At 44.4% G+C, this 522731-nt stretch overlaps 2 protein-coding genes across 9 annotated transcripts; both read right to left on the reverse strand.

Annotated features, from left to right (window-relative positions):
* Window positions 1-95016: 95016 nt before the first annotated feature.
* Window positions 95017-99682, reverse strand: RASSF10 (Ras association domain family member 10). Its single transcript, XM_041730746.1, has one exon. It carries the CDS (start codon window positions 99225-99227, stop codon window positions 97731-97733), a length of 1497 nt encoding a protein of 498 aa, XP_041586680.1. The 5' UTR covers window positions 99228-99682; the 3' UTR covers window positions 95017-97730.
* A 48053-nt stretch (window positions 99683-147735) lies between these two features.
* Window positions 147736-416341, reverse strand: TEAD1 (TEA domain transcription factor 1). Of its 8 annotated transcripts, XM_041730079.1 has the most exons (15): window positions 415929-416341; window positions 415113-415253; window positions 328910-329165; window positions 223332-223396; window positions 220888-220950; window positions 220734-220796; window positions 207184-207195; window positions 206237-206371; window positions 204934-204980; window positions 204152-204213; window positions 202934-203058; window positions 187053-187226; window positions 165653-165793; window positions 161377-161529; window positions 147736-155393 (listed from the first exon to the last, which is right to left on the reverse strand). In XM_041730079.1, exons 3-15 carry the CDS (start codon window positions 329064-329066, stop codon window positions 155280-155282), a joined length of 1311 nt encoding a protein of 436 aa, XP_041586013.1. In that variant the 5' UTR covers window positions 329067-329165; window positions 415113-415253; window positions 415929-416341; the 3' UTR covers window positions 147736-155279. The 8 variants fall into 8 exon arrangements, with proteins under 8 accessions (XP_041586013.1, XP_041586018.1, XP_041586019.1 ...); XM_041730084.1 differs by lacking the exon at window positions 415113-415253 and having other exon boundaries at window positions 415929-416037; XM_041730085.1 differs by lacking the exons at window positions 415113-415253; window positions 415929-416341 and adding an exon at window positions 347550-347641.
* Between the last annotated feature and the right edge of the window lie 106390 nt (window positions 416342-522731).

Here is a 522731-nt window from a genome sequence, read left to right on the forward strand (position 1 = left end):
AGTGTTGGGATAATAACTACGGTAAGATCCGACTCCAGTAATGAAAGTGGAAAGAAGGTAGACTTCATACAACATGAATCAGTGACCTTGAAATCAATTCTGAGAAATATTTTTGAAACAAAATTTTAAGAGCTTGTATTGGTTGGCTAGGGCCATTTTAACAAAGTATTAGCAACTGGATGGCTTTCAAGGACTGAAATTTATTGTCTCCTAGTTCTGGGGGCTAGAAGTCTGAGATCGGGGGGTTGACAGAGTGGATTCCTTCTGGGGGTTCTGAGGGAAAATCTGCTCTATTCCTTTCTCCCAGCTTCTGGTGATTGTTGCCATTTTCAACTTTCCTTGAGAAGCACCACCCCATCTCTGCCTTCACCTTCACATGAGGGTCTCCCTGTGTGTGTGCTTGTGTCTAAATTTCCCTTCTTGGGGTTCATCTCCTCCACTCTACTCATCTTTAATTATATCCACGATGATTTCCAGGCAAGGTCATATTCTAAGGTGCTGGAAGTTAAGACTGCACCATACGAATTTGGGGGGAATGCAAGCATAACAGAGGGCTTTGGAGCATTTGGTAGAAAATCAGTCATCTCTAGGAACATTGGTGCATGTCAGTCTACCTGGATTTCCTCTTTCACAGAGTTGAAGAGGAGTAACTAGATTTATCTGGAGATGTGGGCAGGGGCCAGAACCCCATTGCCCTTATGGCCACACCAACAGTGGATGACTTTCTCCTTTATCATGTAAGGCCTGACTTCTCATTTGTTCCAGGGTCTCTCAAATTCATAAGTGAAACCATTTGGAAAAGAAATTAGCCCCTCATGGCTTCGACCTCTGGCCTGGTGAGCAAGGAGCAACCGTAGTTACTTGCATGGCTGTCATTACAAGCTCCGGGAGGCAGTTCTCAGAATCATTTCTAGCAAAATCTCTAAAGCTTGGAAAACAATCTCCTATCACTTCCCTTGTCATCATACTACTTCCTTTTAATTTCCAAACCTCATTTGCACCTCTTCCCACAGAGTCTGCCTGAATGAAAGCAAATCTCCGTTTTCGCCAGGAATAACAGTGCAAGAGGAGTGTGGGCGTCAGGGCCCTAATGCCCAAGCTTGAGCCTCCACTTCCCGCCATTGTTCCCTGAGTCAGGGTCCCAAACACTCATTTGGGCTGTCCTGGGGGGAGTTTTTCCAGATAAAAATGGCCTGGTTGGCTGCCAGTGATTCAGGCAGGTTCACAGCCCTAAACCTGTTTTATCTCCCATGCTTATCACTTATCATCAGCTGCCAGGAGACAGACAATAGGAGCAAAGAGGCATTTTGGCTGAGCTAGATCTTAGGCAGCCCCAAGGGTTTTAGAGGCCTCCAGACAACCAGACTCAGGCAGTCTGACCAAGTCCCTTTGGGGTCTCCTGCTAGGAGTCCCCTCATGTTAAAGCAGCATGGATGCAGTGAGGTCCCATAGCCATAGAGCATTTCCTTGGGGCCATAATGGCAGAAATGGATCTCTTTGTATTGATTTGTCCTCTCCCCATACCTGTTTCAGGAAGCATAGGACCTTCCCAAAGGTCTTGGGAAGAGGGAGTTTCAAAGGATCTTTCAGAAAGTTGTTTTGTTTCTTTATGGTTGGGGTTGGGGTTGTTTTGGTTTTTTCTTTTTGTTTTTGTTTTTTTTTTTTTTGGTTTTGTTTGGTTTTTCCCCTGAAAACTTCACTAACTTAAAAAAAAAAAAAAAGAAAAAAAAAACCCACCCTGATGGTAAAATTAGTGAAATCTGAATTTCAAACTCAAAACTCTGGATTTTACTGTCAATTCCCTGTTTTTGATATTGTATTACAGTTATGCAAGTGCACATTTTGTGCAACTTCCTGTGAATCTGTAATTATTTTAAAGTTAAAAAAAGTTCCTTAAAAAGTAATCCTTATGGTTCTCCAAAACCCAGTCAATATGCCCTGTCTTTGAAAAGCCCCAGAGCTTGCTTACTTACTAGCTGAGAACACAGGATTTAGTCTAGACAGACTTCAATTCAAATGTAGCTTTCACGCCTACAAGCTGTGTGATTTTGGGCAAGTTACTTAATCCTTCTGAGCTTGGTCTCCTTATCTAGAAGATAAATCTGAGCGCTTCCCTAATGGGGTGAGGGTGGGGATTGAATGAGGTAACTCATGGAAAGCACCTAATGGGGTGAATGGTAGTGTTTTAAAAGGTAAATATTCCTTTTAAAACAGTAATCTATTGAATAGAGGAGCCATGGATGTGCTTTTACCAAGATCGAAAGTCATGTGTCTGGCTGAAAGAATTATTCTAGAGGCCTCAATGGTGAGTCAAGAGGGTCCACACCTGGACATGATTCAAACACGAGTCAAATGCCTGTGGAAGAAGTGTTTGAATTCTGTCCTAATTTTTTTCCCTATAAACTGTCCAGAGTCCCAAATTTCCTAATGTGGAACTAGAGGAAACAATTAACATCAGAGAATAAGCAACATTCCATTTCCACTGTGAATAGGGATTGGCAACAACCTTCCAGCCAGGTGCCTGGGGCTGGGGTGGGGCAGGGAGCAGCCAGGGTTGAAAGGTGGTAGGCCCTATTGGTGCCTAACTTCTGTGCGAGAGCTAATGAAGGGGCACACATGTCTGTGAAATACCCCAGGTAGCAGCCCTCCAGGAGGAGAAGGGCTGTCTGGTCCAGGAAAGCCTCTTTGCCACCTATTAGCACCTCTTGGAAATTTAAGAGAAGGTCCTAAAATCAGCTCATGGCACACCCTTTCAAGTCTACCTCCCTGTCTCAAGCTCTGTGTTTCAGACATCCTGGTTGCCCATCATTTCTCAGACCCAACTGGGGTTTCTCCAACCAGGTTGTCTACCTACTTGGAAAGTCCTTCCCTCCACCTGCTCCTTTATTCTCATTCACCTTCAGTGGTTCCACCCACTCATTTTTCAAAGCTTCCATCCATCAAATGCTTTATCTTCCTAGAAGCTTTCTCTACACCACCATTCAGCAGTCCTCCTCCTCCACTGAACAATCTCAGCCCCTGGTTTGTCTGCTTCTCACAGCCTTTACCACATTCAGCCAACAAAAATATACTGTGTCTACACACCATTGCCCTGCGCTGGGCTCCAGAGACATGGCGGTGGGTAACAGAGTGCGCATGTGCATGTGCTAGGGGTGGGGATGGGGGAATAGGATGGGTGTTGAACACACAGTCACACAAATAAGTATATTTGCAAATTGTATTCGGTGCTCTACAGGAATAAGGGGATTATGAAAGAACTGTGATGTGTGCTTGAAAGGCAAAGGCCCTCAACTGAGGCAGGATGGATTAGTTGGAGTTGTTAGTGACCTAAGTGAAGATGGCAGGTAGGAGCCTTTCATGAAAGACAGTAGATATGAAGCCCCCAGGGCTGGAGAAGGATGGGGTGTTTGAAGAACTGAAAGGAGGCCAGTGAGGAAGCAGAGGGAGTGAGGGGTATAGCAGGACATCTAATCGTGGAGGACTACAAGGTCATGCATGGTAAGCATTTTGAAAAACTTCCCAAGTATAATAGGAGCCATTGAAGGCTTTTACACAAACAAGTAATGTGGTCTGATATGTAATTTTTAAATACTCCTCTGGCTGCTACTTAAAAACAGAAGCAAGTGGGCAGCCCTGGTGGCTCAGCGGTTTAGCGCTGCCTTCAGCCCAGGGTGTGATCCTGGGGTCCTGGGATCGAGTCCCACGTTGGGCTCCCAGCATGAAGCCTGCTTCTCCCTCTGCCTCTCTCTCTCTCTCATTCTCTCTCTTTCTGTCTCTGTCTCTAATAAATAAATAAAATCTTTAAAAAAAAATAAAAACAAAAGCAAGAATACAAGAGTGGCTAACAAGAAGAGCTTGTACCCTGTCCATAAGAGCGATGGTGTTGAATGTAGGGATATTGTGACCAAGGAGAGATCCCAGATCTATTTGGAGGTCTGGTATTTTTTTGGACGTGGAGATTGAGGGAGAGGGAAGTATTACAGGTTACTCCCTGATTAATGGTTTGAACATCTGAGTGGATAGTGGTGCCACCCAATGAGAAGAGCCATGCTGGAAGAAGAGCAGGTTTAGGTGGAAATGTCTGAGGTTCAATTTTAGACATAAAATTGCCAGTAGAGATGCTAAGTAGGCAGTTGGATATATTGATCTTGACTTCAGAAGAGAGATCAGAGCTGGAGACATACATCTGGAAAGCCATCAATGCCTAGATTTAAGTCACATGAGTGAATGAGATGCAACTGACCCAGTGAGGTGGGTAACAATATTCTCATTTAATAGGTAAAGGAGATGAGGTTAAGAGAATTTCACCTGCCCAGGATCACACAACCAGCTGGTGGCAAAGCAAAGATGTGACCTTGGCCTCGCCTGGCTCCAACTGTTGTTCTGGGTATCACCCTCACAGTCTGTTAGAAGCATGTCTTGGTTCTTCTTCCCTGCCTTGCCCCTGCTGCAGAAACTCTTGGCCTGCCTACTGTACACCATGGTTCCCTGGGATACAATCTACCTCCTTCTAACAGGGAGAGCAGAGGCGTTGGCTTCTGGCAAGAGTTGATGTACTTTAGACTAGTTTCAAGGAGCCAACAGTCTAGAAGAAGAGATAGGACACATGCACATATCTGGATCATAAGAATGATGAATCTATGGCCCATTTTATATTTTTAAGACAGTGTCAGCCTGGCAGCAGACAGTTGTCTCCCCACAACATTTTTTCAATCTCCCTAATGGAGTCCCTACGTTGCCTTGTGTCTATAGTCTACACTTGACTCCTGAAGCCCTGCAGAACATGGACTTTGATATGATTTCACATCCTGTATATTTCTCAAATCTAGTGTCCTCACTCTTGGGGCAGATTCACTGCCCTGTTATTTCATGCCTGGAGCTCCTGCCATAGCCTCCTTCCAGCTAGCTCCCTGCCTCCAGTCTCTCCCCACGTGGATCCATTCTTCCCATTGTAGCCAGAGTGCTCTTGAAGGGCAAATCTCGGGTTGATTCCTTGCTTAAAACCCTCAAGGGCACACCACAACCCCCAGGATGAATCCAACGTCTAAACCTAGTATTCCAGACTCTCCCTTTATATCTTGCACATTCCATGCTTTTGCAACATTCTCTGTCCCGGCAAGAGGGGGCTGCTTAGGATTCGTTCCACACACTCAGCTGTTCCCCGGCTCTGGGCCCCTGTTGTGCCCTCGAAAACATGCTTTCTCCCCACCTTCACCCAATCAACTTCTGCTCATTCATCAAGACTGAACCAAGACATAGGAAGCCTCTTGGCTCTGTACTCACCCTACTGTATGACCACCATCTCCTCATGTGCCGGCTTCCACCAGTCGGACTGGATCTCCTGAAGGCCATCAACGTGTCTTCTTTGCCCTGATACCTCCAGCACCTACCATGTTTTCAGAAAAATAATAGTCGCTCAGTGAATACTTGTTGAAATAAAATAAATGAGTGAACGGTTAATTATAAAGTGCTAGAATGTATTAGGTGCCAAATGAGTAGTACAGAAAATAAGCATAAGAGAAAGGAGGAAGTGGTCACTTCCAGTGGAGACAGTCCCAGAAAGCTTCACAGATAAGAAGCATTTCTGTTGCACCTTGCAGGATGAGATAACACACACGTTGAAGAATGGTGAAATCAGTCATTTGGCGAGGTGGAAAGAAATGGGGAGGACATTCCATGGGGGCAGGTGGTGGGGGCAAAGGTTACCAGGTGGCAAAACACCAGGCAAGTTTAGGGAACAATTGCGAGACTGGTTTGACTGGAGCAGAAGATTTGCAGGTGGGAAGACAAGTAGGTTTGAAACACAGGTGGGGGGACAGTACAAAGAGGCCTCATACTTTTGTCCAGAGTGGTCCACATAAAAGAGCCACAACAAGAAGTCCCTCCCATCAAGAAGGCAGAAATTTGAACTTGATTAAGGGGGTCTTCGGACAATGCAAGCAAAACAAACATTTGGAGCTGTGAGATAGGGCCAGGGTGGGTGAGGCGCAGGATTAGGTAATTATTTGGTGTCTCTGTAGTGTGAACAATAGGCCAAAATAACTGACCAGTTTTTATTTTTCTTTGTCTCTTTGGTTTTGCCTGAATCAGAGAGCAGCTGAACTGACCTAGGAAAAAAGTTATTTTAAGCAGGAAATGCAGTAGGGAGGAGAATGGGAAATCCTAAAATCATGCCAGGAGAGGAAGCAGTCAGTGCTGATCAGGCTGAGAAGAAGGGGCCTGCTTGCCCCACTGGGCTCATGGCCTGCTCTTGGGAGCAGCCTACTTGTGAGGTGCTCGACAGCATAGGATAGTGACAGATGGGCAGGTGCCCTGGTGGCCACCACAGGCTGTTTGGAGCCAACACCAGTAGTATGCTGTGTTTGGAGAAGGAAAGCAGAGAATCTATTTGGGCAGCACACAGGAGAGCTCTCTGTCCCCTCAGCAACTCCAGCTGCATCCTGTGTGTGAGTCAAAGGGGATAGCAAAAAAGAGATTAGAAAGGGAGTTTCAAGCCAGCAGCCAGTCTACCTCCCCATTGTTGACTGGCTATCTGGTCTTCACAAGCCACTGCAAGTCTCTAAAACATGGTCTTCTTTTCTTTCTATCGTTCTAATGAGGGCAGTGGGTTAAGGGTTTTCTCCAGATCTCAAGTTCTAGGACTTTCTCATGATTTAGTTCTAAAAAACAAAATCAATAGGATGCGTATAGAAATAGATCTAGGGCGGCCCCGGTGGCTCAGCGGTTTAGCGCCACCTTCAGCCCGGGGTGTGATCCTGGGGACCCGGGGTCGAGTCCTACGTCGGGCTCCCTGCATGGAGCCTGCTTCTCCCTCTGCCTGTGTCTCTGCCTCTCTCTCTCTCTCTCTGATGAATAAATAAAATCTTAAAAAAAAAAAAAGAAACAGATCTACTATAAAATATTGGCAATTATGGAAGCCGCCAAGTCCAATAACCGCAGGGTGGGTGGACAGGCTGGAGATCCAGGGAAGATGAGTCTGAAGGCCTGAAGGCTGTCCCCTGTGGAACCAGGAAGAGATGGTGTTGCAGACGAAGTCTGAAGCAGGCTGCTGGAGCCTTCTCTCTTGCTTGGGGGAGGCCGATCTTTTTGTTCTATTCAGGCCTTCAACTGGTTAAATAAGATTCAACTCCAAAAGGGAGAGCAATTTGTTTTACTCAAGGTCCACTGATTTCAATATTAATCTCCTCTAAAAACACTCTCATAGAAACACCCAGAATAGAATTTGACCAAATATCTGGGCATCCGTGACCCAGCCAAGTTGACACATAAAATGAAACCATTATATCAAGTTATCCAGCCTTAGATTCCTATGCCAGATCTCACTCATTCTTTTGATGAGAACAAAGGCGAAAAAAAAAAAGGTAGATAAAATTAAATTCCCTTACAATGTACAGCCATTTGACAAATACTTGAGACAGCCAGAGTATGACATTCCTCAAGGAACTCACAACTGTCCTAACGTTAGTGCTTTTCTAGAGGCAAAAAGCAACCTTGACAATAGCCAGACCTCTGGGATCCTGTAAGTCTTCTTTAACATAGGAACATCCTTTTGGAAACTTCCTTTATCTCTACCCAGCCTCCTCCTCAACTTAAAAGTACATCATCAAATGCTCCTCACAATCCCAGTGCAACTCTTTCTGCCCATGGATCCTGGCCCTGAGCATCAACAAAAAAAACACCTTTCTGCACCGAAAATGTCTCAAGAACTCTTTCTTGACTGTTTGCTTGGGCCCAGCTGTAAAAGCACATCCCCCATACCCTCCCTGTATTTTTCATCTCTATTCCTTTGCTCATAAGCTGCCTTTCACCCCAAATAGCCTCCTTCTTCTATCTCTTAGTTCCAGTTAAGAAAGGATTCAAGAAAGGATTCAAATCCTGCATTTGAAATCCTGCGTTTCCTTCACATATAACTCATTGACCACGTCCTCTTGGGAGCGCTGTCACACTCTATTAAGAAACCTCAGATAATTCCACAACCTCTGTATATACCTCAGTTTCCCCTTCTGTAAAATAGGGACAATTCCCGATGTAGTGAGCATTGCGTGAGCTAATACACATAAATGGTATCTCGCTGTCACGAGTGTTGACCCGATATTATTATTCTCCCGCCTGTCCCTCATTTCCTACTAGAGATGGGCAAACAATAGTAATGTGGCTGGGAATTTAGCAGTTATCTTAAAGGTAAAATGCTTTGAAAATGGACATCTCTGCGTAGATGTTACTTTTGCTCCTCCCTTGTGTTTGTAACCCAGAGGTCTTGAACTCCCCATGGTTATAAGAATTACTGCCCAGCGTTGTAAACACATAACAACGTCTGCTCTCGTCACAGGCTTTAAAGGATAATCGTGACCATATGTGATTTTTGTTGTCTGCACGGACTCTATGTGGAATTTAAGCAGGGACACTGCTTTTGTGGGTTTGGTCCTAACTAGGACGAAATCCTTTCTCCCTGGGTTACTGAGGAAGCCCTGGGGTGGTGGTGGTGGTGGTGGTGGGGGAACATGGCCAGCAAAATGCCAGCCCTAGGCAAGCTTGAGTTACTTTAAGTTTTCCCACACTCCCTTCACTTTCAAAGGTGGTCCACAGCTCTGAAACGCTCCAAGTCTTAACCTTAAAGGGTGGCTTTCTGGCACAATTACTAGCTCTTTAGCAACTGTATTTCAACAGCGTGTAAGCCATTCACTATTGTGGGGAAATGTAAATGAGGGTCTTTGAGCCCAGAAGAGGCAAATGCCTAATTAAGTGGGTGTCACCCAGACACGAAAGCCAGAGATGCAAATGGCCAACATGAGACAAAGGGGCACCTATTGTTGTGCCTCGATGTCCCCTCTGGACAACGATGGAGAAAAAATGGCCTGGAAGGGCCTTTGATATCCATAGAGTCAGAAGCAGGGGAGGGGAGGGCAGCCTCATCCTTAGAGGTTAAAATTCCCACAGGCTTTTATTTACTGCATTTTGGGAAGTACCAGCAAGTCTGGCCCAGAGGAGAATAAAAACTTGTAAAAGTCCAGAATCTGTGTTATTTCCCTATGTTTGCAACTTATTTTCCCTCTGGCTGTGCTCCTGCTGGGAACAGCAGGGAGCTCCCCCCCCCCACACACACACACACATCTGACCTGTCTTTAAGGGGCTCCAGGAGAGAGAACTGGGGTGTCTGCCTCTCTCCTCATCAGGCTCAGGTGGGGAAGAAAAGGGCCTTCTGGAAGCCAGGAGGTCCAGGCAGCCACTCAACGTCCTCGTCCGCAGTCCTGGGAGCTGCTGTAAACCCGCAGGGATTGCTTAACTAGCAGGCCCAGGGCTGAAAAGGTCCCAGTTCCAAGCTGTATGACGTCCCCTGTGAGTGGCTCCTCAAAGCCATTGCAAGTTTAACATTAAACTTTAAAATACCTGTCCCCTGAGCACCAAAGTCCCCTACCAAACTTACTTCTGCACACACGTGTGTGATGTCCCGCTTTCTCTAAGCTCATGGAGGGCAGGAAACCTCCTTGGTTACCCTGTCACTCCCAGGGTCTATCATAGGGTGTCGCCTGCAGGAGGCACACATCTATTGCTGTGTAACAAACGACCCCCAAACTTAGCAGCCTGAAACAACAGTCCTTTAGTGGTTCTCTTGGTTCTGCCATTTGGGCTGTGTTTGGCTGGGTAATTTGCTCCACAAAAGCATAGTGTTTGCTCCACAGACACTAGTTAGGCTGTGTTCAGCTGGCCACTTTGGCTGCATTGGAAGGCCCTGGAAGGCTTTGTTCAAATGTCTGGCACTTAGGGGCTCCTCCACAGGACCACATTCTCTCTCTCTGTCCATTTGGGAGTCACGCTGTAGCTCCTTTACAATATAGTGGTGGCTTCCAAGAGCAAAGGTAAAAACGGATATATTATATACATACGTTTAGATACATCACCTATGTCATTTCACAGGTTATCAGCCAAAAATGATTGAGGAGATATCTTACATTCTCTTTTAAATTTTTGTGCCAGGAGCACCTGGGTGGCTCAGGGGTTGAGTATCTGCCTTTGGTTTAGGTCATGATCCTGGGCTCCTGGGATTGAGTCTCGCATCGAGTTCTTTGCAGGGAGCCTGCTTCTCCTTCTCTCTATGTCTCTGCCTCTCTCTGTGTCTCTCATGAATAAATAAATAAAATCTTTAAAAAAATAAATTTTTGTGCTAAATTTCAAAACTTGTGTGTGGCTTTTATACCTACGGCACTTCTCAGTTTGGACTAGCCACTTTTTTTTTTTTTTTTTAAGATTTTATTTATTTATTTGACAGAGAGAGCAAGCAAGAGAGCACAAGCAGGGGGAACAGCAGAGGGAGAGGCACAAACCGGCTCCCTGATTTGGGGCTCGGTCCCAGAACTCCAGGATCATGCCCTGAGCCGAAGGCAGACACCTAAGGAACTGAGCTACCCAGGTGCCCCTGGACAAGCCACATTTTAAATGCTTACTAGCAACACGTGACTAGTGGCAATCATACTGGACAGTAAAGAGCTAGACAATCCCTTAATTTTCCTTATTTCTAAAGGAAAGTAGAACAGGTGAGCATTATAGTGTGTATATATTTTAGTGCTATTGTGAGCATAAATGAGACAATACACAATGCACTGAGCAAGTACCTTGCATGCAGTGAGAGCTTATTAAATGTTTGTCTTAGTACCTTTGGGCTGCTTATTTTTTTAAGATTTTATTTATTCATGAGAGACACACACAGAGGGAGGGGGGACAGAGGCATAGGCAGAGGGAGAAGCAGGCTCCCTGCAGGGAGCCCGGCATGGGACTCCATCCTGGGACTCTAGGATCACGCCCTGGGCAGAAGGCAGGCGCTAAACCACTGAACCACCCAGGGATCCCCCTACCTTTGGGCTGTTATTACAAAGTACCATAGATTGGGTGGCTTATAAACAACAGAAATTTATTTTGCAGAGTCTGGAGGCAGAAGGTCCAAGATCAAGGTGATGGCAGATTCGGTGTCTGGGAAGAGCTTGCTTTCTGGTTCCTTGACAGCAGTCTTTTTGCTGCGTCCTCACCTGGTGGAAGGGGATGAGGCTGCTCCCTGCGGCCTCTTTCACGTGGTCACTAGTCTCATTCACGAGTTCCTGCCCCCACGACCTAGTCCCCTCCAAGAGGCCCCACCTCCTAATACTTTGGAGATTAGGTCAACATGCTAACCGAACCGGGGGACATGAATATTCAATCTAATGTTAGTCTCATTTCATTGTGTGTATTTTGTTGCCAGCCCTGGAGATGCTTTCAGGCTTGGTCAAGTAAGGTTACCCGTTCCTTGAGTTGGAGAGTTGGGGAGCATTTATAATTTGCTTTTCCCTGGTGCTCTTAACCAGGTTTCTCCTTCTTCTCATTTCTCACAGTTTTGCTGAATTTCTGTTTCTCTCTCCACTTATCTGCTCTGCTTTTTTCTCCCCACCCCCCAGCATCTTTTGCCTACTTGTGGTTCATCATACCTGGCCTCGCCTTTCTTGCCAGGACATGACCTTTTGATCAACTGTGACTGATTGATAACTGGTTTGGGTTCTCCATATTTCCCAATTTAAATTCCCAGGAGAGGTAATCTGATTGGCCTGCTTCATCTTTTCATGCCCTGTCTCGTCCCCTACCACCTGAAAATTGGCTGCCTGGGGTTCAGGTGCCCATCCTTAGTCAAATCAGCGGTGGCCAGGGATGTGCCTTCTTATGGCACATCATATGGTCACGTGGAAATCCGGGGCTGTGGGTGGGGTCGTTTTCTTAGTGGGGGTGTGGGCAGACAGGCGCTGATTGCTATCACAACGCGCTGTTTCTCTCTGTCACTGCTGTTTCCCAGTTGAGCTCATCAGTCTGATGTCACCTGCCAGAAGGAAGGTTTCTTCTCTTGCTACTGTCCTTGACCTTTGGGAGAACTTCACCTGAAAGCAATGTGTATTATTGGAGTCTGCAGGATCCCTGCGTGCTGAGGCGGTCCAGTTAGGTGCAAAGCAGTTCTCAGCCTTCCAGTGGGAGGGTGATGCACATAACCTTCCTTTTGTTGTTCCTGAGGAACCCATTCTTGGTCCACACACTTAACATAACAGATTTTTCCAAGTATTTACTTTGCTGACATCCCCCTAAATCAATGTTTGATTTCTAAGTGGAATTTGTCCTGTGACCCTCTTGCATTAGGATCAGTTGGGAATGCTCATCTCAACCCCAGACCTATGGGTAAGGAGCCCAGGGAATGTGGCTTAGGAACATGCATGTTTGTTAGCTCCACAGATAAGTCTAATGCACAGTGAGTTTGAGAAGCATTGTGTCAAACTGCCCTGTGAACTTCATTTATTTCGGATGGCACTTCCATTCCCTAGATTTCAAGAAAACCTCTGAGGACGCTTGGTTCATGGAACCTAGAATTTTTCTAGAACTTTCCAGTTAGTCTAAGGTCCATCCAGTATCCTCAGAAGCAGATATAAACAAACACGAAGGTCCTGGCCACTATCCATTCTGACCCAAACCCCCAGATTCAATCAGACAGGACCTAAACTTTGCCCCTGACGTGACATTTCCCATGGGACAGCAAAGGGATTTACCTGGCAGCTCTTGTGTAATAAATCAGCAGAAATCTTGAGGCACCACCCTGGATAGAGGCCCTCCTGGCTGGCTGCCGGAGTCATAGCTCAATGGGATAAGCCCAAAGAAGCCCCAGGCGGGTAGAAAGCAGTGTGTGGGGCTGCCTCTCTGCAGAATCACAATGAAGCCAGTGTTTGCATTAGAGCCAGACAATGACTCTGATTCAAAGGACAGGATGCCAAGGCTGAAGGGTGCTCTGGGTAAAGGGGAGGACATGGGCCCCTTTCTTGGCTCTGTCTCTGCCTGGAAATGATTCCACTTTTGTTTTTAATCCTATGTCTTTTTTTCATATCTTTAGGAGTTCGAATAAATAGCCGTCCATTTCTTCCAGGGCAATCGCATATTTTTCATATTTAACCCAAGAATTTAGACGCTGTACCCCAGCCAGGCCTTAATGTATATGAGCAAGAGATATGCATTCTCCAGATTCTGGAGAAAGTGAAGTAATCTCCTTAACAATGGCTCGGAACTGACTTTCAGCCTCTCTCTGCAGCCAACACTGAGCTCTTTTGCAATCAGTGCACCACTGCAGGCAGGTATCACAAAGTTCCAGCTCTGGTCACTCCAGATAGTTCAATATCTACTCTAGGACAGAAACCACCATTTGATTGGTGGACACTTAATGGATTATGTGCTTCAGACAGAGGCTTTCCCCTAAGCATCCATCTTTAATGGTGTCCAGAAAGTCTTCAGAGCAGGTCAAATGTACAAATAGGGTTTCCTGCAGGGTGCCTAGCTTATTCATTGAACAGAAAACCTAATATCCTCTCTTTTTCCAGCGTGGAGTTGGGTGAATTATATTTAAGACTCCAGCCTCGTTCTGAATATATCTCACTCTAAAAGGATAACCAAAGAGGGAAAAATTAACACAGACCGATGAAAATCAATGTAACATAAGAGAAAAATGGCCCAATATTCTGGAGTAGAATATAGCATTTTCTCCTTCTGATGTAGATTTTTTTGGTATGGAATAAACATATTTTTAGAAACTACTTGCCTTGTGTTTTCAGTAACTGTTACTGAAATTCTCCTACTAAATAGGAACAAGACTTATTGAGAATACAATCGGCCAAATTAGAAATGACTCCATGGAATTGAAAATGCAGTACAGATCGGCATCCATTCTGAGTGCAGAAAAGTAATAAATACAGCGCTGCCAAAAAAGCGTATTAATGAGAGGATAAACTGAAGAAATCATACTGGAGAACAGGAGAAACGTAAATATAAAAAACTGAAGTGGATAATTATATTTTAAACAGTTTGGTTAAAATTACTGGAAATGGGGAAACATCGACTGAGGAAGAACACTTGAGTCCTCACTCCATATAAAGAGGAGTGAAACATTAATAGTCACTTTTGAATGAAACAATAAAGATCCTCTTCTGGCATCTGTTATCAACTTGCTATCATTCTGCGTGGCCGCAAAGAAGAATCGCCTCCTCCCGATGGTTCTAGGCTAGATTTTGCCCAGGAGAGTCACACTCCAGAAGACAGGTTCATTGTTCTCCTGAGACGGTTGCCACCACAAAATTGGGCAGTCCTGTGACTTCACAGTGGCTTTGGACCTCCTGGCTCAGATCAGGTTGGGGGATTCACTGCACTGTTCTTCCAAAGTTGTGCAGGCCCCTGGAGTACACTTCCATTTCTAGAACACCTAGACATTAGTTTTCCTGCCTGAGGCATTTGAATTTCAGAATTATTTCCTAATTTAGTCACCACTTGTAGATTTTTAAATTTTTTTTTTCACTTGCTGAATTTAAAGCAGGAAGTCTAGCTTCCCAGTTATTGCCGAAGACAAAAGCAAACAAAATACCACCTAGTTAACAAAGAACAAAATAGAGAGGAAACATGGTGGAAAGCATGAAGCAAGATGACAGGAGTTAACACCCCACATAACGGTTATGTCAACAAACATCAATGCTTTTAAACCCCTTTCAAAACAGGCAGAGGCTCAGGTTAGAGTAAAAACAACAAAGCAATCCAGTGACTGCTCACCAGCGAGGTCTTCTAATGATATGGAAAAGCTGAAAAGGATGGGGGCGGTGGGGGGAATCTGCAGGCAAAGGCACACAGAAAGAAAACCAGAGAGGATTTAAGGGTGTCAAGATGAAACCGAGTAATTCGAATTTTAAAAATGTTTACACAACCACTTCACAGATACATTCTCATAAAAACTTCAAACAATACAGAGGTCAACAGAGGTAAAGGGAAGTATTGTGAACGTTTGATGCTTATCCTTTTAGTCTTTCATCATATACTATTGATCATCTATTTACCCATCTGTCTGTGCTGTACTGGGTCTAAGGTGCATCTATTTTTATTTTATTATTTTTTAAAGATCTTATTTTGGGGTACCTGGGTGGCTCAGTCGGTTAAACATCTGCATTTGGCTCAGGTCATGATCTCAGGGTCTGGAGATCAAGTCTCATGCTTAGACTCCCTGCTCAGCAGGGAGTCTGCTTCTCCCTCTGCCTCTCCTCCTTGCTCGTGTGCTCTCTCTCTCTCAAATAAATAAAATTAATAAAAAGGATCTTATGTTTAAGTAATCTCTCCACCCAACATGGGGCTCGAACTCACAACCCTGATATCAAGGGTCGCATGCTGCAGGAGCCCCAGATGCATCTGTTTTTGAAAGTACCATTATTGGGGTGCCTGGGTGGCTCAGTTGGTTAAGCATCTGACTCTTGATTTTGGCTCAGGTCCCGATCTCAGGGTGGTGAGATGGAACCCTGCATCAGGTTCTGTGCTGGGCACGGAGCCTGCTTAAAGTTCTCTCTCTCCCTCTGCCCCTTCCCCTCCCTCTCTAAAATAAATAAATAATAAAAGTACCATTATTTCCTGTATATCTAAGGGAAAAAAAATGGTACCAAATTATGACATGCCAGAAATTGAGATGTATTCTAATTTCACACAGTAAAAAATATCTAATTCTTTCAATAGATTTATTCTGTTTATTTTTGTATAAGAATTGACATATCATTTCTCTTTCTCTCTGCATAGATAGGTTTCCTGTGATTTTCTTTCTTTTCCTAATGATATAACTAGGGAGACTTTTCTACTTTGGGTCACAATTACCTAGTTAAAAATGCCACAGAGTATTTCATAACTGCAATCTACCATCACTTATTAATATTTCCTATAAATGTTAAAATTAACATTTAGGTTATTTCCTTTTTTTCCCCCAAAGACAATGCTACAATGACCACCTTCATACAGTCCTATGGAGCCTTTGTGTGCACATTTTTCTAGAATAAATAAGTTGTATTGAGGATAAGCACCTTTAAAACTTTGGTAGATGCTAACAGATTGTCCTTTGACAAGATCATACCAATTCACATTCCCATCAATACTTGCTTCCTCATCAAAATGAGCATTATTATAATTTATTTTTAAAAAGATTTTATTTATTCATGAGAGACACAGAGAGAGGCAGAGACACTGGCAGAAGGAGAAGCAGGCTCCATGCAGGGAGCCCAACGTGGGACTTGGTCCCTGGACCTGGGATCACGCCCTGGGCTGAGCCACTCAGGTGCCCCTATTATTATAGTTTAATTTTTGTCAGCTCGATAACCTATTTTCCTCTTGACTTTCTTGATTACCAGAGAGGTCTACCACCTTATCATATTTATTACCTATCACATTTCTTCTTCTGTGAAGTGACATTTATATCCTTTGCTCATTTTTCTACTGGAGTATTTTCTTTTACTTTTCCTATGATTTGTGGATCTCCTTAGGGATAATAGTTCACTGATCTGTTATGTACCTTGCAAATATTTTCTCCTCTTCTGCTGCTTCTATGTCCATTTTGTTATGACGAAGTTGGCCACCTGATTTTTAAATATAATCAATGATATTGATCTTTCACAGATTTTAGGGTTTGTGTTCTGATGAAAAATTACTTAATTCCAAATTATTTAAAGTATCCTCCAATGAGTTCTCACAATAAGGAAATGTATTATTTACCTTAAGATGTCTAGGATTAGGTGGATTTTGGCACACTATAAACAGTAATCCATGATGTTTTCCTGAACTTGACTTCTTTGCATCCCATCTTTGGTTCTGTCTTTATTTTAGGCTGCTAGCAAGACTGCGAGAGCAGGCACAGATTTCATATGCAGAGTTCATAGAAAATCCAGAGGAACAAAAGAGACTGTATTTTCCTGTTTCTCTTCCTTAGAAACATGAAAAAATTTTCCCAAAACTCCAACACACTTCCCCTCATGTCTTGGCCCAATTACTGCCCAAGGAAATGTGATTATCATAATTACATTAAACTAACCTTTGGGTAAATAGATTGGGGGTCGGGTAATCAAATATGATCATCACCACAAATACTTCGTTAAAATTTTAATGCCAAACTCTTTACCTGAAATTAATTTGTGTAAGGATCTAACTGAATCTTATTTGCTTATTCATTATCTAATTATTTTAATATCTTTTATTGATTGTGCCATTGTTTTGTTATTGATTTGAAACGCCACTTATAATATGCACATGCAGGCACATATACACATAGATACAGATGTATGGGGATTTTGGGACTCTCTTCTCTTCTAGGTCACTACTTGTCTATTTCTACACCGAAGTCACCAAATCCATTGTGTTTTGCTATGTGGGAAAACAACCCCACTCACATTATTTTGTTTTTCAAAAAAAAAATTGTTATTTTCACATAATTTCTTGAGGCATTATTGAATAAACTTGTCAGGGTTAAAAAAATAATCTTCTGTAATTTTAAATGGGATTGCATTAAATATCTATTACTTTGGGAGAAGATCACTATTTTTATAGCATTGAACTTCCCAATCCAGGGATATTTGGTTCATTTTTTTTTTTTTTAATCTCAGAAAGATTCTTTCTTCATATTAGGTTATACATATTTGTTATTAGATGCATTAGTCTGTTGGGGCTACCATTACAAAATACTATAGACTAAGTGGCTTAAACAAAAGAAATTTATTTCTCATAGTTCTGGAGGCTGCTAAATCTGTAATCAAAGTGCTGGCCCATTCAGTTCCTGATAAGGACTGTGTTCTTGGTTTGCAGATGGCTGCCTTTTTGCTGTGTCCTTATTTGGCAGAGACAGAGAGAAAGATTTCTCTTTTTATAAGGCCACAGTCCTACTGGATTAGGGCCCCACCCTAATGACTCATTTAACCTTAATTACCTCCCAAAGAACCTATGTCAGATACAGTCACAGTGTGAGTTAGGGCTTCCATATATGAATTTGGGAAGGGGTGGGGGGAAACATAATTTAGATCATAGTATGTGAAGCTATTGTGAAGAGAAAAAAACTGACAGAGCAGATTCAAGAGGAGCATGGGGAAGAATAGAGTTGATCTCTGCCTTTGCCCTATTCCCCAATAAAGATCTCAAAGTTTTGCATTTTAATGCAGCCATATTTGTAATTCTTTTCTTCATGGTGAGTCTTGTCAAGAAATTCTTCCCCACCCCAAGGACATGAAGAGAGTCTCACATGTTTTAATAGGTTGAAAGTCTTACATTGGGTCTTTTTTTTTTTTTTTTTAAGATTTTATTTATTATTCATGAGAGACACAGAGAGAGAGAGGGGGGAAGAGACATAGGCAGAGGGAGAAGCAGGCTCCATGCAGGGACACCCTGGGCTGAAGGCAACGCTAAACCACTGAGCCATCCGGGCTGCCCTTACACTGGGTCTTTAATCCTTCTAGAAATTACTTTGGATAGAGAGTAAAGTAGAAATCTAATTTTTCTTACATTTAGAAATGCAATTGCCCCAATACCATTGACTCCTTTGTCCTTTCTGCACCGCTATACCCCCTCTGTTGTATTACACTAGACTCCTTCCACTTGTGCTTTATTGTCCAGGCTCTATACTCTCTTCTTCCAATCTGCTGGTCTCTTCTTGCATCTATAGGCAACTTGCCCCATACCAGAGAGGGTTGCGCATGCACACACGTGTGTGTTTGTGTGTGTGCATGCATGTGTATGTTTGACAGAGAAGGGTGGGGTTCAATCCTGAGGTAGAGTTTCATGTCCAAAAGGTTTACTTGGCTATCAAAAGGCTATCCCTTTTAAAGATTTATGATAAGGGCCACATGTGCCAAGAACTGTCATTCTAATGCTATAAAAACCTTGACTTACAACATCCAGATTTCTTACAAGGAAATGATGTGAGCAAATAAATCAAACTCATTCTTTTGGGGCTTTATACTCAGAAATATAATCACAGTTACCTTGTAATGGTCCAACCAGGATAAGTGTGAGGGCAACTGAGAGTATCTTCTTCATTCTGTGACACATGTTTACAGGTGGTTAGACTGTGTATGATTTCCCCTCACCTTTCAGCTTTTCTGTATTTTCTAAATCTTCTATTGTGTGCATGTGTTGTTTTTATGTACCTATTAGAAGTGTGTTTAGCTACAAGAATGGAAAACCTAACTAATAGTGGCTTATGCAAGTTAAGGAAGCCATTGGGTAGAGAGCCCAAGGCTGAGCCAGTGCCACACTGCGGCCAGAGACTCACACTTTGTCTTAGATGTACATCTGCATCTTCATGATTGTATCCTCACCATCACTGGACAGCGGCTGCTCCTCCAGGCTTTGTGTTCCTGTTGAAAGGAAGGAAGAAAAAAGAAAAGAGAAAGTAAGATCACCTTCATTAGGAAAACAGAAGCTTTTCCCGAAATTCACTGTGGTAGTCTGCTAGTGTCTCATGTGCCACAAATATCCCTAAGTGCAAAGGAGTCTGGGAAGGTGAGAATTTTTGTAAGGTTATGTTGTTGTATGGAACATTCTAAAGCAGAGGTTGGCAACGGATGGCCCCCGGGGCCAAATCTGGCCTAGCGTGTTGTTTTTTTGTTTTGTTTTGTAAATAAAACCTTCTTTTAAAAAATTGTTTTGGTGAATAAAATGTTATTAGAACACAGCCACATCCATTTGTTCATATAATGTCTGTAGCTGCTTTTGCTACAACAGCAGAATCGAGCAGGGGTGACAGATCGTATGGCCACAAAGCTGGAAGTATTCGGCAACTGGCTCTCTCCTCAGGAAGTTGGTGGACCTCCAATCTCAGAAGAGAAAGAGGGCAGATGTTGGGAGGTGGCTGGTAAGTAAGAAGCAAAATCCAACATGATGTCAGCAGCCAGTAACCTTTGAAGAGTGACTCATGCCCTGAGGCGGGCAAGTTGTTTTAACGAATACATCTCACCAAGGAAAGGACAGATGTTTTGGTTTTTGAACCAAAAACCGAAGTTAGAAAAGAATTTACTGGAACAGATACATTTCTGTAGAGTGTCCAGGTCCTGCAGGGCACCAGCCCTGATGTCTGAAGGGCAATGGTTTAGTCTCCACCCCTGGCATTTTTTTCATAGTTTTCTCCTCATTAAGACAGAAGAAAAATCTCCTCAGGTTTCGGAAGTCCCTCCCTGGGTCCGGGTGGAGGAAGGCAGTAAGGCCAGAAGGCTGTGTGAAGCCATCTCCATCCCCTATCCTCACCCTGCAGTGGAAGGAAGCAGTGACTCTGCCCTGGGAGTCCCTCTGGGAGGAAATAGTCCTCATCATGTCTGAAGAGTGGTGGTGGCTAAAGAGGAGACCACAGGATCCTGAAGAGTGTGTGCCCCGGGCTAAGGTCCCCTTATAACTGTTTCACATACAGACCGTGGGACACTCTTGATTCGTTTCCGAAGGATCAGCCCAAGTCACCTGGCAAATGAATGGTGCTGGTCTTCCTTGATCCCAAATGAGAAAAGTAAGTCCATCTTGACATAAAGATGACACAAAATTCTCATGACAGTCCCGGATCCTCTTGACTCAGTAATGAGGATAGAGTAGCCCACTTCCAGGCCACCGAGGCTCAGGTTCTTTCTGCAGTGACCATGCATCTACAGTGACTATCAGGGCAGCTCTTCACAGTTTACATTCCAGATGTCTGATGTAGTGTTTTAAGACGGCAGCCAACCATAAGCCCATAGCTTATAAGGAATCCACCTTCCTCGGGGCTGCCAGAGGGATCTGTTCCCAAATGCATATCTGATGAGGCCTCACAGAAAAGATGCTGCTCCACCTGAGTTGTATGCTTGTTTGTTTTAAGGTTTTATTTATTTATCTGAGAGAGAGAGAGAGATAGATTGCAGAGGGAGAGGGAGAAGCAGACTCCTCGATGAGCAGGGAGCTTGATGCTGGGCCCTATATGGAGCTCAATCCCAGGACCCCAAGGTCATGACCTGAACCCAAGGCAGATGCTTAACTGACTGAGCCGTCCAGGCACCCCTCCAGCTGAGTTTTGAAGGGCCAGGACTGCATAGGTAGAGGAAATTGGGGAATAAGTTTACTGCAGAGAGAAAGTGATGTTGCAAATGTGGAGGCCTGAAACAACATATGGGACCAGGAAACTGCAAGGAGCTCCATCAAGGAACCCCACAGGGTGGAGGAGCAGAAAGAGGCTGGAGAGGCTGGTCTGGGCCAGATCAAGAAGAGTCCTGTGAGCTTCCAAACCTTGTTTTAAAGCTGTAGGGAGGGACGCCTGGGTGGCTCAGCAGTTGAGCATCTACCTTGGGCTCAGAGCGTGACCCCGGGGTCCTGGGATCGAGCCCTGCATTGGGCTCCCTGTGAGGAGCCTGCTTCTCCCTCTGCCTGTGTCTCTGCTTCGCTCTCTAGGTCTCTCATGAATAAATAAATAAAATCTTTAAAGCTGAAGGGAGCCATTGAAAGTTTGTGAGCAGGTGGCAACATGGTGATATTGGAATGTAAGAAAGGTCACTCTGGGGAATCCCTGGGTGGCTCAGCGGTTTAGCACCCGCCTTTGGCCTGGGGTGTGATCCTGGAGTCCCGGGATTGAGTCCCCTATCAGGCTCCCTGCATGGAGCCTGCTTCTCCCTCTGCCTCTGTCTCTGCTTCTCTCTCTGTCTTCTCATGAACAAATAAACAAAATCTTTAAAAAAATTAAAAAAGAAAGGTCACTGTGGTTGCAGAGTAGACAATGGCATCCTGAAGGGGATGCTGGAGGCAAGAATCTTTTATGACAATAATCCAGAGGAGAAATCTGAGTGGAGGATGTTGAGGAGCATCCGATAGGAGAGATTTTGAGTGGTAGAAACTGTAGGAATTAGTGTCTCTTTGGATAGGAGAGTTGAGGAAGGTGCCCTGAAGGAGTTGGGCTTGGGTCACTAGGTAGACAGTGGGGAGCTGATTTTTGTGGTATGATCTTGCCATCAATTTTCTCAAGCTGTTGGAATGAGTGGGACTTGTATCATCCCCTGCAAAATAATGAGCAGCTTTTGACCGAAAGCTAAATTCATTATCTTCTAGTATCTATCATTGCTGTTGAGAAGTTTTACACTCATCCAATTTTTGTTCCTTTGTTTAGGACTGTTTTATTTCTTCAGAAGCTTTTACAATGTGTTAGGTGTGGAGTTTGGGTTTCATCTTGTTCAGAGTTCAGTTCTAAGTCTCAGGACTGCCTTTTACTGTAGAAGATAGTCTTGTACTGTCTCTATGAATTCATATTAATTCTCTGGAGTTTTGAAGACAGAATAAAAATAAAAGGACTTGAAATGTCCCCTTGGCAGTTTTTTATATTGATTACATGTTGGAGGTGGTAATATTTTAGATATGTCAGATGAAATAAAATATATTTTTAAAATTAATTTGACCTGATTTCTCTTGTTTTTGATGTAGCTATTAGAAAATGTAAAATTAATATGTGACTTACAGTATATATCTATTGCACAACATTCTTCTTGATTAAAATTACAAGCTAGGCAAAGTATGTTTTCCAATGGTATGACAAGACGGATATTTTTACGGCTTACCTGCAGGTCAGCATGCAAACTTTTTTTTTTTTTTAAGTGTTTTTTTTTAAATTTTATTTATTTATGATAGTCACAGAGAGAGAGAGAGAGAGGCAGAGACACAGGCAGAGGGAGAAGCAGGCTCCATGCACCGGGAGCCCGATGTGGGATTCGATCCCGGGTCTCCAGGATCGCGCCCTGGGCCAAAGGCAGGCGCCAAACCGCTGCGCCACCCAGGGATCCCAGCATGCAAACTTTTAAGGGACAAACCGACATCATGAACCTCTGATGAGATACATAACATCATTCATCAAGTATTCCTGCCCAACATATATGGCCAGAATCTAATCAGGAAAAAATCAGACAACGCCAAACCAAGGGACAGTCTAGCCTGTACTCTCCAAATATATCAACACCATAAAAGATGAAGAAAGGCTGAGAAACTAGAAAATATACACACATTGAAGTATTTAGAGATTAAGAATTACAGTGTCTGTAACTTATTCTCAAATAGTTGAGCACAAGTTTTTGTAGCTACATAGAGAGAAAGCACGGGGGAACTCATTGAACTCTTTGGCATCTTTTCCATAAATCTGAGATATTTTGAGAGTAGAATATTCAATGATTTTATTTTATTTATCTATTTGAGAGAGTAAGAGAGAACATGAGTGGGGATGGGGGAAAAGAGGGCAGAGGGAGAGAGAGAGAAGCAGACTGCCCACTGAGCAGGGAGCCCAATGTGGAGCTCAGTCCCAGGATCCTGAGATCACAACCTGAACCCAAGGCAGATGCTTAACTGACTGAGCCACCCAGGCACCCCATATTAAATGATTTTTAAAGATAAGTTTTTTTAAAAGCTTATGAGAGGCAGCACTGTGGAAAGTGCCAGGAAGTTCTCATTCTTAGATCCAGTCAAGAATCTTACATTGGGCCTGGCACTTCAGAGGGCTCCATCCTACCCTTCTCTGGCTATGCCTCCCTCAACAAGGCAGGGAGACTGTAGAGCCACAGGGATGCATCTAACTAGAGCCCATTGACCCCATTTTAGAGCCTCCAAGTACCCAGAACCTTGCAATTCCCTGCCATGTGAACCTGAACCCACTTCTGGATTGTGTGTGCCTATTGCCTGGATCCATCTTCCTGAGAGTGGACCACACCAAAGGGATACACATTCTAAGGCTTGAGGGACAGATATTTGCAGGGAGCATTGCATGAAGCTTAGACATGTAGGCCAGAGTGTCTACATGCATTCAAGGGACACCCCTTGCAATTCAGGGTAGATGGGAGGAGGAGTAGGGGAACAGGGCTGGAGTTGGGGAGACAAAGCAGCTGTTTGCACCAGCTATTCAGGTGTAGAACTCCAAGGAGTCTGAAAAGTCTGAATTCAGGCCTGGCCTTGTAAGTCACTGTGATGGTCTGTTTGTCTAAGTCAGATAATAAAGCCCATTTTTCATATAGTTGGCTGGCTCGATGTGATGTATCACTTTCAAGTGTTTAGCCGTATGGTATGTGTGCTTGCATTCGTGCTCATTCTCCAGGCCCTGCCATGCTAGGCACGTGACTAGGGCTGGGAAGCCTAGAGAAGCCTGCCTGCACAGGCTCAGCACTGCCACCACCTCTTGGCTCTCAGGAAAGGTGGCAGAGGTGGGCACGGGGGGGGGGGGGGGCGCACCTCCCTGAACTGTGGAAAGAGCAGACCCTACAGCAATATGGGAAGATTGGCAGGAACCTGGACTGAACACATGGGGAGACAGAGAACTCAGAAGACCTTGAGCAGTGGCCCCTAAGGGAAAGCACACACTTTGTAGGAAAATCTCTCACAGGTAAGGACAGGTCACAGTGAGAACAAAGCACTTTTACTGTGGTGAGGATCTGATGACCAGGCCCCAAATGGTGCAGACTACGTGGAAAATTCTTGAGGGGGATTTCCAGTCCTTTAAGCCTCATATCCCAAAAGGGGTTGGAGGTGGGACTAGTAGTGGGACCAAGAACCCAGCCTGGCCTATACCAAGCAGGCTCCTTAGAGAGTTAGCAGTACTGGTCCCCAGGAAAGCCTCAAGGGGTAGCCCTGGAGCTTGGGAGTTCTGACTGGCTCCTTTCAGGTACTGATCCCCATAGGAAGGCCCACATGTCCTACAGCTGACATTTCTCACTTTTCACTTGGCTGGCTGCTTCTCATTACCCACGTCTGAGCTTCAATGCCATCCCTCTCAGAGGCCGCCCTAACCACCCAGCTAAGGCCATAGCCTGTAGCCTCAGCCCTACCCAGACATGCGTTCATTCACCCTCTTCCATGGTTTTCACAGCACTTTAGACTCCTGAGAGTGTCTTGTGTATTTATTTGTTCTCTTGCTTCTTCTCAGTCTTCCTCCTAGACTAGAGCTTTTTGGGAGCAGAGAATTTTACCTGTCTCACTTATCACTATAAGCTTAGTCCAATACCTGACAAAGAGCAGACATTCACAATAAACATTTGTTACAAAATGCAAAAAAAAGAAAAGAAAAATTTTGTCAAGTTTCTTTCTGTGGGAAACATAAACAGCAAACCTCTCAGGGTCATGGAACATAGCTCAAATAGCTGACAGCAAGCCAAAAATTAATATATTTTTAAGCTCAAAAGTCAATGTATTCATTTTTTATTGCTGTATAACAAATTACCAGAAACTTAGTGGTTTAAAGTAACACAAATTTATTACCTCAGCTTCCATGGAGTCTGGCATGTTTCGGCTGAGTTCCCTGCCCAGAGACTCATAATGTAATGAAGATGCCAGTGGGCTGTGTCCTCATCTGGAGGTTTGACTGGGGAAAGGTATGTTTTCACACTCTCCCTGGTTGTTGACAGAGTTAAGTTCCTTGTGCATATAGGATTGAGGTCCCTGCTGTCTTGCTAGCTGTAAAGTAGCAATGCTTTTGGCTGCTAGAGGCTTCTCTCAGCTTCTTGTTATGTGGCCCCCTCCACCTCAGCTATGGAGGACACTTCACACAGGCCAGTCCTTTTCATGCTTTGAATCTCTCACATTTCCTTCTGCTACCACCCAGAGAAAATGCTTTGCATTTAGGAGACTCAGGTGGTGACATCAGACTCATCTAGATAATCTCTTTATCTTAAGGTCAACTGGCCATGTAATATAATCTAAACCCAGGAGTAAAATCTGTCCTATTCACGTTCCTGGGGACTTTTCAGAACATATACACTAGGGCCAGGAAGTTTTTGGGGGGCATCCTAGAATTCTATCATGGTCAAGTTCACTTTCCTGTCTACTTTATTACATATTAATTTGTTTTGGTAAGTGTTTATGGATATTTGTATATAAGTACAAATATATGTTTTATATGTTCACATATTTATATATTATATATAATTATGTCAAATTATATCATAGTTAATATATTACATACATCAAAATTATATATTATGATGTATTATAAATATAGATTTACATATACAAATATATAAATATGTATATATCAGAAAATATGTATCAAAATATGTATTTGCACATAATTTGTATTAAGCAATATTTAAATAAAATTGACTGGCTAGGAAAATGTAGGATAGCTTCCTGTGGTGTGGCCTGTCTTTTCACCATGGCATACCCACTTTGAAAAGCCTAGACAGAATGGGTGCATCACATCATGTGATGCTGTGAGTATCACATGAGGCAAAGCATGAGAGAGAAAGGAGAGCAGGCTGTGGTGGGTGCTACATCCACTTTTGCTGAAGTTGAATCAATAGCCTTAGCCTCCATCGCTGGAGAGAGCCCTAGACTGAGACAGGTGGCAGGATGCTGGGGCATGGCACAGGCTGGGGGAGGGTCTTCGACCCTATATAGGGTAGGGAAAGCCAGCTGAACTTCTGACTTGGAGTCAGATAGACGTGAACTTTAATCCCATGTCTTTCATTTGCCAGCTTTGCAACCTTAGGTAACTCATTTGTTTTGAGTTTTGGCATCCCCAGCTTAAAATGGGAACAATTAGACTTACCTGAGAAGTTTGCTGTATCAAATGAAACAATGGTTAAGGAAGTTTTCGGGGTTCAGATTAAAGTAGATATTCTATAAATGCTTGTGGATTCCAAATCTGGCATTTTCCCCACCAAGCTTAGCCTTTGGGTTAGGACATTATGTCTCCATGGTGCTTCTATTGCAAGGCTAATATGTTTCCAGAAGGTAAGACCTTAACTTGGCTCTGTGTTTGGCACCTGCTGGACAAAGAAAAACTCTTTTGTCTTGAGAAGTCAGCCTGGTGAAAGGAAGGACATCCTGGCAGAGAACTGGTAGCAGAGGAGATGGCCCCCAGGGTAGAGAAGCCTGGGGGTGGCAAGGGCATGCAAGAAAATCTAGATCAAGGGTGGCTGTTCCTGGGGCTTAGGTCTTAGGCAAATTCAACAGTCCGCAGGAATCATGGAGGCAGATGGGAATCTCTATACACACCCTTCCTAAGGAGTGGTGTTGATGCCCTGCAGGCCAGAAGCACATTCTGGCATCCCAAATGTCCAGTCATTCCACTCAACAGTCCTCCCTCCCTTGCCCTAATTCCCTCCACATCCACTCACTCTCTATCTGCCATCCTAGCACATTTGCTCTGACCTACAAATCCAGCTGCCCTCCTTTGGGGAGCTCTCACAACACTTATAAATAATTGTAACCTAAAGTGATCCATTTTTCCAGAGGTACCTGTGCAAAGTGCTCTTATAGCAAGCAGCCTGGGGTGGGAGTGAATTAGGGAGGGGAATGTCACCTGGAAAAGACTTCCAGGGGCTCTTGAAGGCTGAGGAGCTTGGATAGCTGTGGAGTTGGGGTAAGACTTCTAGAGGGAGTATGGGCTGTCCGCAAACATCCTGGCTCTCCTTCTGGGCACATGGTCCAATTGGATCTCTTGTTATAGAACCAAGGAGGGAGAGAAAGAGGGGACATCCTGGCTCTCCTTCTGGGCACATGGTCCAATTGAATCTCTTGTTATAGAACCAAGGAGGGAGAGAAAGAGGGGACAAAGGGATGGAAGGGAAGAGGACATGAACAAGAGGACAAGAAGGAAGAAATATTTAGCAGTGTCTTCTCAATCTTCTTATATAGATTGTGCTGTGAAGGAAGAAAAGTTTTGTGAGGAGTGTGGTGCTGGTGATGTATGGAGGTAGCCTGGTGTGTGTGTGTAAGAGAGGGTACAGGGGAGAGAAACTAGGTAGCCAGAGAGTTGTCAAAAGTGAGTCAAGCAAGAACCAGGCTGATTAGCAGGCAGGCAGCCAGGAGTTTCCTCCTGTGGAAATAAGTCAAGACATCTGTCTTATGTAGGCCATTACAGATGCTAATACTAGCTCTGGGTCCAGGTGCTGTTGCTCAAGCTTATATATATATATATATATATATATATATATATATATATATATATATATATATATATATATTTTTTTTAAGCTTTTATGTTTTTTAACCACATCCTGCCTGCTGAAAGTCTAAACCCCAACGAGGAAGTATTTACAAGGTCCCTACTTTCTCACTACAGAGGCATTTTTTTCTAGGATCAGGGCTTGTTGAAGTTTGGAGCCAAAGGGAGTTAAGACTCCCCAGAGTGGTAGGATGGTCTAGGCCTTCTTCTCATCAATGCCACCAAACACTGCTCTCATTGGTAAAAGACTTTCAGAGAGAGGAAAGAACAACCCCTCCTCCCACCCCACCCCCAAGACTATACCAAGAGTTAGTAGCCCAATAGGAATACTAAGGAACCAACCCTAAGATTGTTTGGAATCAGAAACAGGTCCCAGGTAGAGCAATTGTCCCAACACTTCGCTTACTTGCATGTGTTCTGACCTGAATAGCACAGTCTATAATTAACCATGCTGAATGTATTGGCATTAGCAAATTAGCTAATCAAGTCATAGGGTGATTAGTTGTAAAACAAAACAAAATCCCAGGATTGCAAAGTCTTTAGCTCCTTAGTGTAGCTTTAACTGCTCCAGGTGCCTGGCTTGGTGTTTTGACTTGCCCTCCATCCAACCTAGAGAGGTTTGTGTGCATGATCCAACAAGGAGGAGAAAAGGGAAAAGGGAGGTGGGAGAGAGCATGGGAGAAAAAAAGTGTGACCAGATGTTAGCTGTGTTTCTGAACAACCAGGATGTTGCATAAGTTGTGAGGAATTGTGGGATGGGAAACCTGGAGTCTCCAATCAGCATAAAAGTGTGAAGGAAGGGAAGGAAAGAGGATCCCAAAGGATCTGGCACTGGGACACTTGGAGGCTCTTGTGATTTCTTTGAATTCTTACCATCCTGCTCTGAACTTGAAGCTTTCTGGGGACCTTGACAACTGGGAGAGGAGGGAAGGGAGAGAGATCAGACTGGACAAAGAATGTAAAATAGAGAGGACAACCAAGAAAATGACCTGCCCTCTGAAGCAGCCCAGAGGAAAGCACCCGAGCAACCAAGTGTGCCCCACCACCCAGTCCTGGATAGAAGCTTGTTAAAGAGGGAGGAGCTGGGCTGCCAGCCCTGGGCATGGAGGAGCTATCTGCAGCCTGCCAAGGAAGTGTTAGGGCCCATGTTTTGTATGATGAAGGAAGCTATCTTCAGCTCCAGCTCCAAGAAGGAAGTGGCCCTTCACAATTAAAGAGGGGTAAACTGGCACACCTGGGTGGCTCAGTTGGTTAAGCATCCAGTTCTTGGTTTCAGCTCAGGTCATAATCTCAAAGTCATGAGATTGAGCCCTGTGTCAGGCTCCATGCTCATCATGGAGTCTACTTGAGTTTCTTTCCCATCCCCCCTTCCCTCTCTGCTTCCACTGCCACATGCTCTCTCTTATAAAAATAGATAAATTGAATTAAATTTAATTTTTTAAAAAAGAGAAGTAAATCCCCTACTCATTTCCATTATCTCACAACACAGTCCACGGAGAAAATGGAGACCTAAAGCCAGCCCAGAGCTAGCAAGAGGCAGTATCACACAGCAGTCTTGAGCATAACAAGCAATAAAATCAAGAGTATTCTTTCAATTGGACTAAGTTTCTGAAGCATAAAATGGCTGTGCACCTGCTTTAAACTAAGTGGGTCAAGAGCAGTGAGAGGCATAGAGGAGAAGTTGAGCCCCTCCTTCTCCTATGTAGCCTCAGGATACCCCAGCAACGGGCAGCTGGGCTCCCTCATCTCCCTCTTGCAGATCCAGACCGTGTAGTGATCCTAAGCCAGACAAGACATGGGTCATCATCCTTGGCCCTCTTATCCATGATCTTGTGATTGGTGACAATTGGACCCCATCTTGGGTTCCACTCTTCTCTTCCTGACGTCATACGTGCCTGCCTCCAAGCACTTCTGTCCCCATTGGGCTGCCATGTTGAAACAGTTCACAAGACTGAGCTTCATCTTCTTCCCTCCCAAAGTCCTGGATCAATTACACTATCTGCTACTCCATTCCTTACCCCCGAACACCAGACTCTGCATATGCTCACCCATCTCCTTCTCAGGGCTGGGTTCTGGTTTTCTGCCTCCCTTGGGTTCAGCCACTACTTGGGTTCTCACTGCTCTTTATCTCCCCTGTCCTGGGTGCTATTTCTTGATGCTACGTCTGTGAAAGAGAAAAGCTCCCTCAGGCCCAAGTTTATTGAGGGGAATTTCCCCCCTCATTTGCCCATTCTAGAACCAAAAACTTGCTTCTTAAACTCAGGTAAGGCATAATTTCAGCACTCATATTTAACAATACAGAATGTTGAAAATGAGACTTGAAATGTCAGGAAGAGAACACTGACATTTCTGAGAACAACTGCATCCATGCTAAGGAGAATCATGCCTATGAACAAAAAGGGCATAGAGTAGCCCAGGTTCCTCATTTCATTGGCAGTTGATAGACTTTTGGCCTTTGGCCTTATCTTGGGACATCCTCCCAGTGAATTCTGATGTGATGAGGGGGCCCTACACCCAGTTCTCATCTTAACTCCATCTCTTTCTGGATCTGAGTCTCAGGTTTGGATAATATATTTTGAGGGTACATTCATCCATCTATTCATTGATTCATTCATTCAATATATAATTCCAATGATCTGTTGTGTATGAAACCCCAGCCTGGGGCTTGCACCTTCTACAGAATGGCAGCATTACACGGTGGCTACAGTGCAGGCTTATGCTTGGGTTTAAATCCTGAAATTTGTACTCATGAGTTGTATGATTTTGAACTATTAACTTTCTGAACCTCAGTTTCCTCGTGCGTAAAAAGAACACATGATAATAGTAGCTAATTTGGGAGTTTTGTTAGGCTTGGCATATAGTGACTGCTCAATATCTGTTGGTTATGATTTTGTTTTATGCTAATTCCACTTGGGTTACCAGTCACTCCCCACCACAAAACAATCCTGTAATTCTCAGGCAATAAAGCAATAAGAATAAAAAGTCTTTGACTTCTCTGTGACAACTGAGACAGCCTGGGCTATGTTCTACCAGTAACAAAGGGGCTTCATCATTTAGGTAGGAATGAGTAGGATTCCAGAGGAACTTTCTTTGGGAATCTTAGCAAACAAGAGCCTACTCATTACCTAATACCCTTCTCCACCCCACCTCCGCCCCACCCAGCTTCTCAATTTGGGGATCCCCATGCTTGCCTAGTTCAGGAGCTCATCCAAAATGAATCAGGATATCTACCAGTGGTATCTGGCTCCATAACTGGAAGGGCTTATGATGGTAGTATTTTGTTTTTGTTTCTTTGAAAGTAGGCTCCATGCCCAGTGTGGAGCCCAACATGGGGCCTGAACTCACAACCTTGAGCTCAAGACCTGAGTTAAGATCAAGAGTTGGACACTTAACCAACTGAGCCACACAGGTGCCCTAGGATGTAGTTCTTAATTCATTTTGAATCTAGGGCCTAGCCCCATGTAGTGGCACCTCTTATGCCTCCTCTTCTAGGTCTTCTTTTGTACCAATACGCTCAACAACTACTGGATTGGAGATTGTACTGGGCATCTGTATCCTTCCTACTCTATCACATCACAGCCACCCACTCCTCTTCCTGTGTTGGCCCACTCCAAAGACTGGGCCTCTGCCTGTTTCTTTTCTTTAATTCCCATGCGGGGCCATACCTCCTCCCTGGAACAGGGGCCCTGCTCTGCATTTCAGCCAGTGGCCAAGGCCCGAGTTCCTGACCTAAATTTTGAATGCTCCTCCTCAAGTTGAAGTCTCTTTCCCGTTCTTCCCACTGCTCCACTTGCATATCCTTGGCTCATTTGTTTAGATCTACCGCTGCTCACCTCCCGGGCTGAATTTGGAAATTGTCTATTTGCCATCATCTTCCTTTTATTACCAATGGGGCTAATTAAACCACTTGGGGTTGGATTCCTGAGTCTCTGTATCAGGCCAGTTCTTCCAACCCTGAGGCCACTCAGTCCAGACACACGGGCTTTCGAGAATCCAGAACCTACTAGTGGTATGACCTTGGGAAAGTTAAAATTTCTATGCCCTGGTTTTCTCAAGTGTAAAATGGAAAAATAAGAGGTATCTCATGGGCCTATTGTGAGGTAATATATGTGGAACTCAGTACAATGCCTACAACAGTCTAAGCCATCATCAAAAGACACCATGAAAGTGTTCGAAGCAATGGGATGAAAAGGTATCTGTTCACTTCAGGGTACGTGGTTTTGCGCTCACATATTCCTCATTGCTCCCTTCTCTGTGCAGTTCACACGGTCTGTGACTAGTATCCAGGACCCACGAGGGAGTCTGAAAGGCTCCACGGTGAGCAGGACAGAGTCTGTGCTCCCAGGTACTGGGCAGAGTGGTCTGGTGGTCTAGCCCCCTTTTGGTCACCAACGATGCAGATGCTGCTCAGGACTCCAGCCCCAGCCTTTGTGTGCGGATGAGCATAAATCAGGGAAGAAAGGACAAGGGAGGGACAGAGGATGGAGGGGAAAGAGGACCCAAGAAATGAGAATGTGGGGGCACCTGGGTGGCTCAGTGGTTGAGCGTCTACCTTCCACTCAGGGTGTGATCCCAGGGTCCTGGGATTGAGTCCCACATGGGGCTCTCTGCAGAGAGCCACCTTCTCCCTCTGCCGGTGTCTCTGCCTCTCTCTCTGTGTCTCTCATGGATAAATAAAATCTTAAAAAAAGAAAAGAAATGAGAATGGGGACACCCAGCAATGGGCCTCCTTGCAAATAGGGCAGAGACAAACCTAAAGGCTCTTCTGTGTGAGGATAAGGCGACCTGACCACACACTAAAGCCAAGCTGCTTCTCCATCCCTTCTGTTCCACATGTTCAAGCCCCGGCGGGACAGGCCGGGCAGATGGTGATATTGATGCTACCTGCCCCGCACTTGGCCAAGCTCTCATCAGCCCCCCAAGGCTTCACCAGGCTCTAATTACACCTCCCACCAGAAACACATTTCACAGATGGGAGCAGTGATAAGAGCAATTAGCTTTGGCCTGTGTCAAAGTTGCCTCTGATCCCAGCCTCTCAAATCACAACACTCCTCCTCATACCCGAGGAAGACAAGCAGAAGGGATTTGTCAGGTCATGAAGCCTGGAGCAAAAAAGGGCACAGAGCAGGTGCCTAATATGTCCTTCCTCTTGTCTCAAGGTAGCTTAAGTGTATGGCCATAAAGAGAGGCAGGAGAGGGCCCTGTCTAGACTAGAAATTGGGAGATTGCGGTTCAAGGGCTGGCTCTGCCTCAGGTTCCTCATGGGAGACGCTAAACTAAACTAAAAATGCACACACTCGTCATCACCATGAGCAATGTCAACCCACAGCTTTGGGATCGTCCCCGTGGGCAGGGTTGTTAGCACCTGCTCCATACACATCTCTCCTGCCACTTGGAACTCCTGCCTCTGGGACTCAGACACGAGATGACCAGCAGCCTGATGTGGATCAGTTGTGTGAGGACAGTCAGCTGTGCACGTGTCATATAAAACCAGGCAACCTTCCAGGACTCTTGACCCATGCTCGCCAGCCTTACTCACCTGGAGCACCAGACGGGCTTCTGTGGGGCTCACCTGTGTTTCCCCAGGAAAACCCCCTCTACTAGAATGGAAGCTCCACCAGGACACACAATTTTGTTTTGCTCACTTTGGTATCCACAGGACAGGGCACATAGGAGACAATCAATGAATATCTGATGAATGAATGAATTTCTCTGCATCACATGGCCAGGCCCATAAGTGTAGGCCCCGGGCCAGGCACTCCCTGGCTTTGCCGACAGAACTTTGCCTCCCTGTCTTCTCCAACTGGACACACTGGGCCTCTGCTTAATATCCTCCTCAATCTTCCAGACCTTAATTAAACATAAGAGTCATCATGAGAGTTTCTTTAAAAAAAAAAAATAATAATACTTGTGCCCAGACACCACTTCCAGAAATTTGGTTGAGGGTAGGTAAGACCTGGGCATGGATATATTTTTGAAATACCAATGAAAAAATCAATGATTCTAATATGCAGCTGAGGCTGACAACCTCTGCTCTAGACAGAGGGGAAGGATTATTTCCCAAGGACAGGATGAGCATGGGGTAGGGAGATAAGGCTGGGGAGGGGGGTGTCAGTAGGTGGGAGGAGGGCAGGCTTACCTGGATTCATGCCAAGTCGAAGTTCTTTAAGAACCTGTTAATTAAAAGTCAGGGTAAAAATTGGGGCTTTTTTTCCCCCAGCAGGAACCCAAGCCACCTGAAGCTGCTCCGGGAGGGCCCATTGCCTTTCTTCCCACAGATACCCAAAAGACATGAACTTCCTCAAAACCCTACTTAACGCTTCACTCAGGATTGCTCATAATCTACCCTGCCCACCTGTGGCCCCCAAACAGGGACTATAATCTTGACGGGGTCCATCTGGCTGAGGTCCTCCTCTTTACCGATACCTGGGGATTCTTCACTGAGGACCAGAAGTTAGAGACAACAGAACTACTTGTTGGCTAAGAAATAAACTCACACCGTGGGATGAGCTATGAATGGTGTTTATCAATATTGCACACCCCTGGACACACACACACACCAATGATAAGGGTAAGTATGGTGTAAATCTGGTGTTAACACCTATAAACCTGTTTATTGAATGGGCTGAACTCCTTGGTTGTATAAACAGGAAGGAGTATGGTTTTCTCCTCTTAGCACTGCCTTCAGCCGCCCGGCCTTCCCTTTATGGCTTTCTGGTCACTTTCGAGAATGTAAAGGATCTACCCTGATTTAAAACACAAAATAGGGGATCCCTGGGTGGCGCAGCGGTTTGGCACCTGCCTTTGGCCCAGGGCGCGATCCTGGAGACCCGGGATCGAGTCCCACGTCGGGCTCCCGGTGCATGGAGCCTGCTTCTCCCTCTGCCTGTGTCTCTGCCTCTCTGTATGTGTGTGTGACTATCATAAATAAATAAAAATTAAAAAATAAATAAAAAAATAAAACACAAAACAATCATACACCCGCTTCAAGGCAACTCCCTCCTACTTCTCTTTCTCTAAAATGTAGGCTTGGAGGAGCCTGCATGGCTCAGTCAATGAAGCTTCCAACTCTTGGTTTTGGCTTAGGTCATGATCCCAGGGCCCTGAGATGGAGCCCCATATGGAGCTCCGGGCTCAGTGGGGGGTCTGCTGGAGCTTCTTTCCCCTTCCCTCTCTACCTGGTCCTCCCTCTGTTTGACCATACAAGTGTGCATGCACACGTGTGCTCTCAAACAAATCTTTAAAAAACAAAATAAAATGCAGGCTTGACCTGTGCCCAAGGATGAGCAGTGGGGAGGAGAGAGGCTGTGTTTTGTGGCCGGGGGTGGTGGTGAGGTTTACCCTTTCTCCACTCCCTTCCACTTCCTGCTGCATATTCCTCCGGGGGTTGGGCCGGGGAAGAGAATATCTTTATCCTTACCTGTCCTCAGGTGCTTCTTCTCTCTGGAGTGTCCACGCCCTCTGGGAGCCATAGGTGTTGACTGGCGAGCCCCACTGCAGGTTCTCCCATCGCGGATGCAGGCTCTGGCCAGCTTCTTGCAACCCCCTTAGCAACCCTCTGCGACACTCTGCTCTGCAGCCTTTTCCTGTCACCTCTATGCTGGCAGGTGACCCTCTCTGGCAGGGTCCCAACTCCGTGTTTTCCAGCCTCATCTTCCCAAGGTGTATGTTTATCCCAAAGGAAAATCACATTTCCTTTCCATACCCTCAGCTGGTGTTTTTCTGCTCCCTCTCCCCTGCCTTAGCGGGTGACTTTGGCTACCCTCGTACCTTCCAAATTTAGCAGGGGGCAAGGCTGGGAGGAGGCACCAGTCCCTATGTTCAAATATACCTCCAAACACATCGCTTTCAGTGTCTCTCTCACGATAGACCCACATTTTCTGTGGCGCATCAGGACTGTGAGTTATCAGCTTTCTTTCTTTCTTTCTTTCTTTTTTTTTTCAATCTATTTCCTTAGTGCCCCTTCACCTGTTTGGGGGTTATGGGAACAAGAAGAGAAACAGCATAGCTCTCCCAGCTCAGCTGGCAACTCTCACCTTGATGACTCTCCTAAAGAGCCCCCTTTGAATTTCTTGTTTTCTCCATAAACCTGGATAGGTTAATGGCTGCTAGAGCTATTTTTGTTAGCCCTTGAGAAGTCCTGGATGGATCTGTTTAGCACTTCTTTCCAGAGAACACGGTACTTCTCACCTCCGTTTTCACATTAGGGCTTCCTCACCAACATTTTGGATCAATAAGAAGAATTCCATTAATACCATTTTATGGTACCAAATCCAACTCCCTGGGGCCCTCAAACAGGGGAAAGCTGGCAGTTGTAACAGTGCTGACCCACCCAGACCTTCCTCTGTAATTATACGCTGCTTGTGCCGTGTGTGTGTGTGTGTGTGTGTGTGTGTGTGTGTGTGTGGACACACACCAGAGACCCACAATGATCTGTGTCCCTGGAAGCCACTGCTGGTCCGCATTACACTGGACACCATCCTGACCTGAGATCTGCTGCCCGGACTTCTCAACCACCTAGATGACTGTGGTTCTATTGCTTTTGCCCTAACATTTCTATTCTTAATTGCTAATTGTCCCATCATGGATTGTTCGAGTTGTAGCTCTTTGTTTATAACAGACCTTGATCTTCTTGGATTCACCATCACTCCCCCCCCCCCCCAAAAAAAGAGAGAGGTGTTCTAGATTAAATGCTACCTAGAATCCTTTGGCCAACTATTCAGAAACCTGTCCCTCCATGGCTGTTTCCTGTGTCACCTTCCCAAATGTCGACCAGCCACGGCTCCTGTGTGGCCCACCTCATGTCTCATTGGAGTTTTGCTGATTGTGTATTTCATGCTTCCTTCTTGGCGGGTAACGTGTTGCTTTTCTGTCTCTTTTTGCCCTCTGCATTCTCTTTGAGGTTGACTCCCTCTGTCCTTCCTCCCCTTTTCCCATCTGTGCTGGCATCCTTTTCAACCAAAGATGTTCCTGAGCCCCGGCTATAAGCTCAAAGTGGTTACACCAGCACGTCCCAGATCCTCTGTGGTTTTGCTCCTTCTGGCTGGATCAGGTGCCCCATGCCCAGCTTTGGGCCGCTATCTGCCCTAGTCACTTTGGCAAAGGCTCTCAATGTCCCACCCACGGCTCCTCTACTCTCCATCCCCATGCGTGCCAACCTATTTCCAGCTCCAGCACCTGGCCTCTGCACCTGGAGGCTAGCACCAGCTGCTGAGCACACCTGGAGCAGGTCAGGTGCTGGGGATGCACACCCTCCCTCTCCCCCACAAGCAGCTCTCACCCCCTCACGGATGGGAAGCCATTGCCCTTGATCCTTCTGTAGTTACCTCCCAAAAGCATATTCTAGACTGGCTCCCAGAGTTGCTCAGCGGGATCAGGCTTCAGTTGCCACACCTTTATTGGCTGCCTTCCCTTCCCTGCTCAGCTTTTCTTACCACATCCCCTTCCCCCTGGGCAACCCCCCCCCCCCCCCCGCCCGCCCCCCACACAACCTCACCAGCACTCAAGGTAGCGTCTCAGGATGTGCTTCCAGGGCAATCCAGACTAAGAAAGTGTCCGAGCCAGAAGTGAAGATAAGGTGAGCAGATCGAAAGCTCAACCAATTCTGACAAGACGGAGAAGGCCTGAGGTGTAGGCCGAGTCTGTGCCGCTTCTCTCAATCTAAGGCTGTGTGTCAACAGGACATCTTGAACAGGGCAAGCCTGGGAGCAGGCACCCAGGAAAGGGTGCTCTTCCTCCTTTGTTCACTCTTTCACCTCCTACCCCTCTTTGTCCACTGACCCGTCACCTTCAGAGTGCGACCCCAGGCTGCAGAACTCAGCCCGTCCTTCCTCCCTTCCCAGCTCCCATCGAGCTGACCTGGATGCAGGTGTCTGCCCTGCAAACCACCCTCAGGAGCAGCCAGCCGGCATGCATGCCATCATCTGTGAGCATGGCCCTAAGTGCCAACCATTGTCTCGGGTCTTTTGGAAGGAAGTCAGGTGAATGATTCACCGATGAAAGAATCTGGTCTTAGGAAATAAATCCAAAGTCAAACCCAGGCTTTTTTTTTTTTTAATTTTAGTTGATGGGAAATCTCTTATCTCTCTGTCAGCTGTGTAAAGAAAGCAGCTACCTCATTATTTAATATTGGCAAAAGTGATTTAAGGGCTTTAGCTGGAAGCCAGTAAAAGTGCATATACTACAGCAGTGATGGGGGAGGGAGAGGGGACCTGCTCTTCCCGACAAGCACACGCGTATCAGAATCACACAGGCTGCTCTTTCACTCTGTGCGTGAGTTCGTGCAGAACCTTAAGCATTTTAAGATGCACTGTGACTGGGGTAGCAGTGGCCTAAGGCTGGTTCCTGCAGCCAAAGCACAGCCATTGAGAGCCACTTCCACTTCTGCTCCCAGAAGGAGCTTGGGGCCCAGGGACTGCCACGAGGGGAGGCCCTGCAGTAGTATGCCTCCTGGCACCCTCTGCATGGGGTGTGGGTCTGGCCTCAGAGCCCAGGAGCCGGAGGGATGCATCGCCTGCATGTTTTGTTGACACACACAAATTTTCTCTGCCGGGTAGGATGATTTATCTGTATGTCTTCATTGAGGGCAATTATTTTTTAGCATCTTGCTGGGCATGCTGGGTGATCTCATCATGGGGAAGAGCCCATGAGTGCCTGTCTCACTTGGAGCAAAAAGTGTGAAAAAGAGCCTCCCTTCTCTTGGCTCATAGAGAAATTGTCCTTCTCTGGCACCTTCACACAGAGATGAGGAGTCTGTCTTCTTCTCTACTGAGAGACACTGGTTTGCCCACAAAACTCATCAAGGGTGACTTTTAAAAAGCACCTCCCCGGGGTGCCTGGGTGGCTCAGTCAGTTGAGCATTCAACTCTTGGTTTAGGCTCAGGTCAGGGTCTCAGGGTCGTGGGATTGAGCCCCGAGTAGGGGCTCTGTGCTCAGCGTGGAACTGGCTTCCCTCCTTCTCTAAATAAATAAATAAATAAATCTTAAAAAAAAAAACCCACACCTCTCTTTTGGAGACAGTTTTTCTTTTTTAAAGAGAAAGGGGGAAAAAGAAAAGTATTTCATCTCTCCCGCTTTTAAAATAAAAGCAAGTCGCATAAATGTTGTTCAGTAAGTTAACCTAATGCTAGAGATGTCTTAGATTTCCAGACATAGATAGTTGAGTCGGGGAAGAGGAAAAAGGGGAGAAATGGGGACATAAAGACACAGAACGGGCCCCGGCAGCAGAGAAGAATCCACGAGCAAGGGGAGAGACAGACAGAAGGGAAAGACAGGGAGAGGCAGCAGGCCGGGAAACGGTGATGGGCGGGCAAACAGTAGGTGCTGGGGGGGTGGGGGACACCAGAGGGAGAGGGCACAGCCCCCCACCCACAAGGCTCCCTGGTTCTCCTCCCCCTTGGGTCTCTTCTGGCTTCTTCCACCTTCTCAATACCCCCTCCGTTCCTCACCAAACGACCCCTCAGTTTGGATCCCCCCACCCACTGCTCCTTCTGTGGGCCAGAGGTGCTTCCTCCGTGAATCAGGCCAGATCCGACAGGGTGGCCCCCACCCATGTCTTCTCCCTCTTCGACTTCAATGCTGTGCACCATGTGGGCTGGATGGTGCTGGGTGCGCTGGCTGCCGCATGGGGGTGCGGGGTGCACGCCTGTCCCTCTTGCAGTCTTCGCCTCCGGAAACTGGCGGGAATGATCACACCTGGCCTGCTCCCAACACCGGGTTTGGAGGCCTAGGGGTGTGTGCGTGCCCGGGCCTCTACGTGATCGCCGAGAAACAAGGCACACGGTGAACTAGGAAAGGATGCACAAGGTGGAGTTGTGGTGCTCCTCCTGCCACCTGTCTCTGTCCCCGCTGCCCGTCTTGTCCCATCCTCTACAAACAGACTTTTCCCAAGGCTTGGCTTGGCTCTTTTGAATTCCTAACATTTCCTCACTTCCCCTTCTTTCGTGGCCTCGACCCCTGGCCACAGCTGCTGGCTGCTGGGATGACATCTGTCTGGAACTGTGGCCCCAGTGCGGCCCTGGAGGCCCGGGGGTCCGTCCCCCTAGAGGAGCGGTAGAGGCAATGCTGTGCCTTACAGGAAACTTCCTTCAGTTTGCTCCCTTACAGGAATGAGAAAACCCAGCTAAGAAAGCGTGACTTTACTGCTTACTAGCTGTGTTGCTTTGGGGAAACCACTTAATTCCTCTGTGCTTCAGTTGTCTGTTTTTTTGTCTGTAGAATGAGTTTTCATGAGGATAAATCATCAGATACATCGGATAAATTCATGCAGGCTGCTTACAACGGTGTCCGGCGCGAAGCAAGTTCCATGTAGGTATTTTATCTAATTAAGTGCTACGTTAGCGAAGAGTGACATGATTTGTCCACATTTGCATGTTCATTTCTTGCTCAGGAGGCCTTGGGGACTCTGTGGCGGCTCACAACCAAGGGGCCTGAGGACAATTCCCCACTGCGCCTTGTGCCAAGTCTTGTTTCACCTTCCTCCACGCTGGAATCATCTCTCTGAAGTGAAACCAGGTATTTATTGCTTGCCACCCCGTCCCCTCCTCCCCCTTGGAGCCCTGGTGCGCGCTACCCAGGCCAGTGACATCACCAGGAGAGGCAGATGTGCTTGTTCGGGCAAGGGGATGACGCCAAGGGAGGGGTGAAAGGTGCCTCCAGGTCCCTGTTTCCCCTGCCAGGTCATTCTGGCACATGGCATCACGGGGGACGGCGGAGGGGGGAGGAGAAGTAGGTCTGAGTAGATAAGGATGGAGCTGTGTGGGGGGACTCAGACCCAGTGCAGGGGCAGGCATGGATCTCAGGAAAGCAAGGAGAGAAACGAGCAGTTTTATTTAAGAGAGATCTCTCTCTGGGATCTCTGGGTGGCTCAGCGGTTGAGTATCTGCCTTTGGCCCAGGGCCTAATCCTGGAGACCTGGGATCGAATCCCATATCGGGCTCCCTGCATGGAGCCTGCTTCTCCCTCTGCCTGTGTCTCTGTCTCCCTCTCTCTCTCTCTGTGTCTCTCTCTCATGAATAAATAAATAAAATCTTTAAAAAAAAAAGAGGTCTCTCTGACTCTTGGATGGAAACAGGGCTCAGTGCAGGGCACGACAGGAAATAAGGAGAGCAAGTACATGGCTGTCACAGACAGGAGGGACAGAGCGCTGAGTCTAGGTGGTGACAGTGGGGAAGGAGCAGAAGGACCGGTGAGCCCAACTGTAAAGGAAGAATTGGCCAGACTTGGTGACCACTTAGGTGCCAGCGGCAGGGAGGGGTAGAGAATCCTGGGTGGCCTGTGGTCTCCAGAATAACGGATGGGAAAGTGCTTGACTGACTGTGACAAGCTCTATGCTGCCAAAGGGGTCATTTTGCACAGGAAGACCTCACAAAGAAAAGGGGAAAATTGTAGTGTTGGTTGCTTCCTTAGAACATAGATTGCACCCCATAGCAGGAGCTGGCAGGTCCAGACCGCAGGCAGATAGGGGTCTGGTTTTGAGGTACTCCCATTCAAGCTGGGGAGGTAGGCCCTTTGGCTGAGGGGGCCCCGTACTTCCTGCCTTGACCAGGCTTGGTTGCAAACCAGGGAAGACCTGAGCTTTCCCAAGGGAAGAGACCTCCAGGCCAGCCTGAGTTGCCACCTCCTCTCAGTCTTCGACCCTTCCCCAGAGGCACTGGGGTGACCTGTAGCTTCAGATTACAGTTACTGGCTTATCAAGGCATTTGTCAGCTGGTTGCTTCATCTGTAAAATGGGGATGATGAAAAAAAAAATTGGGATGATGATAAGAGGAGGAATAAGCTAAGAAATACATGTAAATTTCCAAGTACAACGTTGGCACATAGGAAGTGTTCAGTTAAATGAGCCACTCTATCACTGTTACTGCTTATTAGTATACTTATCGCATCCCTGTCTGGTTTTTTTCTCCCCTTTCCTCAATACCTCCAACACTTCCTGGTCGCTCACCTCCCTGGAAGATTCCCACACGCACACCTGAGGACGCAGTGGGGATCTGAACACACCGCCACAGGTTCAGGGCAGATCTGCTTCCTTCTTTGAGTGGATCTACTCTACTGTCAAGAGAGGAGACAGAACCAGGAAGGACAGAGAAGCCCCCGGGGCGCTGAGGCCTCTGCTCAACACCAAGTGCATCACTACCCCACCTGGTGGAGTCCTCACAGCCCTAGGAGAGGCATCATTGCTATACTTTATAGAAAATGTAAAATGATAAGAGAGGTCAAGTGGCATGATTAAAGGTCACACTGAAATAGCCATGGGGATCAGGACCAATTAGGGGGCTGTCTGACTCAAAAATCTGGGCCCTTACTTCTAAGGCCCCCACGATCTCATAAAACCTCCCATCTCTGGATGGCCCCCTCCTACCCAGGAGCAGCCATCCCCTTGATTATTTAGCTCAAAGGAGGAAAGTAAGTCATTCAGTTCCATGCGGCCTTCCAGATGGAGTCACCAAAGGAACAAAGTGTGCCTTAGACCTAGAGAACCCGGACTGGCTGGGTGTGTATCCCATTCCTTCTGGGTGTGGCCGGGACACAGCGATGCTTGTGAAATGCAAGGGCTGTGAAAGGAGTCAGGTTGAGGACGTGGCTGAGCAGACACTGACCTGCGCAGCATCTCCAGTACACCTCGGGCTCCAGCCCAGGCCGTGCCATAAGCAGGCTGTGAAGCAGCAACAATTGCACGTCATAAACCCCCGTAAGGGCACAGAGCACCTACTCTGCCCTGACTGATGGGAGACACAACCTCAACTGCTCCCTCAAGCTTCCCTAGTTTCCAGCACTGGGAGGAGGCACCCACAGTTCCCATAGCCTGCACTCCCACGTGCAGCTTAGATACCTCTTTTCCATCTATGATCTCATTCGACCACAAGTGGAGGTAGAGTCAAGAGTCCTGGGTTCAAATCCAAGGTCTTCCATTTACCAGCTGTGGGCTGTGAGTCATTTACCACTCTCACTACAGCTCCGTGAGATTTTCACTGGGTAGGTGAGGAGATTTGGCTCATAGAGGGCATGAGCATAAATGACAGAAAAGGGTTTTAAATCCAGGTTTGTGTGATTCCAAACCCAAGGCTCTTTCCAAAAGAACCTCTGGGCCATGGAGAAAGGGAAACCTCAGCAAGCAGAGCTTCTCTACTTCTTCTCCTACTACCATCTGGAACATAACCAAACAACCAAACTCAATCACTGGCCAACTCAACACGTTGGGCAGAAGGACAAAGCTCTCTGTCCCATTCAAGTTTTATCAGTAAAGACTCCGCTGCCTGTATGAGATTGTAGCTCCTGTGGGGGACTCCGTGCCGTCTTCTGGACAGCACAGACTAGCTATGTGAAGGCCTCAAACCTTGGGAGGTACAGCCTCTCTGTGGGGTGCCAATGCTGACCAGGAATTCAAGTGGCAGGATGTGAAGAGTGGGGCTGAGGCAATCCACGTGCCCCTGAGGATGATCCCAGTAAGGCACTGGGTGGCTGAAGACCAGGCACAAGGCTTGTAGAAATGGGAAGCCTTCAGCTCTGAGAAATTCCTGCCCTGTTTTCTGTATCCATAAAAGGATCAAGTCAGTGTGACTTCTGGAGACCAGGCTGCTGGATGAGTCCGAGGATGGACCCTCTGGGTTATTTATCTTGGTGTCCTTTTTCTAGGAGGGGATGGAGCCACACTTTGCATTACCTGGTTGCAGAGTCCAAAGAGAAGTAGCTTATTACTCATTCATTCATTCACATATTCATTCATTCTCCCTGCCAGGCACTGGGGATACTGTGTAGCAAGACAGAGCATGGCCTCTGCCCTTCCACGCTCAGTGAAATGACATGAGATTTGGGGCAGGTGGACCAGGGCTCTGCTCCTAGCCCTAGCATTTACTACCCGGATGATCAGATGGTCTTACCTGTTCCTAGACCCTCTGAACTGCAGTTCTCTTGGGTGTCAGATCTGTGTAATGATGCCTTCCTTCTGTCATTTAAAAGAGTGAAATGGTTTAATTGAGCTAATGCAAAAGCCATCGAGATCATGTCAATTTTGGTTATGACTGTGAATAATGTCACTATGACACTTTTCCACTCAGGGTTTTTTCTCTGCCTAACCTGTGTTTATTGTACCAGAATCTGGGTGAAATTTACTGAGACAGCAGGCTCTGACAATATTGATTGATCTACTCCGGATCATTAGCCTGCTTCTTTTTAAGTATTAAAATTCATGTACTATAAAACTTGCCAATTCAAAGTACACGGTTCAATGTTTTTTAGTATATTCACAGGGTTGTATAACATCACCAAATATAATTGTAGAACATTTCCATTCCCCCTAAGAGAAACCCCACAGCCATTAGCAGTCCTTCCCATTCCCTCCCATCAACCCACCACAAGCAATCAGGAATCTTTCTGTCTCCATAGATTTGTCTATTCTGGACCTTTCACATAAATGGAATCATCTTTTGTGACTGGCTTCTTTATTACTTAGCATAATGCTTTCAGGGTTTCTGTTGTAGCATGTATCAATAGCTCCTTTCTTTTTATTGCTAAAGTAATACTCCATTTCATAGATGAAGCGAATTTTATTCATGTAATCATCAGTTAGGAGACATTGGGTTATTCCTACCTTTTGGCTGTTAGGAACAATGCTGCTATGAACATTAGAGTATAAGCTTCTGTGTACACCCATGTTTTCCTTTCTCCTGGGTATATTCCTGGGCAGGGGGCTGCTGGCTCTGTGTGTAACATTTGGAGGAACCGCTGGAGTGTTTTTCAAAGCAGCTGTACCATTTTACATTCCCACCAGCAGCGTTCAGGGGATCCAACTGGTCCACGCTCTCACCAACACTTACTACGGTCTTTTTGCTTAAAGTTATCTGGTAGGTATGAAGTGATATTTTCTTAGAGCTGGGATTCACATTTCCCTAATGACTAATGATGTTGCACATCTTTTCATGGGCTTATTGTCCATCTGTATATCTTTGAGAAAAGTCTATGCAAATCATTCGCCCAATTTTAGATTGAGTCCTTTGTCTTTTTATTGAGGCAGGAATTCTTTGTTTATTTTAGATATGAGCCCCTTAGCAAATATATGATTTGAAAATTTTTTCTCCCATTCTGTGACTTGTCCTTTTACTTTCTTGATGATATTGTTTGTAGCATAAAAGTTGTAAATTTTGATGAAGTCGGGCATCTGGTGCCTCAGTGGTTGAGCATCTGCCTTTGGCTCAGGTCGTGATCCCAGGGTCCTGGGGTTGAGTCCCAAATTGGGCTCCCCAGGGACTTCTCTCTCTGCCTATGTCTCTGCCTCTCACTCTGTCTCTCATGAATAAATAAATAAAATCTTTAAGAATAAATAAATAAGTTTTGATGAAGTCAATTTAACTGTTTTTTTTTCTTTTGTTGCTTATGCTTTCTGTATCATGTAAGGTCTACCTAAATGGGCTCTGCCTTTTAAAATCTTGCGTGCCTATTTTTTAAACAAGACTTTGATACTACCCAGCATTATTTCCAAATCAGGGAAAAAATATCAGTGAATCATCACTGTAATCTTAGACAAGTTACAATAATTCAATAAACCCAATTAAAACCTTATTGTGGAAGAAATCGGGGAAGGATGATGTTGTGTGTGTGTGTTTGTGTGTGTGTTTCGGATGGTGTTTTCAAGGTAGTAGGATGGCAGTTGAGGTGAGCTAGTAATGCCCCGGCTCCCCTCACTGTCACCAATGCAAGATTTTGCAGGAGGGGCTTTCTTTAAGGGAGGAAAGAGTGAAAATGTCCTGGGACTGAGATACGAAGGAGTGAAGCAAGACTCTTAAGTGTGCTGCATTTGGATCCAAGGGCCAAGCAAAGCCAAGTCTGAATTCCTAGCCCCCCAGGAGGACCTATGGGGATAAGTAAGCTCTTCATGATGGCTGAGAGGACACCAGGCCCTTTGAACATGCTCTTCCCTCTTCCATTCCTTATCCTCAGTCCTTCACCCAGCCAACTTCTACACCTCTTTTCATTCCTATTTCATTGTTGACTTCTAAGGAAAATCTTCCTTCACCCCTACCCACTCTGCCCCCTATAAGATCGGGTACCCCTGAATACATATGATAGCTACCTACACTTCTCTGTGATACTTTTCACAATTTTTAATTGTATATTCTTTCCAATTACATATTTCAGCATGTATCTTTTTAATAGGCTGCTAACTCCATTAGCATAGGGCTTGTGTTTCTTTTGCTCTCAATTATAGGCTTATTGCAAAGTGTGACATCAAGTCGATTCTCAAGAAATATTTGTAGAATGAATGAATGATGACAGGAATGAAAACCCCCCCCCCCAATGTTTGTTTTCAGAGGGGTTTGTTTTCAGGGTCCTTACGGAATGAGAGTAATATAAGAAGGTCAGTCCCCTGTAGAAAGAGCAGGAAAAGAGCCTCCTGTCTGTCAGGTGATTTCAGGAGTACAGGACCTGCTCTGCTGTGGGGACTGATGGGTCCTCGGGATGGGCCAGGAGAATGTGGAAGCATCGTCTTTCTTCACTCTTCTTCCCCTCATGCTGGTCCCCCTCTCCAGCTGGTCATCTCCCTTTGGTGGCCACACAGCCACAAGGTAGCAGGCTTCCTGCTTCAAGAGGAGCAGAAAGAGGACTTCTTCCCAACAGAGCCAATTACAGTCCAAGAACTGGGTCTCACCAGACCGCCAGGGGCATATGCCCATCTCTAAATCAACCCCTTGGGATAAAATAATGGAATACACTGGCCCGGGCTGAATCAGAGGCCCACTCAGGAACCAGAAGGAACCAGGTGCAGTGAGAATAGGGATGAGGCGCTGCCCCAAAGGAAAACAGAGATGTTATGATCAGCTGAAGGGTGGATGAAGGTGGGAGACGCAGAGGGATAGTTGTGCCCTGCGTCACTGTGCCCAGTGATTGTCTGAAGCACAAACCTGATCATGTTGCTCCACTGCCTTCAAGACACAGTGAGCAAGGCCTTCAAGAGGCAGCTGTGGCCCACATCCCTAAAATGAGTCCTTGCTGCCCACACGTTTCCTGCTTCCCACCGTCCATGGGTGGGCCTGTCCCTCCATCGCCCTTCAGGTGCAATGCAAAAGCTCCCTCCTGCGTGGAGTGGCATGCTGCGGCTCCTCCTGGTTGGTCCTCACTGAGCCAGTTGCTGCTTCCTCCACACCCTACCTTCCCCTGCTAGAACACAGAGGGCATTATTCTGCCCCTGAGCACTTACCCCCTCCTCGACCTGGCCCTGCAAAGGGCCTCTTGACACATACTAGCTGCTTGGTGAATGCTGGTTGAATTAATTAATCAGCCATCTAAAGGCATTGAAGAATGTCCTGAGGGTCCTGGCTCCTCTGGATATGATTTTAGTACAGACTGGCCTCATCAGGGCACTTGTATTGGGAAAAATGCAAACCAATCAACCCCAGGCTCTACTTCAGTTTTCCTTAGGTTCACTGAAGAGAAAAGCGATTTCATTTTTCTTTTCACGTATTGTGCATCCTCCACTTATGCACCAAGACCCTGTATGTTCCCTGAGAGACTCCCACCTCTGCTAGCAGGCAGTTCCCAGGCCCAGCCACCCCATCACTCTAGGGGCCTGCTCCAGGCCTTGGGCATCAGTGCAGGCCTTAAAGCACATGTATCAGGGCCTCTGGGGGCCAGAGATGCTCTCCACCGCTGCCAGGGTAGCCTGGATGTCTGTCTGCCACATTTTTGCCTCCCCCTGCCCACCCAGAGTCTGTCAATCAGTCTGTTTGTCTGTCTCCAGGTCTGAAGCTGCCTGCTGCCAGCAGCAGCCCCAACACCCATGGCCCTTCCCTCCCAGGTATTATAGAGGGAGGTGAGAACGCTTGTATCTCTAACCCAGGTGTTGTGCAAGTAGCTATTACTGTCTATTTTCCCAGAGATGGAAAGGGAGTCTCAAAATGGCAAAATAACTTGCCTGGTGTGCTTTTGTCTACATAGCTAGACATTACACTTCACATTACATAACTACACATTAACTAGGCTTTGGAGAAAGGAGGCAGGGAGGCCAACCATGTCTGGTGGGCTCGTGGATCTCTCCTCAAGACAGCACAGGCCACCCACCACCACTAGCAGTAACACTCCACTCCCCTGACCTCCCTGCCTTATCCTCCACATTGTTCATACATTCTCGAATATTTATTTCCTAGGCACTGTTCTAAGCTCTGGGATACAGCAGTCAACAAGACAGGCATCAGACCTTATCATCCAGTAGGCATGACAGACAATAAATACGGGAATAAGTACATTATAGTTTTAGATAGTTGATAAGTGCTAGGCAAAAAAAAAAAAAAAAAAAAAAAATCAGGTAATTAAATTAAATTGGTTGGTGGGTTCATAAGTATTTATTATGTTATGCTTCATAACTTACCTATTCTTTCCATGTATTCTCTGCATAGTCTTTGTATTTGAAATTACATCATTTAAAAGTTCTGCTTATAAAAAGATTGGAGTAAGGGCACAGAGAGTGATTATGATGGGGAGTGAGAGTGTCTCAGAGGAAGTCACCAGGAAAGGTCTCTCCTCAGACGTTTATTTCAGGTGAAATCAGAAGGAGAGGCAGCCTGCAGAGCACAGGTCCCAAGGAGGAGTTATGGGGCATCAGGAAGGGAGGATGAAGACCCTGCCAGAATGACTTGGGAGTTCTAGAAACACAGAGGCTGGCGAGCCTGGAGCCCAGGGACTGAGAGCTCTGGACAAAGGGAAGAAAGGGACAAAGGTCACATAGGAAGCATGGACCTTGGGTGTAGGGCATATGGATGTTCTGAGTGTAATGGGAAGCGGGTTTTGTTTTTAAAAGATTCATCTCTCAGGAGCACTGAGGGAAACCACAGCTGCTCCCTTTGTCCCCTGAATCCTCCCCTCTCTCGTCAAGAGGTCAGGACTTAAGTGGAGATGTCAGAGACTAGCCTGCCCCTCTTCCCAGACTCATCAACCCCCAGAGCTTGTGATCTGTTTTTATAGCGCAAGGAAGCAGAACAAGTAAAGGTTTAACTTTCTGCTGCATTTACAGGTGACAATTAAATCTGTGTTGCTAGTAAGTTCCAAGTTCAAGTATGTCTGTAAAATGATGCTCTAGTCACTTGGTTTATTTACACTGACTGTCAGTGTCTTCACCAGACCATTCTGCTCCCTTAATTAGGCTAATTGCCTCACTCTTGCCATCTTGACCCAACCATTCTCTAGCCACGTATGCCTGGACCCCAGCCACGTATGCCTGGACCCCAGCCTTTGGGTAAGAGAAGAGAATAGAGTCTGGGTGTCTGACCTGAAGACCTGGCTTTAGCATCTGCCACATGTCTTATCAGCCGAGTGACTTTAGACAAACCACTTAGCCTACTCTGAACTCATATTCTCATCTATCAAACGAGAATAAACCTTTTCTCGCAGAAATAAAGTAGGGGAAAAATGCCTAGCACAGTGACTGGGATGAAAGAGGAGATCTGTAAAACTGAGTTCAATTCCCATTACATTCACATATTAAAATTTCTAAATCTATTTTTTTTCTTCTCTTTTTTTTTCTCTAAATCTGTTAAATCAATTTCACCCACATTAGTGTAGGCTCATTGATCACTCAATATTTTTCCTAGTTTTTTCAATAATTGTGCATACTCAATGTAGAATATTTGTAAAATCCTACATAGCATAAAGAAGGAAATTCTTTTTTTTTAAAAAAGATTCTAGTTATTTATTCATGAGAGACACACAGAGAGAGAGAGAGAGAGAAAGAGAGGTAGAGACACAGGCAGAGGGAGAAGCAGGCTCCATGCAGGGAGCCCGACGTGGGACTTGATCCCGGGTCTCCAGGATCAGGCCCTGGGCCGAAGGCAGGCACTAAACCGCTGAGCCACCCAGGGATCCCCAAAGAAGGAAATTCAAACCATAATTCCACTACTCAAGAGTTAATTACACTTAAAATACCCATGTGTTTTCTTCTAGGCTTTTTTCTCTGTATATATTTTCCTATTTGGAAAGTACTGTTTATTCTATTTTATTTCTGGCTCTTTTCATCAAGTACTTCATTTGATCAATTTCCTAAGCCACTAAAACACTCTTTGAAAACATGAGAAGTAAAACAGATCTCTTTTCTGTGGGTATGAACAGTAAGGGGTCAAGAGCAGACATAGCAGCCGCAGATCTCAGGCCACTTCAGGGCGACAATGGTGACTGGGACTAGGGTGGAGATGGTGGGAAATATTCAGATTCAGAGTGGTTTTGGAGATGGATCTCAGGTGAGCCATCAGAGAGAGATTATAGGCTAATTGTTAGTGTTTAGACTAAGCACTTGGGTGAAGAGTGGTGCCATCTACTGAGATGGGGGAATGGCAGGAGCTACAGGTCTGAGAGAATGTCCTTGACTGTGGGACAGCCCAGCCTTTTGGGTCTTTCAGGAGACTTCGATGGTGAGAGTGGGTGGTGCAGGCAGATCTGGCCAAGTGTTCAGAAGCAGCTGACACATGATCCTTGAGATGGTATAAAATGCTTGACCAGAAAGCACCCCGTGAGCAATTCAGAGGCAGCTCCACTGACTGAGTGCCAGGTGACTTTTGGAAACCAGGGTCCACCTGTTCTGTAGAAGAAACTCACAGACACATCTCTCAGCAGGTAAATGCTGACACAGCATGTGTTTCTTATTCCTCAAATAATTACTGACCTCTCACCAAGTGCCGATGCTGTTCTAAACACTTAGTATTCAGCACTCATCAGACACCATGCCCTGCCCTTATGGAGCTTATATTCTAAGGCCAAAGTCAATAAGTCGTACGTACATAGTATGTTCAATTGTGGTAAGTGCCATGGGGAAAAATAAAATAGAGAAAGTGGCTCAGGGTGTAGAGGGGGTGGGGCTGCAATTTTAATTAGCATGGTTAGGAAGGTCTCACCAATAAAGTGATGTCTGAGCCACATGGGGATGAGAGTCTAAGGATGATGAATAACCAGGCTCCTTGGGCCTCTTGTAGTTACTGGAATAAAAATGACTAATGACATAAGTTCTGATAGTTTCAAGGCAGACAATGGTGGTAAGGCTGCAATGGTAGAGCCAGACAGGATGTATTAACCTAGGCTTTTTCAAGAGAAACAGAACCAATGGGATATATCCTTTTATTTTTATCTATCTCTAGATACATGCATGCACGCACACACAGAGATTTATTATAAGGTATTGACTCGTTCGATCATGGATGCTGAGAGGTCCCACAATCTGCTGTCTGCAGACTGGAGACCCAGAAAGCCAGTGGTGTAGCTGGAAGGCTAGAGAGCCAGAGAGCCAATGGTACAGATTCCAGTCTAAGTCTGCAGGCCTGAACACCAGGAGCGCTGAGGATAGATCTCTGGTGTAGCCCAAGCAATCGGACCGGGAGCAAAGTCGACTTTCCTCTGCCTTTTTGTTCTATTCAGATTCTCAAAGTATTGGATGAAGCCAAGGCACATCAGGGAGGGCTATCTGCTCTACTTAGTCTACAGATTGAAATGCTAATCTCTTCCAAAAATACCCTCACAGACACACCCAGAAGTAATGTTTGACCAGCTATCTGGGCATCTCATGATCCAGCCAAGTTGACATATAAAATTAACTATCTCACAGGAGTAGGGAGGAGGGGATGTTGGGAGAACAGAGATCTCTTGACTGCTCTCTGGACTCTTGACGATGGTGGTACAGAGGGCAGGAGAAGAGCCTCTCACAGAGAACAAGGATCCTGTAGGGTGCTCTTTGGCAGCCTGAGAGGCTAGGGGAGGGCATCTTTCATGTGCAGATGATGTCTGCAGAGAGAACTCAGGATGGGAATCCAAGTGAGAACGCAATTATATTGGATGTTATGAATTTTATTGTGTTGGGTGCAGGATATTTTTATATTCCTGTGAGTATTTTTGAGCTTTGCTTTAGGATACAGTTACTTGGAAATAGTTTGATCCTTTCAGGTCTTGCTTTTATGTTTTGTTAGAGGGGTTCAGAGCAATAACCAGTCTAGCGATAATCTCCACTACTGAGGCAAAACCTTCTGGGATAGTCTACTTAATGCCTCATGAATTACGAGTTTTCCCTGTGTGGCTTATGGAAGCAGGACTAGTTCTGTCCCTAGATGTGTACCAAGAACTATTCTTTTAATCTTTTTGAATGCTTCCTTCTCCGACCATTGGTGGTTCTCTCATACACATATGCTGATCATACCCTGCTAAAAACTCAAGAGGGCCTCTATGTGGATCTCACGGTCTTTCTCTCCATGCAGCTTTCTCCTCTTTAGTACTTTCCCAATGCATATTCTTGCTGTCTTCATCTCCCAACTCAGGGCATCTGCTGGGCTTTGCTTGGGAGCCCCCTCCCTGAGCTATGGCCTAAAAACCTTCAGTCAGTAAGCTTGGGCAACTGTAGGGCTCAGCGTTTCTTCCTTGTATCTCTGGGACCACCATCTTTCTTTGTCTGCTATCCATATCTTGAAAATTTTTGTTTTCTATATCTTGTCTTAGTTATTTCAGGCTGGAGGGTATATCCAATCATTATTATGCCATTTGGGTCAAAACTGGGGTCTCTCTCCATTTTATTTCCCTTTCTCTACAATGAGATTTGTGTTGGAAGATTCCTTAGAAATTATGCATAAGGCTCATATCACTCTCCATTGACCCAGATCACTTTAATATTATGACAGCATTTGATTTAAGAAACAAACAAATGAAAAAATGCTCTTGACTCTTCTGGGAGCCTGAGGAATTTTTAAAAGGCACAGCACTTGGTTACTGACCTCTAGAAACTCCCACTCTCATGGAGCCATAGTTACACTAATAAATGGCTCTGACAGGACTAATTTACTCAGTTATCCAAACTGTTTGGAAGTTGATGTAGCACCTCTCCCTGCAACCTATAGGCTGAGAGAAAGTAGGGTGAGGCCTGAAAGGGGCACACAACCCAGCATATTCATCCCTAAATTGGATTTCAAAAGACTGATAAATGTAGAGGCATAAATATATCTGTAATGCTTATCTTCAGAGATTCAGAGCAGTGGCTTGAAAGACACTAATACAGATGTAATCTTAGTTTCAAATAGTCCAAGGTGGCAGCTGGGTTTGTAGAATGTGAGATTAAAGTCTTCCTGGGGCCCCTAACAGTGCCATCAACATTCTTGCCTGCAGGCAGCTGTAGAGCTAGTGGTTAGGGTGGTTCACTGAGTGGCAGGTGGCAACAGGGAACATGTGTGGGCGTTAGGCTTTTAGGGAAGACAGCCTTGGGGTGAAATCCCAACATCGCCATTTACTTTTTCTATGAGCTGGGGCCCATCAGTAGTTCTCTCTAAACCTCAGTTCCTTCAGGGTATATTTTTTCTATGACTGTTGAAATCATTACATCTCAAGTTATACAATTACATCAGTAATATCTCCCTTTTAGAAGTCCCAATCAAACCATCTACCTTCTGTTAGCAGTCCTATCCCACATTGTAGTACAGCATGGTTTAGCCTTCAGCATTCTTATTTGCAATAAAAATATATATATATGGGCTTAGCAGACTTGGGCATCTTAGCTGAATTTGTGTGTTCCTCAATCTCAGCAAACTTTTCTCAGCAGATTTGCTTTGGGTTACTTCTAGTGATGGTGACTCTCATGTGTGCCATCTCTGACTTTCTAGTTCCACTTTGGGAGACTCCTGTTTCCAAAGACTGGGCAGATCTTCATTATAGTGCTTGTCACATTGCTTTGGGAATTATTTGCTCTTTTTAGTGACTGCTCCAGTAAAAGACGAAACCCTTAAAACTAGGACTAAATATTATTTATGTCGATATTACTAATACCTGCTATCTAGAAGGAAAGGACTAATGGAAGAGCAAATTCTTATCTGGTAAGAATAGACCTGAAGTGGATCAGAGGTTGAAGACTAGCTAACTAAAAGCCCTACTGAGAAGAATAATTTAAGTGAGGCTAGTTGGAACCCAAAGAACACATAAAGCATCCTTTCTGCAAAGCAGTTCTGAAAAAAACAGTAGGACCATAGACTTCACTCTCAGATTGGCTTCAGTTCAAATCCTAGCTCATCTGTGGTTAAATGTGTGACCCTGGACATGTTGTTAAGCCCATCTGAGCTTTCCTTGTATTTAAGAAGTAAAAAGGGAGAAATAGTAAAAACAACATGATAATTATTAATGCTCTTCACTAAATATTTTTTGTTCTTCAGGTACTTGGTGAGACTACATTTCCCTTCTCTCTTGATTTCAGGCATGACCAAATAATTCACTTTGGCCAATGAAATATGGAAGCTTTTAGGCTAGTATAAGATTTGCCACTGTTTCTTTCTCTTACCCTAAAGACTGAGAACGTTTCAGGGGTGACATCTTCATCACCTAGGTCTCTAAATGGGTACAAAGTGTAACAGATCTCCCACTGACCTGAAAAAAAAATAACCTTTTGTTGTTTTGAGCCACGAAGATTGGGGGTTGTTTGCTACTACAGTTTAACCAAACTCAGTCTTACTGATAGAAATATTCATAGGTTGTTGAGATAAGTAAGCGAGTTGTTTTCAAAATGTGTCAATCTTTAAGTCTTTGTGGGCTTGACGTGGCTGAGTTGAAAAATGCAAAAAAAAGTCACACATTATTTAGTTTGGATATGGAAATCTCTCTTTTAGTGAGGCAATAGCACTGTGAAGCCTATCAATAAGAGAAACCCCGGCCTCAACAATTCGCAATTAAGTGAGCTACTTACAGTCTAACTGCAAAGGACACACACACACACACACACACACACACACACACACATGCATATTTTAAATAAAGAGCAATCCAGTGTATACCAAAGAGTAGCTACCTAGAGCTGGCAATCAGCTTCCAGCAAGATCTAATTAGGTGTGAACCCTGTGGAAAGGGATCTAGTAAAGGGAGAGGCCAGTTATAGCTGGAGGAAATGAGAAGGGAGTTGGAGCGAAGTCTTAAAGGTGGGTAGGCTATGAACAGATGGAGGATAAAGAAGACTGTGAGTTTCTAAAAACTGTAAGACACGAGGTCTTACTCTTCTCATTGAAACCTTCTGATTAGAAGTTGTATTTGCATATGAAAAGCTGCATTTTTACCTTTCTTTCCAGGGAATATGATATCATCAAAACAGTGCTTGGCACGTATTAGAGATTCAATAAATATTTGTTGGTTAAATGTATGAATGGATGGATCACCGGGCTTTATAGAAAGACCAGACCTGGGTTCAAATCTCAGCAATCTTTCTTACTGTGTGACCTTGTAAAAGCTACTTAGCGTCTCTGTGGATTACTTTCCATACCAGAGCATACTTTTAAGTTCAGATGTATCACTGCTTCTCATGGTGGCTGCTCGTCTTCTGTTGCAACACAGCTCTCCTGACGATCACAGTTGACACCTTTCACAAAGTGGATGTACGTTCTTGGCTCAAAGGGAGTTTTCTGATGTATCACTATCATAAAATACGTTGATAACATCATCATGCCTACAGCATCTTCCTTTTATTGGATATTTTCTTTGGGTTAAGCTTTAAAATTCAGATTCACTGAGTCAAAGGCAATGAACATACCGGTGGAAAACTCGGCACCGTCTCAGCCAGTGGCAGGATGAAGCATAATAAGAAGAGCCCAAATCAACTGAAGAACTTCGATTGGACAAAAAGGTCTGCTTGGGCTTGTCAGCAGATTCCGCTTTGCAAAGTGGTTTTCTGGTAAAAACTCTTTGGCCGTTCTAAATTAATCTTCAGTCTTTCATCCCGCCGCTCTCTCTCGCCTCCCAAACCTACCCCCATCACCTCTGGAGTTACTTCAGTCCCGGATTAGTGAGCGATACCATCTGAGGGTGGTACAGCTGGCTGGGGTGTTGACTAATTATTTCCTGGGCGGTGTGTGGGCCCATCCTCACTGCTTAGATGCCTGAGTTCCTTTTGATATCTTTCTGCACTAAAGCTTTCCAGTTTGCTTATTGGGTAAATTATGGATACTGATTCAAGTTCCAGCAAAAAAGGTAAAGTCCACAGTGCTTCAACAAGGGATGGCATTTCCAAGAGTGAAATGTAAGCATACAGGATTCTTCTTGAAACCAAATCGTGTGTGTGTGTGTGTACATGTGTGGTTTCTTTTTTTTAGGGTTTTTACTTCCCAGAGTATCTAGGTCATTCACTAATATTTCAGCCTTGCAATATGGGTCAGCTGAGGCTCTATCATGGTGTCTCCTCCTGGAGGACTCAGCCCGAAACAGCCCCCATCCTGTCTCTACCCCTGTACAACGTAGCCACAGGACAGGGATCTGAGTGCAGTGTGAGTTGAATGATAGCAGGTAAACTCCTTAGTATTGCCCCATTGCTTTAAGGTTAAAACCCCAAATCCTGAACACGGGTATGTGGCCCTTCCTACACTTGCTCTCTCATCTCACACTCCTGCCTTGTTCTCCACTGTGTAAGTCGGCCACACTAGGCTCTGAAAGTTCCCTGCGGCTGCTGGAAGCAAGTACCACAGAGCTGGTGCCTTACACAACAGAACCTCATCGTCACACAGCCCTAGAGGCTAGAAGTCCCCAAACACAGTGCTGGCGGGCCAAGCTTCTCCCCCAAACTGTGAGGGAATTCTTTCTTGCCTCTGCCTAACTTTTGGTGGTTTGCTGGCATCTTGGCTTCCTCAGCTTGCAGATGCATCGCTCCAAGCTGACATCAGCACATGGCATTCTTGCTGGGTCTCTGTCTTCACAAGGCCACCTTCTTATAAGGACAGCAATCACATTACATTAGGCACCTATAAATCCAGGATGTCCTCATCTTAACAATCCTATTTGTTGGTCATATTCGGAGGTACCCAGGGGTAGGACTTCAACATATCTTTTTTTTTTTTCAATATATCTTCTTTGAGGGGACACAGTTTAATCCTTAACAGTGGCATTCATTCAGTTTCTGAAAGAAGCCACACTCATCCTGCTTCAGGATGAGTCTGCTTCATGTTTGAGTCTCCTACCCAAACCTGTCATCCTCTTGATCCCAGGTGAAGATTCATTCTCCTTAGGCAGACTTTTCTATTTCACGTCCTCCTGCAAGCCTGGTCAACTCTGTACTCACATAACTTGGAATTTTTTCCGCAGCATTTATGACTACTTGTAATTATATATTTATTTGAGTAAATATCTTGACAATGGCTGTCTGCTCCATTAGCCCATAAACCCCAAGAGAGGAGGGATTGTGTCTGTCTTGCACACTATGTACCTCCAATGCTGAGCCTGGTGGCTACACATGGGAGGCACACAATATACATGTATTAAATCAGTGATTAGGTTTTCTCTCTCCTTACAGTTTTAAGTATCAGGCGTCCTTGTTTCCAGGAGATATGGTGCTGCACCCAGGCAGTGAAGACAACACCTTGTGAGGAAGTGGGGGAGATGAAGAGAGTAAGTCGCAGCTAACGGTACTTGAAGTTGACTCCTAAGATACTCCCATGAAAGAGAGCACAACCCTAGCAAACAAAGCCTTCTTCCAGGGGCCATTTGCAAATCTGCTACCCAACATGGAAAATGGGCAAGAACTATATGACTCTGCTGAGTTGTGAACTTTCCTGCAACCAGAACCCTGCAGAAACCCAGGCTCCTGCCAAAAAGCTTAATGAATAACGAGAGCAATATGCTATTCCTTAAATTTTCCACCTAGAGGGGAGAGGGTGCCTCATTCATGCAGGTGACATTTGGGAAGGTAGAGCAGTGGAAACAGTCCAAATACATGAAAATGACTATTTAAAGAAGGTTGAGGTTGGGGGAGGTGGAGAAGAAAGTTCTAATTAAGATGTTATTAAAAAATATCTACTAAATGAAGGGTGACTACTGATGAGCTGTTATTTATTGAGTAGAGGAGTGAGTAGTTCTTATTTGATGAAACCCACTTTAGCTCTTTATGTGCTATGCTTTCTACAGGTTTTTTTTTCCCCTTGAAGATGCCCTTTGGGTAAGGTACTGTTCCCTCTTTTTGCACTCAGTGGTTCTTATCTCCCTTTGTCATTGACTATAGCTGCTGTCATCCCATCCTTGCTGGGTACCAAGATTTATCAGGCTAACTGGGACAAAGACGTTTTCTAGTTGGAGGTATTCTCATCACACAATGCTGCAGTGTGCTCAAGTGGAAGGACCTTTCCAGAGAAGCAAGTCTAAAAAGAGTAATTCATATTATGAATTCTTTAAAATTGTTCTTCTTTCTTACCTTCCTAAGTACATGACCTTTATCATAAGATGCCCCCAGAAGATTAGATATTGTGACAGAGAGAATGTAAAAAGAATTACCAAGGTAGTAATCAGCCTAGCAATCACAATTTAGGTAGCAGGATAATAGCTTTGCACCCAAGGCTACTGTCTTGAGAGATGGTTTTCCAAATTCTTTTGTCTCTCTCCCTAGGTATCAGCATTTAAGCCTGAAGGACCTGGCTCGGAGAGTGCTTCCATGGGATGGAGAAGAGACTCTTGTCATTATGGGAGCCAACTGCACTCTGTGCAAGAAGAAGTGGAGCAGAAGCAAAAGACAAGCCCTCCACTTTCTAATCCAGGGAATAGCAGGAGGCAGAAAGAGCATATGGAGGTGGCACAAAGCTGTTGGTCTAGCTGGTTACCTCCCGGGGGACTTAGGAGGGCCATGTATTAGGTAAGTCTAAGAGAGCCAAGAAGACTAGAGGCTTGTTCTGCAACTTATTGAAGAGTAGGAGGAGGAGGCTAATTCCCAGGCTGTCCACACTAAGCTGGGAGGCTGACTGCCTTCTCACCCCAATGGCCTGGCACGGTCAGGCAGAGGCAGGCCCAATGGCTCAACTTTCCAGAGTCATCCTCGTCCCCAGTGTGGTAGAGACAGGTTTCGGAAATACCTGAGAGTCCATTGGAGGAATTTTCCAGAAAGATCACCATGGAAAGGATGAGGGATCTCAGTACCCAGTCTACTGAAGGAAACAGTCAAGCCAAAGCTAAATGGCACTCTCATCAGAGGAGTTTCTGATGCCTGAGAGAGCCAAAGTAAGGCCAGAGGGTGCTTGAAGGCCCTGACTGGGCTGTCTGAGGGGGCTGAGGGATATGCGACAAGGAACAAAGACCCTAAATCTTCCCTATGGCCATAGATTGCATAAACCACCACCACCTCTCATATACACGTCTGGATACATCTTTGGGAACAAAAGACCGGAAGAATTTTATCTGAGGGACCACGCAATTTTATTCCAAAGAGGTTAATCTAAATAAACCTGGGTTTAATATCGAGTTATATTTAAATTTGAACACTTACATTTCCTCTTCGCTAGCCAATTGGCTGTGGGCTTGAAGCAGGAAAGGCTATTTTAGATATAAGAAAAATAATGTAGGGGCAGCCCGGGTGGCTCAAGCAGTTTAGTGCCGCCTTCAGCCCAGGGCCTGATCCTGGAGACCCGGGATCGAGTCCTACGTCGGGCTCCTTGCATGGCGCCTGCTTCTCCCTCTGCCTGTGTCTCTGCTTCTCTCTCTCCTCTCTGTGTATTCTCAGAAATAAATAAATAAAATCTTTTTAAAAAAATTTAAAAAAAAGAAGAAAAATAAAGTATATTTTCTCTCTGCGTCCAAGTTAGAGTGTAGAGTTAATACAGGAATAAAGGAACCATGAAATCCCATGTCAAAAATCTCAGCAGTGTCTAAAAAACCAAGCAACCAGTTGCTCCAGGGTCAGATGGTCACATTGCAAAAGCCCCCACCAATGGGCGTGACTGCAGTTTTCACAACTGCAGAAAATATAGGAGGAAATTCAAGGAGTGACCGGGATGGTGGATTCCTTCAGGAATTGTTCTGTTCTCCACTTCAGAGAGAGGTGCCCATACTCAACCCTCAGTCAGAACCACCTTCTAAGGAGTAGCTCAACCAGTCTACACAAGGTGGACATCGGGTAACTTCCACAGACATGGGACCTGCCCATTCACTTCCCTTCCCTGGCAATATCTATAGCAGTTATATCAGCAAAACGGTTCGTTTAAAATGACCGAGCCCATTATAGGTGACAAACTATACACACGTTACATTACAAAACTGTTAACGTAAGCATATATTTATAGTAGGAAAACATAGTATACAGCTAAAACAACCACATGGTCTGGTGTTAACTCCCTGTCCCTCCCCACTAGGACAAGCCACCGTGACTTTGGCAGGCTCTTCCCTATTCCTTTCTTTAGTTATCCTTGTGATTCTTCTATGGATCTCTTGCATGTCCTGCTGGGCCATGTTCCACCATGGTCCTGTCTGGTTCCCGGGGGCCTGTCCTGTCCTTGGAGGAGGACTTTGTTTCTAGTTGTACAACTACCTTATGTGTTAGCTGTAGTTCTTCTCCAGTGAAAACCCACTTGGTCAGGTGACTATTGCCAAAGGTCAGGGAATGTCCACTTGTCATCAGTGCTAAATATAGTCCTCTTTTAAACTCTTGGCAGGAAGAGGACAACTCCCAGGGAAGGTGCCTTCACTCCTACATCCCATTATTCAGAAGTTTTTACTCTGAATAGTGCCTATGTCTCACCAGTAAGTGTCCTGCCAGATACAGCATGGGTCTTAAAATTGCCCACTTGTTCTCTCAGTGTTTTTTCCTGCTTAGTCTATAATTGTCTCTGCATATGTAGATGAAACCCATTCTTGCACTTGCACACTTACCTGCATGCTTATTGTTAGTGATTTTGAGCACTCGATATTGTCATTAGAAAACTCTACAGAAAAAAAAAAAAAAGAAAAAGAAAACTCTACAAAAGGGGGACCTAGGTGGCTCAGTCGGTTAAATATCTGCCTTTGGCTCAGGTCCTGATCTCTGGGTCCTGGGATCAAGCCCCATATGGAGCCTCACATGGAGCCCCATGTTGAGCCCCCTACTCAGTGGGGAGCTTCCTTCTCCCTCCATCCCCTCTCTTAATAAATAAATAAAATCTAAAAAAAAAAAAAAGAAGAAGAAAGAAAGAAAACTCTACAAGAGTACAACCCAACTCTAGAGAAAATTCTTTAGGGACAGGGATGATGTTCTATACTTCCTTCAGTTCCCTCAGTGCCAAGCAAAAAAGTTACTATTTTGACTTGAGATCACTTCATATTCAATTAATATTTGATATCTAACCAGTGTTTAGTAAGTGTTCCAATAGGCCTGAGCCTTTCTTATGCATTATATTATTTAGTCTTCACAACAACCTTGTGAATTATGGACTATAACATATTCCAAAACACTGGTTGAGAGAAGTCAAGCAATTTGCCCAACGACTCAGCTAACAGGCGGCAATCTTGGAATAGGAACACCCTCTCCTCCTGCTTCAGACTACAGTGTTGTTTCCTACACTACACCTGTTCCTGCCTGAAATAAGGGGGGCCCCAAACTCAGCAGACTTGCCCATTCAAGAGGAAGTCCTTGATGAGGAGAAGTAAGAACTTGGTTTCATGGAGAAGGGCCTGGAGGTCCTGGCTTATGATAGACACCATCCCAGCAGGTTCCCAGGTGTTAGAGAACTGGCCACAGAGTAGGGTCTGATGCATGTGTAAGGGCCGTCTGGGCTCATCCCACCGCTCCTGCCAGGGGTGGCAGAGAGAGGGATGAGGGTTGGTCTGGTGGGGTCCTCTCACCCACACGCCTAGGTTAAGGCTTTGGCATTAGCCCTCTCCTTTAAGAGAATAATATGGAATTCAGTCTCCTACCATAAGGAAGTTGTAGTGGGGGTGACAAGCAACACTTCCACACCCTGCCTGTCCTTGACCGTGATGATGCAGAACCCCAGGTACCATTCCTTGAGCAAGCAATGGGGCCAACCAGGTCTAGCAGGAGTTAACAGGGCCAGAGATAGCTAGGACACAAGTAGGTCTGTCCTCTCCCCCCAGCACCCAGCATATGAGCTCCATGAGAGTGAGGGTCTTGAATGTCTTGTTCACTGCTGTGCCTGAGTGCCTTGAATTGTGCCTGGCTTACAGTAGGCACCCAATAGATATTGGTTAACTGCATGATTGGATGGTTGAGCAAAAGAACCAAGAGGCATGGTGTGTCTTGTGTTTATAAAATCCCATCTGCAAGGGAAACCTACACACAAGCCTTTATTAAAAGGCCTCTCCTTATGCCTTGCCAGTCCCAGTCCTTCTCCAACACATACTATTTCCTGAAAAAACATCTCTGAATGATCTCTAAGCATTGGCCTTATGCTGGCACCTTCTTTTCCAAAGGCAAGAAAAACTGGTCTATCAGGTTTCCTAGTTTGAGCAGAAGCAAATGTCTACAGCCTCAGAACCGTGGCCCTCTCCCCAGCTCTGAGGCCTCTCTGCTTAACACCCACCCCCACCCGAGCTGGAGGGGCTGACACTAAGGTCAGGTTTCCCAGCCTCAAGCTGCCTGAGGCAGGTGTGACCGTCAGGCCAGGCTCCCGTATACAGCTAAGAGAGGTCACAACTGGATTCTGGATTCTTCCATTTTCATATATACTGCCTCATGGTTCTTTGTCTGAGGGAGTCTAGAGTAAGTGGCCAAGAGTCTCCCTGGATAATTGAGCACAGGAAAGTCTCTTTACTTAGCTAAGCCTCAGTTTTCTTAATTATAAAATTAGAATAACAGTAGTATTTGCCTTCCAGGATCTTAGGAGAACTAAATAACAGAATATATATAAAGTGTTTAGGGGGTGCCTGGGTGGCTCCGTCAGTTAAGCATCTGCCTTTAGCTCAGGCCCTGATCCCAGGGTCCTGGAGTCGAGTCCTATATCAGGCTCCCTGCTCATGGGGAGCCTGCTTCTCCCTCTCTTCCCCACTCATTCTCTCTCTCACTATCTCTCTCTCTCTCAAATAAATAAATAAAATCTTAAAAAATGAAAAAATAGAATCCATTAAAAAATAAAGTGTTTAGTACAGCACTTGGCACATAGTAAGAGCTCAATAAATGAAAGCCATCATTAATCCTATTTGGCATGGTTTGTTTCTGTGCTTTTGTTGTAACAAGCAAACAAGCACAATCCACAATCTGAAATAAATGGAAACAGTTCACTCATCCTTAGTAAAGCACACAACACTGTGTCAAGCCCTAGATGAATCTAGATGGGACAGGGAAGGAAGGTGGGACCCAGAACACCTGAGCTAAGTCTTCAACTTCTCTGGTCTTCACTTATGTTGATTACTGGAATGAATCACACATACTCTTGGTTTGCCTGTCTCACTGTTAGTCTCTAAAACTTAGCCAAATGTAACCTCTAGGACGCTTTCCCTGAATGCTTGCATCCCAGGCTGGATTCTTTCGGAGACAAATATTGAGATTAGCCTACAGAAAGTTTATAAAGCATTACTTTTGGGATTGATACCTGTGGAAGAGAGGAGGAAGCAAATTAGGTAGAGGGAGAGGTTGAGCAGCAATGCAGTCCTAACAGAAGTCTCAGCAACCCCACAGACCTGTCCCAAGTTGCGGTGATGGGGGCCAAGCTTTTGTATTCCCAACTTGGATCAATCATTGAGTGCAGGCTGCCTCTGGAAGGTGAAACCTCGAGCAAGATAGTTTCCTTCAGCCAAGACAATTCCCAAAGAGGGCTGTCAGCTGATGGTGATCTTCTGGAAGATGCACAGCTGGGAGGATGAGTCCTTCCTTCCTGAAAGGGGTCTTTGATTGTGCAACATAGCATCTACCAACATTCTCCAACTTAGATGTATCGGTGATGAAGAGATGTCAATTTTCATCTGCTTGACTACTGTCTCTCAGCTGGTATATTACATGGTAAGAAAAGAGGAAAGGAATTTATTAGGCTCCTAACAACCCCATTACAATCTGTATTATTCCCATTGGGAGGGTCGCCTCTTCTAGTCCTTTCTTAAATACTAAGTATTCCTGCCATCAAGGCTAGAAGTCAACAAATATAGAGGGATTTATGATAAATGAAGTGAGTCAAAAAATGCAAACTAGTAATTATGGAACAATGGTTGGGGGGAGGCGGACAGGGAGGGGGTAAGTAGGCAGGGATTAAGTTTATCTCCAGATTGGCCTGGGTCTAGTTTAAGACAATTTTTAATGTTTCTGTGGCTTTTTTGAAGAGCAAAAGGTGTAAGTAGATTTCAGTCTCACCTGAAAGAGCAGGGAGTTGTTTCTCCGGGCAGTCAAGTGGATACTGCCGTGATCAGCTTGGCACCATCTCTCTTAACAAAATGTAGCTGGTGGTTCTGCTGTCTGTTGGCGTGCTCCAACAAGGCCAAACCTGAGACATATCGAGCATAAACGCCTATTTGAATGAGTTCTGGGATCACACAGTGGATTTGCAAACATGTCTTCAATTAAAGGCTACTCTCAGGAAATTACAGTTGCCTTTCCACCCTAGAAAGAAAATATCTCCAAATCTAACTCCAAACCAAGAACTGAACTTGTATTTCAGGCTTATAAAAGATTTTTATCAAAGGTTTCTGAGCCCCCAAGGTATTTTTCAGATTTCTCATTGTACCCATTAAAAAACTTCTATGAATTTTAAGAGTTATAAATAAATCCTAAACTCATTTTCATAGGTTTGTTTTCTGTAATGGTACAGATGAAGCAATTCTGAAACTATTGGATATGTATTATAAGATTGAGAAGTGAGGGAACAGATTGATGTGGAGATCCAGAGTTTCTACTACAGAAGAAAGAGTATACGAATGTGGATAGATACCTATGTGAAGTGATGGATGTATTATTTAACTAGATCCTATATACACACATATATATCAAATCACCATGTTGTACACTTTAAATATCTTACAATTTAGTCAATTTTGCCTTGATAAAGCTACGAAAGAGAGAAGGATTGGGGTGTGTCACAAGGACATAGGAGCCAGAGTAGAGGAACTCCCACTGGCTAAATCAGTTAAGTACAGTAATGAATAATAGAACATTGGAAAAAACAGGAATTCATATGTTCTTATATTTAAGGAACAGATACATAAATAAATGAGGAAGGCAGGGCTCTTGCTTACAACAAAATGCCAAGAACGAGCTGATAAACATGGAGGGAGGGCTGTAGCTGGAAAATGCTCACTTTGCAACCATTGTGATTGATAGGATTAGGCAAGAGCCATCAGTGGAAGCAAAATCTAGGAGAAATTTTGACTAAGAGTGGAATATTTGAGCTATCCTAAAGCGTTTCCCCACAGGTGTTCATTAGCAGCAAGGAAGAAAAAATAGTAATTACAGGGTGGAGAATTGAACGACACCTCAATTGGATGATCAAAATTAACATCACCAAGAGGGACAGATGGACAGCATGAGCCTCCGGATGTGACACCCTGAGAAGGACACAGTACACCTATGCAGCGTTCTGGCCAATCGTGTGCAACCTGAATCTCATCATGAGGAAACATCAGATGAACCTAAAATGAAGGCTGTCCTGTTAACACTTCAAAATTGCCAGTATCATAAAAGACCAAGAAAATCTGTGGATAAAGACCAAAGACCAGAGACAGACAATAACAAGTGTGAGGGAAGATGTGCAGACCCTGGAACTCCCATTCAGGGTTGATGAAATGTAAAATGGAGCTGCTGCTTTGGAAAATAGCCTGCTGGTTCCTCAGATTTTAAATGTTGAGTTCCCATGTCACCAGGTTCCCCTTTCTACATGAATAACCGAAAGAAATGAAGACATACGTCCCTATGAAAACTTATGCATGAATGCCAACAGCAGTATTATTCATACTAGCCAAAAAGTGAATAATAGGCAAATATCCATGAATAAATAGATACACAAAAAGGGGTATATCCGAACAATGAGGAAGAACAAAGTGCTGACACATGCTGTAGCATGGATGACCCGTGCAAACATTATGCCAAAGGAAAGACATGTGTCATAAGAGATCACATTCTGTAGGATTCCATTTACGGGATATGTCCAGAACAGGCAAAGCCCTAGGGACAGAAGATGGATTGATGGTTGCCTAGCGGTAGGGGAGAAGGCTAATAGGGAAGGGTTTATCTGGGGGCAATAAAAATGTCTTAACTGGGGCACCTGGGTGGCTCAGTTGGTTAAGTGTCTACCTTCGGCTCAGGTCATGGACCCAGGGCCTTGGGATCAAGCCTCACATAGAGCCCTCTGGTCAATGAGGAGTCTGCTTCTCCCTCTCCCTCTGCCTGCCACTCTGCCTGCTTGTGCTCTCTCTCTCTCTCTCTCATTCTCTGTCAAATAAATTAATAAATAAATAAAATCTTTTAAAAAAATGTCTTAACTCAGGTTGGGGTGACGGTTGCACGATTCTGTGAATACACTAAAAACAATGGAAGTGCATGCTTTATATGGATGAATTTTATAGTCTGAATTATATCTCAATAAAAATGCTTTTAAAAGTTAGGTGTGTGGTTTGTTCTATTTACATTTAAGACAAGATGATCTGGGTAGCAACAACATCTAGCAGTCTGATTTATCTCTATAAAGAGCAATTTTTTAAAATTCAAGGACTAAAACACATACATGCAAGAATGGATTGCAAGCATGAAGGCCATTCGTGAACTTGGCAGGAGCAGCTCTGGTGGAGAAATACAGGCAAGAAAGCAGAGTGGACTGGGTCCGAGGAACGGGACGTGAGGAAGCAGAGTACACTGGGGTGTAGACAATTCCTTCAAGGAGCTTCCACATGGAGGGAAGAAGAGGGATGGCATGGGAGTTACCAAGGCCTGTGGGGCTGGAGGGTTGAGTGCTGCTGGGAAGGATGTGGCGGGAAAGCCCCCATTGGAGTAGCAGGACCTGAAGGAAGATAATCCATACAGCATACACCCAGATCCAAGAGACATTATGGGACTCCATGTGGTACCGAGAAGCACACTTTGTCCAATTGAGCAAGAGGAAAAAGAACAGGCTAGAGGCTGGTATAGACACGTCTGTGGTTGGCTGTGGTAAGGTGAGGAAGCTCCTAACGGCTGGCTTCTAACTGTGGAGACGGAGAGAGGATTGGAGGTTTGAGATTTCAAATCCTAAATCAGCTCCATAGGAGCTGTGTGGCCTTGGCAAATGCAGTGAGCGTCTCGGAGCCGGTTTCCTCCTCTGTGAAGTGAGTAGCACCTTGGAGTGTCCTTGTGAGGATAAAATGAGATAACCGATCAAACACAGAACAAAGTGACTTTCACCCAGCAGCCTTTCAACGAACATTATTTTTTAGTTCATTTCTATATCCTCACTCACTTTGCTACCATGGCCAAGCGCGTGCAGAAATGAGTTTCTTCAAGGCAATAACCTTATTTTATTAATCCCCATGTTGCCACCACTTCTAACGTCACCTGGCACATTGAGTAGATGCTCAATAAATATTTGCTTTCCACAGTCAGATCGAACTTCTCTCCATGGAGTAGCTGTCAGGCTAGGATTTTCACCAGTGTCACTTCCCCTAACTCCGTGGAGGCCACATGGAAGGGGCTGGTGGAGCTTCTGAAATGGACAGGTGTCAATCATCCAGCTGTTCAGGATAAAGGTGAACCTCCAAGCAGACCCTTCACTCTAACATCGGTATCTTTTCACTGTCTTCCAGCTCCTTCATTTTGATTTTGCCTTTTTTTAAAACAAAGATTTTATTTATTCATGAGAGACACAGAGAGAGAGAGGCGCAGAGGGAGAAGTGGGCTCCATGTAGGGAGCCCAATGTGGGACTGGATCCCAGATCCTGGGATCATGCCTTGAGCCAAAGGCAGATGCTCAACCACTGAGCCACCCAGGCTCCCCAATTTTGTCTTTTGTTTTGTGCTCCCCTCCCCTCAGGCTGGTTTCTAAGCCAGATACTGCCTAGAGGACAGTGTGGGAGCCTCACAAGGGCGTGGAGCCTGGTGGTACCCTCACCCCTCCTCACTGCTCCCCCAACCAGCATCACCCTCCTTCTTTCTCCTGCTCACCTCCCCCGCTCCCACCCGATCAGAGTGTCTAGCACCATGATTAGAAGGTTTCAAGGCTTCAATCTATTTTCAGACCCGATATATAAAGAGAATAAGCAATCGTCCTAAAGACTAGTAAATTATCACTGAGCAAGCGAAGTTCACCGTCTAGTCCTGGTGTGATTGAAAAGTCCCTGGAGAGCTGAGCTGCCCCAATTGACTGCAGCTAGAAAAAGACGAGTAGCAAGATCAAGGGAAAAACTGAATCTTGTGCTTTTTAAGTTCTGCCTTTTTTTTTTTTAATTTCTTAGCATTTTAATGAAAAATTTTGAACATACAATTATGTATAATGTATAATTGCATAATGGTCTAGTAGAAAAACCAGTATAATAAACCCATGTACCCAGCAATTAGCAAGATTCTGCTGCATTGGCTGCATCTGTCTTTTTTTAATGCAATTCCTGACTTCCTGTTATTTCAGTCTCCACTCCAGTATGCATTTTTTTTAAATGAGCCTTTTTTTTTTTTTAACCTAGACACAGGACCATTTTTACACCAGCAAGCTTGACAACAATCTCCTGATATCACCCAACACCAAATTTATATTCAAATTTCTGTCTTGCTTTTTCTCTTTCTTAGTTTTTGTTTTGTTTTGTTTTTTTTTGTTTTTTTTTTTACAAATGGTATGTTTGAATCACAGTTCCAAACCCATACTTTCCATTTGGTTGTTATGTCTCTTTTTTTAAGATTTTATTTATTTATTCATGAGAGATGCAGAGAGAGAAGCAGAGACATAGGCAGAGGGAGAAGCAGGCTCCGTGCTGGGAGCCTGATGTGGGACTTGATCCCGGGTCCAGGACCACACCCTGGGCAGGCACTAAACTACTGAGCCATCCTGGGACCCCCTGTTGTTATGTCTCTTAAAGCTTTTTAAGCTTGGGAGTTTCTCTTTCCCAAGTGTCTCCTTGATTTTTGATGCCAACACTTTGAGAGAACTAGATCCATTGTCCTGAGACTGTCCCCCCATCCTTAATTAGTCTATTTGTTTCCTTGCAGTGAAAATTTAACTTCCTCACTCCCTGTGCCCACCTGCCCGCCTTCCCCTGCCCAAACTAGAAGTTGGCATTTAACATTTGACTCCTTTGGGGTTTTGGTGATGATTCTTTGAGGTGGTGCTGTGTGCTTCGCATTGGAGGCAACCATGCTGACTGTCCCACTCTTGGCCATGCTGAGGTTGATCAGTGGGTTCAGGTGGTTGGCCTGTCCTTTTCTGGGCAATAGCAACCATTAAATGCATTACCAAAAGTCTAATCAAGAGTATTCTTTGGGAGCACCTGAGTGGCACAGTTGGTTGGGAATTCGACTTGGTTTCAGCTCAGGTATTGACCTCAGGATCCTGGGATCGAGCCCCGCCTCGGGTTCCATGCTCAGCATGGAGTCTGCTTGAGATTCTCTCTCTCTCCCTCTAGATCTGCCCCTCCTGCTGGTTCTCTCTCTTTCTCTCTCAAAATAAATAAGTAAATCTTTAAAAAATAAGAGTATTCTTTAATGTATTTAGGAACCATCACCTGAGTCCCAACCATGTACCAAGCCACTCCATTGAGGAGATACGGAAATAAATTAAAAGATACCCTTCTTCCCCCACTGAGAAAACTCACTGGGATGAGGGCAACAAAGTGTGAACTGCCCTGGCCTCACCGCATGAATGGCTTCCTCCTCTGTAAGCCTATAAACACTTACAAAACACAGCCTGGAGGCCAGCAAGCACTAACATTGTCCTCTAAGACATCATCTTGCTTGGAGCCTGCACACTTCCCGGACTCCCAGTCACGATGAGCTTCCTTGTCCTCCCTACAGGAGCTGGGAGTTTTCTCTAAGAGCCACAAGGCCACCCTAGTTGAATCCTGAAAAGTTTGACTTCCTAACTCAATAAGCAACTGGGTTTTTTGCTTTGTGTGTCAGATTTTTAAAAGTAAAAATCTCACCTCCTATGGAGTGAAAAGGTCTTGAATGCAGTTACTTTAAAACGTCTTTGTCTTAAGTGCCATGCAGCTGCTTGGGAAGAGGGAGACTTAAGTCTGTACTTGGCAAAATGAGAATTTTAGAATTGGGTCAACTCAGCTTTTATGTGCTGTCCAAATGCCTCGCCCTTCCATGGCTCTCACTCTGCTCAAAGCCCCAACAAGACTTCTCTGCTGGAATTCAAGAGTACTTTGTATTCCGCTCTTGTGTTGGGAAAAATGAAAATGGAATCTAAGTTGCTGCTAGTGCCCACAGCTGAGAGAAAGTATGTCAAGTGTACTCCGGAGCTCTGCATCCGTTAAAAGAGGCTCTCCTGAGTCACCTGGTGCCAGGTCCACTTCCTGGGTGAAGGGAGTGGGAGCAGCTGAAAGCTTCTTTGTTTCCACAGCAGTGTGAACACTCTACTTGGGGCCACTTTTTTCTCTGAGTATTTTTATTATGGACACATACATCTTTAAAACATGATGAGAACACTCTTTATTGCAAGAACTCCCTTTGTTTGCATTTCTAGCAACGTTTCCTAGCCAGCTCTGGAACTGGAACAAATTCTTTCCTTCACCTGCCCCTCCTTCTCCATTTCTCCTCCTGAATGCCCTGCCAGCCCTGGAGACTGAAACAACACATGACACATCCTCCTGGGTGTTGACAGAGGAGGCTGCAGCCTCCCTTTGATGGCCCAACCCACCGCCTCAGGACCTCCTTCAAGGAGAGTTCACTAGGACCTTGACAGGGGTCAGGGCCTCCTCCACAGGTGGCTTGATCAGAGTTCCCTTGACCAAGTTCCCTTGACAACTGCCCTGGAGCCTGAAGAAAACAAAGGTGGGGATTTGCCTTCCTCACCTGCGAGGGAGCCCAACCAGCCACCAAAGGCCAGCGGCTCCCATACTGGTTGCATCATCCTGTCACCTAGTTTCACACAGTCTCTTTCTTCTGTTTTGTTAACTTACATAACATTGGCTCATGTCATGAGCTCATGGCTCATGAACCAAATAACTCACCGGGAGGACTCTGAACTTGTGTTTGGGGATTTATGAGAAGATTCTGATGAACATCCAAAATAAGGGAAATGAAATTCCCAATTGTTGGAGTTGTAGAGTTAAGGTGAGAGCCGGCTAGTTTTGCATGTGTGTGGATATCTGACTTACATTATAGATGCATATGCCATGTATCCCTCCAATGGCACTGAAGGGACAGACAGCTGGAGGGGGAAATCATCAGTCACACAGAAGGACTTTTCCACCAGCTGGTCTCTTTTTTTAATTATCTTTTATAATAAGATATTTTGACTTACTTGCAGGTTCTTACATCTGGGCCATAAATTAATACCTTATTTAAACAAATTTTTAAACTCTTATGAGTCAACCATTCTCCTACTGGATCATATGTGTATCCTTTGCATTAGAAAGAGGAAGCAAAAGAGGGGAAAGACCTATAAATCTAAGGCATTAATGAGGACCTTCCACATGTTCAATCCTTTTCTAAAGAGGCAAGATGGTCCCGCTCCTTCTACTGAACCTGGGTTTGGATACTAACCCAGACACTTGTCTGTCTTCTGCAGGTGAGCCTTTGAGACTTCATTTTCTCATGCATAAATTAAGGAAGATGACAGAACTCATATAAATGTGAAGAGACTTATGAAAGAGATCATGGGGGCACCTGGGTGGCTCAGTCAGTTAAGTGTCAACTCTTAATTTTGGCTCGGGTCATGATCTTGGAGTCATAGGATGGAGCCCCACTTCAGGCTCCACACGGGGCATGGAGCCTGCTTGAGATTCTCTTCTACTCCCTATGCTGCCCCCCCCATCACTCATATGCTGTCTCTCTCTCTCTCTCTCTCTCTAAAGAAAAAAAGAGAGAACGTGGCTTTAATGTTAGCCCATAGTGGGTGTTGATCACAGGTTAGTCCTCTTTTTTATCTCATTGAAAATTTGGAAGATTTTTCAGAACTCATTAAAGCAGTACAACAACTTGGGAACATGAGCTTTGAAGTCCACCTCCCTGAGCTTTAAATGTTGCCTCCCTCTCTTCTAAGCCCTATGACCTTGAACATGTTCATTAACGTTCCTAGGCCCCAGTTCCCCTATCTGGGAAAGTGAATATTGGCAATACCTATCTCATAGGGTTGTTGTAAAGCTTGAGACAGCAGTCCATGGCACATAAAGAGTGCTCCATAAATATTAGCTTAGGCTTTCCAGAAGCAGAGAAGTATGAGAGTTGGAGCAAAATCACACTTTCTATTTGAGTTGGTCATTATGCAAAAACTTTCTCAACTGGAAAAACAAAAGTGGTGTCGCTTTGCCCTAAGAGGAGCAAAAGTCACCCATTAAGGAGCTACTTGAGTTAAAATGTGCTATCAGGAAGCCTTACTTTTGATGGAGTGTGGAAAGTTCTGTACAGCAGGCAACCTGTGAAATGAAATAGGTTACGTTTCTGTGAACTCTTCCTACTCCAAACAGGGTAGTGCCACTTGGGGCTCTCCAGGGACAATGCATGCTTTTGTTGGGGATTGACATTTAAAAGTGTTTGATTGTTCAGTACATGTTGTTTGAAGAGTTGCTTTACTAAAATTTAATGGCAAATTCCACTCTGGATTTCCTGCCAAGAAATCTATAAAGCTTTGTTTGAGACTGAAAGCATTCAGACATTTAAAAAAAAAAAAAAAAGCTGGGAGGTGCTGGGTGTACATTAAAAAGGAAAAGGAAAAAAGGAGGAGGAGAGAAGTCCTGTGGATGCAGGATGAGTGTTTGATGTAGGAACTGGCTGGTCGGCTCCAGAGTCAAGCAATTAAGAAAGGTTTAAAAGGGCCAAGATGAAGAGGGGCCAAGGCCAGCAAACAGCTCCATCAACGCCCAACCCAGAACACAGCCCGGGCTGTGCTCTGAGCTTCTCATTCAACAGCTTTGTTCCTGCTCTGAGCCGACGTGATGAGAGAGCAGCTTCGCGTGCGTTCTTACCAGAATGCAACATTACATAACACCTGCTCCGCGTGGCCCACTGCGGGCATCTCGGGATAATATCCAAGACTGGCATTCCAGTGTTAGGCTCGGGAAGTTAATTTGTAGTAGTTTTCATGCCAGTGTTCATAGATGGCACCTGGCTGAAGAGCTTTTGGGCTTACATCCCCGAGGTTGTGTCAATCACCCTATATTCTATGTTGGAAATAAAGTGTCTGCTAATAGAGGACTTTTAAAAGATGGATCAGTGTCATACATATAATGTGAAGTGACATGTACAGTTGCAAAAGGGCATACATACCTCTGTGAAGCAATTTATGTGAATTTAAAAATAAGACTGTATTACATATTATTTACAGAAGCAAACACATGTCAGCAAGTACAAAAACATGCCCAGAAATCCCGCATACCAACCTCAGGATAGTTAATTAGTTCTGGAGAAGGATGATGGGGGTGAAGGAAGGGAGGCAGAGGGATGAGAGTAGGGCCTTGGTTGTCTCTAAACATTTTTTTTTCTTGAAGTCCAAAATGAAGGGATCTGAGTCTAATATGTCAAAACGTTACCATCTATTAAACCTAGGTGATGGGTGTATGGATAGCTGTTATATATTTTGCACTTTAAATTTGAAATTAGGAAACAGTGGTGTATTCCTAGTTGGACTATCATGCAGCCATTAAAAAGAATTTAAAAAATTGTGTAGGTTGTCAGAGAAATATGTGCAAGCGGTATTTTAGATCAAAATAATGGGTTGCTGTGCCGTATGACAGCATGATGTATTTTTGTTTAATATAACACACACACACTCTCTCTCTCTATTTTAAACCTTTCCCGTGGGCTGTACCCTCATATTCAGTGCCTGCAGTCTCTATTTGGATGTCACTCAAGCCATCAAAAAAATCCTATAACCAACCTCTTGATCCTTCCCTCCAGACACTGTCATCTCCTTCTCTTCCCCATCTCAGTACATGACACCATCAGCCATCAGTTGCTCAGCTGAAAATCCCAGGAGTCAATGATAAGTTCTCCCTGGCCCTCAAGTCCTGTGAGTCCCAACTGCTCACCTTCTAATCCTTGACTCCTCTGCACCCCTCTAGCCTGTCCCTAGTCCTTCGGTAGAGTCCTGCAGGGGTCTCCCAACCAGCTTTCCAGGTATCAACTGCTGCTCCCTACAACCCATTCTCCACGTAGCCGCCAGTGGTCCCATAAATCATCCCCTACCTAAAACCCAGGAATGTTCCCATTGCTCTCAATTCCTTAATTATGAGTGGGGATCTCCCATCCTCCCCTGCCTCATCAGATGCCACCTACCCACCCCCCCACCCCTGCACTCCAGCCACTCAGGAGTAGTTCCATGCTCCCACCATGGCCACTGTTCCTCTTGCTCCAAATGCTTGTTTCCTTCTCCTTTTGTAATAAAAAATAACCATTAATTTAATTAAAATGTCCACATTGAGAGATCAGATCAATTTAGTTAACTTATTTATTTGTTTAATACGTTATTTATTTACTTAATTCAGCAAACACTTATTGAATACCACCTGTGTTCCCAGACCTGCAGGAGATGTAATGTTGTCCTCGTTTGACTTTCACATCTCGAGCTCAATTGCTTCAAGGTTTACATAAGCGCTTTCATGTTGATTATGATGTTCCTTAGTACAGGAACATCTGTACTGAGCCTAGCTCTGCTCTGTGACGGGTGAGATTCAGTGGAAATGCAAACACACAACAGAGAAACTAGATTATAATAAACCACCTTCTTGGGAGGAACAAGGCCTAAGTGGTTCCCGTTGCCATCATTTTCCTCTCACTAGAGACAAGTGCAAGTCCAGAACACAAAGGATTTTCACTATGTTCCCACTGGCCTCTTGTTCAGAGATTTCTACATCAGCCCTATTGACACAGAACTTTTTTTTGTGTCTGGAGGGTTTGCTGGGTGCCTCACTGAGGAGCTTTGTGGTTGGAGCCTAGTGTGAGCAGCTTCTGGGATACACGGACAAGTGCCCAGCGCACTGTGCACCTTTCCTGTCTCCTTGCACACAGTTCAGTTAAATGACTCATTTCAAAATCCACAGAGCAGAACCTGCAAGGAAAACATGCATGTGTAAGACCTGAATTCTCTAGGTTGGATACTGCTATTAACTCGCGCCAGTTTCCCTTCTGTCACCCCAAAAGACCTGGGTGTACAAGAAAAATACTCAGCAAACATCTGACTAATTATGACACGAGTGTAGGTAGTCAGTTTAACATAGTGTTTAAAGCATGGGCTGGAGAGTCAGAGAAAGCTTGCTCAACATGCTCTTTCCTTCATGCCCTGCCCTTTGCTTCCAGACAAACTCCTACTCATCCATCAACCCCCACCTTAAATATCGCTTCTGGAAAATTTCCCCAGTGCAATCTTTCTGAGTAGGCAGTTCTTTCTCTTCCAGGTTCCCAGAGCATGTCTATCATGTATAGGTTACATACGTCTGACAATTATTTGTTTGCTTTTTATGTGTCTTGCATTGAATAGCAAGGTCCTCCAAGGGCCGAGCCATACCTTACTTGGTTTATCATGAGCTCTGTCATCATAATCGTAGTCAAATATGAGCACTCCGTAGTCAGTCAGACCCAGGTTCAGATCCTGCTCCACTTCTGACTAGCTATTTGTGTGAAGTTACATAATCACACACCTCAATTTCCTCACTGAAAAGACATTTACTTGTACGTTGTTGAGAAAATTATATTGGGCATTGCACATAAATGTTCGACAAGGTAAGTGAGCCTGCAGAGGCCTTTTTAACTCTCGTTTTTATGATTAACTGCATCGATGTTTGCTAGCCAAGCTAATAAACGAATGACCCAAACTTCTGATCACAGCCCCTGATGCCAGCCAAAGAAGGCATCATGGATAAAGTGTGGGAGGAGAGATCCTTGATAGGATGTTCACTTTTCCATAAAAATACAGCTAAAAACACACTGGTATTTTACATGACCACTTGTGAAGGCTGCCTGTTGGGAGAAAATGGCCTAACCTTTCCAAACGGCTCCCTGAGTTATGGTAAAAATGAAACTCAATTTAAATGCTGAAGGTCTTATAATGTGCACTTCATAGTCTACCTGTTTGGGCAAGCGATTTTCTCTGGGTGCCTGCAAGAGACAGCTTAATTAGCGGTCATTAGAATAGATGCAGCTGATTACACATCACTTGAAAGCATTTCAGGCCTTTTTTTTTTTTTTTTTCCACTTTGTAATCTACTCTTATCCTTCCCTGGCAACTTTTCTGCTTACTTCTGATTGAAGTTTAAGAGATAGACACATTTTCATAAAAATTTACAGCCTGTTACTCTACCTCAAGCCCTTCATCGCTTCCTTAATTATGATAATAATAGCACCGATTCCTGGAGTACCTACTGTGTGCTGGCCAGACAGTGTGCTGAGTGCCAGATATAACCTTATCTCTCCTTTTCCTGGAGCTTATCACCATCTAACATACCAGATAACTTGTTCCTTCATTATGTCACTATTGATCATCTGTCTCTCCTCCCTTCCCGCCCCTTGCCCCCTAAGAAGGTAAGAGCCCAAGGTCAGGGACCTTTGTTTCCTGATACAGCGTAAGAAATGAGAACAATGCCTGGCACATAGCAGATGCTCAGTAAACATTTGTTGAATGAACACATCTTCACACAACCCTGAGATACTTAGTATTGCCTTCGAGTTCCAAAATAGACCATAAAGAGCCCAGCATCACACAGATAAAATAAGTAGCAGCCGTGACTTTGGGACTCAGGCATGTCTGACTCTAACTTCTATACTTTCCCCACTAGGGAATGCTTTGTTAGAACTGGCTATCTGGTGGGCTGGGATTTAGGACCAGGAGGGCAAGTGATTGTGTTGTCAGGTCTAGACAAGGAGACAGGGTCAGAGTGCTGGCCACGAGGAGGGGGCTTGGAGCCAGGTTGGTAGACCATAACACTCTCTGGCTCTGACCCTATCAGAACTTCTGGTCTTCTCAGAACCCCACTGTTACTGTGTGTCAAAAGTTAATATAATCTCTCCTGCCCCTTACAGAACTCCTAAACTTTCTATGAAGGTTCATGATTTAAGAGCAGAGGGATCCCTGGGTGGCTCAGAGGTTTAGCACCTGCCTTCAGCTCAGGGCATGATCCTGGAGTCCCGGGATCGAGTCCCACATCGGGCTCCCTGTGAGGAGCCTGCTTCTCCCTCTGCCTGTGTTTCTGCCTCTCTCTGTGTTTCTCTCATGAATGGATAAATAAAACCTTAAAAAAAAAAAAAAAAAGAGCAGAGATTCCAGTTCTTTGGAGAAAGGTACTCTTTAAATGCCAGGTATTATTAAGTATTATTATAATGATCATTTACTGCTTCCATTTCCTTTGATATTCTATACAAGGCCCCTTGGTTCCTGGACCCCTCTAGTCAAAAAACGAAACCTATTTTATTGCCAGTTCCTTTCCTTTTGTATACTGAAAGTTAAGAAAATATTGGGCGAGTTCCATATTTCCATCCGGGATGTGGATTTTGATGAATGAGCCAAAATAAGAGACCATGACCTACTGTGGGAGGTGTGACACCCTCTCCTCTTCACGTTGTGCATACTTGTTGGGCAAGACCTTCCAAATCCACAGCTTCAGCTGCTGGTCACAGGTGGATGGCTGCCCAATCAGTATCACCCTCCCCCACCTTGCTTTCCAAACTCCGAACCTGTTTTTGCAACTGCCTTCCACACACCTCCACCTGGATGTCTGAAAAACATCTCATACCCAGCATGTCTGAAGAGCAACTTATCATCTTATCCCCAGTCTAAATACACCTCTCAACTCTTTGTCCAAATGAATGGTATCTGTCATCTTTTACTCCTGTTCAATCCGCTTATCCTCACCGCCCACCTCCAGGCATCAAGTTCTGTCTGTTTCAGATCAGAAATGCCTCACATCTGTTTCCTCCTCTTCGTGTCTACACATACTGCGCTAGTTCTGGCCCCAAGCCATTGCTTACCTCTTCCCTGGTCTTTCTGCACACAGTTTCTCCCTTCACACAGGGCCACCACAGCTGTCTTTTAACATGACTAATCTGCTGATGGTACACACTCCAACAATGGGATCTTCGGAGGTGGCCTCAGTTTCATGCTAACACCATGTACCCCATCGTGTGCTATCATGTCCTCCCCACCGACTTCATGAATATCCTACACTTCATATCGCGGTGGTTTTATTTCTCCACGGCTTCGTACTCTCTGTGCCCCTCGTCTAGAATGCCTTTCCCCCTCTTTGACATCCACCACATTCACATACATCTTTTAGGTCCCTTCTCCTCTGCTTTGCCAAATCCCTCCAGGTGGAGTAACTCCCCTGCAGTTCTGTAGCACTCCGGGGTATCCAGAAAAATAGCACCAATAGGAGATATATATGGGAAGAGATTTATCCTAAGGAATTAGCTCACATTATATGGAGGCTGAGAGGTCCCACAGTCTGCTGTCTGCATGCTGGGGACTTAAGGAAGCCAGTAGTGTGACTCATTCGGAGTCTGAAAGCTTGAGAACCAGGAACAGCAAGGACAGAATAAGATAGATGTCCCAGGTGAAGCAATCATACAGGAAGGGGTGAATTCTTTCTTCCTCCGACTTGTTGTTTTATTTAGGCCCTCAACAGACTGGATGATGCCCACCCACGTTGGGAAGGGCAGTCTGCTTTACTGAGTGCACCAATTGAATGCTAATTTCACCGGGAAATGTCCTCACAGACACACCCAAAAATAACATTTAGCCAAATACCTGGGCAGCTTGCATTCCAGTCAAGTTGACACGTAAAATTAACCATCACACCTCTCAAAACAATTCTAGTAATAGCCGTCCTATAGCACAGGTTTTACGACAGGCGCTTCTCTGACCTCTTTATATACTCATCTTATCTTTGCAACGAACAGAGGGTAATCATTATCTTAATCCTCATTTAATGGATCAAGAGCCTGAGACCAGAGTCAAGTCACTTGTCCAGGGTCACCCAGTAAGGAAACAGAGTTGCCACTCTGATAGAGATAGTCTGTGCCAGAGTACGTACTTGACCACTCCCCTTTCTGTGCCCCACTGAGAGATTTATGCACCTGTCTAGACTGTAAGCTTCTTGGTCTCCCCAGCTCAAAACCTGGACAATTGTGGGATTTCTGGGTGGCTCAGCGGTTTAGCGCCTGCGTTTGGCCCGGGGCGTGGTCCTGGAGACCTGGGATCGAGTCCCACATAGGGCTCCCTGCATGGGGCTGCTTCTTCCTCTGCCTGTGTCTCTGCCTCTCTCTCTATCTCTCTCTCTTGTCTCTCATGAATAAATAAATAAAATCTTTGTTTAAAAAATCCTGGACAATAATTATTAACACCTATTCCTCAGGCTTTGGGGAACCAGTAGCAAAACTTAAAAAGTAGGTATAGATATAGGTGACAAAATGCTAATTGAATAGTAAGCTATTATGATTACTGCCCTCAACCACTGCAGCAAGTCTCCTGACCATCATTTATCCTTCCAACCCATCCTTCTCTTTGCTACGAGGTTAGTCTTCTAGAACAGAGATAAAACGCTGTCATTCTGCTGCCTAAAGTCCTTCAGTGACTCTGTATTGTCGAAAAGGTGCTATCCAAGCTCTTTTTGTCTAAAAGATTTTATTTATTTATTTGAGAGAGGAGAGAGAGAGAGAGAGCAAATGGGAGGAAGGGCAGGGGGGAGGGAGTGGGAAGGGGAAAGAATCTATAGTAGACTCCCTGCTGAAAAAGGAGCAGGACACAGGCCTTGAGCTCATGACCCTAAGATCATGACCTGAGCGGAAATCAAGAGTCAGGCGCTTAACCAAATGAGCCACCCAGACGTCACTATCCAAGCTCTTTAGCTAGAAAAATGGGCTCTTCCTAAGCTGGCCCTGCCATGCCCTGCAGTATTTTCTCCACTGTTCCTTGCAGGCAACTTACTTACACTCTGCATATGAAATCAGCAGTCATTTTCTGAACACACCCATGACGCAGTTCCTCCTATGTTTTTGCCCACTCTGTTCCCGTAACCCGAAATTCCCTCTCTCTTTACCTGTTCAATGAACAGCTACTCTGTTAGTAAGACTCTATGATACCTCTTTGTGAAGCTCACCCTGACATCCTCGGACAGGATTAGGTCAATTTCCTTTCTGCTACCACAGCCCCTGGGATGCAGTGTTTCATGAACACCCCACCAAAAAGGAAGTTTCACGAATACAATGCAATTCAATTAATTTTTGTAGCCAGGTGTCAGCTGAGTCTCCCTCTCTCATGGATCCACGGGTCTCTGAGGGCTGCCCTAACAAAGCTGTACCAACTGGATGGCTTAAAACAACAAAACACAGTTGTCTCAAAGTTCCAGAGGCCAGATGTCTGAAATCAAAGTGTCAGCAGAGCCATACTCCCTCTGACAGCTCTAGGAGAGTGTCCTTCCTTCCTCTTCCAGTTTCTGGTGTCTGCCAGCCTTCCCTGATGTTCTATGGCTTTTAGATGCATCACTCCAATCACATGACCATCCTCCATGGTTATCACATCATCTCCCTTCTTTTTTTTTTTTTTAATTTTTATTTATTTATGACAGTCACACAGAGAGAGAGAGAGAGGCAGAGACACAGACAGAGGGAGAAGCAGGCTCCATGCACCGGGAGCCCGACGTGGGATTCGATCCCGGGTCTCCAGGATCGCGCCCTGGGCCAAAGGCAGGCGCCAAACCGCTGCGCCACCCAGGGATCCCACATCATCTCCCTTCTGTGCCTGCCTGTCTCTGTCCAAATTTCCCCTTTTTATAGGATCATCTTTTCATAAGGTAGGTTGGGGCCCACCCTAATGATCTCATTTTAATGTCATTACTTCTGTGAAGACTGTATTTTTCAAATAAGTAAGGTTGCATTCTGAGGTACTAGGGGTTAGGACTTTAACCTATATTTTTTGAGGGGACATAATTCATCCCATAACAACGGGAAGTTGTGCTCATCTAGAAACTTGAATTTTTTACCCTCAGTCTGAAATCTTCCACCAAAGTTCTGTGATTCTCATGACTTACTTTCTCCCTATCCCACGTTCAGACTATTTCTGAACACGCGGCCCCCATAACTGCATGCCTTCAATATTTTCAACAACTAATCCAACAAGATCAGGAATTCTAAGCATTTAGCAGCTTCCCTTCAGATGAGGAGCTGGGTACGAGGAAAGATCTCATCAAGCACCTGCCATGTTTCTCATTCCGTCTCTTTCCAGAACCTTGGCCAACTGCCAACCCAGGATCCTCCCAAGAGACCTTCTTCATTGCCTCTAGCTCGCTGGGAGACACAGGCCAGTTCTCGCTCCCATTTCTACTCAGACTGCTTCCCTCACTGGGACTACCCCTGGCAAACCAGCCTGGTTTCCCCAGTCACCCCATCCCAGTATTTTACAAAAGAAAAATTGTCTCCACTTGTTGCATTTTTCATTGATCACTCATAAGCTGGCATTAAGTTGAATGCTGGTCATACAACAGAAAGCCAACAGATATATCCCCAGTCTAAATGGGTGTAGAGTCTGGTGGGGAAGAGATATGCGAGTATGGCTGCAAGTGCAATGAGTATGATGACAGAGGGCACGTGTAAAAAACAATAACAGTGCTGCAGCTTCTCAGTGAGGATATACCGCGGGCCAGGCACTGCTCAAGTCTCATGGAGCTTACATTCTAATAGGAGACAGAGACGAATAAAACTGTCAGGTAGTGGTAAATGCTATAAAGGAAAAATCAATCAGGATAAGGGGATAAAGCAGTCTGGGGGTTGTATTGGTCAGGATTAGGTTCAATTGCAAAGAACAGGAAAAATAAATAAGGATGGCTTACTACGAGGTATGTTTTCTTTTCTCTGAAATGAAGAAATAGAGGTAGGCCGTCCAGCACTTTTAGAATAGTTTCCAAGCTCCCTCTTTCTTCTCTGTCACTTAATGTGTCTCATATCTTCAAGATTCCCTCATTATTCAAAAATGGCGGTGAGAGCTCCATCCATCACAGTTGAAGCCCGGAAATGGGGCTGGAGAACAGAAGTGAGGGCAAATAGAAGGTGCCTCTCAGCTAAGTCCCCTCTTTTAAAGCCATGTGCCAGAAACCTCACCCAACCTGTTCCTCTTACATTGTAGTAGCCACCCCTAAATGTAAGGGAGACTGGCAAGTGCAATCCATCAGCTGTGTACAATGCTATCCAGAATATGGATAACCATACACCAGAGTTGATTCATAAGGAAGAAAGTTAAATGGCTTTGGATAGACAAATCACCCTACCTCCTGGGGCCTATCAGAGACTTTCCAGAGAAAAGAGGCCTACGTTGGCAGCCAAAAAACAAGTAAGAGTGCCCAGGCCAGGAGGAGATCCCGGGGAAGAACACTGCTGCAGGTAGAAGAACCACAGCTCTGATGCTCGGGTTGGGTCAAGTTTATCTTTGTTCTGCAGTGTCTAGCTCAGAACCGGGCACAGGGCTCATCTCAAGAAATATTTGTTGACTAAATATTGGCCTCTGATTGAGCGCTTATATCCCCCAACATATAATCTCTGCCACAAGAAGAATGCCCCCAAACAGAGTCTCTCGGTTATTCCCATTCCGCTTACAGCAAAGCAGATGACTGTTGATGGAAAACCATCTGGCATCTAGCTACAGACAGGGCTGTGCACACAGGTACCCAGAAATCAAAATAGGAAGCATGTACTGCAATAAAACCTGACCATAACTTCCTAATGAATCAGGAACCGTGCTTCACAGACTAATGCATCTCACATATTAAGTACCCTTTGTTGTTTATAGCTGTAGAAGGTGCTGAGGTTGGGTTTAAGGGAAGGGAATAAGAAGAAACTTGTCCAGCCCTTCCTGTTGATGAAATTCCAATGGAGCCTGGTTCTCAGGTTCAGTGATTATTGAGCCAAATCTGGAAGCTCTAACCCTGGGCCTATCTCTACTCTGCTGGCAGACCTGGACAGCTTGGATGGAGCAGCACAGAGGGCGGGCCAAATGACTAGGCCTTGCTCAGAGCCTGGCACGTGGTAGATCTTCAATAAATATCAGCTCCCTGAATGGCTGGGGCATTTGAGCAAAGGTGTGTGGAAATATGACATTTGATTAAGTCATAAAGGGCAAATAGAGGTTCTTGCAAGGGTGGGAAGAAGGGACAGACATGAAAGGAACAGTGTATGCAAAGGGAGTGAGGTGCGAACAGCAAAACTCAAGCAGTTCAATGACTCTTGGGGGACGGTGGAAGTAGGAGATGAGGCTGTTAGGATGCCTTGAGGAGGGAAGTGCTACGATGTTTGCACTTTCTCCGGTGGGTAACAAGGAATTTTTTTTCTTTTTTCTTTTTTTTTTGTAACAGGGAACTTTTGAAGAATTCTGAGCAGGGGAGGGACACAATCAGAGTCACAGCATCACTGTCCTCCCCAATCACTGCTCTGCCACAGCCTTCCCTATATTCACAGTATCGCTTCCATCGATTTACCTTTCCCTGTTCCTTCACCCCAAAACCTTTCCTTTCACTATCCCAACTTCTGACACTGTTACAGATGTATCAACAGTCATGTAGACATATTTCCCAAAACCTTGGGTCTCCCAGCTTTGATGACCTTGGCCTTAGGCCATTCTCTTTAGCCATCAACTGCCAGAGCCACATCATGGGCCTTCTCCACCTCAAGAAACTCAAAGCCCAGTTTTTCCCTTCCTTTGTCCTCCTCTGAGCAGCTTGAGGAATCTAATAACATCATTCTCCTGCTTCAGGGATTCCCAAGGCATTGCAAATAAAAATCCAAGCTCCTTCTGGCGGCTTTCTGAACTCCACGTGTTCCAGCCCCTGCCTACTTCTCCAATCATATCTTGGGCCACTCTCTCCCTCACCTTCCATTCTTCCTTCCTTAGACTACAGTTACACCTCTATAGTTACCCTCATCATACCAGACTTCTCAAATGAATTGTCATCCCGTGCTGTCCCCACTTTCCACTTCCCACTCAGTCGTCAAGCCACGAAATGTGGCTTCATCTCCCATCAATCCACTGTTACTCCTCTCTCTCTCCAAGGTTATCCTTATAAATGGCCAATTCACATGGGTCCAGGTGGCCACCCTTGTCTTGAAACTCACTCCTCCCAAACGTGGTCTCTACGATGTTACTTTCTCTTTCTTTACTCCCTTCTATGTTATTTCTTAGTCTTTGCAAATTTTTCTGTCTACTATTCCAGGATTAGTCTTGTCCAGAGCTCTGTCTTCAGACCTCTTATATTCCTACTCTGCACCCTTCCTTAAGCATCTGATCCCCATCTATGGCTTCCCCTGCCCCCCATCAGATGACACTCATAGGTACCTCAGCTCAAGTGAGTACAAACTGAGTTCACCACTTCCCTCTCCCGCCCCTTGTCAAGACCCATTTCACACCATCCAAGGAAATCACCCACCCTTATCCTTCCATTTGCCCAAGCTGGAAACCTGGGAGTCATTTTAGGTTACTCTTACTCCTTCATCCTCTACCAATGATAAGTCACCACACGTGAGTGAGTCTAGCTTTTTTTTTCCCTTTTTCAAAAATGTTATTTTGTTTAAATCCATTAATTAACATATAGTGTGTCATTAGTTTCAGAGGTAGAGTTCAGTGATGCCTCAGTTGCTTATAACACCCAGTGCTCTCTCTCTGTGCCTCTCATGAATAAATAAATAAAATCTTAAAAAACAAAACAAAACAAAGAACACCCAGTGCTCATTACAGCACGTGCCCTCCTTAATGCCCATCGCCCAGCTATCCCATCCCCCCACCTACCTCCCCTCTAGCAACCCTCAGTTTGTTTCCAATCGTTAAGAGTCTCTTATGGTTTGTCTCCCTCTCTCATTGGGTCTTATTTTATTTTTCCCTCCCTTCCCTTAGTGAGTCTAGCTTCTAAAGATGTCAGATCTCTGCTCTTCCTCTTTTCCTAGTTCAATCTCTCATTTCTCTTCCAACTGTTGACCTGCCTGATTGCTGTGTTCCCTGCTTTTGTTTTTATTTTTTTTCCTGCTTTTCTTTTTAATTTCTCATCTTTACTGGACTATAAGGGACCACATCTTAAATTTCTTATCCTCTGGGCCTGTCCTTGCAGTGGCACATAGTATGTACTTAAAGTGGGTGTTTTTGACTGTGTGAGTGAAATGAGCACATGAACGTGTGAATAAAAAAGAAACAAATGCGATAAGGCACTTGACGTTGTTGTCCAGCTCAAAATAATATTTTACAATATTAAAATTCACAGATCACTAGGGTGTCTGGGAGGCTCAGTGGGTTGAGAGATCGACCCTTGATTTTGGCTCGGGTCCTGATCTCAGGATTATGAGACCAAGCCCCACATTGGGCTCCATGCTCAGAATCTGCTTGAGACTCTCTCCTTCTGCCCTTCCCTCCCTTCTAAAGTAAGTAAATAAATCTTCAAAATTCACAGATCACTTGAACAACAACCCTGTGAAGTGATTTTTATTATTCTTAACCTCTCTGGTTAAATGATTTGACCAAAACCATAGAATTAGTGAGTCACAGTTAGCCAGTGGAAATGCCTTGATTTAAACCTGCAGGTCCAATTCTTAGACTTTCCACCAAATTATAGAGCTTTGCTCAGTGACTGCATTCTTTTTAGATCCTTCCATAAAGCTGGTATTAGCAAAACTGATTATCTACTTAGCAGCACTGTTTCTAAATGACACATTTTGCCCTTGGAAAATGAAATGTATTCATTTTTTTCAAAGCACAGACGTTTGTCTTCATTCTTGTTGATCTAAAGAATGTGTGATCATGTATAACTTCAGGCAGAGATTTCAGTCCTGGTGAGTATATTCAAAATTTAGCCCCACTTACCAAAGGCAGGAAGATTTATATGCTTTTCTTTCTCTCTCTCTCTCTCTCTTTTTTTATATGCTTTTCTTGAGATATTCACTTCCTTGGTGATTCCAGCATCTCTTAGGCTGAAATAGATAAAACATCAGCAAAATAGAGTTAACATCCCGCACCATGTTTTCCCAAGCCTCCCTGTCCTCCCATATTTCCTATCTCAGTGAATAGCCACCCTTTTCCCAGGTCAGAAACCTGGTCATCATCTGAGTCTTCCTGAGCCCTCCCTTTGTGGATCTAACTCAGCACCAAGCCAGTCCATTCCACCTCTTCATGTACACTGGGTCTATTACCTCTTCATCCCTATAACTACAACCTTTACTCGGGTGTCCACCTGGATCTTACCTGCATGAGGAATTAGCCCCCTGACACTTCTGCTCACTTCCAGTTTTGCACACATCAAGCCATCATCCACACTGTAGCCCAACTCCTGATTCAGGTGGGCAAATCTGCTTGGTCAGGCTTCTGCCTTCAAACTTCCAAAGTCTTCTAATTTTTCCTCAAGATTAAGTCTAAAGTCTTCATCACAGCACACAAGGCCCACATGGCCCAGCCACCACCAATCTCCCCACTTTTTACTTCTTAATTCTGAGGTGGTCTTTCTTCCTCTGCACTTTGCACTTACCGGTCCTTCTTCCCTCCCCAACTTCAACCTGGCCACCTCCAACCAGCCTTTCAAATCACACCTTCTGCTTCATCTACTCCTACTATCTGTGGCTCCCACAATCTGAGTTAGATGCCTTCCTCTCCCATGGAAGCCATAGTGCCTTTCCATACTGTATTGTGATGTATTTTTCCTCGTCTAACCGTCACCACCACACTCCTTACTCAGAGAGCTCTGCGACAGCCTGGGATGTATCTTGTTCATCTCTCTGCCTCTAGCTCCTGCTCCCATTTGCCCCCTGGATTTGGACCCCCTCAGGACACTCACTGACAAAGAAGTCATGGTTGGAAAATAAATAACTGACAACACCCTTATAACTAAATATTTCCATTCAGGCATTAAAAGATTAATTCAAACTATACGAATTTGTATTTTAACCCAGAATGAGCAGGTTAAATATGTTTCTTTAGGTAATCATGGGGTCACTCTGCTGGAAAGCCTGCTTTGCTGCCACACGATGAGATGAGAAGACCGTCTTTTCTAGAGAGTGTAGATCACTTTGTTAATCCCTTAAGGCATAGCACGTTGGTTGGCTGGGGGGTCACACCAGGTAGCCATACCCTACTCCAGTTATTCAAGTGCACCTTTTGTTTTTATACTTTTCAGTCCTATTTTCAGCAGCCATGTTCAACCAGGACACAGTAAACAATCTACAGTACGTGGCTCATACCTTAATTATGACATCTTATTCATTCTTTTTTTAAAAGGATTTATTTATTCATTTATTTTTAGAGAGAGAGTGTGTGAGCAGTGGAAGAGGCAGAGGGAGAGAAGTGACTCCCCACTGAGTGCAGAGCCTGCCATGGGGCTCAGTCTCATGACCCTGAGATCATGGCCTGAGCTGAAATCAAGAATGTGACTTTTTTCTTTTTTTAAGATTGATTTATTTATTTATGATAGATACAGAGAGAAGGAGAAAGAGAGAGACAGAGACACAGGAGGAGGGAGAAGCAGGCTCCATGCCGGGACCCGACGTGGGACTCCAGGAGCACGCCCTGGGCCAAAGGCAGGTGCCAAACCACTGAACCACCCAGGGATCCCCCAAGAATGTGACTCTTAATTGACAAAGCCACCCAGTGCCTCTCATTCTTTTTTTAGAGTAAGTCAAGTTATATGTACCTATTTCAAATTCAAATGATCCACAAGTTTATATTTTTGGAAAAATAGTTTCCCACATCACTCCTTGATCCCATTTCCCAAATATAACCACAGATAATAGTATAATATAGTATTTTGTTCTGTTTGGTTTATTAAAAAGAAAAGTACATAAACCATTCCATACATATTGTTCTACAACTTGATTTTTCTTTTTTGCTTTCTCTTTTACAATTTTTTTAACCTTTTTTTTTTAAACGATTTTATTTACTTATTTTGAGAGGGAGTGAGAGCATGAGCAGGGAGAGGAGAAGATGGAGAGGGAGGGAGAGAATCTCAACCAGGCTCCCTGCTCCCCAGTGAGTGTGCACCCCGAGTCAGGGCTCCGTCTCATGACTATGAGATCATGGCCAGATGATCAAGAGTTGGATGCCCAACTGACTGAGCCAACCAGGTGCTCCTTTTTACTTTTTATTATGGAAATCGTCAAACCAATACATAAATACAGAGAGCAGCATAATGGATTCCACATACCCATTACCAAGCTTCAACAAATATCCACAATTGGTCAATTTTGTTTTATTTATCTCTCCTCCACATCAAAAACTTTTTTGTGTGTGTGTGGTTTTTTTTCTGGAATATCCTAGCAATTCCCAGACATTTTAGTATTTCACTATAGTACTTTGTTTTATATTTCTAACAGGTAAAGTCTTTTAAAAACATGGCCATTTTGCTATTATCATATCTCAAAACAATAGTCTCTTATTTGTCTATTCTCTATTTTCCTTGATTGTCATTGATTTTTTTTAACCTTTGGTTTATTTGAATTAACATCTAAATAGTCTATTTTTTTTTTATATTTAATTTTTTAAATTTTTATTTTTTTTTATATTTTTATTTTATTTTTTTATTTTAATTTTTTTTTTTAAAAATTTTTTAAAATTTTTTTTTTATTTATTATTTTTTTATTTATTATTTTTTATTTTTTATATTTATTATTTTTTTTTTATTTATTTTTTTAAATTTTATTTATTTTTTTTTATTTTTTTTATAATTTTTTTTTTTTTTTTTTTTTTATTTTTTTTTATTTTTTTTTTTTTAAAATTTTTTATTTTTTTTATTTTTTTTTTTTAAATTTTTTTTTATTTATTTATTTTTTTTTTTTTTATATTTATTTTTTATTTTTTTTTATTTTTTAAATTTTTTTAATTTTTATTTTATTTTTTTTTATTTTTATTTTTTTTTTTTATTTATTTTTATTTTTTTATTTATTTTTATATTATTTTATTTTTTTTATTTTTATTTATTTTATTTTTATTTTTTTTTTAAAATATTTTTTTTATTTTTATTTTTTTAATTTTTTTATTTTTTAAATTATAAATTATTATTTTTTATTTTTTTTAATTTTTTTTATTATTTTTTTTATTTATTTATTTATATTTTATTTTTTTTTATTTTTTTTTATTTTATTTTTATATTTTTTATTTTTTTATTTTTTTTTTATTTTTTTTAAAATTTTTTTTTATTTATTTAATTTTTTTTTTTTATATAAATTTTTTTTATAATTTATTTTTTAATAATTTTTAAAATATTTTTTAAAAATTTTTTTTAAATACTAATTTTTTATTTTTTAAATTTTTTTTTAAAATTATTAAATGTTAACTTTAATTTTAAAATTTAAATTTATTTTTTAATTTATTTTTTAAATTTTTTTTTTTAATTTAAATTTTTATTATTTTTTTAAATTAAATTTATTTATTATTTTAATTTTTTCCTTCCCTTTTTAAAAAAAAAATTATTTTTTTTTAAATTTATTTATTTTCAAAAAATTTTAAAAATTTTTTTTGGATCAACTAACCCCCATCTGACTCAGATGCATGAGAAAGAATAAATTATTATTTCAAGCCACATGAACTTGGGGGTGATTTGCTGTACTTTATTATTACCTTATTCTTGGATATAATGACTCTACATCATAAAGATGTCAATTCTACTCAAGAAAATGTATATATTTATTACTATCCCAACAAAATATACTGAGAAGGATTAGTATTAGCTAAATGAGATTTTCTATAACTGAAATTGTAGACGATACCAAAATGAAAAGGGAGAGAGACCAGAGAAGTGAAAGTAGTACATTAAGGTTCTTGTCTTGCTCAGGAAAAATAAGTTTAAGTATGGCTCCTAGTAAGTTTGGAGAAACAGAAGAGCAAAATTAAATGCACAAGTCTCAAACCAGCCAAAGAAAATTCTATTCATCTAATGAAAGAAGGAAAAGGCAATGGGGGGGGGGGGGGGGGTTAGGGGCATCAGAATCCTGATTAGTGACATAGTGGGAATTGCAGGGTAAGGACCAACAGCCTCCAAAAAAATGACTCATAAAATAAAAACAACAAGAATAGTGGCAAAAAAAATGTCAAGAATTAAATATAAGAACTCAAAACCATAAAACTCTTAGAAGAAAACACAGAAGAAAATCTTCATGACCTTGGATTTGTAAGGATTTCTCAGATACGACACCTAAAGCACAGGCCACAAAAGAAAAAATAGGCTGGACTTCAGGAAAATTTTAAAAACTTTTGTGCATCATAGACACTGTGAACAAAGGCAACCAATGGAATGGGAGAAAATATTTTCAAATCATATATCTGATAAAAGCTTAATATTCAGAATACATTAAGAACTCTTACAACTCAGGCAGCCCAGGTGGCTCAGCAGTTTAGTGCCGCCTTCCACCCAACGTGTGGTCCTGGAGACCCTGGATCGAGTCCCACATCGGGCTCCCTGCGTGGAGCCTGCTTCTCCCTCTGCCTGTGTCTCTGCCTCTTTCTCTCCTCTCTCTCTCTCTGTCTCTCATGAATAAATAAATAAAATCTTTTTTAAAAAAAGAACTCTTACAACTCAACAACAAGAACAACAACAATAAAATTCAATCAAAGTGGGCAAAAGACTTGAAAAGATATTTCTCTAAAGAAGATAACAGAGTTTGCCAGGATCGGGGGCGGAGGGGTGAGAGAGAATAGGCAGTTATTCTTTAAAGGATACAGAGTTTTTATTTGGGATGATAAAAAAAGGTTCTGAAAATAGATAGCAGTGATGACTGTACAAGGTTGTAAATGTACTTTATGCGGATGAATTATAAACTTAACAAGTATTAAATGGTAAATTTTATGTTATCTATATTTTACCATAATAAAAACATTAAAAGGAAACAAAAACCATTGTATTAACTCCTTTACTTCTACTAGAAAGTGCTAAAAGCAATCGCCAGCCGAGTGGCAATGAGCATCTCTGGTACCCAGGCTGTGGTTTCTAAATATCACTTGCCATTGAAAAAAAAAATCAAGGCTCTGTGTAGTGATGGCTGATTTCCAGTCTGGCACAGTAAAGGTACAGGATGAGCCTGGAACATCTTGACACACTGGAGAAAAAAGGAAGCTCTCAAAGACTATGAAAAATATCTAGGAAAAGGATCCAGGAGCCAACTTGAAGAAGCTCCCACTAGCCAAAGATGGAACAATAACTACAACGGTTGGAAACACATTCAATATTTTAAATTTGAAATTTCACAATGATCCTCTAAAAGATGAATAAAGAAGAAAAAACTCACTAGTCACCCTGGAGAATGCTAGGGAATCAATCACACTAGTAAATAAAAATAAAAGGTAGGAACCTTGCTTTTAGCCTATTTTTCAGGATTATCAGGATTTAAACTTTCCTTCAGAGTGACACTTGATAAGGGGAAGGATCTTTCTATAGAAGGACTCCAGTTCATCGATGATGAAGAAATGGAAGGGGGAGGAAGAAGTAGGGAGGGAAGGAAAAAGAGAAAGAATGGAAGAAAAAGTATGAGGCTAATAGAAGAAAATATAGAAGTCTATCTTTGTGACTTTATTTCTTAAAGGAGAACCTTTAAGTGCTACAGTTAACTGTATTATAATTAGACATTTTTCAACAATAGCCACCATAGACACAGTTAAGATGGAGTCAAAGTAGAATAAAATATTTATACTTGCTCTAAGTTAACAAGATACGAATGTTCAGAACATGTAAGAATTCCTGCAAATCTGCCAGAGAAGGGACACCCTAAGGAAAAATGGTTGATAACAACAGGCAATAAACAGAAGGGGGACCCAAAGAATAAGCATATGAAGGTCAATTTCACCAGAATTCAAAGAAATGAAAATTAATTTTTTAAAAGATTTTATTTATTTATTTATGAGAGACAGACAGAGAGAGAGAGAGAGAGAAGCAGAGACACAGGCAGAGGGAGAAGCAGGCTCCATGCAGGGACCCCGACGTGGGACTTGATTCCAGGTCTCCAGGATCAGGCCCTGGGCTGAAGGCAGGCGCTAAAGTACTGAGCCACCCAGGGATCCCCAGATATGCAAATTAAAGCAAATTTGTAAACAGAAAGCTGGATAATATCAAGTGCTGGAGACCTATGGGGAAAATGGGGAGTCTTCACAGCCAGTGAGAGCCTAACCCAGTGCAGTCATTTTAGAGAGCGATCAGCCATTCAGCGCTCAAAATTCTGGGTTTTAAACCTCAACGTTTCATATAGCAGCACTGATGTCTGCCTGTGTTCATTGTAACACTGCTTGAGAAAGCAAGGGATTGGTAAGAAAAGTAGACAGTGATGGAATATCATACAGGTCAGAAAATAATGAACCAGGTTTACATATTACAATGTGGTGTGCTCCCACAAACATCATGTCATGAAAAAAATAAATATAGTAAGCTTTATAGTTCAATAAAGGTCCTGTATATTAAATATAAATACACAATCATTTCATTCTTTTTTCTTAAAAGATTTCATTTATTTATTTATTTGAGAGAGAGCAAGCATGTGCATCGTGCGGAGGGGCAGAAAGAGAAGCAGACTCCCCACTGAGCAGGGAGCCCGAAGCAGGGCTCGATCCCAGGACCCTGAGATCATGACCTGAGCTGAAGGCAGAAGCTTAACCAACTGAGCCACCCAAGGGCCCCTCATTCCACTTTTCAAAGATACGTATAAGCACCTGAACAAGTGTGTTGTGCTGACACATTGCTCAGCTTCAGGGTTACCATTCACAGTTTCCCACGTGAATGGTGCCCTCTGGAGCATGACTGCAGACCACAACGTGAATGGTGCCCCCTGGAGGTGTGCAACATGACAGCCCTGAATATGTAAGATGGCTTGGAAGGTCACAGATTGAATACACTAGTATAATAGCTTATGGTGGGAGGAAGAAGAGAAATGGGGGTGGGATTGGGGGAGGATGGGAAACATGAAGTAAAATCAGAACAAAAGGGCCCTTGCACAAACAGGGTGGTGATGCGACCTGAATGAAGAAACAGGATCCATTTGCTTCTGTAGTTTGAAGGCAGCAGAGAGATCTTGAGCTGGATAACCAACAACCTTGTAAATTCTGCTAAGAAATACAGATTTTATCCTGAAAGCTATGGGGAACCCTGGAGGTGACTGAAACAGAAAAAAATTTAAGGGAAAGAAGAAGAGTGGCAGAGGCTGGGTCACCAGTCCTTCAAAGCACTCCACGCTTGGGCTACACGTGTTCAATGGAGCGAGTGTGGCCACAGATGCCCTTACTCAAGGAGGCAAGCCTAACTCCATGGACCCCCCCGCCCCTGCTAATTCTTGCCCAGAGGCCCAATCAGAAACAAATCTTGGTTAAAAATGCTGGGGCAGGGATCCCTGGGTGGCTCAGCAGTTTAGGGCTTGCCTTCCGCCCAGGGCATGATCCTAGAGTCCCGGGATCGAGTCCCACATGGGGCTCCCTGCATGGAGCCTGCTTCTCCCTCTGTCTGTGTCTCTGCCTCTCTCTGTGTGTCTCTCATGAATAAATAAAAATTTTTTTTAAAAATTGGGGGGGGGGGATTTTTTTTTCCCCATGGCCAAGGGCTTCACCTCTGACAGACAGACGCCCAGATATTTACACAGGAATTTCTCCTCCTTTGTCTTTTCCTAAATCTTTTAGGGTGTCTTTTCCACCCACCTAGTGGATGTTCACTGGCTCCATGATTTTGAGAAAGTCACCCACCTTCTTGGTGGAAACACCTGGACAAGACTTGATCATCTCTGAGGCCCTTCCAGCACCAACAATCTAGGACTTGTGAGAAATCTCTTCTCCCAACAGGCTGAACCCTTCATGGGTATAATGTGCCTGACATAGGTGCCAAAATGGGCACAGCTTTTGGATTCAAGCCGGGGTTAAAGTTCTGCTTCTGCTACTTATCAGCTAGATGGCCCCCATGTCTTTATCTGTAAAAGTTGGAGGTTTCAAAGTTCTGTCTCACAAGAAGAAGAGAAAATTGCATGGGATGATACTCAGCACAAGCATCTGGGCTCGGAAAGCACTCAGCCAGAAGTACTTTCTCCTCGTCCTCCTTTCTTCCTGCTCAGGACAACACAGTTCCCAACCATTCCCACACTGGAAATTGTACAACTTTTCATGGCCAAATGTTCCCTTTCTGAGGGAACTGTGAAATAACCCCTGAGCTCATCTTAAATTTAAGAATTTAAAGAATTTAAAGATGAGCTCAGGGGTTATTTCACAGGCAGCAAAGAAATTCCCGGAAAAATCAAAACTGTTAATGAGAGGCTGTTAGGAGGCAAGTGGGCTTACATATTTATTTTATTTTGATTTAATGTTGAATAGGAGTGGGCAGGGAGAAGTACAAAATCAAATATATTTTATAACATCACCTTCTAAGAATAACCTTTTCTCGTGGACTCCAGAGGAAAAAAGATAATGAATATTTGCTCTTTATAAATCTGTTTCTCTTACTTGCTGATTCTCCTAATCTGGCTCGTGTGGCGTTTTTGCCTCTCCGGCTCAGACGGATTGTTGGCCAGCTCTGATAGGAGGTGGGATCGCTAGTGCGAAGCAGGTGGTCCAGGAGGACAAGGAAAACAGGAAGGAGAGAAAGCCCCACATCCTCTTAACACTTCTGGTCGGACAACCCACATTCCGTCGTAAGGGTATCTGAAGCCAGTGGTTGCCAGCCCCACATTCCTGGAGCCACAAAGTACTAATTAATTAAGTTTGGTTAACATGTTTTCTTAACAAAATGTACTGTCGAATGAAAGCCAGGGCGTGGGGAAATAGGCCCCATCACCCACGGCAGATTGTTACTGGAACAAATCCTCTGGAAAGCGATTTGGTGATTAAGTATCAAGTCCTTAGATGGTGGTCCTCCTTGACTTGGGGAGCCTCTTTCCATCTTACGGGGGGAAATGGACACGTGCACATAGGAGCCTGTCACAATGCTGGGTTATAACAGTTAAAAAAATACTGAGAACAACCTACTCGTATGAGAACAGTTATATGCACGATGGTGCATGCACCTGACACATGGAGGGAGCCTTTACAAGGTCAAAACCTGAGCATAAAAGCATCCATACAATCTCATTTAAATTCTTTTTTTAAAGAAGCAAAATATGAAATCTCCATGATTCAAAAGGTCAGGAGGGAAAATATGCCCAATTTTGGTAGCGATAAGCTTCTGGTGATGGGATTTTGAGGGACTTGTCTTTCTTTTTACTTAATGCTGTTTTCAGTTTCCTCCTGAGGACCCTACTATGTAACCTGTCATTAGCAGATTGTCACCATCATGTTTTATAAGCAAACAGAGATAGCAGATGAAATCCTTCCAGTTTGGGAGATGGTTGAGAACGGGATACTTAAGATCAAAGCCACGATACACTCTACTGACTCCCAACAAGGATGGGGCCTCGTCTTGTCCTCTGCCAGCTTGCTGGTTTCTCCCCAGGATTTCCCTCCTGCTTGGACACCAGGAGAGGGGTCACTGCTCCCAGGGGCTCTGACATCCTCAGTGCTGAGGCTTTCACCTCGATATAGTCATTCTCACTCTTAGTGCCATGATGATTATTTTTTAAGTGAAATGACAATTTTCTTCAACATCTAGCATCTATTAGGCACTTTCTAGGCACAGGTGCTGTGTTGGTCCCTTTACACCCATATTCCACCTTTCTCAGGCTTGCGAAAGCTCTTAGTAAAAGGAGCTATTGTCTTCTTTCCACTTTGGCGCCCCCCCCCCTTTCTCCCCCTCCTCCTTTCTCCTACCCACACAGAGAGTGCCCTTTGGGGACATAATTGATTTGGATGAAAGGAGAAATGGGCAGACTGGGCCGCCCTTTGTTATAAACAGAGCCTCCTGGCAGCCTGAAGAGTTGACTGGAGAAGCATCTTCAGGTGGACAGCACAGGAAGGTTCTGGTAAGAGGGCGCCAGAAAATTCCACAGGCCTTCTCCCTGTGATGTGGCTTAATTTGCTTTACAGGCTCCAGGCATATTTGCTGATGTCAGCAGCCCGTCAAAGTTTAAAATAATAATAGTGAAAAGGAAAACAGCTCCTTTCTGCCAGGCAGTCCTGTTCTGCCAACTTCTGTGTTCTCTTTTGAGTTAATAAATGTCTAAAGAACTACCTCTCCTACCATTCTAGGGGACCCCCCCCCAAAAAAAAGCACAATAATTTAAAACCACCCGATTGCCAGCATCAACCATTCAGACAAGTAGCATTTGTCACACTCTAATGAGGATTTTACCTCTGCCTCCAAAGGGAAGCTATCATTAGGCTTTGTGTTTACAGATCAAATGATCGTCTAGGGACAGTGGCTTTCTTTCGGTCCTCTCCTCATTTTAATCATGCTCAAGACCAAACGCATAGATGTTTTCTGCATCAGGCGAAACTAAAAAAACCGTAATTATGCCAGCTAATGCCTTTTGAAAACACCAATTAAGAAAAGGGTCTTTTCAATCGCATTTTACTTGAAAATCTCAAATATCCCCATGTGATGTAATAGCATGGGGGTGGGGGGAGGGCTGTCTCCAAAAAGGAGACAGTTCAAATGGTTCCAGGAGGTCAGGTGGGCTAGTCCCCGCTGGCAATAAGCAGACAGAGAATCTCTCCAAGGGAAGCACCTTCTCGATAAAGTAAGACCTTTCAAGCGATCTTCACATGCGGTGTTGAAACTGGAGCCAGCCCCTCCATGGTGAGGCTGATACCAGGCTTCTGCAGCAGGCTGGCACCACACACACACCCCATTGTTAATAACCTCCTCAGGACAGATTAGATCCCACATTCCTCAGAAGTACTGAGCTCCAGAGGGAACACCGCCAACAGGTTCCTTCCACGGGGCAACAGCCAGCTACAACTGATAACTTTTCATTGAAATAACTGGAACAATTACACTGGGTCCCCACCAGGGCTCCGCCACCAGCTATTAAGAGAGAGGTGCTGCACTTCTATCTCCTGGCGTGTGCAAAGGCAGGAGCCAGACAAGAGGAATTCAAGTCGTCTTTAGGCTCACTGTTTTATGCTTTTATCTATGGTTGCGTGCCACAGTTAATCAAATTGCTCACCCAAGGTGTACTGTTAGATTGTTGTGTTCTATGTTTTCTTTGGGGGGCCTTATCTAGTAAACCTTGACATTGGCGCTTTCCATTTAGGCTTGGACAAGTAACTAATTAATCTCTGAGCACAGCTACTGCAGTCAGGTTTGGGTTGGGGTAAAATACCTTGAGGTCATGGTTGGTTTTAATCATATAACTCAGTTCAAACGCTGAACACTAACAAAGATCTTTGCTTTCAAGTCTCAGTTCCAACCAGAGGGCTCATTAAATAGCAACTTTAGTTGCACTTCGCTTGAATTCTGCAACTTCCCTTTTCCTTTTCTTGGAGTAACAGTGATTCAGTGGATGAAGTGACAGCATGAGTGGAAAGAAAGGACAGCACAGGTCCCTTTGCAGGAGCAAGTCCCAAATGGTCCAGATTAAACTGTAACCAGGAATTATGTCCACCAGGTTTCCCTATCTCAAATGGGTTATGTTCGGCTTTTGTAATAATAAAAGGTTATTTTAGGGAAAGGATTCTATTTGAACACATACTGTATTTGCTAGGAGGAAATGCAGGCTTAGAGACTTTCATACAGTTCGGCCTTTGAAAGAAAATAAAGGATGAACAGTGCGGCAGATAGGTAATTCCCCAACCTGCAGAAATGTAAAGAGCCAGGATTTGGGTGCCTGTGGGTTTTATCAGAGATGTAAGTAAGGCTGAGACCAACACCAGTGTTCCTCTTTGGCTAGTTTTAACACGTTCACAGTCACAATTAACATTCAAGGAATTTCCTTTTCATCCAGGAGTTTCTTTTAAAAGCACTTTATGCCACAAACTAAAGTTCTAGCTGCCATCAGCCCTTCCCATACAGAAGACTGCTGAAATCTTCCTAACACTTTTTCTCTTTTTTTTTCCTTTTTTTTCTCGAAAATGGGTTCGGACCACGTCAGTTTCCCTGGGGCGTTTGTTTTCCAATACAGGAGGTTCTCACCACCTCCCTCCTTCCTTCCCCTAAGAAAGCTTGGAAGGGAGACCCCGGAGGCTCCCCCTCCTGCACCCCTCCGCACTCACTGGGGAGCCAGGGCAGGTGTCCCCAGCCCTCCCCCCGCCCGGTGGAAGCGATGCTACCTGGCAGGGCTCCCCGGCCCCAACCCCCCCTCCCCCCGCAGCCTGGCTGCAAGTCCCTGAGCCGGCCAGGCCAGGGGATTTCCGCGGGGAAGGGAGAAGGGCCGTCCCCGTCTCGCACCCCGCTCCCCTTACACTAGAGATTCGCACACGGGCACCGAGTCCGAGTCCTGGCTGTGCATGGAGCTCAGCCCGGTGTCCGAGTCCTCGTCGTTGCCGGGACAGCTCTTGGCCAGTCCGCGGGCCTGGTCCACCCACCCCTCGGCGCAGCCCGGAGGCCGGGCGTCCCGGGAGGGCCCGCCAGCGCCCAGAGCGCCGTCGGGCGCCCCCGTCAGCTCCAGCGTGTGCAAAGTCTGGAGGAGGCCCTGCAGCTCGCGCTCCTTGCTGTCCCACTGCTGCTGGCTGTAATCCAAGTCCGACTTGACGGCCTCCAGGTCCGTGTTGAGCCGGAGCCCGATGTAGAGGCTGGTGCTGAGCTGCGTCCTGACCCGCTCCTGCTCCAGCAGCAGCTCGCCGTCGAGGCCGCCGCCGGGCTCCAGGGGCTCCTCCCGCGCGGCGAGCTCCTCCTGGCGCCTCCGCATCCACCTCTGGTTCAGCTCCTCCTGGATCTCGGCCGAGAGGCGCTCGAGCAACTCCTCCTGCTGGGCCCGCTGCTCCTGCAGCCGCAGCAGGTCGTCGCACCGCCGGGCCAGCTCCTCCAGCGCGGCCGCCTGCGCCTCGCCGTCCGCGGGGGCCGCCGCCGCCGCCTCCTCGCCCCCGGGGCCGGGCCCGTCGACCTCGCCGCCGGCGCCCACCAAGTAAGTGTCCTGCACGTAGTTGACTCCGTGCCGCCGCACGCGGTCCAGGTGCACCTTGGCCTCGTAGCGGTCGATCTCGCGATCCAGCTCGCGGAGCCGCTGCACCTGCTGGCGGATGGTGTGGTCCTGGGAGAGCACCAGATGCACCAGCGTCTCCATGCGCTCCACCGACGCGCTCTCGGCGGCCCGCGGCGGCGACGAGCAGGACGACGCGGTGGACGACGAGGTGGACGAGCGCGGCGACGACGGCTGCTGCTGGCGCCGCCGGTTGAGCTTGGCCAGCTTGCGGAAGGCCTTGCGCACCACCCGCCGCTGCTTCTCCTGCGTCAGGGCCGGGCTGGGCCGCGCCGGGGCCCCCCGGGCCGAGCAGGGGCGCTCCCGACTGAGCACGACGCGCGCCTCGGCGCTGCGGGGGCCCGCGTTGGGGAGGGACGCCTCGCTGCGCACCAGCACGAAGCGCACGTTCTCCTGCTCGTCGCCCCAGGCGGCCCAGAGGCGCAAGATGCGCGTCTTGTTGGGCAGGATGCGCTCAAAGCCCCGCCACTTCTCCACGATGCAGTAGCACTGCGGGGGCCCGCACAGCAGGCCCTGCGGCGGCGCCTCCTCGTCGTCCTCGTCGTCCTCGTCCAGGAGCTCCCGCAGCTCGTCCCGGCCCGGGGAGTCGCCGGCCGCCCCCCGCCGCCGGCCCCGCCGCTGCCTCCGCCGCCGCCGGCAGCCGTCCTCCAGCAGCACCCGCACCACGTCCGAGCAGGTGGTGCGGCGGGAGAGGCCGGACACCAGCTTCTCCTCCTGGCAGATCCACACCGATATCTTCCTCTCCGAAGGATCCATGGCGCCGCCGGGCGCAGGTGGGGCGGCGGGGGCGGCGGGGGCGGCGGGGGCGGCGGCTCCGGAGCCCGGGAGCCTCAGCCCGTCGCGCCGGCCGCTCCCGCCCGGTGCGCACGGGAGGCGGGCGCCGCCGCGGGCTGCAGCGCTGGGGCTCGGCCCGGCCCGGACGGCGCGCTCCCCCGGGCCCCGCGCCCGGGATGGGGCTCCGGCCGCTCTGGCTGTGCCCGGGGATCCCGGGGCCTCCAGGTTTTGCTCCTCCCCGCGTGGCTCCTCCCCCGCCCGCCCCCAGCGCCCAGAACTGGCGGCCGGAGCGCGGGAGGCGCGGCGCCCAGACCCGCCCCTCGCAGCCTCGCCGCGCCCCGAGCGCCCGGGCCGCCCCGTCGGTCGCACCGCCCGCCGCGGGCAGCTCGGCCCCTTCCCCCGGCGCGCCGCTGCCTGGCGTGGGCCCCACGGAGACCCCGAGCCCCCGGGGCTGCCCTCCTTGCGCGGAGAGCTGTGCGCTCCCGGCGCCCCGGGGCCCTCGAAGGCCGCGCAGCCTGGGGACTGCCCCTGGCGCAGAAGACGAGGCCGAGACGTGCGGGGTCTCCCGCAGAGACACCCCCGCCCCCCGCCCCGAGCGCGCGCATCGGGTGACCTCCGGCTGGGGGCTGGGAGCCCTAAGCGCCGCCCTCCGCAGCAGGAAGCAATACTTGGTATTTACGGACCAGTGGGCCGACTACCAGGTGTCCAGATGGAGAGGTCTCCGGGGGCCCCCAGGTTCCCCCCGTGGTCTGTGTGTGGCTCCGGGTATGGCCTTGCTTCGCACAGCCCTCGTGGCCCGAGGCGCCTAATGCTGGTGGGATTTCGGGGCCTAAACCCCAGTCACAAGCTCTCTTCCACCTTCCACCTCCCTAGGAGAGAAAACTAGTCAGGACCGTGACCATTTCTGGCATATCCACGATCCAGAAGTGGTCAAGGAAAGAGCCAAGTTTCGTAGCTCCAGAGATCCAAGACCACGGTGCAAACGAACTTTTTTCATCCTCACATGATGGTGAGGATTGCCTTTTGTGTGCAGGACTTGCCCTCAGCCTGTCCTCGTAAGCACAGGTCTGAGAAGGTCACTCCCACCCTTCAAGACCTTGGATGGCTGCCATTGCCTCCCAAATAAAGTGCTTTTATCCATTCACTCATTCACTCAGTGAATACTTACTGAGTACCCACTGGCTCCAGATACAGTGCTAGGGATTTGGTGATGAACGTATCACAGTCTTGGCCAGCAAAGAGCTCACACTCCAGTGAAGAGCCCCTGAGTACACGTGTCCAACACAGGGTCTCCTGTGCTCTGAGAGGGGAGGTATGAGGTGCTAGGGGAAGGTGGGTGTAGTATCTACCCAGCTTGGGAAAGCCAAGGAAGACTTCCTGGGGGAGGTGGCATCTTAGGCAAGGCCAAAAGCATCATTTGGGTCAGCCCCAGGAACAACAGGGGGAAGAGGCGGCAGCATCTCAAGCAGAAGGAGTCATAAGTGGAAAGTCAGGAAACTGAGAGCGTGGCAGTTACTGGAGCCCCAAGGAGCTGAAGTGAGAGGAATGTGGAAGAGTGAGGTTGGACGAGTGAGCAGGAGCCGGATCAGGAAGGGTCTCTAATTCCTCGCATAGATACTTCAACTTCCTCTAAGGGCAATGAGAAGCCATAGAGTGTGGATTCTGAGTTCAGACTGAGTGAAAATCTCAGCCCCGTCACTTACTAGCTTGGGTAACCTTAGGAAAAGTATCGCATCTCTCTGAGCCTCAGTTTCTTCACCTGTGAAATGGTGATGATAAAATACCCACCTAAGAGGACTCTTATAAGGATTTAAATGCTGAGACCCTGGTGGCAAGTCCACGAGGGAAGTTTCTTTGGAGGGTTAGAAGCCAGGGGGTGTCTTCGTTTTCTGGTGCGTGGAACACATCACCATAAATAGAGTGGCTTGAAATAACACACACGATGAGAGTTCATAGCCCTGGAAGTCAAAAGTCCAGTATGACACAGCTGGCTTCTCTGCTCAGGGTCTCCTAAGGCTACAGGCAAGGTGTTGGTTGGGTTGCGCTCTCATGTGGAGGCTCTGGGAAGGAATCCATTTGCAAGCCCACTCGGGTTGTTGGTAGAATCCAGTTCCTCGCAGTTGGCGGAGGGAGGTCCCTGTTTCCTTGCTGCCTGTTGGCTGGAGCTCACTCTCCACTCCTGAAAGACTTTCTTAGGTCCTTTCCACATGACCCTCCTTCGTCTTCAAGCCAGCAACAGCATGTCGAAGCCTTCAAAACCTTGACTTTGGATATCTGTGACTTGCCCTTGACTCACTGGAGAAACTTCCTGTTTTCAAAGGGCTCACTTCATTAGGTGGATTCACCTGGATAATTTCCCTGCTTTAAGGTGGGCTGATCAGTAGCCGTAACTATATCTGCAGAATTCCTTATGCCGTGTCACATAACGTAATCACCAGAGTAACACCAGAGTGATGGAGGTTATGGGGCCCTCTTAGACATCTGCCTACCACCGAACCATAGCGTCATCTTCTCATTTTGAAAATTCACCTCTTTGCATTGGAGGTGATGGTGGGAGATGAGAGGCAAGGAAGGCCTTTGGAGAACCTGTCACATGCCTTCAAGGAGGAGGCGGTGGCCTGCACCGAGCATAGGGACAGTGAGAGGACTGGACAAAATTGAGTGCTGTCGGGGAGGCAGGGCTTGGTCAGATTGAGGTGGATTTCCATCTCCCTGGCACGGTACCAGAGGTCTCTGATAGTCTGGCTCAGCCCACTCTCCCAATTCCTCCCTCACATGTCTGGCCACCTTCCTTTTTCCTCCAACACACATGCTTGTTAGAGCTTTGTTATCAGCCACAGACCCTACTGGATTCAAAGCTCTACGAAGGTAGGAATATACCTGCCCTGCTCACCTATGAATCCTCCTCATTTACAATCCTCCTCATGGTACATTCTAGGTTTACTCAGTATCTGTCAAATAAATAAATGGTCGAACCAATGAATGAATGAATCCTACAGTCTAGCAAGTCAATGCCTTCCAGATCTCCAAATATGGCCATGCAGCTGCTTGCCACACAGCTCCACTCAGGTGGCTCCCAGACACCCCGAACACTCGTGGAAAAAGATCAGCTGAACCCAAACCTTCCTTCCCAAACCTGCTCTGCCTCCTGAGCCTCTGTCTCAGACAATGAATGGTCTACCACTCTCCAAGGGAGATCTGAAACCTGAGGAACACCTTCTATTGCTCACCATTGACCTCCTTTCCTACCGTATATTGAAGTTCTGTGAAGGCACGGATTCTGTTTGCTTTGTTTTCCGCACACAGTAGGCACTTGGCAAATGTTTGTGTAATAGGTGGATGAATGAATGAATGAATGAATGAATGAATGAATGAATGAATGAATGAATGAATAATTGTCTTAGATCAGACCCTCCATAATTCTTATCTGGAGCCTGCACTTTCTTCATTGGTTTCTTTGTCTCTGGCCTGTGTTTCTCCCATATCCCCTACTGACAAACATCTGATGACCACCATAAACCTCTGCAGAACCTCTACACCCCTTGGGACCTGATGTCTGCTTTACCCCCAGTCTGTCCATTCCAGTGCCCCCCCCTTCAAACCATCCTCTGTGACCCCCTAGCTAATTCCTATCCACTCTCAAAGTTTCAGCTGAATGATCGCCTCCTCCTAAAAGTCAACAACATCCTCTCTAGGAAATAATCCAAGCAAAACTGTCTTTTAGGATGATTAATCCACATCAGTAGGTGGGAACCATTGAAATTATGATACACTTTTGGTAGGAAGAAGACTGGGCTGCAGGGGAGGGTGAAGAGTGGACTTAACATTCAGACTGTGGTCACCTAAACGTCTTCATACACACAGAGAACATACCTCCCAGCACATTATGGACATTCTGCTCTTAATCGTCAGGGTTGTACTTTTCACTCCAGTAGCCACAGGACATACGTGGCTACCGAGCACTTGAAATGTGGTTATCTGAATTGAGATGTGTATATCTGTCTTGGGTTATGGCCATCTCCAGAGGAAGCCGTTGCATACCTTTTCTGGATTGGGAGTTCGACTGTTTCTTTTTGTTTTAGGATGTCCCTCAGAAAAGCTTCTTGCTGCCACACAAGCCAGTTCCAGTTCCCTTAGGCAGCCTAAGAAGCTCATTCTTAAGTCATGCCCTGCAGCTGGATCCCATTGAAAGCACACACTGTTGCTTCCTGGACAGCAGTTCAGCATCCTTGCTCATCTACCAGCCCTAGTGGAAGATGCGTACATACAGGCAATGGTCTGAGCCAGAAGAATACACAAGCTTCATAATAGAAGAAAATATACAAAAATATATTTATAATCTAGGGGAGGCATTCATAAGAAAGGATGTTTAAAAAAAAGCAAAATTTATAAAAGAAGGGATCGCTAAATATGACCACAACAAAATCAAACTTCTGACTCAAAAAATACACAAGGATATCATAAATAATATTGAAAAGTTAAATACTAACTCAGGAGAAAACACAGTATAGATTAGGTAGGGTTTAGGATATATAAAGAGCTCCCAAAATTTAGTTTAAAAAAAATCGTGCAAAATCATTATACACTATGTAAATGGGTAAAGGATACATTACAGGTAGACCCCAAGAGAGGAAGAATAAGTGGCCAACAAACATGAAATAATGCCCAACCAGACCAGAAATCAGGAACATGTAAATTTAAATAAAACAAGATGCTCTTTCTCTGCTGGCAGATCAGCAAAATTTGTTCAAATCAATAATGACACTGTTGGCAAACACGAGGAGATACATCCTCTCATACACGACTGGTGTAAATCCATACGTCGACTTTGAGACAATTTGGTAATATCTTATTAAAAATAAAAATATGCAAAAAAAATACACGTACCCATCTCCCATCAGTTCCACTTTATAGCATCTACCTTAGAGAAACACACATATGCTCAGGAGGCCCAGGGCTGTGTATACCATTTTTGTTTTAGCAAAACCATGTATACAATTCACGTGTCCACTAATAAGGGATGGGCTGAATGGACTGGGGGACACCCATCATTTGGAAGGCTTGGCAACAGAGCCAGTAAAGTAGATTTATACGCACAGGCAAGGGCAGATCTCTAGGATGCGTTGCTCTGAGCAAAAGGAAAGATTCGGAGTGATGTATATCCTGGGATCCCATTTATGTTTAAAGACCATATGCACAAAACATCAAAACACACACATGCATAAAACCACATCGTATGTTTTCCAGGGGTACCGATAATCTGCATGTGTGTACGTAGGGCCAGGTATCAAAGGGTATTCATTCACCAAACTGAAAGCTGTGGATCTGTCCTGGGAAAATCAGGCATTTGCAGAGGAAGAGGATGAAAGAGGAATTTAGCTTCATCGGTCATGATTTTACAAGAATAATTCAGTCACGTATTGCCTAATTATGCGATTATGGTGTGTGATTTTTAAAAACTGGAAGGGCTCAGGTTGGATCAGCGAGTTCTGGGTCTCTTTTAGACCTTGTCTCCACCTGCCAGTGTCTCCTTGCTGTGGACACAGCCCCGGAAAAGGTGGCTTCGCTGTTCCCTGTAATCTGAAGGAAGTTATATAGCCCACTCCTTTATCTTAAAGGGTTGTGAAGATTAAGGGTATTTCTGGGGAGCACTTGAGGGGGTTCAGTGGGTTAAGCATCTGCCTTCAGCTCAGGTCATGTTCCCGGGGTCCTGGCATCGAGCCCTGCGTTGGGCTCCGCTCAGCTGTCAGTCTGCTTGAGATTCTCTCTCCCTCAGCCCCTCTCCCTGCTCATGCTCGTTCTCTCTCTTTCAAATAAATAAATCAAATCTTAAAAAAAAATATCAAGTGTACTGCTGGCTGAGGAGGAGTCCAGTCAAGTGCCTGGTTTAGTATATGTGCTGCCGAAACGAGCCCCCAAGTTCTTGGTTTAAAGAATGCGCTTCGGGACGCCTGGGTGGCTCAGCGGTTGAGCATCTGCCTTCCGCCCAGGGTGTGATCCTGGAGGCCTGGGATCGAGTCCATGTCGGGCTCCCTGCATGGAGCCTGCTTCTCCCTCTGCCTGTGTCTCTGCCTCTCTCTGTGTGTGTCTCTCATGAATAAATAAATAAAATCTTTAAAAAAAAAAAAATAAAGAAAGCACTTCATGCTCATCTTTTTTTTCTTTTCTAGATGAGTTTCTAAGAAGTTCTCCCAGTGGTGGCAGAGCCTTTGCTAAGTGTCCTCAGGTTGGATCTCAGGGGTGGCGTGTCATTTGACTGTGGGTTTTTTTTTTTTTTAATCATTTGTCTTCCTTACACCTATGAGAGGCGAGACAAAGCTCCCTCGGCCATGAGAAACTAAGGCCAGGGGGCAGGCATTGGCCCGTTTCCCAGCTCACAGAGCTCTGTAGGAGCTAGTATTTTGTCTAGAATTTCTACCTGTCCAATCTGTCAGTCACGGTTCATGGCAGCCGTGGAACACCCCAAACAGGAACTTCCGCCCTTAATTACACTGAGCCGTGCAGAAGTGTGACTGGACCTTACTGCCTGAATCAGTTCCTCTTAATGATTAGCCCTAGAAAATAACCTGGCAAATTGTGTTTACGGAAATGTGTGGTTGCTCTCAAAGGCATTGGAGGGAATCTGGGAACTGCCACATTCCACCCAAGGGACTCATGCCTCACCAGACTGAGCTGGGGCAGAGACGCTGGGTGTCATCCTCAGGGACATGGCTTCTTAACGTGAGGTCAGCCAGCCACCTGCTCAGATCTGGTGTTTATTAAAATGCAGATTCCTAAAAAAAAAAAAAAAATGCAGATTCCTGGGCCTCTCTCAACACCTATTGAACTGACCTCTCCCCAAGTTCTGCCCAGGAATTTGCATTTAAAGCTATGCCCCCTGGGGATTCTTTTATTTTTTTTTTTTAAGATTTTATTTATTTAGTCATGAGAGACACAGAGAGAGAGGCAGAGACACAGGCAGAGGGAGAAGCAGGCTCCATGCAGGGAGCCCGACGTGGGACTCGATCCTGGGTCTCCAGGATCACACCCTGAGCTGAAGGCAGCGCTAAACCAATGAGCCACCCGGGCTGCCCCCTCTGGGGATTCTTGTGCACACCAGAAGTTGCACTAGGAGAACAACCACAGAGACGGGAATGCGCTTAGCAAGAATGCTCTTGAGCCATCTCGGCTCCACGGATAGTAATGATGTGTAAAGGACGTACATCCACAATAAGATGTTGGCAACATATGACAGGTGAGAAAGAGATGCCCCTGGGAAGAGGGAGAAAGGAAGAAACAGGACTAAGCAGGGGAGGAGCGGCTCATCCATTGTACTCTGCGATCTTGTATCTCTGGTGGAAGCCTGTATCTTGGGTTGGAGCCTAGGTTACAAGGTGATAACATTGAAACCTTTAGGTAGGAGAGTCTACAGTAGCAGTGACTTCAGTCCTTTGAAAGACATGCTGGAAGATATTTAGCATTCCTAGTTTTTGTTCCAACAAAACCAGCCTAGTTCCCAATTCACAAATCATCCTGGGAATGTCTCTCGAGCAAAAAAAAAAAAGACAAGAAAAGAAAAACATGGTTCATTCAATGGTCTATGACATCACCTTTGGAGACTCTGTCAAAAGGGGTTTTGTTTGATTAATTTTCATTATCTGTTGTTACCCAATTAATGAAAGGTGATACTATTAATGAGTGTGTGAACGAGACAGTGTCTTCATTGCCACATCTGAAACATTCCCCAGCCTTTTCAGGGTAGAAGCGCCCTGACCCAAAGTGTGGCCTTTCTTCATTGTAGAGAGATACAAACTCTTTCTCTCCAACCGACCCAATACCCAAATTATTATGTGTCAGCTGCTCACCACCCAGGACACAATATGAGGCCTGTGCTTGAGTTACTGCCATTTTATGAGAGCAAAATGCTAGCTTTCTTTTTTCAGTGAAGTCGATTGAGTTGGGAGAAGTTTCAATACCACAGTTCTTGGTTTGAAAGCACGATTGTTTTAGTTGCTGGCATAAACTGCAGAGAACTCGCCAACTCCCTTTAAGAAATAATGTGTAGAAGAAGTTAAAATTTGATTAAGTGGACCTTTTGATACAAATAACTTTCAGACAACGAAACTGTCTTCACAAGGAGATGTTCTTTTCCCCCACCGAGGAAGAAATAGAGACATGTTTCCATTGTCACTGTGTCCTGTCCGGATTGAAAAGGAAGGCAGTGGGGATAGATAAGCAAAACTAGGTTACATCTGAGAAACCCGGCGGTCTCTCCCCTCTGGCTGAAGAAGCTCCTCTTTGTCTCACTCCTGAAGCACAGCGTTGTTTTCTTGGATCTATGCTCTGAGTTAAACCTGGATTAAACTATGGATCCCTTACACGTGATTTTGTGATTGTGAGACCTACACAGATGCAAACCTAGAACACAATCGAACCCTTAATAGCTTAAGTCTCTGTGAATAGGAAAGAAGCCACTTGATCTTCTGAAAGATCATCTGGTGGCTTTCTCTTTTATATCTATTGTTAAACTATAAAATGAAATCACTGAATTCTCAGTATCTGCGACCTTAGAGTATACATTAAAGAATTTCACAAAGCTGTGCCATTAAAAGTCTTTTTTATCCATCTGATTCAGAAATGTCATCTCTCACTATGTGTATGTCCAAAAGAACTGCAGACAGGTCTTGAAAAGATACGTGTATGCCCAGGTTCATAGCAGCATTATCTGCAATAACCAGAACATGGAAGCAAACCAAATGTCCATCGACAGATAAAGGACTAACAAAATGTAGTATATACATACAGGTCAACCTTTAAAAAGAAGGAAATGCTGACATACTACAACATGGATGAATTTTGAGGTCATTATACGAAGTGAAATAAGCCGGTCACGAAAAATAAGTCCTATAATTCCACTTACATGAGGCACCTAGAGTAGTCAGATTCATAGAGAGAAAGTAGAGAGGTGCTTCCCAAGGGGCTGCCGGGGACAGTTATTGCTTTATGGGTATGAAGTTGCATTTTGCAAGGTGAAAAGAGTTCTGGAGATGAACAGTGGTGAGGATCGCACCACAGTGTGAATGCATTTAATGCCACTGGGCTGTACACTTAAAAATAGTTTGGATAGGGCAGCCTGGGTGGCTCAGCGGTTTAGCGCTGCCCTGGGTCCAGGACGTGGTCCTGGAGACCCGGGATCGAGTCCCATGTCAGGCTCCCTGCGTGGAGCCTGCTTCTCCCTCTGCCTGTGTCTCTTGTCTCTGTCTCTGTCTCTGTCTCTGCCTCTCATGAATAAATAAATAAAATCTAAAAAAAAAAAAAATTCAGATAGGAGAGGTGCCTGGGTGGCTCACTCTGTTGAATGTCAAACTATTGATTTTGGCAGGTCATGATCTCAGTGTGGTGAGGTTGAGCCCCTGGATGGGCTCCAGGCTCAACAGGAAGTCGGCTTCAGATTCTCTCTCTTGCCCTCTGCCTCTACCTCTCCCCTGTTCTCAATCTAAATAAATAAATAAATAAATAAAATCTTTAAAAAAATAGTTAAGGAAGTAAATTTTATGTTATGTACATATTACCAGAACTTAAAATAATAATTTTCCTGAGTATTTTAGATTTTTATGTCAAAGCTCTTATTAAAAGAAACTTCAACTTTTTCAAAATGTAAGATGCTTTTCACATGACTTTCAAAGTAAATACCATGTTTTGTTAATTCCCTGGGTCTTTCAGGAAACTAAATTTCTTTTTTCTTTTTCATTTTTTAAAAGACTGTATTTATTTATTTGACAGAGAGAGAGCACAAGTAGGCAGAGCAGTAGGCAGAGGGAGAGGGAGAAGCCAGCCCTCCGCTGAGCAGAGAGTCCCAAGTAGGGCTGGATCCCAGGATGCTGGGGTCATGACCTGAACCGAAGGTGCATGCTTAACCGACCGAGCCACCCAGGCACCCCCAGGAAACCAAATTTCTCATCACTGTTCATTTGAAGAAAGCCTTTGTCTTCCTATTGCTTTCATATCCTTTCCCTCTGGCTCCACGTATAGTCAGATTTCATAGCTATTTGTGGTGATCTGTGGCTTCAGTGGTCTGGTCTTTATCGGAAAATGAAGTGGATGGTTGCAAGCTTTGGTAAACTTGAGAAATGATAGCTGGGTGCCGATCAATCTTTACCTTGAGAAGCCTGTAACTATAAAGCATGTTCTTAATAAAAATTAATGGTCTACCCAGTTCACAGAGCTGTGCACAGAATAAATTGCACAAGGCCAGCAGAAGGGCCTAGAGACAATTGACATGCTATCCTAGTAGATATTTGCTTATTAAGCAGTAGCAAGGAACCAGAGCTTGATGGCCCCAAAGACATGATTTTTATCCCTGTTTCCTGGAGCACTAGGTTTCTGAGCAGATCTTTTAGGAGGCACAGAAGACAGAGCTCTAAATCCCCACTTCTGTGTCATGGAGTGAAGCTCCATTTGTGTATATGTTAGATATTGGGGTTCTGTTCACCCCCCAAAATGTTTGAAACTCACATGACAGTGTGTTGCTTGACTGTGCACCTTTCTCTCCTTCCTGCTTCCCCACTGTTCCAACTCCACGTGGGTATCCACTCTCAGCAATGGGAACGCACCAAGGGCCACATGGAGGCCTGGAGGATCAGCGCTCTCCATCCCCTGTAGCAGTGATTGGTTCAGGGAGAGGCATGTGAGCTCAGGAGGTGTGGCTAGAGGAAATCCCAGGTCTTCTGCTGATAACCCTCATTGGCACTAAGACCCTCTCTTTGTGCTGTCCAGGACTGAGGGCTTGTATGCAGCCCCAGGAAACAGCTGGAAGCCTTTTTACAACCAAAGTGTTGGCAGAAGTCAGCCTGAGATGAAGTAACACCAAGGAAGCAGAGCCAAGAAATGGTGAGGGGAAAATTGGTTCCCCGTTAAGGCGTTCAAGCTATCCCCGAAGCTCTTCAGATCTTTTTGGGCTTTTCAGTGACATGAACCAGTGAGTTCCTTTTATAATTTAAGCCAATATGAGCCAGCTTTCCTGTTACTTAGAACCAAAAACATCCCCATACATCATCCATCCATGTGAGGTGGCCCCTTCATTTTGCAGAGGGGGAAACGAAGTCCCACGGATGCTGCATGGTTATTTAAGAGGCATGGCAGTCCCAGTAGGAGGCTTTTCCCTTTCTGCTCTTCTAGTCATTTAGAGCACGCTGGTGATGAATTTGGCAGCAGTGAATGAATACAAGGTTAATTCTCCTTATTACTAAGCACTAATTGGATGGGCTTCAAAGTGCTGACACTGGTTTTCTTCACCTTGGACTTCTGGCAATCAGTCTCATTGCTTTATGGCCACCCTGTGTCTTATGGGTCCTGATGACTCATTAGAAAGAAGAAAGGATCAAATAGTTGCAGCAAGGTGTGGGAACCGAGCTGAAGAATTTTATTCAATTTATAGCTAGTTTACCAGCAACTCAGGCTCACCTATACATGCTACCTTGCCATTTGCTTCTAAACTTGTCATATATTTTCACTTCTTGCTCATCATTCCTATTTTTTTTAATATTTTATTTTTTTATTCATGAGAGACACAGGCAGAGGGAGAAGCAGGCTCCATTCAGGAAGCCCGATGCAGGACTCGATCCTGGGTCTCCAGGATCACACCCTGGGCCGAAGGCAGGCGCTAAACCGCTGAGCCACCCAGGCGTCCCCCTATTATAATTTCTTAGCTTTCAAAAGCACAACCTCACTGCCCTGGCTTCCTATCTTGTGGGTCTCTCCTCTAGAGCTAGAGTTTCCAGAATTTCCAGGCTCTTCCTCTATAAACTCTGAAAATTATATCATGTTTATCTATATATATCCACCCCTCTCACCCAAACGTTGATCTTATTTTTCCTTGGGACTGTGTTATCTATCTCTAACCCTAACATTCCTTAAGAAAATACTCATTAACTCTTCAAAGAAATAACTTGCAATGGGGAGAAAAGAGAGAGGAACCCACGTTTATTGTGCTAGGGGAGCTCCTTGATGCCTTATAGATTATTCTTACAACCACTCAATGAGAAACAGGTATTAGTGTCACATTTTAAAATGAAGAAACTGGGAATCCCTGGGTAGCTCAGCAGTTTAGCACCTGCCTTTAGCCTAGGGCATGATCCTGGAGTCCTGGAATCGAGTCCCGCGTCGGGCTCCCTACATGGAACCTGCTTCTCTCTCTCTCTCTCTCTGTCTTTCATGAATAAATAAAATAAAATAAAATAAAATAAATAAAATGAAGAAACTAAGGGGTGAGTTAAAGGGCTCAAATTCAAACCCACGTGTATGCAGTTCCAAAGATAGTTCCTTCTACTGCTGTATTGGTCTGTAGGCTTTGCCCCCCCACTTTTTTTTTTTTTTTGCCAGATTCAAATAATAACAACCATCTGAATCTAGTGTTGAGAAGACCAAGGCCTTATCCAGGTCTAGAGGGAAAGAAAATAGAGATGTTTGTCAAGCTTGTTGAAGGTGAGAGTGACAGCCCACACACCATGTATTTTACATCTCTGTATAACCATGTCACAGCCAGTCCTAGAAGTTTCCCCAGAAGGACATGTGCACCAGGGAGTCAAGCTATAAAGTTTGTAAACTAATGTATTATGGGGAAATTAATTAGGAAAAATTATAGGGAAAATGATTTTGCATAAAGATAAGTTTGCATTTGAAGTCTGTATCTGAGAAAACTAGAAGTCAGAGAGCTAATCATTGTTGGCTGGAGGTGAATCTTGAACCCGAGCAGATGAGAAGTTCAGGCCTGGAATGACCAGTGCACTTTTGTACGGGATGCACTGGGGCAGCACACCAGCATCCTCTCACAGAGGATGAGAAGATTTCATTCATACCGAAATATGTGAATGTCACCCTCTGGAGTGACTCATTTAGAAGGAACCAGTTCACATACCACTGTGCAGGCTGATTCACAGGGTCTTTCTGTCAGAGCATATGGTGTGGCACCTAAACAGTAGTGACAAACGGTCAACTTCTTTTTCTGAGGGGATAGAGCCACCAGGAAAGGAGAGAGGTATTAAACTAGCAGAAGGGGAAGCCACATTCTAGCTGCTGCTTTGAAGACATGTTCATTGTGCATAGACCTTAGCTGTGTGGTAGGCAACACCACCAGAAGTGATATGCCAGGTGGATGCAAAGACGGTGGGCCTCACATGGGGTTATTTAAGATATTCAAAAGGAAAGAAGCTAAATCTGGTGACAGTCATTCCATAGGAAAATGGAGGAATGAGGAAGTGATGTAGTGGAAATTAGTACAAATTATGGATTTAGAAGAGCTGAGCCATATTTGTCTCCTTTCCTTATCTGATGGATATCTATGATTTTCAGTTGTCTAGAGAGGAATCTTTGTTCATAAAAGGTCAAGAGGCAGATTTGGGGTTCAGCAAGAGGTGGGGGTATCTGGGGTAGAAGAAAGCCAGTGTAGGAATGATGGGCTTCACCAGAAGGCAAGGGGGCATTGTCCAAAGGATAGCACTGAGGGTGACCTGGGAGTCTGAGCCATTAGAACTTTTCTATTGGAGCATATTGTGGGTTTATCTGAACACAAGGGAAGGAGGCCATCCCCAAGAATGCATACCAGTGGATTTGAAGACAATCTTTCAATTTAGACAAACTAAAGACCAGATATTCACAGAGAGTTTTGTATGATCTCTAGATCCCAGAGCTCTGATTCCCAGCCCTGGCTATACCCAGAGTCACCTGGGAGCTTTTCAGACCTACCAATTCACGGACCCCTCTCCCAGAGAGCTGATTCAATTGTCTGAAGTGGGGCCTAGGTATCAATATTTTCAAAAAGATCTCCAGTGGCTCTAAGGTGCCACCAACATTAAAAATCTGACTCTAGGGATCCCTGGGTGGCTCAGCGGTTGAGCGTCTGCCTTCAGCCCAGGGCCTGATCCCGGAGTCCTGGGATCGAGTCCCACATCGGACTCCCTGCATGGAGCCTGCTTCTCCCTCTGTCTCTCTCTCTGTGTCTCTCATGAATAAATAACTAAAATCTTAAAAAAAAAAAAAAAATCTGACTCTAAAAATAAATAAATAAATAAATAAATAAATAAATAAATAAATAAATAAATAAATCTGACTCTATGTATAAGTCAACATAGGTAAATTTTCAAGATTCCATGGCTGAATTATGAAATTTTGAAGCAACTCAAGAGAGACATTTGGGGATTATTGATCCACACCACATGCATCCCTGATTTCTCACCAGCCCCTAGTCTCACAGCCTGGCAGATTGCCAGGGTGACTTCCATCCAGGGGAGCATGCCTAGAGGGTCTGGGAAGTGTACCCTTGGAACTGTACTGGGCCAGCTCTGACTAAGGATGAAATCTCCATGGCTGAGTGGCCTGACAGCATGGGGCAGGAGAAACCACAGTGGGGGGCCTGGAGCAATGGGAAAAGCAAAGGTTAGGAGTCCTGCCTTTCACACTGGACTCTGCAACTCCCCTACACTGTAGTCCTGGGCAAGTGACTCCACCTCTCTGGGTCGGAGCTCTGTCACCTGTCCACTTCAGTCATAAGTTGCATTGCAGTCATGACTCTGATTCTAACTCCATTTCTGAGGCCCTGCCAGTTTGAGGTCTCAAGGTCACATGAGTTTCTGGCATTGGGGGCAAAAAGGAAGAGGAAAGTGTAATAACAGAAGAAAGCAGAAAAGGTGAGCAGAGGTTATTTGAGCTTTTAAGAGACATCAACAAGGTTCTATAGCAAGGGTATTAAAAACATTCTAAAATGTATTTGGTTTTCGATAGAGAACTTAATTAAATTGAGGGAGAAAAAGCAGGACTGAATGAGCACTTCTCTGGTGAAAGGAAAACCCAATATAATAATGATAACAGTAATAATGGATACTAATATAGCACGTGGCAGTTTACAAAATACTTTCACATATTAATAACTACTACTATATAGTACTTTATGATGAAAAATACTTTTCAGGGCTTTTCTACCCATCGCTGTAGGAGATGGTATCGGCCTAAAATGGAAACAATACAGTTTTATGCAACTGCCTAACAAAATGCAACTCTCCTTTGTACATATGAAGACACACTTACCCCTCCCAGAGAGGAGGGACACAAAAATCCCAAAAATAGAAATGCCCATTTCTGGATGGCAGCCACAGCATCTATCTGTCTCTGGGAGATGTGAATATCAGTGCCATCCCAGGGTTCTGCAGCCAGAGACTAAATTTTGAAGTTCGCGACTGCCACCGATACTTATATACATTCTAAGGATTTTACTTATTTATTTTATTTTAGAGAGAGAGTGAGAGAGAAAGAGAGTGCACAAGTGGAAGGAGGGGCAGAGGGAGAGGGAGAGAATCCCAAGCAGATTCCATGTCCAGCTCAGAGCCTGATGCGGAGCTCGATTTCATAACCCCAAGACCATGACCCAAGCCAAAACCAAGAGTTGGGCACTCAACGAACTCAGCTACCCAGGTGCCCCCTTTTATACATTATAAGGGAAAGGAGAGAGAAGAAGTAAAGGTGTGTATATAGAGATGTGTACATAGATTGTAGGAAAGAAATCATGCATAGTTGTGATAGTCTTTGTTTCTGTAGCTGATAACTAGTCAGAATTGATATTTATAACTTCCTTCCTCTGTTACTCATTCCATGTTTCCTTCCTTTGCCCTAAGGCGGGATATCAGCTGGTGTGGGTTCTTTACATGGTAGACCGACCTCAACTTTCATTTCTAAAGGGTCTGAATCTTCAGTGGTTCTGCCGGTTTTTCCATTACATAATACTTTTGGACATGGAAGTACAAAGAGGTGCCTCCCCCCCCAATCCTTTGGTTTCCAGACATGGTCCTCCCTACCCTCACTGTGTGGCAGTCATTCAAGTACTCCTTGGTTACTAGAACCTACCACCCCCGCAGGGAGAGTAACTCTCTTCTTTGCCTTCAGTTTAGTGACCCAATGAGCCCATGATGGTTGACTTCAGTGGAACCTGTTGTATCTCTTGGTGGAAGCATTCTTCTTTTGGGTACTCAGGCCTCCAAAAGAGCAGAGCAAAGTTCTGTAAGTGCTTCCACCCCTTGGTACTTGGACCTGTGTATTTTATCTGTGGGGAAAACAGAAGATATATTGGTTGCTGATTCAGTATATACCACTCGCTGTAAAATAGAAGCCTAAACTTTCACGGTGTGGTCTCCCATTTGTTGCCAGAGATAGGTTTTCTGTAGGCTGTTCTCCCATCTATCTGGCTTGCTGTTCCTTATGGGGTAAGAACTGTAGATCCCATGGGCACAGGCCTGTTGCCTCATGTCTTTTGCCGTGAAATGGGTTCCTTGAGTAGAAGTAATGCTGTGAGGAAAACCATGATGTTGAATAACGTATTTTGCAAGTTCATGGAGTTGAGACTTATAGCTTAGTATTGGCTGTAATTTGCAACAGCTGGAAGGCATCACCACTGCTGGGCCTGAAAGGGCAGGGGGAAGAAATAGTGTTTCTGGCCCAGGTGAGAGCTAGAGACAGGGAGGAGGCAAGTCCCACTCACCCCAGCAGGAGCTGTGGTCAAGGGAGGACGCAGCTATTGCCAGGGGCACAGCACCCAAGCAGAAAGGATTTAAAAAAAAAGACTCCAACCTAATCCTCTATTGCCCCTCTATAGCCAGTGCCTCCCTTTGTCTAAACCCAAAGGAAACCATAAAGCAAAAGGCTGCAGCAGTGCTTTCCAGAGGGTTAGCCATCTGGGGCCCAGAACAGGGCAAACAAAGGCAGATACTGGTCTTTGAGTGATGGGAGTGGGTGTGTGTGTAACCAACACATAGAAAGAATAATTAAGGCAAAATAAATCTGGAAGAAATCTCTTGCAGCCTCGAAGTCCTAGATAGGAAATGGGTCCCAATTAGGGTGCGCATTTCTTCTTCCAGTGGTAATAGATTGCCACAGATATGGCATAAATATAGAGTCCAGCATGAAGATAGGACTCAATTGTTGGCTGTTAATAATAAAACTTCAATTTAAGTAAGGAAGAGGAAACATACATGTCCAAAAAAATAGGATAACAATCATATGAAATGACACTGAGGTTCTAAAGGGCAGGTTCTCCCTATCTTCTCCATCCTGGCATCCCGGGCCCCCAGCCTGGGTGTGGCAGTGAGCAATCACCCAAGGCTGATACGTGAATGGAAGTGGCATGCCAACAGTTCTAAAGGGAGAGAGAAGAGGTCTGGGGCAGCTGGCCACAGGCGGGAGGAGTTAACAAACAATCCAAAATTGGAGTTTCCATCTAAGGATGTACACATTATCTCACATCCTTGGGATGTGGGGGAAGGGAACTACAGCTTAATATTGTTAGAGAAGCCTGAGCCTGTTCAAAGGGAAACAGTGAAAGAAGAGAGTGGACAGAGAGTCCCTGCAAGGGAAGGTCTGAACACACCTGTTTCTGAGAATGAGAACCCAGTGGAGTAGCCAGGCAGAAGCATGGGAGGACTATGTGGGAGCACCTTGGGGCCATTGGCTTAAGGGGGCTGTGAACTGAGATTACCTTAATAATAGCTAATATTTATTAAATCTTTCTGTAAACCATCTTCTTTAGGTCCAACCTCAACCCCATTAGGTTAATACTGTCATGCATATTTTATAGATGTGGAAATCAGAGCTCAGAGAGGCTAAGTACCTTAATTATGACACCATAGCTAATTCATGGCAGAGGCAGAATTTGAACCTGGGTCTTTCTGAGTCTAAATGACTTCTTGTGGCCAGCATGCGAGATTTCCCCCCAGTGATCCTGGCCTCCTGGTACTCATACTCTGTGTGTTCCCCTTCCCCACTGTTTGTGTGGCCAATAGGATATAAAAGTGGAGGCATCTGGCTGGCTTGATCAGTGGAGCATGTGACTCTTGATCTTGAGGTTGTGAGTTCAAGCCCTATGTTGGGCAGAGAGGTTACATAAAAAATTTTAAAACTTTAAAAATAATGTGATAGAAATAATGGTATGGCACCTCCAAATCTAGGTCATAAAACACATCACAATTTCTACCTCTTTCTCTTGAACCGCTTGCTCTGGGGAAGGTAGCCACCATGTTGTGAGAAAAGGCCCAGTTGATGAGGAACTGATACTTCCGTCCACCGTCTAGCCAGGAAGTAAGGCCTTGTGCTAAGCCACATGGGAGGCTTGGAAGTCAATCTTCCTGCCCCAGCCAAGCCTTCAAGTGACTGTTTCTGTGTAGTCATGCAACCTTATGAGATACTATAAGCCAGAATCATGCAGCCAAACCACTCCCAAATTTCTGCCCCACAGAAACTGTGAGCTAAGAAATGTTATTGTTTTAAGCCACCAGGTTTTTAGGCAATTTGTTACACAGAACTGGATGAGTAATATAATGTTATAGTAGCAACACAAGCTCAGAAGCCTCCTGTCTTTCTCAAAAGTCCAAAGATTCTAATCTGGACCTTGAGAGGTGAGTAAGAGTTTATCTGGAAAGAAGGGGATCCAACACAACATGTGCAAAAATGAGAGAATACAGTGCAGCCCTTGAGAACTTGTGAATAGCATGGTTCCACCACAAAAAGAGTATGTTTAGGAACAGAAAGAAATGGGTGAGCAGGTTGTCAGGGGCTAGAGTATAAGGGTGCTATTCACGTCATCATAAGATATTTGGACTCTATCCTATAGATAATAAGGAGCTGCTGATCAATAATGACAATGGACCAAGGCAGTGAGGACAGTTTCTTTTTTTAATGATATAAGGAAAGGAAATGACCCAATTTTTAAAAGATCAAAAGATTTGAAAGTACTTCACTAAAGAAAATATGGGGATGGCAAGCAAATAAACATGAAAAACCAAGCAGCGTTAGCTTTTAGGGAAATGCAAATTAAAATCACAATTAAAACAAATAAAATCACAATTAGATACCCATACACACCTATTTGATGGCCAAAGTTTTAAAGAATGTTTTAAAATCTGAAAATGCAAGTGCTGGCAAGGATGTGGAGAAACTGGAAGTCTCCTATAGCAACTGCACACATATGCAAGGTAAACGAAAAGTTACGCTCACGCAAAAACCTGCACATAAAGGTATATAATGGCTTTATTCATAGTCACCAAAAACTGGAAACAGCCCCAATGCCCTTCAACTGATGTATGGCTAGAGTGCCAGTGGCACTTTCATGCACACAGCAACAAACCAGAAGAATCTACTGATTCCTGCAACAATGACGGAGAATCAAATGAGGTCAAAGTAATATTGTTAGAGATCTAAAGTTGCAAATGATCCCGTCATTTGAAAATCCGTGTTTAACTCCTTAAGAGACATGATAACTATGTATTTATTCTTGCACAGTTGCCCTACATCTGGCAAACACAATAAAGGTTTGATGAATGTGCTCAAGAGCCGCTCTTCTCCATTTATAAAATGCAGTATAAAATGCAATACAAATGATTTATATTTTCTATCATTCCAGTAAGTATCTATATCATCAGTATGTGGTTTTCTGTATATGCCCATGTAAGTTTGAATTGGAATGATTTCTGACAGCATCCATTTATCATTGTAGGTGAATAATCATAAATGCAAAGGATTTTTATCAAATCAGACCTAATGTTTTATGCATTTTTTTCTTTTGTTTTAGTTCTTGCCTACTCTCAATTGTTAAAATTTCTTTATTGCATACCCCAAGTTCTTTTCCTATTGCTATATATAAGAAAAACCAGAAGTCGTTTGAAATCTGATATTCAGACCATGTTTCCCTCTCCCTTACCCCAAAATGATAGGAGACCAGAGAGATGGATACTTATTAGGAGGCTTGTTGCACAAGTCCTGGTGGGAGACCGGGGGAGTCTGGAGCTGGACAGGGATGTGGGAGTGGAGAGGAGCTAACAATATGGAATAGAATTGGTAGGAAAACTAGGAGCTCTAGAGGAGGTTTGGTTGTGTGTGAGAGACACAGAGACAGACAGTAGTCCTGGCACAACAGACACTGATTTGTTGGTCTTTTTATTCTCAAGATAGATGGAAAGACGAGGAATTAACACATCAAAAAATCGATTAAAAAAAAAATCTTAAAAAAGTAGAATCTTTTTTTTTTTTCTTTTCTGCACAGGGGGCATGTTTAAGCTCTCCTCAATATGGCTTTTCAAGTATGAAAGACTTCTTGCGTGCTGTTGAGATGAGTGGACTGGAGAGACCAGGATAAGAGGGAAGGGGAGAGCTGAGGGCTCTAGGCACCTGGAGAGGATAAGGAGCTTCTGGAAAGCTACAGGAACCCAAATGTGGTGGCTTCTCTGGGAGAACCAACCCCTCTGAAGGAGGGGGTGGGCAAGAGGCTCCTCTTGGGGGGGGTGCTCTCTGCAGCTCTGCTGTCTGAGATCTGGGGGCAGAGGGAGCTCTCTCTAATCTTGGACTCTCAGTGCTGTTCCTGCAATTCAGAGTGTCCTCTTGTCATTCCAAGAGCTTTTTTTTTTTTTTTTTTTTTGCCTTCTCAAGTTCCTTTGTCAACAGTCTCCAGGAAGGAGCTGAGGCTGCTGCCTGCAGAAATGAATGCAAGCTCACTCTTCATTTGTGCCTGTTTACCCATGGCCTTGATCACCACTCCGGCCCTGCCTTTGTTTCCAAAGGTTCCCTGTGGGAGAACTGCCCTTGCTATGTTGAAACGAAGAGTGGGGCAGAGAGAGTCCATTGAATAAGTAGAACCTTAAAACTCACATTGAGCAAGAACTTTGCTCCAGCATGTGCGAGTGAGCCATGAAGCAGTCAGATGGAGCGATAGCAGCTATCATTGCAGGGTAAGACATTTCTAAAAACATTCTGACACCTCCGTACACTCACGCCCCTCCTCCTGGGCCTGTAAGACAGACTCAGCTGCCAAAACAGGCAGCTCAAAAGAAACTGAAGCTTAAAACAAAACAAAAAAAACATTCTGGGTTCAGCAGAGGTGATAGGGTAGGTGTAAAACATGGGAGGGAGGCAGGGCTGGCCCCCTCTCCCTCTTGGGTTTTTTCCATAGCATTTATAACTTGGCATTTATTTGGTCCATACATTTGCTTCTATTACTGTCTGTCTCCTCTCCTAAGATGAAAACTCCTTGGGAGCCAGCCCATATTCAGTCTTGTTCATCACCGTGTCTCTAGAGCCTTGACTGGAAGTAGGCATTCAATAAATATCTGTTGACTCCAAGAGTGAATGAATGAAGGTGACCTCAAATATAGACTTGGGAAGGTGGGCCTGGGCAGAGGTTTTCTGCCTCTGTTCCATCCGGCTGGGATGCATTCACTTCACTTTGTCATAGCAAGTAGAGAGGCTCATCTGGGGAAACCAGCATCCCTGTGAGCTGCTCCCTGTGAGCCGCAGCTGCCTGGAGCGACCGGGTGAGGGTGAATGGCCATTCCTACCTAAGCCGGATCTCAGCCTGAGTGCTTCCCAGGGACAGTGCACTACGCTCCCCAGCACCGACGACGTGGGCATTAACAGCAGGTAGACACTGGAGAGTAGGAGAGCCTTGATGTGTCCACACTGGCCTGGGCTTAGGACCAGAGGGGAAAGCCCTAGCGGTCAGAGCAGGCTGGAGGAAGAGCATCCGATGTAAACTGTACCTACTTATTCACAAGTGCTTCAGACAGCTGGGCTCATGCCTTGGAAAGAAAATACAATTTGTTTCTCATCTCCTTCTTCTACATCCCTTGGCCACAGGCCCTGCAGTACTGGCACTTGGGTCAGATCTAGTTTCTTCATTTCCTTTATGAATTCATTTAGTCAATGGTTACTGGGCACAAATTACTGCCAGAAATTGGGCCTATGTGTCCTCAAGGGGTTTAACTTCTGAATTCCAAAAACTTTTGTGATCTACTGGGTAAAACATTGCTTTCTAAGAAAATGACATTCTGACAGCTGAATAACATATTTAAATTACCTTGTGGAACACTAGCCATTATTAAATTGGGATCAATCTGCATTGCCTTACGCTGTTAATGAATTCTTTCCCGGGCTGATTGGCTGCTCCTTGAAGATAGGCTCCAGTCTAACCACGCAGTACATGTTGCCCATGTTGTCTAATTTTGCTGATTTTGTGGTTGCTGTGTGGTTTGTTTATCTCTGCTGTTTCCTGTGATTATTTCCTTGTGTGTTTCGTGAGTTTGACTGTGGGCTGACATTCAAGAGTGTTTGTGGGATTTCTGTGTAGCCTGGGTTGTAAGTGTGTCTTCCAAGTGATTTTTGCATTTGCTTCTGGCAGCCCTTGTTACCAGGTGCTCAGGATGTTTCTCATGTTGAATTACTGGGGACTCTCTGTCACCCAGGTAGTATACACTTGAACTTCAGACCCCAGTGAGTATAACCTTTGAGTTAGAATTAGCTTCTGGTTACAGTTTCTCAGAAGACATTTATTTTTAATTACCCAGAGCCCATTACAGGTGGGCTGAATTTCCCCAGAATGTGCTCTTAAAGGTATTGGCTCCCTGCAAGGTCCTCATTGAGGGCCTTTTCTCTGTCCCTGAATGGGTAGTAGAACCCAAACTTGACAACTCTACCTCCACGGATTACCAAAGTATCAGATACCACTTGAAACTCCTTTTTTTTTTTTTTTGGCTTTCACTCCACTTCTGGAACCTGAGCATTTCCTTCTTTTTTCCTTTTGCAAAAGTGTATTGCAGTGGGTGTCTATATCTACCCTATGACAGTGCTCTAATCATTCATAATTCACAATAGACACTGAAACAGACTAAATCAATAGATTTTTCAAAATGTGCTACACAAGACTCCCTATGGGACATGAAGAGGGAGAAAATACTGAGCCACGCACTCTTAGTATGCTCATATATGAGCATACTCATATATGCTGTCTTATTTGATTCTCATGACAATCTTATTAGATAGTTATTATCCCCATTTTACAGATTAGGAAACTGAGGCAGATCCAGTGCCTTACTCAGCATCACACACTAGTCAATAAGAGAACCAGCATTAAACTCATATCTGTCTGACTGCAATGTCTATGTCCTCCCACTATGTCAGGTTGAGGGTTCATGAGAGAGAAAACATGCCCAGAAAAAGGCTAAACACAATATGAAACTATAAAAATAAGACATTAAACACCATATTGCAAGAGATGTTCCAAGGTAGTAAGGACTTGAGTAATTGCTAGTAGAATGGGCCAGAGGCTATGCCTTCAGAGGGGCCCTGGCAGGGATAGAGACTTAGTGGAGGCCTTAAATGTACTGTCTCAGGGGAGAAATGGAGAATCACATTCCTGACAAAGGGGAGAGCAAAAAACACATGCACGTTATGGTCTCCATGAGTAGAAAGGGCATGGTGGTGCAGAAGGATGGCAGGGACATAAGACAGCAGAAGTTTGAGGCCAAGTATAGGAGGTCTTGATTGCTAACAGATTTGGACCATATTGGGTAGGTAATAAAGAGCCTTTGAAGGCTTTTAGCTTGAGCAGATGTAGCCAAGGCAGTTGGTCTAGGAGTATATAAATGGTAGTCATGTACAAGATTGGCTGGGAAGGAATGGAGAAAGGAGAGAAACTAGTGGGTCTGGATTAAGGGGAACCAGTGAAAAGCAAATGGAAAGGATGGATAAATAGGCATTTCTCCTATTAAGGGTGCCAAGGCCAGTTGTTCTCAATTAAGCACAAATTCAATAGAATTTGTGCTATTATCAGGGTATATAGCATTGCCACACTCTGTGGATTCAGCCCCAGCCGGATCACTGGGGCTAAGTACCTGGGGCCAGAGCTGGTCCAGTGACCAATTAACCAAAGTTACTAAGGAGGTCAGTGCAGGCCACACCCTGGGAAACATACACTGAATGTCAATGCTGGGGAGCTTCTGAGGTTCTATTTGTAAGCTCATGGGTGGGTATGACCCAGGGAATGGAAGGCAAAGATAAAAGGTAGAAAAGTAGATGTTGACATATTATAAGCAAATGGGTCTAGAAGCTATGAATGGAAACAGGCTTGTTTTAGTTGGTCTTAGGTTGCCTAGAATACTGTGGGTCAGTTTTGTTTAAAGATATAAGACTGGGGATCCCTGGGTGGCGCAGCGGTTTGGCGCCTGCCTTTGGCCCAGGGCACGATCCTGAAGACCCAGGATCGAATCCCACATCGGGCTCCCGGTGCATGGAGCCTGCTTCTCCCTCTGCCTGTGTCTCTGCCTCTCTCTCTCTCTCTCTCTCTCTCTCTGTGGCTATCATAAATAAAAAAATAAATAAATAAATAAATAAATAAATAAATAAAATTTAAAGATATAAGACTGGAGTGAGCAGCTTTAACATGTGAGCTAGAAGGGGATATAGAGAATGCATCCCCTTCTCTAAACTTCCATGCCTCTGCCAGAATGCTTACTGCAATGCACTGAGGCCACCTGTTCCATATCTGCCTTCCCCGCTAGACTATGTGCTCTCTGCTGCAGGGACCAGGTCCTATTTATCTATATTCCAGGCAACTGGCACAAAGGCCAGCACACAGTAGATGCCCACGTAAGAGTTAATGATGATTTGGACCAAGGTAGGAGCCATGGGGGCGGTGAGCACTGGTCAGTTTCTAAATACATTTTGAAGGCGAAAGCCAAATGCTCTCCTGAATCATTAAGATGTAGAGTATGCAAGCAAGAGTGGGGCGAAGAAGGAGTCAAGGTTTTTGGCTTAGGAAACAGGAAGGATAAAGTTAGAATCATCTAACATGGAGAAAGCTGCAGGAAGAACAGGTTTCAGTGAAAAAATCAGGTGGTGAGTTTGTGCGTGCTGATTTTGGGTGTCCATTGGATATCCAGGTAGGGGTATCAGTGGCAGTTGGCTTCTCAAGTTTGAAATCTGATAGAGGTTTGGACCAAAAATATAAATTTGGGAGTCATCTGCATCAAGTGGTATGAAAAACCTTGAAAGTGGGTGTTATCACCAGGGGAGTATGGGCAGAAAAGAGGCCCAAGGTCTGAGCTCTGGAGTATGGCCATGCTGAAAATCTGGGGACAAGAGAATACACTAGCAAGTAAGACTGATAAAGAGCAACCAAGGAGATTGAGGAACAAAAGACGTTCCATCAAACAAACAAACAACAACAACAAAAACAAAGGAGAGGAAAGGGAGTCCCCAGAAGTCAAATTGAGAAAGCATGTCAAGGAGGACGGAGGCACCAAGTGTGTCACACGTTGCTGCTGAGTCATTAAGATGAGGAGTGAGAACCGTCCCTTGGATTTAACATGGAGGAACGCGTGAACTCGTGGGAAAAAGAAATAGGGAACTAAGTCATTGTAACCATTGTAATGTGGAGATGCTTGTCACCATGAGGAGACTCTGGTAGCTTGGTGGGGCCCAGCACCTGGATGGGGTGAGTGTGAGAGAGAATAGGAAGAGTGACATTAGAGATGACAAGTAGACATCTCCTTACAGAAGTGCTGGAAGGAGAGGCAAAAAGATGGGGCAGTAGCTAGTGGGGGTCAAAAGGAACCATTTGTCTTTTGTTCATTTGTTCATTTGTTAAGACGGAAGAAATGCCAGCCTGTTTGCACGCCGATCCAGCACTTTGAAAAGGCTGAGATCTGAGACCTAGGGTCGAATCTGCAGTCTTCCATCTTCTAGTAACGACTCTGTTATGAACCGAATGTTTGTGTCCCTACCAGATTCACGTGTAGAACCCCTGCCCCCCTCCCACCCTGTGATGGGCCTAGGAGGTGGTGGTGCCTTTGGGAAGTGATTGGCATTAGATGAGGTCATGAGGGTAGAACTGTCCCCTCCACGAATGGGATTCATGTCACTGGAGAGCTTGCTTCCTCTCTCTGCTCTCTGGGTGGAAAGACCTGGTGAGAAGTCAGAAGTCTGCAACCCAGGAGAGGGCTGTCACCAGAACCAGTTCATGGAGACTCCCAGCCTCCAGGACTGGGAGGAAGCAGTTTCTGTTGCTTAAGCCCCCCAGTCTGTGGCACTTTGTTATAGCAGCATGAATAGACTAAGACGGACTCTCATCAGGACACTCTTCCACATTCTGAGCTCATCAAAGGTGAGGACTAAATGTCTTCCCTTGATTTTTGACAACTGATATATAGTAGCCACTCTGTCACTGTTTATCATATAAATGTGCGTAAAATATTGTGTAATTTCTTTGAGTCACAGTTCTATCTGTTAAATAAAGGTAATAGCACCCAGGCCAGAGTGTTGAATAAGAGAAGGCATAAGCCGTGCACAGAAGGGGGCCTGGTTCTGAGTAGATGCTTAGTGAATGTGACTTTTATTATTAGTTCAGTGCCTTCATTTTACAGATTAGGCATCTGAAGCCCAAGAAATCGTTGGCTCGAGATTGCACAGCTAGTGGCAGATCTAATCGTCTTAGGACTCACATTCCTTAGTTCTCCCCACATAATGAGGGGAGTCACCCACAATGCCAGAGGAAATGGATGTGACAGTGTCGGGGGTGGACTGGTGAGAAGCCTGGATATTAGGAATTACTAGCAGCTCTACAGTCTCCCTATGCGTAGGTGAACCAACATGTGCCTCCCCGCTTAATTTTTGTGCGAGGTGATCCTCACACAGTGTTCTCTATTTTTTTCACGGCTTTTTTTCTTGTTTTACCAGAATTCTGGTTTTAGCGTGTTGGGTGGCAATTCTTGTTACTCTCTTTGTACCCAAGTCAAGGGACAAAGCTATGCTATCTACCTGTTTTGTTCATTATTAGTCATCATGTAATTATAAATCTTGATGGCTGATAATATTAGTTGTGATAATATGCATGCAGATCCAAAATATGTTTCTAGGCAATATCAGTATAAAATTTAATAACCTTGGAAACACCCTCTCTCACCATACTTTCAATAGATGAATAGCCTGTCCCTGGCAGGATGAATGGCAAATGTTTACTTTTGTCAACCTTTATTAGTGGAGTACTATAGGCTGCTATTCCTTTCATAAGACAGTAAATCTCCAGCCCAGTTTATAGTTTGTCTTTCATCCAAAGACCTCAAAGTAACTTTGCTAACACTGTGTCATTATTAATCATCCAACTTGCCCAGAGAGGCAAGCCGTGGTTGTTTCAGAGGGAGAAACTGAGGATCTGTGAAGGTTATGTGACTTGACTTCTTAGGGTCATGAACAGGGTCAGAAAAAAGAGCTGGGCACAGAGCCCAGATTCCTGTCTCTCAGACCGAGGACCCAGCCTTCCCCCAAAGCTCTCTAAACATTTTTTTTAATAGAAAGTGCAATTTTCTACCTTGATCTATTAAGCAGAAATGAACTCTAAACTCTTCTTCAATCATTTGGTGGTGGGGGGGGGGGAGTGGGAAAACAAAGTTTATTTTTGAAGTTACTTCAAGTCATAAAATGCTTGGTTCATTATTCTCAATAATCACATTGAAATAAGTAAATAGCTTTGTAGTCATAATGATACCTTGGTTTTAAACGGCACCTGCGCTCCAGTTCACAGGCTACTTAAACCCTTCAGTCATTGGGGCTGCCCCTTGTTGGGACTTCCTCCCCTTCCCGCTTCCTTCACTCACATTCCCTCTCCTATAACTATTTCTTCCGGTGTACCCAGAGCTTTCAAGATAAAAGGAACTCCTTGCTTTTGCTGGATGCAAAGAAAGACTTCTGGGCCCCCTGGAACAGGCGGTGCAATCCCACAGAATGGGATTCTCCAAGAGTTTCTTAGTGGGGGTGAGTCTAGATCCTGTTCTGCTTGGAGGTAAAGGATCAAAGTTACAAAGACTGACTGGAATTCATCAAACATTCATACAGTCCTCTAAATGTCACCCAACCGTCCCCCTCCCACCCTACCTTATATTTACACTGGGGCTTTATAACTAGTCTGGCCAAGGGAAGGAAAAGCAGCTGAGGACAGCATTCTTCCTCTCCCTCTCCCTCAGTGTGCTGAGAAACTGGAGGTCACACCTTCCAGGCTGCCATAACAGAAATCTAAGTGGTGCAGCACTGGCTTAGTGGCCAGTCTGGACAGATGGCAGTCCATGATATGCGACGGCAGAAACTGAGGGAAGTGGGGCCTGCAGACTTGAAGAGCAGACCACGGGCCAACTGCATTTAGAAGCATGAGGCAGAGGTCAGCAAACTTTTGGTAAAGACCCAGGTGATGAATATGTTCAGCTTTATGGGCCTTATATGGTTTCTTTTGTGACTACTCAGCTCTACCCACTGCCTCAGGAAACCAGCCATAGAGAACATGTTAATGAACGAGCACGGCTATGTTCCAATAAAACTTTATTTACAAAGAAAGGAAGTGTGCTGGATTTGGCCTTCTTGCCAACTCCTGGTCTAAGGAAAAAGTCTGTATAACAGAATGCTAAGTTTGTGCTGTCCTTGCCTGCATTTGGCAAATTTCAGGTAAGAGATGGGTCTCGAAAGCACTGGCTGGTTTGCGAACAGAAGTTAAAGAAAGAGGTCAAAATGTGAGACCTCCAATTTTCCATAAGATTTAAGTAGGCTAAGGATGCTGTGTGGCCCCCGCCAAGCCCATCAGAAATGGAGAAGGAAAATAAATGAACAAGAAGGAACCTCCTGGAGAGCAGAGCAGGGGCAGAGGCAAGGATGAGAGGATTCACAGTTGAATAAAGACCTAAAAAGAGTGAAGGACAAGTTAGGTGGGTAGTTGGGGAAAATAGAATGATAAGCAAGTACAAAGGCCCAGAGGTGTGAGTGTGCTTCATGCCTTCGAGAAACCACATGGGTGCCTGTGTGGCAGCAGAGAAAACAAGGGGTGGAGGGGTAGTAAGAGATGACATCAGAGGGGGAGAGCAGATCGGCACAGGGGGGCCGGGGGATGGTTCCTAGACAATAAATCACACAAGGCCTTGTAGGTAACTTTGAAGATGGTGACTCTTCTCAATGAGTTGGGAAGCCATAGAGAGTACTGGATCATGGGAACAGAAACACTCTGACTTCTGTTTTCAAATGGATCCTTCGAGTTGCTGGGTTATGCAAAAAAAAGTGGGAGGGGCAGGAGTGGGGAGGATGTAAACAAGAAAACAGCCAGGAGTCTAGTGCAGTAATCCAAACAAGAGATCATTCACTCATTCATTCATTCACAGAACAAGCTTTTCTTGGCCACCTCTTGAGAAGACGTCACCACAGATAATATTATACTGATACGATGGGAGACTTCCCTTAAACAACAATGTTGTATTCATGCCATTAGAGAAAAAAGGTTAAATGTGGTAATAGGTTGTGAGTTCTTTGAGATTTTAAAGGTTTGAAAGAGCATGAGAAAGCTTTTCGTTCGTAAGTTTTGAGGAAAGTTTTTAAAAAGATTAATTTATTTCTTTTACGGGGGGGGGGGGGAGGGCAAGGGAAGTGCAGAGGGGGAGGGAGAAAGAGAATCCCAAGCAGACACCACACTGAGATGGAGTCCACCGTGGGACTCAGATCCCACCACCTGAGATCATGACTTGAGCCTAAATCAGGAGTCAGACGCTTAACTGACCGAGCCATACAGGCGCCCCACTTTTGAGGGAATTTCTTGTAAAACTTTTGGCTTATGAATTTGAGGAATGAAAGATAATTTAAGATCAGATGACATCTCCCCTATGTTATTTGTTATATTATACAGTAAGACACTTTTTTTAAAAGATTTTATTTATTTATTCATGAGACACAGAGAGAGAGACAGAGACAGAGAAAGAGAGACAGAGAGAGGCAGAGACACAGACAGAGGGAGAAGCAGGCTCCATGCAGGGAGCCCGACGTGGGACTCGATCCCGGGTCCCCAGGATCACGCCCTGGGCTGAAGGCGGTGCTAAACTGCGGAGCCGCCTGGGCTGCCCCAGTAAGACACTTTTAATGTAAATCTCTCTCTCCCCTACCAGGAAGCCAAAGCTGTAAACAAATGCAATGTGTGATTTTAGATTGGACCCTGAATTGGGAAAAAAAAAAAAATTTATAAAAGCATTATTAAAACAATTGGCAGGATGCCTGGGTGGCTCAGTGGCTGAGCATCTGCCATCAGCCCAGGGCGTGATCCTGGGGTCCTGGGATTGAGTCCCACATTGGGCTTCCTGCACGGAGCCTGCCTCCCCCCCTGCCTGTGTCTCTGCCTCTCTCTCTGTGTCTCTCATGAATAAATAAAATCTTAAAAAAAAAATCAATCAATAAATAAAACAATTGGCAATATTGGAATATGGACTATAGATTAGATAATAGTACTATAGTGATGTCCCATTTTCTGAATTTTATCATTTATGAATTTATTATTATACAGCGTTTATATAAGATAAATATCCAGGGGAAAGGAGAGAAAATGAGTGGGAAATATCAGAGAGGGTGACAAACCATGAGAGACTCCTAACTCTGGGAAATGAACAAGTGGTAGTGGAAGGGGAGGTGGGCGGGGGGATGGGATGACTGGGTGACCGGCACTGAGGGGGCACTTGACGGGATGAGCAGTGGGTGTTATACAATATGTTGGCAAATGAAACTCCAATAAAAAATTTACAAAAAATAAAATAAAATAAAATAAAATAAAATAAAATAAAATAAAATAAATCACAGGAATTTAAAAAGTACAGCCTAGGGAATAGAGTCAGTACTATTGTAACAACGTTGTACAGGGACAGGTGGCGATTACACTTCTCATGGGGAGAGCTGAGTAATGTACCAAATTGTTGAATCACTAAGTTGTAGGCCTGAAACTAATGTAACATTGTGTGTTGACTATACTTGAATAAATAATTTAAAAATTCAAAAAAAAAGATAAATATCCATGTTCTTGGAAAATATACACTGTGTATAAAATCTAAAGGGGCACAATGCATAAGGAAGGGGCATAATGTATTTAACTGATCCTCAAATGACTCAGAAAGAAATATGTACAATTCATGTGTGTGTGTATGTGTGTGTGCACAGATGGATCGTATGTGTGCATGTGTATATGTAGGGGTGTGTATTATGTATATATGTATGTGTGTGTGTATATATATATATGAACAAATATGACAAAATATTAACAATCAGTGCTTCTAGATAAAAGTGTTCAAGGGCTGGGGCGCCTGGGTGGAGCAGTCGGTTAAACACCCTACTCTTGGTTTTGGTTCGGGTCGTGCTCTCAGGGTCATGAGATCAAGCCCTGCGTCGGGCTCTGCTCCCAGCATGGAGTCTGCCTGAGACTCTCTCCTTCTCCCTCTGCCCGCCCCACTCCCTGCCTCTCTCTTTCTCTCTCTCAAATAAATAAATCTTTTTAAAAAGCACACAAGGGCTTTATATATTATTCTTGAAATTGCTGTGCTAAGTGTGAAATTATCCCCCCCCCTCAAAATTTTTAAAAACATTTTATAAACACTACTAAATCAAGTTCACTCCCCAAAAAGTTACGGTAGTTAAGCTATAGAGGCCCCTTTCCAAAGGAAGAAGTAGAAATATTTCCAGCCCCAGAGGACATTACAGCATCATCTGAAAGGAAGGATTCTGAGTCTTCTCTGCTTGAACACTTCCTTTTCCAACCAGAAGCTGATAAACCTTCTCTCCCTGCTGGGTCCCAGGGTCTCATTGTCATCTCAACCACTTGACATGGCTGGTTCTCAAATTTGGTCATAACTTAGCATCACTGAAGAGTTTGAAATATGACTGATGCTTGGGGTCCTCCTACCTCCAGAGGGTCTGAATCATTGAGCGTTGGCTGTGGGTGGCCTGGGCATCCGGATTTTTTAAAACTCCTTCATGTGATTCTTTCATGCAGCCAACTTGGAGAACCCACTAAGTAAGCTACACCATGTTGCCTCCTGTTCTCAGCTGGGCTCGGAGCCTGGTAGCACCTGCGTATGCTAGAATCACCCCATCTCTGGCTCTGTCCTTTGCCAGTGAGTACCCTTCTTTGACTGATGGCTTTGGGGTCCCATCTGGGACACAGGACTGCTGGGGCTTGGAAGGTCCATCCTGGAGGGCCTCCTGCATCACCAAGACCCTCATCTGCTCTAGGGTTTCAACTACAGTCAAGCTCAGCACTAGAGGAGTGGGTGGGGGTTGTTGGACATTATGTGGGAAGGGGACCCTTTGCAAGAGCGACCAGTGAAGGCAGAGTCCCGAGGGTGCCTTCGGGAACTTTCCTTTCAGTTCACATCTCTGTTCTTTCCTGAAAGCCTAGGACCATTTCTCTAAAGGCCACTCGTCAACAACTGATGATCATGGGACGGGTCCCTGACTGACACACAAAGTGGTCAAGAGGGTGACACCCAAATCTTTCTTCCCACATGGGTAGTAGCTCTCTGTTCTCTCTCCCCGTTCGGCCACTCTCCTACATCCTTCGAAAAAAAGTTCTTTCCAGCAGCCTCAGCAGGCCAGTTCAGAGCAGCCTCTGGCATCACTCTGCACACGCACTTTCCATCTCTAATCGCCCCTGCTCCCCTATTAAAAGATACATTTTCAAAGCAATGGGAGCAAGTTACTCATTCAAATGCTGTTAACAAATAACAGGATTAAAGTGTGTAATAGGTAGGTACTCAGCTTTGAAAATTTGCCCCGAAGAGTTAAAATTTCTGCTTCATTGGAAAAGGGGGTGTGTGTGGGGGGGGGAGGGCGGGAAAGTCCTGGTGGGAGGAATTTTCAGCCCCGGAATTTTATGTCTGATCTCCCTCCCCTGCATCTGAGCTGGAAGGCGAGATGCAGGTTGCGATTGCAGGAGAGGGGGCCTGGGGACAGTTCTGGGGCCTGCAGGTGCGCGGGGCTGCACGGCGGCGAGGGCTGGTCCCCCACCCAAGCGGGCGCACACCCGCCAGGACTTGCCGGAGCCCATGGCAGGGGAGTGGCCTTGTAAATACTCTCGGGAGGATCACTCCTTGTTGGATGGGATGACGGAGGGCAGAGTGTGGAGGTGCTGCAGCCCAGGCTTCAGGTGGAAGGCTTCTCGGAGAAAGTCCACCAAGGAAGGGCTGAGCCGGTGATGGGGAGGCAGGCTGGTGCACATGACAGCGGCGCCCTGCCACGACCTCCCCGCAAACTCAGGAAGGCCCTACACCCTACACCTTCCCACTGTTCCTGCCGCCTCCCCAGCAGCCCGGAGCCCGGAGCCTGCACCCTCTCCCACCTCTATTTTAATTATTGATTTTATTTTATTTTTTTAATATTTTATTTATTTACTCATGAGACACACACAGAGAGAGAGAGAGAGAGAGAGAGAGAGAGAGAGAGAGAGGCAGAGACACAGGCAGAGGAAGAAGCAGGCTCCATGCAGGGAGCCCGATGTGGGACTTGATCCCGGGACTCCAGGATCAGGCCCTGGACTGAAGGCGGTGCTAAACAGCTGAGCCACCAGGGCTGCCCTGATTTTCTTTTAATACACATTTCCTGAAGTTCTCTAGTCTGAGGGCATGACACTGAAGTCCTGTGCTAGGAGACGTCCTCCACCAAGGGGACAGCCACACCCTCCAGGGAGGCTGAGGAGTCTGGGCCACATAGTACGAGCTCAATCAAAGGCTGTGCTTTCAAAAACCATGCAGGCCCCCAGAGTGGTATTAAGAGGTAACCTGTGAGCCCCCAAATGGGGTCAGTAGTAAGGCCACAAGCATGGTAAGGATAAGACTCCACCCTAGGGCAAGAAAGGGACCTCACCTGTGTTGGTCAATCACCAAGGAGTCTCAGGTTTGGCTCTTCTGTGGCCAGGTGTGAGTTGAAAAGAGTTCTCATGGCGTAGGAATTCAGAAAATATCGATGAAAGGAAGAAACAATGACTGGATTAGAGGTGAGAGAGGGGGTGTGATGACCAAGGCCAGTGTCTCCAGAGCTGGTAGGCAGAGAGCTGAGGAGGCAGGCCAGGCCGGTGCACACAGGAGGGCCACTCAGACCCCTCCGGTGCCTCAAAGAGGGTTGCAGGGGAGGGATGGGGGGGGTGCAAAGAAGCCTAATGTGAAGGGCAGGAAGAGAGGAGTCAGGGGTCAAGTTCTCAAATTCTCCTTTACTAGTGGTGAGAACAGCAGGCTCTCCTCCGGGGGAAATACAGTCCCCCTAATGTCCCATCACGGATTTGACCTCCTCAGCCCCCCCAAGCCTGCCCAGGCCACCCACCGACAGAGACTCACAGATTACAGCCTGAGAGAAGCATTCAGGCCCCAGCCCAGCGCTTTACATATCTCCCCTCCCAATCTAGACAGCTCTGCCCTGGTTCCCTGTGATCCCACACCCCGGCTCTCTCTGCATAAATCACCGTCAGTGTCTTTGTCATAGATCCAGTTGACACCGATCTACATTTTTGTGATAATATTTTAATGACATTTGTATTTACCCGTGGATTTTCATATCTCGAGTGTCATCCTGAGAAGGACCGGAGGCAGCCTCTAAAGTTGCGGCGCGGGAACCAAGGAATCTGGCTTCCCCCCTGTTTTGAAATAGCTATGCCAGGATCCACAAAACGTAGATGATTTTTTTTTTTAAGTTTCATTGTACAAACACATACAGAGCACCTTTGAAATCTGGCTCCACGTTTTATTTTTTTTTTAATTATTTATTTTATTTGAGACACGCAGAGACAGAGGCAGACAGAGAAGCAGGCTCCACGCAGGGAGCCTAAGGCAGGACTCCATACCCAGACCCCGGGATCACACTCTGTGGCTCCAAGTTTTAAAATAGATGCATTTTACTTACCATCCCCAGAAGCCTCAGGCAGCTTCGGGCACCGGGGCAGCCACCTGTCAGCAGCCTGAGACACGCTGGGCCCTCCCGCAAGGCGCTGCCCATCCTCCACCTGGAGTTTGGACCTGGAGCTTAGGATGTCAGGAAGCGAAGCCTTCTTGATTTTTGTTCCTTTCATTAAATAACCAGGAAAAATGAGATACAAAGGTTGATTTGGAGAGAGGGGCGTGGTGCAGCCCGGAGGGGCAGCAGAGCAGGAGGGGTCTCCCTCAGAACCTTCCCCAGCCCCAGGGGACCCCCATCCCATCCTAACCGCTCAGCCCCTGTGGGACCTGCAGTCTTTTGCTTCAAGGCCTCTTGGCCCCAGCCCCCACCCCGGGCAAGGTCCAGCCTTGTCCTTGGAGGGTTTGATGTGTGGGGTCCCGCCCTTGGGATCACTCAGGCCGTGGGAACCCGGCAGGCTCCCTTTCCCACTTTCCCACAGGTGGCTTCTGGGCTTGCGACAGGTCGGGCTTCTCTGGGTTGCCTCTGTGAAACTCAGGAATGTCCCTGTGCCCTTGCCTGACCCTGAGGCAAGGAGTGGGCCTCCTCTTTCTGCGGGGGACTCAGGGCCAGATCCGTTCTTTCCCTCCTCACTCAAAGGGCCACCGAGAGGGCTATGGGCACAAAAAGAGGCGTTTTTCTTTGTGTCTAGTTTTCTGTATTGTTTTCTGGTTGGCTGTTCATACATTTAAAACGTATACCTTTCCTCTGGAAACATCCGAGGGGCCTCACAGAAAGCATGACACGGGAGAGAGTTTGCAAACATCGTCGGAAGCCGAATATTTGCTTGCAAGTGCCAGAATGGGCTTGGAGGCCGGGAATGACAGATGAGCTTCCGTGTGTGGGAACGCTGGGCCTCGGTGGCCCCCGTTGCATTTTATGGCACCGTCAGGGTCAATGTGGTCACCACATCTCCTAAAGGCAGCAAGGCTCAGAGAAATGCAAGAAACTGCCCCAAGCCCCACAGCTATGCAGTGGTAAAAGCAGGGTCAGAATCCAGATGGGGCAGGTCTAGATCCCTGCGCCCCGACACCGCAGAGAGTGCGTCCCCTGTGCTGTCACTGCCTTGGCCGCTGGGCCTTGCACTCCCAAGCCACGGAGGTAAGGCTAAGTTATGCACAGGCTCAATGAATCTTGGCCCTCAGGGGGGCTGAGGAGCCTGGTGTGGGTTTTCTGGTTTGGCTTTAACGGTGAACCCTCCCACCCCCCTGTCAATGCTTCACATGGGGCATCGCTGCCTGCTCCAGGGGTGCATCCGTGGTTACTGCCTCCCAATTCCGTGGACTATGAGAAATTGCAGCCTTCTCTCTTATTTCGACACCTGTGCACTTTAGGGCCGGCCTCGGGCCGCTCCTCAATGCAATCCAATGCTATAGGGCTGCGAGAAGCTGATGGGAGCGTGGAAGAGTGCTCGTGCTCACTGAAGGCGGTCCCCCCTAGGCCTGAATCCCTGCGGCGATGTTTGCAAAAAAAAAAAAAAAAAGAAGAAGAAGAAGGGGTGGGGGGAAAGAGGTTTGCAAAGTCCTTTCTTTGCTTGGGGGTGGGGTGGGGAGATGCAGGCGAGGTCGCAGCCCTTGGGCGGATGCGGGTTTTCCTGTTTGCTGGCCTCCCGGAGAGCAGCGCTGGGCCAAGGCCCTAGGGAAACTTCTTTCCACCTGACAAAGCAAAGGCCAATAGAAAGGTATTTTCTTTTTTTCTTTCTTTCCTTTTGTAGGGGCAGAAAGAACTTGTGAAAAGAGCGTGTCTTTTTGGAAACTGGGTAGATCAGGGTTCCAATCCACATTTTCCCACCCAGAATTACACCAAGTTAACATTTTGGAATCCAGGTTCCCATGGGTGCCACGCAGAGGAAAATAGAGCCCTGGCTGGCGCGCTGCGAGGATCCCAGGTCACGCTGAGCCCATGGAGGTCGGGGTGAGGGTGGGGCTGCACCTGGCCCGGGCGCAGGCTCCATCCGCAGAGAAAGGACCAGCTCAGATTCACTGGGGGGGGGGGGGGGGGGGGGAACAGCACCTGCCGCAGCAGGCGCCGGGGCTCAGGAGTGTGGAATTTCTGGTTTGCAGTGAAAAGAAGCCAAACAGATAACCAGCCAGCAGCACCCGCACCCCTGTCGCCTGCCCACCCGCCCCATGACCCCAGAAACCTTCGGAAAAGTCGGCTTCCAACCTAGTCCTCGGGGCAAGGAGGCCTGACAATGGCACTTTACTGCCCTCTGCTGCCCACCTGGAAAACTCGCTGCGAGCCTTCCCCAGCTTGGCCCCCCTAAAATCCCAAGGAGTTTGGCCCCATAAAATCCCAAGGAGTTTGGCCCCATAAAATCCCAAGAGGTTTGTCCCCCTGAAATCCCAAGGAGTTTGGACCCCTAAAATCCCAAGGAGTTTGGTTCCCTAAAATCCCAAGAAGTCTGGCCCCCTAAAATCCCAAGGAGCTTGGCCCCCTAAAATCCCAAGAAGTTTGGCCCCCAGCACTTGCCCAACCCTGCTCAACAGTGTACCCCAAAGATGAGGGTAGTACCTGGACCAGCCACAAAATCTGGGGGGTCCAGTGAAAAACACAGGGCGCCTTGTTAGGATGTGTATTAAGAATTTCAGGACAGCGACAACAGAGCATTAAACCAAACCATGGACACTTCTGAGGGTGGCGCCCTGTACAACTGCAGGTGTCTGTCCCCTGCCCACGAGGCTGGCTTTGCTTCATTATTACCTGCTCCTGACATTGAACTTCTGGGTGTGTGGCATAGTCCCAACAGTGCCCCGAGGACCAGAAATCTAGTAGAACAGGTCCGGGGGACAAGAGGTGGGGAGAGGGCCTCCCCTCACAAGCCAGACTGGAGGTGCGGAGTGTCTACTCTGTCCATCCACTCTGTCCCTGTGCGCTGCGGGGTGTGAGGAGGCCACGAAATAGCAGGCCTTGTCCTGGCTTGGGAACCAAACGACACTCAGGAATTGGACAGATGGAGTTTCAAATGTCAACATTAGTGCAGAACAGCCCCCCCGCCCCCCGACAGTGCTCACCTGTAACTAAGGTGTGTGCCAAACTCCACCCTCAAATTCCACCAGCCGGGAGCCACCCGAGGGGCAATGCAGTGCAGTCGCTGTCGCCCACTCTCCAGGGAAGTCACTGTGCCTCCCGGGGCACCAGAGCGGTGGGGAGAGTGTCAGAGCGCCTGGGAAGAAAGGAAGCACTTCAGGTATTTACAGCAAAGGGAATTTGATGCAGGGCATGGGGCCCCGGTGGTGGAGGTGCTGCGAGGTCAAGCACAAGAGTAACAGGAAGAAGTCACCCCCATTTTTAGGATGGAGGGGTGAAGGGCTAAGCTGGCCTTGGCGCGAGGGTGGGGGTGGTAGGTGGCAGGTGGCAGGCCGCTGGCATCAGCTGGAACCTTGTGGGTCCCTCAGACAGGAGCTGGGGTCACGGAGGAAATATGGGGGCTGCCCTTCCAGGAAGAAGGGGTGGGGGGCGGACAATGGCCTGGCTTCTCCCCCCTTCCCCTCCTTCTAGGACCTTCCACGGCCATGCTCACGCGGCTGAGCGGCTGAGCGGCAGCTGAAGCAGGGGCCTGGGCCAGGTACCCGCCAGGGAGCTGTTGCCCTGCCTTTCCCCACCGTTCCTGAGCCCTGGACGCAGCGCTCCCTGGACGGTTCTAAACTCAAATGGTTGCCCTGTGGGAGACTGTCGGACAAGAGGTAAATTCTGTCCCATGACGCAAGACGTCCCTCCCAGGCCAGACCACTCCTAAGCCACATGCCCTCCTACCGCCCTTTGTCTTGCCTGCCAGCTTATGTCATTATTCTAGGCTCCTGGTCTCGCTTCCTCCCCAAGTGTCCTTCGCCCACACCATCCCCCCACCGACACCCTGCATTCTCCTCACCAGAGTCGTGCTTCTACTTTTTCTTCTTGTCTACCCTGTTTCCTTCTATTCTTCTTCTTCTTCTTCTTTTTTTTTTTAAGATTTTATTTATTCATGAGACACACACACACACACACACACACACACACACACACACACAGAGGCAGAGACACAGGCAAAGGGAGAAGCAGGCCCTGTGCAGGGAGCCTGACGCGGGACTCGATCCCGGGTCTCCAGGATCACACCCTGGGCCAAAGGCAGGCACCAAACCGCTGAGCCCCCCGGGCTGCCCACCCTCCTCTCTTTTTGCATACTTTGCCCCTCCTTCTGTCTTACTTTCCTGCCTATTAATGAGCAGATTGAAGTCAAGTTCTTTGTGTTTTTTAGCTGCTACTGTTTTCCAATAATTTTTTTAAAAAGATTTTATTTATTTGAGAAAGAGAGAGCACAAGCAAGGGGGAGGTGTAGATGGAGAGGGAGAAGCAGACGTCCTGCTGAGCAGGGAGCCCTATGCTGGGCTCAATCCCAGGACCCTGCGATCATGGCCTGAGCCACTCCGACACCCTCCAATACATATTTCTTAAATATCAATCATACTGTAACCATTAACCCCAACTGCCACCTAGAGGACCCCAAATCCAGGTGTAACCAATGGAAACCAGGCCACACTTTCTTTACCAAGCCATGAGGTGGCATCTCGATTCCTCAGCAGGATTGGGAGAGCCGTGCAAAAGCTCGAAACCTGTACACAAAAATTAAGCCTCTTAATATTCGCCCCTAGAACATCAGTCAGCCTTCTGTTTGCAGTAACGATTGTACCAGATTTTACCGGACAGGCATCACATAAAGTGGAAGCCCTGAAAGTGCTGGAGAGTGAAGGGCAGCAGGTAGATTTTGGTGGGAGGTCCGTGTAGAGAGAGAGAAGGTGGAGAAAGTGAGCTCCCCGTTTCTCTTGGTTCCAGCCAGGGCCAGGCGCAGGCCACGTCCTGCAGCCCAGTGGTGGTGCTGCTGGAAAAGCAGGCATCCTTTTAGCCAATGAAAATAGAAGCCTGAGTCCAGGGCAGCTACCACTGCTAAAGGGAGGAGAGGGAGTCCTGAAAGGGGAAAAGCCAGAGAGGGGATCCCTAATTCTACTGGTTTTATCTCTGGGCCCCCCCTCTCCGGGGCTGTGCTTACAGAGAACAGATGCAAAGCATCTCAGCTAAAGACGAAAGAGTGACTGGGGTTGCTGTCCAAGAAATAGCTTTTCGTTAAGAGTCCAATCAAGGGAAGCACCTGTTAAAACAAAGTGAAATAACACCCATTAGGGGAAAAAAAAAATCAGAATTTAGAGCCTCCACAATTAACATTAATTATATATACAAATCCAAATTAACCAACATAGGAAGAGCCAGAAAAATGGGATATACTCTGGAGTGAAAAGACATTATGTGAATGGAATCAAACACAAAGAACTATATTCTTGCTGTATGATTCTGTGAAATTCTAGAAAAGGCAGTATTACAGGGAGAGAAAGCAGATCTGTGTTGGCTCGAGGCTGTCAGGGGAGAGTATGGATTACAGAGGGGTCGGGGAACCTTTTTGGAAGTAAGAGATATGTTCTATATCTTGATTGTGGTGATGCTTAAACTACTACATCTAGTTGTCCTAATTCACCAAATTTCACTCTTAAAATGTATTGGAAACTGTACCTCAATAAAATTGGAGAAAAAGTAAATGAAAAAAAGAATCACAGCCAGCGGGCTCTTTCTCAGGACTGCAAGATATTGGTCCATATTTTCAAGTTCCTTTGTATTCATTTCATGGTCCATTATACAAATGAATCAGAATTCATTTTTACTTCTACTGTTGCTAGGTATTCGTAGTATTTCCTCCTCTTCCTCCCCCTCCCCCTTCTCCTCTCCTAACTCCTCCTCCTCCTTGTTCTTTTTTTCTGATTGGACTGTCCCTGCAACACTTTTGAAAGTATTTGTTACAAACTGAGGTATCATTGTAGATGATACATGCCGACCTTTCTTCAGTAATGCTGGATTGTTTTCTAAGGTGGTTGTACCAACTGAGACGTCTACTAGCATGTATGAAAGTTCCACTGGTCCATATTTTTGCCCGTATTTGATATTTATCAGATTTGAAAAGTTTAAATCTGCTGGGCAAATCTTATTTTAACTTGCATTTCTCTTCTTACGAAAGGAGTTGAGTATCTTTCCATATGTTTATTGGCTATGCAGATCTCTTTTCAGGGCAAGGGACTATTAAGTCTTTCTCCATTTCTGACTGGGTTATTTTACACATTAATTCATGAGGCCCTTTGTATATTATTTATATGTTATTATCCCTTGTCATAAATATTACAAACATCTTTTACTGTATGGCAGTTATTTTCACTACCTTTGTAATCAACAGAATTTATGAGTTATAATTAGTCTGCCATTTTCCCCTTTGGGTCTTTTTTTTTTTTTTTTAATTTAAGAACTTTTTGCCTAACCAAAACTTTTGAAAATGTTGTTTACTTCTAGAAACTTTATAGTTTTGCCTTTCTTATGTACATCTTTAACTTACCTTGAACTGATTTCAGGGCATGCCGTGAAGTCAAGATACATTTTCCCTTTTCCCTATGGTTAAGCAATTTTTCCACCGACAGTTATTGATCTGTCTCTTTGTACCCCCACCAATCTACAGCGCCATTTCTGTCATGTAGCAAGGCTTTATATATGTTTGGGTCTTTTTCTGATCTCTTTAGTCTATTCCATTAGCGAATTTGTCTAACTCTGCATTATCAGCACAGTTTTATCTACTAGGGCTTTATAATAAATGCCAATGTTGTGATAGTCTCCTATAACAGTCACAGAATCAGGACACAGAAATCACAGTAGGTATTGTGAAAATGGAAAATGGAATATAAAGAATTGTTAACTAGTGACTAAAAGTGCTTAACTATTAAAAGGGGTAAAGGAAGACTTGAAGAGTCCAGATGTAGCAGGCAGTTACTACATCCACGATGAAGAAGGGACAAAGAAGGAACTAGACCTTTGGAGAATCACACACCCTCCCAATCAAAGGCTGAGGTCTACGCAACCTGCTTGTTGCAAAGAAACTTGACAGGGGGTATGGGCCAGAGCTGATGTGTAGAGATGGTCTACCACTGCCATGGGATGTGGAGCGGGTCTGTTGAAGCTGCCTACTTAGCCCCTGAGGGCACAGTCAGAGCCACTGTGGAAGTGGTCCCTTGGAGGCCCACAGAAGTGCCCACAGTGAGGGAAAGGGTGGCCTGAGGGCACAGCTGGAGCTGCTTCACCAGGGCTGCTGGGCTGCTGCTATAATAATAATGGGGGACTGAGCCCAGAAAGGAAAGGCCTTCTTGCCACTGTCGCCTTGCAGTATAATTCCAGTGCCCTCTATTGGCAAAGCAAAACACAGTGCCAGCTGGTAGGGAAGAGGTGTTGGCGTCCAGCTCCACTCTCACAGAGGGCCATAAAGGTGGATTTGGAGATAAGACAAAATTAGCTGATAACTGGCACAGTCTTCTCATTTGTTCTTACATTCAAAAGTTTCCTAACGATTTTTGGTCCCTTGCATGGCCGTGCGCCTAAGTTAGGGAGTGAGAGAACTGAATTTTTACTTGGATTTTGTTTAATCTATAGATTTACTTGGTGGAACCGACAGCTTTACACAATTCATTCTTCCATTTCATGAATATTTGGATCTTCATGTATTTAGGTCTTCCTTAAAGCTTTCCAATAGCATTTTTATCATTTTCTCTATAAAGAGCTCTTACGGCTTCTGCTAGGTTTATACTTCAGTACTTCATATTTTTAAAGCAAATGGTATATTTAAAATGTTCTATTTCTTGCTATTATACAAAAATGCAATTCATTTTTGGTATGTTGTTTTGTACCCAGCAACATGTTAAACTTACTTCCGTATTCTAGTAATATATCTATATATTCTTTTGGATTTTCTGCATGTATAAGTTTATCTTCCAAGAATAATGACAGATGAGATTCCCGTTCTTAAGTACTTCTTATTCTTGCCTTACTCTACTGTCTAGAACCTCAGTATGTTGAGTAAAAGTGGTAGTTACAAGCATCTTTGCCTCATTCTCAACATCGAAGGAAATGCCACTGCCATTAGCATAAAATAAGTTGGGGAGTAGATGTAGAACCAAGCTTTATACACCTTCTTAGATACCCTTGACTGCCTCCTTTCCCTGCCTTGACTGGCATCCCGAACATGCCAGGTTTTCCCTCCACTTTTAGACTTTAATGAAATACCACCAAGTTACAAAATATGGGATCTGAATTCCTGAACGGCTCCTAAGAGGTGGATGATGCCACCCAGAGGGACAGGCAATTGTATCCCTATGGGCTGATGACCAGTGAGAACTGGGAGATGGAAGTTACCTGATAGCCAAATTACTCCCTTTCTCCACTCCCATGGACTACTTCATGATACTGTTCTTCCTGGAAACCCTGCAAGTAAAGTCCACACAACAATGGTCTCATATGCTGAACCACCTAATATGTCTATTCAACTCATTGTAACGTGATTAAGGCATCACATTGCACTTCATAAGATTTCCCTTTACTTCCATTTCCCTCTCATCTACTCTGCCAATTTTGCATTTCCCAAATAGTTTTAGAATCTTAATCCTTGCCTCAGGCTCTGCTCTCTAGAAGCCCTAAGCTAAGACCAAATAGTACTCTTTATTCTTTGCATTTAAGTATTGTAGGATTTTGTTTCTTGGAAGTTTGATAATGCTCCCTAGTGAACTATTTAAGTCTGAGTCTGTTAGGAACTAGTGTTTCACTTTCTCTAAGGGTTGTAAGACTACTGTCTTCAGAATTTCTAGTTCTAGTTTTCTAAGAACTCATTACTTTTATCTATTGTTACACATTTATTGGCATAAAATTTATATTTTTATCTCTTTCATTGCACTTTTATTAATATCTATAAGATCCGTAGTGATGTTCCTATTTTCATTGCTGTTACTGATTTTGTCTAGTTGGTTCTCTCTCTTCCTCTCCTTTCCTTACTGATCATGCTAAGGGTTTGTATATTTTGTTAGTATTTTTGAAGAACCAACTTTAGACTCTGTTGATCTCTACCATGTTTGTTTTCTATTTCATGAGTTTGCTCTTATATTAGTTCCTTCCTTTTTTTGTTTATTTTGTGCTTTTTAACTTCATGAATTGAATGCCTTGCTCATAAGTTTATAGTCTTTCTTCTTTTCTAATATGCATGCTTCTAAGCAGTGGGTCTAGCACTCTCTAAATACTGCTTTAACTGCATTCTACATATTTTAGTAGGTGGTATTTCTTTAACATATAGTTTCAAGTATTTCTTAATTTCCATCACTTGTTTTTCTCATGTGTTAGAAATGTTTCAGAATTCCCAAATATATGGGGCTTTTCTAAAGATCCTTTTTAGATTGATTTCTAACTTAATTGCGTGTGGTCAGATAACATTTATATTACAGCAATCCTTTGAAATATATTGACACTTGCTTAATTTGCCAAGAACTTTGTTTTTGTTTTGTTTTTTAAAGATTTTATTTACTTATTCGAGAGAGAGAGAGAAAGAGAGAGAGAGAAAGAGAGAGAGAGAGGCAGAGACACAGGCAGAGGGAGAAGCAGGCTCCATGCAGGGAGATGTGGGACTCCAGGATCACACCCTGGGCCGAAGGCAGGCGTTAAACCGCTGAGCCACCCAGGGATCCCAAGAACATGGTTTTCATATATTCTATATAGTTGATAAATTATGAATGACAGTGTTGTGAGATAGATTGCATGTACACACACACATGTAATCAAGACTTCAATTTTCCTACATATTTCCTGACATTTGTCTGCTTATTCCATCAATTACTGAAAGATGACTCTGGATCTTTGTGGTTCTCTCATTTTTATGTTAAGATAGTTTCATTAAGCGCATACCAATGTACAATATTTCATCTTTATAGGGAATTTAACATCTTATGTATCTTATATGAAGTGAAATATTTAAGACTTAATCTTAATGTCTATTAAGGCATCCAAACAAACTGCACTCAAGTCCTTTTTTCAAGATCTACTTCTGGGACCACCTAAATGAAGACAGTCATTCCCCTGGAATGTTGTAGCACCACAATCACTAAGACTGCCACCTTTGATAAACTGGCAGTGGATCTACAAGGAAAGGGACACACTAATCTATGCAAGCTCTAGCATGTGAGGGTGGTATTAATTTATAATTGTGGGATAGGCTAATTATTGCTAAGTGCAATTAGTGCACAGAAAGAAGAAAATGCCATGCTCAACTCAGGGCATGATGTAAAAGATCTTCCTGGCAGCATTTGAAAAACTCCTTAGCTCATGCAGCTGGACGACAGACTGACGAAAACCAAGCCAGAAATTACAAATAAAGCTGAACTCACAGCCTTCACAAGTCTATGTTACAGTCAGGCCCTAAAAGTAAGTGGTGGCACCCTGAAATGTGGAGTGGGGACATTAGGGTGGAAACACTGAGAGCTTTGAACCCAATTCCTCTGAACCCTCTGGGCTACTAGGTCTACTTGCTCTTGCTGGGATAGCAGCCTATCCGGTATGGAGACCATGTTAAGGCCTCAACTGAAATCGATGCCTCAAAAGAGGAAGTACTAGCCTCCCCAAGATCTGCCCCACCTCGCCAATTACTCGTGTAAAACCTCAGCATGCCCAGTGCGGAAATTTTGTCTTTAATTCAGGAGGAAATGGCTCATCACCAGGAGTGCAGGATTTGGCCAGTCTATACTCTTCTTCCCTGCAGGAACTGGCAAAACATGTCTGGAAATGAATTTTGAGGACATGAGACTGGATCAAGGCATTTATTGGTATAGGTCACAGTCTTCTACAACTCAGAATATCCTGACAAGAACATGTAGAGATGATCCTGTGTTAGCTGGATGATGTGCTGCTGGGTGGCGCCTTGAAGGTTGGGGGAAATAATGGTGTAGAAGAAATGTAGAGGTGCTGGAACTGCCTTGGTACTTGATGCTGGGGCAGAGCTCAGAAAGTTCAGAGAGGCAACACTTGGGGGTGAGGGCAGGGTGGTGGTTATAATTTAAGAGAACACCTACCACCTGTCTATGTGCCCCAGAAGGCCAAGAAAATAGTCCCGCCGCTAAAATAGCAAATGCACTAGAGAAGAGGGCATAAGCATTGCTAAGAAACTCCGTGGAAGCCTGCAGGCCAAGGTTGATGGCAAGAGACACTGATATGGAACGGATTTTCCTTGTGTGTGAGAGAAGATTCTGGAACAGCAGAGATCAAGTGGCAGCAATTAGCAGATACAAAGCAGTATCTTACCATAACTTAGCAAGGTATGGAAACCAAGAACCTGGCTCCATTTTACATTCTGTAAAAATGACTAGTGGACCATGGCGAGATAGGGACAAGACAGATAGGTGGCCATCAGAGGTGTTGCTTGACTGTTATTAGTCATAAAATAGCAAGATTAGGTGACCAGATGGCAGCTGCTACAATGAAAAATCACTGTCTGTCTATCATGCCTCCTTTTCAGATCTAAGCCTGTTTTTAGACCCATAACTAACTGATCAAGGCTGGGATACTTGAGGCAGAATGCTATGATTCCACATCAAGGGCATCAAAGGAATCGATAGCCAATTGTTAGAATACCTACACACTGGGGAACGGCATACACAGACATCTTTTTAGGACCTTGCTTTTTTGGCTTAGAATGGGACGTAGAAAACAGTTTTAAGGTAAAGAGCCAGGTAGCAATTATTTTAGGCTTTATGAGCTATAGGGCCTGTTGCAACTTATCAACTATGCCATTGTAGCATGAAAGCAGCCATAACAGCAAGTAAATAGTAGGGGTTGGTAGCGTGTTTTAATAAAACTTTACTTGCACAAATAGCAGGCCACATTTGGCCCACAGACTGTCAAAATCCCTGGCCTTGAATGCAATGCTTTTATTAAAATTCAGTGTGTGCTTAGAAATAATGTATAGTCTCCCAATTGTTGTGCTCATTACTTATTTTGGAAACTAGAACAGCACATTAAATTATGCTGTTTAAATCCCCTGACTTATGTGTGCCTATGTGTGTTTTGAGTCCGCTTTATCTATAAAAAAACCCAATGAGTTTAGTTCCTCAAAAACTTCTGCCTATAGACTTCAATTTCACTTTATAAATTTGAACCTATGTTATTAGGTGCATACAAATTTAGTCTTTATTTTTCCTGGGCAATTAAAACTTGTATCATCTTGAAATAATCCCCATGAGCTCCAGTAATAGTTTTTTTCCTCTAGCTATGCTACTGTGAAAATAGTAAAGCTATATCAGCTTTCTTTTGTTTTATGGTATATTTTTCATCCTTCATTTTCAACCTTTCTATGCCTTTATACTCTAGTTGGTTCCTTATCAACACAGAACACAATTTAAAAGCCTGAGCTTCTTGGGAGCCAAAGCAAATAGGAGATTGTTTACTGAAAAGAAAAAAAAAATGCAGTCAGGTTGCTGGCAGGCTATTTGCTAGTTAAAACAACCTAGATATATCTGACATATAAGATATTAAACAGAACAAAGGTGTCTTTAAAGGCAGTTTAAAAAAACTCTAAGGCTTCACAGGCTTACACAATATTGTTTTTTTAATTGGAATTTTATCAGTGGCTCACTGATGACTTAACGACAGCAGCTAATTTGGCTTTCCATCAGTAATAGCTATGTTTATTAGTCTACTGCAACAGGAAGGCAGAAAGAAATGATCAGGGGTTCACAGCAAAGTTGCTCCCTCAACTTACTAGAAGCCCTTGTTTATCCTCCCCTTTGCTCTTTAAATCCCTCTAGTCGGGCAGCCTGGGTGGCTCAGCGGTTTGGTGCCTGCCTTGGGCTCAAGGCCTGATCCTGGATCCTGGGTCCCAGGATCGAGTTCCATATGGGGCTCCCTGCATGGAGCCTGCTTCTCCCTCTGCCTGTGTCTCTGCCTCTCTCTGTGTCTCTCATGAATAAATGGAGTCATAAATAAATAAATAAATAAATAAATAAATAAATAAATAAATAAATAAATCCCTTTAGTCAGTGATGTTTACTTAGTGTGTCTCCATCTTTCTGAACCTAGTTGACTGGAACCACAGGGATGAACAAAAGAAGTTTTCAGTGTATTAAAGCACTTGTTTTAAGGAGGGGGAGGTGTAGGGCCAAAGGTGCCATACAGCCAGTGGTAGAGCTAGAACTGCAAGGCAGGAGGCCTTTCCACCCTTCAATTCTTGTCCTTAGCTTTCATGACTTTAAGGAGGACTGAACTTCTCTGGGCCTCAATTTCTTTATTGGAACATAGGAAAGGACTCCTTTGTTCGAGAGAATGTGGTTTAGAGAGAATAGATTTCTAACAGTGCCTGGCATATACTAGGGCCTCAACGAGGTGTCCCATAGTTCCCTTCCCTCTGCCCTGAGCAGCTCAGTGGACAAGAGCATTCCTCTTAAATTGAGGCTTGCGGAAAATGGCTCTTTTCAAAGGAGATGTTCTGTTATTTCTTCTTTGTTCCCACTCCCACCACTGACTCTTGGGATTTGAGGCATGCTTTACCTCAGATTTCAAAGAAATGGGAGAAGCAAGACCCTCTTGAGGTCTAGTTCACAGACTGAAGAATCCCAGGGTGCACTTGGTCTTGTCGGAAGGCCAAGGTCATCATTGTTTAAAAATTTCTCCCCTGGCCTTAAGCTACTCACATCCTTGGATTCCCAGTAAGCCACAATGTGGGGTGGGTGGCGGGGCAGGGGGAGGGGGCAAGAGTCCAGGCCTGAGCATCAGGGTGACCTGTTTACGGCTCCACCACTCACCAGTCATGATTTCAGAGGATGGGTCTCTTCTGAGCCTCAGTTGGGACTAATGTCACCGTCTGGGAACTCTTGTAGGAACTAAAGGAAACAATGTATCCACATTGTATCGACACGCTTGGCCAGTGCCCAGCACACAGCGAACACTCAGTGGATGGGAGGCTTTTTAATGCAGGGCTGTGCTGCACCCACACCGGAATCACAAACCCCCAGGTTCACCCACAGCACATAATCACATGCCATTTTCAACAACATACACTTTTGCAGATAAAAAAGGTAACCCACACTTTCATTTTCTTTATTTTTCATTGATACCGTATGAATACAAAGTTTCTAGAAAGCTACAAAATGTCTACCACTTTATCAAGAAGGCATCAAAATGTGTCACTTTGCAAAGACATGAAAACACCTGCAGGAACTGACACAAAAATAGCATTTTTAGAGTGATGAAATAATTGCACTTAACTGTCATGGATATTAAAGTTATCACACATATGTACCGCGAAAGCTAGAATACATTTTTTTTTTTTTACAAAGCACTTTATAAAAAAATTCTCTGCACACAAACCCTATAATTTTCATATAACTATCATACTAAAGATAAATTCACTTTAAAGCCAACACTTAGAACATTTTTTTAAACAAAAAGGTACCAGTACCTAAACACAGACATTAACAAATACAAGAATACTGTACTGCCAAGAGGTTTAACCAAATGCCTTTTTGAAAGTTTCTGCAAATAGTTTAAGAAAACGTGTGTGAGAATTGGCCCCCCCACCCCCATCTCTCCAATCGACCGAGGGGAACCTTATCACCCAGGGCCAGGTTCCCGAGCCCCCTCCCAGCTGCAGTACAATATCAAAGCGACCACTGACCAGATGAAGCGCTTACGTCACAAGCCCATCGTATACACGGGACACAAAGACACCGACTGTGAGAATCCCATTAAGTCATTTAGAACGTGAACGAACACACGTGGCAAAACCAATTTACATAAAATTTAAGCATATTCAAGAATTAAAGGCTATTCGGGTTTCTTTTTTAAACGTCACAAAATTTTTTGTTGTTGTTGTTTTTCAGGCACGTACTGTTTTTGTTTTTTGTTTTTTTTTTTTCCCTTCTCTGCAGGCAAGAGCCTATGGACAAAGGCCTACAAAAGTGAATCTTTCAAGGAGGTAACAGGGAGATGTATTTTTTTTTTTTTTGTTAAGAAGTGCAGTTAATATCTAATTTACACAGTCAAACTAATCACAGAAAATGACTGATCCAATAATAATGATAATAATAATAACAATAAAATAAGAGACCGGTTCCCAATTGATTTATGCCTAGGTTCTGTTAACCTCTCAGAGACAGGGGAAGGGAAAACCATCTCGTAATGGAAGGCAGACGAAGGAGTCTACCTGAGCGAGGTGGAATCTCCTGGAATCTGACCCCATTTAATGAGGAAAGAGGGAACATAAATGCCATTGCAAATAAACTAAGAAGATGTAGTGTGGCGTGGGACTGACCCCATGCGAATTCACAAAGAATAAAACAAGCTACAGCCCCAGGAAGTAGGACAATAAATACCAATATTTCATCTCAGTTAATGGTGCAGGACTTCAGCGAAACTACCCTCGCAATGCAGTAAATTTTAAACACAAAAACCTTCATTCTGAACAATATAAGCAACGAGCTTATGAGAGAAAACTATTGCCAAACAAAGCACAGTAACAGCTGAAAAGAGAAGCGGATGAACAAGTATTTGATTCATTTCTGTCCGGGTGCGGTACAGTACTGACAGGGGGCCTCAACTCAAGCGGCTAACTACCGCTCGTTTAGCTCATTTTCGTTCTCACCATTTGATTTTTTTTTTTTTTTCCTTGTAGAATTTTCTCTAAATACTCACAACTTGGTGTGGATAGAAATCACTCCTGAAATTTCAGAGCCCAGACAGGGTAATCTTAAAGACACCAGGGACAGACGAAAGAACGTAACGCATTAAGAGTTCAGAGGCTAACTTTCAAAGATGTCTCATGTCATTCTGGAGTCTATATTGGTAAAGGACAATTTTTTTTTTTTTTTCTCCTGGCTTTTGTTTGGCTGGTGTTTTCGCCTTCTGGTCCTTTCCACTCCTCTTCCTTACCTCTATCAGTTTTCCCAATCTACACAAGGTTTGGATAAAAGCCAACAGCGGACTCTTAAAGGGCTGCCCTTTGGAGGGCTGGACCATTCTTTGAAAATGCCGAATTGTGAATGGTGAATGGTGCTCTTTGGAAGTTTCTCATAGCACATTCGTACACAACACTCAGAGTCAACGTTTTCGCCGTTGAGAAGAACACTTCGATTGTAATGACCCTAACTCATTTTTTGTTTTGTTTTGTTTTGTTGTTCTGCGCTGGCATCTCAGTTTGAGGCTTCCAACTTCCAGAAGTGGTGTCACTGCGCAAACCGGAGAAGCGCGCGCCGTCGTCTGCATGGACAGGAGAGCCTCCACGGAGACTGCACACGAACACGAGGGGAAGGACAGTGCTGTCCACCGGCCGGAGAGTCTGTCGTCCGCGTGGCAGTCCCCTGGCGTGGACGCAGGGCTGGGGGATGGGCGGGGGCCCCCGGGGGCGCGGACACGGGACGCAACAGTTCCCGGGGGCCGTCCTGCCGCGTCCTGGCGGACAGAGGCCTGTGGTTGGTTACTCATCCTGGTAAACCAAAGGCATTACGGTGATCTCAGAATATTTTTGGTCTCTCTACACAAATTATCGTTATATGGCAGCACTTTTCTAAGCTGGAATCTCAAACCAAAGGCACTTCCATGCTAGAGCGCAGAAGATTCATAAATAGCTAAGTATTTGGTCGTGAATTTCGAAGGCAACTTTAAAAGTACAATTTGCTTTTCATAGTAAACCACGAAGTTGGAAAACCTTCCGTTTTGGTATATACGTTTGAGAGTGCGGTCAAGAACCGACTGCCGTTCAGTTTCCGATTTTCGACCAGGTGGGTCGGTTCCCTAGAGGGCTGGAGAAAATTGGGCTTACAAAAGAGAAATGAGAACCGTTTTTTGTTTTTTTTTGTTTTTGTTTTTGTCTTTTTTTTGCCTGTGCGGTTTCCAATACGGGGCCAATCAGTAAATGGACGCGGAGGGCTGGGTAGGACTAGGAAATCACTAAGGCACTGCTTACTGGAACGCTTTGGCAGCTCTGAATTTAAAACTCCCTAAAAAAAGTAACAGTAGTAAGAGAAACGCTTCCAGCTTACAAAAGGGCTCACAGTTCCGAGGCAGCCTTTTGCACTGCACACCCTACACGCAACGTCTCAAAAGATTTAAGGCTTTTCAGAAATGACATGTGCAGGGCTTTGCCACAGAAATATCAACATAAAGAAAGAAGCAATGCAGACATATGCTCTCAATGTCACAGGTGTGAACACCAACACACAGAATTGGTTCTACCCTTCGTCAGGACAGGTGTAGTGTACCAGACAGAGCATATACAAACTTAGACAAATTATATGTACCTGGTTTGTAAAATTGACTGTCATCTCAAGACGATTTAAATAATTTATGGTTGTACAAAAACAGACCGCTAAAGCCACTACAGTATCGAGACCTAAAGAAGACTTGGGTTTAAGCCATCTGGGGGCTTGTAACACCAAGTGCTGGGAACAGGGGCTGCTTTTTGGCTGGTCTGAGTGTGGGACTTTGCTGCTGGGATGCTTAGCAGATAAAAATTGGACTCAGAGTCTGTGGCGGGTGAATTGTCTTCAGGGTAAGCGAAAAGGCTCATCAGCTTTCGTATCTGCTTTGTGGGTGCCTCATGTAGCTCCCGTCAGACCCGAGGCTCCGTGGGAGAGGCGGCGTTGGCATCGGGGTGATGCCGTGCTCTGGCCGAGGTGGGGGGTTCTTAGGTCTCCCTCTGTCCTCTGCTCTGAGCCGTGCACACCTTTGTAGGCATCATTTAGGCATGAGCACCGAAGTGGACCAACCTCCACTGGGAGAGGCCGAGGGTTAAGTGGCGAGGTCCCAGAGCCTCACCCTTACTTACTCTGTCACTAACCAGCTGGGTGACTTTGGGCAAGTCACCTCCCTGCTGGGCCCCAACTTTCTCATCCACTAAATGAAGGAGAATAGATTGTGCTCTCTTTTAGCTCAATAAAGGAAAATCTATCAGCCCTCTTCCAGAACTGGTCCCTCTCTCCTCCATCCTTAAAGGTGCAGCGTTCCAAAGGCTTTCATAAATTCTAAGAACAGCACTGAGTGTAGGGCAGAGGGCAGAGGAAGACCAGAGGAAGTTTACCGAAATGATGAAAGCTTTGACAATGAGTCCCATAAGCTCATGAGAATAATGAACACAGCTGGAACTTCTTTTAAAGCTGGTAAACTTAAGGAATGAAGAGCAAATCACAGAGGCACCTTACAGGGGTGAGCTGATTGTGGGGGATGATGGTGACCAGCTGTTCCCAAGATCCTCAAGGGATGAAGGAATACTCTGTAGCAGGACAGACTCTGCTGTGAAAGAGGCTCTGAGCTGGAAGAGACCTGGACGTAATGTCATTCGAGTAACATTCCTACCTGCCTCTTAACGACCTGAAACAAAGCTCCTAGGATAGCAAAGGGAAAAAGAAAATCTCAAATATGGTTGTGACCTGTGAGGTCTAAGGCAGTGGTTCTCAACTGGGGCAATATTGTGTTCCGTGGAACATTTGGCAACATCTGGAGATATTCTGGGTTGTGGCAACAGCAGGAAGGGTGTGAGAGAGGCCAAGGGTGTTGCTATACCTCCTACAATGCACAGGATCGTCTCAGCAGAACAAAAGACTGTTCCCAACCGTCAACAGTGTAGACGCTGAGAACACCTGGCCCAGAGAAGTTTAGACCTTCTGGGATTCCAGAATCTGTCCTGAAGAAGTCCTGATAGTAATTTTAGGTCTTTTGCTAAGATGGAAACAAATGCCAACAGACCGGAGTCCAGTTCTTCCGCTCCTCCCTGTGTGGGCTGGGGAAGATGGGCCTCCAGACTCTAGTAAAAGTATGAGATGTCCCTGACTCAATGCTGGTAGTGCAGGGTCACCAAGATATCTGGTATCTGAAAGAAAGCAATAAAGACAGAGGCCTGGAAAGGCTTTTTTATGGTTTGGGAAGCTTTATAGATGAAGGGAAAAGACTGCTACCAAGGATGAAAGACCCAAGACAGATTTGGATTAGGTGCTACAACACAAACCCCACACCAGCACCTAATTTGGCAGAGACATAGAGAGCTAAGCGTTTGGGTAACTGGGATCAGAGGTTAAGAGAGGGAAACAGTCTGCCCTGGAGAAAATTGTAGAGGAACAAGACAAGAAGTAAATTTTTTAAGGCTCTTAGAAATGTTTTGAGAGCAAAAAGCAAACCTCCAGGTTGTTCTTGTAAATACCCCAAACTCAGCTAGGAAGGCATCTGGGGGATGGGGGCATAGCCTGCCTGGGGTATGCCCGTCTCTGGAGCCAACAGAACCGCCCTGTAGGGGCTCTTCTTGGGTTTGTGCTTTGAAAAGTAAATCCCGAGAGCCCTCCCAGCAGCACAGAAGAGCTCCATCCCTGCGTGGGAATGTGAATCAGACCAACTTCTCTCCCGGAAGTTCTGGGATGGCTCTGGCCATAGAAGATCCTTTACACCCCTTTACTGGGTCCTGGCCCTGGGAGGGAGGGGTTTCCCTTGAGGAAAGATGCAGTACAGGAGCAAAAGAAACATCCATAGGAGGGGTGACCAAGAGACGTCATTAAGTATGATGACCATGGAAGAAGCTTCAGTGCCTGGGCGGAAGGCCAGATGGAAGGGCAGATGACTAGGGCAATCCTTCAAAGGCCCACTTAGAGAATAAACGTTAGTTTCTTTGCAGAGGGAAGACAGACAGCATCCTACCGGCCTATCTGAGGGATGTGTGTTCCAAATGGGAGTTTTGCACTTTTCTTCTCTGGTCTTCCCAGGAACCAGTGGCACGAGTTTGGGAGAGGTCAGGCTTGGTCTGGTGTCCTCCTATTTGCCACAAGCCAGCCACACCCTCGTGCTCATGACCACCAAACACTCTAATCAATGTGCCTGCAGGGTCAGAGCAGGTAACGGGACAGGGAAAGGGGTAAGTTCCTTGGACGTGAAAGAACAAGATAATCACGTTCCAGCTTGATGAGAAAGCCTTGGTAGGTTTCACGACTTTACAAAACTTATTCCACGTTCTATCGTGTTAACCCACTCCTGGCAATTATAAAAAATGTCACTTTCCTCTGGGAAGTTGGGGCGTATACACTGTCTCCTTCCCAATGAAGCACTTATGGAAAGAACCCAAGACATGTGGCCATTTCAAACCGACTCTGCCTGGGTGATGCTTTGGAATATTTTGGGTTGGAAAGTTGAATTTCTCCTGGGAAGAGAACCTCCCCAAACAAGTCTGTTTGGAAGAGTCCGAGAGAGCACTGGGCCTCTCAAACCTCAAACAAGAACTGTGACTTATTGAGAGACGTTGAAGAAACAGATGTCCTTAAAGAATATATCTAGATCTATGGACGCAGACTGCGATATACATACATATCAGCACCGAGCAAACTGAGTGACACTGAATAGATGTTCAATAAATAGGTGTTTAATAACTATATATGTATATGTGTGTGGATGTACACACAAACACATAAGTACACATACAGTTATAGCAGGTTAATATGCGTGCTGGTTCACCAGAAATAATTTATCCACAGGCTGGTGAGGATGCTTGCAAGTTTCTGGGGAGCAGAGACGCTAAAACTGATGAGCCTTTTACTTGTTTGGTTGATGAAATTTCTCCCAGCCACAGGATTTTTCTATACTTTGCAGCTCACAGTGCAGTATTCAATGCCAATTTTAAATTTTTGTTATTAAATTTCAGTGGTTCAAACATTTACTCATCTTAGTAAAAAATTTGGTTGTCCATATAAAATATAACTGCACACACAAGACTATAAACATTGTACGTTTAGATTTTCAGTATTTATCTACTTATTGCAAAAAGAGCCATCTTCTTTTTTCATTAAATAATCATCACATTAGTACAATACAATTTTATATTTTTTAAATATACTATATATGTTAAGGATAAGGGGTGAAGTTTTCTTCCTTTGTAATACCTGTTCAAGAGTTTAATGGATTAAGAGATTAGTTTTAACCTTGAGAGAGAGAGAAAAAAAAGTACAAATTTGTCTCATTAGAATATTTCTACCAAGCATTTAAGGCTATATTTTAACATTTGGTTTCAAAAAGAAAGAAAAGTTTCATTTAAAAAATAATTTAGTGAATTACATTCTTTCATAACTTCCACCCTAATTAGTTACAAAGATAAGTCTAAAGATTCTTAGTTTTGTGTACTAATTTACATTTATATTTAAAGATTAATTTTACTTGTATCTTAAAACAAGAATTTTATGTTGGAAAAAAAAAAAAAAGAACTAAATACATTTGTATAAAGGCTGTAAATGTCCCATGGCAAATGCTCTGTCTCAAATTTTTTTCTACCACAATTAGAAATAGGTCTCTGCAGACAGAGACCCGGGTTCTTAAGGATCACCTTTCCCGAGGAATTGTGGGCCGTGGATCTAAAGAACATGTAGAAACAACTCGATTTCTCTTTTTACAACTGTACCAGAACTTCACAGCTACAATGATAGTAGGAACACATGAAAAAATGACTTCACTCAAACAGGATTTAGAAAAAGTCAGGGTGACCTCAGGGCCAGGGCACCCCCCTGCGTGGTGAGGTTTACAGTCATTCAATAATGGAGAGAGTGTGTGTGTGCGCACATACGTGTGTGTGTATATACAGATATCTATATATATAAATAACCATGTTCAGTCCTTTACAAGCCTGTAAATATGATGCTGTGCTCCATGTTCACTATTTGAAACTTCAAATACACAGGCCATGCAGAGGAGAGTTTCTTGTGTATCCCTGTTTGTTACCACCTGTTTAAAAAAAAAAAAGTATATATATGTACATATACACAGAGAGAGAGAGAGAGAGCGAGAGAGAAACCCACACGGATGAACACACCGCCCACCTGTACCACTAGGACTTGCCTGGAGAGGAACCGTCTGAAGCCCAGCAGGTAGACTGCTGGCGATACCCCAGCCTCCCTCTGCTCCCTCCAGCACAAACTTAAGGTACTTATGGGTCCGACTTGAACCCTATCTGGACTTAGTTACCACGTGTAAGAAATTCCTTAAGGACAGGGTCTCACCCATAATCGGAGCCCACAAGAATTCATGTTTTTTGGGAGGGTCGATTTCGAGAATTCTGTCCCACGCGACAGTCATCTATCCCAGGAATTGCCTCCTAGCCTACTCCAAAGCTCCTACTAGATTTGTTTCACAGCAGCCCAGGACAGACGTGAGCCCCACGAACACCTGGCTCAGCGCTGTTAGCCAGCAGTGCTGGGACTCCATGAAATACACGCCGCACAAGGCACTGTGGCAGGGTCACGTCAAGTGACCACTCTTTCAACTTACACAAGGCTTTTACCTTTTGAAATGAGCTCTGAAATATTCACGTGCTTCCCTCTTGGCTCAAGACTCTGGACTCCAGCTCTCTCCTCCTCGTGCCCATGGGCCTAGCCTGTGTTATCTTCGGAGATGGGATCTGACCCAGGGCGCCGTGGCCCCTGCCCATCTCCCAGGGCCATTCTCAGAAGGAACTTTCTAAAAGCAGATCTAGCCCAACTGCCCAACAGCTTCAGTGATACTATTATATGTGGTTTCTAGACAACTCAGTCTCTTCAAACCCTGGGAATCTGAGGGCCTAGCCCAGTGCGTTGTCGTGGGGTGGGGGGGCGTGTTCCCTGCCCTGTCAGGCTGCTTCACTCATTCCGTGTCCCCTACCCTCAAGGCATCCAAGGGTAGGGTCTCTGCCTGAAGAATAAAGATGCACACACTTATCCTTTTCCCATCAGAGCATACAGTTCAGTCTGTAAGTACACCTAGATTTGTGTGATTAAAAAAAAAAAAATGCCCACGTGGGCTGTCAGTTCCTGAAGAACAGGGACCGTGCTTCCTAGTGACACGCTTGGCGCTCCACGGTTTGTTTTTTTCCCCCCACAGTTGTTTATACATTTGCTGAATGGATGGCAATCGACAGAACAGCCAACGTATAGTGACTGCTTAGCACGTATCTACTCGGTCTTAAATGCTTCACGCACATCATCTCATACGTGTTACATGTCTGTGAGCAGGTGCCATTATCAGCTCCTCTTTGGCAGAGAGGGAGGCCGTGTGTGTGTGTGTGTGTGTGTGTGTGTGTGAGAGAGATTAAAGGTTATAGAACTGTCAACTAGGGGATCCCTGGGTAGCTCAGAGGTTTAGCGCTGCCTTCAGCCCAAGGGGTGATCCTGGAGTCCCGGGATCGAGTCCCACATTGGGCTCCCTGCGGGGAGCCTGCTTCTCTCTCTGCCTGTGTCTCTGCCTCTCTCTGTGTGTCTCTCATGAATAAATAAATAAAAATCTTAAAAAAAAAAAAAAACCTGTCAACTAAGAATCCCAGATCTGATTTCGAAGACCTGTTTCCTAACCATTAAGCCATGTTGCTCTAGACAAATGAATTGGTACAGTAATCAGTTCTCTCCCTCCCCCTCCACCCCTGGGTAATAAAGATTTTATTCAATACCTATCTGCTTTCCTGGTCTTACTTCCTGCCCCTTCCCTCACAAATCAGAGACTCCAAGCATGCAGGCCTTTTGTCCTGGACATCTCCCTCCCTCTCTTTCCATGGGCAGGAAATGCCATGTCCTGCTGCTTTTACCTCCCCAATGGTTCTTGAATCCATCCCCTTCTGCACTGCCAGGGCCCAGAGCAGCAGCCAAGCGCCCAGACCCCAGACCCCCCTGCACCAGGGCCCTCCACCCCCCCCCCCCCCGCCCCCAGGAGCCACGCTGGCTCATACTACTCCCAGGGGTACACAAGCAGCCACAAAAAACCTGTGAGGAGAACTCTGATAACATCACTCTCTGGCTTAAAAACCCTGGTGGCCTGTATTCAACTTCCAAACTGTAGGGTAAAGAGAAAACCTGACCTCAAGCCTACAAGGCCCAGGAGACCCTGCCCCACCTGGCTGTTCCTAGCCGGCCAGCTCGCTGCTCCTTGCTCTCTCCACGCCAGCCACCCTACCCTATTTCCAGTCCTCCTGCTTGTCTGCCCACCTGCAGTGCTTTTCTCTACCCTCTCTTCCTAGTCATCTGGCAGGGATGCCTCAACCGTTTCTTCCTGAGGGAAGCCGCCTCTGACCTCCCTCACCAGGTCAAACGCTCTTGTCACGGTCTCTCGGCACCATGTACCTTCCCCTGCCAGCCGCCTGCCACTGGTTTGTCTCCTTTTTGTGATGGCTTGACAAATACCTGCCTGCCTCCGACGCCTCCACGACGGCTGCCCCGCCTCCAGCTAGTTCACACCCCAACACCTGACACTTAAGAACACACTCATGGAATGGCCCTTTTCTTGCTAAATTTGAAAAATACCTGTTTATCCATCAACGCCAAGTAAATACCATCTTTTAACATCCCTGGGAATCCCCCCACTTCAATCCAGCCACAGGTACGTAAACTATCCTGTACGTCCAGGTGTCTGTTTCTCAAGAGGACCACAGCCATGTATTGTACAAATGTATTGTAACCATTTATTTACAGGCCTCTTTCCTCCTAGCAGGCCAACGTTTACGATGGGATAGGCATTGTGTTTTATCTGTAGTGTTTTCTGGCAGCTAGTCCCATAGTTTAGCTGAATGAATGAAAATATTCTCAACAACCTTCGAGGTGGCGTGCACAGACCCGGGCATTCTGTTTGTAAATGGAGGAAGAAACAGAGTTTACAGACTTTAAATGACTTACCCAAGCCCAGGTCATAAAAATAGAATTGGGTCTTAAACCCCAGTCTTCTGGTTCCATGATCAAGAAATATCCTGCCAAGTGTCTTTCCTATTTTTAAGTCTTAATTTATGTCTGTCACTAGCTCTGTGACCTCAGGTAAGCCTACCATCCCTCATCCATAAAATGGGAATAAAGCTCAGAGTTTTGCAGTGAAAATTTCATAACATTTACAGAAGATTTAGCACTGTGTGCCTGGAACCTCTCTGATCGACCTGACCTTGCAAACTCTCTAGGAGACACTATGTCCTATTTATCTTTTTCCTTTTCCTTTTTTAAAGTAGGCTCCAGGCCCAACGCAGAGCTTGAACTCACGACCCTGAGATCATACGCCACATGGTCTACCAACTGGGCCAGCCAGGTGTCCTGAATATGTCCTAGACTTCCAGATTAAGAGTCAAAAGGAAAAAAAAAAATGTTTCTAGAGAGCTGTATGTATGTCTGAATATAACTTCCAAAGGCGACAGGAATACCTGATCTATAATTTAGTTACTGTGGTCCTCAGTCTGTTTGCATATGGTCACTAAGGCCCCACATTTACAGGTTCACTTCAATCTCTGTATCATCCCGATGAAATCAGAGTCTAGCTCACCAGCCAGTAAGGTCTGGACTTGATCTTTCTGACACAGGCTTTGTAACCCAATACCGGGTAAAATATCTACAACTGTATCCAGCAGCTGCCTACTTCTGAGGAAGAGCTGGAAAGTACTATTTCTCCTTTCATGATCAGTGAGACGACTTGACCCTCATAATCCAGGAGTGCTGGTTTAATTTCAGTTCCTCTAAAAGCCAAAATATTATTTCTAGCAGATATTTATTGAGAGCTACTGATTCTTCATAGCAAAGGAATTTCTCTAGTTGCTTACTGATACGTTTTGGAATTAATTTAATGTTCTCTGGACATTTGGCTGCTTGAAGTCACATGTTCTGAAGGAGCACTACTGATTTGGTTTCATGGATTTTGTGGCTAACAGATGCCTTAAATTTCTTCCAGGCCTTGTTTTCCTCAGCTATGCTCTGCGAGGTAGGGTTAGGGAATGAGGCATATTCCTTAAAATGCTCAAGCAGACTCAGAACTGGTTTGTAAGAACAGCTAAGACTGCTTGAGGGTGGGCTGGTTAATTCCTAAGACTATGAACTGTCCCTCCCAAAGGATGAGACACTCGTTTTCTGCCCATCTGAGCACAAGAGTCACCTTTGGAACTAGCAAGAAACAGCTGTGTGACAGGTACCTGCCCGCACCCCAAACCGTGAACTGCTCAATTTTCACTAACGACCATTAAAGAACAAGACACTAATACATTTAATACTTATTAAAGAACAGGTTTTCCAAAGTTTCCCCCAGATTGCTAGTTTCTCATGGACACGGCTGAGAATCTGCTGAGAGTCTCTCTCGGGAATAAATGAAAAGCACATGCAAAACTCTCTGCCAAGTTTTTGCCCGTTACGTGTCTGGGAACTCTTGGGACTCCCTGCAGCTCATTCAGCTATCCCCTATAGCAGTGGGACTCCATCTCAATGACCCGGGGACCTATAAAAATGAGACAAAAACCGTGATGCTGGGTGGGCCCCACTTTCAGGTATTCTGGTTTTATTTATCTCAGCTGGGGCCCAGGCCCCAGAAATTTCAAAAGCTTCCTGGGTGAATCTGATATGTAGAAGGATTTTAATGTTTAAAGTTTTACTTATTCAGGTTTTTCTACTGGTGTGAGGAAACTGGCTCCCACTGGCTCTTGAGAGTTAAATATGAAGAAATTTCGTAAGCTGGACAACAACTGGTGCCTTGAAGTTGACCTTGGAAGTGTATGTATACCATGGAAATGAGCAAATGCTAATATATCAGGATGTTGAGGGGAGGTTGAGGGACAGGTTTCTTCTTTTTTTTTTTTTTAAAGTAGCATACCACTGATTGAGAACCCTGATCTCAATGGATCCAAAGATCTTCTAAGTACTCTAGTTCTGAATCCTAATAACAGATGAACAAAGCAGGGCTTCAGAAGGCTGAATACTTGACCATGATACTGGATATCATCGTTACCCCCTTTTAGCAAAACTTTCCAAGTTTTGTTTTGGCATTTTTCCTTCGGTTAAATCAAAGAATGTTAATTTTTTCAAAAATGAGCCTTATGAAACCCATTACTACGTATTTTATAGGCAGATTTTTGAGGACAACCCTGTTTATATTCATAAACATTTAGATTTTTGAGGACAACCCTGTTATATTCATAAACATTTATATTCATAAACATTCACCTTACCAGGTCTCCAAATGAAGCCCCTAAGAGAAATCTGTTTTAAAGTTAAATATTAGGGGTCCCTCCCCTACTCCCTGGCATTGCCCTGGGGGTAACTGGAAACTTCTCCCACTGGGACCCTGGCCACCATTGCTTTCACTTTCCCTAGAACTGTCCAAGTTTGGACCATACTTTTCAGCCTATTGAGAGTATTTCCTGGGCATGACATTCTCTTTTAATTTGTGTTTCTCGTGGTGCTGAGGGTTTGCCTTTTGCTATTTTAATGTCCGTTATTTCCTAGAAGGCCTTGCAATCCATCGTGAAATGAGTCAAAGATGAACCCACGGACTGTTTTGATCCCAACTCGCGATCTGCATACTATGCTGCTGCGACTTCCATGTGGCCAACACAGGAAAGACCTCGGCGACTATAAAAAATATAAATACCTGGCTTCTATCCTCAGACATCCTGATTTCATTGATCTAGGATGCAGCCTCGGTGCTGAGCTTTTAGAAATTCCTAAGTTTTTTAAAAGTTCTCTGTGCCTTTCTAACATGCAGCTGAATTTTACCCACTTGAATTCCAGTTTTCCCAGCTTAGAAAAGCTTATTAGCCCCGCCACATGAGACCCTGTCTTGTCTACAGACTCAAGCGCAAACAGAGCCCAAGCTTGCCCTGGCCACTGCGGATTCAGATGGTGACCGACCACCAGCTCACGTAGCATCCCTACCTGGCCACCTGTCTGTCCCTCCCCACCAGCCCCAGGGTGTGTCTGCCACAAGAGGAAAGAGGCAAAACAGTTACCAATAAAATTGTGAAGTTTTCCAAAACACTGTTCATCATATATTTCTCTGGTAAGTGTTTGAGCTTGTGGATGAAGTTTATCATATATTCACACATCGGGGAGCGGTTTATTCGGTACACAAACCGGCCGTTCTCAAACCTTGCATACTCCGTCTGTGGGGGGAAAAAGGAGTTGAGCACATTTACACTTCTGACTTCAAAATACATGAAAAAGCTATTGCTGCCTGCAAAAGCATTTTTCCTTTTTCAACACGAATCATCTGTTAAGTGCTGTCCTATTTACATAATTAAAAAAAGAATCCCAATGCCAAACTTAATGCCGTGCTCAGCAATCCATTATTTTTCTGCAAACGAAAAAAGTGGAAACAGGATAGCTATAAAGAAGGGTTGTCTAGGTCAGAAAGAAATATAATCACCTACTTAGTGATTTTCTGCCTGGAAATCTGGGAGAGCGGGCCCAGTCAACTACAATTCTTCAAGGAGCCCAGAGAAAATCCTCCTCTGCTGTTAATACAGGCTTCACAGGCCAATGACCAAGGCAGCTAATTTCTCTATCTCAGGAAAAACAACTTCACAATGATCATGAGCTCCTGACTGGGAGTTATTTATGTTTTTAATAAACACGGAAAAGAAAGAAAATACTGGTATTGAAGATTCCCCAGAAGCACTCAGAAATAACACCCCCCCTAGGTAGCCTTGGATCAAAGAGTATGAATTAAAAAGGAAATTACAAACTATCTCAAGAGTAATGAAAAGGAAAATACTTGACATGAAAATTAGGGGACCCAACCAAGCTATACTTGGAGGAAACTTAACAAAGCAGCTTCATTTAGTTCGTCATGAAAGATGAACAATTACAGAACCAACCACGTCTTAATTTTTTTTTAAACCCACAAAATAAACTCAAGCTACAAAGAAACCAAAAGATACCAGGAATAGGAAATTAATAAAGATAAAAGCTCAAATCGATGTTAACAGAAATAAAAAATGTGGACTAAATAAATTTAAAAACTGGTTTTTTAAAAAGTCAAAACACAATCAAGCCTTCACAAGCTTAAGAGAGAAAAAAGACAAAACCACAATTACAGTAGAAACTGGGAGATTTGTAAAAGGTTACTTCATATAACCCCAAGGCAAAAAAAGACAAGAAAAAGTCTGATTTCCCAGCAAAATATGAATTACTAATACTGAACCATGAAGGAGAAAACTTGACAAGGTCCAGTACTGTGGAAATGGCCAAAAAATTGTTCAGACTCATCACTGAGAAAGGTACAAAGACCAGTTTCATCGCCGAGTTTTATCTGACTCTTAAAGAACAATTATTCTCTCTGTGTTACACAAACTAGGCCAGATCGCAGGAAAAGGCAGGTGTCCCAATTCCTTTTATGAAATTGATGGATATAAAGAAATTTAAAAAGGGACAGACTAGTCACTTAAGAGATGCAAAGATCTCATGTCGACTAGTAAAGAGAATACATCAGTGTGTTCAAAGTAGGACTTTCCTCAGGAATGCTGTGGTGGCTCCTGTATAGGACACCTATGAACTCATGTCCATAAATTGGAGGAAAATCATACTAAAAGATGCTGAAAAGGCATTTGATAAAATATTGCGGGGTTGCTAATAAAAATCCTAAGGATAAGAGGAATAGAAAGAAAGCAGTTAAATATAAAATAAAGATTATTTATAAAATCCAACAGTAAGTAAACCCCAGAATGGCAAAACACCAAAACCATCTCTATGGACAGTGGTAACTATACAGGGATACTCACCATCCTACTTCTTTATATGACAGTGACGGAGGTTTTAACAAACGGAAAGAAGGAGAAAATAATCATAATAGGAAAAGTGGCATAAACATTGGAAAAGAAGAGATAAAATAAAGTCTTCTCTTTTTGCTGCTACGACTATATATATATAGAAAAATCCAAGAATCTAGGGGAAAAAACTAGAGATAAATAAGAGAATGTAATTAAGAAGGCCAGATAAAACATATATAAGCAAAAACCAAGAGTGGTTCTAGTAATTAAGATCTAGTCTAGTAATTAAGATCTAGAAATTGGAACTGCATTAATAAATTACATAATATTTAGAAATATATTTAACAAAAAGGGCATAACCCTGTATGTGAAAACTATAAAATCTTATTAAGATAAATGAGATGGAAATGCAAATAGGTTCTCGATTGGAAAGATTTAGTGTCGGTAAGGTATCAATTTATCCCAGAATAAAATCTAAAGTTAGTAGAATTACGATTAGATTGATCAAGCAAGGTTTTTGGTTTTCTTTACTTTTTTTTTTTTTTTATAGTGATTTCATTTTTTTGGGAGAATAAATGCTGGTCACCAGCCTAGAAAATATATAGAAAAGAAGAATGGCCAGATTGACTTGCATCAGGAGACCTAAGAATTTACCATAAAGCCACTGTAATCAAATCAACGTGGTCCTGGGACATGCACAGATAAAGCAGAGGGTGGAATCAGAGAGACTCCAGGAACAGCTCCCAGGACAGGTGGTAACTTAAAGGGGACAGATCTCAGATCTACTCAGTGGGAAAAGGATGAATCATTTAATAAATGGTTCTGACACCAACGCCTGTGTATTTGGAAGATGACAGAAGCAGACTCCCATTTCACACCAAATGCAGAAATACACTCTAAGTGAATTAAAAGCTTAATTATAAAACGCCACCTGCCACACTCACACTACCTTCTCCATGAAAATTCCTGGGGCTTTATCAATCATAGACAATCTTTTCCTGCTTCCTGAACTGACAGAAAACTTGGGCTGTGTTGTTGGAGGACCCAATGAAAAAAAGAGTTTTTGGAATCTGGGAAACTAAGTAACTCGTCTGGTTCATTTTGTCCAGGCAGGACACGCATTGAGCTGGCTCCCTTCCTCCCTCATCCTTTGATGTCCTCTGCTGGTGTCACCATTCCACTCGCCCCAGGGCTGGCTCCTGCTCCCCAAATTTAACCCCTTGCTCCTGTGCTATTCCCTCTCCACATCTAGTTTTCCAAACCCGTAGCTTTCATGATCTATAATGCTTAGAGTTCCTGGTAAGTATTCTCAGTCTTTATCTGTCTTCCAAATTCTTATCTTGCATCCGACTGTGGGCTCTTCAAGACTTTACTTTCTTGTCTCCGCCGGTGGCAGCACTGTCCTCACAAACACACAACATGGGACCTCTGACTCTTCGTCCTCATGAACTTTTTAAAAATATCCAGGGAGTTCCTAAGTTCTGCTCAAATGTCTTACCTCGATTCCCACCGCTACAGTTTACTGAAGCTCAGGAGACCTAGGATCCCCTCAATCCTCTAGCCAATTCGCTTCCATCCTCTCTGGCTAGTGTAACCTCCTCCACAGTGTCCTCAGGATGCCTGTCCTGTGCTTGGGAGGCTACCAGGGGCTGCAGCATCCAGGATCCTTACTATTCAGCTCGAAGTCTTAACAAACCCACACGCTGGCCCCTGCCCTCCTTCCCAGCACATGCTTCCTCTCCTGTCTCCTGTCTCAGCACAAAGTCTGCCACAGTCAAACTGGGCTCTGGGACCTGTGACTCCAGGACCACCGTGAACAAAAGCTACTCACTGAACATGGATTGGCTGGCTAATGGGAGAAAACACTGGAAAATCCGACTTTACGTGGAATGTCAACTGCAAACAGTATTTATTTATACAAAGCAACCCACCTGTTTTTCTTTCAGGGGGTTAAAAAAAAAAAAGAACATATATTTTTGAAAGGGAGGGAGGGAGGAAATATAAAAACTACAAATAGGTATTTGATCCCAGTATGTGCTGTGCTATAATCTGTCTCAAAGAATTAAAGGAATGGAAATGCAAAAGTGCCACCACTCGGGGTGTCAGGGTTTTAGAAGGCAGGTGCTAACCAGCTGAATTCCATCTTGGCTGTTATCTACAATGCCTGCAAGTGCTCTTGGACTTGGGGGTAGGAAGGGCCCCATCTGCTGGGTGGCAGGGCCTGTATGGACTGACTTCCACACCAGGGCACCCCCACGAGACCCCGGGTTGGATGGGGCAGGCCGCACAAGGCAGGGGGCCACAGTCAGGGAGGGTTGGCCTGGGGCTTCCTCTCTGCCTTCCTCCACTTGCTTTCAAATCATTTGGTCTTGTTAAGAAGTAATACGAGAAAGAGCTGGGAGAGAGGGGGAGGGGGAGGAGATGCCAAGAAAGTAAAACTCTCTGCTCCAGTGAAAGTTGAAAGGAAGGCGACAGTCTGCCCTCAGGTGAAGATTCCGGCGCACAGACGCCTACTTACCTCTACTTTTTCTACTACTTGCTTCCCAAAGGAGCACACTTTGGTGGAACAGGTGACGGTCATGTTTTCAGAGCTCTCGTACTGACTCGTTACACCATAAAAAGCCCCGGCATCATCCTGAATACTGCAGTTCAGGTCAGCCTGTTGGAAAAGAAACGGAGGTGGGGGTTATCATCTCATGGCCGGAGTCATGGCAGGTGTGGCCCGGGGAGGCGGTGAGGTGATGCTCATCTCAAAGCAAGTTCCATGGCCTACTGGTTGTTGCTTGAAGAGTGCGCTAACTCCAGCTGTCTTCCCTTGAAATGACAACCCTACACACATCTACTTCAATTTGCTTTCTGTGTTCAGTACACAAGAATACCGTACCCTTGTTATAAAAGATCCACGAGGTCTCTGAAATGTGTGCAGAAAGCAGTGTGTGAGCAGGGTTCACAGTCACTAATCTGTAGATATATTTAAAGATTTGTTTATTTGAGAGAGACTGAGAGTGTGGAGGGAGGGGCAGAGGGAGAGGGAGAGAATCCTTAAGCAGGCGCCCCACTGAGCACAGAGCCAGATGCGGGGCTCGATCCCAGAACCCTGAGATCACGACCTGAGCGGACATCGAGAGTCCGTCGCTTAAAGGACCGAGCCACCCAGGCACCCTAATACATAGATAAATTTAAAAGAACAGGAGATCTATAGCTGACCGGCCATTTGTTATATATATGCAAAAACAGAAACTTCATTACAAATTACAGCATCCAAAGGCAAATGGTTCCTAGTAAAGACTGGCTTAGAAACCTGCTAAATAAAGAATAGTTCCCACTCATTTAAGTTATTTCATGATTACCTACTATGTGAGGTTCATGCTAGACACTATTTAGGACTATAAACAGGAGTTATATACATAAAATAGCTATTGTAGAGATAGAATTAGTACCACCAAAGGTGTTCAGAGTCCACACAATGGAAGGCATGACTTTCAGTCAAGGGTATTACTTACGGGATGGTTACAATGAGCAGAGATGGGCCGAGGGGACACTGGGGGCAGAAGGGATCTAAAAAAAGGGTGTGGCGTGCAGGCTACAGGAAACAGGGACCCTCTGAAAGTTCTGGCACATAGTGGTTTTGTGATCAGAACTATTTCTGGGATAGATGTCTCAGTGTGGGAGTGTCCACTGCAGAGGGAGGCTGGGAGGCCACGGCAATGGCTGGGCCACTGATGGAGGGCTCCCTCCCGTCCTACAAACCAGCTATGGCACACACCAGACACTGGGCATGGAGCTGGGGGTCAGAGTGAGGCAGACCTGGGCCAGTCCCTGCTGCCACGGGCTCTCAATTTAGTAGGAAGGACACCACCATGCAGGTGAGTGCTCCTGAAAGAGGCACAGAGGGCCACAAGAACCAACGCCAGGGTCAGGGAAACTTCCAAGAACGATGCAGCTCAGATCCAACAGAAGGAGAGCCAGCAGGCAGGTGAACACGCCCTGAGAGAGTGGGTAAAATGTGCACAGAGCCAGAAACAAGGCTAAGGAACGGCTGGGCTAAAGGGAGCAAGGACAAGAGGGTGGCAGGAGAAGTGGGCAGGTTTGGGTCTTAAATTCTCAAACCAAGGGACACGGGAGATGTACGTGCACAGGCGGGCCCTGGTGACAGGTTACAGCTGCACCTGCGCTCCTACAGGGCCCCCTGAGCACAGCATGGAGACGACTCTGGCCGAGTGGGAGCACAGACACGGACAGGGCTGGGGGAGGTCGAAGCGGTCCACTCAAGGGATGGATGGTGGATCCGCACCACTGTGGGGTCTGGGGACACACAGGTGGACCTGGCACCCAGTCGAGACCCAGTCTGTGAGGCTGGCACATTGCGGCTAGCTAACTGTAACACCCTGACCGCACTAACCATTAAGAAGACCTGAGTCATCCCCCATAGATTTTTAATAAGGATCTGCACTTGAATTTCCTTCTTGAACTGAGGACCAAGAAAATGTCCCTTTCCTTAGGCAAAACTTATTTTCTGACTTCAAATAAAAAGAACCAGATGCTTTACATCCCCCCTCCTCCTTTTTTGTTACGTGCCAAGAAATTCAAAGCTAAATTCGGAGCTCAACTTGAGTAATTACCTATCCCAGGTAGTTCTCATAGCTACTAACCACCAGCGTATGGCTCCTTTTACGGGATTACAATCTGCTTTTACTTGTACTTGTCCAGTTTTATATTACTCATAAATTTAGTAACACTCTTTCACATTTTGCTTTTGGGAATTATATAGGGTGCAAACTGTAAATAAATAAAAATACCCAGGTGTACATTTTTCTCACGTTCAAAGGTTTGATGTTGGCTCCATGAAAGGATAGCGAGAAAGGATGATGTCTGAACCTGCAATCTGCCCTGGAGCTCCTGGGGGCTGCTGAGCTCCAGCCGCCAGGACAACGTTACCAACGTGTCCAAGGCACACACGGGAGCTCCGAGCTGGGATTCCATCTAGCTTTCCAGGGCAGCTGCCACTTGACCCGCACTAAAAGTGGGCCTTCAAGGGGCACCTGTGTGGAACAGTCGGTTAAGCACCCGACTCTTGGTTTTGGCTCAGGTGGTGATCTCAGGGTCGTAGGATTGAACCCTGTGTCCAGCTCCACGCTCAGTGTGGAGTCTGCTTAAGATTCTCTCTCCCTCTACTTTTGCACCTCCCCTCCCCATTTCTCTCTCAAATAAATAAACCTTAGGGAGGGAAAAAAAAAGCAGGGACAGCTGAGTGGCTCAGTGGTTGGGCACCTGTCTTCAGCACTTCAGGTCAGGTCATGATTCCCAGGGTCCTGGGAATCAGCTCAGGTACTTTTCAGTGGTGACATTTATGCTTTCACAATTATGGTACAGTTTGTGCCAAAAAGTTTTAGTATTTTTTCTATAAAAAAAAACTTTAAAAACACATGTGGTAAGTAAAAAAAAAAAAAAAAAAAGGTCAAACTGGAATGTACATTTTATTTCTATCCCTAATCTTGCCAACCTCCCTACTGGTGTCCCGTGTTACTTCTCAAGTGTCCTTTTGGAGATAGCTAGCACTCAGATACACAAGCATACACATCTGCTTTTGTGTGTGTGTGTGCACAAAAAATGGTGCTCTTTGAAACTTCGTTGAAAAAAAAAATAGAGAGCTACATCCTAGGACTCATACATTACTGATATGAAATATCATTTTAGGAATAACAGTCGTTTTAAAACCTGAGCAGCCCCACATTTCAGTGGCTGCATACTATTCCATTCCACAGACGCACCCTAATAATTACTAACTGCTCTACTGATGGACACTTCGGTGCCCCCCAACATGGATGCAATCATGAGTGCAGGTACAGCAGGTGCCAACAGAAATTACTTTTACTTTCCTTTCTTTCAACTCAAAAAAGTTTCCAACATTGAAAGGGGTTTGATGAACTATAAACACACGGATAGTGAATAGATTCATTTAAACAAATACTCATTATTTTTGATACAATCAAGTTGTTTTGTAAGACTGGTGAACAGTCAGAAGCAGTCTGGTGTTTTTGGTGTGAGTGGAGCGGGAAGGAGCACAGGGTTGGAGACGTGGGTCAACGGCAGAGGCAACCAAACAGCTTATTTCTTTTAGATTACCAACCTCCACCCACGTCACAGATACCACAAGGCGGAAGGCTGCTTTAGAACGGCAGGCACCTCAGCTTCGCAGGCACAATGCTCTTTCTGCCCTTTTTTCAAATGCTCCACATTTTACTTTACGCACTTCAGTGGCATTAACAATGTAAGCTAATTTGGACACTTAATAGCTGAAGCAAGCACAGAAGTAAACACACTACATAATCAGTCCCTATACACAATTTAAAAATGTTAACAAAGTTCAGAATGGCATTTGCCCCAATGTGATGTGAGCAAAATTGCTGGAAATGCCCACAGCCTCCACGTGCGCACCTCTGAGTTTCCACGCCTAAGCAGCGCCAGTCAAAGCCGCTGTCCCACTGCAGCGGCACGCTGTGTAGACATGACTACACTGGATTCGTTTTTAAGACCCTCTTTTGTCTATTTGACAAAATTATTTGCAGTAATAATCAGTACCCTGTTCCACTGTTTTAGACTTTAAACACACACACACACACACACACACACACACACACACACACACACTCCTCAAGCAGTAACAGAATGACAATTGAAGTAACTCAAGTTCTGTTTTCCTGTCTTCGTAAGGACTTTGCTCTCATGGCTCATTTCTCAACCTTCGGTTTAACCGCGGGAAGCAGCAGGACGGCGGGGCTGCAGCTCACATGGCTCTAGGAACAGACACAAGGCTGAGTCCACATGTATTATTAGAGTAACACAACAGCTACTAGAAGTGTGCTAAATTGAAGCACATATACATATATATACACACACACACACAAATAAAGTATGTGCATGTATGAATAAAAAACACTAACTTCAATCATTTAGGACTTAGGTTACAAAAGAAAAAATCTTTTTAGGAGTGTTTTATCAATGGCATTGTTTAGGCCCATGCGCACATGGTGAGAATAAAGGCGAGAATGATTTTCAGATGGGTTTTGCCACTAACCTTCTCTAAGACCATGGACGTCCTTACTGCCGGCACCTGGGCACACCATCCCCACCCTCTGACGTTTGGCTCACCACTGTCCCTTAGAATTCCCCAAATAATTTTAATTAGTTTTAATTGGGAATGGACGACCTGTAGTTTTAACAACAGGAAGTATCAAAAATGAAGCTATTAAAATATACACGTTATGAAAACCTGCTCAGAAATTAGGCCACCAAATTATGAGTTCTAAAGTTACGGAAGTTAACTGTTTTTTTTTTTTTTTTTTTTTTTACATAAAATCAAAGCCCGACATACGTTCAGAGAAATGCCCAGATCACAGGTTTACAACTCAACTAGTTTTCATAAAGCGAACACACCATGTAACCAGGACCCAGGTGAAGAAACAGAACAGAAGCCCTCTCACCCATGCTCTCTTCCAGTAATCAACCCCATAACTCCCAGGGGTGATCTAGAGGCTAAAACACTGTATTTTAGTTCTGTCTGGTGGTTTGAACTTCAAATGGAATCACAGAGTGTGGACTCTGTGTTTAGTTCCATATGCTCAGCACTATAGTGTGTAAGATGCATCCAGGGCTGTATGTAAGCTCATTCACCCTTGTCCGTACAGAGTATTCCACTGAATGAAAAAAATACCACGATCTACGCAGTCTACTACTGATGGGCACTGGCGATGTTTCCAAATGGGACTGATCATGAAGAGTGCTACTCAGTAGGGGTGCCTGGGTGGCTCAGTCAGTCGGGCTTCTGACTTTTGGTTTTGGCTCAGGTCATGATCTCAAGGTTGTGAGATCGAGCCCCGTATCAGGCTCCATGCTGAGCACAGAGGCTACTTGAGATTCTCTCTCCCTCCCCACCAGCCCCTCTCCCACTCCCCCAAAAAGTGCTACTCTGTACATCCTTGCATATATTTTTGATGAACATGTGTATGCATTTCTGTTGGGTGGAAGTTCCCCAGGAGTGGAACGCTGGGTCACGAGGACTATGCAAATTTTAGCTTCCATTTAGAAAGAGGGATAGATGGTTTCATTATTATCTTCCTTTTTTTTTTAACATTTGAGAAAACTTTAATTATTAGTATAAATTTAACAGGTTGGTTTTTAAAAGGCTTCTCAACTAACAGTAAACAACCCATTTGCTATTACAACTGCTCTGCAATTACTCTTGAACATGGAAAATAATCATGTAGCCATCCAACCATATCACAGCTGTTCTTCAGGAATTTTCTAGGAGGAGGTATTGATGTGAAAGATAATCATCTGTCAGCTGAGGATGTTACGATTACCTCCAGAAGGAAATGCATTCTCTGAGCTCCTATGGAGCAAAGGTAATATCAAAGACAGAATTTCTAGCATCGAATCAACAACAAAGGAGGCAAACTCTGTGATGAGCCTGAGATTTGCACTGAGTTCATTACCCACCCTCTTGACTCCTTTTTCCCAACTGAAAACTCAGGGCAAACCTATTTCATACAGTTCTGAAGACAAGCAAATAAAGAATGTGCTGGTATCAGAGATACGATTTCTGCCCACATCAGCTTTTCTCTGACCACAGGATAGTTTCTAAAAGCAAATTAACATTAAAAAATCCGAGAAACGGTGAAAACCCAGCAAACTTATCTTCCCAACAAATCCTAAATTCAAACCATGTCCTATCCTTTCCTTTGAGGTCAAGTCAGCTTAAAATGGTTATGGGCCTGGCTCTGGAGTTAAACACGCACACGTGTGCGCACACAACAAGTGTGGCTGGGGAGGGGAATTCTAAACAGGCCCTTCTAAGGAGTCTTTTGCCCATTTTGCTTTAGAACCTAGAGATCCTATATACGATCTGGGTTTAGAGACCAATTCTTTCTCCTACTACCAAATGCAGGAATCCCTTCTATAGTATGCTGACCTGTGCTGCCTTCGGGCTAAATATCTTTAGGTACAGGAAAATCACTGCTTTAAGAAAATACCATGTGCTAGGTAGACTTGTTAGCTCTTTTTCCTGACATATTAGTTTTCTACTGCTGCTTTAACGAATGACCACAAACTAAGTGGCTTAAACCAACACATTTGGGGCACCTGGGTGACTCAGAGGTTAAGCATCTGCCATTGCCTAGGTTGTGATCCTGGGGTCCTGGGATCGACTCCCACATTGGGCTCCCCACAGGGAGCCTGCTTCTCTCTCTGCCTGCGTCTCTGCCTCTCACTGTGTGTCTCTCATGAATAAATAAAAACAAAATCTTAAAATAACCCCAAAACCACAATTTATGATCTTATACTTCTGCAGGACATACTTTGACACTGGTCTCCCCAGGGTAAGCTCAGGGTGTCGGCAGCGCTGTGAGCCTCTCCAGAGCTTCTGGGGTGAGGGTGGGTCTGCTTTCCTTGCTTTTTCCAGCAGTGGTCTGGAGGCCACCCACGTTCCTTGTCTCTGGGCCCGGCCCCCCATTTTCAGAGCCTGTAAAAGCAGGCAGTGTCCTTCTCTGGCCGCTGCCATCTTTCCCTGGCCCTCCTCTTCTACTTCTAAGGAACCTGGTGATTACCCTGGGTCCACTCAGATAATCCAAGATACTCTCCCTAGCTGCTGATAAGCAACCCAATGCCCCTTTGAGTGCAATGCAATATATTCACAGATCCCATGGCTAAGGTCTTGGACGTGACTCTGCTACCACACACCTCAAGTTGCAACTGGCTCCCCTGTGACTTGCCCTGAGAGCTCTGCTCCTGGAATCACGCAGGCCCGAGAACACCTCTGTTGGACAGTTATGCAGTTTTCATGTTTCCTCCTTCCTCTTACCTCTCCTTTCCCCTTCTCACCGACAAGGTTCTTCAGGCCTTATCTGCTTCCCCTGTAGGGGATCCTTCCCCCTGTAGGATTCAAGTTCTACATTTATCTTTTAAAACCCCATCCTGGGATGCCTGGGTGGCTCAGTGGTTGAGCATCTGCCTTTGACTCAGGGCATGATCCTGGAGTCCCGGGATCGAGTCCCACATCGGGCTCCTTGAATGGAGCCTGCTTCTCCCTCTGTTTCTCATGAATGAATAAATAAAATAAATAAATAAACCCCATCTTGATTTCAAATCTCCCTTCCAGCTAATCCAGATATTTGAGAAATCTGACTTTTCTTCTGTACTTACTGTATCCCAGCCATCTGACCGACAGCATGGAGAGCGGTGACTTCTTGGGGTCTCTATCACCTACAGAGAAGACTTGCTTCAAGAAGCCACCAGGGTGATGGGAAGAAATAATGCAGAGGAGACCTAACTGGCAGCCTTTAACAACAGAACCACTGCTCCTACTAACTCGGGGAATCTTCGCACCCCAGGACAGATATGGACAGAGACTCAAGTTACATGAACATAGATGTGACCCCATATAAATGGGGTTCATAATTAATTATCAAAACCAGTCTCCAGAGAGCCAGTCTGGGCTGAGCCTCAGTGCACAAGGATCCAGCATGCAGGACAGCTACAACGATGGCTTTTCCCAAAGAGCAAAATCAGCCCTTCTTCTAATCTGTGAGCTTACGATCTGTCTTAAGCTTTGAGTCTAACAGCTCAACAAGCACCAAATTGCCATCTTTCCCACAAAGAGATGATTAGAGAGGTTACAGAATTCTGGAAATAATAATTATAAAAAAAGGCAATTGTTAATAAATGTGTATTGAATCAGTTAAGAACTTCAGGGTCTGCTAGTGGGCAAGTCCTGCAAAGCGATAAGAGGTCAAAGTAGAAGCAGGTCACAGTGCCGGGCAGACAAAGCTGACTGCATCAGACAGCAAAGAAACAAGAACAACAAAAAAAGGAAGCCTCACACTTTCCCGAAACTTTCTCTTAAATAAACATCCTCGTCTCATACTCCTCAAATGCAGCCGAAACACTTAAGTCACCAGACAGTTCTCTGGATTTGTGTCTCATTACCTCTCATTCCGCTAGCCCGTTTATTCACGTGTCTGTTCCACTGTTTATGTTTCTGAAATTTGAAATAAAAAAGCAAGATACTTCAAAGATATGATCCTTCCTATTTTATGAGTGAGGGAAAATGAGGCTGAGCCCTGTTAAGTAGGATGCAGAGTCCTCGAAGGGGAGGGCTGGGCCAGGGGGCCACGGGTGCAGAGCCCAGGGCTCTGGAAACCTGGCTCCAGGTGGCTGAAGGACCAGGAGATGAACACTAGAGCTGCCAAGCAGAGACCCAAGGGCACAGCTCACCCAGGAGTGGTGCTGGGCTGCTTCGGAGGGAAGAATCCTGCTGGGGGGACAGGGAGGAAGCAGGGGAGGGGGCAGGAGCACCAGGTTAAGGAAAGAGGCGGCAGCTGGACACTCCCTTCCCACCCAGGCCCCCCCTTCCATTCCCCAAGGCTTGGAAGAGCTGGGTGGGAATGGCTCCATTGCAAAAATGAAAACATCAAGAGGACTGTCCCTCACAAGAGACAGTCCTAATAGGCACTGATGGATGCAAGGAGACGCTGGCATTTTCAAACCGCCACTTTGAACCTCTCCTCTTCATCCTCTCTGAGCCATGATCAAAGGCCCAAGATTTCAAATTGTGAAGCAATTTTTTCCAATGGCAGCATCTGGCTCCTTGGCAGGCGGCACTGGGAGCCGGGCCCTGCAGTGGGCGGCCGGCCAGGCCTGCCACATGGCCAGGCTCGGCCAGGCAGGGCACCACGTGGGCCTGCAGCTGCTCCTGCAGGCGCCAAAGGACAATCGCTCTGCACTGGGCAATAAGCCGGCGGGCAGAAGTAGCCCAGGAGGCAGTGCTGGGGGGGGCGCCCCCTGGTTGGGGGTAGGGGGGGAGACAGGCGTGAGGATGCAGGCTGCTCTCAAACCCTCCAGCCTGACTCATTTGCATGCATCTGCCCCCTGGCCCATCCCCTTGGCATCAGTGGATTGAGTTGGGGGATCGTTGGAATGACCCTGGGACACCTCCCCAACAAGGCAACCTGCACTGGGGGAGAGTGATGAAGCTGACCTCGGGGAAGCAAGTCTTTAATACGTTTCCCTCAGACCATTACACCCTTGCCCAACACAACGGGACAGCAGCTGTAGGGCTCCTGCCACAGCTGTTTTAAATAAGAATAATAGGAATAAACTCAGCCTCGCTCTTCAAGTTACTTTCCACTAATTATGGCATATATTTACATCTACAAAATAGAAGATTTAAAAAAACACCACCAAGAGCCCCTTTATTGTGCAGATTGGCACCCCTATTTGAATTTCATAAACATTTAGTACTTCAAAGAATCTTAAAAGCTTGCTTTAATTACAATATGCACTGCTTGAAAGGCTGGCTGTTTGCATTGCAAATTCCTACAAATACCAGCATTCATTTTTTAAAAAATTCAATTAATATCACCCACACAACTTCAGGTAACTGCCACTGGTGACTTCACACAGTAGCTGGGATGAAAGAGCCAAGGTCTCAGCTCCAAGTACAAAGCAGCTGCACAGGGCAGTTCTTGCCAATGGAGGCGGTTAATGAGTCCTGGGCTCCCAGCTGAGCTAGCCCTACACACATCACATTCTTCAGGTGTGTGAACACTGGCCAGAGACCACCCTTTCCAAGATGGAAAAAGGACCTTTTTCTGGTCTGGAGTTTTTGTGCAAAAAAGAGTCCTTTATGGAATGACAACAAATCAATTAACAAGCGTAGAGTTGCCAAATAAAATACAAGACACCCAGTTACATTTGATTTTTAGGTAAGAAACTTTTTTATTATCTATGTTTGAAAGATTGCACGGGACACATGTGCACTTAAGTGTATGTTGTTTACCTGAAATTAAAATGTGACTGGGTGACTGTATTTTTATTTGCTAAATCTGGCACCTCTACTGGCAAGTCATGTTTACCAAAAAGAATAATAAAAATTGGGACTTACTCTTAAATCTCATTGCTGTAAAAAGACATTTTCTGCTCACGATATTTTAAGTAAGAAAAAAATTAAATCTCACAACTGACAGCCCACTGACAAGTCCTTGAGACAGGCAGAGTGATCTTCCTCTAGAAATTTAACTGCCTTGAGGATAATAGTTTGCTAAGGGCAAAGCAATATTGGCTTAATGTTATCCTGACCTCCAGGATCCTATAAACCTACTTTAACACGTAAAAATTCCTTTGGGAAGTTCCATCTCTACCCCACCCCCACCCCCCAAGCTATATGTTAGCAATCATCCTCAAGCATATGGCCCACTGATACACATTTGAAGGGCCTCATGGCTAAGGCCCAACAGCTAGCCCTCAAGGTCCTGCAAACCTTGCTTCCAAATTTCCTTAGAGATTTTGACGATCCCTAACCCCTTTGCAACTTGGAAGGTTCTAATTGGCCACCCCCTCATAACCTCAATGCGATTCTTTCTGCCCACAGGTACTACTCCCGTGATTTAAGAGAGCCACCCTACTTGGGGTGCCTGGGTGGCTGTGTCAGTTTGGTGTCTGACTCTTGGTTTCAGCTCAGGTCATGATCTCAGGGTCATGGGATCGAGCCTCACATCAGGCTTCATGCTCAGCAAGGAGTCTGCTTGAGATTCTCTTCCTCTTCCCCTCCTCCTGCTCATGCTGTCTCTCTCTCTCAAATAAATGAAATCTTAAACAAAAACAAAACTGAGTATGTCTCAAGGATTCTTTCTTGACTGTTCACTCTGAACCCCAACATTTCACATCAGAATATAATTCTTTTTAGTAAAATCAAATAATGTACAATGTTTGTAGATGCATGTAAAAAGTCCAGAAGGATACATGGCTGTGGGGAAACTTCACTTTTTCTTTTATGGTCTTTTGATCTCCTTGGACTAGTTATAATAAGCTTATATTGCTTTTATAATGTAAAAAGTAAATTAAAATAGGGTGGGAGGTTGGATGTACTCTGGATCTCCACTTGCACAGTGGGGAGGGATTTCATATATCACCAAGGGCCTGGGTCTCATTTTAGACAATTGACCAAGACCTCTGAGGGGTTTATGACTATGTCCAAATAAGTCACTTATTTCTTACAAAACCAGGTCTGGAGATGAGAACACTGTGACACTGCCACCTTAGTTCTTTCCTTCTCGGGCTTTTCTTGAGGTACAGAGAAGCTAATTGTGCCACCATCAACAGGGCAAATACTGGGGTGTGCAAATGCATCGTGTGTTTGCCTGCCCCTGGACCCTCTGGTTAGCAGTAGCTCTTGGGAGGACAGGGGCTTAGCATCTCAGCCTGTAACCTTGGGGTGTGGAGTTCAACATCCTCGTGCAGGAAAGGATGGACTCCTGAGCTGGGCTGTGTGAGCAACCACTTGAGCCAGATGACCCAGGCCAGAAAGCATTAGAGGAACAGCTCTCAGACAGGATCTCACAAGAGGTTAAGGAACTTCTAATTTACTTTCTGCCTAGACGTCCCTAAGTGTTCAAGTTAAAAAAAAAAAAAAAAAAGTATCCATAGTGACTGAGGTTAAGGGATTGGGGGAAAAGCAGAGCGAGCTTCTGCTACTTTCTAGGCTGTTCTATTCTGCCTTATATTTTCAGGTGGATTCAGGAAATCTTTTAAGTAAAGGAATAACCACAGAGATCAAGGTTTCCACCTCAACTCTCGTTGTTCTCCAAGTTCTAGAAGACCCAGAGGCCATGAAGACCTTCAATGCCTCCCAGTAGGATTCCTTGTCTCTGAACAAAAGTCTACGTCCCCTGAACTCCTTTCCCCTCCCCTTCCACTGACCAAATTCTTTCAAGATTCTGCTCAAATGCTATGTCTTCATAAGGCCTCTGGAATGTTCTCGGGCAAAAAGGGTTCCTTCTACCTCTGTGCTTCCACCTTTCCGACACAACTCCTATCCCATGGTGCTGTCACTCACCTGCCATCCCATACCAGACCCTAAGGTGTGCCTCTTATTCAGGTCTGTTTTCCCAGGTCTCTAGGATCAGTGTAGAGTTCACTGAATGTTGACTAAATGACTCACCAGTGTGTATATGTTTATTACTTAATGCAAATGATAAAATGATTTCTAAGAGAACATAACAAACTCCAGAGATGGCCTGGAAAAGCTCTGGTGTGCATCTCTCAAGGTGTCCTCCCCAGCTTCAGTACATTCCTTAGAAGCATCCCTCAATAAACTATCCGATGCTTCCTCTACCAGCATGTGATGTCTGTGCTGGCTACCTGGCAGGTGTATCATAGCCCCTGATGCATAGCACTTTCTCTAGGTGTACGGAAGGAAATAAAATTACCTTTCAGCCAACAGATTTTTTTTTTTTTTAACTGTTAAAAATCTGCTATATGCACTGCACTGCTGGAGATGCAAAAGCTACAGATGGGATCCCTGCTTCCTGGGAGTGTGGGGGTGGGGGGCCTACAAAATCCTATCCCTGTGCAATAGGGGAAAGGAAAACAGGAAGGAAGCAACAATAGACAGCGGTCAAAGCAGAAAATGCTGACAAGCTTCAGGTAGTTTTCTTAGGAAATCAAACCAAAATGGAAGCATGTGCAGGTTCATGGACTCCCCTTATCCACATGCCCCTCCCCCAATGAAGTATCAGAACCTACCTTTAAGAGATAGTTTTTTTTTTTTAAAAAAAAAGACCACTGGTAAAAATGATCACAGAACCACAGAATACCCACGATATATTATTATGTATTAGCCTCATAAATACCTCTGAACATAGTGGTTTTACTTGCTAATCTTCCTTCCATCTACATCATGCCACCACTCGATACTGCTCTTGTAATTTCAGGACTTAACACTATTTTGAGATGAGACGGAAGTACAGAGACATGAAAGGCTTGTTGAACTGAGAGGCCCTTCCCTTGCTGATAGCAGCTTAGGACATGTGGGGAGCAAATCACTCCATTTTGCTAACTTCCTTTTCCACGAATAGCAACGGGCGGGTTTGGTTCCAAATGATAGACTCAAGTCTACAACTCCAATCAAAATCACGCTGAATCCAATTAGACACAGGCTGCCACTCTGGAGGGGGCCATTTGGGCAGCTTCCATGTGCATCCGGTGTCTCTTCTTACATAAAGCCCAGTTGTTTTATTTATAGCGCCTGTCATTTTGTCCAACAAATGTGATTTAATTCCTACCAAGATAAAAGCATCTTCTAAAGGCTGCTGTCCTCTTTCCAGATAACTAGCCTTCCCTCTCTCTGTTTTATACAATCTCCTCACAGCTGCCCTAGTTAGTAAAACTGGCCTTTTTCTTCCCCTAGAAAAATAAGGTAAAGAAAGTTGAACTATACATGTATTTATTGTTGGGTGCCTGGGTGGTTCAGTTGGTTAAGCATCTGCCTTTAGCTCTGATGATGATCTCAGGGTCCTGGGATCGAGTCCCATATCGGGCTCCCTGCTCAGCGGGGAGCCTGCCTCTCCCTCTGTTTCGTCTTCTCCCTCCTGCTCCGCTTGTGCTCTCTCACTTTTGCTCTCAAATAAATACAATCTTTAAAAACAAATATAAACATATTTATTGTTAATTGCTTAGACAAATGATCATCATCTCAAGAATTTTAAAAAGCAAAACATGATTAACCACAGGGCAATATCATATATGCTGGTTTCTAAAATACCATTAATTCAATAATAATTTGAAAAGAAAAAAGAAACATTATATAAGTGCATATAAAATCATCTTTAACAATAGAATCCATAACCAATTTCATTTCCACATTACTTATTCTTCCAATCAAAGTTTTAAGACTAAGTCTTCATCATGCTATTCTTCTAAATCGTTTTTATCTGTAAGGTTTTAAGTAACATGCTAGTAACATGTCTTTCTTTGAGCCAAACTTGACAGTTTTCAACACCCCGGTAGGACAGAGAAGAATTTTTTGAGGCTCCTTCAAAAATATTAGTTTCACTGTGTTTCTTATTTGGTTAAACCCATTAATTCTGTTTATTTCCTTCAGTAAACCACATGTGGCTGGAAAGGAACTTCTCTTGAAAGTCAGCTGCAAGTGGGGACTTGGGTTTCTGTCTTTTAGGATTCATGATGGAATCACACCTGCACCTTGTCTAGCTTTGGGAATCCTGTGATCAATACCAAGACAGTTGGCATTTTACCTTAAATTAGCTGCTTCATGTGCCACATCGCTGGCAACCCATGTGCGTGAATCTCAGGGCTGAAATGGAGCAGGACTCTGCTTGCAGGTGGACCTCTTCTATCCTTAGGGCCTACACAGCACCTGATGGATCACTATCTTAGAAGAAAAAAAGTCTGGTTCTCTGCTAATTCAAGTCTGCCTCATTTATCACAAATCTGGTTCCACACATGCCTCCTCGATCATTAACTTTAATGCTAGCTTTTCTGAGATGTTTTAAGTAGGAATTCAAACTTAAGCTAAAATGTGCACTAGTCGTCTATAGTACTACTAGTGCAAATCACTAAGGTGACAGGAGGTTGGGGTGGTGGTGGTGAGATGCCTTCAATGTTGGCTCAGGTCCCAAAGAGCAGGTGATGAAAACCTCATCTCTGGAGGGGCCGGCATAGTGCTTATGGCGTCCGCTCTAGGCAGCATCCTATTTCTAGGACTGTTGAGATGGGAACGTGTGTATGTCTTAGAATTGAGGGAAAACCAGGGCACCTGGGTGGCTCAGCCAGTTAAGTGTCTGCCTTCTGCTCAGGTCATGACCCTGGGGTCCTGGGGTAGAACCCAGCATCGGGCTCCCTGCTCAGTGGGGAGCCTGCTTCGCCCTCTCCCTCTGCCTGCTGTCTGCCTACTTGTGTGTTCTCTCTCTCTCTCTCTCTCCCTATCAAATAATTAAGTTTTCTTCTTTTAAAAAAAAAGATTGAGGGAAAATAGTACATTCAACCTTATTAATAGTTTCTATAGAGAATGAGAAAAAATTAAAATCTTTGAGTAGAAAGAGAGATGAAGAGGGATTCAAAAAGCAAAGTGACAAGAGAAAATTGTTTTGTTTTATATCATGGCACGCCAGGCTCTGAGGATGCTCGCTCTACTTACTCAGTGCTTGACGACCTTAGAAAAATCAGTGTGGTTATTTACACATGCACACACATGTCAAGTATTATGATCAATACTTAATAAAATAAGAATGGCTAAATTAGGATATACCCAGTAAATAGGACATCACATGGTCATTAAAAATGGTGATTGGCGATACAGTGGCATATGGCCATACGGAAGGGCGTCTGATAGGGAAGAAAAGCAGGATACCAGGTTTAACGCATTCTTCATTCAAGCTACATAAACATGGATTATATTTGTGGTGCATTTAGGAATGAATTAAAAATTATACATTTCCAAGACTGTCTAGAATATTATGATGTTGCTTTTGTAATCATAATGTAAAGATGATGCCACGCCCATAGTCCCCCCTGCAAAGGCAGCGAATAGTGCTGTATGGATCTTTCTAGTAAGTCTCAGGATCTGACATGCACTTGCTGGTAGCCACAGTGTGTTCCCTGTAAGCCCCCACGTAAATGGACGCCAGGGCACCCCATGATGGCAGGACTTCAGGAAGAAACTGGTCTGCTTCCCTTTGGTTATCATCACTGGCTTCCAGGGAGGAGGACAGGTCAGGGGATGGGCTAGGGAGCTGTGCATGCTCCCTGCAGAGGCCATACACAGATTTCACGGAAAGGGCACAGATTCCAGAGTCCAGCTGACCCGGCACTGATTAGCTGTGTGACTTTGCAGAAGTCACTCTGCCTCTCCGTGACTCGATTTCTTCACGTGTAAAGTGGGAATAACCACATGTGCCTCACAAAGATTAAATAATAATCAAGCATGTGTTTATGCCTGGTGGAGTGCCTGGCTCAAAAAAGACTCATTAAGTCATGTTCAACTATTGAAAAAGAGAGAAGCCCCTTCCTCCCATTTCCACAAAACCCTTTTTCTTCTCTTTGTAATTAAATATTTAAAAAAAATTTTAGGTGTAGGATTAAGATGCACAAGAGTGAATGACAAGTAGGCAGGAAGGAAGAGAAAGGAAATAATCAGGAGATGGTCATGAAAAGAAAAACAGAGAAGGCAAAAGGCAAATAAAGCCACCGTAACACTTAGTAAGGAGAATCCAAATATTCTCTTGGCTCAAAAATTGTTAAAACCACTGACTGCTGACATCAAATGCTGATTCTTTGTCTTCCTAATTTTTCCACCTACCTGTGCTGTCCATACAAGTGAAGACCTAGGTGCAAAGCACCTCAAGATACTTGAAGGCACCTGAGCTCACCTAATGCACCCCACCTGTACCTTGCATCTTGGCGCTTTCGCTAGCCAGCCCCTTGTCTACAACGCTGTCATCTCTCCCTACCCTCATACTGGCAGCCCTAGTAGTGGTTGAAGGAGCTGTTGACTGACCCTTAATATCTCACTGATGGGAAGGTAAAATGGTAGAAACTGCTTAAGAAAGCAGCATGGCAGGCAGCCCGGGTGGCTCAGCGGTTTAGCGCCACCTTCAGCCGAGGGCCTGATCCTGGAGACCCAGGATCGAGTCCCACGTCAGGCTCCCTGCATGGAGCCTGCTTCTCCCTCTGCCTGTGTCTCTGCTTCTTTCTCTCTCTTTCTGTCTCTCATGAATAAATAATATCTTTTTAAAAAAAGAAAAGAAAACAGCATAGCAGTTTCTTAAATCAAACATGGAGCCACTGTGGGACCCAGCCATTCCACACCTAAGGAAAAATGCCAAGAAAAGATGCTGCAAAATGAAACCGTATGTCCACACAAAGACTTGTACACAAAGACTTGATAGGAGAATTAATTGATCAAAGCCTCAAGTGGAAACAATCCCCCACTCGATCAACTAGTGAATGGATAAGCAAAACGTGGTATGTCCATAGGACAGGCTCGTCCTAGGCAATAGAAAGGAGCTAAGTAGTGGTATGTTGGAACATGGATGGGGCACCCACACTGGCATCCTCGCCTCTGCCAGTCATTTATGTGTCAGGGCCCGAGGCCCCGGGGGCCAGTCTTCCACCCTGAGAACAGTGCACTGACCACTACTTGGTGCACCACCGTGCCACTGACCTCGAAGTGCAGGCACTGGGGGGTAGCACTCAGTACTTCCTCCACGGCAACCGCCTGATGTTCTGAAAACAGTTTCAGGAACAATCATGTGAGCAAAGGAAGACAACCCAGAGACTTCAAGGCACTTTGAGACCGAGGAAAACGAGGGAAGAATAAAGAATGGGTGTAGAATCTCTGTTGAAATTTATGGAATTCACACAGAAACAAGAATTCTGATTTTGTTATCTGCTGATAACAAAAATATTCCAAAGGGAGTTTTAAACCTACTTAAGAAACACCTGCTGGAAACACCTGATACCAAAGATAGATGTTTTAAGTATAATTTATTCTCACTGAGGCAGTAGAGGAAGCCAATGAGATTTTAAGTTGCAGCAAATTGTAAATGTAATACGAATGGCCTTTCTTCATTTAACATTGTTGCAACTGAATGTCTTTAGAAAGGTTAAGTACTGCTCACAATTATACTGAGGGAGGGAAGTTGTCTACCACATTCATAGAAGTGCTCTATTTTAATCTTGCAAATGTTAATAAGTTTATATGTAATCTCAGGGCGGTTATTTCTAGATTTGGATTCACACTAGTGACCACACTCTAGACCACACACCTAGACCTCACTACTTGGGGATCTATGACCAAAAGGCCCCATCACTGAAAGTGTTGATTAAAATTATCCCAAACGAAATGGAAAATTTGGGAAGCCAAAACAAGAACAGCTTTCTAAGGACTTTCTCTTCTGCTTTATATCTGAATAATATGCTAATTATAAGAAATCTTATTATCATTAAAAACCAATACTGTTTCATTTGAAAGTGCTGAAAATGGCTTCCTTTCATCATATCCTACAATTACTGATTAATTATAATTAACCTGAGTAGAACGGCCTCTTTTTATATCCTTCACAATAGTGGCTCTCAAACTTTTTGATCTCAGGACCCCTTTCTGCTCTTTAAATTGACTGAGGACCTCAAAGAGCTTTTGTTTCTATAAGTTACATCTATCTACACTTTCTGTAGTGGAAATTTAAAGTGAGAACATTTAAAACATATTTATTATCTGCTTAAAAAATAAACTCATTATATCTTTTTCTTTTTTAATTAGACATACCTATATTTTCAAAAACGAAAGAAAAATTGAAAGGGTAGTACTGTTTTACACTTTGGAAATACATTTAATGTGTGCCTTCATGGAAAATACTAGATTCTCAAGCATGCTTCTACATTGTTTGCCATAATGTGCTGTTTTGGTTCAAGGAAAGAAAGAAAAAGAAAGAAAAGAAAGAAAAGAAAGAAGAAAGAAAGAAAAGAAAGAAAAGAAAAAAGAAAAGAAAGAAAAGAAAAGAAAAGAAAAGAAAAGAAAAGAAAAGAAAAGAAAGAAAGAATAAAGAAAAAAAGAAATCCAGCATAACACAAATCTGGAACTAGAAAAGGGAAGAGTATTTTAACAGGCTTTTCAGATAATTGTGGTCATTTTTCTGTAATACTATACCAAAATTTAACAAGTGACAGTTTCTTAAAAATTAGCTGTAGTGTGGAATCTGAAACTGTTATCAATGAACTTTTCATACTCTATTCCATGAAAATCCACTGGTTTATCTCATACAATATCAAAAAAATATATCACTTTTGTTAATATGGTTGTGGGTCTCACCAGAAAAGTCTGTTAAGTACTGGGAAGCTGTTGGGGCACGTGGGTGGCTCAGGGGTTGAGGGTCTGCCTTTGTCTCAGGTTGTGATCCCAGGGTCCCAGGATCGAGTCCTGCATCAAGTTCCCTGTGTCTCTGCCTCTCTCTGTTTCTCTCATGAATAAATACATAAAATCTTTAGGAAAAAAAAAAAAAAAGTACTGGGAAGCTATCAAGTTCATGGAGGTGGATACAAGTTTTCCAAAGCTCTTATTTTTACTAGAAAGCTGGAATTTTTCCTTTGGTAATAAATACTATCAGTTGTTTTCCTTGAAGTGGCAGGCAGGCAGGCTCAGTGTATTCATTTGCAATGTGTATTCTAGGTTCAAGATGTAATAAAATTTATAGAAGACCTTCTTGGTGTAACCAGTTCTCTTTTTAAAAACTGTGTGTGCAGACCAGCTGGATGAAGCCAAAGCTTCAGCGTTTTACCCTACTGCTTCTGAACTATCAGTGTGCCTATCAGCAGTATTCACACTGCTCAGTGTCACAGTGCAAATAGCTCTGGCCTTCTCAGCCCATTGAAAGGATATCGATGAACTCCCTGGGAGTCCGCGGGCCATACTTTGAAACCTGCTGTGTTACCACATAATAACTGACCTCCAACCACCATTCTAATCACTAGTGGCAGCCCCCAATTTAGAAAGGTCTTCTTGCTTGTTCAGGTTATCCATGTATATTACCCGTCCCAAGAACATTAATATAAGTAGAAGGCTATTTCCACAATCCTAATTCAATACAGAATCATGAAAAATGAAATCTAGTTACCATGTAAGGACACAAGAAACTAAACAAACTAAATATACTATGTAAATTCTCCAAGAAATTTAAAACATTTTCCTTAATTTATCCACTTATGTCCCCATTTGTTGGGCTTTTTTGTGAAGGTGTTTGCTCAGTATTGGAGAATCCTCAGTGGACAGATGGACGGACGGACACCCCCTCTCCCCTCCATGGGCTAGGGTTCACAGGGTGTGAAGCAGTCAGGAAAAAAGAGCAGAGGCGCTACAGCCAAACTCATCTAATAAGAGGCCCCGGGTCCCCACCCTACAAGTAGCCTGTCCTTTGTCATCTCGGAGTCTGTTTTCTTAGCTGGACAGGAGGCAAATTCCACTTCACACTGTGAGGACTGGAGGAAGTGCCAGAAAGCATTATTAGCACAGCCCCCAGCAGGTATTCAGTAAATGGGAGCCAGTATTAGGAGTAAGGTGCCCCGGGGCCAGTGCGGGTCTAGAGGGGGCGTGGGACACACACACCCAAGTAATTATGACTCAGCATGGGATCTGATTAACAAAATGTGCTGGGAGTAAGAGGAAAATCAATGATCTGCCCTAAGAGAGGAAGGTGCTATCATAAAGGAGCCACCATCTCAAGGAAGTGGCCCTGCAGGAGGGCAGAGAAGGCACAGAGTCCATCAGACACAGAGCAGCCAGGCACAGGGCAGACGGAAGGAAAGCACCCTGGAACCAGCTCACTTTGGGCCTCCAGTGCCACACGAAGGAGTGCAAATATTGGAGGAGATTTTCTAGAGACTGAAGAGGACGTATAAACACTCATTGCTAACGGGTCATGTGGTGTCCTGCTGCCTTGGTGTCCTCACTCCCACTAGGCACATGTCCTACGCATGCCTGAGAACTGTTAGCAGTCCCCAGGCCTGGGCCTGACTAGTGTAGAAAGAACAGAAGCCAAGCTCCCCTCCGAGGCCGTGGGACAGCAGCAAGCCCCAGCACCAGGGGGAACCGGGCCTTGCGGTTTTAAAGCACAAAGGAGGCAGCACCTTGGGCAAAGCCGTTTTGCATTCTCTCTGCTACTTTTAAAATCCTGAAGCAGGAAATTTGATCTTCATTCATCCCAGCCCCGTTCTGTCTCAGGTCCCGTGCTCCAGTGGAATTTCATAGATCGCCTCGCTTAATGGAGCAAGAACAGAAAGAAGGTCCAGGGCCCCCGTGTTTTCCAGCACAACTCCAGTCACCTGTGAGGTCTCTGGCCTGGCATGCATGGGCCCCGAAGCCCACAGTGGCCTCCCGTCTCTCTTGTTCTTTGGCAGGGACACCAAACGCTGCTTGGTGGCACCTGTGCCCAGGGACGACTCAAGGCCAGGGCGAGCACAGCCCCCCAGGGGCAGGCTGGTGTGACGCCCAGCTGCGCTGCTCCGCACCCACCAACAGGATGCAACCGTGCAGAAGAAACCCACCGCCACCACAGCCATGTCTTACTCACCCAGAATTTTACGAGGAAGAAGGCATTTTGAGGGCCTTTTCCAAACAGTTCCTTTAAGCCACCTTTCTTTTCAGGAAATTTGTCATAAATCTGACGAATGTCCACTGATTCGAGCAATGGGTCACTGTAAGAATGGTTGGCATGCCCAATGTGCACGAAGAGGTGTTTGTTGTACTGTAAGAAACCAACAGAAACATTCCCATTACAAACCCTTTGGTCAACCTGGGGCACATTTATCTTGAACTGGAAGAGTAGTCGTCTCAAAATCCCGGAATCATGCCTTGAATGGCCTAGGGTCTGTGCCTTTGAAAAGACGAAGACTGTAAGGAAAGCCATTATAGCTCAGGGTTAAAACAATCAGTTTAAGGGCATCTCTCTTCCCTAAAAAAGCGTTTTTGTAGACAGTAGTAAAAGCTGAAGTTACCCGACTACCAAACCAAGAAACTGTTCTATCACCCAGTGTCACCTGACTCAACTGAAAATGACAGCAATACCCTTTGGAGCCCAAGAGTTACAGTTAAGCCCAATGAGGAGTAGGTGTGTGGTCAACTAACACCGTCACTCAGAACGTACTTCTTGCTCCAGCTCCTCTAGCAACAGCACAGATGTAGTGCTCTGGGGAATGGTACGCACCAACTTCCTCCAATACGAGTCAGAGTGCTGAGCCTCTTTCTCACCAGTTCCCTCGGTAACCAGTCCAAAGCTTCTGCATAGGGGCTGGTCAGTACATGGTTGTCACTGCAAAGTTAGGGTTGGGAGTACAGCTCATAGAGAGGATTTGTGGTACGAGGTTATATGGGGCCAGTCATCAGAGAATACAGGTCACTCATTCACAAACCAACCAGTCAACCAATCAAAATCCTGTTAAGTCATTTAAACTTATGAAAGAAACCCTTTTTTCTCTTGCTTTGGTATAAAACATGGTAACTGGACCACAAAGGAGTTATCCAAACCAATGGTTCTCAAGGAACATTTAAAAATCACCAATGCCTGGGGCCATCTAGACTAATGTGGAATCCCAGAAAATGAGGTCAGGCATCAGTAATTTTTAATGGACATTAAATGAATTCCAGTATGCAGCCAGGTTTGAGAAATGGCCTACACTTTCTACCCCAGACCCTCCATGCCTGCCTCCTGGGCTGAGAAGACTGTAAGATCAGCCTAATGGGACACAGAGACATCTGGGGGTGCTGGTGTTGCAGGGAGATTAGAACCCATCAAGGCTCATACGAGAAATTCCATGTCCCTACTCCCCTGGCAGTCCCTATTTACTTTTCAATTTTAAATGGATATTTTTCTCCAGCTACAGTCCTTCAGAGTACTGACTCCATTAAAATGAGAAATCCTCCCCCAAAAGAAGGCTTGGTAGAAGTGCTTACTAGAAGAGTACTGTATCCAGGGTAAGAGTACAGGGTCTGGACTCTGCCTGCTCGAGCACAAAATACTGTGCCCACTGAAAACAAACTAAGACATTGGGTGAGTTCCTCCCCAGTCTGTAAAATGGGGAAAGTGCTAACCTCTGCTTCCTACGGGTGCTATGAGGTTTAAATGAGAAATTGCATATAAGGAAGTTACTAGAGTTCACAGATTCAATGAATAGTAAATGATAAATGCCAGCTATTATTGTTTTATAAAACCCCCTCCTTTGAGATTCACAATGGATATTAGCATAATTAAAAAACACTTTTTAACATGGTATAACCTGAAGTTTCCTAAACTCACATGGTCATGAAACCCCATAAATGTTTCCTGAAGAAATGCTGGTTTAAATCCATGACTTGCTACGCAGGCATTGGCTCTCTGGCTACAGAACCAAAGGGCAGGAGGCTCGACACCCCTTCTGATATCAGTCCTGCACGATGATGGACCCCTGGGGGCTGTGGCCAGGGCCTAGCATCTTCTGGGAGAGGGCTAAGCCCCTCTTCTTGTTCAACATCAGAGTGATATTTTACCAAAGCTTCCAAATCTCTAAAAGGTATCAGGTGAAATGAAAAAGGTGAACCCAACAAGCTCTGCCTTTCAGGTGAGCCAGAGGGCTGGAAACCACTCTGCAGGGACAGATGTACCTGTAACGGAAGACAATTTTTAAAATAAAGTCAAAGCCATTGCCAGGTCGAGGAGCTGAGACTATGGGGTATAATGGAATGTCTTTGACCTTTTTGTAAACATTCCCAAATGTTGTCATACCATCTTTCCAATTATAAGCCAACAAAAGCCCACGGAAATGTCTGAGGCACTCCCGCTAACAAGCTTCCATTCTCATTAGTAGGTAGAAGGCAGAAAAAATAACACATGCAGAATTGGGGACAGTGATGCTGGTGTAAAGGCAGAGCAGGAAAGGTGAACGAGTCGTGTGTGCTTCCTGTCTAACTTCTCTGCTTAGTGTCCACTTACCCAGCATTCTGAGAGCTGAGGGCAAAAGGCACTCTTCTTTATTATCCAGATGGCCTTCTGCACATCTGTCCATCCAACCCTTATCAACAACCTCTGCTGGCAACCAGCTCCCAGCCCCACCTAGCTCTGTGTGGGAGGCACTGTTTCTGTCACGTCGTGTGCCACCTGCAGGCAGTGAGTTTATGGGCAAGGATGCAACACAGGCAGAGCTCTGGGGACACCTGTGGCCAGAAGCGGAGTCTCTTCCTTGAGTGCCATGCTCTTGGCTCCTCCTCCTGGGCAGCCGCCCATTGGCAGGCAGAGCTAGGACAGAGGTAAGAAGCTGAGACTTGCAGCCTTTTTTTTTTTTTTACTGCTCCTGACTTCCAAAGGCCCCTGCACTCTACTCCTGGAACTCAGGACCTCTACATGTCAAGAGGACAGAAAGGCAAATGGAGGGCAAAATTTAGCATACTTTAAGGGAAGCCATAAAGATATGGCTGAAAATCAAGGTGCTGAGCACAAAGCACCAAAACTCTGGAGCCAGATGAGAACCTGAAATCTCAGTTTTGCTCATATGCGTAAGGGGATACAATATAGGTAATACACATGGGACTGAAGATTAAAGGAAATAATGCACAGAGGGCGCTCGGCATAGGGCCCAGCATATAAGAAGTGTTGGATAAATCGCAGCTGCTAAGATGACTATTGTTGAAGTTTATTATTATGGGAGATTACTAGATCCTGGGGGAGAAGAAAAGAACTTTCCTGCTTCAGCTACCCCTCCTGCCTAGCAAAGAAAAAATAAACACAAGTAAGCCAAGAGCTAGGAACAACTTGTGAAGCCATGTGACTGTTCAAATCCTTGATTCTGGCCCACTCATAACAAGCTACTCAGGGTGTGGGCCTCTCTTGTGCCTGAAGGAAGGAAAGAGCTAGGTCTGCTCTGTGCAATGTGCTTTCTATACATGTGACCTCAGGTAATCCTGGCCTCACAATGACACTGTAGGGACATTTTATTAAAATCATTACATGTGGGGAAATGGAAGTTCCCAGATGAACACACTTGCCTGAGGTCACACTTCCGGGAATAGTCCTGGAGTTAAGAATAAAACTTGGGCCTGTCAATGCCACAGTCCAAGCATTTGGCGCAAACGTCAACCACACCGTCTCCCAGATGAAAATGCCTAGACCCTTCTCAACTCAGATCTACTTTTTCTGAAAATTGATTTCAGAAAAGAGAAGAATAAAAAAAGCTAACTAGTGTTTTCAAAAAGTCTAAGAAGTTAAATTAGAATTCAGGATAAACACAGTGATTTGCAGATGCAGCAGACACACTCTTCAAAGGCTTCTATTTTGAGGAAGTTACCTTTGTGCCCGAGTGGCTTAAATGAAGTGAGAAGGGCAGTCTGTCTTTGCCAAAGGAAACCGGGCACTGCCTCTCCAAGGCTGGTGACGTGAAACTAAACCCTAACTGTTGGCATCTGGGTGGCTTTATTGCTGCCAAGAGGTGACTTTGTTTCTAAGAATACAAAGGACTAAAGAAGGTATCCTGGAGACCACAGCAGTGAGACAAACCGCCCTTCCTTTCCCCTTAATTCAACCTGGGTAGGTCAGAAATCCCTCTGCCCCCAAAACCAGAAGACTGAAAAAGCAGAAACCTACCTGAGATGTATGGGTTCAAGTTCTGATGAAATCAAAGCTCTAAAAAACCACTTGGTAAGGCTCTCACTACTTCCCATCCAGCCAGTTCTCCTTATAAGGGAAGAAGGCCAGCATGAATACCTTAGTTCCCTCTCTCCTTCCCAAATAAATCCCATTTTCTTTTCAGCAGTGGTGGTTTCCCCAAAACCAAAGAAGGGTAATTCTATTTTAAAGAGCAGGAAACAAATATGTGCAAAAACAACATCAACAACTAAAATCCCAAGTATTGGGGGTAATATATAAGCAGAAACAGGGCGAATGTCAAGAAGTCATGTATACTAAAGCCCAAGACTAAATTTTCTTGATGTCTAAAATCGAGGTTAATGTTGGTTTGTCCTATTATTTAAAAAAAAAAAAAAAAAAAAAAGTCTCCTTAGGCACTCAGGAGATAGGCTGATCATTAACATATCAATGACAATAACAAAAAAGAGTATTCACTCTGCTTATTTCTTTTATGGATTTCAGTAGAACCAGCTTTCCTAGGACACATTCTATGGTAGGCACAGGGAATGTGTGAGCTAAGAGTACAAAATCCCTCTCTTCATAGAACCTACAGAGTTGACTGTATGGAGCTACCTTATTGCCTCTAAGTTGAGAATCCTCTTTGCCTATGTAAATACAGGTTCTCAAGGATTCCCGTAGAGAAGACAGGGAATCAAGACAGTCAGCATCCCCTCTCCTGTACATCACCGACTTAAATCAGCATTCATCTGCTCTTTTTATACGAATGGCTGTATTCTCCAGCACTAAACATACGGTGTTATTCGGTGGCAAGGAGAACACACTTGGAGCTCACTTGAAAATACACTTGGAGCTCACTTGAAAATGTGCATAAAGTTTCGCAAGTGGAAACCATGATGAGCACCAAATTACCCATCACATCTAAGAGTAGGATACACTCAGATTTGTAAAGTTTCAGAAAATTAACCCTTCTTGCAACTATTCTCAGCCAGAGGAGGACGTTTTCACAAAATGAGGGAATAAATTGCAAAAAGGAGATGGGGCCATCATTCAGAAGAGGGAGAAAAGAATGCACCGGTCAAGTAGCTGGGCAGCTGACCCGGACAACAGCCAGTCTGGGGTGGATGAAGAGCGGGAGAGGTGTCACCAAAGGGACAACGGACCTGGAAGGTTCCCTGACTAATCTGACCCTCTGGAGAAGAGTTCGAGAACTCTTTTAGGAATGCTGGGGATGAATTTGTTTAGGTATGCAAAAGCTGGATTAAAAAAAAAAAAAAAGACAATGACAAATCCTAGGAAAAACAGTGTTACAAAAATGATTCTAATATGTCACACATTAACCATGCTCCGTGTGAAATTTATAGGCTTGTAATACAAACAATACAAATGCTGAGTGTTAAATCAAACCAAAAATTTTGACATAACCAACACTGGGATAAGGAGGGAAGAGAACAATGTATTTAGAGAGCTAAGTCCTGGTTTTCCATAGTAAAAAGTCAACAGAAACTGTCTGAAAGTAATGAAGTGTAAGGTCTGAACATGTTATTTCGAAATATGGAGAAAATATACAAAGAAATGGCTGAAAATATACAAAGAAATGGAGTAGCTGTCCTCAAGGAGTGGGGCCGGGAGGTGGGGAGACAGCTTTTCTTTATAGGCTATGATGACTCTGGTTCAATTTGGCCTATATACAAAATACACGTTATGACTTTATTAAATTAAGTAAATAGCCAACCAAAAACTATCTTGGAACATCTTGGAGGTTTTTGAGCAAAAGAAAGAACTATAAAGGGAAACAAAAATATTAAGAGCTGTGCTTCAGGATGTTTATTCTAGGTGGTCACAAGTTCCCTGGACTCGAAAGGAACTTGGTCAGATCACAGAGCCTTCCTATGGCTTGAACACTCAGGATGACTGAGCAAAAGCTGGGACTCTTGCCTGCCTGCAGCGTTTACCAAAAACACCACTGCTGCGCCAGCAAAATCCTACCTGGATCAAGACTTGTCCTGCAGCTCAGCAGGCACCTGACACAAGCTTAATACACAGATTTCTCTTTTGACTTGGGGAAAATGCTCATTTTCTCTTTTCATCGCTATAATCCCTTCAGTTATTCTTCACAGCATTTGCAACCAGGGACAAAGGTGAATGCAATCCTAAAAACTCCACAAAGTTACTTGCAACAGGTTATTTAGCTACCCTGAGGGATTAACAAAGGACTTTTCTTCCTCTCCCAAATCTGTTCTAAGGTCGCCTTCTTTCCCCTCTCTTCCTGCCTCCTGTCCCCTCTCTTCTGCTTGGGGAGTCTGGACAGAGGGGTGAGGAGCACTCAAACTCTGGAGTCAGCTAGGGTCCACATGTGAATCCTGACGCAGGTGCCACTTCCTAGTGGGGTCAGTTAAAATGGGCAAATCCAGCCCTCTGGGGTAGCTTCTACATCCCTAATGCAGGACCAACCACAGAACCTGTCTCGAAGGAGTGTCACAAGGATTAAATGAGATAATGTGTGGAAAATATATAATACTGTGCTTGCACATAATTTGTTATTATTACTGCTACTATTGCCCCAAATAATCATGTTTCTTGACTTCAGTCATGATAATGTGAAATTAAGATTGTTCCTCTGACAGCAACGAAATGGAAGTACCAAAATTTAGAGCAGAAATTAAGAGAGGACCATTTGAGACACACACGGTGATTCCCACTAGCTCCCAAACTGCCCTTAGCTACTGTAATGTAGGGTGGCTGAGGTGGGGGTGATGTGCACCCGGAGCCTGGAACGATCTGGCCCCTGAATTTCCCTCAGACACGGTCAGTGCCCCCAATCCTGTCCTTGAAAGTGCCCATCATCAAGATGAAGCAAACCGAAACGCCACAACTCCCCAAAGCGGCTACTGGGGTTATTTTCTTTCTTTTCCCTTTTTTGAGAGCATTGCTAATAGACTCTATTGCAGAGATCCCTGGTGAGGCAGCTCGCTTTTTTGTGCAAAAGGACAGAGACACCCGACAAATGGGCTGGGCGGCAGTGGCGCTCCTTCCTCACACGCCCAGAGCTGCACTTCACTGTCTGGCATGAAGATGGCGGCCTTCTCCCAGGCTTGTTCCAAACATCCCAAGTATTTGAAGAACGCAGTAAAACCTTGAAAAATGACTGCTGTCAAATAATACCAAGAGAAAAATTATAATCCACTTAGGAATTTAAAGAAACCAAGACTCATAACTCATGTCAAGGGATGTTAATGTACAAGTTGGAACAGAACAGGGACAAATCACCTACATTTGCTTCCTGCCCCTCTCCTTGCCTGGGCTCCGTCCAGACCCCCCCAGGGCAGCCTGGGCAGCCTGTGATAACCCCCGGCCCTGCAGGGACAGGGAGGGGCTGTGGGGCCAAGCCAAGGAGAGTGACCTGCACATTCAGTGCTTGGGGGGAGCCGGGGAGGGGTAGGGGGCGCGTGCGGGGAGGGCCTGGCTGGGCTGGCATCTCAGTAGGGCCTCTCCTCAGTTAACTGCTCAGAGGCACCAGCCCCGATCTGGCTGGTTGGCACCTGGGCACTGCTTCACCCCCTCCCCTGCGCTCTTCTCAGAAACAAACAGCACTGAAAGCAAAGAATAAGGAGCAAGTGAGTCCTTCCTGGCCGGATCTCACAGCGCCATGCCCCACCTCGCCCCGGCCATCTTCACAGAGGGGCTGTTTTCTCAGGAAGAAGTGTGTCTTCCCCCACGGAGGTGCAGCTGGAAGGGCCCACGGACCGCCTCGTGGGGCAGCAAACGGGGAAGGCAGGAGGGTGGGGTGCTGACCTGCCAAGGAAAGCAGATGGAGCCTGGCTGGGCCTCTGTGAAACGTCTATAAAACCCACATTTCCAGATGCTTTCAATTGCCTCATCCCCCAATGGCAATGAAAAAAAGAGGGTGCGTGCCCAGAGCAGCTCAGACACAGGAGTAAACCACCCACCACTGTGAGAGGGTGCAGCTGGGGCAGCTAGGACAGCTCGGCCGCCAGACGGGACAAAGCGGAGGGGGGGCGCCAGCACACCAGTGAGCCATCCCCCCACCCCCAAAACCGGGCATCGCTGTGTTCTACCAGAAAAACCTGGGGGCAGCATAAACACTGGGCACGGCAGCCGTCAGAGCAGCTGCAGCCCTTCTCTGAGAACCAGGAAGGTTTGCGCTTTCTGACCGTTTATTCCAAGCACGTGGTGCGCTTGCGAACAACACGCGGATTAGAAGCCAGGCTTTGCTGATTCCGAGCTGGGGAGCCTGGGGCAAGTTGCTTAACCTCTCTGGGTCTTGGCTTCCTCGTCTGAACCCAGGGATGACACCAGGCCTGCTCTTCTCCGGGGGTCACAGTGAAGGTCAAAGGGAAGAGCAAACACAATAGTTCTGGTCGGGCCACAGGGTGCTGCGCACGTGCTGGCACGCAGGGCCACTGTTAACGGGACCCCCCCCATCAGCCATGCACGGGGGCAGCAGCAGGAGCCTCTTTTCTGAAGGGCCAGAAACCAGCTCTGGCCAAACAGATGTTTCTCGTGACTACACGACCCCCTTTCCGAGAGGCAGTGCAGCCTCAGTGGCCACCGCAGGGCCTGGAAGCTTCCCCAGAGAGACCTCGTCCTTCTCCACCCTGTCACAACCCAGCAAGGATTCTCTTGGCACTCTGTGGAGTTTTCACCCTGCTTCTGATCTTACTCCTTTTCTCCATCTAGTCCCCATATAAACCACCTGCCCTTCATTTTGCCACAGGCCTCATCAATTTTATATTTCCTTAGAGCCGCACTGGTCACATTTTCCAAACTAAAACCAGGTTTTGTGATTTAACAAAGGAATTTTCGTTGATCTGTGAATTTAGGCCTTTGAAAGGAGCTATAAAAATATGAAAATTAAATCATTCTAGGGGCCACAGTGACCGACTGCCTTCATGGAAAAGAATAAGGTGACGTGCAGGATGTACCTGCAGAACTACTGTGTGGTTAATGCTGCTCCCCTCAAACTCCTCAAATCATGGGCTTTGGATTCAAACTTCAAATCTCCACCCTGCCATCTATGAGCGGATTCCTGAGCCGCTCTGTTTCAAATACCCATTTCAGCAAGTTTATTTTTGACGACAAGAGGCAAGGGCATTATCACACAGGGAGTTCTTAGCAATCCTGCCTCCTTCTCTATTCCATGGCTCTTCAAATTTCAGCACCATCCCTGGTCTCAAAAACACAGTCATCTCCACTACGCTCTTCCTCCATAGCTAATTGGTCCCCCAAAGCCTTTTAGTTTTATCACCATGATCTCTCTCCCCTCCGACATTCCTTATTTTCTGTCCCCCTTAGGCATGGCCAGGCCGCTGCCCTGGTTTGGTTCTTGCCACCCAATACCTGGACCGGAGAGTCACTTCCCTACCCCAGCCACTCTCTAACCTGCTGCCACTGTCATCTTCCCAAAACACACATCGGACCACATCTTCTCCTTCAAAAGAGGAGTGAGGTAGGAGAATATATACTCACATTATGCTGCATATGTATTAAAATATCTGGAAAGATTCACAAGGATCTAGTAAGTGTGGTTAGAAGGAAGGGAAGTCTCCCTCCATTCTGTTATGCTTATTGATTTTGGACTGTGTGAATTTACTACATATTTAAATCATAATTAATTAAAAAAAATTATTCTGGTTCCCACCTGAATTTCAAGAGGGTTCCAAACCACCTGGTGAGAATATCCTCTCAAGCCTGGCCCCTTCCATGTCTCTGGCCTGATTTTCTGCTACATTACTACAAGATGTTCAGGTCTCGAATACATTTGTGGAGTCCTCGACGTGTCCAGGGATGCTACTCATAAGTGTCAGAGCAACACAGTGAGACCACTGATGCCCACCTATAGACCAGAGTCTGGCTGACTGCATTTGCCTCAAATCTCACACAGCTATTCAGAGACCAGGCCTCTCGTTCCACTAGAATGCAGATGTCGCCACTATGGCACAGTGGGAGATGCATCCTAAAGTCCAGGTGGAAACCTTCTCTGCTTCTTTCACTTCTTTGCCCCAAACCCTGAGGAGAATCACAGCACCACAAGTTGGGAAAGGTGCTCAGGGGAAACCCAGCCCAGCTCTCCACCCAAGGTGAAGGGCACTGTGTGCTATCCAGCCTGTGCCGAGGGAGCTCACACTTTGGAAGGCAGCTGTCTTTCTGTCTGAATAATCTCTTTATTTCTGCACCAGTCCAGGAAGGTGGTTAAGCACACAGAGTGGAGCCCAACCTTGGCACAGCCACTTCCTGGCGATGGATCCTCATGAACGTACCCTCATGTTTCTGACAGACTGCGGAGAAGAACAGTATCCACGTCAACATGCTTGGCACATGGTGCTTTGAACACAGCTCAGGAAGTGCTGGCGACCCTCGTTACTGCTGCAGTACATAAAGGTATTTCCTAGAGTTGAGCCGAGCTGTGCCTTCCCTGTTCATCAGGTTTGTTCCTGTCCCCATCACAGAACTCACCTCTTTTTTCTGCAAAACACTGCTCCTGTGAAGTCTCAAAAGAATAATCTCCTTGTCCCTCCCTCTCAGTTCCGCACTTGTCTCCGGCTGTAGTAACTCCCACCTAAGGAAATGCACACTCTGTCTTCCTGCTTACAGTCCTGCTTGTTCTGGCATCCAGAACACCACAGGCATTACAAGTGCAACCCTGTGCCTGGGAAGCCTGAGCCAGTGCAGGGGGGCGGGGGCTGGGGGGAGGGGCAGGGGGTGGCCAGCCCTTGAGCAGCATGGGGCTGGGCTGCAGGAAGGCTGGAGGCACCTGCTGTGCCCCAGGGTAGGGCTGGAGAAATTGTGCTGGGCTTTATTAGGAAAACCACTCCCGGTGCACACACGGAGAGCCCAGATTTTCATCGGCTGCAAGGAGCAGCTGCCTGACTCAGCCAGGTTTCAGGCAAGGTGCTTTTAAATGGCCCACCCTGGGTGGGGGAGCTTGCACTCAACACTTGAAGTCCTGGGATATGTAACTCCGAAATCATGTAGAAAAGTGTATTTGCAGGCATTACTAACCACTTCTAAAATAGTCTTTGTTGTTTAGATTCTTCCTCCCTTCCTTTCTTCACCCTCTGCTGTTTTTCTCTTAGCTTCAAGTGGAGCCAGAGGTAACAGAGGGACTGCCTTGCTGGTTTTCCACCAGTATAAACAACCACCAATCGGGAAACGCCGCCGTCTGGTTCGTCCCCGCTGCAGAGCCAGCAGGGGCCGCTCATCCCCCAGATGACTCTTCCTTTAGCTCCTTACGGATTACAGCCGGCCAGGCCAGACTACACCAAAGAAACGGCTACTCATCAGATACAAATGGATCCTGCGGCCCTTTGGTCATAATCCCAGGCTGCAGAGTCAGCAGACCTGGGCCGCAATCCTGTTTCCAACGACAGCTGACTGCCCAAACACGGGGCAAGCTGTGTCCCAGGATTACATGAACTGATGCACAGTCCCGGCTGTCACCACCACCACAGTGCTGCCGGTGCTGGCACCGCCAGGGACAGCAGAGTCCTGAAGATGTCTTCAGTGGTGGCAACGGGGACCTACGTCGTGAACTGAAGAGTGATTTTCCAGAATGGGTGGTACCAGGGAGGGCACCCTGGCCCGGGAACTAGATGAACCGGGTCTTCCTCTTGCCTTTGTTGCTACACAAGTGTGTATTCGTGCCATGATCGCTGACTAGCTTAAGCCAGCAATCTCTCCAGGCCTCCTCCATAAAAAGGAATAGAATTACCTACCTCACGGGGCTGTGACAGAGATGAAAGAGATCACGAATGAAAACCTAGCACAGCACCCAGCTCATTAATTTATTTGTTTGGCTGTTGTCACCATTACCTATAACCTCACTGACTCCAAAGAGCCTAAGTCCTTAGTAGGAGGAGGGGGAAATGTGTGTGTGTGTGTCTGTACGCAAAGACTAGAATCCAAACACAGAGTTGAAATTATTTAGGGACCTTTAATTATTTATCGCTTTGTTGGCTTCCATATCAAATTAACGAGCTTAAGCTCTGATGTCAAATTTTAAATGCCGTATATCCAACTTTGTTAAAAGGTACTAGTTGAATTCACTTTAGATGGCTTTAATTTTTCCTGCAGTTGGAACAAAAGTACAGTAAAATTAAAGTCTGAGGAGCCACAGAAAGCCTGAAAGCCAAAGAAGCTATCCACAAGCTACAAGTTTTTCAGTGTGACTTTGGTCTTAAAAGTGCCATTACACACTCATTATAACATCACCCTGTGTTTGCAAAATAAAGCACGATGCATTATGGAACTGGAGAAGCTAGTGCTTGAGACACTGTCACAGTGCTTTAAATAATTTTGCTAATTCTTCCCCATTTTGATTAATCAATCACCTTTTTCTCCCAGGTTCCCCCAACCACTTCCTCTTTCCATGAGAAGCATCCTTTTTCTTCTTCTTTTTTGAGAAGCATCCTTCAAACTCTCACATTTCTACTGAAATAAATTCACGTGACATTATTCACAATCCCCCATATATTTATTTGTACACATTAACTCAATTGTGTATTACTCCAAAATAAGTGTTTATAACATAGGAAGGTGAGAAGCCACATCAAAAGTGACACGGAAGTTGCAATATGACAACATCATGTCACAACAGTGATAGAGCTTTGGTTGGCATTGACAGGCCTAATTTTAAAATCATGATACGAGCCGGAAACACCAACTTATATATTAGAAGGTATTATTACTTTCTGAAATGACACATTTTTAATCTAAAGAGCAAGTAATTTTCAAACTGTGAAGAAGGGCTGTTACTCCACAGAAGCACTTAACATCACCTCCTTCCATACTGTGTGCGTGTGTGTACTTCTCGTGTTTTCTTTGGAACGCAGGCTCCATGAGAATAAGGATTAGTTTCCTCTGCTGTCGACTCCCTAACACCTGAAACAGTGGCTGCCATGTAGCAAGTATTTAAAAATTGTTTGTGAATGAATTCCAATTTCTTTCAGTCCCCAATTCATGTTCCCTTAAAGTATTATTATGTCCTCAAGAGGCCCAAGGGAGTTGACTCACACTAGGCTTTGCATTTATTTCAGGGCCTCTGAAGTCATGTGTTCAAGTCAAGTCTTTAGAGCCAAACCTCTTCATTCATCAGGTAAAAGGCCAAATCCAGTTGAACCAGTCAGATTATCACAGGTAATCCTCAACACGTATGAAACATGTATCTCTGGACTCTGTTCCAAGGAAGCCGGCGGGGGGGTGGGGGGCTGCCTTTATGAACCTATCCACCAACTTTCACCTCCTGCTTCATATACTCCAGAGTCATCACCTCTGGAATGTTCTCCTTTATTCTTCCCCTGTCTGTATCAATCCTCTCTGCCTTTCAGGGTTAAGGCTGACTTCCTCAAAGAAGCCTGCCCTGTCTCTTCATCATTCACAGCATTCGGTGCTCTTCCTTCCCAGCACTCACTACACTTCACAATGACCTTGTGGGGGGCAGCTGCTTTGTGTCTGTCTTCCCATTAGACGTCACACGCCACGCGGGCAGACACGGTGCCTGCCCGTGTAGCACCAGGCCCCTCCTCGGGTGGTGCCCTGGACACACGTGCAGGTGCTCATCAGTGTTCATGGACTTGGACTGAATGAATCCAGTGATTCACAATCTATAGCCCAATAAACACGCCCAATGGAAAGAAGAACTGGGCATTCCTGGCCCCGACAGGTCTGGAACTGGAGAGGATAGCTGCCAGAGGGGGGCTGCCATAGGCCTTTTAAATTAAAAAAAAAAAAAAAAAAAATCATGATAAAATATTCTATCATCTTTCAGCCAGGGAAACAACTACCATCTCGGTGCCTCGGAGCTCTGTTCTTTAAAAAACTGGTCCCAATCAAAGAGAGAGATCTGCTCCCACAGGAGATATATAGACTGGAGAGAGAGAACTTCGAAATCCAGGGTGGTTTACAGTGGTGGAAAGAGTAGAATGAAATAGATTTGGGCTCCTGATCCCTGTACTTATTTGCTAAACATCCTAAATTGCTAAATGCATCTGGACCTCAGTTTCTTCATCTGTAAAATGGGGAAGGGAAACAGTACTACAGAGACAGAATGAAATAGTAAGCAACGAAGTGTCCTACCAACACCAGTTATGCAAAGTGAAAAGCATTGCTGGGCTGACACCCAGTCTTTGGCCAAAGAATCCCCTATGCTTTCCAAAAAGAACAAGAAACAAAGACTCAGGAGGGTAATCTTTTTGTTTACATGTCAGTGCCTCTCATGGAGAAGGATTTTATGCCATCACCATCACCCTTCTTATAAAACCGCTCAGCCACATGAGAAGAGCGATAACTCTTTTCAATAACCTGCCTCAATGGGCCCAACGACCTATTTTACATCTCCTTCTTCATTTTTTTCTCCTAATTTTGGAACAGGCACTAATTTTCTAGAAACTCACAGAATTCACAATTCAAAGACAGAAATGTCAGTGGTCCACGCACAGTTTGCCCCAAGTCTTCACTCTGGGGGATGGCTTGTGGCGTCTCCCCAGTCAGAGGCTTTCCACTGAGCTACAGTACCAAGAGCCCAGAGAAGTCCTGACTGTTCGGTATGTCGGTATTCACAACAGATGGTGAACTCACCCTTGACAGTTTCTCCCGATGACAGAGCGACAGCAAGGCAGTGAACACACAGAGCCTGGCACCTCTGCACTTCGGTCACCCCTGAGATCAAGGCGGTGGGGGTGAGACAGAGTGCAGGGAAGGGAGCTGGTGAGGATCCCGAGGACAAACTCCTGATTCCTGCATTTTTGCCTTGGACTCACCCACACACAGATGCAACGCTAAGATGAACAGCCAAGGAGTAGGAGTGAAGAAAGGGTCTGGGGTTGGTCGAGTGGGAAGGTGGGGTGCTCACACATGTATGGCAAGAGATGGGCCGGGCCGGGCTGGGCCACAATGGCGTGATGGGCACTGGATGTGACAGGGAAGACGGAAAAGAAGAAAAATGAAAGAGTCCAGATGCCAATGTGACCAGTGCTGAGGTCATAATGCATCGCCTTCTGTATCAAACTGCTGAAATACCAGCTTGTTAGGGCTCCCTTAAGAAGAGAGCCACTCGTGGGGATCCCTGGGTGGCTCAGCAGCTTAGCACCTGCCTTTGGCCCAGGGCCTGATCCTGGAGACCCGGGATCAAGTCCCACATTGGGCTCCCTGCTTGGAGCCTGCTTCTCCCTCTGCCTGCATCTCTGCCTCTCTCTTTGTGTGTCTCATGAATAAATAAATAAAATCTTAAAAAAAAAAAAAAGAAAAAAGAAAAAAAGAAGAGAGCCACTCACTATGTTGAGAAAAGACAAGACTTGCAAAGGCAGCACCGAGCAACTGCTTAGTCTAATGCTTAGACTTGAGTTTTTAAAGACATGAATTTGAATCTCTAATCTATCAGATATGAACTGTGTGACTTTAGAGTAATTCCTTAACCTGTCTCCTCATCTGTCCGACGGTACCGACATTTACGGGGTTTTTGCGGGTGTAAAACATGACCACATCTGTAAGGAGCTCTGCACGGTGCCAGCCACGTCAGGGTTTAGTAACTGTCACCTGCTGCTACAATTTCCTAAACACAAGAGCCGATGAAAGTCTTTCCCCTTCAGGCTCCCGCATTCTCTGGCGTTTGTGGTCCACAGCATTCATAAATATTCGGCTCTAAAATTCTACCAACTTGTCAACAGAAATACCTTTTTCTTTAAGTGAAAGTCTGGTTATTCTTCCCCAGGCCCATTTTCGCCCAGGTTATTTGTCAGGCATGAGGGGGTGGGGGAACAGGGAAGGCAGAGGAGTGAGAAGGTGAAGAGGAATGGGATTGCAGGTGCGCCTCGCAGCACACTCACCGAGTCTGGGTCTCGCTGCTGTTCGAGGAAGGCTGAGAACTCCACCAGGCGAAGTTTGGTTGTGCCAATGGAGCGGCCCTGCCAGGCGGGGACCGAGGGAGCTGGGGCTGATGCAGGCTCGAACCCTGAAAAGACCAAGCATCATCTTTAAAGCAGGTGCCTCCCCTTGGGGCCTGAGGCCAGCGCTGGGTCAGGGCCCCGCAAAAAGGCTGCCCCCCTCCACCAGAGTCCAAGGGCAGAATGAAGTCAGGGGGTGGTGGGATTCTGGCCAAGGACCCTCGAGGCACAATGCCATGTGGCTCCTCACAAGGACAACTCCTGCCCACGTAAGGGGCTGGAGGACACTTCCTCCCGGGCAAGGGGACTGGCTGGGTGGGGTCAAGGCCGGCATGGCTGAAGGGCCTAAAGTGAATCCCACAAGGATCCCCTGAAACGCTTCCTGCGTTTGCCCATCTCCTTCCTTAAGACTGTGGTCACCAGCACAGCAGAGCTCTCTCAGAAGGCTCGGTGGCCCTGGAACAGAGCGCAGCGTGTGAATCCACGTGCCCGTCTGGGACTCTTCCACTGAATGGCTCCACATGCCCGAGGGTGGGGAGGGAGCAGGTGGGCCGGCCAGATCCCCGTTTCCTAGTCAAGGCTTCCCTGGAAGCTCTTCATTAAGGAAAGGGTGTGAGGAACCGAAACCCACTTATGTAATGAAGCGTGAATAATACCCTATCGGCCCTCAAGATCTGAATTGTCCAATTCAGCCTGTTTATGATGAAGAAGGAACCACAGTAACTTCCCCTTCCAAGGGTGACCCAGGATCCCCGGTGAAAGTAATCGGGCTTCTTCCCTTTTTCTTTTTTTTCAGTTTTTTTATTTTAATTGAGATATAATTGGATATATCCAAATCTTTTTTTTTCCTTTTTAAGTAAACTTTATGCCCAGCGTGAGACTCAAACTCACACCCCCAAGATCAAGAGTGGCATGCTCTACAGACTGGGCCAGCCAGGCGCCCCTGGCTTCCCTTTTCTTTAAAAACCTCCCGGGAAGTGACTGGGGGTACTGAACATGTCTGTGACCCTTCTGAGCCCCAGGCTCAAGGAGGGTAGGGGGGAGGAGGGGGTGCCCCTGGCACTGCAGTGAAAGGGGATATGCCACTGTGGAACAAAGCGATGGGCCCGACTGCCGGCTGCGCAGGACGTTCCTCCGAGTGGCAGGCCCTTGGACACTCACCTGGAATGGGGGCTGTGACCGCTGGCTGGATGGGGTAGGCCTGCTGCACAAAGGGCTTGACGCTGGGGAGGGAGGGGTGGAGTCAGAAAACGAGACTGTAGCAGTGGCTGCTCCCGGGTCTGGCCTTGGCCTCCCAGGGCTAGGGGCCCAACCTGCACCCCACCCCCCAAAGGTTCCCTGCCTGCAGGTGGTCGCACAGCCCAGAAGAGCTCCGCCAGGACAGAGAGGACGGTTGCTCTCTCTGATTGAGAGGGTCCAGCATGGTGCTGGGGACCCCTTCAAGTGGGACGAGCTGGAGAGACGTCAGCCTGATTCCCAGAAGCTGTGACATCTATCTATTTGAAAGTCTCTTCTGGTCCCTGCGGTGGCCAAGGTCAGGGGTCACCATTCCCAAGCACAGTCTGGGACAGGCTTTGGGCTCTCCTTCTCTTGGCCCAACAGCTTAGGTTCTTTTGAAAGCAGGAGGGCAGGATTTCCATTCTGCTTTTATCTCCAGACTACCCTCAGCTTCTAGTTTACGAGGCCTGCCTCCCTTGCCCTGAAAACACCAGCAGGATTGTCTGCACTTCAGGTGGTGGAGAGCCGTTTACACCTCTCCTAGGCCTACGCGGTCTCTTTCTCGCTACTAGCCACAGAGGATAAAGGCAGATGACTTTGGGGAATCTCAGGTTAAATCTCTTTTCTCCTTCAAGCCCCAAGGCATTCTGGCCCCAGAGAAACACCACCCAGGCTCTGCTGTGACCAGACCCTTGTTGTCACTGCCAGCCCCTCCCCTGACTTACTCTTGTGAGGATCCTGGCTGCCCTGTTTGTATCATTCCTGGCCAGAACTGGAAGGCAAAATGCAAGAGGCATCAGGATTAGGAGTTCACATCTAAGCACCGTTCAGGATGTCTACACGTTGCAAGCCCTGCTAAAGATGGTGGGCTCAGATCATCGATCAGCTCCAGAGTGACCCTCTTCCAAATGCAGATGTGGTCACCGGTGTGCAACACGATAGCAACCTGCATCCCTGGCCTAGCAGCCCAGGGCTCCAGATAACGGCCCCGAGGGTAGGACGAGGCAGCAGCTCTTCTGTGTTCTCCTCACATCTAACAGGCATGTGAGCATATTACAGGGGCTCACACAGACTCCATCTGACTGCTCTATCCATGCACCCACTCATCCTTCTCCTCCTCCCTCCATTCTCAAATGCTCCCCGTGTAACATTCTGCTTCCACAGCTCACAGCACCAAGGGCCCGGCCAGGAGAGGACAAAACTCTGAGTTAGAGGCCAGGAGCTCCAAGAAGCGATGCGGACGCATCCTTTGCCGTGAGCTTCCCTGAGGCGTCTGGTGCGTGACCCCCTGCTGCAGAGGCAGCGAAGGGGGTCGGGAGGCCCTGGGTTTGAGTCCCGCCGGCACTATGCGTGGTGATCAAATCACCTCAACTCACTTTGTTACTCAGTGAGATGGCAATAACAATTAGAGGCACCTAAAATGACTGCAAAAGGGCAGCCTGGGTGGCTCAGTGGTTTAGCACCGCCTGCAGCCCGGGGTGTGGTCCTGGGGACCCGGGATCGAGTCCCGCGTCGGGCTCCCTGCATGGAGCCTGCTTCTCCCTCTCCCTGTATCTCTGCCTCTCTCTCTCTCTCTCTCTCTCTCTCTCTCTCTCTCTCTCTCTGTCTGTCATGAGTAAATAAATAAAATCTTAAAAATAAATAAATAAAATAAAATGACTGCAAAGATTAATGAGATTATAATGTTAAAACTTCTCAGTCCTCAGTAGGTATAAAAGAAAACAGTATTTAGAATACTTTGTCCCTTTTGGGGTTAGTTCCCTGAAAGGGACCCTGAGGACACATGAAGGGAGAGCAAGGGGCAGGAAAAAATAAATACATAAATAAAGCAGAAGCAGGTGGCGCCACAGAAGGGCGCCAGCAAAGTGATACCTAGTTCCACGTCCGCAGGGCCCAAGGATCCCGGCCTCTTGCTTTCTCTTCCTTCTCTCCCAGCCCCTTCCCTCCCTAGCGCTTCCACCCCTGCGCAGCCACATCATCAGCTGCCCACGGGCGCCCCTCCCCCGGCACCCGAGGGCCGCGACTCACCCCCGGCGCCCCCGGGAAGGCGGGGCGTGGGATCCCGGGCAGCCCCAGCTTGTTGTGAATGGCGGTGGCCGAGACGATCTGTGCGGACGACATGGCGGCCATGTGCTGCAGGGCCTTATCCTTGGCAGTCTGATCCTTGAAGGCGACAGGGACACACAGACTTACTACGGAACACACGGCTACCGGGCAGCTTCCACAGGCACAGCCACGAGCACATGGACTGAATACAGAGCCACAAAGGAGGCCGGAGAAGCAAACATGCACGGATACATAACAGCCGGAAGGCTAAGACGCGCTCAACCCACTGCAACTCTGAACCTCCACGGACACGGCCCAGTGGCAAGGGTTAAAAAAAAAAAAAAAAGATGTTTTAATCCGTTTTTCAACAGAATGGGAAGCTTCTGAGAAGAGCGGACGATGTTATTTATTTTTCCAGCTTCCAAAGGGAGATTTCTCCAATTACTTAACACACTCAGGGAAGGGGGGGGGGGGGGGGGAGAAGGCCCTGCATTGAAGCATAGAGATGGGAAGAGGGAGGGGGAGAGGGGTGGTTGTGGATCTGGGGTAGGACCAGCCACAGGGTATGGGCAGGACCCGTCTGTGTGCGCTGTCCCGGGGGTCACAGTCCAGGAGCTGCTGGGGTCATGCGAGGCCCGCAGACACCTGGTGGGGAGGCTCAGAAGCAGCAGGGCAGGTGGGGGGCCGTGACGGGGCCAAGCAGCATGCTGGCGGGGGCGCATGCTTTCTCAGGTACCCCCACCGTGGGCCTAAGGCTACACGGGTTCTCTCTATGGCCAAGGACACGGGGGGTGCTACTGGGTAGGTGGCTTCTCCCTTTCTTACGTGGGTCTTTTCTAGAAAAGCCAAGGCTGGTAACACAAAGCTAGCCAAAAAGTCTGCCAAGCACAGCTAAAATACAGAATACTCAATTTGGTGAAGATACTTACCATGCTTGTTACCTGGATACAACAATAAACAATTTGTTAAAAGAATTGCGTAGAAAGGCAGGGATATTTTTCTTCTTCACTTAAAAAATATATATATGTTTACACACAAACACACAATATCGGGTACAGGGGAACGCATAGGGCTATGGGTCTTTTTCACATTTTAGCAGGAATGTAGGACCCAGATAACGATCTAGAAAGGCAATCAGCAACCAGTCCACCCCTTTCAAAACCTACTCCCAACCCCTCTGAGCTGGTTCTGTGGCTTCCCCAGTGTAGACAGAGAATTGGTCAGACCCTTGGTACGTGTGCCTGATGGTACAGGCAGAGAGAACTTCATGCTTGACAGACATGTCACGGTTCCTGGGTGCTCACAGAAGGCCTATACAATCTATACCAGGCCCAGACTCCACCGGAACATGAATAAAATGGTGGCACCAAAATAAAGGGAGCCCCGGCCACAGCTGCCACTCAGAGTCAGACAGCAAGTGAAGGTCAAGGGAAACTTCAGGCTAAGACACCAGGTCTAAGACACAGGCCAGAATTGGCGTCAATATTTACAGATTTACCCAAAGGTGAGGGACAAGCATGCTGGAGGGGCCAGAGGCTAGGCCAGAGGGAGAAATTAAAATTATAATGAATAAAGCCAAACCTACAAAATAACTACTAGGGGCTTCTAAAAAAGATCAAACTAGGTGCTCTCAAGGTATAGACACCACTTGGCCCAGTAACTGCCAGGAACACCATGTGGATTTTCTTTCTAATTAATTAATTATTAATTAATTAATTAATTTTTTTCCACGTGGATTTTAAAAAACCTTACATTACCCCTTGGAAAAGAGCCTAACACTTGCATAAAATTTTGAATTTTATACATTTCTCTGGCCCTCAACTGGAAAAGAAAGAGAAACAGCCTCATGTAACAGCTTTTTGGGGTTGTACATGGCCCCTGGATCGTCTTGAAGGGCATGTGCTGCAGGTGAATGACACTGTGAGGGGCCAGTTAGCCTGCAGGATTCCCGGTCCCCAACAGAATGGCTCCGGGGACTAGCGTGGTGCTTTGCTGCCCCTGCTCAGATGGCATTCTTTGAGTTGAGCCTCCACTTGCTAATCTGCTGCATGTTCTACCTAAGGCTAGCTCCCTCTGTAATTTTTGTTTTGTTTTGTTTTAAAGAGCCGAATCATTTTGGATACTGAGATGCCCAAAAAAGACTTATCTTGATGTCAGGGGAATCAACTGACTAGGTGTGCAAATGCCCTCAAGCCAAACTGAGCCTGACACACACACGTCTCAGCACCAGTCAATCCATTCCTAGCTGGTCCCGTGGCCCCACCTGCCACATCATCCCCACAGAGGGTGACGTAGGCATAATGAACAGAAAACCCAGCTCCAGTCCTACTACGTCCTTCTCTGTCAGGAGTGTCTTGACACCGATACAAATGCCCTGGTGTGGTGTCTTTTTGGATCCGTCATCTGGTACGCCAGCCCCCAAGCCACCTAACCCCTAATGAGAGGTTATAAATGTCCTCGAGGTGACTTCTGAGCTCAAGTAATGTCACAAGTATAACCACAGGCGCCTTCCACCACAAGGAACAATCTTGACCACTTGTCCAGGGGCCAGCCAAGGGAGCCGGGACAGTGGCAGCCCAGACTCCTTGCTGGTCTGGCTGATGTAAAATTGAGGAGTAAGAGCCACGGGCCTGGCTGTATTCCAAAAGTCCATCAGTGGCCCCTGTGTTCATGAGACGCCGATGACAAGGGTGACTCGGCTCACCCAAACACAGTGTGTGTCTGTGAACACCCGGTGGAGGGAACTCAAGAATTGGAAGTCCAGGTGAGAATGGAAAGGAGTCGCCCACATCTTCATAGCCTGTTTTAATTCTACCAGAGGTGGAGATGTTCGCCTTTGCTAGTCTGACTGAAAAGTTCTTGGGACACCTGGGTGGCTCAGTGGTTGAGCATCTGCCTTCAGCTCAGGTCGAGATCCCGGGGTCCCAGGATCGAGTTCTACGTCAGGCTCCCTGCAGGGAGCCTGCTTCTCCCTGTGCCTGTGTCTCTGCCTCTCTCTCTGTGTCTCTCATGAATAAATAAATAAAAATCTTTGGAAAAGAACAAACAAAAAACAAGGAAATCAGTCAATGAGGAAAGGAGAAATGTCACCAGCTTTGCTGTTTCGGTCACACAGCATCAGGACAGGGCCATTTTCTTTTGCTAAATAAAGTAAGGTTTGACTCTTACTACCCTGCCATCCAGGAGGTTCCAAGGTTTGACTCCAGCCATCCAGGAGGTTCCCAAATGAAACAAATGCTCAAAGGCCGGAGAGCAAATCAATCTTTCCCACCTCACCAACTCGCTCCATCCCAGTAAAGGGGAGTCTGGAGATGTCGCTCCAAACCTGACTCTGCCTGACATTAATGGACTGCATTACCTTGAGCTCGTCACCTAACCCTCTAATTTTCTTCATCACTGAAATGAAGACTCATACTTTATGCTCCAAAGCCCTTCTGGCTCTGTCACTATAAGCACGAGTTCCATTTATAAGCAAATTCATCTTAATACATAAAGCCAGAAAGTACTGATGATAGCAAGATGTCAAAATTTGGGCAGCTCTTGGCTGTCTATCCTAACAGAGAGAAAGCCAAGTGTGGAGAGGAAATTTTATCTCAAGTAGAGGTTCTTTCTGCACTTGACCTATTTGAGAATAGGCAATTTTCTGCAAATGGACTGAAATGTCTACACCCGTGATTTCCTACCTTTTGAAGTGGAGACACTCTACCTTCTCATTTAATAACATCTCCTCCTTTATCTAAAATATATATTTAAAAATTAAAAGGATAAAAAAATTTTTTGTCTAAAAAAACAAAAGCAGCCCTGCAGATAATAAGCACTGCCAGTGATATCTCAAAATCGGAACCAAGAGCCTGGCTGTAGACCCATTTAATCTGAAATGGGAGTACGGAAGGATGCCAAGCTGAGAGATTTCAATGGAAGGGCCTCTAAATTGTCATTTTCAGCCTAGAGATACATGCCTGGCTTTGAAGAAATTATAACTCTTAAGTGTCAGACCTGAGTAAATTGCTTCTCTGTGTCACTGTGGTCTAATATGCTGGACTTTTAGACATTCCACTCCAGCCTTACCACTCACCCCAGAATAAAGGAGGAAGTGGGGGGGGGGTTGTTAATCTACCCGAATGACTATGCTAAGGCAAATTCAAGAGTATCAGCTACATTTGTATACCAGAGTAATTTTATTCTCAGATGTTCTCACATCAACATTTTTGAAATGCGGATGAGATTCACAAAGGTTGAGCATGCTGTTTTATCTTGAAAACTTGTTAAGTCAATACCGAGTTACCCCTATGATGTCTTAGATTATGGGACATTCTCTCGGTGAGTGTGTCTACAAGAGCATGCATGAACAAGAACACTGTGTCCTAGCAAAAAGCCTGGACAGCTTCACAAGGATCCTCATTACTGGTCTGAAGTCCCTCCATCCCTAAGACTACAAAGAATGAGGCCACAAAAAGCCAAATAAGTTTGGGGATGGAGAAAGAAAAGGCAAATCTCCCTTTACCAACAGAACCCTAACTCAAGCCTCTGACCTGAAATGTGGAAAATAACTGATGCAGCAGTGGGGTGGGGGGTAGGGGGGTTGCTAAAACACATGGCCCGTCTGACCGAGGAATGATGGCAGATGAAACACTGCACCTAGGGATGCAGACCTCAGTACCTAGTTGACTTTCGTCCCTGACCCATTTCTGGCATGCTATGCTGTCAACAGCCTCACCACTGCAGCCAGCGGTGGTGAGGCAGGCTGGGTCACGCATAAGCTCCTCAGCCTGAAGCCTTTCAAACTGTTATTGTCACTTAGTAAACAGGCTTTCATATTCCATGACACAGAGCAAGGCTGCGGCTATACCTCTGGGCCCCGCAGACTGCCTCCTTGTTACGGTTTAAATGTGCATGATGTTTGCCAAGTACCTACATGTAATATACGTGCAGGAAGGCAGCGGTATCACAAATGTGCTCTTCAAACTCCAGGACATCTTATGCCTCAGCCTCCAGACAGTGAGGGAGTCTTAGTCTCACTTCCCTCTGCTTCCTCGGCTTTTGATTATTTTGAGGAATCAATGAGCTCATAATTTTCCGCCACTAACCATCAACAAGTTTTAAAGATGACAGTCAAAGGTTCACGAGCTTGCGTGTACAATGTCATAGCTGTCAGATATGGAATTTTAATGAACAGCATGCTCCAGACCGTTGGTTCAGGGGCCATCGGTTTAAAACGTAAAGCCTCCAAATCTATTTTATTCATAGGGAAGTCCACCAATACATCGGGGAAAATATGTAACGTTGAAAAAACGCCCTGGATTCAAAAACTCTTGACAGCTCTTAAAATGTTTTCCCCAAATATACTTTTCCTCGCAGTATAAAAAATATAATACAAGAGAGGAAAGATAGCAATTTGCTTGCAAAATCACTTTTTCAGAAAAAGACAAAAACACAGAATACTCTTCTAAAAAGTCATTCTGCAGATGTTTCTCAGTCTTGCACTGTGTGGATTCACATGACCTCTGCAATTATTAGCGCTAGCCCCCAAGTAGATAAACATCACAAAACTCTATGATGGTTTGGGAGAAAAAAATGGAGGGCACTTGAATTTCTCTAGCCATGATCTCTAATTTGCTTATTAGTAGAGAAAGCAGGAGTAAATACAAAAGGGGGCTATTTCGGTCGGGCAGCGGCATTAGCCGAGGATGGAAGGCACATTCATACTTCTCCTGACTTGCCGTGTAATGAGTAGCAATTAATTCATCCTATTGTATTTCTGAATGCCAAAGACTCCATTCACATCAAAGAAAAAATTTTCAAGGCTTTTACCATTGTTCATTTTTAAATGTACTTAGTTATATTTAGTATTTTATAATTGTCGATAGTGTTTCTTTTAATTCTGATGTGGGGCTTCGCATCATAAAAGATTGTAGATGAGGATCCAGGTGATCTGTAGGTATGACTCCACCAGGAAGCCTGGCATTTAGGTCAGCTGCAGCTAGGTCTGGGTGCTGGGGAAGAGGCACCCCTTTCCCTTGGGAGGCGACAGCAAGAGACAAGAAGTCAACCTCCTCTGAGAAGCCAGAGGAACCCATGTTGGCAGCAGACTCAAGTTTGGCTCCAGACAGAGTATCAGCTCCCACCACTCATCTGCTCTGTTGAATTCACACACTCGTGAAGAGGGGGCTCAGCTGAGGGAGACAATGCGGGAGCATCTTGAGTCAGGGAAATGAGCTCTCATCCTTGACCGGCATTCTTTGGGGAGGCAGCATGACCTCATGCAGGGAGTTTGGGCTTTGGTGCAGCTAGTCCTGGGATCAAATTCAGACTTGTGACCTTGGGAGAGTCTCCTGCCCATTCTAAGCTTCTGCCTCCTGATTTATAAAATGAGGACATGAACACCTACCTTCAGGACTGCTTTGGGAACTGCATTAAGTATTCCACATGGTGCCCGCAGCCTGGCCATTCAGTGAACTTGCAGTCTGATATGGGACTCAGGTGACCCGAAAGGCTTAGGAGCCCTGGTCCTGATGACATAACCTTTTGGCACTATGATACTCTAGGGCACAGTCTACACTGGAGGCCCATTAACAACGGGAATTCTCTAGAAAGGCATAAAAATGGAGAATGAGGCGGTTTCTATTGCCCTTAAAAAGACCACCCAGGGGCAGCCCAGGTGGCTCAGCGGTTTAGCGCCGTCTTCAGCCCAGGGCCTGATCCTGGAGACCTGGGATCGAGTCCCACATCAGGCTCCCTGCATGGAGTCTCCCTCTGCTTGTGTCTCAGCCTCTCTCTCTCTCTCTCTCTCTCTCTCCCTGTGTCTCTCATAAATAAATATTTCTTTAAAAAAAAAAAAAAGACCACCCAGGTATGGGTTGGTTCACACAGAAAGGTAAATGCACTCAGGCCTCCAGTTTACACTGTGAGTTCCGCATCACCACACCATGGATGAGAGGTTCTAATTCCATCACGCCCAAGCACGGGAAATTACTGGTCTCCAATCTCAGCTTTAACTCTGTTACATTAAAAGCAAGGTAGTGAAACTATCGCTGGGGAGAGAGGGTGCGTGTCACGAATGCCAAAGGAACCCTGTGAAGATCAGGAGATGACAGGAGAGGCGGTGTACCATTTCCCGAATGCCACACGGGACCAGGCCAAGTGTCCCAGTGCTGGCGCTGAAATCCAGGAGGTGATCATTTCAGGCTTCCTAGGCCTGTGGAGCCCCGGCCAATGCCTGAAGGAGCAGGGGGATGCAGAGGGGCACAGGGAGCACCAGTGGGTGAAGTGCAGCAAGCCTCTCTGTGGACAGGCTCATTCCAGGCTGGGACCAGGGGTGATACAACCAGGATGGAGCAGTGTGGACGGCAGCAAGGCCCCAGCGAAGTTCCTGAACTCTTTGGGAGAATTAAATCCACGACTTGAACTTTAAGCTCTCTGCTTATTGGAAGGAATGGCAGATTGGAAAGAATGGCTTGTTCAGAAATCAAATCACAAAAGGCCAGCAGGGCGAGAATGAAGAAAACGGCCCCAGGGAGCACATGTAGCTCGTAAATTAGTCACCAACGACTGGACACAATCGGACAATCTCAGGCCTTTTTCTGCTCTACTGGCATGACGCAATGTCAGCAAGTACAGGCTTTTCTTCAGTGCGAGTCCCGGGCTTGACACGAACACGTCTACTGCCTAAGATGTATTCCTGCCGAGGTCAGGGCAGGATGAAGACCTCCTGTCCTCGGACTACCGCCTGGAGTTGTGCACTTCCCAAAACACACTCCAGACCACAAGGGGTCGGTCCATCTTCTCACGAGGAAGATGATGATGACGGTCCACGGGTGGCGGAAGTCTGCAGGATGCCCTTCCGCTGCCACGAGGACAGGGAGGCCTCTGGGCAGGACTGGACAGCCTCACAGGGGGACTGAACATACAGACCTAGAGACTCAGGGTAGATACTCTGAGTGGCGTGGAAAGGCTGCTTCATGTGTGGGCGATACTCTTGCATTCGTTCTATGTGCTGGGATAATAAATCCCTGGAGCTTAAAAAAAAAAATCAGTTGAGGGCCTCTCGGTCACTTAATGGTGAGCGAGATAATTCAGAGGACAGAGTAATTTCTCGAGTTGCAGCCCCGTGTTCAGACCATGCCACATGCTGCCTTCTCGGACAGGCCACCGCGTCTCAGGGCTCAGTAGGAGATCGCAGGGAGGGGCTGACTGAGGGCCACGGAGCAGACACATACTGAACCTGCTGTGGGTGACGCCACTGCAGATGCAGCTGGTGACAGGAGGTCCAAGGGAGGAAAGCCCACATCCTTGGAGTTCCTCACAGAGCCAGAGGTCACTTGCACACTGTACCTGCCCGGCTCCATCCTCTACCTGGCAACCTGAACCAGGCTTTCAAAGCCATGGATCACCCACAACCGACCTCAGGCCTGAAGAGCAGCGGGTCACAAGGGACTCTGCTGGGGCAGGGACCACAAAAGGGCATGCCCGTCACCCGAGAAATGATTCCCTCAAAGCTAAGCCTATTGCAGACCAGCAGTTAGCACTCTGATTTGTCTCTTAAGGCACTTTAGTGAAGAAGACTGAAACAAAACAACTGAAGGGTGTGTGTTTAATGTCCCAAATTCTGGCACTCTGGCCACAAATGCCTTGCATTTCCTTGTCCATCTGAGCAGGCTCTTGAATCTCAACTGTGCTCTGCTGACCCCTTGACCCCCAGTTCTCCCTAGTTTCCCAGTTTCTCTGCTCCTGGTTCTTCATCTCCTTACATCACTCCTCAACCACTTCAACTGTTCCCTTCAATCTGCTTGCCCCCTGACATCCCTCCCTTATGTCATAGTCCATGTCCAAGGTCATCGCAAATGATGACATTCTCTTGAGAGTACCTTGGCTTAGGCTGCTATACACTGTAGAGAAAAAGTCTCATGTTGGTGGCACTGGCTTTAGCACACATTCAGAGTAAATGATGGACAAAAACCTGGACGCTGGACTCATTTTAGGACAAGGATAAAGGAGAAAAGAGTTTTTGCTGGATTTATTTTCCTAGGGAAGTAAGTGTCAAGGAAAGATACTGTCGATGGCAGTAGGAAGAAGAGGGACATCAGTGAGGTGGGCTGGGGAAGGAGGTTGGGGAGAGGAAATTAGAAAAAGAAAGAATAATGTTTTGCCTCTTTTTTTAAAAATCATCCACTGGAAAAACAAAATAAAAGGAAATACGTCATAACGAAAACGATCATCCCTGGCTGGGATAAGCATAAACATTTTATAGTAATTCTCTGCACTTTTTAAAACCTTGTTATATTAAAATTTAGCAACCCAAATTCACAGTTAACATTTTGATGCATGCCGTCAGCGAACTGCCATTACTACTTTACGAGGACCCAACCTTCCAAAACCTAGTTCAATGCTACTATTGAAAAGTTTTGGTGTGTGCTTTTCAGACTGGGTAAGGACAGAAGTTTTAAACATAATTTGTTCTTTAAAAACACCAAGGAAGGAAGAGTACACGGCTGTCAGGAGTGGACTGGAGTGGGAGCCAGGTGTGGAGGGCGGGGAGGGCTGACCTGAGCCACAGAGCTGGGCCCCAGGGGTGTGCAGCTGCCCTGGTCCCGGTGCTCACCTCCATCACTCAGACTATGGCAACCCCTGAATTAGGCTCCCTGCGTCCAGCTCTGCCTCCCTCCTGGCCATCCCCCTGAAAACAGGGAGAGCTTTCTGAAGCTTAAATATGAGCACTCCCTACTTGCACCCTATGACCCAGAAGTGACCCTCACTCTCCCACAGATGATCCAGGATGTTTGCACTGGGCTCCTCCAGTCTCATTCCCATCCTGTGCTTCCAAGTAACAGTGTTCCTTATGATTCCCCGAGCACTCCCATGGCTCAGGGGGAGCAGTCTGCCTTCCTCAGTGCCCAGTTCTAATGGTACCCCCCAATCCCCCAACGGCAAGGCTTTCCTTAACTCTCCCACATGCAGAAACGCCCACTCTATTCATTCTACTGCGGAGGCCCCCTAGCTGTGGGACAATCTACTGGAAACCTAGTATTTCCCCAAACGTGGCCAAAAACAACAGAAAAGTTGAGTGGTCCTCAAGAACAGAGACTGCTTATTTGACTCTCTAAGTCCAACATCTACTCGAGGGTATAGAACACACTGGACTCTCAACTGAAAAGTTTGCTGGACCGAATTAATCATTTCTGTGTTTTATAAAGTTAAAACCTTTGTGGAAACCATAAGCTTCCACTAGAACAAATTCTGTTATAAAAGTTAAAATTAGGGGCATCTGGGTGGCTCTGTCGGTTAAGCATCTGGCTTTCGCTCAGGTCATGATCTCAGGGACCTGGGAATGAGCCCTGTGTCGGGCTCCCTGCTCAGCTTTCGCAAATAAATAAGCAAAATCTTTTTTTAAAAAGTTAAAATTGGGCAGCCACGGTGGCTCAGTGGTTTAGTGCCGCCTTCAGCCCAGGACATGATCCTGGAGACCCGGGATCGAGTCCCACATCGGGCTCCCTGCGTGGAGCCAGTTCTCTTTGGAACTTATTTTAACTTATTCAAGAGCCTGAATTTCATAGGTAGGTTGACTCATTGTCAACTACGACATGGAAATGACCACTCTCTTCATGAGTCTGTCTACCTGAGAGGAATATGGAAAGTAGACAGCATCCAGAACATAAGCCGTCCCGTAAAGGCTGCAGGGGCAGCTGAGAGGGAAGTCACCTCCTTTTTCCTTTGCCTAAAGCAGGGTGGTTTGCAAACCTTATTCAGTGAACAGCCAAAGAGGCCACTGAGAAGGATAAAAGAGCTTGAGCTTGAATTAAAACAGCATTTAGTCATTTAGGGGTGTCGGGTGGCACAGTCGGTGAGGTGTCTGACTCTTGGTTTTGGCTCAGGTCCTCATCTTGGGGTTGTGAGATCAAGCCCTGTGTCAGGCTCTGCGTTCAGCTTGGAGTCAGCTTCAGATTCTTTCTCCCTTTGCCCCTCCCACTCGTGCTCTTTCCCTCTAATAAATCAATCTTTAAAAAGAAAAAAAAGCGGGGACGCCTGGGTGACTCAGTGGCTGAGCATCTGCCTTTGGCCCAGGGTGTGATCCTGGACACCCAGGATCAAGTCCCACATCGGGCTCCCTGCAGGGAGCCTGGTTCTCTCTCTGCCAGTGTCTCTGCCTCTCTCTCTCTCTCTCTGTGTCTCTCATGAATAAATAAATAAAATCTTAAAAAAAAAAAAAGAAAAAAAAAAGCATTTACTCATTTATATATTAAAGGTTTCAACTAAGATTTCAATCTGAAACATGAGTTTGTGGCTTAAAAAAGGCTGGAAAGCAACCAGCCTCAAAAATTCTACTCCAGGGAAGGAGGAGGAAGGATTATAGGCAACACATGGAAGCCGCACCTGGCAGCGGCCCCAGGTATGAGCACACCACTTATTCAAACTCCCAGGAGGACAGAGAGAGGAAGCTTGGCTTCATGCTTCAAAGGAGGGCTACAGGTCTTTGTCCACCTCAGAGAATAAAAACCTTGACTTCTAAGCCAGTGGGGAAAAGCCCAGCAGCAGGCTGAGGCAGATAGGCAGACCGAGCACCTTAAATGGCCAGTCCACAGCCACCTTCTCTCCAGGAGGCCTTGCTACATCTCGTTAAGTCTGGGTATTTCCTGCCACCCTCACCGCCCACCCAGAAGTTCTCCTCGTTGTCTCCAGGGATGATTTCCACCTTCCATAGACTTTACCTCATTAGCTAGTGTGGGGGACCAAGATGATGTGGCCCTCGTCCTGACCCCACAACGATCTCAGCGAGGAGGTTCATCCTTGCCTCCTGCAAACGTGCTGCTAGACTCGAGAGCTGACTGAGAGGGTAAACGGGTGAGATCCACCTCTCCTCCGAGACCACTTCCCGGTGATGGCTGGTCAGGAAGGTTAAGGAAGCCCTCTCTAACATCAAATGCCCACGGGAGGTGAAGGCGGCAACATCTCTGCAGGCAGGCGACAGCCAGTCTCTTTCTCCTCGACTGTCCTAACATCCTCTGAGGGGCAACACGGCAGCTCTGTGGCTGGGACCTCATCGCCCTGAGCTGCACACCTAACTCCAAGGGATGTGAGGGGGGACACATGGTGTGCCAACACAAGGCCTTCTGCTTGAAAACATTCTCCTACCTCCACTGGATGCAAACCCGCCGGAGAGGCCTGTGGGTTAGGATTCAGAAAGATCTGAGTTCAAATCTCGACAAGTGATGCGTGCTGGGCCTGGTGGCTTTGGGCGCGTCACTTAAATGCCTGGAGCCCTGGTTTCCTCAATGTTATTCCTCAAAATCTGAATAATGGGACTTACTTCGCAGTGAGCTCAACCAAGAGAACATATGAGAGGCTCTGCAGCTCACTCCCTCCTGTCTCTGCATTCCCAAGCAGCAACACCCTCACCAGGCGGCTCGTCCCTCGGATTCCCTCCACGTTTGCACTTGGCTCTTTCTGCTAACACTTATCCCACAGTGCCCTATATTTCACATTCCCATTTCCATGGCCAGCTCTGTGAATAGGGGGTTGACTGTTAACTGCCCACCGTGATGAACACCATGCCCGGAGCACTCAATTGGTATTAGCTGATGGGAAGGACAAAGGCCTCCCTTCTTCCAAGAATAATGTGGTTGGGAGGAAGGAAAGTAACTGCAAGAAGATGGAGGTGGTTCTTGGAGCTGAAACGCTGAGCTGGTTGCTACCCTACTGCCTCTGTTTCCGCCTCCTCGTTGTGTCTGCCCCAAAGGAGAGAGTGGGCCAGCACTGAAAGGAGGGGGAATGTCATCTTTTCTTCTTTTGTAAGAACAAACACAAATACAACTGTGTGTCTGTGTGTACACGTGTGTATAAAGTACTGGTAAACTGTTTCCACTGAGGAAGATTCTTAAAATCCCGAAATGAGAATTTCCTGCATCCCTTCTGGACAGGAGGGCTTTCTTTATTCACCATGCACAGGGCTTTCGGACCCAGGCCGTGTGCCCTGGTGAGTCGGTGCGAACCACACGGATGGTAGAGAAATAGAGCAATTCATAACATTGCAGGTGGAAACACAAAATTGAGGTCTGTAAACTTCTTTGTACATCATTAATTCGTTAGCGCAGAGAAACCAGAAACAGAGTCAGAACTTGAGCAAACACTGGGGTAGTTACATCCACATAGAGAGGACGGCACCTTTGGTTAAAAAGCAGAGTCTATGAAGTTATCTTAATCTTTCTACTGCTCAGCCAGTGCAGCTAAAAGCCAGCCACCATCAGCCACACGTGCGAGCGAGCCAGCATGCTGCCCACTGCAGAGGGCCACCAAATGCTCCTTCCTGGTCACTAGTCTTGCTCCACAGCCAGCCTTGTTTGCATTAAAAAAAAAAAAAAAAAAGTTGGAGGACTTTGGGAAGGATCCCAGTGTTCACCATTCAGTGCTGTGAAATCATACTTTGTTCTTTAGGTTTAGTACAAGAACAAATTTCATTAATGTATGGGGGGAAAAATCAGAATGGAACAAAAAAAGCAGGCATTTGGGAAAGGCAACAATATAGGTTACAAATGCATTTTAATTATAAAGTAAAGCTCTTCTGTACAAACTAGAATCCTTCTGCATTTCTCAAATAGAGAGCATTAAGAAAAACGGGGTCGTATACATCTTATTGCAAATTTTGGAAGGGGAGAAAACAGGGAAGACTTGCACTTAAAATACGTCAATGCCTCCGTTTTTGCTGGGAAATGTATTTTCAGAGACTGGAAAAGGAGACACATGTAATAAAAAAAAAAAGTAAGCTCAAGTATAAATGGAATTACAAACATGGATTTGATTAAGAGCTTTCCCATCTCTAAGATCTTTTCATTTTAAGGCCTCACCTCAAATTTCTTTTTTAATAACAGAGCCGTACACTTAAAAAAAATATCGAGCAACTTGGAAGAAATCTGGCAGAAAATACTCTCCGTGTTGAAAGAACACGTGAACAATTACATGGAAAAGACATATGTTTCACAAGTATTCTTTAAAATACACAAAAAGTGCAAAATAACTTCTAAATATTCTTTTGAAGGAATTTCATGATAACTGCTCTAGAAGTGACTCTTATTTTATTTGACTTACTTATTCATTTTACGATTTCTACACTAAACTTTGTGTCTCTGGACTTTTTTTTTTTCTTTCTTTTTTTTTTTTTGTTTCTCCTAGCCCAGGGCTGTTTGGTGGACATTTGAAGGTTAAAAAAAAAATCAGTTTTCTGTGCTGAAGTTATCAAGACCAGCTCTCTGCTGCATTTGCATTGTTATTAGGGACACACACACACACGCGCGCGCACACACACACACACTCTGAGCTTAATGTGAGGCTAGTACAGAAAGAGAGATTAGACACAAAGAAATGTAAACAGCTCTCACATGCGAGGAAACTAGGTTACGAGAATCCCAGCACCAGGCATTCACCAGTCACCATGGAAAACAGGAAGTGAGATGCGTAGCAACCACAAGCCAAAAAGCAGGAAAGCGCATACCTTTAGCTTGGAATGAAAATCACGAGATTTCCTTCTGGCAAGAACCTGAATGTGACTAGACACCTGCAGGGTAGGGGAAAAGGGAGGAAAACAAAGGAAAAGCCTGTAACCATGGAGATGAAAAGCCCCCTACAACTGGGCAAGCCAGACGTACCTTAATGGCGGCTTGAATTTCTCGAACTTTCTTTCTTGCTAAGACCTGTATATGACTAGACACCTACATTGTTCGGGTTTATGAGGGGAAACAAAACAAAACAAAACAAAACAAAACAAAAAAAAGGAAATCAAATATAAAATCGCTACTCCTTGGGAGGGTTTTGGGGTGGGGTGGGGGGGTGGGGGGGAGGTTATTTGCATCTCAACAAAGCTCTGCAGTTAGGAATACACAGTCCCAGCCAGACACCAAGCCCCCAGCGCTGCTCGAAGCTTTTCAGACTGGGTCATCACTGCAGTGACTTGATTCAGGATGAAAGTGAGGCTGCTCTTCGTTTTCTCACCAGGGAGAAATCACGGGCACGGGATCGAGAGGGGGAGAGTGGAGCTGTTTTCTTTTGAAATTTTAAAAGGTGGGGCTAGAGGTAAACGAAAATATTTATAGCTTCTCAGTATCAGGAGGGAAAATCCCTTCTTCTCAATTTAGAAGAGACTATCCATAAATTAGCACATTCTGCAGAATCAAAAAGCTGAAGCTGTCGGTTATATTCTGATCTCATTAAGAGCTCTGGATTCTGTAGCAAATGTTAAAATAATACTGACATGTAAATTAGATCTCAAAGAGAAATGGAAAGACCCAGTTAGCAGAGCATTTTTTTTTTTTTGCCCTTATAAATATCTTTAATCCTTCCACTCTTTTGGATATTGACTGGGCGCCAAGTGGATTTGCATATTATTACAAAGCGAAAAGTGTGAATACAGCCAGCCAGCCATCCTGTTAAAAATCTGGGTTGAAAACCACACGATTTGCTGAACAACAAATTCACATTGGAGAGGTATCACCAACTGCTGCCTAAAAACATCCCCAGGATGCCGGGGTGTGGAAACCAAGCCAAGCCCAGCTTCTGAAACACAATGATTCCACTGGGTAAACAAATTTGCATCTCTTTCAGTGGGACTTGGTTAAATTTAGAAGAGTCCCCCCAGTGAAGGGGTTGGGCACATGACCAGAGCTCACAGACCAGTGGGACAGCTCAGGTCCAGTGCTTTCAATTATGTGGGGCAGGAGATCGGTCTGTTTCAGAAATTTAGAACCTTCTAATTTAAAAGTTCAGCAACTCTGAGGCAGTTACTTCATTTCAAATACTTTCCTGACGATAAAAGCAGGATTTATTTACGGTACTAAAAGATCCTTTTATCTTTGAGTTTTGATGATTAATTTTTTTTTCAATTTGCTTTAAATAATAATTTTTTAAAAAGGGTATGGAGAAGCAGGAACTCCCTCATCCTCTTCGTCCCTCCTTCTGGCTCCTGCTTTTACTTGTTTTCACCCAAAATTTTGTTCTTGCGTGAATCTCTGACTTGCAGAGGGCCAGTGTCCACTGTTGGGGGAACATCCACTGAACAATGCCCTGCCTCTGCGCGCTGGCAGGAGGCCACGGCCCTCCGTGCTGACTCAGCAGCCAGGCTCCCGGCGGGGGCACATGTAACATTCCTGGGGAAAAGCTCTCCCCGCCATAAACACTCATGAAAACAACTCATCACTGAGCAGAGGACTGGAATCGGCTGCTCACACCGAAGGAGACCACAGTGGAGTCTGCCTTTGGCTATGATGATAGTTTTTAAAATCCATGCCAGATAGATCAGCATAGGTCAACATAAAAAAATAATTTTGTTCTGTTAACAACTCACCCATGAGGTTCGTTTGATTTTTCTCCCCACCCCCCCCCTTTTCCTTTCTTTTTCTGTTTGTAGTTAAATACGAATTTCTCATCCATTCCAGTTCTGCACTGGGTCAGAGATTGGGGCTGCTTTACACCAGAAGGAACCAGGAGAGCCAGAGCCCTGACAAAGGGCAGAGGGATATTCCTGACACTACTCTGCACAAAGGTATTCAAAGTTGTAGCTTCATTTCTGTCACAGCAGCCACTGACAAAAAAGCCATAGCTTAAGGAGTAACAGTTCCCTGGACGCACATCATTCGGTATTATATTCAGGCCAATACTCACGGCTGCTAGCGTTACTTTTTCATCGAAATCATGACTAATGTGTAATTGTACCAGGAATGTACAATGCACAAAATCTCAAAATTTCATGATTTCCAAGTGTATTTGCACCTGCGGCTTTTGCAGTGTTTACAGATGCACAGTTTGGGAAAGAAACATTAGTATTAAAGTACGGTACAGGAGCAGTGTGTACACTGTCCTTCGGAGTGACACTTTCCCAGATGTGTATAAAAAGAACTCCGGAGACCACACAGTAAGGGGTCACTGAAATGATGAACAGTGAAAACTGAGCCAATTGAAAACACCTACACCACTGACGTCCTTACAGGGAACTCAAATTGGGGGCTCCTAGGAGCCAAAGCACAGACAGCCACTGCAGCCAAAATGCCTCGTTGGGGCCATTCGCTGACATGCACAGTGTCCAGGCCGGTTGTTTTACCTGTTTTCTGGTCCTCGTCTTGCCTGTCCTGAGTTTGATGTATCTGGCTATCAATTCATTCCTACCTGAAAGAAAGAAGAATTTACAATAAGATGGGTTACCTTAAAAAAGCAAGCCAACAAAAACCAAAACAAGCAAAAAAAAAAAAAAAAAAAAAAAAAAAAAAAATCAACTGAAAAACAGCCTGGGAAAGCTAAGAAAAGAATTGAGAGTCAAGACTTTTTAAGCTGGAGCTGTACACTCACTAATGCTAGAAAAATAAAACGGTACGATTGTTTGCAAAAATGTTTACCACGGAAAATGAGGATGAAGGGCACTTAATTATGAACTGTGATTAGCAACTGAGGAAAGAAATGTGCCTTTTTTGTTTCTTTACATGCTTCGACCTAAAGGGGTGTATGGGTAACAAACCCAAGGATTTGCGTGGGAGTCCACAAGCCTGTTTCTGTTCCCAAGTTTTCATGCCCACTCCTCACCCAGATTTCTAGTTCACTCCGGTTACAGTCAGCAGAGCCACTGGAGGATGAACTGCTGTGGGTGCAGAAACCCTACCATAATATGGAGGTCACAGTGTGAAAGCAGACGTTCCCTAAAGGTGGTCACTATGCTAATAACTAACTATACACAAGATCATGTTCATGAAAAAGAAAACCAAAAAAACCAAAAAAAACAAAACAAAAAACAACCCAAAACGACTTAATCTCCTCAAAGCTCTATAACCTGGAGAGGAAAGAAAATGCCTAAAAGTACAAACAAACACCTCCCGTCCCTACCCCACTAGGGGACAGCCTGAGAGGTCACAGACTGACTTCGAAAAACTACAGCGTCACGGGAAAATATGTCCCTGAAGCAAAGTAGGGACGTGTGTTATGAATACTACATGAAATAAGAGCCCACTCATGTAGGGAAGTGCAGGGCTGGTTGTAGGATTGGTCTGGGCCATCTTACTTCCCAGACATGCTGCATACCTAAAGATGGCAAGAGCTTGGTCTTCGGCCCCAAAGCCTCCCTGGGACCCAGCACGATGCTGGGCACACAGAACAAAGTGAGGAAATAACACAGCCTCTAAGGGAAAGAGAGGGACCACCCCCCCCCCCCCAGATCTCCTCTGGCAGCATGATGAGGACCGACCCATGAGTGTCCTTATGGGAACCTCATCTGAGGTTTCTAAAGCTCCTGAGCACTGCCTAGATCGGGCCTGTCCTCATGGCTCTGTCTGCAGCCTGTGTTAGGAGCACACAGGGCAGGGCCACCATGGAAGGAAGGCAAAGGAATCATAGAACCTGGGGCTGGGAAGTTCCTCTGGGTCATCCGCTCCTACCACTAGAAGTCTAAATTCTTAGAAGCCTAACCAAGCACTTCTAGAATTAAGGAAGCAGTCCATTTTACCTTAGAACATATTAAAGAAGAAAAAGAAGAAAAAAGACCCTTCTTATTTGGGGCTTCTTGTAATTCTCATCCCCAGGTTCTCCTGGTTCCTCTTAACAGGAACAAGGCCACGCAGATGACTGGCTTTCAGATATTTATGATAGCTTTCCGGTCCTCTGGAGTTATACCCAGGCCAAACCGCCTCTGTTGCCTGTGACAGCTTTGAGACACTACCATATCTATCCAGTGACCATCCTTTGTCCAGCTTCCTTTCCTAGCCTGGAGCTCAGGCCTGTAGTGGTGCTCTTCCTAGGACAAGTCCACAGCAGAAGTCTATCGCCTCCCCTGTCCTAAAGTACACTACCTCTGTTGATGCAGCCTAACACCGCACTGGATTTTGGGGAACCACAATGAACTGTCAGTTTATGTCATTTGAACTCCTAGAGGTCTTTTTCATAGACTGCTCCTCAGATATATCCCTACCTCTGTGCCCAGTCTTTTCATGCATAGTTATGATTTTTCTGATCCAAATACACAGCCTTACATTTATTTCTACATTTCAACCCACCAGATTAAGCCTATCATTCTAGCTTGTCAGGATCCTCTCAGATCCTGTTGCTTGTCTGAACTTACCCTTTAACTGCTGGAAAAGGGCCTCTAAATTCAGGTTTAAGAATTGCTTCTCTAAGCATTCTCTTTCAAACTTTTGAGAACTACCAATATCCCCTGTAGTGTCATCGGGTCTACTTCTCCATCTCTCAGATGGTTGTACAGATTTTGCAATTTGTCTCAAAGGCTCGCTGACAGCAGAGCCCGGCCAGGAGTGCCTCATTACCAGAAGCCAGACCAAAATGACAATGTCTGCAGACAAGCCAAGCATCCTCCAGCGCAGGGCCTCACTGTGCGTCCCGTTTGGGGCTGAGTGGCCAGAACGAAATAAATCCAAGGTTCCGTATTACATGCAATTTTATCCGAAACTTGTCCAGATGGCAAAAACGTCTGCCCCCACACGTTTTCCCTGTGAAAGCAGACGAGGTTGCGTGATCTGCGTGACACATAACCTCTCTAACTGATTTCTTACGGCATTTGTTTGAGGTGAGATCACCATCCAGGACAGCCACATTTGACTGTACACACCCTGGAGTCCATGCAAATGGCACCGTTGGAGTTCAACAATGTCAACTCAAACTCTGATTGTAACACTTCTAAAAATTATGATGTCTACAACACGCCCTCAGTGAGCAGTTACCATGTGCCGGGCACGATGTCATAGCCACCATTTCACCGAAATGTGTCAGGACTCTCCTGTCCCCATTCTTAACATAAACAAGATCATCTTTCAAAACCCTGTGTTCTTTCTTCTATAACATGTTTGAAGCCATGAAGGGGAATTAATGGGAAGTTTCTGGGTGTTTCTTGCCTCCATAAGGAATACTGCTGATTCAGATATTAAATTCAAATTCAACTAACTCTGAGCATTGACCTAACAGTGTTTGTTAATCACTTAATTTCATGTGAATTTTTTAACCACCACAAGGACAGCGTTGTATATAGAAACACTATTGGGTTTACCTGGTTTTTTAAAAATGCATATTTTATTCATTTATTTAAAAAACAAACTTAAACACCTTAGTTCATCAAGTTTGAAGCTCAATTTATATATCCTATAAGTTTTATAATCACCTTTTTTTTAAGATTTTATTTATTTATTCATGAGAGACACACAGACACAGGCAGAGGGAGAAGCAGGCTCCTTACTGGGAGCCCGATGCAGGACCCAATCCCAAGACCCTAGGATCATGATCTGAGCTGAAGGCAGATGCTCAACCACTGAGCCACCCAGGCATTCCTTTTTTTTTTTCCCTTAAAGATTGATTGATTGATTGATTGATTGATTAAGAGAGAGTGTGTGTGTGTAGGAGCAGGGGAGGGGCAGAGGGAGAGAGAGAATCTCAAGCAGACCCCACACTGAGCACAGAGCCAGATGCGGCCTTCCATCTCACAACCCTGAGATCACAACCTGAGCTGAAACCAAGAGTCAGACGCTTAATCAACAGCCACCAAGGCGCCTCTATAATTGCTTTCAAAGGGCCATTCAAATAATGTTTAGTCCATTTTACAAAGCAATTAAACTCCTTTACACATTTTAAATTACATATTTAATTTAGAATATATTTAATTCTTTTAACTATTAGAATTGTTTGACCTAACTTCTAAAACCTTTCTTTAAACAACTCTTAAAAACCTAATAAATTATCTTAAACGCTCTAATACTGCTTATGAATCTAGTAAGACTTTAACCCTCTCAAAAATCAAGTCTAAATCAATCATTTCGTTGCACATTTTAATTTGGAAAAACAGGCTGACCTGTTGAGTGGGCCAAATTATTTTAAATAATCACTTGAAACATCAATATGTATAGATCCTCTAAGTCAAATATTAACACTATGGTTCTGATTCTATTAATGTCTTCTATTTCCAATTCTAAATCTTCCCAGAATTAAAATATGCCATTATGGAAACAAGTATGACAGTCCAAATGATTTAGGAATATCTTTTTGGTACCTGGGGTTTTACATATTTTGGGGAAATCAACTAGGTTCTAAACAGATTTTTGTCAGTGACCTTGATAGAACATCCTGAGTCTGATTTATATGTATTTCTACAGCACGGCTCTCCAAATGAGGGTGGATCCATACAGTCCAGAGCCCTGGATTTGAACCGCGGTCCCAGTGTGCAGAATTCCTTTACCAAGGCCTGGGAGCTTGGGGCACAGTCACTGACATAACTGCCAGCCGGCCTTGGCTCCACACAGCATAGTCTTGTTTTATAGCCATGATCACAGTGCTGGGTATTAGAAATGTTAACCTTAATTTCTCTCTCTCTTCTACACACATACACACACACACACACACACACACACACACACTCAGGGGCACCTGGGTGGCTCAGTTTCATTAAGCATCCAACTCTTGGTTTTTGGCTCAGGTTGTGATCGTGGGGTTTTAAGATCGAGCCTCACATCTGGCTCCTCCGCGCTCAGCACAGAGTCGGCTTGAGATTCTCTCTCTCCCTCTCCCTCTGCCCCTCCTCCCCCCACTTGTGCTCTCATGCATTCTCCCTAAAAATAAATAAATAAAATCTTAAAAAATAATAATAATAAAACATACACAGAGTGGTGCTAGATCCAAGAAAACCTTACATTACAAACATTCAAGAAAGGTAAGTGCAAAGTTAAGCATGGCATTCCTAAGTTAATCCTACTGTCAAGTGGGGTCCATCTCCTTTGTACCTTATATCATGCCTGTCTGGTGCACTGAGGATATAAACAGAAGGCAGCCTACCTGCCTACACGGAGGCCACTGTCCAACACAAGAGTTGTTTATTTTATTTTATTTATTTTATTTTATTTTATTATTTATTTTATTATTTTATTTTATTTTATTTTATTTATTCATGAGGGACACACACACGGGGGTGGGGGGGGGGGCAGAGACACAGGCAGAGGGAGAAGCACGCTCCATGCACGGAGCCTGACTTGGGACTCGATCCCAGGTCTCCAGGATCAGGCCCTGGGCTGAAGGTGGCGCTAAACCGCTGAGCCAGCCGGGCTGCCCCCAACACAAGAGTCAAAAGAGCAAATCCGCACCACAGGTCCCACCAAGACCACCGCCATGAAAGATGGTCTGATAATGTGCACGGGTAATCTGCCACAAGTAATTCAGGAATTCTAGAACCTTCCTCCCCAAATTACTGGAATGTCGTATCTAGGCCTTTGAGGACAGATGACATTTTCTCCAACATTTTATCATGAAAAGTTTCAGACACACAGAAGTGTCTTTATAGAAAGAATTTCACAAGTGCGCACCACATACCCACCTCCTGGATTCTATCATTCACGTTGTCTAGACTTGCTTTGACACGTCTTTCCATTCCTCTGCCCATCCACCAAGGTGTCTTATTTTACTGCTATTGTTGCATTCTGTGTTGCTGTGGGGGTCACAGGTAGGAAAACACTCTTCCTAATACTTCACCATGCGTATCACTAACTAAGGTGATAAGACTGGATTTTATTGGGTGGGGGGTGGCTGGGAGGCCATTCTGGATGGAAGACCAACATTTCCTTACACACAGAAGCAGGGATCTGGAATCCTATACAAAGATTCCACCTGCTGACCCTTAAGCTCCCATGGCCACTGCACACCTCCTTTCTGAGCCCGTGAGTTTGCAGATTCTGCGCTCGAGCATCTGCAGGTCATCTTCTCCATCAATACGTGGAATAGCTTATAGAGCTGAGTGGCAATGCCACACTTCAGCACTAGGTGTCACGATACTGCAGCTTGTTGGTGGCATGAGCCTGCTTTGGAAACACATACCCTGTTGCTTCCTGGGACCTGAGGCTCTGCAGCTGTGGTGGCCCCTGGTGTTCCCACAGGCAGGACACAGCAGCAGAAGACAGACAAAGCCTGACTTGCCACTTTTAAACCCGGACCCTCCCCAGGCACTGCCATCCAGCGTGGATCTTATCCTTGCTTTCTTGCGAGAATGTAGCGCAGTTGAAAGTGAGCCACCACCGCTCTTCCAGCATCCCAACTGCAGTGACCTCTCCCACTAAGGGGGCAGAGGAGAGCGAGACACCGACGGAAAGGCGTGGGGTTTGCACTGGGCTTGCCTTGCCTAGACAGAAGGCTGGTTAACGTTGTTGTGGGCTGGGTGTGTGATGGGATGTGGCCTCAAGGTCATGTTTGAGGCCCAGCAAATGTAGGGTCTGTGGCTAGAAATTGTAGCCCAGAGACACTGGGCTTTCACCGTGTAAGAGCCACTTTGTAATTGAATGGAGCAGGGAGCCACAAAGGGAAGAAGTAACAAATGGAACCTCCTCTTCCTGGCTGCAGCCCAGTTCAGAGGCAAACCATGCAGGGGGAGGGTTGAACAGCCCCAGAGCAGGGCAGGGGCTCTAACTCACCCACAATGGCGTTTTCTTTGCCGGGCATTCCCCACATCTTTTAACCATGTTAAAAAAAAAAAGTGAGAATCAGAAAGAAAACCCAAACTTCTCTTGACTGCTAGAACAAAGCAGCATCAAATAGGTGCTGATGCTGTAGCTGTAACCTTACAGTCCTGCACACCGTCACAAACCAACCCTAACTCAGCCCAATGGCCCCATTAGACGACCAGAAGCTTCCCTGTTAACACCTTGATCTTTCTGCGCTCCGCACCTGCACGCACAACTGCTCTCATGCTCTGTATTACTCTCGCCCATCTCTGCGCGTCTGATTCTGCCCACCTTGCCGATGCCTTGTCCTTCAGGAGCCTTCTAGATGGAAGAAGCCTCTCTCGTTTCCCTCAACATCCACAGCCCCTGACGGGCTTCTTCGCTGCTGGCCTATGTCCTGTCTGCCTTCTATTCTATCATTTCGGTCATGGCTCCAACCAGATGATGGAGTCGCTGAGAATAAGAACCAATGGCATTCATGTTTTCTGTTTCTTTCCCAGGCAGCTCAATGTTTGTGGAGTGAGTCACTAGCAGGGACAGGAGAAGTCACATCCCTATAATCCAGTATGACACTGGGATCATCAACATAAAGTGAAACCAGAAAAGGAAAAGATGACCCAGTGAAAAGAATCAAAGGAGATGCCTTCCACAAGGTGACCCCACCAGGGGACATGGCTCTGTCCCCCGACAGGGCAGTGGTACCCAACAGAAAGAATGGTTTTCAGACCACTTTCTCAGCAAGATTCTCTAAGGTGGTGGATAAATACTTTCTAGCCATCAGTTCTTTGTTTTCTTTCTTTTTTTTTTTTAAAGATTTTATTTATTTATTCATGAGAGACACACAGAGAGAGAGGCAGAGACACAGGCAGAGGGAGAAGCAAGTCCCATGCAGGGAGCCCGATGTGGGACTTGATCCCAGGTCTCCAGGATCATGCCCCAGGCTGAAGGCGGCGCTAAACCGCTGAGCCACCCAGGCTGCCCTGTTTTCTTCTTTTCTTCCATTAGCTGAGGTTCATCTAAAGAAAAAATGCCTTAGGCTATGAAAGTCAACACCGAAAAGCACAAGTGTAGGGGACAATGTGTGAACCAAGCATCATCAGCTAGAGAGAGGTCTACAGAACGAGGATGTTTAATGACCCTGTCCTCCCAAATATATAGAGAGGTAATATCTAAGGATACTGCCAAAGGAGGCAGTAAAGAGTCTTTATTAACCAACCTGGGAGTAGTTAATAATTAACCTTTTCTTCCACACTGCTGCCATTGTACCAGCAACAATGGGGTGGGGGGGGGGGGAGGAGTCCTACCGAAGCTGGTCAGTCACCCTCCAGTCAGACAACAGATGGCACCTATGAAAGCACAAGCAACATGCCAGAATCAGGAGGGCATAAAGAGGCCACTTTGCCTTCAAGGAACCTACACCCGTGAAAGGCTCTTGCCCATAAGAACGGGGTCAAGTCACCCCATCCTTCCCCCATGCCTGCGCCACAGCCGCCACGTCCCATTTATCTGATGGCTCACATGATAAATGCCTGCCTCTCCCACTCCCCAGATAGGAAGTTCCACAGGAGCACTGACCACACACTGGGTTTTGCTCATCACGCAACCCCTGGGGTCAAGAATCCAGCAGGTCCCCAGTAAGTACATACTAATGCAATAAATGATTAAATGACAGGGATGGAGATCAGAGTGGGAGGGGAGCACAAAGCTAAGATTGGGGATAAAGGAGGATTCACCTAAAGAAAAAAAAAAAAGGCATCTGAACCAACCCCAGAGCACTGCCAATGAGGAAGTTTGGACACCAGTGTCTCCGTTAATCCCCAATATAAATCATTGACCAAAAATAAGCACCAATATGGAAAATCACCAGAAATGGGCCAGACAGCCTGTTCTGGGTTCTGAGGGGCAGGTACTGTGTGTTCCGGATCTAAAGGTTTACAAAATGGACTGATGGCCTTCAGGAGGTGATCACTGGCGAGTGCCTAAAGGAACCTGCATCTGCATTCACCCAGGGGCTTACAGGGAATAGCTTTAGAGGAAAGAGTACACAGAGGAAGGCTGTGTTAACCTCCGGTTAGTCGGAACTTACTCCTCGCATCCCTTCAAAATGCCTGGCAATAACTCAAATCCTGACTCTCCGAGCTCCGATCAGTCAACGGCAGCTGATAACATTATCAAGCGATGGCCCCATAAAGCCCCATGCGCTCCTTCATCTTAGCGGGACAGCTCACAAACTACACATTTGCCGTAGACTCCAAGGGTCAAAGAGAGACAAGCAAGTAAAACTGTCCCATGCTTCACATGAAATACAGCCCTCCTTCACTGGAGATAAATTCTTTTTGTTGTCACTATTTCTAGAAGGAAAATAAATATGAATGAAGTCAGTTTTTCTAATGGCTCATCTCTGTGAAACAGTAAGAGATGCCAATCACCTTCCTACTCCTCCAATGGGTAATAAGTTAGTTAGCCTTACTACTGGATGCCTCTGGTTGCTGGTTTCCAGTCCATCCTATACACAGCTACCTACAAAGCAGAGCTCTGGCTTAGCCATTCTATTGCCTCAAGACGTTCAACAGCCCCGCTGCCTGCAGTCTAAAGGTCAAACCGCTTTAGTGTAGTATTCAATGTTGTCCCACCATCTGGCCCTAACCTTCTGTTCTTCTGACACACCACCTTCACCATAACCCGAATCCACTGCACCATCAAAATGCACGTGTAGCTTTCAGTGTTTTGCTCATAGTTGCAATGCCCCTTAAGATGCTCAGTCAAAATCCTTCCAGGCCCAGCTCAAAGGGTATCTCCACCATGAATCACCCCGCACCCCAAAACATGTACTGGACAGGGAACATGTGAAGAGGAGTTGGGGAGCCTGGAGCTCATCTCACAGACCAGTGGTTGGGAAAAGACAACATGACAAAGCAAACTGATAACAGAAGATGGTGTGAGGGACAGACGAACTGCTGAGTGTGGCTTGGCTCTGACGGGGAAAGAAGCAGAGATGAGAGTCACCCTTCTGCCCTGGGCCCACCGTGCCTGATTTCTGCATGTGCCAGCCTGTGGCTCTAGTAAGAGTTCCTTGTGTAACAGATCATAAGCTCCTTAAAGGTAGGGTCTGTGTCTGCAGCATCTTTGTATCCACACACTCAAGGTGTGCATGGGATTTAATGGAACCTATGCCTGTGGCTCCCTAAACAATCTAAATAGACCCCCTACCCAAAGGCTCTCAGGGAACTTTTCGCTTATCTTTTGGGCATTTGCCTTTTCTTTTCATGCCTGCATCTGATTATGTTACATCATTAGGTCCCTGGCCACTATAAGAAAAGCACACCCTTCTTCACCTGGTACCTAGGCCTAATAGCACGTTCCTGTACAGGGCTCCTCTACTCTAGTACAAGGAGCTTCACAAGTCACTGTCACGGTTTTCTGTACCTCTATGCCTCGGAGTAGACCATATGTCCTTAAATGTTCGTTCTTTTCTCCTTTGCCTACAAACACTTCCTCAGCCATCTAAGTCCCAACTGAAGTATTTCCTCCCTAAAGCCTTCTGGGAGCCACCCAAACTGAGCTAGCCATATTCTCCTTCACACCCTCGTGTGCCCAGCACACAGCCTTCTGCTCTGTACTACCATTACTCACCTGGGGGACCGTTCATTCTCCATTTAGAAATGTGACTGCTCCATGGAAAGAATCTATCTAGTTCTCTCTGCCTGTAGGTCTGGCACCTATTAAGTAGGTCCTCAGTAAGTGCTTTCAATAAAGGAATGAAGGAGTGAGCTCTCCTATACCCAGAACAGATGACCTAGGAAAGGATCCTATACAGTGGACAGCGCTGACGGTATCACTTGAGATCCGTAAGCCCTTTCACACTTAACGACTATTTCAGTGACAGGCAGCACAATTTTCCAGACCTTCGTTCTGCTCTCTTAACTTGGCACCAGTGACACCAACCCATGCTCCATTCCTCCTCACCCCTTTCTACCCGCACCGACCTCCACATGCCACAGTCACATGGACCTGGTCCAGAAAAAAAAAGCTAATCTCAACATCAATTCAGGAGAGTCTTGTTAATGAAAAACTTTGCTAAGAACACTCTGTTTATTTATTAATTATTTGGCCTTTAAAGGAGTGTGAAATCCACACATTCGAAGTGCCAAAAACTGTTGGTCTTTGCTGGAGAATCTTTAATGGCGGTGATGCTACAGGCTTGTTTTTGTCTGTGACTCAGGAGTATGACCACCTACACCTCAAGCTTTTGGGGGAAGCTGGGCTCGTACTCATTAGCTGTGTGAATCTGGGCAACCTACTGAACTTCTCTGGACGTTTATTTCCTCACCTGTGAAATGGAGATAAAGAACCTCCCCTGGAGGCCTGTTGTATGCATTAGCAGGAACACATGAAGTTTCTGGCACCTCAAAGTGATTTAAAGTGGTCCTGGAGCTATTATGTAAAGCCACTGCACTTGGTTTATATGCTCTCATTGCTTGAACCGCTGTATACAAGGGTTCTGTCAGAACACCATGCCACATGGCATCTTACATAAACCTACAATGCTTCTACTTTCAGGGTTATTGAAACTGAACAGCTTTTCCATGCTGCACTGAAAATGTTGTTCTCACAATCTCTGCAGCATCCTCAACTCGAAAACTGGTATGGCCACAGAAACTGTTTCGGAGTAAAAGGAGCCCTTTATTGTGATATCTTCGCATTAAAAGGGCATCATGCAAACTACTGACTCGCTACAATAACCTTCTAATTTAGAATAGATTCTTCATTGAGTAAGATAGCAGGAATTAGTTTTTTGCCAAGGGCTAAGTGTGGCCAAAATTCTTGTAATTCGGGGCAGGTCGTAAAATTATCTTTATGAATAGGCCGGCGGCATTGCATTAAATAGCATGTCCCCCACTGGATTTCCAGAATTTAGTTCTTACTATAAAACACAACTCTCACCGGAAGAATAAAGCCAGAGCTCCCGGAGCTCCCGCAGCAGTTGCTGGACAAAGGTGAGTTACCCACACATTCGGTCAACACGACACTCACACGGGATGAGCCACTGCAGGGAAAACATGCTTTTAAAAAAAGGAGGATTCTAAATGCCCGGGGAGTTGGTAATTCTTGTGAAAATGATATGGAAACCATGATCATAAAGGACATTTTTTAAAGTACACTCCGACTAAAGAGATTAAAGTCTGAGGACTAAGCACAATAAAAACCTCACTGTGTGGTAGACAGAGATGCGGTGAGTTGGGGGGTGTGGATGACAGTCCCCCTCTACCCCCTGATGGATCAGCACCGGGAAAGCCCTGTGCTTGCAGGCTCAGACGCTTTGCCTCCATATCCCCCTCATTGCAGCTTATGAATGTTGACTGGGGGGCTGAAACTCGAAGAGACCCACCCCAGTTACCAAACTGGTAAGTGGGAGAGTTGGGATTCCAACCCGGCTTTGACTTCCAAGCTCATCATGCCTTAACTTCAGACCGACGGCTCTGAAGACAGCCTCCACACCACAGTACAGCAAACTCCTCGCAAGGTCATTACTAAGTGCTTAGTGAGAACCTGCAACACAGGATCGAATTCAACTCCAATTTCTGCATTTGAGGCCTTCATCATCTGGCCCCAGGGCGCTCCTCTTGGCTGTTCAACAACACCCGTTGAATATCTTCTATACGTACAAGGCTGCACGATAGGAGACACACGCTGGAATAACAGGTCTCTGCCCTCAAGGTGCTTAGAGTACAGGAGGGAAACCGAGGCAAGAAGCCACACAATAAAAGCAGGGTACTACGAGGATGAGAGAAGCCAGTAAAGAATAGTCTGAGGGAAATGAATGAATGAATGAATGAATATCCAGAGACGTTTCCTCCTGCGGTTGTCAGGCTCCGTCACTCACCCAGCTGCTCCTGGCCACATTCGAGTGGTCTCAAAACAGCGAGCGGCCAAAGGCAAGGACATACAGGCCAGTCATTAAGGAGGAAACCGAGGCCTATGCATTGGGCTATCTGAGATCGTGATCAAGCAAACCAGATTGTCTCTCTCAGCTGAGTTTCACACACAGGATAGTCAACGCCTTTTTTTTCTCCTTTCGAAATTTCAAATTACCCAGGTGATACATATGCAACGCATCCTCCCTATAAAAAATTTAAATATTATACACACAAACCCATTTTTGAGTGTGTGTCTGTGCCTTTTTTCCCTGTCACACCCCACACATACCATCGTATCGTGTTGGATTCTATTGCTTTCGCGTGACCAACCCCTCGCTCTCCACCAGTGCCCTCAGGATCCTGCCCACATCTGCTGAACACTTACTTCTGAGATGCCAAAACCCGGGTCAAATGGTACTTTCCAGGTCCCCGCCAGCTAGCGTGGCCTGCCCCTCCAGCTCATCAGACTTGGTGCATGCGTCTAGCGCAGAGCTTGCCATGCTGCACTCTTCCTGTGGGTGTTCTCACGCACTTTCTTTGACAAATTATGGGCTTCTTGAAGGCAGCAGATACCTCCTACTCCCAAGCTCCCAGCCGCCACCCCCCCCCCCAAAAAAAAAAACTCCTGGCACAGGACGGAGAAGGTGCTACTTAACGGTGACACCACTGCTGATCTTAGCCACCTCTTGAAAGGGAAAATATTTGAAGAACTGACATCACGGCACACAGGAGGTAGTGACTAGATGTTTTCTTTGAAGAGGCAGGAAGAGAGGGACGAAGACAGAACTGGCAGGCCAGAGAAATCACTGTGCGGGCAGATATCCGGGAGGTAAAGATGAACACGACGGGGCTCCTGGCTGCTAGGAACCCACAGTCCAGGTGAATGCTTAGGGAATGCCAACCACCCAGGAACCTCTCCTCTTCCTAAGCTCCAGGAAATGTACAAGGCACCCCTAATCACCACCGAGACATGGGGTGGGGCGAAGGAAGGGGGAGTGGTTCTTTTATTCCCTAATGGCAAGAACATGGAAAACTCAAAGCCCTTCCTTCTTCAAAATTACAGTGTTTTTAATTCTTGTGATCTTCACCAATTTCAGAATTACCATCCTGCCTCAATCCACCACCTGCCTGGAGGATAACATTCAGCATCTAGTAGAGAAAAACACATGTTCTAAGAGACATCTCAACTTCTTCATAGGTAGAACAGGTTAAGGATGAATTGGATAAAACGCAGATGAGCTAGCTAACCATATTTGGAGGAGCCACAGTATTTTTAAAGACAAGGGATACATACAGTCAACGTGGCTTCATCTGCAAGCTCATTCACCACACACAAGTTTGATTTTTTTTTTTTTTCTCTTTTAAAGAAAAGGCAAAGCCCAAACTACTTATCCTTACATGGCTCTAGCCCTGAAGGTTGCTTTGCAAAGATATCTCAGAGTGAAATTATCCAGCAAACCCTTGTGTGGATAGAAGGTTCCACAAGTCAACAACCGCTTAAGCAGTTTAAACCAACAAGCAAGATGCCCTCTATTTAAATGCTATGAGCGAATCTATTTTAAGCCTTTAAAAATCCTCTGGGCAGGTGTTTAAGCTGTGTACAGACTGAGCCTGTGGAGACTCCGGGGGTGGGGGAGGGTGGGCTCCACTCTCCATGCAGGCAACATTTTGTTCAGACAATCTTCCTGCAGCAGGTCATGTGACAAAGGCCAAATAAACAGCATCTGGGGATTTTCAATTACAGACCTTCGCCCAGCATGCCTGCACTGTAATCTCTACCAGATGAGGCTCAGGCCTCCCTATTTTCAATAATTCACACACTGTGTACACATAACATGACAATAAGGGCATTCATGGAGCGGCCTGATTCGCAGATCAAAGCTAGCAAAGGGCCAGCTGTAAGCATGCTCTGCTGCTGGATGATTCGTGCTTTTCACAGGCTTGGAAAGACGCTCTGCAGGACCTGGCAAGCCGGCCTCTTTCCTGTGCGGTATGCTGAGCAAACTCTGAGCATGAACCGGGCACAGTCTCCCTGGGATGGCCCAAGAGGCGACCAATTCCATGTGCATTTGCAAGTGCTGGGCAGCTTCAAACTCCAATCGACCCAACAAGCTGCCCCTCACAGGGGCTTGCTTGCCTTGGCCAGTGCAAGACCCGTGCGAAAACTCTACTGCTCTCGGGAGAAGGAAGTTCTTGAAAACAAACCTGTTGTAGAAAGAACAGTAAGGTTCCAGAACTTAACAAGCCCTAGGCCAGGTACTCGAGTTTGCAAACCCACTGGCTGTGCAGTGTCCATGTAGCGTCACACACATACAAATGACTCAGGCCCAAACCACATGGAGGTCTATTTCTAATGGCTGTCAGAGAGCTCTGGGTCTGGGAAATGAGAGTGGACACTCTGTTGTTACTCCTGAAACCTCTACACCTTCACTTAATTAACTTGAGTGTGTGAAGACTAAGGCAGGTAGGCACTGTGGGTGTGTGAGCATGCTTGTGAGTGCTTTAAAAGCATTCGGAATTCTCAAGTCCACAACATTTCCAAACGCCTATGGCCCTGCAAGGGGAGTTGCAACTGGAGGAAATAAGGACACTGCCTCTTCGTATAAAGATTTCATACCCATCAATCAGGGCAGGAACCCAGAGAAAGCCATAATGGTGACTTCCTCAGCAGCAAACACATGCTGCTCACCAGCTGTGGGCTGTGCATCCTTACCCCCTTTTCTCTCTCATTCAGAATGGTTTCCTCTTAATCACAATAATCCCAAAAGTGCTAAAACATATCAATCGTTGGGTAAGCCCTGCCTACAAAGGGCCAGCCGGCTGGCTTTTATGGCCTTGTCCAACAGCAGCTGATACTTCATTCAGTGACAAATCCAATTTAGCAGTTACAAGAGGTTTAGCATCCCTGAAAAAATATTGGGGTTGATCTGGCACTCTAAAGTCAGCAAATGCTCCATTGCCATATTGTTGCAGAGATTATTCTGCTGTCATATTTGGATGTCTACAACCAAGCGTCTCGCACCTTCTCTACCCTTGCCCCCCACGATCTAATGACAGTGGTTGTTGTTGGTGGTGGCGGCGGCGACAATTTAATCCCTGGGTAAGCTGCAATCATATTTGGAAACTGACTCAATGTGATTTTACCATCCACCCCCCAACATACACACACACACACACACACACTGGAATAATTGGCTCTACTCTTCAAATGGGAATTTCTAGCATACTGAAGGAAAAAACTGTGGGATGAAATTGATTTTACTCTAACCTTTGGGATCTAAGTCAGCTTTGAAAGGTAGAAGGAGATAAACAACATGTGAAGATTTTATCCTTGAAGTTCATCATATTAAAAACTACTGCACTAATGTAAAGACCTTGTAATTAAAATCTTCACATTCATTTTTAAACATCAGAATGTTAAAACAAAGAAAAGCTTTGAGCCATGATGGAGGGAAGCACAAAAAAATGACAGAAAAATTTGACACATTCAAAATACATGTGTCCTTTACAGATAATTACATAAATTCAAGTTAAAAGAATCTCCAAAGAAAGTAATGTGGATAATTTAGCTATTAAAGGGACATACAACCAACAAAATGCCATTTTTAAGGAATACCACAAGGTAATTTACATAAAAAAAAGAGTGAGAGAAAGAGAGTGAGAGAGAGAGAGAGAGAGAGAGAAAGAAAGAAAGAAAGAAAGAAAGAAAGAAAGAAAGAAAGAAAGAAAGAGGGAAATGATCTAATAGGAACATGGGCTGATTATTCCTTTAATATTAGGCTTTGTAGTCAACAGTTGGTTATTCATCCCAGCTTTAACGATACCAAAAAAGTGACCACAGAGACATCTGGTTTAAAAAAAAAAAAGTTTTCAGTGCCATAAATGAGACATTCGCAATTGTGGCTGGCAAGATATCAGTGATGGAATATTCCATACATGGAGTTCTTATTTCATGTGGTTTGAAAACTTTATTCTTTTCTCCGGATTTTTTTAAAGCATAAACTGAAAATTAAAACAAAAACAAACACCCAAAGCCTGCAGACTAGAGAAGACACTTAGCTTCTGTGAATAACTAGCCATTAGATTAATATTTTGTCAATGTCACTTGTCACAACAAAAGCAGCGGCATTTATAATTTACTCTAAGACTGGTTTAATTAAAATTCAAAAAACCACGACAAAGCTATATTGAATTTCATTTGCCAGACTGTAATTACTTACTTTGTAGCTGACTGTAAACAATATTTTATTACATCCACAAAAATGCACTTAAAAACTAACAGTAATGCAGGGACGACGGAAGAACTGAGGGGAAACAAGTCCCGTCACTTCTACTTTGAACACAGAGTGACTTCCTAATCTTTATGGGACATAAGAAAATGGGGACCCGTTTTCCCAATTGGAGGGGACCTAGGGGCCTGCCTACATTATTACCTTCTTTTAGGGCAGGGCTCAGACTCCCCAAGAGCACAGATTTGGTGGAACCAGATCCAAGTACCTCTCTCCCAAGACCAAGAAAGAGTCTCACTTGGCTCAGACTCAACAATGAGACAATAGAGGCTGCCAGGCATGATGAATGACTTAAAGGCTTAAAACCACCATTTGCATCCTCCCAGATAAACAATTAGCCCTCCCTCCAAAAAAAAAAAAAAAAAATTCTGGAGGCAACTTCCAATACTGTTCATACATATATGCCTGGCAGGAGAGAGTTAGTTTAGTGAAATTAGACTTACTTTAAAACCATTTGTCTGAGACCTTTTCGGAAAGTGCTTTGCTGAAGTGAGAAGAAAGAAACCTTTCATTTCAGATAAAAGGCAAAGTTTAGAATTTTAAAAGTTAGGGAAGGCTTAGAAACACCTAACGCTCCTAAAGCCACTATCAAGGTTTTCAATGTCTCTCATTACTGATTTTTTCCATTCCCTCTTCCCTTATTTTAGATCCACATAATTCTGAACGGCGGCATAATAAAAACAAGAAAAAATTCACTTATTGAACAAGGCAGGCAGGCATAAACACGATCTAAGCATGAAAGAAAGGGAACGGCCTTCACACACGCTCGCCAGATTTTAAAAAAAAAAATCACTGTTCTGAAACTGCATGCGGCCAATTTTCTGGAGCTCGTGAGGATGTGGGGACGAATGCCTGAGAAATGACAGTAGAAATAGCTGAAAAGTCAACCTGCATTTTTCTAGGATGAATTTACAGGACAGGGCAAGAGTACCTCCGGAAGTTCAGCAAGCCTCCATTAATAAATGAGGTAGCAGTGCGGTTTCCATGACAACCGAGACTCCAACTCTGGGGCAAGCTTAGTGCATAACCGCCAAAGGTTTTTCCTCCAAAGGTTTTTCCTCCAAAGGTTTTTCCTCCGATCGCGATCGCGACTTCCCGTTTCGAGGTGCTTGACAAAACCAAACAGACTTTTAAAGCCTCGGGAAATGGCGCAGGGGTTTTCAGAAAGGATTCTTGTTAACCCTGGCTCGGTTCGACAGTGGGATGGCAGGCATCAGAGAACTCTGCGGCTGCATCTCGCTATCGAGGCTTGCAACATGATTTTAAACGGAGTTAAGGCCCCCCTGAGAAGGCTCTGTGGGTTAAATGTATTTGCTGTAATATTATAATGTGTTATGACAAGTTATATATCATTATAATAGGCTCCCATGATTAACATTAGCCCGACTTTTTTTTTTTTTTCTCTGTAGAAATGATTTGAGGAATTCAGAATCCGCTTGCTCGCCAGAATTCAGCACCGGGGGATAACTGACCATATTTCTTTAACATATGTAACCTTGAGGCTTCTACCTTCATGAGGTTATGACACATTTTCCAATGAGAGCTTTCCAGATCCTTTTCCACACTCTGGATAAGTAGACTCTAGAACTCTGCCATTAACTAATCACTGATTTGGGCGAAAGTTATTGACCTTTTGGAGCCTTGGTTTGCCCGAAGGTCTAGTACACCCTGTAATGCTATGATGCCACAATGATGAGATCAAGCTCCTTTCATATCCCTTCCAAACACAAGCAGTCAGAGAACATGAGAAATCTCTGGTATCCTTCTGTCTTCCACTTTCTGCTTCGCCTCTGAGCACCGAAAGAGGAGCATCCCCAAGGTCCCAACCAAACAGAGTTGGCATACTTCCCAGGAAATGCATGTAGGACAGCTACTGTGAGAGCAGAATAGGTCGGGGGGTGGGGTGCTGGGCACTGAGGATTCTTGGAAAAGCCCAAGAGAATGAGAAACCAACCCTTCCAAAAACAACGCAAAGCTAACATTCACCATAGAGTTTCCCTTGGGGAAAAGTGATTAAAGAGAATCCGTACAGTCTGTATGCTAAGGTTGGGAACACACTTCTTAACCAGTACCCATCCCCGCTATCTTAAGAGCTGTGCTAAAAGCAAAGAGACACTCTCTAAAGCCAATAGCTTCTGAGCACCCATTTTGGGTGACTTGGAGGTAGACAGCTAAGAGGACCAAAAGAGGACAAAAAGTAGCACTTCTGCACCTGCAGGACTTAGAATCTATCTACGTAAGGCTGTATAAGAAATGCAGTTGGGTGGGTGGGTGGGGGAGGCAGATCCATGGTGGTTATATACATTTTTGAGGGTTTTCCTTCTTAATTCTGTTTTTTCCCTTTCACATATGAATAGTCTAGATTGAAGTCCCTCTCTGGCATCCACATACTAATGTAACTTCCCACACCTGGACTGCCTTTAGCAGGTTCTCAAGCTAAGAGGTGTTAGGAGACAGTAACAAATTCCTGACAGCCAGCACTGATAACCTGAGAAGAGAAAAAGTATTCCAGTATTCCATTTCAACTTTCAGACAGGTCTGGCTCAACAACAAACCAGCTGAAGGACAGGGCGGGTAAATTTCCAGTACCACTCTCCCTGCGAAAGCTATCCGGGGGGGAGCAACCCAATGTCCACCCCAACTCTGAAAGCTGCACATAATCCAATTTTGTTCCTCTCGTGTAGTCGCAAACAGGGAGCCACCATGTATGTATGATCTCCCCTAACTCGAAGTCTCTATCTCAGCAGAAGGTTTTCTAGCTCAGAGAAAAATGAGAAGCTTCTGATGCGAATACCACCCCCCCATCCTCCATCCTTGAGAGGAGATGTGGATGGGGCTGGGTATGCCTAACGGACATGGCACTCCCAAACTACATGAAGAACACACAGAGGGGAGTCACAATTACATCATCTCAGCCTAGACCCAGGCATCTAGAGCCAAGAGATGGTTATTTTGCCATGAAAATGTAAGTAGGTAGAAGTTGAGAGAGAAGAGACTATTACTCAGAACAATCAACCCCATAATATGAATTTTGATTGACCTTCCTCTGCAATTTCATTATAGACCTTTCAGTGTGAGTGAGCAATTGGGAGTATTTACTTAGCTTGGTTTATGAAGTGAGTAGCTAGGAGGACAGCAGAAGCTGAGCTAAGTTGGCTGCAGTGAGAGGGCCCCGTGCGGAGAGTTCAGACTGCAGATGCAAAGTGCCATCACCAGGTGGTCAGGGAGAGTGCTTTAAACATCCTACCTGGGCTTGGTCCGGAGTGGAGATCTCACTCCTCGCTCCAGAGAGATCTCCTTCTGGAATGAAGACGAGACGGAGGATGCTAATTGGAGGCAGCGAGGGAAGCCAGGGGAACAGAGCGACAGTCCGGAGAAGGTGAAGAAAGCCTGAATTTGGGAAGCAGCTCTGAGGAAGAGAGGGGCCTGGATCAAGATCAAGGGGTGGCACTAACCGGGTCTCCCTGACATGCTTGAGACAGAGGGAAGGGACAGGCTCTGATGGCACAGAGGGCGGTCTTGGCTCCCAGATGATACTGCCTCTTGGAAACAAAGAATACAGGAAAAACAGGACACTGGAGCAGGGGAGGCAACCAGTTTCGTTTGGGCATTTGAATTTGAGGGCACAAGAGGATGTCTATGCGGAGCCATCCAACAAGCAGCTGGATATGCAAGGCTGGGGAGTAAGAGATTCAGGCTGAGCAGGTGGCACAGGTCACTGATAAGGAATCACCCCCAGGCAGAGTGCAGAGGGAAGATGGAGCTGGGGAGAGCAGAGGGTTAAACAGAGGGAGAGGAATCAACAGAGGAGGCTGAGAAATAGAAAAAAAGAAATATTCTCGGTCAAGTAATATCACGGTTAAAGGCAAGGTCAGATAAAGCTTCTAAAAGAGCTTCCAAAGCCACCCACTTAAAATCCTGGAGAAAGGTCAAGTAGGATGAGAGCTAGGAGTATGTGTCACGGGACATGTTAAATTACATCTCCTCAATGCTACGATGAACAGGCTCACAGGCAAAAGGAGTTGTGCTTCTACGTGCGGCCCACCATCAGCGAGCCGTGGGGGGAGTTCTGTTTGAGACGCTGGTTCACAAGTGGGGTTCCGAGGATCAAGGGCCCCTGTGGAAGTTACATGACTCCCGTGGTCTCGTATGTGGGACTCTGGTTGCTGACCTAGGATGTGGAGGGAATGAAAGGAAACAAAACCCAAGAGCAGTTACTGAACGGGTGTGGCCTGGGAGAGAATGTTGACAAAGCAGGCCTAAGTCCAGCAAGCCCTCCGGTCAAGCAGGACGTGAGGCGGCAAGGCCTGCTTTCCCAGACCTGAGCAGAGACAGGGGAGTGCCGGGTGACTGCATTCTCTGCCCGCAGCCATCGGTCTGGCTGAGAACGTAAAAGATGATACTGAAAATATTCTGTGAGCATCAATTGGCTACCTGGAATTTATCAAAAACTTAAAAAAAAAAAAAAAGGCACTGTATTTTTATTAGTAGTTGTAGATTGTGTGCTACAAATGCTTTAAATCAGTGAAAATTTTCATCAACACACGTGTGGGCATGTGTGTGTGTGCACAAGGGAGTTTGTGTGTGCATGCACATGTGTTTTAAAATCTCTATCAGTAAAAATAAATAGAATAAAAGACAATATCTGTCAGCACACTACTAGCTAACCACCCTCAATTTTAGTCACAGCTTCTAAAGTTTCATCAAAGGGGCAGCAGGTTCCCAAGTCAGCTAGAGACGTCACATCTGAGTGACACCTTGCCAGTGAGTTTCCCAGGGGTGATACAACCAACTCCCACAAGTTAGAAACCCCACAGTCACGCATGGCTTCCTCTCCTGGCTCTCCATCTTTACATAATCCATATGCAAACATACAATTGCAGAAACATCTGTCCTTCAGGCCCATCCACACCTCCAACCCTCCCCTGCCTTTTCTGAGGCCTCACCATTTCCTTCCCAGGCTTAGGAAGTAGCCTCCCAACTGCTTGCTGATCCTGCATTTCATCCCCCCCACCTTTCGTTAAGGCTACCACCAGAGTGATTTTCTTAATTAAGATATGAAGGCTTCTCCCGCAGCCTTGAAGGCCTCCTTCTATCCCTGAGCTTTCTATCAATGCAGTCCTCTGCACCTAGAATGCCAGCTCATGCAGCCACCTGCAGACTGCTATCATATTTCCTTTTTTAAAGATTTTATTTATTAGATAGAGAGCACGCACGCAAAAGAGAAAGAGAGAGAGAGAGAGCAAGAGCAGGGAAGTGGGGCTCGATCCCAGGACCCTGGGATCATGACTTGAGACAAAGGCAGACACTTAACCAACTGAGCCACCACCCAGGCGCCCTACTATCCATCTTTCAATAAAGCCTTTCACGACCCGCACCTGGGGATTCCCTGCTCATGCTCCTTCTGCTCTCCTGCTCTCCTAACCACTGCCAACACTCATTATTTATTTCAAAACTGTCTTCTCTAGTAGTGTCCAGGGTACGAGGGGGCCAGGAGCTTTTTCCCATCACTCCTCCATCCCAGCCCCAGGATATTGCCCAGCATCTTGCAAGATGATCAATTAATAGTTACTGAATGAACGCACCAGCAATATACACAGAGTGTGTATCATACTTCCTTCCGAAGCTGAGGATCTCAAAAAGTTGTTGTTGTTTTAATAAATAAGTTGGAAGGAAAATATTATTTTAGAAAAAGAATATCTTATTCGGGAGTTTTCCCAAGTCTCTGAAAAATTAACGCTTGTTCAGATGTCTTTCATGATATCCTTGTGTGGTAACATGTTTTCTGTCAAGAGAAATTTATAAGCCTGTTTCTCCACTTTGAGCCACACAGTTTCTGCTGAGAAACCCTTTTATGCCATGTGTGTGGTTTCTCATCTACCCAAGCCTCTTAATTACAAAATATTATCACTAAAACCAACAAAAAACAATGAGAATATTTGTAACCATATTGCCTGGACTCTCTTTAGAAGAACTGTCTTAGAGACTTTAATAAAAGAGAATCAGAAATGTCTGGCTCTAGAAGGCACTTGAGGGATAATTTCATCTAATAATTTCAATTTTTTTGCAGGCGAGAAAATTAAAGCAAGGAGAAGTCAAAAGACATGCCTATGGCCACACCACTCATCACGTTTACAGCGGGGAAGAACTGAGGCCTCCCAACTCTGAGGCAGTATTCATTTGGGATCCACCCTATAATAAACCTCTGTTTTGTATCGACTTTTTACTCAAATGTTGAATTTTCTCTCTTGAGTGTATCTCAATCATTAACATTTAGTAAATGCATAAAACAGGCCCTTGACTTTGCTTCCAGCAGGATTTAAATCCAAAATTCTTCTTAATTAGAAAGAAGAAAACTAATCCGGATGTATGTGGAATTACATCCCAGAGTCTATTCTGATCACCATTACATAATCAAACAGTAAAGTCTATTCTCCCCTTAAAGCATCAAAGGCCTTCAGTGCCACGAAGCGTTGACCACATTCGACATTATCCAAAGACAATCCATTGTTCCAAGCGTCCCTCCACAGTGGAACCCATCTGTCACACATTCCTCTTGAATGTGGACTATTTCACTATAGAAAGTCCCATATTAACACCGAACACCTCTATTGTTAGGATTCATAGGGATAAGTTGCATGTCAGAAGGTTTTCAAAATCCCATAGGTTCCAAAATTCCTCTGAAGAGAAAGAAGGAAGTATCTTCTCAACCAGATTGATGATATGGCAGAGGTATAAAGGAGGTGAAATGACTCATCTTGTGCAAATCCACAGTGCGTCCTCAAACATTAAAGATGAGGATGTAAAGCAGTCCCGTGAGTCCCTGCTTTATCTCACGAAGAGTCATCTACTAGGGTGTCCATGGACTCATCCCTCCTGCCCTGCCCCTCAAGGCCTAGCCCACCCTGCGTGGGCACCTATGATGTTCTTCTCTGCTGGGGGAGGCATTCTGGTCCTCCACCCATGATCTCAGCCTTAAGAGTCTTCTCTCCAACTACACTGCCTCTCTGGATCATTCATTCTCTGACTCATTTTCTACGAATCATTCCTTCGTCCACAAAGTGTCTGAATCATTTAAACTTCAACTTTTGAGATATGCAGAGTAACAAGATTTGAAATGTATTACGCGACCCTCCGCCCTAAAAATCTTCCTTTGTCATTTCTGATGGCATCTACATTCAAGCATTTAGGAAAATACTGGATGAACCTACATTTACCCTTGACGATTTTAAGCTTCCTTCATGTCTATGTCTCTCTTCCAACTTTCTTCTTTCCAGGCAGAAGGGCCCAATGCTTTCAGTCTATCCTTACCCAAAGGCAATCCCCAGGATCGCCTGTCATTGCCAGGAAGTGTGCTGGTCTCTTTCCATCCTCCTCCAAAAGACGCTTAACACTGGGCATGGTATTCCAGGGGCCAACACAAAATGGTGGGATTAAATACTCGTATAAAAACACAGACACGGGATTTTATAGAAAAAGCAGCTTGGTTTAGAAAAAGGAGTCCCACCCAGCCTAGGTGTAGGGACACCTGGTTCGAATTTCAGTTTGAACTTCTGTGAACCTCAGTTTTCTTATATGTAAAAGGGGTCTAAAAGTCCCTAGAGAACAGTCATGAGGACCAATAAAGAACATTCCTATGAAATCAGTTGGCATAGTATCTGACACATAACAAACACAATGCACCCATTGGCTGAATTCGAAATTAGGTATAAATAAATTCATTTCTCATTACCATTATAATTTCTCATTCACATCATTTTCAATGCAATCTGAATGCAATTACTCCCTCAAACAGAAACAGACCCACATGCCTCTAGCATTCATCTGCCAGTTAAACCGGAGAAAAGCGAACACTCCTCCTTCCGCAGCACCACCGCACCAACAGAAAGATGGTCAAAGCACCTGGAAGGCTCATTCGCAAAAGAAACAGAAATGATCTGACAAAATGAGAAAAGGTTCCTCCTCACTGGTAGTTAAGTCGATGCAACGTAAAACAGCAATATTCCTTCTGTTCCCAAGAGCACACGTTGCTGTTGGGGGAGGGCACTGATACTCTGATTCAACCGTGTGAGCCAACAATTTGATAACATCTATGAAAAAAGCCTTAAAACTACCTTTACTCCTAATGTAATTTAGGGACATAATCTGGAATACTGAGGAAGAATTTTGCTAAGATAACTTAGCAAACTGTCACAGTTATCTTAGTGGGGAAAATAAGAAACAAACTAAAGATAAGGAATTGTTAAGCTCGCTCTGAACAGAACATTAAACAGACATTCAAAATTATTATTTAATAGGAAAGGCTTATGCCTTACATGAAGAAAGCACAATAAAATATACAAAGAGGATGCTCACAACTTTGTAAAATAAAAATCAACTCATACGAAGGAAATCCACAGAATGCTAATCCACAGAATGGTTGGCTCTGGGTGGTAGGTGTCACAGGTGGGTTTCCCCCCCCCCCCTTTATCCTACTTTCTGTTTGGGGCATCTGTCTCACTCACCCAGTCCACCTGCTGAACACAGTGCCTGCATCAAGACAGCACCTGCCAATGGTGGGGTGGTGGGGGAGAAATCCAACCACAGCAGCACAGGTGTGTAGGGAGAAGGCCACTTGGTCGATCTCATTTCGTAACCCTGACTCTTCATGGATAAAATCCCATTTTGACACTGAGCACTGCTCACAAATCCAAGGACAAGGTACACTGAGTTCTACAGAGCTGATACAATTCAAGACTGTAATTTGTGTGTACATGTATTCAAAATCAAGGCTGAAAAAAAAAGTAAGCAATTTCCAAATCCAGTCACACTGAATTATCTGCCTCATTCTCTCTCGTGTCCTCTGCACCTTCAAACATGTAGCTTAAGATACTTCTCCCCTCCTTCTCTGCCGAACCAACTCCCACTTCTATGTCTATTCCCATCTTAGACAGCCCTTGACAGTTAACATGGTTTACAGACTAAACTGTGGGTTCCACCCATGCCCCAAATTTATAAGCTAAAGCCCTAACCCCAAACATGACTCTGTTTGGAGACGGGGCCCCTGAGAGGTAATTACGACTAAATGAGGACGTAAGGGTGAGGCCCTAATCCAATATGACTAGTGTCCTTCAAAGAAGACGGAGCAACAGTAGAGACCGGGAAGGCCAGTTTAGGACACAGTGAGAAGCCAGGTGTCTATTAAGCCAAGAGAGGCCTCAGGAAAAACCAAACCTACTGACATTGTGATCTTGAACTTTCAGCCTCCAAAACTGTGAGAAAATCAATTTTTGAGAAAAATCCATTTTTGTTGTTTGAGCCACCCAGGCTGTGGTCTTTTGTTACAGCAGCCTTAGCAAACTAACATAATACATATGTGGCCTCCGAAGACACTCTCAACCCAATGAGGGCAGCAACCACATCTGTCATGTCCACTGCTGAGGGCCCAAGGCCTGACACAGGGGAGGGTCTCGATGAAAAAATAACATATCCTGAATAACAAATATGAAATCATGAGTATTTGCAAAAATTAAGATTAATTTCAAGCACACAGCCTTAGAATAGGATGGGGGTGGCTTCATTTCATAGTAACCGCCATGCAGGCAAAGAGAGGGAAGAGAAGGTGACCAACCCTGTCAGTCCCTTTTATTCTAAGCAGATTTTTAAACAGGCTTGCAGTGTAAACTCCTGGACATTATAAATAGTTAATTTCCAGATAATTATGGATGGAGAGTAAGTTAATTAAGTTGTTTGCCTTTATGCACTAGGGTATATGTGAGTGTGCCCGGCTTGAGAGTCACTATGGGATGCGCAGCACTAATTAACTTGGGCTTAGTTGCTGAACATAAAAAAAGCAGACACATTAAGGCTGAGGAGGTTGTATTTAAGGAAACCGCATTTCATAATACAACACTTTTCAAAGGTGATCTTTGCCAAGGAAAAATAGATCTACTTTTTCTTCTAACGATGAATGGGCCTTTACTGTCCACCTTGACCCCACATTGTCTGCAACACAGTGAGGATTTCTCAAGATAACTTAAGGTAGAGAAAAGGGGGGAGGGTTACCCAGCAGCATAAGAATGGGCGGAAACCAGAAATCGAAAGGCAGTATTCACTGCCCCCTAAAAAGACAATGTGCAGAGTTACATTTCCAGGGGGTCCACAAAATCTGGTTGAACTCATGAACCCAAGACCAGCCCACAAAAATCTATCCAGCCCATAAGAGTGAGATGACCCACGGTGCTACCTGTCTTCTTTTCTGAGGCTCTAAAAGGAAATAGGGGACTTCATCCACTTGTTCCCTGATCTAGTAGGAAGCAATGGCTTTTTTCTAGTCGTCCTCCCCACTAACTTTACTTCTCTTCCAAATCCTATTACCTTTTTCTCCTAGTGCCAAGCGCTCTAGCCCTCAAGTCAGCTAGGTTAAAAAATTATGAAGCCCCCCTATCTACTCCAACATAAAACCATATTCGTGCCTTGCCAGGATCCCAGCCATGGGTCAGGAGGAATCAGTCTCACTGACCTCATTTGCACTATACTCAGTGCCCGTTGTTTGTTATTGCAGATACAGCGACATTTTTAAAAGAAGATTATTATGACTCTCAAATAAAACTCCAATAGCAGCATTAAGGCTTTCACCCAAGCATCCATCCATCCACCCATCCATCCATCCATCCATCAACTGAAAACCTACTCTGTGCCAACCCTTTTATGTGGAAAGGTATGGTGTCAGTTAAGTCCACAGGTTACGTACCAGCCTTAGTTTCCCAAAGATGAGGTGTCTGAGTTTGCCTCCTTTCAGGGGAAGTCTCATCACTAAATCCGCAGGGAAGACAAAAATAATACATACTTCTAAGCCAGACATAAGTTAGAAGCCAAGGTTTGTTTGCAAAAATTTCACCATTTAAAATCTCACTGCCAAACAAATCTATTCTCCTACAAATAAGAAAGTGCTTTGTTAAGTATAAAGTGCTAGACCTAGATTTGGAGCCTCCCAAATCTGGAGTTCAGTGGAAATCAAATACCGGCTATTGTAATAGCAGCTAGGGTGTTTTCTGGTGTAAGAAAGCAAACTTGGCTTGATATTACATATACTCACTGCCATGTGTTGGCACATCACTTCCTGCCCTCCTTCTGCTACATTCTGAGCTACATGACATGATGCTCTGAGTCCTACAGAAGTGACCTATGATCTCAAAGAGACAGGCCATCTGATGGAACTACAGGCAGGGTAAAAATAAATAAATAAATAAATAATCACAAAACTCTAACGTACTTTCTCCATATACACACCTATATCTCACTCATCATCCTTCTGAACTCTTAGAAGAATCAAAACATTTTTAATGGGTATCATTAATTGAGTGCCTATTGTGTACCAGCCACTACACAACACACTTCCCAAATATCTCTTTACATCTATCATAGAAGTTCTCTAAGACAGGTGCTATCACTATTCCCAGTTTACAGTTGAGGAAGCTGAGCTTCACGTAAGGTAAAGAGCTCACTCAAAGCACATAGTTAATAAACAGAGCTAGGGTCTGAGCCCAGGTCTGTCAGAATGCACTGCCCTTAAAGGGAGGTTGTGTCAGATGTTCACAAGTCCAAAGCTTCCATGGATATCTGTTCCAGCCACTGTCCTGCCTGAGTAACGGAGGACCGAAAAAGAATGAATAACCTAAGTAAATCAAATGTTAGATGAGTATTCTGAATCTCCCATACCTCACCCTCTCCTCTCCAAATGGGAACTGAGTAGTATCTTTCACACCTCCGAGGGTTCATTTTACACCAAACTGTAATTACCCCCAACGCTGGTTGCCAGCCACTTGTTGACACTGGCTAGAATACATATTGCTTGATGTCCAATTTTAATCCAAGTCTTCTTTCTTCCATTCAACCTTCAAATTCTCCTTCCTCAAGATGTAATACTGCAACTCAATTCGACAAACACTTATTAAGTCTTTACATAATTATATGTGTCAAGTTCACAGATAGAGGCCCTGCCCAAGGACTAGCTCCAGCTCCCGTTGGGGAAACAAGGAATCAAATGTTAAACCAAAAGAGGAAGCAACTAATCTGGTCGGAAGAACTCTAAAATGGCTAAGCAATAATAGACCTTGGAAATACCGAGTGATTCTGTGTAGCTGAGAGAACAGGAGAATCAACAGTGGTGACAGGCTGTGAACATTTTTATGGTGAACATGAAAAACTCTATCCCGCTGGAAAAAGGGAACCAAAGCTCTTTTCAACAGCATGGCGGCAGGAGTCAATTTAAGTTTCAGAGGATGAGACAATTCATCCAAACATTCTGGGGGCCGACTGGCTCGCTAATAACTAAGAGGCACACCAAATTCCACACCTTCAGAGTTTACGTGCCCAGTCGGTTAGGCTACTAATGATGAATGTCAAAAAGTAGTGTTTACCTCCCTCCTTTTCTCATTATCTTAATTCAGATACAGTACTTTCCTGCCTTGCATCTATTAGATTCAAGTTGTACCCTGCATTAAAACGTGTCAACCCCTGAAGGCCAGGGGAGAGGCAGGGCTGCATTTCAGCACACCTCTACAGGGTGGAATGCAATGTTCATAATTAAGATGATCTGAATTCCCCCCCCCAAAGCTTTTTCCCCACACACATTCCCCCCCCCCCCATTCATTGATAAAGTCTTGATTAAAAATACAGACATTTTGTCATCCTTACTACATTTACCTCATCTCAACACTCTCCTGACTGGGTGAAAGCTAATGCTGCTGCTTCTGTCTGGTCAATTATTGCATGGACACAAGGGACCAATTAATGCCATCCATAAAAGCCTGGATCATTCTGTCAATTAACGAGAACTAACTATGTCATCAGATATATTACTGGTGAGCAAGTCTATTTGGTTGCAATATGTCTTGAAGGAGAGCAGTATCAAATGAATCACAATTGACTTGGACAACTGCTAGCATAATTTCGGAAGATGAAAAGACAGATGTGGTAGTTATTAGTGGTCCCCCGAGGAATTACAGCCAAGCAATTGTAATGTGCTAAGACTGCGCTAGCAGGTGCCTGTGGTACAAATCAGACAGAGGGTTAAATCAATATTTTCAATTTCTTAGGATCAATCTGGTGTTTGAACGAGATGGAAACTTGTTAGCGATTGGCAGGATGTGTAAATGAAAAGTCAAACTTCTTATTATTTGTTAAAAAGGAATGAGTGTACTGAATCATGCCCTTGGCACAAGGTAATGCTTTCATGATCCAGTAGCTAGGGCATTCACTGAGAATCAAGCGGTTCTTAAATTTTAATAGAGTGCGAAAGGTTAGCTTTATAAAGGTTGAACATTCAAGATCTTTACAAATGATTGAAGTGTCAATAGGAAAGTTTTGAGCTGTGACAACAGTATAGTTATTAATGATTAGTGCAAGGACCAAAAGGAGACCTTAAACTCAATGTAAAGAGGGGGGAGATGAGGACTTAACCAAGATGGTACAGATTAAATACAGCCTGGGGAACATGACTGTTTTTTCCCTTGTTTTACTACGAAGCAGTCTGGTTTGGAAGGCCATTTACCAAAAACTTTGAGTATTTCCCCACCCCCCGGTTGTCTATATTGAATTTATAGGCCTTGTGGGGTGTCTAGATTAGCTGAGTGACTATCTCTGACACTGCTTCATCTTGGTTTTTGTTACTTGGCTCGCTTTTAATTTGGGGATTGACAATCCTTCATATGCTGCCAAATTATGAAGCTCCAACACAGATCGAGACAGCTCAGAACTGTAAACAAGTAAAACTTGTCCTAATGCATTTTGTGTGTACATAGTAACCAGCTTGATCATTACTAGGGGGCAGTGTGGTTCACAGGAAGGAGCCCGAGAGAGATGTGGGCGGGAATCTGGGGTTTCCAGGCTGTGTGCCTCTGGGCAAGTCACAGGACTATTCTGGGATCAGTTATCCCATATGCTGGAAGTGGGGGGGGGGGGGGGGGGGGGGGGGGTTGGTTGGGAGGGGCAAGGGAGGGTTCCTACGTCCTATACCTGCTGGGGGCAGTAAATCTCCGGCCAGGCATGTCAATTAGAAATGCAAATGTTTCCTTCCTATTTAAAATGAAGTGGTATATTTCAATAATAGGTAATAAGTACAATATGAAGCTTAAATATATAAAGCTAACTTAAGTAGTCATACATAAATTGAGATTACAGTATTTTCCTCTTGCTTAACACAAAGCAAAAAAAACAAATACGAACTTCCCAGAATCAATAAAAAAACTAATTCAAACAAGTATCTCTTGACTGTATAAAAGCAAAATTTTTGAGACCCAATGATAATGAGGCAGAGCGTCTGCCCTCGAGGAGTTTGAGGGGAATATGCACCCAATTAATGGTAAACAAAGCGGATCTAAGATCAGCTCAGGTCACTGGGGGAATTCAGGGAAAGGAGAAGGCCTGTGGGTGGCGGACGGCCAGGGGGAGAGCGGGCTCTGCAGGAAAGTCCACGGAAGCAGCGGTGTTTGAGAAGGCCCTGAGGAGAGCCAAGATGCGGCCAGGACAAGCTGGAAGGGAGTCAGAGGGAGAGAGAAGCTCGGCAGGCCTCTAGGAGCGGGGGCTGTCCAAGTCTAGAGGCTGAAGCGTAGGTGGGGGGAGGGTTTTCGGGTACAGAGAGTTTCATGTGCCAGAGATTTCATCTTTGGAACTGAAAGGGGGTGGGGGGGAGCCGGCCTTCACAATGGGGAGAAGGGGAGAAGGACAGGGAGCCACCTACCATCAGCGGGAGGGGGGGGGGCACCAGGAGAAACCCTGGAGGGAGGAAGACCGACCTTGGGTGGGGGTGGAGGCTGGTTTGCCCACACTCCCTCCATCTCTGGCTTTTCTCACTTTTGCACAGGTCACATATAGGAACTACAATGTGTCTATGTGATGTCATTATACATATAATTAGCATATAATATACATAGTATTCATTTATAACTACAGTGCAAAAACATATATAGGTATGTGTGTGTGTATATATATATATATACATATATATATATACACACACGTATTTATTTATATTATAGGCTAACAGATTTTTTTTTTAAGATTTTTTTTTTTAATTTGTTTGAGACACAGCCAGGAAAAACCAAGCACAAGCAGAGGGGAAAGGGCAGAGGGAGAGGGAGAAGCAGGCTCCCCCACTGAGGAGGGAGCCCAACATGGGGCTGGAACTCAAGATTTGGGATTGTGATCTGAGCCTAAGGCAGACGCTTAACCAATTGGGCCACCCAGGTGCCCCCTAGGTCTTGTTTCTTAAGCACACACCAGTAACAGACATCTAAGAGCATGCAGGACTGGGCTGTTATCACACAGGCAGGTAGCTCTCCCATGAGCAATGAGGCTCTACAACCTTGAGCACCACTTCCCCCACCTTTGAGTCTCAGCCCAGAAGGTAACTGGGTGAAGCCTTCCCTTCAGTGGCTTGTGATGAGGACAGATCAAGTCTCAGGCTGTCCAAACGGGTGGCAAGGTTTGGGTTGAGTCCTCTTTAGGGCCCAGTACTCTAGGCTGCAGGGCCAGCCCCGGAGAGCCATAACAAACTGTCCAGGCAGCCCAACAAATGAGGCGAGGCAAGCCAACCAAGGGGAAGCTGCTGGCTTCCTGTGAAGACGATATAGGTAGATATAAAAGAAGTAGAGGAATGACAAGATGTGCAGTGCTGATTTCACCAAGGGACTCAGAAATTAAAATAGAAAAAATGAATAATGAGAAAAAAACGAATGTCTTAGAATTCGGTCTCTATTTCTTATTAGAGAAGTGCTCAAGAATTCCCTGGAAAAACCATGCGTCTTGGAATTTGCAGACATGTAAGAATAATTGGACTTCCTAAAACCCACCAGGGTATTCCCCACCCCTGTGCTCATCCCCACCTTTGTATGTCAGAACACTTCCCGCCCCCCAGCGGCCTTTAGGAGTCCCTGTAGGACAGGCTATCCTCAGGCCTTCCCTACCCAGGTGAGGTGAGGCCCAGCTCAGTCTCCAGCATGTTCTTTCTCCTTATGTGGTCACTGTCACTTTCAACCACCTCCTCTCTCTCTCTCTCTCTCTCTCTCTCTCTCTCTCAATTCCCTCCTCCAATTTCAGCCAGGCTAAGCTCCTCCCTTTCCTAACAACAAAGGGGCCTCTTCCAACCCCAGAGTCCTTTCTCTGATGCTCCCCAAGTCTTTAAACGTGTCTCCCTCAATCTCTCCACTCCCAAGGCACAGCTTGTCAAACTTCTCTGATCTTGCCCTCTTCAACAGACAACTGCAAAATCTCTCCCTGTCCAACTTTTTCATTAAAAAGCCCTTAAATGTGGTGAGTGCCATGGAGCTGGAAAAAAGATGGCCTCAACAGTCTGATACCAAACCTGTATATTCTGTCCTTCCTTACCTATCACCCAAGGGATTTTAAGTGAAGCCCCAGGCACTGTCTTCAGGACATGACATGTGCTTAATATACTCTAACCCTTGTAGCTTCTGTGATGAATGTACTGCAAACACCCAAGTTCACACCTAATCTGTACAACTGTAGAAAGGGGCCGGCAGGGCATCACATTGGGGGATCCTCCATCTCCCATGCTGAGGCCGAGCCTCCAATGTAGAAGATGCTCAATAAATATGCAGATAAAGAAGAAAACTGTTCGTCTCAAGGATGAGTATGAGCACCATCAGTCAACATTCAAAGTTGGCCGGAATAAGAAATCAAGCTCTTCTTTAGCTCAGCTTTTCTTCTAAAGACAAATGTTAGGGTAAGCAATGTTGTAAGCCTGAATCACAGCTGGCGCTGACTGCTCTGGAGGATCCAGTTGCTCCCCGAGGCACACCCACAGTCCCCTGGTGACCACAGCTACATGGCACCGCCAGTGGGCTGGGGGAAGCTTCTCCGCTGCCAGTGAGGTTTAAGGGATGCTTACTGACACAAAGGAGGGAAAGGTCGAGTGGGCTCATCTGCTCATTCATTTTTCTCATATATTTTCTAGAACTCTTGTCTTGGGCCAGGCACCACGAAAGGCTCTTAAGATTCAAGGGGAAACGGGAGTCTCAGCCATGCAGAATGTATGGTCGATTAGGGCAAAGTGCACAGGATGGAAATCCTCCTGCCTGCAGCACTTGGGTCTAGGGGGAGCTCCTCTGACATGGGAGCCTCCACATCCACCATCATTACATACTTTCAGCAGGTCAGAGAGCTAAAATCACAGAGGAGGAGATGTAAAGAAGGAGCAGGAAAGTTTTTCTTTTCCTTCTTCTTTTGGGTCCATTTTCTTTCCAATACTTACAAATCCTCACATGCTGAAAACAGTGAATCTACACTTCATCAACATGATCGTTTGCAGAAATAGTCTGCAGGACAGATATAACAGAATTTAACTAATTTGTTTATACTCCTGACTTGTTCCCAAAAGGCTTTGAGGCGGGTTCCAAAAAAAAAAACACACACACACACACACACACACACACAGGGAAGACAACGAGACGAGAGGAAAACTAAGAGAGAAGTAAGATTATACAGAAAAACCGCAAAGCAAGAGCTCTCCTGGAGAGTCTGTGCTGATGGCCACCTGGGAAAGGACTACGAGAGGAGAAACCACTCACTCATATTTTTAGTTAGCCTGCACGGTGAAAAATACGTATCATTAGGCTTAAAAAAGAAAAAAAATCACAGTGGCCTGGGGTGGGCTCTGTGTTATTTCCTTGGCTTTGGTTTTGCGAAAAGAAAAGCTACGCCTTTAAGAAATCCAACTCACAAACGCCAGCTTTTGAAACCAAGGTTCAGCAAAGCAGAGCCAATAAAAATGCTGTAACTTGAAACCAGCCCACAGAGCACAAAAAGAAAGGAGAGAGGTCGGCCTGGTCGCCCTCCGACACACCCTTCTAACTCGGTTCTAGAACAGCAGCGCCCAGTCTGCAAGACAAGAAGCTAATTGACTCCGATGTCTGCTGCATAAGCTATAAAATAAGTACATAAAGAACAATATGAACATACAGCGCCATCAGTTACATAAAAAGGCCTGCTGTCCGACGCCACACTGCGCACCAAACAAGCAGGGCAATTGTTTCCGCAGGCTGCGGGACGGAGAATGAATAATTAGCGGACTTGTGAATTAAGTGTCCACCAGGAAGAGCGCTGCGGCCTAGAGCAGAGGCGCGGCGGCGCCCTCGGCCCTCAAGACTCAAGCTGGGGTTTTTAAAGATCTTTATTGACAATCATGATGCAAGCAAATACATTCTTCAGCCAAATCAACCAACCGACGGCTCACTCCATTGTGACCATTTCTTCTTCGCTGAAACACACACACACACACACACACACACACACACACTCTTCTCTTCTAAAGTTTCACCAACTGCTACTTTCCATTACCAGGAAATGTCATTTTTTATTTTTTCATTGGCTAGGGACACGACGCCTGCCAAAAAAGGAGGAATGGTGACAAAAGTATCCATGTGAGCTGTCCTGGCACAAGGAGGCCAAAATACAACGTCAAGTCCAGTCCGTATGTGGCTGTCCAGAGAGCTGTGGGGGGAAAGCAGGCTGGGAGTAAAAATACCTCTGGTCTTAGGATTGTTTTTTCACTCACCAACATACTGAATGTGCAAAAAAATTTTTTTCTTCCCCTTGCAAATCTGGAAGCAAGCAGGATGCGTGGTCTGTTACTAGGACAAAACCTATTGACCTGGCCGTATCTGATGCATGAGACAAGCGGCAATGTAAGCACCAGAAAGCTTACAGTCTAGGGTCAGTAGATCTGAGTTCAAATCTCTGCTCTCTTTTAGCAAGGCACTAACTTATCTGGGCCTTAATTTTTCTCTTTTCTATTATACAGACCATAAAGGTTGTCCTCTCAGAATCCCCAACCCCCATCATTGTCGAGAGAATGAAATGAGATTATGTCTATGAACATCACTTGACATGAGTGAAGATTCCAGAACTTTGTCTATTTGGAAACTCAGAAAATGCCAGGCATGATTCCAGCCATCTCATGGCGGCTTACTGTTTGCTTAGCACTGAGGCAGGTGTCTAGAGGTGCAGAGAAGTAAAAGGTGTACTTCCTGGCAGTGAAGAGCTGGCATGATATGTAAGTTTTAGGGCTAAGGGGAGAGTAGGCATGGTTCACTAGAGATAATAAAGTCTAAATGCCTTTCCCTCACCTCCCTTAATTCTTCTGCACTCAAGAAAAGCCACTGGGCTCCAGCCAGAAGGCCTGCAGCCCTAAAAACACTATAGTAATAGCACTAACGAGTGGCATCTCACCAGCACCCAGAGGTATTCTTGGAGACAGAGAGTTGAGACAAATTCCCTCTTGCCCTTTAGTTACTCTATGAATTCAAACCGCAGGGAGCACTGGAGCCCCAAAGGAAGTCACATCTGGAGTGACAGTGCTCCCAATCTTTCGATGGAATGGTGTTTTAAAAAGAAGCCTCTGCAACGTCTGGGAAAACCTTGTTCGAGAAGCTTCAGGGACAGACTTTCAAGTCCAGGGACCTGAAATCCAATCTACAACAATATTAATTATTAATGGGTTCCTATATGCCAGGTACAGGGCTAAACCCTTACACACATTATTTCATTGATGTTCAAAGCAACAGTGAGGGAAAAGTAATTTTCCTATCTGTTTTATAGATAAAATTAAGGACTTGAGGAGGTTAAAGTAACCGGCCTAAAGTTTGCACAGCTGGTAAGAAGTGGACATGACTTGAAACCAAGCAGGCTGATTTCAAATCCCGTGCTACTTTTTATCACATCTGATGACTGTATTAGCCTGGTCTATGTGCATTTCCTACTCTAGTGTTCATTTCTAGAAAACTATCCCCTCATGCTATTTTCTTTGCAGAAGGACAAAAACCACCCACGATCTCCTTCTATGCAGGTCCATTGGGCACACAAGTAGCAAGGCAAAGTGTAATCCAAAATACAAAGCCCCACGACAACTTCATGTTCTTCTCCAAGGAAATATTTTTCCTGAAAAGTATGGTAGGTCAGGAGAAGATAGGACAACGATCTAGAATAGCCCAGAGACTTTTAATTTGGAGGGGTTAAGAAATTTTAAAAATTCAACACTACTACTTTGAGCAAGAGAGTATAGTTGTTGTTTTTTTTTAATTTTTATTTATTTATGATAGTCACACAGAGAGAGAGAGAGAGAGGCAGAGACACAGGCAGAGGGAGAAGCAGGCTCCATGCACCGGGAGCCCGACGTGGGATTCGATCCCGGCTCCCCAGGATCGCGCCCTGGGCCAAAGGCAGGCGCCAAACCGCTGCACCACCCAGGGATCCCCAAGAGAGTATAGTTACCTAATGTATTCACTTTTCACCCACTGAAGAAAGATTTTTAAAAACAATCTTTAACGCCACCAAAGGTCTACTGAGATGGTCCCATATGCACTGCTATCCAACCGTCTAGAAAGCAGTTTGGCAAGCTGTGCTTCTGGTTTCATATCTAAGAACTCTTTGCCTAATCCGAAATGATCATAAAGATTTTTTACTGTGCTTTTTTTCCTGAAAGACTCCGTTTTAGCTTTCACATTTAGGTTCAGGTCCCATTTTGAGGTAATTTGTGTGTATGGTGTGAGGTAAGGGTTTAAATTTATCATTTATCATTTGGGACATCCAAATATCCCAGCACTATTTGTTGAAAACACTATCTTTTCTCTATTAAATTGCTTTGGCATCTTTGCAGGAAAAAATTAAAAAATAAAAACAAACAACTGACACGAAACGTAATGCTTAATTTCTAGATTCTAGACTCTCCACTCAGTACCATTAACCTATCCTTGTATCAGTAACAACAACACAGTCTTGACTACTATAATAAATTTTGAAATCAAAAAGTAGAAGTTCCCTATCTTCTTTCTCAGAACTGTGTTTTTATTCTGGGCACTCTCCATTTCTGTATAAAATGGCAGGAATAGCTCGACAATTTCTAAAAACAAAGAAAAAAAGAAAAAGCTTGCTGGGATTTTTACACTGAATCTATAAACCAATCGGGGAAGAATTAACAATACTGTATCTTCCAACTCATGAACACAGACTACCATTCCATTTACTTATATCTTCTTTAATTTTTCTTAGCAGTATTTTATAGTTTCCAGTGTACAAGTCTTATAATCCTCTTGTGAAATTTATTCCAAAGAATTTTACTTTTTTATGCTATTTTGAATGGTATTGTGTTCTTAATTTCATTTTCAGATTGTTTTTTGCTAGTAGAGCCAACTGATTTTTATATATTGACAGGTAGCCTGAAAACTGGCTGAAGAACTTACTAGTTCTGGTGTGGTGTGGTGTGTGTGGGGTGTGTGTGGGTATTCCTTAAGATTTTCTACATTCAGGCTCAATTCGTCTGCAAATAAAGACAGTTTTACTTCTTCATTTATAATCAGAATATCTTTGATACCATGGCCTGCAGTGCCATTTTGGACACAGTGGTAAGAGTGGACATCCCTGCCCGTCCCAGCTCTTTGGAGGAAGTGTAGTTGTAGTCTGCACAAAGTAGTCTACTCGAGCTTTCACGAGGACCTTACAGAAGAGAGCTGGATAAATATTTTCTTATACTGATGACCCATGATCGTGCGCAAATGAAAAACATACAACTTGAAGAAAAAAAAAAATCAATGTGTGTTTTAAATTAAGAATAGAGAATCAAAAAAGCCACCTAAAAAAAAAAAAAAGAAAGAAAGAAAAAAAAGGTCACCTAATAGATAAAACATAAAACGTTACTAAAAGCTAAAGAGATGTAAAAGCAGCACTGTCTCCTCCAAGGAGGGTGTAAAGTGGGAAGAAGGGGACATAACAGAGGGCAGACAAGAGCACCATTGCCAGCTCAAGAGCACCCCAGGTCAGCCTCAAGGCCAGGGACCTGCCCCACGACTGTCTCCACCCTCCGCACACCCCAGGGCCAGGCTTGGGGGCCTCGGTGGGGGGAAGGGGGTCCCAGCAATGTGGCCCCAACCCTCCCCCCCCACCTTAAAACCAGGGGGGGGAGTGAACTCTGTGAGGGCCTAGCAGAGGAGGAGCTTGCAGCAGGTGCTCCTCTACAGCAATCTTCACACCACAGTCTCTTAACAAAGCAGGCAGGCATCTTTAAAACAAAAACAAAAACAAACAAAAAAGATCCCAAAAAACAACAAAACTTGGTTCCAGGCTGGAAAGCATCAGGAAGCATCCAGCACTCTTTGAAAGAACACGCTGGCCCCAAAGACCCTGTTTTCTCTGAAAGGTAAAAGTTTAGATGCCCCAGCAAGAGGCACCCGTGGGTGTTCAGAATCCAACTGCTGGAGGAAACCGGCTCCGAGCGGCTCACATACCGCAGCACCTGCCTACAAGGACTACTGTTTACACTCTCAGGAGGAATGCCTACTGTATGCAGGACCCAGGTCCCACAGGAGTGCACTTGGTTATTTATGGCTTACCTGTTCCCTCACATAGTGCAAAATACCTGACAGATGAATCAACAAGCTAGATGTTACGGGTAGGGATTTTGCAGGAAATAAATTTCAAAATAAAACGCTCGCCCAAAGGATTTAAAATCTAGCCAGGGAGAGACAGAGAGAGAGAGAGAGAGAGAGAGACACCAAAGTGTGTGGGCAGAACTAGAGCTCATTTCCCTAATTTTATAGAACTTCTCCTCTTCCAGTATCTCAGAGAGGGGGAAAGCCATAATCACTTAGTTTCCCCAAGAATCAGAAGAAACATTCCTTCGGGTTTGGGCAGGTAGACGTCTGTCTGCTGAAAGGAAAACTGTCAAAATGTCAGGGCTCCTCCAGGGCCCCCCTGACTCACGGGCACCACACATTACCCAGAAACCCATCCTTGATTCTCACACCCCCAACGGCACCCGTCCCTCTCAGCTGTGTCACCCTGGTGCCTGGTACCTAGGAAGGGCTAAGCAAACGTTTCCCTTTCCTTCTTGCTGCCAACAGTACTTTGGACAAAAAAAACGACACTGGAAGTATCCCAGCTTGCGCTTTTGTCACATAACACTAATGCACGACACGGGTGGCACGCGTATCACAGCCTTGCACCCCTCCCCATGTGGAGCTCCATCCACTGTCAGAACAATCTGGAGGATGAACAGATTATCTGTGTCAAGGAAGGCCCTGTCCCCCTTTCCCTCTTGTCCTTCCCAACTACGGAAAGCATCCCCAGATGGAAAGGCAAAGAGGCCAGGGTCTCCTAGGAGGGCCCCAGCCACCCCCTGACCCGTGAGGCAGCCTCGGCAGTCTCAGCGCCTTCCCTGGAAAACGACTTTCAGGTGCCTGCTAGGGACAGGTCCTTCTCGCAGAATTACTTCATTTAACCTCAGCACCACGTTGCGAAGCAGGCCGCACCTAAGAGTGGAAGCATTTTTGGGGATCCCTGGGTGGCTCAGTGGTTTAGCACCTTGCCTTCGGCCCAGGGCATGATCCTGGAGACCCAGGGTCGAGTCCCGCATTGAGCTCCCTGCATGGAGCCTGCTTCTCCCTCTGCCTGTGTCTCTGCCTCTCTCTCTCATGAATAAATAAAATCTTAAAAAAAAAAAAAAGAGTGGAAGCACTTTATAACAAGGATATCAGCACTCAGAAGTAAACGGCCCAGGATCACACAACTGGCAAGTGCCCACAATTTGGCTTGGCATTTAGAACTGACCCTGAGGCTCTACACACAAGTCCTGCAAGGTCTTAGTATAGTCCTCAAACATTTCCTAAAGAGCTCAGAGAGGCGGCCTGATTTGCAAGGTGAGGGAGAACCAGGACAGCTGCTCTCTCTTCCTCAGGATTACTGACAAAGATGAGATGTGCTCATGGAATGGAAACTATGGAAAAAGTGAAAATTGACACATGCAAAAAAAGAGAAAGGGGGGGGGGCTGGACAATTATCTATTAAGAATGCTGTCTTGCAATGTAAAAACTACAAATTAAACTGGAGCTAGGTTTAAATTGCTTTTTTAGTTCACTTGTTATGTAGTCCGTACAACATGTAATCAGGACATGTTCTGAAGATTACCCCAATAAGCTTTGAAAAGAGCACAGTCATTAAATAAAATCATGAGATAATTGCATGGTTCTTACGGTTGGGCGTTACTAATATGGATGCTAATTTTTTCTGTGCAACAGCACTGATATCAGAATGAGGGCGCTCCTAAAACGCAGGTTCCTTTAGCAGAGCCCCACTGCACACCATTCGGCAAGGTGGTGTGACTGGGGAAGGCTCTCGGGCCCCTGCTTAGTGGGAAGGAGCAGAGCCACTGTGCCCACGGTCACCTGCCCAGCCCCAGTCCCTAGAAGAAGCATCTGCATTCACCAGCTACATGCCTCCTTCCTCCCCCCCCCCCCCCCCCCCAGGAGAGACACTTCACAGGCAAGTCTTCCAGCCCACCATCTTCCACTGGACTCCTGCGGAGAAGCCAAGGGTAGAAGGCTTTTTTTTTTAAAGATTTTATTTATTCATGAGAGACAGAGAGAGAGAGGCAGAGAGATAGGCAGAGGGAAAAGCAGGCTCCATGCATGGAGCCCGATGTGGGACTTGATCCTGGAACCCCAGGATCACGCCCTGGGCTGAAGGCAGATGCCCAACCGCTGAACCACCCAGGCATCCAGGGTGGAAGGCTTAGGATAAACTATATGAGCTCAGCCTGAAAGGATGGAACAGGGCAGATACCCCGCACCGCCTGTCTCTCACAGAGCTCACACCTGGCGATAGGTAGGTGCATCATGTAAGGCAGTGGCTCCTTCAAAATAACTAATAACTGCCCTACACTTGTGAGAGGGGGGTTCACGGTTTTCACTGGTAGAGGACCAGCGTGTGAGAAACCAGACATCCAGTTTCCCTGCAGGTGAGGCAGAGGGGAAACAGGAGGAGGAAGTGCAAAGAACACAGGAAGAGAACAGGAGAGGCAGGTAGAGGCGGCGGGAGGTGCAGGGAGGCCATGTGCTCACCCAGGTGTGTGCACTGAAACACGTCACCCACCAATGCTCAGCCCATTCACGTCTGGCCGTAGATTCCATACAGACTGAGCAATAATTTAAAGGTACATGAAAACGGATCTGCATTTTCTACAAAGCCATTTTCACTCTTTCAGTAAGCTTCAACGGAGTATCTGTGAGGTCAGAGAACAAAAACGCGGTTCCTCCAGAAGAGCTGGTGGTTCAGGGCTCCAGATCATGTGCTATGTGTAATCGGCAAGGAAGAGGACTGGGGGGCGGTGTGTCTGTGGGTGCGCTGGGCCCTGGACAGTGCCTAGAAGAGGAGGAGGTCTGCAGCCGGGTTAATAGGGAGCAGCAGAGCTGTTCGAGGTCCAGAGAGCATGCGGTCCCCCAGCCTATACCTCAACAGCCCGGCTCCATGAGGCTCACCATGTCACCTGGGCATTGTTCACAAGGAGGCCAACCACCACACACTCCTTGGAGCAGAGAGAGATCTACTTAAAGATCTCCATCTAGGGGATCCCTGGGTGGCGCAGCAGTTTGGCGCCTGCCTTTGGCCCAGGGCGCGATCCTGGAGACCCAGGATCGAATCCCACGTCGGGCTCCCAGTGCATGGAGCCTGCTTCTCCCTCTGCCTGTGTCTCTGGCTCTGGCTCCGCCTGTGTCTCTGGCTCTGTCTCTCCTTCTATCTCTCAAGAATAAATAAATAAAATCTTAAAAAAAAAAAAATATCCATCTACACAGAGAGCTGTAAAAACGTTATGATGATAGAACTTATGTCCATTGCCTTCTTGATGATCATGCTGGAGCTAAGTATTGGTGTCCCCTACCCACCCAAAATTCATGCCGAATACCAATCCCCAGTGTGATGGTGTTCGGAGGTGGGGCCTCCGGGAAGCGCTCAGGTCAGGAGGGCGGAACCCTCAAGACCGGGGACAGGTGCCCTTCTGAGATCCCAAGAGATCAGAGTGCCTCCATTCTGCCACGGAAGAAGCCTAGCAAGAGGACGGCCACCTACGGATCAGGGAGCCGGCCCGCGCCACTAGACACCAAATCTGCTAGTGTTCTGGCCTTCACGGGTGCAGCCTCCAGAACCGCATGGGGTTCCTGTCCCAGAGGAGCCCCCGGCCCCACGGTGCTTTGTCATAGCAGTGCACACACACTAAGCACACACGCGCAACGTCAAGTGTCCTGCCCAGAAAGATTCTATCACAGACATAATTGCCGCCGCTCTGCCTCCTCTCTTTTGATCTCCCTACTTCTGTCATTACACTTAGGGGATGAAAACTCTGGGGGCTGCAGAGAGATGGGACGGGGGACGGAGCTATGGCCACTCCCAGGTCCAACGGGGATTTCCTGATAAGGGAGTCCAACTCTGTATGGAGACACAGTGGAGTGGGCAGTAGGGCTTTCCGGCCTGCGTGGGCCTCACTGAGCGAGTGCCAAGGCTGGTGCCATCCTGGCCAGGGTGGCACCAATAACTCCCGGGGCCTAGTAACAGAAGCCAGGTGATGCACAGAGATGGCAGGGGCAGCGAACTCAGCCGAGAATCATGAGAGAACTCAGCGAACTCATGAGAGAATCAAGGTTAGGGTCAAAGGATGATCGAGGATCGGGGCGGGCCAGGGACAGAAATGAGCACTTATGCTTGCAAAAGAAAATGTGCACGGCTGGGGCTGGGGGAAGTAGAGCTTCATTCCAGTGTCTGGGGCTGCTTGGCGTGTGCGGGCTGCACCGGGTTCTGTCTTGGGTTACGGGTCCAGTCGCGAAGTCAGGGCCACTGTGCCCGATGCGGGCAGCACGACTGCGGTGCTCAGCTCCTGGAGAGGCAGGAGGGTCGCCGACTAGCCAACAGAGATTGGACAGAGGTTTCTGGAAGCCAAGAACGCTGCCAGGGCAGGCCCCGGCAGAGATTCAGGCTATCGGTGCTCCCCACTCATCTGCCAGGACGCCTACGCTGTTCACCAAAATGTCATCACCCTAGGGACACAGTTCCGTCACACCACAGAAAAATGATGCGCTTGCAACTACAATTCCAGCCCACATGGCCAAATGGAATCCAAAGAGGTAAGCCACGAATGAAAAGAGATGTGACCCGCAGTCCATTCCGAGCCCCCCCAACTCCCCTCCAACGCAGATGCCGGTTCTGAACCCAGTGCTACCCCTAGACCCTAAGTTCCTTGCAAGACAGGAGGCAACCTGCTTCCCCCCCGAAGACATTCTAACCAATTTCCTTTTTTTTTTCTTTTTAGGATTTTATTTATTTATTCATGAGAGACACAGAGACACAGGCAGAGGGAGAAGCAGGCTCCATGCAGGGAGCCTGACGTAGGACTTGATCCCAGGACTCCAGGATCAGGCCTTGGACTAAGGGTGGCGCCAAACCACTGAGCCACGGGGGCTGTCCCAGGTCCTCAATTTCCATCTATACGCTGAGGGGATTCCCAGTGAAGACCTCAGTCATGGTCCCATTTTGCTGGGGAAACTTAACTCTGCAAGAAGTTAACTTTCCTCTCTGTCCCCATTAAGATAGGATGCAACTGTAAGTAAGAGGGTTCTCTCACAGGTGGATACAGCTTTGACGGTTTTTAAATGCCTTCCTACGTATCATGTCATGGGACCCAATCAAGCCTTTTTTTTAAGTAGGAAGGGCTCACAGAAAGTTTTCGGGACTAGGCCAAGGTTGCACATGGCGAGAAAGGGAGTGATAGGACTGGAGCCTGAGCTCAAACCTCTGGCCTCCTCTGCATTCACAATCAGGAAAGGCCAGCCACTGGTGTGCAAGCACCACGTGTTACTGAGGCACTGGGTGTTCAATCATACACTTCTACTCGACGGCTCATGCCGGGGCCATGAACAGAGTCGTCCCCCAAAGGATCTGGCTCTGGGTGGCAACGGAGTAGACAAATTGAGGAACAGGGCACTGCTTCTGGATGCAGTGGAAGCAGCAGGAGTTCAGTTCTCCAGGTTTAAGGTCAGACAGGAAGGGGAGTGACCGGGAAGGGAAGTGACCGAGGCAAAGACTAAGCAAAGTACGCAGGGAGAGGTACAGCCGCGAGCACTTCCCTTGCTGCCAAGCCCTTTCTGCCTCCAGCTCTGGACAGACTGATGGACAGACAATACACCTTCGTGGGTTCTCAGCTAGATTTTCACTCTCACGCCTGCCATCGTATCATTATTCACATTTGATCTCTTTAAAGCAGCGTACATCAGTGGCCCAACAAAATCTCTGTAACAACACACTTACTTTGGGAAACCTGCACAGTCCCACGGCCCCTTCAAGCCAAGGGATTTCATGTGTCTGCGTCCCCTTCTGGTCCGGTCCTTGTCCCCTGTAACAGGAGCCACGATCCTGGAATAGACACTACTTTGTATCCCACTTTTTTCATGTAATCGCATTTCCTCTCTCACGCCTAATGACCCAGGCAAGCTCCTGCTCCAAAGGCTTCTTGTAGGGTGTTTTGATTTCATCACCAGTGTAGACAACTGATCTCAAAGAAGCTCCTCCGTGACATGTCTGACTTGTAACTCCTAAGGTCTGAGATCATGGTTTGGGTGAGAAGGAGAACGCTTTGGGGGCGGGAGGAGAGGAAGAAAGGAAACACAACTGTGCCTTTCTTCTCTGGAAACAAAGTGCTATTCGACAGGAAGGCTCTGGACGCCCCCAAGGGGGGGTGGGGGCAGGGGGCGCCTGTGGCTTTTGGGCGGGGCAGCCTTTGCATTGCCATAGGATGAAGCCACTAGCCATCCCCCACAACAGAAGCGCCCTGTGGGTGGCAGGAAATTACCCTAGGGCAAGGGCCCTGAGCTTATTTCCTTCAAACTGGAGCGTGTCACACCCCCAACAGACTTCCCCACTTAAAACCTTTGCCATCCTGCTCAGCACTGATGCAGAACTTTATAGGGCACAGCCCTGCACAGCGCTGTCCCTTCAGGCCGCGACACCCAGTCCCCTTTGCCTTCGACCTCCTCACCTCACCACACAGGCCCTAAGCTCCAACCAGCACATTCCCAGCCACCTGGCTACTATGTTTGGCTCCTCTCGTCCACCTCTGACCCTGGGAAAGAGGAGAAGCTGGCCCCCCGCCCTCAAGAAGCTCACAATCAGGGTGAGAAAGCCAGGGTTTGGAGTGTATGCTTATCCCAAGGAAATCAATAAGCCATTTAGTTGTCAGTAAAACGGTAACATGTTTTTAACTCATCTCCAATGGTTTAAACTAGGCCCATGTAATACAGAAGAAGATTGCATCTCAAACGTCTTCTTCTACCACGAAATAGAACATATACATGTAAAAGCCAGCAAGACCAAAGTGTGCTGCTTAAATGAGGGATCACAAAGTGAAGACTCATACAGGTGACTCCGTTTTTTAAATGATGGACAAGAGATCCTCCCCTCTGCACAAGCCCGGCAGGAAGGTCAGGGTTTCCTGTGGATGAGGACACTGGTGAGGACACAGCAGGGGACGGTGCAGCTGCGCCCAGCATGAGGAGGGGGGGGCGACCCTGGAGTGCCACCTTTCTCACAACTGCCGGTCATTTGCCTCCTCTCAACATCCCACTGTCTGTACTTCGGTCAACATGTATATTGGGTTTCCCAGGACAGTCCCAATTCCAAAATTTCAGTTCCCTGCCTCCATAAACCATCAAAAATGCCCCAAATCCATTCCTACAGATCTCCCAGACTTCCTACTGAGCAGAAACAACATGAAAAAACAAAACCACCTTGAACATACCATAAGCCCTAATTTGGGGTTCAAAATCAAGCTGCTGTTGGGACATCTGGGTGGTTCAGCAGTTGAGCATCTATCTGCCTTCGGCTCAGGGTATGATCCCGGGGTCCTGGGATGGAGTTCCACATCGGGCTCCCTGCAGGGAGCCTGCTTCTCCCTCTGGCTGTGTCTCTCATGGATAAATAAGTAAAATCTTTAAAAATGCATACATATGTATATTTTTATATATTTTATAGAAATAGCTGCTATTACTCCAACCTACTTTCTGTGTCTGCTTTCTATTTGCAATTCTCTTGCAAACCTAAGAGGATTTGGTCGCTTCTATATGGGTCCCAAGCCAGTCCTAAGCTGACTCAACATAGATTTTCTCATTTCCACCACTAAGTGTGATAAAGGTTACAAGTATTTCCGGTACAATTATAAATTGCATCTGCACACCCCAGCTTGTGAGTGCCTCAGGACAATTTCACACTACTCTGGTTCAATGTCTCCCTGTCGCCCTCTAAGCTTGAGAAACCCATTGATATTGAATCTCCTTTGACAGCAAAGGCAATTATAAGAGTTCTGTGTGAGGGGAAGCGGGGAGGGCCGAGGAAGGCATGGACAGAGGGCAGTTGTGAGGAGCTGGACTTGACTGACCCTCTGGACTCAAAGGGCTTTCATCTCCCAAGGAGCCGGACGCCCCAACTCTGGGTCATTAGCACTACCACTGACCTCCAAACCAGACATGTCCCCAGAGAGGCCCCACAGCGCTCCTTCCCCAACTTTTGGTTTTTGACTCTGAGAGGAAACAAATCCCATGTCCTTTGAGAGAGCTTAATGAGATGTGGCCATGTGAGAACTGCTCAGAACATACCCGGTCCTTATACAAATGTTAACAGGGGTTCCGCAGACAAGGCGTGTGACCCCAAATTTAATGGAGGCAGGACCACTGTGAGTCAACATACACCCTGGAGCACATCAGCCGTATAGTATCGTGTGGACAAAAAGTCGGCACTCAACCTCATCCTCTCGAGAGTTTAAAACAAAGGTTAAAAATAAAAGGTGTTTAATGGTTATTAGGTACAACCACCCGCATATATGAAAAGTAATGAGCGCCTGTCTCCCAATTTCCTATAGGTTGTCTGCCAAATTCCTGCCTCCTTCACAAGAAGACAGAATCGGCAGTGTTTTCTTTGCCATACAGATAGACCCCATGTCACTATAAACAAACGCTGCTTTCTTTGCAGCTAATAACCACAATGTGTGGGTAAGAAACCTCTCCAGTATAAATCCGTGGGGACAAGGCTGCATTGTGGGCATTAAATAATTATAACAATCTGACATGAGTCAGAGGATTGTTTTTCAATGGCCCTGTGCACTTCAAACTTTCAAGTCAACCCCAAACTCTCTTTCCTGGCACTCTGTCCATGTGCTGGGCTATTGTGAAACAATCCTCATTCTTTATAGTTTGGTCCCATTGCAAGGAGCTGGCAACGTGGGCACTCATGAAATATTAACACGTTACATTGATTTTTTTTTTTTATAAGTGTGGCCAACAGTGGATCAATTATATTACTATGAAAAGCTTTTCATAATTCACTTGGGGGGCATCGCGATCTCATTTGGAGACAGCGCATGGACGGTGAAGTCGACAGTTTTGAAGAGGCCGGCGCTCACATGCACAGAATACATTAAACGCGGCAGACGGAGTAATAATACAGCGTCCACAAAAGAAGAAAAATGTTTAAATCTGGCAAAATGATAAGAACAGGGTACATTATGTCAACAAGTTGGGAATTAAATCCGTGGCAGGCTCTCTGTAAACAAGAGGAGAAAAATCCCCGATGCTGGCAATTCACACACCTTCTGGCTGCCCACCGTGTGTTTATCCCCACACCTCTTGAAGTAAAATTTGCTAACTTCTAGATAACAGAAGAATTATCTCAACCTATCCTTGCTCTGAAGTACCTTTCATTCCAAGAACATTAACAGTTGGCCGGAAAGAACAAGTATCTCCCAGCTTGCATGTGACCACAGATCACCGGGATTCAGGTTCTTGTTGACCTGGCAGCTACTGAACAGGAGAGACTTTTCTCGTTAGTTGTGCAGCGTACATAAACCTCACACAGGCTGCCCCGCCAAAGGGGAGCATCCTGAAGAACGTTGGGAGTGGCGGGGTGGGGGGCGTGGGGAAAGATCCAGTTCCCGGATCTCAACTTCCACCTGAGGACGCTGCAGAGGGAGCAGGGTTCAACTTCTCCCCTCCACTGTATCAAGAGCAAGAACCAAGGCTTCTGCATCTTGTTATCCCCTCTCCCGGCACTAGAGATTTGCACAAAAGATGTAAATGCAAGGCTTCCGGGTCTAGGTGGTTCAAAAGTCGGTTAAGCACACAGCTCTGGATTTCAGGAGGTGATCTCAGGGTCCTAGATTGAGCCCTACGTCTGGCTCCACACTCCCAGCAGGAGTCTGCTTGAGATTCTCTCTCTGCCCCTCCCCCTGCTCGTGCATGCTCTCCAAATAAATAAGTAAATTTTTTAAAATCTTAAAAAAAAAAAAAAAGATGTGGTACATGAGTAGCCACAGGGTGTGGCTTCTCCCTCTCACTCTGGGAGCCCTGCACCTGACTTGTGTGTAGAAACTGAATTTATCCTCTTTCCTGTACTGACCCATGAACGTCGCCAGAGGATTAAAGTCACCCAAAGGGCCATCTTCCAGATGTCCTAGATCAGGGGCCCGATGTGGAAATGCCCCCTAGCAAGCCAGCAAATGCTTTCTGTTACGTTAGGGCTTCCAGGCCATTAGGAATACCAGAAAGGGCTTGCATGCATTACATTGTCGAGCCAACCCCAAAATCCCCGAGAAAATAAATATGCAGAAGAAAAGAGGCTCCCAGGGGCAAATGATTGACAACCTTGGCTCCAGTGCCCTAAAAATTGAATGACTGCTCGAATGCCTTTCCAACACCCTCTAGGGGGGCTTTCCAGAGGGCTGAGTGGGAACGTGGTCACACGGGCACTAGGATGACAGAGGGTGACGGCAAGGTGGGCAGTGTGAGTTCATCCAGCCTCAGGTGCAACAGGGTCGCAATGGTATTAATGCTGATTTAAAACAAAACAAAACGCCACCGAGAGCTGGCCTGGTGTGAACGTGGAAGGCTCACCGAGACACTTGGCCTCAGCCTGATAGCAGCTCCCAACACAGACAGGACAGGGCAGTCCCCAGCTTGCTCAGGCCCCACAGGGGCCCTGCCTGGGCTCCTAAGAACCCTCCGTCTTCTGGAAAGCTCAAAGGACTTCTGTCAGGGCCAAATCAAAACTGAAGTGCTATAAAAAAGTAATTTAAAAAGATTAAGTTTATGTCATATTTATGATCCTAACTTGCTGCCTGCCTTCTTTCCCCTGAGCTAGTGAAGGAACAGGAAAGAATCCTTCAACCTTTAAGTCGGGCAACAATTTTTAATGTGTTGCTGCGGCCGGCACCTGCTCTCTCCTGGGCCACGGTGCTGAACACATCCATCTCTTCCTGGGCCTCGCCTCGGCATCGAAGAGCATGGAAGCAACACGCACACGCGTGCACATCACACACGCACACAAACGCCCTAAACTGGCCAAATCCCTATGCTTCCGCCTAGATTACTATTTAGTCCAGGCATCACCCAGTCATTAAAACTACTCATCACCAGGTTACATTTAGCTGAATTTTTCAAGGAGAGCACCTGTTACCAGGGCCATGGCACCCCATCCATGCGAAGGCTTAATTTGGGAGGAAATCAGGGCACATGCCACCACACATGTGGGTTTTACATCTTTGCGGTGTGGGCTCATTACATTTCTGGGACTTCAATTCTTCTCCAGATTCTTGTATTTAATATCCGTATTTACTGAATTATTTTAAATGTTGTGTTAAGTAGGAATGAAGAATTTTGAAGAACCACCACCAAATGGAAATTGCTAAGGGAGTGGGGGCAGAAAACTGTTTATTCCAGAGGCAGCTGGGAGCCCTCCCTGTGCCCCAAGGGTCTCCCCTGCAAATGAGGGCAGGGGCCGGGCCATCCGGGAGGGAGGAAAGGAAGGCAAGGAAGGAAGAAGGAAGGAAGGAGGCTTCCGGGCCCCCGCAGGCCTGTCCTCCAGCTCACTGGGAGAGACACAGCTTCCATTTTAAAACTCCTCTCCCTGAGATTTGGGGACAGGGGCTCTGGAGCCCACGGAATGAAACCTACTCTTATCTATAAAACAAAACTGGCTTTGATGTCGGCCAGCTTGCTTGCCTCTTTCCCTTTTCAACTGTGGTTTATCAGCAGCAATATCTCCATTAAGCACTTAGTCAGCAGCCATTACGGGGCCCAGTTCTGCGCTGGGTGCCCGTCCCTGAGTAATAAAAGGAAAAAGCATGTGCCTCGTGCACGTGGAGGGACCTTTCAGTGGTGGGTGGGTGAGAGGGTGAGTGGGTGGGTGCGCAGACACCCACACAGGCAGTACTTTAGGTCAATCAGAGGGCGGCTGGACCCGAGGGGGGGGGGTCCCCGCTCTCTCACTGCACGACACACCACTAACCCGTCTACACCTGTGTGCCCTGCCTGCTGTTGGGGAATGAAAGGAGGGCACCAACGACCCCGGTGCTGTCACTTTATTCACTCACCTGACTTTCTCGATCACTTCTGATCTGGACTTCCTCTCCACTACACTAGGGATCCTTGACAAGGACAAGCCTCTCAGGTTCCCCGAAGCCAAGAGTAGCCTCCTGGCCCAGCCCCAGAGGCCCCCTCCTCCATGTGAGCTCTCCAGCCAGGCCAGCAGGGGCGGGGCGGGGCTGGGGATGGAGGGGTGGGTGGGCAGCGAGCAGGTCAACCCACCTCTTCAGTGCTACCCCCTTTTAAGGCTCCCGTTGGCTACACACGTAATCTGCTTCAAAGGAGAACGAACTTTCCAAGAGCAGAACCAGCACTCAAGCACAGGAACAGTGGCCCAGGACACTGCCCTCAGAAGACAGAAGCTCCTATGCACTCCCAGGGCACCCCGCGGCCTCAGGACGGGCCTCAACAGCTGGAGTGCGGTCTCCAGCCTCTGCCAGACATCCTCCTTCCACAGAGAGCAAACAATGACCTACACTGTCAGCAGGGCCACTTTCCACTCCTCCCCATACGTCAGCCCCAGTGACCAGCAAAGGTGGCGGGCAGCAAGCAGGAGGTAAAGGGGCATGAGAAGCGGCTTCCAGAACAGTTTGTTTGTGTCCAACTGTCGAGAACCTGGATGCAGTGCCAACGGGGAAAGAAACACCTTCCTTGTAGCACTTCTTCAGGGCTTCAGCCTTGTGGTTAGCACCTCTCAACCTTGTCCAAGAGAGCCGGACCCAGGCCGGACCCCGCCCTGTCTCCCCCACTGTGGTCAGTGACTCAAGACTCTGCCTGCAGGAGGAGGGGACACCCGCACCCCAGCTAAATCCAAACACAGCGAGGAGATCCTGGGTGAACTTATGGCTCAGCGTGCTGTCCTCCGGCACCACTGAAGAGGAAAGGGTGGGGTCTCATCTCCCGGAGGCCTTACACAAGCTTGCAAAGGCGCTGCCCACTGAGCCTCAGAGAAGTGAGGCCATTCACACAAGGCGCACAGCTCCTATCTCATCAGAGGCCTCTGAGGTCCTTGTGTTTCATTTCCAGAAATGAAACTCACAGCTCTTGGCTTTAACATTACACTGTTTATCAAAAGTACCGCTACACAGAATAAAACACACACACACACACGCACATGTGTGCATGCACGTGCATGCACGTGCATGCACGCTATGGGAGCTGTTATTTTCCCAGGCCAGACTTGGGGTGCACAGTCCATACGGGCAGCACAAGGGCAGAAAGTGACTCATGGTGCTCACTTCACCCCGCAGCTCCTCCCTCCCTGCTAGCTCTGAATTTGGCTCTCTCAAAGCTTTCTTAAAGGAGGCTCCCCACTCTTGAGAGTAGATGGAAAGATAGCATTCCTACAATTTTATAGGGGCAAAAACCCATCCAACAGGCTTCCCTGGCCTCCCTTTCACCTCTCAAGCACCTAAAGTGGTAGGAGCTGCTGCCGGGGCACCCAGGGAGCCCCCTGCTTGCCCCCACGGCCTCCGCAGCTCCAACAGCCTCAGCCAGGGGAACATCTTCACCAGGACTGAACACCCTCCCAGCCCCAGGCCGGCTCTAGCCACATGGCACAGTGGCTCCAACAAGGCCTCGGCCGTCCAGCGGAGCCCACCGACGCGGGTTCGGCGGGAACATTCAGACACCAGCTATCCTGCCCACAAATACTCGCCTCGCGCAGACCGACCGCAGGCCCTAACTCTTGGTTCAGAAGATCACGGTCATGAACCCTGGTATACCGGCTACCATAGTAGCCCTTCTTCCAACCTGGCCACAGGCCTTCAGAGGTATTGCTCTAGCACATTACTGCTGTGTTCACAATCCCCCTGGGTTCAGGGACGGCCTGCTCTGAAGCCCGTCACGGGTGATTCTCCGGCTCGGTGTTCCTGAACCCAGAAAAGCACTCAGCCACCCCCTCCCCAAAGAGACTGGTTCAGTGAGGATGCACAGCTGATTCTCTCTGGTCCTGAATCTGGAGGATTCATGCTTACCAAAAAGAATCAAGAAAAACTATAGGCTTCCAGCATCTCCAAGATTTAAGCTTTCTCCTGAAAAATTTCCTAAGTCTCATATTACACGCTGTATTTGAAAGACCGGCTAACAGTAGTAATTCAGAATTCTGTTTAAAATTTTGCATTGTTATAAAACTCTGTCCCTCTATTATCACTGGCCACATTTACGACAGATCTGTTGTCCTTAAGAGGCTGAAGTTCCTACAGGAAAGGGACAAATATCTTTATCATTCCATCTCCCCAGGGACTAAGAGATAGTGTTCTTTTAACTGCCACCTTTGTTAGGATTCTGGCTTTGAAAGAATACCAAGTAGGGATTATCCCTGCATGAGGATGCACTCTCTGTAACTGTGTCTACCCAGCCACCACCTCTCCATAAACCCCTAAAATCCTGCCTGCCACTCACATCCATCCCCACGTGCCCACACCAGGAAGCCATCACTGAAGAAGCGGTGGCAAGAGGGCCATTCCCCTACCTTCCCCGTAAACCCAGGAAGCAATTTTCTCTGTCCACAACCACAAGCCCAAAGCCACAAGCTCAAAAGCCCATGTGCATCACAAGACAGTATTTCTGAGCATGGCTCCGGCCCTGTGGTTAGCTCTGGCCAGTATCTAACTGCTGAGGGATAGATGGAACATCCAATCACAGGTGTGGGTCAGTATCATACCCCAAGAGAACTCTTAGGTGCTCTTCTCAGCACAGAGGTAAGAGTTTCACAAAGGAAAACAAAACAAAGTAGAGATCTCTTTGGGAAAAATACATCAGTAACCAACTCAGACTCCCCAAACAGGATAGAAATTGGACCTCCCCACCCCCCACCACCTTACACATAGTCTGTGACAACTGAGGACCTGCACCTTCATAAAATAGAACTTTATTTTAAAAATAGAATTTAGAGAAGTTTTAGGTTCACCGCAATACGGAGCAGAAAGTACAGAGATTACTGATGAACTCTGCCCCACATACACACAGCTCCCCCATTATTGACATTCCCCAAAAGAGTGGCACAGTTGCTAAAACTGATGAACCTACATTGTCACGTCATTATTATCCAAAGTCCACAGTTTACATTGGGGTTCGCTCTTGCTATTGGACATTTTATGGATTTGGACAAATTAATGACACATACCTATACTGGGGTCATTGGTAGATGCCACTGTGAGCAAGGCCACTCCCTACTACCATTCCAAGACTTCCCACTGCTCTCTTCCAACCCACTCTTCCTCTCCAGTTCCCTGGGCTTCTGGGTCCACCTCAGGCTGCTGTTCTCCAGAATCCAGACACTTATCTCTGGCATTGGCCTCCCTGGAACAAGGTAGAAGCCAAGCTCTGAATATGCCTGTCATGGCTGAAGGGAGAGAGGGTCCCTTGTCCCATGAGTGCTGATGCCCAGTCATGATAGGGACTTGGAAAGATCTCGTTGGAAATTCTCACTGGGAAGAGTCCTCATAACAGGCTACTACATTCTGAGAAATAATTAAATCTAGCTTTTAAGAACTGGGAAAGGGGGATTAGAGGCTCTTTATTAACTAAGAAACCTTGTTCTAGCAGCCCTGGATGACATCATCACAAATCTCTCCCCTGCTAGGTTAGCTACCGGTTCCAACCAGTCCAGTCCAGTCTACATGTAGGTTCCTTGGAAGAAAAAATCCTACCAGTTAGAGACCTCATGTCCTCACACACCATCCAGGGAATGTGAGATACTCAACCAAAATCTTCAGCAAGAGAAAGGTTTACTTTTCCAGAACCCCCCCCCCAGGGGGGGGGGGAGATATCTCATCTCCTTCACTGGCTCAGACTGGGTAACCAGTTGCTGTGTACATAAACTGTTCATTTGGCTTATGTCAATCATGGCCCACACCCCCATAGTTGTGACTGACGTCGATCCCTTCCAAGTCATATAAAGGATAGGGGGAAAGCCAGCCAGTATGCTTTTGGTAAGAACAGAATGGATGCTCGGAGGCTTCCAAAAAATGTCCTCTGCAGCCTCTTAAGGAGTGCTTAAGTAGCCCTGGGCCACCCCTGTACAAATGACTCCCAGCTTTACAGGCAGAGATGAAAGCAACCATCTCACCAGTCCAGGGAAAGAAGCATTAATTGCAGGTAGCTTCTGGATAAGGAAGACTCAGTAGCCCAAAGAAATGTGTCTTAGGGCCAGGGTAAAGGAGATAGTTTCTTTAGGGGCACAGATCTGAGACCTCTATGACCAAAATCTCTGGGAAGAACTTCATGAGAAACCCCCATGGTGACTAAATGGGTTCCTGAACCTAAATCCCAACGTGTACAGGAAATTCCCACAACACCAATAAGCAATTTGTGGACATCAGTCATGTGTCTAAGAATTCAACTCAATCTTGATGCCTATCTACTCAGAGATGCCATCAGATTCCACAGGTCAAGGGACCAGTCCCACAAAGCTGACCCCCACCCCCATTTCAGACCCTAATCGCATGCCCAGTAGTTACCTTTGCTTCCGATCAACGGGCTGTAAGTCAGAGGTTCCCACAACCCCCTCCTCAGGTTTAATTTGCAAGAGCACCTCACAGAACTCAGAAAAACACTTTACTCACTAGCTTATTTATTTTCATTACAAAGGACAGAAAGAACTTAGCAACAGCTAGATGGAAGCGGTATGGGCATAGGGCTAGGTATGGAGAAAAGGTTTGCAGCTCCCATGCCTGTTCAGAACGCACCATTTTCCCAATCTCTACATGTTCACCACTCTGGAAGCAATTGGAACCCTGTCCTTGTGAGTCTTCATGGAGGCTTCTCATTACACAGTCATGATTTTTTTTTAAAAAAATCTAAATTCAATGTAGTTAACATAGAGTGTATTATTAGTTTCAGGGGTAGAATTTAGTGTTTCATCGGTTGCATTAAATCGGTTTCATCGGTTGCTCATTCCATCAAGTGCCCTCCTTCATGCCCATCACTCGGTGACCCCAACCCCTCACCCACCTCCCTACACCATCGCAACTGATTAAATCATTGGCCAATAAAGATGATTCAACCTCTAGGCCCTAGTTCCTCCCTAGAGGTAGCAGGGACAGGTGTGTGCCCCTGTTCCAACCACCTAATCACCTGGTTGGTTCTCATGGCAACCAGCCTCCACCCATTGTAAGGTGGGGCCCAAGTATCACTTCATTAGCATAACATGAGACATCTCTGCCACTTTCAACAGGAAACTCCTAGGGTTTGGGGAGCTGTGGGGCAGGAACTGTGGAGGAGACCAAATATGTATAAGAAACCTATTCTGGTCACCTGAGTGAGCAAATACACATTTTCCTTATAAACCACAATATTGTAGTAACGTTATCTACTATACTCATCAGTGTGAAGGACGTAGCACTGGACATCAGCTCGCTGCTGTGACACTGCCAGACCCCAGGAGGTGCAGCACTGCTCCGGGCACACCATAAAGCAGAGAGCCTCCAGTCACTAGAAATCCCAGGTCTACAAAGACTCTCGAAAGACGTGGAGAGGGAGGAACATGTGCCTTCACCAAAGAGGTCAAGACAAAAGCTTCCTCAGCTCTCCTGTGGGCAGCGAGCCCAGAGTTCTCCCAGCACACTCCGAGTTTGAGAAAATAGGAAAATGTCTCTAAGTTCAATCTGGCCACTTTCCCAGGCTTAAGCCCCAACAGAGAAAATGTTCCAGCTTCCATACATTTGTCCCTAAATTCCCAAGCGCCTTCACTTCTAAAAGCCTTCACCTGGTAGCAGTTACTGAGGATTAACAGGAGAGTTCTTTCTTTTCTTTCTTTCTTCCTTTTATCATCCAAGGAAGACTCCCTCAGGCCTCAGGGGCATTTCGGTAACAACATGGTGGACTGATGAGGCACAGGGGGGAGCTCACAAGGTCAGAGGAGCTCGTGGCTGAAGCTGGGGCTGGGGCTGAAGCAGGAGGGTTTTCTTTAACCTCTCCCGGATGTAGACGTCTCCACGGATCTTAGCAGCTGCCCAAAGGCCTCCAGTGCTAAAGCTCGGGAACTTGGATTTTGGCAGCCCCTCCTTAGGCTTACGTGCAGCCTTGCCACTTATACCTGCTGGAGAGAAGAACATTGACCCCGCAAGTGAAGAAAGGCTGTGCCCAACGTCCCAGTTGTGTCTAAAGCTGCCGGTGGAGGGCGTTCCTGTGGCCAGATGGAGAAATACAGTCTTTGGAGACCTCGGGGGCCTGGGGGGAAGCGGGGAGGCCTGGCTGGCTCTGCGGGCAGGGCATGTGACTCTTGACCTTGGGGTTGGGAGTCTGCGCCCCACGCAGGACACCGAGATCTGGGGATGTGCACCTACGACATCAAGCACGTGAGGGACATTCCGCCAGCTGGCACCTCTTCAGTGTCTACGACACCAGGCCGAGTTCCGGAACGGGGCCCGCGGGGAGGGAGACACGGTGCCGTTCTCTCCCGGGCACACTGGCTGTCGGGGAGAGCGGAGGGTTGGAATCTTCCAGATTCCAGGTGCGCCCTCGCAGAGCGGGATTTAGGGCTCAACCATGGAGTCAGGGGAAGGGGAAAGAGTTCGTCATGAAGAAGTGAGAAACAAAGACCTAAAAATCCTGAGGTTGCACTGACTTACGGGATGTGACGGAGCCAGGGCCAGACTGTGAGGGTCCCTCGTGGAGAGTCCACGGCTCTCCCTTCAGAGCCTGTCCCCTCTGGGGGTCCTCTAGGTCCGCGGGTTCTGACACTTTTGCTGGGTCAGGAAGAGGCTAACTCGAATCATGACCACACTGCCTAGGAAAGACAACCAGTGCCTGCACCATATTCAGGATGTGCCGCTTACAGTTTCCACTTCGGGAGGGGTCGAGTTCCTTTTTTTAACACGGGTTCAGAATAAAAACCACCAGCTCACAACAGGATTCCACGGCTCCCTCCCTCATCTCGCAGCTGCTGAGACTGCAAAGAGGGGGTCACCCAGCCTCATCAACCTGTGACATCGTCCATCCTCACAGCCACCTTATGGGTGGGAGCTCTTCTCCCCATGTGGCAGGTGAGATGCCAGGAACTTAAAGGAGGGACTTCTTTCTAAACGTCGAAAGGAGAAAGAAAATAGTGCTGATGAGTTTAAAGTATGTGTATGGGGATGAGTAAGGGCAGAAAAGTTGAAATTATTCCTGTGCAGGCAATTCTGTGAATCACATGTGCTGCTTTCTTCCTAGTGTCTCAACTAGGAGGGGGTTGAGGACCAGGGAAACCACCCATCGCCCTGCAAATAAGAGAGAGAGGGGGTGAGCGAGCACATTGCTAGGGAGGCTCACACCAGGTGCTTCTTGGTTCACGCTCAGAGCACGGTGGCAAGCTGGGCACTTATCTCCCTTCTTACAAGGGACAAAACTGAGGCTTCCAGAAGAGCAAAGCACAGGGAAGGTGCATTCCCAGGGGCTGCCAGAAACGAGGGGAGTAGCAGCTGCTCCAGGAAAACAGGGGGCCTCCTGTAATCCCCGCTGGACAGGGCTCCAGGGCCGAACCGAGGACACGGGAATAGTAGAGGTCTGCTGGCCCATCCCATGCGCAATCCCGAATTCACGCTAGGCACTACTGTGCGAGCCTGCTGTGCCCTGTAATTTCCCGGACTATGTCTGAAGCCAGTATTTCATTATTCCTGAGGGAGACTATTTAATAAGCATAAATCACCAAAAATAATGATAGCTGCAAGTTACTTGGGAAGTGGGATGAATAGAGCATTTAGAAACAAAAATAATTCTCCTCCTCATCCTTTCCGTGTATCTTCTGAGGCTGTGCATTGTATTCACTTAGAAAAAGAAACGTCTAGTTTTTCCTTCATCCTCTTCCGTTTTATATTCAAAGAGGAAAGATTGTATCCTTCAAAACCACATTGTGGATAAGCACTGAATCCCATCTAGGGCTCTGGCTCCTGAGGACTCCCTGTGGACGGATGGGGACTACCGTCTGCTCTGCTCTCGAGAAGGCGAGGCAGGGACGGAGCACCCAAGGGCATCACTGAGACCTCAGTACCTATTTCACCCCAACAGGCAAATTCCAGGAGAAGGCGAATTCTCCACAATGGAACTGCGGCCCTTTGGAGTTTTCATAGGTTCTCATGGAAAGGTTCTTTTACCACGAAATGCTGCCTTTATAGAAACCCTCAGGCCTTCCTCATGCAAGTGAGCTAATGATGATTAGTTTCCATGAATTAACCTGTCAATTAACTAGTATTAATAGTTTACTATGAGCTAAGCTCTATATTTGTATTTTCTAATCCGCAGCTACCTTAGCACACAGGTGCTATTATTCAACCCATTCTACAGATGAGAAAACTGGGATCCCTGGGTGGCGCAGTGGTTTAGCGCCTGCCTTTGGCCCAGGGCGTGATCCTGGAGACCCGGGATTGAATCCCACGTCGGGCTCCCTGCATGGGGCCTGCTTCTCCCTCTGCCTGTGTCTCTGCCTCTCTTTCTCTCTGTGTGTGTGTGTGTGACTATCATGAATCAATAAATAAAATCTTTAAAAAAAAAAAAAGAAAAGAAAAGAAAACTAAAACTTGGGGACGGGTTAGTTAACTAGCTCAAGGTCACACAAGCAGCCAAGAAAGGGCAGAGTCAGGAATGAGAAGCCATCCAACCACACTGAGCCATTGTACTACAGCATCTTGAAACCACGTCTTTTCTTTTTAAGGTTAACACCATAAAAACTTAGTCTTCACAAAGCCTGTGCCCTGAGTGTACAGAAACTGAACTATACACCATATATACACTAAAGGTTGATCAGCTGCACTTTCCTTGGAAAACTAATAAAAACTAAAAATTACCTTATTCTGACCAACTCGATGTGCAAACAAACCAATGCTACTGCTTCCAAATACCTTTATAAGAAAGAAAAAAAAATAAAAGGAGAGCTTTCACATTTGGATTTTATTGTGAAAACTGGCGTAACATTTCTTTCTGTACCGTTATGCTCAGTATTTTCACATCACTCTTTAAAACAACCTGCAATGCAATTTGTTTCCTCAGGGAAAAAAAATGTATTATATTTGATTCTTATTGCAACTCACTTATTACTAGTTATATTTTGTAATTTTTTCCCCCTAAACAGCCTCAGGATTTTGCCTATGGGAGCCAACCCACCAATTCGTTTGATTGTTCAGTACGACCTGCAATTCTTACAGGCAATTTCACTGTTGTAGGGATTTCAAAGCACATGTCCACGTGCTACAAACTAAAAAATGACAGAATTCAGATCTGACCTGACGATCTCACCTATTTTTTTTCCCCTCCACTCTCAGGCCATGATCTTTAGATCATTTGTAAGGTTAAATGGCAAAAGTTACTTAGGCCAACCCGCTACTCAGTCGTAACCAGTTTCAAGCTCAGAAGCTTGCAAGTCAGTTAGAAATCGGTCATGCTTTCACCCATGTTCAGTACTGTCCTTAGACCCAGGCCGGAGGGTCTGGCTGGAGCTGGAGGCTTATAGGGCCCTGCTCTGGTCCTCCGAGTCAGCCAGCCTCTTCCTCTCCAGGTAATCTCTGAAGGTCATGGGCACAGCTGCTCAGGATTACCTTCTGGACCATGGAGCAAGGACCCATGGCTTCGCAATTCCCAGACTAGATCCCCATTCCACCATTTTGGGCCTTCACAGACTACTTCCCTGAGTGTGGCCCCAAAAGGACACTTGGGTCACTAGTGCATGTACCCTTAGGAGCAAGGAGTGGGTAAGGTGCAGCTGGTTGGGGGAGCAGGGAGTGGAGGAGGCTTTGCCTGTGCTGTCTGGGGTATCCACATAAGCCAGGGCTGGGACGCAAAGGGGGCAGGCCCCTAACTTTGTGGTTCCAGGTTATCACGATGGTATACTTATCAAAGAAGGAGATGAGAAAATAATTTTATTACCTTGATTTATGACTTTCAAATATCTAGACACACGGAATAGGAGTGTCCACTTCTCTTGCTTCAGGTTTCATGAGTATCAGGGGCAGGTCTGATCACATTCAAACACGAAAGTGGGGACGCCTGGGTGGCTCAGCAGTTGAGCGTCTGCCTTGGACTCAGGGTGTGATCCCAGGTCAAGGAATCAAGTCCCACACTGGGCTCCTTGTGAGGAGACTGTTTCCCCCTTTGCCTTGGTCTCTGCCTCTTTCTCTGTCTCATGAATAAATATAAATCTTTAAAAAAAATGAAAAACAAAACAAACACAAAAGTGCTACCACTGTAAACAGATCAGTGAGCAGTTCACACAGACCCTCAAATTTTTAAACCAGTCTGTCAATTCAGGGATTAAAGCACAGGCTGCAGAATTCCTAGTGAAAGAATTTAAGAAATTCCATAAAACAATCTAAAATCAAGCTACAGAAACACCAAACAGAGCTGTAAAAGTAACTTAATTTAAATAGATCAAGTTTTCGGATGGTACAGGTGAATCGATGGTTCAACAAGTTTCTATAACTGCTTATCTTTATCTATTCACTCAACACTTGATTTTGCAGACATAATCTCAATTTCGGAAACTCCCGAGATAGTCTCAAAACAATGGTAAATAACTATGAAAAGCAAAAAGATCATTATTCCATCTATCATGTACTATCTTTAGGATAGAGCGTTTTGAAAGTAAAAAGGACAAACTCGTTATGGAGAGACCTAAGACCCCAACTTGAATGGTTCTACATAAAAGGTTGTTTTACATAATCACTGTAGTGCCTTTAAAATAGCCAAGATATATGTTAACATGATCTTTCCTCCTAGACTCAAAAGAAGAATGAAGACCACCCATAGCATGTAATTATGACTTAACAACTATCACGAACTGGCCCAGTGCTATGGTTCTGAGGGAAAGGATCCTCCTGCAATAAATAGTGCCTGTTGCATAAACTACAGTTACAAATGTCCAGTGTCGGGATCCCTGGGTGGCGCAGCGGTTTGGCGCCTGCCTTTGGCCCAGGGCGCGATCCTGGAGACCCGGGATCGAATCCCACGTCAGGCTCCCGGTGCATGGAGCCTGCTTCTCCCTCTGCCTGTGTCTCTGCCTCTCTCTCTATCTCTCTGTGACTATCATAAATAAATAAAAATTTAAAAAAACAAAAAAAACAAACAAACAAACAAAAAAAAACAAATGTCCAGTGTCTCTCATGGCACCTAGGCGGTTTGGTCAGTTAAGCACCATTAAGCTCCTGCCTTCGGCTCAGGTCATGATCCCAGGGTCTCAGGATCGAGTCCCGCATCGGGCTCCCTGCTCAGAGGAGACGAGTCTCCCTCTCCCTCTGCCCCTCCTCCTGCTCATGTGCACGAGCACGCTCTTGCTCTCTCTCCCACGCCCCTCTCTCAAATAAATAAATAAATAAATAAATAAATAAATAAATAAATAAATAAATAAATAAATAAATACAATCTTTCTTTAAAAAACAACAAATGTCCAATGCTTCTCAATGGATCATATTCAGCTGCCTCCCCAAAGAGATAAATAAGCAGTAAAAAATAGTAGTCTTGTGAACTGTGATACACATCTTCCTTCACCACTAGCATTTTTCTCCCGGGCAGATAACAGGCCCGCTCTAGGACAACATTTTTATGACTAGAAATTTTAAAGGAGACTCACTTTATCATTTGATCTGCACGGCAAACCACCAGAGGGTCATCTGATCCCTGCTTGAACGCTTCTCCCTGTATTCTAAAATAGAAGCCTAAGTCCCACCTTTGTAAGATGATTATAAAATATTATTTAAGGGAAGGGTAGGGAGAAGGAGAAAGAGAATCTTAAGCAGGATCCACCCCCACCCAGCATGGAGCTGGAAGTGGGGCTCAATCTCAGGACGCTGAGATCATGACTTGAGCTGAAATCAAGAATCGGAAGCGTAACCAAATGAGCCACTCAGGTGCCCCTAGAAAATAATATTTTTATAACTAAGCCAAAATTTGACTGATTCCATTATACTCAGGGCCTATAGGACAAAACCGCTTCCTCTTGACCCACAAAAGCATCTTTTACATATTTGAAAACAACTCTCCTGTCTTGAAGGGTCTTTTCTAAGCGGGGCCAAATACCCTCAATCCCTTTGATAATTTTGTACAGTGTGTGGTTTCTTATTCTCTTTATCATCCTCTGAACAAGGTCTGCAATGTCTACATTCACTTTAAAGGCAGCCTGCTTTTATCCTCAGCACATGGAAAGGTGCCTGGCACAGAATACACAGGAAGGACGGGCCGGGGGAGGGAAGGGAGGACATTGGAAAGAAAGCAGAGCACCCAACTCCAAGCATCGTCTACTCTGATGGCCATCCTCTTCTCTTCTATCAACAAAGCCTGAGACAACATTCATTTCTGCACAGGTCCCGTCTATGAACTTTTCTCATCTCACGGTCAACAAAACTCACGAGGTACTGCCAAGTCACATGTTTACCATCCACACTGGGACTTCTGAGCACTGTTTCTCCTCTAAAATATCCTCTTTAAAAAAATAAAATAAAATAAATAAAATAAAAATAAAATATCCTCTTTTGGGGCACCTGGGTGGCTCAGTCGATTGGGCATCGGACTCTTGATTTCTGCTCAGGTCATGATCTCAGGGTCCTGGGATCAAGCTCTGGACCGGGCTTCCCACTCAACAGAGTTTGCTTATCTCCCCCCCACCCCCATCCACTCTCTCTCAAATAAATAAATCTTTAAAAAATAAATAAATAAAAGTATACTCTTTCTTAGATGGACTCACTTTCCAGTCTGGGCAGGGTTTTTGGACTCTGAATCAGGCCCACATCAAGCTCGCTCACCCTCTCCAAGCTTCCTGTCATCTCCACTAGGACTCCATACAAATGTCCAGTGACAACTGCCAGGAAATGATCTCCCATGTTCCTACTCGCTCATCACCCTGAGGCACTAAACCAGCTGCACTTCAGAATCAGAGTCCTTGCATTCAGCACCCAGGAAACGTCTCTATTTTTGACAAAGCAGATGTGATTAAAAATCATATAAGGTGCCTTGTTTATGCTCCACATCAACTGCAGTTTTCTACTCTGTGGGTCTAATAAGCTTTTCAGCGAAAGATACACCACCTGGTGTGAGCTGTTCTTCGTGAATCCATGCTAGGTCCAAGTGATCACCATGAGAGAAAAGCCATACTCTTCAGCCCACAGTTATGGGAGTTAAGTGCCCAACAATACTCCGTTGAACTGAATTCAAAGCCACACATCACAGGCTTGGAAAGCACTCTCTCTCCCACATAGGTCCCTTTAAAAGGTTGGAAGAATGGAAACATCCTAAGGCACAGTCTTTCCAGATTAATAATTTGAAGAGAACAACATTTCCCTAGGTACCTAAGCTCTGGGACATGTACCTGAAAATAAAATTCCACTACTTTATCACTGGACCCAAGAAAAGCTCATGAGAAACCCAGGCTTCATGATCTTTCTGGATATCACTTAGACATCTGGTTACACACATGCACCACCATACTCTAGCCAGCCCCCTCGGGCAGTTAGTCTCCCAGAAAACTGCAACGTGTGATGTACACCAGCTAACTGGGCCTTTCACCAGTTATGGGCAAAGCCTCACCACCAGATCCCACGTCAAGGAAGACCTGCATCCATCACGTGGCTTGACTCCAAGGCCAGAGTTTGTGCCCTGTAAACCAACAGACCAGGGTTGGCATTCCACAATCCTGGGCAGGCGACAACTCCGAACAGTGATTTCTCCTGTCCTTAGCGTACTGACAGTACAACGCAGTCTGCAGGATTGCTGTGAGGGGCACAGGGGACCCCACTCTGTGGAAGACCTGGCTCTGTGACAGGGACACGGCAGGCCCTCAGGAAGTGCGGACTTCCTCCCCACCCGCCTCCCACCTTCCCTTTGTGGGTGTGAGCTAAAGCTCCTCAAAGTCCCAACACGGCGGCCCACACAGTGGCATTCCCTCGACAAAAGCCACGAAAATTATTCTCTTTGTTGCCCGGCTGATGAAAAGCCATAGTATCCCCTTCCTATTCACCAACGAGCCACCTGACGTCCTCTTTTGCTCCTACCGGGTTGACTTCAACCACCTCGGCCACAGGTAAGAGGGAGAAGCCCTTCCTTCCTCATTAGGACTAAAAGACAAAGCCGCCCTGACTAATTCACAGGGCGCCTCATAATCCTTCATCCAAGGACCTTCAGAAATGCCAAGACCCTCAGGGAAGTGAAATTTCCTCGAACGTACTGAGAGCCCCCGGGGTTTCGAGATGACTAATAACAGACACACACTGTAAACAGGGGATGTTAAAGAGCTCAGAAAGCCTCTCAGGGAAAGGGGTGGGCAGCCTCCTAATTCAGGGCCTGCTGGAGACAGTGGCAGGTTTCTGGCAAAAAAAAAAAAAAAAAAAAAAGCAAGCCCAGGTGAAAATGCTAGGCCTTCCCAACTTCTGTTTTCACAGAACCCGGAACCCACATGGGTCGTGTGTGAGGGAGAGGCTCCCCGGCTTCTGGCTACCATGGTGTTTTTTCTATCTTGACAATTCACTTCTCCAACAGGCACGCCGCCAACTCAAATGAGACTCAGAGCAGTGAAAAGCCCTTCAGGTAAACAGTGTGATAAGCTAAACTGAAAAACTAGACAATGTTTTTGGACTATGAGGTAGTTGCTATGGAGACAGTTGCTAATTAACTGCTTTCAACCAGGAGAACAAAGGGCTCGGGGCAGGCAGGCCTCTGTATCTCCGAGTGAGCAATGCTTCCAGCCTTGCGCAATCGGCACATCGCTCATATCTGGAATACCTGAGACCCGGCTGGGTTTGCTACATGCCTGAAGAAATGACAGAAGTGCATTCTCTTCATCTTGACCCGGGCAAGCAGCACCTGGCCACCAGTCCCTCTCGGGGAAGCAGGCACCGCCTCGGCCTCCACCATGTGCCGGGCACTTTCCTCAAGGGTTACCTCCCTCCCTGTCCAGAGCCAAGACTGAACTACGTGGATGAAGGGTCAAGGGAGAAAGGGGGAGGAGGGGCAAGGGGACACATGATTGTTTTAAACGATATATTTGATTTTGTACACTTAATTATAAAGAAAACAAAACTCATCAAGTCAAGGGGGAATAGATAAATCTACCCTTCTTGGGGATTACCTCCCTCCCGTGGAAAAACAAAAGTGACCAGTTAGGTCTCAAAAACAAACAACAAAAACCCATAGTCATTTCCTATCTGTAAGACCCACACATTGTGGACACTCAACAAATAACAACAAAAAACTTAACTGTAATCTGCTTAGCACTGATGGATTTTCTCTACCATCGAGCTGGCTGCCTCAAACGTGGTCTCATCTCTGGAGGTTAAAATTGGTGCCCTGAGACTGAAATGATCTGTTCTGAAGGGCTGACCTTTGAGCTACATCCAGTTAAAACCAAAGATCTATGTTCCCTTCACGAATATTTAAAGTCAAGCGTGAAATATGAGGAGAGCCGAGGGTAACTGCCTCTACTTACTCCACAGCAACCCCCGAGGGCCTACCCCAAGCCCTCTGCCTAATTTCAGCTTACACTAAATGTATCTACATTAAGTAAATGTCAAACTCAACCCAGCTATTGTGTGATCCATTCTGCCTCCCCAGAACAGAAACCAAATGGTTGTCTTTTTTCTTTTTTTTCTTTTTTTGCTAGTCAGAAGCACGGATCAATACAGCCTGTGAGCCACCCACTTTCATTATCTGAGGCAGAATGTGGATTACAGCAGGTTATGATTCTGAATGAAATACAATAATATGATTTTCAGTTTGACTCTGTGGTGACAATGCACATAAACATCTTCAGGAAAGTCCAGTCACCCGGCATCCGTGGAATCCATCCATTTAAGAGCATGAGCTTTGGAAGCAAACAGGCTCAGATTCAAAACCGCGGCTCCTACTTCACGAGCTATTCAGCAGGGACCACTTAGGACCTTCCGTGTGCACATCTGCAAAGTAAGGACACTAAAATCTACCTCAGAAAGTTTCTTGGAGAAATCAGTGAATTAAAGTGTTTACTACAGTCCTTAGCCTATGGCAGATATTCAAGAATATTGTAACTATTAATTAAAGCCTCCATGAAGTTACTCTTTTCCTTAAAAGTGGGATTAAAACTATTGGAGTCGGGCAGCCACAGTGGCGCAGCGGTTTAGCACCGCCTGCAGCCCAGGGTGTGATCCTGGAGACCCGGGATCGAGTCCCATCGAGTCCCACGTCAGGTTCCCTGCATGAAGCCTGCTTCTCCCTCTGCCTGTGTCTCTGCCTCTCTGCCTCTCTCTCTCTGTCTCTCATTAATAAAGAAATAAAATCTTAAAAATAAATAAATAAATAAAACTACCGGAGGCTCTAGTGCCTACCCCACTCAGCCCAATTCACCAAAAAAACAGAAAAGGCCTAGACTTTCAGGCTGAGTGGGGATGTGCCCCATCCTATGTCTCCCCCAACCCAGGAGCCCAGGTCTCTCCCCTATGGCCCTTTCATACCAGGCACCAACTCAAACTTGAGAAGCTTCCACTAAAGGACAAACTGCAGGCATTAGACCTAATAGTCAAATCAAACCATTTCTGGGACACATTCCATCTTTTCTTGTGAAACCAAGGAGTTAAATTCTTGCTTTGCAGCCTTTGAATAAGGCTCTAACCCAAGCCCCTCCCAGCCTGGGTTAAATTTCATCAGCCACTGCTCAAGGGCATCTCACCTCTTCTCAATTCATCAGCCTCTTCCCTTTGGCCCTTCCAGTTGTGCTTCCAGCAAGCTCCATCTACCTACCCACCCAACCACATACTCAACAGAATCTATCGGCCACCAGCTCTGTGCCAGGTACCACGCTGATACTGAGAAACAGAGCTGTAACGGACTCCAGAGCAAGGGGTTCCTAGGCCAGTGTAGGACACAGTCCTCTGCTCACGGTATTTTTCACCCTATAAGGTTAGCCCTGTGCTAGGAGAAGTACATGGTCCTCTGGTGCACAGATTGGGGGAACTGGGGATCAGATGACCCACAGTATTCCCAGAGGAGCACACCAAGACTCCCAAGGCTCTTCCTCCTTTTTATAGCATCATTAGTGTTTATCACATTCCCTAGTGTCCCCATCTATAGGTTAAACACAGGAGTCAAGGAGGGATACTATGGGCAAATGATGGGGGGGGGGGGGGCGGTGCAGGGAGAGGAGGAAAGCGGACTTTACTCCACACATTAGGGAACATTCCCTCATTGACACTCAGCCCTACCTCATGGCTTATGACCTCCCACCACCTCTTCAGGCCCCTGGGCCTATCTCCAGCACAGCAGGAACATCGCTGTGTTTCCTGGCAGTCTCCAGCTCTGGCCTGGGAGCTTTGAGAGAGAGAGACCTTATCTCATTTCCATTTCCATCTGGAGCACCTACCCTAGCGCATGGCACGTAGCTGCTCCTACGGAGAACTGAACTGAGGTCTAGAGCAGTTGGGTGTTTGATACAAGATCACAAAGCTAAGTGGTAGAAATGGACTGAAACCCAGAACTCTCTTTCATTCGGGGGGCGGGGGGTGACAGCAGTATTTTTGTAGAGGAGGGTGACAGCAGTATTTTTGTAGAGGAGATGATTTAGCTCTGGAAGTACAGGAGGTAATCACCTTCAGACTTGGGTATTTACATACAGTTGGGCTCTCCAGCTCCCAGTATCTCCTTAAAGGCCTCTGACCCAATTCTGTAGGCCTGTGTGGGTAAAACTGCGAGCCCTCCCTTCTTTCAACTATATTTAATTATGAGCATTAGGCACGTATTCCCCCGAGGTGTCTTAGTCCAAAGACATCAAGAAAAACCCCACTAAACTTTCAATCTTTAGGCACCAAAGAAAAATAGGGGGAAAAAATGCCTCGTGGCATATGATTATCTCCCCTCTTCCAGAAAGACTGCATTCTCAAACCCCTACGTCCACCGTCTACCTCACAGGCTTGGGATATGGCTAAAAAGACATTTTAAATCCAGGTTACAAGAGCAAAGCACATCAAGAAAAGCACATAGAGATGATGGGACCTCCCCTATGACAGTTACAAGCAGCAGTGGGTGCGGGAAGAGCAACGGATAAGGAGGACCTGGGTTCAGATTCCAGCGTCCTAATCGTGCCAAAGTCACAGCCCGGTCTCTGTCTCTCTAAGCCCCTTATTTCACTTGTCAAATGGAAATTAATAATAACTCAACCCACTAGGGCTGTTGGACCAAGGGAGGTAATTGTGAAAAAGCCCTTATAAACCATAAAGCACTGCCGAAGACTTTTCAGTGGGTGCTGAACTACAGACACACACAGACAGCTGCTGCCAACCTAAGAGAGAAACGTGGTGCGGCCGAAACCATAAAAAGGAAGCCGAGTGATCGATAGTGATAAAGCTCGTAGAACTGGACGTCTGATTGGCGTAAAGAAACATTTAGTCCCTTTGATAATTATTGGAAAAAATCTAGTCACTGTGAAGAATCTTTTTAAAAATAATTGCCCTGAACTGAACGTGTGATGGTCGCACAAGCCCCTCGAAAGCTCTGTGCCCAAGATTCCTTCTCTGTGAAGTGAGGATAGCGAGAGTATCCCTGTCACGGAACTGTTGTGAAATTTCAATGAGCTGATATCCATAAAGCACGGGGACCGATCCCTGGTGTGTTTTTCTGTCGGTCTTTCAAGGTTTTAGTTTGAACTAATCTCTACACCCATCGTGGGGCTTGAACCTGCAACCCTGAGGTCCAGAGTCGCGTGCTCTATGGACTAGGCCAGACGTTTCTAATTTGATAGCCAAGGTGGGCAGGTGGGAAAACCAGCAAGCAGATGTCAGGTAAACACTAACGGACACCGGGCCTTCCGACCTCTCTACTTTGATATGGGAGCCGCAAGCAGGATGCCAGATTTTTGTTTTTTTCCTGGTCTTCTCCAGGTGGGACGGTGGGGAGGGGAGGCGAGGGGGGCAAGCCAGCCCGCACACTGGGCCCGGCGCGGCAGGGCGGACGGCAGCGCCCCGAGCCGCCGCCGCGAATCACCACCTCCGCAGAAGTCCGTGCTCCCTTTACGGAAACGGCGCATTCAAGGTTTTATAACATTTGTACCAAAGAAGGAGAAACAAGTGCTGGTCGGGAGCCAGACTCGACTGTAAATACAAAGCACTTTTTTTTTAATTGGTAATTACAGATGAGAACTTTACACTTTTGGCATACGCGTCGTAGTCATGCTTGGTTTGCATATTTAAATAAATATTCCCACCACGGGCTCCAATTTCCTCCCTGCGTTTATTGGACCAGGAGGCACCGGGTTTCCACCGTGTGCAGAGGAGGGCCCCGCTGCGTGTGCTGCAGGGGGCGGGGGGCACGCAGGTGCACATCTCACCCCACACACCCCCTGCAGGACACCCCAGAACCGCCATCGAGCCGCGCCCTCAGGGAGCTTCCAGTCCGAGTGAACAGAACACACCAGTCATGTTACAAGGGAAAAGTCAATGACGAGTGGAATGGAACCAGTTCTGGAAAGGTGCTGGAGGAGATGCGTACCCCTCCGGTCGGAAGGGAAGAAGGAGGAATCCAGGGAGGGGAGAGCGCTCAGGAAAGGCCTGGTGGAAATGGAACTGGAACCAGGAGGCTTCAAAGATATGAAAAGCGTGGCTAGGCCGCGGGCAAGACTGTCCAGAGGACAGGCATGCATGGTCTCCAGCCAGCTGACTTCCGGGGCCTTCCCATATGCCGATCACAGAGTGTGGGTGCAGAGGGCAAGTGTGGGCAAAGCTAAGAGAATGGTGTGGGGAGACTGAGGCCACCAAGGTGACAGTGGAAGATAAAAGTGGGAATATACGTAGAGTTTACATTTTATGCAAAACAAAATAAGGTCATACATACACACACACACACACACACACACACACATAGAGGGGGAGGAGGGAGAAGGAAGAGGAGAAAGGAGAAGGAGGAGGAGAAAAACCCTAACTTCTACGGCAATAACAGAAAGCACAGTTAGAGGCTCATTGGGTATCAGGCAATTAGGACTGAGGGGCAGGAATGGCAGGGAAGATGGACAAGGGGAAGACGTCCCAACAGGGAATGGAGGAATCAGGCACTGAACAAATATCCCCACAGGTAAATCAAATGGTGGAGCTAACCAGGAAGTTTCAAGGACCAGGGGCCTGGACAAACGGCAGATGGCACAACACACTGACACCAAAAAAATATAGTTGGAAAACAAGAGAAGTTGGTGGGTTCCATTTTGAGTGTGTGGAGCATCTTGCAAACAAAGGGACATCCAGCTGGCAGGGAAACCGCTGTCCTTTGCATAAAGATAGTAGTCAAGTTGGCCAAGTGGAGGAAACTCCTAGAAAGAGGAGAATAAAACCCTGAAGATACTCAGTTAGTGGAGTTAAGAAGAGAAAGTCGGTCCAGTAAAAGATGACAGAGAAAGCACTGAAGATGTAAGGACCACACAAGGTGGAATTCAAGGAGGGAGAGCCTGTCAGGAGGAGCGGGCGGGCATCATGGATGCAAAATCCGGCACAAAAGTCAACGAGTCCAAGCAATAAGAAAAGGACGCCAGCACTGTCCATGAAGAGGGTCCCACTGTCTCGGAGAACCCTGGTCAGGGGACTGGCAGGCATGCTACACTAAAACCCCAAGTTGAACTGGGCTCTCCCGCCAAACTCTGCAACTTTCCAGAGATCAGCTAGGGGGAGAAGGAATGAGGACGTGGAGTTTGAAGGGAAAGCAGGAGCAGGATGCTCTGAACATGGTCACCTTCCTTCTCCAGAACTACTGTGGTGAAGGATTAGAGCCAAAAAGGTCATCGCTAGAGTACCAATCCCTCCCCTCATCATGAGAGCAAAACCTCTAGTTTTTAAGTAGTTAAGAATTAGTCACACTTTAGTCTCAAAACTTCTGATAACTCACTCATGTTCATTGATAGATCAAGACTTACATCGGTATTTTGGGCAGCACTCTCTACCTCTACTACCTTCCCTTGTACCCTAAGGTAATACAAGAAATTTCCTGTAAATGACAAAATTCTGTAAGACAAACCATGCTGTTTTTCCATGGCCTTTTTCAATTTAACAGAGTTAAATTGCCTGCTATGTGGCTATCTCCATACACCTTTCATGCTCCCCACGAGCTCCAAGTCTCAGTAAACAGTATTTCTAAGAAGTCAGAAAAGCAAAGCGGTGTGATTTTCTTTGGTCTAATATTTTGCATTCCCTGAAATACATCTCCCTCCCCACCACGTTTCTGTGTTATTATGGAAATAAAAAGATAACCCTACACAGAATTCTCAACTGTAGTACTGAAGGTTCTGGACACTGTTCCAGAAATAAGCACCTCCAGGCCCAACTGGTTCTCAACTCGATCAGAACTGTACAGGCAGTTTTTTGAAGAAGAAATGCCCACTGCCTCATCAAAGATCTGATTAAGCGGCCCGGCCGGGACAAGGCTGTTGTCCTTGTTTTTGTTTGTGTGCTTTGTTTGAAAGCTTCTCAAATAATTCTAATACATGGTCAAGGGTGGTATCGCAGTGAACTACCCCAAGCCAGGTGCTTCACTGGATCTGAGTGTGTACACACAAATCCCTGGGAACGTTAACTGCATGTTCTCATTCAGCAGGTCTGTGGCAGGGCCTGAGAACCTGCACTTCCAACCAGTTCCAAGACAGCATGATTGTTGCTGGTCCATGGAGAGCCAAAGCCTCTGTGCTTATTAGCTCTCCAAGTGATTGTGATGTACCCGAGTTTAGTGGAAAGAAAATTAACTGGTTTCAGGGTCAAAGTGACCTGAGTTACAATCCTGATTCCAACACTTCCCAATTGTGACTGTGGCCAAATTACCGATCCTCTTTAAATTTCCATCCTTAAAAAAAAAAAAAAAAAAATTCCATCCTTATATACAACATACACATTATGGATTAAACTGTGTCGTCCCTCCCCACCCGCCAAAAGAAGTTATGTTGAAGTCCTAACCCTCAGCAGCTCAGAATTTGACCTTTCTTGGAAAGAGGATGGATGCAGATGTGATTAGCTGAGGTCACAGCAGAGTGGAGTGAGCCCTTAATGCAGAAGGACTGGTATCCCTATAAGAAGGCAGAGCAAACTACATGTGACAAGGGTGGTGGACACCAAAATGGTGCAGCTGCAAGACAAGGGAAGCCAAGGACTGACAGTGACACACAGGCTTAGAGGAGGGCGTGCAACAGATTCTTCCCTAGAGCCTTAAGGAGCTTGGCCCTACTGACGCCTTGACTTTACATGTCCAGCCTCCAAACTGTGGGAACATATATTTCTGGGGTTTGAAGCTACCCTGCTTGTAGCCCCCTTTGTCATGGCAGGCCTGGTAAACTGATACAAAGCAGCACTGCCACCCCCCTTACAGAGCTTCTAGGAGACTGAATCTGGCCAGAGGGGAAGGCGTCTGCACCACTCACCAGATTTCCTCTCCTGGTCAGAAGTAGTAGGGAAAAAGCACCAGCAAAAGTCACAGCCCAGAGACATGTTCTAGCACCTGGCCTCTCAGGCAGTTTCCACAGGCTGCGGCCTTGGCAGCGAGGCCTATTATGTATCTGCACACCTGCTCGGGCGCTCCCAGTGGGTTGTAGGAGCAGCTCTGCTCTGTCATGAGTGGGAGCAATTACAGGCCTGGCTGGGTCCTGGCGGCCCACTCTGGCCCAGTAGGTCCTGACAGGCAGCCAGTGGGCCACACACAGGGGGGATGCTCAAGGTCAGAAGGCCCTCCTGAAGAGGAGCAATCAGCACGGTTGCAGTATCAGCCCTGGCCCTAACGTAGAAAAGACCTGTCACAAGTCCCGAAGGGAGGACTCTAAGCTCCAAATAATGCAGGACACTCCCAACTTGGTGAACCTTGATTATTCCTAAAGAGGTGTTTTTTATATTTTTACATAGGTAGAGAAAAGTAATATGCAGAGAATGTTTCAAAGTCAATTCTGACTCTTCAGAGAGCACTTACTCTTCTATAAGTGGCCTCACCCCACCCCCACCCTCATTTGCTACTCAGGTAATCCCAAAGGGACCACCAAATGCATGAGGATACAGAGATGCATACAGCACAAATTAGGCCTAAAAAAGCTTGTGGTCTGGTGGGAGGAGAAAAAAATAATTGACAAGCATTTACCGGATCCTTAAGACATGCCAAGTGGATCATATGTATCATTCATTTCACAAACACAGCAAACCCAGGAAACTGAGGCTAAGCAATATTACATAATCTATGCAGGTTCACACAGCTGATAAGAAGAGGTATGATTTGAACTACTGGTTCCAAGCCCTTACCACCATCCCACAGCTGTTTCCCATCAGATTTGGTGAACACAAACCAGTTTAAGATAGGGTAAACCGAAAAGTCATGGGCATTTTACTCCAGAGCCCTAAGAATGAGATCTGCTTCCATGATTCTACAGTCATCCCAAACCAATTCTTCAAAGCAATGCACGGCACATATACCTGGGATATCTTTAGGGAATATCCTGAGTCCTGATTTTCCCAGCGAGCAAGGCTTCTGAATATTTCAGTGAAAAGACAATTGGAAATTAAGCTCCAGATGTTGGGTGCTCAGCAGGAGTCCCATCTACACCAATGCAACATAATCACTGGGTTTGAATAAATAAGTCATCCAAGATTAGTTCTCTTTGCATTCCTATTTCGCATCCCACATGTCTTTTTCCTAACCAAATCTTACTTTACCACATTAGTGGGTACCTAAAAATGCTTAAGGGGGTGGGAGGGGTTGAAATGCCAAACTCAATATATCTGCAACATGCATAAAAAGGGTCAACATCCTACAAATTAATAAGGAAATAATACTGTAACAGAAAAATTAGGGAAAATATGAAATAGATAATTTATGAAAAATATGAACACACTGCAAACATATACAAATAATTTAAGCTCGCCTGTAACAACAAAAGTACAAGCTGAATTAGCAAAAGACGGTATTTTCTACGAATCAAAATAGCAAAGGCATTTAAAAAATTAAACATCCAGCACTGATCATAGACCGGGGAAGTGAGCATTCCATTACTATTTTAGTGAAGTGGACATAGCTAGTTTGGCAATATTATCATATAGCTCTTAAAGAAAACAGTCTACTCTTTAACCATGCCATTCCACTTCTTGGAATTAGTCCTAAAGAAATAATCACGTTTTACTCAAGAGCATTCACTTTGGTTACTTGTAGAAGGGCAAAACTACTTTAATTGCTATTAAAAAAGGGAGGGGGGGGGGCAAATGGTTGAATAAAATATTCCACGTGCCCAGATACACATATTCTAGGAAATTTTTTAAATGACTTTATAGATTTTTTCAATGATTTTCAAAAAATCTAAATTAGGATCTCAATGTTGAATTATACAAAGTAAAATGTACACAGGATAGGCATAGAAAAAAACTGACCAAATATATAGCAAAATATGAAATCGATTAATTTCCAGAAATTCGATTTTTGTTTCTTATGCTTTTCAACTATTTCTGATGTTAAAGCCAGAAGAAAAACAGAGTACGTACCTTCAATCTAGACATTCCCAATTATAACTTTTACCAGATAAGATAACTAACTACATACAAGATAAATGGAACTAACACTTAAGCATTTGCCGCGTTCCTGCCATGACAGCGGGCCCTGCGCTAAACATCTAATTTAGTCCTCACAGCAACCCTAGATGTTCACTATAACTGCCCTTATTTCAAAGATAGAGACTGAGGAGCATGCCCAGAGCTGCTCGGCTAACAGCTAGGCCATACATATCCAGGCCTGATGTTTTAAAGCCAGGATATTGTTTAACAGAGCAATCCAGAGGACGCCTGGGTGGCTCAGTGGTTTAGTGCCTGCCTTTGGCCCAGGGTGTGATCCTGGAGACCCGGGATCGAGTCCCATGTCGGGCTCCCTGCATGGAGCCTGCTTCTCCCTCTGCCTGTGTCTCTGCCTCTCTCTCTCTCTCTCTGGGTCTCTCATGAATAAATAAATGAAAGCTTTAAAAATAAATAAATAACAGAGCAGTGCATTGGGGGTTCCCGAGAACAATTCCCTATTTCTTTTTCAGTGCCTGTCACAACATGAATATACACAGGCTTACAACAAAAAGTGGCAAATTAAAGAAAAAAATCAACAAGTTTTCAGATTTGCCTATATGTTTATGTCTGGGCCAAAACTTCCTCTATAGTACTTATGGAGTACTTATTTTATTTATTTATTTATTTATTTATTTATTTATTTATTTATTTATTTATTTATTTATTTATGATAGTCACACAGAGAGCGAGAGCGAGAGCGAGAGAGAGGCAGAGAGGCAGAGACACAGGCAGAGGGAGAAGCAGGCTCCATGCACCGGAAGCCCGACGTGGGATTCGATCCCGGGTCTCCAGGATCGTGCCCTGGGCCAAAGGCAGGCGCCAAACCGCTGCGCCACCCAGGGATCCCTTATAGAGTACATTTTAAACTCCCCCCCGCCCCCTGCTTTCCTGGTTACTCTTGTAATACTCTTAGAACTGCCCCCTCCCCGAAAGATGTGGACTCAGTGACAGCTGCCTGGAGAAAAAAGGCCCAGAGCAGAGAAGTACTATTTACCTACCAAAGACTGATAGAGATCTCCCTTAAAAATACTCGCTCACTTTTGTCCGATTTCTGTACTCACCGAACAACTTTCTAATCAGTGAAGTGATCTCAAAGAGTCCCCGTGCACCTGGAGGAGTGCCTGAGCACCTGCTCCACACCCATCACCCTGCAGCCCCATATCTCCCATCAGGGGCACCTCTGATTGCAACCCCCACCCCATCCTTAGTTTCCAGGAACAGCAGAGCCCACATCTAGCTTGTTTGTTTCTTTGGAATTCCTGTTATTCCTTCAGCTTTAGGTTTCTGTAATTATATGCTGTGCTTCGTGCAGAGATTTCATTTTGACTTGCTCTGCATACAACAAACATTTCACCTACATTCTCCAAAAAAAAAAAAATAAGGCCACTTGCCTTGTGCTTGCTATTCTCTGCCTACGGTGATCTCGCTTTATTCTGTTATTAAGGAAACATTTTCCCCTACTCCATTATAGTTTTATTATGGGAGGAACTTGTATCTCTAATGCGAGAAAAATCACTGCTTAGAGAACTGGCTTAAATTGGTCCCAAATCTCAATCGAGAAGCCCTTTCCTCAAGGCTGATACTCATTGACTCCTAAACCTCAGAGGCACATCTAAGATGTTCCACCCCCACCCACCTAAAACCCATCACCGGCCGGGGCCAGGAAAAAAGCCTGCTGATCAGGTGTCCCAGTCACCAGAAACCTCTGTAAGAAGGACCTGCTCACTCCTGAAACTGACAAGGCCCTTATCAGTACCTTCCAGAGATATCCCATTACTGCCAGAATCTTCCATCAGACCAGGAATTCATCTTCAAAAGCGTGATGTGTTGAGAGCAACTCACATCACAACAAGAAGTGGTCCTCCCCTGCTGATTACAAGGAAAGCTGGAGACCAAAGTCTGGGAGACACCAGATACCTTCACTTGATAAGGGTTTCTACAGAAACCCTACAAAAGACTCTCTGAAAATTCGTGTTCTTAAAACACAGCCCACACTTAGGCTGTTTTCTGAGAGTTACAATGATGGAGGCCTACGGGAGACCCACAGAACAGACCCAACAGGAGGGCAACCATGCCCAGAAAATCTCTACAGTGTGTCCCAACAGCCAGTCCGTATCCGGAACCAGGGCATTCACACGCAGCCGGTAAGAATGATGCTGCTATCAACACACACACACACACACAAATCTTCGTGTGGACAGAGGTCTTCACGTCTCTTAGGTACACACCTAGAAGTGGAATTACCCTGTGTTTAACATTTTGAGGAACTGCCAGGCTGTTTTCCAAGAGAGGTTACGCCAGTTTACATCCCACCAGCCAGTGCATAAGGGCTCCAGCTGCTCCCCTCTTCACCAACACCTGTTAGCATCTACCTTCGTGACTACAGTAGTCTGGGCAGGTATGAGGTGCTACCTCATGGTGGCTTTATTTTGCACTTCCCTCACAGCTAGTGATGCTGAGCATCTTTTCATGTATTTTTTTTACTATTTACGCACCTTCTCTGAAGAGAAGTCTGTTAAGATCCACTGGCAAAACATAGAAGTTTGAATTAGTTAATGCAGATACGCTACAGATGAGTTTCTTTTTTAAGTCCTGCGTGTCTGAGATTTTCTTACATTGGGGACCTGAACGGAGCAAAAATTAAGAGAAATAAGTGTCCTCACCTTACTCCCCTCTGCCACAGTTTGATCCAAGCACATGAACTGTCTCTCCTCCTCAGCCCCAGGCAGGGATGTAGGCAATGTCATCCCCATTTTACAATCGTTTATTTACTGAGCACTTACTACGTCCAGGGGATGTGGAGATGAAGACGACACACTATATATAATTCACTGCCTGCTAAGAGAGGAAACACACCGCAAGCAGTAAACTGACTTGCACCAGGTCACTCAACCGGGATGGAGGAGTTCGCATCTTTGTCCAAGCTTTAGCTAGTGTCACATTCCCCTCAGGCTGGGAGAAAACAAAATCCCAGGTTCTCGCTCTGTTTTTTTTTTTTTTTTTTTTAAGATTTTATTTATTTGTTCATGAGAGATGGGGAGAGAGGCAGAGGGAGAAACAGGCTCCATGCAGGGAGCCCAACGCGGGACTCGATCCCGAGACTCCAGGATCACACCCTGGACTGAAGGCAGCCCTAAACCGCTGAGCCACCCGGGCTGCCCTCTTGCTCTACTTTGAAGAGAGAGTCCACTGAGGCAGGGCAGGCGCTGTAGGGGCAGCAGGACACCAATTCGGGGCCCAGGTTCAGCAACCGTGTCTAGAGGCCTGGCGGCTAACGCGGGGGTGCCGTCAGGCTGGCCTTTCTCGCACCCTGCTGCTGCGCAGAGCCCTACAGAGGTAATGAGCTGAAACCTGTAGCGTGCACACACACACACTGCCTCCACTTAGACTGGAAGCAGTCACCAGCAATGATGGATTTAAATAGCAGAGCAAGGGCTTGAACAGCCCCGGCCTGACAGAGGCTGCAAAGCAGCTGGAGGCCACAGCCCCCCTACAGGGGGTGCATCTGCTCCTGTGAGCCCGCTGGGTGGGGGCAGTGTCTGTGCACCAGCTGAGACCCAGGCAGGCCCAACTAGGGCAATGCCTGCCCCGGCCCAGCTGAGCCCAGCTGCACATCCCAGGCCAGCTCGGCCCCCTGATGCCATGTGCTCCTCTCACTACACAGCCACGCCACAGAAGAGCAGCCCAGGAGACTCTCAGCTCGCGTCTGTTGGAGCTAATTATCAACCTGGCTGAACGGGCCATCTGGAGGGCAATGTCAAGTGTAATGGCACATTCAGCAGGATTCTGAGCTCCCACCTCCCACCTATTGTGAGCCAAACTCCCCTGTCTGCTCCCGCTCTCTCAAGGCATTCAAAGATGCTAGCTGCATGCCCAAAACTTGAACTTGGGTGGCCTTGGAAATCATTAAATAGCATAGATTGTACGGTGTCTGTCAGCAATGCCGCTAAAAACGAAACGGGGCACCACTCACTGAGAGCTGTGTGCCAGTTCTGTCCACAAATCCCATACGACTTGTCTCACTTAACTGGCACAACCTCTCCACAAGGCAGGTTTCAAGACCCCCATTTTACAGAGAGGAAACTAGAGCTTAAAGATATCCAGCTCCTCCAGCTAGAGATGCTACTGCTAGGGCTTTCTAATCCTACAGTGGAAGTACTTCTCTACTGTAATTCCAAGCTGAGGTCGGCAAAAATCTCAATATATCATGCTTGGGGATTGAATTACCTTAATGAGGTTTACACTGGATTTTAGGAAACACCTAAAATCGCTAAAATAGGCTTGATCTAAAATGCCCTTCTTTTTAATCGCACAATTTACATTTTGTTTTTTTGTGTTTTACCACTGTGTTTTTACCACTGTGTTTTTACCACTCACTGCACTGTATCTGATTTTTTTTTTTTTACAGTGGTCAGTCCTGAGATTCTATATTCTTACAGCCAAAAAAGTCTGCTTAGTCTTAAACAAAGGGACCCAGTACTTGATATAGTCTTACAACTCTGGCCAAATAGTCCATTTTCACATTTGGAGTGTCTACACTATACATTTAAAAAAGTGTTTTTGCATCTTCTCAAATAAATTCTAGGGATGTATGTAAAATTTTAAATATTAATAATATTACTCGCCAAAGTTAATTGACCAGTATCCTGTCTTAAGTCAACAGGCTTGTTAAAGATATTTACAAAATATTTGCTACCCCTTTTAGAATTCTCTCGTCACCAAAATTGGCTGACGTTTAAAATGATCTTATTTACTTAAAAGTCAAGCTTTCACAGCCTCAGTATTTTTCTCCAAAGAACATAAATATTTTATAAAAATAAGTTGCATATATGCCTTTTTATATGCTTTCATAGTGAAATGTGAAATGTGTTGGGTTTTTAAGTTTTGGTTTTTTTTTTCCCCCCATTTCAAATTCAGACTTCAGCCAGGTAAAGCAGAAGAAAGTTGCATACTAATTATGGCCAGCTCACTCTTCTCTTTTCTTTTCAGAGACTGGAAACAAAAGACATGCTCTCAAATTCTTCAAGATCTCAAAAAATTTCAACTTAATTAGTCCAAAGAAAAATGACTTTCTTCAACACTGACAAAAAAACAGATTTATTTTAGGCTGTGGAACTTGAGATGTGTAAGCAAGCTGTGTCCAACAAGTATCTTAGTAAAGCTTACTAAGAAGTATTATAGGACTGTCCGTGGAACCAGGTATATCACACAGTGGTTGGCAAAAATGCATCAATAAACTACATCCTTCCCCCTAGTTTAGGAGGAAGGTTTCCCTCAAATGGAGAAGACAGAAAGGAGAACTGAGGGCAAAGATCCTATGAAGTGCTGCTGTGCCCCCATAGCAATGTCCTTTTATTCCAAATGACCTGCAGCTTTCAAATCCCACAGCCCACCTCTGCAGGCAGGGTGACAGACCTGGACCCCAAGCCAGCTTTGGGTCTGTTCTCCAACAACCACGAGTGATTCTACTGAAACCTCATCAGATCAATATAACACTGTGTGTTAACTCCAACAGAATGAAAAAACAAACAACTCTCATCAGATTACACCCCCATCCTGCTCAATACCCTCCAAAGGCCTCTCCAGGTCAGAATGAAACCAAAATCCTTCCAGAGGCCTCCAGGCCCCCTTGAGCTCTGCCCTCTGACCTCGCTGGCTCCGCTCCCACGCTTTCCCCCCCTCGCTGACTCCACTCCAGCCACACAGCTCCTCACGGCTCCGCAGCCGCATTAGGCACACCAGGGCTTGATGTGTACGCTGCCCTAGGCCTGGGATACTCTTCCTCCAAATGTCAGCCTGACTTATTCCCCCAACCCCATCCCCTTCTTTAGATGCGAGCCCCCTCCCCCATACTTCCATCCCCCCTTCCTCACCTTATTTTCCTCCTTACCACTTTTGCCACCTAAGATACTTATTTTCCTTATTCTCTATCACCGCCACTGGATGAAAGCTCTATGAGGTCAGGAACTCTTGTTGGCTTTTGCTCACTGAATATCCCCCATGCCTACAGCAGCATCTGACACCCCACTTGGAGTTCACTAAGTTCATATTCTGCTGAATGAAGGTAGAACTGTGAATGATTACACCATGTTCCAGAAGACAGCAAACTCTGGCCAGGACTACTAACTAGGGTAGTCATATAAAATACGACCATTGGCATGGGATACGCTTACACTAAAAAATTAGTTTTTACCTGAAATTCAAATTTAACAGGGTACTCTGTATTTTTATTTGCTGAATCTGGCAAGCCTACTTCTCCCTCCAGAATGGTTAAATCCAGGCGATCCACGTCACCTGGGGGAGGCAGGGACTCAAGGACATAGTCAGAAGACCAAGTGAAAAGCTATTTCCTCTCTTTAGACCTTCTCCACTGAGGTCCCATGCAATGTGGGTCCTGCCAGCTTTGGGTAGAGAAATGGGCCCAAGCAGGCTGGGAAGGCCACCAGACAGAGCTCTCGTCACCTCCTCGACTCTCAAAAAGGAACACCTTCTCTCCCTAAATCCCCATTTGGCCTGGTCTCAGGGAGACCCAGATGCTCCCGTTCCCTCCCACCCTCTTCTGTAACTGTGGAAACCATACAGACAAAGCATAAACAAGTCACTTATTCCCCTGCTCCCCTCACACTCCTGTCAGGAGCCCAGAGCGTCAGGCCCCGGACTCCAACTCTCAAGCTCTCAGGCCACAGGCTCTCAGCGGGAGGTTTCTCTCGTTATTTGTACCTTACCGGCAGGCCACCTCACGTTACATGTGAGCGAAGACTACATGTATGTGAAAAACAAGTTAGTGCTTACATTAAAAATAGTGAACTATGGCATACCCACTCTACTTACTGGAAATCTACTGAAAAAGTTCCTGGATTGAGGTTCTGAATAGTCACGGATATTCAGGTCTATGTTCCTGTGTTTACTTCCAGGTTTCCCCTTGTGCTGGGGCCTTCCAAAGTGGGAGATCCCTGAGGCTTCCGTTATGTAGACCAAATCTCAAAGGACCAAGATCTCGAAGTCCCTGGCACCCAAAGTCACACAGGCCAAGGGATCTGGGGAAATGGTGGGGAGGCGGGGGGTGGGGCTGGAGCACAAGAACTGAGCTATAAGTGAAAGCACAGGGAGGAAGATCATATGCCTCAGTTTGCCTGGGAAGGTCCAAGTTCATTTCTGCTTTCCTGGTGTCGTATTCTTAATACTGCCCCATTTTATTCTCTGAAGTGTTTCCGTTTGGACATTAAAATATGTGGTCATTCTAGGCACAAGCCAAACTAGAAATGACCTCTGTGCCCTGGAACCCAGGATCTGCGGGACAGGAGGGAATATCCATGTAGGAGCAGCTGTAACCAGGCTGCTCGCCCCCGGAACTGGAACTGGGGGAAGGGCATCGATGGGCAGCAGCTTCCAGTATGAAAAGCAAGGAGAGGGACACCTGGGGGTGCTCAGTGGTTGAGCGCCTGCCTTCAGCTCAGGGCGTGATCCTGGGGTCCCGGGGTCGAGTCCCACGTCAGGCTTCCTACATGGAGCCTGCTTCTCCCTCTGCCTCTGTCTCTGCCTCTCTCTCTGTGTCTCTCTCGTGAATAAATAAGTAAAATCGAAAAAAAAGAAAAGAGAGAGAGAGAGAGAAGAAGAAGAAGAAGAAGAAGAAGAAGAAGAAAGAAAGGAAAGAAAGGAAAGAAAGGAAAGAAAGGAAAGAAAGGAAAGAAAGGAAAGAAAGGAAAGAAAGGAAAGAAAGAAAGAAAGAAAGAAAGAAAGAAAGAAAGAAAGAAAGAAGAAGCAAGGAGACCAGACCCCTCCAGCTCCCAGGTTCTAAAAGAGCAGCTGGAAAAAGCACTGGCCTTCCCCTCAGCTCCCCTCCCGCCGCAGCCCGCACGGAGCGCATGCAGGCCCACACGTTCCCCACAGTTCCCAGGCACAGGCCACCAGGAGCCCAGTCCCGGCTCAGAAACATCCTCACATTAGGGTGTTAAATGACTGAAAAGTCAGTCTTTGATCTGACACAGAGAGAGAGGGCAGGCCCGCTTCTTCTGACAGGCCATGCCTCCTGTCGCTGGGTTTTCCCAGCTGGCCCCAGGAGAACAGGCTGAAACAGACTTTGAAAGGAAGCTGATCCCCCCCACCAGGCTCACCCTCACCCCCAACATGCCTGCCTGGGACTGCAGGGGGCTCCTCACTTCTCTCCCTGGCACACTGCAGTCCCCACTTTGTAGCCGCAGGAGCTACGGGTAAGGGGGGATCGAAGGGGCGGGCTGATGTCTCACAACTCAAACTACCAGAGAGGGCCCAGCAGTACCCTCCCGGAACCTGGGAAGAAGGAAATCACACATCAGACCCAGATCTTATTTGGTTTAAGAAAGAGAAAGGAGCTAAACTAGGATCAGGAGTCTCCCCCCAATTAATTCACCCTAGGAAGCCAGAGTAGAACATGTCAACAGATTCGGCACCCCAATACGCTACAGGAAATGTACTATGCTCCCACCCATGCACTGGGAAGAGACAAACTGAAATACTTGAGCATACTTAGTATAATAAACACACTAGGAATTCGGACTCCCTGGCTCCAGCATTTGTGAGGTTTCATCTGGAGACTGGGATGCCAAGAAGACGGGCACGCCAGCATGAGTAGGATCTTAAGGTAATGACTATTATGGCTTCATCTGGTTCTCATCTAAACCTTCTTTCCCTTTTCCCTTTTTTTCCTGTCTCCTCAACAATCTCATTCACTTTTAAGGCTTTAATTCTAAATCTTGAGAGGTTATCTTCCAAACTATTCTCAACCCAGGGTGCTGAGTTTCCAAGTACCTGTTGGTCTCCTCCCCACGGAGAGACCCAAAGCCCTGCAAATTCCCTATTGCTCAAACTCACGACTCCAGTGCTACCCCCCTCCCCAGAATCTGTTCTTCGAAGTGTCTGGAAATACACTGTGGTCCACACACATGAAACACCTCTGTCCCTTCTCTTGCCAGGAAGCCCTACCAAGCCTTCTGATCTGTCCTGTATGTAATCTAACTGCCTGGTCTCTAATACACTCACCTAATGTACCTTTCCCATCCTAGCCTCTCCCTGTCACTCCTGCAGCCCCTGACCTAGAGGTGAAGGCTTCCTCCCTCCCTGCAGGAGTCCCACAGTGACCTGTGGGTCAGTCATCAAGCTTCCACAATAACTTTCCTTAAGCACTAGCTGAATATCCTAAAAATGATAGCTCCCACGCCTCTGCCAGGGACGTGCTAGTCACATTGAAAACCTGATCTTCCATGTTCAGATGCAATCATCTAGCATGTCCCTCAAACTCAACCTCCCTTTCCCCCAGCATTAGCCACTCCATCCATCCTTCTCCGCACACTCCAGCCCTACCAACTCCTCACTGTTCCTGGAAACATGTGTTTTCACTCCTCTCCCTCCCTCTACGCCATCCCTCCCTGAGAGGCAGTTCAGCCTAGTGGTTGAGAGTCAGAGCAAAAACTGTCTCAGCAGTCAGAGGGACATGGGGGCATTCTGAGTCCTGGCCCTACCATGCGAACGTGGGTGCCAGTGTGTGTGGCTTAACATCTGAAAAGCAGCTCACTTGGTTTTCTCTAACACTGAAATAAGAAATTCCCCCCCATAGGTTAATCCTTGGAAAAAAATTCTGTGAGACGTGTTAGAAAACAAATGCATCTTAGCAGAGAGTCTTCCCGGCCTAGTTGGCACAGGTTTTCCAAGTCCTAAAAGAGGACCCACTGGTCCTGGGGTGCGTATGGGTGCTGATCGCAAAGCTTTTGCAGGGACTGACTTCAATGGCATGAGGACTAGGCTCTGCTTGTCTCCTCTGGAGGGTCCAAAGGCCTCCTGCCAAGAACAAAGCGGTTCACCATTGGCTCTCCAGACACTGCCTAGAAAATATATAGCACAGGGATGCCTTGTGTGGTTCAGCTAGTGAAACATCTACCTTTGGCTCAAGTCACGATCTCAGGGTTGTGAGATGGAGCCCCGCAACTGGTGGCAAGTCTGCTTCTCCCTCTCCCTCTGCCCCTCCCCCCACTCACACTCTGTCTCTCTCTCTCTCAAATAAAGACATTAAATCTAAAAGAAAGAAAAGAAAAGAAAGAGAAAAAGAATAGAAAAGAAAAACATATAGCACAGAACTAAGATCCTGGTCTCTGTCACCCATACTACAATTTAAAAAGAAAACACACACATCTGGTTTGGGAACTCCTGGACACAAACACCCTGGCCTTTATCACACAAATGGTGATTATTCTTTTGTGAAGAGCATCTGATGTAGTGACATCTGGCTCCTGTGCTCTAAGGTCAACCACATCTTAAGGGTAACTCAGATTTATCTTAACAGTTTTGGGTACCTATTATATGCCAGGCACTTGCACCATATAACTTCACTTAACCTTTACATTCGCTCTCCTAAATCAGCCCTCAGCTCCTAGCCTAGAGCTGTCACAGACTCCTCCACCCTATCATCCGGCATCTGAACTGATTGGCATGTTCACCTACTTTCTTACCATTGTCTTCTCATCTCATCTTTACTACTATTATCTTTACTACTAGATTATTATTACAATGGTAGCTAACAGATACTGACCATTGTCAAGCCATTTTCAATGGGCCAAGTAGGATGCTAACTATATATACATTCTGAATCAGCTTTATTCAGATATAATTCATTTACTATACAACTCACTAATGGAAAGTGTGTAATTCAATGATTTTTAGTATATTCACAGTGTGTATATATATTTATTCACACACACACACACACAGAGATATATTAATCACCCCAAATCCTCCAGTCCTGGGTAGCCACTAGTCTATTTCCTTTTTTTTTTTTTTTTTTAAGATTTTATTTATTTATTCACGAAAGACACAGAGAGAGGAGAGAGAGAGGCAGAGAAGCAGGCTCTATGCAGGGAGCCTGACGTGGGACTCGATCCCAGGTCTCCAGGATCACACCCTGTGCTGAAGGCGGCACTAAACCGCTGAGAAACCCGGGCTGCCCTATTTCCTATCTTTACAGACTGGCCTATTCTAAGTATTCCACATAAATGGAACCACATAATATATAGTCTTGTGACTGCACTCTGTCACACAGCATAATGTTTTCAAGAGTTGTTCATGTCGCACTATGTATCAGCAATTCATTTCTTCTTATCACCAAGCAAGAATCCATTGATTGGATATACATTTTATTCATGCCCATATTTATTTATGTCCATCAGTTGATAGACATTTGGGGTCCTTCCACTTTTGTTCTATCATGAATAACCGCTGTTATAAATACTTGTGTACCCATCTGTTTCCATTTCTTTTAGTTCTATACCTATGAGTAAAATTGCTGGGTCTTCTGATAATTCTATATTGAACCTTTTGAGTAACTGTTCCCCAGAGTGGCTGTACCACTTTATATTCCCACCAATAATATAGAAGGACTCTCACTTCTCCATGTCCATGGCATCTGAATTACTTATTGTCAGTCTTTTTGATCACAATCATCCTAGCGGAGATGAAATGGTATCTCACCGTGGTTTTAATTGGCATTTCCAAGATGCCAAGTGACGTTGAGCGCCTTTTCAATGTGCAACCAGTCACCTGTATGTCTTCTTAGAATAAATGTTTATATAGATTCTTTGCCTTCATTTTAATTGGATTACTTACTGTTTTGTCAGAGTTCTTTATATATTCTAGATACAAGTCCTATATCAGATTTATGACTTGAAAATAATTTTCTCCTATTCTCTAGGTTGTCCTTTTATTTCCATGATGGATTATCCTTTGAAGCACAAGAGTTTGTAATTTGATGAAGCATCAATTTATCTATTTCTACTTTTATTACTTTTACTTCAGGTGTCATATCCAAGGAGGTTAACCTAGCTCAAGGTCAGAAAGACTTATTCCCACATATTCTTCTAGAGTTTTATAGTTTTAGCTCTTAAATTTATGTCTAAGATCCATTTTTAATTAGTGATAGTATAGGATGTGAGTCCAACTTCATTCTTTCCATGTGGATATCCAATAATTCCAGCACCATTTACTGAAAAAAACTATTGCTTCCTCTTTTGAATGATCTTGGCACATTTCTTGAAAATCAATTGACCATAAGTGTGAGGACTGGTTTCTGGACTCTTGCTTCTATACCACAGATACATGTCTAACCTGATACAAGTTGTCTTGATTCAGACTGAATCTTTGTACTAAGTTGTGAAATCAGGAAACATGAGTCCTCCAACTTTGTTATTCTTCTTCAAGTATGTCCTGGCTATTTTGAAGATCCTTAATTTCTTTGACTTTTAGGATCAGCTTGTCAATTTCTACTAAGAAGGTCAGCTGGGGTTTTGATAGGGATTACACTGAAATCTGGAGATCAATTTGGGAATGACTATAGTCATGATGGTATTAAGTCTTCCAATATGTGAACACAGAATGTCTTTTGATTTATTTTAGGTCTTTTAAATTTTCTTTTAACAGCATTTTATAGTTCAGGGAGTAAAAAGTTTTACACTTATTTAGTTTCATCTATTCTTGAGTTACGCTATTCTTTTCATGCTGTTGTAAATGGAACTTACTTAATTTCATTTTTAGACTATTCATTATATTAGAATATATATTATATTGTATACACGTAATGTAAATATACATGTAATGCATATATATAGACACACACACAAGATCAAAAGGAGACCATCTTACTCCTTCCTTTTAACCTAGATGCCTTTGCTTCATTCTCTTGACTGAGAACGTCTCTGGGGCAGTCCCAGCGGCTCAACGGTTTAGTGCTGCCTTCAGCCCAGGGTGTGATCCTGGAGACCTAGGATCAAGTCCCACGTCAGGCTCCCTGCATGGAGCCTGCTTCTCCCTCTACCTGTGTCTCTACCTCTCTCTCTCTGTGTCTCTCATAAATTAAAAAAAAAAAATCTTAAAAAAAAAAAAAAAAAAGGAATGTAAGAATGTCTCCGGCTAGGACCTCCAACAAAACGTTGAAAAGAAGAAGTACAAACAGACATCCTTGTCTTGTTCCTGATCTTATGACGAAAGCATTCAGTACCTTACTATTAAGTAAACATCATATTACTATGATGTTGGTTGTAAATTTTTCATAAATGCCCTCTACGAGGTGAGGAACTTCTTGTTGGTGTCTAGCTTATTAGGCATAGGACTTTGTTTTGATCAAAGAAGGACAGGATTTTGTCAAATGCTTTTTTGCATTTATTGAGATGATACTGTGATTTCTGTTCTTTATTCCACTGTTAAAGTGTGTTATATTAATTACTTTCAGATTTTAAACCAACCTTGCATTCCTGGAATAAATCTACTTGGTCGTCATGAGCAATCCTTTTTATATGTTGCAGGACTCAGTCTCTGAATATTTTGTTGAGAACTTTTGCATCTGTATTCACAAGAGGTTCTGGTCAGTGGTTTTCTTAGGACTTTGCCTGACTTTGTTGTCAAGGTAATACCTCCCTCAAAGAATGAGTCAGGTATATGAAGCATTTTAACACATTATCTCACTGAATCCTTACATCAATCTTTTAAGATGGGTACTAATATGAGCCCCATTTATCAGATGAGGAAATGGAGACTCAAATATTAACATGCCCATGGCTGCATTATCCAGTGAGGTGCCAGAGCCAAGATTTAAATCCAGGCATCCCTCACGCCTGACTCCATGCCTTTAATAACCATGGTGGGCTTACTCCTACGGGCTGACAAGCCCCCACATAAATCAGCCACTCACAAGATAAGGGGTAGGTTCAATCTACACTAACCAGATTTTGTGACCTGCTCACAAAGGTCTGGTAACCTGCCTTAACTTAACATCCTTCTAAACTCCATGGTGACAGTTTACTTAGTTCATTGTTCCACTTAAGTGATTCATTCAGGATCTACAAAGTCATCTTAGAATAATCTGTGGTGGGCAGCCTGGGTGGCTCAGCGGTTTAGCACCACCTTCAGCCCAGGGCATGATCCTGGAGACCCGGGATCGAGTCCCATGTCAGGCTCCCTGCATGGAATGGAGGAGCCTGCTTCTCCCTCTGCCTGTGTCTGTGCATGCCTCTCTCTCTTTCTCTCTCTCTCTCTCTCTCTCTCTCTCTCCCCCCCCCTCTCTGTCTCTCTCATGAATAAATAAAATCTTTAAAAAAAAAAAAAAAAAGGATCTATGGAAGTGACTAAATCCAAACCCAGAGTCAGTATGGAAAAAGGAATGCACACACATATGCACACATTACACACCATTTAGAGACATCTCAAATAAGCTTATAAACACATCATACCAAATATATATGGGGGAGAAAGTTGTCAAAGACTAGTTTTCTAGGAATATGTTTTACTACTGTTATAAAAATCCAATCAGGAGGGGAGGAGGGTAGGTTCAGTCACCAAATTAACCAAATCAGGCTTGGCAATCCTTTCTGGTTACTGAACGTCCCATTTGGGCAAAATCACTGTGATATGGATATAAAACTATAAACTGAGAAAAAAGTGTCCTCCCTCCTAGCTCAGGAACAGGGTCAATAAGGTAAGAACAGAAAAACGCAGACAAGGGGATGGTGTGCTATGGGCTCCATAAGTTCTGCTTCACCAGGAGGTCCTTCAAAACTGGATGTCCTAATGGAAAGCCTCCTGGGCTCTGTGCCTCAGTTTCTTATCTATGCCCTCATTATTTCATTAGGATGTTGTACATGTGACAACAATGATAAGAATGCAGGATGCAACGCCTTCTAGAGATGAAAGGTGGAATTATTATTACCAATGACTTTCACCAATTGGAACATTTGTTGAGGGCTTACTGTGTCCCAGGCACTAGGCTAAGGGCTGGAGATGCAGACGTGCCAACGACACAGCACCTGCCCCCAAAGGAGATGAAGATACAGACACAGGTATAAAAACTGTGCCTGAAAGGGCTTTGACACAGGGTTAAATAACATACCCACACACGCACACACACAAGAACAACAACTAGCTCTGTCTGTGAAGATCAAGGAAGGATTCAGAAAAGAGGGGAGTGTTTTTTACAGGGTCTTAAAAGAACCTCTAAGAGTTTACCAGGCAGAAAATAGGATGGAGAGTATCCCAGACACCAGAAAAGCACATTCTCCCCCCCCTTTTTTTTTAAGATTTTATTTATTTATTTATGAGAGACAGAGAGAGAGGCAGAGACACAGAGGGAGAAGCAGGCTCCATGCAGGGAGCCCGATATGGGACTCGACCGCAGGACCCCAGGATCACGCCCTGAGCCAAAGACAGATGCTCAACTGCTGAGCCACCCAAGCCCCCAACATTCTTTCCTTTTCATTGTCTAAGTGGAACCAACACACTCTCCTACCCTAGGCCGGCGGCAACACAGGGCCACAGAGTTCAGAGAAAAGCAGGCCGCAGTTCTGTTCCATCTCAGAGGCAGCCGAAGAGTAGTGGTTAAGAGTCAGGCTCTGGAGCCAGACTGATGGGGTTCCGACCTGAGATCCAGGACTTACTGGTTGTGTAACCCCGAGCAATTCATTAACCTTCCCGGGCGCCTCGGTCTCCTCATCGGTGATACAACAATAATCACAGGAGCTCTTCCTAAGATTCATAGCAAGGCTTAAAGGAGTTGATGTGAAGGTCTGGAACAATACGTGGCACACTGCAAAGCCCTGGATAAACATTCACCATCATTACTGTGAATCCCTGTCCCAATGCCCGCCCTGGGTCAGTCCAGGCCTCGCCAAGATCCGTCCATGTCAAAAGTCCCATATCCCAGGCCATGCGGTCATCCCGCCTGGCAATTGCCCTCCCCACCTGACAACTGTTTGCGGCTGCTGTCTCAGGACACATGGGCACTGAGAGAATGCTTCCTAACACACGTGGCTTACGATCCAAGTCACCCAAATAGCATCTTCCATAACACCAGGATCGTATCGCCACTGCCTCCTGCGTGTTGCTGAGAGACAGCAAATACAAAGGCACACAACGAAGCAAAGGGACTGCGGTAACAGTTGAACAAACACGCAATCCGATACCCCACATCTGGCATGTCCTCGGCCCCAATACCTACTCACCGTCAAATATGTTTATGGCTGTGGCTACTTTATAGGTAACAAATGTCTTTATCAGGACATTAACGTGCACCGACCCTCTCTCAATAAAAGCAGTCATAAACAACAATCCCTCCTAAGCTGTCACGGAAGCTACTGTGTTTGTAATAGAACCATTCATCGAAGAGACGCTTGCCAAAGCCTGTCTCAACACAATAGCAGGCTAGTCACACGGCCAAGGCAGATCCAGGGAAGAGGGCAGACACACAGTAATTGGGACCTTTCTAAAGGGCTGAAAAAGAACTCAGCTTATTAACATATGTTAAATATTACCCCCGATGCTGCAAAGCTTTGTGGGGATCAATTGCTCTCCCTCCCCCCCACCCCAGCATTCTCTCATAAGGTAGCCTAAAAGTTCCTCTGGCCTCTGCGAAAGGCACATGTCTATGGAAATTTTCAGCTAATGACCAACTTCACTGCCTGTGAAGAAAAGGCTGTAATGCTATAATAAATTTTTTTAAAAAATTAAATAAATTGAATGTCCTCGGCAGCAGGTTTCACTATCACACCTTTCAGACTGTGCTCTAAAAAGCTAAGGAAAAGAGGAGTACGCAAAAAAAAAAAAAAAAAAAAAAAGGAAAAAAGAGGAGCACACCGGTACAAAAAAAAGGCTTTAAAGAAATAATATTTCTATAGGCTTTGAGGAATGAATTTGGTCTTATTATTTACCTAGATTTGCAGCATTTGAGAGAGGAGAAGGTGGGCAGATAAAATAATCTGCAGTTTACGCACCAAAGGTAAATATCAAGCAAATGAAACCTACCTGTTATTAATTCAGATGATTGTATCAAATGAGAATTTATTTTTTTTAAAGTTTTTTTTTAATTTTTTATTTATTTATGATAGTCACAGAGAGAGAGAGAGAGGCAGAGACAGCACACCACAGTCTCCAGAGTATTTTCATCGTCTAAAAGCCACCTACCTCTGCCCAAAGGCAATGCAAGAACAAGACCATTTGCTAGAAATCTGTTACAAAAAATATCAAGATCATCAAGGTAACATTTTTTTTTAATCTTTTTTTTTTAATTATTTATTTATGATAGTCACACAGAGAGAGAGAGAGGCAGAGACACAGGCAGAGGGAGAAGCAGGCTCCATGCACCAGGAGCCCGACGTGGGATTCGATCCCGGGTCTCCAGGATCGCGCCCCGGGCCAAAGGCAGGCGCCAAACCGCTGCGCCACCCAGGGATCCCCTCAAGGTAACATTTTTAAAAGAGAGCCCCCACCCCTGCCCCGGCAACCCTCCAGCATAAAGCGCGTCCACTGCTCTTGCCAAGTCCGAGTTAAATGATAAACACGGGCTCGGCAGGGCATGCGCGGGGTGTTAACTCCGGTTAATACTGGTGTGTGTGTCCCTTTGCTGTGAGCAAAGAATGGAGAGATGTTAGAAGAACGGGCAACACTCTCCTCTATCTCTTCATTGCCGTTTTGCCATGATACGTGAATGTCAGAATCATGCCACTGGTAGTCTGGGCAGCTGACTGACACATCCAACTGTCCAGGGCACCTGTTGAACTCCCGGACCCATGTCCTAAAAGTCTATAATAAGAACACCCTGTCCTGCTTCCTGGCCCCAGCACCACCGCTCTCTGGCCACCTGTCCCCAAGATTATTGCTCTGGACACCCATCCATGTTAGGAAGAGCTCAGTGGCACCAGCTTCCCTCCCAGCACCACCCTCCCGCCCACCAAGACCCTGCAATGCCCACCCCCTACATCCCCAAATGAATCCCTAGTGAACAGCCATACCAAAGTGGACCCAGGCAATATGGTTGGCTTCTAATTCTTGGTATTTTCCACCTTTTTTTCTTTAAGGAGTATTGCTTACTTACTCAGAACCAGAGGAAAAAGATAAACTTGATACGATTATTTTTTCCTCCGATTCCAAAAGCAACATATGTTCACTATTAAAATCCATTAATACAAACGTATAGCACGGAAAAGGAGTCTCCAATAATCTGAGGTGGATAGGCATCCACTATTCCTATGTTGTAAATTCCTGCGGATTTTTTCTATGATCACACAACACATATATACATTTAGATTTACAGAGTTGGAACATTAGCTCTTCGAGATAGCACCTTTACTAAAGAGATCAGTAAAACCCAATGGTAATAATTATTATTCAAATGACCATCTTAAGCACGATCAATGGAGTGGAATACAAATAAATAGCAATGGTAAGAACTCAGACACAAGCTCCAAAGTGAAAGGGAGGGGCCACAGCCATGGGAGCGAGGAACTGAAGCTCTAGAACTGGAAGCCAGTGGGAGAAGGTGAGGACACCAAGGTCCATCCAAGTCCCCATCCCCTTGTAGGCTGTGGAGACCGCCACTGCTCTGGGGCTGCCCACCCTCTGCAGTGCAACAGGCTCCCACTGACCGCCCCACACTGGGTGTTGACTGATTCAGACAAGTCTGCCCCAATCTCAAGGCGAGGGGAGGAGGTGCATGCAGCGGGCTCAATCACTGCCTCCATCAAACCCAGAACACCCCTCTCTACCAGGCCAGGAAAACTTGAGCCCACATGACAGCTTCAAAATATTCTTTCCTACCTTTCCAAGAGGTCTTGAGGGGGCTTAACTCCACAAAAGTATTATTTTTAGAATTCAGTTCAAAGCACTTTTTCATACATAATTGCATTTTTCTCAGAATTGTTGAGAGACAGGGAGAGATTTGTTGATTTCCTCTTCCCAATCTACAGATGATGGCAACAGAGTACAAAGAGCTGTATGGCCATACAAAGATACATCACAAACAGATATGGTACGGGAACAGCCAAAGAAATTGGGAGAAGGGAGATAGGAAACATTAGTATTTTTAAGATTTTATTTATTTATTCATGAGAGACAGAGAGAGAGGCAGAGACACAGAGGGAGAAGCAGGCTCCATCCAGGGAGCCCGATGTGGGACTCGATCCCGGGACCCCCAGAATCACAACCTGAGCCAAAGGCAGACACTCAACCACTGAGCCACCCAGGCATCCCACATTAGTATTTTCTTGTGACCCCCAAATGTTCCTTCTTACCCTGCCCATTTTCCCACCTGCTTTTTATTAGTCCACATCATTTATTTACTTATACCTAACTCATTCCATTCACAGCCATGGGGTCATGTCCTCAAAGAAATTCTCCCAATATCTGGTTACTCTGATACACTTATTTTCAAATTCACACTTCACTACTGTGCACTTCCACATCAAGGTGATTAATGAACCCAATGCTTATGAGGCTCATCATGTCTAACTTCTTCTTCAATGGCCATCACCCACGCTCCTATCAGTTGACCACATTTGTGGCCACACCTCGAAACTCATCACATGAAATCTCTCCACCTCTAATCTCAGATGCCTCTCCCATGCATGACCACAGCCTCCTCTCTTAACTCAGCAGTGCCTCTGGGCAGCACGTATCATGATTTCGCACCTCTAGCTTCACACTGTCCCTTTCCCAACCCTGACTGGTACAAACACGCTATCACTAGTACCTTGGTGTCTCGAGTCCCAATCTTTGACAACTGTCAAAATATGGATGAACAAATAATCCTGGTTAAAAAGAAAAATGTATGCATCACAAAATCATGCCATCATGCCAACAGGCTTCCCCAAAAGTAACACTTTCCACTTGTGCAAGAATTAATTCAAAATGGATTCTTCTGGACTTAAAGATTTTATTTATTTATTCATGAGAGACACAGAGATAGAGGCAGAGAGAGGAGCAGGCTCCTCACAGGGAGCCTGATGTGGGACTCCATTTCTGAACCAGGATCACACCCTGAGCTAAATTCAGACAGATGCTCAACTACTGAGCAACCCAGGCGTCCCAATTCTGGACTTAAACATAAAACTATACACTTTTTTGAAGAAGACATAGGAGAAAATCTTCAGAATCTAGAGGTAGGCAATGAGCTCTTAGACATGCTACAAAAAGTACAATCTACAAAAGGATGAAAATTAATAAACTGAATCTCATGAAAATTAAAAACTTTTACTCTATGGGATCCCATGTGATGAAAATGAAAAAAAAAAAAAAAAAGCTACAGACCAGGAGCAAATATCCGCAAAACCACAAGTCCTGCAAAGGATTTGTGTTTAGAATAAAGAACTCCTAAAACTCAACAGTAAAAACATAAATAATCCAATTGGACAGTGGACAAATGATATGAACAGACATTTCACCAAAGAGAATATACAGATGGCAAATAAGCACGTGAAAAAATTTTCAAAACCATTAGTCATCGAGGAAATGCAAATCAAAACCACACGAGAAATCACCACACACCTATCAGAATAGCTAAAGTCAACAACAGTACAACACCAAATGCTGGTGGGGATGCGAGCAACTTAGGTCATAGAAGAAAACATGAAATGGTACAATTGGTCTGGAAAAGAGGTGACTAGTTAAAAAAAAAAAATGCAGAAAGGCACAACTACCACTCCTGGTCATTCTGTCCTACAGAAATGAAAATTAATGTTCACACACAAAACTGTACATAAACGGTCACAGCAGCTTCATCTGTAATAACCAATAACTAGAACCAGTCCATATGCCCTTAAACAGACATAGCACAGAATACACTCAACAATAAAAAGGAACAAGCTATTGATACACACCAACAACTACGGTGGATCTCCAGGGATTTTTTTGCTGAAAGGAAAAAACCAATCCCAAAAGGTTACATCCAGTACCATTCCATCATATAACATGTTTGAAGTTTGAAATGGCAACTGAAGACTGAAGAATGGTTGTCAGGAGTTAAATGCGGGGGGCCTGGGAGGGGGAAAGGATAGAGTTAGTCGTGGCCATAAAAGGGCAACCCCAGATGGGACACCTGGGTGGCTCAGTTAGCTGAGCAACCAACTTGACTGCAGCTCAGGTCATGATCTTGGGGTCGTGAGATCCAGCCTATGGAGCCTGCTTGGGAGTCTCTCTCCCCCTCCCTACTCTCTTTAAAAAAAGAAAAAGGGGAACCCCAAGGATCCTCGTGGTGCTGGGATTGTTCAGGATCCTCACTCTGGTAATGGATACTCTAACCTACACATATTAACACCGTACAGGATGTGATACACCCACACACACACCACATACACAAAAACAAGCGAGAATGGGGAAACCTGAATGAGATCAATGGATTTTACAGTGAATTACATATCAACATTAATATCCCGCTTGTGATAGGATATAATAGTTTTGCAAAATGTAACCACTGGGGGGAAATGCACAAAATGTACAAAGGATTGCTGTACTATTTCCTACAATAGCAGTGAATTTACAATGATCTCAATACAAATTTCAATTAAAAAAAGAAAATGAGGCTCTCCAGGTTTTCTTAGGGCCCCCTGGCAGTGCTGGGCAACAATTTTACTGATGCCATCCCCATCACCCCCCCACAGCATCTTTACTTGCTCTAGTTTTCAAGAGCCCACAACCCACCTCAGCTCACATGGCCTTACTCCCCATCCGCAGAACCCAACCATCAGGCCCTCCCTGGCCCCTCCACCTATCTGGTCCTGCCACAGTGGCTCCAAGTGAAAGAAGCCCTGTCCCCTTTAAAGTCACTTTTGTCTCATCTGATAGATCTTCACACCTTATCCATTTTTCTCCCCCGTAACCAACGGCCTCTCCCTTGTCCTAAGGGAAGTCTCCCCGAACTGTTCACATCTTTCAAGATACCATCTCATGGCTCTTCCTATGCGTGGCCAAACCTCTCCAAAGACTGGCCCACGGGATGTTCCATCCGGGTACAGAGGAGACATAATGTTGTTTACTTCCTGTACCTAAACCTTGTAAGGACTGTTTCAAGTGCTGGTCTCATTTTCTGCTCATTTCTCTCTTTCACCCACTCTACAAATGTGCTCCTGTCCTCCGGGCCCCAGGCTGTAGCCTCCTAGCCCTGTGGCTCTCAGGCTGGCTGATGATCTAGATTACCCAGGGAGCTTTTAAAAAATGTAGATTCCCAGACTGTGTACTCCCAGAGGTTCTGATTCAATCTGTCTGAGTCAGTTTTTGTTTTCTTTTCTTTTTAAGCTTCTCTAGTGCTTCTGCTGCTGGTGGTCAGGCTGGGAACCACCGATGGGTCTCCCTTTTTCTTAAAAAGGCAATCTCTTCATTGTCCCACTGCTCCAGACACCTCATTTAAAATCCATGCCAGCTTCAGCGTGATCCCTGTGAGCCTGCACCTCGCAGGATGTTCCTACCACTCTCGAAGCTTCAGAAGCCACTTCCCTGATGGTGAGCCCCCCAGACAGCCTTGCTGACCACCCATGACCAAACCCAACTCCTCATTCTTCTCCGCTCTACAAGCCTGCTCCTCCTGTCTCCACTCACCACTTCATCCTCTGGCACCCCCCACCCCCCGGCTCCCGATGCAGGATCCTGAAATCATTCCACTCCTCCTCTTTCACAAATCCCATTGGGTCAGCCAGTCCTGTTGGTTCCACGTCTGAAACTTCTCTGCCCACACTGCCAACACCTGGTTCAGGCCTCTTCCTCTCCCCCTGAGCTCCTGCAATAGTCATCGAGCTTGCCTACATGCCTGCAGAGCTGGCTTCAGTAAAACGCAGGCTGAGTCACATCATCTCTCCAGGAAAAATGTAATGGCTTCCTTTTGTCCTCAGAATGAGCACCAGACACCATGGCGTGGCATTCAAGGGCCTCCATGACGCAGAGGCGGCCCACATTTCCAGGCTTGCCCACCACCACCCTCCTGGATACACCCTCCTTTCTTTATTATTATTATTATTATTATTATTATTATTATTATTATTTATTCATGAGAGACACACACATATAGAGAGAGACAGACAGACAGACAGGCAGAGGGAGAAGCAGGCCCCATGCAGGGAGCCCAACGTGGGACTCGATCCCGGGTCTCCAGGATCACGCCCTGGGCCGAAGGCGGCGCTAAACCGCTGAGCCACCCAGGCTGCCCTACACCCTCATTTCTAAGAGCACCAGAGCTATGCTCTTTCAGGGCTCTGTGCCTTTACCACACTGTCCACTTAGACCTGAATGCCCTTCCCTTCTCGCTCTTCCCACAATAGCAAGTCAGAACCTAGGCTCCAGACATCACCTCCTGTGGTACGCAGCAATCCTAGAGCCATGCACAAATAAATACGCATCTTCCTGCAGAGAAGAGCCACAACCTTCTACAGATTCTCAAAGGGGCCGAGAATCCAAAGTAAGTGAAAAACAAACATGAAGTAGCCTCTTCCCAAAGTTAGCTCAGAGAAGTCTGCCTCTCGATTCTTTCATTCTTCTGCATTCTCAAGTAGAGACACGTGCATTCATTCCCCAGGCATGAATAATCACACTTTCCGTGGCCCTACCACTAAGCCATGGATAGCTCTAGCACAGAATATACTTCCTCCCTATCACTAGGTACAGTTGACCCTCGAACAACACAGGGGTTAGGGGCACCAACCTCCTGCAGAGTCAAAAGTCCGAGAATAACTTTCGACTTCCCCAAAACTTAACTACTAATAACCAGTTGGCCGGAAACCTTACCAACAACCAATGGTCAATGAACACAAATTTTGTCTATGTATTGTATACTGGAGTCTTACAATAAAGTAAGATACAATAAATTATTTTTTTAAATCATCAGGAAAATACATTTACAGTACTGTACTATATTTTAAAAAACAAAACCTGCATAGAAGCAGATCGGCACATTTCAAACCCATGTTGTTTAAGGATCAACTGTAGTTAATTGTATAAACTGGCTTGGTGGGACGCCTGGGTGGCTCAGTAGCTGAGCACCTGCCTTCGGCCCAGGGAGTGATCCCGGAGTCCTAAGATCGAGTCCCACGTCGAGCTCCCGACATGGAGCCTACTTCTCTCTCTCTCTGCCTGTGTCTCTGCCTCTCTATCTCTTCTGTGTCTCTCTGAATAAATAAATAAAATATCTTAAAAATTTTTAAAAAACTAACTGGCTTGGTTTCAGGTGTTTGCTCTACCACTCATTGTGTGACCTTGAGCAATCAACTTGACCTTGGGCCTCAGCTTCCTCGGCTGTAAAATGGGGATATTCATAGTACCTACATCGTTGGGTTGTCATGAGGAATAAACAAGACAACATGTTCTAAACAAAAAGATAGTGTCTAGCCCACAATAACTGGTCACATGGGTCAGCTTTGTTAAAGATTTTGTATCTGCTGTCCCCATTCACAAAGCACAGTGCTGGCCTAAAATAAATGAGTTACGAATCCAGGTCTTCCTGAATCCCGGGGCTCATCCACTGCGTGGCAAAGCTGTTAGAAAGCATAACTTAGTAATAGTTCAACATTCTTTTCCTTTTTCTCCCTTATGACCAATCCTTGAGCCTTCCTAATTAGCTACTTTTTACCCAGATTGCACAAAGGCTCACACACCTTGTACATAAACCTTTGCATGCCCCCCACACATTAAACTTCCCAATCAAAATGCCAATGACGCTGGCTTTGCTATTCTCAAAAGAATCAAATGATTTCAAAAGTCCCCATTACTCATTTGTTCTGAGGAGTCCAGAACTAACCCTCATTCTAGGACTGTGCCTACTGGACAGGAATCCTTCCTACCTCTTCAACTAACATTTGTCAACATGCAAGAAAAACCAGGATTTCTTCTTTCTAGGAAGACCATTATATATACAAACATCTTTCTGCTTTCTCCCCTTTTTCCTAGCCAGTGCCCCTCACAGGAGAGGCCCTGTGGGCTCAGGATTACTCACCAACTTTTCTTTGTTTGAACCAATAATTCTGAAAAGCACATATTTGACAACCATTACTGATATACCTTCTATATCTGACAAGACAGATGGGATGGGGCCCTTGCCTTATGGGGCTTATAGTCTGTTCAAGGGGCACAGTTCCTTGTGCTTCACACTTGCAGCCAATCCACTTGAAATAATATCCCAAATTACAGGTTAAACAGAAAGACGACATCAAAGATGCCACATGATGTCCAGATGCAGAAAAACAAGTTCACCTGGGGGCCTCATGCGTCACTTTTCCAAGTGGCCTGGAGATCCCACAGGGCTTGAGTTTTATAGCCATTTCCACATCAGGGCCTCTAGACCTAGGCCACCTTCCTGGTCTTGAAAAGGGATACTTCTTCTTTTCCCAAGCAGTTCTCTGAACCAGGGGCAACCTGGAACCACGAATTTCCATCTTTGCCTGCCTAACTCACGTTCACCTGTCCCTGCTTGTGTGGGCCCATGTTCATGGCCCCTGCCACCCCCTCACTACTACAGCCCCCTTCCCTCCTCTGTCAGTGCTTCTAAGAAGTAGCAGAGGGGTCCTTCTAAGTCCAGTGTTTCCCCCAGCTGGCAGGGTTCAGATTGGCAACTGGAGAAAACTGGCCCAGAGACATCTTCCTTCTCATCCCCCCAAACCTATCCAGTCCTCACAGCTCCTGTCTCCAGGGCTAACTAGTAGGCCTGGCATCCCAGCAAGAAAGGGGCCATCCCTGGAGCTGTCCCTAGGCAAGGACCTTGATGACATTTGCGCATAAAAAGAGAAAACCACTGCCCCACAACTGCTCTGCCCAGGCCGCCTGTAGGATCCCAAGGCACCAGAATCTTCCAGACAGCTTCCTGGCCACCATCAGGGCCAGCCTTGTGATCTAGGATCCTCCCTGCTGCGTTATTTGAGAAGCTTTCTTCCTGCCAGCATTGGGCCAGGTGCCCTGGACACTGGTGGCCAAGAACAGGCTTCAAAAGGCTAAGTGGAAGGTGACCATCTTCAAAGGGCCCTCAGACTTCCCAGAAAGCTCTGGCACACAGCCCTGACCTCAGGTCAGAGTTTCCTGCAAATGAACTTGGTGACGGCTCCATGAGGGCAGGGACCGTGTCTGTCTGGTTCACTGCTGCATCCCCGACAACCCCTAGCACGGGGCAGGAATACAGGCGGTGCTCAATGCGGATTTGTCAAATTAACATCTAATGACCTCTACCAAGGAAGGAGTGAAGGTGAGTGGAAGAGACGCCAGATTTGGGGGTCAGACAGATGTGGATTGGAACCCTTCCAGCTATAACCTTAGAGGACTCCTGGGCATGCTCTTCTACACAGCGGGGATTAGAATCCCCACCTCAAAATGCTGCTGTGAGCGGTAGATGGAAATCACATGTGAAGCCTGTAGCCCAGCTCAAGGCAGAGAGCACTGTTTCCAGTTCAGAGACACTTCTTCAGCTCTCACTCGATGCGGGACACGTCCCAACAGGGTAGGGGGAGTCCCAGATCACAACTCCTTTGTTTTATCTCTTACCACAATCCCATGAAGCAGAAATCTATTTAAATCCCTTTTGTGGTTGTGGAAATAAAGGCACGAGGAGAAAAAGCAACTTTCCCAGAGTCTGATATCCAGAAGTGGCAGAGCCAAGCCTCCTAGCAATTCCAAAGTCCAACATTTTAAGAGCTACACTTTGCTGTCTCTAAAGCTGTTGGGTCAAGGAATGTTTGCTTCTGTCTCTACCCTGGTTTGATTACGGGAGACACTTGACCACACTGCTGGACTAGGGTTTTCAGCTGCAAAACAAAAATGCATCCGGGTAGTCCCGCGGTTCACGGCTTTGTCTAAAACGAATGGCCTGTCCCCGTGAAATTCAATCTCAGACAACTTTGCTGATCAAAAACTTCTCTCTCATCCTGTCCTCCTGCTATCTCTTCTCCAACTATCTAACTGAAAAAGAGACATACAACTATGTCAAAATAGGAAAAAGAAAAAGAAAGCAGAAAGACAGAGCCTGGGCTTGCACGCCCTCAGGAACAGGGAAGTCTCTCTCTCCTAACTATCCCTAAGGACAGCTGCCCACACAGGGGCCCGGAAGAACTAGTCTGTCCACATGGAGGCCAACCACATCGAGTCTCATGCATCCAAGCAGCAGAGAGAGAACTGAGCCATCTCCTCTAATGCCCCAAACCTCCTCATACTGAGAGCTTTCCGTATTTCGCCTCCATAAGACTGCATTTGCCCTACTCCAACCACAGAGGAAATGTCATTACCAAAATAAATCAGCGCTGCACTTGACCTTGCTTCTCAACTGGCTCAGGATTAGTCACATCACAATGCACTCTACAAATGCTCAGAAATAGCAGAAAAACCCCCTCACGTCAAAAACTCTTGGTATTTCACTAAAAGGCATTAAATTATTTTGATTTTACTCCATGGAATCTAAAACGCTCTCAGTGTTTTCATTTTCAAAATGCTGAAAAGAAAAAATACGCTCTTAGGACCTTAGGAATCTCCAACTCCTGGTTCATGGATGGTAAGATGGGGAGCAGGCCAGAAGTCAAGGAACAGTAGCTCTGGCCCCACATGCTCACTGACTCAGTCCCCAAGTGGCAGAGGCTTCCCTGTGGAGGCTCTAGAGGCAAACTTCTCTCATCCCTCAAAGTCACAGGCAGGTCAGGAGCAGCCCAGACATCTGGGCCAGTTCTCCTAAGGGCCTAGTCTTCAGCTCCCAAATCCCTGCTAACCACCATGGTTCCCTCTCAAATTAACAGTAGGAGCACAATTCCTCCACGGTGGCCAATGAGATGGGGTTGAGGGTGGGTGTTCTCTACCCAAGGCATCTGCTTGGAGATGGCAAGGCTTGAAAGTCCCTGCAGCGCATGCATTTCCTGCATGCCCCCATCTGCACACATGACCCTGCAGTTGTAATCCCTAGTGCTGCTTGCTCAAGAGACCACCCTATTTTCAGCCAGGTTGGTCATTAACACGGTAAGTCAATGGAATGCAGACTAAAGGGGAAAAAAAGAATCCATATATTAATAACAAGTGCTCTGATGGGACACCTGGGTGACTCAGTGGATGAGCATCTGCCTTCCGCTCAGGGTGTGATCCCAGGGTCCTGGGATCAAGTTCCATATCGGCTTCCCCGCAGGGAGGCTGCTTCTCCCTCTGCCTGAGTCTCTGCCCCACTCTCTCTATCTCTCATGAATAAATAAATAAAATCATTTAAAAAAAAAAGTGCTCTGAGGACACACTCAGAATCTGGTTATCATGGGTACTAAAGACATACACCCACAACCAGCACTGCATCTGTCACCATACTGGTCACTCTTACAGAGGTACAAGTCACAAAACCACAGTATCACAGAACGTACAGGTCCCAAGGACCCACAGACATCAACTACTTGACTCTCTTTCTCTTCAGGGGAGAAAACAGAGACGCAGGCCAGGGGTGAAGACTGTCCACTGTTGGTAAAGGATTCAAAGCCAAAGCTTTTCAGTTAGCTTTCCATATTTAGCCCAGTGCCTCTGACACACAATGACCCACAAGAGCTCTTACACACTTAGTGCCACACCAAAAAAAAAAAAAAAAAAAAAAATTATTTCTATGATGGTCTTCTAAGGCAGACTGGCTAAATCCAGCACGGCTGCTTCCTAAAAAAGTAAAATCAACAGAGAAGAAAACGGAACTGGAGTTGACAAAATTAACCTTTGCTTTGAATTAAGTTCCCAGCCCAAAACCTAAGGTGAAAGCGCCTTTCTGGTGTTCCCTGTGAGAGGTGAGGGGCAGTGGTCGCTCCCGACCAGGATGTCCGACGCTAGGCCGCTATTTCAGATTACACTTTCTGGGCAACAAATGGGAGTTGTACAAGGAAGAGCAACCTGAAGCCACCTTCACAACTAGTAGTAAAGTCAGCTTCAAAGAAGGCTCCAAGATTAAAGTACTTTCCTTTGCCTTTAGAATGGGTGGAGGGGGGGTGTTTGCATTTTTTTTTTTGCATTTTTAGATAAGAAGATAAGAACTTGCAAGCACAGAGCCAGGCTGAGAAAGGGGAGCCCAGCAAAGACACACACACACACACACACACACACACACAATCAGAGGCCCTGAAACTTTGTGCCCACAGCAGCTGCCATGTTTCACCCTGAGTCCATTTCACGAATGGACACGAAGAAGCTTCTCTGGCAGCAAAGGATCACATGAGAGCATAAGACAAATGAAGACTTGAGCGTTCTCTCTCTCTCTCTCTCTCTCTCTCTCTCTCTCTCTCGTGTGTGTGTGTGACACTGACAGGCTGGAGACTCTAATGCTGCAGAAGGCAAAATTTCCCTTGTTTCCATTACATCATCCAAGTTAGAGCAGGGGAGGGCGGGGAACACAGCTGGTAGCAGCTGCACCACCATCTGCTTTCTCCGTGGCCGCGTGTGCTAGTTTGAGCAGCAGCCTCCTACAGCTCCTGACTGAGGAGGCGCAGTATTAAAGGTACAACACCCTATTATGGAAAACCTTCCAAATTATTTAGAAATAAATCTCTTCTGCGATAAGTTAACAACCTCAGGCAGGTTGCTGAGCCAGTTCTCTTTGAGTTTCGGGTATTTGTTTGCATCTCTTTAGACTCAGCTACAGTGCAAACTCTTTCAACTCAACGTGCTCAATTAGACAAGCAGAACGTACAAGCAACCACCTGCCATCTGCTTCCCAAAAGGTAAGCAGCCAAAAAGTACAGGTCTGCAGCTGGAAGCATTTACAGAAGGAGCAGGGGGGGTATAGTCAAACCCAGCACACAAGCCCCCCCAGCCTGGCGGATGGCTACCTGCCGCTGCCTTGGGTGTCCCAGGCCATTTTGTTGACCAGTCTTGTCTTCTGGGGCACACGTGAAGCTTCCTTTGAAACACACTGCGAGGCATCCCCTTGTAGAAGGGGAGACTGGTGAGACCCTGGGGGTTAACACCACGTCTGGCCACTCAACTGCAAACATGCAACAAAGTGGGAAAGTGGTGGTTTGAAAGTTTGATCAAGCTACACACGTCTCATCTGGCCTACATGGGGTTGTGTTTAAAAAACAAAAGTGCTGGCTGTTAGAAAATGAGTGATTTTCATATATAAACATCTATATTGCTAGCTCTTTCGGTGGTAGTGGGGGGGGGGGGGGGGAATCAAGAGATTTGTCGGCACGATGCCCCATTTCCATGTGGCACCAGTCAATTACCAGGAGCTGAGAGGCCCCCCATGAGATGGGGTGTGTGCTCTGAAGAACTAGCCCCACCCGTGGGTTTTTGCATATGCCACAGCAACTATATCCCCACCTGGACCCTGGGAGCCTTTGCTATAATCCTGTTGAGCATGAAGAAGGACAAGAAAACCTCACTGAATGATTTAACAATGATCTTTTAGTGACTCTTCAGGTTGGTTGAGATTCAGCCCCTTGGACGGCCAACTAAAATTCTACAAAGATCATTCAACCCAATACAATGACTGGATTTCAGAAGTGCTAGCCGCAATCATCCCTTATGGCAAAAGCACATCGTAGCATCTCAAAGGAGCATTCCAGATCGCTTACCATACATCTTGCCTTCATCTGATAAGATGATTTTCCTCCTCCCACATGGTGGGTAGATAGCCAAGGCCTCCTGAAAGCTCTGCTCAATGTCGGGGCTCCAGACCCCCTCTGCATCATTGTCGATTGGCTTATCCGCAGAGTCGCTCATTCTTTCCATGTTTTCGGCAGGGCTCTCACTGCCGCTCCAGCTGCTGGGCTCAATTTTGGCGGTTGGATTTTCCAAGCCGAAGCCTGGAGCCTTTTCAAGAAAATAAACCTAAGAGAGAAATGAAAAGATAGTGTAAGGACAAGGTAATGGCCAACAATACTGCTCTTACTAGTTCTATTACCGATCTTTCAGTCACCAGCTTTGCTTGGAGAAGAACTCCTAGTGGAAAATACAGAATTTTGGGATGGATCTAAGTGGCTTTTGTCGTTTACCTATCACATTAAACACGCATACACAAATGCAACGGCAGGCAGAAACTGGACCATCTTCACAGATGTGAGGATGGTCCTCACTTGGGGTTACACGTTCACAGTGAATGCTGCAAAACCCCTGACTAGATGCCTACCATCTACCAAAGAGCACTTTGCCCAAGGATAATCAAATGTCCACAGCAAAACAAGTTGTTTAAAAGAAAATAAAGTAGGAAACAAAAGATGTCGTCTACCCCACCATGGCAATAGGCACGATAACTCGAAAACGTCAAGCCACCCTATTTGTCATGGAGAGCACCGAAATGCAAGATGGTAGCAGGATGGTAGGAGGAGAAGATTGTGTTGTTATCACAAATACTCGTTTCACTAAAACAGTGATGCCAGCTGCCCTGGATCTGCTCCTGGATAGCATTTTTCAGCGGGGCTTCTGCCCCATACAGTCGGGCCACTTTGCCACTCCAGCTTCTAGATCATAAACCTTGGAGCAGGGACCAAGTTGTCCCCAGTCCTGCCTTCCCTGAAAGCACTACAAGTGGCCAGCACATTTGCAGAAATGTGTTGCACCTACATGGGGCACTTCATCTGGTTGCCTACTTGGAATTTCTGATCACATGAAAACCGTAGGGAGTCTTTCATTTATTTTTCTGTAGCACCGAAGATTACAGAACCAAAAGAAATTTTTCTCAAAGATTTATTCCCCTTAAATTATGCATGTAACCTATGGTCATAATGGGATAAGCTTTCCAAACAAATGTCAAACCGGCACAAACACCGATGTGAAAATGATCTAATCCAGTACCCCCTGCTGTCTGCACACTAACATATCAATATTCCTTTGTTGAAAAGGCATCAGATCATTAATTCAAAGGCTTCCCCAAAAAGGGAGAAGAAATGCTCCTGGGGATGGATCGAAGAGGGGAGGCACCAGGCGTGAGTGGGGAGGGCTCAGTGTAACCACCATCCTACCCGCTGCCCCACGGCACGTCCACACAGCATTACAACAGAGGCAGCCAGAAGGGAAGCAGATGCTGGCAGCCCCACGAGGCTGGGGGCGGGGGGACTGCTAGGTGTTCCAGGGCCATCACCTGAGAGCAAGCAACCTGTCTTCTTGCCTTCTCTCTCCCAACTGTATCCCTTTCACCTGCACTCCCCCAGCTGCGTATATCAACAGATCCCAGGTGCAGAAACTCAAGCGCACGTGAACATGACACAATTAATGGCGTAACCAGTGGGTGCTTTTGGCTTCGTACTCTGACAGTTTTTTGGATCTAGCAGCACCTAGATAAAAGAAACCCTCAGGTCGTCTGCTTTTTAATGCTGCCATTGATCTATCATTCAAAGAACTTGTCAGCAAAATATTTACTGCCTCTTACTGACACATGTACATTAACACGGGACTTTTAAAACTGCCAAATGTTGAGGTATAAATTAATGCCAACAAGAAAGGGTTTTGTGATTGACCTGTGGATGAACTCCATGATGTCTCCAGTGTGGGTCTTTTGAATTCTCAAATTATTACATTTTTTGCTGGGATTTAGGAGTCTCACAAAAATTCAGGCTGAACTGTACTATTATACCCGACGGTCTGTTCCACCTCCAAAGCGGTTTATGGGAAAAAGTATGAGAATATGAGAAAACGCTTTGAGGTGGTGGCTAATCCACCTTCTCCCTCTCCACCCGACCCAAAAACATGACAAAACAAAACAAATGGCACATACAAAAACACAGGCCTGTCCCTGAGCTCTGGGCAGTACACAGCAGGATGAATTCACTGCGGGGAGCCACATTTTAGGGTGAACAGTGGATGTGCCCAGCACACAACTGCTACATTAGAGGGATAGAATCCAGGACACTGAGGCCCAGCGGAGGGACTGGGGGATCTTTATTTGCCTAAGAAGAACACTACCATATAAGTGAGAGCCTCAGTCTCCAGACAAAAACACACCAGCATCCCCAGATCCTATCTGCACTTGAACATCACCAATGGTTAAGGAACACAAAACCTTCCTAATACCACTTCCTTTGTAACTGCATGCTGAAATTTTTTTTTTTTTTATCTAGGAGGCTAAAACCCATGTCCCAGTTAACTTCTTGGAGGTCTATTCATCCCTTGTGGGAATAAATACAACAGCCCTCCCCCCACACCTACTTAGTTATGACAGGAACGGCCCCCCAAGCCCCTGATTGTGTTCCACACTAGACATAATTCACATCGTCCCTCTGCCCAGCCCTCAAAAATGCATCTCAGTTTGTCCACAACCCTCCATAAATGACACTTAGAGGCGGACCTATGATCCATAAAACCTCCAAGCTCCCAACTGCTGTTCCTGAAATTCCTCTATTGTGCAACCAGCTTAGGGTGTAAAAACACGAGTTTATATTTATTCCTATTAAATTCCATTATTTTTACCCTTAGGCCAGGACTCAAAGCTGGTTAAGATCTTTCTGAATCATTAATTGCCAAGCTTAGTGTCCCTAGACATTGAACAACTTCTAAGAGGTGTCACATGGAGGAGGGTGTACACTCATTCTGTAGAAGTTTCAAAGAAGATTCTGACTCAACATCTGGAAAAATTTCCAGCTAGTTGAACTTCCACAAGGGGTGAAGTGCCGTAAAGACAGGTAGCAGAGTCCTGCAGACAACTTCTTCAAGTTATCTCTAAAGCTAAAAATCACTAGTCCTTGGCTACGGAATGCAATCTTAGCTAGCATTAACTGATCCAGCCATTTAGTAAATACAGGCACTGTTCTAAATGCTCTCATGTTTTTATTCATTTACTGCAAAGGGAAGAACTCTGTGTCCAGGCTCTTGCAATTTGGTCAACTAGAGCTCAGAAGGATGGAATTACCTACTCTGGCCAAGGGCCAGAACATAGCCTCAGTAGCTACCACACACATAATCCACAGAGCTATACAGGCCCTTGGTTTTACAACCCAATTGTAAGATGAGGCCCTGTATGGGCAGAGAGTTTCCGATCACAAGACTGGGGCTGGCTGAGAAAAGCTCCTCGTACTGGATACCAAAATAACCATTCTGGCATTCTATCCCTCAGGTCCCTTCCAGCCCAGCTCAAAATCCACCTCTCATCCTGGAAACGTGTATCCAGTGGCTCTGAGAGTATCAGCCACATGGTAGGAATATTGTAAAAATGTGTGGAATGGGTAAACTACCACCCAATCTACCTGGCTCCTGAGTGTATAGCAACAAGCACCCGCTTATTACCAATAACAAGATCTAATCAAACGTGAGGAGCACAGACTATCTGTGCCTGCAGAGCTAACATCCTTACCTCCTAATACATCCTTTGAGCAAGGAAGTCAACTTTCACTCAGTGCAGTAAATGAAGAAGAGCACAGTATTAGGGGACGGGGGGGGGGGGGGGAGGGAGCATGTGCTATTAAGACTCAACCTGACTTAGCTTCCAAACTTGGTTGACCCACTAGCCTTGACACCCAGGCTAAATTAGTTTATCTCGTAGAAGCTCAGGTTTTAACTTACAAATGGAGCTAAATTCAATCCCAACACAGGAAAGCCGTTAACTGGTAGAGGAACTCTCCCCTCACAGGACTGCCACAGAGATTTAATGAGATACTATTGAGTACCATTAGTCCCTATGTGCCTCAGTTCCCATCATTAACACTTTCCTAAAGTCTCGTTTTTTCCTAAATTCTCCTTGGCTACATTATAATATATAATAAGTTACAGAAAGAAATGTTATCCATGACCCAAATATTCCTGTTAACTGCCCCATCAGCAGTACATTCCCTAAATGGATCGTTCTTTCACAATTACCCACTGACACTTGAAGAAGGGTGACATGATTACAGTAAAATGACATCATATGTCTATTTGTCCAATACACACTTTAATATGAAAGTCTGGGGGAAGAAGGAGGAGAGGCAGTCAAACGTAGGTGCTTCTGACACCAACTCCATTCAAGGGACGAATTCACAAGGGGTGTGACACAGGGCACAGGAATCTGCTGCTCCCTTCATCTTAATTCCTGTGGGTCTCTCATAATGGAAACATCTCACCCACTTATATGTGATTTAAGAGCTCTTAAATAAAAGGGTTAGGTTTAACTAACCCTCTTGATTAATGAAATGCCACTGAACATGAGGGTCACAAAAAATCCATACAGCTTCTTTTAGCCAATGTCTCAGCAGTCTATGAGGCAACCAGAAAAGGGCTGGACTAGGCGTCAGGACTCTCTTTCTGCCTGTGTAGGCCAGGACCACAGGGCACTTGTCGACCCCCCATGTACCTCAGTTCTATCATTAACACTGAAGGAGGCCAACTAAGTCATTCATCTTCACCTTGCATTCCCATACACTCTACCTACCTAGAATAAAATTTAGTAAGCTGATTTGTTGTTGCACCCCATCCATACCCCAGTCTCCTTGAGGGCAGGGACCACTGTATCCCCCCCAGTGCTAGTGGGCTACCTGGAATGATATTTAATGAAAGAAAGAATGGACCAACAACCAGACGGTGTGAACATTCTCTGATGTCAATATGAGTGAACTTCTCACTTGAGCTTTCCATGAGAAGGGCAAGAGTTTCAGCCCCTTTCCCATCCCTCACCCTGACTCTGGTCAAGATTCTAATGAGAAAAGCCCCAAAGAAAGTCACCAAATTAGGAAGATGGAAGAGGACAGACCTAAGCCAAGCACAGTTTAAATAACCAAGAGTTGGCTATCTGATCCAAGTTCCTATTTATTCATCACAATTACAACCATCAGTCGTTCTGTGTTAAAGACACAAACATGGGGGTGCCTAGGTAGCTCAGTTAGTTAAGCACCTGAAGTCATGATCTCAAGGTCACAGGATCAAGCCCTGTCAGGCTCCTTGCTCAGGTAGAAGTCTGCTGGAGAGTCCCTCTCTCCCTCTCCCTCTGCTCCAACCACCCCATGTACACATGCACACTCTCTCAAATAAATAAATCTTGAAAAGAAAAAGACACAAATATTTTGGGTCCTCTAGCAGCTAAGTTTCTGCTTTGACGAACAAACATCATTTCAAGTGGAATGGTAATTTCTGAGATACAGTATTTTACCTTCTCTCTTTTCTTTGGGCCCCTAAAGAAGATAGAATCAGAAGATGACAGCTGTTAAGAGTAAGCGAGGCAGAGTGGCAAGGGTGTGAAGGCCAGAAGCCAAAGAGGTGGCCAAGGAAAAAATGTCAAGAGGTGAAAAATGGTAACAAAGCAAATTTGGGTAAGTGAATGAAAAAGGCAACACAGGTCATGACATTGAAAGGAAAACTGAGAAAGATTTCTACAAGCTCAGAAGAATGTGGACATAGGCAATGGCAGGAACCCATTTAAAGAATCACATGGTTGAAATAATATTTGTAGTAAACAACTCAACCAAGCATTCACTGACTCTAAGGTTACTATGATCTTAGGGAAAGCCAAATGTTTATTAGAAAAAAGGTGCCTTTCAATAAAAAGACTAGGAAAAATGATGCTTTGCTTCCAAAGTGAACTGGTACATCAAATCCAAATTCAACCTTCTCCCAATAAACCATGTTTTCATCCACAATGCCAGAAGCTTTCACCTACAGCATCTTCAGTCACTGCACTACTCCCATTGGGTATCATCTCCACCTTATGAGGTCCAGAGATCTAAATAAGTTGACAAAAGTCATATACTACACAAAATTGGAAACCAAGAGTCATTTCGTCAGCTAGAATGCACCTTCCATGGGAATAGCAGACTCAAGTACACTCTCACTAGACAGTGAGCTGGAGGCTGGATTTCAAAGGGAGAGAATGTAGGCAGTGCCGAATGCTCAGCTCTGTCTACAACTGATACCCTCAAGCACAGTCTAATTAATTCCTAATGAATAGTGATGATACTGACTCACCTCCCCGGGTAGTTGGAAGGAATGTCAAGCACTAATGATGGTTCATTGCTTTTGCATATGTAAAGCAGGGCAAGTTATGAGTTCCCTATCATTTCAGACACTAGCCAAACCTGCCAATAAGTATCCTGAGAAATACAGGACTGACTTGATGGCCTGGATTTTGGAGGGAGCCTCCAGAGAAACAGAACCGCAAAATGTAAGTCACTGTCAGCGCAGAATGTTCAGGGAATGCCAACACCAAGAACTGAGGCCACGTCTGCCATAAAGCTGGTAGCAGTCAGTGAGCCTTGGTGTCATAAATCCCAACTGCCAACAGGTTCTAGTTTCAGCAGGAAGGAGTGGGTAATTACTTCTTCTCATTTTCAAAAATCACTTCCTTATCAACAGGATCCATCAACAGGCCAACACCTCTTCACCAAGACCCCGATGCTGAGCACCCCGTGAGAGGACTTTGGCATTACCTCCTGAGATTCCTGATTAATACTCCTGCTCCATTAGCCCTAGGTACTAGCCCAGGTGTCAGTCATTCAAGAAAGGCTTTGATTGATTTCATGCTATGTAGCTCTGTATTATCAGCCTTTAGGGGAATCACCTTCCCCAACCTCTTAAGGAATCTGTTAGCCACTGAGAACAGAAATTTGTGCCTCTTCCTTTCCCCCACCATCACCAGCAGTCAACCTTATCACTACTCTGTTTCATCAGAAGACACCTTCAAAACAAGGAGGCCATAGACTGAGGGCCAGTCTATCCAATCTGATCATTCTGAAGTGAAGACCTGATGTCAAGACAGTGCATGCATTTGGGAAGCATAAGCTGGATGGCCTGACCTGCATGCAGCCTGGGTCACAAATCCTCAGGAGGTGGACTACTTAACACATTTCAAAGCCAGAAACAAAACTTACTTTCCTGCTCCAAGAGGAAAAAACATGCCACAAGAGTTAGCATAAGTAGCTGTCAGTGAGCATACAAAAGAAAAGAAAAACTCATAGGACCTTTCCCAGGGTCAAAGAAACCCCCAAAACTAACCCCTCAATCCCAGGTCTGTAGAGTGAACATATATTTAATGTAGGCTCACAGGGACCCCTGGTTAGCTCAGCAGTTGAGCATCTGCCTTCGGCTCAGGGCCTGATCTAGGGTCTAGGGACCGAGTCCCACATCAGGCCCCCTTACAAAAAGCCTGCTTCTCCCTCTGCCTGTGTCTCTGCCTCTCCTCTCTGTCTCTCTCATGAATAAATAAAATATTTTTTTAAAAAGGTAGACTCACCAATTATGCTTATTTAAAACAAAGAAAACAAACACCATGAAAAGTCTACTCCTTAATCACTAAGTTACGGATAATGTTACTTTCTCAGTTGATGAGGTTCACCATCGGATTATCATGATGCCTTTTTGTTTTAGATGACGGTGAGCATGAATCTAAAAATCAAAAGTAGACAGTTTATATTTTAAAAAATACTAAGACGGCAGGGAAATACACTGTGCTTGGCCAAGCCCTAAGACAAACATTTCAAAAGGGTCCATCTCAACCCCCTACCAGGGAGGAGTGCCTACAAATGAGCCTCCTATAATCAGAGGGTTGTTCCCTGGGTGGGAAGTCTGTAGGTCATGACTGGGGTGTCATCCTTCTTACAAAAGGCCATGGGGACTCATTCAATGTTACACAGCTTGTTGCCAGCCAACTTAATGATATGTTGGCTCTGGGCTGACTCCGAGTCTCAACAGCTGACCTGCCCAGATGCAGTTTCTCTGGCTGATGTGGAGTTCTAATTCTATTGCATCAGGAACTGTCCACACACAGAAATGGTCCCAGGCCACCTTCTCCAGCTCCTATGACTTACGGTGCTTCTCTCAGTCTGGCCATGCCCATGTCTACCCTGGATTATTTACACAGCATGCGAGGAGACAGAAGCAATAGGTAAATCCACGGTTCACTTCTGATTGGCTCATAAGTCAATCAACACGAACTACTGAAGCAAGCTGGCATTTTGAAGTGCTGAACTGTAAAGTCCAAGCTCTGCTCCTGTTCATGTACTGGGTACACTGGCATTCAAGTGCTGCCTAGAGATCCAACAGACCCACATGAATCTCATCAGCACTTGCGTTAGAAGATCCAAAATCAGGGCGCCTGGGTGGCTCACAGTTGGTTAAATATCTGACTCCTGATTTCAGCTCAGGTCATGATATCGGAGGTCCTGAGATTGAGCCCGCGCTTCAGGTGGAGCATGGAGCCTGATAAGGATAGCCCCTCCTCCCGCTTGCATGCCCTCTCTCTCTCTCCCAAGTAAATAAATCTTTAAAGAAGATGATGATGATCCAAAATCTAGGCTCCAGTGTGTCGAGAAAAAAAACTACTCCTTCCCGTCACCTTCAGGTAACCAAGGACACAATTCATCACAACGCATTCTGTTCCTTTCCAACCTCTCAACCATCAAAAATCACGGTATCACTTTTTTGTGTGGGTGATGGGTCTGGCCATTTGTAAGGGACGTAAGCATACAGATCCTCATCCCAGATCATTCATGAGTATCTTCAGTCCCAAAACATGATCCTTAAACTCCCTGGAAACAGAAATTGAGCCCCTGAGCCCTCTAGGACCTCGGACAGTGGCAGGTGGCATTAGAAGACTGGATAAAAGTGAACAGGACCGAACAGCAGCTATCACTAATCTTTCTGATTCCATACGTACCTTAGAGAAAATCTATTCCAGGGGCTCTCGATAAATTGCTTTTACTAGAATTATGCTTTTATGTGATGCCATCAGCAAAGAACCATCCCATGAATTAGTCACTGGATTCACTCCAAGAAGTTGGAGATGGCCTTCATCACATTTCACAGAGTGCTCTTTACAAAGATCCCAAAGGAAAGTTCGATAACAAGACACCATGTGGTTTTTTTTACCCTGTGGTCAACTGACTGGGCCTTGGCTTGACTCACTGGCCGCCAAGTGCGCCGAGCCACACTGGCAAGCCCCTTAGAGAAAGCACGGAGGTTATTCTGGTCAGCAAGTTTGATTTCATTCCCACACCCACTTTAGATCCCTACCTCCACCTCCATTCCCTTCCTTCTTGCGTTTCACTCCTTTTAACTTATGCTATTCTACAGCCTCACAAGCTGCCTTAAATTCATTCTGAAACAGGGGCACCCGGGTGGCTCAGTGGTTGAGCGTCTCCCTTTGGCTCAGGTCATGATCCCTGAGTCCCAGGATCGAGTCCCCACAGGGAGCCTGCTTCTCCCTCTGCCTACATCTCTGCCTCTCTCTCTGTGTGTCTCTCATGAACACATAAATAAAATCTTTTAAAAAAATAAAAATTCGGGATCCCTGGGTGGCGCAGCGGTTTGGCGCCTGCCTTTGGCCCAGGGCGCGATCCTGGAGACCCGGGATCGAATCCCACATCGGGCTCCCGGTGCATGGAGCCTGCTTCTCCCTCTGCCTGTGTCTCTGCCTCTCTCTCTCTCTCTCTCTCTCTCTGTGACTATAATACATAAATAAATAAAAATTTACAAACAAATAAATAAATAAATAAATATTCATTCTGAAACAAAAGAGAGTAGAAGCACACAGGGGAAATCATTCCTGTTTTCTAATAATCCACTCCCAATGTCCGCCACCACATTCCCGGCACTAGACAAATGGAGAGAAATAAATCTGCCCCCTCCCTGCCCTCAAGGAGCAGCCTTGCAGCCGGGAGCACAGATACTGAAGTTCATTATCTCTCCTCTGGGAAGCCTTCCCTCTCCTCCCCTCCCTCCATTTTCTGCAGGAAGCACCACTGCTCACCAGGACAAAAGTTACCACCCTTGCTGCACAGGAATGATGTCCGTGTCGGACTCCTCTGCAGATCTGCGAGATATTCAAAGCTTAGGTCCTAGCCTTCATTTATTTCCCTCTCTTTGGCATTTAACAGAATGCCTGGCACCCAGCCATCACTCCCCCAAAATGATGACTTAGTGGATATCAAAAAAAAAAAAAAAATGAATCCATGGGTGGATAAATGAATGAGCAAGTCAATGAATACAGGACATGAGACGAGGAATGGCCATGGTGCTGTCGGAGCATATAGACACGGGAGTTGATCCTGCCTCTTGGGTCAACAAAAGCCTCACAGGAGGGGAGGAGGTTCAGGCAGGCCTTGAAGCCTCAAGACTTACCAGGCCCATTACAAGGGCTCAGGGGGCCCTGTTGGGAGAAGAGTGTCTGCGCATGTGATGTGCCAATGAAAGCACAAAGCAAGAAAGCAGAAATGTTGGAACAGAGCTTTAAAAAAAAGTAAGCTGAGCGGGATCACACAGGGCCCCTCACACACCACCACAAAAGCTCAGGGCCGTCTCATACCATGGCCAACAAGAGAACACCAGCAACGCCAGGAGAGCGCCAGCAGCTCCTGAAGGGGTGTGTGCACCTCTCTGGGAGCATAAAGGATGAAGAACAGGTAATTTTTTAGGTTTGAAATCAGAGTTTTTTTAATCAAAAGTATTTTCAAGTGTGGTCCAAGGCCAGAACAGTCCTCCAGGTGAAGGCCAGTGTGACAACGGGACACATTCCAAGCATTCCAAGTGATAAAGATGTTGTTGTTTAAGATTTATTTATTCATGAGGGACACAGAGAGAGAGGCAGAGACACAGGCAGAGGGAGAAGCAGGCCCCATGCAGGGAGCCCAATGCGGCGCTGGATCCCAGGACTTCAGGATCACGCCCTGAGCCAAAGGGGTCTGTCTACTTTTGATTTTTAGATTCCTGCTCACCGTCATCTAAAACAGAAAGGCATCATGATAATCCGATGGTGAACCTCATCAACTGAGAAAGTAACATTATCCGTAACTTAGTGATTAAGGAGTAGACTTTTCATGGTATTTGTTTTCTTTGTTTTAAATAAGCATAATTGGTGAGTCTACCTTTTAAAAAAATATTTTATTTATTCATGAGAGAGACAGAGAGGAGAGGCAGAGACACAGGCAGAGGGAGAAGCAGGCTTTTTGTAAGGGGGCCTGATGTGGGACTCGGTCCCTAGACCCTAGATCAGGCCCTGAGCCGAAGGCAGATGCTCAACTGCTGAGCTAACCAGGGGTCCCTGTGAGTCTACATTAAATATATGTTCACTCTACAGACCTGGGATTGAGGGGTTAGTTTTGGGGGTTTCTTTGACCCTGGGAAAGGTCCTATGAGTTTTTCTTTTGTATGCTCATTGACAGCTACTTATGCTAACTCTTGTGGCACTGAGCCACTCAGGTGTCCCAATAAAGAGGTTTTAAAGGCAGTGTATACAGGTGTGTTTTTAAACAGGCCAGAGGTGCCAGATGAACTCCGCTCAGTACCCTGTCACCCAGCTCTTCGATTACTGCTCACACTTTGTTGTCAAGTACCCTATCTTATTCCCCTGGTCCCCTGTGTGTTGACAGCACAGTCATCCCCAAAGCAGCACGGGGACCAGACTGCCACGCTCTCAGACACACCCACGTGAGAACAGCCAACGTGCAAACACCAGCTAATGGCAACACACGTAAATGGATAAACTGACCAGAAACATACAACCTTGCTTGTTCCCAAATGTCCACTGGCTCCCAATGCTATGGATATAATGCAGCCCCCACTCTTCAACTGAGAAACACAATCTGCCATTTAATGAGGACACAGTGACAGAGCAGCTGCAGAACAGGTCTTACACGGACAGGGATGCAAATTCAGAGACAATTAAAGCCTCACCCCTGCCCCCAACTCTGTCCTCCAAATTTAAACGTGGTCCTTGGTTTATACCCAGTTCAACTTCAGCCTGGAGCATTCATCTTGGCACTTTGGCTAGAAACTGGCCAGGATAAGTACGGTTTCCCTCTTTAGACAATAAGCTACTCATTAAAAATAATAATAAACACTTGAGCACCTCCTGTGTGCACAGCACCAGCTCCAAGCAGCTCATAAACAGTTAAGGACACACAGTGGGGCAAGAGAACTACCCACAGAAAGGCTGAGGCACCCACTTCTGGAATCAGGCCTCCCTGGGCCTTCACTTCGGCATGCCCTAGGGTGCTCTGAAGGACGGCGGACCACCTGAGGGAAGGCTCCTCCTTCCCCCATCCCACCAGCAAACAAGCCCATATCAAATAAGGCAGGCAGAAAGGCCTGGATTCAATCCACATTTCTGCAGCTCCCCAACACACACACACACACACACACACACACACACACACACTCACGAGGAGTCTCTTTAGAGGTTTATGTTTCCTTCCAGGATCTCTTCTTCCTCCAATGCCATCTGCTAACCCTGGTAGAGAGAACAAGGCCAAATCTTCAGCTCCTCTCTCACTCGTCAAATGGAATCCATTTCCGATTCCACCTGTGGAACACCACTGCTGTCATCCTCCCTCTAGTGCTACGGTCTCCCTTTCTCGGGTTTTCATGGCGTTGATTTCCTATCAGTCCCACGGACTGCCCTGACTCTCCATGTAGGATCCACTTGAAGGCCAAAAAGGCCCAGGAGCAAACCAACCAAATCCCAACCCTCACTACACACACACACCTGGCATACCAGGCACTAACGTCTTCAAAGCCGCTTCTTTGCACTGAGGATCTTTTTCTAAAAGCATTCGTGAAAACTCAAAAGATTCCCAAGGTCGCGGGTGGAAGGGGACCCAATCCCACAGCCCCCTCGGAGGGCCTTTACTCCCTAGGGAACCCGGCTGGAGCGGCACCCACAGGGGTGCCATCATCCCATCCTATCCCTCTACCCCTCTCTGATGCAACTCAATCCCGAGAACGTCCACTGGACCCCCCCATCCCTCCGTCATATGCCCTCCACCGCCCTCCACCCCCATGGACTCGGCTCCTGACTCAGGAGCAGGATCTTACCACCCTTCTCTGAGCTGGACAGCTGCCTCTGTGCCCACACCATCACCACTCCCCACAACCACCTTCTGCCCAGTTCCCAGCTCTGGATGCAAGTCGGGAAGACACGGGCGGCTTCTTAAAAATCATAGGTGGCTTCTTAAAAATATGATCCCAGCTTTGATGCTAAAAGTGCCGAATCAGAGTTCCCAGGAGATATATTTTTGGCAAGTCTCTCTTGTGCTCTTCTTTGGCCGGAGGAGTTTCCCTAAAATGCACTTATGACTTTTATCATATGCTCATTTAACATCTTTCAGCAGACCCCCAGCCACCCTGGGACCCAACTGCCTAACAGGGGCACCCGTGGCCTTAACCACTTATCTGCAGGCTGCTCTCAGGCACCTGTCCAGTCCCCTACATTCCAACCACGTGACTACTCGATGGAACCCAGATAGGGCAGGCTGCCTGCGTCAGCCCTTCAGCCACCTGGGTCCCTCTGCTCAGAGGCTTCCCTCACCAGCTGCTCCACCTAATGAATACCTATTGGTCCCTCCAAGACCAAAGGCACCAACCTCTCTGTGGGAAACCTTAGCACATTCCTCCACTCAGAGATGTCACTTCTCTGTCCCCAGAGCATCTCAAAGTTCCAACAACACACATGCATGCTTCCCCATGACTTCTCTTAGGATACGGTCTCCCAGCTCATCAGTAAGTTCCTTGGCATTCCTATAACATCTCTCAACACCAGACAAGTCACTAGCACTTCAGAAAATGTTTGCTGAATGTTTTCCTTTGCAGGTACCCCGAGAGTTGCAGGGACTACACCGTGCATCTGGGGAGCCGATATGGCAAAGCAATTAAATATATCTAAAGAGTACCTAGGTTACTGGAACACCAGAGTTTGAATTTTGAATTCCCCACTTGTTAGCTATGTCTCAATGGGTTGTTTTTCCCCCCTTTGGAGCAAATGAGAACATTAGCTACTTGTTATAAAGACTATGAGATGATCCATGTAAAGTACAGGTATCTCAATTATTGGCAGTAATTAGGTACATTATTTATCATCTGTATGCTCATAGATTAATGGGTATGAGTGCACACACGTCTAACAACTGTGCCTGACACCTTACAGGTCCTCAAAATAATTGCTGAACAAATGCATATAGCTATAATTACTAATTACTGCTTATATATCTGTCTTTCCTGCTACACCACAAATTTTCAGAAGGCAGGGACTCTGTCCCACTCATTTCTGTACCTCGTCCCCATTTTAGCTCCATAATTATCTGATTTAGTTTAACATAAAATATTAATACAATTTTTAAGACTATTAAGAAATTCATCCTTGTCTAAGGACTCACAAAGACAGCCTCAGGCACACTCTAGACCAAACTCGCAAAATTAAAAAGTCACTGGCTTGAAAACCTTCCTCTAATCTCCCCAAACCCTGACTAGCTGGCCTCTAAGGCTCAACATAAACTCTGCTGGCCTCCCTTCAAGGCAGGGCCTGTTACCTAATGAACCACCACCCGAGATGACTCACATCCCCCTCCCTCCCAGGTCTGTGGCACCCCTGCTCTGACCCCCAGCGACAGCCCGGCCACAGCCCTGCCGCAGCAGCTGCTCCACCTGGGACGTGGGCTCCAGCCTTCTCAGCTCACAGCCAGTCCTCCCCCTGGGGCCTGGGGGCTGCAGTAGGCAGGCCAAAGTGTCAGGTTACCACAAAAAAACAGTGGGCCTGCACAGTCCAGGCCAAGTGCAGAAAGAGAAGCCCAGGAGAAAAAAAAACCAGACATCTGAGTTTGAGTCAAAGAGGACCTGGGTTTTAAGAAATATACTTTAATTCACAACTACACTCTTAACATCACACTGCAGCCCCTACAATAACTCATTTAGTGTCCCATCCAGGGTAGCTTATATTTATATTATAACTACTTTGAACGTGCTTTTAAAAACATTATGTTAGGGTAAGAGTGGGGGATGGTTTGGGTTTGTTTTTGTTTTTTTTTTCCCTTAGTTTGCTTATTTAGTTTGCTAATTTTATAAAAGTCCGATTTGGGTCAATGAAGGTTTTAACAAGTATTGCCATTCAGCAAATCCCTGATATTACTCAGCTTTAATTTTCTCAAAACTAAATCCAAACATGACAGAGCTAATTAATTAGCTCTGCTGAAGGAGGGGCAGACCTTCAAGAAAGAAAAGGCTAATAAAAAGCATTTACACATTTTTTTTTCCTTTTTCCCAAAATGAAATCAAAGGTCGCTCCCGTGCTCCCCTCGTGCAGGAACTCTGCTGGCTTGATGTGGGCTGACCCCGCCTGCGCACAAAGTTAACTTCAATCACTGCAGTGAGTTAACAGGTTATTGATTCTCCATCCACTGTTCTTTCATCTGGCTTTACTCCGTATACCATGCCTCTTTAATGTGCTCCTGGCAACTGTTTTATTAGAGGCTGGGTACAGACCCAGCGACAAGAAATGCCCTTTTCCAGCTGGGCAGGTGAACCCCAGGCCCGGGCGGTGTTGGGTTGGACTGGGTTTCTCATTGTAACCCCTCCTGTGTGAGAGCCACTTGCTGTGCCCTGGCACATTAGATTCTCGGCCTGAAGGGGCTGAAAGGGAGGCAGATTTAAAAAGAAAAAAAAAAAAGAAAGAAGAAAAAAGGAAAAAGAAAAAAAAAGAAAAGGAAAAGGAAGAAAGGAAAAGAAAGAAAAGAAAAGAAAAGAAAAGAAAAGAAAAGAAAAGAAAAGAAAAGAAAAGAAAAGAAAAGAAAAGAAAAGAAAAAAAGGAGATCCAAATAGAAAAGGAAAAAAAAAAAAAAAGGCTTCTTTATGAGCTTCCTAAAAAAAGAGTTCATTTTCATGAGGAAAGGTTCTCCAACATCCCCTTGTTTTATAGTTATTGGTTTATATTTCATGTTAAAATATCAGGGTTGTATTACAAGGCAAGCGGGGCTCTGAGCAGGACTCCACTGCAAAGGCTTAAAGGGGAAGGGCGGTAGGTGGGGTCTTTGAAATGACAATCTTGGTGGCACCCAGACCAGCTGGTAAACATGCAGACAGCCAGATTGTGTATTTTTTTCTTTTTTCTTTTTTTCCTTTTTAAACTTTTAAGAAATAACCCTCTCCCAATCCCATCAATAAAAACTTGAGAGACGGCACCTATTACCAGCAGAGTTCTGCAAGGGGAGACTAGCACATAAACAGTGAAATTACCCGCAGTTTCATTCTGTCTCTACAAACAGTCCAATTCCCGGAAGAGAGGCTCTCCCCGGCCCGCTCCTCGGCTGTCAGAGCGCACACGGCTCACGCAGGACACACCACACCGCGCGATCACCACTGCCACTGCTAGAGGATCTTTAATAATCCTGATTTTAAAAAAAAAAGAAAGAAAGAAAGAAAGAAACAAAACACCCCACCATAGCAGCTCTCCTTAGGAGCCCAGCTCTCCGGGCTCGCTCAGCGTGCCGGGTCACCTGGGGGAGGAGGAGACCCCGGGCAGGGGCTCATCCTTCCCCAGCGGGGTCTCCGCACTGCGAAGCCACGCGCCCCGCCTCCACGCTGGCCCCCTGGGTTTCAAGCTAGCTGAGCCCCCAAGAGCCCCGGGCAACCTTCAGGCAATGGTAGCCAGCGGCGGAGCAAGGGAGCCAAGGAGAAGCCAAGGAGAGCCTGCCCATCAGGGCCCCCCGGGAGCCGCACCGTCCAGGGACCCCGAGGAGCCGGGTACCCCTCCGGGCACGGCGGCCAGCACCCAGCGAGGCAGCGGCCGCCTCTCCCGGCAATCGACACGAGGCCTGACGGTGTCTCTCCGGGTCGGGAAGGTCGGGACTCAGCATCCTCGGCCGCTGCTTATACGTTAATTTTGAAAACTTACAACTGGATTTTAAAAAATGTAACAGCCCCGGTGGCTCAGCGGCTGAGCGTCTGCCTTCGGCCCAGGGCGAGATCCCGGGGTCCGGGGATCGAGTCCCGCATCGGGCTCCCTGCGTGGGGCCTGCTTCTCCCTCTGCCTGTGTCTCTGCCTCTCTGTGTCTCTCATGAATAAATAAATCAAATATTTTTTTAAAATACATATAATAACCATGGAACACTTCTAAATGTAAAGTTCATACCCACAGGTGACCCAAAAAGTGGAACCTGTGGCAACATACACAGGAGAGGAACTGTACTCACAGTCCTCCCCCAAACAACACTCGGTGCGGACGATGCATTTTGATGTACTTTCTTGCACTCACAACATGGTTCTTATTAATCCTATTTTTTTATTATTATTACTCCCTTATAGTTTTGGGTTCTGTTATTACCCACTCTCAGCATTCACACTCAGCATTATCCTGAGTCCTGAAATACTCTTCATATTTGTGATTTTTAAGAAGCATAGTATTCCATGTAGAGTATTCCATGTTGTGGGTTTGCTATCGTTTGACTTTTCCCCCCATGGGTGCACATTTATGTTTTGCCCAACTGTTCGCTGTGACAGCAAACATCCTTGTAATCATTTCCTAAGGACAGATTCCTGGAGTCCACAAGGGCGGGGAAAAAACTGGTGCAGACTGGGGACCCTTGAAGACAGGGACTGTGCCTGTCACACTGTAGGGTGTTGTGAATAAAGGAATGTGTCTCGGCACCTTCCAAATAGCCCTAAATTCTAATGCGACACTTTCCGAGCACCTACTGGGAAATCATCAGGCCAGCACAACAGAAGTCCCCTCAACAGAGACAGAGGAAGCTACGAGCAAGGGATCCATCTAACACCTCTGAACACCTGTCAAAGGCAATTCAGATGCTGCTGGCACCGTCTACACCACCTCCACCAGTACCTCCCCAGTATGGCCACGATGGTTGTTGAAAATACTGATATCTTTCATACGAGTTGGTGGAGAGTGAGTGGCACAAGCCCACCAAATGCCCCTGTCCCCTTGACTCCCACCCCTCTCCAGAGTCCCGGGCCTCCTCACTATCCAAGTAAAGGATAAGTGCCTGGCACACCTGGGGGCTTCCAGGGATTTCCCTTGTGTCAATGTCCTTACAGTTCATTAAATATTTCAAACGTCCCTCCTGTTCACATACAACCTACAACTCAAGATTGGCTTTTTAAATTTTGTTCATCCTCCTCAGAGACCACTGATTAAAATTTTAATTATCATCAGTTCAACCGTTTCTTAAATTCATTAAATTCTTTAATATTTTATCCTTAAAACTGAAATGGACAACTGATAAGAAGCCCTTACCAAGACGCCTAGCAGGGAGCTGTTCCCACTAAGTTCTTCTCCACGAGGCACAGTGAGTTAGGTTAGACAAAGATGGACATCATACGTGTAAGATCCATACACCAAGTACTAACACCAGTGATCCTGGCTCCCCAAGGATCAAAGCTATTTGTATGATCACATGAGGCTTGGAGGAACTCTCAGATCATCAACTATAATTCTCAGGAAGCTAAAGCAAAAAAAAAAAAAATCGAAATGCTAAAATCTAGAGGTAAGTAGAAGAGTCAAGTACAACATAACCTGTGCCCCAATCACCCTGGTGGCTTACCTCTAATACCAGTAACTGCAATATTCTGGAGCTGGGTATATTGCTGTGCCGTTGGAAGCATGATCTCTACCTTATCTGTCTCTTTGCTAATCTGAATTATTTTCTGTGTCGGGGAATAGATAACTAGTAAGTGGAACAGAATTTCATTTCCTCTGGATGGTTCTATCCTCTACTGCGGATGCCAGGGCAGGAACATCAGCCAGGAAAGGGAAGAACAGCAAACCAGAAGCCCGTAAATCAGACTCTGAAAACCAAAAAGGAGCTGGCCTGGATGCGTTACAGCCCCGCCCAGCCCCTCCCAGTCCCTCCCAGTCCCTCCCCAGCAGCTGGGGTGGTGGCCCTAGCTGGAATCAGCTCAAAGACAATGCCCATCCACATCTCCACTAGGCAAGAACATACCCCAAATTTCAAGTCACTGTGGGAGCTATTTTTGACTCCTAGTGTCAGATACAATGGCAAAAGCTTACGGAAACACCTTGTAGTCATAACTGAAAATAATAAGCACAGCTAAGATTTATTTAACACTGCTGTGAGTATGGAAGGCAGACAGGAGCGCCACGACTTGATTTCTATTATCTCTCCTAATCCTCATCACAACTATATTGAGATGTGATATTATTATACTTGTTATTCAGATAATGAAGAAGGTGAAGTTTAGAAACATTACGTCATCTGTCTACTTGTCAAATAGTCAAACCCAGATCCATCTCACCTTGAGTCTAAAGTCTGTTTCTGTGATAGAATGAACCTCCCAGCATTGGAGATAATCAAGGAATGGCTGAGACATCTCTTCACAGGGATGCTGTATCAAGTACTGGAGTGGGTAAAAGGATGTCAGGGAAGGTGCATTCTAACCTCTGATCCATGATAGATGAAAACAGACTGCCTACTGTGTGCTGGCTCTGTACTAGGTGCTTACAGGACATGAGGTATAGGAGATCCTGTGACTGAAGTGAGCACACAGAGCTGAGATAACAGACAGTCGTTCTATTTTTCTGCTCACAAAACAAAAGGCCACTGAATAGAAGGGGTGTTGGGAGAGTCCAGACTCGGGTCACTGTGATCCCAGCAGGGCTGGCACATGGCAAACACATGTTTCCTTCTCCCTCCCCAGAACACAACCAGAGGGAGCAAGTCTAGCTCTACTGCAGGGCAGGCAAAGAGTTTTTGCCCTTCTGTTTTTAGATTTCCTGCACCTGAACTTTTTTCCAACACAAAGCTAATATTTACAGTAAATAAACGATTCAAATTTGTATTAGAAAATATCAAGAACACAACCAGAAAAGGAGATGAATGGACAAGTCACACAAGAGAAGTATGGGACTTTCCCCTCTTTGCTAGGAGAGGGGATAAAGGACAAATTCAAACAGGCTGAAGGTGTGACTTTAAATGTCCCAATCAGCAAACCTGTGAAGTCGATAGTAACATCTGCAGTGACTAGGACACAGGGAATACACTCACTAGTGGTGGTGTGCATGTGAAGATCCAAATGGCTATACTTACCAAGAGTCTCAAAGCCTTAAATCCTTTGACTTAGTAACCCTCATATTAGAAATCTATTGAAAAGAGAATTCTATAAAGAAAAACATTAGGATCAAAAAGATGCACATTACAGAATCATCCATAATACTATGAACAGTGGAATAACGAAGAAAATCAGAGTACATGAATGCAAAGGAAAACTCTCTGTTTTTAAGAAAAACAGACTAATAAGTAAATCTTTAAAAAAATAATAATAAAATAAATTTTAAAAAAAAAGGGAAGCCAAAAAAAAAAAAAGGGAAGCCTGGGGAGCTCGGTGGTTGAGCATCTCCCTTCGGCTCAGGGCATTAGCCCGGGTCCTGGGATTAAGTCCCACATTAGGCTCCCTGCAGGGAGACTGCTTCTCTCTCTGCCTGTGCCTCTGCCTCTCTCTCTCTCTCTCTCTCATGAATCAATAAGTAAATCTTTAAAAATAAAATAAAGTAAATAAAAAAGAAAAACAGACTGAAACATTAGGGAAAACATCTCAAAGAATATGGATTTTAAAAACCAAAACACAAAATTGTGTGTATATGTATACATTATAAAATATATATTTGTGTAAGTATAAAATTGGGGGCATATATGTATCCATATATAGTATAAAATACATATTTACATGTATTATGTATACATTAAATTGCATATATGTATAGATATGTAATTACTTCAGTTTTATGCCCATACCTACAGAAATAAAATAATTGAATTTTTTTTAAGTTATTCTCAGGGTGCCTGGGTGGCTCAGGTGGTTAAGCGTCTGCCTTCAACTCAGGTCATGATCCCAGGGTCTGGGATGAAGCCCCTGCATCAGGCTCCCTGCTCAGTGGGGAGTCTGCTTCTCTCTCCTCCTCTGTGATCACTCTCTCTCAAATAATATATAAAATCTTTTTTAAAAAATAGTTATTGTTAGGAAGGTGACATTACAGGTTTTGTCTTATACTGTTTTTCATGTTCTATAGTTTCTGTAATTTTTTTAAAAGGAATCCAATTTTTTTAAAGAATTTTTATGTAATCAGCTACAACTTAAGACATTCAAGCACTTGAATGCAAAATAGAAGCTTAGAAGTCAGACACCTGTGGCTCCTTGAAGCCTCTCTATGGCCAGGACCCACCAGGAGCCACTCTCCATCTTTCTAGGTCTAGTCACTAGCTTCAAATACAGAAGTTTCAGGAGACCTGAGAGCCTGATGTTCCCCTAGCATTACAGCAGCAATCACAATAGCTAACACAGAGTGTGTATTCTGAACCCAAGCCCTACTGGAAGCACTTGATATGTCGATTCATTTAACTTCACGTAACAATCCTGTAAGAAAAGTACCATCATCACTCCCATTTAGAAAGGAGGAAACCAAGACACAAAGAGAAAATAAATTGCCCAACCTCGCCCACAGAGGTGGCAAAGCCAAGATCTGAACACAGACTAACTCTAGAGTCTAAAATGCTAACTACCAACCCACGCTGCCTGTACGTAGACAAGTCTCCCACCAGGGGCTCCGCTGATACCTCTTTCCTCCCCTTAGCCACCTACAAAGCCCCCACACATACTGCAGAGGCCAAGTCCATTGCCACCTCTACGGCAAAGCCTTCCCGGCACTTCCACGCAGCACTAATAGGCCTGCGCTTTAGTTTTCCATGAGAACAGTTCTAGAGAGGGCTAACAATGATGGTAGCGAAACAAAGTGGATGTACTTCATGCTCCTGAACTGCACACTTAAAGATGGTTGAGATAGTAAATTTACAGTATATGCATTTTACCTCAAATAAAATTATAGATAAGTAGGTGGGTACATAGGTAGGTAGGTAGACAGCAGATAAAATGGGACCCCTTAAGCAAAGAAATCAGGTCAAGTGAGAGCAGCTCTCCCATGGAATCCAAACATAACTCTCGGTGCTGTAGCACTCACTTCACACAGCACACAGGTTCACGTGCATCTTTCCAAGACGCTCCCCCCTTCAGCAGGGATATCGCTCCCTTCAGGGCCTTCCTGGATACCCGAGTCCAGTCTGGAGGAACCTGGTCACATGCTCCCACACTATCACGCCGTCGTACCAGAGCACCTTTGTGAGGGCCTGTACCTGGCTCCCTGTCAAGCTCCCTGCAGGCAGCACCCTTATCTTATTTGAGTGTGTCCTCGGGACCTGGCTCAACACTGATCACCCTTAATAAACACTGAATTAGGGATCCCTGGATGGCTCAGCAGTTTAGCACCTGCCTTCGGCCCAGGGCGTGATCCTGGAGACCGGGGATCAAGTCCCACATCGGGCTCCCTGCATGGAGCCTGCTTCTCCCTCTGCCTGTGGCTCTGCCTCTCTCTCTCTCTCCCTCTCTCTCTGTGTCTCTCATGAATAATAAATAAAATCTTTTTAAAAAATAAATGAATAAAATAAACACTGAATTAATAAATTAACTGCTGGAAGAAGGAGAGGGATAGAATATGGCTCTGATTTTCAAAGCTCACAGACAGGGTTGTCTTGAAGGGTGATGAAGAAGACCGGTCAATGCTCGCAGAAAACCCAAAGATTCTAACCTGAAACCAGGAAGAGGGTCCACTTGCAGAGATCCCCACAGGCCTCCTGCCACCTCTATTAGGTATGGGGGATTTTTATCTGTGAACAGGGGATTTTCAGCAAGTAGAGCTCCCAGGAGGGAAAGGTCCATGCCCATCTTCTGAAGCCCTGGGCTGAGACTCAGGTGCCAGGTTCAGTACAATGGCTTAGGTCACCTCTGCAAATTCTCTTGATGTCAAGTTTAAATGGCAGTTTGATTAATTTGTCAGGCACCTACGCTTTGGGCTAAAACCAAAAATCATTCTTTAAGGCTGCTAAATCTTTATTGATCCTCAGGGGTCAGCTCAGAAGGCAGGGGCAGTAATTGCTTGGTCTTTGCATGGTGCATTTTCCATTCTTTAAGGCAGACGGTACAGCACAGTATTCTTTCTTGTATGTGTTTCTGCCACAATTACTTCATTGCCCCTAATGCCGCTCTGCTCATCACACCTTCAAGTTTCTCAGTCCATGTGTCACAAAGGAGAACAGATTTTTGAATTTGCTACTGAGCCAAGTCTATTTCCTTTTCTTCCTCCCTCTCCAATCACTGGGCAAACTGTAGGAGTGAAGTAAGCATAAACCAGGCTCATCCATGCTGGAGCACCACAAGACAGAGGAGCTGAGACTCAAGGCATTTTTAAAAGGAGATAATGATTACTCTCTTTTATGTGAATTGTTTCTTTTTTTTTTTTTTTTTTAGTCTTCTAATTATTAGTGGAACCATCTTGATTATAGAAGTTGAGTGACTATGAGGAGCGGAGCCTGTGCTGGGTAAGACAGGGCATAGCCATAGTCACACTTTGAGTAATTATTCCTTTTCTTCCCAGCCTGGGCCTCGGATTCCTCATCGGTGAACAAGGGAGCTGAAATAGGGCTGTATTGGTAGCTCTCATGTGTAATGTTCTTTCTACTCCATTCAGCTGTCTACCAGAACAAGCGGACTTGTGGCCCATGCAGGACTGCGTTGTCCAAAATGGGAATCTTTTTAAAGTGTCATAAACATTATAGACTACATTATGTATACTGGCCACATCATATATATAGACCATATATGTTCTAACACTGTTCTTTTTTGAAGATGCAGACTATTTCTTTTTTTTTTTTTTAAGCTTTATTTTTTTTTTAATTTTATTTATTTATGATAGTCGCAGAGAGAGAGAGAGGCAGAGACACAGGCGGAGGAAGAAGCAGGCTCCATGCACCGGGAGCCTGATGTGGGATTCGATCCCGGGTCTCCAGGATCGCGCCCTGGGCCAAAGGCAGGCGCCAAACCGCTGCGCCACCCAGGGATCCCCCGATGCAGACTATTTCTAACAAAATAATAAAAGATCGTGATTATCTTTGGCTGGGTGGCTTAGTTGCTTAGGCATCAGACTCTTAATTTTGGTTCAGATCGTCATCTCAGGATCATGAGATCAACAGCCCCATGTAGGGCTCTGCGCTGAGAGTAGAGTCTGCTTAAGATTTCTCTCTCTCCCTCTCCTGCTGCCTCACCCCACATGCTACTTAAGAGCTCTAAAGAAAAAAAAAAGATGGTAATTACCATTTTTAAAGACATTTTTTGGGGCACCTAGGTGGCTCAGTTGGTTAAATGTCTGCTTTCAGCTCAGGTCATGATCCCAGGGTTCTGGGATAGAACCCCATGGAGGGTTCCTTGCTCAGCAAGCAGTCTGCTTCTCCCTCTCCATCTGTCACTACCCCCCAGCTTGTGCACGCTCTTTCTCTCTCAAATAAATAAAAGACACTTTCTAAAAGTAGATCTTATAATAGAATTACAGATAAATTTTGAAAGGAAACAATATTTTCATTCATAGCAACTCATTTAAAAGAGAAGCAAGCAGGGCGCCTGGGTGGCCAGTTAAGTGTCTGCCTTCCAGTCAGGTCATGATCCTGGAGTTCTAGGATGGAGCCTGCACTGGGCTCTGGGCTCAGTGGGGAGCCTGCTTCTCTCTTTCCCTCTGCCCCTCCCCCACTCGCCTTGGGCTAATGCACAGGCACACACTATCTTTTAAATAAATAAAATCTTTAAAAGAAAAAATGAATAAAAGCGAACCAAGCTTTGTTTGGCTATCTCAAAGAAATGTTCCCTGCTTTTTTCTTCCTGCTTTACCTATTTCTTTGCAAATGTATCAAAAATCAAGGTTCCAGTTGGAACCCATCACATCCCACAGGACCATCAAATTTGGCAAAAATTCTATATTTAATACATTCAACCACTATCCAACAAGCTTTGAAGATTATACCTTCATCTGAAACAGAAAACAGTGTTTATTCATAGGTAGACATTTTTTAGATTTAAGAATCACTGATAAACTCTATGTTCAAAGGAAGAGAGATAACCACTACTATCTCACTTTACAACAATCTCACTTATCTCACTTGAATTCAACAAGATCACTAAAATCCTAGATAAAATATTTCCAATTTTCATATTCCTTCTTTAAACTTAATTCATCTTTATTTTAAGATACACTGCTACCACACAAACCTGTCTTTCTTGAATAGTTTGTTCTAGGTGGGGCAATGGGGAAAAAAGGCTAGGAAAAACATAAGCTCCTTGGTCTAATAGACTGTAAACATGCTCGCATATTCTGGTTTTGATCAGAAATAATAAGTGAGAAGAAAAAAGGATGCACTTGGGATTTCAGGACACCGTGCGGTGATTCAAGACATCCGAGACATCCGAGAGGCCAACTATTTGCCAGAGTAAACAAATATCACAATCATAGTACCATGTTAAAGGAGATTCCTGTCCACAATTCACACACCCTGAAGAACTGCCTGAAGGACTGCCTCACTGACTTCTCTAGATGGCTAGATAAAGTGTGGCCAACTTCTGTTGGGCTAAAAACCAGTGGTAGATACGGCCCACTCATAGTTTAGTTGGGTGTCATAAAACACCTGCAAGCACTCATTCAATCAGCCTTCAATATGCACATGGCAACTTCGGGCCAGGCTCTGGCTGCAGAGATGGAGATGGGTAACCACCATGCCCCTCCCTCACAGACCTCACAGCCCAGGGACAGGCAGGTAGGTCAGCCACAATCCCAGAATCCAGAAAACTGTATGCACATAGCAGGTACCCCCAAAAGGTAGAAAGGAGGCTCAGAGGCAGGGAGGGTGGGCAGAGGCCTGCCCAGAGAGCTGCGGTGTGGTAGGGAGCCCTGACTTTGAATGCATGCCCCCCACCCCCTGCAGCTGTGTACCAGGCTGTGCGTTCAATGCTGCCCTGCCTCAGTATCCTCCTTCGGGGGTGACGAGGTAACATACGTGGAAATGCCTGGAAAGGGCAAGACCAGGAAGGCCAGATCTGGTCTAGGGCAAAGACCAGGAGGGACAGAACCACTACAGTAGGACAAGATCTTTTTTTCCTACTTCTCCTCCTGTAGAAATCCCTTTCCCCAAGACTAACTCAGACTGAATGAACCACAAAGGATGGGGTGGGGGGCAAGAGGAGGATGCAAAGTGAGTCCTCTGGCCTTTGGGATGAAAACCCTCAGTGGTTCTACAGTGGAAAGGGGGGAAAGGACTCCCAAGCCAAACACCTAAAGCGCTTCAACTTCTCTTCTGCCTAGACTCCTCCAGACAATGACAATTAGCGAGAGTTTATTCTCTGCCTCCCATCTCCTCATTTGAAGGTCCTTTACTAATTAAAGTGCCTGCAGCACATTAACACTTGATCAACACAAAAGAAAGGCTAAGCCAAGCTTCAATATCTTAGATCTTTTCCTATTTTAAAATAATATACATGCGTGTTTGCATATTTCTGTATATCCAGTTGTGAGTGCAGATCTGGCTACGTATATATGTACATCCACACACATGCATGTGCTACTTAAGTACACATCTATGTATGTATTTAAGTACACATCTATGTACACAGGACAGGTAAATTGCGTGTCTACCACAAACACCTGCAAGTTCACCCTGCATAAATAACTATGGTTTGACCAATGAAGAAGGCTTTGGGTTTCCAGGATAACCACAGGGGTAATGCTGGAGGGGCTCAAACTCTCTGTAACTAGACCCAGCCCCTAAAAGAACCTCTTTCTCTTCCTGGAAGAAAGCTTCCTTTTTTTAGTAAACAAGAGCCCTGGTTCTAACCAGGACCACCAAACCTCTTAAGGGGTGAAAAGCAGGGGCCTCAGAGCTGCCTTCATGCCTGGAAAAGACCACAGCCACACAGGGGACTTGGGGAGTTGGAACTGTCAGGCTCCTGCCCATTAACTCTCTCGAGGTTAAGTGATGCTGCAAAGTTCACGGTCATGCAATTCAACAGGCCCTGACCTAGAAGCAGCTGTGTCCCAAGCCCAGTGCTCAGAGATTACTTCTCATAGCACCATTTCGTGTGTGTTTTGCAACAACCAAAAAAGGCAAGTGCTGTGGTATTATTTCCCTCTTACAGGTGGGAGAGTCTGAGGCTCAGAAACACAGAGGGGCCCAAGTATGGCCCCAAAGTGGGTAAAAGCAGGAAACTTCATGCTGCCTCACACGGCAGGTCTGCTTCAAGAGTACTGATTGCAGGAAAAGAATCTGAGCTCCCAGGTTCTGGTTTCAGTTCAGCCTCTGACCTAAGGGTAATCAATCATGAGTAGGTCTTAACTTTCTGAGCCTTAAACTGACAGTATAAAAAGAAAAAGAGAGGACATCTTTTGTTCTAAAATTGACGGTATGGAGTCAGATAAGAAGCTTCTATACAGTCACTATTCAACATAATTCTCAAAGGTAGGTGGTTTCTTGTCCTCAGCTCTCCCACCAAACACCATGTCCCCTGCCATCCCTTGGGTCCCAACTCAAGTTTTCACTGCCTCAGGCATTCACACTGATGGCGCCCTGAGGAATCCCTCCACTGTCTGTCTTTCTGGAAGACATCAAGATCCATCTCAACAGTTAGCTCAAGCCCAAACAGTCAACCCCGGAGCAAGCTCAACAGCGTCTGAACTTACCTCCATTGCATCTGCTTCTCAGTTTTTGTCTCTTCAGCCTCATCCAGGGACCCAGCCTGGACTTCTCTATACTTATCACTGTGATATCACAACCATGCCTGCATCCCTCCCTGGAGTTAAATCAAAACAACTATTTACATGGCAACATTTTCTAGGTATCTGTTGGGTCACATATGAAAACATGGAAATGGAAAGTGGGTTTTTTAAGATAAATAACAGGACATGGTTTCAGCCCCAAAGAAGTCACAATCTAGTAAGGAAGATGGAGACGTAAAGGATTGCTGGGATTTGCTGAATCATTTGACAATGGAATTTGCCAGTGACTGGGAGTTGGAAGAGACAGTGACTATGAAGAATGATAGAGTCTGCTCCTGATACTATCTCAAAGGATATAATGACCGGCTGACTTTAACGAGGTGGAAATTTAATAAGGATAAATGTCAAGTCATGCACTTAGGTCCCATTAAAAAAAAAAAAAAACCCAACTCACAAGTATAGGGTAGAGAAGATCACATGAGAAAGTCTTAAGGGATTGGGTTGCCCACAAGCTCAATGACTCAGTGTGACGAGGCTGCTATTAAAGCTAATGCAATAGCAGGCTGCCCTGATTAGAAATGCTGCATTCAGAGTAAGAAAAGTGAGATCTCAAATCTGGACCCCAGAGACTGTAGAGAGATGAATGGTCACAAGTGAGCACATTTCAGAGAGCAGTCAAGAGTGTGAAGCCACATCTCAAGTGGGATGAAGATGAGGAGGCCGGGGAATGAATAACTTAGGGAGGCCACGAGTGACACCTTCAAACTAGTCTTGGGCTTGTCCATCCCATTTCCAGAGATGCAGTTTACCTAAACGAGAAAGGCACTAGAACAATCTTTATCATAGCATGGTTTATGACTGCCCCAAACTGAGAGGGTGCAGGGAAAACATCTGGCAAGAGCGAATAAATTACATTCTCGTTATGACATGTTACCAACTGCAATATCAAAAATTTCTTAGTAGGAAAGATAGTCATAAAATTCTATTTATAAGATAAAGAAAATTATAAAATATTATGCACAAATTATCCATTTTGTAGAAACAAAAGCATGAGTTACGCACCAAAAGCTGAGTTACTACCTGTCTGGAAGACTATGTCGTGTGGGGCTGACAACACTAAAAGTGGTGAAATTATGGGCAGTCTTAAATTTTTCTTTTGCTTCTCCATAGTTTTTCTCTGTTTCCTAACAAACATATCTTGAAAACTCTCAGATGAAAAAAGAAAATCTAAATGGGCTATCATATAAAAACAGCAATTAGGCTCATGCTGTCTGGCTCCAGCAAGAGAGGGGGGTTAGGATTAATGGGTGAGGATTGAGGAGACCCTGTCTGGGCTCAGTGTAAGGGAGTGGAATAAATATGGTCCTTTGTCGTAGGGAGCTCCCCATCAAATACATGTGCCTCTACGAGGTATTAAGGCTCTTTGGGAATGCACTGTAGAAGCCTCCATGAGTACAGGGCTAGCGCCTCCTAAATGACCTCAAAGTTCCCTCTCATCTATATAACTCCAATTCCTTGGTGGATGCTGAGCCATCCATGTTCCAGAATGCACACAGCCTCTATTTCTCTCCTATAAATTCAAATCCTCAACCAAGCTTGTAGGATCTACCTCTCTGCTCTCTCACCAAATCAGAGCCAAGCGGAGTACAGTTAAAAGGACATTCAACCAGGAATCAAACTGTTCGGATCCCAGTGGTACCAATGGAGACAATACGGCCTTGAATGAGTCACTTAATCTCTAGAAGTCTGTTTCCGCATCTGCCAAATGACAGTAAAATGTATATGATCTCAAGAGGTTCTGCTGACATTTCAAGAAAAAGCCTGTGAGACTGCGTTGGAAACAATAAAGTGCTATACAAGCGAGAGGTGATACATTCCATCATGAGAGCATTTAAAGCTGAAGCTGATGGCCAGCTGATGGAGCAAGCTATAGGCATCCCACTCCGCTGGAAGCAGACACGACTCTAATGCCAAGATCCTACGATCCTACTGCACTTGGCTCAAGCAGCATCTGCACAAAGCCCTCCAGTCTGCCGGCTTCCCCTGACCACTTCTCATCCCACAGAGTATAATGATGAATTGCTTTTTCTCCAGCTTCTGAGGATGAGTCTTGATCTTTCACTATGACTACAGGTTCTTTTCACTATGGCTACAGGCTTTCACTATGGCTCCCTCACTGTGGCTGCAGGATCCCTCACTGTGGGCTCCAGGTTCCCTCAATGTGGGCTCCAGGATCCTTCACTATGGCTCCAGGATCCTTCACTGTGGGCTCCAGGATCCTGCACTGTGGCTCCAGGTTCCCTCACTGTGGCTCCGGGTTCCCTCACTGTGGCCTCCAGGTTCTCTCACTGTGGCTCCAGGTTCCTGCACTGTGGCTCCAGGTTCCTGCACTGTGGTCCAGGTTTTTTAAGACCAGGACCAAGGCCCCTGCCTTTACCCATGATCCCTAGTGCTGCTAGGAACTCATGAAAGACATACCGATGACCTGACTGACCCTAACTGAGTCCTGCTACTTCTAGTGTAGCCTGTGAAGCACCGCCACTGGCATCACCTCAGCACGTGTTAGATGTGCAGATTCCAGGGCCCTGTCCCAAATCCATGTAATCCAAATCTGCATCTTCAACAAGATCCCCAGGTGATTCACATGCTCACAACGTAATGCTACTGCTGGGCCACATAGAGACACCAAGAAGCAAGTGGAAGACTCGGGTAAGCTCATCCCACAAGAGCTTGAAAGCCCAGAAAAGGGCCTCATTCATTCATTCATTTACTCATTTATTCAGTCATTCACTTGTTCAACAACTAGATCTTAAATTCCTACATCATGCCAGTATGCGTCTAGGCACCAAGTCCTGTTCTGACCAGGTGTTACTGAATGGTAAAAGGCCCTCCGATTTCAGAGAGCATTTCCCATCACAGCGGCCTGCCCACAAAGCTCCGCTAAAAACAACTTCAGTCCCTCTGAATTCCGGCTCCTCCAACCCTGGCCCAGCTCCTCAAATGCTTTGCAGGTGTCAGGGCTGGTATCTCTTCATGAACCACCGAGAAGCCACCCACACAATAGCCACGGCCCAATGGTCTGCACCGAGCCCCTTTTTACTTCTGCAGGTGCTACATTCCAAAAATATTTCTTCTTACGAAGCATGGCAGGAATTCCACACTTAGGGCAGAAAAGAGGATAAAGGAGGGCCTCATTTTTCCCAGGGGAGAGAGGAGACTCACAGAGAGGTTTACATTTTTAAAATGTATTTATTTTATCAGCCACATGCTCGCAAGTCAAACATCCCCTCAAAGACATTTTGCAGACAGAGATATTCTGGGAACACACTGGAGGCAGCTTATTTATGTGCGGCTATTACAAGACTAGCCCAAAGGGATGAGTATCAGATGCTATCTCCTGCTGAAATGACCGTCTGCCCGCCTGCCACCTCTAATGCCAGGTCAGAGCTACTTCATGCCCCTCAAATACCCCCTGCTTGGCCCTGCCAAGCTGCCTCTGCCCCACTGGTCCTCGGAGAGCCTTCCAACTAGCCCGGTCACTCCTGATGGAGGACGGCCGTTGGCTGTCCATGCTCTGTACCATCTCTGGGGCTCTGTAAATGGACAATGAAAAGTGTCATTGATGTCTATAACGGGTGCAACGTTAATCTCGAACACTGTCACAGTGCTGGAACCTGCAGAGGCTGGTCCCAGGCCAACTCAGCTCCTTGATTTTCCACCACTCCTTGATTTCACTGCCCAATAAGAAAGTGTGCTGTCTCTTACAGCTGCCTCTGAGCTCCCTCCTCTGCTATCCTCCATCAAGTCATCCTTTGAGTCACAAGACGTAGCAGTTGAGAAGGCTTACCATGTCTCTCCCACAGTCCTCTCCCTCGGCCAGGTAACTGTCTCCTTCCCAACGGTGAGCATTTTGAGGGCAGGGGCTGTGCTGGGCTCAGCACAGCATCTCTGGAGCCCAGCACATAACTGGACACGTCCCGGTTCCCGTAAATAGTGACAGAATGTCAATACATTCAACAAGCATCTAATGAGGGGTGAGTTTTAAGATTACAATAGAGGCAACCTGGAAGTTTAAGCTATGACACTTCGCTCTTATGAAAGACCTACGTGAGTATAGGAAAGACCTACAGGACTACACCAACAGTTTTTCTCATAAACGTGAAAATCCTCTTCAGGTTTCTTTTGGTTGGTTGGAGAAAAGAGTTACTGATGTAGGTCTTTCCTTTAAAAGCAAAGTAGCAAAACATGAACTTTTGGAAAACATGGAATACTGTGCCTTACGCCATTTCTGCTTACAAAAAAAAAAAAAAATCACAGAAACAACACTACTTTTTGGGATCCCTGGGTGGCTCAGCAGTTGACAGTCTGCCTTTGGCTCAGGGTATGATCCCAGGCTCCCAGGATGGTGTCCCTCACCCGGCTCCCCGCAGGAAGTCTGCTTCTCTGCCTATGTCTCACCTCTTTCTCTCTCTCTCATGAATAAATAAATTCTTTTTTAAAAAAAGAAAAAACTCTAATTTTGAATGAGGGCTGGGTAGGGGCGGGGGACGGGAGCAGAATCTGTACTAAATACCTGAAGATAAGAAAAAAGGAAATGGGATAGCCCTTAATGGCCCTCTGAGACAAAACAAGACAAGAAACAAGGACTGTGAAAGCCGGGATGGAAACTCCAGTGTGAGAAGTGAGGGAATTCCTGGGGCAGCTCAAGCCAAGGGCAACAAAAATGGAATTTTCTTATCCACGACATCTCACAAAGATCCACCCCCAGTCAATAATTCATTGTGTACTGAATACATTTCCCACACGCCAGCCTCTTCTTAGTCTGCAATTGGCCAAATTTCTCATCTTTTAAACCATCAGTACACTGTATGGTATACATCATCTTCATCCTAAATGGTTTCTTTACAAGGAGAACCACAGCTCATCACAAAATGTGCTTTGCATGGGGGCATTCTGACTTCATTCTCTCCCCAGCTGTCAGGACCACGCGAGAAAGAAGGGCAGGGAGGTACTGAGGGGGTAAGAAATGCCCCAGATTATGCCTTGGGACCTGAGTCTCACCTCTTCCCCCAAAATCCTGTGCTCTCATCAACAACCCACTTCCCCTCTCAGGCCTCTCTTTGCACAGCTAGCATCGCTGCCCAACAAAAGTGCAACGTGAGCCATGCATGTCATGGTACGTCTTCTAGTCGCCTCATTAAATAGGGCAAAAAAAGAAACAGGTGAAATTAGTTTCAGTAACTTTTTATTAACCCAACCCCAATTTCAACCCAAAATTGATACTTAAAAACCATTAATGAGATTTTTTACACTTTCCTACTACTAAGTAGTCGAAGGCCAATGGTCACTGCATGCTTCTGGGCCATCTCAATCCAGATGCCACCATGGTGCCACTGGCTACCATGCTGCCCAGCGAGGGCCTCGAGTGAGCATTTCCTACTACCCCTGAGGCTCACGGAGCCTACTGCCTGCCACCTCCAAGCACACAAGGCCTTGTTCCTGGCACCAGCTGCTGCTGGATCGGAGAACGGGGAGGCCCAGTGTTCGGTGCTCAAGGACTGTCGGTTCTACCCTTCAGGTCTCACCGCAAGTACCGCTCTGTTAAGGAAGCCCTTCCTGGGGCACCTAGGTGGGTCAGTGGTTGAGCAACTGCCTTTGGCTCAGGTCATAATCCGGGGCCCTGGCACTGAATCCCCCATCAGGCTCCCCACAGGGAGCCTACTTCTCCTTCTGCCTAGGTCTCTGCCTCTGTGTCTTTCATGAATAAATTTTAAAAATCATCAAAAAAAAAAAAGAAGAATAAGAAGCCTTTCCCAACTACACCCTCACGCCCCCTGCCCCCCCCCCACACACACACACACACACAGTTCTGTGAGCCTCCTCTGTGCCCAGGGCACCCTTGGCTTCACACACTGTAGCCCGAGTGGCCATCCTAGAGGGGCTGCTCGGCCGTGTTCTCTGCACGTTGTCTGTTCCTTGAAGTCAGGACCGTGTCTGCCTCATTCACAGCCCACGCCTCATCTCCCAGCCCAGCACGGGCTCAATAAACGTCTGCCAGATGCATGGATGCATGGTTGGATACATGAATGGAATTCCTCCTAACGGAACCTCTCTCTCTGTGTCTGTCCAGGCCAAAGTGTCCTCGTCTGTAGGAGCCACATGCTTCCTTCCAGCTCTGCAGGTTAGCATGGTCCGCGCGGCCCTCACCGTTCTGTTTAGCCCTCCACTGCACAGCCAGCTGGGCCAGCCGCCTGACACGGGACGGAACACTTCTTACATAGCTCTAGAGTCTCTCGCTCTGCAAAAGGGGGCAATGGAAATTGCTTTCAGGTCTTCTGAAAGCATCCTGTGAACTTCCTGCTGTTCCACAGAACTAGAGACATAGATGTAGTCTCTCTTAAATACCTCTTCTGGCCGATTGGTTAAATCCTTCTTACAGAGAATTTTTTCAAATTCTGTCCTTAATGAATCAATGTGGTAAAAAGATCACAAGGTCAGGTTTTATAGTCTAAAGTCTTGGTTTTCATCACCACTACCTTTCTGCCAGCTAGCTGCTTGATCATCGGCTTATTTAACCTCCGTGCACCTGAATCTCCACATCCATAAAATGGGGATAACAATGTAAACAACTCAGAGTCGATGTAACACCAGAACGCCTTATATACTGTCCAGGACCACGCAGATGTTGTTAGCTACTACATAAACTATTTCTTCGGAAGAGTGTCAAAATCAGGGGACAGGCTAACCCACAACTAGCAGAGCCTCAGCCAGGCCTGGGGACTCAGGCAAAGACCAGACAGAGAGAACTCGCAGGCTCACATCAAACAGGCCCAGAACCCACGGCCTCACAAAGCCAAGCCCACGAGGTGCTGCTCAGGGGTGGAGCGGCCCAGAAGGGCAGGCTTCCCCCAGGGAAATCCGCTGCCAGGCCCCACCAGGACGTGGCCAAGGGACAAGACTGCATACTGGAGCACGAGGAAAGAACATTCTGTCTCAAAAGGCAGGTTCCCTGCTGGGCCAGGGGTCCTGCCCTCCATCAGGCCCAGCCAGGGGCTGGGGGAATGGCTTCATCCACCCCTTTCTCATTCTCCGGCAGTGCTTCCGAGGCACCCGAACTTTCCCGAACCGGTTATGCCTATTTCAGGCAGGAACTAGGCCTGCATGTACGTGCGTGCACACGTGTGTGTGTGTGTGTGTACGCATTTTATGATTTCAGAAGAAAGCACTCTGCAGTCCGAGAATGAGTCATCAGTAATCCTTGTCAATGTGCCAGCAGCCTGCCCCTCTTCATTACAAACAGAAAGATAAAAGCTCTTGCACTACATTAGCTGGCATACGCCTCCACAGACAGTACAAATAAATTAATTGTGCCTCATCTCAAACAGCCCAAGAGGTGTGCGGGAGGGGAAAATGCGCTCCGTCTTGTTTCATTAACAAATTAAACTGAAATAGAGCCACGACCATTCTCTTCTTTCTGCACAGACGCCCGGCCTCTGCACGGCCATCAGACCGCCATCCGTTTGGGGCAGCATCACCCCCAGGAGAGGGGCCAACTGTGACAAGCTGTGTCTCCAGCCCAGGAGGGCAAGAGTCTGGCCCTGGTGGGTGGGGGTGGGGGGTGACCTCAGGGGCCACTGTAAGGGGCGGGGGGGTGCCTGGGGGACCAGGCTCCTGCAGGTCAGGTGGCCCAGGGGCTGTGGCAAGGCGAGGCAGGTGCAGGTCGTTCACCCCAGGCAAGCAAACCAACCAACCAGTTCGGTGGCCGCGGTGTGGTGTGTTCCCAGAGTGAAGGAGTTTGTCATCAAGCAAACTCTTGTCACGCTGAGGATGGTGAGCATTCCAGAGAGAACAAAGTGATTCAAGACCAACTTGAAAAACAAGTTGGACTCCCCTTCACCGCAAGCTAAGATTACACCCTCGAACACACCTTTCTTCGATCCTGAGACATTTGCTTTTGCAGAGCAGTTAAAGGCAATTTGTTACAACTCTGTGATTTGCTTTACGCTGGCTCGGGTACTACATAATTTAGGCAAACCTACGTTTTATATGCTGAAAGGGGGCACGGCTGAAAAGCTGATCCTTTCAGGGTTTCTCTCCAAAGAGACAAAAACAGTGCTTCCAGGGGAGGAGGGGGGACAGGAAATGGGGGTCCGGGGCGCTGGAAGGAAAGAAGAAAGCGCACTCTTGAGGAGAGGAAAAGCCCCTCTACTCTCCAAATATCACCCCATTAACTGGTGACCTGCAAGGAAGTTAGATCATGAATGGCTAATCCAACCATAAAAATATGTCCTAACTATGTATTATACAGATAGGCTCTGGGGTTTGGTTTGTGTTTATTTGGTTCGTTGCTTTTTTTTTTTAGCTGTAAAATGCAAGAATCTGAAAAATTCTAAGCAGAAAAATCTAACCTTAAACAGCTAGGCCTCACCTACAACAAAACAAATTAAATCTTAAAAAATAGTAATAAGGCCATACTCCACTTTATGAGTTGAAGAAATTTCAATCAAACAAGGAAGCACCACTGAGCCAAACCTTTGTGAAAATGACAGTATCCAAGGCGGGCCAAGTTGCTGAAAAACTGGTACCTTCTTGCACCGCTGGTAGCACCGTGAATACAACCCTCCTGGAAAGCAGTTTAAGCAATAGCCATTGAGAGCCCAAAAAATGTTTGTGCCCTTTAACCCAGAAATCCTGCTCTTGGGAATTCACCCTAAGGAAATAATGTACAGTAAGGATGAAGCCATATCTCCAAGTATTATTTATAACAGCACAAAACCATAGGGGGGGAAAAAACCCTAAATGTCCGGTAATAGATGAATGGTTAAATAAATTCAGTCTGTGAGATGATAGATGGTAAGACCATTAAAAATCATCTTGAAGACTCTGTAACCATTTGGAAAACATTTGCTTAAGGTTTACTGAAAAGAGAATACAAAATTGGGTCTACATATGATTACAGCTATAGAGAAATATGCCTGCATTCAGACAAGGGCTAAAAGAAAAATGAAAACAGTTGTGCTCAGATGGTAAGCTGGTGGGTGAACTTTTTTTTCTTTTGTTTCATTTCCTTTATTGTGGTTGCAGCATTTTCTTTTGTGAAATGAAGAGAAATCACGGGGTGTTATATGCAGCTCAACTCAAAGGATGAATCAGGAATCTGGGAAACCAATATGCTAGTTTGGGGCAACAACACAGAGTCTCTATCTACTGGGCTGTGCCTAGGGCCCTCCCATCACATCATCACTCAGCCAGCAAGGCAGGTTCACCAGGAAAGGGATGCTCAGAGCAGTCACACGACCTATGCAAGGGTGTATGAGGCTACCAGATACCAGACAGAGGATGAGACTCCAGACTACTTTGCTCAAAAGTCTTATCTACTGTGGCCTCAAATTCCAAGATCCCTCCCTTCTCTGGGAAATAGTCTCCTCAGTAAAAACAAAGAGATACCCACTTACTTCCAGTACTAGCTGATTCTGACCACCTGCATCTGTTCATAGACCATCTGCATTCAACTCACCTGCATTGCAGGTTAAAACCCAAACCCAAACCTAGGGAACCGTGCCTCTGGGACTAAAGTACCTGAACGTGAGCTTCACCAGCTGCCCGGGCAATTCTTTAGGCATGGGGATAATTGAGAACCACTAGTCTAAGAATCATGCAAACACCTGCCAAGTCCAAACACCCAAACTCCAATGTCCATCTCCCCACAACATGGAAAAAAATATTAATCTGCCGGATGTGGGGAAAACAACATTTAGAAGCCTATCCTTGCTCAGAAGAGCATTTAACCTCAGAAGATAAAATGTCAGAACACAAGAGAGTGACCCGTGTTTCTCACATTTTTTTCTGGCAAAGTAACTCCTGAGCAACCAGATATTATCGGATTTTCACGTGGCCTGTGTTTAGCAGAGTGTGAGAAACATAGTAAGTGTTCAAAATGCCTGTTGAAAAAATAAATGAATGAATAAATAAGCAGGTAGTATGTAGCATCTGGATCCCACTGTATTTAGTATTTGTTTGCCCACACTGTTTAAGTTCAGTGACACGGGGGTAGGAGCACATCATCCTTCTTGGTCTGCGCAGTGCCACTGTGGCTGCAGCCACTCAAATCGGCCATGGGGAGCCGTGCACTTGTAGACAGTAGCCGAGTAAATGAACAGTAGGCACCAGCAAGAGCAGACCCAAAAAAATGTGAATGCTCCCGGATCTGATCGTCTCGATCATAAATGGATGATACTGTTCAAGGGGGAAAATTAGAGCAGCCCAGGTGGCTCGGTGGTTTAGCGCCGCTTTCAGCCCCGGCAGTGATCCTGGAGACCTGGGATCGAGTCCCACATTGGGCTTCCTGCCTGGAACCTGCTTCTCCCTCTGCCTCTGTGTGTCTCTCACGAAAAAATTTTAAAAATTAAAAAAAGGGGGGGGGGGAATAGGAAGACAAACCACAAGAGACTCCTAACTCTGGGAAACAAAGGATTGCAGAAGGGGGGGGATGGGGTAACTGGGTGACGCACACTAAGGAGGGCACAAATGGGATGTGCACTGGGTGTTATACTATATGTTGGCAAATTGAATTTAAATATAGAAAATAAAAATAAAAATAAAAGGATGCTGTTCCTACTGGAGAAGGAAATGAGAAGCAAGAAACAAGCAGCTTCTTAACCTAGAGTGCACACCAAGCCCTGGGCCCGGTGCTTCCACCTTCACGTGTCCTGGAGGAAACTGCACAACTACCTCAAGGAGATGAGCAACAAGTTAGGACCAAATGGTTTGTATCCTGCGACACAACCAGGAGGTACAGAAGAGACATGGAATTCAAAACCACATTCTTTACAGTCTAAGTAGAGGACAATCCAATCCGGAAGACAAGAGAATGAAAGAAATAGAAGTCTAAAATCATGTCCCATAAAGAAGCCACAGTCCAAAGAAAAGCCACTCAAAGATGGAAGGTGCAACAACAACCAAAAAAAACAAAAAAACAAAAGAACAAAAAAAGATGGAAGGTGCTTCCAGAGGAGGCATGCACAGGGGATGGCATTTGCTAGCAACTGCCTCTTCGAGCCTGCGGACGCTGAGAGGGAGTCTCAGCTGGCCCTAGTTGGCCCCAGCTCCCTTCCATAAGAAGCAGTCCCACACTGCTCCAAACTGCCAGCAGCTGCGGACACTTCAGCATCCAAGGGACGGACATTACCCTCAGAGCACAGCAGCGCTGTGCCCGATACAATCACCGAGCACTCACAGGAGCACCTCGCAGGCTACTCCAAGGCCAACTCTGATATCAAGCTGGCCTGGATTCCAATCCTGCCCTTACCGGTTGCTGGCCAAACAGCTACGACAAACCTTGCAAAAATCTGATCAGGACACAGCTCGCTCCCCCCTATTTTCACCAGCACACAGGCCACCTAGAGGTTCTGCATTCTCTACCAACGTTTTTCCCATTCCACATAAAAAGCTTCACGTATTAACACAGGGCATATACTTGTCATTTTTAATAGGCATGGAGTTAGTACCTATTCCTCTCCCTAGGGATCTAACTTTTTAATGATTTCCACATTAGATTTAACATTAAATGCAAATTGATCCATAAAGTCATCTAATTAGAAATTAAGCAGGCCATAGACATTGCCTAGGATTTAATTAGAAGAGCAACATGATATGATGAGAAATGCCCCTCACTAGGAGGAAAAGCTGGGGTTGGAGCTCCATCTCAGCCAATTACTGAGATCTGGAACGCTGCTTAGCCTGTCTGGGCCCCTGCAAAATGAGGAAGTTAGATTTCAAAGATCCTTTCTAGTCAAAGAAAAGAAATCTATAATTCAAATTGCTTCAGTAACCATTTTATGGAGCAACAGGCTCTGGAAATGCAAAGACTCAGTCATGCCTCGAGGAGTTTACAGATTCTGGAAAACCACAGCCTGTTCCATCCACCAACACACCCTGGCTTGCAAAGCGGAAGGGTTTGAATTTCCATTGTAGGCAATGCTACCTGGCACCGCTCCTCCCCGCGGCGTGCCCTCCCCTCTTCTGGGAGCCTATATCCTCCATTTATTTCCCAAAGCAGAATTTTCAAGTCACAAAGTCTCAGGGCTCTTAGCCCAAGACTGGAAGAGCTGGTCAAGCTCTTCGCAATTTAAACCAATACCCCCAACCTCACCTCCAACCCAGAGCTTCTCCTAGATCAAATTCTGAAAAGGCTGCTAAGATTTATTTCGGCACTGCTTGCCCTTTTCAGTGCAAAAGAATCCTTGTGCCTACCCTGCCTTTAGTCAAAAAAAGTGGAAGTGGGAGAGGAGATGTGCTGAGAAGCCATCTGGAGTGAGCAAGGAGCACAGTGTCTAAGAGCTTGAGGGGTACGCAGCGTGGCTGGAGGTTACCATGGCCTGCACCCAGCCAGGCCTGAGGCCGCCTCATCGGTGGCATCTCCCTCTCAGGGAGTTTGTGGGATGGCTGTGGGGTGGCATCTTACCCTTGTTAATGTGAGTGGTATCTGCAGACACTCTCCTCACATCCCACTGGAGTACAAGGACATCCTCCAGAGCACGCTATACAGTCCCACCACCTCCCTCTCCTCTTCCTCCTCCTCCAGGCAGACTCCAAAACCCCAGGCACCTTCATCACTGCTCAGACTGCTCTCATTTTACTCTGTCAGCAAATGTGGGTTGCTGCTTTTGGAAGAGACCCAGGGGAGGGAGCTCGGGATGACCCAGGCCAGGACAGTAGAGTCCCCGGCCCTGAAAAATCTCAGAAAGCAACCACACAACTCTGAAGTGGCTGTTTGGAAGGCCCTCGAGCCCCCCAAGAACATCCTCAGACTCCCAAGAACACCCCAGAGCAAAGCTTTCAAACTCTTAAAGAGCTGCCCGTAATTGAACATAATGATACGTGTAAAGCATATGAAAGTAAAAATTCATACTACTCGACCCAAACTCAGGTAGAGGAAGACACATAAGGTAACATTAGTGCAGAGGATAATGGGATTTGATGAAACGTCTCCTTTTTTAAAAAAGCTTGGATCGCAATAAAACAAATGTAAAAAAGCATCTGACTATAGACTGGCCTTGGACTGTACTTGAGAACCCTACAGGGATAAGATAAGAGTGTAATTTAGAGAAGAAAAGAGAAACTGGATTCAAAAATACCCCTACACAAAATCAAAATGTTATTCTTACACAACTCCACATGTGAATTATGTTGATAATTCTACCTGAAAAGGAAGAGGGAGACCATCAACATTACAGAAGAGCCACATGACTCTGTAAACCTGACCCACAAGAGCTGGGAGGGGGTCGGGGGGGGGGGGGAGGGGGGCTTGACAAGGAACAGCTAGGAAGAGCATGGTGATGCCACTGGTGCCTTCCCTCTGAAGAGGAGCTGCATGCTTCCATCACTCCCACTTTCCTCTTCTTTGATGCCCCCAGATAGTCCTGGGGCAGGGAGGATGCCCACTTATCTCTGTTTCATACTCTTGAGAGCTGAGGAATCCGCTGAAGTGTCCCCACTGCCATCAAGTGACAGGTGTAGCATCTCAGCCTTCAGTCATGCTGGAGCCAAGCACCATTCGTGAGGCACAACCCACGAAGAACCCATAGGATAGTCTTTCCCAGGTGTGTTGAGGCAGCTCTATAGGAGAGATGGTGGGAGGAGACTATTCTGAGCCATTACTACCAGAGCCAGTACTTTCCCTACCCCACAGGAGGAGGTTAGGGGAAAGAAAGCCAGATTGCCTATGAGCGAGGCATCATGCTTCTAAACACTTTATATACATGAACTCATTTTACTCTTACAACAGTCCTATGAGAAGGCAGAGACTCGTAGTAACACCCCACCGCACAGCTCCATAGTGAGATTAAGTAATTTGCCCAAAGAGGTGGAGAGCGGTAGGCCGGGAAGCAGGTCATGTGAGCCCAGAAGCTGCTCAATGCCTCAAAAGCCATCCCCACGTTAGTGGATTCAAGCCTGCCGTGGACTGGGGTGAGGGGTGGGGTACAGAACCCTCCCAGCTCACTGATAACACCACACAAAGCCTCCTGGACTTCCAGATGCTTCCAACTTTCAGAAACATGCAGGTCACCTCCCCCATCCACCTCCTGTTATTGGGTTACTGCTGGAGGATCGTGTATTAAGGCAAACACCACTTTGACATAACCTAATAACCACCCCATCTCCTAGCATTCGGCAAGAACGAGTGCTACAGGGCACACGTGCAAACTTGATTCTCAGGCCAGGAGTGATTTCTGTGGGAAGTGTAATTCCATTGTCCACCTCACCCAGCACATCTTACATCCATAAAACACGAGACCTCCATCCGTCAGGACACCCGGGATGAAAGGCCTGCCTCCTGACCCAGGTCTCAGGTACAGCTAGATCCCAGCTGGTGACAGAAAGCCAAACCTAATCTGATCTTTCCATTTGGAAACATAATACCAAGGCACACACATAGCTGTATACGGAAGGCAGCGTCATCACAGAGACCTGGCACTGTCCCCCATTCAGTTCTGCTGCTTATTTGTTAGCTCAAAATTACCCCCGATATTGTAGCCTATGATTGCTATACACTGCATTCATCATCATTCTGACCATAGGGCAGACCTGACTGGCAATGGCTCATTCTCTAAAGACGATTGATTTACAAAGTCACTCAGAAACCGTCTGTAGGGCAAACTATGGGGTGTGGGTTCATATCTCCGTTGGAGAAAGCTGAAAGACAAACAAGTGGGGGTGGGGGTTGGGAGGGCGGTGTCTGTCCCCCACCCCCACTTAAGATCCCAACCCAGTTGGTCACCTGGGAACAACAGAAGCTGTGACCTCAGGGCAAGAAGCGATTCGGCTCCCAAGTGGGGCGCAGCCAGCTCTGCTGCTGACTCAGAAGAACAAAGTTGGCCAATGACAGTGGATGGGCCCATTTGGACCTACCGTCTCTCTTGGTATGGCCCATGAGTTAAGAACGGTCTTTATATTTTGAAACAGTTTAAAAAAAATCAAAAGAATAAATTACAGGGCTCCTGGGTGGCTCAGTCGGCGAAGCATCCAACTATGGATCTCAGCTCAGGTCTTGATCTCACAGTATTGAACTGGGGCCCCACGATGAGCTCCACACCCTGTGTGGAGCCTACTTAAAAATAACTAATTACATAGCACTTACATTTCAGTGTCCATAAAAAAAGTGTTATTGGAACACGTCTATTGGTTTGCAACGTCTGCTGTCTATGGCTGCCACGCTCCAACTGCAGAGCTGAGGAGTGGTGACAGCGACCATGTGGCCCGTGAAGTCAGAAATATTCACTATGGGGGGGGGGGGGGGGCTGAAAAAGAAAATTCACTATCTGGCCTTCTTACAGAAAGACTCTGCTGACCTTTGACTTGAAAGCACAGCTAGAAACAAGGCCTTGGAAAAAGCCTACCAGGAGTCTGAGAAGAACACACGAGTGGTCACTTTTTTTTTTTAATTTTTTTTATTTATTTATGATAGGCACACAGTGAGAGAGAGAGAGAGGCAGAGACACAGGCAGAGGGAGAAGCAGGCTCCATGCACCGGGAGCCCGACGTGGGACTCGATCCCGGGTCTCCAGGATCGCGCCCTGGGCCAAAGGCAGGCGCTAAACCGCTGTGCCACCCAGGCATCCCGAGTGGTCACTTCTTGACCACTGTCTGCCATCCAGGGATTCAGCCGCAGGAAGGACGGATGGTCCACAAGGAAGGCGAACAGATATCGGGAGGAGATGGGTAGTCCCAGGGCTGAGAAAACCCTGTGCATTTCTAGGCTCCCTCTCCACTGCAGAGACACCCCCTTTGTCTAAGAGAGATAATGAGGCAAGATGGGGGTCCAGGGACCCGGCTTGGCCTGCTGCTCCAATGCGACAAGAGAACTGGAGGCAGGAGGAAAGCATTAGCTGAAGTTCTCACCAGGGCTGAGCCCACCCCCCTCCTTCCAGCCCTCAGACACGGAGCCTGCCCCTAGTCCTCAGTTGCCAGGCCAGGACCTCTTTGTGATGTTTCTTAGTGCAAAAGAGGCTAATGACAGTATCGGTTTTGACGGGAGAGTCCGTGGGGTGCACTTGGATGTGAGCACAATATTCCTTTATGAAGTGTTTAGGACAACAAATGATCTAGGATTGTCCTTGTCCTCCTGTGCCCATACACCTCACCACACCTTGGTTAATCGGGGAACCCCTAGAGCTGGGGTTGCCAGATTTAGCAAACAAAGCATTCAGGATGCCCAGCTAAAGTTGAATTTCAGGTAAATGACAATTTTTTTTTTTTTAAATCATACCGTCACAAACATTGCTTCTTGGAAAATGAAATGATGAGAGTGACTTATGCTTAAAAAAAAAAAAAGTACTGACTGCTTTTCTGATATTCAGATTTAACAGGGCATCCTGTATTTTAGCTGGCAACAAAAATCCAAATCATGCACAGGAGGGGACTCCTCGCCCTCAGCGTCTTCTGGTGAAGTCCTGTCTCCGGGAGCCCTGCTTACACTCACAGGGTGACGGCTCCCCCAGGGCAGGGGTGGCTGCTTCCAGAAAGGAGCATCCCCAAGAGCAGAGCACCTGTGCCCTGAGCCCTTTTCCCAGCCATCAGGTGAATCCAAGCTGGGCTGGATTTGGTTCTCTGGCTCCTCAAAAAATCCTTCCCAACTGGAAAGGATGTCTTCTCTCCCTCATGCCCATTCTGCTGGTTACACTAGACTACCCAACCCTGGGCTTTGTATCAACAAAGGAATGACATGAATTTAAAGGAGTCTGGGAAAGAAAGGTATTGAAATCATACTGCTAGATGGTCCTGAACAGGAACCAGAATGGGTAACTGAGGGACAGCTACACCCCTGCCCTGGAGTCAGCTCGATACCGGCAAGGATTTTTGTCTGTTTTACTCACATCCTAGTACCCAGGACAGTACCTGACACATTTGGGACACTCAATAGATAGGAGTTGTTATCAAATGACCGGTGCCCCCCACCCCCACAAAAAAAAAAAAAAATCACATACTGAAGCCCTAACCCCAAGCACTTCAGAATGTGATGGTGTTTACAGACAAGGTCTTTAAAGAGATAATTAAGGTAAAATGACCTCATAAGGTGGACCTTAATCCAGCATGACTAGAGGCCTTATAAGAGGAGATGTGGGCACACAGAGAAGGCAGCCATCTGGAAGCCAGGGAGAGAAGCCTGAGGAGAAACCAAACCTGCCAACAGTGTGATCTTGGACTCCCAGCCTCCAGAACTAGGAGAAAATAAGTTTCTCTTTAAACCACTCAGCCTGTGATATTTTGTTATAGCTGCGAAGAAATGAATGAATGAAAGTAGGGAGCCCATGGTTCTCCATTTTACCTTGGGTACTAAGGCCAGCACATGGTGTGCTCTCGTTGAAAAATGCCAGCAATGGAAAAAAATGAATTAAAAAAAATAAAAAATAAAAAAATGAAAATGCGAGCAATGCAGCCGGTCTCCCCAGACTACCACTGGAGGCTGACCAGGCCGAAGCTGCTGGGGACAATGATATACGGCACAATCTCTATCCCTCTACTCTCCAGACCTTCCCACTTCTGGGACCAGCTGTTCAGGAGGCTTCTGTTTTCTTGAACAGAGTGGCTGGTGAACGGGCCTCAGAGGCAATTAGCCTACTGGCTACCGCACCGTAGGGTCCATATGTACAGATAGAAGAAGAGTCTGGGAACAAAGACTTCTGGGCATTAGTGTAATGATGTGATGCCTGGAGCTGCTGCAGCCATTTGCTCACCGTCATACCAAAGGATGGTATGGTAAAAAATGGAAAGAACCAGGTCCTTGACTAGGTCACCGAGCTGCTGAGCTAACCAACCTCCCTGGACTTCTAATCTTGGAAGACAGATGCTCTCCTTATTGTAAAGCCATATGAGTTTGTCTGTCACTTGAAGTTAAAAGTCTCCAGCTGTAGTACATGAGCTGGAATGCCGCCAGTATCAACTTTCTAGCTTTACCACGCAAAATCCACAGATCCTCACTCTTTTCAAGTTTGGGAATCCTTTATAGCATCACAACATTTTACAGATGACCCATCTAGTAGCAGTAGTAATTTTAGTATCCAATACCTAAAAGCCAACAGACGACCACAACTTCCAGGAACGTTGCTTAAGTGAATCTGCATTTTAGACAGCTAACTGGAACACGTCGGAAAAACACTCAGGCATCATGTTAAGACAATTTTCATTGCATGAAATGAGTCTGCAGACAATCCCTGCTATGCACATGAGTCTGAGGACCCTCACCATTAACCACACCCTGACCCCAAACCTGAAAATCCTCTGCCAAGACAGAGGCCAAAGACCTCTCTCCCACTTCAGTCTGCGTCAAAGCTGATGCTTCTCATCGATTCGAGTCCAAGTTCTGTGAAGACTCGCCCCCTCCCATGGAGGCTTCCCAGCTGGCACCCCTCAATCGCTGTCAGTTCAGAATCGCCCTCTGATGCTTTGCATCATCAGCCTCAAGCACGCTGGATTTGATGGATTCTCACCCAGAGAAAATCTTGGGTCTCTCACTCTACTTTCCCTACTATTCCCAAAGGAAGGACACAGTTCTCAAGAGCAGAAAAAGACAGTAGTGGTGGCAATATTTTAGCATGTAACCAATACCAGCCAAAGTGCCAAGGACCTGACGTGCATTACTTCAGCTCATCTTTCAAAGCAACCTCTGAGTAAGTATGTTATTATTCCCATTTCACCAAATGAGGATGGGGAGATGGGGTTCAGGTAAACTGCCCGAGGCCACATGGGCAGAGCTCGGGTGTCGACCACATGCAAGCATTCACCGAAGCTGTGTGGGACCAGAAAAACCGGACGAGCCTCGGAAGAGGTGGTAGTGCCAGAAGTTTCCAGAGGCAAAATGGTCAGACTGGTAGGAGGGACCTGAGAGCCCCCTGACTTTCTTTTTTTACCGCTAAGAATAGGGGTTTGCTCCAACAAGGAGCTCAAATTATTAAGATGTATGGAAGGAGGGAGGAATGGTGAATGGATAGATAGAAGGATGAGTGGGTGGGTGGACGGATGGATGATGGGTAGGTGGGGTGGGTGAGAGATTTTTAAGGAATATCAGGGTGATTCCTGAAGAAGCAAGAAGATTGTCCCTCAAAAGATGCAAATTGCCTAAGTCGATCTGGAGAGGGACACTCCACCTTTGACCCAAAGTACCTTAATTATGCCTTTGGACTTGGCACTGCGGGGGTCGAGGGTGGTGGGGAGAGGCCATGGTGGGGAAAGAGGTAGGGAGGACTGCAGGAGAGAGGAAGGTTTGGCAACTTCAGCCCTGGGGACAGGAGACTAGCAAGCCTGGCGCAGCCTAACCAGGAGTCAGGGACCAAGGCTCAGAACAGTGACTTCGTAGCAGGAGTAGAACCTTGGAAGGACCCCACGCTTCCTTCATTGTTTCTGTGGTTAAATGGTTACCTTGCTGTCTTGGTTACTTCACCTCTGCTCCTTTGTTTTACCTTTGCTTCTGTATCAGTTTCCTCGTAGTGATTCTCAGGAAATCCTGAGAGGGTAAAGGGCCTGTGTGCAGTCTTCCAAGGGATGAGGAGGAGGGGACAGAGGGAGCTGCATCCCAAGCCCTCCCCCAGACAGCAGGGAGCAGCCCCTAAAAGACTACAGTGTGCAGTGCAGAGGGCTGCTCTAGCTACCAGGCCTCAGCCTGGCCAGCCAGGACCTCTGCACAAAAGGTCTACCTGGTTCCTGCAGGGAGGGGGTCACGGTATGCAATATCCCAGAGGAGGCGGAGAAGCTGAGCTGGCCAAAACCCTGGCTAGGCCCTTAGGGGGTCCTTGATGACTTGTTATTTATTCATGAGAGGCACTGAGAGAGAGGCAGAGACACTGGCAGAGGGAGAAGCAGGCTCCTGTAGGGAGGCCGATGCAGGACTCGATCCCAGGACCCCAGGATCATGACCTGAGCCAAAGGTAGACGCTCAACCGCTGAGCCACCAAGGCGCCCCCCTTGGTGATTTGCTGGGTGGCATCAGACAAACATGGGCTCCCAGGAACAATCTGATTTCACAACTACATCAGTGTCTCCCAGCTCCTGTTCTACACAGGATCTCCGTTGCTTGCAATCCTTAGTCCTACACATTGTACTACTTCTTTCTTCCTCCCATCCTCTGACGCGGCCTGACCACCTCCTTCCAGAGCCACTGTGGTGGCCTCCCCATGATCGCACCCTGGAATCCCTGTCTCTTTCCCTTCCAATCCAGCCTCAGAGGCAGAGGAAACTTTCTGAACCACTAACCCTCTCACATCTCTTCCCAGGTGAAGTCCTGCAGGCCGCCAGTCACCAACAGATACCATCCACACTCCCCAACACGCCATTCCAGCAAAGCCCTGGAAACACCGCTGCAGACTCGCGGCCCATGCAGGGCCAGCTGGGGCCCCTGCCTGCAACCCCGCCGCTCCCCACCCCCCCTGCTGCTCACACCCACGTCTCCCCTGCACATCGTCACTGCACCCCCTACCCTTAACGCACGCAGAACAAACGCCTGCAAGCATGGTCACCCCTCTTCATCACTGCCCTGATCGTGATCGTCAAGACATGTCTGCTTCTCTCTCGTTCTCTCTTTCATCTGCCTCATTCACTGCTCCATCCCCAGGCCTGGAATGGTGCTTGGCCAGACCACCGGGCACCTGCCCCTTGCGGAAGGACTGTGTGACCAGAACCACTGCGCTCTCGCTGCGGCTGCTGGGCTGCCCTCGATCAGTCAGCAGCTGTCATCCGGTTTATAATCACGTCCACTGTCATCACTGCACTCCTCACTTCGTGGAGAGGACGAAGAACAAGGAGCCGTGTCCCATTCACCCCTGTAACCCACACACCCAGCACGTAGTGGATACCCGGTGATGGCTGCGTAGTATAAACATGAAGCACACGTACAGACTTCCATCCCTTTTTAAAACAAATTATTTACACTTTATTTCCTTGTTCATTACTTGTTGCACAAGTTTAAGGGGCAAGGGAGGAGAGACATGTTACAGTGATAAAGTTTTAAAAGGTATAAAAACTCTCTTCTATTTTTTTAATATATTTTATTTATTTATTTGACAGAGCGAGGGAGAGTGAATGAGCAAGGGGAGAGGTAGAGGGAGAAGCAGACAGCAGACTTCCTGCTGAGTCAGGAGCCTAATGTAGGGCTCGATCCTGGGAACTCCGGGATCATGACCTGAGCCAAAGGCAGACGCCTAACCCACTGAGCCACCCAGGCGCCCGAAGGAAACGAGAAAGGGTCCAGTAAGTCAAAGAACTGGAAAACTGCAATAACGGCCCAAACTGGCTGCCTTTCGGAAGTTTATCTCATTTTTCTGGTCTTCCATTTCTGAACAGTTCAAACAACTCAGAAATGTAGGAGGTAGAAAATGAGAGGCCTCACATGATCCTAAATCCTAAATAAATGATCACCACTAGCATCTGATAAAGATTCTTCCTCCCAATCAATACATATAAAAGCATGATAGAAGATGTACCCCACTGTGTACACACACACACACACACACAGAAAAATGGATCACACTGACCTGGAACCCTCAGGTAACCCCTCAGCCATCTCTCCACCCTAATACAGAAGTCAACCCCACCACTTTCAAAAGCTTCATAATATTCACTACGCAATTCTACTGAAGTTTACTTGGCTAATCCTTTATCAATGATTTTTTTTTAAAGTCCCAGTTTGTCACCACACGGTACAGTGAGGGCCACTCTTGCCCATACTTAAGATACCTCTTTCCTTAAACTAAGTTCTCACTAAGTTCTGGGAAGTGGAACTGATGGTCATAAGAATGGAAATATGACACTTTATTAAGATTTTATTTATTTATTCATGAGAGACACAGAGAGACAGAGAGGCTTCAGAAGCAGGCTCTATGCAGGGAGCCCAATGTGGGACTCGATCCTGGGACTCTGGGATCACGCCCTGAGCCAAAGGCAGATGCTCAACCACTGAGCCACCCAGGAGTCCCAAACCAACACTTCAATCCCTACTGTCAAAACGGCCTGCAGAAAAGCCATACTATTTAAATTCCTGTCAGAAGCTATAAAATTTTCTCCACCCTCACCTCAACCAAGGATGTTTTGCATGATGGAGTCATAAACCTTCAGCAGGACAGTCTCTGACCCACAAGACTGTCCACAGCACTGCTCCATACTCACCAATTCCTGCGTCTTCAAGAAAAACAGGCAAAGTTCTGTTCTTGCCCAGGGTTCAAAGCCTTACCCGGTCACTGGACTGCACTAGTGGTGTGCACCCATAACTGCACAAGCCCCAGTTGAGGACCACTACTCCACACGGAGGTCCCTGGCTCCGGGCTCTGACCACAAAGCAAAGTGATCACAGGTAGGAGAGCCCCCCCGAAAGAGCAGCTGCAGGGCCTAAGGTATATATGACTGCTCAGCAGTCCTGTCCCCTAAGGGACAGCGGGAAAAGCGAGACAGCAGAGCTAGGACCAAGGGCACATATTTGAACAAAAGGAAGTTTGTTTGTTTAAGTAAAACCCACTGCCACCAATCAGTGTAGCCTAAGACTTCAAGTCACCAGGGTCCCAGGGGAAAACTATTCTTTGTTAATAGTTTCAGTATGAATACTGATCAATGCTTTGAGCAGCAAAACTTCTTCATTTTGTAAAGACCATTTCTACAATTCCTCCCTGTCTTCTGAAACAGAGGAGGGTGTCTCAGAAAGGCCACAGCCCTTTTATGAACCCCGAGTGCCCCATGTGCTAGATGATCGTGCTGACCACTCAAAGCAATGGAGCAAACGAGGGCTCAGAGACCCCAGTAATGTGCCTGCTACCGTGCTCCCCTCTGCCCACACCGTCAGCTCTCACCTTCTCTCTCTCTAGCAGAGGCCCCTGGTTACTTCAGAGCACAAATGGCCCCCTCTAGCCATCTTTGCTGTGGGCAGAAGCAGATTAGGATGCACATACATTAAGAATAAACAAGTAGAGGGGCACCTGGGTGGCTCAGTCAGTTAAGTGGTTGCCTTCAGCTCAGGTCATGATCCAAGGGTCCTGGGATCCTGGGATGGAGCCCTCATCAGGCTCCTGCTCAGCAGGGAGTCTGCTTCTCCCTCTCCCTCTACCCCTCCCCCCTGCTCATGCTCTTTCTCTCTCAAATAAATAAACAAATAAATCTCTTTTTAAAAAGACTAAACAAGTACAGCCCAGAGAAAATCACCTATGAGTGATTCAGCTAAGCTTGAGAAGGTTGCCTGTGAGTGAAGTAAAGTTCCGGTGTATACTTTGTGAAAAACAAATGTAAATGTCATCACTACATCTGAATATGTGCCTTAAAATGGCTTGCAGATAGCTCCACCGTGTCCTTGGGTAGAGGGATTTTGTTTTTGACACAGAGGCAGGCAGCTGGCTGGCCACCAAAGCAAAAGCATGAGGAGGAGTGAAAGGGGTGACCCTAGGTCTCGGTCCAGTGTTTCCAAAAAGAACAAACACATCAACTGCTTTTTCTCCACAAACCGTCAGACAAACACGTGGTCACGCAAGTACAGCACCACGAGTGAACAGGTCTTCTGCTGGCATTATGCTTCTGCTAAAGAAAAACCGCCACAAACATCATTTCTTTCCTATACTTAAACTTTCTGGAAAATCTCCAACTAGCCAATGATTTGGAGACAGTCTGATAAACTAAAACTCTCCTCCTAGACACAGCAACTGAGCTCTACAAGTGCAACATCTTGCATGGTGAAAAGATTCCTGGGTCAAGGTCAAGACATGACCTTGGGCCAGTCACATGCCTTTTCTTAGCTTGGTTTTCCCATCAGTGTAAAATGGGGATGAAGAGGACGCTCACAGAGAATGTCAGGAGATACAACAGTGACCACTGCTTCCCTGACAGGCATTAGCCAGGCTGACCCTCCAACTCGAGCCTGGAGCGTTCATGAACTGCAGGACGTGGGCATCCAGAGTGTCGCATCTGGTCTGGCTACCCCAGAGAATCCTGAGGGTCCTAGAACGAGCCAGGAAAGAAAGGAGCTTGGCGACAAGTTACCAAGTCAACACGCACACTGCCAACTGCCTGCTTGAGAAATAGCTACAGCGATGGTTTGAACAGCATCATCATCCCTCCTTCAAAGGAAACCTTATGTATAACCCTAATGTGTAAGAAAACAGATACAAAGTGGGATTAAATTCCTTAATTAAGTTATAGCACTGGGGCGCCTGGGTGGCTCAGCGGGTTAAGCATCTGCCTTCAGCTGGGGTCAGGATCCCAGGGTCCAGGGCTCCCTGCTCAGCAGGGAGTCAGCTTCTCCCTTCCCCTCATCCCCCTTGCTCGTGCACTCATGTTCTTTCTCTCTCTCAAATAAATAAATAAAAATCTTTAAATAAAATAAATAAAATTTTAAGTTACAGTACTTATTATAAATACAATGAAATTATTCTCATGAACATATAGGTTTAAATCACAAACGAAGCTCCTAATATGTTTCTCTTTAATTTTGTCAACCATATACCAAAATACCTGATTCACAAAGAATTGCAAATGTTAACTATTCTAACCTTTTACTTGCAGCCTCAGTAATCCATTCAACTAAACTAACCCAGAAACCCGAAGGTAAGGCAACAGGAAATTTTTATTTTAAAGTTGGGTAACATTTCTTATCAGAAAATGTTCAATTTGGAGGGAGTTGAAGTACTTTCACTGGCCAGCTAAATCTTTTATTTCTGGAGGAAAACACTGTTAAAATGTATCTCCTACAACATAATTCAATGTTCAATGAGGTCAGCTCTAAAAATCCCCAGATACTCGGTACCAGGCTCTGACAGATATTTATGTAAAACTTCAAAAGACTCAAATTTATTTTGTTTCGCACATTAAGTTCAAACTAAGTTTCGATTTCATCATTGACACTCAACTAGCCTTTGTAAATAAGCATGGTGAGAACACAAGCCCATATTGCCTAATGGAGCTCATTCAATTTATTTTAAAAGTTTCAGCAAGATACACAAGGGCAAAAGTGAGATTATATTTGAGAGATTCAGGCGATGGATTTCGTCAGCCAATGTGAAAAAAATGATTTATCACCTCTTCTGACATATTTTAACTGAAACTTTCCTCGAGCAGTGCACAAACTGCAGTACAAAAAAGTAAACCCCCCCTAAGAATTATTACCATAAATAACTCATAAAAGATATCTTAGTATAATATACACATTGTATATTACACATACAGCACCATTCTAGAAGGCTAAGTAATAATAAGCAGAATTTATCTATATGACACCCAACAAACCCACACTGCAACAATTTCTGCTGCCTTGTTCTCACAATATAAGGCAAAATCTTCTTCATTTCTGTACGTGTCAAGTGTTTCAAAGAACTGGTCCTTCTCATCGTTTGCCTGGAGAGACGCACGCAAATACGAGCAAAACATTGACAAGTGCATCCTCCACTCTTCCACCAAGGGGGATCGCAAGAGCATGCATAATCCAGCCTTGGGACTTTGGTTAATGAGGGTGAGCATTCGGGTGCTTCTCTGAACTGCATCATGCTACAACGACACCAACTATTTTCAGAGGATTATGAGGTGAGGATTTTGAGGCCATGAGACATTTTCCATATCTGATTGAATCTTGGTTGTAGAATTCTAGGATTCTGAAGAAGCAGGTGGGGGCGGGGGCGGGGGACACATGGGGTCTAGGAAAGTGTAAGAAGACACAGAAGACCTGATAGCTCTCCAAAGCAGGAGTGACTACAAAGAAGAAATGTGGATGCCCAGAGCTCAATCAGCTCGGTTCCTGCTCAGAACCCCAAGCCAAACACAAAGTTCAGCTTCAGGGGCAGTAGAAGGTTAGTCCTTTCTACCTCTCTTTCCTTCCCCGAAGATGGAGGCTCTTTTCATCCATTTACTGGTTCATTCATTCAGTCATCCCACAGGAAGGCACCCACTGGATATCTACTCTGCAAGGCCAACGGCTCGACAGACGCATGGTGTAGGTTTTTGTTAGCACAAATACTATATTGTTTCTCGGACAGCTCTGCAATATCCTCAAAAAGAACTTGAAGATACCAAAAACGAGTGACCACCACCAGAAACAGGACTCACCCGCTCATAAAACACTGCTAGCGCTTGGCAAATGTCAGCTATTACTATCACATCCAAATATTTTGACCTGGGAAGCAGGTTTTGAGCTCCTGTGTACCAGGTGGGACAGAAGGTTCCTGTCCTCAAGGGGGCTGAGAGGGATAAACCCAACACTGTGATCGAGAACAGCGCCGGGGACTAAGGGAGAGGAAGGCAGGCTTAGTTATATCACCCTGTAGGGGCCGGGAAGGCTTCTTGTGAAATGATGAACATTCTCTATAGAAACGAGCTGGACAAGGGCAAGAGTGTATGGTAGATAGCTGCAGGTGGGAGAGGGCAGGGAGGCAGCAGAGACAACTGAGCACAGCGGAAATCAAGGAATACTGAGTGGGAGTGCCTGGCCAGGAGGGTGGGAGAGAGTACCAGGACTTTCTCATTAGCAGAGTTAACATGATGCAGGCCACCTGGTTTCGGACACCTCGGTCACCCATAACTTCTCAGAGGGGAAAGAGTGGCTCCTCTGGCAGTTCCACATACCAAACTGAGTGGTCACACTGCACTCTCCCTCCCTGTGCTTGGCGGGAGGCCCATCCAGTATACACATGACCCTCCTCTGGCCTTGCTACATGGAGGGGAGCTCCCCAAACCAACCAACCACAACGCTGAAGCAGCCGTAACAGAGGATAAGTACAGGCCTCTGACTCGGCGGGAGCCAGGTTCCTCTGACACACCTCTTTCCACGCTCTAAAACCCATGCAGTGTTTTAAAAAGCACATCCACAAATCAGAACCAAAATGGGATATCACCTCATGCCACTGAGAAGGGCCAACATCAAAACGACAAGAAATAACAAGTGTTGGCGAGGATGTGGAGAGAAGGGAGCCCCTGGGCACTGCTGGTGGGACTGCAATCTGGTCAGCCGTCGGGGAAGACGGGATGGAAGTTCCTCAAAAAAGTTAAAAATAGAACTACCCTACAATCCAGTCATTCTGCTCCTAGGTATTTACCAAAGAAAAGGAAAACACTAGCTCTTAAAGCTATCCGCACCCTTTGCTCATTGCCGCATTATTTACAACAGCCAAGATACAGAAGCAGCCTGATGGATGGATGGATGAATACTTGGTGTGTACACACAATGCAATATTATCCAGCCTTAAAACAAGAATGAACTCTTGCCATTTGTGACAACATGGATGGACCTAGAAAATATTATGCTAAGTGAAAGAAGAGACCAACACCGCGTGATTTCATTTATATCTAGAATGCAAAAAACAAAAGAAGCAGAAAGAAACTCATAAATCCAGACAACTGGCTGTCACCAGACACAGGGGGGAGAGAAAGGGGATAAGATGAACTAGGTGAAGGGTTAATTAAGAAATACAAACTTCTGGGACGCCTGGGTGGCTCAGTTGGTTAAGCATCTGCCTCTTGCTCAGGTCATGATCCCAGGGTCCTGGGATCAAGCCCCACAATCAGGCTCCCTGCTCAGTGGGGAGCCTGCTTTTCCCTCTCCTTCTCCCTCTGCCCCTCCCTGCTGCTCATACTTGCACATGCTCTCTCTCTCTAGAATAAAATCTTTCAAAGAAATACAAACTTCCACTTATAAGTCAGGCATGGGAATGAAAACTACAGCATAGAAAATAAAGTCAATAATATTGTAATAATACTGTCTGACAACAGATGGTGACTATACTTATCATGGGGAGCATTTCACAGCATATATGACTGCTGAATTACCATGTTCTACGCCTGAAGCTAATATAATATTGTATTTCAACTATATTTCAAAATAAAAAAATTTTAAATAATTATTAAAATAGCCTTCACCAAATAGCAATAAAATAAAGCAAAATAAAATGAAAGCACACCCAGGGCCACTCTGATTCCAGAGATTTGGGGGTGTAGCTAATTTGCTTAGAAGATAGATGTGCAAATTTGCACTACCCCATAAGCCTGGATTTGAAAATGAGAGGAGGTTGGATCCCTGGGTGGCTCGGGGTTTGGCGCCCACCTTCAGCCTGGAGTGTGATCCTAGAGACCCAGGATCGAGTCCCCCATCGGGATCCCTGCATGGAGCCTGCTTCTCCCTCTGCCTGTGTCTCTGCCGCTCTCTCATGTCTCTATGAATAAATAAATAAAATCTTTAAGAAAAAAAAAAAAGAATGGTAAAGCTCACTGGGCGGTAAGGGTGCCATTAAGACACTGGTGAGCCAAAGAAAGTCAAGATCCTCTTCCGGTAAAGGAGGAAGGAGGAAGTCTTCTTCCAGAAAACTTCCTGGAGGAGGTAGCTGCAGAGAAGACTCTGACAGACCCAACAGAAAAGGTGGAACTTGTCCCTGAGCATGTGCCATGCACCACTTAAGTCTCACACCACCAGTGTGTGAGGGGACACTGCCGCCATGGACTGGGCAGGGAGACCCTGGCTCAGCCAGGGGGAGTGACTTACACAATGTCACACACATCCTTGGTGGCACAGCCAGGCACCGAAGTCCTCATTCTCTGCTAGGGGAAGCCCTCCTGGTACAGGGCACGGCACGGGGATGGCACATGTGTAAAATGACAAGACCCCACGTGTAGGACACCAGGCTGGAAGAAGGACAACACTGAGATCACACGGCTGCGCCCTCAAAAACCAGGCTGAAAAGGACACGCCACTGGCACACAGGCCAGAGGAGGCTCTTGAGAAATCTGAGTCCAGGATCAGGTGTAGCAGCTAAAAGAGAAGCCAGCCAGTCCGGGTTTGAATCCCAGTTCTGAAAACCACTGGCTGCACAACTCCGGACAAGGTACTTCATTTCTGAGCCTCCACTTCCTCTTCTATTAAATTGGGGGGGGGGGGGGGGGGGGAGGAGGGAATACCACTACCCCTATTTCACAGAATTATTGTGAAAATTAAATTGCAAAGCGCTAAGTATAATGCCAGCTGTAAAAGAACTACTACGGGAGTATGGCTGGGTAATGATGATGATGGTGTAGCGACTTCATTAACCACAGCCGACACTGAAGTTGGAAGATCATCTCAGAGACGGCTAGGGAAACCCAGACAAGAGAAGATGGTCATGGCTTCAGAGGGAATGGAAAGAAGTCACTGATATGAGAGATCGTTCTCAGGAGAGACACTGCATAGAGGCTTGGGGCCGGGGACAAAGGCAGTGCTGGCTGGAGGTGCCAACTCTGCCATATAAGCACCTGACAAAGACTCAGGGTTCCCGGCTGGACTCTGCTCCTTACACATCCAGGTGCGTTTCTCTGAGCCTCAAACCTATCCCTAAAATGAAGCTTACAGGCCTCACATGTTCTACCCTCAGTTCTGAAGATCGAACAGGACAGTAGATTTGGCCACAGGGCAGTAAGGCCCAAAGCGCTGTGCAGATGGGCGGCATGAAGCAGAAGAGGGGGGTTGTGACAGGGACCAGTCTAGGGGATAAGCCAAGGGAGAGGGAAACCGTACTTTACCTGTCCCTGATGTTCCCAGATGGTAAGAGCCAGATTAATTCCAACCCTAGCGCCCTGCATGGCTGCAGGCTGGAACCAGCCCGGGACCACTGACAGCTGAGGCTGCTGAACACCCAAAGGGTCTGGTTCAAGGGGCAGACCAGGAGGCAGCCTCCCAGTGCTGACAGCAGAATTCACCACTCTGGGCACTCTGGGGGGAAAAGGAAGTCCAGAGCCTGGTTCTCCCTCCCCCAGGCCTCCAGTTATAGAGCCCATGAACAGATCAAAAGAAGGGTTCTGGAGCCAGCCAGAGAGACACGGGGGTGAGAACACTAGCTCTCGAGGGCTCCTGTAGGCAACTGTGGGACATTCACGTTTCCTGCATTACGCTGTCATTCACTGGGACTTCATACAGAAATTCATCTTGTTTACGTTGAGTGGTCCAGAGGACAAGCAGCTCACATTCCCAATGTAAGCTGGCTTTGTTTTAGCTTTGGTAGTACCAAACTCAGAACCCCCAGCCCCCAAGTCTCTTCTCTAGCAGACCCTCAACCTCCCCACCACATCACATCACTCACCACAGGAGACTGGAAAAATCTCCTTAACACAGCTATCTCTCCCATTACCCTGCTTCCTTGATGGTCCTTGAATCAACATAGAGATCTCATTCTCTGAATCCTCAGCACCGAACACAGATGCCAGCATGCACTAAGTTGAAAATTCACACCATCTTCTGAACTCAAAGAAGACAGGGAGGACTCCCAGGCACAACCTGCCCCAATTATTCAAACTTCCCCTTTACTCAAAAACAACTTTCAATATGGTGGCACCTCATTTATTCAAGCCTCACTGTTTGGTTTTTCCAAACATCCCATTTCCCAGATCAAAAGCAAGGCCCGATTTAGATTTGAGTTCTTAGTCATACTTTGCTGGCTATAGGTCCTTAGAAAAGTAAGAGCCCTTATCACTCCAAAATATAGTTACTAAATTAAAACGCTCCAGAATAGTGCCTTCTCCCTTCAACCAACTTTTTCTGCCAGCTTTCAACAGTTTTAGAGTTGATAAGTCAGAGGAAACCTTTATTTAAAGAAAGGGGGGGGAAATCTAAGTAAACGGTTCCCGATGTTCTCTAAGAATGTGGATTCTAAGAACACAATCTGTCCACACAAGGATAAATGCAGTTTTATTAAAGAAAACAGAACAGGCTTACACACTCTCTTCAAATAGTGTACAGGGTACACACGAAGAAGCAAACACAAATTCAAAGAGGGTGAGACACCGGGGGCCCCAGTGGGGACTGCTAGGGTTTTGCTCCAAAGCTGAACTGAAGGTGGGCCAAAGCTGAACTGAAGGTGGGCCTGTGCTAGAGACAGATCCCTGGCTCTGTCCTTCCCAGGGTGAGTCTTCCACAGACCCTCAAATGGAGCTCAAGGAGGGAACCGCAGGGGCAAGCAGTATGGCCACAATGACTATTTTCAAAATATTTTTTTTATTGAAGGAACAATCAACTGAACTACTTATAATCTATAAGACCAGAACCCTTGGCACCAAATGTGTTAAAGGCCTCAAATGCTCCTGGAGTTTCGATTTATTCCAAATATAGACCTGAAATAGTAGACTAAGAAGCAAAGGCAGCAGCGTTTTAAGTGACTGACCAACTCCATCCAAATATCCCACCCTTCTCGCCTCAGAGTGAGGGGAAATACTGAGAGTTGAGAAATACAATTTCTAGAAATTATTCCATCACAGGAGGAAAAGGTTTTAAGACCAATGTGACTTTAAGGATGCTAGCAAAAACTAAAATATATGCAGAACCTCTTTCCACTGCAATCCACCAATAAAATGTCAGTTTTTAAATAATTTCAAAATATAATTGCAGGTTTGTAGTTTGGTGTCCCTCGCTATTTGAGCATTTTTCAAGCCTGGATGTTAACATTATTAAAATGAATGAAGATCCTGTCCCGGTCCATAAGGAGCTCACAAGTCAGGTATCTGTGCCTAAAATGAAAGGCTCTACTCAATGGGAGATATTAATTTCTCTAAGGGACTTTTAGAAACAGAAAAAAGATCCAACGTTCTTTGCAGTAATCTAAAAAAAGAATTTAACATAAACAGAAGACTCTAAAAGGGAGATGCTGCTATATTCTAAGTAACAGAATCTGAGGCAGAGCATTATTCACCAAAAAAATGACCTGCTTGGTGACAAGGCCTGTGCTACACACCAGCGGACACCAAACCCCACCCTCTCCATAATGAATTCAGACCACCTTGTCAGCTTTTGTAGATGAAAATACTCCCAGGCCTGTCTTCCTTTCAGAGGTAGATAACTAATATTTCCCAAAAAAAAAAAAAAATACCATTTACTTTATACATGCCATATATAATTTCTCAAATGGTAGACTGAATTCAAACTGAGAGCCAAGTCTACACAATTCTACACAAAACTAATCTTCAACTAACAGGCCAGAAGCTCTGGTTACTGGGATTTCTTTCATTCCAATTCATTTAACTAGTATTTACTGAGCACCAACTGCTAGAAATTGCCTAAACACTGAGCAATCACACTGGCCATAAAGAGACATGGAACCCTCCCTTGTGGGGCTTACAATCTAGGGGGTAAGTCATAATCAACAAACTAATTTCATTGAGACAAATGAACAGGACACAATGATTACAAATAACAAGTAGCTGAGCTGAGGAGGAAAGAGAATAGACACCTACTGGATAAGACAATCAGGTTAGGGAGACTCTCTCCAAAGATAAAAGCCCGCAGAAGGTATTCTTACAACTTTCAAAATAGCTGTTACAAAGGCTGGCATGACTGTTACTGGAAAATGTTCTGAATAACTAGTATATATAATTTAGAAAAGACAAAAATATTTTAAAAAGTAGAATGAGGCTATAATCACCTATAAACTTAATAGAACCCCAATAAAAATAGTTTCTGAAAAATATTTTGAACTAGACAAAGGGTTTCTAAAATTAAATAGATTTAGATAACCAAACTGGTGAGAAAGGCAGGGGGGGAAAAATCTTAAAACGGGGAGTAATGAAAAATGAGTAGCTCTATTGATATCAAAACCCATGACAGGGCGATGGTAATTAAGGCTCTCGGTAGATAACAGAACACCTATGAATTCAATGTATAGATCCTTGGAAAAAAGACTGAAGGAACAGTGTTGGGACAAGCCAAGCATTAGGTATCAAAGACCGAATTCCCTGCCTCACTCTTCGTACACCAAAAGAATTCTAGCCACAGTCAACTATGTAAAGTATATCATGACCTCTCTTTTTTTTTAAAAGTAATAATTTCAAAGTAAGATAGTCTGCATGCAAATGAAAAATCTAGAAGCCATAAAGGAAATATTGATAAATCTGATTTAAAATCAATTTCTGATTAGACAAGTTATATAACAAGGAAACTCAAAAGACAAATGACGACCCTAGAATGTGTATGTGCAATGACCCCATCCCACAGTCCCCTAGAATGTGTATGTGCAATGACCCCATCCCACAGTCCCCTAGAATGTATATGTGCAATGACCTCATCCCACAGTCCCCTGAGCTATCTCTGAGATACTAGCTGTGCTTACCATTCACCTGGAATCTTGTTAAAATGAAGATTCTAATTCAGCAGGCCTGGAGGTTGGGGGGTGGGGGGGTGGCTCTCAGATCCTGCTGGTCTAACAAGCTCCCTAGAGACATCAAGTAGCTAAATTTTATAGAACTTTCCTAGATAAGAAACCTGGGGCCAGAATTACGAAGGACTCGGATACCTTAACAGGAATCGCCCAGAAAGGTTTCAGAAGGCCCCCAATCCAAGCATCACCACTGGCCAGCCTGACTTAGAAGATCCAGCAGGAACTGCAGGAATCGGTATTTAAAAACGAAACAAAACAAAAAACAAAACAAAAACCTCCCTGCATGAGGAAGACAGTCAGCCTGGTTTGCAATCAAGTGGACAGACCATGAGTGCGTTCCTGCTTTCTCCGTGCCCTGAACACTGCAGAGACCTGTCTGAACTGGTAACTTTCCTGTCCCCAGACCCCAACCTCCAGGCCTCCCCAACGCCCATGTCACCCTTCCGTAGCTGTCCTAACACATCCTCTTCCCACCTCCAGAGCTGGCAGGATGGAGAGTGCACAGCAAAGGCGGCCTCCTGCATGATTCAGCGGCATCCTGGGGACAGTTTCCGCGCTCGGCTGCCCTTCACCCGCTCACTGGCTGTAGGATCCTGGGCAAGCCTCCTAATCTCTGAAACCCCATTTCCTCACTTGTGAAAGGCAAGTTGTGGAGAGGGCTGAGCAAGTTAGCCTACTCAAAGAACTATGTGAACTGTAAAGCATCAGTTGAATCTTATTTTTTATTAGGCAAGGGACCCCTGGGAACACACTTCCCACATCCACGTCCTGATAAGGGTCTACAAAGTTTCCCCTCCCCACCACGTCTCGACTGATGGGAGAAATAACTCTCCAGGTTTCTATTTTCTAAATATACAGACTAAACTTTACCAACTAAATGAATAGGACATAACATGTCATATCAAGCCTAAACTAAAAACAGCTTCAACTTTTAAAAGACGCCAACAAATACTTCATATATGTCTGCTAATGTGCATGACAAGGATTTTCCAAAACAAATTCTATCTTAACAGCTTCGACTTTGTTACTTCTAAATGTTAAATCTCGTCTAAATCTTCCTCCCTGCTCATTTACACTGCCTTCCCGCCACACGCACACCCCGCCCCAACGTGGGGAACAGTGGAGGAAGCAGGTATTTGGTATCTGACACCATCCCCAAGGGCACACACCTTACTGGTCTCCTCAAGAAGGCATTTGCCACTGAATCCAGTTGCTAATCCAACGAATTTGGAAGACTCCCCGGGAGGAAGTTTAAAGCACGTGCACAATATACACATCGGATTTATCATCAGGAAGCATTTGCCAAAGGCCATGAAGAGCATGCTTTCCACGTTGATCAGAGATGGGAGGAGAGGAAGCCAGGGGTGGTGCCACTCGGTCTAATGACACACCTGGTTTGCCTCTTTCCAGGTGCTCAGCCAACCAGATCATCCCAGTGCCCTGGGGTATGATGGGGAAATTTCCTCACCAGCCACGTTTAAATGAAGCACCATACAACCTAAAGCCAAAAGGCAAATCAGGCAGCAGAAAAGCCTAAGGAAGGCCTTGAAATGCTCCAGCTGGAGACACAAATTAAAGGGTGATCCTGTTACTACATCATTAGCTAAACACCCAGGGAACAAAATAACATTCCCCGAGACCGAACCCACCCTGGAGAACGGGGTCCAGAACACAGCCCTGAAACGAAGCAGAAGCCATGCACTACCTATGGCAAGGACCTGCCTTTGTGAGTAGGGCTTCCCCAGACCACCACACAGGGCCTATCTCCCAGCAACTAGGTGGCCAGAGAACATTTGGTTTCAATTAACAGTAACACACTCCCACTAACGTAAAGAGGGGAGAAAAGACAGGAGAACATTGGCTCATTATAAGGCCAAGGGGTCTATCAGAAGACCCTGAATCAAGAACTGCAGCCAGCCCTCAGGCGAAATGGAAAACCATTCACACTTGAGACTTTTCCCAAGGCCTCTCATCTCCTGCTCTGCACAACTGCTTTGTTCTTCTCTCTCTGCAAAGTAGTTTTATTCCATGCTTCTCCGTACCGAGTCAACCACCTCCCCAATCAGATTTTGAACTGTAATGTGAACATCAAAGACAAGCGAGGATTGCTGTCCCAATCCCAAAATATTCAGGAGACAGTTGAACTCAGCTTGGGTAAGGTTGGTCCTTCCCTTGATCCACACATCAGAGGGGAGGTGGGCAAGTTGGTAGAGGACACCCATCCATCTGGCACAATTACAGAAAAATGACAATCCAAATGACAGCTTAATGAACTCTGACCTTTGTTAAAGCCACAAGGTTTTCCAAAGGTACCATCTTGCCTTCTTATCCTCACTCCGAGGAAGCACAGCTGTACAGCCAGATCCTCAAATAACAGATAAATGTCTTCTTTGTAGCTTGCTGGTTGGTTGCTTGGGTCGGAGGGAAAAAAAAAAGCATTTTGTTGTTTACTTATCAAATGGGAAGGTATTTCTGGTTCTTCCGTTTCTCTTTGGAGGAAGGTTCTCGGCAGAACCTGGTCAACATATGAAAATGTCCTTGAGATCATGAACGCAAAGGTGGGACAGAAACCCAGCCACCGCAGGGACACGTGGACCACGGGTACACGGAACGGAAGCTTTCTGCGGCAAACATACTAAAAGTCAGTTCCCATAGGCAGAAACCGGTCAGTGCAAAGGTTAAAGCAAGGCTGGCTCCCTCCTTACAAAAGCCCTTCGGTTTTGCATCAAGTAGCCCCAAAGAGTCGTCAGTGGGGGGCTATTTCCCCTCGGGCAACAAACACATTCCTCACAGATCGCAGGCTGCTCTGTGTGGTTGCTAATAAGATAATCTGCTACAGGAGGCTTACAAATCCATTTACATTGATTTTAATTAGTGAATCAATCTCAGGCCTCGAACAACTTGGTCCCGAGAAGGTAAGCAATCCAGCTTGGGTCTGTATTCCCAGCCTGAAATCTACATTAAAAAGAAGTTACTCTGCGATCAATGAAGGACAAATAAAAATAATTGGGTTTGCATCTTTCACAACAGAAGGAAAAATCTCTTCCAAGTTCAGACGGTAACTCTTCGCACGTCGATCCGAGCAGTATCTTCTCAGTGATCTCCTCACAGATTCACCTAGGACTAAGGGTCTTTTTTTTTTTTTTCTACAAGCCTGAAATCCAGAAAACCAAAGTCTGATCTTACGACCCTCAGTCAAACGTCTAAAATCAAAATGAGCCTCACTTTCTCAAGAGCTGATCCGAACCTTGCAGTCTAGCCTGAAGTTGAACAGGGAATTACCCAAACACAAAATACAAATGACAAGGAAGGACCAAGTGGCACTCACCAGCCTGGCTGTGCTCTGAATCAGCCAAGCTTCATTAAAAAGGCCGGCAAACTTTTGCATTTGCTTTTATTTCATCCTTTACAAAGGCTGAAACAGAATCTGACCTTTCTGAGTCATTGCGGGCCATGAATTGGAAACAAGCTCGAGGTAAAAGACAGCATCAGTATATGACCGCTCATCACTTCACTTTTCCTTCTTCTCTTTTCCTTATCTCTTTCACAGAGTTTGCCCACCCGCTCTATTTTTAGACTTCTAGCAGAACTTCCAGTGACTACACATATACCCCGTGGGACAAAAAAAAAAAAAAGTCCAAGTTCAGTGCCATCCTCTCGCTGCTGGCTAACACCAATTAGCGTTGGAAAAGAACAGAGGAGTTGATAAATGAAAACGCATCACACTCAATTTTAATTTTTTTCAAGATCGAAAAAGTCCATAAATTCACAAGCAAAGCATGAAGCCGTGGCGAGCACCAGCCCCACAGGTAGAGACACCAACCTACACGTCTGCTCCGTCTCGGGGACACAGACAAGGGGAAGCTGCTCATAAAAGAGGAGAAGCTGAAGCTGCCGGGCCCACTGCACCCATTGCACCAGGGGGTACACACTTCATGTGAATACTTTTTTCAAGTACTTAACAAAATAGTTACCAAGTTGATTTTGAAGTCTGAGTAAGAGCGAGACTGGCCTGCAACACTGCAAAAGGAATTAAATGGAAGAAGGGAAAAAAAAAAAAAAAGAATGAAAAAAAAAAGACCCTATTGCAAGGAAGTAAATTGCAAGGAAAAGCAAGAGACAAGCCAGGGCTCGGGCGGGCGGGCTGGCATGGGTGTGTTCTCTCCTTTCTTTCTTTCCCTCTTTCTCTTTCTCTCTCCTCCCTCCCTTCACCCTCCCTCTCTCCAAAAGGAGAGAACAAAAGAAGTTGATACTTCAGCTGTACATATGGACTCCAGAGCTTTCTGCCTAATGTCTGCTTCCATGCCCACAAGTTTGAAGATTCACTGGAACATTAAAGCTCCTTGGAACATTCGCCTCGCGTTCGTTGGGGCATTTCAGGGGACCCAGCCGGCCCCCTTCCCTGGCCCAGCGTGCGGGGCTGCACAGCAGAGCAGGGTATATGCCAGGGCAGCCTCGCATTCAGATCGAGACCACAAATTATAAACAGTTTCAGTAAATTGACTCGAGTGCTTTTGTTCCCCAGACATACATCTTCCTACCGCTTACAAAGGCAGGCAGCAGAACCTAACCACCAATGCGACTACAGCCAGGACCGGGAAAGGAAGTTATTGAAGCCTGGATTTCCTGCTTTTGCTTGTAGCCAAGAACTATGAGGCTTGTAGTGGTTTCAGGAACTGACTCATCTAATGATTCATGGATAAGATACTGCTTTTAATATGTTTCTGACCCTAAGACTCAGGAACTTCAAAACCAACCTGAACCTATGCTTCACTCTTATTTGCAAATGAGTATTCACAGCAAAATAACGAGGAGGGCGATGGTTTAGTGAAATAAAAAGTGACGCCAACGGCAGGAAAAGTGGTGTACGGACATCCCATCTGAAGCCGTGATCAAAAGCCTGGTCTGTGGGCTGTGACTTGACAGCAAACTTCCCAAAAGTGGATAACAGGTGGGATAAGGTTTATTTTTAGATGTCATTCCCCTAGATGTAAAAATAGATTTAGCACAGCAATATTTTAATTTAGGCGCATCTGGGGTTGTGATCTAAATACCCGAGATGTGAAGAAGCATGTAGCTCTGGATTTAACTGTTAAAGAGTTGCAAACCACCGGAGGGTTAAGGGTTAGCTGACCAATGAGTAATGGGCAATAAAGGACTCCTAGTGGAACTCATTCTCTTAAATCACCCTCTACAGAACACTGCAATTCAGGACTTCCACAACGTCCTCTGCCTCTGAACATTGTTCTCTTCACCCCACCAGACACATGCATGCATGAGCGGACGAATGGGGACAGACATACGGACGGACACACACACACACACACACACACACACACGCCCAGGACTGAAGAGCAAAGCTCTCTAAAAGTACAGAGTCGGGAGCTCGTGCCTCGGGCTGTTTCCCACAAGGTCCCCACGGATTCGTTCATCATCCAGAAGTCCCATTATAGGGATAAGTTTTCAATCCTCCCCTGCCCATCAGTAGGGTTTCCCCTTCCCTCCCACACTGGACGGCATCAAACACAGGACCAGTTTCAGGGATGGCTTTCAAAGGGTTTACAGGTTTCAACACCAGCCCAGCGCACAGAGGGGAAAAGGAAAACAACACTGCAGGCCGGTTAGGGGGTGGGGGGCGGAGGAAACAGTGAGAACAGTTGACCAGGCAAGGCCAAAGTGCAGGGGCTGGCTGGCAGGCGCTGCTCGGCGGGGCTCCTCCAACAGATTTACTGACATGACGTCAGTGGCTCCGGTCCAGCTTTTTCTTTGGTAGCTTTTACCACTGGCCTCCTGAAGCCTCCACTATGTCAGAGAGCCACAGGACCACAATGAAAATTCCCTTTGTGAAGCGGAGTTTACCTCCGGGCACAGAGGCCTGCCTGCCTGGGAATGACAGGGCTCCTTGCCCTCTCTCTGTGCCCACGGAGGAAAGGAGAGGGAGCAAGCCCCTACAATGCTGTCCTCTGCTTTGCTATAGAGGAACCATTAAATGAAGCTCACTGCCTTTAAAAAAAAAAAAAAAGAAGGAAAAGAAAAGAAAGAAAAGAAAAGAAAAGAGAAAAGAAAAGAAAAGAAAAGAAAAGAAAGAAAAGAAAGAAAGAAAAGAAAAGAAAAGAAAAGAAAAGAAAAGAAAAGAAAAGAAAAGAAAAGAAAAGAAAAGAAAAGAAAAGAAAAGAAAAGAAAAGAAAAGAAAAGAAAAGAAAAGAAAAGAAAGAAAAAAGAAAAGAAAAGAAAAAAGAAAAATGCAGGGACGGCAGCAGTTTCTAAGTGCGTATCCAAAATTTCAGAGGCAGGACGCTGGTTAATTTCTCAGGGATGTCATGAATGATGATAATTTCAGGACTATTCACTCATTCTGTTGTGAGGCTGTGTTGGCTGGACTGATCGCACATGGCTTTGTTTCATCAACAAAACAAAAAAAGTATTACTGACGCCTAAACTCCACGGCTGAATGGACCCTCTGAGGAGAGCACTGTACCATCGCTTCTCCCTAAAATGAGCTTTTAACTTTCTTTTAATTTTTACTTTTTCCCCTAAGTGCATATTCTGCAATGCACCAACATGGATATCAAAACAATTTCCAAGAAACAAAGATAGGAATTACTAAAAATAACTCTTAACGGCAGACTGGTTAAAGAAAAAAAGCACTCATTTTAGGCTTAGAGGCTTACTATGGTGTTGCCACAAGAGCACAACACTTGCTATGTTCTAAGGACTCCACTGCATAAATCTGCCCCAAACCACAAGCTTTAGGGTTTTGTTTTGGTGTTTTTGTGTGTGTGTGTGTGTGTGTGTGTGTGTGTGTGTGTGTGTTTTGCCTATAAAAATAATATATTCATGATAAATTCTTAAAGTGACTGAGAGATTAAATACATTCTATTTTAAACACTTCAAGAGGGGAAGGTACAGGGATCCCTGGGTGGCGCAGCGGTTTGGCGCCTGCCTTTGGCCCAGGGCGCGATCCTGGAGACCCCGGATCGAATCCCACGTCAGGCTCCCGGTGCATGGAGCCTGCTTCTCCCTCTGCCTGGGTCTCTGCCTCTCTCTCTATCATAAATAAATAAATAAAAAATAAAAAAAAAAAAAGATTAACAAAAAAGAGGGGAAGGTACAAAACGTCATTCAAGGAATATTTAATCAAACAGATGTGTGTAAATGACCCCAACAATCTCATCAAAATATAACTTGCTGTCTGAATGGCTCAGAGAGGTAATAAGATAAGGAATTTCTCACCTTCTGGTTATTTAAATAAGGAGAACAAACTCTTGGGTGCACATGACCAATGGCATTGACTGAAGCCTTCTGTAAAGCCTAAATTAATGTGAGCTTTGGCCTTTGCGATGAGTGCCAAACCGTGAACTGTCCCTGGGGAATTCCTTGGTTTGCCCTTTTTTCTTAGGGGAAAAAAGGACAAGTGGACAAGCAAGGGCATGGAAATGGCAACCGAGCACCAAAGGAGCCAACATGAGACCAGTGTTCAAGGAAAGGGTTTATCATGGATCAACAAGCTGACCTGGAAGGTGGGATCCACTTCTGAAAAAGGGGGAGGGGGGAGAAGAAGCAGAGACCCTAGTGCTCACACCATAGCCTTGAAATACCATTTTTCACTAAAAGGAACCAAAAACCCAGCAGAAATGGTTCATTCTAAGTTAAGAACACACAAGAAGAGAATGGATACCAGGAAGCTATCAAAAATATCAGGGTCACATCCAAAGGACAAAGGAGCCCACCAAAAAACAACAACTCCTAGTGGCCAAAGATGGTTCAAATTGAATATCAATAAGAGTAACTATAATATATTCAAAAGCATCCAATCATTTAAAATCTATGATTGCATAATGATAAACAAAAAACAAGACCAGAAATCTTTCCTGTGCAGACTATACACCAAGTTAACCAATTAACAGGTAAGAGAACATTTCTCCCTATAAGAGTATTCTAGCTAATAAATGAAGAAAAAACAAGAGGACTGGGATATTACCAGTTTACAAAGTCCGTAAGAACTAACAGATACAAGCAGAGACCATAAACCAATGGCTGTTAATAAAACAAAGAGACAACTGCACATTATGATTACGTGCCTCTTGTGGAAATACTAGTTAGGAAATATTCTTTAAAAAAAAAAAAAAAAACCACAAACAAAAACATTAAAACTGAACCAGATTGAGCTGTAAATCTAAATCCCCATTTATGGGAATTACAGAGGATAGTGGAACATGATACATGGCACCCTGAGAATGTGGCTGCAAAGTCCAGAATAAGGTGAACTCAAGAGACACGGTGAGGCTTGAGTTGCAAGAGGAAACTAAAGGTGGGAAGAGAGATATCTATAAGGAGTTTTAAGAAACACACTAACCAAATATAACCTGTGGATCTTGTCTGGACCTGGATTTAAACAAATCCAACTGTGGGAAAACACTGATGAAACAATCAAGGAAATCTGAATGGTGACTTTTATAGATAAAGATATTTTATGTCAGGGAATTATTATTAAAATGTTATGATGATATTACAGTTAGTATTTTTTTTTTTTAAGAGTCATAGTTTTTAAGCACTTACTGGAAGCCTTACAGATGAAATGGTATGACATCTGGGATTGCTTCAGAACAAAAATCCAGTGGGAGAGGAGCCAGGGGTTTAGAAGAAACAAGAATGGCCATGAGCTGATGACTGTTGCTAAGTGATGATGGGACACGGGAGGTCCATTGCCCTCTACCGTACTGAATTTTTCCATAATAAAAATATTGATGATCTGAAATAAAATATAAGAAGATACTCTTCTTGTCACCCTCCCACACACACACACACACACACACACACACACACACACAGAAAGATGCTACAGGGAAAGGTCCTTGGCATTCTAATTCTCAGCTATTGGGTGACAGTGATCACCCAGACATGGTGATCAGCCAGTGATGATAATATATGGGACCCTATCTCCTCCACCAGGCACTGTACTAACCCTTGCTATAATCCAAGAGGAAGGCACGTCTATGTCCATTTTATAGGTAAGGAAACTGAGATTCAAAAAGATTAAAGAGGTTGCCCAAGGTCAGAAAGGTAAGTGGAAGAAAAGTGCATAATTCTACAAGTTCATAAAAATGAGAATGAGAACGAGTTATGTCTTTTCAGAAGAGTAACAACTCTTGAGAGTGCTGATAATTCCATAAACCAAAAGATTCAATGGTCTCCAGTATTAAAAAAGACAGCAGAATCGAGAAGTGGTGCTTTTCTGATGACCATATTTGGTGAAACTCAGGCAACTGCACAGTCTCTCTCTTAGATCTCCAAGTGATAAGAGGATAAAGGGGGGAAGGTCTAGGCCGCACACATGTGTGTATATGCGTGTCTTGTGTGTAAAAATGTGAAAGCAAAAGGGAAATTGTCTGAAGAGAGAAAAACAAAAGAGCAGGAAATCCAGCAAGAGTGGAAGCTGGGAAAAAGCTTAAAACTAAACCCAACAGAGAGGAAGATGGAAAAGCAAATAAACGAGCTCCGGTTGGATGGGATGTTGGGGGGACTTTCTGGCAAGGGACAAAGCCCTCAGAAACATGGAGCAGGGGCTGGAGGTGAAGGAAGTAGGGGACTACTACAGAACCAGTTTGGGGAGACCCTGGCAAAGCTCACTGCAGGCCATTCACCATATTTTATCCTCTTTTATCACATTAGCATTTTCTTCATTTTTCAGATTAGGAAATGGAATAATTTACTGGCGATCCCATCCCCAGTAAAAGCAGGACTGGAGCTGGAAGCAGGGTCTGACGTCAAAGCCATTCTTTTAGGCTACTTTGCTAAACACACCAAACACTAGAGAAAACTATACAAAGTTATGGCAAGACCAAGATGGCCAAAAGCAGAAGTACCCAAAAGGCATAGGGAAAAAAAAATATGAAGACTCTGAAAAGGGAGTGGCCAAACCAGTGGCCTGGGAAGGAGGGAAAGACAAGAGCACAAGTCCCAGAAACTGACCATCAGTAGCCCCAACTTGCCCTTTTGCACCAGAGTCACCAGGACCAGGTCCTTCTGTTTGAACAGAAGGAAGAGTATCAACCTGCCTACTCTCTCACTAAAAACCAGTCAAGATGTCAAAGCAACCCCATTAGCAATCCCATTTTGAAGATCCTACTGTATTTTTCAAAGTCCTGATTATTAAGAGCTCTGAGCAAGTCCATGAACCTTTCTCCTCTCAGCCCCTGCCAGTGCCCACCCCACAGCACATTCTAAGGCATATTTTCCACCCCATCACCTGGGCGGTCACCTGGGCAGGGAAGGGAAGGAATTCATCCCATCTTCCCAGGCTCCCAAGCACCTCCACTTATCAAGCAGTGAAGTCAAGGTCATCTGCCTAAATCCTACCCCCAGCATGAGGTCATTTCCATATCTAGGTCTTCAGGTGGTTGGGGTGGGGGTAGCTAATTTATTCTGACAGTCTGCCAACAGAGCACATTCCAAAGAAAAACCAGAGAAACTGGCAGATCCAGTCCCAGGGTTTCAAACAGCATCAGCCTACACACACACACACACACACACACACACACACACACACACACAAACACACACACACCAATATGGTTCATCAACCCAGGCTTCCAAACCACACCAGCCTCACCTCCACACATACATAAAGGAGTCTGGATCAATTCAGCCCCCAGGAGCCTTACCCTCTCATTTTCAATGGCCAGTATACCCAGTCTGAGAGGTGAGGGGTACTGGTCCCCACAGTCTTTTGAGGACTGAAAACAAAGGGCAGGTGACTCTTGCCGTTCTCAAGACAAAATGAAGGGTGAGACAATACCCCGATGAAAAGCTTGACCGGGTCTCACTCAAATTTTTTAGGACCTTAGCCACATGTTTGTTTTGAAGACAGAGTAAAATAGGCCACCAAGAACACAAAATAAAGTTATTGTGTACTTTTAGGGTTTTGGTACAAATGCCAGAATAATAAAACCTGACAAGTGACTTAATATGCCATCTTTTTAGCCTGGCAGCTGTGGCTAAAAGCCAGATCCAGGAACTGGCTTCACACACTGCCCTTATTCCCCCTTACACTGGCTGTGTGACCTTGGGCAGGGTGCTAAACTGCTGTGTGACCTTGGGCAGGGTGCTAAACCTCTCTGAGTCTCCCTTCCTTCAACTGCAAATGGAGCTGTTAGGTTTAAATGAAGTGATGCTGAAGAACCGGCTCAGGACAGAACCTGGCCAGTCTTCCTTACCTCCCAAATGCTCCCGAGTGGCCTGGGAATTGGAGCAACCACAAGTTAATAGAGGGGACTCAGCAGTGCCGCCCCTCCTCCACAAACCCTGCCTTTGGGAGGGGACTGTGGGGCTGTGGATAGAATGACCCAGATACAGACATGGTCCTCCAGGACCTTTCTGCCTAGACTCTCACATTCTAGCTCTTTCTTAATCTAAAAGCTCACCTCCAAAGCGGGCTGGGGGGCCAAGGTGGCCCAGCATCCCCTTTCCAGAGGGAACCAAAGATTCTCAGGTGACTTGCCTGCTCAAGGGCACAGCCCAATTGCAGGGGCTGTCCAACCAAGCCTTCTCTTCCACACGGCTGGAAGTAGAGGGACCGAGACCCCAACCTGTAGAGGACCCTGAAAAATGTCTTCTCCCTATGAACAGCCCCAATAAGGAAACAGATCTCTGAGCTCCACAGCAAAGGCCAGACCTGAAAGACACCACAGGAGACTGAACACCTGCCCGAGTCACTGCCTCAAGCACATGATAAAATAACTAAACAAACAATGGTGTCAAAACAACCACCTGGAACTGAGCGGTGCTGTTACAATTACTTTTGGTATTAGCCGAAGTACTAAAATTTCTTAAATCCCATTCTACTTTCCCTACCTTATATATTTAGGTACATCATAGGACATGATCCCGCAGTCTCCCAAAGAGCAGAGACAAGCAAGCCTGAAACCTAAGGATGTCAAGAGCACTGAGACCACAAGTCCTAAAATATAATCTGAAATCCCCGAATTTCACACAATACAAACCTTTCAGCATTCCACTGGGAAAAAGTTCTCAATTAAACTTTGCTAGTCTAAAAAGGAAATGAACCAATGCTGAATCATTCCTATGAATGGACACATTTAAAAAAAAAATACATTATGAATTGATCTACAGAACAGCAGAGGGTTTGAAGCAAGTTGGTTAAAACTAGCACAGGTTTATAGGAAAAGCTCTATAAAAGCTCTGGTCTCAGAAACAGCCGGCGACATGCCTTCCAGAATAATACTGTCAGGACCTCAATCCCTGGCTGCAAAGACCTCCTACCCAAAGATTTTCTCTCTATTCTGCTAAATTAAAGGAGGTTGTCCAGTTTCCTCAATAGTTTCCTAATAGCAGAAAGACTGTAGTTTTTCATACAAACTGGGGCATTTGAGGGTAACAAGAGGGTGCTATGAACTACTGCTCAGAGGCTCAGAAATAAGGAGCAGGACTGTACCAGGCAAGTCGTTACATAGCCATGAGGAACGGAAGAGGACAACCCTTTACAAAATACCAGTGGATAAAAACTGTCATAAACAGTTATTAGGAGGAAGACAGAGGGTAACTGGGAGGACACAGGAACAAGACCAAATTGCAGTTAAGGAAAAACTGGGCAGAGCAGAACTTGAACTTTGGGGTATATTAACCTGGTTCTGGGTTCTTTTCTTCCTCATCTTAAGTCAGATTCGGGGACGCCTGGGTGGCTCAGTGGTTGGATGCCTGCCTTTGGCTCAGGGTGTGATCCTGGGGTCCCAGGGTCGTGTCCCACATCAGGTTTCCTACAGGGAGCCTGCTTCTCCCTCTGTCTGTGTCTCTGCCTCTCTGTGTCTCTGCCTCTCTGTGTCTCTCATGAATGAATAAAATCTTAAAAAAAAAAAAAATCAGATTTGACGATGCACTGGACTTGTGGCTACAAGTGCCTTCCAGGTCTCTCTATCTCCCGAACTCCCAGTTTCTCCTTGTTGATATCTATCGAGGTCTTGGATTGCTTAAGTGTAAGGCGCTCGGGCAGTTAACGCAATCAACATTTATCATTAAGGAGCAAGGCGTTCCGCATTATTGAAATTGCTCTTCCTCAAGTAAAAGCATCTTCCACCTTAGATATTTTCAATGGACACCTGTAGGCCCCTCACTAAAACCAGGAAACAAGCAGAAACGTAAATTTATATTAGGACGTCACTCTTGAGTATCAACCTTAATCATCTGACCAGCAAAACAAATGCACACATTTCATGGGGGGTAGGAGGGTGCCATGGTGAGTACAGCGTGCTAACCAGATTCAGTGCTGTATTGATTCCATGACATATGTCACATACCATAAAATCTACTCTTGAAAATTATATAATTCAGTGGCTTTTAGTAGATTCACAGGTCGTGAATTGTCTTTAAATATGCCTCCCTCCTTTCCTCAACGGTCAGCCTGCCTATCTCCAAAAGCCTCTATCTTTCCCCCCAAGTCCACTCATCTCTTAACAATCTTTAATTTTTTTTTAAGATTTTATTTATTTATTCATGAGAGACAGAGGGAGAGAGAGAGCCAGAGACACACAGAGAGAGAGAGAAAGAAGCAGGCTCTATGCAGGGAGCCTGGCATGGGACTGGATCCCAGGTCCCACACCCTGGGCCAAAGGTAGATGCTCAACTGCTGAGCCACCCAGGCGCCCCAACAATCCTTAATTTTAATTCTTAATTTGAAGACCGGGAAACCAGTCACTCAAAGTTCCATATACCCTGGTTAAGAGACAACAGGAGAGGTCCATAAAGTGCAGGTGGTCCCCAGCCCAGGCTCACACCTGCCTGGCTCAGACTAGTCACTGGGAGTGGCTCATGTCAAAAAGCATGGGGAAAAAAAAAAAAAAAAAAAAGCAAAAAGCATGGGGACACTGACACACCCTGAAGTATAGCTGACCAGCTTAAGACAGAAGACTCTGAAAACACAGCTTACAAACCACCAGCTTCCAGAAGAGATCCAGCTCATCTATCCAGGGTATACCTGGGTACTAACCCAAAGAGACACTCACCTTGGATTAACAAGCATCCTCTGTAATACACAAACGCACTGGCAACAACAATGGATGGACTGCCATTCACACAAGTATGAATCAGTATTTGAGTATATTTAAGGTCCACAGAAAGTCTAGGGCAACCCGGGTGCCTCAGTGGTTTAGCGCCACCTTCAACCCAGGGCGTGATTCTGGAGACCAGGGATCGAGTCCCACGTCAGGCTCCCTGCATGGAGCCTGCTCCTCCCTCTGCCTGTGTGTGTCTCTGCCTCTCTCTCTCTGTTCTCATGATTAAATAAATAAATCTTAAAAAATAAAAAAATAAAAAAGAGGAAGTCTAATACAGGGGGCAAAGATTTCATTTCAGAGCTTGGAGCACTGAGATGAATAGGATGGTCTGGGTTCCAGCAGCAATCACACCGGCAGGTCTAGCCTTTTGAGGTAGCTCTTACCTAGCTTTCCCACAACCCTTCAAAGTAGGTAGCAACAGTTCCATTTTCCAGATGTGGAAACCAAGAGCAGAAAAGCTGCCTGGTCCCAAACAGGTATTAAAAAGTCCACTGGGATGGGAAGGGAGCGTGTCGCTGGCTCAGTAGGTATAGAATGTACTCTTGATCTCAGGGTTCTGAGTTCAAGCTCTACGTTGAATGTGGGGCCTATTCTAAAAATAAAATACTAAAGAAAGTTAAAAAAAAAAAAAAAAGTGCAGAGGCACCTGGATGGCTCAGTTAAGCATCTGCCTCTTGATCTCAGCTCAAGTTGACCTCAAGGTTGTGAGTTCATGCCCTGCAGTGGGTAGGGAGCCTACTTTAAAAAAAAAAAATTTTTTTAAGTACAATAGGGGCAGCAAAAGTAGGGGAGAGGTACCTCTCTGCCTCTAATTTTGTCATACCTGAAGCTTGATCCCTCAAGGTTCCAGGGACAATTCCTTAATGGTCTCCCCAGCAGGTCCAGGGCCCCAAGCACAGTCTATGAGAAGAAGAGTTCCATGCAATCATCTAAGAGAACTTTCAGAACCCAATCCCCAGGAGTACCTGGGTGGTTCAGTGATTGAGCATCTGCCTTCGGCTCAGGGTGTGATCCTTGGGTCCTGGAAAGGAGTTCCACATCAGGCTCCCTGCATGGAGCCTGCTTCTCCCTCTGCCTATGTCTCTGCCTCTATGTGTGTGTCTCTCATAAATAAAATCCTTAAAGAAAAAAAAAAAAAAAAAAAGAACCCAATCCCTGAGTTAGGAGTGCAGCTTCCAAGGAAGAGTCTAAGAAGTAGAAGTAGAAGTAGCTTTCTTTCGGGTGGACAAAGGTGCACCATGCTACCCACCCTTGGAAGCATTTCCATTTAATTCATAGTACCACTTGGCAAAGAACAACCTCACATATTATATATTCATTGATGGGTTTCCTCCATCATTTATTCCTCCATCATTTATTAATAGAGGAAGTATGGTTCAAAGCGATTAATGGTCTCAGACTTCATGGGATACCTCAGCCACCCATGCATTTGAATCCATTTGCCTGCGACCTGAAGTCCAGCTCTTCTAATTAACTCTGCCTCGGCTCTGGGTGTTCCTCAAGAGTCACTGTCCAGGCTGGCCTGGTAGGAAATCTATGAAGACCTGGCATTCAAGATAACATCTGAAATTGGTATTTACTGAGCATGTATTATGTGTCAGGCCTACAAGAGGTGTTATATTGAAATTCAGAGATGAGGACACCAGAGCTCAGAGAGCAATTTGTCCAAGGCCACAAAACCAGTAATGGCTGAGCCAAGTCCAACTAAGGAGTGTCCTACTCTGGATCTGAGTTTTTAAAACTACATTATTATCCTACTTTTTTCCAAACCAGAGTCAGGAAGTTTCCTAACTGCACTCCCCTTGTCAACCAGTTCCCTCCACTTCTTTCAATTAATTGCTCAGAGCCAAGTTTCAGATCTATAGGTTCAGATCTGTAAGACCTCATGACTGGCAATAAACTTTTTCTATCAGTATTTGAAGGCTGAGGTCACTACTCTGGAGAGTATTGGGGGGGGGTCATTTTTTTTTAAGGACTTAGTTCCAGGGACACCTGGGTGGTTCAGCGGTTGAGCATCTATCTGCCTTTGGCTCAGGTCATGATTCTGGAGTCCTCTGAGGAGTTCCACATCAGGCTTCCGGCAGGAAACCTACTTCTCCCTCTGCCTATGTCTCTTCCTCTGTGTGTGTGTCTCACGTATAAATAACAAAATCCTTAAAAAAAAAAAAAAAAAAAAAAAAAAAGGACTTAGTTCCACACTACTCCCAAAATGGCATCTGGCAAAAAATAAACTCTTTCCCTTCAAGACCCAACTCCAATATCACCTTTTTCAAGATTTTGTGTTTATATATTTAACAGAGAAAGAAAGAGCATGTGGGGGGGGGGCAGGTGTTGCAGGCAGAGGGAGAAGCAGGCTCCCCAGAGCAGGGAGCTGAATCAGGGCTCAATCCCAGGAACCCGGGATCATGACCTGAGCTGAAGGCAGACACTTAACTGACACGCCACCAAGGGGCCCCTCAACATCACCTTTTTTTTTTTTTAAGGGTTGTTTTTTTTTTAAGATTTTATTTATTTATTCATAAGACAGAGAGAGAGAGGCAGAAACACAGGCAGAGGGAGAAGCAGGCTCCATGCAGGGAGCCCGACGTGGGACTCAATCCAGGGTCTCCAGGGTCACACCCTGGACCAAGGGCAGGTGCTTAACCCCTGAGCCATCCGGGCTGCCCTCAACATCACTTCCTCTGCAAAGGTTTCCTCAGTCTCTACCACTGAGCAATACAGCTGTTTGGATATTATCAAGAGCACAAGAGCACTTAGACAACTGTGTTACTTTCCCTTTATTCTGATGTTACATAAGGAAATTTATGCTCCTAAAAACTACACATGGTTAAAAAAAAGAAAAAGCCCCTTCCCAAACTACTCCCTCAAAACCACCTCTCTCCATAATAGAAAATCACTGAGATCCTTTTGGAGAGCGATGCAAACACCATTCTTCAACATTTCATCAGCTCTAACACACCATAGTTGCAAAATGCAAAATGATTTTATTTCTAAGAAATATTGCTGTGAAACCAGCCGTGCCAGAATGCTGACTTATCACTCAGAAATCGAATTTCATACAGACTGAAACTTTTTTTGATCATACAGCGATCATACACAGAAAGAGGTAAATAAACCAAATAAACCAGGTAAGATACACCTAAGACAACTTCTGAGAGATCAACATCCGTGCTTTTCCACACAGTATCACCCTCATACCAAGAGCACTGGCAACATCGAGAGCGTCCTTAGGAATGCCCTAGCGTGGGCTCCTGGGTTCTCTCCCTCTCCTGCACCTGTCCCTCAGGCTTGCATGAGTGTATGCAACCACACTGCAGAGCACGGCCACAGCCCGGCCAGCCGAGACTGCAGGGCACATCCCAACTTTAAATATAAGAAAAGCTGCACGGTGGAATGCAGACAGTACGAGATATACAGCTTCCCTGCTGGATCGTGATGATCTCTCTACAGGCCTGTTTCCCTTGCCAAACTACAAACTTCGCAGGGTTGTGTTGACTTACCACTATTCTTTGACCACCTTTGCTGATCGCCAAATCCCCGGCATCCAGGAGCACCTGTAAATGTTTAAACATGCAGGGGCAAGTAGCAATCCTACACAAAACGGGGAGCATCTGGATTTCAATGTGCCCAAGGTGGAAGGAAGTGAGAAGAAAAGAATGAAAAGCCAGGCCTGGTGTAGCAGCAGTGGGCTCATCTCTTGAATGCCGTCAGGCTCTGCTACGTCTATGTCAAGGGATACCACTTGAGGAGCTCTCCAAGCAGCCTCACTACCAGAAAGTAAAACTGCCTCTGCAAGCAGCCAGACAAGAATTAGCCCCTTCAAACCTTTGCCAGCAAGCCTGACACACACCTCACCTCTATAATCACATCTGGAATCAACTGCTACACTCCCAAGGGGTAACAGATGATTGCCAAACACGGGGAAGATGGTTTTGTTCGTTTTATTGTTTTTCCTGCATAGAAAGGTGCAACCTTATCTTTTTGTACAGCTGTATTTTTAAAACCAACCACATCTTAGTGAATTCCATAAAGATTCAGTATTTGTTCACAAATACAGGTGGAGAGAAAGTCCCTTCGGAGTGGGGAGGAGGGATGGCCAAATTTAAACTGACTGGATCAGAAGAATTAGAATATCTAAAGCAAAGGTTCCCAACCAGAGGTGGACACCACCACGGACCTCTTAAAACCACAGAAACTTTGTACCCAGCCCAGCCCCCCTAAATCTCCAGGGGTAATGTCCGGGTTGTTTAAAGATCTATGGAGGTCGCTGTGCACACGCTCAGGTGAAGACACTGGTGCAGCAGAGGCACAGGGGCCGGAGTGGACAGGAGCTCACCTGGATCTGAGTCAGAATCATCCTGAATTAGCCACACAAAAGGATCTGTGTACCGTGAATCACAAACCCAGAAGTCAAAATGTGGGAAAAGATGAGAGAGCCCTGGAAAGGTGAGCAAGAACATCCAGGGAGGGTGCGCTGGAAAAGGGCAGGAGGGTCTCACCGTGGTTTCCCCCAGGTGCCTGGTGCATCGTGGGGACACATATTTGATGAATGAGACTCACTCGGCTGATAAGCACATGCTGATGCACATCACCAAGCTTCCACAGAGCCACCTACTGTGTGCAGAAACCCTGAGTCAGCTCCAGCAACTCAGGCCAAGAGTCCCTCTGGCGGTTCCCCACTGGAAGAATAGTTTTCCTTCAGGAAAGACAGTGTGGAAGTGTTCTAGAAGCATGGCCCTCTTTACAATTCTTAGTCATCAAGGAAGCCTCTTTCCGCCTCCAAATCACAGATGACTCTTCTCCTGGTTCCCAGTTATGTAGATCACCCATCAATTTTTTATTTTATGATTAAGGTAGAACTCAAAGGTGAAAGGAAATTAGGGAGGTATTCTGAAAACGCAACAAAATGAGAAAACCTTTTACCAAACTAAGAAAGAACAATATCGGCGGCCTTATCTTATCTCTCCAGTGTTTAAAACAAAGGCAGATTTTGAATTACGGGAATTTCTCAGCTCTGCCTCTATGAAAAATGCTATTGGAGGAGCACCCGGCTGGCTCAGTGGTTGAGCGTCTTGCCTTTGGCTCAGGTTGTGATCCCAGGGTCCTGGGATCGAGACCCGCATCAGGCTCCCTGCGAGGAGCCTGCTTCTCCCTCTGCCTATGTCTCTGCCTCTCATAAATAAATAAATAAAATCTTTTTTTTTTCTTTTAAGAAAATGCTATTAGGTAGCTTGTCTTCTGTTTTGCTCTCAATGAAAACACTTGCTAAGGTCTTCTGAGGGTTCCAGATTTCTGGCCGGGGCTGCCATCCCTCAGCTGATAGGGGGGCTCTTTCTGACTCCAGCCACCACGGTCTCCCAAAGGCCTTGAGATGAAAAGGCAGCCAGGGAGAAGGGGCTGAAAGAGATTCCACCAAAGGAAGGAAGCATCGCTCACAATGGTTTCAATGGTCTGCAATCAGTTAGCCCCCAGGACATCCCCAGCCACAGGGATGGGTGATCTGAAAATGAAGCATATCAAAATGCTATTGATAAGCTAAATTACCAGACAGCTTATCTGAGGCCCACATCCGCCATATGGTGCCCCAACTTCTGCCGCCTGTTGCGGCCGCAACAATAGGCACGCCTACCCGGACAGCACCGTCGGACAGAAACCCAGCAGCAGCGGCATGTGGGGCGGCTGCTGTGTTTACATTTTATTCTGCGCTATTAGCCTTGTGCCTCCCCCCCATCCCAGGAGGGCCTGCAACACAGCACACATTCGACATCAAAAATATGCGTTACCTACAGGACACACGCACGCCCGCGATGCGTGTGTGTGTGTGTGTGTGTGTGTGCGCGTGCGCGCATGTGTGCACCCAGGTATACATCAGGTGAAGAGAGCAAACCAGATGTCAGCCCCGGGAACGGAGCTGCCTGGTGGGGGAGGGCGAGCCAGGCGGGCTCCCAGCGAGAGCTGCAAGCAGACAATGCGCTTTTCTCAAAACACTCGGGCGGGCGGGCCTCGGGGAGTGGCTATTTAAAACACTTGGCTCCTTTTATTTCACCACCGTGGAAGTGAATTCGGCTCTTAAGTGCCAGAGCAAATGAAGTCATTTGGTTTCTGCGGGCTCCCTTTGCATTTCAGCAGAAGTCAGAACTGGACGAAAGTCGGAAGGTCCAGCTGAAGTTGTTCTTTCTTCCAATTAAAATTGATTCCACAGAGGATTTGGCGCCTGGGCTTCATTAACTTTTTTTTTTCTTTCTTTCTTGGAAAAGGCTCTAAAGTCGCAGAAAATTTAAAGGACATCAGGCAGTGGAATGAACGCTGTCAAAGATGCCTCCTGTCATAGAAGGCCATCAGGTCAAGATGTAAAGATGAACAAACAAATGCAGATAGCACCTTCCAAAGGCTTGGTTGGTATCCAAGATTAATGGTGGTTCTCGCTGAATGAATTCGTAAGATTTCTGCATTTATTGCTTTCTACTCCCTACCCTCTAAAGAGGTTCCTATCTTCACGGAGATTTTATCATTAACGGTAATAAAATATTCATTTATTTATAGTTTACTACCAATTAGGTAAAAGACACTGGTTTTCAAAGAGACCTCAGCAACACATAGCATCCGGTTGTGCAAAAATGTACAAGATGCAGGTTTGGCTACAGTGCAAAGCAAAAAAAAAAAAAAAAAAAGGACAGTCAATCTAACATTCAGATCTAGTTAATTATTACAGAAAAGCACTCATTTTCATCCCCCCCACAATTACCAACACCTAAGCAGAAAACATTCTTGGATGAACTTTTCAAATTTTCTTAAACATTCTCAGTTAAAAAAAAAAAAAAAACTCCTTTCAAGTTAAATTGAGATTGCACTTGAACTCCATCCAAGAGCAGAGCTGAACTGAATTATGATAATTAGAAAGCTGTGCCTATAAAAAAGCGGCGCAGTTCATGCATTTTTTTTAAAAGTTCATGCCAGAGAATATAAGTTCAATATGTTCTCACATAATTAACATTTCCCACCATTAGCAGCAGTTTTTCAGTTTATATATCAGTAAAAACAACAGCACTCGTCATTGTTGTATATTCCGAGTCAATAGTGTTTCAGTCACTGTACACATACATCTAAATCTGTCAGACGCCTAAAAGCAACCAGAATTCCCCACTGGAGACGATGGGGGTGCTTAACTTGTTCATTAATAAGCTGCTTTTTTTTCTTTTAAACCCATTTTCCGATGCTGGGTCCTATTCCTCAAACTAACACTGCTAATGAAATCCTAGGACAGAGCCTTAAAAACGAATGTGAAAAAGAGCAGAAAGCATTACATCAGGATAGTAAATATTGATGGGGGGATAGTAAATGTGGGGGCATTGGGGGGGGGGGGTGAGTACAGCCAGGATGGAGACTTCCCTTGGCCTGCCACAATCGTGTAGAAAGAGAACAGCCTCTAAGACTCCCCCTCCCCCTTCCAATCAGGAGAGAGACCAGTGGTTTCACAGTTAGCTAGGACTCCCAGACTATGGAAACTATTTTCTGAGAATCCTCCCAACCATGCAAAAAAGCCAGTGACAGCACTTAAGAGCTCAGAGGGACCCACCCTGTAAGAAATACCATCCTCAAAACCCACCCTTCAAGGCATCCTATTTGCTTTCACTAAAATAAAAATACATATTTTTTTTTAAAGATTTTATTTATTTATTCATGAGAGACACAGAGAGAGAGAGGCAGAGACGCAGGCAGAGGGAGAAGCAGGCTCCATGCAGGGAGCCCGACGTGGGACTCGATCCAGGGTCTCCAGGATCAGGCCCTCCAGGACGAAGGCGGCGCTAAACCGCTGAGCCACCCGGGCTGCCCAAAATACTTATTTCAAAATTCTCTTACTCGGCACCATGAGGAAGGCTGAACCTATCTGAAGAGATGGCTGAATTTCAACTGTGAGTTCCAATATGGGATGGGGTCAAAGGCGCTTAGGACGAGACTCTTTACAGGCTGGGGACTCTGAATAGCTCCCAGCTTTGAAAACAAAACAAAAACACGCACAGAAACACTCCAGATATGTAGATCCGAATATTCGGGCATTCCACAAACTATTCCAGAAGAGGGAAGGCCCAAACTTCCCAGATCTCAGAAGTATGCAGTCATCACAACACGAGGGGCACTAAACTGGGCTTTGTCAGAAAGCCCAACCCTGACACATTAAGGGCTTAACACGGACCTGGACCTGGATTACTTAATTGTATCACCTTTGTCAATGTGAAAGAGTAAAATATATCACTGATATTGTTCAAACATGATCTGGGATCTGATTGAAATACCACAGGGCAATCTGTGGCTTCTACAGATAAAGTAAGAAAAAGCACCGGGCAGCGATCAAAGATTATTCTAGCCATCAATCAGTCCAGTAGCCCAGCAGCAGAGCCCAAGTTTGTCAAAGGACAAGCAGCTTACAATATACTTTTTTTTTTTTTCGTGCCGAGTTCAGAAGTAGGACACCAGCGCTTGCGGCAGTTCCAGTCTCTGAACTCTAAAGAGGAAGCCGTAGTGCGCGCCTTGGTCAACAGAAAGGTGGACTCTGATTTCCTTGCCGTGCGACCGAGAAAGCCGGACACTCGCTCTGGACAGTATTCTTCAGTCTTTGGGGAAAAAAAACAGACCTGAAAAGTTTTATCACTAAATGGATCCAACCCCTAGGCACAGCTTTCACTCAGCAGCATTTTTATTCTTTCGCAATCTCTTTATTGGAAACAAGACAACGTGCCCAAAATACAAGCTTGAAAGTGTTATCTACCTACTGTCTGCATGTGAACACGGTCACTTTACACTGGATCACAAACGCAAGTGATTTGCACCAACCTTCTGAGTGATAAAACACCACGATTTTCATTTGCAGGCAGTATAATTATGCTCACAATTAACACGTAATAATACATGAGATTAGAGAGAAAAGTAATCCCACAGATGCACAGGCTCTGGTTTGACCATGTAGGAGAGATCGATCCTTTTCTAAAACAAGGAACCTTCAAACACGGTTAATAGTACAGCTCATTTCTTCAAAGGCCTATCTAACATCTGAGATCGACATTCTCTGACTGTTCCTGTTACATACTTTTCTCCTGAAGATATAACAAATATGATCTAGAAATGGATGATCCACTACAAGTATATTCTCCTCAAATTTTCCCATTGAGAAATGCCCTCCTGTACTCACTGTTCTGCAGCGTCAGAACTCAAAACTGTTTCTAAATGACTAAAGCACAGGCAGCAAAAAAAAAAAAATCAAACACCCTCTTAAGACTTTCTTGTCCTTTTTCTTAATAAAAGGGGACATTGGTCCCCAGAGTGTATGAATACATAATTCTCCCTGTATAAAGTAACAGAGACAAAAAAGGGAAACGAAGAAGCTGACTTCTCCCAGAGTGCCCCCCTCCCCCCTCCCCTCCCCACCCACCCCAAACCTGCCCTCACATATAATTAGTCTGCTGCTGGGGCCTAGGCACACATTGTACCACAATGCAAGGAAGCGCCTCGCAGCAGCCTCTCCCTGAGAAATTTGTTTCAATCCGGCTCAAACTAAACTAGGTTGCACTCCCTCTTTAAATTAAATCTCATTAAGTATATGTCGTGATGAGTCCTGGTTTATGTTTTGGGAAAAGGAAAAAAAAAAAAAAAACCCTCCATCAATGTCTCAAGCATGTTCTCTGGATGGAGTTCTATTTCTTACTTTATGAAAGATCACTAAGAGGAGAAATCTATACAAAGATTGTATCTTATATTCAAAAAAAAAATCTTACAGTCAAGGCAAAGTGTCACATTGGTTTTGTTTCAAAATTGTAAAAAAAAAAAAAAAAGACTATTCTAATATTCCCCTAAAATTGTGGATCAAATAATACTTTAAAAATAAAATGGTCTACGTTGGCACTTTTATACCATCAGCAAGAACCAGGAACACAGCTTATCAGTTCATTTTTTAATACCAACAACAAATAAAAGAATTACAAACTCGGTTTAAAATCTGAAACCTGAGAGCTCATCACCGAGTTGCACATACAAAGAAATACTAAACAAAAATATCTGTGACCATTTATGGAAATAGTGAGATTAGAAAAATAAGCCTTTCCCCCCTTCCCCCCCCCCCCCAAAAAAATAATCAGCAATTCAAAACCTCGCTGTTGACAAAGGTTCAACTAATCCATTTGTCTTTCCTGAGTCACTTTGTAATGAGTTCTACTATTTCCCTCTGAAGAGGAAAGATTCTTAACCAAAGTTGGATCCAAGTCTGGCCCCAAAGACCGTCTGTGCTAGTTACAAAAGGGCACAAGCCCAATAGTGAAAGGATGAAGCTCTGGACACAGCCCGAGATACGCTGCCCCAGCACTGCCTTCAAGGTGCCCCCGGGCATGACACCCCGGCAGGAGTCCCCGGCGGGCGACACAGAAAGGAGCCCACCGCCTGCTTCGACGATGCAGTCAGATCTCAGGCTCCCGAAGGGGTCCCTCTGCTCAGGTAACCACCTGCAGGCACTCAGCACACCAGCAAACGGATCAGACCACCAAAACTTCCAGAAACCATCAAGGAGAAGGGTGGGGAGGAAGAAACATGTGGCTGCCCTGAACTGCTAAGTGTTCTGCTCCTTTGCAATATCTGCAGCATTTTACATTTTCTTGTTTAACCATTTTGAAACCCGATCGGTTTCGCAGACCTCTCTCCATCCCAGGACCTGGGCTCCCTCCAAGGCACTGTTTTTAAAACAGGCCTTTTTTTTTTTTTTTTTTTTACATTACCCGCTCCTGGAACATCATCTGTCTCTAAGTTTCCAGCGCTTACTGAGGTCAATTTTCATTTCTGCAAATCACAGGCAGCCACTTGCTTCTGAGAAGTTAACAAGCCTCCTGAGAAATGCTGGTGGCTGCTATTTCATTGTTTCATAAATATTTTTATACAGTGACACCATTCAAACCTTAAATAAATCTTTAAAAAAAAGAAAGACAATTAAAAAGCAAAGAAAATGATGATCTGGATTTTATTTATTTCCGTGGGAGGAAGAATAAGGCAAGTGTGAGCTCCCCTATTGTTTTCAACTCATTTAAAAATGTTCCTTCAGTCCCAAAAAAAAAAAAAAAATCATATATATATATTACACACACACACACAGATGCACACACACACAAATGCATTTTAGAAAAGAGAAACTCATGGAAGTTGAACTTTCTTGAAAACGGGCCTCTGGACTTTGGAGAAACAGTGTCGCTGCCGCGAACAAAGACTAAGGCTAAGAGGTGCCCTGGTCTCCGTCCTCTCCCGGGTCCGCGCCTCCAGCACACGGGCCAATCCCCCAGGATTTCCTACCGGAGGGAAGTTTTCCAGGGACAGTCTCCTCCGGGGCTTGGCGGGGAGAGCGACTCGGTCGTTTTTGGACACAATGTTTCTGCTGACTCCTGAAAATTTTCCACTTGAATGTGCAACGAGGCGGCGGCGGCGGCCACAGTCCTGCAGGAGCGGCAGAGGCGCCCGCGCCCGCTTTCATCTTAGGGAAGGAGCGAGCCCCGCCGGCGGCCCCCCGCGGCCGGACCCCGGACCCCGGACCCCGGACCCCCGACCCCGGGCCCGCGGAGCGCGGGGAGGGCGGGGAGCGCGGGGAGCGCGGGGAGCGCGGGGGGGGGGGGCGGGGGCCCGGCGCGGGGGGGCCGCGGGGGCCGGCGGCGGGGCTCCGGGAGGAGGGGGCCCCGGGAGGGGGGTCGGGGGGGCCGGCCGCGGGGGCTCCGAGGCGGCGCCCGCTGCCCCCCGCCCGCCCGCGCCGCTCCGCTCCGAACTTGCGACTTCCCCGGGAGAACCGCGCAAAGTGGCCGAGGCGGCGAGCGGGTGCGAGTGCGAGTGTGCGTGAGCGTGAGCGCGCGGGCGGGGCGCGGGGCGCGGGGCGCGGGGGGCGCGGCCGGGAGCCGCCTGTTGCCGCCGGGCTCGGCAGCGCGCGGCCCAACTTGGCGTCCCGGCAACTCGCGCGCGGCGGCGGCGGCGGCGCTCACCTGGGCGGGGGGGCGCGGGGTCCCGCGGGGTCCCGCCGCCCGCCCGCCGCGCACAAAGCGGAGCGGCCCGCCCCGCGCCCCCCCTGCCCCCCCTGCCCCCCCTGCCCCGCGCCCCTGCCCCCCGCCCCGCGCGCCAACTTACCTCGGCGCAGGCAGCCGCCGCGGCGCCCGGCGAGTCGGAGGCAAACTTCGGCGCCGCTTCCCCGCCCGCAGCTCGGCGCCCGGCTCCCTCCGCGGCTCGCGGCTCCCGGCTCCCGGCTCCCGGCTCCCGGCGCCCGGGCCGGGCCACCCCACCGTCGGCCGCGCGGCTCCTGCCCGGGGCCCTGCTGCCCGCGGCTCCGGGCGAGGGCGCGCGGGCTGGGGGCGCTGCGGGCTGGGGGCTGCGGGCGGAGGGCGCGGAGGGCGCGGCGGGGGCTTCACCGCATGGCCCGCGTCCCGCCGCGGCCGCCCCGGGCCCGGGCCCCGCCGCGCGGACCGGCCCGCAGGGTGGAGGCGACTCTGCCAAGTGCTCGGGGGCGCCCGCGGCGGGCGGCGGGGCCGCGGCGGCGGCTGCAGAGGCTCGGCTCGGCCCGGGCGGCGCGGCGCGGCGCGAGCGATGCTAAGAATGTGCGGAATGAGGCCAGGAATGAAATGAACGCCAGGACCGAACTCGCGCCGGAGGGGTGGGGCCTCGGTGACGTCATGCGGCCTGCCGCCCGGGGCCGGGGCGGGGCCTGCCGCCGCCGGTGACGTCATGGGGCTCCGGGGCGGGCCGCGCGGCTGGGGCGGCGGGGAGGAGCCTGGCGCCCACGGGGGAGCGGGGCGCGCGCGGGAGCCGCCCCCGCCCCCCCCGCCCCCGCCCCCCGGCTTCGCGGCGCGGGCTCCGGCTTTGTCCCGAGCGGGGCGGGGCGGGGCGGGGCGGCGGGGAGGGCGGCCCGAGGTGCCCGCGTCCGCGTCCGCGTCCGCGCGGCGGCCAACCCTGCAAGCCCGGGCTCCCCGCGCGGGGCCGGAGCTGCGCGCGCCCGCCCGCCCTGCCTCAGTTTCCCCCACGCGGGACGCGGCGCCCGGGGCGCGCTCGCCCAGCCTGCCGGGCCCCCCCCCCCCGACACTTTGCAAAAGTTCGGAGGCGGCCGCGGACGCAGCGGGAAGAGCGCGATCGGGGCTCCTGCCGGTCCCGCCCTGGCTCGGCTCCTGCGACCCGCTCAGCACACGGGGTGCACCCGCGCCCCTGGGTCGCGCTCTCCGAGAGGAACCGGTCGGGGGAAACGCCTCGCGAGTCTCGGGGGGCCGCGTCCGGCCGCTGCAGGCCGCTCCGGTGCGTGCGGAGGAGCCGCGCTTCCAGGGAGCAAGACGAGGGCCCGGCGCCGCCTCTGCAGGCGCGCAAGGGCCCTGGGGCACCCGGCGGGTAGACCCGAAAGCCGCTGGGTGCAGGCCCCCTGAGCCCTCCGTGGCCGTCCTGGGCAGCTGCTCGGAGACCAGAGCAGCGACGCGGCCCCCGTGCTGCTGACCTCTTCTAGGCACCGGGCCCTCCCTGCCCCGACAGAAACGGTGGCGCCTGTTTTAGAAGTCCCTAAATCCCCTAAATTTATGGACAATTGAGGGAAGCAGGATGTGACTTAGTACGGCACTTTTTCTACAAAACATAACTTTTACTAATGTTTTTTAATTGAGACTTTTTTGTGGTGATTGCAGATTAACATGTTATTTAAAAAAAAAAAAAAAAAAAAAAAAAACCCAGAGGACAAAGAAATCTTTTGTTCACTGCCCAGCTCTCCCCAGTGGTAATGTTCTCCAAAACGGTAATACATCACAGTCGGGGTATTGGCGTTGATGCAGCCCACCCAGCTTATTGACATGTCCCCCGATCTTGATCGTATTCATTTGTGTGAGCCTGGATTTCTACACTGTTTTCTCACGAGTGTGGGTATCCGCCACCACAGGTACATACTAATGCATTTTATCTCTAGTTTGCAAGCAACATTAAGGTGATACGTGAGGTTTGCGATAATGACCTCAGCCGCTTTTGCCCTGGTTTTTGGGAATGTGTTAGAAAAAAACATAACTAATTTGGCATTAAAAGTGGAGGAGGCGTATCCATCTCCAAATATCATCTTCTAAAAGTACCAAAGTCTGATGGCGGTGCAAGCCAGACACTGGGGTTGCTAAACCACCGTTTGTTGGCCTAGTGCACCTGGACATTTTTCATACTCCAGCTCCCGTCTCACAGCCACCTGGCAACAACACAAAATATCCCATTTCTTGCTGAATTAAGGAAAAATACTTTGACCCGAGAGTCAAAGCTTTTCACGGGCAGTATTTTCTCCAACTTCTCCCATTTGTATGGATGTTTTTTGAGACCTACCTTAAAAACCTCTTCTAGAAGGCTGCTCAACTAGGTATTTCCTCCCTAAGACCCTCAAATTCCCTGCTCCAGACACACTATTGTATTCCTTAGTTACCGGTGTATTGGGATGCCGCCATACCTGAGCCCAAGTGGACTGGGTCTTATTTAGCTAAGTGTACATCGCCCAGGACCTACACATAAATGGGAATAATTTTTTATTTCTCCATACATTTTTACACTCCTCTGGATAGTGTATAGGACCTATGGATGTCAGGGCCCAGCAGCTCTTCACCCCCAGCATCTGAGGGCAGGAACAGTAGCTACCACCTGCTAAAATGACAGTAATAAGGGTGTGCGACACCCACACTCAGCACGTGGTACTTTTCATTTGCCATTTCAAAGCTTATGGCACCTGTACAAGGTAATGAATGATTCGTATCTCCGTTTATACAGGTGAGGAACTGAGGTATGGGAAGATTATATGACTCATCCAATGATCTGCAGTCCGGAGAGAGTAGAGCCAAGACCTGATTTCCTTCTAACTTCAGCCCATGTTCATAAACACTGACCTCTACTGCCCCTAAACCTGTAACAGATATATAGCAAAGCAATTGGATGCCAGGCACCTTTTTAAAAGTACTTTTCACTAATTACACCATTTAATCCCCACCATCCACCCTACGAGGTAGGTACTTTCTCATCTTCTAGATGAGCAAACTGAGGTGAAATAATTTGGGCAGGATCATACAGCTAGAAAGTACAGAATGATGATTCAAACCCAGGAAGTCCTCCAGGTCCATACTTCATGCTCTTAATCTTCCACTTAGCCACCCAAATGCAGCACTATGCTAACTGTAAAAGTTCAACCATGTACAGGGGTGATCTACTGCAAGACGTAACAATTATATGTATCACCTATAATGTAAGAGAGTTTTTTACTTCCAAGTCTTAACCAAGGAAGAACCTCACTTGTAACACATAAGAGAAACAATGATCCACTTAATGGTAACATGTCATGCTGAGATAGAACTCAATCAGCCCCAAGCTAGAAAGGAAGAGTTGGCAGGTTAGCACTTACCCTAAGTAAGCACCTGGCTCAGGAAGATACTGCTTTGCAAAATCAGTAAAGATGTATTATTAATATTAATGATACAGTTTGTCTCATTTCTAATGAAGTTGAGTAGCTTATAGGAGTATAAATTGGTATGACCTCTGGGAAAGTTTGGTATTAACTAATGAAGCTGAAGATAGACATATTCTATGACCCAAAAGTTCCTCTTAGGAATACAGCCAAGAGAAACTCGGGTACATGTGCATCAGGATACACATGCAAGAATGTTTGTTGGGGTATTTTTGTAATACCCCAAACAGGACGGGCGCCTGGATGGCTCAGTCAGTAGAGCGTCTGACTCTTGATCTCGGGGTTGTGAGTTTAAGCTCCATAGCAGGCATAGAGAATACTTAAAAACAATTTTTAAAATATATAAAAAATATTTTTTAAAAGTAGGAGATCACGAAACTTAAAAAAAAAAAAAGGAAACATCCTACATGTCCAGTAATAGCAGAAAGGATCAATGAATTCTGATATAATCATACATCAGAAGAGTATACAGATCTGACAACAAAGTCCATTCAACAACATGGATGAATGCTAAAAATATAATATCGACTGAAAGAAACATGAAATAAAAGAATCCATATAGTACAATTGTTTTAAACTTTTCTTTTTTTTTAATATTTTTTTCTTTATTTATTTATGATAGTCACACAGAGAGAGAGAGAGAGAGGCAGAGACACAGGCAGAGGGAGAAGCAGGCTCCATGCACCGGGAGCCCGATGTGGGATTCGATCCCGGGTCTCCAGGATCGCGCCCTGGGCCAAAGGCAGGCACTAAACTGCTGCGCCACCCAGGGATCCCCCAGTACAATTGTTTTATATAAAGTTCAAAAACAAGCAAAATTAAGCAGCATTATTTGGGGATATATACCTAGGTGGTAAAACCGGAAAGAAAAAATAGAAGAACATGAATTACCAATAAATCTGGAATAGTGCTTACCGCTGGGAATAGGGCATTGGGACAAGAAAAATAAACATGGGAGGGGACTTCTGAAATATGTACAATGTTCTATTTTTGTCTGGTTATATGGTTGTTTACTATAATGATCCGTTAAGCTTTCTACAGAAGTCCCCCTTTCTGAGGGGATACATTCTAAGACCCCAGTGGATGCCTAAGGTGTAGATAGTGTTGAACCCTATATATACTATATCTGTTCCTATACATACTTATCTATGATAAAGTTTGATTTATAAATTAGGCATGGAGAGCCTGGATGGCTCAGTGGTGCCTTTGGGTCAGGTCGTGATCCTGGGGGCCTGGGATCCAGTCCCTCATCAGGCTCCCTACGGGGAACCTGCTTCTCCCTCTGCCTGTGTCTCTGCCTCTCTCTCTATGTCTCTCACAAATAAATAAATTAAATCTTAAGTATATATATATATTAGGCACAAAAAGAGATTCACAATAGTAATAAAATAGAACAATTACAATGTACACTGTAATAAAAGCTATGTGTGGTCTCTCTAGCTCTCTAAATATCCATGCTATACTCGCCCTTTTTCTTGCGGTGATGTAAGAGGGCAAAATACACCCACGATGAGATGAATCAAGGTGAATGGCACAGGCACTGGGGACGTAGAGCTAGGCTACTATTGACCTTCTGACGATGGGATCAACTGCTTCAGGACCACAGTTGAACTTGGGTAACTGAAACCAGACACAGAAACCATGGATAAGGGGCAGGTGGGGACTACTGTATTTGTTTTAGACTCTTTTATACGCATCTGTTGTATTTTACAATTTTTTAAGTTAAAAATAAGTGTTAAATAGAGCCACTAATATCACAATGCCCCCTATGTGCCCAGGGTTTGACCTTGTTCTGAATCCTCTCATGCCCCCCCACCCACTTCATTTTCATGATCCTTTTGTCCAAATCACAAACTTCTTTCTCTATGGGATCCTTTCCATCAGCATTTAAACAGACAGAGGTCTCCTTCCCATCTTTTTTTTTTTTTTTTTAAGATTTTATTTATTTTTTCATGAGAGACACAGAGAAAGAAGTAGAGACATAGGCAGAGGGAAAAGCAGGCTCCCTGTGGGGAACCTGATGGACTCAATCCCAGGGGGACCCGGGGATCACCCCCTGAAGTGAAGGCAGATGCTCAACTGCTGAGCCACTCAGGTGTCCCTCCCTCCCCAAAACAACAAACTCTAACCTCATCTGAGTCGTCTACTTTCTCCTCTCTTTCTCAACTGAACTTCTGAAAAGAGTTGTCTGACCTCATTTGCTCCATTTCTCTAACTCCCGCTATTCCTTGCCCCTGTCCATTTGGGTTTTTGTCTCCATCACTTCTTCCCTCAAAAGAGATGTTTTTCTAGCCCTCAAGACTCAATTGAATTAGTTCAGTGGGCCTTTCATTGACCCTCACCTTGGGTTATTTGACATGGTTGATTATTACCTCTCTGTAATAGTCTCTCTCCCTGGCACAATTTCAGTTTCCCTATACCTCTGCTGTATCTCACCGTCCTTCCCTGACTGACCCGTCCTCCACTAGCTAGTTGTTAAACTGTGTTGTTCTAGATCCGAGGCATTCTTCTGTTCTTATCCTGTATCCTGTCTCCAGTTGATTTTACCAATTTACTCCATTGGTTTCCATCACTATATGGTTGCTGTTGTCTTTCAAACATGCACATGCAATCCATATGGCTCCTTGAAACTCTAGATGTGTACATCTGGTGTCCTGTTGGACAACATAACCTGGGCATCTCAAAAGCATGTCAAACAGAACCATGATCTTCCACTGGATCGTCCTTATCGGGTGTTTCCCATCCCTGGGAAAAGCACCAAAAACCAAGTTGTCAGTCTCAATGCATCTCTAACTGCTAAAACTTCTTTAAGAGTGTCCAACCACATTTCAAAAAAGTTATTCCATGGCTCTGCATGATTGAACCCCTCCCTCCCTTTTCAGGCATCCTGCTTCTCTTCCACCCAACTCCTGTGCTCCTGGCACCCTGGATAATTTTTAGTTCTCAAACTGATCATTTGCCCCCAGGCCCTTGTTTGTGTTAATACAGCTCCTTAGAATATCTTCCCCCCACCTCTTTATTTAAATTTTTTCTCCTGTTTTTCTTGATACCCCAGACTTTATCACGTGATTTTTTAAAATTATTATTTTATTAGTTATCTAGTGCTGGGTAACAAATATCTCCAAGACTTAATGTCTTTTTTTTTTTTTTTTCCAAGACTTAATGTCTTAAGCCAGTAATTATCATTTATTGTCTCTCATAATTTCTGTGGGTCAGGCATGGCATTTGGGAATGGCTTGGCTAGGTGGTTCTAGCTTGTGATCTCTCATGAGATTGCAGTCAGATGTCAGCTGGGAATGTGGTCACCTGTAGGTCTGATTGGGGCTGGAGTTTCCCCTTCAAGACTTTTCATTCATATGGATGGCAAGTTGGTGTTGAGTGCTGGTAAGAGGACTCAGTTTCTCTGTACATACACCTCTCCCTATTTCTTGGTCCTCCTCACAACATGGTGACTTGAATTCAAACATTGAGAAAGTGGGAAGAAATGGAGGGGAGGTGGAGGGGAAGGAAAGAGAGACAAAAAAGCTGTATCTTTTTTATGAACTAGCTTCAAAAACCAAATAGCATCCCTTCTACCATATTCTATTCATTAGAACTGAGTCACTAGGATTGGCTCACATCCAATGGGAGAAGAATTAGGTACTACCTTTTAGAGGGAGAGTGTCAAAAAGTCTGCAAACATATTTTAGAAATCACACCACCTGTACTTTTCCTTTCTGGACTTATCACAGTCTGTAATTTTATAGAACATAATTATATTATAGAGACGTCGTGTATACTTCTGCGATTGTTTGATCAATGCCTATCTTCACACACTAGAACATAAGGCAGTGAAATAGTGGAACAAGAATCATACCTGCATTGCCTACCATTTTATTCCTAGTACCTCTCATATTAGGGAGCAATCAATGCAGAATGAATATGGGAGTGCCTGGGTGGTTCAGTCAGTTAAGACTTTGACTCTTGATTTCTGCTCAGGCCATGATCTCAATCAAGGTCGTGAGACCGAGCCCCACATGGGGGGGTCTGTGTTCAGTGAGGAGTCTGCTTAAAAGACTCTCTGCCTCTGCCCCTCCCCACATCCCACACACTCACTCGGTCTCTCTCAAATAGCTGAATCATTTTTAGAAAGAATAAATATGAATGTCATTAATTATATGTAACACCTGCAGCAGCCTTTTCAGGAAGGTATCATTCTTTCCATTTTATACATGTGGAATTAAAATGGTTGTATAACACGTTTGAGGACCACAGTTTGAATCTAGGTCTCTGTTGCTAGGCCTCCTCTTTGTAGGACCCCAGACTCCCTCCTTGGACAACAGAAGCTCCTTTGGCCTGAGTGAAATGATCTCCTTGGTTTCCACATTCCCTCATATCCCACATATCCCTTGTGATAGCTAATTCCACCTCCCAGATATATGGATTCAAGGACAGACCTATCCCTTAAAGACCTCTCCAGAATCTGGTCAGGAAAAAAAATTCTCCAGAACAACTGATCATTGTGAGTCTGTTTATCACGAGCATAGAGAAGGTGATGTGGAGTTCTGAAACTGCAAACCTCCTCTTGGGAAGGCCAACCAGAGTAGTTTCTGGAAAAACTAATGCTTCTCAATAGCACAATCTCCTGTCTGAACTCCATCCTCCGCTGCTGTCTTATCTCCTTCACTAAGAAGAAAGGGGCTATTTAGTAGCTGCTCTGTCCGATGAGGTGACCACTAGCCATTTGCGCTTTTTAAATTAATTCAAATTAAATAAAAACTCAAAATGTGGTTCCTAATCCCACTAGCCACATTTTAAGTTCTCAAAAGCCACCAGGTAGCTGGTGGCTGGCTACCATAATAGAAAGTGCAAATATAGAACATTTTTATCATTACAGAAAATTCTCCTGAATAATGCTGCCAGAGAACCTGGGAAATCCTAGCCCCTGAGACTTCCAAGGCAATGGGAGAAGACAAAGCCAGGACTGGAGGAATTTATCCACCCCTAGGAGAGCCCCAACTTGCTCATGAGAAATGGTCCCACATCATGGGGGTCTGGGCATGGAGAGTACAGGTCTGTACTCTCTCGTCAGGTTTTCTTCCTCTTTCCCATCTATCCTCTGAGCCACTGATCCTATTTTTAAATCATCACCATCACTCTCCAAACCAGACCACTCCTTGTCCACTGCCCTGAACCCACTGAGCCTAGGCTCAGCCCAGGACAGCACATCTTTTACATTTTTCTCCACTCCACATCCATCTCCATACTTAAGCCAGTCTCCATCCCTCCTGCCTCAGAGTATGTGACTTCCCTCCTTCTCAAAGATAAGCTCTTCCCCAACTTCTCCATCAATGTGGATGTTCTGGATTCTGCTCCCCTTCACCTCTCTGGAGAACACACTTTGCTGATGGTTCTCTCTCCCTTCGTTGTCTTCCATCTTTCCCTCCACCAGCACTGTCTTCCCAGCTTTCAAGTACACATGGCTTCCCCAATATTGTCAATAATTTTAATTTGCCCTTTTGGCTCATCTCATCTTCCCCTTCCTTTTCCTACCATTTGACTCTAGGGAGCTGTCTGCAGAAAGACTCTACATTCTCATTTTCCACCCAGGGCCTGGCTCTCATCCCACACAATTGCTTCCCATTTAATAAAGTTTGTTCTTGAAGTGGCATTCAAGGCTTTCCACCATCAGTCCCTGGCCTTTTTTTTTTTTTTTTTTTTAACTCACTTTGTCTTTTACTTTTTTATTAAGTAAGCTCTATGCCCATTGTGGGACTTGAACTCATGACCCCCAGATCAAGAGTCGCATGCTCTACCAATTGAGCCATCCAGGCACCCCCCTGGCCTAACTTCTTGCCCATTTTTTTCTGTCACGTTCTAGCCATACTCATCTCTTCACCCTCCACCACACAAGTCTGAAACATTCTTGCCACTATATCTTTATTATTACTATTTCTCTTGCCAGAAAAACTTGCTCCACAAACATCCCTCCACCAATGGGGGCTGACGAAGTCTTTCTGACAATAAAAGCCCAGACATCACTGAGCACAGACTGCCTGATGCTACTGTGTGCTGTTGTACGGACATTTCTCTTCTCTCTCGAGTTGAATTTCAGAATACTTCCAGGCAAGAAATTAGCATTTACATCTTTGCACTCCTAAGTTTTTAGAAGAATGCAGAATCTTGTGCATCGCGGATATTCAAATAATGGTTGATTGACTCATTCCCAGACATATCCCATCATCAGTTCAAAAGGGGCCAGTGGCAAACCATGCCGCACTATTTCAAATACCTCCTGAAAAGAATATCATAAAATGGGGACTGTGACAGCAATTAGCTATGTAAATGCCCTGAGGATGAAGTCGGTGCATTAAAAAATAATACACCTCTTTGGAAGAGCCTGGGAAGACAGGTGTGAATGGGTGCTGAGAATTGCAGAGCTACACAGCTGGTAAACATCAGTGCCATTATTGATACATTTTGGTGGGTGAGAAAGAAATCTGTGCTATTTTTTTTTCCTGTCTGGGGGCAAGGAGGTGGGGAGGCAGCGCAGGGTTGGGGGAAGGTAAGGAGGCAGGCAGGGGAGGGGAATGCAGGGAGAAAAAGTATAGGCTGTGGAAAGAGGCAAAACTTGTCCTGAATCTCAGCCTCATTGATGACTTGATGTATAAAAGTGGGTAAGTAATCTCTTTTTATGTTGTAGCAAAATATGACTGGCTGGAGGATAGGTTTATGATAAACTTGTGAACAGTATATCATGTTTATAATTTTTTTAAAAATATATGTGAATATATATGTATGCACAGAAAAAAGCCCAGAGAGCTACATGCTAAAATATTATAGATTATAGATGATTTTTTCCCTTGGCTTTTTCTGTGTTTCCCAAGATTAAAGCTCTGTGACTTTTAAAAGAAGGTCTATTAAAAAAAAAAAAAAAGAAGATCTATTTTTATTTTAAAAATTATGGGTTAAAGAACTTCAATATAATATTTTTAAATGATTTGAATTATTTCACTGGTTTCAACAGAATGTATGTTTTTCTTCCAATAATCTCAAATATGGGAAACCTGGGTGTCTCAGGGTCTCTGCCTTTGGCTCAGGGCATGATCCCAGGGTCCTGAAATAGAGCCCCACTTTGGCCCCTCTGCTCAGTGGGGAATCTGCTTCTCCCTCTTCTGTGGCTCCCTCTACTGCTCCCCCTGCTTGTGCTTGCTCTCTCTCTCTCTCCCTCTCCCTTTCTCACAAATAAATAAGATCTTTTTAAAAAATAATCTCAAATACTCAGAAAAGATGAGAGAAAGTTGCTGACATGACACCCCATCACCCCCAAATTCTTTATTGTCTTTCCTCCAAACAAGAACCATGCAACCACCTAAATTGGGAAATTGACACTTATAAGCTTCAAACTGAATTCAGGTTTTCCCAATTCTCTAATAGGGAGCTAAGGACCTATCCCAAATCACGTGTCACATGTGGTTGTCATGTCTCTTTCGTCTCCTTTAATGTGAGTCAGTTCCTCAGCATTTTCTTAACTTTCACAATTATAATGGTTTTGAAGATTACATGTCAGCTATCTTGGTCCTTTCATTTGGGTTTGTGGTAGCCAGGCTCCCAAATGGCCTGCAATGATTCTCATCCCCTGGTACTCATGTTCTCATGTAAGTCCCCTCCCACATTGAATCAGGGGTGACCTGTATGACCAGTGGAACACTACAGAAATGACGTGTACCTAGAGGCTAGGTCATAAAAGACACTGCAGCTTCTGCCTCGGTGTCTTGGATGGCTTGCTCTGGAGGAAGTCAGCCATTGAATCATGGGGATGTTCATACAGCCCTGCAGGGAAGCCCTACATGGAGATTAACTAAAGCATTTCATCATTGGTCACACAAACTTGACAGCCATACGAATGAGCCACCTTGGAAGTGAGTTCTCAGGCAACCTCAGAGAAGAGCCTAAGCCAGAGCCTACCCAAGTTGTGCCCATTTTTCTGACCTACAGAAACTGAATGATGATACATATTGTTTTGATCCACAAAGTTTAGGGGTAAGTTTGGACTCAGTAATAGCCAGCTAATATAGGTTTGTCTGTTTCCTCATGATTAGATACAACTTCCCATTTGGGGCAGGCATACCAACAGTAGTCATGGTGTGTTCTTCTCATTGCATGCTGTTATGCCATGCCTGATGGGAATTTGTCACATCATTGGTGATGTTAAGTGTGACCACTTGATTGAGGTAGTGTCTCTCATGCTTCTCCACTGTTAAGCCACTCTGCTTAATAAGTAATTTATGGGGAGATACCTTGATAGCATGTAACTATACTGTGTCTCAACAAACTTTCACTTTGTTCATTTTTAAAAATATCTGTAGAGGGTAGCCCAGGTGGCTCAGCAGTTTAGCACCACTTTCAGCCCAGGGTGTGATCCTGGAGACCGGGATGGAGTCCCACGTTGGGCTCCCTGCATGGAGCCTGCTTTTCCCTCTGCCTGTGTCTCTGCCTCTCTCTCTCTCTCTCTCTCTCTGTGTCTCTCATGAATAAATAAATAAAATCTTTAAAACAAACAAAATATCTGAAGAGATGCTTAGACTCTTATTTTATTCAATGGGTTATAATCCATTATTATCACTTATTTTGATGATCAAATCATACCATATTTGGCCAGTCAGAGCCCCTTCAACTGGCTTCCATGTCCTTTTGATATGGCCCATCATTTTTTTTTGCACATTGCCACTTTCTGATTCAGTGCTTTTGGGGTGTTACTTTTCTCAGTATATTATTTTTAAAAGATTTTATTTATTTATTCAAGAGAGACACAGAAAGAGGGGGCAGAGACGCAGGCGGAGGGAGAAGCAGGCTCCATGCAGGGAGCCCGATGTGGGACTCGATCCCAGGACCCTGGGATCATGCCCTGGGCTGAAGACAGAGGCTTAACTGCTGAGCCACCCAGGTGTCCCATTTTTCTCGGTATATCTTAATGGACATAATTAAATAATATATGTATGTAATCACACATATACTTACATCTATATTTCTCTCTTACTTAATCATGAGTTTATACTGGTATCTCCAACTCTAGTCAAATACCTTTGGATTCATTCCAGTTTTTTCTACTCCATATTTGTAACTCCCTTTTCCATCAGTGAGAAAACTGGCTCCCATTATTCCTCATATATGACCTGATCAACCCCCTTATTGTAACCAATTTCTCTTCGCCACTTCCTGCCTCTGTCCTCCCAACATAATTGCCCTCCTCACCCCTTTAGGTTCTTATGCTCCAACAGGGGAAATACTTTTCCAGTGGTATTGTGGATTAGATATCCTAAGTGATCCTTTGCATCAGTTTTCCATTGACAGATAACAGCCACCCCAAAACTTAGTGGCTTAAAATAAAAATAATTTGTTATTTCTTGTAATTCTACAGATAGGCTAGGAGGCTCTGCTGTGTCACCCGAGTTCACTCATGTGACTGTATTCAGCTAGTGAGTTGGGTGGAGAAGGCCTTCTCAGATGTCCTCACTTGCATGTCTGAGGTCCCAGCTGAGATGACTGGGATGGCTTGGCCGCTCTGCTTATGTTGGTCTTTCATCTAGGACCTCAAGTGATGCTGGAAGTGTTCCAGGAAAGCAAAAGCAAAAAGGCCTCTTAAGTCATACAACATCACTTACAACAGATTCTATTAGTCAAAGCAAGTCCCAGGACAGCCCAGATCCAGACCTCAGTTCTTGATGGGAAGAATTGGACCCACAGAGTTACATTGCAAAGGAGCACCGACACAGGGAGGCATAATTCATTGGGGCCATTTGAGTGATCATTTGGCACACTTTCCTAATTAAATGATAAAAATGCTAGTTTTAAAATATATATACATATATATATATATTTTAACGATTTTATTTTTTCATTCATGAGAGACATAGAGGGAGAGAGAGGCAGAGACACAGGCAGAGGGAGAAGCAGGCTCCATGCAGGGAGCCCGACTCGGGACTCGATCCCTGGTCTCCAGGATTATGCCCCAGGCTGAAAGCAGGCGCCAAACTGCTGAGCCACCCAGGGATCCCTAAAAAAATATTTTTTTAAACATTATTTTAAATGTTTCTCTGAACTGGAAAGAACTTGACCTCTTAATAGGTGGTACATGGAGAAATAGAAGGCAAAGCTGGCTGGGAACTACAAAAAATGAATCATATATGAGACCCTGACATAAAGCTGGAACTCTACTCTTACATTAAGGGGAAAGAGAAAAACATTGTTACTGAAAAAAGGACACAGCAGGAAAAAACTTGGTGCGTGACTTGTCCTCGGTTCTGGATGTCAGGGAAAAGAATCATCTGAAAATTTGTAACCACAAATGGGCCATCAAATGGGTTCACACAGTTTTTTGGAGGGGAAAAAAGCAAGCTGATGGTATTATTTAAAGCAATCCCCTATTTTTAGACCCCTGGTTGACGGAGAGGTACAAACTGAAAATCCTTCCTGGAAAAATTCAAACTCAATCCAGGCCTCCAAAAATTCTTACAGATGAAGTTCCAACAAAAATGAGAAACTCATTGTAAGACAAATAATAAGAAGCAAGGCATCATCTTGAGAAACGGCAGAAAAAAATATAAGGTAGAAACAGAGCCTTTATGTGTTCAGACACTAGACCATCACCCTTTGGAGTAACCAAATTCAGTATATGTCGTGAACTGAGTTGTGTCTCCTTAGAATTTTATGGTAAAGCCCTAACCCCTGATGTGACAGTTTAGGGGTAAGGAAATAATTAAGTTTAATGTCATAAGGATAGATTATTTATTTATTTATTTATTTATTTATTTAGACACAGAGAGAGAGAGGCAGAGAGAGAAGCAGCCTCCATGCAGGGAGCCCGATGTGGGACTCGATCCCGGGTCTCCAGGATCACACCCTGGGCCGAAGTTGGCACTAAACCGCTGAGCCACCTGGGCTTCCCATAAGGATGGGATCCTGATAGGATTAGTGTCTTCAGAGAAAAAGACCCCAGAAAGCTGGCGCGCTCTCCACCATCTGAGCCCTTGGTAAGAAGGTGCTCTCACCAGGAACCCTACTGTCCTGGCATCCAGGTTTCAGACTTCTAGCCTCCAGGCTATGAGGAAATAAAGGTCTGTTGTTTAAGTCTATGGTATTTTGTTATGGCAGCCTGAGTTACCTAATACAATATGTTTAAATAAATATATGATGAGCTTAAAATACGTGCATAGAATAACTTGGTAGAATGGAGAAAAGTCCACATAGAAATTCTCAAAATTTAATTTTTAATAGTTGAAAGTAAAAAACCCATTTGAAAGATGGGTTCCACCTCTGGAGATAGAATTAGTTAACTGGATAATAGAGTTAATGGATCTGTATTTGGAATATAAGGAGATTGGGAAAATGAGAGGTTATGAGTTATGTTGAAAAGTGAGAATGTCTAGCATACAGTTAGTCATATTTTCAGAAAGGATAATGAGTATGGAAAATTGAGGCATCACATGCTGGGATACTGGAGATGGAAAATGGTGCAGTGGCCACTTTGGAAAGCAGTCTGACAGCTCCTCAAAAAAAATCCTAAACATAGAGTTAACATAGGACCTCGAAATTCCATTACATAGTATTTACACAAGAGAAATGAAAATATATACCCACACAAAAACTTCTATACAGGTGCTCATGACAGCATATTCACAAAAGCCAAAAAAGTCAAATAACCCAAATGATAAGTGAATAAACAAAATGTGGTATATCCATACAATAGGATGTTATTTGGCAATAAAAAGGGGGATCCCTGGGTGGCGCAGCGGTTTGGCGCCTGCCTTTGGCCCAGGGCGCGATCCTGGAGATCCGGGATCGAATCCCATGTCGGGCTCCCGGTGCATGGAGCCTGCTTCTCCCTCTGCCTGTGTCTCTGCCTCTCTCTCTCACTGTGTTCCTATCATAAATAAAAAAAAAAAAAAAAAAAAAAAAAGGAATGAAGTACAGACATATGCTACAACATGAATGAATCTCAAAAACATTATGGTAAGTGAGATTAACCCCTAACAAATTATCCTGCATTGTAGGATTCTACTTATATGTAATTTCTAGGAGAGTCCGATCTATGAAATGTCCAAAATAGCAGATCTATGGGAAAAGAAAGTAGATTAGTGATTTCCTTGGACTAGGCAGGAGCAGGTGGGGTAGGAATGCATAGTGATTACTAACAGGTGTAAGGATTCTTTTGGAGGTAAAGTGTCCTAAAATTATGATCATGGTGTACAATTCTAAATATTCTCCAAACTGTATAGAACTACACACTTAATTTATTTATTAGTTTTTTTTCATTTTAGTTCCAATATTGTTAACATCCAGTGCTATATTAGTTTCATGTGTAATTCAACAATTCTATACATTACCCAGTACTCATCATGAGGAGTGTATTCCTCATCCCCTTCACCTATTTTATTCATTCTCTCCCACACTTCCCTTCTAGTGACCATCAGTTTGTTCTCTATAGTTAAGAATCTGTTTCTTGGTTTCTCTCTCTTTTTTCCATTTTTGTTTTTTAAATTCTACATATGAGTGGAATCATATGGTATTTGTCATTGATTGACTTATTTCACTTAGCATTATACTCTCTACCTTCATCCTTGTTGCTGCAAATGGCAAGATTTCATTCTTTTTTATGGCTGAATAATATTCCACCGTGTGTGTGTGTGTGTGTGTGTGTGTGTGTTTACACTCATAGCACATTTTCTTTATTCATTCATCTGTCGATGGACACTTGGACTGCTTCTATAATTGGCTACTGTAAATAATGCTGCAATAAACATAGGGGTGCATATATCATTTTGAATTGTTGTTTTCACATTTTGGGATAAATACCCGGTAGGGCAATTCCTGGATCACAGGGCCGTTCTATTTTTAATTCTTTGTGGAAACTCCATGCTGTTTTTCACAATGGCTACACCAGTTTGCATTTCTGCTAAAAGTGCACGAGGGTTCTTTTTCTCCACATCCTCACCAACACTTGTTATTTCTTGGGTTTTTGATTTTAGCCATTCTGACACGTGTGACGTGATATCTCATTGTAGTTTTGATTTGCATTTCCCTGATGATGAGTGATGTTGAGCATCTTTTCCTGTGTTTGTTGGCCATCTGAATGTCTTCTTTGGAGAAATGTCTTTTCATATCTTCTGCCCATTATTTAATTGGATTATTTGTTTTTTTTTGGTGTTGAGTTGCATAAGTTCTTTATATATTTTGGATACTATTTATCAGATATGTCATTTGCAAGTATCTTCTCCTTTCAGTAGGTAGACTTTTTTGGTTATTTCCTTTGCTATGCAGAAGGTTTTTATTTTTGCTTTTATTTTCCTTGCTTAGGGAGACAGCCCATGTTTGAGAAATTACTGTGTGTGTGCTCTTCTAGGATTTTTATGGTTTCAGGTCTCATATTAGATCTATAATCCATTTTGAGTTTATTTTTGTGTTTGGTGGAAGAAAGCACTCAAGTTTCATTTTTTTACACCATTTGTTGAAGAGACTGTCATCTTCCCATTGCATATTCTTGCCTTTTGTCAAAAATTAATGACCATATATAATTGTGAGTTTGTTTCTGGGCTTTTTATCCCGTTTCATTAATCTACGTGTCTGTTTTTATACCAGTAGCATGCTGTTTTGATTACTACAGCTTGGTAGTAGTCTTTGAAACCTGAAATTGTGATACCTCCAGCTTTGTTGCTCTTTTCCAAGATTGTTTTGGCGATTTGGGGTCTTTGTGGTTCTGTACAAATTTTAGGATTATTTTTCTACTTCTGTGAAAAATGCTGTTGGTATTTTGATAGGGATTCATTAAATCTGTAGATTGTTTGGGTATTATAGACATTTTAACCATATTTGTCCTTCTAAGAACTATACAATTTAAACAGGTGAACTTTGGTTATATAAATTATATATCAGTAAATCTGTTTACAAAGAGATAAAGAAAATAAGATTATATTCAAATTCATAGTAAGTGAGAATTTTTCAGAGGTGTTGAAAACATCTTTAAATGCAGGAATTCCAGTGAATCCCAAGCAGGCTGAATAAAAACATAACTCATCTCTAGACACATCATCAGATAACTGAAAAACACCAAATGAAAAGAGATTTACTTCATTTACTTTTATTTTTTATTTTTTAAGATTTTACTTATTTATTAGAGATAGTGTGTGTACGAGCAGGGGGAGGGTCAGAGAGACAGAGAAGCAGACTCCTTATGGAGCAGAGAGCCTGACACCAGGCTGATCCCAGGAGTGTGGGATCATGACCTGAGCTGAAGGCAGACTCTTAACCAACTGAGCCACCAAGGTGCCTCAGAAGAAGAGAATTTCAAAACATTCAGAGGCAAAAGACACATCACCTATAAAGGAGCAACATTGGTGATCGACTTTTCAACAGCAGATCTGATGGCAGCTAGAAGCATAGCATCTTCATTATGCTGAGACAAAATAAACTATAATTCTAAACCAATTAAATATATATATTATATATTTCAAGAATGTGTTAGAAATAAGGAAAAAAGTTTAAACAGATACAAATATGAGAGATTATTCCACCCACAGATATTCACAGAAGGAAAATTTGAAGGGCTTTACCTCAGCCAAAGGGAAAAATGAACCCATATGGAAATGTGAGGAGTATGAACTAATGATGAACATACTTATAAATATGCCAGTAAATCTAAGCAAATATTGCATAAAATTTAAAAAATAATGTCCAGCTGTGGAGGAACACTGGCTACAATTAAAACACTGGACAACCATACCCTATAAGGCAGGGTTGAGTTCACGCGCCCTAAGATCCTTGATGGCTGGTTCCCCAACTCACCCCTGTCACTGTCCATCCTGTTAGATTGTGTTTGTTTTCCTCTCAGTCCACTGATTTGACGAGATCTGTCCTAACTTTCTCCTGTTAACCTCTATATCCCAACTCCCTGTCCTAGTTGCTACTGGGCACATGTCAGTGAAGGAGTGACTGGGCCTGTTGGAGCAGTTTTTCCTTTAAATATTCAAAAGCTTAAACAGGCCCATACAAGGATCAGGTTCTTAAAACTGCCTTCATTCCAAACTGTTGGCTTACATTATAGAATGCTTTTCTTGTGTGTGTTGATTCAAAAATAAAACATGTCGATTATATCAAAATTGGGAAAAATCATAAAGAAGAAAATAAGGATCACCCATGTACTATATCCTAAAATTAACCACTGAATATGTAAAATTTTTTAACTGGTCATAAAATACAACAAATAGCTTAATGTAAAATAGTTGTGTTTCCACCACTTAGAACTGAAAATTGCTCACATTTTGTCATATTTACTTCTAGACAGTTACTTACATTTTCATAGTCTAGGATAGATTAAAAATAGAGGTCCACATACTTTATGTTTAAATATCTAGGATCCAAACCAAGCCAATAAACTATTAAATTATATTTTAACCTCCTACACTGATAGATGTATTTTTATTACAAAAAAATTATAAAGCTATACTTTAAAAACTTAGTAAATAATAAAGAGATTTAATTTTATTCCTATTCCTGTGTAGGAGTTTGCTGATAAGCTTGTGATATTTAGATAATAAACTAAAATATATCTGTTCCTTCTCTGCATGCTCTCTCTCTCTTTCTCTCTCAAATAAATAAATAAATAAATCTTAAAAAATAAAAAGTAACAGTGGAGAAGCTAGGCTATAAACTAAAACATATAATTTATGAATAATTGTGTATTTTCCACCAAATTTGTTTTTCTTGCCTTCATTTCAGCAAAATCGTTAATAGTGTTGTTATAGTTAAGGGTTTCACAGCGGGGCACCTGGGTGGCTCAGTCAGTTGAGTGACCAACCTTTGGTTTCAGCTCAGGTCAGGGTCTCAGGGTCTGTGATCCAGCCCAATGTTGGTCTCCTTGCTGGGCTCCTCACCCTCTGCCCCTCCCTGTCTACCCTTCCTCCTCCCCACACCCCGCCACTCTCTTATAGTGATATATATATATATATATATATATATATATATATATAGCGATATATATTATTTTATATATCAAATAAATATACAAAATCTGTAAAAAAAAAAATGTGTTTCACATACTTTGTTTCTATTGATCATAAAGCCAAATGAAACTTTTCTTTGGTCTTTGGGTTCTTAGATAATTTTTTTGTTAATTTCAGTTTAGGCAACTTCAGACAGTTTCAACTGGAATTATCAGTAAAATTCTTAGAATTTCAGAAACAAAAAAACTCCATGAATTTTACATATGTTAACATAATAAGATTGTTATATGAAATAAATAAAATCTTTAAAAGAAGATTGTTATATGAGAAATCATTAAATATATTTTAAAATGCTCTTATTAATTGTCACTTATATGATGATTCTCAGTCTTATAAAATATTTTCATATAGTAAAGAAGTGATGCCATTCTTTATGCATGTTGCATCTTATAGCACTGAGCCCAAATCCCTGTGAAAGACTTATGTGCATGTTTTAAAAATATGTTGCTATTTTTGTGTGTTTGTGATTACATGAGAAAGTTTAAAGTGCCAGGCCAAGTCCTAGGTGTTTGATACTGTTTGTTCTGTTTTCTAAATGGGGGGGGGGGGGGGGGGATTACTGACCAATTCCAAACTTTTTAAATCTCTTCCAATTTCCTTCTCCCTCAGAAGCCACCACTATCATATAATTGCTGTGTATAGTGCCAGGTATTGTTCATATATCGAGTCATGAATTATATTTGTATTGTCTTCAGAGTATGTGTTTAAATTCTTAAATATGACATTATACTAGGCATCATATTCTGTGACTTGCATTTTTGAAATTTTCTGAGATCTAGCCATGTTGGAGTCTACTTAATTTCTTTTCAATGTGGATTATATCATATTTTCATATCTATCCAGTTTTGTTTTTTTCTTATAAATATTTTATTTGAATAAAACCATTTAATGGGCATTAAAATGATCTGAAATAAAATGGTCATTCTAAAAGGAAGTTTATAGCATCGTAGTATTTACAGAAGAAGCTGCAAAAGAGAAACATTTACAGAGATAAGCTTTTGTATAACATGTGAATTTTGACCTGCTATGAAAGTTTAAATTAGCAAAAAGCGTTACAGTTTGCATAAAATGATTGTGTGCCCTAATTTCACCCATTGCTAGATTAAGACACGGAAACCAAGGATTCCTCCTTCATGTTACAGCTTTATTCTTGATAACTCCCTAAAGGGAGACTAAAATGATTGTGGAGCTAACACCTGGAGTAAGTAATTACACAATACCACGATCACTAACAACAAAAGCCAAAAGAAATATCCTACAGTTGCTTAACTTTCAGCTTTCAACTGCTGATGTTACGTACAAAATGTCACAAATAAGCATAGTTGTACATTCATGAGTTGTACATTCATGAGTTGATGATTCCTATACAAATATAGGAATGAGCACATCTGAGTATTTGGATCCTTATCTTACAAAGGAAAAGCACGCGTTTTCTACTTTAAATTTTTTTATTTCTGTGTCAAACAAAGACTAGACTCCTGGAGATCAAACAAGGAAAAGATACACCACCTTCAAAGCACAATTAAGTCATGGAAACAAGAAAGAATCTGAGGTAGAAGTCAAGCAATATAATCCACACCCTTTTTAGGGGAATATTCATTCCTAGCAACCATCACATCTCTAATGAGATCTTTTTTTTTTTAAGTCACAAGTTCCAAAAAGTTAATAATCTACTCTCTGAAATCAGATGTGAAACTATGACCAACAGAAAATACAATCTTTTGTCATGTTAACGGAAAAAATAACTTTAGTAAAGGCTGTTGACATTTCTAACAGTACTAACTGTTAGACCAGTTACTAGTATACTAGACTCAACTAGTATAGTCGTCACTGTTAGACCTTCCTGTTGGGGGACCCTTGGCTGTCACCACAGTGTCTGTATTGGTGGGGGGTAATAAGGTTCTTGTCTGTGCTGTGGAAATTTATACCCCATGCCACTGATTGGATTGATTGCCATTTGAGCCCCTGTCTACTACCCTACCTCTAAACTGTCTATGGTCTTGCAGCTGATTGCCTTGTTCATCCAATTTTGTATTGATGAATTTTCTACAACTTAGTTTTTTAAAAATATGACTATGTACCTTGAAGAATGTTTCACCCCGATATAGAAAACTCTTCATTCTCTGTTTTATATGATGCATATTTCTTTGCGTGGAGGTAGCTTATTTAGTGGCCGTTTACATTCTCTCCAGTCTTTTGGATTTCGAATAATACTGCAATAAATGACCTTGAACATTATTTGATACAGTGTGTGGATATGTATAAGATGTATTATCAAAAGTGGGGTTACTGGACCAGAAGATATGTAAATTTTTAGTTTCGAGATATATTGTCAGATCCCTTTTCACAGAAGTTGCAGCTATTTATATGCCTATAAACAGTATGAAAATTTCTGTTTCTCCTATTTTTTTTAAAAAAGATTTTATTTATTTATTCGTGAGAGACAGAGAGACAGAGACACAGGCAGAAGGAGAAGAAGGAGGCTCCTCGCTTGGAGCCTCGCTTGGGAGTCCAAAGCAGCACTTGATCCAGGATCCCGGGATCACACCCTCAGCAGATGCTCAACCACTGAGCCAGCCAGGTGTCTCCTGTTTCTTCTACCCTTAAAAATTAGACTTTTTATCTTAGCTAATCCAGTGAATTAAAAAAATGCTATCTCCTTGAATCTTTGTTATTATGAGTAAGTTTAAATAATATGTTCCTGTGTTTTATAGCTAACTGCATTCCTTCTTTTTGACTATATTTCTTCTTATGAAAATTGTTCACATCCCTTTACCCATGGTTCTCTGGGGTTGTTGGATTTATACTCTAGCTAATTTGCAGGAGCTTATTATATATTGGAGGAATGAACCCTTTGTAACAGGAGTTGCAAATATATTTTCCCCAAGTTTTTATTTGTCTTTTAGTTTGTTCTTAAAGGTTTTGTGATGGAAAATATTTTAATGAGTCAGATTTATCAATCTTTTGTGACATTTGTGTTTTATATCATATTTAGGAAGGCTTTCTCTACTATATGGTTTTAATTTTTCAACTCAAACACTTGATCTATCCAAAATTCATTTGGTGTGTAAAGCAAGCACTCAAGTTAATTTTTTCCCAGATGGCTACTTGTTATCTCAAAAACACATAGTTGAATAGTTCTTGTTTTGCCTACTGATATGTAAATAAATACTGCTTTATAATATGAATTCCCATATCTCTGAATCTAAATTCTTTATCATAGGACACTGATCCATTTGTGTATGTTGTTTAAATTACTACCTTGTTTAAATTACATTATTTAAATTACTATAGATTCATGTAGATTTATGTGTGAGGGAACCTACAGATTGGTAATTCACATACCATAAAATACACAAATTGTAACTTTAAAGCTAAAATGAGGGTTTACCTTCCTAACCTTTCTAACCACTACTTGGATTAGGATATAGAATGTCTTCAGTACTCTGGAAGAGCATCTTATGCTCCTTCCCTGTAAATACCCTCAGTATGTACTGATGTCCATCATTATTAATTATTTTTGCCTGTTCTTGAGTTTTATATGTATAGAATCATATAGGATTTACTCTTTTGTGTTTCTGCTTTCCCAACATTATGTCTCAAAGATTTATCCTTTTCATTGCATTTAGCAATTAGTACTTTTTCACTACAGTGTAGAACTCCATTGTATGATCTATTCTATGTTGATCTATTTATTGATCTGTCCTACTGTTATTTATTGATCTATTGTTGATATACATTGGCATATATTGATCTATATTGATCTGTTCTGCTGATGTACACTGGCATGCTTTCCAGTTTGGGGATATTGTGAATAATCTTGCTTTGAATATACTTAGAAGTATTTTTGATGGATATAAGCATTTATTTCTGTTGGGTATACTCAGGATTGAATTGCTATAGAGTCACAGAGTATAAATTGACTCTGAGTTAATAGATATTTCCAAATAGTTTTGCATGGTGGTTATACAAATTTAAACGTCCTCAGTAACGTAGGAGCATTCCAGTTGCTCCATGTTAGTATCAACACTTGATATTACCTATGTTTTTGGAGAGTAGTTTTTTGGAGAGTAGCATCTGATTATTGTTTTAATATGCATTGTTCCAGTGATTGACAATATTGTTCACTTCACCCATCTGTTAGTGATTTGGTCATCCTCTTTTGTGATCTACTTGTTTAAATTTTAGGTCATTTTTGGGAAAGTCCCCTAACTTTTACTTAGTGATTTGCCAGAACATATTTTATATTCTGTATAGGATCCCTTTGATGGATATGTACACTGCAAACAACTATTCCTGCCAGTGGCTTACATTTCACTCACTTGATAGTGTCCTTTGATTGGAAATATTTAATTTTAATAAGCTTCCATTTATTATACTTTCCTTTGGAGTGATTATAATTGACATTGTATTTTTTATTTTTTCCACTTGTTCATTTCTAGTATATAGAAATAAAATAGATTTTTTTTGTGTTGCCTGTATAGTGGCCTTGCTGAGCTTTATTTATTTATTTATTTATTTATTATTTATTTATTTATTTATTTTTGATTCCTTGGGATTTTCTTTTTTTTTTTTTTTTTTAAGATTTTATTTATTCATGAGGGACAGAGAGAGAGAGAAGGGGGGGAGCAGAGACAAAGACAGAGGGAGAAGCAGGCTTCACACAGGGAGCCCGATGTGAGACTCAATTCCGGGACTCCAGGATCATGTCCTGGGCCTAAGGCAGGTGCTAAACCACTGAGCCACCCAGGCATCCTGATTCCTTGGGATTTTCTACATATATAATTGTATCATCTGCAAATAGGAACAGTTTTATTTTTTCCTTCCCAATTTGTGTGCCTTATTCCTTTTATTGTCTTATTGTACTGGTTAGGCCTTTTAGTATTTTGTTTAACAAGAATGATAAAAGCAAAAAAAAAAAAAAAAGAATGATAAAAGCAAGTTTTTTTTTCTTGTTTTTAATTTAAATGGAAGGCATTCAGTCTTTCACCAATAAGTATGCTATGAGCTGTTCAGTTTTTTATAGACTTTCTTTATCAAGATGAGGAGGGGCCCCTTTATTCCTAGTTTGCTCAAATGTTTCTTTTTTAATCATAATTGGGAAATGAATTTTGTCAAATGTTTATTTTTGCATCAACTGATATGATCATGTAGTTTTCTTCTTTGGCCTGTTAATATGGTAGATTACATGGATTGAATTTTGAATATTGAAAACACCTGTATATGTTTTAAATTTCAGTAATATTTTATAATTATCAATGTAAATATCTTAAACATATTTCATTAAATTTATTCTTATATATTTGATGTCTTTGTTGTAAATGATACTACTTCCTTAATTTCAGTTTCTAAATGTTTGTTAGTGGTATGTGCAAATGAAGTCATTTTTTTTTTTTTTTACATATTAACTCTGTATTCAGCTATTTACTAATTTACTTAATAATTCTAACAGTTGGGGCACCTGGGTGGCTCAGTGATTGAGCATCTGCCTTTGGCTCAGGTCATGACCCTGGAGTCCTGGGATCAAGTATGGCATCAGGCTCCCTGCAGGGAGCCTACTTCTCCCTCTGCCTAATACTTGTCTCTCTCTGTGTATCTCTCATGAATAAATAAATTAAAATCTTAAAAAAAAATAATTCTAACAGTTTTCATGTAGATTTTTTGTTATCTGTGTACTCGATCCTGTTTCTATAAATAAGGACAATTTTAATTCTTCTTTTCTACTCTTTATTTTTGCTTTTCTTGCCTTATGGCATTGGTTAGGATCTCCAGTGCAAAACTGAATAAAGGTGGTGATAATGAGCACCCTTGCCTTATTTCTGAAATCAGTCTGAAAACATCCAATATTTGATCTTTGAGTAGGATTACAATTACAGATTTTTGTGTTTTTCTTCATGCATAATATTCAGAATCACTTTTTATTTTATTTTTTTTATTTTTCAGAATCACTTTTTAAATATATCTTTTAGCTTCACATTAGTAAGACCTACTACTGTAAACTTAGAGGCTAGCTAAAAGAATATAACCAATGAAGAATAAGTAATTCACATTTGATTATGACTGAGAATGTAGCAAATGTTTTTTTCTTTTTTAAAGATTTTATTTATTTATATAAGAGAGAGAGAGAGAGAATGAAGGGGCAGAGGGAAAGGGAAAAGCAGACTTTCCACTGAGTACAGAGCCTAATGTGGGGTTGATCACAGAAACCTGAAATCATGACCTGAGCCAAAGTTAGGTGCTTAACTGACTGAGCCACCCAGATGCCCTGAATGTAGCAGGTGTTTATATAATTTTTAAAAGTATTTTAAATCAAAGCAAAATGTACAGAGAAAAATGTACAGCTCTTATGTATATAATTAAATAAATTTTATGCTCATATTTCTGGTACTCTAATTAAGATTTGAGATACTTTTTTTATGTCTCCAAAACTTTGTTTCTCCTGCTTTCAATCACTACACATAGTGTATAAGTAACTATTGTTATAATTTCTGTCATGGTTTTAGTTTTGCCTGTTCTAAAATTTCATACACATGGAATTGTAGAGCATATATTCTTTCATGTTTGGCTTATTTGCTCAGAAGAATATTTTCACTATGCCACAAATACATAAATTTTTATTTATTCTCCTATTTGATGAACATTTAAGCTGTTTCTAGTTTGGGAGTTTTACAAATAAAGCTGCTATCAGCATTTTCATACAAGTTCTTTTGTGAAAATAATGTTTAGTTTCTGTTGTGATAATACCTAGGACGGGAACTGTTGTAAGTCTATGTTTAACTTTATAAGAAACTTCAAAACAGTTTATCATAGTGGTAGTGCTGTTTTCCATTACCACTAGCAATATATGATTTCCAAATGTTTTATATCTTCAACATTTGGTGTCAGTCTTTTTAAATTTAGCTCTTTCTTTTTTTCTTTCTTTTTCTCCTTCTTTTTCTCCCCTTTTTTCTCTATTTTTCCTTCTTCCTTTCTTTTCTTTCATTATTTTTTTGGTAATAATCTTCATCTGATTAAGGAGGTTCTCTTCTATTTCTGTGAAATTGTATCATTTATAGGTGTTGAATGTTTTAAACCACTTTTTTAAAAATTGAGTTTAGGTGACAAACAATGTTTCATTAGTTTCAGGTGTACAACATAGTGATTCAACAAGTCTCTACATTATGCTATGCTTACCAAAAGCATAGCTACCATCTGTCACCATACAGCACTATTAAAGTACTATTGACTATGTTCCCTATGCTGTCATAATTATTAAATTATTTTCAAATATTTTATTTATTCATTTGAGGGGGAAGAGGAAGAGAGAGAGGGAGAGCGATGAGCAGACTGCAGAGCCCTACTCAGGCCCTCTCTCATGACCTGAGATCACAACCTGAGCAAAAACCAAGAGTCTGATGCTCAATCCACTGTGCAACCATAGGTATTAAATTTTGTCAAATATTTATGTTACATCTATTGAGACACTTCTTATTTATTTTGTTAATATGGAGAATTATATTGCTTATGGGTTAACAAACTTATTGAAGCACAATTTACACACTTTAAATTCATCAATTTTGGGGGTGCCTGGGTAGCTTAGTCTGCTAAGCCTCTGCCTTTGGCTCTGGTCATGATCCCAGGGTCCTGAGATTGAGCCCCCCCATAGGGCTCCCTGCTCAGTGGGGATTCTGCTTCTCCCTCTCCCTCTCTCTGCTGCTCACCCTGCTTGTGTTCTCACTCTCTCTGTCAAATAAATAAATAAAAATCTTTTAAAAAATTCACCAATTTAAAAAATAGTTTGAGTTCTAGAAAATGTACATTCTTGTGCAACAATTATCACAAACCATTACCCAGAAAGTTTCCTTGTTCCCCTTTGCAGTTCATTCTGTTCTTATTCCAGACTCCAGGTAACCTTTGAAATGCTTTCTGTCTGTACAATTTTGTTATTTCTAGAAGTCCTATATAAATAGAATAATAAAAATATGTGGCCTTTTGTGCCCTTTCTCACAAGGCAAAGAACTGAGGCCTCCTGCCAGAGACCATGTAAATCAGTCATCTTCGAAGCAGATTATCTGGTCTCCATCAAACCTCCAGATGATTGTAGTCTCAGCTGACATCTTGACTACAACCTCAGGAGAGACTCTGAAAGCCAAATCTTATCCATTTGAGCAACTCTCAAACTCCTAATCCACAGTAACTATGAGATAATAAATACTTTTTGTTTCAACCATTAAGTATTGAGGTGCCAATACTTACTTTTTATGATACTGCCATGGATAAATAATACACTTGCATTCCTGGAACTAGTTCAGTATTCTTTTTTACATATTCCTGTACTTGATTTGCTAGTATTTTATATAGAATCATTGTGTTTAGTTTCCTGTGAGATAGTGATTTATAATTTTCCTTTCATGTAATGTCCTTTTGTTTTGTTTTTTATTTTATTTTATTTTATTTATTTTATTTTTATTTATTTATGATAGGCACACAGTGAGAGAGAGAGAGGCAGAGACATAGGCAGAGGGAGAAGCAGGCTCCATGCACCGGGAAGCCCGACGTGGGACTCGATCCTGGGTCTCCAGGATCGCGCCTGGGCCAAAGGCAGGCGCTAAACCGCTGCGCCACCCAGGGATCCCTGTAATGTCCTTTTGATGTTATGTCAATTTTATGATTAATTTTATGTCAATTTTAAGATTATGCAGACTCATAAAATGAATTGGGAAGTAGACTCATGTTTTCTAGATTTCATTTTTTTTTCTAGATTTCAAAGAGTGTTTTTACAAAATTGGGAATATTTATGTATATAAAAGGATTCAAGACTAAAAACACTTAAACCTGGAGTTTTCTCTGGAGAAAGTTTTAAAACTCAAAATGGAATTTAAAAAATTTGATATGGAACCATTCAAAATTTCTATTTCTTCTCATTTCCATTTTGTTAACTTTTTTTAAAAAAATACTTTATTTATTTGAGATAGAGAATGGAGAAGGGTCAGAGGGAGAGGAAGAAGCAGACTTTCTGCTGAGCAGTAAGCCTGATGCAGGGCTCAATCCCAGAACCCTGGGATCTTGGACCTGAGCTGATGGCAGACGCTTAATCAACCGAGGCACCCTACAATTTTGTTAACCTTTATTTGTGTAAGATTATATCCATTTTATTATAATTGTCAAATTTATTGCTGTAAATTCATTTCTAATATTTTCTTACCCTTGTATCATAGGATCTGAAGAATTCTTGGAATTCATAATTTGTGGTTCTTCTTTTTCCATCAACCTTTCTGTGGATTTATTGATTTTTAATAATCTTTTCAAAGAAACTTAGATCTTATTATGTTTTTCTATTATGTGCTTGCTTCCCATTTTATTGATTTCTGCTTTTATCTTTATTATTGCCTTCTTTCTACTTTATTTAGGTTGATTTCCTGTTCCTTTTCTAGCCTCAACAGTTGGAAGCTTTCATAATTTATTTTCAACCTTTCTTTCTTTTGTAATTCATACAGTTAACATTTAAAATTTCTCTCTAGGCACTGCTTTACTGTTTCCTAACAGTTCTTTTATGTAGTATTTCTTTTTTGCTATTACCCTGTTTAAAATATTTTCTTATATTCAGTGTGATTTCTTTTCTGATCCATGAGCTATTCAAAAGTAAATGCTTGAAATGAAATCTCTAGGAATTGTCTAATAATCTTTTATAAAATTGATGTATAGTTTAAATTGACTGTAATCAGATTTTATGATCTATATTCTTACTATTCAAAGTGTAGTGTACGAGCCCAATAACATCAATATCATCTGAGAGCTTGTTGGAAATTCAAAATCTGTATTTTGTCAAGATCCTAACTGATTTCTATGCTGATATTTAAAGTTTGAGAAGCATTACTCCGTATTATTTTAATTCTTTGAAATGTGTTGAGACTTGCTTTATGATTCACCATATAGTATATTTTGGTATATAGTCTACCTGTGGTTGAAAATGTACATCGTACAGTTGTTCAGTGTGCTATTCTATTCTATAAATGTCTTTTAAGTCAGGGTGCTTAATCACACATTTCAAATCTCTTATATCCTTACCAAGTTTTTTGTCTGCTTGTTTTATCGGCTCTTAAAAGAGGCTTGTTAAAATTTCCAACTGTAATTATAGATTTGTGTGGTTCTGCTTTTAGTTCTATTAACTTCTGTGTCATGCATTTTGAAACTATGCTATTAAATGCATACTTGTTTAGAGTTTTTGATCTTCCTGTTTATCTTTTTATCATATCAAATTTCTTTTTTACCTTTACTAGTATTTTTCCTTAGAGTCTTATTTTAAATATATTTAAGATATATTTGTAAGATATATCTTAGCTTTTTGGGTTAGTACTTACATCTTATTCCTTTTTTCTTTTTTTTTCTCTCAATCTGTCTTTATATTTAAAAGTATTTTATGTGAATAGCTTATATGGTTGGTCTCTTAAAACAGTCTTTTAGCATTTATGTATATATGTATATTTTAAAGATTTTATTTATTTATTTGAGAGAGAGAGAGAGAGAGAGAGCGCACCCAGCCCTCTGCTGGGGGAAGAGGCAGAGAGAGAGAGAAGCAGACTCCTCTCTGAGCAGGAAGCCTGATCTGGGGCTCCATCCCAGGACTCTGGGATCATGACCCAAGACAAAGGCAGATGCTCAACCAACTGAGCCACCCAGGCGCCCCAATATTTATATTTAAACTGCCTTTTTAAAAATCCATTTATAGTTAATGTATATACTTAGTAATATAATTGAGTTTAAGACTACCATCCTCCTATTTTCCATTTGTTCATTCTACTTGTTTCTTCATTACCCCTCCTTGCCCTCTTTTGGATTAACAAGATATTCTTATTTTTACTTTTCTTTCTCTATTAGCACTTGACTCATAATTCTTTAGTTATTCATTTAGTTGTTACCAGATCAATGACAATATGTCTCTTGATTTATTAAAGTCCACCTTAATTTAATACTTATACCACTTCCTGAATATGGAGCAATTTATAATAGTTTAATTCCACTTACGTCCTTCTTATCTTTTATGTTGTTGTAACGTATTTTGTTATCACCTACGTTTTAATCCTCACATGACATTATTTTTCTAGATAGTAAAATTCATTTATATTATCTACATTTTATTCTTTCCAGTGGTATTTCTTTCTTTTTTTTCAGTTCCATGTTTCAATCTGGGGTCATTTTAATGCAGGCTGAAGAACTCCCTTGAGTCTATCTTGTAGTACAAGTCTTCTGGTGACAAAATGTCTCAGCTTTTGTTTATTTGAAAAATATTTGTCTTAATTTTGGAGGATAAAATTCTAAGTTGGCAGATTTCTTTAAAATTTCAACATTTGAAGATACTATTCACTGTCTTCTGTCCTCCATAGTTTCTGCTGAAAAGGCAACTACATTTTAATATTTTTCTTTGTGGGTAATGTGCCTTTTTGCCCATTATTTGCTTTTATTTACTCTTTGCCTTTGATTTTTAGCTGTGTTTTTTATTTTAACTTTAATGAGGTATAATTTACAAATGAGAATGTAATTCAGTTTGATATATAGTTTTTATTTGAAGTTTGGAAAACTCTTTGAATCTGTGTTTTAGTATGACACATTAGGTTGGAAATTTCAGGACTAGTGTATCTTGAAATACTGTTTCTGTTCTCTCATTTGCTTTTGGGATGCCAATTATTTGTGTATTAGATACATTGAATCCTATACTCCATTTATACTCTTTTCTATAATCTCCAGTTGTTTCCTCTCTGACTTTCACCCTGTATATTTTCACTTCTAGTTAATCCTCTCTCTCTCTCTCTCTCTTTTTTTTTTTTTTTTTTTTTTTGCTGTGGTCAAATCTGCCCTTAAACTCATCTATTGAATTCTTAATTTCAGTTACAATTTATTTTTCACTTCTAGAATTTCTACTTGGCTTTTTAAAAATACTAGCCAGTTGTCTATTGAGATTTTCTATTCTTTTTTACACGTTAGTCATAGTTATTCTAAAGGCTGCTTGATAACTCTGATAACTAATTCACTCTGAGTCTTTCTACTGTCCCCAGATAGGAGACCTCACCTTATATATCACCAACATTGCCTAATTGATATCTACATTTAAAAAGTGTTGTTTAATACAATACTAAAAGCACAGACAACAAAAGTAAAAATAGTTAAATGGACTACATCAAAATTGAAATCTTCTGGACATCAAAGGACAAATCAACAGTAAAAAAGAAACCTAATGAGAGAAGCATTTACAAATCACATATCTGATAATGGGTTAAAATCCAGAATATTTAAAGAACTCAACCACAAGAAAACAACCTGTTTGAAAGATGGACAAAGGACTAAAATAGACATTTCTCCAGAGATTTATAAATGGTATGAAAAAATGTTCAACAGGGGCACTGGCTGGCTCAGGCTGTTAAGTGTCTGCCTTTAGCTCCGGTCGTGATCTTAGGGTCCTGGGATTGACCCCTGCCTTGGGCTCCCTGCTCAGCAGGGAGCCTGCTTCTCCCTCTGCCTCTGTCACTTCTCCTGCTTGTGTTCTCTCGCTCTCAAATAAATAAATCTTAAAAAAAGAAAGAAAAATGCTCAACATAACTAATTATTAGAAAAATGCAATTAAAAGCCACAATGAGGTACAATCTCACACCCATTAGAGTAACTGCTATTTAAAAAGCAAAAAATAACAAAGGTCAATGAGGATATAGAGGAACTGGAACCCTTGTGTATTGTTGATAGGAATGTAGAATTGTACAACCACAGAGTAAAACAGTATGGTGGTTCCTCTAGCAAATCCACTTCTGAATACATACCCAAAAGAACTAAAAGTATAGTTTCAAAGAGATAGTGGTATACGCATATTCATAGAGGTATTACTCAAAATAAACAAAAGGTGGAAGCAGCCCAAGTGTCTATTGGCAGATGAATAGGAAAACAAAATGCAGCATGTGCATGTAATGGAATATTATTCAGACTTAAACCGGAAGGAGATTTTGACGTATGCTACCATAGATAAACCTTAAGGAAGTTAGGTAAGTGGAATAAGCCAATCACAAAAAGACAGATACCACATGATTCTACTTACATGAGTAGTCAAATTCATAGAGATGGAAAGTAGAATGGTGGCTGCGAGGGGCTGGGGGAAAGGTGGAGGGGGAATGGAGTGCATCCATCGTTTAATGAGTACAAAGCTTCAGTATTGCAAGATGAAAAGTGTTCTAGAGATTGAATGCACAACAATGTAACTGTGCTCAACACTGCTGAGCTATGTGCCTAAAAATGGTTTAGAAAATAAAAGTTATGTTGAATGTATTTTACCACAATTAAAAATAATTTAAAAACTTGAAGTAGTAAAAGCAGTATTGTTTAATATTATTTGTTGCAACAAAGATGAGCTTTTAGAAGAGGCTTTTGGAACATATCAGACTGGAAGGTAATATGGTTTTTGAAAATCTATTAATGTTGTAAATTAGTTGATTGGAATTTTAATGCAAAATCATCTATGTATTCTTGCATCAACCCAAATTAAGCATGATTTTTTAATTTTTAATATCTGTATTCAATTTGCCAGTTTTTTTTAGGACTTAGAGTCTGGATTTATTGGAGACATGTCTATGATTTTCCTTATGTTCTCCTTGTCTAGTTTAGGTACCAACGTTTTATTAGATTCATAAAACAAATTGAGTGTCTTTTCTCTTTATCTTCCTTTATTTTTATTTATTTAAACATTTTTAAAAATGTATTTAATCTCTACACCCAACATGGGGCTTGAACTCAGAACCCAGAGATCAAGAGTTCCATGCCCTTCTGACTAAGCCAGTCAGTGCTCCTCTTTATCATCTTTTAAAGGATTATATAAAAGAAGGTTATTTCTCTTTTTAACATTTTGGTAAACTTCTAACATATATTGCTTTTTGTGGGAGAGATATTTCGCTATTCAATTCCTATTGGTCTGTTGGTTTTTTCAGGTTGATCTATTGAGGTTTTCTATTTCTTTTGGAGTCAATCTGGTTATATAGATTACTATAGGTTGTTAATTTCATTTGAGTTTTATTAGCATAAAACATTTTATTAGCATATACTTGTTCACCATATTCTCCTACGATTAAAAGAAGTATCTACTAAAACAAGCACCCTTTTGGTTATTATAAGTATCCAGTCAGATTCTAGAGTTCCACAATGTTATTCAAGCAGCCCTTTTTAGTTCATATATTGCTTTGGTGAAGAGACCAACTCTTAGAACTTGCTGCTCCACCATTTGCATGTCACCCTGATCTGGGCTGGCTTCACTTTTAAGAAAAACTGAAGCCAGGAACAAGCATGTTGGGCAATTTTCTTTTATTTTACTTTCTCATTAAGACTTCTTGTAAGACATATCTACTAGTGATGAATACTCTTAACTTTTGTTCATATGAGACTGTTTATCTTACTTTCATTTTCAAAAAATAGTTTTTTTTGTTATATTTCATTACCAGCGGTTTTTTCTCTAAAACATTTTTAGCACTCTGGATATGTCATTTCATTGTCCAGTGGCCTTTATTGTTTCTGATACAAAGTCAACAGTTAATCTTATTGGTTGCCTAGTACAGTTGACTCTTGAATAATGAGGGGGTTGGGTGCTATCCCTCCCCCACCCCACAGTCCAGAATCCATGTATAACTTCTTTTATTAAACTATAATTGACTTACAATGCTATATTAGTTTCAGGTGTACAACATATTTGATGATTTTATACATTATTAATGCTCACTGTGGTAAGTATAATCACCACCTGTCACCATGTTATTACAGTATTATTCACTATATTCTCTATACTGTACTTTCATCTTTGTGACTTATTTTATAACTGAGAGTTTGTGTCCCTTAATCTCCTTCTTCTGTTTTGCCTGTCTCCTCTCAACTGCCTTGCCCCTGGCAACTACCAGTTTGCTCTCTATATTTAAGAGTCTGTTTGAAAGACAGAAATGAAATTGTGAAAAATATATAAACCTGTTTTATGATGACCATAGTTAATAATATTACATATTTAAAAGTTGCTAAGAAAACATATCTTCAAAGTTCTTATCACCAGGTAAAAAGCACACCTGTGTGGTGATGGATGATAATTTGACTTAGTATGGTGATCATTTCACAATATGTATGTTGTACCTGAAATGAATAGTGTTATATATCAATTATATTTCAATTTTTATTTATTAAAAAGATTTTATGTTTTTATTTATTTGGGAAAGATAGAGGGAATAAGCAGTGGGAGCCAGAGAGAGAGGGAGAAGCCTGATGTGGGGCTCCTGTGGGGCTCTATGCAAAGCTTGATCCCAGGACCCCAAGATCACAGCTTGAACCAAAGGCAGGTCCTTAACCAAGTGAACCACCCAGATGCCCCATAAATCTCAATGTTTAAAAATAAATGAATAAACAGGACAAAAGGAGTCTGTTCTTTGTTATAGAGGGCATATATGTATGTTTTTGAATTAGTGGTGTTGACTTTTTTGTTAAATACCAAGCAGTAGAATTACTGATCATATGGTATTTCCACTTTTAATTTTTTGAGGATCCTCCATACTATTTTCTATAATGGTTGCACCAATTTATATTCCTACAAATGTGCACTAGGGTTCCTTTCCCTCTACACCCTCTCCAATGGTTGTTATTTCTTGTCTTTTTGATTTTAGCCATTCTGATAGGTGTGAGGTGATGTCTCATTGTGATTTTGATTTGCATTTCCCCAATGATGAAGCATTAGCATTAGCATTTTTCCTCAGATTATTCATTTTTTGATGTGGAATTGTATAAGTTTTTCATATATTTTGGATAGTAACCCCTTTTTGGGTGTATCATTTGTAAATATCTTCTCCCATTCACTAGGTCGCTTTTTTGTTTTGTTGATGATTTCCTTGCTGTACAAAAACTTTTAATTTGATGTAGTCCTAATAGTTTTTTTTTCCCCTTGTCTGAGGAGACATATCTATAAATATGTTGCCAAGGTCAATGTCTAAGATATTGCTGCCTATGTTTTCTTTTGGCATTTTTATAGTGTCAGGGCTCACGCTTAAGTCTTTAATCCATTTTGAGTTTACTTTTGCTTATAGTGTAGAAAGTTATTAAGTCTTATTCTTTTGCAAGTAACTGTTCAGTTTTCTCAACAGTATTTATTTATTTATTTATTTATTTATTTATTTATTTTTAAGATTTTATTTATTTATTCATGAGAGACACACAGAGAGAGAGGGACAGAGACTCAGGCAGAGGGAGAAGCAGGCTCCATGCAGGAAGCCTGATGTGGGACTCGACCCCGGGTCTCCAGGATCAGGTCCTGGGCTGAAGGCAGCATTAAACCGCTGAGCCACCTGGGCTGCCCTCAACACCATTTATTGAAGAAATTGTCTTTTTCCTGTTATATATTCTTGCCTCCTATTTTGTAGATTAATTGACTATATAGAGGGGTGGGTTTATTTCTGGGCCCTATCCTGTTCTATTTATTTATGTGCCTATTTTTGTGAGTATTATGCTGTTTTGATTATCGTAGGTTTGTAGTATATCTTGAAATCAAGGGTTGTGATAGCTCTAGCTTTGTTCTCCTAAAGATTGCTTTGGCTATTTGAGGTTTTTTGTGGTTCTATACAAATTTTAGTAGAATTTGTTCTAGTTCCATAAGAAGTACTGTTGGTATTTTGATAAGGATTGCATTAAATCTGTAGATCGCTTTGGGTAGTATGGACATTTTAATGATATTAATTTCTCTATGAGCATGGTATACATATATTTGCATCACGTTCAATTTCTTTCATCAGTGTCTTATAATTTTCAGAGTGTAGGTCTTCCACCTCCTTAATTAAATTTATTCCCAAGTATTTTACTCTTTTTGGTGTAATTATAAATGGGATTTAAAATTGTTTTTCTTTCTGATAGTTCATTATTAGTGTATAGAAATGCAATGGGTTTTTGAATATTGATTTTTGTGTCCTGCAACTTTACTGAATTCATTAATTCGTTCAAATAGGTTTTGTTGGAATATTTAGGATTTTCTATGTAAAGTACCATGTCATCTGCAAATAATGACCATTTTATATCTCCCTTACCAATTTGGATGCCTTTTATTTATTTTTCTTGTCTGATTGCTGTGGCTGACCTCCAGTACCATGTTTAATAGAAATGGAGAGAGTAGACATCCTAGTCTTATTCCCAACCTTAGAGGAAAAGCTTTCAACTTTTTGCCATTGAGTATAATTTTAGCTTTAGGTTTATCATATAAAATCTTTATTATATTGGCATATGTTCCTTTTCTGCTTCCTTTGTTGAGAGTTTTTACCCTGAATAGATGTTGAATTTCATCAAGTGCTTTTTCTGTATCTATTGAGATGATCATATGGTTTTTATCTTTCCCTCTCTTAATATGATGTATCATATTGATTGATTTGCAAATATTGAACCACACTTGCGTACCTGAAATAAATCCTACTTGATCGTGATGAATGACCTTTTTCATGTATTATTGAATTCAGCTTCCTAATATTTTGTTGATGATATTTGCATCTCTGTGCATCAGAAAACCTGTAGTTTTCTCTTTCTTTTTCTTTTTTCTTTTTTTTTTTTTAAATTTTTATTTATTTATGATAGGAACACAGTGAGAGAGAGAGGCAGAGACACAGGCAGAGGGAGAAGCAGGCTCCATGCACCGGGAGCCTGACGTGGGATTCGATCCCGGATCTCCAGGATCACGCCCTGGGCCAAAGGCAGGCGCCAAACCGCTGCGCCACCCAGGGATCCCTTCTCTTTCTTTTCCTTTTCCTTTTTTTTTTTTTTTTTAAGTATCTATGTCTGGTTTTGATAGCAATAACTCTGGCCTTATACAATAAATTTGGAAGTTTTCTCTTTTTTTTTGGAATAGTTTGAGAGGAACAGGTATTAACTCTTCTTTAAATGTTCAGTAGGATTTACTTGTGAAGCCATCTTGTCCTGGACTTTGGTTGTTGGGAGTTTTTTGATTACTGACTCAATTTTGTCACTAGTAATTGGTCTGTTCAGATTTTCTATTTCTTCCTGATTCAGTTTTGGAAGATTATATGCTTCTAGGAATTTACCCAGTCTTCCTACGTTATGCAATTTGTTGGTGTATAATTTTTCATAATACTCTCTTATAATTCATTATATTTCTGTGGTTGCTATTTCTTCGCCAAGTTCTGATTTTATTTATTTGAGTCCTCTCTCTTTTTTTCTTGATGAGTCTGGCTAAAAGTGACCAACTTCAACTTTTCAGAGAACCAGCTCTTGATTTCGTTGATCTTTGCTATTTTTTTTTTCAGAGTCTCTCACTTATTTCCACTCTAATCTTTATTATTTCCTTCATTCTACTAGCTTTGGGCTTTGTTTGTTTTTCCCTGTTTAGATACTCCTAGGTGTAAGGTTGTTCATTTGAGATTTTTCTTGTTTCTTGGGATGGGCCCACACAGCACCACAAGCACCATAAATTTCCTTCTTAGAATGCTTTTGATCCCAAAGGTTTTGCACTGTTGTATTTTCATTTTTGTTTGTCTCCTTGTATTTTTAAATTTCCTCTTTGATTTCTTTATCGACCCTTTGGTTGTTTAGCCACATATAACTTTTGAGTCCCACACATTTAACAACGAATAACTCACTGTTGACTGCAAGCCTTACTAATAACACAATTAACACATGTTCTGAATGCTATATGTATTATATACTATATTCTTACAATAAAGTAAGCTTGAGAAAAGAAAATGGTATTAAGAAAATCCTGAAGCAGAGAAAATACATTTACAGTATAGTACTGTATTTATTGAGAAAAATCCACGACTAAGTGGGCCAATGCATTCAAACCCATGTTGTTTAAAGGTCAACTGTACAGGCCGAGTACATTTTCTCTTCATGCTTTCAGGATTTTCTCTTTATCTTAACCTTTTGATTATGATGTGTTTGAATAAGTATCTCTATGTGTTTGTTTATCTTACTTGGAGTTTGTTGAACTTCTTGGATGAGTAGTAGGTTAATGTTTGTCACCAGTTCAGAAAATATTTGCCATTAATGTTTTGAATAATTATTTCTTTTTTTTTAAGATTTTATTTATTGACTGATGAGAGGCACAGAGAGAGAGAGGCAGAGACACAGGCAGAGGGAGAAGCAGGCTCCATGCAGGGAGCCTGATGTGGGACTTGATCCCGGGACTCCAGGATCACGCCTTGGGCTGAAGGCAGGTGCTAAACCGCTGAGCCACCCAGGGATCCCCCTGTTCCTTCTTTCCCTCCTTTCTGATACTTTTATTACATATTGGATGGTACACTTAATGATGTCCCACATTTCTCTGAGACTGTTAATTTTCTTTTCTTTTCTTCTGTATTCTTCAGATTGTGCAATTTCAGGATACCTGAGTGGCTCATTTAGTTAAGCATCTGCCTTCAGCTCAGGTCAAGATCCTAGAGTCCTGGGATCAAGTCCCACATCAGGCTCCACGCTCATCGGGGAGCTGCTTCTTCCTTTGTCTGCCACTCCCCTGCTTGTGTGTGAGCTCTCTCTCTCTGACAAATAAAAAACTCTTTAAAAAAAGATGATATAATTTCTTCTTTTAATATTATTTTAGAGAGGCAGGGAGGGGCAGAGGGAGAGGGAGAGAAAGAATCTCAAGCTGACTCCCTGTTGATCTTGGAGCCTGATACAGGGCTGGATCTCATGACCCCGAGATCATGATGTGAGCCAGAATCAGAAGTTGGATGCTTAACGGACTGAGACACCCAGGTGCCCCCAGATTGCATAATTTCTATTAATGTGTCTACCTATTAATGGATTTTTTTCTTCTGCCAATTCAAATCTACTACTGAGGTACTCTACTTAATTTTTTACTTTGATTATTGTTACTTAAGGAGTTGTTTTTCAACTCCAGAATTCCACTGATTCTTTTTTTCCCCCCAAAGATTGTTGTTTATTTATTCATGAGAGACACACAGAGAGAAAGAGAGAGAGAGAGAGAGAGAGAGGCAGAGGGAGAAACAGGCTCCCTGCCTGGAGTCTGGAGTCTGCTGTGGGACTCGATCCCTTAACTCTCGGCATCATGACCTGAGCCAAGGGCAGACGCTCAACCACTGAGCCACCCGGGTGCCTCTTAAATAATTTCTTATTCATTCATTCATTCATTCATTCATTCATTCATTCATTCAAGTCACAGAGAGAGGCAGAGACACAGGCAGAGGGAGAAGCAGGCTCTATGCAGGGAGCCAGACACGGGATTTGATTCTGGGACTCTAGGATCATGCCCTGGGCCAAAGGCAGACGCTCAACCAGTGAGCCACCCAGGCGTCCCTTAAATAATTTCTTTATTGATATTCTCTTTTTGATGAACATTGTCATCATATTTTCCTTTAATTCTTTAATTGAGGTTTCCTTTAATTCTTAGAACATATTTGTAATAATTGCTTTGAAGTTTTGTCTGCTAATTCTACATCTGTTTGCACTTGAATGGCAGATTTCATTGTCTGCATTTTTTCCTATATATGGGGCGACACTTTCCTGTTTCTTTTCACATGTTATCATTTTTTTTTTTTGAAAACTAGGCATTTTAGATATTATATTGTACCATTTTGGATACTTATTTTCCCCTTCCCAGGGAGTTGTTGTTTATTTTCCTTTGCTTGTTTGTCTATTTCTTTAGTGAGTTGGCCGAACTAATTGTGCAAAGTTTGTATTTCCTGTATAGCGCAGCCTCTAATCTACCTACACAGATCCCCCCACCCCCACCTCTGGTTTTATCTGTTAGCCTGAATTCCTAAGGATCACTTCTTAGCCACCATAAGTCACTTATTGGTCAAAGGTTAGGCTTCAGTTCCCTTAGCCACTTGGATTGTTTTGTTGTTGTTGTTTCTGTTTTTTAACCTTTTACTAATAAATGTGTGTAGTTTGTAATCTGCTATCATAATTCAGGAAGTTTACATTTTTTGACCACCTTCAGCCAGGGACAGGTAACTTAGAAATTCCTTCTCTGATCCCTCTTGGGGACACTTGCATGTGCACCATGCATGCTTCCAGATTGCCAGTGGTGAGTGTGATTTTATTTTTAAACTTGGCTTCTTAGGAGTTATCTCTGGGGCAGAGTAGCTTATTGTTCAGTTGGTGTTTGGTGAGATGTTTTCTTTAATCCCCTTGTTCCATTGAAGCTTCACCTTGTGTTGACGGGCCTGTGTGTGGCTTGGGGAATGCTTTCGGGTCTCCCACATGTCTACCTTTGATTGCTTCTGTGTGGGTGCATCGATGCACGTGCACACAGCCTTCCTGACACCAGAGTTGATCATGATCCCAGAGGCCTCTTTGTGGCTATCTCTTTCCCTGGCAATCCCTACTAAACTTTTTTCTGCTCTGCTAGTTGGCTTGTACAATGGAACTACCAGCTTCCTCTTCCTTTTTCTCCATCTGATCCTCACAATTTTCTGACAATCTTCTTAGGCGTGGCATTCTCCACTATCTGTTCCAAACACTCAGTTCCCTTAGGCAGACCTGCAGAGTTCTTTATCTCCTAGCCCACCTTTCCCCCTGGGCATAACCCTTGTGCCACTGTACTTGAATTGGGGATGGAGATCTACTTTTATTTTGGTGACACCCTGCTGTACAAGAGGATACTGGGTTCAGGGGTTGGGGAGTGTCAATCCCTTGTCTTCTTAGCTTGACCCACCAGACATGGAAATTTTGCTTATTTGAGTACATGTAGTTAGTTGGGTGAATGTGGGAGGTGAAAGGAGCCCCTGAATTCATGCTTGGGGAAGAGTTTGTATCCTGGGAGTGGGTGCTGGATAGAAAAAGGGAGTCTGGTCCTCTTGGCTATGCCTGTCTGGAATAGAGCTTCTGCAATACGAGGTTGACGGTAGGTGAGGACCGTGGTGGTGGATGAGAAACCCCAGCAACATGCCCTTACTGGGTTGAACCTGTAATTTCAGACTGAGAAATGTAGGGAAGAAGGAGTCCTCACTTTCCTGACTGCTTCTTGACAAGTATTTCTGTGTGAGTTTGAAAACCTGGGGTAGAGCTCATACAACAGGGTACTGGGAGTGAGTAAAGGAGTGAATGGTGGTTGACTATTTTTACCAAGATTTAGTATTTTCTTAAATGAACATTTCTCCATTTGCTGTACATCTTCAGGACAATTTTCAGAGACTTTAAACTGTCATTTTCTTAAAATCATTTTGTCTAGTTAAATTGTTGTTTTACTGGGGACAGTGTCCACTGAGCTCTTTGCCATTCTGGAAGTCCCACCCGTAAAAATGATCTTTTAAAGATGGAAATTTATCAATAATTTTCCTGCTCTGAAACTATTCCTTCTAATTTAAAGTAGTTTAATGAATTTATTGATTTGCCATTGTTTTTAGAATAAAGTCTAAAAACTCTTAATTTGACCAACCTATCTTTCTAATCTAAATTGAAGCCAATTGTGTCCTACTGGACACACAAGATCTCTCCTAGTTCCTCAAACATGTCAAAGTCTCTTCTGCCTTAGGACCTATTTACCTTTTATGTGCTTAGAAATCTGTATTATCCTTTCTTTCTTCCATATTCTTTCTTTCTTCCCCTCCTGTCCTCCCTCCCTCCCCCTTCCCCTCTCTCTCCCTCTCCTTCCTTTTCCTTCCTTCTTCCCTCCCTCCCTCCCTCCCTTCCTTCCTTCCTGCGATTTTGATTCCAGTATAGTTAACATGCAGTTTTAAAGTAGTTTCAAGAGGTAAATGGGTGGTTCAGTCGGTTAAGCATTTGACTCTTGATTTTGATTCAGGTTATGATCTCAGGGCCATGAGATTGAGGCCCATGTTGGGCTCCTCACTCATTATGGAGTCTGCTTGAGAGTCTTGAGAGTCTCCCTCTCCTTCTACCTCCTTCAAATAAATAAATAAATAAATAAATAAATAAATAAATAAATAAAATCTTAAATAAAGTAGGTTCAGGTGCATAATATAGTGTTTCAACAATTCTATATATTACTCAATGCTCATCAAGGTAATTGTACTCTTAATCCCCTTTACCTATCTTACCCATCCCCCTACACACCTCCCCTCTGGTAACCATCAGTTTATTTTCTACATTTAAGAGTCTGTTTGTCTCTTTTCCCCCTTTGTCATTTGTTTTGTTTCTTAAATTTCACATATGAGTGAAACATATAGTATTTGTCTTTCTCTAACTTATTTTTTTTAATTAGTATCTTTTTTCTTTAATTTTTTTTTTTATTTATGATAGTCACAGAGAGAGAGAGAGGCAGAGACACAGGCAGAGGGAGAAGCAGGCTCCATGCACCGGGAGCCTGACGTGGGATTCGAACCTGTGTCTCCAGGATCGCGCCCTGGGCCAAAGGCAGGCGCTAAACCGCTGTGCCACCCAGGGATCCCTCTCTAACTTATTTTGCTTAGCAGTATACTGTCTAGCTGCGTGTTGTCGCAAATGGCAAGATTTCATTTTTATGGCTGAGTAATATTCCATTATAATTCCATAATATTCCATTATATATATAAATTATATAATATATATTATATTGTAATATTCCATTATATTATAATATATATCATAATATATACACATGTGATATATGTGTGTGTATATCTATATATACACACACATGTATATATATATACACACACACATACCATATTTTTATCCATTCATCTATCAGTGGACCTTTGAGCTTCTTCCATAATTTGGCTATTGTAAATAATGCTGCAATAAACATAAGGATGCATATATCATTTCAAATTAGTGCTTTTATATTTTGGGGGTAAATACCCAATAATGTGACAACTGGATCATAGGGTAGTTGTATTTTTAATTATTTGTCTTCCACAGTGGCTGCACCAAGTTTGTATTCCCATCAGCAGTGCACAAGTTTCCTTTTTCTCCACCATCCTTGTCAACACTTGTTGTGGTTTTGATTTCAGGCATTCTGACAGGTGTGAGGTGATATCTCATTGTAGTTTTGATTTGCATTTCCCTGATGATTAGTGATGTTGAGCATTTCTTAGTGTCTGTTGGCCATCCGTATGCCCACTTTGAAGAAATACCTTTTCATGTCTTTTGCCCATTTTTTATTTTATTTTTTTAGAAGATTTTATTTATTTATTTTAGAGAGAGCTCAAGCAGGGGGAGGATCAGGAGGGAGGAAGAGAGAGGAGAAAAGAATATCTAGCAGACTCTGCACAGAGTGCAGAGCCTGACACGAGGCTCAATCTCATGGTCTGAGCTGAAATCAAGAGGAGGATGCTTAAACAACTGAGCTACCCAGTTCCCTGGTTCTGCCCATTTGTTAATTGGATTATTTGGTTTTGGGGTGTTGAGTTGTATAACTTCTTTATATATTTTGGATACTAACTTCTTATGGGAAATGTCATCATCTTCCATTTGATAGATTGTGTTTTAGTTTGGTTGTTCCCTTCACTACACAGGAGTTTTTTATTTTAATGGAATCCCAATAGTTTATTTTTGCTTTTGTTTCCCTTTTCTCAGGAGACATTTAGAAAATTCTTGTTATGGCTAATGTCAAAGAAATTAGTGCCTGTGTTCTAAGATTTTTATGGATTTAGGTCTCACAGACCTTTAATCTATTTTGAGTTTATTTTTGTGTATGGTGTAAGAAAGTGGTTCAGTTTCATTTTTTTGCATGTAGCTGTCCAGTTTTCTGAACACCATTTATTGAAGAAACCATCTTTCCCCATTGGATATTCTTTCTGGCTTTTTCTAAGACTAATTGACCATATAAGCATAGGTTAATTTCTGGGCTTTCCATTCTGTTCTTTTGATCTATGTGCCTATTTTTGTGCCAGTACCATATTGTTTTGATTACTATGGCTTTGTAGTATAACTTGAAATCTGGGATTGTGATACTTTAGCAGTGTTTTTCTTTTTCAAGATTGTTTTGTATATTTGGAGGTTTTTTTTGTGGTTCCATGCAAATTTTAAGATTATTTGTTCTAGTTCTGTGGAAAATGCTATTGGTATTTGGATAGGGATTGCATTAAGTCTGTAGATTGCTTTGGATAGTATGGACATTTTAACAATATTTGTTCTTCCAATCCATGAGCATGGAATATCTTTCCATTTGCTTGTGTTGTATTCAATTTCTTTCATCAGTGTTTTATAGTTTTCAGAATATAGTTCTTTCATCTCCTTATTTAAGTTTATTCCTAAGTATTATTTTTGGTACAATGGTCATTGGGATTGTTTTCTTAATTTCTCTTTCTGTGCTTCATTATTAGTGGGTAGAAAAGCAATGGATTTCTGTACATTTATTTTGTATACTGCACCTTTACTGAATTTATTTATCAGTTCCAGTAATTTTTTGGTGGAATCTTCAGGATTTTCCACATATAGTATCATGTCATCTGCAAATAGTGGAAGTTTTACTTCCTTACCAATTCAGATGCCTTTTATTCCTTTTTCTTTTCTGATTTCTGTGGTTGGGTGTGTCAGCCTTTTTTTTTTTTTTTTTTTTTTTTTTTTTTTTATTTATTTATGATAGTCACAGAGAGAGAGAGAGAGGCAGAGACACAGGCAGAGGGAGAAGCAGGCTCCATGCACCGGGAGCCCGACATGGGATTCGATCCCAGGTCTCCAGGATCGCGCCCTGGGCCAAAGGCAGGCGCCAAACCGCTGCGCCACCCAGGGATCCCTGTCAGCCTTTTTTTACTTGGCTAATTTCTACTCCTTGTTAAGAACTCAGCCTAAGCACCACCAAAGTCCTCTCTTTGTGTCCTGGCATTAGTAAGTGTAATGTTCCACCTGAACCTAGAACATTCCTTTCCACACCTGTAATACTTTAATTTGTTGTTATGAGTTGTTTATTATTCAATAATGTTTCCTTCTCTATTTGATTTTAAGTTCCCTGAGGAATTATTTTCTCTCATGCATTCCCAAAGACCTCAATAATTCTTGATTGATAAAGTGAGCGATCTACTAATGAGCCTTTTAACATAGAGAACAATGCTGGATTATCCTCTAGTATAGAGTGGGGGGAAGAATGCAATGGTTGCTATTGTTTATTTTTTACTTTTCATCTCTTCACAATTTATGCAATTATTCTAAGGCAATATGTTTTGGTCAGGGCATATAGATTCTTTTGGAGTTTGGATGCCCAGTTCAGGCACCCTTAAGTCAATGAGAATGGCGGGAGGATACTTCTGATAACTCCAATATAAACAGGGAGCTTTCTACTTCCCTTTTTTCCTCTGGTCTCTCTCTGAAATCAAAGACATCCTGGCTGAGGGAAACTTGCGGAGGCCAACACAGGGAATCTGCTGACTCATGTCTCCTCCCCATCCCCATCTTCCTTTTGTCTCATGTAGAATTATGAAAACATGTCTGTCTTATTTATTGGCACAAGTAGACACTTAATAAATCTTTTTATTTCTTTTTTCAGTACATGGATAATTGTTTTAGTCAGTTACATAGCTGTGGGCAATTAGAGTTCCTCCCATTGTTTTCTAGCTCTTTCCCAGTTATGTCTGGAAAATTCCTCAATAATAGTCTTGGTTCTATTTGGCTTACAGCTCCCAAATGGCCATGCACATGCCAGTCAGTGCACAAGTATTGTTGTAAATGCACCTATATCAAGGACAAGAGAAACAGTGCATTCAGAAGTAAAATTACAACCAAAAGTAGTGTAACTCTCTGAATGCCTTGACAGTGACCAAAGTTCCTTTCAGAATCTCTGTGAAGGGGATCCCTGGGTGGCTCAGTGGTTTAGTGCCTGCCTTTGGCCCAGGGTGTGATCCTGGGGTCCAGGGATCGAGTCCTGCATCGGGCTCCCTGCATGGAGCCTGCTTCTCCCTCTGCCTGTGTCTCTGCCTCTCTCTCTCTCTCTCTCTCTGTGTCTCTCATTAATAAATAAATAAAGTCTTAAAAAAAAAAAAAGAATCTCTGTGAATGTTGCCAATATGTTTGTTCATCCTTTTCTAAATAAACCCCAATAAATGGCTTTTGAATGAACAATATCTGCGTATCCTAAGTGACTAGGAAAATAAGTAATTTTCTTATTGAATTTTGTTTTAGTTTTGTTTAACCATCACGTGTGTAGACACAGAATGCCTCCTTAACAGTACTCAGTGGGGAAATGTACAGAATATTAGTTTCAGTATATGTTTCTCCCTTCACTAGATTTCTAGGGGTAGAGCATGTAACCTCTGTGTGCCATTGTTTCTACCTATGGGAGACAAGATCTGCGTTCTAAATAACTGACTTACAAGTTTGGAATGTAGCTGGCTCTAAATTTCAGATCTGTGTATTACTAAGATACCAAAGCAGAGTAATTTCTTTAGGCTTTCTTGACTTGATCTTTTTGTTCTATTTCCATTTGAAATTATTATTTAATAAAATACAGAAGCTGGAGTGCCTGGGTGGCGCAGTTGGTTAAGTGTTCAACTGTTGGTTTTGGCTCAGGTCATGATTGCATGGTCATGAACTCAGAGTTGTGAGATTGACTGCATCGGGCTCCTCACTCAGCGTGGAGTCTGCTTCGGTTCCTCTTTCCCTCTTACTTTCTCCTTACTCTCCCTCCCACCCCCAAATAAATAAGTACATCTTAAAAAAAATAATAATAAAATATAGAAGCTATTGCCACTGTGACAGTTCTCATTTGTCTGTCACTCCGTGATCCATGCTGTAGCTCAGTTGACTGTCACAGTGCTTGGGCCAGAATAGGCAACTATCAAATGAATGGAGGGTTGGTTGGATAAATGAATGAATGATAAGCAAGTGAATATCACATGGAGTGTAGTTGAAGGGGTTGGAAATTTTAGATTGGAGAATATTTAGATAAAATGTGATAGTTTTCCTTTTTTAAAAAGATTTTATTTATTTATTCATGAGGGACACAGAGAGTGAGGCAGAGACATAGGCAAAGGGAGAAGCAGGCTCCACATGGGTAGCCCATATGGGACTCGATCCTAGGTTGCCATGATCACTACCTGAGCCCAGATGCTCACCACTGAGCATCTGGGCTCAGATGCTCCACCACTGAGCTGCCCAGATGCCCCAAAACGTCATCGTTTCTTCACATATATGGAGGTTTGGGGTTTGTTTGTTTTTGAAATTCAACAGGTTAATGAGGCAGATGCCAGTAGAACCAAGACCAATACACAAAGGTTTGTTTCCATTCAACAGGCCCTGCGAGGGGCAGGAAGGGGCCTACTATGTGATTTGTTTGAACCACTGAAAATAGAATCACTTAATAGTACAATCCTGCTTTGCCTTTTTGGGATGAGTTGGAACCTGTGGGAGCAACGAGGTTTCTATAGAGGAAGTGGGGACTGGGATATGTCTAGAAACTGAGTTTGCACCATTAGTTCAGTTTTGACTTAATTGTATTCCTATTTGGAATGTGTAGGGAAAAGCTGATAATGTTTAGTGTGTGTGTGTGTGTGTGCGCGCGCATGTACACACACCCATGTGGCAGATGCAGTGAAGGTGCCTATTGGCACCATCACTTAGGTTAATATTTAATGCTCTATGAATCTATCCCCTCAAAACCTTCACTTCCTTTTTTTAAAAGATTTTATTTTTATGTGATGTCTACACCCAAGTTGTGCTCAAATTCACAACCTCTAGATCCAGAGTCCTGTGCTCCACCGAGTCAGGCGCCCCCCAAAACCCTTTTACCTAAGGCAACAGGGATGATTCTGCTTACTAGGGAAAGGCCAGGAAGTTCCTGGAAAGAAAGATAAAGATTACTCCAAGGAGCGCCTGGGTGACTCAGTTGGTTAAAGCGCCCCGCTCTTGGTTTCGGCTCAGGTCGTTGTCTCCGGGTTCCAAGATCAAGCCCCACATCAGGCTCCAACCTGGGTGGAGAGTCCCCTGGAGATTGCTTCTCCTCCCTCCACCCTCTCTGCATGCACGTGTGCATGTGCATGCATATGCTTTCTAAGATGAATAAATAATTTTTTTTAAGTTCAGTATTTTGAGAACTTAGTCCCTACCCACATAAAAGCTGAAGAATCTCTTACCTTTAGTAGAATTTCTGAAATAGTACAATTAGAAATAACCCTACTTTAAAAAGATTTTTTTAAAAGGAGAAGAAGTAACCTTGCTTTGGTAGACGTCCTGATTGGTTTTGTGTGGACACTGTGGTCCCCACCTGTATGGGTCCAAAAAAGGGCTGCTGACCAGCTACAGTCTCCAGAAAGCTGAGCCTTGGCCCAAAGTGTCTGAATTAACTTGAGGTGCAGAGCTGGCTGTTTTCCTACTTGTACTAATCCCTCGGGGGTCTGGGGAAGGCCTGCGATCCCCTGGTCCCAAGGCCGGTGCACGGGCTGTGAGCCTGTGAGGCTGCCCAGGGCAGGACGGAAGGGAAACCGCAGAGTAGATTGTGGGTGTTCAGCAGCAGGGGACAAGCACCTGTGCCACCTGAGCTCCCTCCTGGGCCCTGGATGGGGCCGACCCCGCCCCCCCCAAGGGGAAGCTGATGGCTCTCGGGCCCGGGATTTCCCTTCAGGAGCTGGCCGCCCCTCTGCTAGCAGCTAAGGCCATCGGCCTGCCACCCTTCCACCGGGGGACGGCTTATTGGCTGGCCGTGGCCTGCCCTGCTGCTCCTGGGTCGGGGAGTGGAGGCCGAGGAAATGCACGTGTAAGATTGGTGCCCACATTTTCCTCGCCCTACCTGGGGGCCCAAGATCTGACAGGCCTGCATGGGCCTGTGGGACCATGACCAGAATGTGTGTAGTCAGAGCTGCCCCAGAGACCTGGCATCCGTGGTGGCCTGTGCTCTGAGCGGTGACAGCCCAGCTCCAGTGGTCCTCACGGCCCTAACAGCTGTCTTTGCTGATGCTGCTATCCAATGGGTCCACTCTAGGGGACACCCAGGTGACAGTGGGAATCTGTGATGGTGCCAGAGGCCTCGAGGGGGCCCAAGGAATAATCATGTCTTGATGCAACCCCAACTTCAGTTAGGATTTTCAGTGAGGATGCTTTCCAAAAGCAATGTTGGCAGTAGGAGGCCATGTTCGTTCTTTTCTTTTTTCTTTTCTTTTCTTTTCTTTTCTTTTCTTTTCTTTTCTTTTCTTTTCTTTTCTTTTCTTTTTTTCTTTTCTTTCTTTTTCTTCTTTCTTTCTTTCATTTAAATATTTTATTTATTTGTTCATGAGAGACACACAGAGAAGCAGAGACATAGGCAGAGGAAGAAGCAGACTCCCTGAGGGGAGCCCAATGAGGGACTTGATCCCAGGACCCCAGGATCATGACCTGAGCCAAAGGCAGGCACTCAATCACTGAGCCACCCAGGTGTTCCATTTTTTAGATTATATATATATATATATTTCAAAGTAGGCTTCATTCCTAGCATAGTGCTTAAACTTACAACCCTGAGACCCAAGCTGAGATCAAGAGTCACAACTCAACTGATTGAGCCACCCAGGTGCCCCAGTAATATATTTTTTTAAAGATAATATTTGCTTTGGTGGCATGTGAAGGTGAGATGGGTACTGCAGGTAGGAATATATATGTTAATAAAACTTTTGTGAAAAGGAATTTGCCAGCTTGTGTAGGGAAAGAGCCTTAAAAAAACAAGACAGATTAAAAGACGGCTCTGTTACCATATCCTGTCTCACGTGGCACTTTGACCCAGTAATTCCTTCTATAACAATCTCCTCTGAGGAAATGATCAGTAGGGACAAAGATTTGGGATGTTTTTGTCAGTATCGTGAATGCCAAAATAAGAAAATCTACTTCAATGTCTAACAGTAAAGGGATGGTTAAATCAGTCGCATTAAACATTAAATCAGTCACATAAACTCATATATTATGTCTCCATGAAAAATGACCTATCTAGAGAAAATACATAGTTCACAGAGGAGAAAGTACAATTCCTCTTAAAAACGAAAAGCTCTGATTCAGTGTGGGAAGAGAACACTGAGCACCAGGGGAGGATTATCAGGGCCACCTAGGAAGCCCACATACTCTGCAAGCAGGAGGGAAAATTCTGCAAACTTCTTGCAAGATAACTGGCAATTTCTAGCAAATTTTAAATGTGCAAACTTTTAGACTCAGTAATTTTACTTTTAGGAATTTATCTGCAGATACATTTGCATTTGTGTCTAATGATTTGTATTTAAATGACAAGAGCTGGGGGCAACCCTAGCACCTCCAGTAGAGTATCACGTAGATAGAGTATAGATAGAGTATGTACACTTATGAAGCCCAGCGCCCTATGCAGCTGTTAATGAGAATGAGGGAATTCATTTAGTTCATGACTGCTATGGAGCTATATTCTAAATAGATTAAATGAAAAAAGTATGGCACATATGTGTGTGTGTGTGTGTGTGTGTGTGTGTGTTTAAATTTATAGACTATCTCAGGAATAACAAAAAGTTATTAATGGCTTCTTTGGGGAAAAGGAATGAAAGGAAAACCTATTATTCATATTAGGTTCTTTCATATTTTTCAAACTGCGTGCCATGTGGACATATAAGCCATTGAGAAATTAATAAAAATTAAAATTTAAAAGCAAAAAGGAAATAGAAATATCTTTCAGAATTACTGGGAAAATGCTCATAGAATAAAAATGAAATACCCCCAACCATATATACAGTATAATCTCCTTTGTATTTATTTTGGGGGGGGAAGTGGGGCAGAGGGACAGGGAGAGAGAGAGAAAGAGAGAGAGAGAGAGAGAGAGAGAGAGAGAGAGAGAATCCTAAGCAGGCTCCACACTCAGCATGGAGCCCAACACCAGGCTTGATCTCATGACCCTGAGATCATGACCTGAGCTGAAATCAAGAGTCTGCCACTTAACTGGCTGAGCCACCCTGGTACCCCATGCTTTTAAAATAATGAACATAGACCAAAGACTGGAAAGAACACACCAAAATGACACAAAATGATACACAAAATGTTTTCCTTAATATTTCTGTTTATTTTCTAGAATTTCTACAGTGACTATGCGAATTATTTCTATAAACAGAACAACAAGAAAAAAGAACTTTTCTCCAGTTAATGAGATTAAGGGAAACCTATTTTCTTCATTATTCTTTTTGTTATTTTTTGCATGGTGGTTTAGTACTATTTTAAATATGAAAGAAAAAAATATTTAAAAACTGATTTGGATGGGACGCCTGGGTGGCTCAGTGGTTGAGTGTCTGCCTTCAGCCCAGGGCATGATCCCAGAGTCCCGGGATCGAGTCCCACATCGGGCTCCCTGCATGGAGCCTGCTTCTCAGTATATGTGTCTGCCTCATGCTCCCTGTGTCTCTCAGGAATGAATGAATGAATAAATAAATAAATAAACAAATAAATAAATAAAATGTAAAAAAACTGATTTGGAACCCTGGATCAGTGTTTTTGAAAACTATGTTTGGAGCTTCAGAGCAGTGCCCTGCAGGGTGAGAGGCATCCATCCCCGGCCAGTCTCTGGCCAGACTGGGCTTGGCCACCTGGTGACTACCCACTGGTTCTGGGTGCGGGAGAGAGCTCTCCCTTTCTCAGTGTTGGGTACCACTGTTACCCAAGCAATGACCTCTCTCTTCAAGTGGCCACATTTGCTGCTGCAGAGGGACCTGGGAGTAAGGAGAAGGGGAGAGGGGAGAGGAGCCAGAAAGGCAGGGGCCAAGCGAGAAAGCCAGACACAGAGCAGGTTTCAGGCTGTGAACATCTGGGCCACAGTGTTCTAGGCTGCTTGGAACTCATCCTAACTCATGCCCTTTGCTTTCCCAGGTTGTTTGAGGTTTCCTGAGTACCTCCCATTCTGGAATCCTTTCCATCTTCCCAGGGCTCTTCCATAGACCATGAGTGTCTACCGATGTGAAATTCCTGGCACAGAACTCTGGCCTGTCTGAATAGCTGTTTTCCTAGCGAATAGCAGCCATTTAAATGTAGTGTGAGAAACTCAGAGGTGTGAAAACAAAGGGCAGAGGAAAGACCATTCCCTGGGCATCAAATCTGAGGTGGCTGCCATGAACAGTTGTCTAGGTTGTCCACTGCCACGTCTTCCATTCATAAAGTAGACCTCATTAATCTGCATATTTAGTACAACCACTTTTTTGGCTGTCGATTGCTTAACAGAGTTAGTATATTAGGACCATTTTCAGGCATATAGAAGGAAAGTGTCTTGAGAAAGGGCACTTTTTTTTCTGGTTGGTTGTTTGGGTCAGAAGCAGCCTTGTTAGCAAATGCAGAATTTTAATTCGGGGGCCACACCGTGCCCTTGTGCACAAACCAGCCCAATCTGCTGTGACACTCCTGGAAGTGGGTGTGGGTGATGGGACATTACTAAAAAGAGAGTTTCAGATGCGTATCTATCTATAAATGCTGACTAGGGGGCAGAAGCACAGGCCTTTTTTTTTTTTTTTTTTTGGCCTCTCCCAGTGTTCAGGGGAGAGGGTGTCGGTCCTGCCCTCGGACTTCGGCTTCCCCAGTCATGAGAACCGCATGCTGATGTGTGGATTTCAAAGCACTTATTGAGACCTAAGGGCTCTATTAAGCCGAAATTGCTGCCTGACTCGGCAAGCTTCAGTAACTTGGTCGCTATGGTGTTTAATCCTGACTCAGGGACCCACGCGGCCCTCCCGGACTGCGGAGCACAGATCCTGTGATTGGCCACATCCCACTGCTCGCACCCCCTGCGCCGTGTGTGAGTATGTGTGTTTGCACAAGCATGTGAGCAAGCTCACTCGTGTGTATAATGAATGCACCTTGGCTTCCCTCTACAATTCTTAGGGAAACACTGATACAGATCGCTTCGGGCCACATTTGGTTTCAAGGTGGGAAAACCTAGTGCGCTCTGTGGCGATAAATACAGCTGAGACGTGTCAGCACCCTTGGGTCGCCGTGTTTGAGAAGGCGCTTCAGTAACGAGGGTCCTAGGTCTAGGAATGGCCCGTGGGCCCCACCCGAGGCCTCTCTCTCCCTTCCTTCCCTCTTGGCTCTCCACCTCCTCCATAAGCTACTAGCAGACCGAGCAGGGAGGTGCAGAAATGCCTAAGTCCCCTGCTGTGGTTCTGTTTCCTTTATTTTTTTTTTCAGGTTTTTATTTATTTATTCAAGACAGACACACAGAGAGAGGCAGAGACAGGCAGAGGGAGGAGCAGGCTCCCTGCAGGGAGCCCGATGCGGGACTTGATTCCAGGACCTGAGCTGAAGGCAAATGCTCAAGCACTAACTGAGCCACCCAGGTGCCCCCTCTTCTGTTCCATCTCCTTTACGGAGCCACCTGAAACTCCTTGTCCCATGAACTCTTCCCGGGCTCACACCCTGGTGTTCCAAGCCGGGCAACCCAAAATCCGCTTGCTCATTCTCTAGCTCTGTGCAATTTGCCGGTGCCGAATGTCTAAGAGGAAAGATGTATCACGTTCGGTATTCCCCCGCAGTGATGGCATTAGCCACCTTCCTCAGTTACCTCGGCCTGCATCCCCTGAACTCGGCTCCCGGGGCAGAGGCTGTGAGAGTGCCTAGCAGAGCTCCACTCACAGGGGCTGTAGTTGGCCAAAGGCCCAGCCCCTGGGCTCTGAAATCCACGACCATGTGTGTGTGTGTGCGTGTGTGTGTGTGCATGCATGCACGCGGTGACCGTGCTGACCGTGGGCTGCTCCCGGGAATGACTGCACATGGCAAAGGTACCAGTGCACATCCATTCCCGGTTGTCGAGGGACATCCCTGATGCCTGACTTGGGCTTACGGGCTCCCTGATGGTCTTGCAGAGCCTCCCATAGACCACATGGCAGTTGAGTGCTTTTATCCACACTTTGCTCCCTTACTCCAACACGCGAGGTCTCTTGCGTTCATAATCTCCCGGGGTTTCACAGCTCCTTCTCCATTTCCTTAACCAAAATCTTTGCATACGTAATTCCATCTTGGCATCTCTCTCTCAAGGATCCAGACTAACAAAAGTAGTACTATGAGTGAGGTAATAGCACGATCGGCCCCTTTCATCTTGGGAGGACGGGCTTCTCGTCCTCATGGGGATAGATGCTTCTTGTTCTGCACATGGGTTTGCCTTCCTAGCCTCTGGATGGTGTGGGAAGCCATGAGATCAGGGCTTGCTCTTGCCAGAGGACATAGCAAGGTCCTAGGAAGTATAGGGCATTAACATCAAGACTCTTTTTCATCAAAAGACACCACTAAGAAATTAAAAAAATAAAATCCTCACAATGGGAAAAGACATTTGTACCATATGTGTCTATATGTATGGGACTTGTGTGCAGAATGCATGTTTTTTTAATTAAGATTTTATTTATTTATACATGAGAGATTGAGAGAGAGAGAGAGAGAGAGAGAGAGTGAGAGAGAGGGGCAGGGACACAGGCAGAGGGAGAAGCAGGCTCCACATAGGAAGCCCAATGTGGGACTCAACCCCAGGACTCCAGGATCACGCCCTGAGCCAAAGGCAGATGCTCAACCGCTGAGCCACCCAGGCGTCCCAGAATGCATGTTTTCTGACAAGTCAGTAAGAAAAATAGGGATAGCTCATAGAAAATGGGGACAGGACTTGAACAGGCACCTAACCTGAGAATACCAGTGTGGTCAGTAAACATTTGAAATAATGTTAAGCTCCACCAGTCATTTGGAAAATGCAAATTAAAGGCTCAGTGTGATGCCATTAGAAATGGCTAAAAGGAAAACACCAGACGATGCCAAGTAGGGACAAGTCACTGGAGTCGAGAAACCAGAAGTCTCACCCTGCTGGTGGAAGTGTACACTGGAGTAACTATTCTGGAAAACAGTTTGACAGCTTCTACTAAATTGTGTATACCCATTTCCCATGACCAACAATTCTGTGTGTACCTAAGTTCACCGGAAGAGAGTAAGAATATTCCTGGTGGCACAATTCATAATGCCAAAAGTGAGTAATGACGCAAACATCCACTGATAGAAGAACAGACTGATAAACTGTGTGTTTGTGCAACAGGAAACAGCTGTGAGGACCAATGAGCTACAGTGACATACAACACGGAGGCTCTCGGACCATGTTGCATGAAAGACCTAAAACACAAAGGGTGAGTCCATTTGTAAATGCTTAAAATCCAAGAAAACTAGTCAAGACTATTAGAAATCAGGATAGTGGTTGTCCTTGGAGGGTGAGCGGTGACTGGACTGGGCAAGAGGGTGGTTTCTGGGGTGGTGGCAAGTTATGTTACCTGATCAGAGCGCTAATTACACGGGTGTGTTCACTTTATTTTGATAAAGTCATCAAGCTGTATTAGGATTTGTGCAACCCTTCTGGAGGAATGTTTTGGTCAATTTTACCAAACGTTTTACTTTTACTTTTTTCCTCCATGTTTTCATTACCGACAATTCAGAAGAGAAAAAGTAAAAAAAAAAAAAAAAAAAAAAAAAAAGACTATCCACTTCGAACATTTTAATGGTCATCTTGGCCTTTTCTGTATATGCTCAGATGTCCTCTCCAGATCCTCCTTCAGATAAAATCAAGACCATGTTCTAAATGCTGTTTTGAAACTGCTTTTCGCAACTTCAATTATATTTATTCAACTCTATACATTGTAGCCAACATTCCATGTCGTTGACATTCTTCTATGGCATTTAAAGAGCTGCTAGTTGCCCAGGGAGTTGGACTTGCATTATCTGTATAAGAATTCATTTTTCAAGTTCAAGGCTTTCAGTCTTTTAGTATTCTAAACAATAATGTGATGGTCAACCCATAGCTAAATCTCTGCCCCACATCTATGATTTTGTCTTCAGACTCAAGTCCTAGAAGTTGTGTGTCTGGATATAAAAGGTGAGTACGCTCTTGAGGTTGAGACATCCCATGGTTAATTTTTTTTAACGACTAAGTAATAGTTTGCAGAGAGAACATATTTTGAAATGGGCCCCTGTCCATGTCAGGTGGCTCTTGGCAACCTCAGAACAACAACAATGAAGACAATGACACTGTTAATAACTACTATGGCGCCACTTATATCATTTATTTCCCACCGAAAGGCTGGCTGGGCGGGTATGAATAGCTATCTGTTACAGATGAGAAGCCAGGTTCAAGTGAAGGGCCTGATTCAGGTTCTCTCAGAAGAACTCTGGGTTCAAAGCCAAGCCTGTCCAACCCTGAAGCCCTCTCCCCACATTCAGAGCTGTTTCCCAGGCAATGGCAAGTCCCTTGGGTGAGTTGGACCAGGGAGCCCAACTGGCCCAGGGATTACAGAAAACTAGAATATCAATACTTCATAATGAGCATCATGAGAGCTAATGCTCAATGCATGTTAGGAGACTGAACAGAAAGAGAAAGAAGGCCTGACACTGAAAAAGAGGAGTCTGGAAGGGCAAGTGCATGTGCGGAGGAATTCTGAGTGTGAGGGAAGTTACCAGAAGATAAAAAATTGAAATCCCGTGTCAACCCACTTGATGACATGTCACAAGCTTGTACACGCCGCCTCAGCTACCAGGGCACCAGGCTGTTTGGTCTCATTCCCCTGGAGTAAGATTGATAAGCACATTCCAGCGAGACCAGATGTAGCTGGGAGAGGCCAGAAGCCAGTTTACGAGAAGACACGGAGGGAGTGGAGAGGTTTGTGCAAGCTTTGTGATTGTGGCTCAGAGTTTTTATGAAAGGTCAAGCAAGTGAAACCCTGGGGATGTTCCAGTGAAATGCTGGATTAAGCTACATCCATTTTTCCATGACGCTGTTAGGGCTGGCTACTCAGAAATAGCAAGAAAGCTCTGTGTGTGTGTGCGTGTGTGTATCTGTGTGTGTGTGTGTGTGTGTGTCTGCGTGAACATCCGAAAAGGATATGCTGTGATTGACAAGTTTGAGGGAAACGTGATGTGGACTCCTATCAACAGTGTGTTCTTCGTCCTTCTCCCTGCTGACCTGGGCAGGTATGGAGAAGAGGCAACATGGAGAGGTAGGAGGGGACTTGGAATGCCACTTATCTCACTTCTAGTCCAAATTTAGCCACCACTTAGCCTCGCGTAAACTAACAATAGCTGACATGTATTTCAGGATCTGTGCTAAGTGCATCTTCTGCATCTCATTTAAATTTCAAAACCGCTCCACAACAAAGGTCCTCCGGTTGTCCCTGTTGTACAGACAAGGATACTGAGGCTTAGAAGGCTTGGGAAACCCATGAGCTATCTCACAAGATTTACTAAGAGGCAGATTTGAGCTGAGGCCCGTCTAAATCCAACACCCCTGGTCTCCTGGATGGCATTACTTGGAGAAAATATTGTGAGCCAGGCCTCAGCTTCCTTTCCTTTCAGGTGAAGATACATACACAAAGCCCAGGGCATTGTCTGGAGGCCTAAAGTAAGTCCGGTCTCTTGCCAGACTCTGGCACATACTAGGTCCCCAATGACTGTTAATTTTTCCTCCCTGCTGAGAACTTTCAGAAAGGAGAAGAGGGTGTATAAAAACCATATCAAACCTAAGAACCTGAAAACCTCTGGTGGGTTGGATGATGCTAGACTGGACAGGGTGGAGTGCTATAAACAAGAAGAAGGATTCAGATTCAACTAACAGTAGGAACAGGACGAGATCATGGGGCTCAGCTCTGTGCATATGCTGACCTCATCACAAATTGTGGGGATGATGGGACTGAGTTGAATTGTCAAATGGGGAAATGATGCCGCAAAAATGAAGGATCTTGCCCTAAGTCATGTTGCCGGGATTCCCTCCAAGGAGTGAGCATGACTTTTAGTTTTTATTACAATTCTTTCTCAATAAAAAATTCACATACCATGAAATTCACCTTTTGAAGTGTACAATTCAGTGATTTATAATATATTCACAAATAAGTATAACCATCACCACTGTATAACTATCTAATTCCCAGAGTGCATAATTGACATATAAAATTATGTGAGTTTCAGGTGTACAACATCATGATTCAGCATCTGTATTTATTGAGAAATTATCGCCACAGTAAATCTAGTCAACATCGGCTCCATACATAATTAGTTTTTTCCTTGTGATGAGAACTTTTAAGATCTACTCTGTAAGCAGCTTTCAGATATACAATATAATATTATGAACTATAGTCACCATACTGTACATGACATCCCCATGACTGATTTATTTTACAAGTGGAAGTTTGTACCTTTTGCCCATCTTCACCCAATTCTCCTCCATCTTTGCTGTATCCCCTGACTCACAACCACCAATCTGTTCTCTGTATCTATGAGCTCGGTTTTTTACATTCCACAGATAAGTGAGATCATATGGTATTTGTCTTTCTCTGACTTATTTCACTTATCTAATGCCCTGAAGGTTCATTCATGTTGTCACAAGTGACAAGATTTCATTTGTTTTTTATGGGTGTGTGTGTGTGTGTGTGTGTGTGTGTGTGTGTGTGTGTATCACATTTTCTTTATCCATTTATCTATCAATGAATACTTAGATTATTTCTATAACTTGGCTGTTGCAATAATGCTGCTGTTTACATAGGGGTGCATATATATTTTCAACTTAGTGTTTTCATTTTCCTCGGATAAATAGCCAGGAGTGAAATTGACAGGCCAAAATTAATTTTTGGAGGAAACTCCATATAGTTTTTTCACAGTGGCTAAACAAGTTTGTATTCCCACCAACAGTTCACGAGGGTTCCTTTTTCTCCACATCCTCACCAACACCTGTTATTTCTCGTCTCTGATAATAGCCATTCTAAGAGTCATAAGATGATGTCTCATTGTGGTTTTAATTTGTATTTCTCTGATGATCAGTGATATATTTTTAAAATATTTTATTTATTCATGAGAGACACAGAGAGGCAGAGCCATAGGCAGAGGGAGAAGCATGTGGGACTCGATCCCAGGACCCCAAGATCATGACATGAGCCAAAGGCAGACACTCAACCATTGAGCCACTCAGGCATCCCTGATGATTAGTGATGTTAAGCACCTTTTCATGTACCTATTGGCCATCTGTATGTCTTTGGAAAAATGTCTGTTCAGACCTTCTCCGCATTTTTAAATCAATAATTTGGGTGGTATTTTTTGCTATTGAGTTATGTGCATTCTTTTTTTTTTTTTTAAGGGAGGGATGGAGGGAAGGAGGGAGAAAGAGAAAGAGAGAGAGAAGGGGAAGGGCAGAGGGAGAGAAAGAATCCCAAGCAGGCTCTAAACCCAACGTAGAGCCTGATGTAGGGCTCAATCTCACAACCCTGAGATCATGACCTGAGCCAAAATCAAGAGACAGACACTTAACCAGCAGCTTATATGCATTATATATATATATATATATATATATATATATATATATATATATATATATTTTTTTTTTTTTGGATACAAAGTCCTTATCAGGTATATTATTTGCAAACATCTTCTCCCATTCATTTTGTTGTTGGTTTCCTTTGCTGTGCAGAAGCTGTTTATTTATTTATTTATTTATTTTTAAAATTTATTTATTTATGATAGTCACACAGAGAGAGAGAGAGAGAGAGAGGCAGAGACACAGGCAGAGGGAGAAGCAGGCTCCATGCACCAGAAGCCCGACGTGGGATTCGATCCCGGGTCTCCAGGATCGCGCCCTGGGCCAAAGCCAGGCGCCAAACCGCTGCGCCACCCAGGGATCCCTGTGCAGAAGCTGTTTAGTTTGATAGTCCCAACTTGTTTAGTTTAGCTTTTGTTGCTTTTGCTTTCAGTGTCAGATTTTTAAAAATCATTGTCAAGACCTATGCTGGGGAGTTTTGCTTATTTTTTTCTTCCAGGAGTTTTATGGTTTCAGGCTGACATTCAACTCCTTGATCCACTTGAGGTGATTTTTGTGTATGGTGTAAGATAATGGTTCAGTTTCATTCTTTTGCATGTGGCTGTCCAGTTTTCCCAGCATCATTTATTGAAGAGGCTAGCCTTTCCCCATTGTATCTTCTCTACTCCTTTGTTGTAAATTAATTTACCATATATGCATGGGTTTATTTTTGGGCTCCTGATTCTGTTCTAATATGATGACTCTTTCTTTCTTTCTTTCTCTTGCCTTTTGCCACGACTAGCTCCTCCACTGCAGTGGTGATTAGGAGAGGTGAGATAGACATCCTGGTCTTGTTCCTGACCTTAGAGGCAAAGGAATCAGTCTTTGTGCATTAACTATGTTAGCTGTGAATTTTTTATAGATGTCTTTAATCGGGTTGAGGAAGTTCCCCTCTATTTCTACTTTGTTCTTATCATAAGAAGGTGTTGGATTTTGTTAAAGTTTTCCCTGCATTTATTGAGATGATAATGTGTTTTGTTCATGATTAATTTTTGTATGTTGAACCAACCTTGAATTTCTGGGATTAATCTCATTTTGTCACCTCTACTAAACAAGGTGAGACATTCCTAGACCTAAGTGTAGATATATGTTGCATGTGTGTAGCATTGAAGAACTTACCTGATTGGAGCTGTGTATGGAAAATTCAGGGAACCATGCAGAGCATCTTTAGAACTTGGAATGGCTTTAGGATTCTAGTCCACCATTCCTTGAACTACATTTCTGAGTATATTTATATCCCACTAAATATTAATAAATGTCTTCCAATTTAAAAAAAATTTAAGAACTGTGGTCAAATCCATATGGTATATAGTGTTCACCAGGTCTTCATGGAAGGGTGTCTTAAAGTCTTCTTTAAGCAAATATGCATTATGAATCTCTGAAGGGAGATGCAGTATCCAATATTTCCCTACCTTATTTGGCAATGGAGTCCTGTTTTCAAGAAGGTTCAAGCAACATAGTCAAGATAGAATGTTCCAGGAAGTACAGATGGTAAAATTTTGATCTAATCCAACTCTTTTACTTTTCAAATATGGCCTGAGGGAAAGAAGTGCATCCTTGGGGCAGTTGGGTGGCTCAGTTAATTAAGCGTCTGCCTTCAGCTCTGGTCATGATCCTCTGATCTTGGGATAGAGCCCTGCATGTGGCTCCCTGCTCACTGGGGAGTGTGCTTCTCCTTCTCCCTCTGCTTCTCCCCCTGCTCGTGCTCTCTCACACTCTCTCTCAAATAAATAAATAAAATCTTAAAAGAAAAAAAAAAAGAAATGCATCCTTAAAGTCATATATTAAGTCAGAGTCTGTGCTAGTACTAGAATCCAGGTCTCCAGACTCTGGATGAAGACCATTTGTTGTGGGTCTTGCTCACCATGTCTATCAGTTGGGGAAAACTTTAGATGCTATAACAATGCACATTTCAGTGTGTTCAGAAGAAGTGGTTTTTTTTGTTTGTTTGTTTTGTTTTGTTTTAATTCATATGGTAGTCTAGCATGGGAGTTGTGGTCAGTGGGTCATCTGCTTCCCTGTGGCTAATCGGAAACTTAGGATCCTATAAGAAATGGTGTGGTGCTATTATCTCCTGAGATCACAGACCAGACAGAGAAGCCCCACTTGCTTTTTAAAGGCCTTGATCCGAGAGGAAAGATAATGAAGTAGTTGACAGTACAGACTCTGGAATAAAATTTCCTGGGCTGGAATCCCATCTCTGACTCACTGGCAGTTTTCCTCTGTATTCTTCAACTCTTCAGACCCTTAGTTTCTTCATCTGTAAACTGGAAATAATGATAGAACTTACCTTATAGGATTGCTATCCCAGTAATGAGTTAATGTTTGTCAAACGCTTATTTATACCTTGCACATAGTATGTGCTTATAAGTGTTTCCTTTTTCTTTTGTTTTTAAAGCCTTATTTATTTATTTTGAGAGAGAGAGAGTGAGAGAACAAGTGGGAAAGGGGTAGAGGGAGAGAATCTTTCAAGCAGATTCCCCACTGAGGAGAAGCCGAATGCAGATGCGAAGATCCAGGCCCACAGTCCATGTCAGGACCTGAGCGGAAACCCAGAGTCAGACACTTAATAGACTGAGTCACCCAGGCATCCTTGCTTTTAAGTGTTTTCTAAATAACATAAACAATAACAATCATAATATTAAAAAAAAAATACCCCAAAACTCTTGCTCTATACCTGGCTGCCGAGAGAGCTTAGGCAGCTATTTCCTGGTGGCAACTCTGGAAGGGGAAAGAGGATTTTTAAAGTTTTTGTAGAGAGCTAGTCATCTTAGACAATCTAAACATTAGAATTTATTTATTTATTTATTTATTTATTTATTTATTTATGATTTATTTAAGATTTATTTATTCATTTATTTATGATAGACATAGAGAGAGACAGAGAGAGAGGCAGAGACACAGGCAGAGGGAGAAGCAGGCACCATGCAGGAAGCTCGATGCGGGACTCGATCCAGGGTCTCCAGGATCACACCCTGGGCTGCAGGCAGCGCTAAACCACTGCACCACTGGCGCTGCCCTAAAGAGAGAAATTTTAAATTTTCCAGAGAGAAAGGCATGATACTAAGGAATTTGTTGTATAGAATCTTTATTGCTAATTTAATATGTATTTAAAAGCTAATGCTATTTGGTGTGCTGAAATGATTGTAAGTTTAAAATATTTACAAGATATTTCAGTGGTGCTTACTCTACTTTTCCCATAAGATTGTATATTTCTCTGATTTAAAGTCTTGTAGCAATGGGAGTTATTTATGCTGTTGACGATATTCCATCTCTCTCTCTGCAGGCACATGCTAGCATAGCAATTCCCTGCGCCCTTTTAAAGTTAGCCCTAACTGTGGGACTTGCCTTGACCAAAGAAACCTGAGTGGCCATCATGTATGTCACTCCCAGGAAGATTTAAGTGTGATTTCCCAAGTTCTCCTCTTTCCTTCAGCTGTGGGGGTCATGACCCTTTATAGCCTTCCTCCCCTTGGGTGCAAGTATCTGCAGAGAGTACAGCCCCACTGCCAGCCAGCAGCACACATGCAGCATAAGCAAGGAAGAAACTTTGGTTACATTAAGCCACTAAGACCTGGAGATGTTCACTGTAGTGTGATAACCTAACCAATCCTAACTGAGGCAAGGAGTATCAAGTTAGCAGAGGATGACTCTAGGCTTTTTTGATGATTATGGCGTGCCGCAGAGAGGGGCAGAGACACAGCCTGGAGATAGGAATATATTTCTATAGACTGAATACCCGTGTCCCACCCTCCCTAATTTATATGTTGAAACCTGTAGCCTGATGTGATGGTATTGGGAGATGGAGTCTTTGGGAGGTATTTTGTCATGAGGGTGCTAAGTATGTACTAAGATACATGTGTTATACGACAAGGGCCTGAGCTGTACTGACTACAGTGGGAAGAAAGGACAATAAAAAGTAAAAACATGACCTACACCATCTTCTTCTTCTTCTTCTTCTTTTTTATGTTTGTCCACTTTGTTGAGCAGATTTGTTCTACACCATGTTCTTAAACACTGTGTTCTCTTTCTAGCCTCAGTCAGCCTTAGAGACAGAGGTGACTTATAGCTCTGCTTGGCAATCATAACATCTTCCCAGGGAAAGATTTGACTTTGCCTCTGAATATTTTTTCAAATCTAAGGCTAATTATGTTTAATGCACCGGTACAATTTAGTTATTGGTTTATTGGATATTATCTAATTGACAGGGTTTCTTCCTATTTTGTAGACTAAAATCTTTTTAACATGATAATTATTACTGGACAATACAGTATTCAATTTATTCCGGAGGTAATCATGCCGTAATATCAGGCATTGCTTTTTGCAATCAATGGAGATTATTTTTTTCATTATAACAGAAAGAAATACTAATTTTAGGAGCCACAATAGAAAGATAATGTCCAATGGAGCCATTATTGGTATAGGCAGCTGATTTCAGATGACTAGCTAGTACTGTTTGCTGAATCACAATAGAGTGAGGTACCAGGTCCATTTGTGAAGATAAAGGTACTGATATAAAATATATATCTAACCTGCGGGAATTACTGAATGAGCCATGTGCTTTCCATATATCAGCTGAAATACAAAATCAGTCCCGCTCTCTTCTTGGTCTATTGATAATTAGATTGGGAAAAAGTCTTTATAGACTCACCCGATAGCTAATATCTGGTATCTAAATTTAGTATATGATCATTTGTCATTTCCCCAAATCACTAATGGACACGTAGAGGAAGGTGTTAGTCCTTTTGTTGATGTATTTATTATTTTAAAAATTGCAAAGAGAACTGGGTCAGGGGAGTCAATTCAGTGAATATTTTCTGAGCACCTACTTTTTCTGCTTATTATAGGCAAAAGCCCTCACTGCAATGGATTTGCTCACTCTGCAAAGTGAGGGGCAGTGAATGAGAAAAATGAATTTAAACGGTATGCCTACCAGGTTCCCCTACACACATTAAGAGTTTTAAAAATGCTGCTTTAGGATTCGGTTGCTTTATGAATGTGTTTATATTTTTAGCTTTTTATTGACATCTAGTTCTTTAAGTCCTCCAGCACTGGTCTTTTTTTTTCAAGTTCGTCTCGGCTCTTCTCCGCTTTTGCTTTTTTATACACATTTTAGAAATGGCCTGTCAGTTTCCCCTAATAAAACATTGCTGACACCTTAATCAGGATTGGATGCAATCTACAGATTATTTTGGAAAGTATGGGTGTCTTTAAAATGTTAAGTTCTCATTTATGAAAATGATATATCCTCCCATTTATTTAGATTTACTTTCATTTCTCTCAAAAACATTTTGTGGTCTTCAGTGTTGCACACCTTTCATTATATTTATTACTAGATAATTGATGTTGTTGATGCTACTTTTGATAGGCTGAAAAATGGTCCCCCAAAGATGTCAAGTCCTAACCTCCCCCCTAAAACCTGTAAATGTGACCTTATTTGGAAAAAAAGTCTTCATAGATAGGTTAAGGGTCTTGAGATGAGGAGATTGTTCTGAAATATCTCGATGGGCCAGAAAGGCCATCACAGCTATCATTATATGAGAGGCAGAGGGAGGTTTGATGAGGCACAGGGAAGAGAAGGTCATATGAAGATGGGCCTGAGAGAGATCTGAAGATGCTGGCCTTGAAGAGGAGAGTGATGTCACCACTTGTCCAAAAATGCCAACGGCCTTCAGCAGCTGGAAGATGCAAGGATAGGTTTTTCTTTTAGAGTCTCTGGAAGCACAATGTGGCCTTGCTGACATCCTGATTTTGTCCCAATGAGACTGAGTTTGGACTTCCGGCCCCCAGGACTGTGAGGGAATGAACTTTTGTTATTTTAAGATACTTTTTTTGGAGTTGGTATCTCTAGGTTAAAGTGGCCCCGAGTTCCTAGCTACCTCTGTGTTTCTGCTCTCTCCTGAATCTTGGTCCAGCAGTTCCCAGTTATTCACAGTCTCAGTACATTTAAACATTTTTACAAATCCAGGGTGCCTGAGTGGCTCAGTTGCTTAATTCTTGATTCTTGATTTCAGCTCAGGTCATGATCTCAAGGTTGTGAGATGGAGCCTTGCCTTGGGCTCCATGGTGGGAGTGGAGCCTGCCTTTTAAAGATGCTTTCTCTCCCTCTCTCTGCCTCCTTCCAGCCTCACCACCACTCTGGCCTGTACTCTTTCTCTAAAAAAAATTTTTTTTTTTTTTACAAATTCATTTTTTATAGATGTTCTCAGATGTGTGCTTTTATTATCTAATCTTACATTACTCACTTTAATCTCACCTGCCATTTTCTTATGTGTATTATAATATTTAAGAGTTTATTCATTTATTGAATTGTTTATAACTTCTCTACTGTACTCTTTCTCTTCCTTTGTTCTTCCTCGTGTTTCTATGTTTTGCCACAGTCTGTCATGTTAAAACATAAGCTTTCTCCAAATGTCTGGTTTTAAATATATTTAAATGTCTTTTTTTAAATATATTTTTAACACAAGGCACTAATTGCATTGGAGGTGTGTGTGTATGAGTGCTTGTGCATGCATGTTATGGAAAGAGAGAGAGAGAGAGAAAGAGAGAGATTGTTAGTGGACTTCTTCACTGCTCAGGGGTAACCTGGCCATTTCCTTGAGGGGACATCAGAATGTCAGTATAAGTAGGTCCTTTCTCTTGAGCAGAGGCACACTCCTGGCTTCTAATGTTCTGGGAAGTCTCACCATTCAGTTTAATGACTTTTCACTTATTTTTCTCAATATTCAGTCTGTTGTGTCCCCACTTTCTTGAACTGTTCCTGAGTTTAGGTCATCTGAGCCAGGGGGTAGAGTCTGACCAGCTCAATTTTAGGTGTCCATTTCTGGTCCAGTCAACTGTGATGGGGGATTGGGTCACAGTATATAGGGCTTCCACTTGAGCCTACTATTCTTAAGGCACATTTTTGCATTTTGACTTGCTTTTCTTGGAGTACTTTTTCAAGTCCCTTATGTTTCCTCTTGACTTGAGTGAGTGAGGAAATAATCAAGCTCTTTTGGATCATCAGCTTCTTTTTTCATAGACTTAAAAGTTTTCATAAGGTCAACCCGGGACTCATTCCAGGTGGTAGGATGTCCCTCTGCTCACAGTGGTTAGTACCTGGACTCTCTCTTAAAGCAACATCATCTGTGGGGTATGCAGGGACAATAAGATTAGGGTAGAAACTTCCTCCTTTCTCTGGCTGAATTCTGTTCCAAATCTTCATGGGGAGACTTGGGGATAAGCAGCATCCTGCTATCTGCTCATATTCCTTGGTAGCTGCTTGGAGGAGTTGAATAAGTGGGAACACACGTTAATCAAAGAAACTTCAGTTTGAGGGATGCCTGGGTGGCTCAGCAGTTGAGCGTCTGCTTTCAGTTCAGGTCATGATCCCAGGGTCTTGGGATCTAGTTCTGCATTGGGCTCCCCACAGGGAGCCTGCTTCTCCTCTCTGCCTTTGTCTTTGCCTCTCTGTGTCTCCCATGAATAAATAAATAAAATCTTAAGAAAAAAAAAAAAGAAACTTCAGTTTGAAATGGAGCCACTCACTAGCTATATGATCTAGGGTGTATATGTATGTACATATTTATTTATAAAAGATTGTATTTATTTATTTGAGAGAGAGTGCAAGAGCAAGCACCCACCAGGGGGAGAGGGAGGGAAGGGGGGAGGGGCTGAGGAAGAAGCAGATCCCTCCCAGAGCCAGGAGCCAGGAGCCAGGAGCCCTATTTGGGGCTCCATCCCAGGACCTTGAGATCAAGAGCTGAGCTAAAGGCAGACACTTAATCAATTGAGCCACCTAGGCGCCCTAGGGCATGTTTTTAAACTTAGGGTTTTCAATTTCTTCCTTTCTTTAAAAGGGGAATAATAAAGAAACTTTGTTCTGCTCATATTCTGTGAAAACAGTAACCGTGTCAAACACCTGTAGTTATTCCTTACACTCTTATCTTACAGAATTCCAGTGGCTGGAAGGCACCTTGCCAAGTTTTCGTCCTCACAGGAGACCCAGCTTGATTCTGCATCCTGTTCTGCTGAGGACACGGCTAGATTGGGATCTAGTGTCCAAGGAACTTGGGTCAATGACAGGTTGAAGTATCATTCACAGAAGAGCTGAGATGGATGGTCTGACGGAAAGATGGGAGAGAAAGCATCTCTCAGGAAAAGCAAATTAAAAGCTAGGGAATCAATTTGTCAGTTCAGAGGAGCTGGGTCAAAAGTAAGAAGCTCAGTTGTGTACAGACTGAACTAAAACTTGAAAAATCAACCATGAATGAAACTTTGAAGGGGCCTTGGGAGGCAGAGTCTGGAGTATTTCCCAGAACCAGGAGGTAGGGCTCCTCTGCTCTGGGCAGGGCACAGCCTGAGGGCTGAAAGGCCAGGCCCCTAAATAAGACAGCCTTACGATTTTTATTTTTTCTGTTTATTTTAGTGAAAAATCTAACATCTACTTCAGCATAAGGAGTGAGAAAAGCCCAGGTCGCTCTTCCCCGCTTCCAATCCTATTTCTGTGTATCTACGCATCTCTGCAAAATATTGTTTTTGACATAAATGATATCAAACTGGACATAGCACTATTTTTTTATTGAACAATATTAATTTACTCCACAAACATTGATTATGCACTATTTTAGGTGATAGAGATGTAGAATAAACTAGAACTCCTTCTTTTCAAAGATCTTTTCGTATCGATATGTGTCACTTATTTTTAACAATGGCAAATTTATTCTACTGCTTAAGGGATAGTTATTTTCTCTTAGTCTGAGTCTTGCCTTTTCATTTCAGATGGTGTCTTTCAAACAACAGTTTTCAAGTTTGATTAAGTTCAGTTTGTGGGTTTTTTTTTTTTTCCCCTTTTGTGATTATTGCTCTTTTGGTGTTTTAAGGAAACGTTCCCCTACTCCAACGCTGTTAAGATTTTATCATGTTCTTTTTTAGAAGTATAATGGTCTAGCTGAAATGTTATATCTCTCCCTTGATTAAGACTTGGCCTGGTCTGAATCACAGAGATTGGTCCAGAAATGGGCAGCCACAGCTCAAACTAATGCATGAGAGACTCATTACCTTTTGCGGTGGTGATTTTTGTGGGATAAATCCTGGCGTTGTCTTTGCTGCCTGAGAATGTGGAAGAAAGTGGAGACAAGGGATGGGAGGAGGTATCCTGATAACATTGTTTGAATACTTGGATCCCATTGTACCTGAAGCTACAAGCTACATATATATCTTTGAGCCTTTCAGCTATAGGAGCTGATAAGCCCCTCTTTTGACCTCAGGCAGTTTGAGTTGTATTTATTTTAACTACAATTGGGTTTTAGGTGACGAAGCTAACAAAGTAAGGATGACTAATCTAATCAGTCCTTTATAGATGGACATTTAGGTTGCTCCACATTTTAGCTATTAGAAGTCTCTGACCTTCTGTGGCCAAGGGGAGGAGAATGGACATAGAATTTGCACAGATGGAAGGGCTGTATTTTGAGGGAGATGTGGTGAATGTCAAAAGAAGAACAAATTCACTGATGGGCTACTTTGGCTTGCATAGCTGAGCCAAGGAGAGGGAACTATTTCATCAGATTCTCCATTGGAGGACTGCAGTCCTCTTGCCTGGGTGGAGGAGTGTCCCGGAACAGACAGGGCCTCCTGCCCTAGCACCAGTGCCAGGGGAGGGAGAGGCAGGGGCAAATGGCTGTTGCCATTATGAGTGCTCTGTGCCGGGCTCTGACCCAGCCAAGGCCATGCTCATGATCACGGTCCTGATTCCCGCCCTCTCCACAGATCTCTTCTTATCACACACTGCCCTTTCTGGAAGGGACTCTTACACCCGAAACCCACAGTCTTTCTGTGACCTTGATATAATCTTTTTTTTCTTTTAAGATTTTATTTTTTTAAAGAATCTCTACACCCAACAAGGGGCTTGAACCCACAACCCTGAGATCAAGAGTCACGTGCCCTACTGACTGAGCCAGCCAGGTGCTCCTGCCTTGATATAATCTCGAGTATAAATAATCATTTGAATTACTTTCAACTTTGCAAGGCAAGATATGTGACAAAGGCATCATCATCATCATCATTACTGAGGCTTATTTGAAAACAGAATATACTGGAGATAGGAAAGTACTTCAGCATAAACTTTGGAGTCAGAATGATCTCAAAGACTCTACTGGATTATAACCTTGGGCAAGTTGCTTCCTATGTCTCAGTTTCTTAATCTATAAAATGAGAATACCAAATGTTTCCTTCATATACTATAAGGATTACATGTGAAAATTTTTGGTGGCAAGACACATGGAACAGCCAGTGAATGGACATTATTAGCAAAGGCTCAGAGAAGTAGACTAGGGAGAGCCCTGAAAAGTCCTGATCCATGACTTCTGCCCCTTGTCCTTTCCACTGCACTACATAGCTTCTGAGATGACTCTCTCTCTCTCTCTTTTGTTTTAAGATTTTATTTATTTATTCATGAGAGACAGAGAGAGAGAGAGAGAGAGAGAGAGAGAGAGAGAGAGAGAAGCAGAGACACAGGCAGAAGGAGAAGCAAGCTCCCCATGGGGATGCAGGACTCAAGCCCAGGACCCTGGGGTTATGACCTGAGCCAAAGGCAGATGCTCAACTGCTGAGCCACCCAAGTGTCCCTGAGATGACTCTTTTAAAAGGACACATGGGAAAGACACAGAATAGTCTCTCAACCAATGTGAGGAGATTGCAGAGATAACAGGATGTTCCCTAATTCTTTTTCCTTCAGCGTTGAGCAATTTTCCTTTCTCAAACCTTCTCTGAATCCTAGTCTTCATGGAATGAGGTCCTCGCACGAACCAATGCCAGCCCTCTCAAGTTTCTCCTTGCCTGGACAATGTCTTGAGTAGTCCATCTTCCCAGAGCTCTGGCCCAGGCTCCCCCTGGTGGTTGCTGCGGGGCGCACCCAGTCCCCATTGGGCCGGGAGGCCTTGGCCAGCCCATGAAGAGAGGTCGTTCCCTAAACCCAGTAAGAGCCTTCACAGAACATACCCAGCTGTGATGGAGTGCTTCCCCAGGGGGAGGTTACACTCCCATTCTGCTCTGGGATTCCAGGTCTAAGGGGATACACAGTGATAGAGGACTCAGCTGAGGGCCGATGCATGGCTGAGGACCAGGGCACAGAGGAGGACAAAGCCTTTCATCATCTCTTGAAATCTTGCATACTCTCCCACATTGCTCAGGGCCTCTGAGCCTCACCAATTGGCTTACCAAAGGGACATTCTCATCCAATCTGGCCTTGCCCCTGGGGAGACTGGCTCCAGAGGTCTGTGCTGCCTGTACCTATTCTTGGTCAACATTCAAACTCCTGTCTTTGAGAACCATGAGTCTAATCAATTTTGGTGGAAGCCTGTGCTATTTAATCCCCCGTGAGCTTAATTCTTCCATTATCCCTGTCTTAGAGGTGAGGAGACTGTGATTCAGAAGCCCTCCCTCTCCTGCCAAAGATCACACACCCAGGGAATGGAAAAGCTGGCATTGGAGCCCAGCGCTGAGAACTTCAAAGGCTGTTTTCTTTCCACCAGGCTACCCCGCACTGAACACAGTAATTAATTGTTACCTACAGACACTATCAATCATAGAACTGAATAAAAAACTTGGAATCACAGCAGAAAGGAAAAGCCTTATTATCCATAGTTCCCCTTGTATCTCTTTTCCCTGCTCCTTACCCATCTTCCTCCCTCTCTATGGTTTGTCCGACATGCCTTCTTTTTATCTAAGAACTGCTGCCAAGCCACAATTTCCTGTGTTTTGTCTTGTTATCCAGGGAAGAAAGTAGCGTCTGCTGGCCTGATCTGTGACTTGGGGCCGTAATTACTTCTGGACTGTTTGGGTCCAAAGGACTTGCTAAACATCTCAAAGAAATACCACAGCCTTCCGGTTCTTTCATCTCCTTGGTGGAAATTAAATAGAAGAGGATTAATGTTATTGGAACACGGTTAAGTATCATATCCTGAGGGGAAAAATATATATACATTTATTCCTCATTATAACTATCAGTAATTTCACTTGTATAGATGAGAAAACTGAGGATCATAGAGGTAAAGTGGTCAGTCCAAAGTCACATCACTGGGATATAAACAGCTGAGATTTGTACCCAATCTGTCTGTCTACCAGTCTATGATCTATCTCTTATATTATACTTCCTTCTTGTTAAAAAATATTTTTCTTTTTAAGTCAATTCTAATTATATATAATTAACTTAAAATACCCTCATTTTAAGTGTACAGTTTGATGACTTTTGACACATAGGATATACCTTGTAACTGTTACCATAATCAAAATATAAAATATTTCCATTATCCTAAAATGTTCCCTTGTGCCTCTCTGTGGTCATTTCCATCCCCAGCCCAGGTAACCATTAACCTGCTTTCTGTCACTATAGATCAGATTTGTCTTTTCTAGAACTTCATATAAGTGGAATTATATAATATGTATATTTCAACACATGAATTTTGGGAAAACATAGACATTCAGTTCATAGCAGTGTTTAGTTATAAATTAATTTTTAAAAATAAGATATAGGTCTATTCAAATTTTCTATTTCTTCTTGGGTCAGTTTTGGTAAGTTGCATTCTTTTAGGGTATCTGTCCACTTTATATAAGTTGTCCAATATGTTGATATTATATTGTTCATAATCTTTCCTTATTATCTTTTTAATATTTGCAATATCTATGGTGATGTTCCCTCTTTCATTCCTGAATGGCACTTTGTATCTACTCTCTTTTATTCTTGAGAAGTCTAGCTAGAGTTTTTTCAATTCTGATCATTTCAGAGATCCAGTTATTATTTTCCTTGGTTTTGTTTGTTTATCTGTTCTAAATTTTACCATTTTCTGCTCTTGGTTTTACTATTTCTTTCCTTCTGCATATTTTGGGTTTAATTTACTCTTTTCTTTCTAGCTTCTTAAGGTGAAAGCTTAGATCATTGATCCCATTCTCTGCCTACTGATTCAGAGTTTACATTTTGTCCGCTTGATCTTTCATCTCCAGTGTTGTATAAATGTTTCCCCACTATTGCTCATTCTTCTATTATTTTGGAACATGTCTTATTTTGTCTAATATAATGTGTTTTGATGGATTTAATAGATAGAACTTTATTCTTCTTTGCATCCTGCACAAATATTAATGTAGTGTTCTGCATGTAGTAGGTACTTAATAAATAGCTATTAAAATAATAAATAATATTTCAGCATGTTTCCAAGCAGCAGATACAAATGGGCAGAGGACAGGGTGTAAAATAGGATTGGGGCTTAATATTCCTATTTGGTTATCAAAAGTCAGCTCTTCTTGGAAGGAGACTCTAATGGTGGAGAGCATAATTCTCTCATTAAGTTTTCTTTATCTTTCATATACTCGTATCATTGCACACATATTGTATCATAATATTTAAAAACTTAGTTTACAGGTCTGTCTCCTACTCTAGTCTTAATTTTTCGGCAGCAGGGCTCTGTCATGTTCCTCAGGGCCTAGCACAATGCCTGACATATAGAAATCATTCAATAAGTGTTTATTGGGTAAATGAGAGGAAAAAAAGGCCTTCCTCTGCCTCTGGAGTCTGGTGAAACATTCAGAACATATGTAACAATCTGTGCATTCTGCTGTGCTATATTTCAGAGGATAAGCATGCAGGCCTATTATATTTTTGAAATGCATTTTAAATGGAAAAACATTCAGCATGTGTTGTAAGTTACTGCTCTCAGAGCAGAGTCCGGAATCAATCAATGCCTGGGACCTGACATCTAGTGGACACCACCATCCCCCTTTCATTTGTCTGGAAAGAAAATAACTGGCTTAAACCAAATGAAGCTCGCCTGTCTTTGTTCCCAGAGGTGACAACTGTTTCATGAAGAAAGGAGGGTCTGCATCTCCACTGTTTCAGAAATACTGAATCCAGAGCAATTACATAATAGGAGATGCCCCTCAACTCCAGCCAGATCAATATGCTCCCCTCCTAGGGCTGCTATCACAGTGCCCTTGCCGATACTCTCAACTTCATAATTTCACACGTGCTTAGTTCTTGTTTTCCAAGCTCCTTCCCACGCATTACCTTCTCCAACCATTACAACAGCTGCTATATGTTCTGGAGGACACTGAATAAAAGAAAAAGATCCAGCTGGAGCCAGACAGCACTGATTCAGCCTCTGCTCCACCACTTACGGATGGGTGACAGTGGGTAAATATCTTCATCTCATTGAACCTGGGTTTTCTCATTTGTAAAATGGGGATGATAACACTTCCTCACAGGGTTCTTGTGTTTGGAGCTAATTTGTACAACCCATGTGTTTGGCACCTGCTAGAAGCTTGATGGATGTTAGTTATTATTTTCATGTTTGTAAATGCTGTAATTATTTTGGGTTCTTGTGGTGATTCAGGGTGAGATTAAACCAGGTGCAGTAAAACAATGTGAATGGACATCATATTGCTGCCAGTTTATTGCCTCCTGGAACAACTTCTATGGGCAAGAATAGAAGGAATGTAAACAAACAAAAACAAAAACAAAAACTTTCCTCCAAATTAAATAGAACAGAGGGAGGCCCTGTAACTTAAATAATGCTGGAGGGCAGCTCAGTCTATCCTGGAATCTGTGTAGACCCTGTACTTGAGTGACTGCTTTGGAGAATTTGGTAGTAATCTTTTTCAATGAAAATCATTTAACAAAAATTGAGCTGGCACCTCCTCTGTGCTAGATGCTATGGTTAGGGAGATAAACGAATGAATAAATCAGTAACTGAAAGAACTTTCACTCTAACAGAAGGCTTTACAAAGAGCACAGAGGATGAACTCACTAACTTTGTCCAGGAGAATTGGGGAAATCTCCACAGAAGAGTTTTGAAGGATAGGTGGGTTTTCCTCAGATAATGCTATCCCTGAGTCTTAATGGCCTGATGAGATTTTACGAAGGTCAGCTGTGGGAACAATGAAGTTGCAAGGATTAGTTTGGCATGATGGTGGAATGTTTGCTCTAGAGTTAAACAGAACTGAGTAAGAATCCATGCTCTGTCATTAATGAGCTGGGAAACCTCAGGGAAGTTGGCTCAGTGCTTGTGTTTACTTAACTTAAACTGGAGATACTGCTAATACCTACTTTGGGGATTTTTAAGAGATTAATAATTTCCCATCTCTCCCATATAGGATTGAGCTAATTGAAAGGGCAGAAATTAGATAGACAAATATCCAATGCTGCTTTATACTAATAAAGCTGTATTCAAAAACTTGAATGTTTAGAAATGAAGGGCTTCCTAATACTATGCCCCAATTTTAGACATATTCACCAGGCACAGGCAGAAAAGGAAGCCACCAGCTTCTCTCTTGTCACAGATCTGCTCCACCAAGCTTACTCTGAGGCTTCCCAAGCAGACCAAAGTGTATCTTTTCTTTAGGTAGACAGATCAAAGTGGGGTCATGGATATGGGTCAGCCATGTGTGTCTAGTTCCTTTTCCCCCAATCTGCCAATGGGATGAGTGACTCTCCCCAAGGAGATGAGGGGGTGAACAGGAGGTCATGAGTTTTATTCTAATGGAGATCCTTCTGCATGAAAACATGAAGCTACAGAAATGGAGGCTGCATCCAACACCCACAGCAAAGTGTTATTGTGAGGATGAACATGACCTAAGATATACAAAATACTAAGCACAATGCCTGACACACAGTAAGTACTCAACAAATGTTAGCCTTTATGATTGTTGTGATGGTAGCAGATTAGCAGGGTCATATATATTTTCTGATATTCTTCTATTAAAATATCCATGGAGATATGCAAAAAAAGACAAACATTGGAAGCTAAAGAGAACATATGCCAATGTGTGGGAGGGAATTTCTTCCAATTGTACTATTAATAAAGATACACATCCTGGACTACATTCTCCTTTAGAAAGAATGGAACCCCCTTTCAGGAAGGAGTCTGAACTGACCCCAAATCTCAACAAACTATGCAGCTACATCCTTTCTGTTTTGGGGGATTGATTATCTTTTGAGCTTGATAGATGTGGTCCTATGCTCTCATGTCCATAAATTTCACTTCACACATATCCAAAAGCTACAATTCACAGGACATGTGATGTATTTCTTAAAATGTACATTCTGGTAGAAATGGTAGAGTTTTGGCAACCCTGCAGTAGGTAGAGATGGCTAGTGGTGGAGGAAGAGTCAGGAAAAAGGATGTGGTTTTTTATGCTCAGACAAAAGAACTAATGGAATCATCAGATCCAAACATCAGGGAGAGAGGAGAGCTCACCTCAGTCCTGCTCAGTCAATGAGATGCTTACCTCCAAGCCCTGGACTAGGGGCTGTGTACATCTATCCCTGTCCTAAATCTAGATCTTAAACAAGAATACTCTCATACTCTTGTGCACAGGGAGAGAAACCAAGGAGATTCCGTGGTTCCCACCTGTTGGCAAAGATTGGGCCTTGTTTAAGGATAAGACAACAGTAAAAAAGGCTTCCTATATAAATCATAGCATAAAAGAAATGGAAAATTATTCTCTAGGCTCAGAGGAAAGTTATAGCTCTAAAAATTACTTATTACAGGGGTCAGAAAAGGTTTTGAAAGACATTTCCTTATTATTTTCAATGAGATCCAAGAAGTCCTGGTCTGGTCTCTCCGTAAAAGGGTGAGTTTTGTCAGCAATGGTTTGAGATAAAAAGAGAGTTTGCAAGCCAACTCCAAAAGTAAGACTGATAATGTCAGTGTTGGACATAATTTTATAAAATTGAGTTGTTCCTGAAGAAAAGATGAGAACAAACAAAAAAATAAGAATCTAACTTTTAATAGGAGAAGCTATTCTCCAGTGGGAAGAAAGGCCAGAGACTGGAAATCAATATGGTTTGGTATGTTCTAGTGACATTAATATACATTCCTGATGATATTTTTTGAATTTTAAGGAAAAGAAAAAAATTCTGTAAGAATGCATGCAAAATAAATTAAAAAAACCAAAACCCCAGATTATCTACAAAGGAAGCCAAATCAGATTTTTCTTTGGCAGCATTGATTAACTTAAGAAAATTGAGCAATGTCTGTATAGTTTTAAAGGGAAAAATATTAACCATGCTTTTGTCAGAGAAACCAAGTGATAGATGAATCTAAATAATCCGGGAGGGTTAAATTGTTGTATAAAAGGGTAGGTGGTGGGCAGCCCGGGTGGCTCAGTGGTTTAGTGCTGGCTTCAGCCCGGGGGCATGATCCCGGGGTTCTGGGATGGAGTCCCGTGTCAGGCTCCCTGCATGGAGCCTGCTTCTCCCTCTGCCTGTGTCTCTGCCTCTCTCTGTGTGTCCCTTATAAATAAATAAAATCTTAAAAAATTAAAAAATATAAATAAAAGGGTAGATGGTAAGCATTAAAAACAAACTTGAACATAAAACACTAAAAAATTTGACTGTGTCAATTAGGGTCCTGTCAGGAAGCAGTAACCATCTAGGCATTTCAAACAGAGGGAATTTAAATACGGGCATTTTTTTTTTCCTTAGGGGATGGTCTTCTTGAAGACACAAATAGGACATTACTTCTCAAACTTTAAAGTATATTCAAATCACCTGGGACCTTTTTCAATGCAATTCAAATTCAATAGGTTTGGAGTAGAGCTGTGATTCTGCATTTTCAAGAAGTACCCAAGCAAAGCCAATACTGCTGGTTCCTTAATCATGTTTTTGGATAGTAAGGAAAGAGGGGAAGTTGAGGTAACCAGAGATTTAGGAATAGTGGGAAGACATACTTTTCCTTAGAATTGAAAGAACACTGAGAAGAGACATGGTTTCCAAAGCCTAGAATTTGGTACCATCAAGGGATAGCTAAGCAACATGGGGAGGCCTTGATGGGAGCTGGGACCAAGATGGAGGGACTATCTGGCAGGATCTGAAGTTACAGTGGAGATGTAGCTGCTGCTGGAGACCCAGCTGGAGGCAGAGAGACAGGCAGCCAATACCCTGTTCTCTCCCCTCCTTCTAGCCTCTGATATTCTGCAAGCTTTTGCCACTAGCTAGAGGTACTTTCCCAATACAGCATGCAGCTTCACTGGCTCCCAGCTTCTTCCTCTGGGTCACTCTAAATTTCCCATTCCTTTAGTATGCTGAACAATTAAGCTTGATTTCAATGTGGTTCCAATTTCTACTTGCAAAGGGGTGCAAGTCAAACATACCACACAAGGTTCTTTAGGGTATAGGATCTACCCTCTTAGAGTTGGAGAGGTGATGTAGGGAGTGGGTGAGGAGGAAATAGCAAATATAGTTATTATTAATAACAAATGTAGTTTTTCTTTTATGCTTATTATACTCTGCGGCTCCTATCGTTCAGGGCCTTGAACACACCAAGCTCACTCCTGCCTCAATGTCTCTGCAAAGGCTGATCCCTCACCACGAAATGATTTTCCTCATCTGTGGCTTGTTAACTCTTGCTCGCCATTTAGATCTTAGCTTAAATGTCTCTCATTAACAGAAAACTCCCTAACACTCCAGACTAGGTAAGATATGCCTGAAGCAGTTCCTCGTGACATCTTTTCCTTGCTCTTCAATTTCAGCACGAAATTATATATTTGTGTGATTATATTCTGTGTCCCTGTTCCCCACTAGGCCATAAATTTCACGAGGGCAAAACTTGTGTCAACATTGTTAAATGCTGTATTTCCCATGCCTGGAAAACCAATAAATGGATGTACCTTTCCATTGCATTTATATGAAAAGCGAGTTGGGTGTTTTAGTGGCTGAAGAACCTATTCACAGTTTTAATATTTGCACGTGAATATTGAAATAATGTAAAAAATGTGATTTTTGGAAGACATTTTGCCTTAGTAATGAACTAGTTAATCAGAAGTTGATTTTCTAAACTTTCATATGTTGCATTGTAAGTGTACCCATCTAAAGCTGGTCTTTAAAAATGGAAAATAGCAGTTTACTATTTGAACACTTACTCAGTGCCAGCCTCTGTGCTGTTTTATAGACATTATCTTATTTAATCTTCACAACCACGTGTGAGTTTATTACTCCTATTTCACTAATTGAGGATACTGAAACTCAGAGAGGTTGAATGATATTCCACAGCTTGTAAGTAGCAGAATAAGGCTTAAGACCCATGTCTTTTTGTATTAATCAGCCAATGTAATTAACTTTTACAATTTCTATATAACAGTTTTAGGTTTAACTTAGTAGGCATATTTCTCCCTTTTTCTAACTCAAGGGAAAAAAGGGAAATGACCTAAGTTGTGAATACAGTGTAGTCTCCAGGGAACTTTATAGCTTGGGTGAGAAAGGTCAGTGATGTAGGCACCTGATTGTGCAGTGTGGCAGCCTCAAGGAATCCAGTGTGGCATATGTAGGCCTCCCACCTTCAAAGAGTCAAGAGAAATCTTTGTGGGAAATTAAGTTCAAATTGGAACCATGAAAAAGCTTGGCAGGTTGAATTCAGTGGTGTGCCAATGCACAAGGACTGACTTGAATTTTCAGAAACTTTGTGAACTAATTATTAGCTGCAGCCATTATTAAAAATTCAATTTTACAAAGTTATAATTTAAAGTTATGTTAACAATGAAGATAATACAAACTTGAAACTCATCATTAATGATTTTACTACAATTTTCTGTTATCTGTTCTCTTGAGTTGTTTATATTGACTGAAACTGAATGGTAAAAATACATGTAGTGGTGTGCCACTGTGCATCTCTTCCTGTGTTCAGTGATACCATGCAGGTCTCTTAAGGTGGTCTATTGTGGAGTATTTATACCATGGAAGTCAGCATATGGTACAAATCAGCTTCTGCCCTCCTCATATTTGGTGGTTAAACATTTATCAGGACACCATTGGTTTCATCCCTGGGAAAAGGGCAAGGTCCAAAGCCAATGTTAAAAGCGAAAGAACAGTAATGATTAAAACTGCAGTTCCCTGGAGAAAGAAATCAAGAAAGCAGTCCTATTTACAATTGCACAAAAAATAATGAAGTACTGGGATGCCTGAGTGGCTCCGTGGTTGAGCGTCCACCTTCGGCTCAGGGAGTGGTCCTGGTGTCCCACATCAGGTTCCCCTTGAGGAACCTGCTTCTCCCTCTACCTATGTCTCAGCCTCTCTCTCTGAATCTCTCATGAATTAAAAGAAAAAGTATCTAAGAATATACTTAACCAAGAAAGTGAAAGATCTGTACTCTGAAAACTATAACACACTGATGAAAGAAAATGATGAAGACACAGATAGATATGCTATGCTCATGCATTGGGAGAAAACATATTGTTAAAATGTCCATACCACCAAAAGGAGTCTACAGATTTAATGCAATCCCTATCAAAACCAACAGCATTTTTACAGAACTAGAGCAAATAATCCTAAAATGTGTATGAAACCACAAAAGACCGTGAATAGTCAAAAAAATTTTGAAAAAGAGGAAGAAAACTGGAAGTATCACAATTCCAGCTTTCAAGATATACTACAAAGCTGTAGTAATCAAAACAGTGTGGTACTGGCACAAAAATAGAGACCTAGATCAATGCAACAGAATGGAAAGCCCAGAAACAATCTAATTATATGGTCAATTAATCAATGACAAAGGAAGCAAGATTATCCAATGGAAAAAAGTCTTTCCAACAAATGGTGTTGGGAAAACTGGACAGTGACATACAAAACAATGAAACTGATCACTTTCTTAACCATACACAAAAATAAGCTCAAAATCAATTAAAGATCTAAATTTGAGACCTGAAACCATAAAAATTCTAGGAGAGAGCACAGGCAATAATTTCTCTGACATTGGCCACAGCAACCCTTTTCTAGATATGTCTTCTAAGCAAGGGAAACAGAAACAAAAATAAACTCTTAGGACTACATCAAAATAAAAAGATTTTTCACAGCAAAGGAAACCAACAACAAGACAAAAAGGCAGCCTACTGAATAGGAGAAGATATTTGCAAATGATATATTGGATAAGGGGTTAATATATAAAATATATAAAGAACTTATGCAACTTAACACCAAAAAAACCAAACAATCCAATTACAAATGGACAGAAGACATGAACAGGCATTCTCCAAAGAAGAGATATAGATGGCCAATAGACTCACAAAAAGACGGAACTATCACTAAGCATCAGGGAAATGCACATCAAAACCACAATGAGATACTACCTTACACCTGTCAGAATGACTAAAATAAAAAAGATAAAAACCAACAAATGTTGGCAAGGATGTGGAGAAAAAGGAACCTCCGTTCACTGCTGGTCAGAATGCAGCCATTGTGGAAAACAGTATGGAGGTTCCTCAAAAAATTAAAAATAGAATTACCATGTGATCCAGTAATTCTACCACTGGGTATTTACTCAAATAATACACAACATTAATTCAAAAGGGTATATGCACCCTATGTTTATTGCAGCATTATTTATAGTAGCCAAATTATGGAAGCAGCCAAAGTGTCCATTGATAGACTAATGGATAAAGAAAATGTGAGATCTATATCTCACATACACAGTGGAATATTACTCAGCCATAAGAAAGAATGAAACCTTGCCATTTGCAACAACATGGATGGATCTAGAGGGTATAATGCTAAGTGAGAGAAGTCAAAGAAATATGAATATATGACTTCATTCATATGTGAAATTTAAGAAACAAAACAAATGAACAAAGAAGAAAAGAGGCAAACAAAAAACCAGATTCTTAACTATAGAGAACACACTGGTGGTTACTAGAGGGGAGGTGGAGGGGGGATGGGTAAAATAGGTGAAGGGGATTAAGAGTACACTTAATTGTTGAGTCACTGTACTCTACAGTTAAAACTAATACAACACTGTATGTTCATTACACTGAAATTAAAAAAGAAACCAACAAAACTGCAGTTGCCTGTTATTTGGGATAACTAGCCCTCAAGAGGCCAAAGAATGGGGTTTTGGTATTTTACCAATAGAAATGTTTGGTATAGGTGTTCTGACGAGAGTGTAGTTATGAAGTAGAAATCACACACTATTAAATAAATGCAACTGGTAAAAAAATTTTAGGCGCTAGAAAATGTCAGATAGTTATAGATGGGACGATGAGATTTGTGATCAAACCTGGAGGTAATGTGTGAAGTTTAATCTGTGTTTACAAATTTTATACTTGTCACATCCTGCCGCTGTCCTGTTGTCCATGTCCATGGAAAGTGTTTATACTCCTGCTTTCTGTCTTTAACTAGTCAACATTTACCCCACGGGGAGTTCACTCTTCCCCACCACTGGGTTGCATTATCAGGCTTTTTGGCTGCCGTGGGCAATCAGATCCCATACCTTCTGGGGGGCATTTCATCTGAGTCTACAGATTATGGGAGGAGCTATAGACTCTAGGTAGGTGACTGGCTAGCCTCAAGCAGCAGACACACAAGGCCTGCATGAAGTTCTTGGCTGGGGTGGTGAGTGAAGCAGAGCAAATATTTGGGAATCCAGGAGAGAGGTGAGGCTGAGATACTATCAGGATGTACAAAAATAGGTCGGTTTATGAGGCTACTACCAGTGTCTACATCATAGGGCTGTTGTGTGACTAAATACATTAGTAGCTATAAAATACTTAGCAAAGTGCCTGGTATGGGATGAAGGCTCAGATACTATTAGCTAAAATGAATCCAATTTATCATCTTTTTCTCTATACACACTGATCTTTGTGAAATGCTCAGAGAAGTCCTCTCAACTATGATAAAAATAGCATCCATCTGGATTTTATTTTGGCACACTAAGTGAGGTCAGAATCATGCTTTATGTTTTTCCAAATGACTTGACACCAGTCCAAACACCATGCGTTGAATATTCTGTATTTCTCCCTTTGCTTTGAAATTTGATTTATAATATATTAAATTTGTATATTTATTTGCTAATTTACTTTTTATTCTGTTCTATTGGTATATCTATGCTTTCTGTTGTACTATTTTAAGGATTGTAGCTTTATGATAATGTATTGTAGGACGTGATCCCATTTCTGGTCTTCTTTTTTTAAAAAGGATTTTCCCAGCTATTTTCACATGTTTATAATTTTAGATGAAGTTAAGAATCATTTTTTTCAAATTCCTTCTTCCAAAAAAATCCTGCTGGGATTTTGATTGTGAATACATTGAATTTATGTTTTAAGTTAAGAAAAATTTATGATGATAAAATTTACTTTTAAACCAAAATACCACTCTCCATTTATTCCAGGCTTAATGTTTTTAGTAGAATCTTGAGGTTTCTTATCAATCCCGAACATTTTTATTACATTATTCCTGGATAATTTATAATTTTCTGTAGTTGTGAATGGAATGTTTTCTTCTATCACATATTTAACTTGATTATTGTTTATCAGAAGTCTATTAGCTTTTAGCTTTTTTTTTTTTTTTTTAAAAGATTTGATTTATTTATTCATGAAAGACACGCGGAGAGAAGCAGAGACACAGGCAGAGGGAGAAGCAGGCTCCCTGTGGAGAACCTGATGCCGGACTCCATCCCACGTCCGCGGGATCATGACCTGCGCCAAAGCAGATACTCAACCACTGAATCACCCAGGTGCTCCTAGGTATTGGTTTTTAAGCAGCTTTACTGAGGTAAATTCTATAATATCGTTGAATTCACCTATTTCAAGTGTGCATTTCAATGATTTTTAGTAACACTGCTGAGTGATGCCACTATCACCATAAATTAGATATTTTTCTTTCTCCAATAAGATCTCACATGCCAATTTAGAGTTAATCCCAGCTCCCATCCTCAGCCTCAGGTAAATAGGAATCTACTTTCTGGCTTTATAAATTTTCTGGATAATTCATATAATGGAAATATGTAGTCTCTTGTATCTGGCTTTCTTTTATTTAGCATAATTTTTTTCTAGGTCATTTATGATGTTGCCTGTGTGGTAGTTTAGTTTTGTTTTTTGCTGTTTTTTTTTTTTTTTTTTTTTTTTTTACTGCTGAATAGTATTCCACTGTGAGTTTATATCACATTTTCTCTATCCATTCACCAACAATGGATATTTAGGTTATTTTCAGTTTTGTTCTATTATGAATAATGCTACTCTGAACATTTGAATGAAGTCTTTGTGTGACCATATGTTTTTATTTATTCTGGGTAGATATGTAGGAGTGGAATTGTTGGGTTGTATGGCAATTTCATGTTTAACTTTTTGAAAAACCACCAAACTGTTTTCCAAAGTGGCTACACTATTTTATATTCCCACTAGCAATGTATGAAGGTTCTCTATTAACTTTAAAATATTTATCTTGTATGTGACTATCTTATTGAATAATCTTTTACTTCCTAATAGTTTTTCTCTTGATATTTGAATTAGTATATATTTTCAATTGCAACTGACAGCATTTCAACTCAAAGTAAGGGAAAAAAAAGAATCGTATTGGTTTATGTAAATAAGGACAAGTGAATTGATCATATACAACTAGAATCCAGAGACTTAAAAGATAATCAAAAGATCTCTCTCTTTCTTTTGCTTTTTAATATTTATCAGTCTTGAGTATCTTAATGGTTGCTGAATGACGATACAGATTTTCTCCTTTGATTTCTTTCTAATGAATTATGTTAATCAAGTTCTTGCTAGCATACCACCCTTGATTCTCTAGCAGCAACCCTTTGGCTATATTATCTTACTATTTTATATATTTCTTTATTTTATTTGCTAATACTTTGTTTAGAAATGTTCTTTCTAAATTAATGGGCAATCTTGATCTTCTTAGTTTGTTTTGTGCTATCTTTAACCAATTTGGTTATTACAATGTTCGCTAATAAGATGAGCTGGGAAGTTCTCTATATATTTATGTGGCTTGAAATAATTTGAATTAAAAAATAATTTGACTAGAATTGTTATAATTTGTGCTACAACTTAGACAAAGCTTGTTTCTAAATTCATGTGGACTTAGTGCCATTTTCAATTGGTAGATTTCTTGTCATTTTTTGACTGCTTTTAAAATTTATAATTTGAAACTGAATTTACAGTCTGAATCTCATCAGATTTACTACCAAAATCAATCCTCTAAAGGGAATTTTAATAGAACCCAGAACTTCACAATACAATATTAAATTATCTGGGATATAATCCTAAATTACTTGACATACAAAGCATCAGACAAGTGTGGTCAATTCCCAAGAGAAAAGACAACAACAGGTGGTAATCTCAACATGCTCTAGACGTTGGAATCAATGAGTTTAAGCAACTATTGTAACTATGCTACATTAGGTAAAGGTAAATATTCCTGAAATGAATAGAGAAATAAAAACTGCAAGAAGGACCAATTGGGAATTTTAAAACTGAAAAGCATAATCTAAAATAAAAAATTAATTAGATGAGAAAATGACAGAAGAAAGAGTCTGTGAATATGAAGATGGAGCAATAGAAATCCAATTTCAAAAACAAAAAGAAAAAAAGATTGACGAAAAGCAGAACGGAATTTTAGGCACCTGTGGGATGGTATCAAAAAGTCTAATATTTATGTCATTGGAGTTTTAGAAAAAGAGAAGAAAAGATGGGTTCAGAAAAAGTATTTGAGGAGATAATGGTGAATAACTACCTAGGGGTGCTAGTGGCTCAGTTGGTTAAGCATCTGCTTTCAGCTTAGGTCATGATGCCAGGGTCCTGGGATTGAGCTCCACATCAGGGGTCCCTCCCTGCTCAGTGGAGAGCCTGCTTCTCCCTCTCCCTCTGTTGCTTTTTCTGCCTGTGCTTGCTCTCTCTCTCTGCCATATAAATAAATAAAATTTTTTAAAAAGATTTATTTATTTATTTATTTATTTATTTATTTATTTATTTATTTATTATAGAGAGGGGGGTTGCAGAGACACAGGATGAGGGAGAAGCAGGCTCCATAATGGGAGCTCGTCATGGGACTCGATTCCGGGACTCCAGGATCACGTCCTGGGCCAAAGGCAGGCACCAAACTGCTGAGCCACCCAGGGATCTCCTAAATAAGTAAAATCTTAAAAAAAGAAAAAAAGAAAAAAGATCTCTCTGCCAAATAAATAAAATCTTAAAAAAAAAAAGACCGAATTCCAAACAAGATAAACTGAAACAACCATGACTATATGTCCATCATAACAAGGCTTTTGAAAACCAAAGAAAAAGTAAAAAATTCTGAAATCAACCAAAGAAAAATGACATATTTCAAAAAAGAAAATAATACTTTTTAATTAATTAATTAATTAATTAATTATTTGGAGTTCAATTTGCCAACATATAGCATATCACCCAGTGCTCATCCCGTCAAGTGCCTCCTTCAGTGCCCATGACCCAGGCACCCCAACCCCCCCATCTCCCTTTCCTCTACCCCTTTTTTGTTTCCCAGAGTTAGGAGTCTCTCATGTTCTATCACCCTCACTGATATTTTCACTCATTTTCTCTCCTTTCCCCTTTATTCCCTTTCACTATTTTTTGTATTCCCCAAATTGAGACCATATAATGTTTGTCCTCCGATTGACTTACTTCACTCAGCATAATACCCTCCAGTTCCATCCACATCGAAGCAAATGGTGGGTATTCGTTGTTTCTAATGTCTGAGTAATATTCCATTGTATACATAGACCACATCTTATTTATCTATTCATCTTTCGATGGACACTGAAGCTCCTTTCACAGTTTGGCTATTGTGGACATTGCTGCTAGAAACATTGGGGTGCAGGTGTTCCAGCGTTTCAGTGCATCAGTATCTTTGGGGGAAAATAATAATTACTAAGACTATGGATTTCTTATCAGAAATCTTTTTTTTTTCAGAAATCTTTTTTTTTGAAAGATTTATTCATTCATTCATGATAGAGAGAGAGAGGCAGAGACAGGCAGAGGGAGAAGCAGGCTCCATGCCAGGAGCCCGATGTGGGACTCGATCCCGGGACCCCAGGATCACACCCTGCGCCAAAGGCAGGCACCAAACCGTTGAGCCATCCAGGGATCCCCTCTTATCAGAAATCTTGAAAGCCAAATAAACAGTGGAATTAAATCTTTAAGGGAAGAAACTGCTAATCTAAATTCTTTATCCAGTAGATATTTATTGAGAAGAAATGTGAAATAAGATACTCTCATTTGAATAAGCGCTAAGAAAATGGATTCATTACTTGGTCTTAAAGAAATGTCAAAGGAAGTTCTTTAGGTTAAAGAAAATTACACTAGAGAGATCATTGGAATTTTAGGAATGAAGGGAGAGTAACAGAAATGGTTAAATACCTCAGTATATGGAATAGATGATTTTTCTTTTTGTAAGTATTTTCTTTCTTCTCTTAAATATTTTAAAAGACGTCTGACTGCTGAAATCAAATACTATAAAGTAGTCAATGCATCTAGATGTAATACATATGACAACTGTAAACAAGAAATAGAAAGGTAATGGCTGTAAGACATCTACATTTTACTTGATATGGTGAAATATTTATTCTAAAGAGGCTATGAAGTTAGTCATGTACCTTGTAATCCCTAGAGCAACCACTAAACGTGAACTTTTTTATTCCTGGAAACGTTCATTGGCCTGAAATCTACCTTGTTAACAGCCACTCCAACGGTCTTTGAATTAGTCTTTGCATGGTGTATATTTTTCCATCTTTTAATTTCTTCTATTATCTCTTTATATTTGAAATCAGTTTCTTAGAGGCAGCACATAGTTGGATTTCACATGTTTTTATCCAAATTGATAATTTTTGCCTCTTAATTAGGACAATTGGGCCATTTACATTTAATATGATTACTGATACATATAGGTTTGAGTCCATTATCTTCCCTTTTTAAACTTATCCATCTCTACTATGCTTTGTTACCTTTCCCCTTTTGTGCTAACTTCTTTAGGATTAATTGGATATATTTTTGTGATTTTATTTTATCTCCTATGTTAGAATATTAGCTATAACTATTGGTTTAAAGATTGCTTTAGGGTTTATAATAGACATTTTAACTTAACATATTCTAGCTTCAAGTGATGTTATACCACTTCATATATAGTAAAATAACATTTCAGTAATAAGCTTCCACTTCTTTCCTTCTAAGCTTTGTGCTATTGTTGTCATATATTTTACTTTTACATAATTGTTAAACCCCCATTAAATAGTGATTGCTTTTGTCTAAAGAGTCAATTACCATTACAGGCATTCATTTGAGAGGAGAATCTTATATATTTGTGTATGTGGTTACCATTAACAATACTCTTTCTTCCTTTGTGTACATCTGTATTTTCATCTGATGTCTCTTTGCTTCTGCTTGAAAGATGTTTAAAAATATTTCTTGTAGTATGGATCTGGTGGTGGAGAATTTTTTCAGCTTTTTAAAATCTGAAAAAATTATTTCACTTTTATTTTTTGGAAGGTATTTTTGCTGGGTATAGAATTGTAGGCTGACAGTTTATTTTCTTTCAGTATTTTAAGGATGTTATTTATTATCTTCTCACTCACGTTGTTTCTGGCAAGTTAGCTTTGTTTCCACATAAGTTCTATAATGTTTTGTTTTAGGTTTTTCTTTTCTTTTTTTGTAATTGGGCTGCTTTTAAGTTATTTAGTTATTGGTTTTGAACAATTTAATCATGGTAGATCTCGACATAGTTTTCCTCATCTTTGTTGTGATTTCATCAAATTTTGGAAAAATATGGCCATTATTTCTTTAAATATTTTCCTACTATTACATTTTCTCTTCTTCAGGGATTCTAATTACAGGTACATTAGCCACTTACCATTTTCCCATTGCTCATTTTTAAAAAATTCTGTTTCTTCTTTTAGATGGTTTTCATGGTTCCATGTTCAGGTCACTAGCCTTTTCTTCTGCAAAATCTGATTTGCCATTACTTCTATTCAGTGTATTTTCTATTATACATGTTGCAATTTTCTTCTCTAGAAAGCTTTATTTGTTTTTTTTTTAAATATCTTTCACATCTCCATTTAATTTCTTAACATGAAGAATATAGTTTAGTAACTGTATTAATGTTTGCTACTTCTAATGTGTGTGTCAGTTCTGATTGGTTTCTATTAATTTATTAATGAGACATTATGGGTCTTGTTTTCTTTCTCTTTTATTTTTTTAATTTTTTTAGAGATTTTATTTATTTACTTGAGAGAGAATGAGCAGGGAAGAGGGACAGGGGGAGAGGGACAAGAGACTCCCTGCTAAGCAAGGAGCCTGATGTGGGGCTTGATCCCAGGACCATGGGCAGCTGAAGGCAGACGTTCAACTGACTGAGTCACCCAGGTGCCCTTCTTTCACTTTTATATCTGGAATTTTTGTTGGGTTGTATACATTATGAATTTTTCCTTAATGCATTTTTGAATATTTTACTTCTTCCCCTTTGCTCTGGGGCCTACTTGAGATACTTGAAACAGTTTGATCCTTTCTGGTTTTGCTTTTAAAATTTATTTGGCAAAATTGAAGTAGTGCACAGTAGAGGACTGATAAGTCCCCACTCCTGAGAAAAGAGATTTCTGTGTACTCTACCTCACACTCTGAAAATTATAAAGTTTCCCAGCTTGGGTGGTGGGATCAGGAAACTACACATGTTTCTAGCATGAAACAACAGGTTTCTAGCATGAGCTCTATACATGATCAATGGTCACTATTATTTCTAAATCTTTTAGGAAGTTCTTTCCCCAGCTGTGGCTAGTCTTGTCACATACACATACTTATTCTCAGCTTAAAAGGCAAGGGGATGCTTTTTTAGATCCCTGAGGATCTCTATCCATGAGATTCCATTTTCTCTTGTCCCACAAATGCATGTCACCTTAGTTTGCCCAAGCTCTTAGCTACCTCTTCTTAACTCAAGAATTATTTCCTTTTGATGAACTGACTCCTTTAGTCCCTCTTTATCCATGACAATAATCTTTGTTCTAAATCATGATATCATTAGTTATATATCATCACTCCAAGTGTTCTACTCTATGCCCTCGAATTGTGAGGGTTTTCACGCTGGCTGGCAGGAAAATGAACTCTTTCTGGCTTTCTGGGAGCTTTGGGTATTGATTCCTCTGCCTTTTTTGGTTGATTCTTTCCCCAGCTTTTGGGCAGTTTCCCCACAAGCACAAAATGTACCCGGTTGAAGACTTAAGAGGCTCTGATGGTCTCTGGAGTGCACTCTTGGTATATCTTTCTTTGCGCTGGTTCCTTGTTTTGTATGCTCTAGGCACTCAGCTCTCCCTTTCTCCCAGCTCTCTCTTCTCACCTCACAGAGCCTGCAAACCTCTGCCTCAATTCTCCAGCCCTCTGTTGTGGCCTGGAAATTCCCTCCAAGCAGTAATCTGTGGCAACTGTTGGGCTCTTTTCCTGACTTCCCGCTCTCTCTCTCTCTCTCTCTCAGGTGTCACAGTCCAGAACTGATGTCCAATATCTGGAAACCATTGTTTAATATATTTTGTCCTTTTTTTCTTTTGGTTGTTTCAGATGGAAGGGAAAATACAACTTTCTCTTATTCTATATTGGTCCCAAGTGTAAGTTTTTATCTAATAACTTTAGAAGTATCTATTTTACGGATATACTGTATCTAAGGTTTCTGGTGATTGTGTTATATTCTAGTGGTGCATACTGTTGTTCAATCATGATGATCTATGTTTTTGAGTGTTTAATATTGTTATTTTTCGTTATGAGCTCAGCTTCAGTTGTGGTTTTCCTTTTCTTCTTTTTTCTGCCAGCATCTTATACAGCCTGTGTTGAGGGCATCTCTCTCCAGATAATTTAGTGTTTCCTTCTACCAGATTATGTTAATTTATCAGCTGCACAGTGTTCCCATGGATAAAAACCATTAAAGATGGACTCACAGGGATGCCTGGGTGGCTCAGTGGTTGAGTGTCTGCCTTTGGCTCATGGCGTGATCCTGGAGTCCTGGGATCCAGTCCCACATCAGGCTCCCTGAGTGGAGCCTGCTTCTTCCTCTGCCTGTATCTGCCCCTCTCTCTCTATCTATCTCTGTCTCTCATGAATAAATAAATAAAATATTTTTAGAAAATAAAGATGGACTCACAAAATATGTGAAGCAATTGTTTTTAGACATTGGACATCCTCAATGTCCCCCAATCGTATGGAGAATGTAAAGTCAAAGTCCGAACCCACGTATGGTATGGACCCACAGTTTTTCATTGCCAAGAGAGACTTTTTTTTAGTCTAGAGCCTAAGAAAACACTGACAAACTTTCTTATGATCTTTGCATGCTGATAGTTTTTTTTGCTAGAAGGTGATATTTCATTTCTAACTCCTAGCATTAATAGGGCTTTTCTGTCCTCACAGGGTGTTAAAATCCAAATCCCTAGATTACTAAAAATAGCATCTCTTTCCTTCCTCTAAAACCTTTGTATAATCAGTTCCCATATTTATTATTCCAATTTTCAGTTTCCTAGGATGGAAATTTCTCTTTATTTCTTATGGTGCTAGCTATTTTAAAAATATACATGTAAACTATTTTATAGTGTTAACTACACACACATACACACACACATGTGCACACACACACACTTTCCAGATAACTATATTTTCTTTTTGATTGCTAGTTAGTGGCAAAACTTATTGAGGCTTACAGCTTTCAATAATTTGAAGTTAAAAAATAAGTATCTAACTATAGGTAAGAGAAAGAATATTAATAAAGAGATTGTCAGTAATCAAAAGACATGGTGGTTGGGTAATGGTACCAGGGAATGAAAAAAGCAAAAAGAGAAGAATGAGATAAGGTAGATGAGGACAGGTTTAGTGAAACTAATAATCACCATTTATTGGGTGCTATGTGCAGGGCACTTTACATGTGGTATCTCACTGACCCTTCCTTTAGGGGAGGTAATAGTGACCCAGGGTCCAGAGAGGAGAATTGGAGCCCAGGGAACCAGAATGTAAGAGAGCTGATTTTAATTGGATCTGTTTTTTCCCATTAAAGTATGCTGCCTCTCGGGTATGTAGAGCATATTGGATACTTGTGAGAAAGAAGAAAAAGGTAAAATTATTATAGTCTCTTTGTTTTTTTTTTATTTTTTTATTATTTTTTTTTATTATAGTCTCTTTGAATGAACATTTTGTTCCTAGCCTTACTGTTATTTTTTAGTAAGAGTATGCTACTACACAACGTATATAGTTGGCTCTTGAACAACACAAGTTTGAACTCTGTGGGTCCACTTACATGTAGATTTTTTTTGATAAATATACTACCGTAAATGTATTTTTTCTTCCTTATGATTTTCTTAATAACATTTTCCTTTCTCTAGCTTACTTTAATATAGCATATAAAATACGTGTTAATTGATTATGTTATTGGTAAGGTTTCAGTCAGCAGTAGGCTATTAGTAGCTAAGTTTTTGGGGAGTCAAAAGTAACGTGCAGATTTTTCACTGTGTGTGTGTGTGTGTGGGTCAGCATTATTTAATCCCTGCATTATTTAAGCGTCAACTCTACATATATATGTATATACATATTCACATACATACACATTTATGTACTTATTATTTATATGATAATAATGATAATTTTATCTGTATCTATATTTACATATCTCCAAAGCAGGATTTTTAATGGTGCTCCAGGCAACATTGTGCTATCATGTCTGTCTGATTTTGTTAGTGGGAATTAGCTGGATGCCAGATGTGAGCACTCTTGAACAGGGCTCAGCAGAATTTTTAAAGGGCTAGATAGTAAATATTTTTGGCTTTGTGGATCATGTGTTCTTTCACCATGACTATTCAATTATGATGTAGCATGAAAGTAGCCATAAACAATAGGTAGATGAGTGGGTATGACCATATTCAAATTATATTTTATTTACAAATCATGCCATGGGCCAGATTTGATCTATGGGCTGTAGTTGCTTTTAGGTCTATTCCATGATGAAATGCCATAAACACAAACATGCATTAATAAACCAAGACTTCCACTGTACACATGAAACTCTCAGAGACTGAGTCAGGTAGAGAGAATCTGGATGGCAACCCTTGGAAATTCAAGAGAGTTGAGAGAAAATGAGATGTAACTGATGGCAGAGAGAAAGCAAATAACGGGAGCTTTTCATAAAGATAATGATACTATTCCATAGACTTTTGACATCATCATCCCAGAGCCTGGTGGGGCCGATAGACTGACAAAGTGAGACTATAGTTTATATTTATTATATGTTAGAAACTGTGTTTTAAAGAAAATCTTTAATAGTTAGACTCAGTTTAATTTCAATAGTTTAGTAATTTTATAAAAAGACAAGGTGGCTGGGCCAAATAGTGATTTTCTAGTTATGATAAATTTATTTTTGAGTGTCATCGATCTTAGTTTCATCAAGGGTGTGACAGGCTGGGCTGAATTCAAATTGGGGCCCACTGACCTGACTTGGCTACTCAAGAATCTAGGACTCAGAGAAGAGATGAGTTCAGAATAACCCTGTTGTAAGCAATGAGGTTAAATGGATTCACTGTGCATATCGCATACCATTTACAGAGAACAGTGAATTTTAGTTTGCTTCCAATTTGGACTAGGACTTTCTTATATAGCTTTTTCACTTGTTTCCTTCCTAGAGTTTCTAATTACCTTTCTGTTTTTGTACTGACATGTGGATAATGTGCCTTTATCTTATAATGCAATCTATCTTGCTTCCATTTTTAAGTAGAAAGTTCTATTTAAATTTTTTAAATATGGAATATATTCCCACAAGTCAAAATCGGGAGTTCTAAAAGAATCCCCTTCCCGCTTCATTCTTATATTTCTTCAGTTCCCGCTATAGGTAGCTACTTTTATTAGTTTCTTAACAATCTTTTTATCAAATTTTTCCTTGTAGGTAAGCCAGAGCACCTAATTTTTTTCTTTTCCCCTTTTTTACACAAGGGACAACATAAATATTTTTCTGTGTCTTGCTCTTTATTTAACAGTATATCTTGGCCATCCTTTTGTGTTAATCCATAAAGAGCTTTATCGTATGTTTTTACAGCTGTATGGTTTTCCATTGTATAAATAATCATGTTATATTTAATTCTCATGTTATTGACATTCTAACCTTTGGCTAATGCTGACAATGTTGTAGTAAATAACCCTGTCTGCCTGTCATTTTACATGTGCCAAAGTATAGGATAAACTCCTAAGAGTGAATTTCTGGATCAAAGATTATATCCATTTGAATTATCATAATTATTGGCAATTTGTCTTCTCTACAGGTTGTACCAGTTAAAACTTGTAGTAGAAATGTATGAAAATACACACTTCTTCAGCAGTGTCACACTGTTCTAAAATCTTCTGGATTTTTGCTAGTGTGATGAGTGAGAAATAGTAAGTATAGATTCAGTATGCATTCCTTTTATTATGAATTGAGTTGATCATCTTCTCATGTGTTTTGTGAACCACTTATATATTTTTCCTGTGAATTTTTGTCCTTAAATTTTTTTTTATTAGAGTTTAGCCTCTTTGTTGCTTATGTCTGGATATTTTATGTTCAAGGGAATTAGCCTTCTGCCCTCATGAATTGCAAATATTTTCCTGATTTGTCATTTATCTTTTGCTATTTTCATAATTTAGTAAGCTAAATTTGACTTTGGTTATAGTAATTCTTTTTTTGCATTAGAGTAGTTTGCTGGGTTTTTGTTGTTGTTAGTTTTTACTGTAGTCAAATTTAACAATCTTTCTTTGTGGCTTTTCGATTCTATGCTTTAATTAGAAAGGTCTTCCCCATTCCAAGATCCTAAAAAAAAATTCTCCCCTAGTTTGATCTACTACTTTATGATTATTTTATTATCTGATCTTCTGGAATTTATTCTAGACTACAATATGAGATATGGATCTAACTATGGTCTATTCTTATTATTCACAGATGTTGTATATACAAATTCACTTCCTTGCTAAAATTCATTTGTAACCCCAAATCAATACTTGCAGTGCCTTTGCTGACACACAAGGATTGCCACAAATCTGGGTTGCCTAATACATGCATGTTCCTAGCTAAGGCTGAACAAGGTGACACTCTGCCTTTGTGTTTCAGCTTTTGTCCTGTGGATGGGTGTGCTTTTTGTGGCCTATTTAGTGCCACATTTTTCATATCTTTGCACACTTTGTTGGTGATTTTGCAGTTTAAAATGGCCCCCAAGTATAGCACTGAGGTGCTGTTTTAGTGTTTTCAAGCACAGAAGGCTATGATGTGCCTTATAGAGAAAATATGTATGTTAGATAAACTTTGTTCAGGCAAGAGCTACCGTGCTGTTGGCCATGAGGTCAATGTTAGTGAGTTGACAATGTAAAAATATATATTTTTAAGGATTTATTTATTTATTTGAGAGAGAGAGAGAGCAGGGGGAGGGGCAAAGGGAGAGGGAGAATGGGAAGCAGACTCCCACTGTGCAGGAAGCCCAATGTGGGGCTGGATCCCAGGACCCCAAGATCCCAGGATCTGAGCTGAAGGCAGATGCCCAACAGACTGAGCCACCCAGGTGCCCCAACAATGTGTATTGACAAGGTGTCTTTAAACAGAGATACCTAAAACAAGGTGTGCATTGATTAATTGATGAAAACATTTTGACCAGAGGCTTGCAGAAACCTAACCCTTTATTTCTCCCAGTGAAAATGTTTCAGTATTCACTAATTTAGTGTTTGCAGTGTCTTTATAGAATATAACTGCTGCCAATGAGAATCAACCATATGTGGATTTTCCAGATGACTACTAACTGCCCCAACACCTCCACTGGATGGTTCACTTTTCCTCACTGGTTTGATATGTCACCTTTATTGTACATCAAGGGTTCGTTTCTTGTTCTGTTCTGTTGGTCAGCCTGTGGATTCATGTGCCAAGACCACATTAGGCTTTGTTAAAAAGCTAGCATAGTGCCCTTCTCATTTCTCTTCTTTTCCAGGATATGTTTGTCTTTCCCATAAACTTTTAGAGTCTCTTTATCTAATTCTGAAAAACTTATTGGTATTTTTGTTGAGTTAATTTACAGGTTAACTCAGGGATGATTGACATCTTCATGATATCGAGTCTTGCTACCCACTCAGGCGAACCTTTTAGTTCCTCAGGAGGTTTTTAAAGTTTTCTTCATACAGACATCACACATTTCTTTATAATTATTTTAATTTTTACTACTATTCTTTCTCTGAGATTGTCAACCTCAGAAATCTGTGGAAGATGGGAAAGATATATGTTCTGAGACTAGTTGATATATTTAAATATTTTTCACATAAATATTTAAGGAGAGAAAAACAAATAAGTCAATTTTGGAATGATAAGATTAATGAAAATGCAGGAAAGGCTTTATGGATCATTTTACTTGTTTTAGCAAATACTTCCAGGGCTTTATACACGTGTCGGGTGCCGTTCTGTGTCCTTTACAATTATTCATCCATTGAGTCTCACAACAACTCCATAACATGGGTGTATTGCCATTATCACCCCCATTTTACAAACAAGGAAACTGAGGTGGACAGAAGCTTGAGGTTGAACTTGTTGAGAGGAGCAGTTGGGTTCAGGCATAGCCATACTGACTGACAGGGCCATACTCTTCGCTAGAAGCCTTATTGCATTATATGGAGGAACAATTGGAATGGGAACTGGATTATTATGGCCCCAAATATTGAAATACCAGTGTAGGGAGGTAACTTACAGGACAAATTTGATGTGATTCTTCAGTACTTGAGAAGGACCTCATGGTATCATTGACACTGTGGAGACTGGAACTGGACTGGAATGTGGTGACAGAAAAGTCACCTTTATTTCGAGAGACAGCCCTAAGAGAAGGGGCAGAGATGGAATGTGGGTCACTTGAGTGAGAATCCATCAGTCTGGGGCTGGTGAGGATACCTGTGCAACTGTATGGCAGGCCACATGGCCATGGGAGGGGGGCACTGAATGACGTCATTTGACCCAACCAACAGAAAGGGCACAAGTGGCACATGTAGCCAACATAGGGAGGGATCATCTCTGCATCCTTTCCCAAAACCTCAGATTCAGCTGCCAGCAGGATGATTAACAAGCAGATTTGTAAGTGATTTCATCTCCAAGGACTCTAAGAAGAAATTCAACTGTTTCTTATTCTGATCAATGAGAAGATATTGGCTGGCTTAATAGGACTGGAAGGAAGCTATGTTATATACAGCTATACCGCTATAAAAATGATTTGGTCAAGTGACCATGTTATCTCACATCATTAGAGATTAGGGTAGTCAGATATGTACCCTAAAATCCAGGGTGAAAGATTCTTAATAGATAAAAAGCAACATAGGCATGAATGTATAGATTGAAACTGTGAAAAAGAAAAAAAAATATAAGGAGGTTAAGAAGAGATGAAGAAGATAATTGATGTTAATTCTGTGCCAGCTGTGCTTGTCCATTTTACACACATGTTGTGGCTCAGGAATAGACCATTAAGACAATGAAGCATAATAGAAAGTCTAGAAACAGACTCTTGTATTTATGGAAATTTAATTATGACAAACATAGCACATCAAAGAATAGTGATAGGAACATTGGGTCTCCACTTAAAAATTTAGAGCCCAAGTTACATCCTAAAATAGGTTCCAGATGGAATATAGAGTTAAACATAAAATGTTAGACAAAAAGAATAAGAATATTCTATTATTGTGAGTAGGAAAGGACACAAAATTCAGAAGCCATATGTAGAAACAAACTGATGGGTTTGATTACACCAAATTCAAAAAGCTTTTGAGTAACAAAATATATCATATCAAAAAAACAGCCTAGGTGAAACTTTTGCCACAATTGTAATAATATTCAGTCTTCCTAAAGAACAATAACTAAAAGACAGAGAACCCAATAGAAAAAATGAGCAAAGAAAATGAGCAGGTGATTCATAGAGAAATACAAATGGCCAGTAATCAATGTCCCAGTAGACCAGGAAGTATTTAGCTGTAAGTTTAAATGACTTAAAAATTGCTAACACCTGTTATTGGCAAGGGTGTTGGAGAGCAGTTCCTCTCAAACAGTGTGAGAGTGAATTTAATTGGGGCAGAATTTTTGGTGTGAAATGTTCTTTCTTTCAGATGCAACAGTTCACCCTTGGAATATTCATCCAAACGAGGACAGTGATATGAGTCTGGCTTTACCTTTTGGAGCAAGGTTCCCTGGCAGCTAAATCATTGCCTATTTGCTTATTCCCTGCTGACTTTTTTTGGCGAGTCATTCAACCTCAGTTTTGTTACCTGAAGGATGGGAATGCTAACAACAGCACCAACCTCAAATGGCCATTGTGGAAATTAAGTAAGTTAATGCATATAAATTACTTATATTGGCACAGGGAGCACCCAGGTGTGGTAACTACTGCCGTTTTATAAACACGGTGGGGGCCAGGATGTTCACAATAGTATTACTCATAAAGGTAAAAAAAAAATTGGAAGTAATCAAAATGATTGCTTTAATGGGGAAAGGTTGAATAAATACCATTGAAGACCTAGAGGCATTAAAAGAACAAAGGAAGCTGGTTATTCATTAATTGAATCTTTACTGAGTTCTTACCTATGTGACAGGTACTGTTCCGGCACTGGAGATACAGTAGCAGATGGAACAAAGTCTTTTACTGGAAAGGAAAATGCTCTGGGAAGTGTTGTTCAGAAGGCAGATGCAGAACAATGCGCTTAGAATGAGTCTATTAATGATCAAAACTAATAATACCCCTACAAAAATCTGCAGAAACGTGGAAAACAGAATATTTGGAAAGATACTCAATACACTGCTGTATCTGATTCCATCTTTTAACATCTCCAGAACAGGGATGTGTCTCCCAGTTGACGGCTAGCATAACGCGTGGCAGGAGCAAGGGTTATCCTGGAGGTAGGACCTAAGGCTGGGGAAGTAGAGGGACCTCCGTAGTTACTCTAGATCCTTTGACGTTGTTTGAAACTTTACCAACAGAGAGTGTGTGTGATTTACTTGTGTAAGAAAGCAACAATGACAAACCCGCTGGGGTTTGCGGAGGGCAGCCCAGACCAGGTCAAGCGTTGCAGTCTCATCCGGATGCTCAGGTAGACAGTCTTACCCTGCCAATCGCACCTGGACTCCTGCTGTTCCTACGTTGGCCTGTGGGCCTTCTTGTGCTTCTGCTGTAGTCAATGTTCTGGTTGTACGTAACTGGAACCGACTCATTTCAGCTTAACCAAAGAAAAATGGGGAGAGGGATTATTATAAGAATGGGTAGAGGGTAGCCCTGGTGGCTCAGCGGTTTAGCGCCGCCTTCAGTCCAGGGCCTGATCCTGGAGACCCGGGATTGAGTCCCACGTCGGGCTCCCTACATGGAGCCCGCTTCTCCCTCTGCCTGTGTCTCTCTGTCTCTGTCTCTGTCTCTGTCTCTCTCTCTCTCTGCCCTTCATGAGTAAATAAATAAAATCTTAAAAAAAAAAAAAAAAAAAAGAATGGGTAGGGAACCCAATCCTTGAAGAATCTAAGGATGTGACCAGGTCTGAACAAAGATGCCTTTAGGAGCCAGGCTCAGGGTCTTTCAGAGGCTCTTTCTTTCTCTCTCTCCCTCTCTCTCTCTCTCTCTGTTCACCTGGTCAGTTCATTCCCCTCCTTCTCTCCACAGAGAGAGTTTCAGGCTTTTCCATCTGCAGGATAAAAGATGGCTTCCCCACTGCTGCCAAATTGCATCTCTTTAATTCATGTGACGAAGTGGTACATCTAGCATCTCTGGACCCCAAATCTAAACTCCTGGATTAGAGGATCTGATTATTCAGTTTGGGTCAGGTGTCCACTTATGATCATTTATCTCGGGGGTGGGGAGCAAGGCATATGTTCAGATAATGCTATAGCCCAGGGCTACTCTCGTGGCCAAAGGAATGCAGCTTCTCTGGAAAGCAGATTATGGGCAGAGCAGATGACTTCATCATTATAGCTCATTATTGTCACTTCCATGCCATGTTATTTCCTTGATTCTTTCTGTGCTGGTCCTAAAAGGCTTGTAAAGTTTTAGTGTGCTGTGGTACCAACGAAGTCAGGATGTTGTTTCCTACCCTAGATATGACTGTTTCCCCCCCAAATGGTCCCTTCCTTGTAAGCTTCTTAGCCTGGTTTCCTGGCTTTGGGAGAGGCAGCCAGCTTTCCTTTCAGTGGTCTTAAGTAGGTTAAGGCTTCACTAATAAAACCAGTGACCTATTGGTTTGTCTCTTAGCCTTTGGATATGGAATGAACAGGTGGCAGGGTGCAAACAGCTTCCAGTGTCTCCATTCCCTAGCCTTATGGTGTGTGGATGAAACAAAGTCCTTTCTCAACAGTCCAGTTACTACGGAGAAGTCTGCTCCAGTGCTCCCACTCCCTGGTACCAACGCCACGGAGTGGGGGAGGGAATCAGGACACAGGGCTCCCTCCGCAGACCTGGAGGAGTTCTCCAAACCACAGGGCTGGTACCAGAGATGTTCTGGGGACACACACAGAGCCTCTAGGCTCAAGTTTCTTTTTTTAGTGTGGTCACAAGAAATTTTCTTGTGAGCTGCTCTTTGAGGGAAACTGTGATCATCATAGGCTTCTAATTTTAGAAGGAAAATCCAGCTTCCATCATGATCGCTGTGGATCAGATGTAGCCTTTTAAAAGCCGGAGGGAGTTGTGATGTGCAATTTTAGCGACTCACCTGGTCTCTGGAGTGCATGTTAAAGGACACAAGGAAGTCCTTGAGGAAAATGAAAATGCATTGGGTTTGAGTCCTCTTCCATGGGGAAGGACAGGGACAGCTGTGGGATGGGGGGAGGGAAAAGGAGGAGTGGGGTGGGGGAGGGGTGGCTGAGCATATTCCCCTCAAGTCATTTTCTTTGGAAAATGGAAAGTGGAACTGAGTCTAAAGATCAGCTGAAGGAGTGGGGCTCCTTGATGAGATTCTTTTAATGAACTCATATCCGCAGCGGTGCTGGAAGTGGCCTGTACCATTCAAGGCCGGGGCAGCTGTAGGAAAGAACTGGTCGGTGCCAGTTCCTGTCTCTATTTGCAGTGTGAGCAAGGGCGGAGACTTTGCTGGTCCTCTGCAAAGCATCCTTGGACCAATGGCGCTCCATGCATTTTTCTGAGACTTCGGAGCATTTGCAGTTTGCTCCACAACTCCCACACATTTGCCTCTCCGGGTCCCAAAGCTCTCACTGCTGCAACAGTTCCCATAGGAATGTGGGCCCCTGCCAAGCGACCTCATGAACATTCCATTCATCTCCTTGGCTGGGAGGCAGCAAGGAAGCCAGATTGGCTGACTGTTTAACCGTTTGGGTCCCACACTCACCCTGCAATGAATGGTCAAGCTTGTTGGCCTTTCCCCACAATCATAAAGAAGCACAGATGATAGAAGGCAAGAGAAGTATTTATTTATTCTTATGATCCTATCTGGAAAACAGCTATTTTTAAAGGTAGCCTAATGAAAACCACATTCCCTGGTTCTCCTTGTTGTGAAATCATCTTCCTCCAGAAAGGCATTTTGAAGTAATGAGGCTTTGTGAGGTGTGACTAAAAACAATGTGACTAATTTTTTTTTTTTTTAAAGCAAACACAGCAGAATATAACCATCTAAATAAAGGTTGTTGCCTTCCAAGTAATCGCAATGGGACGTTATCCTGCAATTCCAAGATGCTCAAACATGCATAAAATTCCTTTTAGGGAATTGCTGGCTGAGTCTTGCTCTCACTGTTTTGCTTTCTGTTTATCATTCGCTCAGCATGTATTAGACACCTCCTGTGTGCCAAGCGCTCTGCTGGGCCCTGGGGGACAGAATGATGAGATGCACTCTCATTGAGTGTTTGATCAGAGAAGGTCCTTGGGGACCCACAGAAAAAGTTAGCCTGACCTAGGTTTGAATCCCGGGTCAGCCTGGTGTGGGTTGTGTAACCTCAGGCAACTTTCCTAAACTCCTTGCATCAGCGTCCTTGTTTCTAAGACGAAGACGGTACAATCTACTTCATAGGATTGTTTTGAAGGGAAGATCAGATGAAATGTGTAAGTGGCCCTAACACGAGGCCGATACCGTGTAATGGCTCAGCAAATGAGAGCTCTTGTGATTATAACTGTTTGAATTATATAGTTAGGGGGACTGTCTTTCTTCGGGCTAGACCCTGAATACAGTTTTTGAAAACCAACCATTTAATCACCACATATACCGGTAACACACGGTCCAAAACTCAAGCACGTACAAAATTGACAAAAACTTCTTGAGCCTCTGTCCCTAGATCTCCTGCTGGAGATGATTAGTATGACCAGGATCTTAGGTATTTTCAGATTTAATTAACTGTATTTCTTGGTTATTATTTCATAATAACACCTACTGTTTATTCTTGGTGAATCACTTTTTTTTTTATGATCATTTGCCATTCTAGTGACTGGATGTATCATACTTGATTCATCCAGTTCCCTTTCAATGAACATTTGTTTCTAATCTTTGGCTATGACAACAACGCAGCCAGACCATCCCCGTGCCTAGCTTTGACTAAGGATGATAAACCAAAGACCTGCAACAGGCTCCTAGGACAATACCATTGGAATAAAGTGCCTGGTTGGAAGCAGATAATGCTGATGTGATTGGACACATTCTGGATCAATTTTTCTTTTCCCCAAAAACTCACTATTTTAATTCCTAGAATATTTATACCACTCCCCAAATGCTACCTGTTTGAAAAGTGCAGAGTCTGCATAATAATATTACAAGAGCAGTGGCACTTTAACTCAGATGGGGCTGTCTTAAAACCCCTCCAAGATATAGAACACACGGACCAGCGTTTCTTTGGTTGGCACCACCGAGTCAAGGATGCAGAGACTCCAGACAGCCACTCTAGGAGCAGCTGTTAAGAAGATTCACACTCTCAATTTGCTGCCACAGCTTGAGACAGTGAAATGTATTAAAATGTGCCACATCAGTTAACATGGCTTCAATGAGCTGAAGGCTGCCAATTTGGAAGGAGGGCAAATGTTCTCTGGTGGCCATCTTTGCTGATGTTCAGGCCTGCACAGGCTGTGCGTGGAGCTGAATCAGAGAGAACCTATAGGTGAGGTCCTGGCACAATTCGTGCACAAGTAAGACTCAGGGATTAGTTTATCTGGATGGATAATTATTTCTGAATCGTGAGACAGGCTCACATGGAAAGGAGGCAGGGAAATGGAAGTCTTTCTAAGAAGTCTCCAGCGTCAGAGGCACGGATCCTCAAATGAGCTCCATGCAAATGAAAAACGGTCCCAACAGCAACTGGAGCCAAAGAAAATTCTTGGTTGGGGTTGAAAAAATGTCAGATAAATAGTTTTTCCTTGCTTCTCAGCAGGCCCCAGCTATCACTGCAATCCAGATCTGGCCTCTGAGCGGTTCTGGCAGGTTTATCTTGGACCAGCTGCTGTGATGAAATCGCAGTAATTCCAGGTTTCCCTCAAATCCAGACCGAGCCAAAGGCAATCCGGGCTTCTAGCATCCGGCTTACTTCATTGCCCTCTCCAGTCCCTCCTCCACGTTCAAGCTCCTGATTTTTTTTTTTTTTAATTTTAAGAAATTCAAAAAATTTTTTTTTAGAAATTAAAAAAATTTAAAGCAATCTAACTCTATACCCAAGGTGGGGCTTGAACCCATGACCCTGAGATCAAGAGTCACATATTTCATCAGCTGTGCCAGCCAGGTGCCCTACTTCTGATTTTTTTTTTTTTAAACATTCAAAATGGTGGAATTGCTGGATTCCAGAAATGACTCACCAATGATTCTGACCTGAGGAAAATTCATTATCTACAAAGTAAAGAGAGCAGAAGTGTCCCACTTCCCTGACGGTGGGTTCTTCTGGCAAAGTCTCCAGCCAAGGGAGAGGAGACATTTTAATCTCTTGATTATTTTGTTGGAAACTTAATGTGAGGTATTAGAAGCCAGAAGAAAACGATAAAACTGCCCAATTTTGCATGTCTTGGTAGAGGAAGGGCAATCTCCACTGAGTAGAGCAAAAAAGACAAGGAGATACATACAAAAATTGGTCTTATGAAAACTTTCAGGACCCACATATTCATATACGGGCTTAACGTTATGTTTTCTTTCTTTCTTTTGTTCTTTCGTTCTTTCGTTCTTTCTTTCTATTGGTAAGCTAGAGTATTTAGTAGGTTGAGAGGCACAGAGAATACAGTTGGCAGAAAGAAGGTGGTCTTTGACGTAGGTACACCTGAGTTTGTTCTTGGGCACCCATGAGCTGTGAGACTTTGGGCAAGTAACTCTTTGTCCCTGAGCATTTTTATCTGCCAAACAGGATACAAAAATTATCCCGAGCCCTGCCACGAATGTTATATATTTCCAAAATGTCTAGCATATTATATGTGCTGAGTAAATGTTGGTTGAAAATAACAAGAACAGTACTATTTAATAATAATAAGGATGATGATAACCACAAGGTACCAGATGGTAAGCTCAAGCGTAGAGACTCTGCCTAGGTCTTCTTTGTATCTCCAGCACCTTACAAACCGCTTGGCACGCAGCAGGGAACCCCTATATGTTTGTTGCATTAAACTGAGCTGGTTGCTTGAGCTCTACCTACATGTAAGGCATTGTTTTGGAACCTCTTGGCGATTATAGCAGGGTGTGAGACGCAGGGCAAAGACCAACAGACAAGGATTCAAGTTCATGGAGTTCTTAATCTCAGTGGTTTTCACTTGCAAGTCTGAGAAAACAGCATCTCCCAAGGTCAGAGAGAGTTAGCTCCCCCAAACCATCCTCCTCTTTTTCCTTGCAGATAGAACCCTGGTTGTACCCAGAACTCCAGGCCTCCACTCCATAATTCAGGGAGGCACAGTCCTCACTCTTCAGGTCCGGCTTTCTGGGGATCTCATTTGCTTTGCCGGTGAGTGGCTTAAGGGTGGCCATGAGGCTCTGTCCTGGCCAAGGAGACATGAGGAGGGAATATCACTAAAGGCTGTGAGGAAGAAGATACATAGGATAAACAAACCAATATCCCCTCACCCCTCCAAAAAAACCACCAAAAAAACGTGTCCACTATCTCCTGGCTATTGCTAAGGCAGCCATTGTAAGCCCGAGTAGAGAAACACTCCCTGAGGGTGGCTGAGCCAAATGCAGGAAAGAACCTGGGTCCCTGATGACATCAGGGAGTCACTAAATTAACCAGCGCTGGACTACGTGTTATGTAGATGAGTTTTCCTCGTGGCTTAGTCCAATCTGGTCACAACTTGTGCTTTTTTGTAGGCAAATGCCACCTAGATAATACACTCCTTCCTGGCCTTGTTCAAGTGGGTTCCCCTCACTTCCTCTTCCGGGAAACATGACGTACATCCCCCAGGAATATTATAGGAGGGTTTCCTGCCTTGTGTGGGAAATGCAGAAGGTCCTTTCCAGCTCTGGAATTCTCTGCTCCTGCGCTCTGCAGAAAGGAACTCTGTGGAGCCCCTGGAGGGAGTTCCTCGGGGAGGTGACAGGCTGTGGTCGACACTAGGAGTGCAGGGCTTGGAGGCAGACGTCCTGAGCAGGATCCGGTGATTCCGTGACCAATCCTGGGGCTCCGGCTCAATCACAGAAGGTCTCAGAAACTCAGTTTTCTTACCTACGCAATGGGGATAAAAGCAGCCCCTACCTCAGGATAAGGGTTGAATGAGAAAACCATCAAAGTGCCTTTCAATGTGAAGTCCTATTTATAGATCATTACTTTCAAGAAAAACTCAACACAAAGAGCAGAAATGAAAGGCTTTTGTTTACCTTACTGGAAACAGAACTGAAGTATAAAGACATTTGTTGGGAAATAGTTTGGGGCAAGTGGTGGTCTTTTCCAGGGAAGATTTCATGCCCTTTGCCCCACCAGCTTTTCCCAGTAACACCACTGTTTCTAAGTGCTTCTAAAGAGCAGCACAGCTGAGAGCAGGGCAGAAAGAGGAGTCTCTTGGACAGTGGCCTGCAGCCCCGCTGCCACCAACTATTAATAGCCTATAAACCCTTGGAGTGGAGCCCCGGCCGCTCCCCACCCCCCCGGGACAGCAGAGAGGTCAGAGCACTGCCTGATATGGTCTCAGAATACTGGTGATCCCTGGAGTTCTCCCAGTTAGGGAACTTTTCTCCAGCTGGGCGGGGCCTGGCTGGGCTTCCTCCTGCAGAGACCCCAGCCTGAACCGCTAGTCAGGTTCACATTCAGCGAGCTTTCATTGACCTCTTTCTGGGTCTCCAGGCCCCACACCAGCTGCCTTGACACACAGGATCTCATTGTACCTTCACAGCAACGAGCACACTATCCTATGGAAATGGGAACCCAGCTCAGAAAGGGGTCGTGACCTGTTCCAGGTCGATCAGAAAGGAAATTTGGTTCTAAAACCTGATTCGCCTGTCTCCAAGCCAGTGCTCTAAGCTTTGCATGGCACTGTGCAGTCTGGGAGACTCCTGGGTCTTCAGCAAGACCATCAAAATCCTCTGGCCATGCTGGCAATACGGGTGAGGGGCCTGAGGGTAAAGTGAGTCAGAGAGCAAGACCAAAGGCAGCCTGGCACCCAGACTCTGTGGACTGGAGAAGCTGACATGACCCTGCTCTGGAGGCCTGGGAGACACAGGCTCAGAGAGCAGATGGGGCCCCTCTTTCCCTCTGTTCATGGGCACACCTGATCCTATCCCTTCCCTGCTTGGACAACCTTAGAGACCCTCTCCCGTCTCTGAATGCAGCACAAGGATTGTCCCTTAGCTTGACATTTGGGGTCCTCCGTGACCGAGCTCGTGTTCTTTCAACATTTACTCCTATTCTTTCCCTTCTGTTCCCATCCACACGTATTTACAGGTGCTGGGACAGTATTTTGAGGGCAAGGATCACATCTTAGATCTTTTTTGGACATCCAGGCCCTGGCCCAGCTGTGATGCTCAGGAACTGCAGGAAGAGCTGCCCCTTGTCAACGGGGTCCAGAGGGCTGGAATAGAAGGGATGCGGCATAGGACGTGGGGCAAGGAGACCACAGACTGAGGAAGGTCCAGACTGCCCCTTCTGACCCCAGGGCTGAGTTCAAGAGATCCTAGGCTGGGGCACCCAGGTGGCTCAGTGGTTGAGCATCTGCCTTCGGCTCAGGTCGTGATCCTGGGGTCCTGAGATCAAGTCCCACAGGGAGCCTGCTTCTCCCTCTGCCTGTGTCTCTGCCTTTCTCTAGGTGTCTCTCATCAATAAATAAAATAAAACATCTTAAAAAAAAAAAAGGATCCTAGGCCTGGGATGCGTGATCTTCTCTCCTTTAAGATGTTCTAGGGCCTGGGGCCTTGGTGCTGTCAAGGGCATTAGGGCCAGGCTGCTTCCAGAAGGAGTCCTCCTCCAAAGAGTTGGGCACAAGTATTAGACTGTGAGTGTCGGTCTTCCTGGGTGCGGATGGCAGTGCATCCTGCGGAGGAAGGACAGCACGAGCGCTGCCTGAGTGCTGGCAAGGAGCCAGGAATTGTTCTGGGAGCTGCTGTCCCAAGAAGCACACCCAGAGAGGAACCAATCTAACTCAGATGTCATCCCCCACACCCTCCAAAGAGTAGGAAGTGGGGGCGGGGAGAGGGGGGGACTTCTTTCCATGACCGTGGCTCTCAGAGTC

Source organism: Vulpes lagopus, chromosome 15, assembly GCF_018345385.1.
Source record: "Vulpes lagopus strain Blue_001 chromosome 15, ASM1834538v1, whole genome shotgun sequence".
Lineage (NCBI taxonomy): Eukaryota > Metazoa > Chordata > Mammalia > Carnivora > Canidae > Vulpes > Vulpes lagopus.

Excerpts from the sequence above, each read along its gene's own strand:
- RASSF10 (XM_041730746.1), bottom strand. The coding sequence starts at position 99,227 with ATGGATCCTTCGGAGAGGAAGATATCGGTGTGGATCTGCCAGGAGGAG.
- TEAD1 (XM_041730077.1), bottom strand. Across the intron at positions 223,397-328,909 it reads AGATGAAGGCAAGATGTATG|GTAGGAATGAATTGATAGCC; the intron begins GTAAGCGATCTG and ends TCTTTCTTTCAG. Across the intron at positions 187,227-202,933 it reads AGCAGCGAGACCCAGACTCG|TACAACAAACACCTCTTCGT; the intron begins GTGAGTGTGCTG and ends GGTTTCTTACAG.